The following is a 576,716-nucleotide window of genomic DNA, read 5'->3' on the forward strand; positions in this document are numbered from 1 at the left end:
TTGTCATTGTTTCTTTCTCCATCACTGCTGTCACTCTATCCCCTGACAGTGCAATCACTCTATTCCCCTCTGACTGTTGACATTCTTTCTGCCCCTACCAATACTGTGTCTCAATTACCCCCATCTCCATCACTACTGTCAATCTTTTCCCTGCCATTACCATTTTCACTCTCTTCCCCATCACATGCTTCCATCACTGCTCCTCCTCTGTCACTCCACCTCATCTCCTCACACCCACCATCCTCTTTTGTGCCAATACTCCCTCTCCCTTTCATTTATCACACCCTCCTCCTGTCCCAGTGCTGCAAGTCCAGAATGAAGTGAATGGATGTTTGTTTTGGATGCAGCAAAGTGACTAATACCAGGAATTACCAATCTTCTGCATGCCTGCTGCTCTTAAAGTACAATTCTCAAAACAAGCTAGATCGCTTAACCAAGGATCTGAAACAAACACAGATTGGTGGAAAAACTCAGCAGGCCAGGCAGCGTATGTGGAAAGAAAAACAGTGTTAACATTTTGAATCCAGTATGACACTTCAGAATTGTTTTTTGCGTCTAACAATGAACCTGTGCTGGGTCAGGAGGAGAAGAAAGATGGGAGTTGCTAGTTGGAGTGAAGGGGAGACAGGGAAATTGGGAGGAATGCATGTTGAAAGGTTGACAGGACGATGATGAACAGACAGGCAAGAAGGCAATGTTTTGATTTCGGGGAACACCTGGGAAGAGAGGCAAGTTAGAAGGAGGTGTTTTAGCCACGGGAAAGTCTGGGTAGGCCAGCAGGAAAACAGGGAATGGGATCAAAACGGTGAAAGGTTGAACTGGAAATAGGGCTAAGTTGAGAAGAGACTTTGAGGGAGAAATTGAAAGTGTGGCAGTAAAAGAATGTGAAGGGGAAAGAGGGAAAACTGGAGAGAATGAAATGGGGAGAGAGGTGCTTTGACAGCTTGCCATCCTTCTGAGGCTTTTTTCATGACCAAGTAATCATGGACCAAGAGCACTCTGGCCAGCTGTTCATTGCTAGACATGTCAATTATTATTAGCTTTGAATTTCTAATTTAACAGTATACACATGCATATTATTCAAGGGCAACTTGAAGTTGGTGGTTGTTAGTTCTATTGTTGGCTTGGTGGCATTTATTTCAAACCTGCTGTCTGTTTATTGGCTTGAAAAAAAAAGCACTGGAGTTTGCAAGAACAATTGATGCTGTGAAAACATTGCTTTCTGTATACGAGACTTCAATGGGAACTGTAGTCAAAAATGTGGATAGAAACCGGTGGAGAACACCACCGCCTCACCTCTCCAAGAATACTTTCTGACCAAACCTGCCCTTGTTGAAATATGGATCCCTCTTATACCCTGAATTTTTACACAATTTGTTCTGAAGGTCACAAACCTGAGAAAATGAACTCTCCATAGGTGCACATAAGTGTTGCCAGTGTTTTCTGTTTTTATTTCAAGCTTACAGTATCTGCAGTATTTTATTTGTTTTCCGACTCTTCCAAGCTGCACAGCTTGACATAACTCCAATTTCTCACATAAAGAGAAACAAACAGCTGCAGATGCTGAAGGTCAGAAACAAGGAAAATTATACATCCTCACACCCTGCTTCCTGTAAGGATTCCATTCCATTTCCCCACTCTTCCAATTTCTTTGTTTGTGTTGCATCTGTTCTGATGATGTCACCTTCTACAGGACGACCCACATACATGTTACCCTCTACTATCAACAATTCCTTCATTTGCCAATGCTTTTTTGTATCTCCCTGGTCTCTCCACTTACTTCCTCACCCACTTCTCCCCATCTCTCGCCTCACCCCCACCATTCTTGTCATCAGCACCTTTTCCTAGTTGCTTCTAGTTCTGAGGAAGGCTTGGAAACATTCACATGTGTATAAAAGTACCCTTTGCCACAGCATCTTGGTCACATTGCAGGACTAATTGGCTGGATAGTCAAAGTGTATCAGTTTGGTGCCAACAGCATGTGGTTTGATCCTCTTTCTGCTGGGGTGGATTCGGTACCTACCTCCTAGCATTGCTGAAAATGGAAGGGGTCAATTACTAAGTTGGCTGGATTGTGATGCAGTCAAAAACAACATGGGTTCAATTCTCAACCTCTCCCCTTGTCTGAAATGTAGTGAGCTTCAGGGTAAACCACCATCAGTCAAATCTCTCTAATGACAGAACAGCTATATGGTCTGGTAAGACAATGGCACATTTACCTTTACACTTGCCCAGTATGAAGATTACAGCACTATGGATCAGGCCTGCCTTTAGACTGAGAATTGAAAAAGAATACTCAGAAACTGGCAACGCATTGACTAAGCCTAAGATGCCCTGAGCTTGATCCTGAATGCCTTCAGTGAGGGCAATAAAATGTATTAACTTTCATATTCAGTTGCTACCTTTATCATTTTTTGCAGTCTTTGGCTAGGCTGTCTTAATTTACCGAAAATGAATGACATTTTCTACTATTAGCATTCAAAACATACTCTTAACCAAACTGCTCTCCCTTATATCCTAGTCTTCTTTCTAAACCAGGTACCTTCTCCTATATAATATCTATCATTGTACTCACCCTCACCGTACCCATCACTTTCAGCCTATGTCCTCTCACTTTTTTTTATAAGCAGGGACAGATTCTTCCTATTTACTCTGTCCAGCTCGCTCATGATTTTGTAAATCTCTTTCAGTACAATGTGTTGCAACTCACAGCTATTGAACTTTCATTGACCTAATTCAGGATCTCTGCTGTTGTTCTGATGTATGATTCTCATGCCTGTCTCCATCTAGTTTTATTTTGTTTCCCAACAGAATGAAGTCCACACTATGGTTTATAATTCCTAAGGTGACATCACCTGGATATGTATGTTCAACCAGAACGGCCATTGATGATATTCTCACCTCTGATTCAGAATGTTTTAATTTGAAACCCATTTCTGACATCCCCAGCAATTTGAGACCACAACACTGGCTTTTTATAATGGGTTTGGTGTCCAACATCTGTACTGGAGTCCCAGTGGATATGTGGGTGACTTTATTAAGGTCAGGAGGACAAGACAGTTTAAACCAGTAAACAACATTTAGTTACTGAAATATTGGAAATGTTGAATCACATACAGGGTTCCCCAATTTATGAACATCTGATTTACAAATGCTCTTAGAGTGACAGAGTTGTCTGGTTGGCATGGATGGTTCAACTCCATTCTGGATTAGTGGTGCTGGAAGAGCACAGCAGTTCAGGCAGCATCCAAGTAGCTTTGAAATCGACGTTTCGGGCAAAAGCCCTTCACTGCTGCCTCACAGCGCCGGAGACCCGGGTTCAATTCCCGCCTCAGGCGACTGACTGTGTGGAGTTTGCACGTTCTCCCCGTGTCTGCATGGGTTTCCTCCGGGTGCTCCGGTTTCCTCCCACAGTCCAAAGATGTGCAGGTCAGGTGAATTGGCCATGCTAAAATTGCCCGTAGTGTTAGGTAAGGGGTCGATGTAGATGTAGATGTAGGGGTATGGGTGGGTACGCTTCGGCGGGGCGGTGTGGACTTGTTGGGCCGAAGGGCCTGTTTCCACACTGTAAAGTAATCTAATCTAATCAAGTTTAATAACTCCATGTCAACCAGATATCCTAAATTAATCTAGTCCCATTTGCCAGCACTTGGCCCATATCCCTCTGAACCCTTCCTATTCATCTACCCATCCAGATGCCTTTTAAATGTTGTAATTGTACCAGCCTCCACCACTTCCTCTGGCAGCTCATTCCATACATGTACTACCCTCTGTGTGAAAAAGTTGTCCTTTAGGTCCCTTTTAAATCTATCCCCTTTCATCCTAAACCTATGCTCTCCAGTTCTGGACACCTCCACCTTAGATTAGATTAGATTACTTACAGTGTGGAAACAGGCCCTTCGGCCCAACAAGTCCACACCGCCCCGCAGAAGCGCAACCCACCCATACCCCTACATCTACCCCTTACCTAACACTACGGGCAATTTAGCATGGCCAATTCACCTGACCTGCACATCTTTGGAGTGTGGGAGGAAACCGGAGCACCCGGAGGAAACCCACGCAGACACGGGGAGAATGTGCAAACTCCACACAGAGAGTCGCCTGAGGCGGGAAATGAACCCGGGTCTCTGGCGCTGTGAGGCAGCAGTGCTAACCACTGTGCCACCGTGCCGCCCATGAAGGTGATCCCATTCAGTGGTGTAATTTTAAATATCCGACATATGAACATTTCCTGTCCTTAATGATGGCTGTTTGATATTGTCCTGTATTGTATTTTGAACTGCATACATAATGACTTGCGAATAGACTCAGGAATGGAACCTGGGGACTGCCTGTATAGAGATTCCACAAAGCACAACTCAGAGCTACCAGGATCCAAGGAGCTCTTCAGTATACCATATAGCCAATCTAATTGCAATTCTGATGAAAGGTCACAACTTGAAACATTAATTCAGTTTCTCTTTCCACAAGTGCTGATTGCTTTGTGAGAGTTTCCACTATTTTCTGTTTTTTACTTTAGATTTCCAGCATCTGCAGTAATTTGCTTTTGCATTCAGTCAACACATTTACTTCATCTTAAAATTATTTCCTTTAAGACTGTTTAGTTCATTAGATTGATGTCAATGCTTCACCCATTTCTTTGCCATTTAAAGTATAATGTTACAGTCTCATTCTCAGTAGCCACTTCTGGTAAACCATTTGATGTTATTAATAAATCATGTGTGGAAGATAAAAACCTTGTATTTCAATAACTCTAAATCTATAGCCTTATTATTAATTTGCCAAACAATCTTTCACTACCTCCTCAAAATTTTTTTAAAGATTCTATTTTGCAGTTAAAAAAAAACACGTTTTTGAAATTTTCTAAACATTTGAACCCATATAGTAAAAAATCAGGCAGGTTGGGAAGTGGTCAGGTTTCTGTACATTCTTTGTCTGTATGGATACAAAATTGACTAAGGGATAGAAAGTGCGGGTTAGTGGTGAAGACTATTTTCATTCTGGGGATAAGGAACACACTGTATCCCCTATTGGATAGTATTAGGGCAATTGCACATTTTGGTCTGTACTGGTGACTTGGACTCAAAGACCATCATTCAAAAGTTTGCAAATAACACAAAACTTGAACAGGCAACCATGAGAACTGTAGCAGACTTGAAAGGACATCAACAATGGTGGAAAATGCAGACATGGTACATGAGATTGAAAACAGTGAAGTGTGAATTGATAGATTTTGGTAGCAAGAATGAGAGAGACAATTGAATGAAATTATCAAATCTTAAAGGGGTTCAGAGTTAGGGTGTTTGGTGGTCGGTGATTCACATAAACAATTTTTTAAAATTCACTTGTGAGATGTGGGCATTGCTGATTGGCCAGCATTTATTACCCGTTGCTAGTTGCCTCGAGAAGGTGGTGGTGAGCTGCCTTCTTGAACTGCTGCAGTCCATATGCTGTAGGTTGACCCACAATGCCCTTCAGGAGGGAATTCCAGGATTTTGACCCAGTAACAGTGAAGTAACAGTGATATATTTCCAAGTCAGGATGATGAGTTACTTGGAGGATAACTTGCAGGTTGTGGTGTTCCCATGTATACACTGTCCTTGTCCTTCTAGATGGAAGTGATTGTGGGTTTGGAAGGTGCTGTCTAAGGATCATTGAAGCAGAACAAGTTAATAAGACTGTTTTAAAAACTCTGTGGAAGTGTGGATAGTAGAGACGAAAACATAAGGACAAAAGGAAGTTTTGATAAATTTGTCCATATCACCTGTTAACCCAAAGTTGGAGTATTGTGTCCAATTCAGTGCAGGCATAAAGAACATGTACATGCATTGCATCTGTTTAAACTCAATAAGGGAGACTTTTCTTTTACAGTTAATTGGGGGATTGTTTCTGTAGATTAGAAAAGAAACACCTTCCTGAATAGTGTTTTGACAGTGTTATTTTTATTTTAATTATTACAATAAAGTCCTTAAGTCTTTCTATTGTGATCTTTGCAGTCAGCTATGAGGAATTCAAATATATTTCTGAAAGTTATTGGTCTCTGAAAGGTTTGTGACAATGCAAAGAAAGTATTCATAAAAAATATCTTTTTATACACACACACACACACACATACACAGTCACTTAAGCAGTTCAATTCTATACTGTAGCATGTGAACAAATAAACAAACATTGGTGTTTGACTCCATCAAGCAAACACTAAAGTCGTTTCTTGGTTAAAGTTTCAGGTCCAGTGACCCTTCCTCAGAACACTAGACCTGAATCATGAACTTTGATTTCTCTTCACAGATGCTGTGAGACCTGCTGAGCGTCTTCTGTTTTGGTTTCCAATTTACACATCCACAGTTCTTTCGATTTTTAAAGGCATTTCTTACTTGTACAATAGAGTTACATATATGTGAGGCACTGGTGGGACCAGCAGAAAGTGGGAAAGACCTCAGACGGTGGTCTTTCCCCACTACTCCTTGGCGGCAGCTGCCCAAGCTTTAGTGCGTCCTTCAGCACGTAGTCTTGGACCTTGAACGTGCCAGTCTGCTGCACTCAGTCGGGGTCAACTTCTTACTCTGGAAGATTAACAACTTTCAGGCAACCAAGGAGTGTCTTTCACAGAGTTGACGGTCCTCCAGGCACAGCTGATGTTTATCTCGATGTTGCGTCCCAGGGAACAGACTGTAGAGCATAGAGTCCTGCGTCACAGAGCTGCTTGGGGTGAACCTCAACAAAAACCACTGTACCTTTCTCCAGACTTGCATTGCAAAGGCACATTCCAGAAGGAGGTGTGTGACAGTCTCTAGTGATCCCTCCCTCCACCATCGCTGTTTCAAGACCAGTGTGCGGTGACGCAGAGAGTCTAAGTGTACATAAAGGATCTCACAGGTACTGCCCTTCCCACCACTAGTCTCAGTGCTTGTTGGAAAATTCTGATGATGACGCATTCTGCCAAATGACTTTGACAGTCTCTGCAAAGAACAACCAGATTTGATACTTAAACAATCTACTCAGAGACCTTATTACAGATGTCTGAAGAAGGTGGGTCCTGAACTTGGGCCTCCTGGCTCAGTGTAGGGACACTATAACTGCATGACAGAAGCCCCTCAAAATAGGTTTGAAAAAGCTGCATGAGATATTTAACAGGTGTCCACAATCATGAAAAAATTCAATAGAATGAATAAGGAGAAAAGAGCATTGATAACCAGAAGATGCCAATTTAAAGATAACTATCTAAAGAGCAAAAAATGAGAGGAGATTTTCTTTTGCTGTGAGTTGCTATGATCTGGACTGTCCAATCTGAAATGGTGTTGGAAACAGATGCGGTTGTAACTTTCATAAAGAAGTTGGATGTACACTACATTTTGTCAAAGTTTTATACTATTCAATTAGTCCAAATTCTTCACCCTTTCTCTTTTTTTTGTTTTCTAGTGTACATAGAAATAATAGGGTAATATTTGGAAAAGTGAGTTTTGAAAAGATTTGTAGCTCAGGTTGAGGCTGAACCTTCCAGCTCAGCTAGCAAACCTACATCCAATATTTGGAAAAGCTTGCACTGGCACAACGGACTAAATGGTCTCTTTGTAGCAATTTTCCAATAAACCCATTTATAGATGTTATTACACATCTCTGAAGTAGGCTAGACTTTAATCCGGGTCTCTTAATAAATGATGTGTGTCGAGGTGCAGGTGAATTTGTGGCGGATATGGAAGGATCCCTTGGGGCCTTGGAGGGAAGTAAGGGGGGAGGTGTGGGCGCAAGTTTTGCATTTCTTGCGGTTGCAGGGGAAGGTGCCGGGAGTGGAGGTTGGGTTGGTGGGGGGTGTGGACCTGACATGGGAGTCTCGGAGGGAGTGGTCTTTTCAGAATGCTGATAGGGGAGGGGAGGGAAATATATCCCTGGTGCTGGGGTCTGTTTGGAGGTGGCAGAAATGACGACGGATGATATAATGTATATGGAGGTTGGTGGGGTGGTAGGTGAGGACCACTGCGGTTCTGTCCTGGTGGATGTCCTCTCTACCTTTTATCTTAGCCTGCTTGGCAGACTCTCCTCATTCCTGAACAAGGGCTCATGCCCGAAACGTCGACTCTCCTGCTCCTTGGATGCTGCCTGACCTGCTGCGCTTTTCCAGCAACACATTTTCAGCTTTGATCTCCAGCATCTGCAGTCCTCACTTTCTCTTAGTTCAGAGTTAGAGACACTACCTCTACATCACAAGAGTTCTTACAATCTCCTCGTATACTGAATGATTCCTCTGGTCTCGAAATCTTAGGAATTGGCAAACATTTATATTCTTTTCGCTTTTCACTTTTGCCAAAACCAAAACAAAACTGCAGGTTTGGAAATCGGAAACAAGGACCAGAAATTGCTGAAGAAAAAGCAGAGTCAACGTTTCGGGTCCGGTCTTCACTATCTGCTTTGTCTGCACAGATGCCGCCAGACCTGACAAGTTTATCCAGCAAGTTCAGTTATATTAGAAAAATAAAATCCTTGCTTGTTATCACCGTGAAACCACATAATGTTTTTGCCCACCCTGAGTGCAAGTTCTCAATTACTGGACTTAATTTGCTGAGAGTGGATACTGTAATCAGTATCCGCAGGAACGCTCTGTCGAAAAATCTGCTTGCTACACCCGTCTACTGAGCAGAAGAGGAAAGGCGAGAAGAAACGTTTGGTGCAAAGCCCCAGCTCCTACTTCATGAATGTCCTGGTTGCTACAAAATCACTGGACAGTTCAGCCACGCACAGACTGTCGTGTGGGCTGCAGTGCCAGCTCATCGGTGCAAATGTCAGGCCAACGGAAAGCAGCAATAAAATGCAAGTTGGCATCTCAGGTTGGGTGAGGCAACCTGTCAGAGTTGTCAAATGAAATGTTGGAACGTCTTTGATATTGTTATTAACGCAGGGAGGGAGCAGCAGCAGCAGCAGCTCGCTCTGGGCACGGGGCTCCAGTCACGTGGGCGCGGCTGGGTGACGCGCGCCGTCTCCATGGTGATGAGTCCAGGCTGGGGCCTGCTGGGTCGAGGAGGAGCGGGGCTGTCGCTGGTTCGGAGTGTGCACAGCGGCGTTGTCTTCCTGTAGCGCGGTATGGTGAGTGTCATGTGCGAGACTATGTTCCTCCATCACTCAACCGTCAACTCTTAACTTCCCCCTCCCCTTCATAGAGTACGCTGTGCTCCTTTCTCCCCCTCCCCCCCCCACCCCTCATCTCCCTCCCCCCCCTCTCCCTCCCCCCACCCCCCTCTCCCTCCTCCCTCTCCCTCCCCCCCCACCCCCCCTCTCCCTCCTCCCTCCCCCCCCACCCCTCTCCCTCCCCCCCCACCCCTCATCTCCCTCCCCCCTCCCTCCCCCCACCCCCCTCTCCCTCCTCCCTCTCCCTCCCCCCTCTCCCTCCCCCCCCACCCCCCCTCTCCCTCCTCCCTTCCCCACACCCCTCTCCCTCCCCCCCCACCACACCCCACCCCTACCCCACCCCCAACACCCCTACTCCACCCCCAACAACCCTCTCCCTCCCCCTCCTCATCCCCCAACCCCCCCTCCCCAACACCCCCCTCCCCAACACCCCCCTCCCCAACACCCCCCTCACCCCCCTCCACCCCCCCTCACCCCCCTCTCATTTATCTCTCCATCCTGCAGGCTCTCTGCCTCTATTCCTGATGAAGGGCTTTTGCCCAAAACGTCGATATTCCTGCTCCTCGGATGCTTCCTGAACTGCTGTGCTTTTCCAGCACCACTCTAATCCAGAAAATGATGGTGATAGGTGGGAATGAAGGTGGACAGGTAGGGCAGTGCCAAGTTGGAGGGTTGAGTTTGGGGTGAGGGGAAATGAGGAAACTGGTGAAGTCGATGTTGATGCAATGTGGTTGTCGGTTCCCAAGGCAGAAGATGAGGTGTTCTTCCTCCAGGTAAAGGATGACCCTTGGATTTGGCGTTGGAGGAGGCCCAGGACTTGCATGTCCTTGGAGAAGATGAATTGGTCAGCTGGAAGACGGTGGGGTTGTTTGGTGAGTGTGTCCCAGAGATGTTCCCTGAAAAGTTCTGCGAGTTAGCATCTTATCTCCCTAATGTAGGGGAGACCACATCGAAAGCAACGGACACATGTGTAGGAAAATTTATGCTGGATGTGGAAGAATCCTTTGGGGCCTTGGTCAGAGATGAGGGAGGGAGGTGTAGGAGCAGGTTTTACATCTCTTGCAGCAGCAAGGGAAGGTACTGGGAATGGAGGGTGCATTGGTGGGGAGTGTGGACCTAACAAGGGAGTTGCGTTGGGAATGGTCTCCGGAATGCTGATAGGGGTGGAGAGGGAAATAAAACTCTGGTGGTGGGATCTGATTGTTGGTGGCGGAAATGGTGGAGGATAATGTGCTGTATCCAGAGATTATTGGGGTGAGGACCGAGGATTTTATCTGAAGTACTAAATACTGGCATTGTGACCAGTGACTTTGCTGGAGAAATATTTTAGGAATTGAAAAGCCAGGTACAAATCAATAATGAGGGTAGCAGAAAAGTAATTGTTTTCTGAAACTGTTTGGATAAGTAACGATGCATTTAGCAACACAGAAGTTAGGAGGAGGAGCAGGCCATTTGGCTGTTTGCGCCTGTTCTGCTATTCAGTGTCTCGTTCCTGCTTTCTTTCCATAACCCTTTGATCCTTTTCGCCCTAAAATTTGGGTACAGGAAGTTTAGTGCTAGTTATAAAGTCATAGAGATGTGCAGCATGGAAACAGACCCTTTGGTCCATGCCGACCAGATATCCCACCCCAATCTAGTCCCACCTGCCAGCACCCAGCCCATATCCCTCCAAACCCTTCCTATTCATATTCCCATCCAAATGCCTCTTAAATGTTGCAAATGTACCAGCCTCCACCACATCCTCTGGCAGCTCATTCCATACATGTATCACCCTCTGTGTGAAAAAGTTGCCCCTTAGGTCTCTTCTATATCTTTCCCCTCTCACCCTAAACCTAGGCCCTCTAGTTCTGGACTTCCCGACCCCAGTTCTTAATATTTAGCCTGGAATTTCTTGGATATTTGCAACCAGATTCATGCATATTTGACATTCAAATCAAATGTGCAGACTAAAATATTACAGAATTTTTGGATGTGCATGAATTGTTTGCATAAGTACAAAATGCTCAAACTGCATCAATTCTTTATTCCTCCACCCTGTTGCTTTGTAATTGTCGTCTCAGGGTGTGCCAGAAGTGCTCACCAACTCCACCCTACCACGATCCCAAACATCTTCACCTGCTCAGGCCAGTGAGATTGTACCTACATTTCTGCAAGCCCAGAATTACCAGAAGATGACCATCCTAGAGTCATAGAGATGTACAGCATGGAAACAGACTCTTAGGTCCAACCCGTACATGCTGACCAGATATTCCAATCCAATTTAGTCCCACCTGCCAGCACCTGGCCCATATCCCCCCCAAACCCTTCCTATTCATATACTCATCCAAATGCCTCTTAAATATTGCAATTGTACCAGCCTCCACCACTTCCTCTGGCAGCTCATTCCATACACTTACCATCCTCTGTATGAAAAAGTTGCCCCTTAGGTCTCTTTTATATCTTTCCCCTCTCACCCTAAACCTAGGCCCTCTAGTTCCTGACTACCCGACCCCAGGGAAAAGACTTTGTCTATTTATCCTATCCATGCCCCTTATAATGTTGTAAACCTCTATAACGTCACCCCTTAGCCTCCGACACTGCAGGCAAAACAGCCCCAGCCTGTTCATCCTCTCCCTATAGCTCAAGCCCTCCAACCCTGGCAACATCCTTGTAAATCTTTTCTGAACCCTTTCAAGTTTCACAACATCTTTCCGATAAGGAGACCAGAATTGCACGCAATATTCCAACAGTGGCCTAACCAATGTCTTGTACAGCCGCAACATGACCTCCCAACTCCTGTACTCAATACTCTGACCAATAAAGGAAAGCATACCAAACACCGCCTTCACTATCCTATCTACCTGCGACTCCACTTTCAAGGAGCTATGAACCTGCACACCAAGGTCTCTTTGTTCAGCAACACTGCCTAGGACCTTACCATTAAGTGTATAAGTCCTGCTAAGATTTGCTTTCCCAAAATGCAGCACCTCGCATTTATCTGAATTAAACTTCATCTCCACTTCTCAGCCCTTTGGTCCATCTGATCAAGATTCTGTTGTAATCTTCTTTGCTGTCCACCAATTCATCTGTTGCAATGGGGCAAATAAGTCAGCAGGAGTCTGTATTTCAAGCAGAGGAAGATACAGTTTCAGCATCGTAAAATCAGATTGGGTATTATGTTTGTGTCTTCGCAAATGTTCAAGTAAAGTAATTTGTGATTAAATATAGCCGTCAGGGTTTCCAGAATAGTGACCAACATTGATTCAATTTATGACACACTTCCATTGCCCGGACCATGAGAACTCAGGACTTATCAGACAGGGTTTCCAGAATAATGACAGTTTATTGTGCCATGCACAACTTAGCTCAGTGATCTGGTGAGAACCTAAAAGGGAGGGCAAATGAATTCATCATCCTCCTCAGCTGAGGAAGAATGGGTGTCTAACAGAGATGCTGAGGGAGCAAAGACTGATGCTGAGGTTGCTAAGGAAGCAAGGGCAGTGGTAAGATAAGACAGACAAGCCTGACACTACCAGCCCTCTCACTGTCTCCTCGATATTCCTGCTTTTTCCCCAATTCCACTACCATTGACATTCCCTTGGCTCACCCTTTTATTCACCTCATTCTGTTCCATTGCTCTTTCTTCCTCCTGTGTACACCCGATGTATCTCATCATGCTCAGTGCCCCAAGTCTACCATTTTCATCCTTTGTTGGATCCCTTACCTGTGACTGTTACTGTTCCCTCTGCATCTGTATTTGCTTTCTCTATTCTCCAGGAGCCCACAAATGTTCCCAATGATCACACAATCTTAAGTTCCATTACCTATCTTTCCTGTCCAACTAGCCCACAAATGACATCTTTTCTGTTAATCCCCTCTTAGGTTGATCTACTTAGTGATTAATTTCACATTTAAGTTGTTCCCCCTTTTAAACTGAGTCCCACTTGCCTGGCCTGGTTTTGTGGAAATCAGCCAGTGTCTCATTCATACAAGTTAGCGTACCCATTAAGTCTTTCTTAACATTGTAAAATTTTAAGAACAGGCTGGCAGACTGTGATTAAACAAGACTCCTCTTGAGCTGATCAATATGGAGAGCCTTCTACATGAACACCTCCATGAAAGATTCTGAGAACTTAATTGCTGAAGTTTAATCAGAAATTGGGAAACTGACATTTGACCTCGCACTCCATTAAGTTCCCATCTGCCCTTCTGTAAGCCCCAGGCAGGCCTGGAAAATTCTGACCATCAGTGTGGGTTTGGCGCTTTCTTTCGGACCCAGATTCCCAGGAAATTTGGCATTAATACACAGTGCAGCACAGAGTGTATTTTTGCTGTGTTTTTGAGCATCTATGTTCTCCATTGAAATTGAGCTGAAACATCACTTTAATTGAGCCAGAATGTGTTGGTAAATAACAACAAGCTAAGGGCACAGACTGTTGGTGTAATTCTTTTTAAATTGTCCAGCAATTTGGAACAAGGAAGGGATGTGTTGAGTTGTGAATTATCACAAATTAATCATAGTAGATTGCTGAATTTGCATCATTAATCAGAATTAAATTTGTTGCAGAATGTTAAGACTGCAATTTTAAATCTAAGGAGCCTGTTAATGTTGTTGGAATGTTCTGCAACTTTCAAGACCCAAAAAGGGAATAGATGAAAGGTTTGCTAATGTCCTCAGATGAGGAAATCTACTGTCCTTATCTATTCTGGCCTACTTGTGATTCCAGACCTACCCATCATGATTGCCTTTTAGGTACCTTCTAACGTGGCCTCACCATCAATTGCTCATGAACAACTGGGGATGGTCAGTAAATGCCAATGATGTTCATATTGTAAAGAATGAATAAAAAACATTTTAAACTGTGGGAGCTTACTTCTGTAGGTGGAAAATTGTTGCTGGAGACTTCTAAATGTAACTTTTTTTCCTTTTTCTCTCTTTCTCTTTCTGTCTAGTCGGTTCTGCTATTACGCATGTTTCTTCAACACGAATTGGCTATAACGCAATTGAAGAGTTTAGACGATTATTTATAGAACGCAAACTTTCCTTACCCGCATTGGCTATAGTGTGAATCCAGTCCCATTTAGTTTAAATGGTGCTGCTATAATGCAAATTTCTTATAATGTGGGATTGGACAGGAACGGAACTATCGTGTTATGTCTGAACTGACTGTATCTACTTTGACTCTTTTAACTTGTTTCCTTCTGTTTTGTTCACTTGTTTCTTTGTCAGTTGTTAGATTTCATTTGGTTTGGGTGGTTTACTTGACCTTCACTATCAGCTCTCACTTCCAACAGTTTGCAATGTAAAATTATTTGGAACTGAAAGTTGAGGGGAAGATAAAATTAACTTTCAGTGGTCCACTCCAATAAAGTTTGGGTCAGTATCTGTTTTCCCTCGTGGTCATGCTATGGCATTCTCCTTGGAAACTTTAGCTATTTTAGGTTAATCTCAACCCTTTGTTTTTTATCTCTTTGTTCTTGTTCCAGTTTGTTCTCCTCTTTTTATGTATTTTACAAGCCTATTTTTTCCCCTTGTTATCCTATACAGCCTTTGAAGTGACCTTTGCAAAAGGTCAAATTAATTATACTAAATGCAACCTATCAAAAAAGATAGTGAACTCTTAAATCCAAAACATACCTCTTTTGTAGCAGTGGTTAGTCTTTATGTGCTCTTATTGTTTACCTTTTATACATTTGTTTAGTTTTACCTAGTGTTTTGTGGCTTTTCACTTAATGATACAAGGTCATCAAATGTAATGTTACATACAATACCGTTCAACTTTTTCCATGCTCTGTTGATTGAGCCATTTTTAATTCAATTGTAGGCTGTCCTAAGGCTGTAGTTTTTTTTTGTATTTTTGCAAAGTATTCAGTAAAGTGACATATTTGAACCTTTTTTTAGAAAAGAATTCAGATGTGTAGTATTAACAGAAAGTTGGGAAGAGGATTGAAAATTTTCTAAGATGGGACGAAGCAATGTAAAATTGGTGGTGAAAGAAGTAAACATTGTTGATCTGTCAAAGTAGTTTCTGGTTTTCTGCTTTTCACTTTCATGAACTATCCAGAGGGGAGTTTGTCCATTATATATTGACATAAAATTTGGCTGTTACACTAAGCAATGTTTTTAGACAACTATCATTTCAGAGGTTCATGAGTTTCTGAAGGATCTAGACAAGTTGAGACAATGGATTTAAAAATAAATGTCAAGTAAAGTTTGATGTTTGACATCTATTTTGCACATTGGAAAATGAAATTTGAAACATTGACTTGTTTAATTTCACAAAAGTTGTAACAGATGTAGATAGAACAAAGCATGTTCAGTTAATAATAATGAGAGATTGGAGGGAGAGAGAGAGAGAGACTTCTTTACTGTAGAGAGACAAAGAATTTGATCATTTTAACTTCTGATCAAGCATTATGATTGGTCAGTTAACATCATGTAACATTGTTAATGAGATTAATAATGTAGGAGTGTTATGATTTATTAACACTATCATAATAACTACGCTTTATGTTGCAATACTGAGCCAGTTTGATCAATGCTCTAACAGAGCGGGTAGTCTTATGCTAGATTGTATTGGGACTGTTCGAATGGCTCGTGATGTTGCATGATCAATGCTAATAAAAGTCAGTCATATTTGGATTCGGCTGTTAGTACAAATAAAATTCTAATGAATTTCCTGTGCTCAGTTTTGTGACTTGAATTCAAGAGGAATGTTGAAAGGTTGAAAAGTCTGTAATGACTGGTCTTCCATTTTTTTTTTAAAAACTCAGTTACAAAAGTTAGAGTCCACTTTTATCTTTATGCTGTTAGTGTGATTTAAGGTGTATGATTCTTATAATTTAAATTTTTGTGTTTTTGTTCCAGTGGCATGTGGGTTTGGTTTGTTTCTATGAGGGCATTTAATAATTAAACTGTCACTCTTACTAGGGTCATGATTTATTTAGAATTAGTATGAGAGGGAAGGGACTCCTGGAGTGGTAGTGGGGAATTTGTTTGCATTGTGGGAGCTTTACAATTGGTCAGAATAAATATTTGGTTTAAAAGAATCAGGAAATGACCTTTTTTCCCTTGGGAGAAGAACCCATGAATTGTAAAGCTTCTAATTTCAGTTCACAGAAGTATTGGCTGCAGTTGGATGTAAGAACAATTTCTCCTGGAGGAATAAATTGGTTCAGAACAGTTAGGAAATGGGTTACCTCAAGATAAGGGGGTTTAGTTTAAAATTCCAGACCAGAAATGCTTAGTTTGAACCTGAAGAGGTTATTTGAGGCTGAGAAAGCTTAAGCTTAATTTGTGTGAGTAATCAAGGAAAAGATTATCAGACTCTCAAGACTAGGAATTGATACAAACAGCTAAGTTAAAATTACAGATGTGAGAGAGAAGGGAACACTCTCTAATGTATGAGTACTATGAAAGGATAGTGTTGGGATAGATGTATTTTGGAATCTTTCCCATTGTGTTGTGTAACTAGCTTGGTTTATTCTATTTGATCCTCATATTGTTCTTGTACAACATTTTTGATTTATTGTTAAAACCATATCTGTAGCATTGCTGCTTTTATTTCAGTAAAAACCACATATTTGAATAATAACAAAACAAAGCAAAATATGATCTGTCAAACTACATTTCAGTGTTGGGTCTGGTTTGTCCAGTAATAACATTAGCTGGGATCATAACAATAGAAAACAATATAATCAAACAATGAATATCGATGTATTAGTGTTAAGTCATTTGTACTTATCACATTTCTCTCTCTCTTCAGTTCTGAAAAGAAGCCATATTGAACTCAACATAAACTCTATTTCTCTCTCAGATAACTAGACCTATTGAGTTTCTCCTGCATTTTCTATTTTTACTTGGTACCTTCAGCAAACACACGGTTTTGCTTTTATTTCAGTTCATTTATGCTGTTGGAAATGATTATTCACAATCCTATCATGGGGATTCCTGACTAAACATTAATAAAGCCAAAGAAAAAACAATTTGGTGATCATGTTTTCTAATAATTTTAACGGTTTACCGTTTTCACATTGAAACAAAAAGTTGATGAATATTGTCTATTTGAATTGCTTATATAGGAAGTTATTTGAATTTCTGAATTTTTTTTTCACAGGCTGAACTGGGGTTAAATGAACACCATCAGAATGCTGTAATCAACTACATGCGCTTCGCTCGTTCGAAAAGAGCACTAAGGCTCAAAACTATTGATTCCTGTTTTCAGGATTTAAAGGACAGTAGGTGAATATCGCTCTTGTAGACTGCTACTAAGAAGCATTAGTGAATTACTGATCTGACATTATATGTAATTGCTAATTAGATTCCGAGAGTCTGCTGATGCAACATGTAAGTTGTGACACTAGGAGTTGATAAACACATCATGATTTTGACCTTTTGTGATGATCAAGATCAAGGACTTCAGGAAAGAATGCTTTTTTATTTTACGGATGGGCACCTGGTGTAGGTATCAGTTTTCTCACACATTGAATGTGGCATAGCAGAGTAAAACGTCTTGTGGCTGACTACTATATCTTAACATCTGCTGTAGAAGAACATTTTCTTCTGAACCATTTTTCTATTTTCCTCCTTTTTTTTAAACCTTTTGGTTGAAATCCCAGTTTGTATTCCATGATGATGAATACTTTTATGATGCTCACCAATATTTTTGGAATAATTTGCAATTATCTAGCACCTAAGAGATATTTCTTTACTGACCATGGAAAATATTGGAATACGTAGCATAGAGTCATAGAGTCATGTTGTGGATGGAATTTTAATAAAAGCAAAATGCTGTAGATGCTGCAAATTTGAAGCAAACATAGAAAATCCTGGAGAACTTCAGTAAGTGGGGAGAGAAACCAAGTTAACATTCAAGTCCGATATGACTCCTCTTCAGAATGCCAGAATTTTGAAATGCATTAGGTGGTCAGGTTATGGTGACGGCAAAGTTTAAATCCACCAAAAATATTGGGCACATTGCAAACCAAAACAGAACCCATTCTTGCATCTTTTATTTACATATCTTTGTAAATGCATGTGACATCTTTTATGAGCCAGTTGTAAATTTAACACCACTTTCATAGAATCATAGAATCCCTACACTGTGGAAGCAGACTTTTTGGCTTATTGAGTCTACACCGATCTACATCGAATCTACATGCCACCCAGATCTTCTACTCTTTTTTCCCTAGCCCTGTATCCCTGTATTTCCCATGGTATATCTACCTAACCTGCACGTTCCTGGACACTATGGGCAATTTAGTATGGCCAGTCCACCTAACCTGCAAGTGTTTGGACTGTGGGAAGCTGGAGCACCTGGAGGAAACATGAGCAGACATGGGGAGAATGTGCATACTCCATGTAGACAACTGAGCCACTGAGCCACTGCGCTGCCCTATTTTCATATAGGTATATGAGTTAGGAGCAGGCCCTTCAACACCTTGACCGTCACTATTCAATAAGCAAAACTGATTTAATTATCCCACGTTCCCATGATAATCTTTTAGCTTCTTGCTTATCAAGAATCTATCTACCTCTACTGTTTTAAAAGAAAATGCTCAAAGATTCTGCTTCCACTGTCTTTCAAGGAAGAGAGTTCCAAGGACCATCCAGAAAATATTTCTCTTCCTGTTTGTTTGAAATGGATGACCCTCCATTTTTAAACAGTGACCCCTAGTTCTAAAATCTCCCACAAGCAGAAACCTTTTTCCACACCCAGCCTGTCAAAACACCTTATGTTTCAATCAAGTTACCTTTTTTAAAACTTCAGCAAATAGAAACCAAGTCTGTCTAACCTTTCCTAACAAGCCAACCCACCCACTCCAGATCTTGGGCTAGTCTATCTTCTCTTAACTGCTTCCAATTTATTTACGTAGGAGATCAATATGAAATGTGGTCTCATCAATATCTGTATAATCTCCATACTTTTGTATTCAGTTCTACTTGCAATAAACAATAATATTGTATTAGTTTTCCTAATTACTTTTTGTGGCTGGATTCAAACGTTTTTCCATTTACGCACTGGAACACCTGCATCTTGGAGCTCTGCAATCTTTCGCTATTTAGATAACATTTTTACTTTTTCTGCCAAAATTAACATTCATGTTTTATGACAATGTTTGTTTCTATTTGTTATATATTTCCCACTTGGTTAAACTTTGTATCCCCTTGTAGTTGTTTTATCTTCTTTCAAGCTTTAATAGGTTCTATCAGTTTCCTGAGCTGTTTGAAACTTGCCAAAGTCATGAAGGTGAGAACACAAACAGGACTAATATGTCTTTATTTGACAGACGGGAAAGCCTTTAAAGATCAAAGCATGGTAGCTCTTCCCTTTCTTTTAAGAAATAAAGCAAAATTCAGTAGATTCTGTAATAAAAAAAAGTGTTGGATAAACCCGGAAGTTCTGACAGGATCTGTGGAGAGAGAAACAACATTAAAGACTGAAACAGCATGACTGTTTCTGTACCTCTGTGAGTGAGATCTTTGCTCACAGAGCTTGTTCTGAGCATGTGTCAGTAAATTTCCCACAGGTAATTATAACACTCAAACTGAATTAGTGATGTCTCCTTGGGGACCAGGGTAAACCCTAAAGACATCAATTGACACTAATGAGAAAACGCAATTTTAGCACCAAGAGAACAAAAGCACTCATTGAACAAGCCATTGGGTTGCTGAACTTTCCTGGACAGATTTAAAGATGCCTGTTAGTATGGACCATCTGTTAGGGTGTGCATAATGGTCAGTGATGTGCTGTGTCTTTCACAACTTGGCACTACAGAGGAATAGAGTTGCAGGAGGAAGAAGGTGAGGACTGCACTGCATCCTTTGAGCAGGAGAAGCCTGATTGTAGTCAGGGCTGAAGTTGCTCACCTAGCTCCCAGAGAAGCTGGATGTAGGTTTGGTCGCTGAGCTGGAAGGTTCGTTTTCAGATGTTTTGTCACCATACGGGGTAACATCATCAATGAACCTCTGGATGAAGCATTGCTGGCAAGGCCCACTTTCTATTTAGGTTTCCTTAGGTTGGTGACATCATTTCTTGTGGTGATGTCATTTCCTGTTCTTTTTCTCGGGGGTGGTAAATGGGATCCAAGTCAATGTGTTTGTTGATAGAGTTCTGGGTTGGAATGCCATGCTTCTAGGAATTCTCATGTATGTCTCTGTTTGGCTTGTCCTAGGATGGATGTGTTGTCCCAGTCAAAGTGGTGCTCTTCCTCATCTGTATATAAGGATACTAGTGAGAGTGGGTCTTTTGAGAATCTTGTAATGCCCGAGAAGCTTATAATAAACGCACGTAGGCATGGTTCATAGAACCTGAATGTACACTTCTGGGGTGCAGCAAGGCTGACACAACCCCAAATGGAGTATCGTTCTCAGTCAAAAGTTCCTCTACCTTGTTAACAACTTCTGCTCGTTTTTCCCAGTTAAATTATTTACATCAGGGATAATGCCCACTTGGAAGACAAAATAGATTATTACAAATTGCTGGACAACAGAGACTCAAATTAAGATTGCATGATACATTTTCATGTTCAGAAGCATTAACTAACTGTCATTAATGTTGTAATGTCAAACAGTACTGAAGAGTCATTAGCGTCAAAACGTTAACTCAATTTTATTTTCTACAGATGCTGCCAGACCCACTAAATTTCTCCAGCACATTTTTGTGTTTTGCTTTCATTACAATATTGTTATTGTAAGAATCTCTAAGTGAGCTCCTTGTGTAACTTAAAAGATCTTTTATTTCTTTTTCTTATTACTTCTACTCAATGTATTCCTGCAGCTTCAGCAATGCTAAAGGCATGTTGCTCATTTCTTGCTCTGCTGTGATGCCCATGGTGAGATTTCTCTATATTTTGGGATCTATGAAGACCCTGCTGAAGACTAAACCACCTGCATCTTTGCTGAGGCAGGTTTAGTCATCAGGGAGACCACATCATGATATACCCTGATGGGGTTTGGTGTACAAGAGATGAGAAATAAGCCAAGTGCCAACTTCTTTGCGCCCTTGCATCATTCTCTCTCTCATCGCTTAAACACACTCTCTGGATAGCCAAGAGCTGGAGATTACTTTGGAGATCATGTGAGCCAACATGAGGCTTACCTTCATCTATTTACAGACTGAGGGTGCAAACCATTAGTGAGACCTGCATGCACTCAGCTGCTTGCCATATCTGATATTCCAGGTAGGTGGCCGTTCTTTCCATGAAGGTGAACAATATGCCGGGCCAAATGTTAGAAATGGACTGCTTAGATTTCTTTCCAAGTGTATGCAATGTTTCTGGAAATGCTGTCAAAGCGTCACGTATTTTCTGTGGCTGCTCCAGAATTGTGGATTCGTTATGGATGATTCCTGAGGCTGAACAGCTGTATCCAGCTGAGCAGAACCTAGAATGTTTGGCCGTTTTGCCACCGTAACAGGTAACATCATCTGTGAGCCTCCAGATGAAGCACTAATAGCATGGCCCGCTTTCTATATATGTGTTTAGGTTTCCTTGGATTGGTGATGTCATTTCCTGCGGTGATGTCATGTCCTGTTCTTTTTCTCAGGGGGTGATAAATGGGATCCACGTCAATTTTCAACAAACACATTGACTTGGATCCCATCTACCACCCTCTGAGAAAAAGAACAGGACATGACATCACCGCAGGACATTATGTCACCAACCCAAGGAAACCTAAACACACACATAGAAAGTGGGCGATGCTACCAGTGCTTCATCCAGAGACTCACTTGATGATGTTACCTAGTATGGTGACGAAACATCTGAAAACGAACCTTCCAGCTCAGCGAGCAAACCTTCATCCAGAACCTCAACCTGAGCTACAAATCTTTTCAAAACTTGCTAGAACTTAGAATGTCTTGCTCCTCCTAGTTGGGAATTTTGCATCCTTGGTTCAGATCTTCTAATCAGTGTTAAAAGGGTTAGATCTAATTTATTCTTCCCACTTACCATATTATTCTAGAGCTGTTGTACCTTCCAATGCTGGCTCCAGCAGGGATGAAGATTGTCGGACAGCCAAGTAATGAACTTAATTCCTGTGCAGTTTTGCCCTTATTTCTCACCATGAACTGAAGATGTACATGTTAATTTTTTTCTTCAGTTCACTAACTTGTATTGTTCTAAATAAACCTGTCAACCACAAACTGCACAAACTTAGTTTCCTGATTAATGCTAGCCCTTCCTCACTTTCATTAGCTATGTTCTCTCCCTCCCTCACTTCAACGATGTTCTTCCTTCCACCTGCCCCTTTACTACCTCAGCCCAGCAAATGATGTTCTCCTCGATCCCTCAAGCATCTGTTTTCTACCCATCCATTATACCTGACAGTGCTTTCTACTCTCCCACTCTCTTACCTTCACCAATAGTGTTCATCTGGCTCTGTCACACCGAGAATGTTCATCCACCTCTTTGATTTCCCTGCAGAGGGTGTTCATTGCCTTTTGCCATTGCCAGAATGAATACTAGCTGTGGTACGAGGGGATGCACATCATCCACAGTTCTAAAGGTGAGGTTGTATGTTAGCACTATTTGCGGCGATAGGAAAGAAGTGAGCATTGCCCATTGTGTGGGAGGATGGAATGGTATTTGTTAATGCCTGTGTGAGATATTGTTCCTGGTGTCTGGCAGATAGGAGCATTACTTGAGGTACTGAAGTGCTTTGAAACACCAGCCGATTTATTTAATGTTCATGGATTTTGTACCTGCTATGAAAAACCACTTAAATCCTTGTAAAAGGTTAAGTACAACAAAATCAGTCCGAGTCAGTGGTTCTGGCCATCTGACTTCATTTTCATTGAATCATGGAGACAACTGGACAGAGTAAAACCAGCAACTGGAAATTTAAACTGGTTGGAGTGGGGAATGTGCATATGTTGGAACTTGCTCAGGGTTCTGGTGTGCATCAACAACCTAAGTGAAGCTAGTCCCCATATTGGACAACTTAGGTTCCTTTCTCCATTGCCTGCTCCTGCTCACTTGTGATGTACATTCACCATGTGAAAATCTGAGTATCTCTGTCAGAGGTTCTTCCAAGATGTGTACATCCATGTTGATGAAGAGTATACAAGAGCTCTGGGCAGCTGCTGCTGCTTTAGATACTTCCTCAGTGCACAACCTCTTCTTGACATCTACGGTTTGCCTTTCCAAACAAGTTCCACAGTTCAATCTAATTATACAAAATTACCAACTGGAATCATTATCTTCACATTTGCTAGCAGATATCTGAAAACTGGTGTTGGTAAATGTCTAGGAGCATTGTCCTAATCGTTTTAAAAGGAGAATTATCGTTTCTATGATAGAGATCCAACTTTAATTTTCTTAAAGAGAAATATAATAAAGGACAGTTCATGTTTCATGAATTGGAAAAAGTCTATAGTCTAACTGTCTTGTTTTTTTTGTATCTACCAGACTGACTGAGGACACTTTCACTGTGGATGAAGTGGGGGAGATGTTAGATGGACTAAAGGTTGTGGTCCACAGCGAAGTAGAATCAGAGCTCATCAACACAGCTTACACTAATGTGCTGCTTCTGCGTCAGTTGTTCTGTCAGGCTGAAAAATGGTATCTGAAGTTACAGACAGACATTTCTGATCTGGAAAACAGGTGAATAATTTAAGACTATTAAAAAGTACAAGTTTTATTACAGCTTTGGAAAAAAATTAAATTCCAGTATAAATGATTGAATTAGGCTTAAAGGGTGTGGTAAACTAAAGCCAGTGGCATAAAACAGAATGGAGAGACATACTGTAACATGGAAATAGAGGTAATAATAACTAAGCTGATTCATGAAAGATGTCCACGGCTAAAGTGTAATTTAAAAAAAAGCTATACACATATGGTACTTTAAAGAAACCGATATCATTTCGACAGGTTTAATTGGAAGCACTAGCTTTTGGAGCGCTGCTCCTTCATCAGGTGATTGTCATAACCACCTGATGAAGGAGCGTTGCTCCGAAAGCTAGTGCTTCCAATTAAACCTGTTGGACTATAATCTGGTGTTGTGATTTTTAACTTTGTACACCCCAGTCCTACACCGGCATCTCCAAATCACGAATATAATTTCGGACAGTCTGTTGGAAAAAGAACATGATGAGAATACAATGGCACAGCTATTTATTACATGCTTTGCCTCAGTACTTACAAGCTAAAGGTTGGCTCACCAGGTAAAGAATATGTTGGGCTGGACTGGAGAAAAACAGGGTTACAGACCAGTGCAGTGTGTGGTAATTCAGATGGAACATATGTCTCCTCTATAGGAACAAATTACTGCAGATACTGGAATCTGCACTGAAAACTAAAAAATGCTGGAGATCAGAGCGGGTCAAGCAGCTGACATCAGCTCTCATGAGGAGTCATCTAAGCTCAAAACATTAGCTTTCTTTCTCTCTATTAATCTGATATTAGGCTTCAGGAGGCAAATGTCAACTGGCAAACTTTTCATTGTAACTGGTTCGTTTTGTATATTTTTAAAAATGCTTGGAAAACAAAATATTTTTACAAATTTATTACTTTATAAATTCAAAATTTTTAATCCATACAATTGAATGAATGGTTGAGTAAGAAAATTGAAAAGTTTATTTAAATTGATTTTGCTCTGTTTAATTTCTGATTTTACCGTGAGTTTTGAGTAAGGAAGGCAATTAGATTGAATCAGTTTCTGACTGTCACGCAACAAATTAACTGTGATTTTAATTAATGTGTGGTCCTGGTGAACTATCTCTAACTTTAGACTTTGTACCTACTTTGTAATTTAACAATTGATGCGAAATTACCTAAAAAAATTCACATCACAAATTGATTTCAATTAACATGTGCTGATACATTCTCTGTGAGCTAAATTTGATGTAGTGGACAAATGTAAAACTTTTCACCTGTAAAATTTTGTACCTTGCTTTCAAATCATCTGCAGAAACTCAGAAATCTTTTGAAATCATTGTGCCATGCTGTCCTATTTCTGTTGAGAATCGTTCTAATGCGACTTGGGAAAAATTGCATTTATTGTACATGCACATCCTTCAGGGAACAGAATTTAATTCTGAGGAAAAACATCAACTTTAAGCCCAGGTGTTTAAAAGAAGCTGAGACATTCAAAATCATTCTGATAATATTCGAAGGCACGTATTTAATGATTGGTTTAATTTATTGTGAACGATAAAAACCAAAAAGACTGCGGATGCTGTAAATCGGAGACAAAAATAGAAATTGCTGGAAAAGCTCAGCAAGTCTGGCAGCATCTGTGGAGGAAAATCAGAGTTAACATTTCGGGTTGGGTGACAGGACGGAGGAAGGTCACTCAACCCGGAATGTTAACTCTGATTTCTGTCTTTGATTGTCATTTTTGTATTTTTTTTATGTTCAATGAAAATTCTCGGCGACTAGTTCATTCTTAAACATGTTTATGTAGTCTGAATCCTTCACTTACCTTTGCAGGGATACTATTACCAAATTCTAATGTTTGGTTCACAGTTGAGGCTTGACAAGCAAAATGCACCGGTTACCCATCTGTTGCAGTGCTTGAGCCATGTTGATGGGGAGGCCTGATTTGCATGCTGTGTTGATCTGTTGATATCAAATTAGTCATAGAGATGTACAGCATGGAAACAGACCCTTCGGTCCAACCTGTCCATGCCAACCAGATATCCCAACCCAACTTAGTCCCACCTGCCAGCACGCGGCCCATATCCCTCCAAACCCTTCCTATTCATATACGCATCCAAATGCTTCTTAAATGTTGCAATTGTACCAGCCTCCACCACATCCTCTGGCAGCTCATTCCATATACGTACCAACCTCTGCGTGAAAACATTGCCCCTAAGGTCTCTTTTATATCTTTCCCCTCTCGCCTTAAACCTAGGCCCTCTAGTTCTGGACTCCCCGACCCCAGGGAAAAGACTTTGTCTATTTATCCTATCAATGCCCCTCATAATTTTGTAAACCTCTCTAAGGTCACCCTTCAGCCTCCGACACTCAGCCCATTGGCCCATCTGGTCAAGATCGTGTTGTAATCTAAGGTAACCTTTCTCACTGTCCACTACACCTCCAATTTTGGTGTCATCTGCAAACATACTAACTGTACCTCTTATGCTCGTATCCAAATCATTTATGTAAATGACAAAAAGTAGAGGACCCAGCACCGATCCTTGTGGCACTCCACTGGTCACAGGCCTCCAGTCTTCTACCTTTAAGCCAGTTCTGTATCCAAATGGCTAGTTCTCCCTGTATTCCATGAGATCTAACCTTGCTAATCAGTCTCCCATGGGGAACCTTGTCGAACGCCTTACTGAAGTCCATATAGATCACATTTACTGCTCTGCCCTCCTCTATCTTCTTTGTTACTTCTTCAAAAAACTCAATCAAGTTTGTGAGACATGATTTCCCACGCACAAAGCCATGTTGACTATCCCGAATCAGTTCTTGCCTTTCCAAATACATGTACATCCTGTCCGTCTGGATTCCCTCCAACAACTTGCCCACCACTGAGGTCAGGCTCACCAGTCTATAGTTCCTTGGCTTGTCTTTACCGCCCTTCTTAAACAGTGGCACTATGTTTGCCAACCTCCAGTCTTCCGGCACCTCACCTGTGACTATCGATGATACAAATATCTCAGCAAGAGGCCCAGCAATCCCACAGAGTTCTCAGGTACCCCTGATCAGGTCCTGGGGATTTATCCACCTTTAACCATTTCAAGACATCCAGAACTTTCTTCTGTGTATTCTGGACATTTTGCAAGATGTCACCATCTATTTCCCTACAGTCTATATCTTCCATATCCTTTTCCACAGTAAATACTGATGCAAAATATTCATTTAGTATCTCCCCCATTTTGAGGCTCCACACAAAAGCCGCCTTGCTGGTCTTTAAGGGGCCCTATTCTCTCCCTAGTTACCCTTTTGTCCTTAATATATTTGTAAAAACCCTTTGGATTCTATTTGGTGTTTGATTCTGCTCAGTGGTTGGGGCCTGGATAGCAGCAGGTTCCTACACAGAGCTCGACAATATTGATGGTGTGGGGGAGAAAGCTTTGTTTTTTTTTGAGGGTTCATTTGGATTCTGGACTGCTAGCTAGGCTGCTTCAACTGACTCCACGTAATATCACATTGTAATTTGTGCTTTTTTTTTCATTTCACTACAGAGAACTCTTGGAACAAGTGGCAGAATTTGAAAAGGCAGAATTTACTTCAGGAAAAAAAGTGAGTTTAACTTAAATGTAAATTAAACTCAATCATTTGTTTAATGTTTTAAAATTAAACTATCATTTTTCAAATAGAGTGCAGTACAAAGTTTATTGCAATGTTTTTGCAAAGCTGTGGGTTGTTTAATTTCAGTGAGAAAAGACAGCTTGTCTCCCAAATCCAACATTTACCAATAATGAACAAAATACAGCTCTATAGAATCCACAAAAGAGTAGATATTAGAAATGTACCAGACAGTTTGGAATAAAAGTACTGTACTGTATTTCTGAAGAACACAATAGAGGGCAGTGTGAAAATTATGGCAGCACAGAACAGTGATCTGAATGAACTGAAAAATTAGACCATTGTTTCCCCAGGAAGACGCAGCACTGCAGGCTATCCTGTGCAACCCACTCAGTATTTTTCAGTTGTACCAACTAAATAACACTACACAAATCAGTTTCTCCCCCGCAACATTTTCAATATCGTTGCATTCAGCTCTGCAGATGATAAAGAAAATGGTCAATTTCTCCTTCATTTTGCTCTACTTGTTAATATTTTAACAAGTATAATTTTTCTGTAAAGTGAACATTGCAAATATTTCTAATTTAAGTAAATTAAAATCTACCAAAAGTTGATGGAGTTCTGAAACACTAATAGAAAATGCTTGCAATGCACAAAATCTGTGGTGAGAACAAACAGCTAATAGGGTTATGTGCTTTGGAAAACTAATTGATGACTTCATGAACAAAATCAAAAAGTGATTGGCAGGAACAGTCAAACACTGCGAGAAGGTATCAGTGCACTATTTGAATAATGTAACGAATCAACTCAATAAACTGAAGGAAAGGTGCAATACAGGAACTAATGACATATGACTTTCATGGGCAATGGGAGACGGAAAGAAAAGATTATAATATTAGGAAAGATGAAGCACAGTTAATCAGACTTGAAACTTAAACAGAAAGTAATGATAAAATATATTGGCCTGCCAGAGCAACAAATACAGGGGGAATATATGCTTTCTACCTTTCTAAATAGAATATCCAAAGAGAGGAAAAGATTCAACATGAATAAATGGGTAAAATAGTATAAAAGTATAATTTGTCATGGGAATTATAATAGTATAATTTGTCATGGGAAGAGAAGTTCAGGGTAATAGATGACAGAGTACCAAACACATGGATTACTGATCAGTAAATCCAGGTGGTGTAAATGTCCACCTGTAGCAATGAATAGCATTTGCCAAAACAAGAATTAACTAATTATATAAGGCACCTGCAACATTGTAAAACATTCAAAGGTGTTTCACAGAAATACTATATAACAAATTTTAACATCAGGCCATAGGAAGAAAATGTTAAAGTCAATGTAAATATTGCTTCTCACTGAAAACAATAGTGAAAGGTGAATGGGACTTAATGCAAGTAAGTATGTGGGTGTAGAACTTTGGATTTACAGAGATTATGCCAAAAGAATGTTGCAAAGTCAAGCCTAAAGGTAAAGGCAAGATAGATTGGACTGTAGAGAGAACTTCAACCAGCAAAGCATGGGAGATGGTTTTATTATTAATTGCTGTATGCATTTCAAAATTGAGCCAGGAACTACGATGCTGTTCTTATGAATCTAAAGCACTATACCTGGCAGCAATGTTACAATTTCCCAGTTTAATTGTACATCTTTCTTCACCTGAAAATGTGACTTTTGTACAGAAATCGCAACTAGTTCTATTAGATTTCTCTTATTTTGACTGAACCTTGGTACCCCAAAAATGTTTACGTCAGCAATATATGGAGTGTGCACAAATAAAGTTGATTGAAACACTGTCAGGTCATGTCATACTTTATATTTAATGCAATTTAGATCCTAATGTTGATATTTCTATTCAGTTAAATTTTATCACTTTGATCACATAATTACTTTTTTTGTTTATTTATACATTTGCTTAGTTACTGTTGATCCTTTGTTTAAATCATGACCCATCCTTTCCTGACTGCAAATTCTCATGCTGGTAATTTACCAATGAGAGCCATTTTTATTTATAATAGACTCCCATTTACTGTAGTCCTCTACTATTTTTGGAGTTTATTTTGATAATCTTTTAATCGACAACTTTGTAAATTTACTTTGATACTATCATTGAGTATAGTAAGGATATCACCAACTGTAGTGTAGCATGATCTACAGACCCTGATCTTCTGAGGAGCAGTGATCGTTGTTGGATTGCCGCTCCATCCAAATTCCGCCCCTGCCCCCAATCTCCATCCACCCACCCCAGCCCGCAATGGCACTGCTCTGTATTTCTTGTTGGGTGTTTCAAGCTTTGCTTTATTATTAGTGCAGAACGTTATGCCCTCAGATAGCTGTGATCAAGTGCTGGACAATTCAAGAAAGACCAATCATTCGCTCATTTTAAAGCATTAGCTGCCATTTGGTAAATATGATGGTTCAGCGTGAGTTTAAGTGAATGGCTGAATGTTAGTGAAATGATGAGTAGATGAATGAATGAGTCAATGCATTGGGTGGGAGATATTCTGCTTTAAATAGCCTGCTCAGATATGTTGTGACACAGCTGTGAGGCAGGTGGAATTTGAAAGGCTGGGTGAAATAATTGGATATGCTGGGTGAGCTGGCATGTGGGTATACTTGGTGATTGGGAGCTGTTTGGGAGACAGATGAGGTGTCACAGGGTTTGTTGGGGTGGTGGTGGATTCAGGGGTTAGTGGGGATACTGGTGGGTGAGATTGGGGTTACCCCCAGGTGATAGATAAAGATTTTTGTCTAACATTTCCATTAACATTAAATTAAACCAAATAACATTTCCTGGGAAAATACTTGGCTAAATTCCAAGGAACTGATTGGAGTCTCTGACTCTAGCACAGTATCAGAAGCATTCGTGGAGGGACCTGGGCGCGAGTTTCCTGGGTGTTGCCATCAGAAGTTTAAACTTTCTGTGAAATTCTCCAACAGATCTTGTCAGGACCTCCGTAAGGTCTGGACACCCATCACTTCTCGCATGTCCAGTTTTGGATTACCTGGAGGCTGGAAGGATATGGGCCTCTAGCTTTTCTGACATGGTGGTCTGATGTACTAATTTCTGTTCCCCTCTTTATTGCAGGCAAACACAGAAATCAGTAAACCTAAACTTGCTCCACTAAATGAAGGAGGAGTGTCTGAACTCTTAAGTAAGGTAATACTTGTTTGAGAAAAATGTGTGGATGTGACTAAAATAAGTATATTTGAAACACTTTGAAATAAAAATAATGCTAAAATATGATTGTGTTACTTGACTATAATTTATGTTGAAAGGAAGTTGTTCTCTCTTTAGGAATTGTCTTGATTTTAGAAACTAGACAAAAGTGAGAACTGCAGATGCTGAAAATCAAAGTCTAGATTAGAGTGGTGCTGGAAAAGCACAGCAGGTCAGGCAGCATCCGAGGAGCAGGAAAATTGGCGTTTTGGGCAAAAGCCCTTCATCAGGAAAGGATGAAGGTTTTTGCCCAAAACGTCGATTTTCCTGCTTCTTGGACGCTTCTTTTCCAGCACCACTCTAATCTAGACTTTGATTTTAGAAACTGCCAATGTCTCTTCATTATTTAAGGATAGGTAAACCAAACTAAGTTTGGAATCATCTTAGTTAAATATTAGTTATGAGAAAGTTACTAGAAATTATTATTGGGAACAAAATTGACTCAACACTTGGTTAAAAATGAATTGATTAGAGCCAGTATGGATTTGTAAAGGATGTCTAGTGTATCTAGTTTAAATATTTGAGGAGGTAAGAGATGTGGTAGATAAAAGATTCTGAAGATATTATTTGAATTTGCAGAAGGCATTTAGCAAAACTTAACATCATAGACCATTACCAAAAAGTAAAAGCGTGTGGAATTGGGGAAAGGTATTTAGACATAGCATTGGTTTGTAGTTGAAAGACTCAGAGTAAGAAAATGGAATGTACTCAAATGGGCTATATGTGACAATGATTTCCCACAGGGATTTGTGTCAGAATCCCAGATTTTTATTTTTTTTAGATGATGTGAATGAAGATAGTTTGCTGACTGTTCAGTGGCACAATATATAATATAGATAGGAGGAGCAGGAGGTTGTAGAGGTAAATAGATTAACTTGTCAAAATTATAGCAAAGGAATTTAAAGTAGGAAAATTTGACATCACAAAAGTTTGCATCCAAGATATAGCAGCAAATCAGACAGCATCTGTGGAGAGAGAAACTTAATATTTCAGATTGACAGCCTTTTCATTTGATGTTTTGCTCAGCATTACCAATTTTGTATTGGAACAGCTATTTAGTATTTACATAGCCATTGATGTTAGTATGAAGTTTTTGGGAACCAATGTTTAGGCATCTGAGGTAGATAGCTCTACGAAATTTATTTCCAATAAGTAGTTCACCCACTAAAGATTATTCCGCATTTTGCACATTAGAGGTAGAAAGAAGCTTTCTTATTGGGCCATGAGGAACCATGGTACTCCTTTGCTTCTTCCAATCCTTTGTCCCTCAAGTTCACAGTAATGGTGATTGGATCACTGTTTGCATTTGTGGATGAGATTCCATTCTGAAATTTAGCCAAGTGCTTTGCTGGTGCCCAAACATTCATTTCACCTGCAAAGGTTACAAATTTCCAATTCAGGTTCAACTGCAAGTAGGCCTTGAGTGATCTGTCCAGGTACACACTGCTCATCCAGTGTCACCTGGGCCCTGTAACCAGCCCAGACTAATTTTTGCCTTTGCTGATAATAACTTCAGAGAAAACAAGAAGATCATTCTGCCTGATCTTTGGCTTCAATATCTGTTTGCCAAACCCCTTTGGAGTGAGGCGCCATCTAGTGACATGGCTTGGTGTTGCAGTCTTTTCGCAGCTGCAAAGCAAAATCCAATTCAGACAGTGATCCTGAGCAGTCAAATGGAAACGTTAGTAGCACCTGATTACAGAACAATGTTTAGAATAGTATTTATTTAAGCAGTTGAGCATGAGGCACTAGAGCAAAGTTTGATTAAAATTTTACAGCATCTGAAACTCTTAACATAAAGATTACATTCAGTCAATTACTCCACATCTACTCCACATCTAAACAATTAAAATATACCAGTACAAGGGCACTGCTGTAATTGATTTTTTTGATAAGGCTATGAGTGAGGAGTATATTACCTCAGCCTTATTCAACCTTGAGAGTCTGTATATAAGCTAAACAGGGCCCATCAGTCTTGCAGCTGTGACTCAAAAGCAGGAGGTTATTTCTTCAATCTGTTTGCATTCCCATAGTGCATTTCTTTGTCAAGTGAAGCTAAGCAGAGTCACATGATAAAATGCCATGATCTGCTTTGGCTACTGTTAAGCAAAACAATGGATTAATCACTGAATATACTTTGTTTATAAATAAATTAAATCAATCACGGAATGTTAATTTCCCTACTAATCCTATGTTTCTTCTGGCTTCCTTGTTATAGATGGCACTATAGGTGAACGTTATTGTTACTGATGGGTAAACCTTAAATTAGATTGAATTTAGTTTTAAATTTATTCCTTTATTCTAACCTGCCCATTCCCATTGAGCACCCTATTTCAGACTTGTGGCAGCGTCCTTTCTCCTGTTTGCCAGTGCTGATCTGACCTTTATTCTCATAGAGTCACAGAGTGCTACTGCACAGAGACAGGCCCTTTGGCCCATATCCTTCTAAACTTTTCCAATCTATGTATTTGTCCAAATGTCTTTTAAAATTTTTAATGTTACCACCTCAACCACTTCTAGTGGCAGGTCATTTCATATGCGTAGCACCCGCTACATGGAAAAAATGTTGCCCCTCTGGTTCCCTTTATTCTTTCCCCTCTAACCTTAAACTGATGTCCCCTTGTCCTCAATTCCCCAGGGAAAAAGACCGAGTGCATTCACCAAATCTATGCCTCTCTTGATCTTATACACCCCTCAGTCTCCTACGTTCTGAAGAAAAAAGTCCTCACTTGTCCAACATCTCCCTATAACTCAGACCTTTGAGTACTGGCACATCCTTGTAAATTTCTTCTGCACTCTTTCCAGTTTATACCATCCTTTCTATAGCAAAGTGACCAAAACTGAGCATAATGCTCTAAGGGTGGCTTCACCAACATCCTGCACAACTGTAACATAACTTCTCAACTTCTATACTCAATGCCCTGATTGATGAAGGCATGTGTGCTAAAAGCCTTCTTCACTTACCTGTCTACCTCTGACTCAACTTTCAGAGAACCGTGCACCTGAACTTCAAGATCCATCTGTACCACTACACTCCTCAAGGCCCGACTATGAAACTTCTACCTTGATTTGGCTTTCCAAAATGCAAGACCTCAAAATGATCTATATTAAACTCCATTTGCCATTTCTCAGCCCACTTCCCTAGCTGATCAAGGTCCTGCTGTAATTTCTGATCACCTGCCTCATCCTTCTCAAAGAAACATAGAACATTGGAACATAGACCTTAGGAGTAGGAGTAGGCTACTTGGCTGAGCCTATTCCACCATTTGGTAAGATCTTGGCTGATCTTTTTGTGCCTTTGTACTTTTTGCAACTCATCTGTTCTTACTCTGGCCTACCTCCTGAGTCTGTTGCCACTTCCTTACTGCACATCTCAGTATGGCAATTTGATTTTAAAATGTTTAATTTTCTCCAGTGCATAGTTTGAGTAAAATAATTCTTATTTACAACTGGGTAAACATTCAGGAAAGACCAAAATGTGGATAGTGGGAGTCTCATATTGGGCAGGTTATTGATGTGTTATGGGAGGAAGGAGCAAAGAAAGAAGGATTTGTATTTATAGAGTGCCTTTCATGATTTAAGGATGTTCCAAAGTAATTTATAGCCAATTGTAGGAAATGTGATTCAGTAACATTCTTTAAGCAACAATGTGATAATGACCAGGTTTTTCTTTAGAGATAACAGTTGAGAGAGAAGAAGGGCTCATGCCCGAAACTTCAATTCTCCTGCTCCTTGGATGCTGCCTGACCTGCTGTGCTTTTCCAGCAACACAATTTCAGCGAGAGAGAAATGTTGGCAAGGACATAACTCCCCTTCTCAATGCAGTGGATCCTTTACATCTATCTGGGAGGGTAGATGGGGCCTCAGTTTAATTTCTCAACAGCCTTGATGTCACCAATGCAACCCCTCCTTTGTACTGCACTTTCAGGTGTCAGCCTGGCTTCGCTGAACTCACAAACTTCTGACTTGGGTGAGAATGCTGCCAACTCAGCTACAGGACTCATGCCAGCAGTAAGGCTGGTGGAGAACTTGGGAGGAAATAAGTTGAAAGGTATGGCAGGGTGAGAGAGCTCATGCCAAAGTGGCATTAGTGAAAAGCTGAAAGTGATGGCAATTCAGTTTAGAAACCAGGAAGGGCAGGGAAGCAGAGAAGTGGTGAAAGAATTCTCCCCTGGACAGGATGGTGAAGATGGGGAGACATGAATTAGAGGTGACTTGGGGGCTGGTTGGGTGAAGAAGAGTAGCCAAAGGGTGAGAGGGAGAAGCTGACATGGGTAGAATCACAGTACAATATAAAGTGAGTAAGTGTGGCCATTCTGACTTACCTGGAAACAGACTCTTCGATCCAACCCATGTGTGCTGACCAGACATCCCTATCTGACCTAGTCCCATTTGCCAAGCACTTGGCCCATATCTCTCTAAACCCCTCCTATTCATATATCCATCCAGATGTCTTTTAAATGTTGTAACTGTACTAGCCTCCACCATTTCCTCTAGTGGCTTGTTCAATACATGCACCACCCTCTGCATGAAAAAGGTCCTTTTAAAGTCTTTATCCATCACCTTAAACTTATGCCCTGTAGTTTTGAACCTTCCAGCCCCACCCATCCCTGGGAAAATTACCTTATCTATTTATCCTATTCATGCCCTTCATGATTTTATAAATCTCTGTAAGGTCATCCTCAGCCTGTGCTGGAGTCAAAAAAATTCCCAGCCCTTTCAGCCTCTCCTTATAGCTCAAACCTTCCATCCTGGCAATATCCCCATAAATCTTTTCTGCACCCTCTCAAGTTCCGTTTATCTGCTGTACCTTTTGAAGAGTTGCAGCAATTCTGTAAAGAGTAATTGTTATTTATACTGGTCAGAGTTTCCTTGCCATTCCATCAAAATTACAACAATAAATTCACCAATAAAAGGTTCCTTCTCTTTGTGCAATAATATGTGTGATTCATTGATATTATTTGCCTGTTACTCAGAATTAGACATTTTTTTTTCTCTATTCAGTTTAATGTCTGGTACTACTTGAGGGACCAAAGTCACTTAGGTAATTATTACAAATTATAGACTTTTATTGAGATCTGCATTCAGTGCATCAATTATTTTGGTTTAATTTAATGTTGATTGTCACATGTATTTTGTAACAAAATATAGTGAAGTGTTCTAAAATGTCACCATCTTAAACACAAAGAAAAAAAAAACCAGAGCATAAAATATGAGGGCAGGGAAATAAAGAAAGTGTTCAACCTTACAGTCCTTCTTGTTAAGTGTCCCATCATGGGTCTGGTTGCCAAGCAAGAGTCCCCTTTGCCATACTACCTTCACTGTAATGCAAGTCGCCACTCTTCAGTGCCAGTGAGATAGATATGACATTTATTTAATTGATCTATTAGGTAACACTCTCTCGATAAGCCATTGTTATTTAAATGTAATTTTTACTCTTAATTCCATGTGATGTGTACAGGAAATCACAAAACTCCAAGATGAGAATGACAAGCTAAAGGCTAGACTGAAGACAGTAGAAACACAGGTAAATAGCATGATCATTGACAAACTGGAGAATCCTAGTTAATAAACCATGCCTTTGTTTGACAAGGTGACCTTTTTAATTACTACTATTTCAGGCGACAAATGCACTTGAGGAAAAACTCAAATTGGAGCAAGTTCTAAACGAATTGGATAAAGTTCCAGAGGACCAAGAGGTAAGACCAATTTAAATGTCTATACATTTAAGACATTTGGAACAAAGAGGACAAAGTTTGTTAAGATATGGCACGTCAGTGGTGCCTGTGAGTAAATCAGAGGGTATATGTACACATAGCAGACTTTGGGCAGCCAATGGGGTACACCGAATAGCTGTAAAGAGTTTGCACATGCACAGCTATTGCAACTGTAGGCAGTGGTATTGCTAGGCCAGGAGAAGGTTGGCTTGTGGGTTGGAGAAAGCTAATCTCAGGAGGTGGGAAGAAGACCCAGGTTGGCAACAGCCCAGATTCTTTCTGTCATGCTAAGATAAAAACTCCTCCTGTTCTGAGCCTTACACAAATCAATGTTTATTGCTTGACCCCTCTACAGCTGGACCTCCACTTGATACTTTGCTGATTGTTTGTTGTATCCAGTATCCCATAAAATGGCAAGTGATGTCCTTTTATGACACAGGACTTCAATTTTTTAAAAAAGTATCGTCTGACCCAGGCAAACTCTTTCCTCCACCCTCCCCTCTGACCTATCACCATCACCCCTCCACTTCTATCTACCTATTACTTTCCCAGCTACCTTCCTGTCCCCCAGCCCCATCCTCCTATTTATCTCTCCTCTGCACCCCCCCACATTCGTGATGAAAGGCTTATGCCTGAAACGCCAACTCTCCTGCTCCTTGGATGCTGCCTAACGTGCTGTGCTTTTCCAGCTCCACATCTTTTGACTCTGATCTACAGTCCTCACTTTCTCCCAAAGTCTCTTTACTGACCAGCAATCGAAAGTTTGTGTTGAGCAGATCAGAAAAGGTATCTAGTGAGTTTTGAGAAGATATGTAGCTCATTTGAGGTTCTGGATGTAGGTTTGCTCGCTGAGGTGGAAGGTTCATTTTCAATATATCATCACCATACAAGGTAACATCATCAGTGAGCCTCCGAATGAAGCACTGATGGTGTAGCCCGCTTTCTATTTATATGTTTGAGTTTCTGAGGGTTGGCGATGTCACTTCTTGTGACATCATTTCCTATGGTGATATTATTTCCTGTTCTTTTTCTCAGTGTAGTAAATGGGATCTAAATCAATGTGTTTGTTGATAGAGTTCTGGTTGGAATGCCATGCTTCTAGGAATTCTCGTGCATTTACAAAATACCTTGCAAGAACTCCAACAAATACCACATTGGACAAACAGGCAGAAAACTAGTCACCAAGATACATGAACATCAACTAGCCACAAAACGATATGACCCACTCTCACTTGTATCCTTACATACGGACGAGGAAGGACACCACTTCGACTGGGACAACACATCCATCCTAGGACAAGCCAAACAGAGACCACGCACGAGAATTCCTAGGAGCGTGGCATTCCAACTGGAACTCTATCAACAAACACATTGACTTGGATCCCATTTACCACCCACTGAGAAAAAGAACAGGAAATGACATCACCAACCCCAGGAAGCTCAAACATGTAAATAGAAAGCTGGCTATGCCACCAGTGCTTCATTCAGAGGCTCACTGAAGATGTTGCCTAGTATGGTGACGAAACGCCTGAAACAAACATTCCAGCTCAGCGAGCAAACTTACATCCAGAAATGGTATCTACTTAACATTAACTCTGTATTCCTGGGAGCCAAGAATGCTTCTCTCAGTCAGATTGTCTGCTCTTTTAAACTGAGATCCTATAGAGTAAAAGGACAGCAGTTGCAATTTTTAGAGATTACTATGCACAGCTTCAACAGCCTATTCTGATCATTTTAGGGGTACCAATGAAACCTCCTGCTATCTAAATATTTAAGAAACAGCTGGATAGATGCTTGAAGGAATGTGTGGACAGGACAAGCAATAAAATTTGGGTGGTGGGTTAAGAACAGTACTGATTCTGGATTAGTGGTGCTGGAAGAGCACAGCAGTTCAGGCAGCATCCAAATAGCTTCGAATTCCTAAGAACAGTACTGATGCCACCAGGTAATAGCCCATTTCAATGTTCTGATATTTGTGTAGTAAAAATCAATTAGGCACATCCATTCGTGTCGTATTGGGTCCTAATTTGAATTATTTTGCCAAAAAAAAAAGAATCATTTGCTTGGATGGGTACCAGACAATTAAGTTATCGTTATTCTTACGGGACTGTTTTGTTGTATAGTCTTGTTTCTGTTTGATTCCAAACAGCAGATGTTGCTAAAGAATGTAAATTTTCAGGCTCTATCTGTTTGGCAACAGTATAGCATCCAGAGTAAGGTTGTATAGGGCCTTGCTGGTTCAAGGTTTTATTTTGTGTTAAATGAACGCAGCTTCTCTTCTGCTGTGAAGAAAGCAAAGAAATGAGGCATTTACTCTGAAAAACTTGTTTATTTTCTTCACAGTAGAACTGCAATTATGTTTCTGACTAGTTTTAGACTGCTTGTTATAGATGAAAATGCTTTGGGGTGTTTCCCCTGTCCTGCTCAGAAGATGGGTGTTCCACAGGCTATGTATCCTATGTCCCATTCAATTATCATGAATCAAGTAAATATTAGCCCAGCTTGAAGTGACATGCTCCACCCCTTCAGTCCTTTTACCCCACTTGATTATTGAGCAGAGAATATCTATTTAAAAGGAGTATTTATTATTCAGAACCGGTAATAGCAGCATCCTAACCACCAGCACAACAACAACAATTTCTTACAGGGTAGACAGTAGCAGTAGGAGTTGGCCATTCAGCCAGTCGAGCCTGCCTCGCTGTTTAATACAATCGTAGCTGATCCCATCCCATCCCATCCTCAATAACCCTGTATACTGTCAGTAATCATAAAAATATCATTCTACCTTAAACATACTTAAAGATTGAACTTCCACAGCCTGCTGTGGTACAAAATTCCAAACTTTCATAATTTCATAACCCTGTGAATGAAAAACATTTTTTCTCATCTTGGACTTCAATGGCATCTTCCTTTTTATTTTTAAAACGTACGCCTGATTCTAGATGCTTTGACCAGGGAAATGTCAGACTACATCTACCCTGTCTACTGCTTTTAAGCATTTTGTAAGTTTCAACTGGATCACCTTTTGTTTCTGTGAAACGTCAGAAAATTCAGGCTCAGTTTGCGTGGTCTGACTGCGTATGACAGTGTCACCATTTTGGGAACAAGTTTGGTGAACCTTTTGTTGCATTCCCTTTAAGGGAATAATCTTTCTTGATCTAAGGACACCAAACCTGCATGTGGTAGTCCAGGTGCAGTCTGACCTAACTCCCTTACAATTAAAGCAAGGGTAGATCATGTGGAATTATTTCTCTGAACGGAACATTCTTTCAGAAGAGATATTTGCACATAACCCCTATTTCTAGAATTCGGCTCCGTTTTGGAACAAGATAACTTGAATTTTAAGTTTGGAAGTATATGTTTGGCTGTTATTGAAGAGCGTGTTCTGGTACCCAGAATTCAGCACATGCTGTTGAAGATAGTGATAGTGTTTTGACTTTTGAAATTTCTGTTTTGAGCCACTAAGCAAATACGTTTTATTCATTTGTTTTTCCTGTGTCTTGTGTTGGTGCAGAGTCAAATGTTAAATTAAAATCTGTTTGCTCCCTACTGCCTGCCTGAATGATATTTGTGGTATGTACTATTTACAAACCTCAGCAAATTGCTTATTTATATCAGTATGTGAAATTACAAAATGTGCTTATTCGCCAATTAAATTTATTTATCTCATTATTTTTCTTGTATAAACAAATTACAAGAATTTTCCTTTTTTTTTTACTAGTCAACATTAAAAACACAGCAAGTAGCTGCCCTTGAGGAGTCATTGGTAGCTTTGAAAGTTGATTTTGAAAAGAATCTGAGTATGAGCACTGCAAAGCAAAAGACCCTACAAGATAACCTCATCTCTACTAAACATGATCTACTCAAAGTACAGGAACATCTGTCATTGACCGAAAAGGTTTGTATTGGAACTGCATTATTAAATCAAAATAAATAAATACCCCTTGAGTATTGAAGGCAACAGTGAAGCTGAAACATGTTCAAGGCAGAATGAGTTTTGTATGAAAACATTCAAATTATTCTCAATAGTAGTAAACAAAAACCATTTGCCAATTTGGATACATAAAATACTCAATATGGAGTATTGCCTTTTCTTGGGAATCTTATACCATTTCTATGGGGTATTATATTGTTACACTATGCAATGCCAAATATAAACAGCTTAAGTGTTAGAGCAGTAATGTTGATTAAACTAAATGTGAAAAACTGACAAAGCAAAGCAGGTCAGAATCTAAAGGTGCAAATTGCTTTGCAACGTACAATTCAAGTCAAGGGTTCTCTCCTGAAGCTGCAAGTATCCTCCTGTCCTCTGAAATCCTGACATACCCGTTCACAGTAAACAAAGTGAAATTTGTAGTCGAGGTCTGAAGTTATTCTAGTTGATATTGAGGCCAGACTGCTGCACGACACAGAATAAAAAGCTTAAATATCATCAAGCTGGTGCTGAGCTTCATTGGAACAGTGCAGGGTCACAGTTAAGAATGGGTTAGGGAATGGAAGTACGAGGTGATTATGGTCACACTTGTGACACAGGTATTACACAAAGAGTTTATCCAAATTGCATTTGGTCTTTCCAGTGTTATGAACAGTCAGTATATCACACTAAGCTGCAGAAAGAGAGGAACAGCATGGACATCTTTCTATGCCTGCAAGGGAAAATGAAGAGGTGAAGTAGAATTAATGGAAATTCACTCATTCTTAAGAACACGAAGGAGCTCTTGCATAAAAAAGTCAACTGGAAAAAGTTTATTGTGGGGACTTGATTCAGGCAAAGATATTCACTGTACAGGTAGACTGTCATAGCAAGAGTACTGCCAAGTACAGACCATGGCACCTTTTGTTTGGAGGGAGGGAGGAAGTGAAGTTTGAACAAAAGTAACTTAAATTGAAAAAAGTTCAAAGATGCAGTCTTGTCACTTTATGTATTACTTTGTTTTATTCCAACTCCTGAACCTTCAGCACACTGTCCAATGACTCATTTCCAGTCCTGTCATCATTATCAAACTCCTTGACAAAGGGATGCTACATATTTTGACTTAATGACTTCTATCTTGCCAAATTTGAACATCAACATTCCAGTCAATCCCACTACTATATGCCAAAGTAGAAATTCCCAGGCTGACTCCACTTTCACAATCTCTCACTGGGTTTTGCTGACATCTGTTGCAAATCTATCAACTCTTGCAACAAACGGGATTGTAATGATGTTTGTTTTCTTCCTGTAAAGGCACCATTCCTTTAATTGAATTCATTACCTTGACATATTTAGTTCAGTCTTTTAGAGACGAGCTGAGTGATTTTTCAAGTTGAGATAAATTGGGGGCAGCTGGAAAATTAACAGCTTGGCAGCACTTCTCTCTTTGTAATCTGCATTACACTTCTCCAAGAATCTGGAGGGTGAACCAATCTCCAGATGAAAGGAGAAAAATCAGCTGTTTTATACAAGCTTGCAGTTGAGATAATAATTATTCTTGGGTACCAGAATCTCATTACTGCCTACTCAAAACATAAATAAAGCATGTGCATGTATATTGTACTGCTTTCAAAAAAAAGTAATCTTGAACTGGCAATCTTTTCCAAAATCTATGTGCTTCCCAACACCTTGGCCCTCACATACTGATAGACGCCTGTTACAGACCTTCTAGTGGCATTACAGTTGTGTCCAGGATAGGAGAACACTACCAAAAGAAGCTCAGCAGGCCTGCAGTCTGCCTGGACTGGAAGACCTTCTAGACCTTTCACCTTTCGCACTAGGAGAATTGTGCCTTATGACGACCAGCGCCTCCCCACCCCTAAGCCCTTGGGAAAAATTTAAGATTCATAAAACAGCCACAACAATTTCAATATAATTGTGTTCAGCTGAAGTGTTTTTCAAAATGTGCAATTCTATAGTTCTTTTGTAATAATTTCAATTTCAGTCTCAGCAATAGGACAAGTAAATATACTGCTGCAAGCAGAACAGCATGTTTCCTGTAATAAGGCTTTCCTGTTGTAGACAGAGTTTCAAACCATTACAGCTAGCTTTTGCAAGAAGAGTGGAACTTTCACATTCATTGGGGTGGATGGGCCACTTGTGTTACACCAATGCATATTTGCCTTTCCATTGAATTGAATAGAAATGTGAGTTCTGTCATAGACGGACATTCAGCTGCCAATTGTAACAGGAACTGCTTGAATAACACAACAACTTGCACATTTTATGTAGATAAGGTGTATTTACTGTTTTACTCAAAGGGAAGCCTTGCCCAGACATAGATATTAGTTAGCAATCACTTTACATACTATGAAATAGTCAATGAAATGTTAATATTCTCACAACAGGAGTTGGACAAAAAGTTCCAGGAAACAGCTGCTTACCGCAACATGAAAGAAATGTTAACAAAAAAGAATGAGCAAGTGAAGGAATTACGGAAACGTCTTTCAAAGTAAGTTGCTGTTTTTGTCAATTCAGATTTGCAAGGCTGGAGAATCCTACCTCGATTCCATTACAAGGTGAATCAGCCTGTCTTTATTCATTCTTCCATCCTGAAATACACAACAGTTATTCCCTCTTCACCTAATTTTTAAAAAATCAAGTTCTTGAGTTTCATCATTCTATCTAGAAGCACACTGTAAATGATGAGCATTCTTTGAAATATTGTGTGAGTTCAGTCTTAAAGTTGCCTTTTATTCTTTTTATTTTACTGTTACAAGTTGCGGTAGTATTCTAATTTAACTTTTACTTTCCCCATGATTATAATCCAAGAATCCTACTAGGTTGAAAATCCTGTGGTTTAGGATGAGCTAACCATCCACAAAGGTGCCAGTATCTGAACTGGTGGCGGGTGCAGGAGCCAGTTTTGCCAGTGCTCCCTCTGAGGGATCTGTGGCTTCTTCCTCAGGAGGAGGAGACGATGTCCTGAGGGGCTGCTGTTTTCAGAGCAGAGACTGTGCAGATGCCACTGGAGCTCCCAGGAGTTGAGAGTGCAAGTTAAGAAATGGGACTAGAATTCTGGGCACATTGGGAATAGTGGAATTGGGAGAAGAGAGCAGCACAGCACTTGATCATGAATCAGAACATAGACGTTTCAACATCGCCACATGAGTGATTATAGTCCTCTCCTCCTAGGGCAAGAATTCACTCCTCATAGTGGGTGATGAGATGGATGTCACACACCTCACCACCATCTTGGTTCTGTCTGCCCTACTGTGGGATGATTTCTCCTGGACTGAGACAAAGGGAGAGATTGCATGAGTTTAAAGTGGCTGCACTGCTGTGGGGAAAGATGCTGAGGTGAGCTAAGTGAGAGTAAAATAGCGCAGCAAGTATGTCGGATTAGTAATAGGGGATGTCAGAAAGTGAGAGCATTTGAAGGAAGACGTTGCACGGTGAGATTGGTAGACCATGTGCTTTGGTGTGAGGTGGGTGCAATAGTAGTGTGAGGTAGCAGAAAGAAGATGATAACACTTAACTTCACAGAGCACAGAATATCATTGACCTCCTCCTTGCACTACTGGGTGTACCTCCCAGATCATGGACAGCACACTGACCCAGGTGGAACTTTCAACCATGTTAGCAGGGTATGGTCTCCCCGATGGTCCTAAGGAAAGAGGACATCCCTTATCTCTGTCAACAGGTCCCTGTTGGTAAAATGGGGTTGCTAGCTTGCCTCTATGAGCTATCTCTTGGGCAATTCTTCACACCCATGAACTGTGAAGACAGCTCTTAGCTGACAGTACTTCGTCTGGTGCATGGCTGCAGTTTAAGTAAAACAATAGGGATCCCAGAAAGTCCTCGCAATGGTGGTACTTCAGTCATTGGCAGGTAGAAGATAATGTTAGCAAGCCAAAAAGTGGCATGGTGCATACATAGTAAGGCGGGCTGTGGAGAACTGTGTGATATAATTTGCTAGAGCTCATGAAGAGAAACCCTCCAAGAAACTCCTTGAAATTAATATCTTTTGGCCGAATTTTAATAAAATTCAGCACAGACAGAGGATTAACTGACTAGCAGAGATTAGTCATAAAGGAACTTTTATTCAGGCTGGCAGCCAATGACTAGTGGGGCTCTACAGGGGTCAGTGTTGGGATCACAACTGATCATTTTATACATTAACAATCTGGACAGAAGGAACTGAGGGCATTATTGTTAATTTTGCAGATAACACAAAGATGGGGAAGGGACAGAAAGTGGGGAGTCTGCAGAAGGACTTGGACAAGCTACAAAAGTGGGCAAAATAGCAGCTGATGGAATGCAATGTGGCAAGTGTGAGGTCATGCACTTTGGAACAAAGAATAGAGGCATAGACTACTTTCTAACTGGGCAAAGGCTTCAGAAATCTGAAGAACAAAGGAACTTAGGAATCCTTGTCCAGGATTCCCTTTAAGGTGCAGGTCACTTGGCAGTTAGGAAGGTAAATGCAGTGTTAGCATTCATTTCTAGAGGAGTAGAATACAAAAACAGCTGTACTGCTGAAGCTGTATAAGTTTCTGGTCAGACTGTGTTTGGAATATTGTGAGCAGTTATAAGGAAGGATGTGCTAGCATTGCAGGGGAGTCCAAGGGACGTTTACAAGAATTATGCCAGGGATGAGGGGCTTGTCATAGGAGTGGTGAGAACTCTATGCTTTATGGAGTTTAGAAGGATTGGGGGGTAGTAATCACATAGAAACTTACACAATTGAGTCATGCAGTGATGCAGCACAGAAACAGACCCTTCAGTCTAACTTGTTCATGCCAACCAAGTTTCTCCAAACCAAACTAGTCCCACTTGCCTGCATTTGGCCCATCTTCCTCTCAACCTTTCCTATTCATGTACCTGTCCAAATGTCTTTTAAGTGTTGTAATTGTACCTGCATCTACCACTTCCTCCAGCAGTTCATTCCACTTACAAACCACCCTCTATGTGAAAAGAAAATTCCTTCGCTGGTCCCTTTTTAAATCTTTCTCCTCTCACCTTAAAAATATGACTCCTAATGTTGAAATCCCGCCCCCCCCCCCCCCCCCACCACCACCATCCTAGGGAAAAGACCTTTGCTGATGACCTGGTCTATGACCCTCATGCTTTTATAAACCTCTATAAAGTCACTCCCCAACCTCCTACCATCCAGTGGAAAAAGTCCAGCCTCTCCTTATAACTCAAACCCTCCAATCTCAGCAACATCTTGGTAAATCTTTTCTGAACCGTCTCCAGTTTAATAATATCCTTCCTATGGCAGAACGGCCAGAACTGTGTACACTACTCAAAACCGGCTCAGCAATGTCCTGTACAGCCTCAACATGACATCCCAACGCCTATATTCGGTGGTCTGAGCAATGAAGCAAGCATGCTAAATGCTGTCTTAGCCACCCTGTCTACCTGTGATGCACCTTTGAAAGAACTATGTGCTTGAACCCCTAAACCTGTCGCTTTGTTCAGCAACACTGCCCGGGGCCCTACCTGATAGTGGACATGGACAAGATGTTTCCACCAATAGGAGAATCCAGGACCCGAGGACACAGCCTCAGAGTGAAGGGATGGCCCTTTAGAACTGAGGTGAGGATGAATTTCTTCAGCCAGAGGGGAGTGAATCTGTGGAATGCATTGTTGTAGAAGGAGATGTGTGGAGGCAAGCCTTGGAGTGTGTTTAACACCAAAGATAGATAAGTACTTGACCAGAAAGGGGATCAACAGTTAGTGACAGAAGGTTGGAGAATGGGATTGAGAAACATATCAGCTATGATCAAATGATGATGTGGTCTTGATGGGCCACATGGCGTGATTCTGCTCTGATATCTTGTGGTTAAGTTAGACACCTTTTCAGTTTTACGTTTGAAGGTTTTCAAGTATTTTAAAGATACTTTTTAAACATTCCAGATCATTTTAAAATTAACTGTGTTCAATTAAATTACCCACATCCCTTTATCCTGAAGGCTGAGCATTGACTTCTTTGTTTAATGTTTCTAGGTATGAAGTTGCAGACTGAGGACATTGTTTGGCTCTTGTCAAACTGCTTCAGAATTTCAGAATGGATTCACTGCATTCTTTATTATCTCCACATTTGGGAACTAAGTTACATTTAGAATTGTCTATTTTAACATTTTACCTACATTAAAATTATATTGCGTACCTTTAAAATATGTTCTGTTTATTTAATTTCCTTGTCTTTCCTTACATTTGATAGAGTCAAAAGTGTGGTGTTGGAAAAGCACAGCAGGTCAGGTAGCATTCCAAGGAGAAGGAGAGTCAACATTTCGGGCATCAACCCTTCATCAGGAATATATTGGGGGGAGGGGGGCTGAGAGATAAATAAATGGTGGGGGTCAGGTAGCTGGAAAGGTGATAGGGAGATCTAGGTGGGGGGGTAATTGTGATAGGTCAATGGAGTGGATAGGTGGGAAGGAAGATGGACAGGTCAAGTTGAGAGGGAGGTGCTGAGTTGAAGGTTTGGATCTGGAATGAGGTGGTGTTTGGGGAGATTTGGAAACTAGTGAAGTCGATGTTGATGCTGTGTGGTTGAAGGGTCTCAAGGCAGAAGATGAGGCATTCTTCCTCCAGTTGTTGGGTGCCCTGGATTTGGTGGTGGAGGAGGCCCAGGACTTGCATATCCTTGGCGGATTGGGAGGGGGGTGATGAAGTGGTCAGCCACTGGGCAGTGGAGTTGTTTTATGTGCGTGTCCCACAGATGCTCACTGAAACACTCCACCAGTTGGCGTCCTATCTCTTCAATGCAGAGTAGACCATGTCAAGAGCAAAGGACTCAGTAGAGGTGGGTGGATGTGCAGGAAAATCTTTGCCGGATCAGGAAGTATTCTTTGGGGCCTTGGATGAAGGTGAGGGGGGAGGTGTGGGTGCAGGTTTTACACCCCTTATAGTGGCAGGGGAAGGTGCTGGGAGTAGAGGGTGTGTTGGTGGGGGTAGTGGACTTAACAGAATCACGGAGGGAATGGTCTTTGCAGAACGCAGATAGAGATGGGGAAGGAAATATATCTGGTGGTGGGGTCTGATTGTAGATGGCAGAAATGACGGAGGATAATGTGCTGTATCCAGAGATTAGTGGGGTGGAAGGTGGAGGGCGGGGGGGTTCTATCCTTCTTGAGGTTGGAGGGGTGGGGTTCAACGGGTGGAGGCGAGACAAGTGGAAAAGATAAATTGGAGGGCATTGATCACATGGGAGGGGAAATTGCGGACCTTTAGATAGGAGGCCATCTGGGATGTGCTGGAGTGGAATTGCTCCTCTTGGGAACAGGTACAGCGGAGGAACTGGGAGTAAGGAATAGCATTTTTACGGTGGGGGGGTAATCAAGATATCAATAGGAGTCTGTGGCTTTGAAATAGATGTCTGTGTTGATTTGGTCACTGGAGGTAGAGTTAGAGATCCAGGAAGGGGATGGGGGTATCCTGCTGCTTGGATGCTGTCTGATTTGCTGTGCTTTTACAGCACCACACTTTTCGACTGGCATTTAATACCTTGATTTAAATTGGCAGTATTGTTGCCGACAGCTAATAATCATTAATCTTTTAATTAAAAACAAAATACTGTGGATGCTATAAATCTGAACCAAATACCGAATGCTGTAGAAAGTCAGCAGATCTGACCACTACTGTGGAGAGAAAAGACTGTTACTGTTTCAAGTCTGGTATAACTACCCAGAACTGAAGGGTTAACTCTGTCTCTCTGTCTGTCTGTCTGTCTGTCTCTCCCTCTGTCTGTCTGTCTCGCTCTCTCTCTCTCTCTGCGCAAGCGCGCACTCTCTCGCGCTCTTCACAGTGCTGTCAGACCTGTTGAGTGTCTCCGGTATTCTGTGTTTGTTGTTGTTAATCACTTAATCGCTATGATCACTTCTCTGTTACCATGGATCACATGGACAGTCTTTGTCAACATAAAAATTTAATTAAAACCAAATAAATTAGCCTATCAAATATAAGCTTGCTGTATTTATTATATGTTTGTGAGTAGGAGAAATCTTACATTGATTTTGCATCTCATTGCATCCATGGACTCATCCCAACATCAAAAGAGTTTTGTTTTGAAATGTGGTCAATCTACAGGACATTTTAAACTGGTCCAGGAATTTTAGGACACAGTTTGGCACTCTACTTATCCAGAAAGACTGAGGGGTGGGTTTTGGAGGTAGATTTCTGCAGTTTTGAGCTAGTGAGATCTAATAGGATTGGGGAGGACAAGAATGGCATCAAAACCGCTCAACAGCTTTCCCCCAGATGCATGTTATATTCCCTTACCTTGTTCCGCAATTGATCTGTAGCTTTATTTGCACCATCAGGTACTGCCCTTTTCCCACCATTATCAGTTTCTGTATTATGTTATAACATCTTAAGGGAATATTTTCTGCTTCTGCAATCAAACTACATATGTGGAAATTAGGCACTGCCGATCTATGATTTAACACTGATGTAGAGATAATCAAAGACTGTGTTTCACCATTTTGTGATAAGTTCCTAATATGTGCAAGAACAAACAAGTGGAAAATTAGGCCTTTCATGCAGTTTTCTGTTACTAGGTTTTAAGGTGAAAGGAGAGAGATATTTCAAAAAAGACTTTGGGGGCAATTTTTTTTTACACAGTGGGTGATTTACATGTGGAATGAACTTCCTTAGGAAGCGGTGGATGTGGGCACAATTATAATGTTTAAAAGACATTTAGATAAATACATGAATAGGGAAGGTTTGGCAGGATGCGAGCCAGGAGCAGGAAGGCGGGACTAGTTATGTTTGGGATTACATTCAGCATGGTCTCATTGGGTGGAAGGGTCTGTTTCTACGCACTATGACTCTGTGTGTAAAGAAGAGCCTCTAGTACATTTCTTAAAAACGTTTCCGTAGTTTTGCCAAAAGTGCTTTATAAGAGATATTTAACACATTTCTACAGGCAGCACAGTGGCTCAGTGGTTAACACTGCTGCCTCAGAGCATCAGGAAGCGGGTTCAATTCCAGCCTCAGGTTACTGTCTGTCTATGTGGAGTGTGTACATTTTCCCTGAGTCAGTCCAAAGATGTGTAGGTTAGGTGGATTGGCCATGCTAAATTGCCCATAATGTCCAGGGATGTGTAAGTTTGGTGGATTAGCCATGGGAAATGCAGGATAACAGGGATAGAGTTTGAGAGGGGGAGTGAATCTGGGTAGGACACTTTTCAGAGGGATGATGTGAACGGGATTCTATTCTATGCATCTATTCTCTCTCATATCTCTGAATGGGTCTCGGACCTTGAGATGAAAGGCATATTGAAATGGTATTTTTCTATGGGTGGGGCATGTAAAAGACCACATCTTTTTATTTCCTTTAATTTTGGACTGTGGATTAAAAAAGGAAGATGCTGCTTTAAACAAGGAAATCTGTGCAAAGGGATGGCTGCAGTTTTAAAAATTGTTTACACTACACTACAGTCAGAGTTGTATGTAATGTTACTTCCTTGTAAGAGCGAGTGAAAAAGTAAACAAAAATGGAATTAATGGGTTCTGAAGTAGGGAGCAATTGCTTGACAACAATAATATGATTGGCTCCAAACCAAGTGACCATGTCTTGTGTGAAGTCATGGCAACAGAGAAACCCCAACCCACAAAGAGTGCCTCTTGCTGTCTTGACCGTGCTCTCTTGCTTTCTTTTTCTCTCTCTCTCTCTCTCTCTCTCTCTCTCTCTCTCTCTCTCTCTCTCTCTCTTGCATTCTCTTCCTCCAAACCCCATCCCTACACTCCTCCTCTCCACTCCCCTTTCTCTACAAATCCCTGGTTTAAAGGTAAAGACAGTGAAAGAATGAATTCTCAACTAATAAACTCCGAGATCATTTGGTGGATAACAACAAAGATTAGAACAACTCATTGAATCCAGTGGTCGAGTCTGGTGCTGTCAAAGTGTGCTCACTTTCTTCACCCTTAACATCCAGATCCTGTTTGTGTGTTTTAACTGTCTGTACATGAGAAGGGGATTTAGGAAGGAGTAGAATTTAAGTTAGAAAATTGTAAGTTAGAAATTCATATTTCCTAGTTGTGGGCTAACAGTTATTTTCTTAAGTACAGAAAATTGATGACTGTTTTAACCTGAGTTCATCAGTCAGATAAATTAGGGACCTTGTTAAGTTATATTTTTCCTGAGATTCTTACACACTTGATGCAACTGCAAAACACTAACTTCTGTGAACATGCAACCAAATTTATTCAGCAAAGTACAGTACAAGCTTTGGAGAAACTCTGCGTGTTCCATGCCATGCATGCGAGGCGTGTCCAGGGTGTTGTCTGAACAAAGGAAATAGTCCTTCCTTTGTACAAAATCTTTACATCACAGTTAGCATTGCTCACAAGATAACCCCCCTCCCCCCCCCCGCCCAGTCACTCCCTCACAGTCACAAGCCTCTCAAGATACAATGCAGTGACCACCTCACCTCCAGAGACAATCTAATGCAAATCATCCCTTAATGGTCAAGCCTGTTGCAAATTGTTTTTTGTAAGTATAGGGGAGTAGTCAAATTCCAACTGTAGTGTTCTTATTGATTTCTGAAAGGGGATGAAAACAATGTAAATTATCCTGAATGGCAAGGGATGGGAATGTAAACCTCCCACATTCCATCTATAACACAAAGGAATGCCACTCGACCCCTGGGGCATTCCATTTCTTGCAGGTCAGCAGAGCAGATTAACTCTTTAATATCACATTTCCTCCTTTTATCATTCCATGATAACCACTTACATGGCACTACCCCTTCATAAGAATCTTACTGCCAGTACTTAAGCAGGTTATCGGCACATGCGGATGCATTTATTATAACAATAGAAATTACTGGCCTATTCAGTAGATAGAATCTGCAGCATCCTCCTTCGTGGGAAAAGAAAGGTTCACCAGTAAAGTTCTTGAATCCATGGTCCTTAGTGACCACTCAAAGTCGAGTGGGAAGGAGCCAGTTCTACAAAATCTCCTTCAGTAAAGTCCAACCTTAAATCAAAATTCAATCTGTCCTTGCATACCACTCTGCGGAAAAATCTGAATTTTAGGATAAGGGCAGTTACATACTTAACAAAAATGACAAGACTTAATTCCTTGCAGAGATGCTTCAGATGGATGGATACTGTCATATCTGAGTGTGCAGTGCAGCAGCTGCAGCAGCAGACTAAATGAACACAGCATTCTTTGCTGCTTCTGCTCCCACTCTTCTGTTAAATGTAACATAGCCAACTGGCTGTTTTGATGTTAGCTTGATCTGTGAACTTTCATATCCCTTAAATGATCGAAAGAGAAGGTAAAGTTCACGTGGTTTAATATCCATAGGAAGACCACTGACCTAAAGCATACAGACCTCCTCTTCACTTTTGTTAGCTTCTTCATTTTTTGTGCTCATGACTGGGGAGCCGATTGAATCCGTTGGATCAAGTCATGGAGGGATGGGTGATGGTCTGAAGATGTGCTTTACCTGTGCATGGAGAAACTCTGGAGACAATGTTAGCTGCTGAAAGTATCTTTGCACTTCCTATCTCATTCCTTCCTTGCCGAGGTGGTTATCAGTATGAAGACAGTCACATGTTTACACTAAATTGTGTCTGCCTATTTCAGCATTTTCAGTCATCTTGAAGTCTGTTACTCTGTTCACTATTTATGATATTATCAAGTTTTATACAATCCATAAACCTCTAAATTGTAGTGCCTAAACAATTCAGTCATTTATAAACAACAGTGGTTTTAAAATCAAAGCCTCGGGGGACCGCATTCAGGTTATTAAAAAATTATTTTCTTTTAATAAATTAATACCAGGCTAATGTGAAAGTTGTCAGAAAAAGTATTTCAAAAATCTGGAACAGCAAGAAAACAACAAAATGTTTCCTGTGCTCTAGCCATTGAAGAGGCAGTTTCCATTCAGATTTAAATCTCAAATATTCATGGGAAACAAATGCAGAATATATTAAAATATGTTCTCCAAATGAAACTTCCCAAATAAAACAACCTGAATTACAGTGGCAATTTTGGTAGAGACCAACATTCTTTGAACTTGTAATATGAAGGGGGCCAATGACATCTTAACAATAATTGACAGAACTTAAACAGATCAGCCTCAAGTTCCAATTTTCTCTAAAATCTTAACAAAACATCAACATTAAAATTCACTCTTCTTTTTGTGAATACTCTGTATTAAAAACAAAACAGCAAAGATATTTTATTACAATACTCTCATCTGACTAAAGCATAACACTGACACAATCTTCTGTTTTGAAACAGGCTTTGTAGAAATTCAAACAAATCAGGGGCTCAAGGTCCTCAATCAATTTGTTCTAAGGTTACAAATTTGATAATTTTAAAAAGGACATAATGTTGTATAATATAAACGTAAAAACAAAATCTGCCCTATTACATAGCCCACAAAACACATTGAATTGAGATCCTGATTCAAATAAGGCAAAACAGTTACTTAAAAGGATTTTCTGAATTAGTATTTTAACAAACCAAAAATTTAAATATCAAACACTTTCAGTATGACATAATTTATATTGAAACTTCATTTGTTCAACCCAAGTGTTAATACAACCTTAAGTTCTGAAGAGAAAACCTTCACAGCAGACAACACAGTGCCGCAGTCCATGCCACTCCCTTCCCCCAGGAAGACTGGGTCGAGTCCACAGTCCAGAAACTGAGATTCCTACACCAAAAACCCGGACAAAGCTTCCCTGGCAGTCCACGCACTTCACTATCAGGATCTGAGTGGATCGGCTCCACTTTCTCCACTATTTCCCTGTGATGTCATGTCCTAAAAGTACTTCTAAGGCAATAACTCTAAGAGGTACCAAATTTTGTTTAGATGTTTTTCTTTGAAGTTCCTGATTTCTAACTTTTATGTTCTGGAGCCTCAAATCTCGCCACTAGAGGATATCAACATTCTTTTTGGGTACTTTAACTCTCTTTTACCTAGGGGACCTGAAACCCTTTCTCACTTTACTTCTCACGGGGACTTGAATCCTTTTTCTTTCTCTTTTGGTCTGGGGACTCTAATCCCAATAAAACCCTGAGGACTCTAACACTAATCAAAACCCTCTTTCATGCAAAGTGACTTGTTGGTGTGCAAGTGTGTGAGTTACCTCAAAGATTCTGTCACCACCGAGGCATCAGCTGGTAGGTTAAGGAGAAAAATCAAGGTAAATCTTACCTCGTGGGCCTATCCGTCTCACATAACTGACACTCAGACAATCACTTATTCAGTCGACCTAGAAGCTCCGTGTATATTGGAATCCCACCACTGCCACCAAATGTTAAGTTCTTTATTCCTGAGGTTCTTACACACTTGATACAACTGAAACACACCAACTTTTGTGAACAAACAACCAACTTTTATTAAACACAGTACAGTACAAGCTTTGGAGAAATTCTGAACACTCCTCGCCATGTTTGCAAAGGGTATCCAGGGGTCTCTCTGAACAAAGGAAACAGTCCTTCCTTTATACAAAATCTTTTCATCACAGTTAGCATTGCTCACAAGACAACCCCCCCCAGTCACTCCCTCACAGTCACAAGCCTCTCAAGGTACAATGCAGTGACCACCTCACCTCCAGAGACAATCTAATGCAAATCATCCCTTAATGGTCAGATCTGTTGTAAATTGTTTTTTGTAAGTATAGGGGAGTAGTCAAATTCCAACTGTAATGTTCTTATTGATTTCTGAATAGGGGATGAAAACAATGTGAATTATCCTGAATGGCAAGGGATGGGAATGTAAACTTCCCACATTGCACCGATAACAGAAAGACATACCACCCTACCCCTGGGGCATTCTATTTCTTGCAGGTCAGCAGAGCAGATTCACTCTTTAATACCTAAAATTAACCTTAATACTGTTTGAATCTTTTCACATTTGTGAGGACTCTGGGAACATAGAGGAACAGGGGCTATTCAACCCCTCGTGCCTGTTTGAGCACTCAATGAAATCATTGCTGAGCTGAGGCCTAACACCACCTTTTGCCTAAATCCCTTAATAGAGTTTTTTTGACAAGCAAATATATCTCAAATTTAAAATCAAAAACTGATCCAACACTCTCTGCCATTTGAGGAAGAGGTTAGTCTGCGAAGACTAGGCCTTATTTTTCAGGGTGCTACCCCAGTGAAGTCTGATATTATAATTAAAAGGAGTTGAAAATGTTAAGCAAATTGAGATCTTGAAGTGAAATATTCATGGGATACAAAAAAATGTCTGAGCTTACATCTGTATAATATCATTTTCAGGATGTGTTTTTTAAATTCGTGCTTGGAATGTGGATGTCACTGATTGGGCCAGCATTTATGGCCATCCCTAATAGCCCCTTGATCTGAATAGCTTGCGAGACCCATTTGGAAGGGTACTGGAGATTCAATCACATTGCTGTGGCTCTGGAGTCACATGTAAGCCAGACCAAATAAGGATGGCAGATCTCCTTCCCTAAGGACACTAGTGACACAGATGGATTTGATGAGAATTGACAGTGGCTATACCATTAAAGCTAGCTTTCATTCCAGGTTTTTAACTCAATTAAAATTTCGCCATCTACTTTGACGGGGTTTGAATCCATTTTCCTAGAATCTTAACCTGGGGTTCTGGATTAGTATGTTAAAAAGTGTGGCACTGGAAAAGGACAGCAGGTCATGCAGCATCCAAGGAGCAGGAGAGTCAATGTTTCAGACGTAAGCCCTTCATCAGGAATATGGGGGATACCCAAGGGGGCTGAGAGATAAATGGGAGGGGTGGGACTGGGGGAAAGGTAGCTTGGAGAGCGATAGATGCCAGTGAGGGCGGGGGAGGGGAGGGGGATGATGGAGATAGGTCGCAGCGGAGGGTGGAGCGGATAGGTGGGACTGAAGCTGGACAGGTGGGACTGTTCAAGATGGGTTTGAGGGTTGGATCTGAGAAAAGGTGGGAGCAGGGGAGATGAGGAAACTGGTGAAATTGACATTGAGTCTTGTGGTTGGAGGGTCCCATGGCAGATGATGAGGTGTTCTTCCTCCAGGCGTCAGGTGGCTTGGATTTGGCAGCGGAGGTGGCCCAGGACTTGCATGTCCTGGGGGAATGGGTGGGGGAGTTGAAGTGGTCAGCCACAGGGCAGTGGGATTGTTGGGTGTGTGTGTCCCAAATCCGCAGGTTGGTATCCTGTCTCCCAAATGTAGAGGAGACCAACGAACACAGTAGATGAGATGGGTGGATGTGCAGGAAAATCTCTGCTGGACGTAAAAAGATCCTTTGGAGCCTTGGACGGAGGTGAGGGGGGAGATAGGGGCACAGGTTTTACACCTCATGCAGCTGAAAGGGAAGGTGCCAAGTGTGGAGGGTGTGTTGGTTGAGTTGTGGACCTCATGAGGGAGTCACAGAGGGAATGGTCTCTGAAGAACGCAGACAGGTTGGGGAGCAAAATACATTTCTAGTGGTGGGGTCTGACTGTAGATGGTGGAAATGGCAGAGGATGATGCATTGTATCTGGAAATTGGTGGGGTATAAGGCCAGGGGGATTAATTCTGTCCAGCACTAGAGTGTAGAAGCTGAATATAATTTTATAAGCAAGCAGTCTGATAAATAACTGGAGCACAGTGACAATTTATTACATTAGGAGGTGCCATTGTCTTTAGCTTAAACCATGAGTCCTCACTTAAAAATTGTGATTGAGTTCCTGAAAAGCACAACTTTAAGTAAAATGACTTGATAGGGCTTAGTGAAGCAGGAACTCACTGTATTTTGTTTATAATTATTTTGTATATGGAGCAGCTACTGTTTTTAACTCCTTCTTCTCAAGTGCAATTACAGATGGGCAATAAACACTGACCTTACTGGCGACAACTATATCTGAAAATGAATAAAAAAGTAAACTTGTTATTTGTCATATTACTTAAATGATGACTAGAATTGTAAATGTGTTTTACTATTTAACCAAAGGTATAAAGACTTTGAATAGAATTTCCCCAAAGGGACAACTTTTTCACGCAGAGGGTGGTGCGTGTATGGAATGAGCTGCCAGAGGAAGTGGTGGAGGCTGGTATAATTGCAACATTTAAGAGGCATTTGGATGGGTATATGAATAGGAAGGGTGGAGGGATATGGGCCGTGTGCTGGCAGGCGGGACTAGATTGGGTTGGGATATCTGGTCAGCATAGACAGGTTGGACCAAAGGGTCTGTTTCCATGCTGTACATCTCTATGACTCTCTGACTCTATGAATGGCGTGGGACTCTGATTGGTGGATGCATTGCCAATCAGGCAAGCTTACCAATCGGCCAAGCAATCAGCACTTGTGGTCAAAAGTCACATGACCTTGTCAGGTAAAATCTGTGTTTCAGGAGCGTTCTGAAAGCTAGTCATTTCTAATAAACGTGTTGGACTTTAACCTGGGGTCATGTGACTTATAACATTGTCCACCCCAGTCCAACACTGGCACCTCTACATCATGGCTCACCGATTGTGAATTACCTTGTGAGTACAAGACAAGATCATTGATAAAATGTATCATTTTTTCAGTCATACCCCTAAGTTCAACACCATCAAATATCCACTTTTCATGGTTTTCTGTTTTGTTTCATCGTTGAGCTTGTCAGGACTGGAATAAAGCTGTGTTTTGTGCGTTATATTTGGCCTGGTGCTCTTTCAAATATAAACAGGCTCATAAAGCAAATGAATGTTTTCAAACAGCAAGCTTTAAAATATAACCCAACTTTAATATTAATTGATTATTTTTAATATCTCTTCAATTAAAACTTGCATTATTTGGTTAATCGCACATTTCTGGCAGGCAGCTAATTATGTTTTAAACCTTAATACATGTGAATAGCTTGAAAACAAAGACTACATAATGACTTCAGCTTAGAACAATGTTAGAACAAAATGGAGTCTCAACCTTGATAATTTACATTGAATATATTATGAAATAAAACCAAAGATGGACTAGTTTCAATAAAAATATATGACCTCAATTCACATACAGCATGGTGGTCATCAGATTGCGACAGGCTTCATCTCTGTTTAAACCTGTCCAAACGGGTTTAGATCTAATTTGTTAACCCCCCTAGAATTCTGAACTCTTTAAATTACTCACTATAGTACATATGGTACTTTACCAACAGCTTACCTGAAAGTTCACAAAGAAAACATCCACTGCATTTTCCTGAGGTGATCATGAAGGTCCCAACTTCTCAACCTCTCCCTTACCTGAGGCGTGGTGACCTTCAAGTTACACTCACCGTAGGGCTGCTCTCTCTGATGAGTCCTCTGATCTATGACAACTTTATTTTTGTCACATCCTCACATTGATCATGCAAAACGTTCCTTTCTAAAATTCATGAAGTTTAGCTCTTACTTTTCTCCATCAAAGTATTTAGTCCTTTTGTCTTTAAGTGAAGGTATTATCTTTTGTTGCCTGTCAGTACTGACTGGAGATAAATTGGATTTACCTAAATAACTGAATGTACAATCAAAGAAAAAACAATGCATGGCACCTCTTATGGCACAGTGGTTGTCTCTTTGCTGAGGCCTGGGTTCAATCCCACCTGCTCCTGAGTTGTGTAATAATGTCACTGAACAGGTTGATTGTGAAAAATAGATTCATTTTAAAAAATGCAAATTTCCTCATCGTTAGTTTTTTTTGGGGGGGTGTGGGAGCACACAATATGGCTTTGTATTTTGTTTGGCTTTTGTAGAGTTAGGAACACTTAAAGGTAAAATCATCCTAGCCCTATTGGACAATAGAGCTGCTCTCTTGTCAGGAGAGGTAACTGGTGGGGATTTAACCTGAAGCTCACCACACCTTAGACAAAGGGAGAGGTTGAGAAGGAGAGTCCTTCATGCTAATCTTAGCCAGTGTGGGAATTGAACCCACACTATTGTTATTAATCTGCATTGCAAAGCAGCCCTCAAACCAACGAAGCTAATTTACCCCCACACAGCCAAGTCCCAGTAAGACTTCTTTTCCAAAAGATGTCCACTGGGCAAAGTTAGAATGGCTTTGAGATGGGGGTCATTTTCTGAGAGGCAGTCTCATTAGCACATGTTCCAAGCAGACAGCTCTGCAAACATGTAATTCGAACAAATGGATTTTTGTCATCAAATCAGATTGGGAATTAACCGTTTGATTTTCACTTGTCTCTTTTGTGAGTTGTAACAATCTCTTAAGCCGAGCATCTCCTTGTCTTGTAATTGCTTCTTAACCAGGATGTGAAGTAAGAAGTGTGAGCCAACCTGGAGCCGTCATAGTTGCTGACATGTCAGTATACGGATTCAAACATAAGTAACTTGTTCTCGTGGTTAAACTGCTGGTCAGCAAAGCTAGCGAATTTCAATGTGGCAGAGTGTGTAAATATTCACACATTTAACAGTTGCTGCTGTGGATTGAATATTGATATATTCAGCATTTTTACAACTCTGCATCTTTAGCTTCATTCCAAGGTTAGTGGCTTTTCCGGTAAATCACAGAGCAGATTAATAAATTCTGACACATATATCAATTCTGTTATGATTTGCAACTGCACATTTATCTCAATACACTTTGGTTTGCTCAGCAATTTAACCAGTGAGTGTTTGTGCTGTACAGTTTGAGAAATCCCCAGGTTCAGTGCTGAATGAGCTGATTTCAGCCGGGTAGGTATTAGCTATCTGTGGGTTATGGTGGGAAAATTTAACCTGATCACTAGCTGCTAACTCATCATAAGCAAGATGTTTTAAGGTTACTCATGTATAAAGGGGTCATAGTTTAAAAATAAGAGGTCACCTACTTAAATGATGAAACTTTTCTTTCTTCAGAGGATTGGAAGTCTTTGGAAGTCCCTTCTTTAAAAGACAGCAGATGTGGAATTTTAAGTGTTCTTTCAGGCAAAGGTAGATAGTTCCTTGAAGGCCAAAGGGATGAAGGATTATTGCGGATTCACAGGAAAGTAGAGTTGTGGCTAAAATCTGATTAGCCTTATTGAATGGTGGATCAGGCTTGAAGGGCCAAGTTGGCTATTCTGCCTTGTTTGTATAAAGATTTGGAGGCACTTGAGAGAAATCAGAATTTTAAAGAGAGGAGTGAAGACAGGAGACAAGTCCAATCACAGTTAGTCTGCTAATTCCTCCAGCTTGGTCTTATCCTCCTTCTGCAAAACTTCTAAAGTCACTGCATCCACCTCCAGAAACTTTTTGGCGACTGAAAGAGCCATTACTATCCCAAGCCTTGTCTACCCGACTAAAAACTCTTAATGAGATTGTAATGATATATGAGTAACTATCATTGTTTGATTTGAAGATGCTGGTGTTGGACTGGGGTGTACAAAGTTAAAAATCACGCAACACCAGGTTATAGTCCAACAGGAATTGGAATCGGAAGCACACTAGCTTTCGGAGTGTCGCTCCTTCATCAGGTGATAGTGGAGGGCTCAATCTTAACACACAGAATTTATAGCCATTGTTTGGACTTCCTCAACTATAGACCTGTTAAATACTTTTTTACAGTATTGCTACATTGGTGGAAGGCTGTGACTTTTTGGTTCTATCAATAATGAGACCTATCCCCTTCTCTTTTATGCTCATGTGCACCTATTTCCAAAACGTAACAGTGGAGCATACTGCGTGGAGGATTATTGAGAAGCAGTGACATAGTGATAATGTTACTGGACTAAAAATCTATCAATCTGGGCTGATTACCCAGAAAAGGTAATGCATTCTGACCATGGTAGGTGGTGAAATTTGAATTCAGTTAATAAAAGCCTATCCGATACTGTCTGTTGTCACAAAGCTGATTCCTTTTTTCTAAAAGCTGTTCCTTTTCTCAAGGATACTGTGTCCTTGGTTTTTTTCTTCAGAAGGGTCATAAGCCAGGCCAGGCTCCAATCAGACTGGTTTGGTTCAGAGATTAAAGGGTATTGAGAGGTCTTTTTTGTTTATACGTAAACAGGTGAGACTTCAGACCAAAGTGGTCATGTTTTAGAAGTGGCCTGTATAATGAAAGGGGCGTGGTCAGCTCTCTAGTTGAGCAGTTCAGTCCAGAACTAGTTGGAACTTCAACAGTGAGCTGTGTGGAAACTCTCTCTCTCTTTCTGCCCTTCCAACTTCAACCTGTAAGCATCTGTTCCTTTTTTTTTAACTGGTCTTTAAGGGGATTTGCTTATTGGGACTGTTGTGTATATTCGGAACAGCATAATTAAGTCTAGTTTGGATAGTATGAGTGCTGTAGGGGTTCTTCATTCTGTTCTTTGTGTTTCATTGTGTAATTTTGTGAATAAATTTCTGTTTTAAAATCTAGTAGTCAACCCAGGTAACTTACTCTGGGTAATTTTCACTGTACACTTACTGAAACAAATTGCAAAGTTATGATCTGGGCTGCCTGCTCAAGAATGTTTTGAGTGGTCTAGCCTCGTCCATAACAGACAGTGGGGGGGGGGGGGTCTTTGCGGGATTTTAAACAGTGAGTGGTAGGTGCTAGCGTCTCTATTTCAGGTGTTGGTTTGGTTAGATAGACAAAGCTTGGGATAGTAATGGCTCTTTCAGTCGCCAAAAGTTTTCTGGAAGTGGATGTGGTGACTTTGGAAGGTTTGCAAAAGGTGAATAAGATCAAGCTGGAGGAAATAGCAGACCAACTGGGATTGGACCTGCCTGCTTCAGTGAGCAAAGGAGAGATAATTATAGCAGTAGCTCAGCATCTAAACTTGCTGGAGAAACCATCAGAATCTACTGAGATGGCAACAATTCAATTGTAAATGAAGCAGCTTGAGTTAGTGGAGAGAGATAAGGAAAGGGCAACAGAAACGAAACAGCTTGAATTACGATTAAAAGCATATAAAAGGGAAAAGGACAGAGCAGACAAAGGGGCGGAATGGTGGCTCAGTGGTTAGCACTGTTGCCTCACAGCACCAGGGACCCGGGTTCAATTCCAACCTCGGGCAACAGTCTGCGTGGACTTTGCACGTTCTCCCCGTGTCTGCGTGGGTTTTCTCCGGATGCTCCGGTTTCCTCCCACAATCCAAAGATGTGCGGGCCAGGTGAATTGGCCATGCTAAATTGCCCATAGTGTTAGATGCATTAATCAAGGGTAAATGTAGGGGAATGGGTCTGGGTGGCTTACTCCTTGGAGGGTTGGTGTGGACTTGTTGGGCCAAAGGACCTGTTTCCATACTGTAGGGAATCTAATCTAATCAAGAAAGAAAAAGAGAGAGCTTTTGAACTTCAAAAACTGACACTTAAAAAGGAAGCTCAGCGTAAAAGGCTGGAGATAAAGACTGAGGGGAGGCTTAATGAGGATGAGAGTGGGGAGGAGCAAACCCCTGGTACTCAGAAGCCGAGTGAAAAATTGTTTAAGCATTGTTTAAAAATTGTTAAGCATTGCCTAAACTTGATGAAAAGGATGTGGAAGCCTTTTTCATCTCATTTGAAAAGGTGGCTAAACAAATGCTGTGGCCATTGGCAAGGTGGGTTTTGTTGATCCAAACGACTTGTAGGCAGGGTTAGTGAGGTATTTGCATCACTATCAGAGGAGGCATCTGGGGAGTATGAGGAGGTGAAAAAGCCATTTTAAGTGTATATGAGCTTGTATTATAAGCCTGTAGACAACATTTCAGGAATCTGAGGAGGGACCTGGTCAAACCTACATTGAGTTGAAAGGATCAAACAGAGTAATTTCAATAGATGGATAAGAACTTTAAAAATTGAGCAAACCTATGATGCCCTTAGAGAGGTAATTATTTTGGAGGAATTCAAAAATTCACTGCCTGAAGTAATGTGAACTCATGTGGAAGAGCAGAGAATTACAACAGCAAGGTTAGCAGCTGAAGCAGCTGATGATTATGAGGGGTCCATAAAACATAGTTTTGGCTTCCAGAATCAATCTCAGTCCATGAGGGACAGAAATTGAGGCAAAGAGAAATCCTCACATGGAAAGCGAAAGGTAGATCTCAGTGAAGATCATAAGGATAACCTATCACGGGGTAAAAAAGAAACCCTTGAGGGGGACAAAGAAGTTAAAAAGTATTTTCATTGTAATAAAGTGGGCCACAGGAAATCACAGTGTTGGTGGGCTAGTAGAAAGCCAGATGTAGAAAAACCAGACAAGCCTGGGAGTTTTGTTGGGTTAGTAATTAAAAGCACAAGGAAAGTTAGACAACTGCCTCAGAGTGTACAAGATGATCAGAGGCTGATGAAGGAGAAAATGCCAGATCTGCTTAAAAAATACACATGCAAGGGTAAAGTTTATTCACATAGGCCAGGAGTAGCAGGTAAAGAGGTTATAATATGAGGGGACACAGGATCCTCTCAGTCTGTCATGCTGAAGGATGAGGAGTTATGTACTCCTGAGGGACTATTGTCAGAAAAGGTACTGGTAATAGGAATTCATGGTGAGACAAAAAAGTGCTCAGTTATATAAAGTGAGGCTAGAGAGTCCAGAGAAAAGTGGAGAATTTGTGGGAGGTGTACTGGACAAACTCTCAGCTCCAGGAATACAATTTATCCTTGCAAATGATATAACTGATTCACCTTCTAGTTGAAAAGCCAGTGGAGCCACAGGCAACTGAAGATATGAAGGATGTTTATCCAGGAATTTTCCCAGATTGTGTGATCACAAGATCACAGAGGCACAAGTTGAAGCAGGAGAGATCAAAGGGCACAAATAATGAAGCTGACATAGCCTTATCCAATACTTTTTTTGATCAGATAAGTGGGACAGAGCAGGAGTAACTAGGTAAACATGCAAGTATCTTTAGTGCTGCTTTGCTTATTGAGTTACAGCAGAAAGATTAGAAGTTAAAACAGTTGTATCAAAAATCATATGCAGAGAAAGAGAGCAAATGCCTTCCTGTGTGTTATTACTTAACAAATGATGTCTTAATGAGGAAATGGAAACCATCACACAGTCATTCAGATGAGAATTGGGCAGAGATTCATCAAATTGTTTTGCCAGTAGGGTATAGAAAGGAAGAGCTGCGAGTGGTGCATGAGCTACTACTTGGAGGTCATTTATGGGTAAAGAAAACACAGGCTAAAATACAAAGACATTTTTACTTGCCAGAACTATACAAGGATATAGTTGAACTTTACCAGACTTGTCAAACATGTCAACTAATTGGAAAATCTGCAGTAATAAAACCTGCACCTTTAATACCTATCCCAGCATTTGAGGAACCTTTCACAAGAGTCTTGATTGACTGCGTTGGTCCCCTACCTAAACAAAAAGTGGGAATAAGTATTTATTAACAATAATGGATATGTTGACTAGATTTCCAGAGGCAATCCCATTATGCAACATCACAGCTAAAAGGGTTGTAGAAGAATTACTTACATTTTTTACAAGATATAGACTACCAATAGAGATCCAGTCAGATCAAGGATCAAACTTCACATCCACTCTATTTAAGGAGGTGATGGATAGCTTGGGGATAAAGCAATTCAAATCTCCTGTGTACCATCCAGAATTGCAGGAAGCACTAGAGAGATGGCATCACACACTAAAGACCATGTTGAAGGCTTATGGTCAGGATTATCCAGATGATTGGAATAAGGGAGTTCCATTTGTACTTTTTGCGATCAGGGATGCACCGAATGAATCGACCAAATTCATTCAATTTGAACTATTTTTTGGTCATGAAGTAAAAAGGCTATTGAAATTGATTAAGGAGAAATTAATAAGTCAGAATTCAGAGACCACCCATTTGAACTGTGTGTCAAATTTTAGGGAACGATAAAATAGAGCGGGGAGTTGGCTGGACAGCATTTAGAAGTATCACAGCATCCAATGAAACAAGAAGTGAATAAGAAATCACAAATTTGCAATTTTGCAATTGTGGTAAGGTATTGGTGTTACTTCCAGTAACAGATGAACCTTTAAAGGCCAGGTTTAGTGGACCTTATCAAATCGAGAAGAAACTGAGTGAGGGGTGAACTACTTGATAAGGACTCCAGACAGGAAGTAATCTCACAGAGTGTGTCATGTGAATATGCTCAAAAGGTATTTTGATAGGGAAGGAAAGCAAGAGAAGGTGTTAATGATTACAGCACAGAAGGAAGAACCATGTTCAGAGAATTTTGAATTGGAAATTCCTCAAATCAAATTGGACAATGAGGAAGTTGTCAAAAATTGGGATAAGTTATTGAGTTACCTTCCACAAGAAAATCAAAATGACCTGAAAGAGTTATTGCTATCACATGGGGAGATATGTGGAAATAAACTGGGAAGTACTAACCTTATTGTGCAATCCTAAGTCACCTTCCTGGGTCATGTGATTGGACATGGACAAATGACCCCACAGGATGTGAAAATGAAAGTAATTGGGGAATTTTCCACACTGTCGATGAAAAGGGTGGTACTACGGTTCCTGGGATTGAGTGGGTTTCACTGAAAGTTTGTGCCGAACTTTAGCAGTGTGGCTGGTCTACTCACCGAGTTGTTAAAAAAGGGCAAGAAGTTTCAGTGGACAGTGGACTGTCAAAAGGCATTTGACAGCATAAAAACGGTGTTCACCACTGCCCCAGTCTTAGCCACACTGGATTACACAAAGCCTTTCAAGGTGCCTATTGGTGCCAGTGATGTGGGTGTCGGTGCGGTGCTCCTGCAGGAGGATGATGACGGGATAGAGAGATCCATCAGGTATTTTTCCAGGAATTTGAACATTCATCGACAGAAATATTCAATGGTGGAGAAAGAGACTTTAAGCTTGGTGTTGGCATTACAACATTTCAGTGTTTATATTAGCAGCAACATATCTGAGACAATCGTATGCACTAATCATAACCCATTGACATTTGTGGAAAAATGTAAGGACAAAAAATGTCAGATTGTTTAGATGGAGCTTGTTGTTGCAGCCATTCAATTTGACAATTATACATGTGGCAGGTCGTGAAAATGTGATTGCCGATGTGTTATTGAGGCTCGAATGAGATACGGCAGGTGTGGCACGGCCTGAATTCGCAAGTGGTTGTGCATGTTTGCATGTGCATAGTTAGTATAGTGTATATGTGTGTGTTTTAGACTACTAACCAGTTTGTTTTGAAGGGTTTTAAAAATGAAGCCATCTTTTGGTATTGATGGTTCATTTCTTTTAAGGGGGAAGGTATCACAAAGCTGGCCCCTTTTTTCTAAAAGTCGTGTCTTTTCTCAAGGATACTGTGTCCTTGGTTTTTTTCAGAGGGGTAATGAACCACTCTCGGTGCCAATTACTCTGGTTTGCTAAAGTGATTGTATTGAGAGGCTGTTTTTGTTTATATTTAAACAGATGAGACTTTAGGCCAAAGTGGTCATGTTTCAGAAGTGACCTGTACAATGGAAGGGGAGTGGTCCAGAACTAGTTGGGAGTTCAACAGTGAGCTGGGTGGAAACTCTCTCCCTTTCTGACCTTCCAACTTTAACCTGTAAGCATCTGTTCCTTTTTTTTTACTGGTCTTTAAGGGCGTTTGCTCATTGGGACTGTTGCATGTTAGTTAGTTTTAATAAGATTTGTAGCTCAGGTTGAAGTTCTGAATATAGGTTTGCTCGCTGAGCTGGAAGTTAGTGGACATTGGACAAACAGGCAGCAAACTAGCCACTAGGATACATGGACATCAACTAGCCACAAAACAACACAACCCACTCTTACTAGTATTCTTATAGAGTCATAGAGATGTACGACTGGGACAACACAACCATCCTAGGACAAGCCAAACAGAGACACGCACAATAATTCCCGGAAGCACAGCATTCCAACTGGAACTCTATCAACAAACACATTGACTTGGTTTCCATTTACCAACCCCTGAGAAAAAGAACAGGAAATGACATCAATATAGGAAATGTTGTCACCACAGGAAATGACATCACCAACCCTAGGCAACTCCAACATATAAGTAGAATGCGAGCTACACCACCAGTGGTTCATTTAGAGGCTCACTGAAGATGTTACCTAGTTTGGTGATGAAACAACTGAAAACAAACCTTCCAGCTCAGCGAGCTACAGCCAGAACTGTTGCATATATTTGGAACAGCATAATTAAGTCTAGTTTGGATAGACTGAGTTCTAGAGGTGTTCTTTATTTTGTTCTTTGTGTTTTATTCCATAATTTTGTGAATAAATTTCTGTCTGTTTTAAAATCTAGTAGTCAACCAAGCTAAATTACGCCGAGTATACTTCGAGTCATAGAGATGTACAGCACGGAAACAGACCCTTTGGTCCAACTCGTCCATACTGACAGATATCCCAACCCAATCCAGTCCCACCTGCCAGCACACTGCCTATGCCTCTCCAAACCCTTCCTATTCATATTCCCATCCAGATGACTTTTAAATGTTGCAATCGTACTAGCCTCCACCACTTCCTCTGGCAGCTCATTCCATATACGTACCACCCTCTGCATGAAAAAATTGCCCCTTAGGTCTCTTTTGTATCTTTCCCCTCTCACTCTATGCCCTCTAGTCCTGGATTTCCCCACCTCAGGGAAGAGACTTTGTCTATTTATAGTATTCGTGCCCCTCAAGATTTTATAAACCTCTATAAGGTCACCCCTCAGCCTCTGACACTCCAGAAATGACAGCCCCAGCCTATTCAACCTCTCCCTATAGCTCAAACCCTCCAACCCTGGCAACATCCTTGTAAATCTTTACTGAACCCTTTCAAGTTTCACAACATCCTTCAGATAAGGAGACTAGAATTGCACATAATATTCCAACAGTGGCCTAATCAATGTCCTGTACAGCCGCAACATGACCTCCCAACTCCTGTACTCAATATTCTGACCAATAAAGGAAAGCATACCAAACACCTTCTGCACCATCCTTCTGCACCCTCTCTGAGACATCCTTGATCCTGGCACCAAGGAGGCAACACATCATTCTGATTTTTCGTTTCTGGCTGCAGAAGAGACTGTCTGTGCCTTGGACTAGAGAGTCCCCTATCTCAATCAATCTCTTGGAACCCAACGTTGCCCCTCATTGCATTAGAGCCAGTCTCGATACCAGAAACTTGGGTGTTTGTGCTATATTCCCCTGAGAATCCATCACCCCCTACATTTTCTAAAACAGCATACTTGTTTGAAATGGGGATAGTCACAGAAGACTCTTGTACTATCTGCCTACCTCTCTTACCTTTCCTGGAGTTAACCCATCAATGTGACTGTATCAACGACTTTTCTCCCTTCCTATAACTGCCATCATCACATCCCCTTGCTCTTGTAAATTCCTCATTGCCTCTAACTATCTTTCCAACCAATTCATTTAATCTGATAGGATTCACAACCAAAGGCATTTATTGCAGATATAATACTCAGTAAAACGTAAACTCTCCCTCAACCCCCACATCCGACAATAAGAACATATCACTCTACTAAAGACCATTTTTGCTTCTTCCAATCTACAAACGCAGAAAATAGCATTGTCTTATTCTTCTACAAAACACTGTTCCAGGCCAACTTAATATTTATGACTTATATTTTTAAGTTTAATCAAGAGACATATCTCAAGAATACATAATCAAGTAAGTACCCACTCTACTCTACTCACTACTGCAGATTTACCGAAAGGCCACACTTAAAAATATTCACTGTGCTGTGATCTCTCCCAAACAGGTTCCTCCAAGATCAGTTGTGAATTTCACTGTTTGTTAATTTTCCCAGACACGCCGATGTCTTGGATACATGACTTCAAACAGCAAAGACAATAACCATGCAGGTTCACTGAAGTCATGGTCTGGGTTGTCTGCTCAAGAATATTTTGAGTGGTCTGGCCTACATCTGACTTCAAATCTACAGCAATGTGATTGACTTTTATCTACTCTCTGTGCAATGAGAGATGGGCAATAAATGCTGGCCTGGCTAATGGTGCCTTCATCTTACGAATGAATATTTTTCAAAGAAAACGGCTGGTTTTGAGCGATTAGCTCCTCAATCCTGGGTATTTTCCTTCATTTATATCTTTATTATCACACATTGACGTTTAATTATAGAATGTGGTATAACTTCCATAGGCAGAATCTTCTCAGGCTCTCAATGACATGGTCCATGTTGGGAAAGTTGGGAAGATCATGTGAGATGGTCAGCAAGGAGCTTCTTGATACCGAGAGCAACAAATCCCGTTTTCCAACTTAATGTTGAAAGGCAAGAGGAGATTCTCGCTGGTGAGTGGTAAGAGTCCTATTTGTATGGATTGACATGCATGATCATCTCATTGCGACATCACTCTGTCTCATTGCTGTGCAGTTTCCCATTTTCCCGCCCGCGAGATAAAAACTAAATGGTGTCAACTCCTTGTGTGAAATTCAGAGCAGTGACCTGGTGACTCCCGCTCATTGTTCGCTCCTCTGGGTCTCAGGGCAATCTGCACGGGCAGCTGCCGCATGCACCCTCATCCCTGTCCACCAGAGCCCTACCAGCAGAGCTGGATGCCAAATTCCATCTGCCCGCCTATGCTCGGGTAATTGACTGCAGACTGACAGTGCCTGGTCAACTGGGCTTTATAGACGATGCCAATGCCAAGCATTCCAGAAGGTCCCAGCAGGAGCCAGAGCTTCTGCCTGCAGCTGATGGGAATATGCAACAAACTGGGGGCCATAATGGTACGATGCACGGGGAATGAGATCGAGCTTGGCAAGATGACTTGAGAAAATCCAAGCAGGCTCGTAGGGACAAACCGCCCAGAAGTTAATTAGAAATGACAGTTAGCCAATTTCTGTTGAGACTCTTGCCTTTTGTCAGGATTGGAAGCTGTGGTTAACCCAGATGGTGTACTGGCCGTGTACTGAAGGCTAGAAAGTGAGACTTGAACTCAAAATGTAGTTACTCAGGAGGAGGTGATGCAGAAAGAATCCAAAGCTGCAGAGTTAACCACTGCCCTGTAGTGATAGTTCATTGGAGGCCTTGCTCCTCACCTTGGCCCATACTTGCAGAATAAAGATATATGTAACCAATAATCTCTCTTCAATGGTGGGAGATGCCTATGGCCCTTCATGGACTGTGGCTAATTAATAATTCTAGTGTCATGTGATGTAAGGTTTATTCAAGGTTCTAGTTTTACAGGAATGTAACAGTTAAATACAGGTACAGCAGCTGCCTTTGGTCTAGTGTTCATGTCTTAACTGGCTCAGCTGTCTGTTTTGTAGACATGTCTCGGTTGACCTCTAACTTCCTGTCAGCCTATACTTTTATTCTGCTCTTTCAGCATCCACGTCTTTTCATAATGATGTGTGTACGTTATATTCAATATTATGTAGATGTGTTTACATCATCGCTGAGTAACTACATTTTGAGTTGAAGTCTCACTTTCTAGCCTTCAGTATATGACCAGTACATTCTTGTGTGGGACTGAAGGAGTGCTGCACAATTAGAAGAGATATTAACCCACGACCTGACCTCCCAGTAACTGCCCATTTTAATTCCCCTTCCCACTCCCTCTCTGACATGAGCATCCTCGGCCTCACCCATTGCCACAACCGATCAGACCGCCAACTAGAGGAACAACACCTCATCTTCTGCCTGGGCAGTCTACAGTCCAGAGGACTCAACATTGAGTTCTCCAATTTCAAATAACCTCCCTTCCCATCCTCCGGCTCCCTTCACAGCCCCCTCCCCCTCCTTCCTTTATGTGGCTCCTTTTTGAAGCACCCACGCAGTCTCCTCCCTACCTCCTTTCAGCTACCAACCGGACTCATTCCTCCCATCTACCAACCAGGCTGTACCCTCTACCTGTGTTCACCTATCCCTACCTCACCACTCCGCACCTCCCCTTACTGAGTGTATAAATGTTGTCATGTATGAATTGTCCTCCATAAAAAAACCTCCATGATTTACAGTTGTTAAACAATATCAATGATATTAGCAGTGAACTCAGCACTGTATAATAACAGAGAACTGAATGTATAGCTGGGGTACATACTGAGAGATTCAGAGACAGCCTGAAATTTACCAGTGGCCAGGTGCTGGCTATAGAGGTGGAAGATTGGGAAAGTAACAGGATTTGTGTTGTACTGACCGCTCGGTTCTGTCCCACTGTTAAGGAGCAGGAAGGAGACAGGATGTGAGGACACCAGCAACCCATTCAACTGAGGAGGGTAGTCACTGCCTCTCTTAGGGCCCATGGGAGGGCCGGTCTCATCAGACTTAGGAGCTTCATACATCAAGGTCAGGAAAAAACCCCTGAGGCTGAATGGACCCGCCCCCGGAGGGATCCTCCCTCCAATCAGTGGGGCCTTTCGCTCTCAGCCTTCCTTTAAATGACTCCATGTTGGGGCACCCACCCAGTCTCCTCCCTACCTCAGCAGCAACTCTCCATTTTGGCAGGAAGGTTATACAAGAAACTCGCTGTCTAAATGGTGAGAGATGATAGAGCTGGGATGCTGAGGGAACTGGGTGACAAGAACACATGAATCACACACGTTCAGTCTACAGGCAGAGCAGTATTAGTGCCAAGAGTCAGATCTGCCATACAAGCAAGAGCTCGATTGGCAACAGGCTGGAGGGCACCTTGGTTACAAATATCAAGCTGGTCCAAATGTTCCTCACAACTTGCATTTCACCTGAACTTTGGGGTCCCGAAGCCCCTGGCAAAATCCAGCACAAAGAACACATTTGCATTTCCCTACAGATGCAAAGTGCAGAAGCTGTTTCAAAGCAAAGCTTGCATCCAAAATACTCCCTTCTTGCTCGGTCACTCCACTGACCTGGACTGACCTGATGTGTTTTCTTGGCATTGTGCACTATTACGCCAGATTCAAAGCGACCATTGAGGTTCATTGAGCAGTCTTCTGGAATGACCTTGGAGGACCTGAAACTGTTTAACCTTCTGTCAGGAACCTCAGACAGGCAGGTGCTCATTGCAACTCCATTTTGATGTTGCCCCTTCCCTCTCTCCCCTGCCTCCCTCTCACTTTTGATTGTTCACATTGCCCATAATGGGCTTTGGATGTAGACTTCTAATGTGCTACATGAGTGATTACTGGTGGTGGTTTATGGTTAAAAAAGCAAAAAGGAATGGGGGATCCAAGATGGCGGCGATCTAGGAAGATCGCGTTGCAGAGCTCCGCACGGCAGCATAAGTGGGACGAACTTTTAACCTGCCCTATCCGGGACGCCACGATATCCTGGGACTCTGGAAAGGTCATGGAGTCCCAGGAAACTGTTAAAAAATTAACTCACATTGGTTTTCGCTGTCGAGAGAGGAGAAGGGAGGAGGAGCATTCGAGGCTGGGCCCAGCCTGCACAACCTTCAGACTCGATTTCTTACCAAGCCCTGGTGAAGGAGCTCACAAAGTCTCGCGAGATGTTGGGTAAGCAGATAAAGGAGAAGGTGTCCCCAGTCTCTATCATGCTGCAGATAGAGACCTGCTGGGAGACCTGCAGAAAAGGACGGATGAGGTACAACACAGAGTCTGATACTAGTTCCTCCAAGGATAGGATCCTAGCCCTGGAGACGAAGGTCCGTAATTGTCTTGACCAGGTTGATGACCTCGAGAACAGGGGCAGGAGAAAAAATATTCAGATTGTCGGTCTGCCGGAGGGTAAGGAAGATAACTGGCCAACGGAATTTATTGAGGATTGGTTGCTGAAATTCCTTAACTTGGAGGCTGGAATGGGCAGCTTGAAGATCGAGAGGGGTCATCAGGTCACGGTGCGGAGATCAGGTCTGGATCAACCTCATTGTCCTATCTTGGTGCGGTTTCATCACCATAGAGATAAGGAGAGAATCGTAGAAGCTTCCAGAATCCAGAGGAAGGATCTGAAAGGCCCTATATTACAAGGGCTCTAAGATCATGTTCTTCAAGGACTTCTCAGCACGGTGATCCAGAAAAGAAAATCCTATGATGGCATCAAGATAAGACTGAGGCAACTCGGAATGCAGTACTCTCCGAGGTTTCCGGCAGTGCCTCGGGTCACCTTAGATGGATCTCTACATCTCTTTGGACATCGGAGAAGGCAAGAGACTTTGTGGACAAAGTAAGGTAATCTGGACAATTTAGTATGCACAAATAGTGGTGTTGTTTGGGTATGTCTTTGTTTTATCTTTCAAAAAAAATAGAAAGTCTGGTTGGGGTATTCTTTTCCCAGTTTTTTTATTGGTAATAATCTGGTCTAAACTATTTTTGGCAGCGGTTGAGATGTGTACTTTCAACTTCTAAGTTATACCAAAGGATGTTGGGGTGGTGGGGGTACCTACCCTTTTTCTTTCAAAATTTCTTCATTCACATTGCTATTCCATGGTGTATTTTCTTTTTTTTCTGCTTGTGTTTGCAGTGCAGCTTTAGCTCGGATGAGGGAAATGCTTGGGATGGCCAGATGGCTATTTACGGGCAGTTTATGCCCATGCTGCAGTCTTGGCAGCAGGATGGGAAGTTGGGTTTTGGGATGTGTTGATGTTCCCTTTGGGCAGGAGGTGAGTTTCCCCATTCAGCACCGTTAGCGCTTTATATGTTTGTTTGATTTTTGGTTTTTGTTATAGTCTTTGACAGCTTTGTAGGTTTGTTAACTGTAGTGGTTTTCATTCGTGTCGTTTTTATATTCGATGGATTTTGCGACACTAAGGCTTGGTGATTTGTGGTTTGAGTTCCTCCTCTCTGGAATCGAAATGTTACTTGCAGAAGGTTATGGCTGATGATTAAATGGTGTACCTGGAACATCAAGGGGAGTCACTCACCAATTAAGAGGAAGAAGGTAGTTTCAAGTCTTAGAAAGGAGAAGATGGATATTGCTTTGTTACAGAAGACACACTTGGATGATAGGGAGCATTTGAAACTACAGCAGAATGGCTTTGATCGGGTTTACTTTTCATCTTTTAATACCAGAAGTAGGGGAGTGGCTAAATTGGTTAGGAGGAATCTCCCATTTAAGTTACTAGAGTGTGTAAAAGACACACACGGGAGGTTTGTAATTCTCAAAGCCCTGATAAATGGAGAAGAATATGGCGTTTTAAATGTTTATTGTCCTTTGGCCCATCCCCTCAAATCTCTGGTAGATGCGTTCTCTAAATCGATCAGTCTCGAGTCCCAGCATATCATTATTGGGGGAGGTTTTAACTGTCTCATGGATCCCACAGTAGACAGGTTGCCCAAAGGCCCCCCGATACATCTGTATAAACTAAACAATTAGTGGATCTGAGTGTGGAGTTAGGGCTGGTAGACATCTGGAGGCATCGCCACCCTACAGGCAGGGAGTTTATGGATTTTTCCAATCCACACAGATGTCATACAATTGATTTTTTTCTGATCCCCTGGACCTGGTGGCATCTTGTGCGATTGGTAATGTTACCATCTCCGATCACACTCCAGTGTACCTGTTGGTTAAGATTAAGGACATTACAGTGGGTTTGAGGCACTGGCGAATGGATCCCTTTCTCCTTAAGGATAATAAGTTTGTGGAGTACCTCTCTAAGGAATGTAGGGTGTTCCTAGACATTAATTCAGGCTCAGTTAGTAGTCCATACGTCCTTTGGGAAACTGCCCAAACCTATGCCAGCGGGTTAGTTATCTCCTACTCTGCCAGTAGGAAGCAGCAGAAGGGTGAGCAGCCCTGCCTCCTTGAAGTATGGTCGAAGGCAGCCGGGAAGGCTTACTTTGACAGGTCCCCGTTGGCCAAGCTACAGAGGATAATGGTGCTGCAATCTGCATCGAATTCTGTGCTCACGCAGACAGCAAAGAAGGAGCTTACTGTCGCAAAGCAAAGGCTATATGAGCAAGGTGACAAGCCAGGCAAATACTTAACAGGAAAAGGAGCGCAACTCAAGACATTACATCGATTAGGGAAGGATCTAGCAACCTAACATGTGATTCCAAAAAGGTTAATGTACCCTATACGAATGCTTCCCCTGATTTTCGATAAGCAAACGTTCAGGAGACTGAATGGCTGGTTCAGCTCTTTTAGTTGGCATAGTAAGTGGCTCCTTATTAAATTAGCTAAACTGCAATTCCCTCACAGACTGTGGGGAGTGGATCTCCCTGGCGTTAAAAACTATCAACTAAGCTCGCTTTTATCTTACGTGATTGTTTGGGCTTGTGGGGACTCTCTTCCAATATTGTTAGATGTAAAAACCTCTCAGGCAGGATGCTCCCTTACTAGCTTGCTGTTTTTGGACAAAATGAGGACAGTTAGGGGATATCGCCATAACCCAATAGTTATCAATATTAGAACATAGAACATAGAACATTACAGCGCAGTACAGGCCCATTGGCCCTTGATGTTGCGCCGCCCTGTCATACTAATCTGAAGCCCATCCCACCTACACTATTCCATGTACGTCCATATGCCTGTCCAATGACGACTTAAATGCACTAAACTTGACAAATCTACTACCGTTGCAGGCAAAGCATTCCATATCCTTAATACTCTGAGTAATAAAGAAACTGCCTCTGACATCTGTCTTATACCTATCTCCTCTCACTTTAAAGTTGTGTCCCCTCGTGTTTGCTATCCCCATACTCGGAAAAAGGCTCTCCTTGTCCACCCTATCTAACCCTCTGATTATCTTGTATGTCTCTATTAAGTCACCTCTCAACCTTCTTCTCTCTAATGAGAACAGCCTCAAGGCCCTCAGCCTTTCCTCGTAAGACATTCCTTCCATACCAGGCAACATCCTAGTAAATCTCCTCTGCACCCTTTCCAAAGCTTCCACATCCTTCTTATAATGCGGTGACCAGAACTGTACACAATACTCCAAGTGTGGCCGTACCAGAGCTTTGTACAGCTGCAGCATAACCTCCTGGTTCCGGAACTCAATCCCTCTATTAATAAAAGCCAAAACACTGTATGCCTTCTTAACAACCCTGTCAATATGAGTGGCAACTTTCAGGGATCTGTGTACATGGACACCGAGATCTCTCTGCTCATCTGCACTCCCAAGAATCTTACCATTAGCCCAGTACTTTGCATTCTGATTACTCCGTCCAAAGTGTATCACCTCATACTTGTCCACATTAAACTCCATTTGCCACCTCTCAGCCCAGCTCTGCATCTTATCTATGTCTCTCTGCAACCTACTACATCTTTCGTCACATTCCACAACTCCACAAACCTTAGTGTCGTCCGCAAATTTACTAACCCACCCTTCTAAGCCCTCTTCCAGGTCATTTATAAAAATGATGAACAGCAGTGGACCCAACACCGACCCTTGCGGTACACCACTAGTAACTGGACACCAAGATGAACATGTTCCATCTAATACCTCTTCCTTGTGAACCCCAATCTCTTCTAGTCTAGATGGAAGTATCTCTGTATCTTCCACGCCAACATTTTCATTTTTGATTGTGAACATATTGTTAAAGCATGGAGGGCAATTCAGTAGAGGGAAGGCAATATTGGCGAAACATCTTCTCTTACAACTATAGTGGTTCTGCTCAGTTTTCAACCGGGGAGGATAGATTCAGGATTCAAACATTGGGCAGCTAGGGGTGTGTCCTGCATGGGCGATTTATTTGAGGGAGACACAATGATATCCTTTGATCAGTTATCATGGAAATACGAGCTATCTAGCAGGGACCTCTCGTTTTTTTCAAGTTAGGGATTTTGATCAAAAAAAGGCTCCACTTTTGACTGATTCCTACAAATCTGACATAGACAGGAGGGTTCTCAGTACTAAGAGTACAGTTTCAGCATTTTATATCATCAAGTGGGGGATGACCCCTCAGATGAGTTTGATCGACTCTGCAGGGTGTGGGAGAGACAGCTAGGCATTGAGATCACCTTAGAAGCATGGGAAGATATTCAGGAAAACGTAAAACAGATGTCAATTTGCAATAGGATCCATGCTTTACAGTTGAAGACTTTCTAGGAGAAAGTGAGGACTGCAGATGCTGGAGATCAGAGCTGAAAATGTGTTGCTGGAAAAGCGCAGCAGGTCAGGCAGCATCCAAGAAGCAGGACAATCGACGTTTTGGGCATGAGCCCTTCTTCAGGAATGAGGAAGGTGTGCCAAGCAGGCTAAGATAAAAAGTAGGGAGGCGGGACTTGGGGGAGGGGCGTTGGAAATGCGATAGGTGGAAGGAGGTTAAGGTGAGGGTGATATGGTGAGGGTGATAGGCCGGAGTGGGGTTGGGGGCGGAGAGGTCAGGAAGAAGATTGCAGGTTAGGAAGGTGGTGCTGAGTTCGAGGGTTGGGACTGAGACAAGGTGGGGGGAGGGGAAATTAGGAAACTGGAGAAATCTGAGTTCATCCCTTGTGGTTGGAGGGTTCCTAGGTGGAAGATGAGGCGCTCTTCCTCCAACCGTCGCGTTGCTATGGTCTGGTGATGGAGGAGTCCAAGGACCTGCATGTCCTTGGTGGAGTGGGAGGGGGAGTTGAAGTGTTGAGCCACGGGGTGGTTGGGTTGGTTGGTCCGGGTGTCCCAGAGGTGTTCTCTGAAATGTTCCGCAAGTAGGCGGCCTGTCTCCCCAATATAGAGGAGGCCACATCGGGTGCAGCGGATGCAGTAAATGATGTGTGTGGAGGTGCAGGTGAATTTGTGGCGGATATGGAAGGATCCCTTGGGGCCTTGGAGGGAAGTAACGAGGGGGGGGTGTGGGCGCAGGTTTTGCACTTCTTGCAGTTGCAGAGGAAGGTGCCGGGAGTGGAGGTTGGGTTGGTGGGGGGTGTGGACCTGACGAGGGAGTCACAGAGGGTGTGGTCTTTTCAGAACGCTTATAGGGGAGGGAAATATATCCCTGGTGGTGGGGTCCATTTGGAGGTTGTGGAAATGACGACAGATCATATAATGTATATGGAGGTTGGTGGGGTGGAGGTGACGACCATTGGGGTTCTGTCTTGGTGGCGATTGGAGGAGCGGGAAGTGGAGGAGATGCGGTGGAGGGCATCGTCGATCACGTCTGGGGGGAAATTGCGGTCTTTGAAGAAGGAGGTCATCTGGGTTGTACAGTTTTGGAACTGGTTCTCCTGGGAGCAGATGCGGCGGAGACGAAGGAATTGGGAATATGGGATGGCGTTTTTATAGGGGGCAGGGTGGGAGGAGGTGTAGTCTAGGTAGCTGTGGGAGTCGGTCGGTTTATAGTAAATGTCCGTGTTGATTCGGTCGCCCGAGATAGAAATGGAGAGGTCTAGGATGGGGAGGGAGGAGTCTGAGACGGTCCAGGTGAATTTGAGGTTGGGGTGGAAGGTGTTGGTAAAGTGGATGAACTGTTCAACCTTCTCGTGGGAGCACGAGGCAGCACCGATACAAGTCATCGATGTAGCGGAGGAAAAGGTGGGAGGTGTTGCCAGTGTAGCTGTGGAAGATGGACTGTTCCACATATCCTACGAAGAGGCAGGCATAGCTGGGGCCCATGCAGGTGCCCATGGCTACTCCTTTGGTTTTGAGGAGGTAGGAGGATTGGAAAAGAAGTTGTTCAGGGTGAGGACCAGTTCAGTCAGTCGAAGGAGGGTGTCAGTGGAAGGGTACTGGTTGGTACGGTGGGAAAGGTAGAAGCGGAGGGCTTTGAGTCCTTCGTGATGGGGGATGGAGGTGTATAGGGACTGGATGTCCATGGTGAAGATAAGGCGTTGGGGACCGGGGAAGCGAAAATCATGGAGGAGGTGGAGGGCGTGGATGGTGTCCCGAACGTAGGTGGGAAGTTCTTGGACTAAGGGGGACAGGACCGTGTCGAGGTATGCAGAGATGGGTTCGGTGGGGCAGGAGCAGGCTGAGACAATGGGTCGGCCGGGGCAGTCAGGTTTGTAGATTTTGGGCAGGAGGTAGAAACGGGTGGTGCAGGGTTGTGGGACTATGAGGTTGGAGGCGGTGGATGGGAGATCCCCTGAGGTGATGAGGTTATGGATGGTCTGGGAGATGATGGTTTGGTGGTGGTTTGGTCATGGTCAAGGGGGCAGTAGGAGGAGGTGTCCGCGAGCTGGCATTTAGCCTCAGCGGTGTAAAGGTCAGTGCGCCAAACTACTACCGCACCTCCCTTGTCTGCCGGTTTGATAGTGAGGTTGGGGTTGGAACGGAGGGAGTGGAGGGCTGCACGTTCCGAGGGTGAGAGGTTGGAGTGGGTGAGAGGGGTGGAGAGTTTGAGGCGGTCAATGTCACGGCGGCAGTTGGCTATGAAGAGATCGAGGGCAGTTAAGAGGCCAGCACGGGCTGTCCAGGTGGATGGGGTGTGTTGGAGGCGGGAGAAGGGGTCGTCAGAGGGTGGACGGGAGTCCTGGTTGAAGAAGTTGGCGCAGAGGCGAAGGCGGTGGAAGAATTGATCGATGTTTCGCCATGTGTTGAACTTGTTAATCCGAGAGCGGAGGGGAATGAAGGTGAGGCCTCTACCGAAGACTGACTTTTCATCCTCAGAGAGGGGGAGGTCTGGAGGGATGGTGAAAACACGGCAGGGCTGGGAGCTAGGACTTGGTGTGGGGCTGGAGCTGGGAGTGGGGGCGGGGTTAGGTGTGGGGGTGGCAATCAGGGCGGGGACGGAGATTGGGGTGGGGGTGGGGTTCGGCGTGGGGATGGTGATCGGCGTGGGGGCGGGGTTAGGCGTGCGAACGGAAATCGGCGTGGGGCGGGGTTAGGCGTGCGGACGGAGATCGGTGTGAGGGTGGGGTTAGGCGTGTGGACAGAGATCAGCATGGGCGTGGTGTTAGGCGTGCGGATGGAGATCGGCGTGGGGGCGGAGACGCATGCGGCGTGGTCGTTGTGCAGGTGAGTGATGTCACTGGGACAGAAGTGGCTGTGGCGACGGCAGAAACGGTGTTAGTCCCGATAGCCGTGGACCTCGCGGAGGCTGCGAATCTGTCGGCGATGGTCTTCCTGGCGATCGTGGAGGCGGTTGTCTGGGTGACGATCGCGGAGGCTGCATGGTTGGTGGGGGCGGAAGTGATGTCATGGTCTGCAGCGGCCGCGTGGTTAATGGCGCTGAAGTGATTTCGGAGGCCAATGGAAGATTCTGGAATAGTTGAGGAACCCAGAGTGGGGGTAAGTACATGACTTTCCACAGGGTCCACTTGGCTCGAGCTGATTTGTCAAAATTTAAACCAGGGGTATCTTCAACATATCCCAAGTGTAAGGATGGTACGGGCACTCATACCTATTGTCTCTGATGGAAGGAAGTTAAAGTGAGGGTGATAAGGTGAGGGTGATAGGCTGGAGTGGGGTTGGGGGCGGAGAGGTCAGGAAGAAGATTGCAGGTTAGGAAGGTGGTGCTGAGTTCGAGGGTTGAGACTGAGACAAGGTGGGGGGAGGGGAAATGAGGAAACTGGAGAAATCTGAGTTCATCCCTTGTGGTTGGAGGGTTCCCAGGCAGAAGATGAGGCGCTCGTCCTCCAACCGTCGCGTTGCTATGGTCTGGCAATGGAGGAGTCCAAGGACCTGCATGTCCTTGGTGGAGTGGGAGGGGGAGTTGAAGTGTTGAGCCACGGGGTGGTTGGGTTGGTTGGTCCGGGTGTCCCAGAGGTGTTCTCTGAAATGTTCCGCAAGTAGGCGGCCTGTCTCCCCAATATAGAGGAGGCCACATCGGGTGCAGCGGATGCAGTAAATGATGTGTGTGGAGGTGCAGGTGAATTTGTGGTGGATATGGAAGGATCCCTTGGGGCCTTGGAGGGAAGTAAGGGGGGAAGTTTGGGTGCAAGTTTTGCATTTCTTGCAGTTGCAGGGGAAGGTGCCGGGAGTGGAGGTTGAGTTGGTGGGGGGTGTGGACCTGACGAGGGAGTTACAGAGGGAGTGGTCTTTTCGGAACGCTGATAGAGGAAGGGAGGGAAATATATCCCTGGTGGTGGGGTCTGTTTGGAGGTTGTGGAAATGACGACAGATGATACGATGATACAGGTGCCATTAACCACGGTTGGTGGGGTGGTAGGTGAGGACCAGTGCGGTTCTGTCCTTGTGGAGATTGGAGGGGCGGGGCTCAACGGCAGAGGAGCGGGAAGTAGAGGAGATGCAGTGGAGGGCATCGTCGACCACGTCTCGGGGGAAATTGCAGTCTTTAAAGAAGGAGGTCATCTGGGTGGTACGGTATTGGAACTGGTCCTCCTGGGAGCAGATGTGGCAGAAACGAAGGAATTGGGAATATGGGATGGCGTTTTTACAGGGGGCAGGGTGGGAGGAGGTGTAGTCTAGGTAGCTGTGGGAGTCGGTCGGTTTATTGTAAATGTCCGTGTTGATTCGATCGCCCAAGATAGAAATGGAGAGGTCTAGGAAGGGGAGGGAGGAGTCTGAGACGGTCCAGGTAAATTTGAGGTCGGGGTGGAAGGTGTTGGTAAAGTGGATGAACTGTTCAACCTCCTCGTGGGAGCACGAGGCAGCGCCGACACAGTCATCGATGTAGCGGAGGAAAAGGTGGGAGGTGTTGCCAGTGTAGCTGTGGAAGATGGACTGTTTCACATATCCTACGAAGAGGCAGGCATAGCTGGGGCCCATGCGGGTGCCCATGGCTACTCCTTTGGTTTTGAGGAAGTGGGAGGATTGGAAAGAGAAATTGTTCAGAGTGAGGACCAGTTCAGTCAGTCGAAGGAGGGTGTCAGTGGAAGGGTACTGGTTGGTATGGGGGGAAAGGTAGAAGCGGAGGGCTTTGAGTCCTTCGTGATGGGGGATGGAGGTGTACAGGGACTGGATGTCCATGGTGAAGATAAGGCGTTGGGGGCTGGGGAAGCGAAAATCATGGAGGAGGTGGAGGGCATGGGTGGTGTCCCGAACGTAGGTGGGGAGTTCTTGTACTAAGGGGGACAGGACCGTGTCGAGGTATGCAGAGATGAGTCCGGTGGGGCAGGAGCAGGCTGAGACAATGGGTCGGCCGGGGCAGTCAGGTTTGTGGATTTTGGGCAGGAGGTAGAAACGGGCGGTGCAGGGTCGTGGGACTATGAGGTTGGAGGCGGTGGATGGGAGATCCCCTGAGGTGATGAGGTTATGGATGGTCTGGGAGATGATGGTTTGATGGTGGGAGGTATCGTCATGGTCAAGGGGGCAGTAGGAGGAGGTGTCCGCGAGCTGGCGTTTAGCCTCAGCGGTGTAAAGATCGGTGCACCAAACTACTACCGCGCCTCCCTTGTCTGCCCCCCAGAGTGTGGGGGTAAGTACATGACTTTCCACAGGGTCCACTTGGCTTGAGATGGTTTGTCAAAATTTAAACCAGGGGCATCTTCAACATGTCCCAAGTGTAAGGATGGTACGGGCACTCTTACCCATTGTCTCTGGTCCTGTGGCAGGCTTCAAACATACTGGAGTGCTGTGGCGGGTGCAATGGAGGGGATTTTGGGTGTCAGGGTGGAGAAGGACCCAATCTCTCTTCTTCTTGGCCTGCCCAATGTGTTTCCTGTAGACGTGCATAAAATAAAACTTTTCAGCTTCCTCACTTTCTGTGCAAGAAAGAATATCTTGTTTGGCTGAGTCCCGAAACCTCCCCCCCCACCCCCCCTCCCCCTGCCGGGCCTGTCGGATTTTCTCACAAGTATGGTACACCACAAGACTGAGAATTTCTATCAGACATGGCGGCCCTTTTTGGAATACCTGGACACAGATTTATCTGCCACACTAATAAGGGCTTTTATATAGCCATAACAATTGTGCTTTACGAGTCCAATATCCAGAGAGGAGGAGCTATGAACGTATGAATATGTGAAAACTTAATGCTCTCAATATTCGAGAGTGTTTTGTTTGGTTGAGCTGAGTTATTATTATTTATTTGTTTTTTGTTGGTTATTATTTATTTTGTTAAGTAGTTAGTTGGATATTTTTAATATATATTTTTCTATACATATTTATACATTTGTACATGAGCATGGGTTTATTACTTAATAGTGAAAAGAAAGTCCTGGTGATTTGGTGGTGGGAAAGTTGTGTGTGATAGCGCTTCCAGACATAGAAAAAAACCCCCCACTAAACAGATCAAGAATGGACCCTTGTGTGCAGTGGTAGTGTCCTTAATTCTGATTTGGAAATCCTGGGTTCAGGTCCAACTTGCACTGGAGATGTGTAACAGCATCTCTGAACAGGTTGATTAGTAAATTATCGATTAATCAGACAAAGAGAACAACTTCAACCAGGGCACAAACTTTTCATGTTGTGAATTTAGCACATTGTGTGGACAAAATGAGACAATGCAAATCTTTTCCACAAACAACATGATTTGCCCACTGAATACCAGCAAAACCCCCAACCCTGACAGGGAAGCTAGTGTTCAAATCACACCACTGCCACCATGACGTATTTATAATAAATAGTTGTACAGAGGATGAAGAAATTATTGTTTACCCACTGCTACATTTCAAATTGATGAAACAAAGACGATATATTACACTTTTCTTGGCCACCAAGGTCTCAAAAATGTTTTACAAACAAATAAATACTTTTCAATTGTGGTCACCATTGGAATGTGAGAAAAATAGCAACTAAGGTGCATGCAGAAAGCTCCCACAAGCAGTCATGTGACCATGTTTACCGGATCTGTTTTTGTGATGTTGATTGAGGGACAAACGTTGATCAGGGTATTGGGTTAAATCCCCTGTTTTACCTCAAAGTAATGGCCCTAGGATCATATACATGCACCTGAGCAGGGTGTAGATAGGGCATCAATGAAATGGCTCATGTGAAAGGGAGCAACAGTGCGACTCTCCCTCAATACTGCGGTGGAGTGTGAATGTCAGTTCTGGTGCTCAACCCCTGGTGAGGGTTTTAACCTTGTGACTGCTATCAGCAGAGCCTCAGTTCCTGTGAAAACATAAAAAACAGTTTGTGCCAAATGACTAGGAGAGTGGGGGAGTGGGGGGGGTGGGGGGGGGGGGGGTGGGGAGGTGGGTGCATGTCTCCTGGATGTACTCTGCTAGATTGTGGTACCAACCTCAGATTGTCATGTGACGTATTACATTGAGCTCACGAGGAAACATCTGGTCTTGTTGTTGTGAATTTGCTGATGAAAACCAAAGCCGCACCGTGTGGAGGCTGCACACGGTTGGTAACAGCTCTTCAAAAAGCCGAATGAGCTCAATGTCGCCTACATTGCGACTGCGCCTCAGGTTCTGACTTGAACCTCAGGGAGGATGCGGTACAACTCATTTAAAACGTCCTTCACTCCACTGTGCTAGCCTTCCAGCTACCAGAAACACAAAACTAAACTCAATAAAGGCAAAGATTTTCAACAATGAAACATCAGCACAACATTGTGGGCCTGTACTGTTTTTATGTTCAAACCCGCATTGAGAAAGAAGTCAAGTGCTTTGCAGTCAACACTGAGACAAAGAAAGAGACATTTGGAGTATTAATAGGGGAGACTGGTGTGTAAGGATTGATTCGAGGTGAGAGAAGAGGAGAGGTTTGGCAAATTTCAGAGTCTTAGCAGGGTTTCGGGTGGCAAAATGAAATTTGGGGATTGTGAGTTCTACATTAACCAGAAACGGCTGCTACGGAGCTCCTCGGTGTTCACAGCTGCCAAATCCATTTCAACCATTGTGCTTCCTTAAAAATAAAAACCGAAGGAATCATGGTTCTTACAAAAAACAGAAGTTTCTGGAAAAGCTCAGCAGGTCTGGCACCATCTGTAGAGAGAAATCAGAATTAATGTTTCGGGTCCTGTGATCCTTCCTCAGAACTCAGACCCTGATTTTGTTTCTGTGCTTTCTTTAATGGTGGGCATGACCTGAATGATTAAGCTTTTGGACTTGAGGGCCCCTGTGGTTCAGTAGTAGAGTCCCTGCCTCTAGGCTGGGTGGCCTAGGTTCAAGCCTTCCCATCCTTGGGATGTGTCACACAATGGATTGATTAAAAATAAGATCAGGGGAAATTTCAAGGCTCAAACTGGGGTGAGCGAGGAGGAGAAACAGGGCCGAACCATCTAAAAGCAGGGCCAACAATTGTAGGGCAGTGAGAGCAGTGGCTGCACAAGAGATCAGAATTGGAGCATTTTAGAGTTCTAAGAGGTTTACTTATGGGTTTGGAGGAAGTTATGGAAATAGGAGGGAGTGAGGCCAAAGTGTGGTTGCATGAAGTCATAGAAATAAAGACTTCCAATGAAATGTAAAGGAAACTGGATATCCATTTGAGGAAAATAAACTTGGAGGCTGTAGGAATAGTGAAGAGAGTGCACCAGACAGGACTATTTTACAGGGAGTTCGTATGAACCTGTAAGTCTTATTCTGTGGAGCAATAACATAATGAGTCCAAGTTAAAAATCACACACCAGACTATAATGCAACAGGTTTATTTGGAAGCACTAGCTTTCGAAGCACTGCTCCTTCATCAGGTGGTTGTGAAGCAGGACCATAAGACACAGAATTTATAGCAAAAGATTACAGTATCATGCAACTGAAATGATGTATCCATCAAATCTAGTCATTCATTTTTAGAAAAGGTTTGCTGGTTTCGGTTTTTTAATATGTAAATCCCAGTCCACGCAGACTCAGATTCTAAAGTGGACTCAGAGCCAATGTCTGCCGGTGAATACAGTGTCTACAGGACTTGGTCTGAATTAGAACAAGTGCAGCAAAGTTTGGAACATATTTAGGGATGTGTGGTCAGGCCTAGAGTAACTGAGGCATGGATGATATTTCCTGTGTCAAACGGGCTGAGGTGGAGATGGAGATGGGCAGTACATGGAGGTAGAAGCAGGAAATGTTTCTGATGGAGAGCATCTGTGGTTGCAAAAATCCTATTTCAGCGTGAGACAGTGACCAGGGAATGGGATGGAATCACTGGCCAGGGAATGGGATGGAATCATTGGCCAGGGAATGGGATAGAGTCACTGGCCAGGGAATGATGTTTGTGTCTGGGGAAAGACCAGTGAAGCCAATGGCTATGGTCTTTGCAACTGTTAATTAAAGGAAATTGCAGCTCATCCAAGTAGATCTGGAGCAAGAATCTGAGAAGCAATGGAGGAGCACGTGTTGTCAAGGCAAATCTGCAATCCATGATGCACATCCCGGTGAGGAAGAAGGATTCCAGACGGTGGCCATGGTTAACAAAGGGCAGTTTGTTAACATTACAGAATCAAACTGAGAGAAACAAACATACAATGTGGTAAAGATTAGTGGTAAACTAATAGATTGTTTTAAATGTCAATAAAAGGTGACCACAAAAAAAATGACGAGGGAGAAAATAAATGATGAGGGAAACTAGCAAGTAATGTAAAAACAGACAGTTGCAGCTTCTTCAAATATATAAATAGGAAGAGAGGCAAACGTGAACATTAGCCTCTTAGAGAATAAGGCTGGGGAAATGATAAAGGGGAGGCAGGAAATAACAGAGGAGTTGAACAAATACTTTGCATCAGTTTCTACAGGAGAGGATACTGCTAGTATCCCAAATGAACTAAATAATGAAGAGGCAACAGGGTGGTGTGATGGTGAAAGGAAATAAACACAATAACTATCACCAGAGAAAAAGTACAAGGGAAACTAATGCGCCTAAAGTAGGAAGTATCTACAGAGATAGTGGATGCACTCTTGTAGATTTCCAAGAATCCTTAGATTCTGAAGAAGTCTTAGCAGGTTGGAGAATTTCCAATGTCACAGCTTTTTTTAAAAAGTGAGGGAGACAGAAACAGGTAACTGTTGGCCAGTTAGCTTCATATCTGTATTGGGAAAAGGTTCACACCTACGATAAAAGATGACAGAGCAGAGCATTTAAAACCATCATATAATCAAGCAGAATCATCAAGGATTCATGAAGGGGAAATCATGCCTGACAAATGTATTATAGTTTTTCAAGGGGTTTATAAGGAGGGTAGATAAAAGGACAGCAGTAAGTGTACAATATTTGGATTTCCAAAAGGAAATCAGTAAGGTGCTTTACATAAAGTGACTTAATAAGACAAGAGCTGATGGGTATTGGATGTGGTACATTATCGTGGATAGAGGATTGGCTAACTAACAGAAAACAATTAAAAATCACACAACACCAAGTTATGGTCCAACAGGTTTAATTGGAAGCGCACTAGCTTTTGGAGCGACGCTCCTTCATCACCTGATCTGAAAGCTAATGTGCTTCCAATTAAACCTGTTGGACTATAACCTGGTGTTGTGTGATTTTTAACTTTGTACACCCCAGTCCAACACCGGCATCTCCAAATCATAACAGAAAACCGAAAGTTTGATAAAGAGGGCATTTTCAGGATGGCACCCTATAAGTATTGGAGTGCCTCAGGAATCAGTGCTGGGGCTACAAGCATTTCCATTGTATATCGATGGTAAATCTCCTCAGCTCAATCTCACAGGCCACCCTCTTACTGAAGTGCAGTAACAAGATATTCAAAAACAATAAATATGAAACACATAGATCTGGATTAAACTATCTGAAGAGTTACCATAAGTCCAGATACATTTATAAAGACATTGACCACCTTAATATTATTTTGAAATAATATAAATAGAATATATAACAGTCAAAACTTGCACTGTAGAAGTAGAGAATCAGTGGTGAATGCATTGAGACCAAAGGGCTAGGAGCAGAATTTCCATTGTATTTTATAGTCAAATTTGCAGATGACACAAAAACAGGTGGGCAGGCAAGTAGAGAGGATGACACAACAAGTCTACAGATGGCCAAGGACAGGTTACGTGATCAGGCACAATGTGATCTAATGTATTTTGGCAGGAAGGAAGAATAGAGAAGACGAATGCGGTCAGGCAGGATCCATGGAGGGAGAGCAAGCTAATGTTTCGAGTCTAGGTGACTCTTCAATAATTCTGATGAAGTTGCCTGAGCCGCTGTGATCTCTAGCATTTGTTGCTTTCAGTACAGTTTCCAGCATCTGCAGTAATGTAGAAGAGATGAATATTAATTAAATAAAGACCTCACATGAGTGCAGCGCAGAGGGATTGGAGGATCCTCGTACATGAGCCACAAAACTCAAGCATCTATAAGTTCAGTGGATAACAAGGAAGCTAAATTGAATTTTTCAAAGGGAATACAGGAAATGAATTGGGAGGTTTGCTAAAACTATACAAGACTATGGTTGGATGACAAGCTGTGAAATACTATGAACAGATTGGGGCCCCTTATCTAAGGAAAGTTAAGACTGGCATTGAAATTTCACTAGGCTGATGCCGGGTATGAAGGCACTGCCTTATGAGGAGAAGTTGAGCAGGTCAAGGGCTGTACATGTTAGAGTTTAGGAAAGTGATTATTGAAACATGCAGGATTCTTTGGGGCTTGACAGGATAGATGCAAAGATAATGTTTCTGGGGAAGTTGAGGACCAATGAGCTTAATTTCAAAGAAAGACATTTAAGACAAAGGTAAGGATGATCCTTTTCTTTCAGAGTGTGGGAATCTCTCGAATTCTTTATCACAGAGGTCTGTAGAGGCTTGGTCAGTAAGTATATTCAAAGTTAAGCAAGATAGATTTTTAAGCAGTAAGGGGGAACAAGGGTTATGGGGAAAGGCAGAAAAGTGAAGTTGAGGAGGATCAGATCAGACATGATGGGCCATTTAACTTAATTCTGCTCCTAGCCCTTTGGTCTCAATGCATTCACCACTGATTCTCTACTTCTACAGTGCAAGTTTTGACTGTTATATATTCTATTTATATTATTTCAAAATAATATTAAGGTGGTCAATGTCTTTATAAATGTATCTGGACTTATGGTAACTCTTCAGATAGTTTAATCCAGATCTATGTGTTTCATATTTATTGTTTTTGAATACCTTGTTACCACACTTCAGTAAGAGGGTGGCCTGTGAGATTGAGCTGAGGAGATTTACCACAATGGTTCCAGGATTGAGGGATTTCAGCTACAAAAGTGAGGGAAACTGGGAGTGTTGTGGAGGCTCTATTGTTGAGCATATTCAAAATAGCTGTGGTTCTGTTCGCCGAGCTGGGAATTTGTGTTGCAGACGTTTCGTCCCCTGTCTAGGTAACATCCTCAGTGCTTGGGAGCCTCCTGTGAAGCGCTTCTGTGATGTTTCCTCCGGCATTTGCAGTGGTTTGTCTCTGCCGCTTCCGGTTGTCAGTTCCAGCTGTCCGCTGCAGTGGCCGGTATATTGGGTCCAGGTCGATGTGCTTATTGATTGAACCTGTGGATGAGTGCCATGCCTCTAGGAATTCCCTGGCTGTTCTCTGTTTGGCTTGTCCTATAATAGTAGTGTTGTCCCAGTCGAACTCAAGTTGCTTGTCATCTGAGTGTGTGGCTACTAAGGATAGCTGGTCGTGTCGCTTCGTGGCTAGTTGGTGTTCATGGATGCGGACTGTTAGCTGTCTTCCTGTTTGTCCTATGTAGTGTTTTGTGCAGTCCTTGCATGGAATTTTGTACACTACTATTATAGGCACTCATTATAGGCATGGCACTCATCCACAGGTTCAATCAATAAGCACATCGACCTGGACCCAATATACCGGCTACTGCAGCGGACAGCTGGAACTGACAACTGGAAGCGGCAGATTCAAACCACTACAAATGCCGGAGGAAAGATCACAGAAGTGCTTCACAGGAGGCTCCCAAGCACTGAGGATGTCACCTAGACAGGGGACGAAACGTCTGCAACACAAATTCCCAGTTTGGCGAACAGAATCACAACGAGCACCCGAGCTACAAATCTTCTCCCAATATTCAAAATAGAGAACATAGATTTTTAGATATTTAGTATATCAAGTGTTACGTGGACTGTGTGTCAACATGGCATTGAGGTAAAAAATAGCGATGATCTAACTGCAGAGCAGACCAGTCTCAAAGAGCCACATGATCTATTCCTGTTCCTATTTCTGATGTTACTGTGCAGCAGTAAAGAATAATGAGGTATAAAAGATGATGATAGTTCTTGGTGAGGAGTACACAGAAGGGGTGCTCCTGGTATCTGATGATGCAAGGACTAACAGACATAGATTTAAGATTTTGCACGAGATGTCAAATGGATGTGAGGAAGAACGTTTTTACACAGTGAGTGGGGGAATGACCTGGAAACTGTTACCCATGAGGATAGTGAACCAAAAACCATCAGTGATTCTAAATGGGCATCTGAAGGAAATAAATTGGAGGGCTATGGAGATAGAGTGAGAGAGTGGATACTGGATTGCTCTACTAAGCATTGATGGCAGAATGGCCTCCCTTGCTATATTGACTCCATCCAGTAATGTGGGCTTTAGCTGATATGGCGATGCTTGTTTTCTCCCACAACAGAAGAAACTGGGCCTAGATAATTTAGCATTAAAAAATGAAATAAAACCTTTTATTACAACTAGCTATTATATACAACCATTATATTCACAGGTACATCAGTGTCTGGGCTAATATTAAACTACTCATTAACACAGAGCAACATGTTTCTTGTAATGTGTCATGTTGCAAGTAATCCAAGTCAAGATGGAGTCTGAGACCGTGATTTCCTCAGATCACGTGTTGAGATACAGTGATTGCATCATGAGCATGTTTCTCAAAGACATACCAACTGAATGTGATGACACTGAACTACAGAGATAAGGAGAAATCTCTTCACTGAGAGAGTGAGGAGCATGTGGAATTCTTTGCCACAGAAAGCAGTTGAGGCCAAAACATTGAATGTTTTCAAGAAGGAATTAGATATAGTTCTTAGGACTAAAGGGATTGAAAGGTATGAGGAGAAAGTGAGAACAGGGTACTGAGTTGGACAGTCATCCATGATCATTGTGAATAGTGCAACAGCCTCCTAGGGCTGAATGGCTTACTCCTACTATCTCTATATTTCTAAGATGTATTGACCATGAGACAAGACTGAATATCCAACATTATTTAAGTAGCTGAGAGACTGTCAAGTGCAGCCAGGAAATTTAACAGAAGGATTTCATGTACATTGACAAATTGATTTAGGACATGAGTCATGGCCTGAAACCTGTGGTTATTGTCTGAAAACTATTAGGTCTGTATCGGTATATCTCTGTCTTAGAGGAATAGGACATTTGGCTTATATTGAAAGTATAGGTTAACCACTTACTAGTTGTGTCTTATCAAGTAACGCTGATAATTAACTTTTGATCAGACTGCAGCCATGCTAAGGGTGTCAGAAATACAGAAATAAACTTAAAGCAAGATAAAAAACAATGTAAGACTAAAAATAATTATCTTCTTAGTGGTCTATGAAAAATTAAAGCACTATTGTTTTATTGTGTTCAGATACTGTGTATTTCTAAAAGTTGCGATAGTTGAGACAGCTTTCTTTATAGACTGATAACACTGTGCATAAATAGTTTATAGTGTTTATATATACTTTCTGTAGAATTAATACATCAAAGTGATTTGTGAGTGTTGTGGTGTGATTTCGCACGCAAAGGAGTCCAATCTATGATGCACGAAGATGTGTTCCTTATATGTGCCGCTTCCCACTGGGAACGCACAGAAATGTAGAGTCAGGGAGCAGAAAGGTCTCCAGGAAAGACTTGCTAAATTGTAAAGGAGGGTAATCTAGGAGAGGAGGTGGATTGGGCTGGCACTGTCTATTCCCCATTAAAGAAAGCAGACTGACCATCAGGGACTGTGGGGAGAGTCCCAGCCTTGACAATGGGTGACACCAGAAGAGAAACTGCAAGATATTTCTTCACATCTTGTTTTGTTTCTATCCAACCCAACACACTTTGTGTGTTAATGTGTGGAAGCTTTCAGTGAGCATTCACCCAACTTTGATTTCCCTCTGAAAGCCCTAACTCAGGGCTCTCAATTTCAGTAAAAGCTGCTGAGTATGTAGCAGTACCTCTGTTACTTCAGGAAGCTGCCTCACCATGCTACCCCACCATAGCCAGCGGCAGATAGCTGTGTAAGGCACAACACTACCTTACTCAGTAATTCACCATCCACATGTGTACAGGAACAAGAGGGCTAGTTTGCAATGCCTTGTGACCTTAAAGGTTCTGGCTACTGAAGAGGGGGAGTAGGCCAACCAAATGGAGAATGCTCAGCGCACTAGGCCTCCTCTGCTCAACCCTGGATGGACTGTAATGGTGGGCCCATCAGCTGACAACCCTACCGTCCGACTCTGTCTAACTCCAATCAAGTCCCCCCCCCCCGCTTGATGATGATGCTTTAGGTGTCTTCAGGAGGAATGTACACCATCTGCCTGATACTGCGAGGCCAACAGCTATCCTGCATTGACAGAGAGACCAGGAGCACTTTCCACCGTGAGCACTGCACTTGGGCCTGGGACTATATCATTGCCTGAACCATGGAGTCACCAGGGCCCTGGAGAGAGAGAGAGAGAGAAAAAAATGTGTGTGTGTGTCTGTGTGTGTCTGTGTCTGTGTCTGTGTTTGTTTGTGTTGATGGCAAGATCTCCATTTACTGCCCACCCAACTCTCTTTGCACAGATCACGGTGAGTCTGAATGTGGTTGAGGTCTTGCTGCAAATGAACTTGGGTGGCTTCAGATATTATGAATGGTGCTGAACATTGTGCAATCATCTGCGAACATCCCCACTCCTGACCCTACGATGGAGGGAAGGTCATTGGCGAAGCAGCTGAACATGGTTGGGCCTAAGACATTACCCTGAGAAACTCCTGCAGAGATGTCCTGGACCTGAGCTGAATGACGTCTAACAACCACAACCATTTTTGTTTGAGCCAAATACTCCTCCAAGTCAGTGGATAGCTTTCCTCATTGACTTGAACTTGTCTAGGCCTCCTTGATGCCTTATTTAGTCAAACGTTACATCAATGTCAAGGACAGTCACTCTAAGTTCACCTTAGGATCATATTTGGACAATGGTTGCACTGAGGTCAGGAGCTGAGTGGCCCAGGCAGCACCCAAACTGAGTGTCAGGGAGTAGATTATTGCTGTGTAAGTACCACTTGTTGGCACTGCAAATCCCATCTTTTATTGAGCGGAGACTAATGGTACGGTAACTGGATGTGTCCTGCTATTGATGATGTACCTGGGCAACTTTCAACCATGTTGGATGGATGCCAGTATTGTAACCATTCTGCAGCAACTTGGCCAGGAGTATGGGTTGTTCTGGAGTCTCCAGTACAACAACCTGGGGGTTGTCTGGATCCATAGCCTTGGCTGCATCAGCTGTTTCTTGATATCACATGGAGCAAATTAGATTGGCTAAAGAACTAGCATTTGTGATGCTATGGACATTAAACTGGAGGCCAAGATGGACCATGACTTGGTTGAGGATGGAAGTGGACACCTTATTTGAACTTTGCACTGATGCACTGGGCTGTCCCCTCATTGAGGGTAGGACGCTTTTGAAACATTCTTCTGTGTTCAAGTTGTTTAATTGTCCACCACTATTCATGATGTGGCAGGATTGCAGAGCTTAGATCTGATCTGTTGGTAGCCTAAGTGTTAAACTCTGTCTAGCTCTTGCTGATGCAGCTGTTTGGTGTGGAAGTAGCCCTGTCGCCACCTCATTCTCAGGAATGCCTGGTGCTGGTCCTTGAATGCCCTCTTGCATTGTTCATTAAATTAGGTTGTTCCCTGGGTTAAAAGTAATGACACAATGAAGGATATAGTGGGCCATGAGACTGTAGATTGTTGAATATAATTCTATCACTGCTGATGGCCCATAGCGCTTCATGGATCCCCATTTTGAGCAAGTAGATAGAGTCATAGAGATATGCAGAACAGAAACAGACCCTTTGGTCCAACTCATTCATACTGACCAGATATCCTAAATTAATCTTGTTCCATTTACCAGCATTTAGCCCATATCCATCCAAAGCCTTCCTATTCATATACCCCAGATACCTTTTAAATATTGTAAATGTACTAGCCTCCACCGATTCCTCTGACATCCCATTCAATACATGTACATGTGTGGAAAATATTGCCCCTTAGGTCCCTTTTAAATCTTTCCCCTCTCACCGTAAATCTGTGTCCTTTCATTTTGGACTCCCCCACCCCTGGGAAAAGACTTCGTCCATTTACCCTACTCATACCCGTCATGATTTTATAAACCTCTATAAACCAGAATTACATGTAATATACAATAGCAGCCATTCCAATGTCCTGTACAGCTGCAACATGACCTCCCAACTCTTGTACTCAATACTCTGACCAAATAAGGCACACATACCAAATGCCTTCCTCACTATCCTATCTACCTACAACTCCACTTTCAAGGAACTATGAACCTGAACTCCAAGGTCTCTTTGCTCTTCAACATTCTCCAGGACATTACCATTAAATGCTTAAGTCCTACCCTGATTCGCCTTTCCAACATGCAGCACCTCACATTTATCTAAATTTAATTCCATCTGCTTCTCCTCGGCCCATCGGCCCATCTGATTAAGATCCTGTTGTACTCTGAGGTAACCTTATCTGTTCTGAATTTGTTCCACTTATTATGGTGATAGTGCCACACAACACGATGGAGTGTTTCCTCAGTGTAAGGATGAAACATTTCCTTCTCAAGAACTGTGTTGTGTTGTGATAGACTGATACATCTGAAACAGGATGAGGTCAAGTTTGTTTGTCACTCTTGTTGGTTTTTTTCACCATTTGGCCACAGACCCAACCTGTGTCTTGTAGGAGCTGACCGGCTCGGTCAGCCACAGGGCCTCCGAGTTGCTCTTGGTGATAGACACAGACATTCCCCAGAGTACGGTGTGTACACTTGCTCCCTCAGCGCTTTCTCCAGGAGATGCTCTGTATGGGAGGGGAACTGGCTCTTCGGGGAGGTGTTGGGGGTGAATGTTCATCAGTGGGAGCAGGTTTCCTTGCTCATGTTTGACCACTTTGCATGAGATTTCGAAGGCTTTAAGTGTCAATGCTAAGCACTGCCAGGGGAACTGGATGTATGCCACTGTACCCCACTTCTGCTGGGTGTGTCCAGCCACCAGGACAGGACATAGTCAGGGAAAGCAATGGTGGGACATGATACTGTCAGTGAGGTATGATTCATTGAGTACAACTACATCAGGCTATTGCTTGTCAGTCTTGGGATGGGGTAGCTGTCCCCACTTTTGCACAAACCCCCCAATTTTAGTGAGGATACCCTGGCAGGATCTACAGGGCTCAGTGCGTCTTTGTTCAATTGGAAGTCTAATTTGACACAGAGCTGTAGGTCTGGTTTAGCTGTACTGTGTACCTGCTACTAGGTACTTGAAGATTTTGTGAACTAAAATAAGTATCCATTAAACTATCCCTCTCCTCCTTTGTGTCTGAATGCTTCCCTGCTCATGATGTGGAGATGCTGGTGTTGGACTAGGGTGGACAAGGTCAGCAGTCACACACCATTGGGTCATAGCCCTACAAGTTTATTTGAAATCGCACGCTTTCAGAGCACAGCCCCTTTGTCAGGTGAACCGATGAAGGAGCAGCGCTCCGAAAGCTTGTGATTTCAAATAAAGATGTTGGTCTTCAATGTGGTGTCGTGTGACTTCTGACGTGAACCATGGTCAATATAACAGAAGTAAATGTCAAGCTGATATCATCCTCCGATCTTTGCAAGTGTTGTGGTCTGATTTTTCATTGTAATTCAATCTCCACGTTGCACATAACTGACTGATATTTGTCAGGGGAGGAGGAGCCCTAAGGTGACCATTTCAGGGTCCTCAGGTCCCAGCCTAACTCTCTTGGCATTATAGAGAGGAATTCATTGCCAAGCCTCACCACCGTCACCAACCGCAGCAACCCACCAAGAGCAGCCAGCCATCGAAATGCCAGAGAAACTTCAGTCCCCACTGAGAGGTTATAGTGTTGGACATCAGCCAAGGAAGAAGGTTACTGGGATCAGGGTTTAGCAGGGACAGTCAGCCAATGGGCTGGAGGTGCTGGTTGGTGGAACTAGGGAAGTGGGAGAATTGATATAAGGATGGTCCATTGTCACCAGGGTCTCTTCTGATGGGAGGGAGTTAGGAAGTTAGGAGGGCCACCCACTCCTGGAGCCTGCTGGGAGGCTATCATCATTGAATAAACCATCAGCATTCAACAGGTCATTAGCATTCAGCAGGCCATCAGTGTACAACAGATCAACAGTGTTCAATAGGCATCATAGTTCAACAGACCATCAGCGTTCAACTGACCATCAATGTTCAACAGGCCAATAGCGTTCAACAGAACAACAGTGTTCAACAGGCCAACAATTTTCAACAGACCAACAGTGTTCAACAGGCCATCAGTGTTCAACAGGTCATTAGCATTCAACAGACCATCAGTGTTCAACAGATCAATAGTGTTCAACAGGCCATCAGTGTTCAACAGGCCATCAGTGTTCAACAGGACATCGGCGTTCAACAGGCCATCAGCGTTCAACAGGACATCGGCGTTCAACAGACCATCAGTGTTCAACAGGACATAGAACATAGAACATAGAAGAATACAGCGCAGTACAGGCCCTTCAGCCCTCGATGTTGCGCCGATCAAAGCCCACCTAATCTACACTAACCCACTATCCTCCATATACCTATCCATTGCCCGCTTAAATACCCATAAAGAGGGAGAGTCCACTACTGCTACTGGCAGGGCATTCCATGAACTTACGACTCGCTGAGTGAAGAACCTACCCCTAACATCAGTCCTATATCTACCCCCCCTTAATTTAAAGCTATGCCCCCTTGTAATAGCTGACTCCATACGTGGAAAAAGGTTCTCACTGTCAACCCTATCTAACCCCCTAATCATCTTGTACACCTCTATCAAATCACCCCTAAACCTTCTTTTCTCCAATGAAAACAACCCCAAGTGCCTCAGCCTTTCCTCATAGGATTTTCCTACCATACCAGGCAACATCCTGGTAAACTTCCTCTGCACCCGTTCCAGTGCCTCCACATCCTTCCTATAGTATGGCGACCAAAACTGCACACAATATTCCAGATGCGGACGCACCAGAGTCTTATACAACTGCAGCATGACCTCAGGACTCCGGAACTCAATTCCTCTACCAATAAAAGCCAGTACGCCATATGCCTTCTTCACTGCACTATTTACCTGGGTGGCAACTTTCAGAGATCTGTGTACATGGACACCAAGATCCCTCTGCTCTTCCACACTACCAAGTAGTCTACCATTAGCCCAGTAATCCATCTTTTTATTACTCTTACCAAAGTGAATCACTTCACACTTAGCTACATTGAACTCCATTTGCCACCTTTCTGCCCAGCTCTGCAGCTTCTCTATATCCCGCTGTAACCTGCCATATCCTTCCTCACTGTCTACAACTCCTCCGACTTTCGTATCATCCGCAAACTTGCTCACCCAACCTTCTAACCCTTCCTCCAGGTCATTTATAAAAATGACAAACAGCAATGGTCCCAAAACAGATCCTTGCGGAACACCGCTAGTGACGGCACTCCAAGATGAACCTTTACCATCAACTACTACCCTCTGCCTTCTTTCAGAGAGCCAATTCCTAATCCAAACCTCCAACTCACCCTCAATGCCATATCTCTGTATTTTCTGCAGTAGCCTACCATGGGGGACCTTATCAAACGCCTTACTAAAATCCATATATACCACATCTACCGCTTTCCCCTCATCTACCTCCTTAGTCACCTTCTCAAAGAATTCAATAAGGTTTGTGAGGCACAACCTGCCCTTCACAAAACCATGCTGACTATCCTTGATCACATCATTCTTATCCAGATGTGCATAAATCCTATCCCTTACAATTCTCTCTAAGACTTTGCCCACAACAGAAGTGAGACTCACTGGCCTATAGTTACTAGGATTATCCCTACTCCCCTTCTTGAACAAGGGAACCACGTTTGCTAGCCTCCAGTCCTCTGGCACTTCTCCTGTCGACAAAGAGGACACAAAAATCAAGGCCAATGGCTCTGCAATCTCCTCCCTTGCTTCCCAGAGAATCCTAGGATAAATGCCATCAGGCCCAGGGGACTTATCTATTTTCACCCTTGCCAGAATTTCCAACACCTCTTCTCTACATATCTCAAAGTCATCCATTCTACTTATTCGTGCCTCAGTATTCATATCGACAACAATGTCCTGTTCCTGAGTGAATACTGACGAAAAGTATTCATTCAGCGCCTCCCCAATCTCTTCAGCCTCCACACGCAACTTCCCATTACTATCCTTGATTGGACCTATTCCTTCCCTAGTCATTCTTTTATTCCTAACATACCTATAGAAAGCCTTAGGGTTTTCCCTAATCCTACCAACTAAGGATCTTTCATGTCCCCTCCTTGCTGCTCTTAGCTCTCTCTTCAGGTCCTTCCGGGCTACCTTATAACTCTCAATTGCCCCTATTGAACCTTCACGCCTCATCTTTACAAAGGCCGCCCTCTTCCATTTAACAAGGGATTCCAACTCCTTATTAAACCACGGCTCCCTCACACGACCCTTTCCTCCCTGCCTGATGGGTACGTACTTATCAAGGACACTCAATAGTTGCTCCTTGAACAAGTTCCACATATCAATTACGCTCTTGCCTTGGAATCTACTTTTCCAATCCACACATCCTAAGTCATGCCTCAACGCATCATAATTTCCCTGCCCCCAGCTATAACTCTTGCCCTGTAGTACACACTTATCCCTCTCCATCACTAGAGTAAAAATCACCGAATTGTGGTCACTGTCCCCAAAGTGCTCACCTACCTCTAGTTCTAATACCTGGCCTGGTTCGTTACCCAGAACCAAATCCAGTATGGCCTCACCTCTTGTTGGCTTATCTACATATTGTGTCAGGAAACTCTCCTGCACACATTGCACAAACACTGACCCATCTAACGAACTTGAGCTATAGCTTTCCCAATCAATATCAGGAAAGTTAAAGTCTCCCATAACAATCACCCTTTTACTGTCACTCTTCCCCTGAATCATCTTCGCAATCCTTTCTTCAACGATTCTAGGACTATTAGGAGGCCTGTAAAAGACTCCTAACAGGGTGACCTCACCTCTCCTATTCCTAACCTCAACCCAAACTACCTCAGATGGCAAATCTTCGTCCATCTTCCTTTCCACCGCTGTAATACTATCTTTGACAAGCAAAGCCACCCCCCCCCCTCTTTTACCCCCACCTCTGACCCTACGAAAACATTTAAACCCTGGAACCTGCAACAGCCAATCCTGTCCCTGATCTAGCCACGTCTCCGTAATAGCCACAACATCGAAGTCTCAGGTACCAACCCACGCTGCGAGTTCACCTACCTTATTTCGTATACTTCTGGCATTAAAGTATACACACTTCAAGCCACTCTTCTGTTTACAGGCACCCTCCTTTAAGATTGATGCCATATTTCTGACCTCCCTACACTCCAGGTCCTGCACCCTAAAGCTACAGTCTGTGTTCCCATGCCCCTGCAGAGTTAGTTTAAACCCCCCCCAAGAGCACTAGCAAACCTCCCCCCAAGGATACTGGTGCCCCTCAGGTTCAGGTGCAGACCATCCTGTTTATAGAGGTCCCACCTTCCCCAGAAAGAACCCCAGTTATCCAAGTACCGAAATCCCTCCCTCCTGCACCATCCCTGTAGCCACGCATTTAACTGTTCTCTCTCCCTATTCCTCGACTCTCTATCACGTGGCACGGGTAACAAACCAGAGACAACAACTCTGTTCGTTCTAACTCTGAGCTTCCAACCTAGCTCCCTAAAAGCCTGTCTAACATCCTCAGCACTCCTCCTACCTATGTCATTGGTGCCAATATGGACCACGACTTCAGGCTGCTCCCCCTCCCCCTTAAGGACCCGGAAAACACGATCAGAGACATCACGTACCCTTGCACCTGGGAGGCAACATACCAAACGTGAGTCTCTCTCGTTCCCACAAAACCGCCTATCTGTGCCCCGAACTATCGAGTCCCCAATTATTATTGCTCTGCTCTTCTCCACCCTTCCCTTCTGAGTAGCGGGGACAGGCTCCGTGCTAGAGGCCTGAGCCCCGTTACTTACCCCTGGTAAGTCATCCCCCCCACAAGTATCCAAAACGGTATACTTGTTCTTGACATTGGCGTTCAACAGGCCATCAGTGTTCAACAGGCCATCAGTGTTCAACAGGACATCAGTGTTCAACAGGCCATCAGTGTTCAACAGACCATCAGTGTTCAACAGGACATCAGTGTTCAACAGGCCATCAGTGTTCAACAGACCATCAGTGTTCAACAGACCATCAGTGTTCAACAGGACATCGGCGTTCAACAGGCCATCAGTGTTCAACAGACCATCAGTGTTCAACAGGACATCAGTGTTCAACAGACCATCAGTGTTCAACAGGACATCAGTGTTCAACAGGACATCAGTGTTCAACAGGACATCAGTGTTCAACAGGCCATCAGTGTTCAACAGGACATCAGTGTTCAACAGGCCATCAGTGTTCAACAGGACATCAGTGTTCAACAGGACATCAGTGTTCAACAGGACATCAGTGTTCAACAGACCATCAGTGTTCAACAGGACATCACCGTACAACAGGTGATTAGAGTTCTCTTGTTTCCCCATAGAGCAGATGGCACTCCCACTGATGTGGAGGTAACAAAGGCCGTGGGAAGAGTCCCTTCATTTGGCCTCTGGGTGTGCACGGAGCTGTCTTCCACTTTTCTAAAAGTCGGCTGGCCATATGACTTTAGACGCACCAGGCCAGTCTTTGCACACCGTTTTACTGCTTGCTCCCCTCCCCCAGCTCATTCCTCAAGAATTGATAAAAGCCAACCCATCCTAACCATCAGGTAAAACAACAGGATGGGAATTGATGATATCAATATATTAAAATTCAATTGGCTTTAGGATTATATTAATGTCATTGAAGTATTAATGGTACTAATCTGAATGACATGGTATATAATATTGATATCAATTACATTTTGAGAAGGTTTTGCCTATCCTGGTGCTCTTACACAGTGCTAGCCCAGTGACTATAACTGTGTCACTGGCTGCTGTCAGTGTTGAGGACAACATGAGGTCTTGCTGTGTGTTCCCACATGGCTCTCTGGGGAGGCCCAGTTACTGCATTGTCCCACCTCAGCATGGGCTGCATTAGACTGGGCTGGCTGGCTGATGGGGCATTGGAAGTGTCTTATCTGAAGAGAAGGCAGCGAGTTCGAACTCCATCATTATTTTTCACGAGTTACACCTCAGCAATCTAGCACCCTGTTGGATAGCAGTTCGCAATAGGGCTATGATGCGTTGGACTTTGCTTTGCAGGGGTTGTTTGTACATTCTTGATGGCTGCACCTTGTAAGTAGCAGAGAATATGGCATTTTCGGCAGTGACCTTGATTACTCGTGTAAGATGGTTAAATTGCATCTATTCCCTTGCAGCTACAGTCCTGGCATTGACTATCTTTCACCACAACCATCTCAGGATGTTTCTGAAGGGTCTCCAGCTCTCCCCTGAGGGAATAGGATATATCAGTGAAGACTTCCTGAGCAACCTGGAAACCATGGAGTAAGGTTCTTCCATCGTCAACCATTCTTCACTCTGTTGGTCATGTTCATTTTACAGAATGGCCCCCTTGCACCCATCCCACCTCCCATTTAGGAAGCCCAGAGTAGATTTAAATAGCTTTAGCCACTAATAACACTGGTCTTCTGGAGCTGGTGAACTGCACAGGGATTTCTGTCTACATATAAAAACAATGATCAAGCAGTACTATGTTGACATCATACACTGAACAGGAATGGGCTAATCATTGTGTTCCCTGATCCCATGATTAGGACTATCTTAAGTCTTTGTCATTTTCATACTTGTCTCTCTAGACTTGCACTTGTGGCTTTTCAAATTGCAAAAAAATTACATATCTTTGATTTCCAGCTTCTCTGTATGAGAGATTACACATGCCCTTTTCTAAGAAGGCCTGTAGTGGTTAAATCATTTAGGCACAATCGCTTGTCATAAATGGAGCTCATTCTCACACTCACCACCAATGGCAGTTTTCAGCGAGGACTCTTCACTTTTACTATTGAATTGGTTTCTAACTGACATTACAGAAACACATCATCAAAATGCAATGTATTCATAATTAGACAATTCATTATCTCTGTGCATTTGCAAACTCACAATGCAGGGGATTTAGACTCCTTAAATCCAAAGCAGCAGACCGGAAACTGGCAAACACATGAGATAGATAGAAATATTTTCTAATCAACCTGTACAGAAATGTTATTACACACTTCTGGAACAGGCGGGACTTGAACACAGGCCTCCTAGGTCAGTGACAGGGACACTACTGTTGCACCACAAAACACTCCATCAGCTGGATACATGCTGCCCAACACATTGGGTATGGACAGCAACAACTTGTATTTGTATAATCCTCTTTAACTCTGTGAAATGCTCCAAGGCACTTGAACAAAGCATTATAAAAGCGAAATTTAACACTGAACCACACAAGAAGATATTGGGTCAACTACAAGGCTGGGGTTGAATGTTCACTCCTGAGTTAGGATGGCTAGTTGGTGTCTGAAATCAGGATATAGTGCTGAGGCAGACACAAGGAAGTGTGTCTGTGGGTCAGTGTGGAAGTGGGCTGTATTAAAGGCCCACTTCGGTATGCTGAACTTTGTTTCAGTTAGATTAAAAACAAACCTCTTTGACTATCAATCCTCACACTGCCTTCAAATCTGTTCATTCAGGGGAAATTTGCATTCCTGCCTGAGACAGCATTTCGTTCCCATCCCAAGTTGTCCTTGAGAAGGTGGTGATGAACTGCCTTTTTGAACCCTTGCAGTTCATCTGAGGTAGGTGCACCCATTGTGTGGTTATGAAGGGAGTTCCAGGAGTTTGACCCAGTGACAGTGAAGGAAGGGCATTACATTTCCAAACCATGATGGTGAGTGGCTTGGAGCGGAACTTTCAATGTGTGGTTTTCTCAGACATCTGCTGAGCTTGTCCATCTTGGTGGTGGAGTTGTGGCTTCTGACAATGCTGTGAAAGGAGCCTTGGTGAGTTTTGCAGTGCGTCTTGTAAATGGTGCGCACTGCATCACTGTGTGCTCCTGATGATGTTGATGGTGGTGGATTGGGTGCCAATCAGACTGCCTTACCTTGGATAGTATTGAGCTTCACCCATGGATTCACATACCCCAAGCCTGCCAGGTCATGTGACCTCATGTCCCCATCCACCATACCTTCATGGATCACCATACCTTCCATGTCAACTTATGCCCCTTCAACTAACCCTCATGGACCCTTAAACCTTCCAGGCCAAATGATGCGCCTCATAACCCCTACGCCAAAAGTGCCAAACCATGTTGCCCCACCTACAAACCTTTGTCTTTACATTTTTCACATCAGCTCACCCAGTATCCACCACGGGCACCATTCTGACAGATAGATTACACTGTGGATATCGATTGATAACTTCACTATTCATAAAGAGAAAGGCTTTCCTTGATTTTAAAAAATGGCATTACGTTTCGACACATATTTAGCCTGTAATGAAAGCGCACCGTTAAATTCAAAACTTTGCGTCTAAGTCTTAGAGTCATCGATGAAACTATTAACGTAACCCCGCACTGCTCAGTATGGTAATGATAGGTTTTGGAATCACTGGCGCAGCTCCAATCCTAAAACGATAGTGCTCGGTGAAATTGGTGGTAGACACAGTAGGCTGCTCTTTTTTATAAAAATACTAAGGCCTTAGGGATTTAAATTTCTTGGGGATTGAAAATCCGTTACATAAGGGCCTGAAGTGGGCCAAGGGTAGTACTAGGCCGCAACTACCCAATGTGAAATTGCAGACAGGTTCGGGGTGGCTGGAGGGTGGCTGGAATGGCCTCATTAAAACCCCACCGGAATCTTATAATGTTGCTTTCAACCTTTGGCAGTTAGATAATGCAGACACTCATTGTATTGACCCCAAAGGCTTGAGGTGTGAGGATGTGGGAGAATCAGACAGGTGCAAAGTGACTTTATTTCAGTAAAGCGACCATTGTTTGCCTTGTTCCACTTTCTCTCCTTCCTGCCCAACCTCCGAGTGATGTGGTTCTGCAGGTGTTTCCCCCTTTTCATTCACATCATCTTCAGGTTCCATAAACCTTTGTCATAGCAATGTTATAAATCACACAATCTGTACATTGCTTCTGGAAAAGTTTGCTGGACCAATGTATTCAGGGACCTGAAACAAAACTGCAGCTTAGCTATAATCAGTTCTTGCGGTTAAGTGGATCTTATTATAACTAATGGCCCAAATGTATGTGAAAGATAATCACTGGAGCAGACAGGCACAAATGGAGGGGGTAGTCACAATGTGTTGTTATATAATCCGTCTTGTTCTGGCAACATACACCTTTCCCTGTAAGTTTTCATCTGGAGCTCTGGACAATGATAGTAAAGGTATCAATCTTTCAATCACATGGCTGACCATGCATTCCTCCCATCCTCACCATTTGCTGTTAATGTGTGTTGGAAGGATTTGCAAGTTGATTGTTGAGCTGATTGACTACATTGTAGTGTCACAGAGTCATACAGCAGGGAAACAGACCCTTTAGCCCAACCAATCTATGCTGACCATAATCCCAAACTAAACTAGTCCCATCTACCTGCACTTGGCCGATATCCCTCCAAAATTTCTTATTCATGTATTTATCTAAACGTCTTTTAAACGTTGTACCTGCACCCGCATCCACCACTTCCTCTAGAGGTACATTCCACACATGAATCACTCTCTGTGTAAACATTTGTACCTCATATTTTTAAAAAATCTTTTGCCTTTCACCTGAAAGATATACTCCCTAGTCTCGAACACCCTCAACCTAGGGAAAGATACTTGCCAATCACTTTATCTATGTCCCTCATCATTTTATAAACCTCTATAAGATCAGCCCTCAACTTCCCACACTTCAGTGAAAAAGTGTATGTTTCTTACCAACAAGTGCTGAGGTGTGATTTGAACTCTGTGCTTCTATTTCAGAACACCACTTACTGCATCAACAAGATCTCTTCGAGGTGTATCACCAATTATACACCTTCATACATGATCTTTAGGTATGAGGAACAGAACAATAGGTTAGTGAATGATGACTGGTAGGTCAGCTCCATAATCTGAAATTTGTGTCATTCAAAAAGACATTCAATTTAAACACGGGAAACTGAGAAGTCATGAAGGGGCAAGATTGGCTATGATATTTTGGGAAACCATGCTGAAAGGTAGGCAGGCAAAGGCTATTAGTTAAAGAATTAATGTTTAGTATAGAATATATTCCTTTAACGCACAAAAACCCAGCAAGATAAGTGTTCCAAACTTGGATAAAAAAGTCACTCAAGAAAAAGGCCCATCAAATTGCCTAAAGCAAGGTAAGGCTGATGATTGGGAAGATTTTAGAATTTTTGCAAAGGAAGGCCAAGAAAAAGGTGAAGAAAAGGAAAATAGAACTTGGAGCAAATTGTAACCAAGTTAAAAATCACACAGCACCAGGTTATCGTCCAAGAGGTTTATTTGGAAGCACAAGCTTTCAAGATCCAAATAAACCTGTTGGACTATAATCTGGTGTTATGTGATTTTTAACTTTGTCCACCCCAGTCCAACATCAGCTTCACCACATCATGAATTGCAGTAGTCACAGGGGAGATGCTAGAATCTATAACAATGACTGCAATAACAGGAGAGTTAGAAAGTAATCATAGGATTGTATGGAGTCAGCATAGATTTGTCTGTTGGAGATGTTTGAGGATGTAACTGATGGATTAGATAAGGAGGAACTAATGGATATGGAGCAATGAGGGTTCACCAAACTGATTCAAAGGATGGAGGGATTGTCCCATGAGGGAAGATTGAATTGACTGGGCTTTTCTTCTCTGGAGTTAGAAGAATGACAGGTGATCTTATTCAAATATGCAAAATTCTTATTAGGCAGATATGGGATCCTGGCAATGCCTAAAGGAGCAGCTAGTGGGCGGCACGGTGGCACGGTGGTTAGCACTGCTGCCTCACAGCGCCAGAGACCCGGGTTCAATTCCCGCCTCAGGCGACTGACTGTGTGGAGTTTGCACATTCTCTCCGTGTCTGCGTGGGTTTCCTCCGGGTGCTCCGGTTTCCTCCCACAGTCCAAAAATGTGCAGGTTAGGTGAATTGGCCATGCTAAATTGCCCATAGTGTTAGGTGTAGGGTAAATGTAGGGGAATGGGTGTGGGTGGGTGCGCTTCGGCGGGGCGGTGTGGACTTGTTGGGCCGAAGGGCCTATTTCCACGCTGTAAGTAATCTAATCTAATCTAATCAAACTGCAGAATCATCCCTACTTTGGAAATGGATCAATCTAAAGGTTACTAACTGTATCATCTACCAGGACATACATCACGGTGTGAATTAGGTGCGGATGTCTTAGGACAAAAACTAAGGAGAATGACTGATCATGTCTTTTTTTAAATCAAGGTATCTGAGGAGATGAGTGCTTCAGGAGTGACACGGTGGCTCAGTGGTTAGCACTGCTGCCTCACAGCTCCAGGGACCCAGGTTTGATCCCACCCTCGGGCAACCGTCTCGGTGGAGTTTGCATGTTTGCCTAGTGTTTGTGTGTGTTTGATTTGGTTTCCTCTCATAGTCCAAAGATGTGCAGGTTTGATGGTTTGGCCATGCTGAATTGCCCATAGTGTGCAGGCTAGGTGGCTTAGCCATGGAAAATGTAGGGGCTAGGTCTGAAAACTTGTGTAATTTAAAACATAGACAGTAGGAGTAGGAGTAACTCATTTGACATCTTGCATTTGCCCCGCAATTCAGGATGACCATGGCTGATCATATATACATTAATCCCGCTCTCCACCCCCATATCCCTCTACCTCTTTAGGCACAAGAGCTAGATCTCCCTCCTTCTTGAAAACACATCCACCTTCTGTGGTTGTGAATTCCACAGGCTCCCCGCTCTCTCAGTGGAGCAACTTCTACTTATCTCAGTCTGAAAAGTTTACCCCTTATCCTTAAATGATGCCACCTGGTTCTGGATTGCCCACTATTGGGAACCTCCTTGCTTTAACTAACCTATCTAACTCTGAGAATTTTATAAGCTTCAATGAGATTCTGCAAATTTTCCCCCAACCCCATTCTTCTAAACTCCAATGAATATAATCCCAACTAACTCACTCATACATCAGTCCTGCCATCCCAGAGATTAATTTAACAAGCCTTCCCTGCACTCCGTCTATAGCAAGAACATCCTTCTTCAAGATAAGGAGACCAAAACTGCACACGATATTCCAGCTGTGCTCTCACCAGAGCCCTGCATCATTGCAGCAAGACAACCTTGTTCCTGTACCTGAATCCTCTCACTATGATGGCTAGCATACATTTTTTGGAGATGCCAGTGTTGGATTGGGGTGTACAACTTAAAGATTACATAATACCAGGTTCTGGTCCAACAGGTTTATTTGGACTATAACCTGCTGTGTAATTTTTAACAAAATACATTTTGCCTTCTTTACTGCTTACTGAAACTGCACACTTATTTTCAGCGACTGGTGCATGAGGACACCCAGGTCTCATTGAACTTGCACCTTTTTTATTTTGAAAATATACTTTATTCATAAAAATATTTTTATATACGTACATGGTCACTCAAGCAGTCTGGTTCTGTACAGTAGCAAACATTGGAGTTTGACTCTATCCTGCAAACAAATCAAAGGCATTTCTTACTTGTACAAGATTACACGCACATATATTTGAAGCTATGGGAGTTTCCAACAACTGAATGGAACCCCATTAACTTTAACAGACAGACCTCAGATGGTGGTCTTTCCCCACTGCAATTGGGGGCAGCTGTCCCAGGTTTCAGCGCATCCCTCAGCACATAGTCCTGGACCCTAGAATGTGCCAGTCTGCAACACTTGTTTGAGGTCAACTTGTTGAACATTCCCATCTCTCGATGTACAGCCATTCATTAATAATCTGCCTTCCTATTTTTGCTCCCAAGGTGGACAACCTGACATTTATCCACAATATACTGCATTTGCCCATTCACTCAGTCTGTCTAAATCACACTGCAACATCTCTGCATCCTTCTCACACTTCACCCTCCCACCCAGCTTTGGGTCATCTGCAAATTGTGAGATATTACATTTAGTTCCCTTATCTGAATCATTAACATATTTGGTGAATACCTGGGTCCTAGCACCAATCCCCACAGTACCCCACTAGTCACTGCCTGCCAGTCAGAAAGAGACTCATTTTTTTCTTCTCTGCATCCTGTCTACCATCTCAATAAGCTACCACCAATGTTTTCTTTGTGTGTATGCTTTTAAATTCTGTACTATGGCAATGCTATATGATATCTTTCCATAGAGCTCTAAATTAAGTCGCAAAATTGCCCTGCTTTACTTCTTTTGAAGATTTAAATTGTGTTAATTAGCAGTTTTGTTTCTGTATACTGTTTACTGTAGTTTTTGCACCTTTTTCTTAGCTGTCAACAGTGGTTTCCCGCCTTCTGGAATGTTCTTCCATCTCTTGCAGCCTCGGCGGCAATTTTCACAAACAAAATGGAGATTTTCCAGCCTTTCACAGTCCAAACTGCAATGCATGACCCCTTGCACATTTTTAAAAACATAATCTGATTTTGCGTCTGCAACCGTGATAAAATGTTTCTGTCAAAACCATAGCTTAGATCAAGAATGTACCAATTTTATAAATGAGCCAAGTTTTTCTTCTGTTAGTATCTTCAAGATGCTTAAATGTGCAATATTTTTAAAAACTCTGAAGTAAACTCCATGAACCTTCTGATACTGTGGCCTCGGTATAAATTAATTTTCTGGCCCTTGCTCTGTCTGCTGTAGCCCTGCCTTGTGGAATCTACTCACGATGGTAGCTATGCTCATTTGAAAGGTGAGTAAGGCCTTTGTCCCTCCTGTCTTTCCCAGGCTGGTCGAGTACATTGTTGTTGTACTTTCTCCCCCTCACCCTCAGAGGTCTCTCGGCTTTGAGGGTTCCCAATCACTCCTACATTGCTTCTTCTCTCAGGACTGTGTGTGCGCCCAGTGTGACTAACTTTTATCTCTTTCTGGCCCGCACTGTTTTCCTCTTGCACCTCTTAATCAGATTTGAGATGAAGGCTTCCTTCTGGAATATTGCTTTCACCCTGTCATTGCCCTCCACTGATCCTGCTGATATTTACTTTCCAATCAACTGCTCAGGAATGTTATTAGACACTCTGGAGCAGGAGGGACTTGAAACTGGGCCTCTTGGTGCAGAGGTAAGGACACAACCACTGTGCAACAAGATTCCCTCCCATAGCTTCTGCTGACTATCTGTCAGTTTTTGTGCTTTAGCTGATGACTGTGTCTTTTTATTGATTTATTTATTTATTCTGTCATGTATTTAAAGCAGTAAACCACTTTTTCTTCAGGAAACTTGTCAAACGGATTATCTCTGCCGTTGTTACTTTGAGGTACCTCCTCAATGGTACCCACCGTTGATCACCATATTATATTGGGCTCAGTATAGTGCTGCCATCATCATCCTTTATTAGATATTTCTGAATAACTTCTGTAGAGTTGTTGTGACATACTTCTGGAGCAGGTGGGTATTTGAATCCTGGCCCAGAATTAGGTACGCTACCATAATGGCCCTCCTTTCCACTCATTTAAACATCAAGTTAACAAATGGTTAGGCACACCCTCATGGGTTGTCATACAACCAACAGGAACTTATTAAAAATGAATGGAAACTTATGAAACCAAAATTACATTTCCCAGTTGAAATCCTCCTTTCTACTCTGTTAAACCAAACAGAATGGGGTTAAACAGACTCTGATGGGGCACTGTAACAAATTAACTGCTAACAGTAACTAATATAAAGAAATGAAAACTTACTAAATCAAAATAACATTCTCTGGGTAAAATGCTCCTTTCTATGCCGAGTCATAGCATCTCCACAGTGTGGAAACAGGCTATTCAGCCCATCAAGTTCACACCAACCTTCCGAAGAGCATCCCTTCTAGATCCATCACTCCTTACCCTATCCCTGCATATTCCATGGCTAATTCATCAATCCCGCACATCCCTGGACACAATAGGCAATTTAACGTGGCTGATCCACCTAACCTACACAGCTTTGGACTATGGGAGGAAACCCAAGCAGAATAAGGGAGAATGTGCAAAATCTACACAGTCGCCTGAGGGTCTAATCAAGCCTGGGTCCCTGGCATGTGTGAGGCAGCAGTGCTAACCACTGAACCACTAAGCTGTCTGAGTCTAAGGGCTTGCTTAGTTATTGGTAAGTCTTAACAAAAAGAGACACTTATTTTACTCAGCAAGAGGCATGATAGCAATAGTTACAAGTCACAATAATCACTTGGGCACAACTACTTCAGACTATCAGGAGTTGAGATAATGTGACTGTTCCCATCAGGACGACTTGGATTCTTCCCCAAAGACGGTGAGACATCATCAGACTGGGTAGGACTTAATGCAAGTTTAGCTTTAACTCTTTCAGAACCATTCTCTTGCACAACAAACTTCAACCATCTTACTCAGCCTGCTCATCTGCTGTTCTGCAGAGTTTACTGTGGTCAGCGCCTGTCTTATATCTTCAAAGTCTGTTGCATCTAAATTTAAAACTAGGTTTGTGACTCACCCTCCTAACTCAATCATTATTTTCTCACAGTTAGTGAACTTTCCACTATCGTTACTTTGTTGACTAATTCAGCTGCGTTATTCATCACGAAGTCTTGCATTTTTAAAATTTATTTGTAAGATGTGGGTGTCGCTGGCTGGGCCCAGCATTTATTGCCTGTCCCTAGTTGGCCCTTGAGAAGGTGGTGATGAGCTGTCTTCTTGATCTGCTGCAGTCCACCTGTTGTGGGTCGACCCATAATGCCCTGAGGGAGGGAATTCTAGAATTTTGACTCAGTGACAGTGAAGGAATCGTGATATATTTCCAAGTCAGGCTGGTGAGTGGCTTGGAGGGAAACTTGAAGGTAGTGGTGTTCCCTGTATCTGCTACTGTTGTCTTCCTAGATGGAAGTGGTTGTGAGTTTGGAAGGTGCTGTCTGAGGATATTTGGTGAATTTCTGCAGTGCACACTGCTGCTACCGAGCATCGGTGCGTGGAGTATTCCACCACACTCCTGAGTTATGCCTTGTCAGTGGTGGACAGGCTCTGTAGGTAGTTACTCACTGCAGATTCCGACATGCTCCTGGAGAAAGTGAGGGCTGCAGATGCTGGAGATCAGAGTCGAGAATGTGGTGCTGGAAAAGCACAGCAGGTCAGGCGGCACCTGAGGAGCAGGAGAATCGACATTTAGGGCATAAGCCCTTCATCATGAATCCCGAAATGTCGATTCTCCTGCTCCTCGGATGGTGCCTGACCTGCTGTGCTTTTCCAGCACCACATTCTCGGCTCTGACTTGCTCTTGTAGCCACTATGTTTATGCGGTGAATCTAGTTTTGTTTCTGGTCAATGGTAACTTCCAGGATGTTGATAGTGGGGGATTCATTGATAGTAATATCATTGAATGTCAAGGGGCAGTGGTTAAATTATCTCTTATTGGTGATGGTCATTGCCTGGCATTTGTGTGGCTAGAATGTTACTTGCCATTTGTTAGCTCAAGCCTGGTTATTGTCCAAATCTTGTTGCATATGATCATGGACTGCTTCCGTAACTGAGGAATCATGAATGGTGTTGAACATTGTGCAATCATCAGCGAACATCCAGTTTCTGACCTTATGATGGAGGGTTGGTCATTGATGAAGCAGCTGAAAATGTTTGTGCCTAGAACACTACTCTGAGGAATTCCTGCAGAGATGCCCTGGACTCACCACCACCAACCGTGACCATCTTCCTTTCTGCCAGGTATGACTCTAATCAGTGGAGTGTTTGCTCCTGATACCCATTGATTGCAGTTTTGCCAAGGCTCCTTGATGCCACACTCAGTCTAATGCAGCCTTGATGTCAAGGTCTGTCACTCTCACCTCTGGAATTCCATTCTTTTGTCCATGTAATGAAATCAAGAGCTGAGTGGCCCTGGGGGAACCCAAACTGGGCATCACTGATCAGATTGTTGCTGAGCAGGTGCTGCTTGACAGCACTGTTGATGACACCTTCCATCACTTTACTGAAGATCCAGAGTAGACTGATGGGGTGGTAATTATCCAGGTTGGATTTGTCCTGCTTTTTTATGTACTGAACATACCTGGGCAATTTTCCACATTGTCAGGTAAATGCCAGTGTTGTAACTGTGTTGCAACAGCTTGGCTAGGGGAGCTGCAAATTCTGGAGCACAATCCTCAGTATGATTTCAGGAATGTTGTCAGGGCCTGTAGTCTTTGCAGTATTCAGTGTCTCCATCCATTTCTTGATATCACATGGAGTGAATCGAACTGGCTGTAGACTAGTCTCTGTGACGCTGGGGACCACTGGAGGAGGACAAGATGGGTCAGCCACTCGGTACTTCTGGCTGAAGATTGTTGTGAAAGCTTTAGCCTTCTCTTTTGTACTGATGTACTGAACTGTTCCATCTTTGATGATAGGGATACTTGTGGAGCCTTTTCCTCCACTGAGTTGTTTAATTGTCTACCACCATTCATGACTGATGTGGCAGGACTACAGAGTTTAGATCTGATCCATTGGTTGTGCGAGCATTTAGCTCTCTGACTTGCTGCTAATCCTGTTTGACATGTAAGTAGTCCTGTTTGATGGTTTTACCAGGTTGACACCTCATCTTCAGGAATGCCTGATGCTGCTCCTGGCATACCCTCCTGCACTCTCCTTTGAACCTGGGTTGATCCCCTAACTTGATGATAATGGTTGAATGGGGGATATGCTAGGCCGTGAGGTTACAGATTGCTCTGGAGTACAATTCTGCTGCTGTTGATCGCCCACAGTGCCTCATGGATGTCCAGCCTTGAGTTTGCTAGATCTGTTCGAAGTCTGTCCCATTAAGCACAGTGATAGTGCCATTGAACATAATGGCAATTTTCAATGTGATGATGGGACTTTGTCTCCACAAGGATTGTGAGGCGGTCACTCTTACTGATACTGTCATGGGCAGATGCGTAGCAGCTGGCAGATTGAAATGATGGGGCCAGGTATATCTGTCTCCTCGATGTTCCAGAAAACTGTCTCAAACTCATTTAAGAAATGCCTTTGGGATTCGGGCTTGTTTGCCTTTTCCAGTCTACCTGCAAATTAACGCCTTCTCATTTTAACAATCCTTCAATCTCCATGTTTGTGTGTTCTGCTACTTTATCAATGCTGTCAGATCCATTTAGACTTGCATTTCTCAGACAAGACTTAAAATCGACCAGACATAAACGCGTACACTGGAATGATACCTCATTGTTTCAGCTTTTATGATTAGGGTTTTAGGGCAGAGTGGAGTTTTCATTTTAGGATGCGGGCATCACTGGCAAGGCTAGCATTTGTTGAACACCCCCATCTGCCCTTGTAAGGCATTCAATATCAACCACATTGCTGTGGATCTGGAGTCACACATAGGCCAGACCAGGTGAGGACAGTACATTCCCTTCCTTAAACGACATGAGTGAACCAGTTTTTATTTTAAACAAGTGTGAGCAGTGGTCGTGTGGTTACTACTTTCCATTTCAGATTTTGTTATTGAATCCAAACTTCACCATCTATCACTGCGGGATTCAAACCCATTTTCACAGAACATTAGACTGGGGTTCTGAATTTTCTAATCCAGGGTTATCGTCTTTGCCCTGGCCTGACAAACACATTAAAGCTATTTAAATGAGCTAGCTACAGAGAGTGTGGATGCAGAGAGTGGTGATTCTCCAAATCCTTCTGGAATCCAGGACAGACTCAGCACAACGGGAGTTTGCAAATATAATTCCACTGTTCAAAAGAAGGAGGGAGAGGGAAAACCGCACATACAGGCCAGTTAGCCTGACATGAGTTGTCAGGAATATGTTGGAATCCATTATTGGAGATGTATTACCAAGGCACATCATGGTTTATGAAAATCAAATCATGTTTAAGACTTTATTGGGGATATTTGAGGGCATAACTGAGTGGATGAGGTCTATTAGGATTTCCAAAAGCCATTTCATAAGGTGATGGGTGAAATAATATTACACAAAGCGAGCCCCTTAAAGAAACTGCATGTATTATTAACATGAATTCTGTAAACTTATGTCTTTCTCTGCTTTCTGCTCCTGGAATTTTCTTTGAAGTAACTAGAACCTCTCCCCTAGTCCTGCCCAAACTGTTTTGGAGATTACCAAACAAACCACACCTCTGCTGTGTCAGATCTATTCTTTCTGAATGAACCTATTGATTTCTTCTGGATGGCTCTAATTTGGTGTATTAGTGATTTCTGTGGCTAGGCAACGCCAGTTTTTCTTTTCTGTCTTTTTCTTTCCTGATGCATTTAACTATTCTCCTCTAAATACCTCATTTAAATGTATGAGATCAAAGCAAATCTCCAAGGTTCACATCATCACTCACAGAGTACATCTAAAATTAAGCCAAAAACTGTGTTCTCTCTTCTTAACAATATAGTAACATATAAGGCTATATATAATTTCTCCACTTGAGAACTAAAGTTCCCAAGCAATAAAGCATAATGAAAGTTCATCATAGCTGGATTCCTGACTGAAGTTTGCTGAATGTTATGTTTGCTTTGGCAATTCTGAAATGTGTTTCATTGCCTATATAGTTAGCTTCAAAAAGTGTGCTGCTGAGTCATAGAGTCATAGAGATGTACAGCACGGAAACAGACCCTTCGGGGCCAATCCGTCCACGCCAACCAGATATCCCAAACCAACCTCGCCCCACCTGCCAGCACCTGGCCCATATCCCTTCCTATTCATATACACATGCAAATGACTTTTAAATGCTGCAATTGTACCAGCCTCCACCACTTCCTCTGGCAGCTCATTCCACGCACTTATTACCCTCTGCGTGAAACAGTTGCCCCCTAGGTCTCTTTTATATCTTTCCCCTCACACCCTAAACCTATGCTCTCTAGTTCTGAACTCCCCTACCCCAGGGAAAATACCTTGTTTATTTACCCTATCCATGCCCCTGATAATTTTGTAAACCTCTATAAGGTCACCCCTCAGCCTCCGACGCTCCAGGAAAACGGCCCCAGCCTGTTCAACCTCTCCCTGTAGCTCAGATCCTCCAACCCTGGCAACATCTTTGTAAATCTTTTCTGAATCCTTTCAAGTTTCACAACATTCTTCCAATAGGAAGGAGACCAGAATTGCCCACAATATTCCTAAAGCGGCCTAACCAATGTGCTATTCAGCTGCAACATGGGGTAACTAGGGAAAGAAATAGGGCCCCTCAAAGATCAGCAAGGCGGCATTTGTGCAGAGCTACAGGAGATGGGAGAGATACTAAACAAGTATTTTGCATCAGTGTTTACTGTGGAAAAGGACAAGGATGATATAGAAGGTAGGGAAACATATGGTGGCATCTTGAAAAAACGTCCATATTACAGAGGAGGAAGTGCTGGATGTCTTGAAACACAGAAAAGTGGATAAATTCCCAGGACCTGATCAGGTATAACTTAGATCTCTGTGGACAACTGGTGAAGTGATTGCTGGGCCCCTTGCGGAGGTATTTGTATCATCGATAGTCACAGGTGAGGTGTTGGAAGACTGGAGGTTGGCTAACCTGGTGCCACTATTTAAGAAGGGTGGTAAGGACAAGCCAGGGAACTATAGACCGGTGAGCCTGACGTCAGTGGTGGGCAATTTGTTGGAGGGAATCCTGAGGGACAGGATGTACATGTATTTGGAAAGGCAAGAACTGATTGTGGATAGTCAACATGGTTTTGTGCGTAGGAAATCACGTCTCACAAACTTGACTGAGCTTTTTGAAGAAGTAACAAAGACGATTGATGAGGGCAGAGCAGCAGATATGATCTATATGGACTTCAATAAGGCATTTGACAAGGTTCCATGGGAGACTGGTGAACAAGGTTAGATCTCACGGAATACAGGGAGAACTAGCCATTTGGATACGGAACTGGCTCAAAGGTAGAAGACAGAGGGGGGTGGTGGAGGATTGTTTTTCAGACTGGAGGCCTGTGACCAGTGGAGTGCCACAAGGATCGGTGCTGGGCCCTCTACTTTTCATCATTTATATAAATAATTTGGATGCGAGCATAAGAAGCATCGTTAGTAAGTTTGCAGATGACACCAAAATTGGAGGTGTAGTGGACAGCAAAGAGGGTTACCTCAGATTACAACAGGATCTGGACCAGATGGGCCAATGGGCTGAGAAGTGGCAGATAGAGTTTAGTTTAGATGAATGTGAAGTGCTGCATTTTGGGAAAGCAAATCTTAGCAGGACTTATACACTTAATGGTAAGGTCCTAGGGAGTGTTGCTGAACAAAGAGACCTTGGAGTGCAGGTTCGTAGCTCCTTGAAAGTGGAGTCGCAGGTAGATAGGATAGTGAAGAAGTATGCTTTCCTTTATTGGTCAGAGTATTGATTACAGGAATTGGGTTAATGTACCTACTGCTTGGATGGTGGTAATGTGTCATTGAGTTAAATCCAGTCAGAGGCATTGTTTCTCAGCCAGTCAGTGGGTTAACTCATTATTTGATCAAAGGTGCAGGGTTAAGTGCCTCTGGAGCAGTGAAGTACATTATATCCCCAATGGTTACCCAGTCATTCTTTATGCAGTGACTGTCTAGTTTCAGTGAGCACAGACCATTCTTACCTTTCTTTGAGATAATTTCCTTTCTGAATGCCTGTTTGGGTTTTGAGATATTGGGCCTTTCATTTCTGGGGGTAACAGGGTGCTAGATCTTGAAGTTCAACTTTCAAATGATGAGACAGTGGTTAGTTCAGCAATCGACACTGTGCATGGCTTTCATTACGTGCACTCCTTACCTGTCCCAGTACCTAGTAATGGTTTCATTGATTTGGTACCAATGGATAGAATGGGGCAGGGGGACATCCTATTGCAATTAGGAAGATGGAAACCATCAGTAATTCAAGCTCATGCTTAACACATCTCCAGCAGCAAATGATCACCATTGTTGTCCCACCTACTAATCCCATTTTATTCCGATGACCCCTTCCCATGTCTGATTATTTTCACCAACTCTTTTGTTGAAATCACTAAGAATGATTAGCTTGTCCAACATTGATTCAGATGGTTCAAAGGGTGGGTTTTTGTTTGATCTGAATTAGTCTGATTTCAGTTCCAGACCACAAGTGTTTGGTTAGAATCCTGAAGGGTTTATTCAAAGTTGAGAATGTTTAAGCTCAGTTGTGACAAATCAACGAAAAGTCTATCAAACTTTAAGACTAGGAATTAAAGGAAACAGCTAAGTTAAACCTATTGATGTGATGGAGAAACAAATGCTCTCTGTAGTTTGACTATTGTAAAGTGATGGTTTTGAGATAGATAGGATTATATTTTAATCGTGTGTTTCAAAATATTACATGGCTGAATGAACACTGCACCACACCAGAACAGAGGAAATAAGAAATCACAAAAATGATTCATGTCAGATGTATTATGTCAAAATTTATGTAAAGCGAACAGATGTTTTATTCTATTTTATATTGTTTTACTTTTGTGTAATAAACTTCTGTTTTATTGTTAAAACCAAACTGGCAGCATTACATGCTTGTGTTTCAGTGAAAGACTGTATATGAAAAGAAATATGATCAATCAAGCCAGATTTCATTAATAACATCATCTGGGATCATAATACCAGCTTTAGCATTCACACCATATCACTTCTGACCTTGCATGCCAAGAACTGACCACCATTCTGGTCCTCAATAACTATCACTGAGGAAAAAGGCCAGCAAGCTAAGTTTGTGCACACATTGTAAACAGGAATGTGGAGGGTAGTGAGGAAGGTGACTGTCCTTTCCATAGACCAGGCACAGCCAGCCTGAACCCAGAGAGTGACCTGGTCATTGCTATGTCCTGAGTCAATGGGAATGCACAGCACTGCAAAACAAGAAGAAGGTCATTGGTCTACTATGATTTTTGTTTAATGCATTTTTGGGAGGTAGGGTGTCATTGGGCAGGCCTGTATTTATTGCCCATGCCTAATTGCCTAGAAGGTATTTAAGTGTCAACCACATTGCTGTGGGTCTGAAGTCACATAGACCAGACCAGATAAGGATAGCAGTTTCCTTCCCTAAAGGATAATCATGAACCAGATGGGTTTCCTGAAAATTGACAATGGTTTCATGGTCATCGTTAGAATCTTAATTTCAGATTTTTAACTGGATTCAAATTCCACCATCTGTCATTGTAGGATCTTAACCTGGGTTCCCAGAACAATACCTGATTATCTGAATTAATAGTCTCATGATAAACCCACAATCCCATTGCCTCCCTAAAAGTATGTTAGTGAGCTCACACTCACAAGGCCACCACTCTGTCTAACCCTACCACTGCACATGACTCTCATCGGTCCCACGGAGTACAACTCTTACTATTCCCACATCATGTTCAGTCAAGGACTCTGACTCACTTCAGCCCCCAAAACTATTAACCCTTACTGCCCCTATACTTCCTACTCACTGGGGGCACCTCACCATCTCTCTTGTGTCTCCATTGATCTTTATCATACTCAGTCACCTTTTGTTTCATTTAAGGAAATAGTGGCTCCCATCTGGCCTGAGAGAGTATCCATGTGTGTTTGTCTCCATATGTGCATGCATGTGTGTGTGTATGTGTTTGTGTCCAAGTCCGTGTGTGCATATCCATGTGTGTGTGTCCATGTGTGAGTCAATGTGTGTATCCGCATGTGTGTGTGCCCGTGTGTGTGTCCATGTTTGTATGAGTGTTTGTGTGTCTATGTGTGTGACTCCACGTGTGTCCATGTGTGTCTCCATGTGTGTGTCCGTGTGTGTGTATCCATGTGTGAGTCAATGTGTGTATCCACGTGTGTGTGTGTCCATATGTGTATCAGTGTTTGTGTGTCTATGTGTGTGTCCATGTGTCTGTGTATCTGTGTTTGTGTATGTGTCTGTGTGCATGTGCATGCATGTGTGACTGTGACTCTGTGTGTAAATGTGACTGCGTTTCTGTGTGAGACTTTGTGTTTGAGAGTGTGGGTGTGACTGTGTGTGTGTCTTTGACTGTAACTGAGTGTGTTTGTGGGTGTGAGGCTGTGCGTGTTTGTGTTTGTATGTGACTCTGTGTGCTTGTGTGTGACTGTGATTGTGTGATGTGTGTGTGTTGTAAATGTCAGGCAAAAACCTCTCCTCACTCTTCTGGAGGAGAAAATGCTGAACTTGGCTGGAGGAGAGCAGGATGTCTTGCGTGGGGATGAAGAGATCTCAATGGCAAACCACCCCAGCAGCTTCATGCTGTGCTTCTATTAATACCAGTGCTAACCCATTCATCGTCTGAGTGAGCACTTACTCCTCCTACACAGCGAGTTATTTTTAGATTAGATTACTTACAGTGGGGAAATAGGCCCTTCGGCCCAACAAGTCTACACCGACCTGCCGAAGTGCACCCAACCAGACCCATTCCCCTACATTTACCCCTGCACCTAACACTACTGGCAATTTAGCATGGTCAATTCATCTAACCTGTACATTTTTGGACTGCGGGAGGAAACAGGAGCAACCGGAGGAAATCCACGTAGACACGGGGAGAATGTGCAAACTCCACACAGTCGCCTGAGGCAGGAATTGAACCCGGGTCTCTGGCGCTGTGAGGCAGTGCTAACCACTGTGCCACCATGCCGCCCACTCCTACATAGCTATAACACAGGATACATCAGCGAGGTGCTGACCTATACCCCCACAGGATACATCAGCGAGGTGCTGACCTACATCCTCACATGATTCATTAATGGGCTCAAGCTTTGCTGCTGTCATTGCATCCTCCACATTTGAATCATGGAGGACGCAGGGAATTAATGTTTTCCCTGGAATTATCGAGCTGAAGCTTTTTGTAATTAGTGCACTTCCTTGTGCCTGATCAGTATCATCACCTTCTCCTTCCAACCCTTACATGCCAGGCATGATTTTGAAACACTGTTACTGTTTCAGACAGTTCATTGCAGAATGGTATTTCAAGTCCCATTGAAACCACCTGGTGACAATATTCTGAGCATTCCTGGGGTTCATTCTTCCGTTGTAGTTCCCCATATCTCTGTTTTCATAGCCAGAGGGATCTCTATCTCTGCTTTCATATTGATAGTCGGCTTGTATCTAGGTGGTCTCAGATTGCCACTGTTAGTGAATCCTCCATTCCTTGTGTTACTGCTCAGTGTTCCATTTGAGCCATGAAGGAAAGAATTATTTCTCAGGTTTCTTTTTATTCAGACTGACATCTATTCCTAAAATGTGTTTTTCTCTGAAAATGTCACTCTAGTTCATAGTAAGAGTTTGCCCATGTTCAACAGTTTAGCACAGTCCAGCAACATAAAGGCAAGCACTGAATGTGGAATCTGCAAGTCAAATTTTTGCAATCTTGTACACAGTCTGTTAAGTCCCATTGTATATTATAAAATTCTAACAGGACGAGATTGACGACTTGATGCAGGGAGGATGTTTTCCTTTTTGAGCAGTCTCGAATCAGGGGTCATGGTCTTGGGGTACGGGATGGGCTGCTGAGGAGTGAGCTGAGGAAGAAGGTCTTCACTCAAAAGGTAGTGAACCTGTGGAATTCTATACCACAGAAGCTGTGTAAGCCAATCAACTGAATATATTAAAGAAAGAGAGGGAGGATTTTTGTTTGAGATTTTTAAAGGCCTCTAGTTAGGTGTAGGGTGGAAGAGTGAATATGGCATTGAGAGAATCAACTATGATCACATTGAATGGTGGAGCAACTTTGAAGTGGTGACTGGTCTAATCCTGCTCTAGCTTCTAAGTTTCTATGTTAAATTACTTGAGTTGCCAAAAAGCATTGACGAAGACGAGTTTGCAGTGATTCTGACACATAAAGAATGGGGAGGTGATTCTGGACAACTTCATCCAGAATGAAGTCACAGGGCAGAAGAAAGCACAGCTGCAGGAATGGGAGAGTGTTATTGCCAGGGAACTTTGGGAAGATCTGGAAAATTAACACACTGTGAAAGAGCTGGTGTGGGAAAGAGGAATTTCTCCTCCTCCTTCTGGGATATTGGGCTGTCTGGATATAGAATTGGCTGGTCCTTAGAAGACTGTGGGTGGAAGTAAATGGAGAGTATTCAGCCTGGTGACCAGTAGTGTTCTGCAGGGATCTGTTTTGTTTAGATTACTTACAGTGTGGAAACAGGCCCTTCGGCCCAACAAGTCCACACCGATCCACAACCCACCCAGACCCATTCCCCTACACCTAACACTACGGGCAATTTAGCATGTCCAATTCACCTGATCTGCACATCTTTGGACTGTGGGAGGAAACCAGAGCACCCGGAGGAAACCCACGCAGGCACAGGGAGAATATGCAAACTCCACACAGAGAGTCGCCTGAGGCAGGAATTGAACCCGGATCTCTGGCACTGTGAGGCAGCAGTGCTAACCACCTGCTCTTTGTCATTCTTATAAATGACTTGGATGAAGAATGGGATAGTAACTTTGTCGTTGACACGAAGGTTGGTGGAGTTGTGGATAGTGTGCAGGGCTGTTGTAGGTTGCAACGGAACATTGACAAGGTGCAGAATTGTCCTGAGAAGTGGCAGACAGAGTTCAACCTGGAAAAGTGATTTATTTTGGAATGTCAAATTTGAATGCAGAATACAGAGTTAAAGGCAGGATTCTTGGCAGTGTGGAGGAACAGAGGGGCTTGGATTCCATGTCTATAGATCCCTCTAAGTTGCCACCCAAGTTGATAGGGTTGTTAAGAAGGCATATGGTCTGTTGGCTTTCATTAGCAGGGAGATTGAGTTTAAGAGTTGCGAGGTTATGCTGCAGCTCTATAGAGCCCTGGTTAGACCACGTTTGGAATATTGTGTTCAGTTCTGGTTGCCTCATTATAGGAAGGATGCAGAGGAGATTTACCAGGATGCTTCCTGGACTGGAGGGCTTGTCTTATGAAGAAAGGTTGAGGGAGCTAAGGCTTTTCACATTGGAACAAAGAAGGATGAGAGGTGACTTGACAGAGGTGTTGAGAGGCATAGATATGTGCATAATCAGAGATTTTTTCCCAGGGTGGAAATGGCTATCACAAGGGGGCATAATTTTAAAGTGATTGGAGGAAGGTTTAGGGGAGATGTCAGAGGTGGGTTCTTTACACAGAGAGTGGTGGGTGTGTGGAATGCACTGCCAGTGGTGATAGCAGAGTCAGATACATTAGGGACATTTAAGCAACTCTTGGATAGGCAACATGGATGATAGTAAATTGGAGGGTGTGTAGGTTAGTTTGATCTTGGAGTAGGAAAAAGGTCGGCACAATATCGAGGGTCGAAGGGCCTGTATTGTGCTGTAGGTTTCTATGTTTCTATGTAACATAGAACATAGAAAAGTACAGCACAGAACAGGACCTTCGGCCCACGATGTTGAGCCAAGGATTAATCCTAATGTAATAACCTAACCTACACACTACTCAACTCACTGCTATCCATGTGCACGTGTCTAATGACTCTGCTTCCATCACCACCACTGACAATGCATTCCATGCATTCACAACTCCCTGTGTAAAGAACCTTCCTCTGACTTCCCCTCTATTCCTTTCTCCTAATAACTTAAAACTATGACCCCTCATGCCAGTCAAGCCTGCCCCGGGGGAAAAGTCACTGGCTATTGACTCTATCTATTCCTCTCATTATCTTGTATACCTTGATCAGGTCACCTCTCTTCCTCCTTTTCCCCAGAAAGAAAAACCCACCCTTAATCAACCTGTCTTCAATAGGCAAGCCCTCCAGTCCAGGCAGCATCCTGGTAAACCTTCTTTGCACCATCTCCAAAGCCTCTGTATCTTTCCTATAGCAGGGTGATCAGAACTGGACACAATATTCCAAGTGTGGTCTCACTGGGGACTTGAAGAGCTGTAGCAAAACCTCGCGGCTCTTAAACTCGATCCCCCTGTTAATGAAAGCCAAAACACCACATGCTTTCTTAACAACCCTATCCACTTGGATGGCAACTTTGAGGGATCTATGTACTCGAACACCAAGATCCCTCTGTTCCTCCAAATTGCCAAGACTCCTGTCTTTAATCCTATATTCAGCATTCGAGTTCGACCTTCCAAAATGCATCACTTCGCATTTATCAAGGTTGAATTCCATTTGCCATTTCTCAGCCCAGCTCTGCATTCTGTCTATGTCCCACTGCAGCCTGCAATAGCCCTTGATACTATCAATGGCACCTCCAACCTTTGTGTTATCTGCAAGTTTACTAACCCACCCCACAACCTCCTCATCCAAGCCATTTATAAAAACTACAAAGAGCAGAGGCCCAAGAACAGAGCCCTGCAGGACCCCACTCAACACTGACCTCCAGGCAGAATAGTTTCCATTTACAACCACTCTCTGCCTTCTGTCAGCCAACCAATTCTGAATCCAGATAGCCAATCCTCCCTGTATCCCATACTTCCTGACTTTATGAATGAGCCTACCATGGGGAACCATATCAAATGCCTTGCTGAAGTCCATATACACCACATCCACTGCTTGAACTTTGTCAACCTGTCTTGTCACCTCCTCAAAGACTCAATAAGATTTGTGAGGCATGGCCTGCCCCTCACAAAGCCACGCTGACTGTCTCTAATCACGCTTTGCTTTTCCAAATAGTCATAATTCCTATCCCTCAGAATTCTTTCCAAAACTTTGCTGACCACAGACGTAAGACTGACTGGACTGTAATTGCCAGGGATTTCCCTTTTACCCTTCTTGAAAAGAGGAACAACATTCGCCTCCTTCCAATCCTCCGGTAGGACTCCAGTGAAGATTGAGGAAGCAAAGATCTTCGCCAGCAGCTTAGCAACCTCCTTTCTCGTTTCCTGGAACAGCCTAGGATAAATCTAGTCTGGCCCTGGGGACTTATCAATCTTAATGTTTGTCAAAATTTCCAGCACATCAACTTCATCAATCGTGATCTGGTCAAGCTCCTCAAAGTTCTCATTCACAACAAGGTCCCTTTCCTTTTTGAAAACCAAAGCAAAAAACTCATTTAGTGCTTACCCTATCTGCTGGGACTTCATGCACAAGTTCCTTAAGCTATCCCTGATCAGCCCTGCCTTCTCCCTGATCATTCTCTTATTTCTCATGTATGAGTAAAATGCCTTTGGGTCCTCCCCAATCCTTCTTGCCAAGCCTTTCTCGTGCCCCCTCCTGGTTCTCCTCAGTCCATTTCTGAGCTCCTTTCTAGCAAGCCTGTAATCCTCTAAAGCTGTGCTAGATCCTTGCTTCCTCCATCTTACGTAAGTTGCCTTCTTCCTTTTGACGAGAAGCTCCTCTGTTCTCGTCATCCAAGGTTCCTTAATATTACCCCTTCTTACCTGTCTCAGAGGAACAAATTCGTGCATCACTCGCAACAACTCCTTCTTAAACAGTCTCCACATGTCTGCTGTGCCCTTTCTGTGGAACAATTGCTCCCAGTCTGTACTTCCAAGTCCTGTCTGATAGCGTCATAATTTCTTTTTCCCCAATTAAATATCTTCCCTCGGTACTGTTTCTTTCACTCTCCAAGACAATGCTAAATGTGAAGCAGTTGTGATCACTTTCACCAAAGTGCTCTCCCACCGTGAGATCTGACACCTGTCCTGCTCATTGCTGAGCACCAAATCCAAAATGGCCTCTCCTCTCATTGGCCTGTCTACGTACTGAGTAAGGAAACCCTCCTGAACACACCTGACAAAAACAGCTCTATCCAAACCATCTGCACTAAGGAGGTTCCAGTCAATATTGGGAAAGTTGAAGTCACCCATAACAACAACCCTGCTACATCTGCATTTTTCTATAATCTGCCCACCTATGAGTTCTTCAATCTCTCTACTGCTATTAGGGGGTATGTAGAAAACCCCCAATGAGGTGGCTGTTCCCTTGCTATTCCTAACTTATACCCGTACTGACTCAGTAGACAAACCTTCCTCAACAACCTTCGTTTCTGTAGCTGTGATGCACTCTCTGATTAGCAATGCTACACCTCCTCCTCTTTTCCACCCTCCCTGTTCTTTTTAAATTTTCTAAATCCTGGAACATCAAGCAACCATTCCTACCCCTGGGAAACCCACGTCTCTGTTATTGCCACAATGTCATATCCCCAAGTACTGATCCATGCTCTAAGTTCGTCACTCTTATTTCTGACACTACTTGCGTTAAAACAGACACATCTTAACCGATCCCTTTGTTTCATCACGTGAGAAACCTTCCCGATAGATTCACTACATCTTGTCACTGCCCCATCTGCAACTGCCCCCCTCTCAAATCTGTGTCTCTGGTTCCCACCTCCCTGTCAAACTAGTTTAAACCCTCCTGAACCACACGAGCAAATCTCCCACCTAGGACATTTGTGCCCCTCCAGTTCAGGTGCAACCCATCCTTCATGTACAGGTCCCACCTTCCCCAGAAGGTATCCCAATGGTCTAGGTATCTGAAGCCCTCCCTCCTGCACCAGCCTCACAGCCACGTGTGAAGCTGCATTCGCTGACTGTTCCTCACCTGCTGGATGTAGCAAACCTGAGATCACGACTCTACTCATCCTGCTCTTCAGCCTCCAACCTAACTCTCTGTAGTCACTTTTCAGATCCTCAATCCCTTTCCTGGCTACATCAATGGTGCCAATATGTACCACCATTTCTGGCTGCTCACTCTCCCCCTTCAGAATCCTGTAAACCCAATCGGCGACATTCCGGACCCTGGCACCGGAGAGGCAACAAACCTTCCGGGAGTCCCGTTTCTGACCACAAAATCTCCTGTCGATCCATCTAACTATTGAGTCCCCTACCACTAGCACTTTTCTATTCTCCCCCGTTCACTTCTGAGCCACAGTGCCAGGCTCAGTGCCGGAGACTTGACAACTATGGTTTTCCCCTGGTAGGCTGTCCCCACCAGCAGTATCCAAAACGGTATACTTATTGCTGAGGGGAACGGCCATAGCGGATCTGTGCTCCGACCATCGGTTCCCTTTCCTCCCCTTGACTGTAACCAGCTGTCCTTATCCTGTGTCTGGGGAGTGATCACCTTCTCAATTTCTCCCTCAGCCTCCCGGATGATTTGCGAGGTGCTGATCTATACCCTCACAGGATATGTGGAATTATGGGGTTAAGTGAGGCAGGGGTGTTGGATGCCCTTTGAATACTTGGTGCAGACTCAATGGGCCAAATGGCCTCTATGTGCACTGTAGGGATTCAATGAAACTAGGCCCCCCCCCTTTATTCTTGATGGAAAATTAACACATGAAGAGGAGATGGTGATGTGTCCTGCTGAACATATATAGATCTCACTAATTTTGATCAGCGAGGTGCTGATCTATAGCCTCGCAGGATACATCAGCAAGGTGCTGATCTATACCCTCACACGATACATCACTGAGGTGCTGATCTATACCCTCACACGATACATCACTGAGGTGCTGATCTATACCCTCACACGATACATCACTGAGGTGCTGATCTATACCCTCACACGATACATCACTGAGGTGCTGATCTATACCCTCACACGATACATCACTGAGGTGCTGATCTATACCCTCACTCGATACATCACTGAGGTGCTGATCTATACCCTCACACGATACATCACTGAGGTGCTGATCTATACCCTCACACGATACATCACTGAGGTGCTGATCTATACCCTCACACGATACATCACTGAGGTGCTGATCTATACCCTCACACGATACATCACTGAGGTGCTGATCTATACCCTCACACGATACATCACTGAGGTGCTGATCTATACCCTCACAGAATACATCAGCAAATGACCAAGCATTGCTCATCTCTCCCAAAACTGAGTCCTTGGCTGCAGATAGCCTCAGAGCTCAGGAATCCTGGACCTATGATATTGTTGACTGCAGCCAACACACTGCACTTTGATGGGGACAACACCTAGGCTGAACACAGTGTGTAGGGACTTGGATTAGGCCTGTTTACACACACCATTCCACTTTTACACCCATTGGGATTGTGACTTTTCTTTTCATTCTTTCCACAATTTCCAACCTCCTTGGCACTGCCCATGTCATGCTAGGAAGGGGAAACTTCTAGCTACTGCCTTTCAAACTGCATGGTGGCTCAGTGGTTAGCAATGTTGTCTTATCAGAGCCAGGTACCTGGGTTCAATTCCACCCCCAGGTCACTGTCAATGTGGAGTTTGCACTTTCTCCTCCTGTCTGCGTGGGTTTCCTCTGGGTGCCCTGGTTTCCTTCCACAGTTCAAATGTGTGCAGGTTAGGTGGATTGGCCATATTAAATAGTTCCATAGTGTCCAGGGATGTGGAGGGTAGGTAAATTAGTCATGGGAAATGTGGAGTTATGGGGTTAATTGAGGCAGGGGTGTTGGATGCCCTTTGAATATTTGGTGCAGACTCAATGGGCCAAATGGCCTCTATGTGCACTGTAGGGATTCAATAAAACTAGGGCCCCCCCCCCCCCCCTTTATTCTTGATGGAAAATTAACACATGAAGAGGAGATGGTGATGTGTCCTGCTGAACATATATAGATCTCACTAATTTTGAAATCGGCTGATCTGGTCATTTACAGCAATGCTGACCGTGGAATCCTGCTGTTTGTCCACACTCTAACAATGATAACATTACAAAGGCACTTCTTGGGTGTAAAGCACCAAGGAATATTTTCGAGTACAGTACTGAGCAATGCGAGTGAGTACAGTGATGGAAGATGTTATCAAAAGCAGCTGCTCAATGACATCCAGTTTGGGTTCCGCCAAGACCAGTCAGCTCCTGATCTCACTACAGCCTTGGTTCAAACATGGACAAAAGAGCTGAATTCCAAAGTGACAGCCCTCGACATCAAGGTTGCAGTTGACCAAGTGTGGCATCAAGGAGCCCTGGCAAAACTGATGTCAATGGGAATCGGGGGGCAAACTCTTCACTGGGTAAAGTCATACCTAGCATTTAGGAAGATAGTCGTGGTTGTTGGAGGTCAATCATCTAGCTCCAGGACATCTCTGCAGGAGTTCCTCAGCATAGTGTCCTAGGCCTAACCATCTTCAGCTACTTCATCAATGACGTTCCCTCCATCATAAGATTAGAATATTTGGGGATGTTCACTGATGATTGCATAATGTTCAGCACCATTCATGACTCCTCAGATACTGAAGCAGTTAATGTTTAAATGCAACAAGATTTGGACAATATCCAGGCTTGGGCTCACAAATGGAAAGTATCATTTGTACCACACAAATGCCAGACCATGACCATCTACTAATAAGAGATTATTGAACCACCACCCCATGACATTCGATGGCGTCACTATCACTGAATTCCTCATTATCAACATCCTGGGGGTTGCCATTGAACCATCCTATAAACACAGTGGTTGCAAAAGAGGTCAGAGGCTAGGAATACTCTCAAAGGCTGTCCACTATCTACAAGGTACAAGTCTGGAGTGTGATGGAATATTTCCCACTTGCCTGGATGGGTGCAGACTCAACAACACTCAAGAAGCTTGAAACCATCGAGGCCAAAGTAACCCACATAATTAGCACCACACCCACAAACATCTACACCCTGCACCATTGAGTCTCAGCAAGCTGCAGAATGTACTGAGGCACTGCAGAAATTCATCAAAGACCTTTAGACAGCAACTTCCAAAGCCATGATCACATCCACTTAGAAGAACAGGGAAAACACATAAAATGACAACACCTTTACTTTCATGTTTCCCTCCAAGCCCCTCACCATCCTGACTTGGAAATATATCATTGTTCCTTCACTAGTACTGGGTCAAAATGCTGGAATTCCATCCTTAAGGACATTGTGGATCAACCTATAGCACATGGACTGCAGCAGTTCAAGAAGGCAGCTCACAGAAGCTTTGAATGGATTGTATTTTTTATTGTCACATGTACCAAGGACAGTAAAAAGTGTTTTAAGTCCTTTACAAGATGTACTATATAAGTGCATCAGGGTGGCAGAACAGTGTGTTGGATATAGTGTTACAGCCACAGAGAAGGTGCACAGAGAGATCAACATTAACATTCAAGAGCTCCATTCAAAAGTCTGATAACAGCAGGGAAGAAGCTGTTCTTGAATCTGTTTATACAAACTTTTAACCTTTTCAAGGGCAACTAGAGATGGGCAATCAATACTGGCCCAGATAGGGACGCCCACATTCCAGGAGGAATTAAAACAGTCTTGGTTTCTTCCTTACCTTCTCCAGCAGTCACTGTGCAAATTCATTAGTCTGTTAACACAAAATGCGGTGAAAGTGTGAAACTTTACCACAAAGCATATTTAAGTTAAATACACAGTTATCTGTCAGGGAGAAATGAATTATGTGAAGAAGGCAGTAATAGAAGGTTACGCTGGGAGCATTCAATGAGGAGATGGAGAGGATAAATGTCTTTGGTGCCTTTTATACCAGATGGACTGAATGATCTGTTTTGGAGCTGCAGACTCAAACGTAAGATTTAAACTCCACTTGAAGCTCATTCACAAGCTAAGGGCTAAAATTGGTTTCATTCAATATGATTTGATTCAGAAGAGTACAATTATGTTTACTTCTATTTCAGTTGCACGATGATGCTAAGTTTGGAGTACTTTGTAGAACTGTGTTGGGCTTGAATAGGGTAATCACGTTTTGAACAGATGGTGAGGATATGCATTAATTATAATATAGTCATATGTTCCAACTATATGCAGTTGGAACTCAATTTGAATTGAGAGTTGAGGTATTAACCATTGAGACAACTTGTGCCTTTGGATTTAAAGGAAGTTACTGAGGAGTCTGTAATCAACAAGTAAAATCGGTGACCTCTGAAAATTGCCAATTCAACATTTACACTTTGCTAGTTTGCTCAGGAAAGCTGCTGAAGTGATTTTGTTTGAATTACAGTGACTGTAAGAACAACATAAGGGCAGGAAACTTCTGTGAGCTTAAAAAAGTAAATTATGTAAATATCTCCACTGGGGTTTCATAGACGAGTACTTGCATTGTTAACAGATTGAGGAGATTCGTGTTTGGTGCCAAATGGTTGTGTGTTATAGATCACTCAGCAAGTCTGGGTTCCTGCAACAAGTAATTTGGTGTGTATCTTGCTACCTGGAGCTGTGGGCAGTGATGATGGAGGCTGCAGTTTTCTTTTCCATTGTATGGTTGACTAGGAATCTCTCTCGCTCTTACCACTTGCCGTTGGCATAGGCTGGAAGGATTTGTAGATTGATACTTGTCATGTTACAAACAGATATTTCTTGGCCATCAGGTTCTGGACTGGAACGCGAATCTGGAGCTTCTGGCTTAGAGGCAGGTATACGACCCACTGAGCCACAAGACCTCCTAATACTGGCATTAATATATCCGAATGTATTAAGGAACAAGTGTCTTCAATATTTTCAGCAGAGGGAGTTGGTAACATCTGCAGACTGCTGAAAACAACAAAAAAAAATTCATAATTCTAAATGAAAGTCATTCCAAAGTATGGGACTTTGGAACCTGTCACCTTTTGCTAGTTAGATTATGAGGTCTCACATTGAGTGCAGCTGTACCGTTGTGAAACTGCTTGAAGCAAAAGCAAAGGAGGATACAGTGTTATTGTGGTTCAGTGTTGCTGTCACACGCTGTGGTCAATTCTAAGCACATAAATTCAAATGGTAGAAATTTCAGAGTTATTGTAGCTGATTAGCATTTTATATATCCCACAAGCCGAAGCGGGGAATTTAAACGAAAGAGCTGAAGCTAGATCTGAAGGAGCCATTCCGCTGAAAGTGGCAGCGATCGGCAAAGTGTGCCGCAGAAGGTCCAGTTCATCAGCAGCAGCACAGCCTGAAGGTAACAATCACTTGTCAAAGCACTTTTCTTGGTCAGGCATGTTGACTGAAACCTGTAGCGTTGATGTCATCGAGATTGCATTTTGTCCTGTGTGCAATGTATTTGTAATTTAACAAGCCTCAATTCTCTCATCAAAAACAAAGTTAAGCAAAAAAATTGAAACATTTCTTGAGACACTTTGATAAATTCATGAATAGGGAAGGTTTGGAGAGATATGGACAATGGGATTATGTTTGACATAGACTGGTTGGACCAAAGGGTTTGTTTCCGTGCTGTGTGACTCTATGACTCCATGTGGGGGATATTCTGACTGTGCAATTCTTGATCACAAGCTGTTTTTAAGATAAAATCCATTAATATTTCTTTTGTTGGCAAAAGTGGGATAATATAAGGTGTGGAGACTCAGTTAGAGATAAAAAAAACTGCAGATGCTAAACTCTAAGGTAAATAAGCAAGAAGAACGCAGCAAGACAGACAGCATCAGGAGGTGGAGAAGTCAATGTTTTGGGTGTACCTTCTTCAGGATTGGGGCTGGGTGTAAGGGGAGCTGTAGATAAAGTTCAGGTGAAACCCTTCTTTCAGGACTGGTGTGGAGACTCGGCACAGAGTGTGGGATGCGACAAGGTGCTGGAATGTTTATAAACCTGTAAGAGAATTGATTTTCTGCGATTTTCCACATAAAAAGTGGCCTGCTTACTGTGTAATTTTAATGGGGCAGGCATGTTCTTTTATAAAGAGTGGGTCATCTTTTCCAAGGAGTTTGCTGCTATTGCCTTCACAGTGGTTACCAGGTGCTTCTGTGGATCAGGGTCAACCCTCAATCCACTTGAGGAGATTTTGTAAAACGAAATAATGATTCTAACACCTTTAATTAAAAAAAACCCTGACTGGAAACCAGCTTTGGGAGCTCATTGAAGCTGCGACCACTGCATTAGAAGCAGAATGAATATTCAGCATTTTCCTGCTGCATGAAAATCTCCAGTGAGAGATGCGTGGGTCTGTGAGAGGCTACAGGTCTCTTCCACTAAATGCTGAATGGTAGTAAGGAAGGATTGGATGTTGTGTGGAGGGATAGAGATATATGTATATAGATAGGTATTAGGAGCAGGACCAGACCATTCAGCCCTTGAGCTGCCTCTCCTAGCCCCCTGCAAACATTTTAGCTGCCTTGTCAATCGACCCCCTATCTAACTAGCCCTGAAGAATACTCAATGATCCTGCATCTGCCATTCTCTGAATGGGGTGGGGGAACAGTTCCATAGCTTCAAGACTCTCTGAGAGAAAGAGAATCTCCCTGACTCCATGTTAAATGGGAGAGCCCTTATTTTTAAAACATGTCCCCTAATTTCAGTCTCTCCTGGAAGGGGAAACATCTGTTTAGAATCCACCCTCTCAGGTCAAGCTCTCTCAGGATTTTGTACATTTCAGGAAGACATTTCACTAAGAATTAAAATCTCAGACAATTTTTTTGTATCTGCTTTAATGATTCACATGAGCTTTCTGCTACTGTACATATCAGGCATTATTAGTAGATACAATCTCTTGGCTCTGCTATTGTCCTCATAAATGATTTTTGCACTGTGTCTGGCACCCAGTTAGATTATGATCTAACCAAAATTCTACAGAAGTTTAATATAGGATCATCGAATCCATGCAGTGTGGAAACAGGCCATTTGGCCGTACAAGTCCACACTGACCCTCCGAAGAGTAACCAACCCACAGCCATTCCCCTACTACTCTGCATTTTCCCCTGACTAATGCACCTAACCTAAACATCCCTGAACACTACGGGCAATTTTACCGTGGCCAATTCACCTAACCTGCACATTTTTGGACTGTGGGAGGAAACTGGAGCACTCGGAGGAAACCCACGCAGACACAGGGAGAATGTGCAAACTCCACACAGACAGTTACCAGAGGCTGGAATCAAAGTCGGGTCCCTGGCACTGTGAGACAGCAGCGCTAACCGCTGAGCCATAGTGCTGCCGCATGGAATCCCTACAGTGTAGAAACAGGCCACTTGGCCCAACAAGTCCACACCAACCCACCGAAGACCCAGTTTCTTACCCTATTACTCTACATTTACCCCTAACTAATGCACCTAACTTACACATCCCCCCCGAACACTTAAGCATGGCCAATTCACCTAACCTGCACATCGTTGGATTGTGGGAGGAAACTAGAGCAACATAACTTTTCTGTTTTTAAATTGTACACCTCTGGAAATGAACTCCAGTGCTTTGCTTGTATTTTGGCTGTGTTAACCTGTCCTTCTGCTTTTAATTTGTACCTCGCTTTTGGTCCTTTACCCTTTCATTCACCTAGATGTGTGTGAATCTTTGCACTGACTTATCTTTATTGCAAATTCATTCCTCACTTACATACTTCCACAAATTTATTAATGTCTTCTTATCGTGTATCTCCTCGCCCTCAACTGTTAACTGTGTCCTCAACTTAGAGTCAACTTCAAACTTGAAATTTTCCTTCTGATTATCAAATCCAAATTATTCATGCAAATGATGCTTCAGTACCAAAATCCTAAGGAACACCCCTATTAACCGGACTGAGTAACTCATTTTAACCTCTATTACCCAGGCTGAGTAACTCGTTGTAACCTCTATTAACCGGACTGAGTAACTCATTTTAACCTCTATTACCCAGGCTGAGTAACTCGTTGTAACCTCTATTAACCGGACTGAGTAACTCATTTTAACCTCTATTACCCAGGCTGAGTAACTCATTTTAACCTCTATTAACCGTACTGAGTAACTCATTTTAACCTCTATTACCCAGGCTGAGTATCTCGTTGTAACCTCTATTAACCGTACTGAGTAACTCATTTTAACCTCTATTACCCAGGCTGAGTAACTCATTTTAACCTCTATTAACCGTACTGAGTAACTCATTTTAACCTCTATTGCCCAGGCTGAGTAACTTGTAATCTCTATTAACCAGACTGAGTAACTCATTTTAACCTCTATTGCCCAGGCTGAGTAACTTGTAACCTCTATTAACTGGACTGAGTAACTCATTTTAACCTCTATTACCCAGGCTGAGTAACTCATTTTAACTTCTATTAACCAGGCAGAGTAACTAGTTTTAACCCTGACTCTCCATTTCCTGTTTTGCAGCTTGCTTTCTCTTCGTTCTGGTCCTCATACCCTGCCTTAACCATAGAGGTTTAATGTTGAGACAACATTGCAGTACATGCTATCATTTCTGACCCACTTTTAACATTGCTGCTTTGCACTTCTCAGTCAATGAAGAGCTAGCCCAGCCTCCATGCCTGAATATATTTGTTGTTATATTTTTACACTTTCTGCCAAATGAAATCAGATTGATTTTCTTACTGATGTTAGGAAGAATAGATCTTCACACAGATCGTCACTCTCTATTTTATTTCACATCAAATGTTTCCTCAACAATTTCTGGAGACATTTTCATTTCAGAAAAATTGTTATTTTTCCAGATTGTGCATGGACTTCTTTTGAATGTCAGGCAGAGAATACTGTTTCCCCATATTGTAGGAAGTGACACACTTTAGACTGGGCTCGGGCTGTTTGATAAGTATGAAAATCTACAACTGTATTCAAGTAAAAGTACAGAATGACTAATGAGGAGAGGATGCTTTGATATAAAGGGCACACTGTTCCCAGAGACAGATATTAACAAAACACACAAGTGGTAGGTGCAGAAGGCTACTTAGCCCCTCAGTATAATATGATCATGACTGATTTGTTTGTGGCCTCAGTCTGAGTTCCTGCTCACACCCCATTCCCTCATAGAACAAACATCTGTGTGACTCTACCTTAAACACTTATAATAAGCCAGCCTCCACTGCTGCCTGAGGTGGGGAATTCCAAACATTGATGCATCTCTGAAAGAAGAAATTCCTCCTCATCTCCTTCGTAAATGGGAGACCTCTCATTACGAAATTGCACTTTCTGGTTCTAGATTCTCCAATGAGGGGAAACATCCTCTCAACATCCATTCTGATGAATCCCTTCAGGATCTTAGATGTTCGAATAAGATCGGATTTCATTCTTTTAAACACCAATGAGTATAGGATCAACTTCCTCAATCTTCCGTCAGAAGGCAACCTTATAGTCACAGAAATCATCCTAGAGAACTTCTGAACTGCCTCAATTGTAAATATATTCTTTCTTAAATGAGGACAGCAAATCCAAAAACAATACTCTGGGATGTGGTTTCATGAATGCCCTCTACCGTTGTACCAGTTGCAATAAAAGCTAACATTTTATTTGCCTTCAGAATTACATTCTAAATTCTGACTTCTAGTGATGTATGCAGGGAACATCTAAATACCTCTGTATCACTGAGGAGTCACTCTCCTTTTAAATATTATTCTGCTTTTCTACCCTTTCCCCAAAGTGATACCCTTATGATTTCTGACTCAATAATCCGTTTGCCACACTATAGCCAACTAGCCTGTCTATATTGCCTTATGGACTCTTTGTGACTTGTTCTCCACTTATTTTCTTACCCATTTCATATTGTCTGACAGGTCTGCAACAATTGGTTTTAGGGTGTTTCAAATCTGCATGGAATTACTCCTTGGGAGTACCCAGGTAAACCTGTAGCTAACTAACATTGAGCAGTGTTAAGGTTCCTGTTGTATGACCAGCATGGACCATCTCCAGCCCCTGACTGCTTCGCTGCTTGTAGTCCAGCAGGAAGTACTTAGCCCTCTCTGACATTAATGAGCTAGCCAATTGTCAATACCTCCTTCGATACCTGGTTCATTTTTCAATTTCTAACTTGAAAGAGTTGGTTCCAATCTTCCATCAAGTATGTTGGAATAAAACTAGCCTAATTCCAGGTAGAGACTGCTTCACCCCCCTCTGCATTATTTCACCTGATTCAAGCATGGACTGGGATAGGAGCCTGGAAAAACCCACAATATAGATAATGGCTGTTGGAAAGAGGATTAAAGATAATGGCAGGTGGATAGAGGTGAGACACCTTGAACAAATTGCATTGTCAAAGAGGCTTGAGGAGCTTAACAGCTTCCAATCTACATAGAGAAAGAAAGTTGGTTGTGGCTTCTGAAGATGCAGAATATTGGGGCTAAGTGTTATTACACAACTTGATCTAATCCAAAACAAATGGAAGGGGCTTCATCAAAATCAACAATTCACACAAAAATGTAAAAGCCAGAAAAACTTCCGATGAAGTGTCAATTCAGTCAGATCTGTCTCACACGTAATAGCTGATTCCCTCACTGTTTGTAAGGCGAAGAACATGTTTAAAGATTATACCTGAACTGAGTGGTTATACCAATTGGGAGAAAATAAAGAGCTTAGGTATCTTCTTTTCTGGAAAGAACAGGGCTGAGGGGGTGATTGAATAGAGGGCAACAGGACGGTGAAAGAGTTTAATGAGGAAATATTGAGAAGATGCTTATGGGAGAGACCAATGATCAGGACCATAATTTTAAGATAGTTCTGAACAAAACCATTGAGAATTTAGAGAAAGTTCTGCCCCCTTAATCAGGAACTCACGACAATTGGGGGACAAATGGCATGGATTCATTTAGAGGAAGTTAGATCAACATGGAAGGACAAAGTGAACAGAAGGATGTACCGATGGAGTTAGGTGCAGGAGGGAGTTTTGTTTGCAGCATAAACATTAACGTAAACCTCATTGTCTCTGTGCTGCACATTCCATGTAATTCAATGAATGAAATTAATTACTCAATAATGTGATAGAATAAAGTAATAAAGAATTGTCATTTGGTGGTACACAGTTTCTGTGCTCTTAAAAGAAAGGATACATTTTGTTGAAATGTTGAATCTTGCATTAATCAGAATACTTTGCAAGAATAACAATTCAAGGGGAAAGCCAATAATTATCTTGCAAATTGATAAAGTACAGGAATTCTAGTGCTGATGGGACATCAGATATGGAGGCTGTACGTCCCAAATACTGGCAAATTGTGTCAAACAGCATATCCTTTAGGCTCTTCACAACAAGTAACTGTACCAACCTGCAAAGAATTGCAATGCAATGTTCAATGTAATTCTGCAATTGGACACTTTTGTGCAAAGAATTATGCTGACAGCCAGAATAGGACTGTCAGGTGGTCCTGCAGTGTGTTACACATGCAGGGACGAATGTATAGGACTCTGTTCTTTGCAGACAAAAAGATGCAAGCTCACTGCGCCTATTTCAACTTGATAATTTAGGTGATAGCTGTTCGCTGGTTCAATTTTTGGAACAGTACCCAAATCAATCAGTCAATTTGCTGGGTTTAAATTTAAAGAAAGATTGGAAGTTATTTGTCAATCCCCATCACTGGGTGTGATCTCCATGTCAATGTCTCTACCAATCATTGTTTGCTTGCCATCTAATCAGCTTGCTTTTCGTATGTTTGTTTTCCTCTTGAATTGGCACTCTTGTGAAATGTCCTGATGAGTGCAAGATGAAATGTTTTGACAAAATATATCTTCTTCCAACAACAAGACAGAATTGTTGCAACACAGAGTAAGGCCATTTGGCCCTTTAGTTTTCTCCAGCTCTCTAACTGAGTAATCCACATGGTACCTTTTCCCCATAACCCTTCATGGTCTGGGTGGGTTACTCTTCGGAGGGTCAAGTATGGACTTGTTGGGCCAAAGGGCCTATTTCCACACACTGTAGGGGTTCTAATTCTAATTCTAAAATACACAGTCTTCCTTTTCATATAATTATCTAATTTCCTTTTGAATATCTTGATTGAACATGCCTTTACCACACTCTTACTCTTGACTTTAACTAATCGCTGTGCAAAATGTCTTTTTTTGCTCAAATAATTTTTGGTTTATGTTTTGCAAATCAATGTAACTTTGTGCTCTCACATTCTCAATCCTTTCAGGAGTGGAAATGTTTTCTCATTATTTGTTCTGTCCAGGTCCCTCCTAATTTTGAACACCCATATCAAATCTTCTCTCAGCCTTTTGTTCTCCAAAGAAAAACAGACACAATTCTTCAATATGCCTTCATAACTGAAGTTTCTCATCCCTGAAGTCATTCTTGTGAATCTTTTCTGTACCCTTTCTGATATTTTCACTACCTGCCTAAAGTGGGATGCCCAGATATGAATGGACTGCTCCAGCTGAGGCTAAACTAGTGTCTAATACAAGTTTAACATAATCTCTTGGCTCTTGTACTCTATACCCCTAGGGATGGCATGGTTGCTCAGTGGTTAGCACTGCTGCCTCACAGCGCCAGGGACCTTAGGTGCCATTCCCTTGGGTGACTATCTGTGTGGGTTTCCTATGGGTGCTCCAGTTTCCTCCCACAGTGCAAAAATGTGTAGAGTGAGTGGATTGGCTATGCTAAATTGCCCTTTAGCATCTAGGAATGTTTAGGTGAGGTGGATAGGCATGGGAATGCATGGTTACAGGGATAGGGTGGGGTAGAGGTTGGTCTTTGTGGGCTGCGCTTTGGAAGGTCAGTGTAGATCTCATGGGCCAAATGGCCTGCTTCCCCACACTGTAGGGCTTCTATCAACCAAACAATCTAGGACATTGTAGCTGTAGTATGGACATTGTAACTGTAGTGACTGCTCTCTTGATCTGTCCTGCCATATTCAATGGCTTATGCACAAATCCCCTCCTAGTTTCTCTGCTTCTGTTGAATGTCCTCTGTTTTATACAATCCTTTCATGGTCTTCCTGTCAAAAGAAATCACTTCAAAATTTCTCTGCACTGAATTCAGTCTGTCACTTGTCACCAATTTGTTTCAGTGCTTTTGAAATTCTAAACTGTCCTCCTTACAGTTCACAATGCTTCCAAGTATCATATTATCTGCAATGTTTGAACAGGTGTCCCGTACATTGAGATTTAAGTCACTAATATATGTAACAAGAAGAGCAAGGGACTCAACACTAATCCCCAGGGAACTTCACAACAGACATTCCTTCTGCTCAAGAGATATCCATTAACCAATACTTAACTGTTTCAGCCAATTTTGTACCCATCTTGTTACTGTCCCTTTTATAAGTTAGCTCACAAGTTCACTAGACTATGTGAAACATCTTTTAAGTCAATGTACCATGTCAGGGAATTAGCTTAGCTCAGTTGGCTGGATTGTTGGTTTATAGAACAGTGTGGGTTCAATTCCCATCGCTGGTTTGAGGTTACCGTGAAGGATTTTCCTTCTCAACCTCTGCCCTCACATGAGGTCAGGTGGCCCTTGGTTAAATCACCACCAGTCACTTCTTACAAATGAAGTGGCCCTATGGACTGGTAAGATTATGGTGACACAACAACCATATCAATTGCACACCCACATGAACCCTCTCTGGTATCGTTTTCTCCCCTAACCAATGTGTGCTGATTTTCTCTAATTAACCCACATTTGGCGATGTGGCTGTTCATGTTGTTCTGAGTTATTGTTCCTTGAAGTTTCCCGACCACTGAAGCCAAATTGACCGACCTGCCTCTGATGGGCTTATCTTTACACTTTTCTTTTTAAACAAGAGCTGCCACATCCCCAAGTCCAAGGAATACTGGAAAATTATGATAAATGTTTCAACAATTTCCACCCTTGGATGCAGCTCATCCTATTGCTGTTATCAACATTATGTACAGACATCCTACCAATACCATCTATTATCAAATTTAGATCCTTCTCGTGTAGTTTTCTTATATTTGTTACAGTGGCTTTGACAACATTTTTTTTTGGTGGACCTAGATGCAAAGTATTCATTTTCTACCTCACTATTTCTCCTGGTCTCATGCTTAAGGTACCATTTGGCCCTTTATTGACCCTGCTCCTCCTCTTCACATTCTTTTTCCACTCACTATGTTAGTATTCTCTTTTATGCTTGTCTCAACTCATGCCCTTTCTTTACTTATTTGCTTTCTGACCTGTCCTCTGAACCATCTCTATCTATGCTGCTCGTTGCCTTGGAAAAGCAGCCAACATCATCAAAGACCCTTCCCGCCCTGGTTATAATCTCTACTGACCTCTTCTGTCAGGCAGAAGATACAAAAGCTTAAAAAGCACTGACCAACAGCTTCTTCCCTGCTCTTACTGGATTTCTGAATGAACCGATCAAATTTCAAATCTAATGTTGATCTTGCTTTTTATGAACATTCTTTGCCGCTGGAACTGTGCATTCTTCACTCTGTTTTATGACCTTATGATCTTTGTATGGTATGATCTGCCCCTACTACATTGCATAACAAACCTTTTCACTGTACTTAGGTATATGTGACATTAATAATAAATCAAAATCAATCTTTTCCATTCAGCCTGATTCTTCATTGTATTAGCTATTTGAGATTTGTCATCAGCGGATTTTTCTTCTTCACCCGTGATCTCTAGCTCATACATTTCTGCTGAAAGAATAGATTGAGAGTTATGCTGAGACGGTCAAGTATTTTCAGTAGAGCAATCAAAAACACTTTGAATAAAACAAAGGGGCAGCATGGTGGCTCAGTGGTTAGCACTGCTGCCTCACAGCACCAGGGTCCTGGGTTCGATTCTCGCCTGTCTGTGTGGTGTTTGCACATTGTCCCTGTGTCTGCGTGGGTTTCCTCCCACAATCCAAAGATGTGCAGGTCAGGTGAATTGGCCATGCTAAATTGCTCACAGTGTTAAGTGTGTTAGTTAAGGGTAAATATAGGGTAGGGAAATGGGTTTGGGTGGGTTTCTCTTTGGAGGGGTGGTGTGGACTTGTTGGGCCGAAGGGCCTGGTTCCACACTGTAGAGAATCTAATCTAATCTAATCAAACTGCAGATGCTGGAGATCTGAAACGAAAACAGAACTTGCTGGAGAAAGTCAACAGGTCTGGCAGCATCTGTGGACAGAAAGCAGAATTAACATTTCATGTCCAGTGATCCTCCTTCAGAACAGTTCTGAACAAAGCAGTTAACACTGCTTTGTCTCTCCACAGACGCTACCAGACCTGCTGAGGTTGTCAGTCAAAGTTGTTTGTTAAGTCAAGTAACTTTTCTCAGAGTTCAGGTCAACCTAAGCCCGGGTTTTTGAGGTGCGTTTTGCAATTTGCACATTACTACCTGATCTTATTGTAGCTGACTCTCCTGGTTGGGATAGGGATATATTTGGGGCAATGTGTGTCACCAATGGTAAAAATCAGTGATTAACACTCATATTGAAACCCCTTTGGTATGAGAAAATGCTCATGAAGCAAAAATCACTGATTAGTCTTTTTCATTCTTGAAACCATCTGGTAACAAAGTACTTTCAGTTGTTAGGAAGAAAGATAATCAAAAGAAATAGGGCTTTTATGACATACTTGAAAAAAAAAACAAAATAAAATGGCCATGGAACAGATTTAGTTGGAAGTTATCTTGAGGTAGGGCTGATGTTATGAAGAGTGTTTTGAAAGACTGCTTCTTTTTCATCGAACTGGAGATTCCTATTGAGGAATCCAAGTTTACGAAATTATAGTCTGGGAAACATTGGTAGATTGAGTATATTAAAACTGGAAAGACTGAATACATTAAAAGGCACAAAAAATATTTGAGATAAAAGAAGTTTGAAGAATCTTATTTACATGGCAAATGGTTTACAATTTGCCTTCTCTGCCATGAATCCTCACTGAAATAGAGGAACTAATGCAGGCCATTCAGCCCTTGCACCTGATCTGCTATTCCATTAAATCATAGCAATCTTTTCGTTTTAAACTCCATCTGACTGCCCAGTTCTATAACTTTACTTAACAATGATAAATCAATATTAACTTTGAATTTTTCTGAGGTATGAGTGGTGATATTAAAGGTTTTGCATGAGATGCTTCTATTTATAAAGCTCAGGAGGCATTAAGCATTTTCTTTTTAAGCAGCCTTTACAATTTGTCCTGTCACCTCCAAAGGTTTATGTTGGTGACACCAGGTACTAGGGTTCTGTTGGGCTGATAGCGGCCTAGCCCACTGGTCAGAGAATTAGTGAGGAATTCCAACTGTTTCTGTGCACAAAGCATGGCAAAACAATGTCCTTGTGGTCTCATCAAGCCATCCCTCGTGTTTGAGGTGCTAGGCTGTCTTCCAAGAGCTGTTGGTTAATCAGACGATGGTAGTTACTCATGGCACCAGTGCCAACAGGAGTGAAGGTTTCTGGGGCACAGTGCCCATGGTCATCATAGGAGCCTGGACTAAAGGTGAAGGAAGGCACGAGGGGAGTTGCAGGAAAGGGAGAAAAGGTAGGACATGAGGCAATGGCCTGTCATTGGCTACCTACCTGCCCAATGTTGGGTCTCCCAACTGGGCACTGAGTGTCCAATTACAAAGGACTATTGATCATTTGTTTTGAGAAGTCACCGGAGAACCTGATAAGGTTTGCTGGATGGCCCTCTAAGGGTGTGAGAGAACTGTATGGCCTCTAGTTACTCTCTGAACCGCCATTAAATTGTGGAGTTCATGGGTCTAATGCATGCCAATTAGAAGGTAATGAACCTAATTGACATCCCACAGCCCATGGTGGAGTATCCCAGGTCAGCTCTTGCCTCACCCGCTGACTTATCTGAAGGTGGGACTGGGGCCAGAGGTCAAGTTTTGCCATTGCTAGGAAACTGACATGGGGCCTCTCTCCTACGTTTCCAAGGGGCTGGCCACCATGATTCCCGCTGTGACAGGTTGCATACAATCCAGTCTCAGGTCTTTCTGTCCCTGCCACCCTTTTACAGTTGTATTCATGACAATTCTGCTCATTTTATTTTTAAAATCTTCAATCACATTTCTCTCTATTAAATTTCGTCTGCCTTTGGTCTTGTATTTCTATTTCTGACTTTATCCTCAGGATACCTACTTCTCACTGTTCACTGAATTTTGCACTGTCAATAAACTTATAAATTAAGCCCTTTGTACCTCACTTTGGGTCATTTATATACAATTGCCCTGACTCTGGTGTACTACAATAGTAAACCTCATTGTACAACAGGCAATATATAGCAATGTATAGCAATGTTGAAAAGGTACCTTGTGCAGGATGGTAATATTACCATCATAACAAGGTAAAGGACCAGCTCATAACAATTCAACATGAGGCAAGATCAAACTGGAAGAGTTGTTCAGCTGGTAGCTCCCAAGCATTTACCTCAATACCATTTTGGCACTATATACCGATAACATTTTGGAGTCTCAGTGAGAATTCTTCAAATTTGTAGATGGCAAAAAAAAACGTAAGGAGGGGCATTTTGCTTCTGAAGAAATGGCTCGACGAATATGAAATGAGATGGGGCAAAGTTTGCATGTGGAAGTAACAATGGCTAGTGTTGTCTGTAGGAATAAAGTGGTGCACACAAAATGGGTAATGTTTCCCACAGTGTAACCTATGAGTGGTGCTAAAGTTGAAGATGCCTTATCTAGGTGCCTTACACTCGATCATCAACATATCCAAGTACTGGAGAGGCACAGTCAACAAAGGAAATAGATTGTTCAGCTGTGTAACTGAAATAGTTGCTGGTGGTTCACCCAATGGAGGGCTGGAAAATCCAACAGGACAGAGCTGAAACAAACGATGGGTCCATGGACAAATTTATTTCGGCATTGGAGAAATATAAAGCTATAACGTTGGCATCTCTTTGGCACCATTTAGACCTGATAGTGTATTTAAAATTAGGGGCATAGTCAGACAGGCCATTTGGACTGAACCAAGCCGGAAGTTCTTCACCCAGAAGCTAGTGAATCTTTGAAAATCTCTAGCCCTCAGAGCTGATGAGGTTCAGACATTGAGTATATCCAAGAGAAAGATTGATCAGTTTCTAGATATTAAAGTAATCAAGGGATATGGGGATTGGGCAGAAAATGGTGTTCAGGTAAAAGATGCCATGATCTAGTTGAACAGCAGATTGAGCTTGTTGGATTGAATGCCCTCCTCCTTTGATGGAGTCAGAATAAACCTTCACACAAGCTTTACATCTTTGCAAGATTATCAATGCAAAGCCAAACTATTTTGCATGAATTTTAAGGGGGATCTCTCCAGCTGTATAAATTGTTGTGATTGCTTGAAATTTCCTATAATGTCCCTATAATGCCCCATCTGTTTTTCATTGGCCCACTGACAGATTCAATTAAGATTTGAAAATCCGAAAGAGCAATAAGTGGATGGATTTTTTACAAACTTACAACTTCTGTCTGAGTACCATCCTGAAGACAGATGCAATTACAGTAAAGATGAGACAAAAAAAATCATTTCCATAGCTGGACTCAGCCTGTTGTCTTGTTTACGTTATGCAATGCGCAATGTGGTGATCTGAGTGACTGAGAGCATTAAGGATGTGGGTAACCTGTGGTTTGTTCTCACAAAGTCTGCACCTGACTGGTTATAAATCTTTGTATGACAGTGGTTTGAATGACAAAAATGCAACGTTTAACTGAAAACCACCCTAACTGAGCATCAATGTACAAAAAGAAATTGCTGTAGCATTTAACTGCAGTGATGATGTAGACTAAAGTGGTCTGCATCTATTGTTTAAGATAAGCATGCACACAATGCCATGATGAAAATTTGATATTTCAAAACAGTACACAGAAATTGTTAGTGTAATAGTTTGGTTCGGCATTGCCTTTGTTCTAGTCATTGATAATGTTCTCTGGCCATTTAATTTGATCAGTTACCTGTATAGACCTGGGATATTTACACAGTGTACTTAGAGTGTAGCTGTACTGTAGATGTGAAACAATTTCCATTGACTCTGCAGCTTTAGTGTAAATGCAGACTCACTCAACAGGAGTGAGATTGCCTGGAGGAGATAATCTCTATTTTGATACAGTCAGAATAGACCTTCACACAAGATTTACATCTTTGCAAGATTATCAATGCAAAGCCAAACTATTTTGCATGAATATTAAGGGAGATCTCTCCAGCTGTATAAATTATTGTGATAGCTTGAAATTTGTCATTCTTGCATTCATCCTGATGAGGGCAAGATGAAAAGTTCAACAATATATCTCTCTTTTTCAGTTAAATGGAATGAATTTCCTTAGAGGTCCCCTTGACTGGTAGCCACAGCTATTGTGGAAACCTACTTAAAGTATACACAGAATATTGGCACCCACTGATCTGCTAATGAATTCATGCAATTGGACATGATAATTCTTGAGGTGACTCATACCACATGCTTCAGTGATTTTGAAATGCCAGTGCATCAGAACCTCTTTGGGTGTTCTAGCACAATGCAAAAGTTTGGATGTCAAAATATCATTTTGATCGTAGTTGGGTTTCCCCTGAAAATAACGTCAAGTTTTTGGTTTTAGGAACTATCATTACATTTGGACTATTTTATGGTAAATGATTACAATGGATTCAACTTATTTTTTTTTAACCAGTAGAAACAAGACATTTTCATTTAAGGTACTGGGAAAGCATCACCTTCTGCCTTGAGACCCTTCAACCACACAGCATCAACATCGACATCACTAGTTTCCAAATTTCCCTTCCCCCTATCCCAGATCCACCACCCTCTTCACCTGACCTGTCCATCTTCCTTCCCACCTATCCACTCCACCCTCACCACCGGTCTATCACAATTACTCCCATCTGCATTAACCTATCACCTTCCCAGCTACCTTCGCTCCAGCCCTACCCCCACCTTCCTATTTATCTCTCAGCCCCTTCCCTCTCCCCATATTCCTGATGAAGGGCTTAATGCCAAATGCCGATCCACCTACTCCTCGGATGCTGCCTGACCTGCTGTGCTTTTCCAGCACCACACTTTTCGGCTCTTAATGTCCAGCATCTGCAGTTCTCACTTCTCATTTTCATTTGCGGGAAAGATGCAACAGAATGGGATGGTTAGTGGCTGAACGGCAAAAGCAACAATTTAATCACTATCCCATTCTGATGTTTCAGGCTTTCTTCTTTGGTTGCTGCATTTCCTCCCAAATTGTTTAAACTTCAAATTAATGGACATAAAGTTCACATCAGGTGTATTAATTTCTGCACCAAAATGCATACTCATTGAGAGTGGAAACTGCCAAGAACTTTATCCTAAATGTACTTCTAAATCTGTTAGCCACATTGAGCTGACAATACAACGTTTTGTGCTTTTTTTTAAGGAGTACAGACAGAGCTATGTATATTATGGCGGCACGGTGGCTCAGTGGTTAGCACTGCTCCCTCACAGCACCAGGGACCTGGGTTTGATTCCAGCCTCGGGTGACTGTCTGTATGGAGTTTGCATGTTCTCCTTGTGTCTGCATGGGTTTCCTCCAGGTGCTCTGGTTTCCTCCCACAGCCCTAAGATGTGCAGGCTAGGTGAATTGACCATGCCTAAATTGTCCACAGTGTTCAGGGACGTGTGGGTTAGGTGCATTAATCAGGGGTAAATGTAGAGTAATAGGGGAATGGGTTTAGATGGGTTATTCTTCGGAGGCTCAGTGTGGACTTGCTGGGCCGAGAGGCCTGTTTCCACACTGTAGGAATTCTAATCTATTCTATTATCTGTACAAAATGTAATGGTAGCCAACATCAAACTGCAGTTGCTACGCCTGAGTCCCCCACCTCAGACACAGCAAAGAGAACATAGCAGCTTCATAAAGCCGGAATTAAAATACTGTAGATTAGATGCTGCAGGTGTGTAATAGGGAACAGAAAATGCAGAAGATCTTCAGCAAGTTAGAAACATTCAAAGAGAAAGAGACAGAAACAAAGATAATGTTTCTGGTTGTTGACCTTTTGAGAGGACTCTGAAATGTCAATGATCGGAAACATTAACCCTGTGTTCTTCCCACAGATGTTGCCCAACCGAGTGACTGTTCCTAGTGTTTTGTTTTTATTTCAGATTTCCAGTTTTACTGCCATTTCTCCCTGACGAGTATCCATTGCTTCTCATCTACAAGATTTTAATTTATCTTTTAATTTGTCTTTTATTTTATTGTACTATGTTTGATCGTGGGTGTGCTAAAACTAAGTCCACAGCCAGATCTTTTCATAGCCACTGTATCTGTTCTGACTTGTTCCATATGGATTCCAGTTTAAAACTAACCCTTCTCATTTTGGATTCCTCCTTGTTGTAGACATAGGTTCAGCAATTCTCTGATCAATGCTCTCAATGTCTCCTAAGATGTACCCTCGCCTCCAGTTCTGTTGAAAATTACTTGACCTGAAGGTTAACTCTCTGTCTGTCCCTAAAAATCCTGCCCGACTTGATGACTGTTTCCAATACTTTAGATTAAAATTGGGTAGTGATTAAGCTATTGTCCAATAATTCAGTTATTAGCTTCCTATCCCTCTCCATGGTTTACAGCATTCATTTTTAAAAATAACTTTTGCTAATAGTGAGCAATATGGCAGAATTGTACCTCTGCTACAAACACAGGACAGGAGCATGAGGTGAAAATCTGAACCATTGCACAAGATAATGTTGGAGATTAGGTTGACAAATGTGTCGTCAAGAATCGGCCTTTGAAAGGAAAAATGGAGGTTGGTCAGTAGTTTATTGATTGAGATACACATTGTGCAGATAAAAAAAAACCAAACATGAGTGAGAATTGTATTAATTGAATCCTAAACTAGATGAAACCAGACATGCATGCTTCTTTGGATAGAGGGTTTATGCAGAGAGCATAGCATTACCACATGTCTGCCACCTCCCAACCCAGTGTCCCAGCAGTCTCTCTCTTTACACAGACACCTACACACACATTCTTATACACACACACTCACGCAGACCTTCTCTCATACACACGCTCTCTCAGGCACACACACATCCACACGCACACCCTCTCACAGGCATATACTCCGTCATACTTTATCAAGCACGCACCCATACACACTCACACAGTCTCTCCCTCTGTCTCTCTCTCTCTGACACACACACACTCTCTCTCTTTGTCTGTCTGTCTGTCTGTCTCTCTCTGTCTCTCACTTTTCCTCGCGCCCACGCACACACATATAAGTCTATGGGGTGAATTTTCATTTGCAGATTTGTCTTTGCAGATACGTTCTATTTTGTTCAAAGAGCACACAATCTATAGGCAGTCATTCCATGTAACATGTTATAAATTCCTACTTTGGAAATAGAACCAGTCTAATCCAAGGTTGGAATACAGACAGACTCTGACCTCACACCTTTAATGCAATGTCTGAGATGAGATGTTACCTTTTTCTTGTAAAACCTTGTTATCTCAGGACAGTGACTTGAAAGAGGTTCAGGGATTTACATATTAATGAATCAAAGCCTGCAACCCACTCGAAGTGATTAAGACTTAACAGCAATCTCAGTTTGTTCAATACATAGCATCAGTTGTATGACACTTTAATCTTTTACTATAAATTCTGTGTCCTATGATCCTGCCCCACTAGCCATCTGACAAAGTAGCAATGCTCCAAAAACTTGTACTTCCAAATAAACCTGTTGGGACTATAACCTGGTGTTGTATGATTTTTAACTATCTCTTTTTCAAGACTTGTTAAAAAAAGCTAATGAGACAACTAAATGAACAAGCAGCAGGCCCTTAAAGGGATGCTCCAACAAAACCAAATCCTCAAACGAAACATAAATTTGATTTTGGATAATCTCATTTTGTACTCTTTTGAATAATTTTAAATTAACCAATTAAACTAAATGAACTAAAACAGGGAAAACATACCCACCTCCGATAGGTAACCTCAAAGAGTGCAGTATCATCCCGTCCAGAAAGTGAATCCGGTCTTTCATGTAACAAACAGGAATACTAGTCACTATGTTAACCAGTAGACCCAACTTATCAGTCTCTCTTCATAGACTTAAAAAAAAAACTCAACCTGCTCAGACACGTTAGTACACATCCTTGGGCAGACTGGATCTGAACCCAGGTGTTCTGACCCAGAGGCAGGGACATTATCACAACACCATAAGAACCCACTTACCCCTAAAGATCCTTTCCAAATCCTCCATGTCAAGACCATTGAGGATTTTATAGCTATTTGAATCAACTTGTTTGGACACATTATGACACACCCTTTGGCAGATGGGACTGGAACATGAACTTTCTATCCTGAAGATAGGGACACTACCACTGCACCATAAAACCACCTCCACTTTGAGAAGCTCAAATAAAGCAAATAGGATCAAATTTAAAGATGACAGGAGTACTGTAATTAAAGACTAAACTTAAAATAGTACTTTGGGGAGATTATGTATTCCAGCCTCTGCTGTGGCCAACATTCTCTAATAGTCTTCCTTTGTAGTTAATTAGAAAATGCATGACCCAAATAAAGCCAGAAAGCCCCTTAAAGGAAGGGGCCAATTCAGGCTAAAACTCCAAAGGAAATTGACAAAATCAAATTAACATTTGGTTTTATCAAGAAATAACACATTCTAGTTTCACTTTGTAAGTCCTCTTGATATTTTCTAACCCAACTATTTAGAAAAGTTAATACGCACCACTGCATCAGGTGGGACACAGACCTGAGGTAGGGACACTACCATTGCATTACAAGAGCCATTCAAAAGTGTACCCCAGTATGTAAGTAAATTCCCTTCACCATGTATCACAATTTAATTAATATATCATGAACAAATAAGATGTTGTAAACTGTTAAGCAAATGTGCTGCTGCATCCTCCCTGATGAGGTCACTGGTGAAAGGTTCTGAACTGAAACATCAACTCCCTTCCTCCTCTGATGCTGCTTGACCTGTTATGCTTTTTCCAGCTCCACTGTTTGTCCACTTGAGTCCATTGTACTTTTTCTTTCGAGTCTTGAATCTCTATAGACGCCGTAACACCTGCTTATATTCCCAGAAATTTAAGATTGTTTATTGAAGCTCATCAGGAACTCATCCTCCACCATCCTTCAAGACCCAAAGAGACATGATATCTGGACTAAGTGATTTTTCTTGACCCTCTCTCTCTGTTTAATTAATGGACTCTTTGTCAATTGGACCTCACAATATGGGAGACCTGGTGGCTCATTGGTTAGCACTGCTGCCTCACAGCGCCAGGGAGTTGAGTTCAATTCTAGCCTCGGGCGACTGTTTCTGTGTAGTCTCCTCTGGGTGCTCCAATTTCCTCCCACAATATTAGGTTAGGTGAATTGGCCATGCTAAATTGCCCACAGTGTTCAGGGATGTGTAGGTTTGGTGCATTAGTCAGGGGTAAATGTAAGGGAATGGGACTGGGTGGGTTACTCTTTGGAGGGTTGGTGTGGACTTGTTGGGCCAAATGGCCTGTTTCCACACTGTATGATCGTCTATGAGTGTTAGGGGAGGCAGTGACCTAATGGTATTATTGCTAGATGATTAATCCAGAGACCCAGGTCAGGTTCTGGGAACAGATGGTGGAATTTGGATTCAATAAAAATGTAGAATTAAGAATCCAATGAATCGATTGTCAGGGAAAAACCCATCTGGTTCACTGATGTCTTTCAGGGAAGGAAACTGCTTCCCTACCTTGCCTGACCTATATGTGATTCCAAAGCCACAGCTATGTGACTGACTCTTAACTGCCCTCTGGATATCTACAGATGGGCAATAAATGATGGCGTTGTCAGCCAATATCTTGGGAACGAGTAATAATGAAAGGATACTTGTTGCTACTGAGATTTTTTTAAAAAATCATTTATGTGATGTAGGTGTTGCTGGTTAGGCCAGAATTTATCCGTCACCTCTAATTGTCTTTGAGAATGTGGTGGCCAGCTGCCTTCTTGCTGTCTATTTTGCTTGTGACTGAATGACTTAAATTTCAGCATCATTTCAATCTTTTCAAGATCTAAGTTGCCCCTTTTCTTGCTGAAGGTAGAACTTCATTTTAGGCAAATTTCAAAGATTTGAATCTACACCTTGGTGACCCAAGCTTTGGTTATAAAGTCATCTTAAGAGATTATTCCCATGTGAATAAACCTTGCTATGTTTTCTTTTAAATAAACCCGTCCTTGAACCTAATTGTCTAACTGCGATGGCTACTCTAGTTAACCAATAGTCTGTTCAATTGCAGGAGAAAAGAACACCAGATATGGCTTCAACAACTGCAGATGGCAGCTATGAAGGCTTTCCCTCTGCATCAATTCCTGACTACAACTATGCGTATGACTATGACAGTGAATCAAGTGGAATGTGCAGGAAATCAGATGTTAGACAGTTTGCCCAGCATTTCACGCCACCTTTCTACACCATTGTGTTCCTGTTAGGTTTTGTAGGGAATATTCTGGTAGTGGTGATATATGCTTTCTACAAGAGATTGAGAAACATGACAGATGTCTATCTTCTGAACCTGGCCATCGCTGACCTCCTTTTCCTCTGCACTCTACCATTCTGGGCTCTAGAGGCAAAATTCGGATGGATATTTGGAAACATCCTGTGCAAAACTGTCAGGGGCTTCTACAAAATAAACTTCTTCAGTTGCATGCTGTTGCTGACTTGCATCAGCATCGATCGCTACATCGCCATTGTAAAAGCTATAAAGGCCCGCGTCTCAAAGCAGAAAATATTTCTTCACAGCAAACTAATCTCTCTAGTAGTCTGGGTGACTGCAATATTGTTGTCGCTCCCCGATTTTCATTACAGTTCGAAAAATGAGAGCCAACAGAGCTGCTCAACAAACTATCCCGGGAGCATCCTGAAAGTAGCAGGGCTGGCAGTGCAGATAACTGTTGGGTTCTTCCTGCCTTTTGCTGTCATGCTGTTCTGCTACTCCACGATCATTTGGAAACTGCTCCAGGCCAAGAGCTTTCAAAAGCACCGAGCTATAAAGTTGATAGGGACAGTGGTGAGCGTTTTTGTCCTTTCACAATTACCGTACAACAGCATGATGATAGTGAAAGCCATGGACGCTGCCAACATGACAATCACCGATTGCGGCATGCTTAAGAATGTTGACATTGCCACCCAGATCACACAAAGCATAGCCTTCCTGCACTCCTGCCTGAACCCGTTCCTCTATGCATTTCTCGGCGTTAGATTCCGACAAGATTTGTTGAGAATTATGAAAGATATAGGCTGTATGGGCCAACGGCATTTCAGGGGAGCTAGCAGACCACAACAGACGATATGGAAACGCAGCTCTGTTCATTCAGAAACAGACACAACAGGGACATTGTCCTTGTAAACACCATTCACAGAACATGAAGAAGCTGCAAGTCAGGAGCACAAATATTTACAGAATTCACTTTTTTATTGAATCAAAACATCTGCACCTGAAAAGCCAAAACAGCTGAAGAGTATTGCTTTAATTCTTTTTTTCTAACGTGACTCAATGTTCACCAATTAGATCTGGGCAAGCAGTTTTCAGAGAGACAACTAGAGTGGGACGGGGAAAATCATTGCTCTTGTTAAAGTCTCAATCAAACCTCAAACCCTGGAAACTCATTTGCAGAAAGAAACCATTCAGGGGTGTGGTGACAACTTGCTTCAGGATTGAATCAGCAGAACCGTGAACAGAAAAGAAACTGGTTGACACTTGCAATTCCCCCATTATGATGAGTCCCCCATTATGACTATCAGCAAAATACACACAAAGTGATTTCACATGATAAAGTCGTGGCTGGGGAACTGAACGCTCACAAAAACTCCTCTTGGCTAGCGACGGGGGAAAAGTCAAAAGTCGACTATTATTTAAAATAAGAAAAATCAGACTAATGTGGCCATTACTCGTGCATTGAAATTTACCAATTATTCATTGCGAGTTTTAGTTTTTTTAGCATTAAATGCTTGAATAGGAAGTTAGATTTTGAACTATTTTAATACTTTAAACTTTCCGCATACATGCCAGTGACTTGTAGCAATCTTTGTCCACTGGCAGAAAGGAAGCTATTTTTAAACATTTTGTTTGGTTATACATACTGTGACTTTTAAAAATGCATTGTATATGTAATATTGAATCTGGAGTCAGAACATGGGTCAGATGTGTATAGACAGGTACAGTAAGGAATTGAACTACCTTTAAGCAATTCTCTTACAGAAGGTAAGAGGAAATTTCATCAGAATAAGCTTGCATACCATCGGCATTTTGCTCGTTTGACCATCTCATTCTGGTTTTAAATGAATTTTGTTTTTAATGACGTTTTCTTCAATACTTTGTAAGAATTCCAAGTAATTACTCGCGTATTTGTATGTATGTTGACAATAAATCTGTGAACTGGACTCACTGTTGTGTCATTTGTTTCGCAATCACAATCTGAGTTAGCTGAATTGAATTAGCTTTGTTGCCACATGTACTCAAATGAGTACAGTGAAAAGTTTACAGTCACCACATTACAGTGCATCTTCGGTACAAAGGTACCTCGATACAGATACTCAAATTCAAATTCTTAGGAAACAAAAAATTAGAAAAGTAAAGAAATAAATAGTCCAGCCTTATAGGTCATAGGAATAAATTAGAAAACTAAACAAATAAAAAGTTCAGAATATCTTTGTTGTAACATGTAGCAGTAACATTATATAAACAATTATTACAGATGGCGTATGAGGAAGCTATTCAACGACCAAGAAAAATATTGCAAATCTCACTCCCCTCTCTCCTTTCCTCGTGGCCTACAAATTATTTCTCTTCAAATAATGACTGAATTCTCTTTTGAATCCCCTTGTTTTCAGCCCAATCAAGCCTTAATTGAACTGGCTTCCAACCCAACATCTGACTGAGCATTCTAGATCCTAATCACTCCCTGCCTAAAATATGTTTTGCCTCATGCTTATCACCTTAGTTTGGTTTCTTCTGCTGGTCAGTTATAGAGTCATTGAGATGTACAACACGGAAACAGAACCTTCAGTCCAACTCAACCATGTTGACCAGAAATCCTAAATTAATCTAATCCCATTTGCCAGCATTTTCCCCATATCCCTCTAGACCCTTCCTATTCATATACCCATCCAGATGCCTTTTAAATATTGTGTTTGTACCAACCTCCACCACTTCCTCTGGCAGCTCATTCCATACACGCACCACCCTCTCGGTGAAAACGTTGGCCCGTAAGTCATTTTTAAACCTTTCCCCTATCACTCTAAACCTATTCCCTCCAGTTCTGGACTCCGCCACGCTGGGGAAAAGACCTTATCTACTTACCCGATCTAGGCCCCTCATGATTTAATAAACCTTTTTCAGGTCACCCCTCAACCTCTGACACTTCAGGGAAAACAGCACAGCCTATTCAGCCTCTCCCTATAGTTCAAACTGTCCAACTCTGGCAACATCCATGTAAATCTTTTCTGAATCCTGTCAAGTTTCATAACATCCTTCCGAAAGGAGGGAGACCAGAATTGCATGCAATATTCCAAAAGTGTCCTAACCAATATCCTGTACAGCTGCAACATGACCTCCCAACTCCTGTACTCAATACTCTGACCAATAAAGGAAAACATACCAAGTGCCTTCGTCACTATCCTATCCACCTGCAACTCCAAGGAACTATGAACTTGCATTCCAAGGTCGCTTTGTTCAGCAATACTCCCCAGGACCTTACCATTAAATCGCAACGTGTGGCGCTGGAAAAACACAGTGGGTCAGGCAGCATCCGAGGAGATGGAGAGTTGACGTTTCAGGCAAATGCCCTTCAGCATTCTGGATGCTGCCTGACCCGCTGTGCTTTTCCAGCGCCACACTTTTCAACTCTGACCTCCAGCATCTGCAGTCCTCACTTTCAGCTTACCACTACGTGTATAAGTCCTGTCCTGATTTGCCTTTCCAAAATGCAGCACCTCACATTTATCTAAACTGAACTCCATCTGCCACTCCTCAGCCCATTGGCCCATCTGATCAAGATTCCGTTGTAATCTGAGGTAACCTTCTTCGTTGTCCACTATACCTCCAATTTTGGTGTCATCTGCAAACTTACTAAATATACCTCTTGGTTTATATCCAAATCACTTATATAAATGATGAAAACCACCCAGCACCGATCCTTGTGGCACACCACTGATCACAGGCCTCCAGCCTGAAAAGCAACTCTCTACCACCACCCTCTGTTTTCTACCTACAAACTAATTCTGTATCCAAATGACTTGTTCTCCCTGTATTCTATGCGATCTAACCTTGCTACCAGTCTACCATAAGGAACCTTGTTGAATGCCTTACTGAAGTCCATATAGATCACACCCACCGTTCTGCCCTCATCGATCGTTTGTTACTTCTTGTAAAAATTCAATCAAGCTAGCGAGACATGATTACTTATGCCCAAAGCCATGTTGACCATCTCTAATCAGTCCTTGTCTTTCCAAATACATGTAACTCCTATCCCTCAGGATTCCCTCCAACAACTTGACCACCACCAATGTAAGGTTCACCAGTCTATAATTCCCTGGTTTCTCCTTACAACCTTTCTTAAATAATGGCACCACGTTAGCCAACCTCTACTCTTCCAGCACCTCACCTGTGACTATCAATGATACAAATATCCCAGCAAGGGGCCCAACAATCACTTCCCTAGCTTCCCACAGATTCTAGGGTACATCTGATCAGGTCCTGGGGAATTATCCACCTTTATGCATTTCAAGACATCCAGGACTTCCTCCTCTGTAATATGGATATTTTTCAATATGTCACCATCTATTTCCCTACATTTTATAACTTCCATGTCCTTCTCCACAGTAAACACTGATGCAAAATACTCGTTCAGTTTCTCCCCATCTCTTGCGATTCCTTGATGATCTTTGAAGGGTCATATTATCTCCCTAGTTACCCTTTTGTCCTTAATGTATTTATAAAATCCCTTTGGATTCTCTTTTATCCTACTTGCCAAAGCTATCTCATGTCCCCTTTTTTCCCCTCCCGATCTCCCGCTTAAGTATACTCCTTCTGCCTTTATACCCTTCTAAGGATTCACTCAATCTCTGCTGTCTACACCTGACATATGTTTCCTTTTTCTTAACCAAAACTTCACTTTTCTAGGCATTGAGCATTTCCTACACCTACGACCCTTGCCTTTCACCTTAACAGGAACATACTGTCTCTGGAATCTTGTTATCTCATTTTTGAAGACTTCCCATTTTCCAGCCATCCCTTTGCCTGTGAATATCCACACCCAATCAACTTTTGGAAGTTCTTGCCTAACACCGTCAAAATTGGCCTTCCTCCAACTTACAACTTTAACTTTTAGATCCGGTCTATCCTTTTCCATCATTACTTTTAAAACTAATAGAATTATGGTTGCTGGCCCCAAAGTGCTCCCCCACTGACACCTCAGTCACCTGGTTTGCCTTATTTCCCAAGAGTAGGTCAAATTTTGCACCTTCTCTAGAAGGTACATCCACATATAAAATCAGAAAATGTTCTTGTGCACCCTTAACAAATTCCCCTCTATCTAAACCCTTAACATTTATGGCAGTCCCGGTCTATGTTTGGAAAGTTAAAATCCCCTCCCATAACCACCCTATTATTCTCACAGATAGCTGAGATCTCCTTAAAATTTGTTTCTCAATTTCCCACTTACTATTGGGAGGTCTATAGTACAATCCCAATAAGGTGACCATCCTTTATTATTTCTCAGTTCCATCCAAATAACTTCCCTGGATGTATTCCCAGAATATCCTCCCTCAGTAGAGCCGTGATGTTATCCATTAACAAAAACACCATTCCCCCTATTTCACAATCACCCCCCTCCACTTCTATCCTTCCTGTAGGATTTGTATCCTGGAACATTAAGCTGCCAGTCCTGTCCATCCCTGAGTCACGTCTCTGTAATTGCTATGACATCTCAGTCCCATGTTCCTAACCATGCCCTGAATTCATCTGCCTTCCCTGTTAGCCTCTTGCATTGAAATAAATGCAGTTAAATCTATCAGTCCTACCTTGATTTCTGCTCTGTTCCTGTCTGCCCTGACTGTTTGACTTGCTTCTTTTCCCAACTGTACCAGTCTCAGATTGATCTCTTTCCTCACTATCTCCCTGGGTCCCAACTCCCACCTTACTAGTTTAAATCCTCCCTAGCAGCTCCCACAAATCTCCCTGCCTGTATATTAGAGCCCTTCCACTTCAGGTGCAATCTGCCCTCTTGTACCTTCTATCCCAAAAGAGATTCCAATGATCTAAAAATGTGAATCCTGCTCCCATACACCAGCTCCTCAGCCATACATTCATCTGCTCTATCCTCCCAGTCCTACCCTCACCAACTCGTACACTTAGAATCTGACCTACCCTTCGTCACATTTGAGCAAGTCTTGGAATCAGAAACTTGGCTGTTCGTGCTACATTCTTCTGCGAGTCCATCACCCCTACATTTTCCAAAACAACATACTTGTTTGAGATGGGTACAGCCACAGGAGATTCTGCACTACCTGCCTCCCTCTCTGATCCTTCCTGGTGGTAACCCATCTACCTGACTGTATTTGCGGTTTTTCTCCCTACCTATAACTGCCATCCATCACACCCTTAGCTCCTGTAAATTCCTGACTGCCTCTAACTGCCGCTCCAACTGATCCATGCGATCTGCTAGGATTCGCAACCAAACACACTTAGTGCAGACATAATTATCAACTCTCCCTAATCTCCCACATCTGACAGGAAGAGTACATCACTCGACTAAAGGACATCTTTGCACCTTAACAATCTACAGATCCAGAAAGTAACACTGTCTTAGTGCTCTAAAAAAACACTGCTCCAGGCTAACTTAGTAACTACGTTTTATATTTTAAAAATTTAATCAAGAGAGATCTGAATTAAACATATAATCAAAAAGGATCCACTCTACTCACTATTGTAGATTTACAGAAAAAAAATGCAGCAAGGTTACATTTAAAAACCAAGCTCCTGTGCTGTGAGCTCACCCATACCAGCTCCTCCAAGGTCAGTGTGATTTTCACTGTTTGTTTGTTTGTTTTTCTTAGGCGCACTCTGAAGTCCAGAAATACTTGAACTCAAACAGCAAAGGCAGTAGTTGTGCAGATTCACTGCTGTGTCAGATGGCAGTGTAGGTTTTTTTCTCTGACCATGTGGTCTCTGCCTTTGACTCTCTTCCTCCTTATGAAAGTGCCGTTGTTTTGATCTTTTCTTACACCAAAGTTCCAAAACAATACAACAGCTTTTAATGATTGCTCCTGGAATTCGAGGAATCGGGTCTAACACTGAAAATAGCTGAAATAAAGAGCAGCTCTTACAGCCACAATTTTTTTCCATCCTCCATCTTGGATTTTCCACAGATGGAAATAGAAGAAGCACCCCCCCTCCAACATTCCAACTCCATTTTGATTTAGTGCCCCCTCTCTCTCCCCCTCATCTTTGATGGCCTGCATTGTCCTTAAGGGACTTTGCAGGTAAATTAATCAAGAGGAGAGTATGATAATTTACTGGTGGTGGTTAATAAGTGAAAAAAAAACCCACAGTGGCTTGGTGATAAATGACATTGTGTGTAAGAGCACTTCCAAGAAGCAAAACAACTATGCTCTAGGGGTTCTTGTGTGGCGTGGCAGTGTGCCTACCTCTCAGACAAGAGGCCTGGGTTCAAATCCCACCTAGTCCAGAAGCGTGTAATAAAATCTCTGAACAGGTGGATGAAAAATTATCTAAAATAGTTTCTCCCTATCTACCTTCCAGACTACACATTATCTTTAACACCTTTAATCAAATCTCCTTGTCTCTCTTCTCCATGGAGAACAGCTCCAGTTTTTCCAATTTATCTGCATTAGTGAAACTCCTCATCCTTGGAACCATCCAAGTGAATCTATTCTGCATCCTCTGTAATAAGTCCACATCCTTCCCAAAGTGTGGGGCTCAAAATTAGATATGATTCTCCACTTCTGATTGAACTGGAGGTTTCTACAAGCCTAGATGCTTAAACAAGGGAGACTACAATGGGATGAGGAAGAAGTTGGTTAAATTAGACTGGGGACACAAGTTAGTTGAGGAACAGTGGAGAATTTTCAAAGAGATTTTTCACAGTGCTCAAAAAAAGTATTTTCCAGTTAAAGATAAGGATAGCAAGGGTAGGAAGAGCTAGCCTTGGATAACCAAGGAAGTAAAGGAAGGCATCCAATTAAAATCTCAGTCTTACAAAGCAGCCAAGATTAGTGGGAAACAGGAAGATTGGGAAATCTTTAAAAAACAACAAAGAACCACAAAGCAAGAGATAGTGTCATAGAGATGTACAGCACGGAAACAGACCCTTTAGCACAACTCGTCTATGCCCATCAAATATCCTAACCCAAACTAGTCCCACCTACCAGCACCTGGCCTATATCCCTTTAATCCCTTCCTATTAATATACCCATCCAGATGCCTTTGAAATGCTGTAATTCTACCAGCCTCCTCCACTTGCTCTGGTAGTCCATTCCATACACATACCACCCTCTGCGTGAAAAAGTTGCCCCTTAGGTCTCTTTTATATCCTTCCCCTCTCACCCTAAACCTATGTCGTCTAGTTCTGGACTTACCCATCCCAGGGAAAAGACTTTGTCTATTTATCCTATCCATGCCCCTCATAATTTTATAAACCTCTATAAGGTCGTCCCTCAGCCTCTGACGCTCCAGGGAAAGCAGCCCTAGCCTGTTCAGCCTCTCCCTATAGCTCAAACCCTCCAAACCTGGCAATTTCCTTGTAAATCTTTTCTGAACTCTTTCACATTTCACATCTTCCTGATAGGAAGGAGGCCAGAATTGCACGCCATATTCCAACAGTGGCCTAACCAATGTCCTGTACAGCCACAAGAGATAAAGAAAGGAAAGATAGATTATGAATGCAAACTAGCACAGAATATAAAAACAGATAGGGAAGGTTTTTTATAAATATATAAAACGGAAATGGGTGGCTGAAGTGGACGTAGATCCTTTGCAGGATGAGAAAGGGGAATTAATATTGGGTAATGCTGAAACAGTCGAGGCCTTGAATAACTATTTTGTGTCAGTCTTCACAGTGGAAGATGTGTCTAACATACCAAAGAATGATGCTAAGGACATGATGGGAGGTGAGGATCTCAATTCAATTGTTATCACTAAAGAGGTAGTATTGAGCAAACCTGAGGGTCTAAAGGTAGATAACTTCCCCGGTCCTGATGGAATGCATCCCAGGGCACTGAAAGAAATGACAAAGTTATAGTAGATGCATTAGTGGTAACTCACCAAAATTCACTGGATTCCAGGCAGGCCCTGGTGGACTGGAAGATAGAGAATGTCACACCATTGTTCAAAAAAGGGTGTAGGCAAAAGGAAGGTAACTATAGGCCAGTTAGCTTAACATCTGGGAAAATGCTGCAGGCTATAATTAAAGAAGAAATTGTTAGACATCTGGATAGAAAGGGTTCCATCAGGCAGACGCAGCATGGACTCAGGAAGGGAAGGTCATGTCTGACAAACTTACTAAGTTCTTTGAGGATGTAACAAGCGCAGTGGATGGAGGGAAGCAGGTGGATGTTGAATACTTGGATTTCCAGAAGGTGTTCAGATAAAAGACGCATTCATAAGAACACACGGATTTGCGGGGAATGTACTAGCATGGATAGAGGACAGGTTAACCAATAGAAAGCAGAGAGTTGGGATAAATAGCTGTTTCTCGCTTTGGAGGTCAGTGGTGAGCTGGGTGCCCCAGAGGTCAGTGTTGGGTCCGCAACTGTTCATGATCTGGAAGAAGAGATCGAGTGTAACATATCCAAGTTTGCTGGTAACAGTAAATTGAGTGGAAAGGCAAACTGTGCAGAGGATGAGAAGGTTCTGCAGAGAGATTTAGATAGGCTAAATGAATGGGCATGGGACTGGCAGATGTAGTACAATGTTGGTAAATGTGAGATTATCCACTTTGCAAGTAAAAATAATAGGTCAGAGTATTGTTTAAATGGTGAAAGATTGCAGCATGCTGTTGTACATGCATCACTGAAAGTTGATTTGCAGGTGCATCAGGTAATCAGGAAGTCAAACGGAATATTGGTTTTCATGCTAGAGGGATTGAATTTTAGAGCAGGGAAGTTCTGCTGCAATTGTACAAGGTGTTGGTGAGGTCGCAAGTGGAGTATTGTGCATAGTTGTGGTCTCCTTACCTGTAAAAGGCTTTGGAGGCAATGCAGAGGAGGTTCACCAGGCTGATTCTGGAGATAAGGGGGTTACCCTAAGAGGATAGGTAGAGACGCCTGAGACTGTACTCGCTAGAATTTAGAAGATTGGGGGAGGGCGTCTTATAGAAACCTATAAAATTATGCAAGGGATTGATAAAATAGAGGCAGGCAAGTGGTTTCCACTGATGGTTGAGACTAGGATTAGGGATATGGCCTCAAGATTAGGGACCATAGATTTGGGACAGAGATAAGGAGGAACTGCTTTTCTGAAAGAATAGTGAATCTATGGCATTCTCTGCCTGAGGAGGCAGTTGAGGCAGCTTCATTAAATATGTTCAAGACACAGTTGGATGGGTTTTTGTATGTTAGGGGAATTAAGGGATATGGGGATATTGCAGGCAGGAGGAAATGAGACAATGGATGGATCAGCCATGATCTTAATGAATGGCAGAGCAGGTTCGATGGGCCAAATGGCCTACTCCTGCTCTATTACTATGAAACTGTGTCCATATTACACATCACAATTCAAAACAATGCTTCGCAAGACAAACTGGATACCAAACAATTTCCGCTCTGATCGCAATCAATGCAAATGTGGTACTCAAATTTGCACTCCTTATTTTCCTAAAGTTTCTGCTCAAAATTAATGGCATTTTGCTGGATTTACACAGCTTAATCTAGTTAACTCTGGATGGATTTTCAGTGAGCAACAATCTCGTTCATAAAAGTTTTGCATGAATCACCAGGGGTGGGAAGCATTTTGGAATGCAACATTGAAAATACCCCTTGATGTGCTTAAAGGTGTTAATCTGGTGCAGAAGAGTAATGGGCATGTCTCACACACAGAAAAAAAAATCATTTTTAATCAGAATGCCTGATCTACCACCTCTGAGTGATCCATTCTACGATAACCGAGAGCACTTCGAAAGTGATACAGAACCATTTGTCAGTTGCACTGCTGTACAAGTAACTTTTTAAAAAAAAAACTGAAAGATTTTTAAAGGTGTATTTTGACTACATTGAATTTTAGCTCATTAGCGCAAATCTAAAAGTGGGCAAAAACTCGTAGTAGTGATTAAATCATCATGGGCAGCCTGACCTTTGGGATGATTTTGTTTGAAGCTTCTGCAAACCATTTGAGCTGGAAATCCCTGTAGTTTTTGCACTGGTTTGGGTATGTTGGGTGGCACGGTGGCTCAGTGGTTAGCACTGCTGCTTCACACTGCCAGGGACCTGGGTTCAGTTCCTGCCTCGGGTGACTCTCTGTGTGGAGTTTGCACATTTTCCCTCTGCCTGCGTGGGTTTCCTCCGGGTGGTCCAGTTTCCTCCCACAATCCAAAGATGTGCAGGTTAGGTGAATTGGCCTCATACTAAATTGCCCATAGTGTTAGGTGCATTTGTCAGGGGTAAATAGAGGGTGGGTTACTCTTCGGAAGGTTGGTGTGGACTTGTTGGGCCAAAGGGCCTGTTTCCATACAGTAGGCAATCTAATCTCTACCCAACCCACTCTTTAACATAAATACCAACCTTTTCCTAGCCACAGTTAGTTCTGAGGAAGGGTCATTGGAACTGAAATGTTAACTCTGCTTTCTCTTCCCAGATGGTGCCGGACCTGCCGAGATGCTGCAGCAGCTTCAGTTTTTGTTTCAAACGTTTAATGGTGTTTTGAAGCATAGATTCTGAGTGAAAATCCAATCAGAATCCAAGTGAAAGTTTTACAATGTAATGTGGGCCTTGCCTGACTGTGGAGGGCACCATTCCTGCAGCTAGTGAGAGTTGGACAGGGATGTGTTGGGCAAATTAGAAGAGCAGGAAGGACGGGAATGTATGACAGAGACAGTCAACATATTCCCACTTTAACAACCATTTAGCTCCTTCAAACCTAAGATTCAGTTCAGATTTGGTTTTCTTTCAAAAGCCCCAGTTGAATCTGCCTTCTGCACATATTTAGGTGGTGCCTTCCAGATGGTTTGTCTCATTTCTACATGTTATTACTGGTTATTTATTTGTTTAACATTGCTGACAATTAGTTCAGGTGTCAATGCCACATTGCTAATCATCAGCTACCATTCTCAGTAAATGATCTCACACTAACTGCTGAACATAAACCACAGATACTGTCCCTGTCCATGGATAAGTAGACGAGTTCAAGTCCCACGTACTCCAGAAGTGTATAATGATATCTCTGGACAGGCAGATTAAAAAACCAACCAAAGACAAGGGTAAGCTGTCAGAGCAATTCTGAAGATAATGACACTGGTCTAAATAAACTAAACCGATACACAAAATATCTCACTGTGGGGTTATTTAGAGTGAGGATCAAATGGGGGAAAAATCCCATGAACTGTACTGAAAAAGTATCAAAAAGACAACATGCAGCAAAGAAGTGGCTTACAGCATTTACTGCCTCTGTTTTAAGACACTTTATTTCTGTATGCTAGCTTTCTGAATATGCTTTCAAGTTAGCTTTCAAGAATGCTTTTTTAGGACAGTTCGTGAGAATTCTTCCAGACTACTAATAATAAAACTTTCACTATTGCTCTTTTTGAGTTAAGTAGGTTGAAACTGAAATGAATCTCAGATTGGCAAAACTATGAGTCAGACTCCTTTTATGATTCTTTACCCACATTTTTGAAAATCCTTAATTGAGTGGCTGATTTTACATTTTCCAGAAATGAATTCACGATGTGTGAGGAGCAGGTCAGAGGCTACAACACAGCGTGAGATATAGAGGAAAAAGCCTTAATGTCAGGACCACACCAACAGAGACGAGGTTCACTCTCTCTTCAAAAATCACAAGGCGCACTGGCCTGAATTTTCCTCCCATTAACAAGGTGTGGGTTCAGGGCATTTTCTTCCCCTGTCTGTTGTGGAACCAGGTGAAGCAGCTGCTCCTCCCTCCACAAACCTTCATGAGTGGAGCAGGACAACTTCAAAACCAGATACATGCCCTTTGACGTGGACTATCTTTGTGAGGAATTGAAAATGTTACTCTTTTGAGCAGCTTATTATGTTATAGATGCAAGCTATTGCTGGGGTTTTAAAGAGACATCAGTGAAAGAGAAAATGCAAATTTACAATAAGGCCTTTCAAATCCTGCTCAGCCACTCAGTAACATCATGGTTGACCTACGTTGCAAATTTCATCGATCCCCTGGTAAACTTTGATTGCCCGCCTAACATAAATCTGTCCATATTCACCTTAAAAATATTTAATCGTTGTACCTCCAGCACCTTGAGTCACACAACACTCAGAGAAAACAAGTCCTTTGTTTCTGTATTAAATTTAGGGGTGGCACAGTGGCTAGCACTGCTGCCTCACAGCACCAGGGTCCCAGGTTTGATTCCAGCCTCGGTTGACTGCCTGTGTGGAGTTTGCACATTCTCCCTGTGTTCTGCATGGGTTTCCTCCGGGTGCTCCAGTTTCCTCCCACAGTCCAAAGATGTGCAGGTCAGGTGAATTGGACATGCTAAATTGCCCATAGTGTTAGGTGTAGTAGTCAGAGGGAAATGGGTCTGGGTGGATTACTCTTCGGAGGGTCGGTGTGGACTGGTTGGGCCAAAGGGTCTATTTCCACACTGTAAGGAATCTAATCTAATCTAAAATTGGTGACCCCCTAGTTCTAGTGCTGGACTCATGCAGAAAAAGAAATATCCTTTATACATCCAAGACCATTCAGGATCTTACACATTTCAATCAAATCATTGCTTACTCTTCTTTCAACTCTGGTGAAAACAAGCTCAGCCTGTTCAATACTTCCACATAAAACAACCTGATCATTCCAGGTATTAATCTAGAAATCTGCCTTTGAAGTGCTTCCAATACATTTATACTCATCACAAATAAGGAAACCAAACTGCACACACTACGTGAGATGTGCCTTCACGAATGTCCTGCATAACTGATGCAGAATATGCTCAACTCCTTTCACAATGAAGGGTAGTATTCCATTAGCTTTCCTGATTTTACTCTAAACGGAGGCTTTCGCGAGGTTGCAAAAGAGGTTGGGCTGGATTTAGTGTATTAGCTATAACGAGAGGTTGGACAAACTTGTATTATTTTCGCTAGAGTGTCAGAAATGAGGGGTGAACTGATCAGCTTGCATAAAATTATGAGAGGCATGGATTGGGTGGATAATCGGAGTTTTTGTCCTAGGGTGGAAATTTCTAATACTCGGGGGCATAGGTTTAAGGTGAGAAGCGGCAAGTTTAAAAGAGAAATGCAAGGAAAGTTTCTAACACAGAGGGTGGTAGGTGCAGATATGATAGCAAAGTTTAGCAGGCATTCAGACAGGCACATGAACAGGCAGAGAATAGAGGGATATGGGCCAAGTGCAAGCAGATAGAATTAGTTTAGAATAGTTTCATAGTGGGCACAGGTACAGTGATCTGAAATGACAGTTCCTGTGCTGTACTGTTCTATGCTATAGCTGTAACCCTAATTTTGTGGGACCCATGCACTAGAACACCTAGATCCATCAATGGCTCTGCATTGGGCTCTCATTCTCCCAGAGAGCTGAGAGGGTAGCAGTCTCTAACAGAAAGGTTTTTCGAATCTTTTATGATGGTTTTGCTGGAAATAGGTTAGGATGGCATGTAAGATTGCCGTCAATGCTGTCTGTTAGGTTTAGCCTCCACTACCCAAAAGAACGCTGTGCTATGAAATGGCAACCAAGTAAAGGCAGGGTCAACACTTCAAAGATGAACCTCATCCCCATTTAACCTCTGCATTCCCCAATGTAGTTCATTGACAACAGATGGGAAAGTGAGAATGGTGAGGGACAAGTAACGTTAACATGCAGAAGGAATTGCATAAAGGCAGGATAAAGAGGTTCAGCACTTGGGGTAGGGGGCAGTAGCCAATCCTTTTGGTTAGCTCAAGAATGGAGGAGATTCTGAAGAACATTCTTGTCTTAAAAGTTCTCTGTGTTTGGGGATGTTCATGTATTTTTATATAAGTAAATTCTGTGCAATTTACAACACTTTCTATTCACGTTTTATTTTATTTCTGATCATTTCTGTGGCTATATGTAGCTGTTATTTTTCAGTAAGAAGTGGATGCAGAGAGTGCTGATGTGCTTTTACACTTAGGAGAACATTTTAGGGTGTTTGCTGGCAGAGATACCAAGTCTGTTATGAGCTCTATGCTATTTTTAGTTGTGATTTTAATACTTGGAAGTATCGATTTCTGTCAAACCATAACTGCTAGAAGCACAGAGGATAATGTAGCATTACTAATGCTTTCCCTTCTTTCTTCTATGGCCTTTTTAGTATTTTTGGACTCTTTTATTCAGGACTCTCATTGTCTCAGTCGCTAAATACTCTGTAGGGTCCTTTGCAGCGCACCTCTCCTGTTAGAAGCCAGCCTGTCAATAAGCTGACTTATTGGATCCTGGCAATAAGACATGCCTTGTGGAGTTAAAGCCCTGATTTTATGGCTTCCTGTACCCTTTTCGATCCTCAAGCCCAGCCCTTACCCAATGTATCATCATGCAAAAACTCCCACCCCATATTCAAACTAAAAGAGGAAATGATAGATTGGATTCAGAGACAGAGAGAGAAAAGAAAAAGTTAAGAGCATCAATAAGTAGGTAAGAACAATTTGCTACCTTCTGGAATGATATTCTACAGTTCGAATACTCCCTTGTGGTTTGAAGAGATCGAGTGTTGTTGCAGGAACATCAATGTCACCATTAACAAACGCCCTTATGCTGCCAAGTGTTTCTGTGGTGATTTTAATTGATAACAAGTGTGCAAATACAGCAATTTCTCAAATCACTTGAAGAGATGGGTGGCAAGCTGTTATTTTCTTTTCCCCCTGAAAATTGTGCCAACCATTTGTGGAAATGTACGGCTCACGGTTGCACTGCTCCCAAATTGCCACAGATTGTTGAACAATTTGGACACTGATAATGGCGCGTAGCAGTAAATTCGCCGTTACTTTCTCAGCAAATTCTAGGCTGTTATGATCAATTCTGTCTTCCTGTCATTCGTTGGTGGCTGGGCAAGGTTTCATAGAGAGTGGTGAGAGATGTACATCAGCAGCCTGTACTGGTGGTCTGTGTACCTGGGTTGCCTCTTTGCTGACTGCCATAGGAATCAGGGTTGGCTGCTAGTGACAATACTGAAAGATAAAAGTTTCATAGACTTCAAACAGAGCACGCTTGTTACCTTTTCTTTGGCAAAGTACAACGAAACTTAAAAAAAAAGTTACACACCCGTACTTTTAAAATACATTCTTTATTTAGAATCTGAGCAAGAGCTCTAAATATGAATTTCAATACATTGAAACAAGTGCTTGTCACATTATTCATTGCCCAGCATGAAACTCCAAAAGCCAGCTTAAAGAAGTAAATTTGAAACCATTTCAGTTCTTAAAAAATAATTTATAAACTGAATTTCAAATTCTTTGGCAGTGATTAAAGTCACACAAAAAATACAAATATTAGAATTTTTAAAATCAATATAGACAGTGAGTACAAACAGACTGAAAAGATTCACTTGGAAGACAGAAAGGCCTGTTTTATCGTTTTGAATCTGCACTGGTCCATAAATATTTTGCATCCTCTAGATGTTGTTTTGCTTATGGTTAAACATTTGCTGATTAATTATCACGAGACAAAGATTTAATAATGCAGACTGTCACGGCGGGAAACACAGTGGGAGAGATCCTGAGCCAGTATCCCAGTAGCAACAAACCTGCCCTGATTTAACTGGAAGATGCTGACATGTGTATGCGTAAGTTAGCTCGCTGAGCTAGGTGCTGACATGGGATTCCTGGCTGCTGTCTGTGGGATGCCAAGTGGACTCACTAATCAGCCAACTGGCATCCATTCGTTCATGTGGTGCCTCACTGATTTAACGGATACTTTCTCATGCCTCTGTGAAAGGCCACCCAAGAAGTCTTATTAAGGGTGGTGAACTGATAGTGAGGAAGTGGGTGGTGGCGAGTTGAGATAGCAATTGAGGTCAAAACACGAAAGGTTTTCAGAAAGAAGTCAGATATTGTTCTTAGGGTGAAAGATGATCAAAGGGTTTGGGAAGAAAGTGGAACAGGGTATCGAGTTGGATGAGCATACTGCAGGCTCAATCAGCTCATTGTTCCAAACATGGAAGGAAGTGTTGAACTCAAGAGGTGACTGCCCTTGACATTAAGGCAGCATTTGACCTAAAGTAACATCAAGGAGCCCAAGCAAAACTGGAGTCTGGGAATTAAAGGGACAACTGTTTGTTGGTTGAAGTAATACCTAGGAGAAAGAAGGCATTGTGGTTGTTTGAGATTAGTCATCTCAGCTCCAGGACATTTCTATAAGAGTTCCTGAGGGCTGACTCCTACACTTAGACAATGCAGAAATTCACCAAAGATCATTAGACAGCACCTTCCAAACCCATGACCACTTCCGTCGAGACTGACAAGGGCAGCAGATACATGGGAACAACCTGCTAGTTCCCCTCCAATCCACTCTCCATCCTGATTTGAAAGTATATTGCCGTTCCTTCAATGTTGCTCAGTCAAAATCCTGGAATTCCCTCCTTAATGACACTGTGGGTCTTCCAACAGCACATGTACTGCAGCAGTTCAAGAAGGCAGCTCACCACTACCTTCTCAAGGGCAACCAGGGATGGGCATTAAAGGCTAGCCAACCTAGGGAGGTGATGGCCTGGTGGTATTATTACTGGCGATAATGACCACAATTTGGTTATGTTTACAATAGTAATGGGCAGGGATAGGTATATACCCTATGGAAAGTGGTATAATTGGGGGAAAGTCAATTATGATGTGATAAATGGACAGTGGACATTCAAATGGATAATAATGGAATAGTGTAGGTTAGATGGGCATCAGATTAATTTCACAGGTCGGCGCAACATCAAGGGCTGAAGGGCCTGTACTGCGCTGTAATGTTCTATAAAGTCAGAAGTGCAGATGTGCGTTGATGAGTGTACAACATTCTCACGATTTGCAACCCTGCAGGTACCAAAGCGATGTGTGCCTAAACGCAGCAAGATCTGTGCAACATTCAAGCTTGGGTTGATATGTGGCAAGTAACATTTGTGCCAGACAAGTGCAGGCAATGACCATTTCCAACAAGAGAGAACTCAACTATCTCTCCTCGACATTACCATTGATGAATCCCCTGCTATTAACAGAGCAGGGATGGGTGAATTACCACTGATCTAAACTGAACTGAACTAGCCATATAAATTTGATGGCTAAAAGAGTATGTCAGAGGCTAGGAATTCTGTGACAAGTAATTAGCGCTTGATTCTTTAAAGCCTGGTCACACAAGGCAAAGGTCAAGAGTGTGATAGGATACTCTCCACTTGCCTAACAACTGCAGCTCCATTAACACTCAAGAAGCCCAATACCATCACGGAAAAGGCAGCTCTCTCTCATACCTTCAATGTTCACTTCCTTCACCACTGTACAAAGTAGCAACAGTGCATACAAGATTAAATGCATTACTCACCAAGGCTCCTTATTTAGCACCTTCTAAACCTGAAACTTTTATCACTTAGAAGGATAAGAGCAGCAGACAGATGGGAATGCCAACAGTTGCAAGTTCCCCTCCAAGCCACAAACACCATCCTGACTTGGAACTATTTTGCTGATTAATCACTGTAGATGGGTCAAAATCTCAGGGATCTGTTCCTGACATTCTATACATGTACCTACCTGCATTGTTGCAGGAAAGCAAGTCAGATTACTAAATCTTCTACAGGGAAATGCGGGACTGCAATAAATGCAGGCCAAGTCAGTGACGCCTATATTCCCTGAATGAATTCAAAAAATCATGATGAATGCTCAATGATGGCCACTTAATTGCCTAAAACACAAGGCATTGGTGAGACCACATCTCAAATACTGTGTGCAGAAGGGCTTTAATGCATTAGAGGCAGTTCAGAGGAGGTTTACTGGATTGGTACCTGGAAGGAGTGAGAAGTTATACCAGCTTGCATGCTTCTGCTGGAAGTTAGAAGAGTAAGGGGTGAGTTGACTTGATGCGTATAAGATCCTGAATAGTTTTGCCAAGGTGGACCTGGAAAGGATGTTTCTTCTTGTGGGACTAGGGGACACTGTTTAAAAGTTAGAGGGTCACTTTTGTGGACTGAGATGAGGACAACTTTCTTTTCTTCAAAGTGTTGTGCAACGTTGGAACCCTCTGCCTCAGAAGGCAATGGGAATGGGATCAGCAGAGTGAGTATTGAATGGAACTAACGATAATTCTGTGGATCCTCTGCTCTGAGAGTAAAAACAGCCAACCTTTGACATTGGCAATGGAAGGAAAGATGGGGCAACCAACGAAGGAGAGAAAGATTTGAAGCCTCTTACATTGTAACAAATGAAGACCACAATAGTAACTGTACCAGATAATGTCCTAAAATTACATGACCTATAAGTTTCACTTTCACTTGTATGATGATTTTCTTATTCATTCCCAGGACTTTGGCATCACTGGAAACGTTTTTTAAAATTTATTCTACTTAGTTGACCCTGAGAGGGCAGCAATGGGCTGTCTTCCTGCATCTTGTGTGGTGGAGATACACCAAAACGTTAAAAGGGAGTTTATTTTGAATTGGCCATGCTAAATTGCCCGTAGTGTTAGGTAAGGGGTAGATGTAGGGGTATGGGTGGGTTGCGCTTCGGCAGGGCGGTGTGGACTTGTTGGGCCGAAGGGCCTGTTTCCACACTGTAAGTAATCTAATCTAATCTAATCTAATTTCTTACCATTCTTTGTTAGAACTGACTGAGCAGTTAAGAGTCGATTTCAGGACTGGAGTTATACAAAGACCAGATTGCACACAGATGGCAAGTTTCTCCTGCTTCCTTCGAGTGAACCATTTAGGGTTCTAAGACAATTGGAGTACACTTACTGCTTGTAACATGTTTTATTTTCATTTACAGATCTTTCAGGTCCATAAAACTGGCCGAGGGGAATTTCAACTCACATCTTCTCGATTATTAGTTCTCAATCCAGTCACATATCCAGTACACTACTAACCCAGGCTTTTTGGGTTAGGCTTAGAGCAATGGTATAAAAAACAATAGAGACAGAGCGAAAATTCAGAAATTTGAACCAATGCAGATCATCCTATTTCTGATTTAGTTTAAATATGGTGGGTGCAATAGGATCTTATTTTGTGTGAATTCTGTTGTAACAGACCTCACTTCTGGAGATGTAACTAGTGATCTGAGAGAACATTTAACTTGTGTTTCTGATCTTAAGTAAAATGATTTTGGTTTAAATGATTAGGTAAGTTTCCATGAAAAGAAATAACACTAAAAAAATCAAATCATAAATGTTTGATCTTGGTTGAGAAGTGTGTATTGATTTCCTTAATAATGGGCTCTGTCTAACTAGCAAATTTTCAAACAGAGTAGAAGTGCAGTGTAACTTCAAAAGAATTTACTTTATTTTAGATATTGCACTATTAAAATGAGCTTTACTACAAAGCTGTAACGTTAAAAATGTACATGAATGCCCCCTTAGCTCCAGGCATACAAACATTTCAAAATATACCTAGCTCTAGTCAAAATATTCGTGATATTTAATATAAATAAGTGTTTCTTGTTAAACTGCCCCAACTACACTGTCTCATGTTCTAAACCGCACGTACTCAGTAGGTCATCACCACACAGTCATCGCTGTGGGTCACATGCTCCAACGAATCACTGGGAACGAGAGAACATTAACCCACTTAAGCCTTCCCCATGCCATAATGCGCTGCAGGAGTTTTCCACTCGTGTGACAGTTTGTAGCTTTGCAATGAGCTGCAGCTGGCAAGTGTGGTAAAAGTGATGACAAGAAGGTGACAGCAAAACTGGGTTCCCCTAGAAGGAAAAACACTATATCGGCACCCGATTATATAAACAAAACATACAGTGCAACTGTCATTCCTATTGCAAAACAGAGGCTTCATGCTCACCCACAACAGAAACCCTGCTTCATCCTGAATGTCCCCAGATACGTAATTTATGAGTTGCAGCACTATAATAGAAAAGTTACTGTGTCTACTGTTATATAAAGCCTGTTTGCATAGTTTTCAAACCTTGGAAAGTAATGCCCCAAATAGTCCCGGCTATTCTTCAACAGTTCAAAAATACACGCGAACAGGTTTCAGGGTTCAGAAGCATCACTTCCATCGTAGACTATTGGTTTCTCAACAGTTAAGTGATAAAGCACCTTCTTTGAGGTAAATCTGAAAGAAATAATCGTCAACAATCATAATCATTGAATTATACAGCACTGAAACAAACCCAAGAATCCAACTCGTCCATGCTGCCCAGACACCCCAATCTGAGCTAGTCCCATTTGTCAGCATTTGTCCCATATCCCTTTAAATGTTTCCTATTCATATACCCATCCAGATGCCTTGTAAATGCTGTAATTTTACCGCATCCATCATTTCCTTTGGCAGCTCCTTCCATACCACCATCTCCACTGATACAACAGCGATGAGGGTTTTATCAGCAAAAGAACAAGTAAGTACATATTTAACTCAAAATATAAACACTGAATCAAACCATTCTCTTCACACTTCAACTGCAAATGTCCAGAGTGTGTGTATGGATATGGTTTTTCCTCTGCATCTGCAAAATCACGAACAGCAAATTTGCCTCTTCGCACCAAAATAGTAAGTCACCAATCATTCAAATTCCGTGGGCAAAACTCACCCATCCGCGACCAATTTTACATCACTGAACAGTTTGATTAAAAAATAGGTTAAATAAAAACAAAAGTTGGATGGGAGTCACAGGGCCCCCTTGTGGCACAGTGGTAGTATCTCCACCCCTGGACCAGGAGGCCCAGGTTCAAGTCCAACCTGCTCCAGAGGTGTGTAATAACATCTCTGAACAGGTTGATTGGAAAAAATAGGTTCCCAGTGACCACCACATACCCTGAAATAATAAATACATGGGAGTCACATGGCTATCCCCTTCAACCCTCCATGAGCAAGGGCATTGGTGCTCGGGTGGATGAACAGGTTGAGGACAGATGCAGGTAGAGGATAAGGGTGCATCATCAGAGGAGAGTGGTTGGGCGGGAGTCATGTCTGCATTGTCCAACCCCTCCTACACTCAGTTGCCACCCATAATCTCCCCAAAAATGCCCGGCCTTGCTATATAGAACTTCTCACGTTTAACGGTAAGTTACAATACACTACAACAGTTTTTAACGTTTTTATTCTGTTAACTTTTATTTCAGATGTTTTAGTGTTTATTAAGTTAACCCCAAAAATAGTCTTGGGTTCTGGGAACCTAACCCTATTTTTACCACCAGTTATTAAGCCCTGCACTCGCGAATTCATCATTCACTGAGGTTTTCAGGAACGACACCCTCATTGACATAGAGGAGTGACGAAACAGAACACTGGAACTCTGTTCCAGCTTTCAAACATTATTCTGTGATTTTAATATCAGGTCCAACGTTTTACTTAAAAAGATACATCTGGGACTATTTTCACATTCACTGAATTAATACAGCCGGTCATGGCAGGAAACAGAGTGGCTCGGCCCATGAAGTCTCACAGGTAGCTACGCTTCAGTCTGCTAGTGGTAGGGGAATATTCCTCTGATAAATCGGCATCAGAAATGGACTGAAGTTAGTAACCTGCCTGCTCCGTGTGCACCGGAATTTAGACTCAGAAATTAGATGGGAGTTCACAGGGTGACACGGTGGTAGGGTCCCTACCCCTAGGACGGGAGAACCAAGTTCAAATCCCATCTGCACCAGAGAGGTGTGAATAGATTGATTAGAAAAGTGTTTTAAATTAAAAAAAGATGGGAGTCACAGGGCCCCCTTGGAACACAGTGGTAGCGCCCTTACTATTGGATCAGGAGGCCCGTGTTTGAGTTGCACCTGCTTCAGACCGTGTGTAATAACATCACTGAACATGTCGATTACCATAAAATAACAGTTCGATTGGAGTCATACGGCTCTCCCAAAGGCTATGCAGCATATTGTTTTGTGATCACCTCAGTGACTTTGAAGGGGGAGAGGTCGTCGCTTGTTCAGAGACATTCAGTGCCTGGTCGAGGAACCCAGTGCTGGCAAAGGATGAGTGGGGAGGATCCCAGAAAGTCATGCCTCTGTGCTTGTCTCCAGCACCTCAACCTCACATCCCTCCAGTGACACTACCCCCTATTTGTCCAGCACAGGCAAAGGCATAACACCTATATCACTGCTGACAACCACAACAATCTTCCTGGTTCTGTGACTGTGCTAAATGGCAAGAAAAAGTACTGTGAGTCTTTAACTTTTGCATGGGGGGAAGAACACAAAAAGCCCAGGCAGGGATGCAATGAGCATCCAAGCAGGAGCAAAGTGAGTGAGTACCAGAGAGTGCTACAGAGAAACCTTGAGATGCAGCTTGGTCAAACACGTGAGTTGGATACCTGTCCCTCTGCACAGTTTCCTGGCAGCAGCATTACAATGAAAGGTACGAGTAAGCTCAAATGTGCAGCAATGAAGTGAAGAACTGTAATGGGAACTGGGTCAGAAATACATTGTGAAGGTACAGAGAGGCTGGAACATGGCCGATGCCATCCTCCATTGACAGGGGGTGTGGGTGGTCACTGCCAATGGAGCATGTCCAATGACCAAGATGGAGGCCTGAGGGAGCAAATGGCATGTTGGAATCTTGTTAAGAACGGCTGCTATCCAGTTTCTCTCCAGCATATGGAAGAATAGAAAACAGCATATTATGAAGGTGAGATGAGGTACAAATGGCATGCAAATAGCCCTCACAACGCTCACAAATGAGGTTCTCATTTTGTTATTCAAATCTTGGTTTCAGAATCGGATTTTTTTTCCTCGAAATCTGGAATCTCATTTCTGACGATCTCGCTATATAGTCCCAACAGACTCACCACTGCCCACATTTTCCAGGGACTGGGAAGATTCTGCCCATAGGGTTTCCATGTGGGTGAGTACCCCACCCACATTTAAATGTTGCCCAGTCTCTGAGCAGGAATCCAGCAAAGCAGATAGCTTGCTCACTGTGGTACTTCTCCAATCTTGTCCAATTGATTTCTACAGGCATCAGTATGTCTTCTAGCTGCACTAGTGTAAGTATTATTATTCTTACTTGTTTCTTCAGAGGGATGTTGTAACAAGGTGTAGCAAACAGCAATGAAATATTGGCCAGAAAAATGTATGAATGATGTCAACTGGTGATAAATATTACTCAGGCGGTAAGAAGAGTACAGTCAGTTCTTCTATAATACGATGGTTGTGTTCTTGTGCAACCCCGTGTTATAGAAAAATCATGCTTTAGAAACAGCACTTAAAGTGCTGGTGATGTAATGGCGTTACAGCCAACACATGTTTTAAAAGTTTGTGCTTTAGAAACAATGCCCCCAATTTGTTAATCACGTTGCAACAAATTTGCATTGACGAGATGTGCATTATAACAGAACAGCCTGTATCACTGAAGTCTTTTATAATTTTGCTTGATCAGTCAGGACTTTGATTTAATGTCTCATGCTAAAAGACAGCAACAGTACAGCACTTCCCCGAGTACTGAGATCATGTGCTCAAGTCTCTACAATGATATTTGAGCATATAATCTTCTCAATCAGAGATGAGAGTGCTGTAAGACATTGTGGATAGGCTACCAGTGGAAGACTTGTCGAATTTTTAATAAGACGTTTGTGGTGTTTTGTTGGTTGTAGTAGAACTGTAAATGCGCTGGCCTTTTTAAACGTGTAACCTCTCCTTTGGGAAACTACTGTGCAGGTGGAAATCAAGAAGGAAAGGTCATGTACCCAATTTCAAATGACCAAGAGCAAGCCACAATCTAATGCAGATTTCATTGTTTCCTCAGATTTGCATGCATTCAGGAAATTCTATCATTACCTTGCAACTCTTGGTTGAGATGATCAACACAGATTTTTAGTCCAACTTTTTAACTTAGTTGATATTTTTGTTTTGCATTCATATGGATAAAAAATGACTATCTGTTATCATCGAAACACACTGTTCTTAAATGAAAGAATCAAGTTAAGTTTTTTTTTAAGTGGACATTACACAGTAGGTCCTCATTTAAGGTCTGTTTGCATTCCTGAAAATTGTGAAGTGACTTTAAGTGAAGTGTGGTTTTCCAAAGGAATCAATGTTAAAAACAGAGTTAGGTTCGTGCAGGCATTTTTTGCTCAGAATAAACAATGCACAGAAGTACTGCACTGTGCATGTGAATTCCTTGCTGAAATAATTTGCAAAATAAATCACTATAAAATAAATACTGTACAGTTAGGTACTTTAGGACCTTTCCCAGCAGAAAACAACATTAGGACATTAAATGGAAATGGTGCATATCCTTACATTCATGAAAGGATAACATTCAACGTAAAATAAGTGTTAAAATGGAGAACAAATAATAAATGTGAGTATAAGTACATGTGAAAATTACACTCACCTGAATAAGTTCTAAAAGACCAGGCTCCACCTAGTGGCAGAAGCTAGTCAATGCAGGTATAACTATCTGTACCGACCAACGTCTGTTGCTAGATGGAGCTTAGGACTTCAGTGTGAATTTAGGCAGGACAGAGATTGACACCTGAGACAGTAAAAGCAGGACCAGAAGGCAGGAATGAGATTCAGGTTGGCGTTGGAGAATGAAGAGAGACTGATAGGAGACAGAGTGAGGGAAAAAGAGGATGGTTAAGAGTACTCAGTGTGTGGGTGAGCCAGCCGGTGGGAAGACTTCATGAATACCCTCTCACACACTGAGCAAGTGAACAGTTTCTCCCTGGTTAGTTGCTCTGCTCAAGAAAGGATATTATTAAACCGGAGAGGGTTCAGAAAAGATTGACCAGGATGTTGCCGGGAATGGTGGGCTTGAGATATGAAAAATGACTGGAAAGCCTAGGACTTCTTTTTATTGGAGCGTAGGAGGTTGAGGGGTGACCCTATTGAGGTTTATAAAATCATAAGGAGCGTAGATAAGGTGAATGACAAGGGTCTTTTCCCCAGGTTGGGGGAATTTAAAGCTAGAGGGCATATTTTTAAGGCGAGAGGAGAATGTTTTAAAAAAGGACGTGAGAGGCAACACAGAGAGTGGTTCGTTTGTAGAATGAACTGCCAGAGGAAGTGGTGGATGGGAGTACAGTTACAACATTTAACAGACATTTGGATAAGTTCACGAATAGGAAAGGTTTGGAGGGATATGGGCCAAGCGCAGGCAGGTGGGGCTAGTTTAGTTTGGGATTATGGTCGGTGTGGACCGGTAGGGCCCAAGGGTCTGTTTCCCCGCAGTAATTGAAATGAGAAGGGTCACAGAACAGGAAGTCTGACAAACCACGTTAAACTAACTCTCAAAGCATTATACAAATATTGCCACTATGACATTAATGACATTAATGCAAAACTATGTTAACTTAATTGACTTTAAATGGCAATTTACTGCACTGAGTTTAAGTCCAAATCAGAGAGCTTACCTGGAAAAAGAGTTATCAAAAATCAGCAAATACAGCCCCGGATTCCTAACCTTCAATTGTCCTTGTATTGTTTCCTTGTGGGAATTGCAACGAGTTAGAGGAATTAAAACCTGTGTGTAAACAGAAGACTCAATTAGAATAAGAAAAGCTATACTTATCAAAATATGTAAATTATCCATTAATTTTGTAAAGAGTCTCAGAGATTCTTGTGATATCCTCAAATGGGTTTAAATATATTTTTACCATATCCAGGGTGGAATTTAATACCTTGTAGCGAGTGGAATGGCAGGTGAACATCTAATCAAATAAAAACCAAAGGAACTGCACATGCTGCAAATTAGAGACAAAAATATAAATTGCTGGAAAGAATCAGCAGGTCTGGCAGCATCCTTGGAGAAAAATCAAAGTTATTGTTTTGAGTCAAGTGACCCTTCCTCAGAACCTCTGAGTTTCAACCCGAAGCGTTAACTCTAATTTCCCTCACAGATGCTGCCAGACCTGCTGAGCTTTTCCAGCAATTTTTATTTTTGTCTCTGAGCATATAATCAGGTGGGAGGGTGGAGAATGGGAACCTTGGAATACCTGTCTGCCTCTGCACTGATTCAGTCTAGGTTAGTAATTAATAACAAGTAATAGCAAGTAACACCTTTGGCTATGGATCACTTTGCTTTGCTCGGCACAAAGCCAGGTCTCTAAAGCTTGGTGTGGTCCTTTACCTGCCGTGGGTTAAATGGCAGCACAGATGAGCTGGCTATGCACTGCAGTTTAATAACAATGAGGTAGGTAATGAATGCTATTGCATGCAAATAGGCTTCCTGCTGCTCACTGCTCAGAATCTTGTTTTGGCTTTCACCACTCGGTTGGAAAATGGAACATTTTAGTCTCGACGTCGAGAACCCCTTGCTGGTCTAGTCACCCACTTTTCACAACTTACTAGGAACCACATTGTTCAGGTGTGGGAAATTTATAAATCTTTTACTAATGATTTTTGCCCTACAAATAGTAATTCCCTTAATACAAAACAATCAAGATCATTCACGTGAGAATTAACAAGACAGAGAGGAGGCAATGTGAGATAGTCTGTGCATATTAACAAGGTAGCGAGAGGGCAGTGCAAGATTGTGTACACGACAGGGAGCAGACAGTGGTAGACTGTGTATATTAACAGGACAGATAGAGGGCTGTGTGAAGTAGATTGTGTGTATTTACAAGGCAAGGATATCAATCAGAGGGAAGGCAGTGCAAAACTGTGTACATATTTACATGAGAGGGAGTGGGCAATTTTAGAGTCTGTGCATATTAACAAGGCAAGTAGAGGACAGTTGAGATAGGCTGTGGGAATTAGCAAGGCAAGGAGAAAAAACAAAGGAAAATGGCGACAGGAGTAGGCCAATCTGCCCTTCGAGTCTGATCCGATATTCAGTATGATCACGACTGATCATCCTATCCAATATTCTGTTCTGCTTTCACACTATGCCTTGTGATTCCTTTTGCCCTAAGAACGAGATCTATCTCCTCTTTTGAAACATCCAATGTTTCAGCCTCAACGGTGTCTGCGGCACAGAATTCCAAGGCTCACCATGAAGAAATGTTTTCTTGTCTCAGTCCATAATAGCCTGTACTGCTTCCTTAAACTGTGACCCCTGCTCTGGATTCCCCAGTCGTTGAAAACAGTCAGGACAATGTTGCAGCAACAGAGCTTATACTTAGCCGGCATTTTTGATCAGAATATAGGATGCTTCACCGGAATGTAAGCACCAAAACCTGACACCGAGCCACATGAAGGAATATTTTAACAGACAAGCAAGGGAGTAGGTTTTAAAGAGCATCTAAAGGAGGGAAGAGATTCAGGGAAGGAATACTATAACCGGGGCGAAAGTGAGGACTGCAGATACTGAAGATTACAGTCAAGAGTGTGGTGCTGGAAAAGCACAGCAGGTCAGGCAGCATCCGGGGAGTAGGTGAATCGACGTTTCAGGCAAAAGTGCATTCCTGATGAAGAGCTTTTGTCCGAAACGTTGATTTTCCTGCTCCTCGGATGCTGCCTGAACTGCTGTGCTTTTCCAGCACCACATCCTTTACTATAACCGGGGGCCTTGACAACTGAAGCCATGGTCACCAACGATAGAGTCATTAAAATCTGGGATATTCAAGAAGCCAGAAATGGCTGAGTAGAATGGGTTATGGGAGGTACATGATTCGACAAATTACTTGGTGGATTGTAGGGGCTGGAGAAGTTTTCAGGCATAGGGCTATAAATTAGTATTTTGTGGAGCAATTCCAGTGAGGAACAGGAAAGAATAGTGAATAGGTAAAGACAGAAAAGTGCTTGCAACCTTCAACAAGTTCCATGATCAACTGTGAGACAGAAGACAAAGAGCATAAAATGACAGAGGACAGATGAGGATAGAAGTGGGGTAACTGAGAAGTGGGGCAACTGAGAAAGTTGATTGGATCAGGATGAAGCAGAGCCAGGAACAGGGGAGGTAACAGCTTATACTTCCCCCGCCTCCATTTTCAGGTATGTACATTGAAAAGTCTTACCTTATATTGGTTACAGGGTGCCTATCAGGCCACGTTTGGTTTCTCCTGAGCATTACTGACACTGGCTGCTTCATGGCAAACCAATCTTGCAAAGGATACTTTTCAGCAGCTGCCAGGGCTCCTATTTACACAGGTAGAGAACCAGTGCCTGTCTTTTTGGTCTGGGGTGGGGGTGGGGGGGGGGGCACTACACGATAATTTTCTGCCCAATGTGGTGGCCAGGGCATTTTTGGCTTGTAATGAACATCTGCTTCTTTCTTGTCATACCAGAAGCTTAGCAGGACATTTGAAAACGTGGCTTCTGTGTGATGAATTTCTGGGACTTCCTGCCAAATTCTCTTTTTTCTGTAAGGTTTGTATATTCTAACTTGAGTTAGCCCTGTTCTTTACGACTTCCGCTTATTTTCTATCTATCAGCAATAGGCAAGTCTGTGGGTAATGTTTAAGTTGCTGCAAGACCAATATAAATACCAGAAGCTACACTAAAAGTGTTCCAGTGCCAATCAACAATTTACGTGAGAGGTTTACACTTTAATTTAAAAATACTGGCTTTACATTTGTCCTTGGGATTTACAGGACAGAGGCCATAAAAGCAAAGCCCACGGGAAAAAGGAACTATTCAGTCATTTATTATTTAAATAAAATACATTCAATCATAGATTCTGTTTTGATATACAAACATCTTATTACCACTGAAATATGAATTTGTTTAAAGGCATTTTTGGTTTACTTACTTGAACAGTGTTGTTTGTGCATTACTTGTGCTTTTGAGGTTAGAGATCAGAGCGGGCAATGCCTGCTGAGATTGCTTAACACTGATTGATACCAGGCACGAAAGGAAGTGGTTCAATTTGTGGATAGGTTTTAATGTAAATAACAAGTGATCCTTGAGCCCCTTAATCACACTTATAAAACCTTCTAATGTTTGCTGTAAACAAGGGGAATTACATTTACAATACCATATTTCCTTAATTTGACCGTCTTTTGAAATACGGCCCCCGCAAATGAAATGAGCCTGTTACAAAAATACCCAACGTTTTATAAGTTGTTTAGATTCTGTGAAACCCTCATGGATGTTTGTGACATGGAATAGATCATAAACTGACTCAAAGATCCATTACTATCTACAATACATTACACAGTCAAACATCAGAAAACTGGCTTAAACATGATGGTTGCCCTTTATCTTTTTTGCCCTTGTCAATGAACTCTGTTTCTTTGCATTAATTTCATCCGTCTTTATGACTTCTGCCTCAGTTGGAACAGACTATTTGTAGTCTTGGCTAACTACATGACCCTAAATTGAGCTACTGATCCCATATCCTCCTCTCCATCACAAAGGCTATCAATTTCCAGTAACGGTACTTGTCTGCCTTACCTATGACCATATGTTGCTAAAATTATTACCCATTTTATTATTTTTAACTTCAAGACTTGACTATTCCAATGTTCTACTGACTGGCCTGCCATTGTCTACCCTCTGGAGAATTAAGTTCACCCAAAATTTTGTTTTTGTAACATAGCATGAACCAAGTTTCACTTACCCATCAAGTCTATGTTTGCTGACTTTACTCACTCGATTCTGCAACACTTTGGTTGAGAAATTTGCATCCTTGTGTTAAAATCCAAGCATTGCCTTTCCCTTTCCTACCTCCCTCTCTCCTCCAAGTCCACAAAACCATTCAGAGGTCTTTGTTTTTTCAACTCTGGTCTTTTATGTGTTTCCTACCACTGTGCTTTCTGCTATCGAGGTTGTAAACTCTGGAATTTCCTCCCTCTCCTCATTTAAGATGGTTCTTAAATCCTGTCTCTTTGATCAATTGTTTGGTCACTTTCCTGATAGCTTCTCCTTTTGCTCAGAGTCATTTTCCGGCTGATGTCGTTCCCATGAAACATCTTGGGACATTTTATTATATTAAACATATTATATAAATTTATTGCTCTTTTGAATAGTGCCCTTTACATGCAAATAGACAGAAAGATTAGAACACAGCAGCTACAATGCAGCACTCCCTCAGTATAACATTGAAAAAAAGCAGTCTTAAATAAATTAAAAATGAAAATGACAAAGAAATAACGCGCATCACTCATTCAATCATTCTACTGATTTCACAAAATATTTATTCTATATAAACAAAAGGATCAGATATTGTAGTCACTACTCATTTTCTGCCCTAGTTTAGTTTGACTCAAATGGGAAATGGAAATCATTGTATTATTTTCCTTGTTATCCTTAACAATTTTATCTAGGTAGCCATTTTGTGACTTATGGCAACAAAATGACAGACATATTAGAACAAATCGCCTTTTCTAATTCCTGACAATTCCTTCATTTTTTAAGTTTCCTGGACTGGATAACAATACGTTGAATGGAGGTCCTGATTGGTGCAGTTATCTTGCATGCAGATATACATAAAAATGTTTAAGTTATTATGGCACAACTGTGAATCTCATCATTATTAAGAAATCTCTAGTTGTAACAAAGAGATTGTACAATCCTACATAATGCTTGCACATAAGAAATCTGTTATTTGTGTCAGACAAACAAAAAAATAAATTGTTCAAGAGCATGAAGCTAGTGTTTGCTAATGTTCCTACGCTGTTTAAGTTTTAATTGCTCATTATATTTCTGATAACTGCATTTAAATGATGGGGATGTGAATTGGGAAATAAATGTAATGGAGTGGGAGAAGACCATGCATGATGTTAAACTGTTTATAAGGTAAAAACAATGACTGCAGATGCTGGAAACCAGATTCTGGATTAGTGGTGCTGGAAGAGCACAGCAATTCAGGCAGCATCCAAGGAGCTTCGAAATCGACGTTTCGAGCAAAAGCCCTTCATCAGGAATAAGGCAGTCAAGAAAAATACAATGCTGCCCAAATATACGTATAATGATGAGGTTAATGATATCTTTTTTTTTAGATTAGATTACTTACAGTGTGGAAACAGGCCCTTCGGCCCAACAAGTCCACACCGACCCTCGAAGAGCAACCCACCCAGACCCATTCCCCTACATTTACCCCTTTGCCTAACACTACGGGCAATTTAGCATGGCCAATTCACCTAACCTGCACATTTTTGGACTGTGGGTATATTAAAAAAATTATGTATCCTTCTATTCTCCACAGTGATTTCCTCATATTTCATTCTTGCATACCTCTGTCAGCCTTTTCCAATGATAAATTCCTTATTATATTTTCACAACTGTGAATTCAGTTCACTAAATTTTCACAAATCACGGCTTCATATAAACATTTTCTTCTCTATGACAAAATTTCTAGTAGTGTACCCAACTAAGAATTTGACAAAAATGGAAACAAATCATTCACAATAATTTAAATAAATACATCTACTTTGCATTTGTAACAGCTTAGTTAAAGTTTTTCACTGAAGACATTAGTCTCTTCCAAAAGCCTAGCTTTGACTTAACATGTAGCTTGCTATTTCTTAAATTGTGATGCAGTTAGCTGAATTTAGATCTTTCAATTAAAGTTTATGTAGTGTCTTAATCACCAAGTGGTGTCAGGGCAATTCAGCAAGCAGCAAATATTGTTGTGAACTATCTGCTCAAATGTCTTATGATATTATTTGAAGAAAGGCTATGGGACAACTTCTATTCAGCTTACTAAATTTATTAAATTTAAAATTTAATGTGTGCATATGTCTAGCTCAAAATGAGCATTTGTTGACAGCTCAGCTGCTTGTTGTGCCTCTGAAAATTGTGACACTGCGGCTTTCAATACTGCTTTTGGAATAAAAATCACAATTCTATTAATATATGCAAATCAGTGACTTTCTTCAAAACTGGTCTGATGAATAGTTATATAGGACTCGAAATGTTAACTCTCTCCAAAGATCCTGCTGAAATTGTAAAATGTTTGAGCAGAAACTGTCAGAAAGTTTATTCAAGTATTCCAGCTGCACAATTTCCTCAACTTTCCTAATGTATTCTGAACATTAAGATACTACATATTTTCTGATTAATTTATCCAAATTGTGCTCACTGCAGCAGAATTAAAAAATTGCAAGTCAAATATTACATTTAAAACCAGATGTTTATAAGGGACAAAGGTCTTCAGGTAAAACATTTAACAAAGGTTCTAAAAACATAAATGACAACTCAATGGTACATTCATTTAAGTTCTTGTTAAAGTTTAGAATTTATTGCTTGGTTATATCCTTCTTTTTGGTTATTTGAATTAAGTGCCTGAGGAGAAAATCTAACTATTAATTCTCTGCAAGTATTTTGAGGATTTTGTAGGAATTTGGTGAACTGAATTCACACTAACAAGGTATTGAATTTACAAGCACCAAATTGATTAGTAATACTGACAGGAATTTACAATTTAAAAAAGCTGATGAGTGTACAAAAATAAAATACTGTATCAGGAAATTATTGAGCAGGTTGAAAGTATACATAGATTTTTAATATACAGTCAGTTCTGCTATAAAGTGGTTGTTCCATTCTCATGCAAGCCCGTGTTATAAGAAAATTGTGTAATAGCAGCGCCATATAAGCTAATGGGGCCAGAATCGCAATACAACCAATACAAGCTTTAAACGTTCACACTTTAGCAACAGTGTCCCAATTCATCAATCACGTTATAGCAAATTCACATTAATGAAATGCTCATCATAGCAGAACGACCTGTACCGTATTACATAACCGTATCTCTTATGAATATTGTTATGATCCCAGCTGATGTTATTGCTGGAAATGTAAGATTCCATAAGACCATAGGACAAAGGAGCAGAAATTAGGCCATTCAGCCCATCAAGTCTGCTCTTTCCGTTAAATCATGTCTGGTAAGTTTCTCAACCTCATTCTCCCTGTAATCCTTGATCCCCTTAATACTCAAGAACCTATCTATCTTTAGTCTTGAATATACTCAATGACCTGGCCTCCACAGCCTTCTGTGGCAGTGAATTCCATAGATTCACCACTCTCTGGCTGAAGATATTTCTCTCTACCTTCATTCAAAAAGGTCTTCCCTTTACTCTAACGCTATGCCTTCGGGTCTTGGTCTCTCCTACCAATGGAAACATCTTCCCAACATCTACTCTGTCCAGACTATTCAGTATACTGTACATTTCAATTAGATCCCCCCCATCCTTCTAAACTCTAGCTAGTATAAACCCAGAGTCCTCAAACGTTCCTCATATGTTAAGCTTTTCATTCCTGCGACCATTCTTGTGAACCTCCTCTGAACATGCTCCGGGGCCAGTAAATCCTTCCTGAGACATAGAGCCCACAACTGAGCAATACTCCAAATGTGATCTGGCCAGAGCCTTAGAGATCCTCAGAAGTGCATCCCTGCTTTTACGTTCAAGTCCCCTCAAAATAAATAGCATCATTGCATCTGCCTTCCTAACTACTGACTCAACATGCAAGATTACCTTGACAGAATCCTGGACTAGAACTACTCAAGTTTTTCTGCACTTCAGACTTCTGAATTTTCTCCCCATTTAGAAAATAGTCCATGTCTCTATTCTTCCTACCAAAGTACATGACCTCACACTTTCACATGTTGTATTCCATCTGCAACTTCTTTGCCCACTCTCCTAACCTGTCCAAATCCTTCTGCAGCCTCCCTGCCTCCTCAATGCTAACTGTCCCTCTAACCATCTTTGTATCATCTGCAAACTTAGCCAGAATACCCTCAGTTCCTTCATCTAGATGGTTAATGTAAAAAGTGAAAAGTTGTGGTCTAAAACACTGAACCTTGTGGAACACCACTTGTCACCGGCTGCCATCCTGAGAAGGATCCTTTCATCCCCACTCTCTGCTTTCTGCCAGACAGCCAAGCTTCTATCCATTCTAGCGCTTTGTCTCTAACACAATGGGTCCTTATCTTACCCAGTAGCCTCCTGTGCAGCGCCTTGTCAAATGCTTTCTTGAAGTCCTGGTAGATAACATCCATTGGCTCTCCTTGGTCTTAACTGCTCGTTACTTCCTCAAAGAATTCTAGCAGATTTGTCAGGCATGACTTCCCCTTGATGAAACCATGTGGACTTTGCCCTATTTTACCATGCACTTCCATGTATTCAGAAATCCCATCCTTCACAATGGATTCCAGGATCTTACCCACGCCCGAGGTTAGGCTAATCAATCCATAATTTTGTCTTCTGCCTTACTCCCTTTTTAAACAGGGGTATCACATTAGTGACTTTCCTGTTCGCTAGGACTCTCCCTGATTCTAGCAATTCCTGAAAGAATACCACTAACACCTCCACTATCTCTTCAGCTACCTGCCTTTGAACTTTGGGTTGTAGTTCATCTGGTCCAGGTGATTTACCCACCTTCAAGCCGTTCAGTTTTTCTAGCACCTTCTCCTTGGTGATGGCCACCGTACTCAGCTCTGCCCCCTCACTCGCTTGAGTTTTTGGGATACTACTCATGTCTTACACCGTGAAGACTGCACAAAGTAATTATTCAGTTCCTCACCCAGTTCCTTTCCACTTTTGCCTCTCTTTTGCCCTTTGTATATCTAAATAAACTCTTCCAGTCTTGATATTACTGGCTAGCTTACTCTCATATTTAATCTCCCTATTTCTTTTTTTGTTTCCCCCAATTGGTCTTCTAGAAAAGCGCAGCAGGTCAGGCAGCATCCAAGGAGCAGGAGAATCTTGGATGCTGCCTGACCTGCTGCGCTTTTCCAGCAACACATTTTTCAGCTCTGACCTCCAGCATCTGCAGTCCTCACTTTCTCCCAATTGGTCTTTGTAAACTTCCCAATCCTCTGGTTCCCACTGCCCTTCATCACGTGATATATATTCTCTTTTGCTTTTATGTTATCCCTGCTTTCTTAGTCAGCCATGGTTGTCTCATCCTCCCTGTACCATGTTTCTTTCTCCATGGGATAAATCTCTGCTGCGTCTCCCGAATTACTCCCAGAAACACCTGCCACCACTGTTCCACTGTCACCATGGGCCCTTATCTTATTCCAGACTGACATCTGGCTTGATAGATCATATTTGATTTTTATTGGTTTTAACAAGGTGGTCTTTCACAGAAACACAATCCTGCAATGCTGCAGATTTGGTTTTGAAGTAAAACAAAATGTTATTACGCAGAAGATATGAGGCAAAAAAACTGAATGAATCAAACTATTTACATGTAACACAAGTTTAAAGATTTGGAAGCTCTTGATAAAATATAATTACATAAATCCCAACAGCACTCCTTTACAGTATTCACATGAGAGTGAACTATCTATCACATCTATAGGGCTTAATTTAACCAAGATTTCAATTCTCTGTTTTGAGAATCTGATACCCTCTTTGTTGAACCTTCATATAACAGACCTTAGATTTTCTCAGCTTCAAATAATACCTTCAGGGTTTTAACCAAAAATTTCTAGCCTGGAACTTTCAAATCAAACTTCTTAGGCTGAGATAATCTATTTCTAATCTATTTCCCTTCTTTAGGAGTCAGTATTTTTCACCCCCAATTTCAGGCAAACAAAAACTGCAAAACTGTCCAACCCAAAAATACTTTTTTGAGCTTTGGATGTTTCCCCCAAGCCCCCCAAAATCCAGAATCTTTTAACTGAAACCTAATGCACACTGTTTGCTTGTAAATCTTTCCCAATGAAAACAAAACCCCATTAGCCTCCAAGAACTCTCTCTCTCTAATATAGTTACTCAAAATAAATCACCATGGCTAAAAGTAATTCAGTAGTTCAATCTCTTCAGACATACAGAAAACATAAAGAAGTACAGGCAACAAAAGGTTTGGTCAAGGAGCCACGTTTTAAGGAGTATTAAAAAGGAGAAAAGAAGAGACACAAGAGAGAGGAGAGTCAATGGTGGAGTGGTTAAAATAAGTGACACAATAGAAGTCTCCAAATTAAATCTGGAAGAAGAAATAGATTTTGATTTATATTATGGAGTTTCAGATTCTCTACTGATAATCTATTTAACTTGCTTCAGAAACGCTTGCCACAAAAACTTAAATCACAGCGCAAGTATTTTTAACACCAGATCTATAAAAGGTGGTCATGAAGTCTTTGAAGTGGGGGTACAATTGCAATTGCTTGTTTTTAGAAGAGATTAATTAGTTTAAATAAGTTAAATGTAGTAAATAAGTTAAAATCCAAAATAAATCACATTAAAATATATAGAAATCATACAGATTACATCACAATATATTTATGTGGTGGTTCAGAAACAGATGTATTGGCTGGTTTTGTGATATTTGCTTGTTTGTGAATGGTACGTTTGACAAAAAAAACCAATTTGACTGCTTGGTTCTGTGATTGGTACTAGCTACTGATCTCATAAATTGTTGAACAAATGGAACAAGCTTTAATCAGTTCAAGTTGGCTTGGACATTTGAGCTTAACAGCATGGTTATCAGCAACTGTCACAGGTTCTTCTACAGCTGCAGGATCTCTTTGAAATATGAAACCTCTGAGAGCTATGATACTATGGACAGATTAGGCACAACGTGTATTTTCTTTTACCTCATCATAAATTCAGCAACCAGGGTAACATCATAAACACACAGCTATCTTATTTTAAGAATTAGAATTAGAATCTCTACAATGTGGAAACAAGCCCTTTGGCCAACAAGTCCACACTGACCCTCCGAAGAGTAACCCACCCAGACCCATTCCCCTACCCTATCACCTATATCTATCCCTGACTAATGCCCCTAACCTACACGTCCCTGAGCACTATGGGAGATTTAGTACGGCTAATTCATCTAACCTGCACATTTTTGGATTATGGGAGGAAACTGGAGCATCCAGAGGACCCCCATGCAGACATGGGGAGAATGTGTAAATTCCACACAGACAGTCGCCTGAGGCCAGAATCAAACCCAGGTCCCTGGCGCTGTGAAGCAGCAGTGCTAGCCACTGAGCCACCGTGCCACCCTATTGCATTTCTCTTGCATGTCCACCAATCTTCTTCAGAAGTTACACCAGAAAATGGCAAAAACACCATATGCATTCTATCCCCAAGTTTTAATTATACAGAATAAATATATAATACATGGAAAAGACATAAATTGATAATTATAATGCAAAATTATAAATATGAAACTATACTTTTGTGTACTTTAAACTGATTATTTTAAGTTCTGCATTTGAACTTAATCTTATACATGTCAAATCAGGCACGTATAGTCACAGCACAATCAACAATTCTAAATAAAGGCACAATCCCCCTTACCTTGCATTGTTCATATGGAGTTTGTTCAGATTCTTGATAAACAACACTGAATGAGATGCTCTTCGGATCAGAAGAAAAGATCCAGCTGATGGTCAGACCACACTCTTCAACACCAATAGGGATGAGACTGTAGCAGCTGGCCTTAACAAAAAGCTCTCTATTGTGGTCTCCAAATTCTCTAATCTCATCTACCTTGAGGGGTATCTTGAGTCTAAAATAGAAACATAACTCAGTTTATCCTCCCAACAATAAAAGTGAATAATCATACTGTTCTCTTAATGCAATAAAACCTCCCAAACCTTCACAGGAGCACCCTCAAATAAAACTGACACCAAGCCACATAAAGAAGTACAGGCAACAAAAGGTTTGGTCAAGGAGGTATGTTTTAAGGAGTATTAAAAAAATAGAAAAGAAGAAACACAAGAGAGAGGAGAGGCAATGGTGGAGTGATTAAAATCAGTGACACAGTAGAAGTCTCAAACTAAATTTGGAAGAAGAAATTTGGTTTACATTATGGAGTTTCAGATTTTCTACTGATAATCTATTTAACTTGTTTCAGAAATGCTTGGCACGAAAACTTAAATCACAGCGCAGTGTTAGTATTTTTAATACCAGATGTATAAAAGGTGGTCGTGAAGTCTCTGAAGTGGGGGTACAATTACAATTGCTTGTTTTTAAACAAAGTTAAATGTAGTGAATGGATTTTGATCACCCAGAGTATTGTTTGCAAAACAGTAAATTCACCAATAGAGCACTGAAGCCAGGAATCTCGTATTTTCTGGCGAAGTGTGAGGATGGTATATTCAGTGGTAGCTGATTGGCCATCCCTATCACCAAGCTAGCCAGTCAAATTGCAAGCTAATCAGTTTCAGACCTGATTGGCATGCCTCCTGGCCTATCGCATGACTTGGCTGCAGAGTCCCAGAATTCCAGAAGTTGCTGGCCAATCAATGGAAGGGTGTAGTTCAGCGGAGGTTCACCAGATTGATTCCAGAGATGAGGGGCCTATCTTATGAAGACAGACTGAGCAGTTTAGGCCAATACTCTCTGGAGTTTAGAAGAATGAGAGGAGATCTAATTGAGGTACATAAGGTGCTGATATGGTTTGACAAATTAGACATAGAATGTCATGGGTAACCATGAGTGAGAGGTTGTAGTTTTAGCCTAAGGGGTAGAAGATTTAAAACAGATGAAATTACTTTTCTCAAAAGTTTGTGAATCTGTAGAATTCACGACCCAGAGTGTAGTTGATGCTGGGACATTAAATTTAAGGAGGACATAGATGGATTTTAAATTACTAATGGGTTGAAGGCTTATGGAAAGTGGGGACAGGAAAGTGGAGTTGATGCTGAAGTGAGATTTTCCATGATCGTATCAACTAGCAGAGGAGGCTCGAGGGGTTGAATTGCGTTCTCCTGCTCCTTGTTCACATGTTGTTATGTAATCACATATATTACTGAGAAAAACATCTACATTAAGCAAAGTAGGGTGAAAAAGATGGATTGTCAGATTTCTCGAGTTGAGATAGGGGGAGCTGTTTGTCGATATGTTAGATTAAATAAGAGAAAACCCTAATGAGGTTAGTCTTATTGAGGTGGGACATAAAATATACTCTGTGAAGAGGATGGAATAATTGATTCTGCCAAATAATGCAGAGGGATTGATAAAGTCAGATACTTTTGAGGACAATTGTTGCAACTTTTGAGGACATTGTTTTATTTTTGATTGGGGAAATCTTAGTATTGTGAAAGGACAGCAGAGAGGTTTGGCTAGAGAACTGCAGGAGAGAGAGCTCAATGTGGAAATCAGTGAAAACAACTTGCTCAAAAATCTTGGAAGAAAAGGGGATGGTTTTGACTGTGGCAAACAAAGGTGACTTTTGACATTGTCGAGGTCAATCAGAGGTCATAACTTCTATTATATTAGAGGAAAATGAAAATATCATTTTGACTTTTCACAGAAGGTGTTGACTGAAGGAGTAAAGATTAGATTAGATTAGATTACTTACAATGTGGGAACAGGCCTTTCAGCCCAACAAGTCCACACCGACCTGCCAAAGAGCAACCCACCGGGACCCATTCCCCTACATTTACCCCTGCACCTAACACTATGGGCAATTTAGCATGGCCAATGTCACCTAACCTGTACATCTTCGGACTGTGGAAGGAAACCGGAGCACCCGGAGGAAACCCACGCAGACACTGGGAGAATGTGCAAATTCCACACAGACAGTTGCCCGAGGTGGAAATTGAACCCGGGTCTCTGGCGCTGAGGCAGCAGTGCTAACCACTGTGCCACCCGTGGCACAGAAAGTAATGGGGTCCTGACTGAATCACTATATTTAAGTGAGAAATGGCTAAACAGCTGGAGAATAAAAAACTAATAAAGAAGTAGGAAAGGGTATTTTCTAGAGAATGAGGCTGGCCAAATGAAGTGTCATCTTCTTTTCTGGGCCTGTATATTGCTATGTTCCAATCTGGCTGCAAGATAGTTGTGTAATGCTTACGTAATTTCTCCACATTTCAACAAAGTAATCTCTGCATCCTGCATAGGTTGTGCTGATCCATCCTCGGGTGGAATACTTGGTTCTGATGCATTATCACACGTGGGACTTCTGAAAGAGAAAATCTGTCTCAGTGGTTCTGCAGCCTTTAGTCATGTTAAAGTAAAAATGCCAACATTGTAGACTTGTAGAAGTCCATTGTTTTACAATGCTAGATTTCTGATTGTTTTAGTTCAATATCTAGCTACATAATAATTGAATCAAAAAGAAGTGCTGTCCAATATAGTGAAGGCAGATATCAAGGAAGGTTGAATTTTGTTTCAGTCTTCACACTCACAGCACTTATCATGTTCTGAATGTTCATGTTCAATTGTTCAGACCTCATATCGCATTACCTGCAGTATTAAAGAGATGCTAAACCCAACCTCTGTAACATCACCAGGCTTTGCCCCATCTCTGCTCACCTGTTGGTGAAACTCTCAATCATGCTTTGTTATTAGTAAACTTGACCATTCCAATGTAATCATGGCTGGTCTTCCACACTGTCTCCTTCACAGACTTGAGATGTCCCCAAACCCCCTTGTCCAGGTCCTAACTCTCACCAACAGCTTACCTATCCCTCACCATCAATCATCCTGTGCTTGTTGATTTGTTTTAGTTGCAGGTTAAGTATCATCTTCATTTTAATTTGTTCATCCTTCTTTGAAAATGACCTTGCTCCTCTCTATCTTTGTGATCACCCTTCAGCCCCACAACCAACGATAACTAAATGCTTGGTCGTACAGAACTTAAACTCAGCTGGCCTCCTGAACATCTCCACCTTCAGGTGCTTAGTCCAGGGGTCTGGAATTTCCTCCACAATTTCTCCATCTCCCTGTCTCGCTATAGAAGAGTATATTCTCTACTTCACCTTTTAAGACAATCCTTAAAACCCACTTCTTTGACCAAGCTAAAGGGCATCTTTCGAATGTCCACGTTATATGGATTGGTTCATATTTTGTTTTAAAATGATTCTGTGACATGACTTGACAAGTTTCATGAGAAACTGAATGAGTGCAGTGGTTTACAGCAAATGCTCCTTTGCGCTCCAAAATATAGCGATTCCAATTAAACCTATAACCTGGTGTTGTGTGATTTTTAACTTTGTCCATCCCAGTCCAACGCCGGCATCTCCAAATCATGACAGCAAATGCCAGCAGTTTAACTTGGCATGGCCCTGCCCTCTGGTGTGCACCTATGTTACTGCAACCATGTTAGCACTCTTAAAAAATTAAAAACCAGAAAAGATTAGAAATACTCAGCAGCTCAGGCAGCATTTGAGTTGAGTATTATGATAAAATTGACTAAAATTGTACTTATCAGATCAATTCACAAGAAATATTAAAGTAAATGGAAAACAGTATTTGAGAGGAGAGTTCTGATTAGTTAGCAAGTGCATTCTGATTGTTACAGGGAGATTGCAACAGTTAATGATGATTTACAGTTAGCTGATGAGCTTTGTTCCAATTGTAAACAGGAGATTGAGTTTCATGGAGCAATGTCTTGATTCCAGGTGTAGCACTGGGCAGTGTACTCAGAGGACTGACAGCTTCTTCAGAGCCTTGATATAAGACTGCAAGATCCTTTGAAGAAGATGGCACAGATCTCAGACCATTTCCTTGTTGAATGTGAGACACCTCTGTCATTGCTCCATGATGAGATGGAGATCAAAGAAGTGTATAATGAGACTATATCTTTTTATTGGTATGCATTTTGATTGTGGACTGTAATGGGAAAAGGACTTTTAAAAACCAAGGGATTGCTGCACTTTTTAAAAGCAAGTTAGATGACAATCTTTGTAAGAGATGTTTACACTGGTGATTGTTCAAGCAGTGGGAGAAGGACTGCAGATGGCCTGGGCTTTGGGTTTGTAGCTGATTAGTCCACGGAATGATGATCAGTTGTTGATGATAAATGCCTTCTGCGATTGGCTCTCAGGTAACTAAACAGCTTATGGGTATGAATGATTACCCAGAAGCCACTGGATCTCTGGAAAGGAAGGTGCTGTCCCTTTCTCTGCAGTATGAAACATCTCAAGCCTAAAGAAGTTATTTTAGGGATTTGTAAATATAATCGTAATTTACTCTTTTTTTTCACCCCTTTGCTTTTCATCCAACCTTTTTCTCTTTTTTTCTGCTTTTCCGTACCTGATTTGGAATTGAATTATCTCATTCTAATACAATCTTTTTCCTCAATCATTGGATCTTACTAGTTGGGGAGATATGGATGGATTTTCATAGAACAAAGGAGGCAGAACTGCTCCTTAAGAGTGGATGAGGTGTATTTAAGTGTCATAGAGTCATTCATTTACAATGTTAAAGAAGTGCTTCTGGAGTAGACTATATTTCTTGGCAAACCATATAGCATAGATTGAATAAAAACTATTAGTTATTGTTCCTGCAGTTTCAATGGACTTTGTGACTAACATTTTCCCAGGATTGTTGTTAAGGCTGACTCCACTATGAATGTTTGGCTGAGTTTAAAAATAAATCATATTTCAACAGAATTCAAATCATTTCACATTCCTATTGAGTTTGAAGAGGCTATTAAAGTATTATCTGTTGTTGATGTAATTAATGACTAGATGCTTATTTTTACAACAGTTTGACCATTGAGGACATTTGACTTTTTTGAATAAGTGAAGTCACTATGAATGGACGCCTCCTTAGACTGATAGAAATTGAAACTTTAAAATTTCCATGTGGCCCTCAAACAGCATTTCCTCTTTTTCTTCTGTCACATCTCTAAGATATGTACATGATATCTGGAACCGGCAATCAACGCTTTGATCCGAAACGGCACACTCATCTCCCACTGTGGAATACTAGAGTTTAGAGGGAACTTTGCCCATACTGGAGATACTGTGAGGAGTGCCTATGGAGGAGGCAAGAAGGGCTTGGGGGGGGGGGGGGGGGGGGAAGAGGTGGGGAGGTAGTGGAAGGGGCTTATGAGGAGGCATAGGAGTAGCTTTGGGTTAAAGTTGTGCTTCAGGGTTTGAGGGGAGAGATCATTTGCATTTAGATATATCTGACAAATTATGAATTTCCAAAACTGAGCTTCCCATGTTGATGGCAAAAATCCATCAACAGTGTCCACTTTTTTGCTAAGATTCCCAGATATATGGTTGCCCTGAGTGTGCATGCGCTTCTAGCAATTATGTGGGAAAAATCATTCAAAACCTAAATATGCCCCAGTCTAATTTGCCCTGAATTATTGAATTGTGGGCCTAATTTAAGTAGTTCAGGTTCAGAAATAAAATTACAGGAAACATTAATGAAATGACTGATAGCAAATAACTGGCATGACTAATGCGGTAAGTTCAAAGGTGTGAGAAAAACAGTTCTGGGATAAATAGGCAGGGTGGGGTCTGTTACACAAATAAGAGTTCTATGCACAAACGCATACAGTTTAAGAAAAGGAAAGATGACAGTCAGAAATGCAAACTCAGTTAAAGTTGTGCTTTATAGAGGCCACCATGGAGACCTGCTAAGACAGTTACAGAATTGTCACAGCACAGGAGGCTATTCATCCCACATTTCAGATAATAGTTTAGTTCCATTTTAAATGCTTTGAATGAATGCCTCCACCAGACTCTCAGGCAATGTATTCCAGACCTTAACCAAACATTTTGCAAAAAGGCGTCTCCTCACAAAGCTGTTGCTGAAAAAGTTATCCTCATACGCTTCTATGAGAATGAACTCAAAGTTGACAAAAACCAAAACTATTTTTAGTGCCTCTGCCCCTGCTGAAACAATCCAACTGATTGTCAAGAAGCTGGGCATAGTTGCAAAGTAAATATTCAAGACTATAATCTCTTTAAGGAAAAGAACATTAGAAAGAGGAGTACGACTGTTCATGAAATTAATTATCATAGCATGAGAATTCGAGATTAATAGTGGTAACTAAAAAAGAATGGCTTGGGGGCATGATAGTGGCAGGGGAGTTACAGGGGCCACAGAAGTGGCATTGGGTTAACAGCCTTTTATGCAGTAGAAACTGTCTTGGTAGTTTTGAAGAGTAACAAAGATGCACCATTTTGATGGAACCCCTGATAGCAACAGTAAACTGCAACAGGAGCTGGATTTCAACTTTCCCATCACTGAATTTGGAAACAGGGGCTGCGAAGGTGTGTACAAAACATATAACTGGCTGAGGCAAAGGTAGCGTCCGACAGTATATCCAATTAAAGTTCCCTCCCATCTCCAGCCAGGTGGGTTTCCCTGCACTGGTTAGTGGTAAGCAGGAAATCCTTCCTTACTGGGGCCTTATCAACACCTCTGCAGAGCTTCCCTCTCTTCTAGAACCTTATAAATTACATGGTAGTGCTGTCAACTTGGTATCTGGCAAGTTCACCAAAACTCACAATGCAATCCAGAACAGCCTACTTTGTCAAGTTCAGAAGGTGTGCAGCGTCAGTGATGCCCATTCCCCCCATCCCCCCCCAACCCCGTCCCCCCACTGCCACTGATGCTGCTGGTACTGGACAGCTACCAGCTACCGATTGGCCAGCAACTCTCTGAGGTGCAACTTCTTGTCCCTGAGGGGTTGAAATCCTGCCTTAGCCAGAAAGTGGCTGTGAGGTAGGGAGACTCCTGCCTCTCTCGACCCTTTAGTTCTGTAAACTCTAGGAATTCTTAAATGATACATTTGATACAAAGCAGAGATGTTATGATGTAAAACTTCAAAATTCACGTGGACTCAAAGAACCAAAATAAAGCAAATTTTGAGAGTGTTCTGAAAATTCTGTTATGGAGTCACAGAGATGTACAGCATGGATCAGACCCTTCGGTCCAACTCGTCCATACTGACCAGATATCTTAAATTAATCTAGTTCCATTTGCCAGCACTTGGCCCATATCCCTCTAAACCTTTCCTATTCATGTATCCAACTAGATTCATTTTAAATGCTGTAATTGTACCAGCCTCCACCACTTCCTCTGGCAGCTCATTCCATACATGCACAACCCTCTATGTGGAAAAGCTGCACCTTAGATCCCTTTTAAATCTTTCCCCTCTCAACTTAAACCTATGCCCTCTAGTTTTGGATTCCCCTACCCTGGGGAAAAGACCTTGGCTTGTTCACCCTATCTGTGCCCTTCACGGTTTTATAAACTTCTATAAGGTCACCGAATGGTTACTTAGTTTTTCTCTCTCTTCCAAATATGTTCCTCTTTTTATTTCAGCCCGTCTGCGTCTGCAGTGTTTTGGTTTTTGGACAAAAGAGGAGGTTAGTTAACATATACGCGAAAAGGGAACATGTTCACCCAGAGCATAAACTACATGAGATTCACCACTTACCACTAACCCTTCAGGGAAACCCACCTGGCTGGAGTTGGGAGGGAACTTTAACTGGATATACTGCCTGACCCTGCCTTTATCTCAGCCAGCTGGATCTCTTGTAACCTCTCCCCACCATACCACCACCACCACCAACATCCCCCCCTCCCCCCCACACCACTGTTTCCAAATTCAGTGATGGGCAAGTTGAAATCCAGATCCTGCTACAGTTTACTGTTGCTATCAGGAGTCCCGTGTTTGAAATCTTGCTGATCTTTGGTCTTTGCACAAAGGTTTTTCCAAATCACAACACTGACTTCAAGAAAGACAGTCAGACTGACAACTGTTAAGTAGGCACAAGAGAAAATAGCAGCTTGAAAAACAAGGGCTCTGCCTGGGGCTATGGGAGTTCTTGAACTACACACAGACAGTCCATGCTAGATTTGATGAAGAGTAGGGCTTATTTTGAAGTGATATGGTAGATGTTGGCCTGGATAAACTGCACATTGGAAGGTCTTCAATGAAGTATAGGGCCAATGCAATACGTCAACCTGCATCTGACTGACGAGTTCTACCTGTGTAATTATCCAAGTTTTGTAATGACACCAAATTATATAGCCCTGTAAACAGTGCAGATGATGACAGAAACTTGCAATAGAGTATGGATGGATTGCAAAACTGACAAATGGGTTTCATCATTGACCTGAGGAGGTCAGATCAAGGTCTTTCCTTAATTGCAAGTAGCGACCAAGTGTGGAAGACCAAAGGTACTTAGAGGTCCAATTACAGTACAGAAGTCACAAAATAGATTTACAAGTACAGAAAATAATAAAAAAGCTAAAGGGATGTTAGCCTTTATCTCAACGGGACTGGAACATGGTCATAGTTTAAAAATAAGGAGGCACCGTTTAAAACAGAGATGAGGAAACACTTTTTTCTCTCAGAGGATTGTGAGTCTTTGGAATTCCCTTCCTCAAAGGCAGAATGTTTCAATAGTTTTAAGGCCAAGGTAAGTAGGTTCTTGATTACCAGGGAGATGAAAGGTTAACGGGGATATGCAGGAATGTAAGGTTAAAATTAGATTAGTTATGATGTTACTGAATGGTGGAATACATTCGAAGGGTGGAGTGGTTTTATCTTGTCCCTTGTTTGTATCTTCATAAGATCAAAGGGTAGAAGTTATGCCACAGTTTTTTTAGAATTTGTCAAACTGCATTTGAAGTGCTGCATTCATTTTTTGACATTTCTTAGCATAGATGTACTGAAGAAAGGTCACTGGAAACAGATAGTGGGGTTAGAAAAGAGTAAAATTATGAGGATAAATTAGAAATAATTGGCTTATTAAAGTTTAAAAGGTGATCTAATTGTTTTAGATTATTAAGGAAATCAATATGGTAGATAGAAAATTTAAGCTTTAAGTTTAAAGCAGGTTTTAAACTAGAGCTATTTAAATGTGACATCTGATATATGCTTCATGCAAAATGAATATAAATCCAATATTACTGTCATCAAAAACTGTGAGGGCTGGATCAACTGAAAATTTAAAAACTGAAAACTAACACCAATAGATGGAAAGCAACAGGAAACTAAACAATGTTAGAAACTTGTTGATGCACAACAGCTACCAACAGCAGACCAGCTGTTAGAGGATGCTGATAGTTTATTGCTCAGTTTTTCTAGAGGGGTTTGTAAGTGGTACACTGGGCATATGTCATGTGTAATTTAGGTCTTGGCAGCTGCATGGTAACGGCCTCTGTGAATAGAGGAACTATCAGCAATCAGAAAGAAAGTAGTGGTTGCCTTGCTCAATACCGCATTTGGCTTAGAGCCTGAAAAATCTTCAGTTCAGCAGGGCAGAAACTGGTTGAAAGGCAGATTGCAGCTGTTGCTGAAAAGGGAGTGCCAAGCTTTGATTATTTTTTAAACAGGGTAGGTTGACTTTAGTCAAGGCACTGCATTGAGAGATGAATGAGGGAATGGCTGTCACCTACTTTGTTGTGTTGAAAAAGGGGTACTGAGTCAATGAGTAAAAATTAAATAAGGCTTGGCATTTAACTGTCAGTCATCATTAGCATATTCTTCATCGCATGCCTCTACCAATCTGAGTCCAAACTATCCACACTCTTCTCTATATACAGTATAAATACTGTTTTCCCTTTCATTTTGTGTACTGTCCATAATGAATGCTAGACAAAAAAACTTAGGCAAAATATCAGCTTCAACAATACTCAAGTTTTGTACAGTCACATGTCTGTTAGAATAGATAGCAATTGTTGATGCATACCCTCCAGATTACAGCACCTTCCCAGAACTTAATCTCATTTTCACCTTAACGGATAAAAGTGCAAAAACAGGCATTGCTGGACAGTCCCAGATGCCTTGAAAGTCAAAACAACCTTTAAAATATCGCAACATTTCCAAGAAAAAGTCAGAATAGCAATTAGAACAAGTGCCCTAATGCACAGAGTCATTTCAGGATATGTTGCCTTTTGGGCCAATTAGGATTCTTCTTGTCATCTTAGAAATCCAGTCATGGTTAGGGTTCTGCAAATCAGACTACTGAGAAATCCCCAGTAGAGCATTTGGTTGCTCCAGAATTCCCTCCCTTCACCAGTGCTCCTCCTTTTGCTCCTTTTCCACACTGTGATTAATTTCAGTGCTTGAAAATTGTTACATCCCCTCAGTAAGACCAAAGGCCTTTTTGAACTGGAGCATCCAATCCAAACTTCCTGTACTCATTGCTGCCTTGGAACTTTGGTTTTTTAAAATTATTTCAAAAATATGTTTTGTTCATACAAAATATCGATATGTATACATATATAGTCACAAACACAGTTTGGTTCTGTCCAGTAGCATATCCAGAAAACAAACATTGCAGTTTGACTCTCTCCAAGTAAACCAAAGACATCTCTTATTTGAACTTATTTATACTTACATGCATTTGAGGCACCATGAGGGTCCGATAACTGAATGGATCCCAACTTAACTTTGGTAGAAGGACCTCAGACAGTGGTCTTTTCCCACTGTGCCTTGGCAGCAGCTGCCCCAAGCTTTGATTCGTTCCTCAGCATGTAGCCCTGGTGCTTGGAAAGTGCCAGTCCATAACATCTGGTCAGGGTAAATTCGTGTTCTGGAAGACCAACAAGATTTGGATAGACCAACAGTATCTTTCACCGAGTTGCTGGTCCTACAGGCGTTCCAGGGAACAGACCGGGCAGCACAGAGTCCTGTGTTATGAAGCTGCTTGGGATGTAGCTCGCCAAAAACCACTGCATCTTTCTTCAGACTTCCTTTACAATGGTACATTCCAGAAGGCGATGTGTGACAGTTTCTTGGAACTCATGACCCCAAAATTTTAGGTCTATCATACATCAGGAAACACTGACCTAAATCTTTCTGTGTGCTTAGCTTCCCTACTCCAGTCCAATTTATTCAGAGCTCATCCTGTCAGAGCAGCTCCCTCTTCCTCCAACACTACTGCCAATGTCCCATGAAGCAAAATCCCTTCTCAATCATTCTTTAAACCATGTGTTTAATTCTACAATCTGGAACCCTATGCCAATTAATGCATGGCTCAGGCAACAGAGATAATTACCTTTCAACATTAATAAATAACATCTGTAAATATTAGTTACTGACAGTAGTTACTGCCTCAAAAGATTCAACTAATTTCATTAAACGTGCCTTACCCCTTCAATAGTTACACTATCTCTCCGTGCTTAGTTCTAACTTCTCCCAGTGTTCAGTCATTCTGACCCTAATTAGAGGGACATCTGCTCATAAACCCTTTAGGCAGTTGAACTACCTTCAATTCCGTATCCCAACTGTTCTGTGCAGTGCTTGTTCAGCAGCACAAAGTAAGCAATAACAATAGCTGTAGCTATGGTTCCCCCAGTAGTGAGCTCAGAAGTTCTAGCATCATTACCAATAATGATATCTGGAATTGCTGTGCTTAAGGGTTACTGGCTTGGCACTGATTAACATAATTTTTTGTAACTATAAAGCAGAAACAGCCTATTTAGTTCCAATAATCTATCCTATCATTTAAGAAGTACTTAGATACATTCTTATAAATGCCAAGACATCCAAGGCTGAGGGCCAAGTGCTAGAAAATGGGAATAGACTATTCAGGTGACTTGTTTTTTTTTTGACCACAAGACACAGGAGCAGAAATTAGATTATTTGGCCCATTGAGAGTGCTCTGCCATTCAATCACGTCTTATGTGTTTCTCAACCCCGTTCTCTTGCCTTCTCCTTGTAACCTTTGATCTCTAGGGCATACTTAATAGGCCGAGGGGCTTTTTCCTGTACTGTAGGCCTGTATAATTATGATTCTATTAGAATTTGCAGTATGACACAGTATAAGAGAGCACTGGCTTATTGAATCTTCATAGCTTTTTTGAAGAGTAATGCTGTGAGAATGGACACCTTTTACTTCCCTGAAAACAACAATGGAGATCACGGCAGGTCAGACAGCATCCATGGAGAGCATGCCATCGTTTTGAGTCCTTCTACTCCCCATATCTCTGCAATTACTTCTTGTTTAAATATTTATCCAATACTCCCATGAAATTATTCATCCTACTTACATCAGCATATCTGGCAGTGCATTCTGAACACTAACTACTTCTGTACAAAGAGGCTTTTACCAATTTCCTTAAATCTGTGTCATCTGCTTATTGATCCTTCAGCCTTTAAAAACTCTGGCCGAATTTTTCCGCATTTTGGCTCTGCTATTTCTGGGGACTTTGATAGACGGTTTCCCATCCGGGCCCATAGTGACTTTCTTCATCCAATCTTCTGTTGTTCCCCTCACTAATTAGGCACTGGGGCTCCACGCTCACTCTCCTCATTCAATCAGGCAGCAGCAGAGGTGGAAGTAGTCACCTGGACCTTCTGGCGTTCACACTAAGGGTGCCGTATTTAAACCCCATTGTACACCACTTCAAATGCTGCAAGCTAGGGACTGCCCTCCATAGCCTGCTGCTCTATCATTTTTCTGGATGAGGTGTTGCAGAAAGGCAAGATGGCATCCTGCTTCAGAGAAAGAAAGGCACCTCGTGGATTATCAATGAAAGCCACGGCACCTGACATGAGCAACCTGGACACAGTCAGTCAGTGGCGTGATGTGGACCAAGAGAAATGCAGTCATGTGGCAAGAAATTAACAATCTTCTGCACTCTACAGGACTATGTCACCATCTCCACCTCCACACTCACTCTAACTCTGCCACTACACAGTCAGATCACCAAGGTTAATGATGCTCAACTCTGAATGGCTCACACACACTGAAACTACTCACCCTCTCTGCCCCTACTGCTCTTCAGTGGGGCCAAGTTACCACCTCTGCTGCTCGTGCACCATCACTTGCAGCCCTTTCATCCACTTTCATACCACTTTGGTTTCACTGCAGGAGAAACTGTCGCACAACAGAGGCAAGAGATTCGGCCAACATGCGGTTACTCACCCCTCACAAGAAGATTGTCAAGATGGGATGGAAAGGACAGAGACCATTCATGAGGACTTAACAAGACTTCTATTTTGAGGCAACCCAGTAAGCTTCATGCACTGGGCTCCAATGCTCTTTCATGACCACCACTGTTAATTTATTCTTAAGATACTCGGGTTTCTACCACTACGGCATAATGAATTACCTCTCTTTTCCTATGCAGGTACCAGTGGCTGCCTTGAAGAAGCCAATCCCTCAGAGGATGCACAGGTTAAACTCAGAGACATGTCACTGCAGCTGGTCGAGGAAGAAATGGCCTATAACGCTGGCACTCTGATGTCAGCCACAGGCCAGCCCCATGCTAAGCCTTAGGCAGGTAATGACCCCATGCTGTCCACCATTGATAATTCTGACCTAGAAATGCAAAGGAGCAGCATGCAGCTATGTCAGAGACATTCAGTAAAGAGAATCCAAAGTTGGTGGGGTCCACCCATATCATTAGCACCATGTTAGCTCCAGCACCTTTGTCCAGCTGTCTCCACAGGCAGGTTGCCAGATGCCCTAGAAGCCAACACCAAAAGACCACTAATTGTGTCAGAAATGCACAAAGACCATTGTTTTAACCATTCATGCTCAGCATCAGCAGCAAGGCAAGAAGATAAGGTTCCTTGACTTCACTCCACGGTTCCCTTTCTCCCAAGGAGACAGGGTATACAAGCAGGCAACCAGAGAATGAACCACATAAAGATTCTGCTGAAGTCTCCTCTCAGCTTACTCCAGAGGTACCCAGGCTGTCCTCCTCCACTCTGTCTGAAATCCCCAACCCTGTAAAAGTTGCTGCCGAGGAGGGTGAGTCAGTAGCGAGGTAGGACACTCTCAGCACATCTGCACCCTCTAGCTACAAACACCTGGGGTCATCCGCCAAAGCTTCCAGGCCTGTCGGATCCATTACAGAGCCAGATTCAGGACTGCACCTAGACATATTGGGAGGGCAAAATGAAATGCTCTGAGGGCACATAAGTGGCACATCAACGTCAGAATGCTTCTATTATCACATCTTCGATCGACTGTGGATTTAGCTGCAGCACTGATTATGTGACTACAGTGTCAGAGTTAAGCAGTCTTTTGTACATCTCATGGAGGACAGCAATTATACTGGTGGGGCATTGCTCATCTCAGAGATGCATCCTGGAAAGCAATTGATTTCTCACATCCTTCAATTCTCACATTTGTGAATGCAGTCAAGTCTTAGTACTTCGATGAGAAAATTGCTGACTGTAAAATTAACATGAATGTCTTGTGATAGGCCTTTGCTTTATACATGTTCTACATAATGGCAATTTAATGTGTGTACATGCTCATTCACTATTGCACACTTCTCCATCCCTTTCATTTAAGAGTCAATATCCCCAAATGTTCCTCTCAGTCATTGGTTTACTGCATTGCCACGCCCACAACTGTAATTCACTGTTTACCCACTGAAGCTAAGATGCTGTTGATTTGCAGATGCCCCCATCTCACAGTACCCCTTTCCTCCTATGGTCCAGAGTTCATCCTTATATTTGGAGTTGTCCCCGCTGCATCCTAGTATAATGCATTCAATTAGACTTGAGTTTCCCACTTGCCACTACAGTGCATAGACTACCCCTTGATAATGTTCCTTAACATTACTGGCCAAACCCTCAGGGCTGACTCTGGCTCAGCTGCCAGTTGCATGGATATGTTCTCCAGATCCTGGTTGCACTAAGTGCCTGACTAACCATGGCCAATCCCCTGGACTGAGAGTGGATAATGCCTTTGACTGAGATTTGTAACAATCCTTTACTGACTGAAGGCCCTTTTTACTCTACTCAGGACTGTTCTCCTTTGACTTTCAGATAGGACCATTTGGCTGAAGCGCACACACTATGTTTGATGATTAAGTCGTTGATACATGCTGTCAGTGCAATTTGATAAAGCATGATACTTTACAGCAACATATCTACCCTGCTGACTGTTCAGTGCTGGCAACCATGGCAAGCTGCTTGTCTGTGCTAAAAAGCAACGCAAGGCTGTGAGCATGTAAGGTCTCACTGAAGGGGCAATGTGCAAAAAGACAAGTCAAGACAGATGCTGTGCGTGTTCAAGAAAACATAAAGTGGGTGAGGGCTGAGAAAGTAAGCTAAGATCCTTGAGAGGTTTCCTGTGCAGATGCGGAAGTTGGGTGTGTGTCCCTGTGCACAGAGTGACTTGCAGCACCATTGCAATGTGAGGTGTCGGCGAGCTCACAAGTGCAGTAGTGAAATGTTGAAATACAGTATGAGTTAGTCTGAGGTCAGCTATGATGGTTTGGTGAGGCTGGTGTTTCACCAATGCCAACCTCTGCAGACAAAGTGGCGAAAGCAGTCCGTGCCCACAATGCGCAAAGAGCTGCTGGTGGTGCCCTTCAGATAGAGCCCTGGGGCAGCACGGTGGCTCAATGGTTATTACTGCAACCTCATGGTGCCAGGAACCCGTGATCGAGTCCACCCTTGGGTGTCTGTCTGTGTGGAATTTGCACATTCTCCCTGTGTCTGCAGGGATTTCCTCCAGGTGCTCCAGGTTCCACAGTTCAAAAATGTGCATGTTAGGTGGAATGACTATGCAAAATTGCCCATAGGCTCCAGGGATACAGAGGCTTGGTGGATTAGTCATGGGCAACGCAGAGTTGCAGGGATAGGGTAGGGGTTAGGTCTGGGTGGAATGTTCTTTGGAGGCTTGGTGTGGACTCGATGGGCCAAATAGCCTGTTTCCACACTGGAGAGATTCTATGATTCAAGCCACAGATGCAAGTTGTGAACTGCATCTGCCAGGGAACTGCTCTGACCTTAAAATTGGGATGTGCTGCTGTCTGGTTTCCCACAGAAGCATGAGAATCACAAATTGCAGATAAGGCAAGGTTAGTTAATAACAAGATGCAATAACATGAAAACAAGGTGCTTGTCACTTACTAACAAGGCACTCATCTAGTCATTTAAATTTCAAAGGGAAAATCAGAGATATTTTCTTGACAACATGAATGAAAACTTTTCAGATTTATCACTGTTGTCCATGCCATTCTGCCCTTCAATCTTTCACGACTTTAAGCATCTCTTTGCTTATCTCTTCACTGCTTTGAGAGGTATAATCCCATCTTCTCCAAAACAGCATCCTGCCACCACATTTCATTCAACTCTGTAGTCATAACTTTATATTCTTTTCTGCCCCATGTACTTACCCAGCTTCCACTTCAAGGTATCTATATAACATACGCCTGTTCTTTCCCAAAGAATCATAAAGTCTTTATGACCTATCTAGACTCCTAGGTGCTTCAAGGTCTCCAGAAAGAAGGCTAGTTGCTCTCTGCCGTCTAGAAACTAATGGATTTTCCCTCTAGCATCTATAACCTGCAAGACATTCACAGGAGAGGAGAGCAGGTGTTAGTACCAGGGATGTTCAATGTGATACCTTGAAAACCTGCAGCAGTGAAATAACTTAAGGGTGTTGCGAACTTGACAGGAGCTGAAAACATAACTTTGGGAGGTATTACCATGGATCCTAACGGAAAATGGCAGAGCCTAGGTTTTGTTTAGTTTCCTCTCCTTTGAGGATAGTCTAGTAAACCTTGTAAGAATGGAATCTTCTGTTAAAAGCAGGACCTTATTACTGCAACATAAAGTGCGAGCACAATGAGACCAAGGCCAAGGATCATGGTCAGCAACACATGTGGCACACATGTGCCAGATTTTCCAGGTGGACTTGCAATTGGACACTGGGAATATGCCCCTTGTCGTGCAGGTCAGCTTCAGGCAAATAATGCACCTTCCTGTTATGCTCGCCTTAAAAACAAGATCCTGCTTGAGGACCAGGAATGGGTGCTTGAGGACTTTTGGGGGCCGGGCAACTATTGTTGGGCAGGCACCAGAGTTAGGGTCTGATCAGGTGCTAAAGGAGGCAAGTGAAACTAAATGTAAATGTAAATGACATTCACTTCCTTGACCTCACAAATGCTGGCAAGATCAATGCTGGAAGACAGCTGTAGTACAATCTAAATATACCTGGTGGTTTCAGAAACCATTGAGATTTAAGTTTTGGAAGGAACCAACCTCTACCTATTTAGAGAAGAAATACTGTCAGTTGTTTCAATGTCATAAATTTATACCTTTTTCTGGGACTTTCAAATCATTGCAACCATCTATTGTAATTAATACTGAACACGACTTCTGAACAAAAATAAACCAAGTAAACCAGATATAAAATGAAATTATTTGAAAACTAAAAGCAGTGGCCCTTGCATTCATCATTTGTGTTTCAAACTTTAGATGCGAGATATCAGTTTATAAAAGATTCTAAAAATACTGTTATGGGAAACTCCTCTGTGAAACTGCACACATACTGGTTTAAAAAAAACCACAGACCTATAAATTCATTTGGACCCAAATATATCTGCATCCACTTGCACATTCCCGAACTGAGTGCCACTCACTTTCGTTTGTGGAAGATGATGTCAAGCTCAACATGAGGCCTCGCATCTTTTTTTTGTATTAACCAGAGGCTTGGAGGTGTCCATAGTTCCACATTGCTTTCTCCATAGTAATGCATCACCCAATCAAGGTTGACTTCCCAACCAATCAGCACCTGGATCTCTTGTAATATAATGTGCTGGGATCATTAAAATTCAGCACCTCTGTATTTGCTCTGAGGAGTGCAAGTCAAAAAGCTTCTCCCTTTTCATTAATACTCAAAAACAAATACGTCCAATAAAGACCAAATCAACAGTTCCGTGATGATAATCATGGGCCGAATACTGACCCATTTGTTGGAGGTGCAGGTTGCAAAATATACTGATGAAATTGCATTAACCATAATTTTGTTCAAATGACTTTTGTGAAGTTAAACCATGGAATGATTTCACAATGCCTTCTCTATGTGAATTAGAATGACCCAATTAAGGGGAACTATAAATAGATTTTCTGGACGCCATATGTAAAAAGAGTCCTTGAAAATCTATTCCTATAATCTTCTCTCAGCTCTCTTCCACTTCCACGCCTTTCTGTTTCCTGCTGGTTTAGCTTGATATTCATTCAGCTTTCCTACATTTCTTTCTTGTTTCTCCTAATCAGGCAGATGATAGCATAGCAGTAATGAAACTGGACTAATAACCCAGAACCTAGGCTAACACTCAAAGGACATGGGTTCAAATCCCACTAAAGCCAGTTTGTGAATTTTAAATTCAATTAATAAATCTAGAATTAAAATCTAGTATCAGTAATGATGACTATGATGTCAACTGTCTTAAAAACCATCTCGTTCATGAATGCCCTTTAAAGAAAGAAATCTGCCAAGCTTTACCTAGTCTAACTTACATATGACTGCAATGTGATTGACTCTTAATTGCCTTCTGAAATGGCTAGACAAGCCACTGAGTCCAAGGACAATAAGGGATGGATGACAAATGCTGGCACTGTCCACATCCCACAGAAACATAAAAGAAAGCCTCACAGCCTCTTCTTGTCTGTGCTCAACTCTCCCTATCACTCTGTATCTCCAGACTGCCTCTTCTCTAACAATAATTCTGAACTGCTTTCAAATTTCCTAAGTCAGATGCGGGCATTTGGATTGGATATGGCAGGCGCATTGAGGTTGGAGGGAGTGATGTGAATTAATGGTTTGGAACGTGTGGAACATGCTCAGGTAAGAGAGAGAGATTAGATAAGCTTTGGTTGGAACAAGGCATTGAGAATAAAGTTACTTGGTTAGCTGAAGCAATGACTAGCATTAACGCACTGGCATGCTTAAATATCTAGTTGGAACACAAGGTTAGACTGGGGTCTAGCAGTATGTGGATGTATGTTTGCTGGTGCACATGAATGGGCCTATAGTCACAAGATTAAATGAGGGGTCTGGTCATATTCCTTTCAAAGCATTTACAGCACAGGAGCAGGGTATTTGGGGTGTAGGACAAAGACCTGAAGGAGTGGGCCCAGGTAGACTGAAAGGACACAGGCCTAGGGGAACAGCTTGAGCAAAGTGAGGTGGGTAAGAGGTGTGAAAGCTAGTGTAGGAATAGTCCAGCTTGGGAGAAAGAGGTATGGCATATTGCAGCAGGGTTGGGGAGGAATAAGTTTGGACTTCATGGACACTGAAAAAATATTTGGCACATGAATATGCCGCATCAGTGGACATGTCTAAGGCTTATGAGAACTGGGAGGAGTGACATCCATAAGGAGGTTAACAAATACGTCAATCATGATTTAAACTAATATGGCATAATGGATGGAAAACAAATGCGTAGCAGCCTAGAAGTGAAAAAAATAAGCATTAGATGTGTTGGGAATAAAGTAGTAGAAAGGTGTAAAGAGGCTAAAAATTGCAAGAAATAAGTGATCAGGATCATCAGGGAAAAAATAGGAAAAATTGTTTTATCAACATAACTCAAAATAGCAAGTATATAAGTATACATATAAATCTGGTAGAGCCAGATAAAATTAGGGATCAGAAAGTGTTGATTAAAATAAATACATTTAGGATCACAAAAAAGGAGAAGGGAGGGTTTAGAATTAACAATAGGAAATTACATGTTCCCAGAACCTATTAGAAACAATGTCAGAAGAAGAATCTAAAATATGGAATCACAGAAATGTTAGGTGCTTCTGTTAGTGTTAGGTATGAGATTGGCTTTTGCAGTCAGGATCAGTTGTACAGGCCAGGCGTGATCAGCATGACAACAACCCTCTGAATGGCTCTTGGGTGGTGAAAGGACACAATGTGAGTAATATTGCTGAGGGTGGGGAGAATTATCCAGAATGCAAAACAGAAAGGGTATCTCTCTCTCTCTGTGCTGTGAAGTTAACTAAAACTGGAAGACAGTGAGCTACTATCTCCCACCATTTGCTATGAACTGTTGGCTCCAAATAGTGACTGAACAATTAATGTGTCAAAAACAGAAATTGCTGGAAAAGCTCAGCAGGTCTGCATCTGTGGAATGAAATCATAGTTAGCATCCCGGGTCAAGTGACCCTTCACTTCTGCAATTCTTTCAGTTTTCAGTTAGTGAGTCAATTTATCTGTAGGCAACAACTTGGAAAGAATAAGAAGCTTGGATACCAGAAAGACTAGAAAGCATGAAGATATTTTTACTGAAACCTGCGCACTGTTGCTTTTGAACTGTTTTCCCCCAGTATTTGTTTGCTTGCCTGTGCCTGGCTGCTTGTGTGTGTATGGTTTAAGGAGGGGGGTGAGAATTTCAGTCACTAGGATCTCAGTTTTGTTTGCCTTTGTTGGGAGTTGATTTCTTCATAATAAATAGCATTTCTTGTTATGTACAGAAACCTGGTTCATGTTTTCTCTTAACTTGAGTACATCAGATAGGAAAATTGGGAGCTTGCTCAATTTGAATGAATTCAATTGAGCAAATGAATTGTGTAATTAGACCTTTAACTTTGTGACAACCATAGAATAGTGTATCTTGTGCATGAGGCACTTTTCGAAGTTGGATGTGATACTATCATTTAGATGCAGACTAATGTAGATGTTCAAATTTGTAGGTATTACCAAATTAGGATCTATTTGAGAAGCCAAAGGACACTGCTATTATGTTGAGAAAATGGGAAATGGACTAAAAAGGAACAGATAGATTCAATACCAGTATGACATGGTACATTTTGGGACAAAAGAAACAACAATAAGAATAACAATGTAAGGAGGCCATAGGAGAGAAGACTAATTTGAGAAGGATAGATTTCCTTTTAAGACTGCTTAAGCTACTAAATCTGTAAGTCAGCATTCAGTCAAAAATGAAAAAAAAACACTTCCTTTTTCTAATGTGTGACTGAAAGTTTCCACTTCAAAGACAAAGCTCAGACTGAGAAGCAAGCAGTGGACACGGTGTAGTAGGAACAGAAGTTACTGTAATCATAACAGCACTCTGTGCATGTACTTTCTAGATCTGCAAAAAGATGGCAGAGGTAAACAAAATCTTTAATATGCAAGCTGTATTTATGACAAAATTATTTATTCTGCTTTTCTAGTTGTTGAAGTGAATATATGTGACAGCTTAGTTTCAATAACAGCATTGTGAAGACACAACATAAGATTTAGAATTAACAAAGAATTGTGGGCGCTGAAGAACTGAAACAAACAAAAACATAAATTGTTGGAGAAACTCAGCAGGTTTGGCAGCATCTCCAGCAATTCCTGTTTTTTTGTTTATTTAGATATAACAGTTTAATTAATAATCTGGTTTTCACTAAACACTACTGTTATTTTTCAGATACCTGTCACTGGGTTTCCAGGCATCACTGATGATTATTTCTACTTTCTAATGTTTGACCCTTCACTGGTTTCAACATCTTGTGAAACATCAGGTGTCAGAAACTTTGGGAAGATTTTTATGCCCTGTTTTTATTCAGTTGTATTTCTGACAGGACTTCTGGGGAACTCTTTGGTTGTTGTGATATACATTTACTATGAGAAGCTGAAGACCGTGACAGATGTCTACATGATGAATCTGGCGATTGCTGACTTGTTCTTTCTCTGCACCCTGCCATTCTGGGCAGTTGATGCATACTCTGAATGGATTTTTGGAACTTATATGTGCAAACTTGTGAATGGCGCATACACAGTCAATCTTTACAGTTGTATGCTAATACTCACCTGTATAAGTGTCAACAGGTACAAAGCTATTGTTCAAGCAACAAAAATGCTTAATAATGGAAAGAAAATACTTCACAGTAAGTTAGTGTGTGTGAGCATTTGGGTATTTGCAATCATTTTGACTCTTCCAGAATTCATACTAAGCAAAGCGTATTCTGGTCTACCTGATAAAACAATCTGTACTGTAGTATATCCTTCCGATTTCAGTAGTGTCATCAAAGTGGGAGTGTATGTAACACAGTTGGTAGTGGGATTTCTGATACCCTTTCTGGCTATGATCATTTGCTACTCAGTCATCGCAAAAACTCTGCTCCAGGATAAGGGGTTTCAGAAGCAGAGATCATTAAAGATTATCGTTGCAGTTGTAGTTGCATTTGTGATTTGTGAGCTGCCATTCAACATTATTTTGTTGATGCAAACTCTACAGATCTTCAGCGAAGAAATTCCTAGTTGTGAATACACAGCAAATGTAGACTATGCAATTATTGTAACGGAGAGTTTAGCATATCTACACTGTTGTCTCAATCCTATTCTTTATGTATTTCTTGGTGTGAAGTTTAGAAATAGTTTTCTGAAGATTTTAAAAGATATTGGCTGTATCAGTCAAAAACAAATGGCTGGGCTTCTGAAAACTGAGTGTGAGACATCACGACCTGTCTCAGGTATCTCCGAAACAACAAGTATACATCCTTTATAACAGATATTGTTTGTACCAGTGTTGATTGCTGGAAATGGCATTATAATTTCACGAAAGGTTTTCCCATTGGAAGGATAGGACCAGCTCTATTTACCAAGAGTAGCCCCTAGACACCGATATTCCTACCATAAAAACAACAAATTGTAATTGTCTAGTTCCCACTCTAAACTCCCATTCCTCTGCCACTTGGCATTCATTAAAAATGCTGGAATCTGCTTTACACCACATATATATTAAATCAATAATAGTAAAGTGGTTGTCCTTTGTACAAAGAGATTTTTATGTTCTTCATTGCTGAATTTTTGAATGGCTTCCCTAATCTCTCTTTTCAACTTTGGTGGAAACTATGACCAAACAAAAATGTCAACTTCAATGACTGACTGTAATATCAGAAAATCAGTGCTTTGAACATGACCATCCTGGCTTAATTAACCTGAATTCCATTTTGTACAAGTTTCTTCTTACCATGTTTTAATCCAAAATTGTGAATAGTGTTTAGCAGCTGTAAGTATAAAATATGTTTAACAAAATGGAAATGTATGATTACATACATAAATGTTTGACAGATTCGTTTAATATGTTGAAGTCTCAGTCTTATAATTTATATATTTCTTGGAGAGTGTGGCGTTTGGATACTATTTTATTAGCCCAGAAAACAATTGTTGCAGATATGAAATATGAGACATTATAACCTGTGCCAAGCACATCCGACACGGACAGGAATTTAAAAAAAATTCATTCACAAGATGAGTGTGTCGCTGCTTAGGCCAGCATTTATTGCTCATCCTTAACTGTCCAGGGGACAGTTTAGAGTTAACCACATTGCTATGGGTCTGGAAACACATGTAGGCCAGACCGAGATTACAAGTATACAGAGGAACCTCGATTATTTGGCATTCGATTATCCGAATTTCAGATTATCCAAACGAGATTGCAAGGTCCCAATGCTTGGCTAAACTGTGTTATCCGGCATGTGATTATCTGAACAAAATGCTCCCATCCGTGTCATTCCGATAATTGAGATACCTCTGGATATGTGAAATAGCAGCATTTGCAAAGGAATCGGTGTATGTATTTTTAGAAATACGCATTAATGTGCTGTGCATTATCACTTTTTTCAGATTTCTAACATTTAGTGTCATGATTTTAGGTTATTTTTCCCTAAATTACTTAATATGTAATCAAATATTATCTGGAATATGATAAAAAACTCAAATTCGGGAGCTTTTAGAAAACAGCATTTTGAATAATGTGGATTATTTTAAAGAGACATTTTTGTTATATATGTAATTACTTATTACCATTATTTTATTCCTCACAGTACATCAAAACAATGGATCTGGATTTATCTTGAATTTTGGTGTCAATTTTCTTTCCTCCATAGTAACACATTATTTAAATGCATAACCTCACATTTTATTTACTTGATAATAATTTTATGGTTTATGGAGAATTGGACATCACATCAGAATAATGTAGCTCCACAGAGTATCAGCCATCACTGACTGTATGAGGATTTCTCTGGGGAGCCCTGGCATTGGGGATCTCTGTGAAGTGCTCTACTTGAATCTCCAGCCATGCTCTTCAGAATGCAAAACATCTAACCTTTTCACAGCAATGAAGGGGACCATCATCCTCAAGTTCTCCAGCTCAAGCCCTTTTCAAACAAGCATGGAAAATCTCTGCGGAATACTAAAACAGAACAGTACTGGAAGAATCAGATCAGGTCACTGTGGCTTTTGCAGCTGACCAGCTCAGTCGATAAACTTTGATATTACAGTCAGAGACATTGGTTCAAGAGTTTTGTTTTCAGGTAACTAGCGTAGCAGCAATGTCAGAAATACAGGTCAGAATTTTCCCAGGGTTTGAAAGGCATGGGCAAAAGTTGGGAAAACACAGCAAGAAGGTAAAAATGAGATTCTCAATGTCAAGAAATTTTCCCGTTAAGGTTTCAACAAATGAGAATCTTACTCAAAACTTAGGTTTTGATGGCCCTATTTGCGTGCATTCACATCTCATTATTAGCAAACATCATCTTCTTTACATCCAGACCACTATCCTCCCAGGTTACAGTGAGAAATTAGATGGCATCAATTCCTGATTTGAACACCAGACAAATAAGCTAGCAGTTGGCTGGTTCCTTCTCTGGGCCTCTGTGTTGACCAGCGTTCCCCTCATCTCAGAACAAAGTCCATGGGCAGTGACCACCTGCATCATCCAACCACAGAAGTTGTCACCGGCAAAGCACCAACCTCATATCATCATCATCATCATAGCATATCTTGGATTAACTTATAATGGATCTGCATTTCAATACTGCACTTTGGAGCTTACATTGTATTTGCCAGATCACTTTACACGCAGGGGCAGACACTCATGCAGCAGAATAGAATGCATTGAGGGCTATTAGCTTGCTTTCTTAGTATTCATTCACTCTGCACTTATTGAAAGCTTGCAGTATCTCTGCCTTGCTATTTTTGTACAAACAGAATGTCAGGTAGCTTTTCACACTTGCTAGCACTGAACACTCAATTAGGTGGACACGGTAATGTAAAACATTGTGTGTGTCAATGTCACAGCTACAGGATGTGACAGCAAACACACAGCATGCTGTTCAAATGAATGGCTATGTTTGAAAACCTAAGAGGAGTAGTTCTAAGTCTAGTGTTATGGACTAAGCCAGACCAATCAAAACATTCTTAAGCAGGCAGCTCAGACCATAATTTTGCAATTTGTTTCAGTAAGTGTACAGTGAAAATTACCTGGAGTAAGTTAGCTAGATTGACTACTAGATTTTAAAACAGACAAAAGTTTATTCACAAAATTACGCAATGAAACACAAAGAACAGAATAAAGAACCCCTACAGAACTCAACCTATCCAACTAGACTTAATTATACTGTTTCAAATATACACAACAGTCCCAATATGAAAACTCCCTTTAAAAACCATAAACGGATCACATGCTTACAGTTTAAAGTTGAAGGGCAGAAAAGACAGAGAGTTTCCAAACAGCTCCCTGTTGCACGTCCAACCAGATCAAGACTGAACTAAAACTGCTCAGCTCAGCTAGAGAGCTGACCACTCCCCTTTCATTATACAACCCACTTCTAAAACATGATCACTTTGGCTTGAAGTTTCAAGTGTTTACATATAAACAAAAGGCCTCACAAAATCCTTTTCATCTCTGATCAGAGCCCGGCCCAGTTTATTACCCCTCTGAAAAAATTCAAGGTCAGAGTCTCCTTAAGCCAAGGAACAGCTTTTAGAAAGAAAGGGGACTAGCTTTGTGACACTAGGGCCTGGTCCATTCTCAGTTAAAAAGGTGATGAGATGTCCCGAATGAGTGAGTAGGAATTGCAGAGAACAGGAAGAGTTGAGGGGTGATCTCATAGAGGAGAAAGTGAGGACTGCCCAATGTTGGAGATCAGAGTCAAAACGTCTGGTGCTGGAAAAGCACAGCACGTCAGACAGCATCCGAGGAGCAGGAGAGTCCACATTGAACATAAGCTCTTCATCAAGAATGTGATCTCATAGAGGTTTGAAAAATCATGGTGGGGCGGGGGGATCATAGATAAGGTGAATAGCAAAAGTCTTTTCCTCAGGGTATGGGAGTTCAAAACTAGAGGGCATATTTTTAAGGTGACAAGAGATCGATTTAAAAGAGAGCTGAGGGGTAAGTTTTTCCACACAGAATGTAGTTTGTGTGTGGAATGAACTGCCAGAGGATGTGGTAGATCAGGTACAGTTATGACATTTAAAAGACATTTGGGCAGGTAAATGAATAACAAGGTTTAGAGGGATATGGGCCAAACACAGGCAAATGGAACTAATTTAGTTTGGGAAACCAGGTCAGCATGTGTGAGTTGGACTAAAGGTTCTGTTTTTGTGCTATACGACTCTGTGTCTCGAGGGTTCGTTGAGTGAGAACCATTGAAGGAAAGTGCTGAATACAATAGTAAGAATGGTGGACCAAGAAATAGAGTAGTGTGAGCAAAGGGAACGTGGATGTACTTGTCCTTGTGGAGTGGCCGAGAGTCATTAACCTCATTGCAGCGTGTTCCCAGGACTGTGGCCAATGCAATGGCCTGGGTGGCTACTTCAGACCAGGCCGGGAGCATTTGAAATGGCTGTGATTTAAATACACCAATGCAACATAAATGCCATAATGTCCCAGCACCAGCAAACATTTCCAACTACTGCTGAGTGCTAGCAGGGTGAGACAGGCAGTACTGGAGGCAGGATGCATGATTAATAAGGTTTGCCAAAATGTGAAAAAATTCACTCACATTATCTGTGCATCTACACAAATGTGAAAGTATCCTTTCCATAAGTACATAGATAATGCACAAAACACTTCGAAGATTCATCCTTGATTTCTTCAAGAAGTTATCATTATCCATCTAATCTTAGGTGGAGATTCACCTACAATGGATTATGTTTCTGCTCCTGCAGTTAACTGTGGTGTCCTTCATGGATCTACCCTTGGCCGCCTCCTATTTCTCTTTTATACACTGCCCCTGTGCAACATCATCCAACAACACCTGTTTCCCTTAGTAGGGTGATGATATCCACCACCACCATCTCACAGAGCCCCTGGCTAGGTCTCTCCACTATATCTAATTTGTCAAACAACTTCTCAGACATCCTGTGTTGTGTGGGTAACGACGTAGAGTCATAGAGATTTACAGCATGGAAACAGGCCCTTCAGCCCAACTTGTCCATGCCGCTCAACTTTCACAATTAAACTAGTCCCATTTGCCTGCATTTTGTCCATATCTCTCCATACCTAACCCATCCATGTATCTGTCTAAATGTTTGTTAAATGACAAAATCGAACTTATCACCACCACTAGCCCTGGTAGCCTGTTCCAGACGTTAACCACCTTCTGTGTAAAAAAAACTATCCCTCTGTACCCTTTTGTAAATCTCTCCTTCCACCTTAAACCTATACCCTCTAGTTTTAGACTTCTTTACCATGGGGAAAAGCTGTTGGCTATCTACCTTATTTATGCCCCTCATGATTTTATAGAGTTTTTATATACTTCTGCAATAAATATTGAGAAAACTGAAGCCTTCATCTTTGGAACACACTACAAATTCTGTTCTCGAGCTATCAACTCCAGTACTCTCTCTGGCCACTATATGAGGTTGAGACAGGCAGTTCTCAACACTGGTGCCATATTTGACCCTGAGCTCACCTCTGACTACGTGCCTATGTCATCAGTTTTATTACCTATTTCCATGCCTAGAATATTGACTGACAGCATTCACTTCCCTGTTACCTCTGGACATGACTATTCCAGTGTATCCCTGGATAGCCTCCCATGTTCTAAACCTTAAACCATCTACACCCTGTGTCTTAAGGCACAACAAACCCATTCACCCATTATCCCTTTGTTTGCTGATTTACATTGGAGACGATAAAATGTGGAGCTAAAGAAAGCACAGCAGGGCAAGCAGCATCACAGGAGAGTCGACGTTTCAGGCAGGACTCTTCATCAGCCAGTCTTGAAGGGTCCTGCCTGAAACGCTGACTCTCCTGCTCTTCTGATGCTGCTTGCCCTGCTGTGATTTCTCCAACTTCTCATTTTATCAACTGACTTTCCAGCATCTGTAGTCCTCACTATCTGTGGATTCCTTTTTTTTTGAAAATATATTTTTAGCAAATTTTTTTAACTTTGCAAACATATAAAATTATTAAAAAATACAATCAATAACAAATATCAGTATAATAAAAAGAAAACAAAACACAAATTACTTCTGTCTACTAACTACTAACCTACTCTATAATACAATCAAATCATAACACTGTGGAAAGCAACACCGATAAATAAGTAAATAACTAATAGATAAAAAAAAGAAAGAAAAGCAAAAATAAAACAAAAAACACAGAATAAAGAACAGCTCTGCTCGCTGCAAAGCTCCCAAACAGAGGAACGGGAGCATTGTATATATACCCGTATTAACTCAGGAGAACCCCTCCAGGACCCAAGGCTTGACAAACCTAACCATCCTGGTTAAACAAACGGCCTAGTTAAAATAACTGACAAATCTATATCCAAATAACTCAAGTAGGGCTGCCATGTCTTATAAAAATGGTCTGTTGTGTGCTGCACGATGTTTGTAAAAAAGTCCAAGGGAATGTGCTCCATAATTAATTTCTGCCACCCCAGCAAGCTCAGCGGGTTCTCAGACACCCAGTTCATCAGAATATTCTTCCGTGCACAGTATGCAAGAATATTAAATAGTTTCTTCCCATGCCCATCTAAAGATGGTAAATTCGGTAGAGCTAAGAGGAGAGATATCGGGTTTACTTTGACTTCAGTCCTCAATACCCTCCCTAACTCTCCCGCCACAACGCTCCAGTAAACACGGAGCCTGTGGCATGTCCAGAAGCAATGGGTAAGAGTACCTACACTTATTTTAGATTTGGGACACACTGAAGATGTCCCTTATTAAAATTTGCCAGATGGTCTGGTGCCAGATGAACCCTGTGCAGACCTTTTAACTGTGTAGCGCACATCCTATTACAGATTGAGATCTTTCAAGCATTCTCCCATATGATCTCCCATATTATAGAAGAGCTCTTGCTCCCAGACCTCACATAACCGATTAATATTCTTCCAGGCCCTGCCACCCAGCAGGTGATAGAGGGCACTAACCGAAAGGGTGCTTGTGGAACATAGCAACAACCTCTCAGTATCAGGCTTAAAGGGCTTAGTGAGAAGCATAATCTTCTTCTGGATGAAATCCCTAACCTGAAATAAAAACGGAAAAGGTCTCTGCTGTGCAACCCGTATTTGTGGCTCAGTTGCTCAAAAGACATCATAACCTCCCCTCAAACAAGTCTTCCAAACCAGAAACTCCTCTCGCTGCCCATAGTTTGAACCCTGAGTCCATCATCCTGGTCGGAACCCTGGCATGCCAACTATAGGCGTAAGTGGTGAAGTCTTGGATAAGCAGCACATCGCCCTCCATGTCTTGACTGTATTAATGACAATGGGGTTCTGGCAGTGGTCCATAACTGTCCTCATCTTATCCATGAAAAACAGATTAGTAAGATGGCACTTTGCTTGGGGGGGACCTCAATATCCAGCCATATTGAGTTTGGTTTGGTTTCCTACCCAACTGCAGACAAAGGACAGCAGGGAACTCAACTGATACCTCCTGATGTCTGAGAAATCAACTCCTCCCCTCCTTGAGGCAACTGCAGTTTAATAAGCTTGACGAGGGGCCACCCACGATGCCAGAAAAAGGAAGCTTCCCACAAGCTTCCACAGCGTTGACCTGGGAAACATTATAGAGAGCATACACATGGGATAAAGCAAACGAGGAAGAACATTCATCGCAATGAGAGATATTTGGCCCAGCCATGAAATTGGAAGAGACTCCTATCTCTGGAGATCTCACCTAATATTGTCGAGCAAGTGGGCAAAGTTAGTCTGAAATAACAGGTCAAACTTGGGGCTGATAAAAACGCCTAGGTATTGGAACCCTGTGCGTGACCACTTAAAAGGGAATTTAGGACTATCTTCAAATTCTGGCACATCCTTAAGGTTCCCCAAAGGCATAGCCTCCGATTTTGCAAAGTTAATCTTATATCCTGAAATAGCCCCAAATGAATTGATACATTGTATCAAATGGGGTATGGAGGTCATCAGATTCGATGAAAACAGAAGGACATCATCCGCATACAGTGTAATCTTGTGTGTCCTCGATCCCAACTCCGGAGCAGTTATGTGGACTTTCTGACGAATGGCCTCTGCCAGCAGCTCTATTACCAATGTAAACAACAGCAGTGAGAGGGGGCTGCCTTGCCAACTTGCCCCTACCAATCCTAAAATTCCCAGACTTCACCCCGCTGGTGATGACTGCGTCCCAGAGGGTGGTGATATAAAACCTCCACCCACCTAGAAAAGACACCACCCAATCCAAAATGTTCTAAGATTTAAAAATGATATGGTCATTCCACCCGGTTAAATGCTTTCTCTGCATCGAAGGAAATCACCAACCCATGAATTGATTGTTGCTGACAAACCTTGACCTTATTCAGCAACCTTCTAATATTATTAGAGGATCTACGGCCCATTATAAAGCCTGTCTGGTCCTCTTTAACAATATGGGGCAACACCTTTTACAATCTCAGTGCCAAGATCTTGGACAGAATCTTGAAATCTGAATTTAATAGAGAGATGGGCCTGTATGAGGCACAATCCTCAGGAACCTTCCCCTTCTTAAGAATTAAGGAAATATTAGCTTCTCTTAAAGATGATGGTAGGCGTTCATGCATATAGGAGTGATTGTACATCTCCAACATCGGCCCTGACAGAATCCCTATAAACTCCTTATAAAGCTCACCCGGGAGACCATCAGGACCAGGCTCTTTCCCACTCTGAAGTTGCTTAGTTGCCTCCTGTATTTCCTGAACTGTCAAGGTGGCATTAAGGAGAGAGGCCTGTTCCAAGGTTACCCCTGGGAGGTCCAGGTTCATAAAAAGGCTTCTATTTTAGCCCTCCGGTCCTCGCAACCTTCAGACTGATACAATTCCAAGTAAAAGCTCCAAAAGGCCTCATTAATCTTTTTAGCATCATATATAAGGACCCCAGCACTGTCTCTGATTGCAGTAATGGATTGGGGAGCACGTTTTTCCGTGTCAGGTACACTAAATACTTCCCTGGCATATCCCCATATTCGAACAGCCTTTGTCTAGCAAAAGCAAGTTCTTTCTTTGCATTTTGTGACAGTATTGAATTCAAGGCAGCCAGGAGGGCCTTGATCTGCTGTAGCTTACTCACCGAAGGCCGCGCAAAATGTGCCGCCTCGGCGGCTTTCAACCGCGTCTCAAGTAGACGCTGCTGTTCCTCCTTCTGTCGTTCCGGCTAGCTGACTAGGAAATAACTAATCACCTAGCAAAGGCCTTAGCAATCTCCCATAGCATAGATGGACTACTAGCTGTGCCTGAGTTGATTGTCAAGAATTCCTGAAACTCCTTCAAAACGTATTCCACAAATTTGGAATCTTGAAGGAGAAAAGGGTCCAAACGCCAGTGCCACAAACCTCGCCCTTCACTCTTGGCCTTAACCTCCAAATATACCGCCATGTGATCAGAGGTAGCTATATTCCCAATTTTACAACCCATAATCGAATCCAGAAGGGCTGACGGAGCCAGAAAGAGGTCAATCCTCGTGTGACATTTATGTGGGTTTGAAGAAAAGGTGAAGTCCCTGCCGGTAGGTTGAAGACATCTCCAAATATCCACCAGCCCCAACTCCTCGCATAAGTCAACCACCAGCTTAGTCTGCGAAGAAATAGTTGGGGGCCCACAAGGCATCCTGTCCACTGTCGGACCCAACATTGGATCCCTGTTAAATGACAATCCATTTTACACTTCTCATCCTTGGTTACAAATCCCTTATTCGCCTCGCCTCTTATATTTCTAGTGGGACAAGTAATAGAGCAGAGTATGTGCATCCTCTTTTCTAATGTTTCCAGTGGGCTTGTGTGATTTAAGCCCTTCTCATGGATGGATCCCTGTCCTCTGGACACAGATAGCATTGGAATGGTCATAATTGTGTCCATTTATGATCAAAATATGGAGTGAAGCAATCTGAAATAGAAATGAAGCATTGCTGCTGCTGCCTTACCTGATTACCCTCAAAGCTACCATTAATGAGTGCAGGCTAGCCAGTACAGTTCAAAGGCTGCAATGAGATTTGTTGGAAATTAAGAATACATGAAACAAGGGGCAGCACGGTGACTCAATGGTTAGTATTGCTGCCTCACAGCACCAGGGAGCCAGGTTCGATTCCAGCCTCGGATGACAGTGTGGAGTTTGCACATTCTCTCCATGTCAGTGTGGGTTTCCTCCCACAATCCAAAGATGTGCAGGTTAGGTGAATTGGTCAAGCTAAAATTGGTGTAGGGTAGGGAAGGGGGCTGGGTGGGTTACTCTTTGGAGGGTCAGTGTGGATTTGTTGGGCCGAAGGGCCTGTTTCCATACTGTAGGGAATGTAATCTAACAGCAGAAATAGGCTATTTGGCCCTCCAAGTCTGCTCTCACGTTGAATAAGATTATGGCTGATTTGTTTGTGGTCTGAATTCCACATACCCATCTGCTCTCCCATTCTCTTGCCAAACAATAATCTATCAGTGGAGAGAGAAACAGAGTTAATGGTTTGAGTCTGACATGACTTCTTCAAACGTGAAAATGAACCAAAGAAGAGGCACATCAGACTCGAAACGTTGACTTGGTTTCTCTCTCCACAGATGCTGCTGTGATTCACCAGCATGATTAGATTCCCTACAGTGTGGACTCAGGCCCTTTGGCCCAACCAGTCTACACCGACCCTTTGAAGAGTAACCCACCCAGACCCATTTCCCTCCGACTAACACATCTAGCACTACGGGCAATTTAGCATGGCCAATTCACCTAATCAGCGCATCTTTAGACTGTGGGAGGAAACCGGAGCACCCGGAGGAAACCCACGCAGATTTTGTACTTATTTTCAAATTTTCAGCATTGTCAGTCTTTTGATTTTAATTGAATAATCTATTTATATTTATCTTAAAAGTACTCAATGACCCATCATCGTCTGAGACTGAGAATTGCAAAGTCTCACAACCCTCTGAGAGAGAAAAAAAATCCCTTCATTTCTGTCCTAAAAAGGCAATTCCTAATTTTAGAACAATTCTGGATTCTGGTTCTGGACTCACACAAGAACCATTCTTTCCAAGTGCAACTTGCCAAGACCATTCAGGGTCAAAGCATCCCTTTACTTCTGAGCTCCAGTAAAAACAACCACAACAGGTCCAATATTTCGTCGTAAAGCAACATGCTCAGTCCAGGTATCAATCTAGCAAACCTCTTTGAAACGGTCTTCAACCAACTTACGTCCTTCCTTAAATCAGGAAACCAAAGCTGCACACAGTACTTTGAGGTGTGGTCTCGCCAAGGCTCGAAGGTATTAAAGCATATCATCCTTACTGCTATGTCCAACTCATTCAGAGTAAAGGCTAGCATCCCATTAGTATTTCTAATTACATGCTGTACCTGCACATTAACCTCTATGATTCATGCACTAGAACACCTGGATCCCTCTGCACCCTTGAATTCCACAGTCCTTCTCCATTTAAGTAATGCTGTTTTTAAAATATTTTCTGCGAAAGTGAATAACCTTACATTTTCTCACATTATATACCATCTGCTGGATTTTAATCCATGTACCTAACCTATCTATAAAGCTGTCTGCATCATTGTTATATCATCTTCACGACATAGATTCCTACCTTTGTGTCACCTGCAAATTTAGCCACCTTGCCTGATACACCCCTCAGCTGTTAACGTTCATTTTACATATAGGTTTGACCAATGCCTGCATGAATGAAATCATAGAATCATTGAACCACTACAATGTGGAAGCAGGCCATTCGGCCCATCGAGTCCACAATGGCCCTCCAAAGACAATTCCACCCGGACCCAGTGCCTTATCCTAACCCTGTAACCATGCATTTCCCATGACTAACCCACCTAGCCTGCATATTCCTGGACACCACAGGCAATTTAGCACAGCCAATCCACCTAACTTGCACATCTTTGGATTATGGGAACAAACTGGAGCACCCAGAGGAATCCCACACAGACATGGGGATAATGTGCCAACTCCACACAGACAGTGGGTGGAAGTGAACCTAGGTCCCTGGCGCTGTGAGGCACCAGTGCTAACACTGACCACTGTTTTCTGAGCAAATGCATGTAATTCTCCATTTGGCCACAGGTTGGCATAATAACATTCTAAATCACAATGTGGAAGCAACAGACTTCAGAATATAGCTTCTGCCTCAACCACGGAAATTAACTCCACAGTCTCAAGTGTGTGCAATCAGTTTATCTTGTTGTCAATGCAAAATCTCTTCAGATTTAATATTGAAACCATAATCCTTGATCCAACAACTACTGGAAACAGATTGTATTTACAACGTCCCATTGGCCTGAAATTTTATCACTCCTTTTCCTCTTGCATGGCTGTGCGCTGGTCATAACAATGGGTGGACATTGTGCATTTGCTTACCTGCTTCTGCTGGTGTTTTACTAAGGATGCAGGGTACAATGGGCAGGCAACCTATCCTTGGGCTAACTGAGCTTCTAAAGTGGCCTACTAATGTCCACTTAAGGGTCTCTTCCAGTTGTTGCTGGTATTTTGCATGGTGTCTTGCAAGCTGAGAGAGATCCCTCCTGTCAGACATAATGGAAGCGATCTCTCAGTACAGCACATCTCTGTAGATTCACTTTCCAATCCCCCCACAAATGACCAGCCCCTATGAAACACTGGATATAATTTGGTTCCCAGTTCAGACTGGGGACTGGCTGTCAGCCCAACAAAGGACTCTGGCCCTGGTGATGTTGCTCAGGCTAAGAGAATTGAGACAAAAAAACTGCAGATGTTGGAATCCAAGGTAGACAAGTACGAGGCTGGAAGAACACAGCAAGTCAGGCAGCATCAGGAGATGGAGAAGTCAATGTTTTGGGTGTAACCCTTCAGTAGCCAGCTTTTTGATTTATTGTCAGCTCTCGTAAGCAGGACTACATCACGGGTAGGGTTGAAGTCTTGTTCTGAGCTAATTAATAGCCCCACAAACATTAAATCAGGTCAATGCTTCCCAGCCAGAAGCAGATGGTGCCTGGAAGTTGAGGTCACTGCCTCTGCAAGGTATTCTCACCACTGTTCCACAAGCTTAAATTATGAAAGATTATACCACAATTTTGTTGCCATTTGGAAACCACTACCCTTCCAAATTTTATGAGGCTTGCTTTTCCTTTTATCATATCAGGTCTGACATCACTGAATGTGCTTTGCACCCTCAATGTGTTCCCTACAGCACAGAACCCAAAACTGCACATGTTTGCTCTAACTGAGCTTTTATTAAAGATTTGTAAGGGCTCATTATTACCTCTTGAATTTTAAATTTTATATCTTCTAATGCATCTGATTAGGTGGTGGTGAAGGCAGTGGTGTCATTGGGCTAGTTATCCAAAACCCCACATTATTGTTCTGGGCCATGGGTTCAAATCCCATCATGGCCTAAAAGCAATTAACATAGTCATTCTTGCGTTGGGTTTGGGGAGTTGTGCCAAATTTGCTGAACGTGACTATTTAAGGTTAATAATCGTAAAACAGGTTAAATGTGGCACCCCTTGCAGCCTCACAATATTTGAATTGACTGCCTGCCTCCTGAGGTTATTTGATATTACTCTCTGCCCCACCACTGTGAAACAAGAAACTGGGCTGGATGGAGCCCAGTTAGGAAAAGCAGAGTTAACCTTTTGAGTCCAGTGACCCTTTTTCTGAATTGAAGGATCTCCACAATGAAAGGAAGTACTACAGATGCTGGAGATCTGAAACATAGATGGAAAAACTCAGCAGGTCCAACTGTGAAGAGAAAGCAAAGCTAACACTGTGACTCTTCTTCAGAAAATACCTCATTTTCTACTTAGATACCTTACAGCTTCCAGAACCCAATATTAAATTCCACTGCTTTAGAACCTGATGTTTATGACGCTTGTCCTTCATTTATAGAGTCATAGAGATGTACAGCACAGAAACAGACCCTTTAGTTCAACTCGTTCATGCCTACCAGATATCCCAACACAAATCTAGTCCCACTTGCCAGCACCCAGCCCATATCCCTCCAAACCCTTCCTATTCATATACCCATCCAAATGCCTTTTAAATTTTGCAATTGTACTAGCCTCCACCACTTCCTCTGGCAGCTCATTCCATACACATACCACCTTCTGCGTGAACAACTTGCCCCTTAGATCTCTTATACCTTTGCCCTCGCACCCTAAACCTATGCCCTCTAGTTTTGGACTCCACCGCCCCAGGGAAGAGACTTTGTCTATTTATCCTATCCACGCTCCTCATGATTTTATAAACCTCTATAAGATCACCCCTCAGCCTCCGACACTCCAGGTAAAACAGCTCCAGCCTATTCAACCTCTCCCTATAGTTCAAATCCTCCAACTCCCCAGGACCTTACCATTAAGTGTATAAGTCATGCTAAGATTTGCTTTCCCAAAACGCAGCACCTTGCATTTATCTAAGTTAAGCTCCATCTGCCACTTCTCAGCCCATTGGCCCATCTGATCAAGATCCCCTTGCAATCTGAGGTAACCTTCTTCACTGTACACTACACCTCCAATTTTAGTGTCATCTGCAAACTTACTAACAATACCTCTTATGCTCACATCCAAATTATTTATATTAATGATGAAAATTAGTGGAACCAGCACCGATCCTTGTGGCACTCCTTTGGTCACAGGCCTCCAGTCTGAAAAACAACCCTCCAACACCACCCTCTGTCTTCTACCTTTGAGCCAGTTCTGTATCTAAATGGCTAGTTCTCCCTGTATTCCATGAGATCTAACCTTGCTAATCAGTCTCCCATGGGGAACCTTGTCGAATGCCTTACTGAAGTCCATACAGATCACGTCCACTGCTCTGCCCCTCATCAATCCTCTTTGTTACTTCTTCAAAAAACTCAATCAAGTTTGTGAGACATGATTTCCCACGCATAAAGCCATATTGACTCTCCCTAATCAGTCCTTCCCTTTCCAAATACTTGTACATCCTGTCCCTCAGGGTTCTCTCCAATAACTTGCCCACCACCATCAGGCTCACTGGTCTATTGCTTTGTGGCTTGTCCTTACCTATCTTTCTTAAAATAGTGGCACCACGTTAGCCAACCTCCAGTCTTCCAGCACCTCACAAATATCTCAGCAAGGGGCCCAACAATCACTTCCTGCAGAGTTCTAGGGTACATCTAATCAGGTCCTGGGGATTTGTCCACTTTTATGCTTTTCAAGACAACCAGCATTTCCTCCTCTGTAATATGGATATTTTTTCTAGATGTCACCATCTATTTCCTCACATTTTATATCTTCCATGTCCTTTTCCACAGTAAACACTGATGCAATATACTCGTCTGTTACCTCTCCCATCTCCTGCGGCTCCACACAAAGGCTGCCTTCCTGAGGAACCCTATTCTCTTCCTAGTTACCGTTTTGACCTCAGTGTATTTGTAAAACCCCTTTGGATTCTCCTTAACTCAATTTGCCACTATTTCATGTTCTCTTTTTGCCCTCCTGATTTCCCTCTTAATCATACTCCAACTGCCTTTATACTCTTTTAAGGATTCACTAATCTATTTTGTCTCAACCCGGCATATGCTTCTTTCTTTTTCTTAACCAAACCCTCAATTTCTTTAGTCATCCAGTATTCCCTACACCTACCAACCTTTCCTTTCATCCTAATAGGAATATATTGTCGCTAGACTCTTGTTATCTCATTTCTTCCCATTTTCCAGCCATCCCTTTACCTGCGAACATCTGCCCCCAGGCAGCTTTTGAAAGTTATTGCCTAATACAATCAAAATCAGCCTTTCTCCAATTTAGAACTTCAACTTTTAGATCTGATCTATCTTTTCCATCATTATTTTAAAACTATTAGAGTTATGGTCGCTGGCCCCAAAGTGCTCCCCCACTGACAACTCAGTCACCTGCCCTGCCTGATTTCCCAAGAGCAGGTCAAGTTTTGTACCTTCTCTCGTAGCTACATCCACATACTGAATCAGAAAATTTTCTTGTATACACTTAACAAATTCCTCTCCATCTATACCCTGAACACTGTGGCAGACCCAGTTTATATTTAGAGAGTTAAAATCGCCTACCATAACCACCCTATTATTCTTACAGGTAACTGAGATCTCCTTACAAGTTTGTTTCTCAATTTCCCTCTGACTATTAGGGGGTCTATAATGCAATCCCTATAAGATGATCATCCCTTTCTTATTTCTCAGTTCCATCCAAATAACTTCCCTGGATGTATTTCTGGGAATATCCTCCCTCAGCACAGCTATAATGCTATCCCTTATCAAAAATGCCATTCTCCCTCCTCTTTTGCCTCCCTTTCTTTTCCTTCCTGTAGCATTTGAATCCTGGAACATTAAGCTGCCAGTCCTGCCCATCCCTGAGCCATGTTCTGTAATTGCTATGATATCCCAGTCCCATGTTCCTAACCATGCCCTGAGTTCATCTGCCTTCCCTGTTAGGCCTCTTGCATTGAATTAAATACAGTTTAATTTATCAGTCGTACCTTGTTCTCTGCTTTGTCCCTGCCTGCCCTGACTGTTTGATTTGTTTCCATTCTCAACTGTACCAGTCTAAGATTCATCTCTTAGCTCACTATCTCCCTGGGATACCACCACCACCCCCCGCTCCCCCCCCACCCCCCGCCCCCACCTTACTAGTTTAAACCCTCCCGAACAGCTTTAGCAAATCTCCCCGCCAGTATATTAATCCCTTTCCAATTTAGGTGCAATCCGCCCTTCTTGTACAGGTCACCTCTACCCCAGAAGAGATTCCATTGATCCAAAAATGTGAATCCTTCTCCCATACACCAGCTCCTCAGCCATGCATTCATCTGTTCTATCCTCACTAGCTTGCAGCACTGGGAATAATCCAGGTATTACTACTCTCGAGGACCTCCTTTTTAAATTCCTGCCTAACTCTCTATATTCTCCCTTCAGAATCTCATCCTTTTCCTTTCCTGTGTCATTGGTTCTAATGTGTAAATGACCTCCTGCTGGTTCCTCTCTCCCTTGAGAACATTCTGCATCCTTTCTGAGACAGCCTTGATCATGGCATCAAGGAGGCAACACGCCATTCTGATTTTTCGCTGCTGGCCACAGAAATGTCTGTCTGTGCCTTGGGCTAGAGAGTCCCCAAATACAATTGATCTCTTGGAACCCGACGTACTCCTCATTGCATTATAGCCTGTCTCGATACCAGAAACCTCGCTGTTCATGCTACATTCCCCTGAGAAGCCAGTACCCCCTAGATTTTCCAAAACAGCATACTTGTTTGAAAGAGGCAGAGCCACAGAATATTCCTGCACTACCTGTCTACCTCTCTTACCTTTCCTGGAGTTAATCCATCTATCCGACTATATCTGCGACTTTTCTCCCTTCCTATAACTGCCATCCATCACACCCCTTTGCTCTTGTAGATTCCTCATTGCCTCTGACTGTCTCTCCAACCCATCCATTCGATCTGATAGGATTTGTAACCAACGGCATTTATTGTAGATATAATTCTCAGTAACACGTAAACTCTCCCTAAACTCCCACACCCGACAAGAAGAGCATATCACGCTACTAAGGGCCATTTTTGCTTCTTTCAATCTACAGACCCAGAAAATAGCATTGTCTTATTCTTCTACAAAACACTGCTCCAGGCTAACTTAATACTTATGGCTTATACTTTTAAGTTTAATCAAGAGACATCTCTTGCATTCTTCTCCCCCTGACTTTCACGCCCACAGCTCTGTCTGGTTTATGTCCTGTTTACTTTGCTGTCAGCCAAAAGGACCCATTTTCACTATTGCACCGCTTAAATTAATTATTTTATATCTCTATTAAAACCAAAAGAACCATGGATATTGTAAATCAGAGACAAAAATAAAAAAAATGCTGGAAATGCTCTGCAGGTCTGGCAACATGAGGGAGAGTCACTCCACCCAAAACATTCATTTTGATTTCTCTCCACAGATGCTGCCACACCTGCTGAGATTTTCCAGCAATTTCCATTTCATATCTCTATTTCTCTTCCACCCCAGTTAGGAATCCCTTTATCTTTTTCACTAGGTCCGAGCATCTGTTCCCCTCTTCTGCCTCTGTCAAAATGATTTTCCAACTTCTTTCAGTTTGGAACAAGTCATATGGCCTTAAAACATGAACTCTGTTTCTCTCTCCACAGACACTGCCAGATCTGCTGAGTTTCTCTAACACTCTGTGTGCTTATTTCAGCCCTCCAGCATCTACAGTATTCTGCTTTGATATGAAGTTGTGGGTCTGGGTTAATTGAGTATCACAATCAGTGCTCCCATTTTCAGGCCCGACGACTAAATTTTGTGGCCTAAAGTTTCAGTAGCAGAAAGAGCAGTAATTGGAAAAGATATAGATCAAAGGTGTTTGTCAAGACAGCAGGTGAGGGGCGTTCTTTCTTATGCAGCAAGTTGCAATTATCAGGAAAGCACTGACGGAAAAGATTGTAGGAACACCCTTAGTACTACTATATGCAAAAGAATTGTCTAATACTTGAGAAATCTACAGGTCTGTGAGCAATCAACAGATGAGTGGGATGAATTCCTTTATTGGTGGCCTGACTTGTTTTTTTTGTGTGTCATCACTTTACCAATTGAATTTATGTCATAGAAACAAATGTATTGCAAGTATGATAAACATCCACTTGCAACAAAGTGAGTGACAGGAAGTCTTGTTCTATAATTAAAGCATGCGTTATTTCCTTGAACTTCAACACATAAAACATAAACAGTTCTGGATTCTGTTTCAAATCACCTGTAACATGCAGCTTGAGGTGTTCTGAAAACCCAATGACTGGCAGGCTTATCTGCTAATACAAGAGTTGCAACATTTCCCTGAATCGAGGTAAGTTTTCAGTGATGCTTTCAATGTTGAATCTTAAAAAGTATGCTTTAAAAATATTTACTTTTCAAATGCTCAAATATATTTTCTTTTCTATAATTTGCAATGATTATGCAACAAAACAAGGACTAAGTGCCTATAGCGAATAGTAAGAAATAAATTTGGCAGGTCATGCCACTTAAATACATTTGGAAAAGAAAACTACTAGGATAAGTATTTATTAATCAGATTATTTGAACAAATCATAACTTTATTTTGGTTAATGGTATAATTGTGTAAGTCCATTGGAAGAACCAGATGAGAATATGTCCCAATATTTGACAAAATCCTGTGCTTCATTTCAGGTCTGACCTGTGACTGATTCCTGGTTTCTAACGATGACAGAATATGAATATTATAATGAAAATAGCACATTCACCTATGAAACTTCTGTATTCTGTGGGAGTGCCAAAGTTGCAGATTTCAGGAATGTTTTTATACCCTGCTTTTATTCCATTTTATTTGTGTCAGGGCTCCTGAGGAATGCTTTGGTTGTTGTGATATACGTTTACTATGAGAAGCTGAAGACTGTGACAGATGTCTACATGATGAATCTGGCGATTGCTGACTTGCTCTTTCTTTGCACCCTGCCATTCTGGGCAGTTGATGCATACTCTGAATGGATTTTTGGAACTTATATGTGCAAACTTGTGAATGGTGCATACACTGTCAATCTTTACAGCTGTATGCTAATACTCACCTGTGTGAGCATCAACAGGTACAAAGCTATTGTTCAAGCAACAAAAATGCTTAATATTGGAAAGAACATACTTCACAGTAAGTTAGTCTGTGTGGGCATTTGGGTGCTCGCAATGATTTTGGCTCTTCCAGAATTCATATTAAGTCAAGTTCAAACTGATGAACCGAATAAATCTGTCTGTAAGATGGTGGATTCTTCTAATCTGATCAAAGTGGGAGTGAAAGTAACACAGATGGTAGTGGGATTTCTGTTACCTTTTCTGGCCATGACCATTTGCTACTCAGTCATTGCAAAAACCCTAATCCAAGCTAACAGGTTTCAGAAGCACAAATCATTAAAGATTATCATTGCAGTTGTAGTTGCATTTGTGATTTGTGAGCTGCCATTCAACATTGTCTTGTTGATGCATATTCTACCGTTCAATGGGCAAGAAACTAGTTGTGAAGATAATGACAATTTATACTACGCAATTATTGTAACAGAGAGCATTGCATATGTACACTGTTGTCTCAATCCTATTCTTTATGGATTTCTTGGAGTGAAGTTTAGAAATAGTTTTCTGAAGATTTTAAAAGATATTGGCTGCATCAGTCAAAAACAATTGGCTGGGCTTCTGAAAACTGAGTGTGAGACATCACAACCTGTATCGGTTGTATCTGAAACAACAACAATGTATCCCTTATAAAAGATATTATATGGATCTATAATTGTAAATGAAAGCAGCAGCACAAATGGTTAGTTTTACTGATTTATTCTGAATTTTTGTGATTTACAACAGCACATGCTATCTGTAGATATAAAATGTGGCTTAAATATAAATAGGTAAATATGCACAGAGAAATGTGTATTAAATAAATATGTTTAAAAACATATTAAGTTCTATGTATAAATGTTTGCAAATGGAAAAATGTGTTCACCCTTGTGAGGGGCACAAATGCCCATAACAGGTCTGATATGGGTGACACAAAGGCTCAGTGGTTAGCACTGCTGCCTTACAGCACCAGGGACCTGGGTTTGATCCCAGCCTCAGCCAACTGTCTGTATGGAGTTTGCACATTCACCCCGTGTCTGCGTGGGTTTTCTTGCACAGTCCTAAAGATGTGCAGGTTAGGTGAACTGGTCATACTAAATTGCCCATCGTGTTCAGGGATGTGTAGGTCAGCAGCATCAGTCAGGGGAAATGTTGAGTAATAGGGTAGGGGAATGGATATGATAGGTTAGCCTTCAAAGGGTTAGTGTGGACTCGTTGGGCCAAAGGGCCTGTATCCACACTGTATGGATTCTATGACAGTTCAAATAAGTTGTTGCTGTGGTGTAAGCAGTACTTAATTCTGCCAAGTCACAATGGGAAGAGAAATGAACACAATCCTACAATTTAGAATTTAGCCCAGAAAGATAGGCACCAGTTATACTGTATAATGGCACCTGCTTTGGTCGTGAATAATTGCAAAATACAGTACTTCTGTATTTCATTGAAAAATCAATCATGAGTTCTAGTGATTGATAAAATTCCATCTAGTGTTATGGTTGTTAGTGTTTCCATGCTAATACCTCAGCAGGGAGCTGTTAGGCACTTCTCAAGTTCCATAAGATTTGCAGTGACCTCACAGTCATCCTGAGGAGCAAGGTTATGGTTATAACTAGGGCAATTAATGCAAGAAAAAGCATTTCAATGATCACACTTTTTGTTGTAAATCAGTTCTGATATTTAATTCTTGTTGTCTTCCTGAAGCACATCTGTGGTCATGACAACTACTTCATATTTTTGTTGACTTGTTGTCAAGCTCTCACTGCTGTAGTTTGTTGGAGGCTGACATGGCACAGTTGATATGGTGTTGAATGTCCTTGTCAACTGTGACTCATAGAAACAGTGCAGAAGAGACTCTTCAGCCCATCAAGTCTGTACTGCCAAAAATAAACTACTACCCACCTAGGGTGGCACAGTAGTTAGCACTGCTACCTCACAGCGCCAGAGACCCGGATTGGATTCCACCCTGGGGGGACTGTCTGTGTGGATTTCCTCCACAGTCCAAACATGTACAGGTTAGCTGGATTGGCCATGCTAAATTGCCCAGCGTCCAGGAATGTACAAGCTAGACTAGGCAGATTAGCCATGGGAAATGGAGGGACAGGATGGGTTGGGGTGGGATACTCGTCGGAGGGTTGGTGTGGACTCATTGGGCCAAATGGCCTGTTTCCACACTCTTCGGATTCTCTGACTTTATGAGTAGTCCCACCAACCCACACTAGGGCGACTGTGACACTTTAAGTGTTCATCCAGGTACTTTCTAAAAGTTGTGAGATTTCCTGACTCAATATTTTCCCAATCAATGCATTCCAGATCCCCACCACTCTCTGGATGAAAAGATTTTTCTTGAATCCTCTTTAAAGCTCCTGCATTTCATTTTACATCTGTGTCCATGCTTATGGAAAAAGCTTTTTTAATATTTTCACTTTTTGTGCAAGGAAAAATATTCTAACATGTTGGGTCTCTGAAAGTCCCCGGGTCTGTTGAATTGGTATAGACAAAGTCCTGGGTCTGTTGAATTGGTATAGACAAAGTCCTGGGTCTGTTGAATTGGTATAGACAAAGTCCTGGGTTTGTTGAATTGGCATAGACAAAGTCCTGGGTTTGTTGAATTGGTATAGGCTAATCATCGAACATATTCCTTTGGACTTTTTTACGAATATGGTACACTGGAAAACCAAAATTTTTGGACTATGTGGATGGAGATTTTTTTTGCCATCTTAACTTGGGCTTTTGCATAGCCATGACAATCCGATTTAGTGATCATGATCTCCTCGAAGGAAGAATTTCAAATAAACTCATGTGTATCACTCAATGCTCACGGAGGAGTTAATGTTTTATTGTACTCAGATGTTTTATTAACTTATCGATTTATTAATTACCTTTACTGATTTACATTTTTTGCATGAGTATAGTTGTGTTTGGGTGTTATGCTCTATGTAGGCTGAGTGCCGATTCAATGTGCTGAATGGCCTCCTTCTGTACTGTGGGGGTTCTATGACTCTGCATCTTAAAGTACTAAGAGCACTCCTTAGAATTTTAATTCTGAACACATTAAATTGATGTTGGTTTTATGCAGTATACTGGCAGACATTCAGTTTCTAGCTCCAGTAATTCAAGATACAAAAACATTATTTCTATTCAGACATTAGTAAGTTATAAAAATCAGTCACTGGCAGTGATAAAATGATAAAATAGTGCAAGGAAGACAAGAAGATGAGCAAGAACTCAAAATACTCAGTTATAAGATTTGGTTGCTGATAAAAATACTTTATGATCTCCTGAAATGGGTTATCTTTGTCAAACTGCCCATGCAGCCACAATGCACTAGATTGATTTATTTGACACAAATAAGGTTCGGAGAGATTTAACAGATGCATTCAAAAAACCCTACACAACAGCATATTTATTTAGTGCCTTTAACATCATGAAATATCCCAAGCACATTGCAGGAGACTTTAAGTAAACTTTTACATTGATCCACATAAGAATATATTACAGTAAATTATCAAATGCTTGGTCAAAGGTTTAAAGTTATTTTTTAAAGGAAGAAAGAGGGGTAAGTACAGCAGCAGAGAGATTTACGGAAGGACTTCCAGCGATTCACAACTTGGCAGCTGAAGGCACAGCTATGTTAACAGTGCAAACCAAATCAGGAAGCTCAAGAAGCCAGAATTCGATGTGGACAGTTATCCTGAATGATTATTGTAGGGGAGATTACAGATACAGGCAGGGACAAGCCAAGTGGAGGTTTTTAAAGTTGAATGACAATATTAAAATTGTGGTGTTGCTTAAATGTGAGTCAATGTAGGAATTCAAAAACAGCAGTAAATGAGTGAACCAAGCTTGACACAATTAAGGACACAAATCAGCCACAGAGTTTTGGTCTGGGGTAAAATGCAGGCAGCCAGCTTGCCAGGAGAACATTGACATGCAGGTAGCAAAGGCATGGTTTCAGCAGTAGATGAGCTGAGACAAGAGGGAACGGAGTGATATTTTAGTGGAGGAGAGAGGCTGGCTTGGTGCGGTACTAGTATGTTGTTGGAAGCTCACCTTGAAATGAACTGTGACACTGCGCTTCTGAATAGTTTGGTTAACCTCAGACAGGACTGTTCTCCCCACTTGCCTGGATGGGTACAGCTCCAACAACACTCAAGAAGCTTGATACCATCCAGGACAAAGCAACCCACCTGATTGGCACCACATCAACAAACATTTAATCCTTCCATCACCAGCGCTCAGTAACAGCAGTGTGTACTATGTCCAAGATGCACTGCAGAAATTCACTAAAGATCCTGAGACAGCACCTTCCAAACCCATGACCACTGCCATCTGGAAGGACAAGGGAGCCTGCAAGTTCCCCGCCAAGCCACTCACCTTCCTGACTTGGAAATATACCGCCGTTCCTTCACAGTCATTGGGTCAAAATCCTGGAATTCCATCCCTAATGGCATTGTGTGTCAACCCACAGCAAGTGGACTGCAGCAATTCAAGAAAGCAGCTCACCACCACCTTCTCAAGGGTAAATAGGGATAGGCTATCAATGCTGGCCAGCCAGCGACACCCAAGTCCCATAAATGAATTTTTAAAAAGTTGCTAAGTAATGGGAGTTTGTAGCAGAAATAAAGACAATGAGATTCGATGTTTCCAATTTTTAATTAGAGAAACGGATGAGTTAGCAACAGTGGAAACATTGAGAAAGGTGGTGGTGAGTTAGACTGGATACGGTCAGTGTACAAGCAAAAACTGAGGCTCTGTTTTTGGAGGATTTCACCAAGGAACAGCATGCTAATGAGAACTGTGTAGATTCCAAGGTTAGACTCCTGGGGGACATCAGAAGTAACAGTGAGAATGAGAAGTTATTGCGGGCGATTCTCTGGCTATGATTAGATAGATAAGATTCAAAACATGCAGTCTCTGCCAGTTGGACACTAATGGAAAAACAATGCAAGGGAACAATTTAGCTTTGTCGCAATCATACAGCTTATCATTTGTGACTCTGATAAAAACCATCTCAACATTGTAGCAGGTACAAACCCAATTGTAGAGATTCAAACCACTGAGTTCCAGGGAAGATAGGAGGTTACTACACAGATAACATCTTTGTAGAGGCAAGGAGATGTTGGAAACAAGGCAGTAGTTTATGATGATGCTGGAGTTAAGGATTTATTTGATGAAAGGGGTGATGACAGAAGATTTGAAGGAGAGACAGACAATGGAGTACCGAGAGAGAGAAAAAAACCATGAACAAAATCATCTAATTTGGGGGGGGGGGAACACTGGGGAGAAGGTAGCGGAGATTGCAATAGGTAGATGGAGATGGAGGTAAAGGTTGGAGAGGAGGGTGGGGAGGGAAATACATTTCTGGTGGTGGGGTCCATTTGTCAGTGGTGAAAATGGCAGAATATGATGTGATGTATACGGAGGTTGGTGTGCTGAAAGGTGAGGACCAAGAGGGTCTGTCCTTGTTGCGGTTCAAGGAGTAGCGTTCGAGGGCGGAGGTGTGGGAAGTGGATGAGATGTGCTGGACGGCATCATTGGTCACGTGGGAGGGGAAATTGCATCTTTGAAGGAGGCGGCCATCTGGCATGTTCTGTGGTGGAACTGGTCCTCTTGGGAGCAGATGCGACGGAGCTGGAGGAATTGGGAATAAGGGATTGCGTTTTTACAGGAGGCAGGGTGGGAGGAGGTGTGGTCCAGGGTGGCTGTGGGACTCTGTGGGTTTGTAGAAGATGTCAGTGTTGTGTTGGTCATTGTTAATGGAGATGGAGAGGTCCAGGAAGGGGAGAGAGGTATCGGAGATGGTTCAGGTGAACTTAAGGTCGGGGTGGAATGAGTTTGTGAAGTTAGTGAACTGTTCAACCTCCTTGTGGGAGCAAGAGGTAGCGCCGATATAGTCATCAATGTAGGAAAAGGTGGAGAATGATGCTGGTGTAACTGTGGAAGATGGACTATTCCACGTAACCGACAGGCATAGATGGGGGCCCATGCGCGTGCCCATGGCTAACTCCCTAATGTCTGGAGGAAGTGGGAGGAGTTGAAGGAGAAATTATTCAGGGTGAGGACCAGTCTGGACTAAACCTCCTCCCACCCTGCCTCCTGTAAAAAAGTTATCCCTTATTCCCAATTCCTCCACCGCATCTGCTCCCAGGAGGACCAGTTCCACCAGATATCCTCCTCCTTCAAAGAAATGCTGTAATTTCCTCTCCCACGTGGCCAATGATGCCCTCCAGCACATCTCATCCACATCTCGCACCTCCACCCTCAAACCCCACCCCTCTAACTACAACAATGACAGAAACCCCCAGGTCCTCACCTTCCACCCCACCAACTTCCGCCTATGTCGCATCATCCTCCACTATTTTCACCACTGACAAATGGACCCCACCAAAGTAATATTTCCCTCCCCACCCCAATCCGCTTTCCATAAAGACCATTCCCTCTGTGTCTCTCTTGTTAGGTCCACACCTCCCACCAACCCACCTTCCCCACCCAGTACCTTCCCCTGCCACTGCAGGAATTGCCAAAACCTGCGTCCACACCTTCCCCCTCACCTCTGTCCAAGCCCCCAAAGGAGCCTTCCACGTCCATCAGAGTTTCACTTGCACTTCCACATGTCATTTACTATATCCGTTGCTCCTGATGCGGTCTCCTCTACATTGGGGAGACAGCACAACCCCTTGCAGAGAGTTTCAGAGAACATCTCTGGGACACCTGCACCAACCAACCCCACTGCCCCATGGCCGAACACTTCAATTCCCCCCCACCCCCCCCAACTCCACCAAGGATATGCAGGTCCTGGGCTTCCTCCATCGCCACGCCCTAACTACCCGATGCCTGGAGGAAGAATGCCTCATCTTCCACCTTGGGACAGTCCCACCATACAGCATCAATGTGGACTTCACCAGTTTACTCATTTCCCCTCCCCCCCCCACCTTATCCCAGTTCCAGCCTTCCAACTCAGCACCACCCTTATGACCTCTCCTACCTGTCCATCTTCCTTCACACCTATTCGCTCTACCCTCCTCTCCGACCTATCACCTTTACCCCTATCTCCATCTACCTATTGCACTCTCTCAGCTACCTTCACCCCAGCCCCAACCCACCCCATCCCTCCCCTCCCCATTGGCTCACAAGCCTCATTCCTGATGAAGGGCTCTTGCCCAAAACATTGCCTCTCCTGCTCCTTGGATGCTGCCTGACCTGCTGTGTTTTTCTAGCACCACACTCTCAACTGAGAGAGGAAAAACGTCTAGGCCTATAAAGGAATGAAACTTATTAGATAGCTCTTTCAAAGAGCTAGCACTGGGCAAAGTCCCAAATGGCCTCTTTCCTGCTCTATGATTCTGCTGCATAATTCACAACACAATAACCTTCACTGTGGACCACTCGGCCACAACTTGGATGATAACTAATTACAATGTAGCAGTAAGAAACAAATGTGTATAAGAAAAAAGGGCAGATATAATTAATTTTATAAAGCAGAAGTGAAACAGTCTTTCTTTTTTCAACCACATCAATGCCTGCTGAATGTAAAGACAACCACATTACTACCTGTTGAATGTGAAGACATTTCTCACTTCTGACATATGAACTTTGTCTGGCAGTTTGCAACTATATCTTTTAGCTGTGTACCTTTGATCCTAATTGAGACAATACGTTTGACAAAGATTGACACCCTGACAATATGATCTCTAAATGTTCTTTATTTACTGGCCTGTTGACTTCAATGTGTGGTGTCTCGCAATTCTACGAAGGAGTTGAGTGACAGCAGTGGTATCTTAGAGAGTGCAGCACTGACATGCATGTCCATGGTGGGTGGGCATGGGTGTGGGGGTGCGTATGTGTGGGTGGGTGTGTGCGTGCGCGCGCGCACACACACACACTTCTCAGTATTCAGAGAATTACTCATCAAAAGCACATGTACTGAGATCTTACACCTCAAATAATTTTCTGCATATTATAATTTATGAATGTAAAATTATTGGGAAGGGAATAGAGAGACAGATATGGAAGGATAAATTTCATACTGATAGAGAATTTGTAAAATTTAGTTTTAGCAGCGAATCAATGCTCCAGGAATAATAAAGTGATAGCCTAGAAGTCATGGGTGGCAAATTCAGATGTATAATTCCCCTTTTCAAGTGTGAAGGAAACCACAAAGCCTCCAGATATAGACACACAGAGTTTGGGTATTATATATTCTCAATATTGTGTTTAAATTAGGATTTTGAGTTTCTTGCCAGTCACATTTTCCACTTATAACCTACAGCACTTCATCTGTCACATACTAACCTCATTCTGAGGTTTTCGCAGAAGCTTTGCCAGCATAACACAAAGGATACTGCAGTGCTATAGCTTCCTCACATTGAAAAGACATGCAAACACTTGCCACAGATTCCATGAACAAGCAATCCCCCTCATTTTGATGGGTATGCTAGAATTATTTGAAAGGAATTGTTTGTATTTTTGAGCTTAGTTGCTGGTTTATTATTTCTGGTTGCTTTTTGGCATTTAGATGTTTTCTGACGCATTACTCTGCAAAGCCCATTGTAAACCATTTCAGAAGTTCTGCTACTCTTGCATTTGTGGTTACAGAGACAAATGGTTTCATATCGTCTTTGGCAGTGGCATTGGCATTTGAGTATCAGCAACAAAGAGATCATAAATCATATTGCTGTCCTCTTCTCAAAAATCACATCATGCATTCCTGGCTAGTCTCACAATTTCTCTCCTCACAAACACATGAAGTCACCCAAATATCTTCATTTGCACCAAGCCCACTGCAAGCATTCATCAGCCTTGCACTTACTGATCTGCACTGGTTTCCAGTCAAGCAATGCTTCAATTTTAAAACTGCCATTCTTGTTTTCCAATCTATTCCCGGCCTCCTATCTCTGGCAATCTCTATCCCCACAATCCTCCAAGTTATCTACACTTCTGCATTTTGGTCTTTGGGCCATTACTGACTACTGATTATCACATCACTGATGGGATTCTTTCAGCTGTCAACCCTAAGTGCTCGAAGTCCCTCTCTAAACCTCTTAACATTTTTCTTCCTTTAAGGTGGTTCAGAACATCTACCTGCCCACTATCCTAACATCTCTAAATATGGTCGTGGGCAGGATTATGGGCAGTTTCCTGCTGTAGGATCAAATGCAGAATTGTACACTGTATCCAGTCAGGAACAGTCAACCGACTGGCCAATTCCAGCCAGATCTCAATTAGTCAACACTAAACCGGCTTGCTAGTCAGCAGTGCACATTTGGGGAGGTGAAGCATTGCTCAGTATCCACTGAGGACATTGAAGTAATTCTCTAAGATGACCTACAAAGACCTGAACAGGAAATGTCCAAAGGTAATTTCTGAAATACTTGTTTAAACTGCTATTACCAAGGTAGAAAAACCTACAGAAACAAACAATAGGCTATGCTTTAAGCAGCTAGCTACAGATACCCAAAAGACAAAAACGTTTGAAATTAGAATTTCATACTGAATAAATTACAAAGGCCAATTTGTAATTATTTGGAGGTGCCAGTGTTAGTCAAGGGTGTACAAAGTTAAAAATGACACAACACCAGGTTATAGTCCAACAGGTTTAATTGGAAGCACTAGCTTTCACAGTGCTGCTCCTTCATCAGGTGGTTGTGGAGTATAAGATCAGGACACAGAATTTATAGCAAAAGTTTACAGTATGAGGTAACTGACATTATACATTGAAAAGGACCTGGATTGTTTGTTAAGTCTCTTACCTTTTACAATGGGCATGTTGGTTTCTGTTTTTCCATACGTAAATCCCAGAACTTTCTAAAAGTTACATTCTCAAGTGCACTTTAACAATAGGTGCCATGTTGGCCCAGATAATGCATTGAAGGTATGACATGCCCTGATGTTCAGACTGATTCTAATCTATAAAAAAGATCTACAGAATCTTACATGGATTCATGCAAGTTTTGAGCAAAATAAAATGTAATTCTGCATGTACAAATTCACCCCACAAACTCAGATGCGTGCACATGCATGTGGGTGGGGGGGGCGGGGGGGGAAATAACTGACAGAGAGAGTGTGTGTATGCTTGAGAGTGTGACTGTGTGTGTGTGTGTGTATGCTTGAGAGTGTGACTGTGTGTGTGTGTGTGTGTGTGTGTGTGTATGCTTGAGAGTGTGACTGTGTGTGTGTGTGTGTGTGTGTGTAGTGCAGTGGGGTCACCTGTAGTGTGACATGAACCCAAAGGTCCCGGTTGAGGCCATCCCCATGGGAACTGAACTTGGCTATCAGCCTCTGCTTGTCCATTTTGCATTGTTGCCTGTCACAAAGTCCGCCTTGGGAGGATGGTGACCCAAAGGTCAAAGGTTGAATGTCCCGGATCGCTGAAGTGTTCTCCACCTGGAAAGGAACAGTCCTGTCTATTTATTATTGTGCAGAGTCCATTCATCCTTTGCTGTAGCCTCTGCTCAGTCTCACCAATATACCATGCCTCAGGGCATCATTGCCTGCAGCATATGAGATAGACAATGTTGGCCAAGTCACATGAGTACCTGCCATGCACATGGTGGGAGGTATCACCATGTGTTCTCGTGGTATCAGTGTCGACGCTCTGACACGGATACCACTATTACACATAGGGGCACCTCCCACCACGTATGTTGCAGGTACTCATGCAAATTGGCCTCTCTCACACGCTGCAGGCAAGGATGCGCTGAGGCATGGTACATTGGTGAGACTGAGCAGAGGCTACGGCAATGGAAGAATGGATACCGTACAACAATAAACAGACAGGAGCGTTCTCTCCCAGTCGGAGAACACTTCAGCGATCCGGAATATTTGACCTCGACCTTCGGGTGGACTTAAGGAGATGCAGCATCACAAAGTGGCTGAGCAGAGGCTGATAGCCAAGCTCGGTACCCATGGGGATGGCCTCAACCAGGACCTTGGGTTCATGTTATGCTACAGATGACCCCATTGCACTAAACACACACCTACAGACAGACAGACACACACTCTCAGATACACACACACTCACAGACACACACACACTCCTACAGATCCATACACTCTTGCAGACCCTCTCTCATATGCTCAAATATAGACTCACACACTTACACGCCTTTACACTCTGTTGTGACACGGGGTAAACTCTCCTGCTTAATTTAAAACCAGCACCACAGAAAAGATTTATCCCATTAATCTGTGAAAATTCGATAGTCCAAGAAATAGTTAAAGTGAAAGTTAACAACTTTACTTCTTAAAGTATAACAGAATAATTAACTAACAACTATTTACAATTCCTTACTCGAACCTGTTACCTTCCCTTTTGTAATACTAGTCCGATAAAGCTCCCAATTACAATTTACAAAACAAAACTTCTTATCTCAAAACCAGGCAGCTTTTGTATTTTTCTGAATTCTGGTCTTCTTTTGTTCTTCATAGGGATTTCTATTTCACAAGTTACGGATTGATAAAAGTACCTTTTAAGAGAGCTATTTTCTGGGTGGTGTGCAGATGTCATTGGCTTGGCACTTCTCTTCTCAACTGTTCAATTTTCCCCAGTCTTATACCCTCAAAGCATCAGATTGTGTCATTGGCTTTTAAAACTGTCAATACATTAAAATTCAAACTGGATTGGAGTTCGGTATTTTTCGAGGTATAATTTAAACTTATTGGCCTAATTCGAATCTGTTTTGTCATTTCCAGGCAATCAGTTAATTGAATTGTTCGACCAAATGTTACATTATATTTCTTCTCAGAACGCTGGTTCTGTTAGGTAGTTCTGTTGCTTTTAACTCTCAAAGGAACAGTACACCCACATCTTCATAACAACTCACACTTGCACACATATACACACACACACACACACTCTCTCACAGACAAGCATACACCCTTGCAAACACACACACACACGTTTGTGGGACAAATTTTACATTTTATTTTGCTCAATAACTGCATGAATCCATGCAAGATTCGGTAAATCCCTTTTTTAGATTAGAATCAGTCTGAACATTGGGGCACAGACAGCCTCACACAGGCCACCTCACACCTCACACATTATCTGGGCCAACATTGCACCTATTGTTAAAGTTCACTTGAGAATATAACTTTAAGAAAGTTCTGGGATTTACATATGAAAGAACTAAAACTAATATGCCCATTCTAAAGGATGAGAGACTTAAACAATTCAGGTCTTTTTCAATATATAATGTCACTTTTATCACACTGTAAACTTTTGCTATAAATTCTTTGTCCTATGATCTTATATTCCACAACCACCTGATGAAAGAGCAGTGCTTCGAAAGCTAGTGCTTCCAAATAAACCTACTGAACTATAAACTGGTGTTGTGTGATTCTCAATTTGTTAGTTATTGGATTGGTCAATCACAGATCAACGTTACCACAGAACAAAGGAAATCATATTCAGAGGTACCAGAGAGACGATAAATCTCAGGTATTCTAATTGTTTAAACCCATGTGAAAGCAAAGAAATAATTTTTCTTGTATCAGTGATACTTCCTGCTCTCCTCCTGATGGTTTAGACAAGGGTCAACACTAAACTCCTCTGATCTTTCCACAGAGATTAACCTTGCCAAAGTGAAAATTCTCTTTAGGCAAATATCAAGATCCTATAGGTGTGCAGCAGCCTTTGCTCATTGAGGATGGATAGCAGGTCAGAGCTCTGGCTAATTTAAACTGTGTCAAAATACAGCAAGACGCTTGTATCCAATGGGTGGGAAGTAATGGCCCCTCATCCCTCAATTATATTTTGGTGGTCCTTCTGGCATGAGCCTAATGACTACTTACTTCAGAACCCGTGAGAAACCTCAAAATGTCACCAAGTGGTGGGAAGCAGCGCTCCAAAAGCTAGTGTTTTCAAATAAACCCATTAGACTGATGTCTTGAGATTTTTGACCTTGTCCAACCCAGTCCAACACTGGCATCTCCACAGATATGGTCAACACCTATAATAATCTATGCAAAGATAGTAAATGCATCAAGATTAAACTATGAAACCCTTCATTTGGTGTATAAAAGTATTAATTTTAGCGAAAAAAAAATCTTTGTTGTGGAAACATTCAGAGTATAGCTTATTGGTCATAGAAAAACTGAGAGAAACAAGTTGCCTGTGCGCCATTAACAAGAAAGTGAAAAGGCTGCAAAAACAGGGTCTTTATTGTTGTAAAATGTGCCAAAGTATTTCACTAGAGAGCCCCTCTAGTTGAAACCAAGTTATGAAAGGAGACATTAGGACAGGTGACACACAAGTTTAAGGAACACACCTTAAAGGATAAGGGGCTTAAAGTGGAATATGGAAAGACGCCCAGAACTTAAGGCCTAGGAGGCTTAAAGTATAGTTTTCGATACTGGGGATAGAAGGAAGTTAGGGATGCTTAAGAGGCCAAATTGGAAGGAGTGCAGATTGGAAGGTTGTAGAGCTGATGGAGACTACAGAGATAGAGAAGGTTTCAGTAGCAATTGGGCAGAAGCAAAGCAGGGTTAGGTGAAGAGTGATATCACGGAGGTGGTGGTTGGTGCATTCAGTAATCTAAAGAATATAGGTCAAGCGGAAGAAAAACCATCTGTTGAAGAGATCAACAATTTCTCATATTTCTGATATTCTGCAGGCTTACACAAACAGCAATTTGAGCAATTGATTGTTTCACACCATCAGTTTTTGAAGATTGCTATCAGCAATATCACATGAAAAGGGAACATAGCAAAAATGCAACTAATAGAAAAAAAAACTTCTTTCAGAAACAGAACAACTCAATAAGTAGAGCGGATTTATTTTTCAACATGAGATAATTTAAAGTACATTGACGCAGTACTTAATCAAGTGTAGCAGTTTAGAAAAACAGAGGGTTGATAAGGAAATCAGAGAAAGAACAGAAGTTGCCTGAAAAACTCAGTAAGACTGGTAGCATCTGTGGAGAGAAAGAAGAATTAATGTCTTGAGTAGTGACCCTTCTTCAGTTTATGATACTGGCTTTGAAGCAAATATTGAGTTCAAAGTTGAGCCAAGAGGATTTTCAGTGGGAGAAATCTCTAAGAAGTTGCTGCTTCTGCTGTCTTAGTTCTTCAAACTTAACCTTTCAAACCTATTTGACCAACAGCTTACAATATTTTGTCATTCACGAAAAAGTTGAGTTCGTTAGTTCAAAGACCTAATAGGACAAAAAGTGCAGACGAAGGAGTGAAGGTCTTCTGTCTCATACACCATTCCAGATTCCCAGTGTCCTAACTTGAAGCACAAATCACTTTGATAAATTTCACTCAAAGTGAACGGAGACATGCTTGGTGCTAACTTTCACTCGCATCATCCCAATAGTAATAAGTAACGTAGAGATTATAGAAAGGGAGGAATTTAGAATAATCAGAATCACCAGGGAAAAAGTACTGAGCAAACTATTGAGAGTGAAGGCAGACAAATTGAGATGATGCTACATTACCCAGGATGTAACGGCCTTTAAAAGTTTTAAAGGAAATGGGAACAGAGACAGTGGATCCATTGTTTAAAATATTTCAAAATTCCCTGGATGTGGGAAAGATTCCAGTGAATTGGAAAAATGCTAATATAATGTCTTTGCTCAAAAAGGGAGGGAAACTATAGGCCGTTTAGTTTAACACCTGTCAGTGGGCAATTGTCAGAATCCATTATTAAAGAAAAACGAACAGGAAAGTCAAAATGCAATCAATCACAGTTAGCATGGTTTTATAGAGGTACATTATATTTGACTAATTTACTAGAATTCTTCAGAATATAAGAAGCAAAGTGGATAAGGGGGATCATGTAGATGTAGTACTTTTGAACTTCCAGAAAGTATTTAATAAGGTTAACACACAAGGTAAGACCACATGGAGTTGAGGATAAATTACTGGGAAGGGGATAAGTTATTAGCTTGGATAGAGGACTGGCTAACTGATAAAAAGCAGAGTGTCGGGATAAGTGGGTCGCTCTCTGGTTGGCAAGATGTACTTAGTGGGACACCACAGGGTTTGTCCATGGCCCCCAACTATTTCCAATCTATATTAACGACTTGGATGCAGGGATAGAATGTAATATGGCCAAATTTGCTAAAATAGGTGGATATGTAAGTTAAAAGTTTTAAAAAATCAGAAATTTACAAACAGATGTGGATAGGTTAGGGTGAAAGGGCCAAAATGTGGCACATTACAGTCTAATGTTGCAAAGTGTGAGATCATCTATTTTGGTTGAAAGAAAAAAAAAGGCAAATTATTATCTAATTGTAGAGAAACTTCAGGGTGATCCTGTGCAGAGGGATCTTGTTTTTATTTATTCATGGGACACGGGCATCACTGGCCAACCAGCATTTATTGGCCATTAATAATGGCCCTGGAGGTGGTGATGGTGAGCTATCTTCTTCAAATGCTGAAGTTCACGTGCTGTAGGTAGACCCACAATGCCCTTAGGGAGGGAATTTCATGATTTTGACCCAGCGACAGTGAAGGAATGGCAATGTATTTCCAGGTTTGTATGTTGAGTGTCCTACAGGGTGTCCTCGTGCATGAAAATTAGTATGTTAGTAATAAGGAAGGCAAAGGGAATTTTAGCATTTATTGCTCAAGGCAGAGAGTACAAAACTAGGAAGGTGTTGCAACTGTACAAGGCATTAGTGAGACCTGGAGTACTGCGAACAGTTTTGATCACCTTGAGGCGATATCATAGAATAGAATCCCTAGTGTGGAAGTGGTCCATTGGAGGGTTGGTATGGACCCAAACAACATCCCACCAAAACCCATCCCTTACACTAACATAGTAACCTTGCATTTTCCATGGCTAATCTACCTAGTCTGCAGTACCCCAGACAATATGGGAGTTTAGCACGGCCAATCCACCTAACCTACACATCTTTGGACTGTGGAAGGAAATCGGAGCATCTGGACGAAATCCATGCAGAAATGAGGAGAATGTGCAAACTCCACACAGTCAGCTAAGGGTAGAACTGAACTCGGGTCCCTGGCACTCTGAGGTGGCAGTGTTAACCACTAAGCCTTTGTGCCACCATAATGTAGTGGCATTGGAGGTAGTTCAAAGAAAGGGCCTGATGAAGGGCTTTTGCCCGAAACGTCGATTTCGCTGCTTGGGTTGGATGCTGCCTGAACTGCTGTGCTCTTCCAGCATCACTAATCCAGAATTTGGTTTCCAGCATCTGCAGTTATTGTTTTTACCAATGTAGACGTAAACGCTATGTAGGTCAGTCTAGAACAGAGGTCATAGTTTTAGGACAAGGAGTTGCAGATTTAAAATAGAGATAAGAATAAATTACTTTCCCCACAGGGCTGTGAATGTGTGTAATTCACTACTCCAGAGTGCAGTGGACACTGGAACGCTGAATAAATTTAAAATAGAAATGAAAGATCTTTAATTAGTAATAGGTTGAAGGGTTTTGGGAAGTAGGGGAAAAAGTGGAGTTGAGCCCAGCATGAGATCAACCATGATCGTAATGAATGTTGAACAGACTTAAGAGGCTAAATTACCTACTCCTGCTCCTAGTTCTTACACCCTTCGAGGCTCTCTCTTTCAAAAGTATTTACTCTTTGTTATTAATAATCAAAAGGGATCACCATCAGACTGAGTTGCATCTGTCAATTTTTTTCCATCTCACCATCTTATGAAATGGTGGCTTCATTTTGTCTTAAGAGTAATTTCTGAAATACATTATAGGGTTGTTTGCAGACTTAAACAATATCTTTATAAACACAGAAAAATAAAAAGTAGTTTCAGAACAAAATCCTAAATGACCTCATTACCAACTTTTAAACATTCTGAGAAACTGCCCTTAACTCTATGAGTTACAGTTTCTTCACTTCAGTCCAATTTTTAATCTAATTTGAGCTCTTCTCCCTAAGTAAAACCATACCTCATCTTGTCTAATTGTCTCTACTATACCTTGTCAAGCTTTACAGATGTCCATGACACATTCAATACATTCTCCCCATCCATAAAATCTCAAAGGACTAGACAATTTTGTCAAACATGATCTTTGCTTTAGATGACAATCATTTTCTTTTCATCTAGATTTTTGGTAATTTCATTTTCAAAGATTCAAAAATATTCCAAAACACAAAGTTAATCAAAATGGCTGTTAAGTCAGGTTAGCTCTGGATTCCTTGTTGAAAACAATATAAATATGTTAGCCACTGTCCAGTCGTCAGGCACATTCCACACTCAGTTGAACCTTGAAAGAATAGTTTTAAGGCCTTCAATCTTTCTTTCCTCAGTCCCTTTGGGCATCTATGACATATCTATTCAGGTTGAATGCATTCATCAGTATAACTAATTTGTTGGATATTTTCCTTGCTTTTCGTTTGATAATATCAGCCATCGCTTAAAAGAAAATCACATCCCTAAGATTGTCCCTTCTCACCTTTCTTGGTCTGTTTGCAGACCTCCAGGTTACCATGCTCTGAGGCAGACTTCAGGGCAAGCAACAACTCAAAGCGGCCAAGCAGAGGTTGATAGCCAAGTTGGATACCCATGGGGAAGGCCTCAACCAGGACCTTGGGTTCATGTCACACTATAGGTGACCCCACTGCACTATACATTCTCAAGTACACAAGCACATAGACACACCCCTACATATTCACACACTCACGCAGACCCTCTCTCATTCACAAGCTCTCTCTCACATGCACACACACGCACCCCCCTGCCCCCCCCAACTCAAACCTCTCATGCTTGACCAAGCTAGCTTTTACACACACACACACACATACACACACACACACACACCTTCAACTTCTGTGTATTTGCAGAATAACAATTTATTTTGCTCAAAAACTGCATAAAACCATGTAAGATTCTGTAAGTTCCACTTTAAAAATATAATTGACTCAACATTGGTACAGACTTTACCTTCACACATTTAATGCATTGTCTGAGCTGAGATGACACCTATTATTAGACAAGCTGACACCACCTTGAGAATGTAATTGTGGGATTTATATATTAAAGAACTCAAACCACAATATCCCATTCTAAAAGATTAAATAATCTAAATTTATTTAAGAACTATAACCTGGTGTTAGAACATAGAACATTATAGCACAGTATAGGCCCTTCGGCCCTCGATGTTGCACCACTCTGTGAAACCAATCTGAAGCCCATTTAACCTACATTATTTCATTCTTGTCCATATGCCTATCAAATGGCCATTTAAATGCCCATAATGTTGGCGAGTCTACTACAGTTGCAGGAAGTGCATTCCATGCCCCTATCAGTCTCTGAGTAAAGAAATTACCTCGGACATCTGCCCTATATCTATAACCCCTCAATTTGAAGCTATTTCCCCTCATGCTAGCCATCACCATCCTAGGAAAAAGGCTCTCACTGTCCACCCAATCTAACCCTCTGGTTATCTTCAATGTCTCAATTAAGTTACCTCTCAACCTTCTTCTCTCTAACGAAAACAGCCTCAAGTCCCTGAATCCTTCCTCATAAGACTTTCCCTCCATACCAGGCAACATCTAATAAACCTCCTGTGAATCCTTTCCAAACCTACAACACCCTTCAGCACTATCCACAACTGTACTGACCTTAGTATCATCCGCAAATTTATTAACCCATCCTTCTATGCTCTCATCCAGGTCATTATAAAAATGACAAACAACAGTGGACCCAAAACAGATCCTTGCGGTACATCACTAGTAACTGAACTCCAGGATGAACACTTCCCATCAACCTACACCCTCTGTCTTCTTTCAGCTAGCTAATTTCTGATCCAAACCATTAAATCACCCTCAATCCCATGCCTTCATATTTTGTGCAATAGCCTACCATGAGGAACCTTATCAAACCTTACCGAAATCCATATACACCACATAATGGCTTTACCCTCATCCACCTGTTTGGTGATCTTCTCAAAGATCTCAATAAGGTTTGTGAGGCACAACCTACTCTTCACAAAACCGTGTTGCCTATTCCTAATCAACTTATTCCTCTCGAGATGATTATAAATCCTGTCTCTTATAACTTTTTCCAGCACTTTACCCACAACCGAAGTAAGGCTCACTGGTGTACATTTACCAGAGTTGTTTCTACTCCTCTTCTTGAGCAACGGGACATTTGCTATCCTCCAGTTATTCCTGAAGACAATGATGACATAAAGATCAAAGCCAAAGGCTCAGCAATCTCCTCCCTGGCTTCCCAGAGAATCCTAGGATAAATCCCATCCAGCCCAGGGGAATTTATCTATTTTCATACTCAGAACTTCTAACACCTCCTCTTTGTGAACCTCAATCCCATCTAGTCTAGTAGCCTGTATCTCAGTATTCTCCTCGACAACATTGTCCAGCATGAATACTGATGAAAAATATTCATTTAGCGCTTCTCCCATCTCCTCTGACCCCATGCACAACTTACCACTGCTGTCCTTGATTGACCCTAATCTTACTCTAGTCATTCTTTTATTGCTTATATATCTATAGAAAGCTTTAGGGTTTTCCTAGATCCTACCACCAACAGCTTCTCATGTCCCCTCTTCACTCGTCTTACCTCTCTCTTCAGATCTTTCCTGGCTACATTCTAACTCTCAATCGCCCTAACTGAGCCTTCACATCTCATCCCAACATAAGCAGTCTTCTTATTCTTCTCAAGAGATTCAACTTCCCTAGTAAACCATGGCTCCCTCACTCAACAATTTCCTCCCTGTCTGACAGGTACATACTTATCAAGGACATGCAGTAGCTGTTCCTTGAATAAGCTCCACATTTCAATTGTGCCCATCCCCTGCAGTTTCCTTCCCCATCCTATGCATCCTAAATCTTGTCTAATCGCATCGTAATTGCCTTTTCCCCAGTTGTATCTCTTGCCCTTCGGCATATATCTGTCCCTTTCCATCGCTAAAGTAAACAAAATCAATTGTGGTCACTATTACTAAAGTGCTCACCTACCTCCAAATCTAACACCTGGTCAGGTTCAACACCCAATACCAAATCCAATGTGGCCTTGCCCCTTGTTGGCCTGTTTACATACTGTGGCAGGAAATCCTCCTGCACACAATGGACAAAAACTGACCCAACTAAAGTACTTGTACAGTACTATAGTATTCCTAATCAATATTTGGAAAGTTGAAGCCCCCCCATAATAACTACTTGTCAACTCTTGCTCCAATCAAGAAGCATCTTTGCTATCCTTTTCTCTAAACCTCTGGAACAATTTGGAGGTCTATAGGAAACTCCCAACAGGGCGACCTCTTCTTTCCTTTTCTTAATCTCCCCCCAAACTACCTCAGTTGACAAATCCTGAAACATCCTTTCCGCAGCCATAATACTATCCTTGACTAACAATGCCACACCCACAGCTCTTTTACCATCTTCTCTGTTCTTACTGCAACATCTAAATCCCAGAACCTGCAACAACAATTCCTGCCTCTGCTCTACTCATGTCTCTGAAATAGCCACAACATCAAAATCTCATGTCGTGGCCTACACTGCAAGTTCACCCACCTTATTCCGGATGCTCCTGGCATTGAAATAGACACACGTCAAACCAACCTCTGGTTTGCCAGTGCCCTCGTCACCCTGAAACTTTACTTTGGACCTCCCTACTCTCAACCTCCTCTATACTCGAACTACACAATTTAGATTCCCAACCCTCTGCTGAACTAGTTTAAACTCACCTGAAGAGCATTAGCAAATTCCCCCCGCTCCCTCTCCCAGATAATAGTACCCATCTGTTTCAGGTGAAGACCATCCTGTTTGTAGAGGTCCTACCTAATTATCCAGGAATCCAAAACCCTCCCTCCTGCACTGTCCCTGTAGCCAAGTGTTCAACTCCTCTTTTTCCCGATTCCTCTCCTTGCTAGCGCGTGGCACAGGCAACAAACTAGGCATAACAACTCTGTTTGTCCTAGCACTAAGCTTCCACCTTAGCTCCCTGAATTTGTGCCTTAAATCCCCATCTTTCTTCCTACCTATGTCTTTGGTGCCTATGTGGACCACAACTTGGGGCTGCTCCCCCTCATCTGCAAGAGTTCCAAAAACAAGATCAGAGACATCACGAACCCTGGCACCTGGGAGGCAACACACCAACCAGGAGTCTCTCTCATTCCCACAGAACCTCCTGTATGTTCCCAAACAATGGAGTCCCAAATGACTAATGCTCTGCTCCGCTTCCTCCTTGTGTGATTTTTAACTTAAGTTGTTTACTATATCATGACAACTCCATGACACTATAACCCTTTTCTATAAATTCTGTGTCGTACGGTAGTGTTCCAAAACCACCTGAAGAAGAGGCAGCCCCTCGAAAACTAGCGGTTCCAAATAAACCTATAACCTGGTGTAGTGTGAATTTTAATGTTATCCAGTTAGGCAGGACTGCTTTTGTCGGATTTCATTATTATCTAATTATTGCCAGAGAACTGCCCATATTGGCTTATTTTCCAGCTCCAGCGTCAGTAATTGCAGTGCACTGTAAGGATCTTTCCTTAGCCTGCTTCTATTTACCGTGTATACATTGCCCCTTATCGACATTCTCTGAAAGCATGGCATCAGTTTTAAAAAGTACGCAAATGATTACAGTGTTTACCTGTCATAGATTCACAAGCATTTACTTCAATGTAATATTTGTTGCAATGAAACCAACATGTTTGATCTCTGCAACAACCTCTTATGCCCTGGCCACAAACTTCACTCCTCTCCCTGGCAACTGACTAACACTGAGCCAAACCTTGTGTCACATTTAATTTCGAGCTGGGCTTTCAACTACACAACCGTGCGGTCATTAATACTGCTTATTTCCATCTGTTTCCATCTGTTTCCCCCCCCCCCCCCCCCCCCGCCCCCCCATATCTTTGTTACCTGCAGACGTAACTGAGCTAATACACTCTTCATAGGCAAAAATGGAAATTGCTATAAAACTTAACAAATCTGGCAACATCTGTGGAAAGAAAGCAGAATTTCGGATCCAGTGATCCTCCTACAGAAGAGAAGATATTCTGCAATCAAAGGGTGCTTTTCAACATTCTTCAGGGGTCCCACTTCCTACTCCCTGTAACTCTTGTAGTTAGCACAGACAATGATGAATTAAAAACAGACCAGCCTTCAAACAACATGTCAGACGTATTTGTTAGAAGCTTCAGTGATATACCACAGTGATCCTTCAATGGAATTTATGGCTGCCTTAGAAAATCAGGTTAGATCTGATAACTTACAAAAAGTGGTGTACCCATTAGTTTTGATATTACAAATTGTCTCTCATCTAATATGCACCTTGAGCAGTATGTAAAAGTGGAGTTGCAGGCAAGCATGCAACAATGGTGCTTAATCGTCTTTGTTGGCTGATTTGTTAACAGGGCTTTTAATTTTTTTTGTACAGCTATGCATGTGTGATAATTTGAAAAGCAAACTTGTAGATGGCCTGAATTAGGGAACATTGTAAGATACATCATTTAATACTGTGGAGGCAAATTCACATTAATCAATAATCATTCAAATGTCACTTTGGTCATACCAAAACCATTTTACAGGTTGGAAAGACAATAATGGTATACATATAATTATTTCATTGTAATAATATAATTGTATAGATTTACGCATTTGGATTCATTAGTGTGCAACATTTTTCTTGGCATTTTATTTGCCAATGATTGTCTTCCACTCTCAGACGTAGGGGAAAGCAGGTCCCAAGTCCAACTCAGTTGGAATGGGAATCAACTCCACACTAGCAACATTACTCTGAACTTCATGCTAGCTATCTCGCCAACCAAGCTGGCAGCCCTAATATATGTGCATATTTGTACATTTTAGTGGTGCATGACCTACTAAAAGAACAATTTATGACTCTGTCTCAGGTATGTGAGCTGTGAAATCTTGTTACCTGTACTCTAGGAATTAGTTTCTTGTTTGTGTTTTCTAAATTTGCAGACATTCCTAAGCATATAATTTACGTATTCTGGTCTCCTTCCTATTGGAAAGATGTTGTGAAACTTGAATGGGTTCAGAAAAGATTTACAAGGATGTGGCCAGGGTTGGAGGGTTTGAGCTATAGGGAGAGGTTGAATAGGCTAGGACTGTTTTCTTTGGAAAATCAGAGGCTGAGGAGTGACCTTATAGAGGTTTATAAAATCATGAGGGCCATGGACAGGATAAATAGACAAAGTCTTTTCCCTGGGGTCAGGGAGTCCAGAACTAGAGGGCACAGATTTAGGGTGAGAGGGGAAAGATATAAAACAGACCTAAGAGGCAACGTTTTCACGCAGAGGGTGGTACGTGTATGGAATGAGCTGCCAGAGGAAGTGGTGGAGGCGAGTACAATTGCAACATTTAAAAGGCATCTGGATGGGTATATGAATGGGAAAGGTTTGGAGGGATATGGGCCGGGTGCTGGCAGGTGGGACTAGATTGGGTTGGGATATCTGGTCAGCATGGACGGGTTGGACCGAAGGGTCTGTTTCCATGCTGTACATCTTTATGACTGTAAGAAGAACTGAACAAATAGATGACAAAAAGAAAGGCAATGTAAATTATTGTCAGATGATGACTCAAATTACTCACATTGTATCTCAAAGTGTTACTTTCTGCAAGAAATGTGTTTAATCTGCATCTGAATTAGTCCAAAGGTAAAGACAAAATTAAAGTATGAGACAGAAGCTATGACCAGTATAAACTGAAATGCATGATACAGTGAGAAAACAGAAACATTTGGAAGATAAAAGAGTGGATGAAAAGACAGAAAGCAAAATAAAAACGATTCAAAAATTGGTGGGAAACAGTTTACTTTACCTTAGACATTAGCCATATGTATTAGTTTATTCTGGATTTCAGAGTCTTAGGAAGGATACATTGGCCTTGAGGGGAACTACATGTAGGTTTGTAAGAATGATACCTGTACTTCAGAGGTTAAGTTTGAGCAGTGATTAGGCCAGTTTTCTTTCAAATTTACAAGGTTAAGGGGTGAGCTGATTGAAGTCTCCAAGATATTGACAGGGAATGACAAATAGATAAAGGATAAACTATTTCCACTCATTGGGGATTCTAAAACCAAAGGGAAAAGTCTAAAAAATAGGACAAACCTGATCTGAAGGGATATTAGGAAGCACTTATACAAAAATAGTGGTAGATGTTTGGAACTCTCTTCTACAAATGACAGTGGATGCAAAATCAATTGCTAATTTTTAACCGGCGGTATATACATTTTTGTTATGGACCAGATCAAACCCCTCAAAACATTAAGAAAATAGCCTACTCCCTAACTTCTAATTTTAAAGACCTTGCATTCCAGATGCAATTTGATTGGTCAAACAATTCGGCTTTAATCAAAACACACTATTTGTACATTTCAGTTAAAACACAGACAAAAGAAAAAGAAAATAACTTGCTTAACTGTAACACTATCAAAATGTTTAGCAAAATTATATATACACATTCACACACACCACTAATTAACTGTTTCAATAGTATAACATCCCATAATTTACCTGTGCCAAGGGCGTGTTTAAGTAAAGTGGCATGTCTCTTGTGCAATTCTAGCAGCAGGAAGAGAACCCCAGCTTTTAGATATAACAGAGGAATAAGAGCTTCTACATCCAGCACCAAGACACCAGCAACAACTGAAAGCTAAAACTAAAATCCTGATTCTGTGGAAGCCTGACCACACCCATTCAGGCTGTTTCTACTGTTGCACCTTTTAAAAAACAGCCCAAGGCTTCCCAAACTGTTCACTTTATTAGCTTTGAGCAGACCATTCGGTACCTCTGTGTCAAAGTTTCTTCATAAAAAACCAGGACAAACTATACCTCAAAGCCGCAGTATCATCACAGCAAAGCTACAAAAGGGAGAAATGGGCTAAAGACTTGAGGGGCTGAATGGCCTACTTCTGTCCCTATGTTCCTTGTAATACTTCCAACAGCATGAATTGCATTCTCCCTCCCTATTTGCTGAAGAGATCAGCTCCTTTGTTTTAAATGTGTTTTCACTAGTTTATTTTTATCCTAGTTTTCTGTCTTAATATTGAAATATGAATCTGTAACAATTTTTTATACTTTCCATTTAGATTTCAATTTTCTAAAGCCCATTCTACAGCAGTGATAATCTGATTAAACTCTAAAAATGTCTCAATGCTTTGTTTTTTCCAGTGCAGTGACCAGAAGTTAGTGTTCTGCAAATAAATCTACTCTGCAAGAAGAAGCACTTTTTCCCACCTCAAATTGCAACCAGTGGCTCTTGATAAAACCCCAAAGCAATTTACAGGCCATGCATGTACGGTGTTTTATACATAGCAAGGACTTCTAAATTCAGTGACTTGTTATGTCTGTGGCTAGGCTGGTTGAGAGTGGAAGTCTAGCTCCAACCTATAGCAGCTATTGAAAGGATACCAGAAAGAACAATCAGATTGAGGAGACAGAGGGTTTGGATTGTAATGAGCAAGTATGCACATTCGGAATGTTCTCAGTGATAGAGAGATGGTGGACTGATTGTATCGTCCTTTTGGAATCCTTGAAGCAGTAATGTAGAAAACAAGAAACTACCTTATTTGTTCATTACAATAGAACTGGAAGCCAGGCTTTATAGAAGTTAATGAAAAAATTAATTTGTGGAAATGATATTCCAATGTATGAGTGCTGAAAGCCCAGATACACTTGTTTAATTACCAGGTTTGATGCATCAATCAGGTAGGCCATTCTTTCTATGGACAAAAGCATCGCCACATTGCATTTTTTTCTCCTGCTCCAGAGGTATCCCGTTCGTCAACAGCAGCAACTCCCCACCCCTGTGGTATGTCATCTGCATCTATCTGAATAGAGTCTGAAGTGTGCTGCAATGACTGACGTTGATTCGCTACTGCTGTCCCTGTCTCCAACATCTGCTCTCTGCCCTGCTTGTCCCACTACAGTGTGTGTATCTCAGAGCTAGGGTCTGCATATGTCCTGAGATTATACATCTGCAGAAAATATATTATCTGTGGAACTGTCTTCCTGAACAACCCTTTCCTGCAGGAAGCTTGCAACAGGAGATTAAAAACATAAATTAAAACTTGCAACATGAGGATGCTTTATGTGATCATTTTGCACGTGATCATGTTTGACTTATTGATGTCAGAGTATTGCAAGTAATGTAACTAATTTTCACTTTGGGCACTAGATTACCCAGAGTGTCACATTTCCCCATCTCTGATAGCCAAGCATGTCACTGATGCCTCATGCTGCCTCCTCTGTAGTCGCCGATTTATAGAATTCATACAGTGTGGAAGCAGGCCATTGACTCACTGAGTTCACAGTGACCCTCCGAAGAGCATCCCACCCAGACCCACCTTCCTACTCTATCCTTGTAATTCTGCATTTCCCACAGCTAACCCACACAGCCTGCACATTCCTGCGCACTGCAGGACAATTTAGCATGGCCAACCCACCTAACTTGCACATCTTTGGACTGTGGGAGGAAGTTGGAGCACCTGGTGGAAACCAATGCAGACATGGGAAGAATGTGCAAACTCTACTCATAGTTGCCAGAGGCTGGAATTGAACCTGGGTCCTGGCGCTATGAGACAACAGTATTGACTACAGAGCCATTGTATCGTCCCCAAGTTCTCTGCCTCTCCATCATGGTCTGTGCTCTCTACTCTTGCAAGGCAGAAGAGACCTATGAATTGGAGTAACGGCCTGTGTGGTACGGATGGATAGAACACAATTGTTGAGGGTGACCAAGGGCAAGAGTTGCATTAAGGTGTGCATCAGGCTTGGATAGACAGATGGAGATGTGAGAAAGTATTTAAAACAATGAGAAATTGAAGAAACTATGAGGTTGGTTTCTGTGATGAATGATGTGTTACAGCAGGTTTGAGATTGCAGAAGGAGAGGTTTATTGTGACACACAGAGTATAGGTGAATGTGCAACTGGACTCATCTCACACCTCCTGTGCAAGACTTTAAGTTGATTTTAGAATTGAATCCATGAACAAAGCACCACACCATAGTGCAGACCTCACAGTGAATCTCCAGCTAAGCTTTCTTTTCTCCACCTGGAAGTTTCTTTCTTCTGTCAGTAGGGAAGACTATCTCCTTTAGCATATTCATGCCATTTTTGTGCACTTATGCGCCTTACCAAGCCACCCATGGCAGCATGACTCAAGTGAGGTTTAGACTCTGAATGTCGGGACTTCATTTTGTTAGTTCTTTTTGTTACACTCCCAATTCCAGATCGATCAATTACATGTTCAGACTGTCCCTTTAAACTGATGTTGAAATTATATGATGATGATCATCATCGTGCCTGTTGAAGCTAGTTGGTCAGTGAACTGGATAATAAAGTAGTTGGTTAAAAAGCCACCAACGGACAAGCTTCATGTGTTCTTGGAGTATGTGATTGTTCAAGAACCTAATGGAATCCTGAAATTAACACAAATTGCTGGCAAAATTCAGCAGGTCTGGCAGCATCTGTGCTGAGAAAGCAAAACCAATGCATCAAGTCTAGTGACACTTCACCAGATGCTGAGTTTCGCCAGCAATTTCTGTTTTTGTTTCAGATCTCCAGCATCCACAGTTCTTGGTTTTATTTTACCCTATTCTTCCAAACTGTGTTCCCAATGCATTAGAATCCAGTCCACTGTTTCAAACTGCTGAGTAACAGTGCCAAAAAGGTGTGACAAAAACAAAAGAAAATGAGGTAAGGGAAATTAAAGGTCACACATTGCGTTGCCAACAATACAGAGATATACATCCTGATTAAGGTGTTAATAGTTTTTAAAAAGACCCTAAAGACATAGCAAGCATAAACAGAGTAAATCATTAATAGTCATCATTTAGATTTTGATGATAGCACACCTTCTACTGAATTAACTATGAAGTTTTACTAATTGAACAGAACAAAAATGATTGTCGATATTTGGACATGTAATAAATACATTCTGCAAATCATTGAAAACCTGACATATTCAACTCAGTATCTGTGACTGCCATGCGCTGGGCACAAGGCAGAAAAACAAGTAACTTGAACCAGCTTCTGTGCTCTCACTATCTCAACTTTATTTAATGATTTTTGGTACAGGGACAATGTTGGCAAGTCTGCAGTTACTATCTATTCCATTTACCCTCACATGATGGGTGATCTTTCTTCTTGAACCATTGCAGTCCAGCTAGTATTGCTTACAGAATGCTAGGTGGAGCACACGTGGAGCACATGATTTAGCAACCATCGAAAAACAACATATATCCCAGTTGTACTGATGTATATTATGAAAGAAGACACACTTCTTTCATATTGGTACCAACAATGCAAACGAAAGGAAGAATATAGACACTTTTCAAATACTGTACATTAATGAGGCAAAGCAGCCTATAACACACATGCAAAAGTAGTTATAAATTGAGTTACATATAAACTGTACAGATTAAGTGTCCACAAAATACTTTGAGGGTATTTTAGGGTAAATCCCAACTAAACTCAATGAACTGAAGGAGGAAATTAGTGCTGTCTCTGATATTTAGCAAGCACATAATCCTGTCGTCACGTCACCAAATGGGTTTCTCCTGACTTGCACATCTACACTCCCCATTGAAGTGGATTCAATCCTTGACTTGATGGTAATGCTAGAGTGAGGCATTTTTTTGAACCATAGGATTACAGACTGTGGTGAATTACAACTCAGCTCTTGCTGATGGCTCTCAGCAGCTCATGGATGCCTGGTTACAAGCTGATACACCTGATCTGAATCTATTTACTTGATGATGGTGCCACGCAACTCAATGGAAAGTATCCTCAGTGTAAAGTCAAGATTCCACAAGGACTGTATGGTGGTCACTGCTAACAACGCTATCATGGACAGATGAATCTGTTCACAAAGGGCAACGTCAAGGAGCTCCTTCTCTTGGTTCTCTTACTATCTGCTCCAAACCTAGTTTGGGAGAGATATTCTTTAAGGCTTGACCAGATCAGTGAGTAGTGGTTCAGTAAAACCACCCTGACTACAAATGTATCCACGTACAATCACCTGTTAAGCTAATTCAGAAGCCAAATGAAGGGTTAAAAGCATTGTTGTGGGTCTGGAGTTCCAGACCATACCAGACTCAATTCAATATGTAGCAATGTCAAGAGCAGAAATAACCTACAGTAGGTTCATAGCCCCAAACTTAAATGTTATTTACAATGAGGTGCTGCCTTATTCAGGGTGTTGCATCCTAAATTGATCCAGTGCTTGGGTAGGTTTCCTCTGGGGTTTGCCTTATAATTTGCAACATTATCTGGCTATCACACAACATAGCCCTGCAATTCCCAGTTAATATGCCATGTGCTCCACACCACACCAACAGTAGGTTAGAATTAAATTCATTGTGAGCATGAGATGCCACTTTCACGGCAATTTTACTGCTAACTCATCCATTTCTCCAACATAAAAACTGGGAAGATTGAATCCTTTGTCTTTGTTTCTGCTACAAACTCCTATTATTTAACCACCATTTCCATCCCTCTCCTCACCAACTGTCTGCGGCTAACCAAATATTCACAAGCAAGGTGTCATGTTTCAGTCCAAGGTGATATTCCAACCATATACCAATGATGATGAGATTTTCCATCGCTTTACTAATGGTCGAGCGTAGACTGATGAGGTGGTAATTGGCTAGGTTGGATTTGCCTGGTTTTTGTGTACAGGACATTTTTCATGTTTTGTGCTGCTGTCAGTTTTGTAGCTATGTTTTTTATAGCTTGAATAGGGAAGCAGCAGGTTCTGGAGCACAAGTCTTCAGTACTGTTGCTGAACATTATCAGCACCTACAGCCTTTGCAGTATCTGCGCCTCCAACCATTTCTTGATATCACTTGGAGCGAATTGAATTGGATGAAGTCTGGCATCTGTGAAGCTGGCGGCATTTGGAGGAGGCTGAGGTGGCTCATCCACTTGGCACTTCTGGCTGAAGAGTGCGGTGAACACTTCAGCCTTGTCTTTTGTATTGATATGCTGGGCTCTTCCAACATTGAGGATGGGGATATTTGTGGAGCTTCCTTCTCCAGTGAGTTACTTAATTGTCCACCATCATTCATGACTGGAATTGGCAGGGCAGCAGAGCTGAGACCAGAGCTGTTGTCTGTGGGATCATTTAGGTTTATCATTTGCCGGTTGGCATACAAGTAGTCCTGTTTGGTAGCTTCACTAAGATGATACCGCATTTTCAGGTATGCCTGGTACTGCATTAAAAAACTTTTGAGTAAAATGTTTGCTTTTCTAATAGCAATTGAAGGAATTTCAATCTATTGTTTGTTTATATCAATGAGATTATTTTATTAAGATAGCAATGTCATCAAAAGACTCAACTACATTCTATTTTAACTCGGCATATGTCCAGATGCTTGCTCATGGTTCATGTTAGAGGTGGTATGGTAGGGCACAGGGCAAAGGTTTATATGTGGAGAGCATAGTCAGTGCTAAGTTGACAAGAAGTTATAAAGGTCCATTGGGATGACTGGGGAGCACAAAGGGGCTTCAGGGGTATGATGGCACATGGGGAGTGGAAAGATGGACATGAGGGATCAGAGGGTAAAGGACAAGTGGCAGCATGAATGGGTCATGGGGAATGTGAAGAGGGGGATGGTAAGGTGTGATGGCCTTCTTTATTAATTGATTTTAAAATAAATTGAACTAGGCTCCAGAACACCAAGGCATGCCTTCTGACTAGCCAGTGACTGCATCCAGTAACCTTTATACTTGCTCTGCGGTCACCCAGCCCCTACTCCCAGGGAGCCCCACCATCCCACAATAAAACTTCAACTTTCTCAGCCACTTCTTTTAGGGTCAGGCTTGCAAAGATGGGACCTTATCGGTCTCTGCCCACCCAACCAGAGAACATAAAGGCAGGTTGTTGTGTCATTCATGTTCCCTTTCCACTTGCATTTCACTCAAACTGCCTCTAAAAGGAGAGGAAATTATTTGCTCCAAACAAAGAAGTCAGAGGTTGAACAAACCAATGCCTATTCTTAAATTTTAACAGAGAAGGGTGAAGAACAGGGAAGGAGAATAGGACATCAGAGGAGCCAGTTCTCTACAAGGTATTATCCCACCCAAAAGAATTTGCTGGGCACTTACTTATTCAATGGGTTTTAAGGATCTTTCTCAAACAAGGAGAAGCAAACTTTAAACATTTTTGCAAAAATTGAAAAAGGACACTTCTGCTGTTTAACCACAAACTTTCTGAATCATTTCTCAGAACTATTACTCATTTTACAATTAAAATTTGATGACCTCTTTCAACCTCAAAGCATTCCCCAAACCAGAGGCATGCTTAAAAGCTTGTCTTGCCAGCCTACCTCCTGAGAATGCACTTTTTAAAACTTCAGGGGAGTGCAAATATTTTGCTAATGTAGTGACAAAGAATTGGTACCATTGGTAAATGTACTGGACACCACTTCATTATGGTACCATGTAAACAAGAATCATATTTGCAAACAGCTTTTCAAAAATACAAACTACACTGATCCAAATATAAAGACAAGTTCACATACTGTTACAGGTAAATACATGCTGATATTCAAGGAAAGGAGCAAGAACACGGCAATATTCTTAGTAGGATAGGACTTCTCATTTGAAACAGTACTTCCTTGGTAAGGTTTCCAAGAAGTTTGGATTTCTCTTATAGTGAAATTGATTTTTCCAATAGAAAAGAGAATTATGTAATTTGCAATACAATTCGCTATCACTGTCTTTGAAACATCACTTTTCTCAGTTCCCCATAAAATTATGATACTTCCAAAGATGCTGTTTTTCTAGTTGTAGTATGCACACAAACTAGGTCAATCATTTATGACTAGGTCTGCCTGTAATCATCAACTCCAGAAGGAAATATGAAGTTAGAAAATCACTAAAACTGTAATAATGCACTCATTCATACTATGCATAGCTGGCATATGTACATTTATTTTCACAAAACATTTTTTTTGCTACAATTTAATGTGCTGCATGTAACCAATCAGCAATACTTTCTGGCACAAAATGTCACTGTGCCACACTAAAGGTCAATACGATAATCATACCAGTAGAGCAGTGAATTATATTTGGTGCCTGAGAGTCGAAACCAGTTTTAAGCCCACCTCCTATACCTAACACCAGTCACAGGTCCCTTATCAATATTTAACTGTGACTAATCACTGTACCCAGTCCAATGGCTAATTACCACTGCTTAAAAGGAGACAGTGTTCTTAAAAATGCCACTGAAAAAAATTTAATTGCATTAAGTCAGGAACAGTAGGAATGGTGATCCTGGCTCCACACCAAAACTGGAAGCTGCCTGTTATCACTACTGCTCAACTCCTCCTAATACTGAAAACACTCTCTATCATCCAGGACTACACAGTATCTTCTGGGTTGGAACTGTTCTTCCTTGGTCATGTAAGGCAAAAAGTTGCTCTTCCCACTATCCCCTTCTATTTTGTGAAGCTTAAAATTGCAGGTTCACTATTATGTCTCAGTTTTTGTACCTAATATACCATTAACTAATTTCACACATTATGACTGTAAAGGCTCCCTCTCTTTTTATTTTTGTGCTACTCCAAATTGCAGTGTTGGATAAGGATTGCTGCATGTTTGGCAAAGCAAGCAAGCTCACTCTCAGAGCATTGCCTGTATCACAGCGGTAGTGCCTCACATCCATCTGCCAGGCTGCACAATTAAAACATAAAATGAGCTACAATATACAGCAACTCACATCGTAACATGTCACTGGCCTTACATTACAGAACATGCACATCCAATAGCTTTTTGCCAGAGATGTGCATGGAAAAAAGACAAAACCACAAAAGTGGTCTTGCGAGTTGAGCTTCATTTGGGTTCAGCTTGTTCTCCTTCCCAATTCGGTTTGCTGGTGTTAGCCTTGCTTGGGTAGGCTTGTTGGCTCAGACAAGCTTCACTGTTAACACTGCAAGTGTTTAACAACAACAAGCAAGACTAAATATGACTTACAGTTCTCATGATCTGATCAACATGGAGAGGCTTCACTCCTAACACTGAGCATTTGCACAAGGAAAGGCTTTGAATATGAAGGAGCTAAGTAACTGAAGAAGTTTGCACTCCCTACGTCTTGGAGGAAGAAGTCCACCTTGCCAGGTACATGCTTCATATAATTGGAGTTCAGGTTACATGCTTCCCAGTTTGGGTTACAAAACTGTGCATTTGAATATATTTCCAACAGGCTAGACTGTTAATAGGTATTCATGTCAAGCTAATGAATGCACATTAGATGGTCAGGAAAGATGACTCAACTTTTAAAGCAAAACTTTAACTCACTGTGGGAATCTGAGTTTTTGCCTCCCACCAAGTTAAGTTCCCCATCCCACCCTTCCAAAATCTTTAGCCAAGCCCAGAATATTCTGTCCTAAAGGTAAATGGGAGAAATATTTTACACATTACAAAATTAAAGACCTGTAAGAAATTCTTAAAAAAAATGAAAATGAATTAAATATACAAGAGATGCAGTGTCAGGTGATGTGTTGTACCTGCATGATGTGGGCACTGGTTGACTCCATTGTGGTTCATAGTAACCACATCGTGGCAAGTCTTAGTTGCTTGAGGAACTCCAGCTCAGAGCTGATGAGCTGGAGTTCGAATGTCAAACACTTTGATACAGCAGGGAGGGGGAGGAGTTACTTGGATGCTGTATTTGAAAAGGCAGTTCACATTCCTTAGATTAACTACTTTGAATTCGGTCAGTGGTCAGGGATTGGAGGATGTGACTCTGAGTGAGGTAGGTGGAGGGATCCAGCAGGTAGCACTGCAGGTGCCTCAACCCTTGATCTTGTCCAACAGGTTGGAGGTTCTTGCTCCCTGTGGGGAAAAAAAGAGCAGGGACTGTTGGGAGGATGAGCAAACTGACCATGGTACAGGGAGCCATTCAGGTCAGGGCAGAAAAGAGAAATGCCTTCACAATTGGGAATAGTACAGTTAGGAGCACAGTCGTTGTTTTCTGTGACCAGAATAGAGTGTTCTGAAGGCTGTGATGCCTGCCTGGTTCCAGGGTTCAGGAGATCTCACCAAGGCTGCAGAGGAACTTGGAGTAGGAAGGGAAATATCCAGTTGTCATGGTCCACAGAGGTAGGAAGAGGGAAAAGGTTCGCTGAGGGAATATGAGCAGCTAAGGGGTTAAATTGAAAAGCAGAAACAAAAAAGGTAACAGTCTCCTGATTATTACCAGAGCCATGAGCTAATTAGCACAGGGTCAAAAAGATGAAAGAAGTAAATGTTTGAATCAAAGATTTGAGAGATAGAAAGTGTTTTGAATTCAAGGGACATTGGCACCGGTACTGGGGAAGGTGAGACGGGCTCCATATGAAATCACGCTGGGACTCTAGTCCAGACGAATTAAGAAAACTCGTACAAAATGTAAAAATGGATAGCAAAAGCTTCATTAACTATATAAAAGGGAATACAGCAGTTAAAATGAATGATGGTCACTGGAGGATGTGAATGAGGAGTTAAGTGGGGGAAAAAGCAGACACTAAATCAATATTTTGCCTCAGTTTTCATGGCAGAAGACACTAGTATTATCCCAATAGTAACAGGTAGTGCAGAGGTTATAGAAAGGAGGGAACTTAGTAAGATCAGAATCACTAGAGAAAAAGTACTGAGCAAACTATTGGGAATGAAGGCAGATAAGTCCCTAGGACATGATGGCCTGTATCCTAGGGTTTTAAAGGAAGTGGGAACAGAGACAGTGGATCTACTGGTTACAATATTCTAAAATTCCCTGGATTTGGGAAAGGTCCCCGTGGTTTTGAAAAACATTAATATAATGCCCTCATTCAAAAAGGGAGGCAAAATAGGAAACTATGGACCATTTAGTTTAACATCTGTCAGTGGCCAATTATCAGAATCTATTATTAAGGAAATAATAACAGGACATTTGGAAAGTGAAAAACGCATTCCATCATAGTCGGCACAGTTTTATGAAGGGCAAATCATACTTGACTAGAGTTCTTTGGACATGTAAGATGCAAACTGGATAATGGGATCCTGTAGGTGTAGTATTTCTGGACAAAATGTTAATTCACAAAGTAAGATCACATGGAGTTGGGGATAAATTATTGGGTAGGGGATAAATTATTAGCTTGGCTAACCATAAAACGCAGAGTCAGGATAAGTGGGTCTTTTGCTTTTGGCAAGATGTAACTAACAGAGTGCCATAGGGTTTCATTACTGTACAAATGATGTGGATGCAGGGACAGGAGGTACGATAGCCAAACTTGCAGATAATTAAAATAGGTGGGAAAGTAAGTTAAAATAAAGAAATGAGAAATTTAAAAAAAGGATGTGGATGAGTTAGGTGAAAGGGCTAAAACCTGGAATTAAAAGGTGGATAAGTGTGAGATTAACTATTTTGGTTGGAAGGATAGAAAAGCAAATTCTTATCTAACTGGAGAGAAACTTCAGGGTGATTTGGTGCAGAAGGATTTTTTTTATTCACTCATGGGACATGGACATTTCTGCCTGGCCAGCATTTATTTCCCATCACTTTAGTTGCGCTTGAGAAGGGGGGGACGAGCTGTCCTCATGAACTGCTGCAGTCATCAGGCAAATTCTACACTCAGTTGAACCTTGAAAGAATAGTTTAGCGTCTCCACTCTTGCTTTCCTCAGTATACCTAGGGTCCTTTGATATATCCAATCAGGTCAAATGCTTTCTTCACTATAACTAGTGTCTTCAACACTTTCCTTGCCATTATTTTTGATAATATGCTTCATTGCTTAAATCAAAATCAAAAATCACATTCCTAGATCTTCCCTTCTCACCTTTCTCAGACATGGTTGACCACACAATCCTCTTTCAATGGCTCTCCACCATCATCCAGTTGGGCAGGACTGCTTTTATCTGATTTCATTATTATCTACCTAACTATATCCAGAAAACTGCCTAATGGCTTCTTATCCAGCTGCAGCATCAATAACTGTGGTGCCCTCAAAGATCTATCCTTGGCTCGTTTCTATTGGTCATGTGACCCTCAGTGACACTGTCTAAAGGATGGCATCAGTTTTCAAAAGGATGTGAATAATCTCTGTCAGGTAAACAGAGATACACAAGCATTTACTTCAATGTAATATTTGTCGCACTGAAACCACAATCTTCGATCTCCGCTACAAACTCTGTGCCCTAGCCAAAAACTCTGTTCCTCTCCCTGGAAAATGACTAAGACCGTGCCAGACCTTGTATCACATTTAACTTCAAGCTGGCTTTCAACCACATAACTGTTTGGTCATTAAGACTGCTTATTTCCATCATCTATCTCCATGCTTGCCTTAGCTCTTCTATTGTTTAAACCACCCTCCATATCTTAGTTACCTGCAGATGTAACTGAGTTAACACACTCTTCACGGGCAACAAAAATAGGGATTGCTGGAAAAACTCAACATGTCTGGCAGCATCTGTGGAAAGAAAACTCAATTTCGGGTCCGCTGACCCTTCTTCAGAACAGAAGATATTGCGCATTCAAAGGGTGTTCTTCAACACTCTTCAGGGGTTCCACATCCTACTCCTTGTAACCTCCGTAGTTAGCATAGACAGTGATGAACTAAAAACAGAACAGGCTTCAAAATAGCGAGTTTTGAGAAGATTTGTAGCTCAGATTGAGGTTCTGGATGAAGGCTTGCTCGCTGAGCTGAAAGGTTCATTTCCAGACATTTCGTCACCCTACTAGGTAACATCTTCAGTGGGCCTCAGGCGAAGCACTGTACATGACTCCTGCTTTCTATTTATATGTTTGAGTTTCTTTGGGTTGGTGATGTCATTTCCTGTTCTTTTTCTCCGGTTCCAGCTCAGGTTTAGAACCGGAACTCTATCAACAAACACATCAAGTTACACCCCATCTACCACCCCCTGAGAAAAGGAACAGGAAATGACATCACCATAGTAATGACATCATCAATCCAAAGAAACCCAAACATATAAATAGAAAGCAGGAATCATGTACAGTGTTTCACCTGAGGCCCACTGAAGATGCTACTTAGTAGGGTGACAAAACGTCTGGAAATGAACCTTCCAGCTCAGTGAGCAAACCTACATCCAGGCTTCAAAATACACAACAGCTGTGCCAAGAACTGAAAATACACAGCAATCAAAACACTGGAGTTTTTTAAAAAAACTTATTAGAGCGCCTTCATTCAGAACTTGCATGTCACAGATATTAATAATGGGGATTTGATGATGTGTCACAGTATCAAGCTCCATTTTATGTCTCCACAAAAAGTACGTTGCTCCTTATTTTTGTCCACCATATTATCTTCCTTCCATTACTAACCACACAAACAGAGCATTTTAAAAAGTTACAAGAACCATTTAAATTATTTTTTTGATTAAAACTCATAGAACATCTGTCTCCAAAACACAGATGTACAGTACTAAATAATCACATTTCTTGAAGTCTGATATTGCAATCCTACACATATTTAGAATTTTAGGTTCCCAATCTGACAACCTGCCTACTTAAAATACTATCTTTATGCAGGGTTTCAAGTAATTATCTAATTGATTTGATTCTAGAATGAAGTGAAAAGGTTGGCAAAGATTTTTTTGGTCAGTCTTATGATGCCACTGAAACTGTGCTAAAACATTCAATGTCTTACTTGGAATTAATTTACAATTTGTAATGCGGTGAACAACTTATTCCCTATTTACTTGTGCACCACTAAACTTTAGTACATTTGTTTCTTTAGATACAAAAACTCAATATTATCCTTTTATGTCTTTTACTTACTTTCACTTAATTCAGTTTCCAAACAGTTATCACCTGACTTTCTGACAATAAGAAAATTCTTGGTCTGTTATATGTCATGATTATATTGTCTACCCTTTTCAGAATTCATTATTTTCCACTCAAAACACCTTAAACATAGCTAATAAGAACTTATACAGCATGAGAAGGGGACACTGATTTATTGGGTTATCATTGGCATGGAGATGGAGCAAGAACTATCAATCTATAAGTTCTAGCTTTTAAACATCTATTATTTTAGTTTTACACCTGGCTATTACACCTTTCATACAAACAAAATGAGTATACTTCCTGCTAAATGGTTGGAAATTTTTAATTGCTATTTGTCCTCACTGCAAACCAGAATGCCGAGAGACAAGCAGATTAAAAAGCACAAGGTAAAAGAAATGACTAGATGGAAAACAGAGCACTTGGAAGGAAAGAAAAAATTATTCTGTCCCAGGACAATGCACTAATCTGCTGTGGAAAGGACAGTTCACCCTTTTCAGCCACAATAGACAATACGCAATACAGAAATGACGAATACTCTAGACACAGTCTGACAACCCCCAGGATGGGATGTTGAAAGTTTATATTATTATTAACTAATGCAAATAATGTTAGTGTACACTTCTTCTTAGGTCTAAGATAATAAGCCAGGTTTACTTACCACTACAATGTAATCCTTTACTTACTTCTATGGTAGTTTTTTAAAAAATAAATACTCAGGCAACATTATATCATCACAAGACTGTGGTTTCACATGAAAGCCATAGCTTTTCTGTAAAGCATTTACTCACAGAGAATGAACGATTGGCATTGTTGATTCCGACTGGGTAGCTAGAAGCTGGTTCCCCAATTCCAATGAATAATCATTATCATCAAATTCATTCAGCTCTTCATCTGTAATTATATCAAAAGTTGCATCGTCTGGTTTGGTGAAACTTTCTGAAAGAGCCAAAATTGGAATAGCCCACTGACTTACAGGTGAAACAGATAAATCACAACATTACATACAGAATGAGATAATAGGAGGTAAAATAAACTAAGTTAAGCCATTAAATCTATTCCTTTCATTGAATGACATGTAGCTTGACTTCACTTGAATAAACTTCAAAAGAAAAGTTCTAAGCAATTCATTCCCTGTGGAGAAAGTAACAACGGATGATGTTTTCTACCTAGGAGACAAACTGTCATCAAATGGGCACACTAAGATGAAGCAAAGAAACACAGCAGCTTCAATAGTGAATCCCAATGAAATCACAGATTTCGTACATTTGCATTTTTCAACGCTTTTGCATGAATTTAAAATCTCGACCTTGCTCAAAGCTGACATCAATAGGCTTGAACAATTGATACAACCTATCACAGTGGAAGTTGGTAACTAGTTGGCAATACAGATGTAAACCATGAGTACTGTACTTGAGAAGATTGACAACATCACTGGTAGTCACCTCTGGGCTTGAAAGGAAACAATTTCTCTGAACCTACTCTACCCTATTAAACAGTTCTTGAATTTTAAACACCTCAATTAGATCATCCTTTATCTTACAGATTCCAGGGAATACAAATCTTGTCAACACACTCTGTCCTCTTAAATTAACACTTCTCTAATATCATTCTGGTGAATCAAAATTGCACACCCACCATAGTCTGCAGATCATTCCTGAGATTACAGTCAAGCATAACTTGCCCTGGACAAGGTAACAGAAGCTCCAGTAGCAGGTATCAGTGGTGAGAGAGGGCAGGGAGCAGAGGAGCTCAAACTATTGTGCTCGGGTCTCTAGCATTGAATGGCAATGGTCAGGGAGCAGTTGAATAGACCCTCTCTGAAAAAGTAAGCTATCTTAGAGGGCAGGAAGGCTGATGGGAAGTACAACAGACTTATAAAGCGACCCCAAAGTCTAAACCTAAAGTGAGCATCAGGCTTCATTCATGTATGAACCTGCACCCCAAGGTCTCTGTTTGGCAACACTCCCCAGGACCTTACCTTTAAGTGTATAAGTTCTGCCCTGATTTGCCTTATGAAAATGGAGCACCTCACATTTATCTAAATTAAACTCCATCTGCCACTCTTCATTCCATTTGCCCGTGTGATTAAGATCCTGTTCTACTCTGAGGTAACTTTCCTTGCTGTCCATGACACCACCAATTTTGATGTCATCTGCAAACTTACTAACCGTACCTCCTATATTTACATCCAAATAACTTATATAAAATGACAAAGACCCAGCACCAATCCTTGCAGGAGACCACTGGTTACAGGCCTCCAGTCCAACAAGTAACAAGTTACCTCTTTCTCTCTCCACACATGTTGACTAACCTCCCCTGATTTCTGAGGTTGATTGTACATGGATTTGAAGGGTTTCTCTGCTGCTGTGGATGCTGGGTAAAGGGGCTTCTCATGTTGCAGGTTTCATTGTAGCTTAAAGTTCTTTCCATAGTCCTACTTATCCTTTCTGCTAGGATATTTGTCCCACTCCAGTTCAGGTGCAGCTCAATCCATTAATACAGCTCCTTCTGTCTTTATTGATGTCACTGACCAACAGAATGGCATCCCTCTTTCAAACAACAGTCTTTTAAGTACACATTCACTTTGTGATCTCTTTAGCCTTTTACAATTAGAAAATATCTTTGGTAGTAATCTGAAAATTAACACCCACTAAATCCAGCTTTTTAACTTACTGCCTAGTTTTGAAAGTAAGACCTTTTCTTGTTCAACATAGACCATAGTTGTTGACTCCATCCTCTCTCCTTCCCATAAAGTTTTGCTTTGCCACAACCCAAATTCTCCTTTATCTTATTTTGCCTGTCTTTCTGAATGATGCAAAAAGGACACCTGCCTAAATTTAGCACAATCCATCCTTTAAGTATGCAGCTCTGAGTTTGCAGATAACATCAGCCACTGGCTGCAATTTTAAATTCTGCTGAATGAGCAACTATTATGATTGACCTATTAAGTGACTATTACAGAAAGCCGATTCAGGGCAAATGTTTTTTGTCTTCCTCCTATAGCCAAGAGCAAAAGTGTGATTCCACATCTCAGACTTTCGCCATCTCACTCCTGGAACACAGAATTGCCCTTTACGTCATAGTTATCACTGATTCTTTTAATACAGGCCTTCACCCTCTAATCATTAAAAATTGGGATTCCAATGTCTAAAATCCTGGAGTTATTTGTTGCATTCTTACTTTCCAAATTCTTGCTGGGAGCCTTCCACATGACAGCAATACAATATTGTTTATCATAGTACTATGGTGTGGATAGTTCCTAAACAATAATTGACAAAATCTCACAAATGTCACAAGAAGCAGGAGCTCAGCAGCTAATTCAATTTCTGTCAGCAATGAAGACAGAGAATTGCAGGAATTGGTATCATCGGAGAAGGTAGTAACAACTTTTACTCCTGAACAGTCCGAGGCTTCTGTCAATTGGATAGTGATCCTAGCATCCAGTAGAACCATGGGGACTGGGGAAATATTAGGAAGAGGAAGAGATCATGCAACCATGTTCAACTGGGGGCATGTGTCATCACTCCAAAATTAGCAAACAGTCTGAGAATAAAGGGTTAACACCCATTACTTTACATGTACACTTTATTTTATCTCAACATATTTTCCGGTGTTGGAGGAAATATGAATTAGCTATAAGTGTATACTTGCAATTACAAAAATGCCAGTATGCATAAAATACCTAAGTTGGGTATTGATGAAGCAGGCAGTACACAAATGGGACAGTGTATTATATCTCAAATAAGTGACATGCAGTATTTCAATCTATCTACGCCTAACCCATGCAGGGGATGAGAAATCTTAGTTCCTTCTTGGTTTTCAGAAATGTTAAAGGCTCTTAAGAGGAAATTTAAATTTTAGAACACCCCATGACTGCTAAGTCTGCAAGTTGTGCTGAAAATGACATGGATACTTGCACACAAGTTACTAGAATTTAACAATGAGATTTGGAATTGGCTGAGGGGTACATCCAAGTAGATGTTCCAGGTTGCACAGATCCACTTGCAGAGAAAGGGATTTCACAAGGAAAGGTAATGACAATATGGGTTATGGCACAACTTTTTGAAACATATATGTCATTAATCAGAGACACAGACATTGTATAAAGGAATTCATGGTAAACAACATCTTGAGACAAAAGCAGAATGAGCAGTCAGTAGATATCCAGATCAGGATACAAAGACATAATTCAATTTCTATTCAAAACATAGATTCCATGTTTATTTTGATGCAATGCTTCAGTTTTATGTCATCTAAAGTTAAAGAAAATGTGCAAATTATTTTCGAAAGCAATGCAGTAGAACATTGTAAGCTGCAGTATTGCAAATCTGCAGTACAGATTGAGGATCTGAGAGATAAAAACTGATATTCTGCGCCAGTCCATTTTTTAGTTAAGTTTACTAACTAGGCAAGAACCACAGTAAGTGTGGTCATAACAATTTACAGTGAACAAAGTTGACAGAGGAAGTGTGTGCAGTTGCGAATTTTTTTTAATATTAGTCGTGTTGAGCTCAGCAAGTTAGATAAGTTGTGTGCTAAAGGTTAAATGGTCTAAGCTGGGAACATGTCATTGTTGAGCAAAACAGAAATTGAGTGCTGCTGGAAAAGACATTTTCTCAACACCTTTCATCTTGTATCAGGGCAATCTGTAGGAAATATAAATGCAAATGAGAAATATTCATAGTATATGAGAGGAGAGTGCTGATTGGTTGGCAAGTGGATTCTCACTGGTTGGCAACTGGACTCTGATTGGTAAAAGTGTTGCCAAGGAGAATGCATCAGTTTGTGATGATGATGGTTAACTGCAAAGCTTTTTTAAAATTTCAAATCAGGCAGGATGACTGACTGGTCAAGGCATTACCCTGAGAATTGATCCAGAGAATGATTTTCACACATTTTGTTGCAATGAAAAAGGCACAATATACATACATTCTTTCTGACTGCTAAGTGCATGGGCCTGAATATTAATATGCAATTCCCAGTAGATGCAAGTTCACCACACTGCACCCAACAGACAATCCTAAATGAGTTATCAGAGTAATTCTTTGCACATGCCCTGCACATTCTCCATGGCAATACCTCTACAAACCAAAGTTCTCTTGCCAAATAATCAGTACTCTCCTATCATTTAGTATAAAACGTTTATTTTTCTTTCACATTGATATTTCTTGTGAATTGTTCTGATGAGTGCAAGATTAAAATGTTTCAACAAAATGTGTCTTTTTTGAGTAATGCTCAAGTTCCATACAACCAAACAACTATTTACAGAGATTTTAAAAAAAATGAGCAAATTGCACTCTCAACCTTCCTCCCTCCTGTCAACCAGTTCCCTTTCCCTCGGAGACCTCCTCTGCTTTCACATAACCATCTCAGCTCCATCTTTCTCACTTCTCTCTCAACCTCCTTGAAGTCTCTTATTTCAACACTGTTTCATAAAACACTTTCCTTGTTTCTTGCAAATCCATGACTCACCCAACTCCATTCCCACACTTAATTGTTAAGAGGGGTTTGGTAGTACATACAGTCCCTGGTTTGTGAACAGCTATTCTTAAGAATGAGGAAATGTCGGATTTTTAAAATTCATATTCGTACACCCTGTATGGTGTCCCATTCATCAAGTACCAACATTGACAAGTCGGACATTCATAAATTGGGGACCCACCCCATACCATTCTGTCTTTCACTTAAACTTTTACTTTCTCCTTCCTCACACTCAACCTTGCCTACTTCTTTCCTGCTTCTCATACTTTCTCCTCATGTTCACCCAACCCAGTTCCCAGAATGAAAATTGGCCTAAATGTAAATCCCAACCTATAGCAAAGTGGTTGACTCTGAACTGCCCTCTGTCCAATTGGGGATGGACATGAAATGCTGCCAGCATCGCCCACATCCATAAAATAAATAATAAAAATTCCAAATGCTGTCCAGATCTAATCACCCTCTTGGCAAGTATTTAGGCATGGGAGGAGAGATCACTGTGAATCCTGTCAGGCTATAACCAGCCTGCAAACCCTGATACTACCATCACCTATTCTTTGAGGAACGTTATGATAAATAAGAAAGCTGATTCTGCTTCCCCCAGCTCCTCTCCAAAGGTACTTCAGCACATAATTCAGAACAACACTGAAATGCAATGCTGAGGGAATGCAGTATAGTTGATTTTTTTTTAAATTTATGCATTGGACTTGTGTCTAGGTTTGGACGCTGTGGCTTAGCTGAGCAATGCATGTAATCTAGATAAGACACCTGATGCTCTTTGCAAGGTTCTACAAACAGCAGTAACATTTAGCAGCCACACTTGGACTTTAATGGTTATTATACATCAGTTAAACTCAGTTGTAAAATTTTCAACTGGCTTGTCATAATGGTGCTTTGTGGAGGGAGTTCCAGATTTTCACTACCCCTTACAAGCAAGAATGCTTCCTGACATGGCGATAAACAATTTTAAGGATACGTCCCCTTGTTTTGGGCCTTCCCATCAGAAGAAATTGTTGCTTGCTACATACTCAAAACATCTTATACAGCTCAAGTAGATCATCTCTCAACATCTCTCCTATATTTGAGGGGCCTCAAGCCTTGCTTATGTAACCCATTCCTATGATTTAACCCTTTCATTTGAGCTATCATTGGGTGAAATAAAACCAAAATACTGCAGATGGTGCAGGTCTGAAACAGAAAATGCTGAAGAAACTAACAGGTCTGTGAGGGGGAAACAGTTACTGTTTCAAGATTTTTAAATAAAATTGTATGAAGAAGTCATATCGGACTTGAAACTTTAACACTGTTTCTCTCTCCACAAATGCCGCTGACTTCCTTCAACACTTTCGATTTTGCATTGTTCTGCTTGAGGTACAAATGTTGGCTAGAACAGTAAGATAATTGTTTTGTAACCTTACGGTAAGATCTTTTACAACCAGCGGACTTCTTATTTGAAAGACTGCATCCACGATAGTGATGCACTCCCTCAGTACTGGAATGTCATCCTCGATTATAATTAGTTTAATCAACCTATAGAAGGTATTTTTAAGCTGAGACGAGAAAGATTTAAAAAGAATCTATGGGGCAAATGTTGCATACAGAGGGTGGCTTGTATGTGTAACAACCTGCCAGAGGAAGTCGTAGATGTAGGTACAATTACATTATTTAAAAGACATTTGGACAGGTACATGAATAGGAAAGGATTAGAGGACATGGGCCAAGCGCAGGCAAGTAGGATGAATTTAATTCGGGAAAACTGGTCGGCACTGACGGGTTGGACCATAATGTCTGCTTCCATGCTGTGTGACTGTATTCAGCAGTGCTATTGTACACCTTTAAGGAAGGTGAGAGTTGAATACAGGCTTTCTGGTAGGGACACAAGATCCCGTTTGGCCTAGATTATATGCTCAAATCAATGGAGTTATGTTTGTGTGTGTAATTCAATCATGTACTACAGGACCAGGAACTTACTCTGTAATTAGTACCTATTACATTAATAATTAGTTGTGGAATTATTGTGCATCTGAATGGTTTTGGTAATTAATGCCTACACTGTAACTTTTACTATGATTACAGGAATAATTTGCTTCCAAACCATCTGAGTAATCATCACCTGTGTTTCTGCTAGTTGGTCCTTCTGAAGCTGAACGTGAGGGAGATTCATCAGGGCTGTTTGGAGTACTGGAAGATCCAGGATCATTCAGTCTTTGAACCACAGCACTATGTTCTGTGTAGCAGGCTCTGCAGCATCTCTCTCTTTTACCGCTGTGCTTTGTCATTACAAAATTATTGCTGCAGTAGTAGCAGAAGATACGTCCACAGAGTCTGAAATAAAACAGAACAGGATGGTTATTTTCCAGGTGAAAACAAATTTCAATTCAGGGAGGAGATTAAATTTAACACATCTTTTTGCTAATTTACAATTTCCTACGTACACGAAATATTTTTGCACAATAAGAATCCGTGAAGAACAAAAGGCTTTTATTTATAATAATAAGAAAAAGGTATTCAAAGCAAGAATGAGAACACTCACTGTGCCCATTGCTTTAGACAGATATCAGAGGCTGCCCTTGACATACTGTGCCAAGCTTGAAAAGGTGTCTGTCTGGACTTAACTGGGGATTACTCCCGTTTGGCATTCAGACATGGCTGTTTGTTTAAAACACAATGATGCATGTGTTTGGTGCATATGTGACTGGCACATGATACAATTCAGATGCATCATGGTGGTGTACGGGAACAAGTCAATCCTCTTGAACGATGACTACTGACAACCATGGCAAGCAGTCCGGTTTTATATCTGCACTGAAAGGCAAGTCAAGGTAGAAACATGGTGAGTCTTTGCTGCCTCAGCTAAAGCTTAAAGCACAAGACGAGGATGCTGCAAGCACCGAAGTGGGCACAAAGTCAGCAGGTGTTCAGAGAACAAGTGAGCATCGCTGACGTATGGCCCAGTTCAAACTAGGAGGTGGGTGCCTGTTCCTGTGTGTCAAATACCCTGGCAGCAACACTATAATGAAAGTGGTGGTGCACCCCAAACTGCAGCAGTGAAGTGAAAAGGTGTGCTGTAAGCATATTAGCGATGTGTTACGTGGACGCAGCAAGGCTGGTGTGTGTTGAATGTTGAATGTGTGCTGAATACATTGCTGCCCCGTGGACTGTGCGACACGAGACCAGGTGTCCAATATGGAGGTCTGAACAAGCATGTGGTGAGCTGGAACTACCAGTGACCTGCTCTTTCACATTGGGAATTCTTGGTGTCTCGTTTCTACTTGGGCAGGGGAGGTTGGAGTACAGAATACCACATATTAAGGAGGTGACATTTGATACTAATGAGGGTCAGATCGAGTAACAACCCATACAAACAGGCCTCTCTCCACTCATGTGTGAGAATCCTGTGTCCCACACCTGCTTGGAGAATGGGACTTCTTTAATCTCAATGTCAGGAAGGTCCTCACTGGATGCCTCACCTGCTTTTCCCCAAACTTTTCACAGTGGCCCATACCATTCAAGGGCTGGGAAGATTCCACCTTTAGAAATAAATGCATCAAGTTGAACTCAAGAATGAGGTAATGATAGAGAAGGGTAGCTGCACTAGTTTTTAAAGAAGGTGACAGCAGGTCAATAGGAAATCCGAGGAAAAGTGGAAGAATTGGAAGTTGCTTCTAAAAGAGGTCCCTACTTATTCCGCGCACCTACTTGAAAAGAATACTGACTATAGCTTCAAGGTACAACTGAGATAAGCAGTATTTTTATCCAAATTACTATAATAATAAAGTCACCATAGTCCTGGAGGATTATTCTCTCATTAGATAGAGATAACTGGTGGTGGTTTAATCTAAGGGTCACCACACCTCAGGTGAAGGATGAGGTCAAGAATGTAGGACCTTCATTGTGACCTCAGCCTGCACTGGAAATGAACTTATGTCATTGGCCTCATTGCATCACAAACTAGCTGTCCAGGCAACTGAGCTAACTGACCTCCTAGATTACAATATATGTGAAATTAAAAAGAATTAGGGAATCATTGAGTTATACAGCACGGAAATAGATCCTTCCATCCAACTCGTCCTTGCCAATCAGATATTGTTTGACTCATTTTTATCTGGATCAAGTGATTATTGTTTTATTGTCCTTATTTTGATATTTATCACAAGTAACCCTTCTTTAGAACTGGACCCAAAACACTAACTCTGCTTTCTCTCCACAGATGTTGCCAGACATGCTGAGCCTTGCCAGCAATTTCTCTTTTTCTTTCTGATTTCTAGCATCTGCAATTCTTTTGTTCTTTTTGTCTATTCATCTGGTTCCTGTCATCAGGCAGATTTTATACATGTGTCTGTTCTTGCCTGTACTTCACTACTGCATGTCATCTGGCAGCTGATGTGGTGTCCGCTCACACACAATCCTCACCATCTGTTCACCAGTCCACAGCTCGCAGTAAACTCTCAAGAAACAGTTTCAGATCTAAGCTTCATGTGTGTCCCACTGTTAAATATCTGGTTAAAAATCACACAACACCAGGTCATAGTCCAACAGGTTTATTTGGAAACACTGGCTTTTGGAGCGGAGCAGTGCTGGACTATAACCTGGGGTTGTGTGATTTTTTTACTTTGCCCACCCCAGACCAACACCAGCATCTCCACATCATGATTGTTAAGAAGTCAGGGACGTACTTTGACAAGGAAATAGTGGCGGGGGAAATAGTAAAGAGAGAGAGGAATATGTGGATGAGCTGAATACTATTTAAATGACGAAAGACTGCTGAAATTTGCAGCTGAGTAGGATCTGGTGTGTTCACATGGGCATCACAAAAAGCTAGCACCCACATTCAGAGAGTTAATAGGGAAAGCAAATAGAATGTTGGCTTTTATTTCAAAGGGAATAGAGTCTAAAAATAGTGCGATCTGGCGAAAACTACAAGGCATTAGCCAAACCGTATTTGGAGGACTATAAACAGTTTTGGTCTTGTTATCTAAGATTTACTGACATTGGAGGCAGTCCACAGAAGGCTTACTGGGCTAATTGCGGGTTGAAGATTTTTCTTATCAGGAAAGGGTGTAGATTGGACTCAAACTCACTGAAATTTGAATGAATGAGAGGAGACCCCTTTGAACTTGTAAGACTTTTAGGGGGTTTGACAAGGTGGATGCAGAGAGGTTGTTAAAGGACCAGAGAGCAAAGACTCAGCGATAAGGGTTTCTCTCAGCGGGTTGTAAATCTGTGGAATTCTTTACTGCAGAGGGCAGTTGAGGCTGAATCGTTAACAATATTCAAGGCCGAGGTCAACAAATTTCTAAGCATTAAAAGGGATCAAGGGTTATAGGGATAAGCTAGAAAGAAGAGTTGAGAATTATGAAACACAATCTCATTGAATGCCAGAGCAGACTCAATGGGACAAATGGTCTGCTTTGTTCTTGTATCCTTTGATAGTCTCACCCAACAAAATGTTAACAATTTTAGTCTTGAAAGTCTCAATGGACTTAGCAATTTCATCCCTCTGAGCAGCCTCCTTGACTCTATGATCTTTCATGTGAACCAGTTCTACGTGGATTTGTTCCCCAATGGCTGATCTGTGATTTTCAGATTATGCTCCCAGATCTGTGACATCAGACAGTTTAATAATTTAAGATAGTACCTCAATTAGATTACCCAGTGTCATTCTGAAGCCATGGGAATTCATACAAGTTGTATAATTTTTCCTTGTCATTTAACCAATAAAGTTCTGTTACTACTCGGATATAAAAGCACTACAAATGATCTTTTCTGATACGTCATGCCTCCCTTGATTCCCCAGTTCTGTCTCTTTATAATTATTGTTCCCATCTAAACAATATACAGGTTGTTCGACTATAACGTGTGTTTCATTATTGCACATTCACTGTAATGTAATTGCTGAATTGGGGACACTGTTTCTAAAGTGCAAACTTTTCAAACATGTGTTGGCTGTCACACGATTATATCGCTAACACTTTAGGTGCTGCTTCTAAAGCATGATTTTTCTATAATGCAGGATTTCACAAGAACACAACCATTGTGTTATAGAAGAACTACCTGTACTATCATCTACAAATGTAGAACTAACAATCAGCTGGGTCATTGAGTCAGATTCGGAGATTTTGGAAGGCTCTAACTTACTCATGTGCATAATGAAGGTGCCAGTAACCACTAAGAGGATTAAAATCTGCTCCTGGGTGACTGTAAAAACAACTACAGTTCCCTGAATAACCACTGACCACCCCACTACACTTTAGGGGAGGTAGCCACCTAGTGCTATTATTGCTGGACTGTTAATCCAGAGAAAGTGAGGACTGCAGATGCTGGAGATCAGAGTCGAGAGTGTGGTGCTGGAAAAGCACAGCAGGTCAAGCTGCATCCAAGGAGTAGGAGAATCGACGTTTTGGGGATTAGCCCTTCATCAGGAATGAGGCTTGTGGACCAGAGGAGCTGAGAGATAAATGAGAGGTGGGTGGGGCTGACGGGAAGTTGGCTGAGAATGTGATAGGTAGATGTACGTTGGTGGGGGGGGGCTCTACACCGCTGAAGCCAGGCAGCAACTTGCAGCACCTCCTCCTCCTGCCCCTCGAGCACAACATCACCTCCCATCACCAAACCATCATCTCCCAGACCATCCACAACCTCATCACCAATAGGGATCTCCAATCCACAACCTCATTATCTGGGAACCCCTCACCATCCGATTCTACCTCGTCCCCAAAATCCACAAACCTGACTGCCCAGTCGATCCATTGTCTCTGCCCACTGAACTCAGCTCTGCATATTTTGACACCGTCCTGTCCCCCTTCATCCAGAAACTCCCCACCTACGTTCGGGACACTACCCATGCCCTTCACCTCCTCCAACACTTTTGCTTCCCCAGCCCCCAATGCCTTATCTTCACTACAGACATCCAGCCCCTGTATACATTTATCTGCCACAAAGGCTTCCAAGCCCTCTATTTCTTCCTGTCACACTAACCCAACCAGCACCCTCCACTGACATTCTCATTCGTCTGGCTGAACTGGACCTCACCCTCAACAACTTTTCCTTCCAATCCTCCCACTTCCTCCAAGCCAAAGGGGTAGCCATGGGCACCCACATGGGCCCCAGCTGTGCGTGCCTCGTCATTGGGTATGTGGAACAGTCCATCATCTGCAGCTATACCAGTACCATTCCCCACCTTTTCCTCCGCTATATTGTTGACCGTATCAGTGCTCCTTATGGTCCCACGAGGAGGTTGAACAATTAAATCAAATTCACCAACACCTTCCACCCTGACCTCAAATTCACCTGGATCATCTCGGACATCTCCCTCCCCTTTCTGGGATCTCCATCTCCAACTCCAACAACTGACTAACCATGGACATCTACTACAAACCCACCGACTCCCACAACTACCAGAACTACAACTCCTCCCTCCCTGCCTCCCGTAAAAATGCCATCCTCAATTCCCAATTCCTCCACCTCCGCTGCATTTGCTCCCAGGAGGAGCAATTCCACCACAGAAAATCCCAGATGGCCTCCTTCTTCAAAGACCGCAATTACCCCTCCCAAGTGTTCGATGATACCCTCCAGCGCATCTCTTCCACTTTCTGCACCTCCTCCCTTGAACCCCACCCCTCTAATTGCAACAAGGATAGAACCTCCCTGATCCCCACCCTACACCCCATCACGCTCCGCCTACATCACATCATCCTCCGCCACTTCCACTACCTACAAACAGACCACACTAGGGATATAATTTCTTATCCCACACCTATCTGGTTTCAGAAAGGCCATTCTCTCAGTGACTCCCTTGTCAGATCCACACCCTCCACCAGCCCACGTCCGACTCCCGGCACCTTCCCCTGCCAACGCAAGAAGTGCACCTCCCCCCTTACCTCTGTCCAAGGCCCTAAAAGGAACCTTCCACATCTGACAGAAATTTATCTGTACCTCCACACACTTCATCTACAGTATCCGTCGCACCTAATGTGATCTTCTCTAAATCGGGGAGGCAGAATGCCAATTTGCAGATTGTTTCAGATAAATCTCTGGAGACACCCGCACCAACCAACCCCATCGCCCCGTGGCCGAACACTTTAGCTCCCCCTCCCAACTCCACCAAGGACATGCAGGTCCTGAGCCTCCTCCACCACCAAACCCTAACCACCCGACGCCCGGAGGAAGAATGCCTTGGGACTCTGCAACCATACGGCATCAATAGACAATAGACAATAGGTGCAGGAATAGGCCATTCTGTCCTTCGAGCCTGCACCACCGTTCAATATAATCATGGCTGATCATCCTTAATCAGTATCCTGTTCCTGCCTTATCTCCATAACCCTTGATTCCACTATCCTTGAGAGCACTATCCAACTCTTTCTTAAATGAATCCAGAGACTGGGCCTCCACTGCTGTCTGGGGCAGAGCATTCCAATCAGCCACCACTCTCTGGGTGAAGAGGTTTCTCCTCATCTCTGTCCTAAATGGTCTACCCCATATTTTTAAGCTGTGTCCTCTGGTTCGGCACTCACCCATCAGCAGAAACATGTTTCCTGCCTCCAGAGTGTCCAATCCTTTAATAATCTTATATGTCTCAATCAGATCCCCTCTCAGTCTTCTAAGCTCAAGGGTATACAAGCCCAGTCGCTCCAGTCTTTCAACGTAAGGTAGTCCCGCCATTCCAGGACTTGACCTCGTGAACCTACGCTGCACTCCCTCAATAGCCAGAATGTCTTTCCTCAAATTTGGAGAGCAGAACTGCACACAGTACTCCAGGTGTGGTCTCACCAGGGCCCTGTACAGCTGCAGAAGAACCTCTTTGCTTCTATACTCCCTCTTGTTATGAAGGCCAGCATGCTATTAGCCTTCTTCACTAGCTGCTGTATCTGCACGCATACCTTCATTGACTGGTATACAAGAACACCCAGATCTCTTTGTACTACCCCTTTAGCTAAATTGATTCCATTTAGGTAGTAATCTGCCTTCCTGTTCTTGCCACCAAAGTGGATAACCATACACTTATCCACATTAAACTGTATCTGCCATGCATCTGACCACTCACCTAACCTGTTCAGGTCACCCTGTAATCTCCTAACATCCTCATCACATTTCACCCTGCCACCCAGCTTAGAATCATCAGCAAATCTGCTGATGTTATTACTAATACCATCTTCTATATCATTAACATATATTGTAAAAAGCTGCGGTTCCAGTACTGATCCCTGCGGTACCCCACTGGTCACTGCCTGCCATTCCAAAATGGAGCAGGTTATCACTACTCTTTGTTTCCTATCAGCCAACCAACTTTCAATCCAAGTTAGTACTTTGCCCCCAATACCATGCGCCCTAAGTTTGCTCACTAACCTCCTATGTGGGACTTTATCAAAAGCCTTCTGAAAGTCCAGGTACACTACATCCACTGGATCTCCTTCGTCCATCTTCAGAGTTACATCCTCAAAAAATTCCAGATAAGTCAAACATGATTTCCCCTTCATAAATTCATGCTGACTCTGACCTATCTTGTTACTACTATCCAGATGTGTCGTAATTTCATCCTTTATAATAAACTCCAGCATCTTTCCCACCACTGAGGTCAGACTAACTGGTCTATAATTTCCTGCTTTCTCTCTCCCACCTTTTTTAAAAAGTGGTACAACATTAGCCACCCTCCAGTCCGCAGGAACTGATCCCGAATCTATCGAACTCTGGAAAATAATCACCAACACATCCACGATTTCTCGAGCCACCTCCTTCAGTACCCTGGGATGTAGACCATCAGGCCCCGGGGACTTATCAACCTTCAGACCTAACAGTCTCTCCAACATCAATTCCTGGCAATTATAAATTCGCTTAAGTTCAGGTCCTTGAGCCACTGTTACCTCAGGGAGATTGCTTGTGTCTTCCCCAGTGAACACAGATCTGAAGTACCAATTCAATTCTTCTGCCATTTCTTTGTTCCCTGTAATATATTTCCCTGTTTCTGTCTTCAAGGGCCCAATTTTAGTCTTAACCATTTTTTTGCCTTTCACATACCTAAAAAAGCTTTTACTATCCTCCTTTATATTTGTGGCCAGTTTACCTTCGTACCTCATTTTTTTCTCTGCGTATTTCCTTCTGCTGTTCTTTAAAAGCTTCCCAGTCCTCCATTTTCCCACTTATCTTTGCTATGTTATACTTTTTCTCTTTTAACTTTATTTGTTTCTTAACTTCCCTCGTCAGCCACAGCCACCCATGCCTCCTCCTAGGATCTTTCTTCCTTTTTGGAATGAACTGATCCTGCATCTTCTGCATTATACACAGAAATATCCGTCATTGTTCCTCCACTGTCATCCCTGCTAAGGTATTGCACCATTGAACTTTGGCCAGCTCCTCCCTCATAGCTCCATAGTTCCCTTTATTCACCAGAAATATTGTCACTTCTGATTGTCCCCTCTCCCTCTCAAATTGCAGATTGAAGCTTATTGTATTATGGTCACTACTTCCCAATGGCTCCTTCACTTCAAGGTCCCTAATCAATTCTGGTTCGTTGCACAATACCAGATCCAGAATTGCCTTCTCCCTGATCGGCTCCAGCACCAGCTGTTCTAAGAATCCATCTCTGAGGCACTCCACAAAGTCTCTTTCTTGAGGTCCAATACCATCCCGATCCTCCCAGTCTACCTGCATGTTGAAATCCCCCATAACAACTGCAGTAACATCTTTGCGACAGGCCAATTTCAGCTCCTAATTCAACTTACATCCGACATCCATGTGGATTTCAGCAGTTTCCTCATTTCCCTTCCATCCACCTCATCCCAGTCCCAAGCCTCCAACTCGGCACCGCCCTCTTGACCTGTCCATTATCCTTCTCACCTATCCGCTCCACCCTATCACCTTCCCCTGTAACCTTTATCTACTTATCACATTTCCAGCTATCTTCCCTACAGCCCCGCCCATCTCCCATTTATCCCTCAGCCCCTCCTTGGATGCCGCCTGACTTGCTGTGCTTTTCCGGCGCCACACTCTCGACTATTAATCCAGAGACCCAGTTAATGTCTGGGACCCATGTTCAAATCCTGTCACAAAAGTGGTGGAAATGGAATTCAATAAAAATCTGGAATTAGGAATCTAATGAAGACCATGTTGCCGTTTGTCAGAAAAACCCATCTGGTTCATTAGGGAAGAAAATGGTCATCCTTACCTGGTCTGGCCTACATGCGACTCCACACCTCCGCAGAAATGTGGTAGACGTTTAATTAGGGATGAGTAACAAATGCTAGCCCAGCCAATAATGCCCTCACCCCATGAAGGAGTACATTAAAAAAAGCATACATCACTGAACAACTGACAATCCGCAGCCTTCTGACTCTTCCCCCACCACTCACAACTCCTCTCTCCAAGACTCCGGCAATCCCCTTGTTCATCCCTATCCCTCACCCAGCTGCCAAACATTCTATCCACCATCCTACAAAATACTGTCTCTTTGATCCATCTGCCACCCTACCCACTTACCTGCCACTTTACTCCTCAGCCGCATGGCCATCTTACATCTCTACCTGCACCCCTCAATCACTTGCTTCACTACACCAACCATTTGCTGCCCTTCCTAGCTGCCGCACTCACCGTTGCTCACTTAGATTCTACCCCTACCTGCCAAACATTCCATCACATTCCGCCACAATACCTGCCACTGTACACACGTACTTACTTCACACGTTTTGTTAGCTTTCCAAAGAATCTTTGGAACATTTAAATTGTGTTTGCGTGCCATTCTATAGAATCCGTAAAAAAAGATGAATCTGAATCACATCAGTAAATTAGAATTCTGATTTTTTTTCTCCTCAGTCAAGGATGTGGTATCATTTATTGTAGCTTGTTAAATTTCAGTTTTAATCTGGGTTGCACTAATGTGGTGTCAATTATATCAAAATCTGACATGAGTATCAGTAATGTGGTTTGTACAGATGTGAATCTTGTAAGTTTAACCATTTTGGAAAAGGCTTTACACTGTGGGTAGCACCAAGACACACATCACTAGATATGCACTTTGATGTGGAGTTTTCTTTTGCTTCAGTTGTAACAGGAGTTATTAATGTGAGTTACAGGACATCAGTAACGAACTTGCTTGCTAAGTAAGCAATTCTAACCTTGTACAGATCATTGGTAAAATCGTCTTTGTAGTTTCAGATGGAGTTCAGTATTTCTGAAGAACATAATTCAGATAAGATCAACAAGGATGCTATTAGGATTTTACATTCTATGTGGTAAAACAACTTGTGATATTGAATTTGGCTATTTGATAAATAGTGAGATAGCAGCAGAAAAATGACTAATGATCGTTGGTCAATGTTAAAAGCTTCAGAACCTACTACCCAACCCATGTAACTTCAATTATGTGATGTGTGATGGACTCAAAAGTTACCTATTTACTTCCCATGATTTTTATAAATGATTACAGAGTTGGGATTTATTTTCAAAATTGATACAAATTCTCAGATTTTTTCCAGAATCTTCAGGTAAATAAAAATCTGATTTTTGACCAGTAAATAAACTGATTCTCATTTGTCTAAATGTGATATCAAATTGTGCCTGGTGTAGAGTCAGTAATATTTTCACACACACTAAGTGATAACACATGAAACATTCACGATGATGATACTAATACAATGTATGCATTTATAAGAACTGGCTTCCAGCACCTTGAGAGAGGTAATGTGACCCAAGGTATTAAATAACTTAGAGATTTTACACACAGAAGGGAGAAACTAATGACCTCAGTGTAAAGGCATCTCTAGATAATAGTGATTATAATCTGATTGAATTTTACATCACCAGTTGAAAGGGAGAGAGTGGGTCTAAGACAAGTATTTTGAAATTAAAAAGAGAAAACTGTGGTGTCAGGAAAGCTGAGCTAGCTGGTGTACTGGGATATGAGACGTGAATATACATCAGTAGAAAAGCAGTAGCAGGCATTTAAAGGCATATTTCAGAATACTCAGAATAAATACAATCCCACTACAAAGATAATTCTAAGAGGAGGAACCACCATCTATGGCTAATGAAAGACATTTTAAAGAAAGCCATGAACCTAAGGGGAAAGCATACAATTGCACAAAGATGAATTGCAGGTTAGGTAACTGGTCAGGGTACAAAGAATGGCAAAGAATGACTAAAACAATAATCAGGACAAACAGAGAATGAAAGAAAGCTAATTACAAAAGTAAAAAATGATACCAACATTTTCAATAAGTATCTAAAAGGGAAAAGATTAAGAAAAGTGAGCCTTGTTCCTTTAGAGGGCCAAAATGGGGAATTAATAGATAAGAAATAGCAGACACAGTGAATAAATATTTTATTTCGGTTTTCACTGTAGAGGGTACAAATGACATCCAGTAGCATGTCTCAACCAGGAGGTGGAAAAGAACTTTGATGACACCACTACAGAAGAAGCATTGAGCAAACTAATAGAACTGCTAGTTGGCATGTCCCTAGGTCCTGAAGGATTTCATCCCAGGATCTTATAAAGATGTGGCTAATGAGGAAGTAGATGCTTGAAAGTGAAATGAGCAGGTTGTTTTATGAGGAAAGATTGGACAGGCTATGCTTATTATTACTGCAGTTTAGGACAACGAGGAGTAATTTCATTCATGTTTATAAGAATGGTCTTGATAAAGCCGGATATAAAAAAGATAATTCATGGGTTTGCCTGGAACTATAGAACAGTTTTAAAATGTGGGATCACCCTTTTAGGATGGAGATAAGATTTTTTTTTCCTCAGAAGGCAGTCTAACTTTAGAACATTGCATCAGGAGATGGAGGAGGCCAGGTCATTAAATATTTTTAGGACAGAGGTAGAGAGATTTTTGTTAGACAAGGGAATCACAGGTTATCATGGGTGGATGAAAATGCAGAATTCAGAACATAAAGACATTAGCCATGACCTTTATGAATGGAAGAACAAGCTTGAAGAGCCAAATGCCTATTTCTATTCCTAATTCATATGCCACAAAATGCAATAACACTTACAAATAATAAGCAGCATGCTCAAGCACAAGTGTGAAGTACATCACTGATCAAACATTCAGATGACTCAAGTAAGCAAACAATGGAGGTAAAACACAAGGTTTGAAAATGTGCATCATGATTTGAACATTTAGGACAATTTTTATGTGGAATAGTGGTGATCTCTTGAGGAAGGAAGACAAAATGAAGTGCACCTAAAAGCCTTTCTAAGGTGTAAAGCTTTCTCAAAAAAAATGACAAACTGCATACAATAATTGCAATGTAACAATTCAGCTGTGAAGTTAAATTTTAACATCAACCATTTTACGTTTCTGTCAGAATTTAAATAATGACTGAATTACGCAATGCTGGTGATGTGTCAGTTTAAGCATAACATGCAGAACATTCAGTCATCAGTATTTCAGAGTGTATTTCATTCACACAAATTAGGAATGTATTTAACTTCTAAAATGCTTTATGTTCCTGCAAACTTCTCTCCACTGGAACACATTTTTATAAGAATTGTTTTGTTAAATTCTAGTTAATTGTCCTAGTTTCTGTGAACTTCAAACAAACATCGTCCTGATTTGCCCCTTATCCTTAAAATAAAGACTTAGTATCTAAAGTAAAAAACAGATATTGAAAATTGGCAATTAAAATCCATGTTCAGGAAAGTCGGTAATTCAAGTTATCATTGATGTGTCTTTGTAATATCATAATATGGTAATTACTGCAGAGGAGGTAAGCTTCACTGATAAATGCATTGTGACATGGGAATACTAATTTGATTTGCGTTTTTGGGAATTAAGATAATGGTAACATTGGAATCCAGTGTCTTTTCATGAGTAATTCACTAAAGTGGATATCATTAACAGAACATGTGGATATCATGTGGAACATGTATTGATGTGGTTACTAGGGAATGGCTAATTGGTTGTGGGTGAGACTGCTGTGGGGATGTCAATGGTACAATGAGGATGTTTCAATTATACGTGTATAATGTAGTTGTTACTGAAGCAGTTGTCACTAATGTGGGTGTGGAGGCTTTGTGTTCCTATGGGTTTCAGAAATATGGTGGGAATGCAGCTCCTTTTCGGAGGATTAAAGTCCAGCCAAAGGCTGTAACTGTAAAACTTGGTTTGATAGCACTCAATTGTTCATATTATTGAGTGCTTTTTAACATCTGAAAAGATGCCTGAAACATGTACACCATTTCAATGTGTTTCATTTTGCATTCCTATTAGTCTTGTTCTGTAGGCTAAAGTCTTCATTTAGATTGCCTAGAGCCCACCAGGGAGCTAGTCCCTAACCGATTCCGATCCTGTGCTCGAATAGCAGGTCACTCCTGACTAGTGTGGCAGAATGGGCACCCCTAAGCTATCCTCTAAAGTACATGCCAGTATCTGTGTAGTAAATGTAGGTGCAATAGCAACTGATGGCATTTCTTCCTCCTAACTACCTTCTTGTTTCTCCACAGTGGTTTTACATATAGTTTATGCATATTTGAGAGAACGAAACCTCAAGGTTTAGATTATGGTGGGGAAGGCAGGAAGTGCAAACCTCCACAGTCTGCAGCTTATAAATCAGTAGAGATCATGGGATGAGAGGGAAAGCGAGAGGAGAGAAAGAGAATTAGGTTTCGGCACCTCTGCTGCTTATAGTCTCAATCATGGCAAGTACATCACATGTATCGAGGTAAGGTCTTACAGATGTTCCTGTCCTCATATACAGGGTACTGCTTCCTCTGGTTATGCAACACCTAATCTTGCAAGAGAGAAGGAAGGATCAGTGAGCATAGTGCACGAGTGATGTGGCTATTATGGTCGAATGTCTGGTAGAGTGTGCAAGCAACTGCATGCGGATACAAGACTTGCAACAGTGCTAATCTCACCCTCACACAGTTAGTAATGAATGTAAAGAAGGAGTTTAGATAGAGATTGCTGCTTGGTGAAAGATGGGGCTTTGGTGCACTAAGCAATGATTGACTCAGTTGGTGTATATGACCTTTGAAGCTACCCGATTTAGTTTTCACTCATGCGAGGTAATTAAACTTTTTTCTGTCACTGCATTGTCCACAAGGCTAGACTCCTGGCAATAGTCTTTCATCAAGATGGTCCAAATGCCTTCTGAGAGGTCGGTCAACATCGCTCCTCCTCTTCACCACCTGTGCCAAGTCCTCCAGTACTGCTTCAGAGACTCTTGGAGCATGTTCTCTGATGTGTTATGCCATTCTTATATCTTTTCCAGGTCAAATCCATGTTTAGAATGACTTTTAGCATCTGCTTAAGTCAAAATGCACTTGCTCATTAAGAGGTGGAGACTAGTTTTGAGCAATGCAGATTAGTTTGAACTCAATGTAGCCTTTCATGAATTTGCAAACCCTGCTGAGTTGTACAGCTACTAACCAGCGACATGTTGCCGGCTCCATGCTGCGATCATCTGAATTGGCAGGCAGACAAAAAAGTGCATCTCCCCCTGTTTCAGAAGCTATATGTGAGCGTTAACTGTTGATCATAATCCTTACCCCTGTTTTCAGGTATTATCCAATCTCACAACCTACACTTCCAACGTGATGCTTCCACAGTGCAGTAGTTAAATGGAAGCACAAATGACACATTCAGGTTTTGGGACCAATCTTCCGATTCAGACAGCAGAATGTCCCACGGGTGTGAATAGCATTAGGCGGAAAAACTGAAACATAATTATGAGTATTAATCAGAATAATATGATGTATGCATTGCCATGTTGGCAACACATATTTAAGTGAGGGATTCAAAATTAGAAGGCATAATTTTAAGATGAGAGGAGAAGATTTAAAAGGGACCTAAAGAGCAAACTTTTCCATAGAGTGGAAGAGGGTGGTTTGTAAATGGAATGAACCAGAGAAAGTGGTAAATGCAGGTGTACAGTTACAAAATTTCAAAGACAATTGTTCAGGTACATGAATAGAGAAAAGTTTAGAAGTATATGGGCCAAATGCAGGCAAATGGGACTAGTCCAGTTTGGAAAACTTGCTCAGCATGGATGAGTTGGACCGCAGGGTCTGTTTATGTGCTGTATGATTCTAAATGCTGTAGCAGTTAATTAGGTACAAGATCTATTATTGAATGATCTTCCGATAAGTCCTACCTGATATAGGAAGCCACATGAGCTAGATTTTCCATTCACTTACTGTAAAGGGGTAGTTAGGATTTTACACTTCTGCACTTAACTGTGTGAACGTTGAGTGTAAAAGTCAAAAATCCCAAATAGTACTTTTTTCTGCTGAGCCACTGAAAGATCTCAACTTAAATCATGTTAAAGACTTACCTGCAATGATGCCGACGTAACCACCATGTAAACTGACTTTGGCAATCCAGACAGTGGTTAACCTCCTTGTCACCAAGCCATCGGGTTTCTGCACGGAGCTTTTGTTCAAATTCCAATGCATCTGTTTTTTGCCACAGGGCATCCTTGTCTCTGAGAAATTTAAAAGAAAAACAAACAGTCTGCAAAATATATTATGACCAAAGAAACATAAATGTTGCTGATGTGGATTTCATTGGCTGCCTATCTTGCAAAATAATGTCTGGAAAGATTTGTCTCCTGTAAAAGGCACAGATTTCACTGTTTGGAGATCAATTTGAATCCAGAACCATGTCAAGGGCTAATAGTAATAACACAATTAATCAGCGTAAGCAGCCAATCAAACGGAGTTATTTTTACAGACAACAAATCAGAAGGTTAAAAAGGAATAACTGATTTTTAAAAATTACTTTTCATTAAAATGTTAACAAAGCAAAAAGTAAATGATTAGGAACTACACATGGGATTAAGAAATCACAAAATAATTTTTCTGTAAAGAATCGTAGAATCCCTAGTGTGGAAGCAGGCCATCGAGTCTACACCAACCCTCCAAAGAGCATCCCACCCAGATCTACCGATCTACCCTATCCCTGTAACCCTGCATTTCCAAAGGCTGACCTACCTACCCTGGACACTAATGGGCAATTTAGCACAGCCAACCCACTAATCTGCTCAGCTTTGACTGTCAGAGGAAATCAGGGCACCTGGATGAAACCCATGCAGACACAAGAAGAATATGCAAACTCCACACAAACTGACAGTCGTCTAAGGTTGGAAACGAATCCAGGTCCCTGGCATTGTGAGACAGCAATGCTAACCACTGGCCCACCATGCCACTCACAAAAAAGTTGCTTTTGTTTGAAAATAATTTTTTAAAAAAATGTATAATGGATATATCTCACATTCACAAAAATTGTTGACACTGAACCTACAATACCGAAAAGCTGGGCTTTTGAACTGTAGCACAGAGACAGTGTCTGGCACAAATACGTATTTAACATTTTTTAAAAATACTTTGGCTTTCTCCTTATTCCTATAGCTCAATCATTTATTTAGTCATCTGTAAAATTTTAAAGTGTCTTTACTTCCTGGCTTTCTACTTGCTTTCTATTTAACAGATCAATGTAATTAATTATTTATTCGGTTCTAAGGAAGGATCACTAAATCTGAAACATTAGTTCTGATTTCTCCTCAAATGCTGCCAGACATGCTAAGTTTTTCCAGCAATTTCTGCTTCTGATTTACAGCACCCACAGTTCTTTTGGTTTTTAGTTGTTTATTCTGCTTGATGAATATAGGAACAGGAGGAGAACATTCAGCCCACTGAGCATGTTTAATGATTTAAAACCATCATGGCTGACTGAACACTTCAACGCCTTTTAACAACACTATCCCGACAACCTTTTCCACCATTAATAATCAACAATTTGACTTTGAATATACTGAAAAACTGAGCTTCCAAAAACTTCTGGGGCAAACAATTCCAAAGATTCACTACTTCTGAGGAATAAATGTCTCCCATCTTGGTCTTAAAAGTCATCCCACTTAATTTTAAGTTGTGGCAATTGTTCTAGGACAGGACTTATGCACATGGTAGGGTCCTCAGGAGTGTTGCTGAACAAAGAGACCTTGGAGTGCAGGTTCATTGTTCCTTTAAAGTGGAGTCACAGATAGAGAGGATAGTGAAGAAGGGATTGGGTATGCTTGTTTTTATTGATCACTGCATTGAGTATTGGAGTTAGGATGTCATGTTATGGCTGTTTAAGACATTGGTTAGGCAATTTTTGAAATATTGCATTCAATCCTGGTCTCCCTGCTATAGGAAGAATGTTCCAAAACTTGAAAGGATTCAGAAAAGATTTACAAACTTGTTACCAGGGTGAGAGAGTTTGCGCTCCAGGCAAAGGCTGAATAGGTTGGGGCTATTTTCCCTGGAGCATCAGAGGTTGAGGGGTAACCATATAGAGGTTTTAAAATTTTGAGGGGCATGGATAGGGTGAATAGCCAAGGTCTTTTTCCCAGGCTGGGCAAGTCCAAAACTGGAGGGCAGAGGTTTAAGGTGAGAGGGAAAAAATTTAAAAGGGACCTAAAAAGTAAGTTTTCATGCAAAGGGTGGTGTGTGTATGCAATGAGTTGCCAGAGGAAGTGGTGGAGGCTGGTACAATTACAACATTTAAAAGACATCTGGAGTACATGAATATAAAGGGTTTAAAGGATTATGGACCAAATGCAGGCAAATAGGATTAAATTAATTTAGGTGATCTGGTCAGCATGGATGAGTTGAACTGAAGGGTTTGTTTCCATGCTGTACAACGCTATGAATCTAGACTCACAAATGGAAACAGCTTCCCTTCATTTACTCTGTTTACCTTTCATTCACAAAACTCTAAAGAATGCAGACTAAAATCCAAAAGAATTGCAGGTGCTATAAATCAGAAACAAAAACAGAGGTTCCAAGAACAGAACAGCAGGTCTGGTAGTATCTGTGAAGTTAAATCAAAGTTAATGCTTCAGTTCGGAGAAAGGGTCACCGGACCCGAAACATTAACTTTGATTTCTCTTCTCAGATGCTGCCAGATCTCCTGTGCTTTTCCATCAATCTCTTTTTGTTTGTAAAGAATACAGGCCCAGTTTGTCCTGCCATGACTTCATTGTTGCTGAATACCTGGAGATCTCTTCAAATTAGTGTCATGTTCAAACTGATTCAGGGAAGAGAAAATCCATATGGCAGAAACTGCATGATTTTTGTGGGCAGTGTACATTGAAGTCAGCATTGAGCCACATTGCAGATGGCAAAATCCAGTTCAAAGTATAGCACTAATTTATATTAGAACGCAATCTGAAAAATTATAAACATCTACTGCTCAGAGAGAACTGACAATATTTAACTGATGCGAAAAAAACCCTAAGGGCAAAGTTTAAAATATAATATCCTAGATTCTTTCCACAAAAAGCAGTAAATCCTAATTTGATATACATTTCATTCAACTTGTATATACATGAAATAAATAAATCAACAAACAAACATTGTTAGACCTGAAGTACCTTATAAAAATATTTCAAATAATATTTAACCATTGGAATAAAAAAATTTATTGATTGTTGCATCATACTTAATGAGTTCGATTAAGCGCTCTTCCAAAAACTCTTTAGTCCTGTTCAAGTCAGCTAATTCAGCCACAAGTTTTTGTTCATTTCTCTCAGTCTCTTCTTGCGTCTTCTGAAGGTGTGTTTTGTAATCTTCGAGCTCCTTCTTTATGTTTTCCAATTCCTGCTGAGTACTAACGAAAAATATGTTTCAGTAATTTAACAGCCATCAGTAACTTTATGAAGCCTGCGGGCATCCAATGCACTAAATAGCATTCAAAACCAAAAGTAATTTCACTGAAGTTCACTCACTACTAAGGTTAGTAAATACAAAATAAATTTGTGTAAGTGCAAAGTGCATAATATCACAACTGCTCAGGCTACAAGGTTACCAGCTATCGCCAACAAATAAATACAAGCTTCCTTTCTTGCAGATGTTAAGAAGTGATTTCATTAAATGATTTTCCTTGGTCTGCCTGTGCCTTCTTCTCAGGCCCTTAAGTCTCTCTCTTTGACCAACCTTTTAATTATTTATCCATAAAATTTTCATTTGTGACCCAGTATTAAATTTGAGAACATACTCCTGTGAGAATTGTGGCTAATACAGTGCACTGATATGGAGATTAAAAAGACTTTCATTCAGATAGCACCTTTCAAAATCTCAAGACATCTCAAAGTCAATTAACATTTGAATTATGATTTGGAGATGCCAGTGTTGGACTGAGGTGCACAAAATTTAAAATAAAAGGAAAAAAAAAACCGAAGGAGCCAGCTGATGAAGGATCAGTGCTCCAAAAGCTAGTGCTCCCAATTAAACCTGTTGGACTATAACCTGGTGTTGTGTCATCTGAATTATAGTCATTGTTTTGATGTAGGAAATATGGCAGCCAATTTGAACTCAAAGTTTCACAAACCAAAATGTGTTAATATCCAGAGCACTTGTTTAAGCAATACTGATTAAGAGATAAATAAGTATACTAAGTAACGAGTAAGAGGCAATACTTGGCTCATGTGATCTTCTGGACTGGTTTTGATAACTGAGGAGTGTCAGAGAGTAATTTTCGAGTGTATCTTTTGCATAATTGGCCCGGTTATATTTTATTTTGGCTCTCAGGAGATTACACAACTGAGAGAGTAGTTAGGAGTTTGGGAAAGTGGATCAAAGGAAAGAGGAGTTTGGAGAAGGAATGTGTATATAACTGGTGTTCCAGCCATTAAGTGTGGGGCAATAGTGACCATATGACCCATTATTTTCATTCTCATCTACTTTCCAGTGGATAATGGCCAACTTATTGGGCACATCTCCACTTCTCTTCCTTAAACAGTGTTTTATGATCTTCAGTGTCGATGAGGCCTCAATCTAACATCTCATTCTAGACACATCACTTCCAACAGTGCAGCAGTCCCTCCTCACCAAACTGAAGTACCAATGTCAATTCTATCTTCAGGTCTCTGGAGGCAGGCTGGGACTAATGACTGATGGATAACAGCACTACTTCTGGGACAAGCCTTATCCTCTTTAAAGAAACAGGTTGGGATAACCAGCATTGAAATAAAGTTTGGACAGAGCCAAAGACCTTGAGAATACAAAAAGGCCATTTGGTTTATCCACCTTGTATCAGTTCTTTGCTTGAGCAATCTAAAATGAGCTCCAGCACCTTGATTGCACTTCCATACCCAGTTTAATACATTTCTCCACTTGTGAATTTAATCTACTTTCCCTTTATAAGATGCAATGAAGTAAGCCCCAACTGCTCCCTTAGACAAAGATCCCATGTTCTAACAACGTTCGCGGAAAAAGACATTCTGATTAAACGTTCACCTCACCTTCTCACTGACATTGTTAAAATGCTAATTTATTTTGACTTATTGCTAACTCATTATTTTTGAGAAAGGACTCCTTCTCCCCCCCCCACATACCATGCTAAATCATTTTTAATAGAAGGTATGAGAAATTGGGGCATTTCTTTTAAATATAAGTACGAGCCAATAGGAAAAGGCAACAGTGGGCTATTGAAATATTCAGAATATTACATATAAAAATGAACAATTGCCTCAAGTGATCTGACCTTTTTGTGTTTGCCAAGGAGACTTTAAAAAATCATTCAGGAGATGTAGGTTTCGTTGGCTGGGCCAACATTTAGTGCCCGTCCCTAAGTGTCCTCCAGAAAATGGCGGTGCACTGTTTTATTGATCTGCTGTTGTTCATTTGGCCTAGGTACACAAGGCTGCCAGGGAGGGATTTGCAGGATTTTGATCCAGCAACATACATCTGCTACCCTTGTCTTTTCTACATAGTAGTGGTCATGGCTTTTGAAGGTGCTTTCTAAAGAGCCTTGGGGAATTTCTGCAGTGCATCTTGTAGATGGTACACTCAGCCAATCACTCCCTCACACGTGGATGTGGTACCAGTCATGTGGGCTGCTTTATCCTGGAGATGGTGTCAAGATTTCTCAGTGTTGAAGACGCTGAACTCATTGAGGCAAATGGGAAGTAAGTATTACATCACCCTCCTGACTTTGTTTTGTAGATGGCAGGCAAACTTTGAAGAGCCAAGAGGTGCTGCAGAATTCCCAGCTTCTAGCCTGCTCTTGTAGCCACAGCATTTCACACGACTAGTCTAGTTCAGTTTCTGATCAATGAAAAATATGGCCAGTCTTCCATCATGGAAACTGAACTTTTTACCAGGAAGTAAAGTACTCATGGAGTCAACATGAATTTGTGAGCATCCTTGAAGAATTTTATTCAAGTTTGAGGGCGTTACCGCTTTTATGGAACAAAGAAATTCTGTGGATGTAACAAATTCAATTTTCAGCAAGCTGTGTGCTATCATGTTCTGAAAATGATTAAACTATACAAATGTTATGTATTCATGCTGGATAGCTTCTTTATGTTCAGCTTCACTAATTGCCCCTGCAATCAGATCGCATTTCCTCCAATATGCCTAACATTTAGTAAAAAGAAAGTGATACCCGAGGATCTTAACAATAAAATATTAAATGCAATATTGGATGCTATGATCTCATAAGTCAGCCTCGCAGATTTGCTTGTTATTTTGAAAGATAGCATGGAATTGACTGTAAATCACCAACTGTATTTTGAAAAAGCATTTATGACTTATTCCAGTGAGATACATCAAATTTTCTACCATTCCTCAAACTAAAAAATATTGAACTGGAAGTTCCATCTACCTTATAAGTTAACTAATTTCTAGATTAGTTTACCTTGAGCTAACTGGCACTATTGACTGGACAGAATAAATACGCTCTGCTATGCTCAGGGCTGTATGACATTCACCCATAATACTGTCTTGGAAACAAAGCACCTGAATAGTGTTGCTATTTTCTCAAGGTTGGGGAAGGAACCATAGGGAAGTAAAAGTGTACTTCTGGACCTATTTCTTGACATCAAAATCTCCATTTGAGGTGAGTCTTAACCATGCAAAGGAGATAAGCATGTCAAACAAGGTACTTCCATCATTTTTACTCCAAAAGAACTGAGCACAAAGCATCTGGTGTTCCTGGGTTCTAGCGTTAATAAGAAGTTTGGAAAAAGTTAGAAATTTAGATTGCTGTTTTCCTTAAATGTTTAATCACAGAAATATTGACTGTTGCAAATAAACTGGCAGATATATTCAAAACCCAGCAGTGCTTAAAGTTGCTATGAAGATAAAATGTTAGCCACACAGCTTGCAGATGTCTCACAACATCACAATCAAACAAATGGAGAACATACTGTATGATCTCTTGTGGAAGAAAAATAGAAAGCTGTACCAATCAGTGCCTCCAGCTTATGGTTTAATTACAACTATCTGCAATTAAGTTCCAGCAATCTATACACAAAACACAAACCAGAAAGCAATGGATGAGACTGAGGCTAACTTTCCTACCACATTTTAAAGTCATACCTGATTAAATTTTCAGAAAGGGATCTTAGCTTCTCCTCTTTTTCATTTCTCAATAATTGTGAATCCACAATTTTTTGTTCTTTTTGTTCCACTTCATCCATTAATTTGCGATTACAATCCTTCATGATAATGTATCAAAAAACAATTACAAATGTTAAGTCACGATGAAATGCAGGTATATTATCGAGACAAAAATTCTGACATACTAATTTCAATTTGAGTGTTTGTATATGTTCGACTCACCTGAACTTCGGCGAGTTGTTTATTAATTGACATTATTTGGGTTTGTCGCCCATTAAGATCCTTTTTCACAGCCTCCAACTCTTCATTAACAGTCTGTCAAAATTAAAGTACCATTATCAAAAATTTGCATCACATCATTATTTGTCGCAGTTGCATTCTAATTCCAACATAAAGCAATATAGAGTCATAGAGATGTACAGCACGGAAACAGACCCTTCAGTCCAACTCATCCACGCCGACCAGATATCCGAACCCAATCTAGTCCCATCTGCCAGCAACCAACCCACATCCCTCCGAACCCTTTCTATTTATTTGCCCATCCAGGCGCTTTTTAAATTGTTGCAAATGTCCACCACTTCCTCTGGTAGCTCATTCCATACATGCACCATGCTCTGCGTGAAAAAGTTGACCCTTTCATATCTTCCCCCTCTCACCTAAATCTATGCCCTCTAGCTCTGGACTTCCCCACCCCAGGGAAAAGACTTTGTCTAATTATCCTATCCAAGCCCCTCATAATTTTGTAAACCTTTATAAAGTCATCCCTCAGCCTCCGATGCTCCAGGGAAAACAACCCCAATCTATTCAACCTCGCCCTAAAGGTCAAATATTCCAACCCTGACAACATCCTTGTAAATCATTTCCGAACCCTTTCACGTTTCACAACATCTTTCCGATAGGAAGGAGACTAGAACTGTATGCAATATTTCAAAAGTGGCCTAACCAATGTCCTGTACAGCTGCAACATGACCACCCAACTACTGTACTTAATACTCTGACCAATAAAGGAAAGCATACCAAACACCACCTTCACTATCCTATCTACTTGTAACTCCACTTTCAAGAAGCTCTGAGCCTGCACTCCAAGGTCTCTTTGTTCAGCAACACTTCCTAGGACCTTACCATTAAGTGTATAAGTCCTGCTAAGATTTACTTTCCCAAAATGCAGCACCTCGCATTTATCTAAATTAAACTCCATCTGCCACTTCTTAGCCCATTGGCCCATCTGATCAAGATCCCACTTTAATCTGAGGTAACCTTCTTCGCTATCCACTACACCTCCAATTTTGGTGTCATCTGAAAACTTATTAACAATATCTCTTATGCTCACATCCTAATCATTTATATAAATGATGAAATATAGTGGACCCAGCAGCGATCCTTGTGGCACTCCACTGGTCACAGGCCTCCAGTCTGAGAAGCAATCCTCTACCACCACCATCTGTCTTCTACCTTTGAGTCAGTTCTGTATCCAAATGGCTAGTTCTCCCTGTATTCCATGAGATCTAACCTTGCTAACCAGTCTCTCATGGGGAACCTTGTCAAGCACCTTACTGATATCCATATAGATCACATCTACCGCTCTGCCCTCTTTGTTACTTCTTCAAAATATCCTTTGGTAAAGTGAATGCAATAATTACATTTATAATGAAACTTGATCCTAATTAGGAAATGACAAATTTCACTAATCCAATGGAAAATTCAGGAAAGCAATTCAAATCATTGACATCTGATGCTAGAACAAATGACAGCTAACCTGAACAGGGAATACATGCAGATAGAAAGGATACTAATGCATTGGTAAAATTATTAAATGATAAAATGACAAGCTATTCAAAGTAGGGGAGGCTAAGAAAGGTTTTCCCCATAGTCAGGCAGAATAGCCAAAATCAGCAGGCTGTCATCATTCATAGTCAAAAAGCATGGTGCTGAAAAAACACAGCAGGTCAAGCAGGATCCGAGGAGTAAGAGAGTTGAAATTCATAAGCCCTCCATCAGAATGTTACCACTCATCTCCAAGCACATACATTGGGCCTAAATTTGGTCAACCCATTCAGACATGATAATGACATGAAGGTGGCCCAGTTGTTAGCACTGCTACTTCAGGGACAGGAGTTTGATTCTAACCTTGGGTAACTGTCTTGCCAGGAATTTGCACATTCTCCCTGTGTCTGCATGGGTTTCCTTCGGGTGCTGCGATTTCCTCCCACAGTCCAAAGATGTGCAGGTCAGGTAGATTGGCCATGGGAAATTGTCTGTATTGTGTAGGCTAAATGGATTAAATATGGGGTCATAGGGATAGGGTGGGATGGTCTTCAGAGGATTGGTGCAGACTTGACGGACCGAAGAGCCTCAATTTGCACTGTAGGATTCTATGATCTCTGGTGCAGGCAGACCCAAATACCCAGGCCTTCTGGCCCAGAGAGGTAGGGACACTACCACTGCACCACAAGAGCCCTTAACAATATCTTTGTAAGATGGGTATAGGCTGTCTATTACTGGTAACATGAAGTCCAGGAAAGAAGAGCTAAAAAAATAAGTTTTCCTTTATAGAACAAAGATAAATACATAATTTTCAAAATGAATATGACAACAGACATTTGAGGTCAAATATTCAATTTTTAAAATTATCAAAGCCAGATAAATTGCAGGTATTAGGCCTATAAAATCTACTAAATTCAAAATTCTTCACTGAAATTAGTGATGTTCTTCACAGCTTATTCTGTATCTTAAACAGCATTAAAATATAAATAGAATCTCTCTGTATTACATTACAACCATTAACCAGACTCCCTGACTAGAGAACTACAAAGAGAGGACATAGTCATCACCTTTAGTTTATTCTGATAATCCATCATCTCTCCACTCATCTGAAATCTGACTGCAGACAATTCTTCTCTTGCAGCTTCTTGGCAGCCCTTTGCTTGCTGTTGGGCTTGTGCTAGGTTTCTCTGCAGTTCTTTGATAGTTGCTTCTGACTCTTTCGATCTCCTTAACTCTTCCAGCAGCTGTTCCTTCTCACTCTCGAGTTTGGAAACATCAAGATTCAATTGGTTTTGTTCTGCTTTGACCTCCTCGCAGAATGTTATTTGCTGTTGAGAAACTTCAATATATTTCTTCTCAGCGTCAGCTTTTTCTGCACTGAGTGTACAAATCTGCATACCAAGTTCCGCGATTTCAGTGTTCATCCTGTGGAGTAGATCTTTGGTCTCCACATTTTCAAGATCAATCTTTTCAATATATTGTTTCAGCTGGGACAACTCTTCCTTAGCAGTCACAAGTTGTTCCTCAAGTTCAATTACCTGTTGCACTGACTTCTCCCTTTCATTTTTAAGGCAATCTTCTTTTTCTTTAATCAGCAAGAGTTTCTCAGCATGATCATGATTGATTGATTGTATCTGTTCTTTTAGATTTTGAACCAAAGCTCTGTATTCTTCCTTGGAAGATAGTGCAAGTTTTAGATTACTGCATACACTTTCCTCTTCCTCGAGTGCCTGTTTAAGCTTTGACTTGAGCTCTTCGTTCTCTGCCTTGAACCTGGTCGCTTCTGCCTCCTGGATTTCAAGCTGATTTTTAGTTGAAACTAATTTTGCATTTATCTCCTGCAGTTCTTTCTCCTGAAGCTCTCTCGCCTGTAGCTGAGCTTCCACTACTGCATTTTGCTCAAGTACTAGGCTTTCTGAAAGTGCCATCTGCTGCTTAAAGTTACTCTCAAGATTCAACTTTTCTCTCTCCAAAGCCTCTATAGCTACCTGACTTTTCTCAATCTTTTCGGAAAACTCCTTTAATGCGCTAACCTTTTCAAGCAAAGCACCTTCCTTCTTATCTAGAAGGGAAACAAGTGCATGTTCATTCTGCTTTGATTCAACCAATTTATTCTGCAGGTCTGAAATCAGTTCTCCATTAGCCTGGCAACATACTTGGAGGTTTAGCAAGCAGTCGTTCAACTTATTTTTTTCTGCTTTCAGATCATCAAATTCCACCTGATTCTTTTCCAGCTTTGTTTCTGCTCTCTTAACCTGCCTGAGAGCACATTGCAGTTTCTCATTTAACTGCCTGTTTTCTTCCCTCAACCTGGTTTCTTTTTCATCCACTGTCACCATAGCATCTGCTATTTGGCCCTGCAATTGTATCTCTGATGCATTCAATTTGTCTATCTCAGTTTCTAGAGTTAAACACACCTTCTCCAACTCTTCCTCTCTTTCAACATGTTTCTGCACAACCTGGTGATGTTTCTCGCTCTCAACTTGCAATTTCTGATATTCAACATTAAGATCTTCTGTCCTAGTCTTCAGTTTGGCGAGCATTTCTTCTAAATCTTGCGTTTTTTTTGTAAGATCTTCTTTCTCACCTAAAAGCGTATTCTGAATCTCCAGAAGATTTTGTACCTGGTTATGAGCAGCAGATAATTCCGATTCTTTGGCTTTCAGATTGTTGGAAAGAGTGTTTGCTTGCTCCTCTAAAGTGATCTTTAATTCTTCATATTTGATTTGCATTTCTTCTTGCTCTTTTCTCAATTCCTGAACAGACTGCTGCCCTGATTCAAGATCCGTAGTGTCCATTTCTTGTACATTTTTAATTTCTTTCAATTTATTCAGGGTACTTTCTATCTCTTCTTCTTTGCTTGCAAGCATAGCATTTTTCTCCTGAAGATTTGAAGCTGCCTCTTGTAGCTTCAACTCAAGCTCATTTATTAAGGACTCTTTTGATTCCAAATCATTTTTTAACTTGTTCAGCTGAGACTGCTGTATACTGCTTAATCTCTGCAAGCCAATTTCCTCCCACTCAGCCTCATTCAGCTTGTCAAGAAGCTCCTGGATCTTCTGTGTTGAATCATAGTGGGTTGCGGTTAGTTGCCCCTTTTCAGTCAAAATACTATCTATCCTCGCGAGCAGCTCTGCATTCTTTTGTTCCGCTGCAATTAGTTTGGTCTGAAGCTCATTAACAATGCCAGTTTTGGTCTCTTCAGAAATCCTGACCCTCTCCAGTTCTTGTGTTAATGACTGAAACTTTGCTGTGCAGTCTTCTAGCTCCAAAACCTTCCTCTGAAGCTCCTTCTGTTTTTCAATGGAATCATCTTCTAATATCTGCAATGACTTTTGAAATTCCTTAACAATTCCTTGAGCAAAAGCAGAACCCGCAAAATTCTGATTCAACTCTTCCAACATCTGCTTCAGTTTATGATTTTCTTCCATGGTATGAGCAGTTGATTTCTTCATAGCTTCTGCAGTTTGCTCATTCAAAGTTATTGTCCTTTGTAACTGTTCCTTCTCCAGTTCCATCTGCTGGATCTTCTCTTGCATCTCCCTCTGCTTTATATCAGACTGATCAAGTTCAGCACGTAACTCATCAAAGGTTTCCAGCTGCTCTGCGATCAATGGGCTGTTTATCTCTGGATTCAATAAAGAGTCTGGAGCCTACACAAAGATGGAATCTGGATATTAGTTATGTTATAGCAAACAACTTTGGTGCAACTTTAATCAATATAACTTACTTTTTCAGAAAACAAATCTCAAATCCAAATGAACAAATGGGCCCTAAATGGGTGCAGGATGGTTATTAACAAAAAATATCAAATTGTTCTCACCATTCCCCAGCTTATCAAGTGGTTCCCTATAATCCCTGAGGAAGGAAATCAGCCATCCTTGCCTCTATGTGCCTTCAGTCAGTCCCCCTTCATCATACTGTCTACTCAGATGTGGGATATAAATGCAATCTTGTTAGTAAGACCCACATTCTGAAATCAAAAGTTCAAACATTAGAATTTAAATTTAAAAGAATGAGAGGTGATCATATTGAAACACAAAACTTTGTGGTGGTTTGATTGGATAAAAGTTGAAAAGATGCTTCCACCAGTGTGGGATTTTTCAGTAGTGGACATGGTTAAAGAATAATAGGACACTCATTTAAAACGGAGCCATGAAAGAATTTCTTTTCCCAGAAGGTATTGAGTTCTGGAGTTTTCTACTCCAGAAGGTTGTGGAGACTCGAAGATTGAAAGGATTTCAAGGGGAGTTAGAGAAATTGAGGCCTGGAGTTGGGTCAACCATGATCTCAGTGAATTGCTGGGCAGGCTTATACGGCCAAATAACCTACTCTTAATCCTGTTTATTATGAATGCATAAAGTGTGCTAAGGTAGAGTTTCACTTAAATTAACAAATACATGGTAGATCATCATAATGTTAGAGAAAAATTGATGATTGCCATCAGAGTAAGAGAAGATCAGTAATAACATTACACAAAATAAGAGTACTATTCAGCAATGTTTAATTATCTCTGCAAAGTGCATATATCAGCTTATGATTTTGATACTTACTTGTGAGTAGTTGCTGACCAAACTGCTTACACTTGAACATCTACTTGGTGGTTTCCAAAGATGCGATGGAGAATGAGATAAACTGAAAGACCTCCTTGAAAATAAATACACATACCAGTTTTATATTTACTGTTTGACTACTAACTAAAATAACTATCCTCAGAAAGTAAAATGCTTACACGGAGGCACCCAACTGTGGCGAACCCCAAAGTAAATATAAACATCTGTTTTCTTAGGGTTTCTACTTCTCCATCCCAAATGTACAGGTAAAGGGAATGTTCCCTCTGAGTGGCATGCGAATGGTGAGGATCTGAGCCAGTGTTACATGCAGGTTGTAATCTGCTGTGAAGCCTGCTGGGCTGTGCAATGGTGGGGGGCGGGTAGGGACACTCCACCCAGGCAAGTTATCTACCATCAGTGGTTTTCTTTTCCCATAACATCTTTTTAAAACTCACCTTTTCTTTGGAGGTTCAGACCCCAAGTTTGACATGATTTCCACAATCTCCATCTCCCCTCCAACCCAGAGACCCATTGTTCAGGATCAGTACACTTGGACTGTGGCATTGCTAACAAACTTGTGTGGGGTCTTGTGAATAGCAAAGATGTGGGAACTGCCAGCACTACGAGGCCACAGCTGCCATTGCATATTCAGACAGACTCCACAGTGTTACACAAGGCTAATGGTAATTCTGATTACCATATGTCCCACCTTACAGTGTAATTCCATTAAAGTTACTACTACAACAGTGTGCCAGAAGGCTCAGCTCTGATACAGTTAATTATTATATATGTAAATTTGTGACAATGCTGAAAATAAGAATACATAATAGTTTTACAATAGCATGGATGGTGTGATTCATTTCAGAATTAAAGTTTAGAAAATCTGAGAAGAAACTTGATGCGAAAGAGCACAATTGTCAAGTGCAAACACAATGCAACTGGAAGTCTCATGAAAAACATCGTGCATTTCGCAGAGAACCAATGTGCACATACAACTATTTTGCTCAACAAAGAAGACAGACTACTCGAAGAAATTTTAAGCATCGTCACTTTTAATAGCTCGTCTGTGACTCTGCCTCGATTCTTCTTATGTTGAAACACTTGGCCAAGTTTTACTTGGCTCCAGGTTTGAATATTCCCTTGCTCTTTTTTTCAGCTCTTAATGCATTCCACTACCAATATTCTAACCTACACCAAATTCCATTCACTTTTATGCATCATCTCACATTGGCTAGTGGCCCACTGATGTCAGGAGTTTAATATTCTCAACCTCACGTATAAACTTATCCACTCTACGTGTCTGACTGTGAATCCTTCAATCTCCAGTCGTTCTGCCCTAAAAGGCACATTGCCACTTGCTATTTCTGTAGTTTCCAGACAGCCTGTAGAGGGCACCATGCTGCGAACAAATGACTGAATGTTGCTGCTTAAAGCATTCAAACATCTATGGATTTGATGTGATTTAGATTTATTGTCACATGTATATACAAATACAGTAGTGCCTCGACATACGAACGATCCCATTCACGAACAAATCAGTTTACGAACAGGATTGTATGTATGTACGAAATTCAAGGTACGAACAAAGGTACGAACGCAAAAGCCCATGTGCAACCACGTAGTTTCATTGTTCTGCTTTGCTACGTGCTTGTGGAACGCAAAAGCTCTCTGGCCCCGCGTGATCTCATTCAGTTCGTCTTTGGCGAGTGCGCTGTGAACGACGTTCGTTGCTACATCCAAGCATTCTTACACTATCTGAACAATGGGAAAAATTGATTCAGTTCGTGAACCGGGTCCCGGAACGGATTAAGTTCACAAGTCGAGGCACTACTGTACAGTGAAAAGTGTTTTTCGTGTGGTACATGCAAAGTGCAGCCACACTCTGGTGCCATCTTGAAACACTGAATGCAATGCAAGGTTTTATTGCAAGAGTTCATCTTTCTCTCTTCTTTATGTTCCTCCTCCACTGCTTGCCATCAGCTGGAATGTCTGAAGCAGGCTCCTGGGTCTCTGTAACAGGCTTGGAGGTCTCAGGTTTGGTCCTCCGCCGCTGCCACTCCCGCGACATCTATGTCCGAGCTGGAGCCACAGACCGTTGGTTGCATGATTTCTGTTCTTTCTGCTCCCCATCAGACACTCCTCCAGATGTACCAATCTCCGTCCTTCCCTTTTGCCATTGCTTCCCCTCCTTCAGGCACCCGGGCCTATCTGCGGACATGGGGCCTCGGCTCAGCCTGCGTGTCTGGGCTGGGGGAGTCAGCCCTATTATACAGATCCTTAGGGTAATGAACAGACAGTGCCTGTTGTTCACTGCTGACTACTGAAGTCAGGCCGTTAAACATTTGCTGGTTGAAAGCAGATTACAGCGGATGCTGGAATCTGAAACCAAGCTGGTTTTGACAAAGGGTCAGTTAGACTTGAAACGTCAGCTCTTTTCTCTCCTTACAAATGCTGCCAGACCGGCTGAGATATTCAAGCATTTTCTCTTTTGGAAACATTTGCTGGTGCTTGACTGGCACTTGAATTTAAAACTGTTTAGCTCCAGTCTTGGGTGGTCTGGAGTGGCTGGATGGCAAAAGAAGGAAGACAAAAGACAGCATGACCAGCTAGGATGAGAAAGAAAGACAGAGACTGTGCGAGAGATCATGATCATAACCACAACAAATATACAAGCAGCACTTCTAATGAAAGCAGAATCACAACAGATACAATGCTACTCTGTAAGAGGCATTTAATGCCTCCTCCATGGGCAGTTTGATGGTTCTGTTGGAAAGACAAGTTGGGACCCTGCTGCTTTCCACCCTGAATAAGTCACGGCAAGAAGATCCATTGATGGTTTTTCTATCTCAATGTTAGTTAAGGCCTACAAGTGGGCAATTAATATCCATCATCATCCTACCGCTACTGTCAAAGGGCCCAACATACAAATCTCTGTGGGGTTGCTTGCAGGATCCCAAAGAGTTCCTTGTTCAAAGTCACTGAGTTCCTGATTGGAGGCCTGGCACTGTGAGGCACACCCTGCCCTTGATGCCAGCCTCCAACACACCCCTCTGCTGATATCCAACTGCTCCCCCGAACAGCTTGTGACCTGGGATCCAGTGATGACCCCAGTGCTCATACATGATTCTCGGGTATCGTACATACCAGCATCAGCCATTATGTAAGGTGCAAGTTTGTGCAGCGCAGAGGAGATCATCGCTGAGGAGATAGAGCCAGCCATGGGGAAAACACACCCAACATGGCCTCATGAGGGGGTCCCTGGAGGTGATGGCAGGCAGGCTGGGGTGGCAGCAAAAGCAGGAACAGGCTGCAAGGCAGTGAAAGCAGGCAGCACGAGCCACTGGTGGAGAGAGCGAGAGCAGGCAGTTCTGGGCAAAGCCGAGCATGGAGTGGGGGGGGAGGTCATGTCCTTGTGAGGAATCCTACCCAGCATGGCCAGACACCAGAAATTATGTTTCTTTGTTCTTCTACTTTTTAATAAGAAGGACTGCAATGTTTAACTTTTCAAAATTTTATTTTCCTTATTTTTCGGCTTTACACCAAGATTCTGTACTTAGGTACCTTTGTACCTAAAATGGCACCCTAAGTGGCAACTTGTAAACTTTTCACTGTACTCATGAGAGTACAGGTGACAATAAAGCTAATTCAAATTCAAACAACTTTATCCCAGCCCCAGCCTTCATTTTCTAAAATGCAGAAATCAGACCTTGAATGAGGCTCCAACAAAATGCGCGATCTAATTTCAAAGTTAGTGACCAAATTCAATGCCTGTTGACATAATCTGCACCACAACTGAAATTTAACAGTTTTTCAGCGGCAGCAACAACTCGAAAGGCGGGCCTGCCGGGAGCAGTGAGTCACTGATTTGAGCTTTTATATTTGAAGTCAGAGAGCAGAGGTTTCTGGGAAAGGAGGGACTTTTATTTTTTATATTTCTTACATAAGTCAGTGTTTTCTTCGGATCATTTGGGAGGCAGAGGCTGTGATAGATAAGAGTTACAGGGAAGTGGTTACTCCTAGGCATGAAGAAAGCTGGGTGACTGTTCGAAGGGGGAAAATAAAACGAACAGTCAGTGGACAGATCCCCTGTGGTCGCTCCCCAGAAAAATATGTATACCGTTTTGGATACTGTTGAGGGGGACGACTTATGCAGTGGGGCCCAGGTCTCTGGCACAGAGCCTGCCCCTGTTGCGCAGAAGGGAAGGAGGGAAAGGAGGAGAGTGTTAGTCATTGGGGACTCAATAGTTAGAGGGTCAGATGGAAGGATTGTTGGGAACGAACGAGACTCATGGTTGGTGTGTTGCCTCCCAGGTGCCAGGGTCCGTGATGTCTCGGATTGTATCTTTGGGGTCCTGAGGGGAGAGGGTAACCAGCCTCAAGTCGTGCTCCAGGTAGGGACCAACGACATAGGTAGAAAGAGGGATAGAGATGGAAGGCAGGAATTCAGGGAGCTAGGGTGGAAGCTGAGAGCTAGAACAAAGAGAGTTGTTATCTCTGGTTTGTTACCCGTGCCACGTGATAGCGATGCAAGGAATAGGGAGAGATATCAGCTAAACACGTGGCTGCAAGAATGGTGCAGGAGGGAGGGTTTCAGTTACTTGGATAATTGGGGCTCATTCTGGGGAAGGTGGGACCTGTACAAACAGGACGGTCTTCATTTGAACCAGAGGGGTACTAATATCCTGGGTGGGAAATTTGCTGGTGCTATTCGGGTGGGTTTAAACTAGCTCAGTAAGGGGAATGGGAACCTGAGGTGTAGTTGCGGTGTACAGGAGGATGACAGTAGGGAGGACAAAGATAGGATTTCAGGGTCACAGGAATGTGCTGGCAGAAAACAAACTGGTTTGAAGTGTGTCTACGTCAACGCCAGAAGTATCCGAAATAAGGTAGGTGAGCTTGCAGCATGGAAAGGTACCTGGGACTTCGATGTTGTGGCCATTTTGGAGACATTGATAGATCAGGGTGAGGAACGGATGTAGCAGGTTCCAGGGTTTAGATCTTTCATTAAGAACAGGCAAGGCGGTAAATGAGGGAGTGTGTGGCCTTGTTAGTCAAGGATAGTATAACGGTGGCTGAGAGAACTTTTGACGAGGACTCGTCTACTGAGTTAGTGTGGGCTGAGGTTAGAAACAGGAGAGAGGAGGTAACACTGCTTGGAGATTTTTTTATAGGCCTCCGCAGAGTTCCAGGGAGGTGGAAGAGAGGATTGGCAAAACTATTCTGGGTAGGAGTGAAAGGAGCTGGATGGTCCTTATGGGGGACTTTAACTTCCCCAACATTGACTGGAAATGCTATAAATCTAGTACGTCGGATGGATCAGTTTTTGTCCAATGTGTACAGGAGGGTTTCCTGACACAGTATGTAGAAGGGCAAACAAGAGGAGAGGCCACACTAGGTCTGGTGCTTGGTAATGAACCAGGCCAGGTGTTTGATTTAGTTGTAGGTGAGCACTTTGGAGAGAGTGACCATAATTCAGTTATGTTTAGTTTAGCAATGGAAAGGGATAGGTACATGCCACAGGTCAAGAATTATCGATGGGGCAAGGGCAGTTGTAATGCGATTAGGCAAGAATTAGGATGCATAGAGTGGGGTAGCAAAATGCAGGTGATGCAGACAATGGAAATGTGGAGCTGGTTTAAGGAACAGATATTGCCGGTCTTTGACTGGTATGTCCCTATCAGGCAGGGAGAAAGTGATAAGGTAAGGGAACCATGGTTTACTACAGAAATTGCATCTATTGTTTAACAGAAGGAGGCTTATGTGTTGATGAGGCAAGATAGTTCAGGTGAGGCAATAGAGAGTTAAAGATCAGCTAGGAAGGATTTAAAGAGAGAGTTAAGAACAGCAAAGAGAGGACACAAGTAGTCTTTAGCAAATAGAATAAGGGAGGACCCTAAAGCTTTCTATAGGTATGGGAGGAATAAAAGAATGACTAGGGTAGGAATAGGGCCAGTCAAAGACAGAAGTGGGAAGTTGAGTGTGGACCCTGTGGAGATCAGAGAGGTGCTAAACGAACATTTCTCATCGGTTTTCATTCAGGAAAAGGAGAATAGTGTAGAGGAGAAGAATGAGATCTGAGATATTAGACTAGAAAGGATCCAGGTTAGTTATGAACAGGTGTTATCGATTCTAGAAGGAGTGAAAGTAGACAAGTCCCCTGGGCCAGATGGGATTTATCCGAGGATTCTCTGGGAAGCTAGGGAGGAGATAGCAGAGCCTTTGGCTTTGATATTTGAGTCATCATTGTCCACAGGTTTAGTACAAGAGGACTGGAGGATTGCAAATGTTGTGCCCTTGTTCAAGAAGGGCAGCAGAGATAACCCAGGTAATTATAGACCAGTGAACCTTATTTCTGTTGTAGGAAAGGTTTTGGAAAGTATTATAAGAGATTAGATTAGTTACTTACAGTGTGGAAACAAACCCTTCGGCCCACAAGTCCACACCAACCCTCCGAAGAGCAACCCACCCAGACCCATTCCCCTACACCTAACACTACAGGCAATTTAGCATGGCCAATTCACCTAACCTGAACATCTTTAGACTGTGGGAGGAAACCGGAGCACCCGGAGGAAACCCACACAGACACGGGGAGAATGTGCAAACTCCACACAGACAGTTGCACAAGGTAGGATTTGAACTCAGGTCTCTGGCGCTGTGAGGCAGCAGTGTTAACCACTGCGCCACCATACCGCCTGCCACACCTTATAATCTCTAGCAAGCAACAATTTGATTTCTGATAGTCAACATGGTTTCGTCAAGGGCAGGTCATGTCTCACAAACCTCACTGAGTTTTTTGAGAAGGTTACCAAGCACGTAGATGAGGGTAGGGCAGTTGACGTGGTATACATGGACTTCAGTAAAGCCTCTGATAAGGTTCCACATGGTAGGCTGTTGGAGAAACTGCAGAGGCATGGGATTAAGGGTGATCTAGTAGTTTGGATTAGAAACTGGCTTTCTGAAAGGCGGCAGAATGTGGTGATTGATGGAAAATATTCAGCCCGAGTCTGGTTACTAGTGGTATGCCTCAAGGATCTGTTTTGGGACCACTACTGTTTGTCATTTTCGTAAATGACTTAGACGCAGGCACAGGTGGATGGATTAGTAAATTTGCAGACAACACTAAATCGGTAAGAGTAGTGGACAGTTTGGAAGAATGTTACAGGTTGCAGAGGGACTTAGATAAACTGCAGAATTGGGCTGAGAAGTGGCAATGGAGTTCAATGCAGCTAAATGTGAAGTGATGAACTTTGGGAAGAATAACAGGAAGGCAGAGTACTGGGTCAATGGAAAGATTCTTGGTAGTGTGGATGTGCAGAGGGATCTTGGAGTCCACGTAGGTAGATCCCTGAAAGTTGCCATCCAGGTTGATAATGCTGTTAAGAAGGTGTGTCAGGTTTCATTCGTCGAGGGATTGAGTTCAGGAGCCGTAATATCATGCTGCAACTATATAAAATGCTCGTACTGCCACTCTTGGAATATTGTGTACAGTTCTGGTCGCCATATTTCAGGAAGGATGTGGATGCATTGGAAAAGGTGCACAGGAGATTTACCAGGATGTTGCCTGGTCTGCAGGAAGTGTCTTGTGAGGAAAGGTTGAGAGACATGGGTCTGTTCTCATTGGAAAGAAGAAGGCTAAGAAAGGATTTGATAGAGACATACAAGATGATCAGAGGATTAGATAGGGTAGACAGTAGACAGGATTAGATAGGGTAGAAAGTCTTTTTCCGAGGATGATGACGTCAGCTTATACAGGGGGGTTGGGGGGGGGGCATAGCTACAAATTGAGGCAAGATAGATTTAAGACAGACATCACAGGCATGTTCTTTATGCAGAGAGTGGTAAGGGTGTGGAATGCCCTACCTGCTAATGTAGTCAACTCAGCCACATTAGGAGAAAGTGAGGACTGCAGATGCTGGGGATCAGAGCTTAAAAATGTGCTGCTGGAAAAGCGCAGCTTTGCCAACCCTCCCAACTGTGACAACACCCCTGATTGCAAGTTGTAGTGCAGTTAATCCTCTCTCAGTGCCAAGGAATACTGCCACGAGTCACTGGCTATAGTTCCTAGCCATTAGTTTTCTTGCCCATCCACCCACTGGCCAGGTTGTCAATTTCGTTGACTGCTGGATACAAGGCAGTATGCTAATGAGACCACAATGAGTTAACTATCAGTGGGATCTTCATAACCCCGGTATGTCAGTCTTCCACATCCCATTCTGCCTCCCTGTAAATATGGGAGCTTCAGTCTATGTGATCTAGATAGAGCAATGGAGAATGCACATATTACTGCTGATCAAAAATTAATATTCAAGCTTTGTTTTAATTTTATACATACATTATTACAGACAGTCCTGCTCTCATTCCAGACAGAAGACTTTGTGTACGCAGTGCTCCTGTTTCAGCTCAATAAAATAGGTGACAGCTATTCGCTGGTTCATTTCTCAGGTCACTGCCCTGATCAATCAACCTGCCCAGTTCAAAATTTAAACAAAGCCAGGCAGTTAACTGTCAATCAGCATTAACAGATCTCTATGACTGTACCTACAGCTGAAGAGTTGCAGCAGTTCAAGAAGGCAATTCATCACCACCCTCACCAGGACGATTGGGATGGGTAATAAATGCTGGTGCAGCCAATGACACCTACAGTCCACTAATGAATAAAAAAAGTCTCCACCAAAGTCCACTTGCCAACCAATCGACACTCGCCACACATACAGCAGAAAAGTTAGGTTTCCCTTTAAATTTGTATTCTTGTGAAACATCTTACACAGTACAAGACAAAAAACTTCAATAAAATGTATATTTTCCAAAAAACTGTACAACTAAATGACTATTTATTATCTCCACTTTTGTAATAACTTTTTATGTCTTTTTTGCACCTTCTTCAGCATCTCCTACTATGGAGATGAACACTGTGCTCAAAACTAATGACCTACAGACGTTTAGCAAAATTTCTCTGCTTTCAATTCCTTGCCTCTAGAAATAAACCATAGTGCTTTGTTTACATCTCTTATTTCCAAGTTTACCAGCATCATAAATAATGATGTGAATCCAAACTCACTCCAAAACCAAATTGAAAATACAGAAGTACATGGCATCTTTGTAACCTATCCCCCTCACTCCCTTAAAACATACACAAATGATTTATTACAATTATTTCTCACTGTTTACAGTTATTTCTCACACAATGCTGATCTTGTACTTACATCAGAAGTGCTCGAAGATTGCTGTTTCTCATGCTAAAGGCAATTGTGGTTGGTGACTTTTCGATGTTTGAGCTTTTGATACCTTAGATGCATAACATTCCACCATGGCTACTGCTACATCCATCGATCCCAGCTGATGCTAGCACAGTGGCAGGTACTGACTGTCAGAAGGAGCAAGCCTACAGACAAAGTCAACAAGCACTGCTCTCACTGTACAAATACCACTACACTGGGGCGGGGGCTCCAATACTTGTACTATTCTGCAGGAGTGCAGACAGCTGTTGGCTGACTTCTTCATGAACCTCACCAATTCTGCCCATGCCAACAGTCTGCCTCTTCAAACAGGAGATTTGTTCAAATCCTGTAAAGTAATCATCTAAGCCTCAACTAAAGCTGTGATGTTTGAATGTGGCCTTGTTACATGAAGATCTATGCTTTTCACTTTGCACTCAATAGAATATTTCGCAAGAATACAAATTCAGGAGGAAAACCAACATTGATACAGTATGAGAAGAGAATGTTGGCAAGTGGAGTCTGATTGGTAGAGAGGTTGTCATGGAGAATCTGCTAATGCTGATTGACAAATAGTAGCCAGGTTTTGTTTACATTTTAAACTAGGCAGGTTGACTCCGATAGGTCAGGAAATTGTCCCAAGAAATGAACCAGCAAATGCCTGTCATTTTGTCTTTGAGCTGAACATGAACTTTCGATCTGAAAAATCTCTGGAGATAACTGCAATCCGTAGTGTACTGAAGTCATCTGAGGTATGCCAATGAGCCAGAAGCCAACTCCAGTATACTTTTAGACAAAGTGGTAAAATCCCTCAACAATGCTTCCAGCACCTCATAGAACATTCTGTATGATGCTAGCAGTTTTCTCCTTATAGTGTACAGATTTTGTGAGAAGATTTGTAGCTCGGGTGCTTGTTGTTGTGGTTCTGTTCGCCGAGCTGGGAATTTGTGTTGCAGACGTTTCGTCCTCTGTCTAGGTGACATCCTCAGTGCTTGGGAGCCTCCTGTGAAGCGCTTCTGTGATGTTCCTCCGGCATTTATAGTGCTTTGTCTGGAACTGACAACCAGAAGCGGCAGGTACAGATCACTATAAATGCCGGAAGAATCATCACAGAAGCGCTTCACAGGAGGCTCCCAAGCACTGAGGATGTCACCTAGACAGGGGACGAAACGTCTGCAACACAAATTCCCAGCTCAGCGAACAGAACCACAACATACTAGTGTACCCTAAATCCTCATTTCTGTGCAGTTGAGGAACATTCCCTCTGGTGCTCTTCCCTGCGTTGTCCTTACCATCAGGACAGGGTGCTTCTCAGTGGTTCACAGTATTCTAGCATGCTAGGAATCGATCCATACTGAAGCCCCTGATTATTGTTAAAGTCTGACCACCTGGAATAATTTCTTGTTTTGAATTTTTTCTCCTCTTAGCTCGATGGAGCTTAGTTAGATGTTTTCCCCAGGGTGGGGGAGTTCAAAACAAGTGAGGGCATAATTTTAAGGTGAGAAGAGAAAGATTGCAAAGGGACCTGAGGGGCAGCTTTTTTTACACAGAGGGTGGTTTGTATATGGAATGAACGGCCAAGGGAAGCGACAGATGTAGGTACAGTTATAACATTTAAAACCATTTGGACAGGTAGATGAATAGGAAAAGGTTTAGAGGGATATGGGCCAAATGCAGGCAAATGGGGCTAGTTTGGTTTGGGAAACATGGTCAGCATAGATGAGCTGGACTAAAGGGTCTGTTTCTGCGCTGGATGACCTTGACTTCCAAACCCTATAGTTCACTATTTCACCCATGCAATCAGTTGAATAATTCAGCGTACATCTAGCTAAATGAAAGTCAGAGATCCAAACAGATTTTGTCATGTTCTTTCACTTGTCAGTTTGGAAATTATAGCTTTCAGAAAACACTTTGGCAATACAAACACTTTTTCTATCGTTGGCCTACTTATTCCTTAATATAACATTTACAATTAACCAAGTGTAGTCAATACTCTGCGAATTGCAAACAGCCAAAGGGAGGTGCTGTTTGATATGATCTGCCAGTTGTTGAGATCTACAGCCACCTGCAAAGCATCAGCATTGAAATTCATATACTTGACTCATCTGTGCAGTAGACAAAGGGTGATTTTGGTTTGACAAAGCATCCTGTACAACAGATGAAGCTAGTGAGTTCCTGCTGCAGCTACACCTTTTGTGTTGCTACTGTGCAGCTGCAGCAGGAACTCACTAGCTTCATCTGTTGTTCAAATTTCTATAGTATTTTACCCTTCCAGGGTAATTCTACAGCAATATATAGGCATCACAGTGGCTCAGTGGGTAGCACTGCTACCTCACAGCACTAGGGACTGGGTTCAAATCCAGCTTCTGGCAACTGTCTGTGTGTAGTTTGTACATTCTCCCTATGTCAGCGTGGGTTTCCACCGGGTGCTCCGGTTTCTTCCCACAGTCCAAAGAAGTGCAGATTAGGTGGGCTGGCCATGCTAAATTGTCCATAATGTTGAGGGATGTGTAGGTTAGGTGCATTAGTCAGGGGAAACGTAGAATAATAGGGTAGGGGAATGGGTCTCGTTGGGATACTCTTCGAAGGGTCAGCGTGGACTTGTTGGGCAAAATGGCTTGTTTCCAAACTGCAGGGATTCTATATAGCAAGTATTATACATATAGATGTGCACATTGATGCGTTTTTCAACTGAATTTACTATTTACCTTTCTTTTGCAAAAATAAAAACAAAACCACAGAACAATATGTATCTTTAAAACATAACTCATGTGACGTACTTCCCAATTCAACATTCCTGTTTCATAATTACAAATCATTTCCCTGTTCTGCAGTAAATTCCTGATTTAATAGGTTGGACAGAGAGCATTACTTCCATACTGAGTGCTATTCAGATCACCAAACATCAAAGCACAAATACATAAAGAGAAACAAAAGAAGCTGAAAGCATTTTGAAAGTGTGTCCTGCGTTCTGAACTTTACAGGCTGTACAGACACAGATAAAAGGAAAGAAATTGCTCGAAGCTAGCATTAAATATTGCTGTCCGATTGGTACTCTCTCATTTTCAACATTTTCCTGCCAGATACTTCCTTCCATAACTCATCAAAAATGTTTGACACATTGGGATCCTAACAGAACAAATATTCTGCCCAATGTCGGGTACATTTCCAGGTCCTGATATCATGTCTGATCAGTACCTGACGCCCAACATAATTCTTAACGAGCTGGATAATTATTGGTCAGGGTGCAATCACCTCCAAATCAGAATGGAGACAAACACCCAAAGCTTCATGCTCAATGGAAATTCCTCTCACAGTAAGAGTTCAGGTGCTCCACTGCCTGAGACAGGAGCTGCTCATTGGGTGGGTGGGTAAGGAAGAGAGGACGCTTAATATAAAGGCACTCCCAATGAGATTTTACCATCAAAAAGGTCACTGCTCCTAGGGGAGTGAGGACCATCCCCTCGACTGACAGCCAGCAACTATGGCTTTAGCTCATTCGCTAGGGCATGGGAAGCATCTCCCCAGCTGGATGGGGCATGGCACCACCTGCTCCTCCCTCCATGGTCTCAAACTGCAAGGTTGCCTTCTTCCATTGGCTGCATTTCAGCTTCGTTTTTAATATCCCCCCTAGAAAGTGGGGGTCTGCAAGCTGTCTAAAAATTTTCAGTTTGCATGTGGAGTGTTCTCTCCTTATACCATTTATTAGACTTAATTATTCTCTCACTCCTTGTGGATAGACAGTAATCAAACCCCAAAAGGTCCTGAATGAAAATGGCCCAGGTTATTAATCATCACAGAAGACTGGCCGACTAGCTGGTGGAGGAAAATTGTGGGAAATTCTGCCTTCAGTCCCGCCTTGATGACCATTTAAAAATTTGACCCAGTGTGCTTCATATCCAATACTTTGGTTGCCAGTTCATTTACCTGCCTTCCAAGGTGTTAATTTTAAATTGCTTTGTTGATCAACCGGACTGGCATCTGAAATTTTCTTCATGCTTCTGTCTCCTGCCAAACATTTCGCTCACTACACCCTTTCTTTTCCTAACAATGGCGGGAGCATCTTCAGCTCTTTAGCTTTAAGAGTTTTATTAAACTCTTTAACCCCCATCTCTTCTGCCCCAAACTTTGTAGTCGAATTAAGATCACTAATAAAGTTTCTAAGTTAAAACACTGCGATCTATGCATTTGGTCTGGTTCACATTTCACTTAATAACCAATAATCATTCTAAACAGTGACAGCACCATTAGCAGGACTAATGTCCACTGCAGTACAAAGGCCACTTTAATACATTACAATACAAATACTCAATTTCAACTGATAAAACATCAATTATCCGACCCAATGCAAATGGGTGTGCCTTACCGTGCGAATGTTGGCCAAGAAGCATCCAAATCGTGTCCTCTAGAAGCCAAGTCAAACTGCACTTCATTCAGCTCATAGAGGTGATCGATAATGTCAGAACCGAGATGAGATATCAGCAATGGACTGCGGACATAGTACCAGTCACTTTAAAATTTGAGAACAGAAAATGACTTGGTAAGATCACAAACAAAATTTATATCATAAAAAACAAAAAGGTTTTGCAAAGTGTTCTTGAGACACTTAGAAAGCTAACAAGAGACCATTCTTGTTACCATAGTTTACCAGGAAGGTAATTATCACGCTTGCACAAATAAGCAATATATAATGACAATTCATTCAGATCCCTTCCAGAGCCTTATCACAAACTGATTATTTTATCGGAAATTAAACTAGTCCTCAGTAAATTTGTTTCCACAGACTAAACCCAAACACAAATTCTCATCATGAAAATCATAATGATACCATTCAAGAAGTGTTTCAGCCCACTGTTCCATCACCAGCCATTCAAAAGAGCCATTTTCCCAGAGACTTGATATTAATCTAATTCCCTTTTGAAAGTTATGATTGAATCTGCTTCCATCACTCTTTCAGACTGTGCATTCCAGATTACAACCACATGCTGCATTAAAAAGCAATGTTAATTCCTCATAATTGGGGCTACATAACCCATATTATATATAAACCTTAAAAATTATACGTAACAGAAGCTGAAAGCCAGTTTTGTATCCAAGTGGCTAATTCGCCCTATATTCCATGAGATCCAACCATGCTAACTGGTCTACCATGAAGAACCTTGTCGAACGCCTAATAGATCACATCTACCGCTCTGCCCTCATCAATCTTCTTTGTTACTTCTTCAAAAAACCAAGTTTGTGAGACATGATTTCCCATGCAAAAAGCCATGCTGAATCTTCCCAATCAGTCCTTGCTTTTCCAAATATATGTAAATCCTGTCCCTCAGGATTCACTTCAACAACTTACCCACCACTGATGTCAGGCTCACCGGTCTATAGTTCCTTGGCATTTCCTTACCACCTTTCCTAAATAGTGATGCCATGTTAGCCAACCTCCAGTCTTCCGGCACCTAACTTATGACTATCGATGATACAGATACTTGGCAAAATAATTTGGGGAAATCACAACCTTCAGAACATCATTTAGAAGATATTGTTTCCAATGAATGTGTTACAGGTATGTGCACTCATGGTGATTTCCACTTATAGCAGAGTCTAGGATCAGAGGGCATAAATGGGCAATCCCTTATTCTGAGTTTAAGACAAAGATGAGGAGGAATTTCCTTTCTAAGAGGTTAGCGAATCTGTAGAATTCTTTATAACAGAGAGCTGTAAAGGTTAGGTCATTGAGTATATTAAATGTCGAGAAAATATTTTAATTATTAAAGGAATGGAGAAAATGAAGTTTTGCAAAAAGGCAAGAAAATGGAGTTGGGGATTATCAGATTAGCTGCAAACTCATCGAATTGTGGCCCACATTTGATAGAGCAGAAGCAGACCATTTAGTCTAATGTCTTATGGTCTTCTGGCTTTATGATATTATGATGTTGGGCAAAATCAACCAAGGCCATACTGAAATCTACACTCACTAATGGTAGTAACACATTGTGAAGGAATCATCGTTAATAGCAAAAGGTGTCAGATGAAGAATGTCAGGTGAACTTCCATTTATTTAAGTTGTAGAATCGATTCTGACTCAGACAAAATCAGAGATATAAGGCACACGTATCTTATATAGCAGATAAAGAAGACCTCAATTTGATCCATATTTTTTAGTGTTGTAGCACCAAACATACTAAATTTTTCTAACATGGTATCTTCACAAAGAGGACTCTTACAGAGAGATATACCTTATATATGGCAAAAGAATCATGCTTCTGAATCATGCAAACAAGCATAGCCAGCAGAAGCTTAATATTTTACAATACCCAAGATAGTAGACATCTCTGACCTTCTGCAGGGATCAATGTTGGGACCCTTGTTATTTGTGGTGCATATAAGGAATTTAGACTTGAAAGGAGGAGGGTTGATCAATAAATTTGCAGATTTTATTTGGTTGGGGGGGATGTAGACAGGATGGGAAGATGGACTGATCAGTGGCAAATGGAACTGAACCTGGGAAAACAAGGCAAAGGAATACATGTTGAATGTTAAGCTCCAAAGATCAGAGGGGCCTTGGTGTGTATGTTTACCGGTCCCATTAAGGTAGCAGGACAGATAAATAAAATCATTCAGAAGGCATATGGGATCCTTGTCTTTCTTAGCCGAGGCATGGAGTTTAAGGGCAGGGAGGATAGCCTGGGACTGTATAAAATGTTGATTTGGCACAGGTAGAGTATTGTGTGCACTTCTGGAATCCACATTATCGGAGTAATGTGATTACATTGGACAGAATGCAGAAGAGATTTATTAGATTGCTGCCTGAGTTTTAGTTATGAAAAAAAGAGGGATCCTTGCAGTAGAAGAGGTTGAGGCTGGGGGATGGTGGGGGTAACCTGATTGAGATGCCTAAAATTATTGGGGGGGTGCAGATGGACAGAGAGGAAGAAATGTTTCCCCTTTATGGCGGGTTCAATGATAAGTGGGCATAGATTTAAGGTCAGGGGCTGGAGGTGATCGAGCAGAAACCCTCATAACATTTAGGAAGCATTTAGATGTATACTTGTGATGCTACAGCATGTAAGGCTATAGGCCAATTGCTTGAAAATGGGATTAGATTAATTATGAGGTTATTTGTGACTGGTGTGAGCTCAATAGGTGGAAGGGAGTTTTTTGGTGGTGTAGACCTCTATCACATTATTTCTATGACAATCCTAGAACTGAGCACATCTCAAAGGCTTTGGAGTGTGTCTCCTGCAAGACGAAAATTAGTTGCATTTGGATCCAAAATGCAATCATTCAAACATAGTATGTGGAACACTTGCTCTACCATCCAGTATCAGAGGACACCACACATATCGGTTTGGTTTGCATTTCAGCATGGAAACAGCTCATTAGCTGTTGGAAATGATTTGGCACAGACCATGTATGCACCACCTAAAATATTACAACTTCTAGTAAGAGTACAGTGATAATGACATCAGTGTATCAGACAAATCTGCTGCCAAAAGGTCACCTTGGACACATTAAGCAGTTGGCCAAACCCAAATAAGAAAGCAGAAATTCCACTCACTAAACAAGTTGACAATGTGGACATTGAGGTGGAAGATGTGCTTAAAGTTCATCAAATGATTTACGTTCAGCATGAGTGCAACTGACCTCAAGATGAAACAGCTAACAATCTATAACCGAAAGTATGATTAATGTTATCATGTAATCATGGGCTGAGATGATAAATCAGTTGGCAGACACATTCAGATGCTTTTGACCACAAAAGATGACCTAGGTTTGCTTTTTCAAGGCAAGCAAGTGTTTTCATCTATAACTCTTCACTATAACATGTTGTCACACCTAATCAAGGAGATGTATACATTGAGAGATTATGCTGTCTGGCACAGGATATTATAATACCATGGGATCACCAATTACAGAAATGACATGGAGAATATGCAGGCCTCGAATAGTCACCAACCACAGCAATGCAAAGAACCCCTACACCCTCATGAGATTCTGAGTCCCTTGGTTCAAATTTGCTACAGAATTACTTACAAACTTTTAGATCATAAGGAATCCCTAATGTATCTGACTTTGACAAAATTGGTGAGAAACCAAAACTTCATAACCTGGCTAATGCTTCAGATCTTCATTGACATATTTCCACTGTGTGCATCTTGGATAAAAGGGGATGTTGAGTTGGTGTTTCAAGAGCTGTGCTGTTTTACAAGTTTGATTTACTATTAAACCAAGGACCAGAATGTAAACCACATGACCAACATCCGTAAGCAGTCCAGCAAGACACATGCTAACAGGAGACTGTATAATTAGCTATAACTGCAAATTGTACTCTATGTTTTTAACAAACCTGTTTGTGTCAAGAGGGATCAAAGTAATCCTTACCCACATAATGACTTTTACAATGAATGTATAACCGTGTTCATTTATTTCAGTTCTGTCCAATAATATATCCTATTGTGTGAATCAGGTGTGCACAAATTTCCTTTCAAAAGATGTCTTCTTTTAGAGCCATAGAGCTGTACAGCATAAAAACAGAACCTTTGATCCAACTCATCCATGCTGATCAGATATCCTAAAATAATTTAGTCCCATTTGCCAGCATTTGGCCCATATCTCTCTAAACCCTTCCTATTCATATACCCATCCAGATGCCTTTCAAATGTTGTGGAGTTGCTGGTCTTGGAGTTGAAAATCACACAACACCATGTTATAAGCCAACAGGTCCACTTGAAAGTACAAGCCTTTGGAACACTGCTCCCCTGCCAGGTAGCTACCTGATGAATGAGCAGTGCTCAAAAAGCCCATTTCCCCCCAAACAAACCTGTTGGACTATAACCTGGTGTTGTGTGATTTTCAACCCTTAAATGTCACAATTGTACTAACCTCCACCACTTCCTCTGGTAATGTTTGGAACTCTCTTCCTCGCATGCAGTGGATGCAAGATCAGTTGTTAATTTTAAATCTAAAGTGGATAGGTTTTGTAAAGCAAAAGTATGAAAGGGAATGGGCCAAGGGCATGTATATGAAATTAAGCCACAGATCAGGCAGGATCTCACTGAAGGTGGAACAGGCTCGAGAGGATTAATGGCCTACTCCTATCCCTATGTTCCTAACTGGCTGCAAACAATGGAACTTTTGAATTTATTCCATCATGGCATGTGGGTGTCACTGGTTAGACAGGTGTTTACTGACCATTCCTAACTGTCCTTGAGAAGGTAGTGGTGTGTCAGCTTGTTGAAACACTGTCGACTATGAAATGCACTTAGACTCACAGAGTTGTTAAGTAATGAACTCAGGAATTTGACTTAGTGATACTGAAGGAACTCCCACGTATTTTCAAATAAGGATACTGTGTAACATTTGGAGGGGATCTAGCAGGTAGGTGGTTGTGCTCCCATGTGCCTGTCTTCCTTGTTCCTTTAGGTGGTTGTATCATTGGCAGGGGCATTATGTGCATACCAACACGTAACTTACAGAATATCAGATTTTACCACTTTCTTTTTCTGCCAAATAGTCCCTCCCTGGAATTCCATCCTGATGAATACTTCCCACAGGTATTTCACACAATTGGTTAGATATAACTGCAAGTCGAGACAATGAAAGAGACCAAACAACCCAACTGCACTGGGTGTTACAGCCAAGTCTGCAGACACTCAGCATCCACTCATGTGCATTCCAGCAACCGCAGTGAACAATGACTGGGTACAAGAACATAACTGTGATTGATTTTCTTCTTCCCTGGCCCAGGGCACTGGATATCAGTTAGTCTTGCAAACAATGGAGATCAACGCAAGTATACAGTCAGTGTTAGCTTGCTAATCAATCATTCTATGGTTCACCTATTTAATAAAAGAAATACCACAGATTCTAATGCATATTTAGACAAAACAACACCTGAAACATTAAGCGTAGCTACTATATAGTCCCTAATGCACACCCAATAAACTCAAAGTAAGGAGAGATTTTTAAATTTTGTTATTGAGGAAGAACGTAGAATAATGCCCACAGAACTTTCTTTGTAATAAGCTTAAACAGGAAGCAAAACCTGAATTATTATTAACCACTTTAATAAATCCCCCATTTGCGGTGTAATCTGAACAATTCAAATGTCTGTAGCTCACCTTGTGACTTTTACATTCATCAAGCATTGCTGGACCGTATCAGCCAGGCGTTGATGGACCAAGGAATACCGAATAAATGCTCGACCTTTCCCAAGAGAGGTTTTCAGCTTTATTTTTAAAAAAAGCAATATTTAATTAAAAGAATTTACCATACTCAGATAAAAGCAGTCCCACAATGAAGAGGCATAACTACATAGTCATCAATACTTATTAATGCCCATTTAATGGCCTCGCCCTGCCAGGGTTAGCAGCAGTGGGGAGAGTAAGGTGAAGAACTCACCTTGCAAGGAGCAGAAACCCATGCGGAGCTTTTTTGATTGTACTGGAGTCTGATCAAGGGGCTTGGCATTAGGAGGGTGAGGCATACTGAGTAAGAGCCTAGCACCGTCCCCAATTCTTCATCCCATGACCTCCCCTTCTACCATCACCTACCTGTGGCCTGGGGTCCAAGGCCTCGGGTGATTACATTCCTGGCAGCAGCTACTGTCTCTGTTTGAATTGAAATGCAATCGTGTATAAATGATTCCTTTCCCACTTTGCTGTAATCATGTTACCTCCACCATGAGGCACGCACCCTTCAGGCTGGCACTTTACAATAAAGTCCTCATAGGGAATACACCGCTGGATGGTACAATCAAAACATGGAGTCAGGGAAGGCATTGAGACGAGTACTGAAGTGCTGTAAACAAGTACAGCCACTGACAGGGAGACACGGATCAGTGCAAAGATGCATGCTGCCAATAGGAAAGAAACAAAGATCAAGGCATGCCGCAATTGAAATACTCATCCACAGAAAGTCTGGATTTGCTGATACAGATTTGTGCCATTTTAAAAGCAAATTACTTCGGATGCTGGAATCTGAAATTAAATGAGAAAATGCTGGAAAGAGACCTGCTGAGATTGTGCCATTTTAAATATCTGCATGCTGTTTTCAGGGGAACACAACCAGGGAGGGGGCAAAGAGATCAGGATGGTGGCTGAGGGGAATGGTATTTGAAAGAGAACTGGAGGGGAGATGGCAGGGGGACAACAGAGAGCTGGGATGAGGGAGAAAATGGGCAAGAGTGTGCAGTGGAGCCAGAAAGGGTGACAGAAGAGGGGAAAGCATTTGCAAGTCACGTCACATGTGAAATCGACATGGTGACGTTAACGTTTGGAACCACACATTACCCATAGAGTGCACCTGCACAGTTGCCTGCAGTTGCTGCTGACAGAAAACACTGCTGCAGCTTTTCTCATACAACCTCCTGTTCAAATGACAAGGGATTGGAAGAAAAACTGGAAGATCTTTCATGCACAATGGCAGAATTATGCAATATCTACAGATTCGTGGAGCCAACCAAATCAGGTACATATTGCTACATTTTTATCACTGTTGAGATGAGATTCGTTCAAAATATACTACACCCTAAAATACAAAGCAGAAATTTTAAAAGCTTTATAGGCATATTTTGAATCTCAAGTGAATGTTATGTATGAATGGAATGTGTTCAATGTTTTTCCTCTTGGTCCCTAATGGAGTCAATTGATATATAATCTAATTAACTCAATTTCTAGTAACCTATGAATAAGTCCACCTAAAAGATGAGCTAATAAAATACAGAATTATCTTAGACATAAATGAGATCTTTCAATGAGAACATGACTACTAGAAGAATAGAATCTGACTCTGGAAGCGATTATAAACATGTTAGAAGCTCTCTGTTTGTAAACAAACAGATACAGTACGTACATGAGAGAGCAGGGAAGTTTATCCAACAATGTGGAGGAAAAGCCAAGATCTGTACACCATGCTGAAGAATAGCTTACACTTTACAACATGCAACAATGCAGGCAAAAGCAAAAAGACTGGAAGAAGCTATACCATCTTGCATACAAATGTTTAACTAGGAAGTAGACAAAACAAGCCAATGAATGTGATAAAGATGATTGCTATAAAGATGTCAGACAACAATTTGGGTGAGTCAAGTGTGGCAACTGGTGAGAAGTCAGATGAGTTTTAGATGATTCAATAAATGGTTTGTAACTATCACACTGAAGACAGCAGACAAAGTGTCAAGTTAATATGAAGTGCCAGACAGACACTGGTGTTTCTTGCAACAACACAAACTTCAGACTTCCGGAAAGTTAAACCTTCAAAAGGTAAATGTGGGGCTTGGTACAATAATGTACACCCTGGATAAATTAGTCCAAAAACCCAATGCGACAACAACTCTGGAGATTGGGAATTTCAGGTATTGGACACATAGCTAAAGCCAGATTTCAGCAGAAAGCACAATGAAAGTTTGAACGAATAACCATAAATACTCCAGGAAAAAAAGTGTTTCACAGACCACATTGACTGAAAAACAGACAAATAAGCAGCGTCAAGATAAAGAGGGTCCAACTGGAGGAACACAAAGGAATCTTGTTTCCAAAGTCACAAGATGAAAAGATTGTATGGTCAGGCACAGCTAATATAACTGAAGAAGGGTCTTAGGCATGTATCAGAGTCAGCTGAGAAAGAATTCAAAGAGATCACAGCTTTCCAGACAAGATCCCAATCCTACAGCAGATTCCCTATTAATGATCTCTCTAAATTTAGAGTTTCTGGTTAGATAAATACAATTAGCTTTATCTTAATAATTACACTAATGAGTACAAGTGAGAATCATATGTATGTTATAAGAAGGCATTGAGGGAAATTGGTTATTCTCTGAAAATGAACCATTTTCATGCAACAGGTAAGATTTCCCAGTATTTTATGATTTTTTTTAAACTAAGGGCTTTGCAGAGTAGAGTAAAGAGTTATAACATAAAAACAATTCAGAGCTAAAGACACAGTAATAAAGATCAAATTATTGCTAGGAAACCATCAGAAGTATCACTCCAAAATATTCAAGCAAACTCTTTACTACTTTCAAAAAGAAATACAGAAAATCTCTTGTTTGCAATCCAGAACAAGTTATGAAACAAATAGCATAATTACCCAAAATACTGAGAAAAGATTCATTGACCACTGGGGAATTTCATCTTACCTCTGGGATAGACTTCACAAAGCGAATTCCATCATTAGCTCCTTTCACCTTGGCTAAACAGTTGCAGAAGTAATCCCAGTAGTCTTTCCTGGTGCCGAGAAAAGTAGTTTTCTCCTTCTGGTCAAACTTTAACAGAGTTGTGAATAACAAAGTGTCAAAACCAAACTTTACAATTATACACAGGCTTTATAAAGAAGAATGACCAAAGGGAGCTCTTCAATATAAAGTCATTTTCTTCACAAACACTTAGCTATAATGGCTCTGTGTTGAATAATTTAATACTAAAACACGTAGTAATGCCTTCCACAGGTTAGAAAAAAATTAATAGAGCTCCCAATCCAAATAATATTCATTTTAGGGTGATTAAAGAAAAGAGACGAGTGTTCTGTAACCTTCGTGTCTGTATATTCAATAGCAAAACTACAGGTAGGGACATTCAAACTAAAAGCAAGCTCTCACAATTTCTACATTGAAGAAGCTAATCAGACTCATATCCACTCCAGGGAGATGTCCTCAGTGAGACATGTGATAACACAAACCATCATCTAATGGGGCAGAGGCTCTAATAATGCTGCATCACCTGAAAGCAGTGTTTTGTACATATTCCAGATGAGAAAAGACTGTTCTTTGCCACATTGCACACCTTCATTCATATTCACAGCAGCTCTTTCAAAACAAGGTCACCAAGTCAGTAGTTCTCGAACACCCTTATTGTATCAGTACACACCCACTCATTGCTAAGCCAACATCCTCTATGCTGGCATAGCCACATTTATCAATTGATGATGTTTATTCACCCAAAGATCTTTAATATGATGAACATTATCGCCTCCTGGGTATATTTCAGCTGCAAAGACACCTGGACCAAGATATGAAGATGGCCGATATGGACGCTGACTACCAGGAGTCTGCAGCATTTCAAGAGGTAGTTCACCATCACCTTTCTAAGACAACTGGGAATATGTAATAAGTGCTGGCCCAGCCAAAGCCCACATCGCCTGAATGAATTATAAAAATGTTTGCGATCCCTGGAGTCTGACTCTTTACAAAGGCATTGGAAAAGGCAAACAGGTACAAAAAAACTCAGTTGGCTGAGGGGTCACAGAAAACCAAAAGTCGGAAGATTGCCTTTATGATCACTGGGAAAGAAGTGGAGCTAATAGAAATGCACATCACTGCTTCTTCAAAGAAATCATGAGGGTAGAGGATGAGGGAAATGCAGTTGATATTGTTGACCAGAATTTTCATCAAGCCCTTGATAATGAAGTTCACATGACATTACTTCAGAACAGAATCTTTTGAGAGCTGTAGGAACTTAGTTCCTAATCCAGTGCACTGTCTTCAAGTCCACACTTAAACATTTGCAACTAGCAGATATTGTTCATCCAGGAGACATGTTATTACCGATACTCTCCAGTTATTACTCTTAGGCAGGCTAGTATTCACTGTTTGCAGTAATTGTGCTGTTGGGAGTATGCTAAATGTACAGAGGCCACCAACATTTGTACAACAGTAAAGACAGATAATAAAAGATTCTGGGTCAGACAAAGGAAAGTAGCAATTAATTTATAATAAATGCAGTTTCACGCATATTGGTTATACCAAGACAAAATGAAGGCATCTTTTTGAATGATCAATAACAAAGTAGTAGGGAGATAGTAAGATCTTGGGGCTGGATTTTTTCACTGGTGGGGAAATGGGCAAAGGGTGAGGCACATGAAACCAACAGGTGACCTTTCTGCTGTCTGTCCCCAGTCTCTCTGAAATGGTGTGTGGGAAGGGATGGGTAGACCCTCGGACATAACAAGGCTCTTGCTTTTTTTTGTATTCACTCATGGGACAAGGACAGTAATAGCTGGGCCAGCATTTATCGTCTGTCCCTTGTTGCCCTCACTAAGAACGCAGTCACTATATTTCCTTTAGCACTTTGGCCTAGTGACACAACCTATACTCCAACAGTGGACATCATACCTAACTGATATTGTTGGGACTATAGTATTACTGGCCATTTAGATTGACAGCAACTCACTAAGACAGGATTGCCCTCAGAGGACAGTGGAATTTTTATCTTAAAGTAATTGATGTTGCTATTCTGCTTCCAGTGTTAATGCTTCAGGCAATCAAGGGTCAGATCTCCCAGACATCTTAGCCTGGGGTCCTGGGTTCAGCACACCAAAAAATCCTACCATTGGTGTTGTCATACACAAGCAATGAATGTAACAAAGTTGTGGCCATAGCTTAAAAAAAACATTTGTGAATAAAGTTAATCAGCATAATTCAAAGAAGACCATTTTGTCACTAGGTACATTACTGGTCAGACTGCAGTACTGGTGTCCACTTTTGGCTCTGAATAGTGAGCAAATAGTATCCTTAGGGACATGAGAACTTTTCCCATCTTGAGAAACATTCAGGCTTTCCTAAGTTGAGGACCTTGCTTTATTTACTTCAGAGTAGCAGACTTAGATCAGGCCTTATTGAGGTCTGCAAAACTAACAGAAGAACTGAAATAACTGAACATCATGCCTATAGAAAAGTTATGCTAGTTTAACAGATCCAGAAAAAAAAATCAGGGGCTGAGAGTTTAGAGAGTGGAGGGGAAGCATAGATTCCATGTTAAGCAATTCGTTTTCCAGACATAGCCTGATTGAGACCATGGCTGTATTTCAGAAAACATTAGTCTGTGTAATCTTATAGATTGGATTGGGGTTCCTGAGGGGTTCAGAGAAAGCTTTTCAGATTTTACTTTTGAACACAACATTTCTTCTAGATTTGCCTGTATCAAGAAGTTACAGGTCATCCAGAAATCAGGATGGAAAAGAAAGAAATGTCTAGTCATGTGTTCTTGGCATTGAGGTGATATAGCCAGGTTAACTGTGGCCTCCCTGTTCATAAATTTGATGTGTATACAAAGAGAGAGAGTTGCTGAAACATCAGACTGGATTTAGCATTTTGATCTGAGAGAGAAAGTTGCAACTGCTTTAAGTGATTGTATTCTGAGGTTTTCAAATCTCTTGCAAAGGAATGTCGATTATCCAAAGGACATGGGAGGGAATATTTCATTCGGTTAACCGAATACCAGATAATATAACTAGCCAACCTTGCGATCTTGTTCAGAAAATCCAAAATTCAGTTAAATCAAATGTTGGATAATCGAGGTTCTTCTGTAGCTCGACAGGTTTGAATCAAAGCAAATAATAAACAAACTGGACCGGCATAGTATGGTACATTCTTTATTGTGCATTAATAGAAGAGAATAAATTGTACACATTAATTCAATCTAGTCACTTCAACTATTTTATTTGTACACCATACTTAACGGTTACATCTTATCTTATTTCACCAATCTGCCTTTAGACAGAGATTAAAATATATTTGAGAAAGACAGATATCCAATTCAGGTCACAAGGAGATGACCGCTGGTTATAACCATAGATCACGGTCACAACATTCAGACATGCAGCAACGATTATTTGGAGCATTTATTACCCTGTAATATCCAAAAGCACATACAGACTTCTACTGCAAAAGATGTCCTTTGGGGAAAGAGTATTGGGAGACAACAAGGAGCAACCACGAGAAGTACACAGAGTGGAAATTAATGCTGACTTGACGGCAACATTCATTTTTGCATCTGTCAGAAATCACACAGCACCAGGTTATAGTCCAACAGGTTTGCTCTGAAAGCTTGCGATTTTAAGTAGCAATTTCAAATAAATCTGTCAGATTATAACCTGCTGTTGAGAATTCTGACCTTGTCCACCCCAGTCCAATCCTGTCACATCACTTTCTACCAGAACACATTTTAGCTACACCCTTTTAATAACACAAGTCTGAAAACATACTGGAGCTAACCCCCACTCACCAACACAGTTTTCAAAAACAAAGGGCTTTCATGTGAGCTACATTTCAAAATGGCCCCGCTTCAATGCTGGAAATGTTGGGTTTGAAGATCTATTCTGTGCAAAGTCCTCAAGTTAGTGCAGGACTCCACATTCCTCCAGCCCAAGCACAGGCCAATGAGCATTGTGACCAATGCAGAAAGAGTTTCCTGTGCATTACTATCAACCTTCTTCGATAGCCTGTACCAAAGAGCTCAACTCAGTTGTTGGTACCAGAACTGGTGTGTGACCTTGTGTCCTGGTTGTCACTCATGCCCAGTGTTTCATCAAGTGCATATCCCAACTAAACACTATCCTCTAAATTGGATGCAGAGTCAGTATCTGAGCTGGTAGCAGAGTGTGTAATAGTGAATGGCATAGGATTATGGTAAAGAAACTTTCTCCATCAACTAGAGTCTGGTGGCACTTTGTGAAAATCTGAAAGGAAGTAGCACAAATTTGCTGGGAGGGCACAGGGAAAAAAAAAAAAAGGTGTGCGTGTACACCAGCTGTAGCTTCTAAAATCATAAGCTGTGGGACAAGGTGGAAGCTGGATGCGTGAAGGAATGAGGTATAAGTATTCTGTCATCTTTCATTTCAGCTTCACTGCTAGAAAAGGCATTCTGATGAAATCAAACACCAAATCCTCCAGGGGTTAAGCATGGTAGCTACAGCTGTCCCAACCAGTTAGCCAAATGCAACCCAAGTTCCATTTTGCCCTGCAAAGAATGTAGTGTATTAGTGGTACAACCAGTTTGGGTGAAATGACTGTCATTATTCACTCATTGGTACCATGACCAAGATATGAAATGTGTCAGAGAGCAATGCAGCAGTTCAGAGAGTGTACGCAAAAGTTCTGAAATCATTGGACCGGAAACATTAACACTACTCCACTCCCGAATGATGTTGCCAGGCCTACTGAATTTCTCCAGTACTTTGTGTTGATGTCTGATTAGGTGTGAGTAAGGTCAATGAACTAAAATGAATGCTTGTTATGAATCCTAATTGCTAAGAGATGCTTAATAAGCAAGTGTGGCTCACTTAGCAGCATACAAGGCTAAAATCCAGAGTTCGTGGAATATAGTATTCATAGAAAATTGCTCATACAAAGTCAACTAAAGTTGTGCAGCAATCACATCCGGTTCCTGGGGTTCAACTCCTGGCATCAACTGCCAATGGTTATCTTGTCCCATTACCTTGACAAAGTTTGTCTGAAGGACACCCAGGTCCCCTGGCTTTACAGAAATCTCTATTCACCAATATCACATTAGAAAATCTCATGCTCTGACTCTCCTATCTTATACCATTAGTGTTTCCCCAAATTGAGAGTCAAATGTAGAGGGTCTGCCATATTGGTTTATGACCAGAGAACGTTCTTTATTTAAGTACTCCACGCTAACTTTAAGTACTGCAAGTTGTCATTAAATGTGGCTTGCTTCACATGATTTTAGGCCCCAGCCAAAGCAAGTAGTCACCCAACAGGAACAGTAAATGTTGGCTGCACAATGCAAATCATGTAAATTTAATGAAGCTGCCTTCAACTGAAGCAACAGTCAGCATCCTTGATCCCTTATGTGTTCAGGGTCATTAAATTTTGACCAGAGTAAATTAATTTTAAACAAATTATGAAAATAATGGGTATTGTGAAACAAGAGAAAGATTAGATTCCCTACAGTGTGGAAACTGCCCTTTGGCCCAACCAGTCCACACCGACCCTCTGAAGAGTAACCTACCCAGATCCATTTTCTTTTGACTAACACACCTAATACTATGGACAATTTAGCATGGCCAATTCACCTGACCTGCACATCTTTGGACTGTGGGAGGAAACCGGAGCACCCGGAGGAAACCCACGCAGACACAGAGAGAATGTGCAAACTCCACACAGTCACCCGAGGCTACAATTGAACCTGGGAACCTGGTGCTGTGAGGCTGCATGCTAACCACTGAGCCACCATGCCTCCCTAAATGTGGGGCAGCCCCAAATTATTATAATAACATTTGTAATAAATAATCACTTACCCAAAACACACAAGATTTACTACCAAGTTCCTGTATTCAGTAATACATTTTACCGATTTTGTTTTTATTGTTATGACTCATCTGTCCACACCTTATTTTCTTGTAATAAAATTTTGCAAGCCCAAAGTATTTAAAAAGCCTCACTGCATTAAAAAAAAGTGTACCAAGCTCAATAAACAGAAAATAAAAAAAAGGTTCAAACAATATCTTACTAAAGTTTATGGATTAGTTTAACTCTGTTTTTGCACCAAGCGTGGTCATCAGTGTTCACACTATTGGCTCTCATATCACTGATCTACTTTAAGATGCACAGAGAGAGTCAGTGATAATTGCTCTAACAAAAATCATACAGTCCAATTTTCAGGCTCCTCTTACCTGAAGGAGGTACTCTAACTTTAAGCAGCATTTGTGCAAGTTGGTGCTGTCATCAGTGATTGGCTCACCATTTTCCTTGTGTTCTCGATTTAATTCTGAAATTGCATCTTAAAACAAAAAGAAATTTCATATCACCCAATGTTAATACTCAAGCATTAACACCTGGCAGTCCTAATCAGGACATCTTTCCCTACTGGTGCTTTCATTTTCTGTACCTTCTCATCACCAGTTATGGCTGCCCTCATGAGTCTGTCAAGGCTTCTAGTTCTAAATACCAGAGGACATGCTTTCTCTGACATAACAGCAAATATGTTTCCCAATATTTCATGGGGAGGCCAGTTATCCTGCATTTCCACCAAACAGGCACAAGCTGCACACAAGCACTCCGCAAAACATTCTGCACTAGAACTTTATAGATCAGCTTATTTTCATTTTAATAGAACATTCATGGAATTATGCAAATCTTGCTAAAAGAATCAATAACGTTACGACACAGGGAAAGCCTCTTGTTAATTTTAATCCAGCAACAGAAAGATTTATCCCATGTCGTAATCGGTGAACATTTGAGAGGTCAAGAACTAGTTAAAGTAAAAAGTAACAACTTTTTCTTAAAAGTATAACAAGGAATACTTAACTAATAACTTTTTACAATTCGTTCCTCTAACCTCTTTTACTTTCCTTTCTATACCAGTTCGATAAAACCCCCAAGTAAGTTTACCAAAACTCAAATTTCAAAACCAGTCAGCCATTGAATCTTCTCTTGTTATCTTCCTCTGTAGATTTTCTTCTTCTTCTTAGGAATTTCTGTTTCACAACTCACTGATCATTACAGGTACCTTTAAGAGAGCTAATTCTCCAGGCAGTCTGTAGATGCTGAAGACTTTGCAGCTCTCTCTCAACTGTTCACGTTTTCCCAGTCTTTTACTCCCAAAGCATTGGATTGTGTCATTGGTTTAAGATTGTCAATATACTAAGTTCAAAATTGATTGGAGTTTGGTACTTTTTGGGGTATAATTTAAACTGATTGGCCTAATTCAAATTTGCTTTTTTTTGGTCTCCATGCAACCAGCTACACTAGCTATTGAACCAACAGGTTATATTGTATCTTGTTCAGAACACTTGGTGCTGTCAGGAATTTCTGCTAGCTTTTAACTTTATTAACACTTCCACACCTTCATAACAATAAGCTGAAGTCATCAGGGTATATTTGCAAAAACTCAGTCTAAATGAAGACAGCACAGGTAGGCTGGAGGGAACAAAAGTAAGTAATCCCCGAATGATACCTGACCCCCTTAAAGCTATTTGGGACTATATCCAAAGTGGTACCCTGCCAATTCACATGAATCCACAAAGTTCAGACATGTGCTCAGTGGGTCTACTGTGTCCGTTCCAGGCTCCATACTGCATACTCTATTGCTAAAATTCCACTTCAGTGGAGGTAGCTGGTGGTGTAAATGGGCAGTTACCTCTGTAAAAGATGCATGTGTAAATCCTAGTCTGACTACCTCTGAGCCAGTAAAAATAGTAAGTTGGAAAGTTGCAAAGAACTTGGCTCACCTCAAGTTAGCCCGATCCCTCCTTGAGATGGCACACTCTTGGAAAGTTATTTGGAGAACATTTCTAAAAAGGAAATCTTGCTCCACTTTAATCAGATGGCGCCATAACATCTCCACTGACAACTATGACCAAGTCCCCTTACGTAGGCTACAGAAAAAAATACTATTGCACAAAGCCCACAAGAGGCAACGGTCTAGAAGAGAATATTTCTTATGGCAATGTACTTGGCAACCTTTTTACCCACTGTCAAGAACAGGTCATAAAAAGAAAGGCATTCTGCTCTGCATTTTCTATGGAAGTAGGGAGGAGTAGCTTGGCGACTAAATACAATAGCCCAAAGTTTTGCCAATAAAGAGGTTCTCAGTAATGGTGGAAATGACAGACACAGCCTAAAAACACAACACTTACTATTTTTACTGGCTCAGAGGTAGTCAGACTAGGATTTACACATGCATCTTTTACAGAGGTAGCTGCCCATTTACACCACCAGCTACCTCCACTGAAGTGGAATTTTAGCAATAGAGTATGCAGTATGGAGCCTGGAACGGACACAGTAGATCCACTGAGCACATGTCTGAACTTTGTGGATTCATGTGAATTGGCAGGGTACCACTTTGGATATAGTCCCAAATAGCTTTAAGGGGGTCAGGTATAATTCGGGGATTACTTACTTTTGTTCCCTCCAGTCAACAATGTACATAGTTCCAATGGGTTTAGGCAATTTTTACTTAAAAAGAAACACACAGGTTGACAATATATCCAAGTACATTTTTATGAATGTATGCTCTTGTTGAATATGGTCCACAATATAGAACTTTGGCTTTCTCTCCCACAAATGTGGATACCAGTTAGTGAGGTACAACCTAGGGGGTCAGGTATATAATACTTTGAAGTTTGCCTCATGTGCAGAGACATGGTGGTTAAGAAACCATTTAGCATGCTTGCCTTCATTGCTCAGACCGCTGAGTATAGGAATTAGTACGTCATGTTGAGGTTGTACAGAAATTTGGTGAGGCTCTTCTGGCAGACCATGCACAGTTCTTACCACCCTGTTATAGAAAGGTTAGTATAAAGTTGGAAAGGGTTCAGAACAGATTTACCAGAACGTTGCTGGTAACGGAAGGTTTAAGATATAGGGAAAGGCCAGGTCTTCTTTCAGTGGAGTGCTGGAGGTTGAGGGGTAACCTTATTCAGGTTTTTAAAATCATGAAGGGTACAGATAAGGCCTTTTCCCTATGGTGGGTGATTTCAAGACTAGGCAGTATATGTTTAAAAGAGAGGAGAAAGATTTAAAAAGGACTGAGGCAACTTTTCTTTTTAAAAGTGTCTCACATGTGAAATGAACTTCCAGAGGAAATGGTTGTGTGCAAGTTACGATGTTTTAAAAAACACTGGATAAGTACATGAATAAGGAAGGTTTGGAAGTATATAGGCCAAGTGCAGGCAAATGGGATTAGTTTAATTTGGATTCTGGGCAGTACAGACTAGTTGAACAAAAAGGTCTGTTTCCATGCTGTTTGACTCTATGGCTTTGTACTCAGTCCACATGGCCCCCAGCTGCCTCCTCAGTTCCCCCTGAGTTTCTCAGCCTGGCTGCTAATCCAGCCTGCACCAACCACTCTTCCCTCAACCTGAAAATGGGATATACAGGCAGCCATTTATAACAAGTCAGATTCATGGAATCCAGAATTCTCCCACCTCTGACCTGCGAATGAAAGTAAAGTCAGGGTCAAACATCACAATGACATGTGTCCTGATTCATCTTTCAGAGTCAAGCCACTTTCACAACCCTTAGAGTCAGCCTGAATACATTAGCTAATTCATGGCCCACTGTAGATTGAATCAGCTGAGTATTGTACAGCTAGTTACATGTATTGTGCTGAATCAATATGGGAGCACTAGGAAGATCATTAATTCTTTGCTATGTGACGTTCAAGACAATAGACACCCCAGACTGAGAAGACAGTTCCCCGCTAGGTTTTGAGCATTGTATCGGATATTTTCAGTGTCACCACCATGAACATTCCAGTGATTTGTCAAGGAGGATCTTGCAGACACCAGAGAAGTCACCATTCTCCATCCTCAGCATGAGGTGCAAGCTCCACTGACAGCTACAAGAAAGGTGAACACTTGTTCTGCATTGGGTGATAAATACAAATGTGGCATTGAAAAAAATTTGCACTATTAATTTATCCTCTTCCCACGTGAGGGGATTGTGTGTGGAGACATAGCAATCCTTACCCTTTAGGTCTCGGATTATCCTTTGGATTTGGCTTTCTCCAACAGACACCGCCATCTTTGTGGTTTAAACTCCAATAGTCTGCTTAAATGCACCTGCTTAAATGCACAAATATTTTTAATTAAGAAGTTGAATTCAACAAGCTGCAGAATAAAAGAAAAGATGAAAACTATGGGATCTGCTGCACCAAGGCTTACTGCATTATTCCTAACATTATGGACATGCAAGGAGGCAGGAAAAATAGCACGTGGGATGACATATTTAGGCGGATGCAAAACTTTACTTTCCTTACAGCAGGTACAGAAACAAGAAATAGAGAAAAAAAAAAATCAATGGTGCATTTGTGGTCCATTGAGCATTCCACCAGCCTGTGGGGAGTTCACATTTCTAATACAGTTGAGATATTTTCACAACATGTGCAGAGATGTTATTCCACACCCCTGAGGCAGGTGCAATCCAGGACTCCCAGTTCAGAGTTCAGGACAGTACCATTGCACCACAATAGCCCTCAAAAAAAGTTTAGGGGGAAGTTATCAATCTTAACATATTATGAGAAAGTATGAGTTAAAAATATTTACAAACAATCTGTTTCAACTATGTTATGGCATACCTCTGGAGCAGGTGGGATTTGAACCCAGACATCCTGGCTCAAAGGCAGGGACACTACCACATATTAATATATTTGTATGTTATGAATCTTCAGTATTGAGAGAATTTTCAATAAAGTCTTACTCTCAATACAACTAGCATGACACAAGAGTTGTTTTTGGTGTACGTTCCTTGTAATTGAATGGCAGGAGAGGGAGTAAGAAGAGAAAACTAGACTTGTGCATGGAGGTTCAGGATGGGCAAGAGATTGAATCAGTGAAGGGAGTTGCAAAGTGAGGTTGGAAGCATTGAGCATTGGAAGAGGTTCCAGGAGAGAGTTCAGGGTGGATAAGGGGCATGGAGGAGTGAAGTGAAAAAGGCCTGTTATCCTTGTACAACTCAGGGAGGTTGGTAAGGCAATGTAAAACAAGGAGGGACCTAAAGGCCAAATATGACCCCATCTCAATGTAGTATCCTTCCAGAGTTGAGTTCACCTGCAAAATTTCAACTACCTCCTGCAAGATTGTAAATTACATCGTCCGAAAGCAATGCACAAAAGGGAAGATCAGCTAAGCCTGCAAGTGCAGCATACCCCACAGAATGCTGTATTTAATACTAGACAATAATATGGATATTCAGTAAATTTGAACGCACAGACAGCATCATTTCTTCCAGAATAAAGGAAATGTTCACAATTTCCTTGCAACCATCCATATGTGTTAACTGCACATCTTGCCATTACAGTTAATTCTCCAAGTTAAGCAACAAATGACAATGACGTACAATGAACCAAGTGAAACCAATGTAATGTGAAATATTTACATTTAATATTGTGCTCTCAGGTCTTACTGTAATGGAGCTGGGCGGGGAAATCTATGAACAGTGATGCAAAATCTGTGTGATAAGGAGAAGCTTTTATCAGCCACCTGCAAAGGTAGCACTGTCACTCATAAGTGGATTATTCCCCAGTTGCTAAACTGAATTGGGGGGGGGGGGTGAAAAAGAGTGAAGAGGGGGAAACGAAGAAAATGCAAGTGGCGCTCAGTTCTAGTTATGACATCAGAAATGGCATGCTGTGAGAAAATCCTGTGTACTTTGTCCTTCATTAGAACAGATTAACAATATGAGATAATAGGGGCAGTATCACTGCAATTCACACAATGATGGGATACTCTGCTAATTCTGTACCCCATAGAAATCCCTCAAAACAAAGTATAACATTGGTCATTTACATTAAAATGGACAATAATCTGGTTTTGAAGAACTTATTACAGACTCAATGTTAACTCCATCCTTCTCCAGACATTGCCAGACCTGCTCAGTGTCTATAGCATTCAGTGTTTATTTCAGCAAATAATCTCATTAATATTTGAAGACATCAGGAAAAAACCTAACACAGGCAAATCAGAAACTTCTTCATCATTCATAGTGTAAGACAAGGTAACAAAAATGACAGTGGTAAAGACAACTCAAGAACTACTGCTGTGACTCAACCATAATGTCTTCAAAAAAAATTCCTTGGAAATAAATTGGCAGTAGACAAGGAGAATTCAATAGATGAAACATATTGGGTTTTCAAGAGGTCTTTGGTACAATGGGCAAGAGCACTCAAGTGAACAATTTGGAAAATGGGTTGGAAGCTCCCTATAAAATCAGAAAATAGAATCAGTTCAGGATTTTTACACAGGCTGGCAAGAAGCATGAAGCAGTGTCCCTCACAGATGGATCCTTGGACAACTGCTGTTCGCTATTTATGCGATTCACATCTGAGAATTGAAACCACAATTTTAAAATTTGCAACTGTCAAATTGCGTGGGCAGCAAGGTGGGTTTGAAGATAGTTAATACAAAGGAGGATTGCTACAAAATAGTAAAAGAGTCAATGAGGCCTCAGAACTGCATGTAATTGGCAAATAAATTTCAATACAAACAGATGTGAAGTGATGCATGTTCATAAGATAACAAGGAGTTCACACAATGCTTAGAAAAACAAGAATCTAAAACTGGAGATGGTCGAAAGGGATCTGGAACAAAGAATCACAATTATTAAAAGTAGTACCTCAGGTTAACAAAGGAACAAATTAATGTAAAAATAAAGCAATTGGGCTCATTTCTAGAGGAATAGAATTGAAACGCCTCACAGAGAAATGAGAGCAGATTTAACTTCCATATTACAAAAAGAAAGCAAGGTACTAAGGTGCTGGAGAAGATGCAACATGCATGTACACAAGATAACACCAGAACAGAGGGGTCACAAGGAAAGCGAAGGAGCTGGACCTTCAGTTAAAACAAAGCAGCTGGAGAATGATCGAATAAAGGTCTTCATTACGGAGGGATTGGATAAGGCAGAAATACAAGTGTTTTTACCACTTGTGGAAGAAGTCCAAAATTAGGCAATCTAAATATAAGGTTCAATACAGTACTAAAGAAATAAAAAAAACCTGTTACCCAGATAGCGGTTACAATACTACCACAAGTAGGATTTGAGGTGAATAGCAACATTGCACTTAAGAGGAAGCTTGAGAAGGTCATGACGGAGAAAGGAATAGAAAGGACAAGTTGATAGGGTTTCATAAAGTATAGTAGAAGGTTCCTATGGAGTACAAATATCAATTTGGATGACTACAAAAACCATAAGACATAGGAGCAGAAGTAGTCCACTCAGTCCATCAAGTCTATTCCACCATTCAATGAGTTCATGGCTGATCAGATATCCTCACCTCCACTTTCTTCCCTTTTCCCCCACAGCCCTTATTTCTCTTACTGATTAAAAATATCACTTTCAGCCTTGAATATACCCAATGATTCAGCCTCACCAGCCATCTGTGGTGAAGAATGCCACATTCAGAAACAATTCCTCATCATCTCTGTCCAAAATATGCAATCCCTCATTCTGAGATGATGCCCTCTGGTCCTAGACTCTCCCACAATAGGAAACATCAAACTGTCTAGATTAATACCCCATCAAGTCCCCAAAATCCTGCATGTTTCAATAAGCCACACCTCATTTTTCCAACTTCCAATAAGTGCAGACCAATTAACTCAAACATCTCCTTGTAAGACCATCTCTCAATACATGGTATCAGCCTAGGAGCCCTTCCCTGTGCTGCCTCCAATGCCAGTACATTTTTCCCTTAGACAAGGGGCCCAAAACAGTTTACAGTTGTTCAGTTATGGTCTAACCATTGATTTTCCTCATTTTAGCAAAGTCTCCCTATTTTATACTCCATTCCCTTTGAAGTAAAGGTTAACGTTCATGCAGTTTCTCTATTCCTCACTGAATTTGTATGCTAGGTATTTGTGTATTCATACAATGATAAGCTTGGTCAAAAGGCTAGTTTCTGTTCTGCAAGTTCAGTGTAACGGTGTTTAGCTAAGATTCACACATTGGAAAGTGGCTTAACATGCTGATGTGGCTATTAGGATAGGATCCTGGGTTTTATAGAGATACAGCATAAAATACAAAAGTAAGGCTCTGGGCACCACATTTTAGGAATGGCATCAAGATCTTGGAAAGACAGCAGAAACTACATACCATATAGTGGTACCAGGGATGCAAGACTTCAGTTATACATAGACCCAAAAAGCAGAAGTCCTTCACTCTAACACAAATAACAACTGCTTGTGAATCTCCATTTCTTTCCCAGCAGCTTTATCACCTATTCAACTACTGAGGGCCCATCTCTGGAGTGCTCTCAAAATAAAATTTCTTTTGACCATATTCTAGAGATGGGCCCTCAATCAAGAGCCCACCATCACCCACCCCAACAACTGCTATCACATTTACCTCCTCTAAGTCCAAATGGCCTTTCATTTAGCTCAGTGTCTCATACTCCATGCAGAATGCCTCAAGATGTGCAACTGCTACAGAGCAAAATATAAATGCAAGTTGTGGTGGGTGTTATGGGGAGATTTTTAAAATGTTCAAAAATATGAAGATATTGGCAACAGATCCAAAGCTACCTTTCAACAAAGTACTAGTTGAATTGGACTAACAAAGGCAAAGTATGTAGGGTATCACAAAAAGGGCAATAAAGTATTACTATAGGGATACCTCTATCACAGAGCCATCAGGGCCAGGATGGACCGAATGGTCACCTTCTGATGATCAGGCTCCCTACTCCACAGGCCCATACTTACACTGATCGCATAGGCCTCACTTCCTTGACAGCTCTTCGTTTCCTGTAAGCAGAAATACCAGGCCACAAATCTAGAGGCGAAAGAAGAGACAATAGGAGCTACACATTAGTGCCCTCAAGACAAACCAAAGCGGCCATCACCCCCTCATCAACACCAGGAAACAAGCTAATTACTCACCACCAACCCCCGCCCCCATCACCACAGCGGACACGCACCAAACTAACTTGAACACAGCCTGCTGAGCGATGTGCCAGATGGACCAATCAGCACCAGGACATCAGCGCCGTACGCGGGCAATCAACCAATCAACAGCCAAGGGAGGTGGGATTGTACGTACATCAAGTTTGTGTGTGGCAGATTGTCAACAATGGACTGTCACCTGACCGGCTGGGTAATCCGCTCCGGGCCTGGGCTGTCAATCACAGGGCAGCATGTGCCCCGCCCTGGGCTGTCAAATCAGGGCAGCTCTTGCCCGATCCTGGGCTATCAATCACAGGGCAGCTCGTGCCCGGTCTTGGGCTGTCAGTCACAGGGCAGCTCGTGCCTGGTCCTCGACTGTCAATCACAGGGTAACACGTGCCCTGTCTTGGATTGTCAATCACAGGGCAGCTCATGCCAGGTCCTGGGCTGTCAATCACAGGGCAGCATGTGCGCCGTCATGGGCTCAAAAAGGGTGTTGCTCGAATATCACAGCCATTCAGGCAGCATCCGAGGAGCAGGAGAGTCGACTTATCGAGCATAAGCTCTTTATCAAGAATGACATCTCCCTCTCCTGGGATGCAGCCTGACAGGCTGTGCTTTTCCAAAACCACACTTTTAACTCTGATCTCCAGCACGTGCAATCCTCACTTTCTCCTTTCTGGGCTGTCAATCACAAGGCAGCAAGTGCCTGGCCCTTCAGCCTAGGTCAATCTTAGGGCGGCCAGGACCCAGGCTGTCAATCACTGAGCAACGTGGACCTGTCAATCACTGGGCACCAATAGCATGAACAAGGGAGATGCAATGTCTTCTGAAGGATATCAGTGCAGAGGTCATTCCTAACATGCAGATTAGGAGTAGAATAAGGCCATTTGACCCCTCAATGCTGCCCATTCTATAAGATCATGGCCGATTTGATGGGATGCTTTTCCATCTCCTCACCATAGCCCTGATTCCTTTGCCTAAAAGTAATTTATCTGCTATGTCTTGCAAATATTCAATGACCGAATTTCTGCCACCTTTTTAAGGTTGTGTTTCAAGGTTGTCCAAACCCTCTGAGAGAGAAAAGATCTTCCTCATCTTTGCCCTAAAAGGGTGATGCCTAATTTTAGAACCGTGTCTTCAGTTCTGGATTCACTTATAAATGAAAACATGCTTTCCATGTTCACCGTATCAAGACGATTCAGAACATTGCATATGTCAATCAAGTCACCAGTGAAACTCCAGTGATAACAAGCCTATCTTGATCAGCCTTTCCCCAAAAGACAACACCCTCATGAGAAGTAAACCTTCACTGAACTGCCTGCAATGCATCGATATCCTCAAATAAAAAGATTTGAGATGTAGCCTTGCCAATGTCCTATATAATTGAAGCATAACATCTTTGCTCGTATGTTCAATTCCTCTCTTAATGTAGAGTAGCATAGGGAGGGATAAGAGCATGGTGGGAATATAATAACAACGCTGAAAATATTACATTTATAATTAAATTTAAATTTTCATTGAGTGCCAATGAAAATCAGCGAGTACAGTTTTCTGTATTTGCATAAAAGATGTGCTGTCAAAGTAGACGTTTTGTGCATTGTCTCTCAGGGTTGTAAGGACTGAGTAGACCAAGTATTCTGATGGTAAGAGAGCACATGAGTGACAACCTTTGGTACAACAAATTCTGCAGTGTGGACATGGTGTTTGTACAGATTCTCTAAATGTCATGCTCCAGCAGCAGCATTGTCAATGTAAGTCAATGTAAAGAGACCAAAATGTCACTGGTTTTAATAACAAGTTTGGGGGAAGTATTACAGTAGCTTCATGATAAAATGCTTTTATGCCCAGTAGGGGTTACGAAGATGTTACACAGTGGTCAAAAAACGTCTGGAGTCCTGATAAGATGCAAGATGTACTTGCAGTTGGTGTCAGCCTACCATACATTTATGGCATAGTACAGTCACTAGGTTTTCAGACATAACCATCGCTTCCAGGGGATACTGTATTGCAGGAAGAAGCAATTTCCTGATGAAGGGCTTATGCCTGAAATGTCGATTCTCCTGCTCCTTGGATGCTGCCTGACTTTTCCAGCACCACACTCTTGACTCTGTTTTCTAGCATCTGCAGTCCTCATTTTCTCCTGCAGGAAGAAGCATTCAATTAGCCTGCTGAAACCTCAGCTTGTTTATTGCGTTGGAGTAACTGTTTGCCCAATCCTGCTGAACTGACTTCTCACTTCCTTGAGAAAATCACGTAATGGCTTAGCAAGTTCTGCAAACTCTGACACGAACAGGTCCAGTTAGAATTGCTGAAAACAATCTTGTCAGTAGTGATGCTTGTCTTTATATAGTGTTCACATTGTGTGGAACAGTGTCTTTCCACACAGAGAGAAAATAATTCCCAGAAAACATAGCTCTGATTGTAATAACTGAGCCTTTGTTGGGTTGACCTTTAGATCAAGTGCCAATGGTCTGCTGGGATGTTTTGGAGCGTTCTGATATTGTTGATACCTCTTAGTGGTCTGCTGAGTTATATGGGTGGTTAAGTGATTTTCTGATAAAAATTCATCAGTTGAACCTCCTGATTAGTTCTGACTGTCTAGTAAACCACCACAATGTAAGAACATGAGGATTAAGAATGTAAGAACCAGGAGCAGGAGTAGGCCATCTGGCCCCTCAAACCTGCTCCACCATTCAATAAAATCATGGCTGGTCTTTTCATGGCCTCAGCTCCACTTACCCCCCCTCTCACCATGACCATCACCAATTTCATAGAATATCACCTGGCCTGGAAATGCGGTAGAGGCAGGTTAATTGTTGGCATTCAAGAGGATGTGGCATGACTACTTGGATAGAAATGTTTTGCAAGGCTCTGGGTGAAAGCAGGAGATTGACATGAGGTAACGACGTTCATCTGAAGAGACAGTCCAGCATGACGTTGGAGCCGTTCGCAGTCTGAGGCCTTCTACTTGTACCAAATATCGCAGACAATCTGGATTTCCCACTTCCTCAAACAGTTCAGGCTCACTCCACAGCTGCCCTCTCACATCTTATAACTACTTCCCTTTTCAGCTCTTTCTCTCACACAATCCTGAGCAACCTGCTTGTACAGCTGTTTGGCTTCCTAACGTAGCACTGGCATTAAGATTTGCAAGCAAAGGCTGTATGGCTGTATCTCCATCCATTGATGGTTGTATCTCCTTTCATTCTCTGCAATATATTTCCTATCAATTCCTCCTTTAACCCGATCTTCATCTTCATGACTACATGCAACAAAAATAGCATATTTCAGAAATCTTGACGTCTTGCCTACCTTTATTTTTGTAGACCTAACCCATTTTTGTATTTAGAAACATTTCTTGTAAAGTTCACCTCTTTTTATTTGTTTATTCTTGGAATGTGGGTATTGCTGGCTGGCCAGCATTTATTGCCCGTTGCTAATTGTGCTTGAGAACGTAGTAGTGAGCTGCACTCTTAAACCGTCTGTGATTTCCAGCATTTTTTGTTTTCAGTATAGATTCCAACATCTGCAGTAATTTGCTCCACTTGAACCATTGCTATCTACCTGGTCGGCCATTTCAGAGGACAATTCAAAGACAATCCCTTTCAGATGATCTGAACTCACATTCAGGCTAGACCAGGTAAGAATGCAGATGAGAAGACATGAGTAAGCCAGATGGATTTTACAAGCATCAAATGTTGTTGCATGCTTATCATCACTGAGCCCAGCTTTATATTTCAGACTGATTATTTAAATTGAAATTCTGACCACTGTAGCTGGTGGGGCTTGACCTCATGTGCCTATTGCATTAGTCTGGTCCTCCAGACTACGTGTTCACTCTGCCACCTACTCCCTACTGGCACCATTACTCATGCAGCTTAATTGCCAAAGGGTAAGTGCACCATTTATACTCCTAGCATCTTGTTCCTCCCAGGTAGGTTACCACTGTATATCACTCAAGGAATTGTATGTTTCTTGCCTTATTACTTTCCAATTCCTGCTGCCAGTGACAATTGCAGCAGGGCTTCTCATGAATTGTCCATCCCAACTGAGCAAAATAAGGTGTTAAAAAGATGTCTCTTTTTAATGTTTCTTGGAAGATTCCGCTTTTGAATGATGGAATAATGAATTGGTTTAAAGTTTTGTGGAAATACCTGGAAAGGTTTCTTGAAAAGAGGTTGTTCAAAGGTCACTGTGGACTTTGTTTAAGCAAGGCTTCGCATAAATCACATGACAGGTGTTAACTACTTGCTTTACTGTAGACTCCTGTCAGGGCTGTTCTGAACAGTGACTTGCTTCGAGATTTTACTTGTTTTGCCCAGTCTTCAGTGGGGTGGGGTGGGGGGGAGGCAAGAGGCCAGTAAGGAATGGCTACTCAGCTGATCTTTCCCATTTTTGCAAAGAAACTCCTCTCATTGAGTTTAGGGTGAAACCTATTGGTTCTCCTGAAAGAGTGATTGAAGGAACATCTCAGTATTGTACTTCCCAATCAAGCTGTGTCTGCAAGATTCCAGAGGCAACCACATATGAGTAGTGACCTTATAGAGGCTTATAAATTCATAAGGTGCATAGATAAGATGAATAGCAGAGGTCTTTTTCGCTAGGGTAGGGGAATTCAACACCAGAGAGCATATTTTTAAGGTGAGCAGAGAAAAATTTATTTGGGACCTGAGAGACAACATTTTCACATAGAGGGTGGTTTGTATGTGGAATGAACTGCCAGAAGAAGTGGTAGATGCAGGTACAATTGCAACATTTAAAAGACATTTAGGCAGGTATATGGAATAGGAAAGGTTTAGAGGGATATGGGCTAAATGCAGGCAAGTTTAGTTTGGGAAACGTGGTTGGCATGGATGGGTTTGACCAAAGGGTCTGTTTCCATGCTGTATCATTCTATGACTCTATAACTTGACTACATGTGCAAGACATCATGGCAATATATCAATACATTCTGTGCTTTATCCTTTCGAATTCAAGAATACCCCATTGGCAAAGCATTTTCTTTTCCAGAAAGTCAATCTCTGCTGAAAACATATATTGTTTTTCTCTTTCTCTCCAGAGAGAGACAGACAGAGAGAGAGTATGAATGTGTGCGTGTGTGTTAAGGCTATTCAGACAGATAAACATAATTCTTTATAATCAACTGTGTATATTAATCAATTATTGCATCCTCATAGAATGAGTTTTGTTTTGATCATAAAGCAATAACTATGTTTATTAAGAAAGCTAGTTGATAGATCTTTTTGTTTAAATCCTGATGTAAATTGGCCATTGTGTATGTGTTTATTTTATGTTCAGACCCATGCAGTTGTGAAACTAGCAACAAGATATAAAGATCATGGATTTTGCTGACGGCCATGCTATCTGGAGGCTGGCTATTTGGAAGAGCCACACAAATAACTCAGCTGACCTCGAAAGAAGGCTCAGAGGATACAAGGCCAGCGGGTGATGAACTTTCTCACTCAAAGTCTACTTTTGCTACAAATACAACAGAGTTCCTGGGCCACACCAAAAGGTAGCTAACACATAGTTGACTGCTACTGTGCAATTCCTTATTTTGCAAGATTGAAGAACGCCACAGGGTGCAGATTGGTGGCTTCTTAGTAGCTGTGATTAAAGTAACAAATAATCCACAATTTAGGCACCAAAATATATTTTTAGCAACACTAGACAATATCGAATACAATAGCAAGACTACAGCATTATAAATTACAGTTGAGGTCTACTGCAATGAAAGATTCAAATGTCTTCAGATGCCAGCAGAACTGCAACTGCTGCAGATGGAAAGCAGCTTCAGGCCCCTGGCAAGGCAGGACATGATTCCAGGATCATAAAATCAACAATGTTTCAGTAAAGAACAATTTGCTCACCAGACTGTCATGAAAGAGTGCACATCCACTGAAGGATAAATCGGCCCTGGAAGTAATAACGCCACTCAGTTGATAACTTATAAGCTACCTGTTCAGAAATGTTATTCCACACCTTTTGGACGTAAATACTGGCCTATCTACCTCAGAGGCAGGGACACTACTACTGCATCACAAGAGCCCCCGCGCTGTTCAGTTGTACCTCTTGGCTCTGCTGCTGTGATGCATGCATCAGGTGAAAACTTTTGACTCCATTCTGTCTAATTCAACCAGCCATTCTCTCACATAAACTGATCAATGACGGTGAAATGCCGCTAAAGAGTGGCGACCTTTATTCCAGCGGCAGCACGGTGAAGGGCACTCATGGTGGGTCACTAGGCCCAAGGCTCATGGCAGAGTACTTAATCAGAAGGACTGTGAAGTCGAACACTTATTCTTTATTTCTTTATTTCTCTGCCTCTATATTCTTTGTTTTGTTTGCAAAGTTATGAAACACTTTTCACACTATGTGTTAACAAAATACACACAGCAATAAATAAGTCAATTAATTTCACATCAAGTCAGATCAAATCGTAGATAGGGTTACAGCGCAGTTCAGGCTCAATGTATTCATGTTGGCTTGCTGCAGTAACAACTCAGCAAGTCCTACTGCCTTGCCTGTTCCCTGTAGCTTTGTATTTTTTTCATGATCAGACACACTTGCCCAATTCCCTTTTGAAAACCCCTGTTGTATCTGCTCCTTGTTTGCCTGGAGTTAAGCCTAACGTCTTTCTATTGAATTCGCAGAGCACACAATCAACAAGAGCAAAATATTGTGGATATTGGAAATCTGAAACAAAAGCAAGAGTTATTGCCAATGTTCAGCAGGTCAGGCAGCAACTGTGGAACGGAAAAGACAGCTGGTAACTCAGATTTTTTATTCCGATGAAGTACCATCAAGCTAAAAGTTTGAGCTGCATTTTCCCTCCCTTGGCAGAATGGATACATCGGAGTCTCCTCACTCGCAACCCCCACACCTAACTTCCCACCATTTCAACTTGTCCAATTGAATAGTGTGCAGATAGCTATTTGGAGGAGAAAGAGTGGACTTGCATCCAATCGGCATTCTAGATCAGGATCCCATGATGTAGGCGTTTAGACTGTGATCAGTGTCACAAAGCTGGTCCCTTTACTCTAAACGCTGTTCCTTTTCTCAAAGATACTGTGTCCATGGTTTTTTTTCAGAGCGGTCATAAAACCCTGCCTGCTCTGAGGTGTCTGGTTTGTTACAGAGATGAAAAAGGGTGTTGAGAGGCCTATTGTTTATATGTAAACAGATGAGACTTCAGGCCAAAGTGGTCATGTTTTAGAAGTGACCTTATAATAAAAGGGTAGTGGTCAGCTCTCTGGCTGAGCAGTTCAGTCCAGAACTAGTTAGAAGTTCAGCTGTGTGGAAACAGGCTACTAAACTCTCTCTCTCTCTTTCTCCTTCTGCCCTTCTAACTTCAACCAATTAGCATTTGTTCCATTTTTATTGTTTTTAAGTGGGTTTGCTTATTGGGATTGTTGTGTATATTCAGAACAGCATACTTAACTCTAGTTTGGATAGACTGAGTTCTGTAGGGGTTCTTCATTCTGTTCTTTGTGTTTCATTGTGTAATTTTGTGAATAAATTTCAGTCTGTTTTAAAACCTGTAGTTAACCTAGCTAACTTACTCTGGGTAATTTTCACTGTACACTTACCAAAGCAAATTGCAAAGTTAGGATCTGGGCTGCCTGCTTAAAAACGTTTTGAGTGGTCTGGTCTAGTCCAGAACAGATTGGGGCTCTTTGTGGCATTTTACACAATGAGTGTTGGTACTAGTGTCTTTATTTCGGATGTTGGTTTGGTTGGGTAGACAAAGCTTGGGATAGTAATAGTTCTTTCAGTCGCCAAAAGTTTTCTGGAAGTGGATGAGGTGACTTTGGAAGGTTTGCAAAAGGTGAAAAAGTCCAAGCTACAGGAATTAGCAGACCAACTGGGGTTGAACCTGTCTGCTTCTGCAAGGAAAGGAGGGATAATTATAGCAGTTGCTCAGCATTTAAACTTGCTGGAGAAACCATCAGAATCTATAGAGACGGCAAGAGTTCAATTGCAAATGAAGCAGCTTGAGTTAGTGGAAAGAGATAAGGAAAGGACAGCAGAAATGAAACACTTTGGGTTACGATTAAAAGCAGAAGAGAGGGAAAAAGGGAGAGCAGCAGAACAGAGGGAAAAAGAGAGAGCAGCAGAAGAGAAGAAAGACAGAGCTTTTGAACTTCAAAAACTGACACTTAAAAAGGAAAGTCAGCGTAAAAGGTTGGAGATAAAGGTTGAGGGTAGGCTTAGTGAGGATGATCGTGATGATGAGCAAGCCCCTGGTAGTCAGAAGCCAAGTGAGAAACTGTTTAAGTATGTCCAAGCATTGCCTAAAATTGATAAGAAGGATGTGGAAGCTTTTTTCATTTCATTTCAAAAGGTGGCTAAACAAAAGCAGTGTCCAATGGTAATGTGGGTTTTGTTAATCCAAATGAAACTTGGAGGCAGGGCTAGTGAGATATTCACATCACTATCAGAGGAAGTATTTGGGGAGTATGAGGGGGTGAAAAAAAGCCATTTTAAGTGCATCATAAGCCTATAGACAATGTTTCAGGAATCTGAGGAGGGACCTTGGTCAAACCTACATTGAGTTGAACGGATCAAACAGAGTAATTTCGATAGATGGATAAGAGCTTTAAAAATTGAGCAAACCTATGATGCCCTTAGAGAGGTAATTATTTTGGAGGAATTCAAAAATTCACTGCCTGAAGTAATGTGAACTCATGTGGAAGAGCAGAGAGTTATAACAGCAAGGTTAGCAGCTGAAGTGGTTCATGATTATGAGCTGGTCCATAAAATGCAGTTCAGCTTCCAGAATCGATTTCAGTCCATGAGGGATAGAAATTGTGGCAAAGAGAGATCCTCACGTGGAAAGGGAAAGGTAGATCTCAGTGAAGATCATAAGGATAACATACCCCAGGGTATAAAAGAAACCCTTGAGGGGAACAAAGAAGTTCAAAAACTCCAGTATTTTCATTGTAATAAAGTGGGCCACACGAAATCACAGTGTTGATGGGCTAGGAGAAAGCCAGATGCAGGAAAACCAGACACACCTGGGAGTTTTGTTGGCTTAGTAGCAACACGCAGAAGGGAAGTTAGACAACTGCCTCAGAGTGAACAAGATGATCAGGGGTTGGTTAAGGAGGAAGTGCCAGATCTGCTTAAAAAAATACATGCAAGGGTAAAGTTTATTCATATAGGCCAGGACTAGCAGGTAAAGAGCTTATATTATGAGGGGACACAGGATCCTCTCAGTCTGTGATGCTAAGAAATAGAAGTTAAAACAGTTGTATCAAAAGGCAGATACAAAGAAGGAGAATGAATGCATTCCTGTGTGTTACTTAACAAATGATGTCTTAATGAGGAAATGGAGGCCATCATACATTCAAGCAGAAGAGAAATGGGCAGAGATTCATCAAATAGTTTTGCCAGTAGGGTATATAAAGGAAGAGCTGCAAGTGGTGCATGAGCTACCACTTTGAGGTCATTTATGGATAAGGAAAACACAGGCTAAAATGCAAAGACAGTTTTACTGACCTGGACTACACAAGGATGGAGTTGAACTTTCCCAGACATGTCATACATGCCAGCTAATCAGAAAACCACAGGCAGTAATAAAACCTGCATCTTTAATACCTATTCCAGCATTTGAGGAATCTTTCACAAGAATCTTGATTGACTGCGTAGGTCCCCTACCTCAAACAAAAAGTGGGAATAAGTATTTATTAACAATAATGGATGTGTTGAGTAGATTTCCAGAGGCAAACCCATTATACAACATCACAGCTAAAAGAGTTGTAGAAGAATTACTTACATTTTTTACTAGATATGGGCTACCAATAGAGATCCAGTCAGATCAAGGTTCAAGCTTGCCATGCAAACTATTCCAGATGATTGGGATAAGGGAGTTCCATTTGTACTTTTTGCGATCAGAGATGCACCAAATTCAGTCCACTTTTAGGCATGAAGTAAGAGGACCATTAAAATTGATTAAGGAGAAATTAATAAGGCAGAATTCAGAGACCACCCTTTGGACTATGTGTTAAATTTAATAGAACGATTAATTAGAGCTGGAGAGTTGGCAAAACAGCATTTAAAAGTATCACAGCATATAATGAAACAAGAAGCAGAGAAGAAATCACAAAATCGCAATTTTGCAATTGGGGTTACCTATTACTTCCAGTAATACGTGAGCCTTTAAAAACAAGGTTTAGTGGACCTTATCAAATCGAGAGGAAATTGAGTGAGGAGAACTACTTGATATGGACTCCAGACTGGAAGAAATCTCACAGTGTGTCATGTGAATATGCTCAAAAGTTATTTTGATAGGGAAGGAAAGCAAGAGGAGAAGGTGTTAATGATTACAGCACAGAAGGAAGAACCATGTTCAGAGGATTCTGAATTGGACATTCCTCAAATCAAATTGGACAACGAGGAAGTTGTCAAAAATTAGAATAAATTATTAATTTACCTTCCACAAGAAAACCTGAAAGAGTTATTAGTATCATATGGGGAGATATGGAAAAATAAACTGGGAAGTACTAACCTAATTGTGTATGATTTAGATATAGGAGATGTCGTTTTGATTAAGCAACATCCTTATAGGCACAACCCCCTAAAGTTGGCACAAGCTCAGAAGGAGTTAGAGCGCATACTTCAAGATGGCATAATCAAAGTGAGTTACAGTGACTGAAGCTCAACCATAGCAAATAGTGCCAAAGCCAAATGGTACCCAACAGTTATGTGTGGACCATTGCAAAGTCAGTGCCATTACAAAGACTGGTGCATATTGAATTCCACTGTTGGAGAACTGTGTCGAAAAAGTAGGACAAGCAACTTGCATATCTAAGTTGGACTTGCTCAGAGGCTTCTGGCAAGTACCTCTGTCAGAGAGAGCAGAGGCAATTTCAGCTTTCGTAACGCCAAATGGACTATATCAGTTCAAAGTCATGCCATTTGGTATGAAAAATATTCCAGCCACATTTCAGACACTGACTAATAAGGTCATTGCCAGGTTACCCAATTGTGTTGTTTACATTGATGATTGGTGATTTTAGTCACTCATGGAAAGAACATTTACAGCATTTATTGGACTTGTTCGATTGATTTTGGAAGGCAGGCTTGGTGGTAAACCTGGCTAAAAATGAATTAGCCAAAGCCTTCCTGCGCCATGTTATTGGGCATGGATGAATGGCTCCACGGGATGTGAAAACAATAGTAATTGGGGAATTTCCCACACCGTCGACAGAAGGGTAGTACTATGGTTCCTGGGATTGAGTGGATTTTACCGAATGTTTGTGCCGAACGTTAGCAGTGTGGCTGCTCCACAGACCAAAGTGTTAAAAAAGGGCAAGAGGTTTCAGTGGACATGGACTGTCAAAAGACATTTAACAGCCTAAAAACTGTGTTAACCACTGCTCTAGTATTAGCCACACAGAATTACATGAAGCCTTTCAAGATGGCTATCGATACCATGAATGTAGGTGTTGGTGCGGTGTTCCTGTAGGAGCATGACAAAGGAATAGAAAGACCCATCAGGTATTTTTCCAGGAAGTTGAACGTCCGTCAACAGAAATATTCAATGGTAGAGGAAGAGACTTTAAGCTTGGTGTTGGCATTACAACATCTCAGTAGTTATATTACCAGCAATGCATCTGAGACAATCATATGCACTGATCATAATCCACTGACATTTGTGGAAAAATTTAAGGACAAAAAATGCCATACTGTTTGGATGGAGCTTGTTGTTGCAGCCATTCAATTTGACAATTATGTATGCGGCAGGTGGCAAAAACGTGATTGCCGATGCATTATTGAGGCTTGAATGAGATACGGAGGCATTCAGTGGCTGGTGTGGCACTGCCTGAATTCGCATGTGGTTGTGCATGTTTGCATGTGCATAGTTAGTATAGTGTATGTGTGTATTTTAGACTACTAACCAGTTTGTTTTGAAGGGTTTTAAAAATGAAGCCATCTTTTGGTAATGATAGTTTTTTTTAATAAAGGAGGAAGGTGTCACAAATCTGGACCCTTTTTTTGAAAAGCTGTTTGCTTTCTCAAGAATTCTGTGTCCATGGATTTTTTTTCAGAGGGGTCATAAAACACTCCCTGCTCTGAGGTGACTAGTTTGTTACAGAGATGAAAAAGATGTTGAGAGGCCTTTTGTTTATATGTAAACAGATGAGACTTCAGGCCAAAGTGGTCATGTTTTAGAAGTGACTTGTATAATGAAAGGGGAGTGATCAGCTATCTAGCTGAGCGGTTCAGTCCAGAACTAGTTAGGAGTTCAGCTGTGTGGAACCAGGCTGCTAAACTCTCTCTCTCTCTCTCCTTCTACCCTTCTAGCTTCAACATATAAGCATTTGTTCCATTTTTACTGTTTTTTAAATTGGGTTTGCTTATTGGGATCGTTGTGTATATTTGGAAGAGCATAATTAAGTCAAGTTTGGATAGACTAAGTTTTGAAAGGGTTCTTAATTCTGTTCTTTGTGTTTCATTGTGTAATTTTGTGAATAAACTTTTGTCTGTTTTAAAACCTGATAGTTAACCTAGCTATCTTACTCTGAGTAATTTCACTGTACACTTACCGAAACCAATTGCAAAGTTATTGTGTGGGATGCCTGCTTCAGAATGTTTTGAGTGGTCTGGCCTAGTCCAGAGCAACAGGATGTCACAAATTAGATGAAACAAACATGCAGATGCCACCTTCTTTCCCAGCATAATCTGCCACTACAAACAAACATGGCCCCAGTAGTTTTTTCTTCCACTCTTGTGCCACCTCATCTTTGCTGCATAAAACACTCCCTAATATTTTCTTGTTCAACACTAAGAAAAGGAGTGGGCAATCGGAAATTGCAGATGATTGCATTGTTAACAAGTTCAATTACATTATTAATTAGTTATTTCAAAATGGCGGATGGATGGGCTTCTACTGATATTAATGGGGCTTTTCCAAGTTGGACAGATTTAATTTGTGGAGCGTCACAAAGTTCAAACCTAGGACCTCAATTATTTACTATCCATCTTCATGACTGGGAGTAGGGGCAGAGTACAACATATCCACTGAAGACAAATGCTGGCGATCACAACAGGTCCAGCCAACATCAATGGAGAGAGAGTAAGCTAACGTTTTGAGTCTAGATGACTCTTCTTCAAAGCTAAACTGAAGTGTGGTGGAGGCAGCATTTATGCTATAGTTGGGGAGGAGGTTGGAGGGGGTGTATGGCAGTGGTGAGGTTTAAAGTCCTGGTGGAGAAAAGATGTTGATGATTCAGATGAAGTGATCAGTATGTGAGAATGGCAGAACAATGCTGTGTTTACTTGCCAGAATGGAAAGAGAAGACAGACCGCCTGGGATGAGGTGGAGAAGGGGTGTGGAGAGGACATGGTGACAGAGAATGTAACATGTAAATTGAAAAGAGAAGGAAGAACTGGGAGTGGGTTCACAATCTGAAAGTGTTGAATTCAATATTAAGTCCAGAAGGTTGTAAAGTGCCTAGTTTGAAGATGAGATATTGTTCCTCCAGTTTGCACTGTGATTCACTGGAAAGCTGCTGCATGCCAAGGACAGACATGTGCGACATGCTAGCAGGATGCTGTCTTAAAATGACTGGCTATAAAAAGCTCGGGCTCATTCTTGCATGGGGACTGGAGATGTTCTGCAAAGCAGTCACCCAGTCTGTCTTTGGTTTCTCCAATGTAGAACAGGTCACACTGGGTGCAGTGAATACAACACACAAGATTGGAGGAGGTAGAGGGAAAATGCTGATTCACCTAGAAAGACTGTTTAGGTCCTTGGATGGTGAGCAGGGAGGAGGGGAAGGGGCAGATGTTGCACCTTCTGTGGTTACATGGGAATGTGCTGTGGAAACTGGGGTGGAATTGACGGTTGTGGAATGAACTAGGTTTCCCAGAGGGAATGGTCCCTGTGAAATGCAGTCGGGGGAGTGAAGGGAAAATGTGTTTGGTGGTGGCATTCTGCTGGGATCGTCTGAAATGGTGAGAATGATCCTTTGAATGAGGAGGCTAGTGGGATGAAAAATGTGGACAAGGGAGACCCGATCACAATCATGTGAGTAATGGGAAGGGGCAAGGGCAGAAACGTGGGTGAAAGGTCAGATGTGGTTGAGGGCCCTGTCAGCCACAGTGGGCGGGAAACCATTGTTATGGAAGAAGCTAGCCATGTCAGCAGTGCTGCTTTGGAAGGTGGCATCAGCTGAACAGATGTGATGTAGGCAAAGGAATTGGGAGAAGGGGATGGAGTCCTGCAAGAACATGGCTGGGATGAGCTGTAATGAAGGTGGCTCTGGGAGTAAGTGCCAGTGTAATGGATGGCAGTGGGCAGTTTATACTCCAAAATGTAGACAGAGAGGTCAAGGAAGAGAAGGGAAGTGTCGAAAATGGACAATGTGGAAGTTATAAAGGGGTGGAAATTGAAGACAAAATGAACAAACATTTCAAGGTCCTGGTGGCAGCATGAGGCAGCACCAAAGCAGCCGTCAATGTTCTGAGAAAACAGGAGGAAGCCACGGTCGGATCATTCCATATTCCCCAAATTTACTGACAATACAAAAATAGGTGAAGAGGTAATAATACTCCCAGAGGGTAACAGCTGTCTCAAAATCTCTATTCCAGACAGTTGTGAAGGCTCGATTACTAGAAGTATTTATAGATGATTTAGATATTGAAGAATTGAGGGCCATGAGCTTAGAAAGAGGAATTGAGGCCTGGGACAGATTAGCTTTGATCTTATAGAATGTTGGGTCAGTCTTGTGGGGCCAAATGATCTGATACTGCTCCTTTTCTTATGTTCTTATATTCATTCATAAATTGGAGTTTTATTTTCTCTGGAAAAAGGGAGATATTGTATTCCTTAGAAATATGTTGGAGCATATATGCAATATATATTTAAGGAAGATGCTCATGATGCCATGCTATATAATAGCATGTGACCTAATGGTATAGACCTGTTAATCTCCAAGTTACCGAGCTCTGTTCTCCTGCAGCACAATACACTGAGGCAAATGTGCTACAGTGCAACTAAATTCCTTCTCTTGTGCCTGGACATGCAGTTGCCTGGGATTGTAGTGTACATGGATAGATATCAGGTGCTGTAACAAAAGTTCATTGAATTCTTCAGTTAACATCTGACCCACATCTCATACATGTAGCATGGAGCTAATGTAAGTATCATGTTGTGATAGTTGGAGATTATCACCTATTGTGTTATATCATGTTTGTCTTTTCCACCTCTTTCACAATTCCATCTACTCCTTGGCACTACGACACATATTTGTCTTTAAATGTGGCACCCACCTCTTGCCAAGATACCCAACCCATTCTTCTGTCATCTTAGGCAGCGGAGAGAGGAGAGCGGGGTGAAAATTGATACCATCCTCTAGCTAACTTTCTCTTGTGGGGGAATCTAGAACAAAAGTCATAGTTTAAAAATAGTGACTCACCCATTCCATTCCTCAAAGGCAGTGAATGAGGATTCTTTAAATATCTTTAAGGCAGGGGTATTTCGATTCTTGATTACCAAGATGAAAGATTATCAAGGAATATGTAGAAATGTAGAGCTGAGGTTAAAATCAGATCAACCATGATCTTATTGAATGGGGAAATAAGCTGGAGGGGCCAAGTGTTTTTATGTTTCTAAGTGACTCTCTTTGGCCCCATCTGAAAGAATACATCACTACTCTCATTGCAGACATTTTAATTGCTATCCAGAATGTTCACAGGGACATGTTAGTTAGGTCATCTCTGTTTCAACCCTCCACTCAAGTTTTACAGACCTCATAAGTCCTCTTGCTTCCAGATTGAGGCAATTTTGAAGGTTGTTATTTAGTCCATTCCATATATTTAATGATGCTGAATTTATATCTACATTCTGTGAGTCTGTGAAATTGTATACCCTTCGAGGTTTTCTCCCATCAGTTGCACATTAGGAAACCACAGACTATCATCTTGTGATTTTCTAAAGTGAAGTGATCAGTTCTGAACTGGTTTCACAGCAGCATATGACAATATCCATTGCATATTTAATAACAATCTGACATACAAATGTAAATAGCGTCAAGTTTTGTTTGAAAACCACTGAATTAGACAGGTTCTGATTATTACCCCTGTCTCTGTTCAGTTGTTACTAAATGAGGAAGATACAGTCATGATTTGGAGATGCCGGTGTTGGACTGGGATGTACAAAGTTAAAAATCACAAAACACCAGGAGATAGTCCAACAGGTTTATTTGGAAGCACTAGCTTTTGGAGCGCTGCTCCTTCATCAGGTGGTTGTGGAGATACAGAAACATCTTCCTGTGTACTCTGACATAATCTTCTTGTTAGCAAGCTGTGTGTATGACAACCAGTTCCTGTGTAACTGATTGGGATTTCCAAAAGTAATTTTGTTTCACTATATTTAAAACCATTGCAGCTTATCAAGTTCAAGGCACAATAAATCAAATCATCAACAAGGAAGAAACTTCTTTATTGTGCCAGAAGACTGGAGGATAGCAAATGTGGATCTCCTGTTCGAGAAAGGGAGTAGAGACAACCCTGGTAATTATAGACTAGTGAGCCTTACTTCAGTTGTTGGTAAAGTGTTGGAAAAGGTTATAAGAGATAGGATTTATAATCATCTAGAAAAGAATAATTTGATTAGGGATAGTCAGCACAGTTTTGTGAAGGGTAGGTTGTGCCTCACAAACCTTATTGAGTTCTTTGAGAAGGTGACCAATCAGGTAGATGAGAGTAAACTGGTTGATGTGGTGTATATAGATTTCAGTAAGGTGTTCGATAAGGTTCCCCACAGTAGGCTATTGTACAAAATGCGGAGTAATGGGATTGTGGGAGATATAGCAGCTTGGATCAGTAATTGGCTTGCTGAAAGAAGATGGGAAATGTTCATCCTGGAGTCCAGTTACTAGTGGTATACCGCAAGAGTCGGTGTTGGGTCCACTGCTGTTTGTCATTTTTATAAATGACCTGGATGAGGGTGTAGAAGGGTGGGTTAGTAAATTTGCAGACGACACTAAGGTCGGTGGAGTTGTGGATAGTGACAAAGGATGTTGTAGGTTACAGAGAGACATAGATAAGCTGCAGAGCTGGACTGAGAGGTGGCAAATGGAGTTTAATGTGGACAAGTGTGAGGTAATTCACTTTGGTCGGAGTAACCGGAATGCAAAGTACTGGGCTAATGGCAAGATTCTTGGTAGTGTAAATGAGCAGAGAGATCTCAGTGTCCATATACACAGATCCTTGGAAGTTGCCAGCCAGGTTAACAGGGTTGTTAAGAAGGCTTACAGTATTTTAGCTTTTATTAATAGATTTCCGGAGCCATGAGGTTATGCTGCAGCTGTACAAAACTCTGGAGTGGCCGCACTTGGAGTATTGTGTACAGTTCTGATCACCGCACTATAAGAAGGATGTGGAAGCTTTGGAAAGGGTGCAGAGGAGATTTACTAGGATGTTGCCTGATATGGAGGGAAGGTCTTACGAAGAACGGCTGAGGGACTTGAGGCTGTTTTCGTTTGAGAGAAGAAGGTTGAGAGGTGACTTAATAGAGAAATATAAGATAACCAGAGGGTTAGATAGGGTCGACAGGGAGAGCCTGTTTCCAAGTATGGTGACGGTGAGCACGAGGGGGCATAGCTTTAAATTGAGGGGTGATAGATATAGGACAGATGTCAGAGGTAGTTTTTTTACTCAGAGAGTAGTAAGGGTATGGAATGCTTTGCCTGCAACGGTAGTACATTTAAATCGTCATTGGACAAGCATATGGACGTACATGGAATAGTGTAGGTTAGATGGGCTTCAGATTGGTATGACAGGTCGAGGCAATATCAAGGGCCAAAGGGCCTGTACTGTGCTGTAATGTTCTATGTTCTATGTTCTTTACGCAGGGAGTGATAGAATGGGGAACTCTCAACCATAAATTAAAGTTGAAGTGAACAGCAAAGAAACATTTAAAGGCAAGGTAGGTAAATGCATGAAGGAGAACAGAATACAATGGATAGGTTGATAAATTCTGATGAAGAGAATTGGGGGAGGTTTGAATCAAGGACAAACACAGGCTGAGACTAGTTTTATGTAATGATTGTACAAATACATATTATGTAATTCTTCCACTAGTTACTGGCCTCAGTATTACTTTAATACATTTTGTGGCTACATGGGGGTGATTTTAATCAAATGCATCAGATGTGAACCCCAAGGGAATTGGGTTGTCCATTTTGCTTTATCTTGTGTTTTCAGCAGATACTGCTACCTGGAGGATGTTGGTCTGTGTTTGCACATATATTGTCCCTGAGACTGTTTGCTTCTTACATTGAAGTAAGGCTGCTCTTCTCCTGATATGATATAACACTCCTGCATTTACATCTGTACATTACAGGTTATCAATTACAGGTCTCCAGTGTAGTATCTAAGATCTTTCTCTTCACACCCTCATTCTATACTGGTGTCTTCTCTCCTACTGGTGTCATCTCAATGTGGTCACAAGGCTGTGAAGGTTTAGAGCACAGAAGTGACAATATTAGTTCAACCTGATGGAAACCAAGTGTCAGATGACCGCAATCATGTGGTTGACTGACTAATATCTTGCCTACATTCTGCTGTTTTCTAATTTAATCTGACCTTTTCAGCAGGTGGTGTCTCTCATTTTCTTTGATCAGGCATAACCTTTATTGGTCAATAGAGTAGGAAACATTCCAAACATGAATAGACCAAACAGATGATGCAGGTTGGGATCTGATTTTAGCTCTGGCCTGAGCTGGGAAGGTTCTGCTGCTTTCTTATCAGACGAAGGCTACCAGAGGATAACAAGAGACCATTTCCACTAAGTGTAGCATCTTCTTGCTGGTGAACTTTCCGTGGGTGGTATTTAAAACATGAAAACATAAGAAATTGGGGCAGGAGTAGGCCATCTGGCCCATCAAGCCTGCTCCCCCATTCAATAAGATCAAGGCTGATCTTTTCATGGGCACAGCTCCACTTCCCACCCACTTATCATAATCCTTAATTCGCTGACTGTTCAAAAATCTATCTGTCTTTGCCTTAAAAACATTCAATGAGGTAGCGTGAACTGCTTCACTGGGCAGGGAATTCCACAGATTCACAACCCCTTGGGTTCCTCCACAACTTAGTCCTAAATCTGCTTCCCCTTACGTTAAGGCTATGCTCCCTCGTTCTAGTTTCACCTACTGATGGAAACAACCTCCCTGCTTCTATCTTATCTATTCCCTTTCATAATCGTATATGTTTCTATTACAATCTTCCCTCATTCTTCTAAATTCCAATGAGTATATTGCCAGCCTACTCAATCTGTCCTCATAATCCAACCCTATCAATTCCGATATCTACCTAATGAACCTCCTCTGCACTGTCTCCAGTGCCACTACATCCTTTCTCAAGTAAGGAGACCTAATCTGGACACAGTACTCCAGGTGTGGTCTCACCATCACCCTATACAGCTGTAACATAACCTCTCCATTTTTACTCTCTATCCCTCTAGCAATGACGGAGAATAGTCCATTTGCCTTCATAATTACCTGCTGAACCTGCAGACCAAATTTTCATGATTCATGCACAAGGACACCCAGGTTCCACTGCATTGCAGCATGCTGCAATTTTTCACCATTCAAATGATAGTCCATTTTGCAGTTATTCCTACCAAAATAGATGAGCTCATATTTACTGACACTACTCCATCTGGCACACCCTCACCCTCTCACTTAACCTATCTCTCTGCAGATTTTCTGTGTTCTCTGCACACTTTGCTCTGCCATTCATTTTAGTGTCACTTGTGAGCTTGGTCCCCAACTCTAAAACATCACCAATCAAATAAAAAACTTCCAATCCCATCCTACAGCCTGCTGCCCATTCCCACTTGTTTGCTCAGACGATCCACTGTCAGGGTTGGATGTGCTTAGTGCTTTGCCCACTGCCCAGTAATCCCCAGGAAACCTTATACACCACTTGCAGCTGAAATTCCTTTTAAGGAGTTAATTTCATTGAATTGGGCACTTGTTTCTATTCCTGCAACATAGCAACCAATTTTATGTGAAACAAAATAAGTGGGTTTAGCGGTTGCAAAAAGCACAAGTGAATCCAAAGGTGCTACCCAAATAGAAAGGAGGAAATTTCAATTTGTACTTTTTTGAAGATCTTCTCAAGAGAAGGCAATCCAAGGCTTATTTGGAGAGATTTTAGTGAGTGACTGAGAACCTATTTACTGGGCATCTTACAGATGAATCCTAGCTGAATATAATCAGAGTAAGGTTTGCAAATCTTTGTTCTTATTTTGTTTAATATTATAGTTGTTTGTTGGCATGAATTAGATGGCAATTTGATTTTGTTTATTCCAATAGGTCACTGACCAGGACGCAGAGTTTCTATAAGTTTTATCAGCATGTGATGAGGTTTATTTTCCAAGATCCAGGTTAGAAATAAAGACTAACTGGATTGTTGCGATCTCTAAAAGCATTGGCTATATGTCACTATGATGGATGGAGGCAGAAGTGTTGATTATAGTGATCAGACCTGTGTTCCCAAATATTAAAACAAAACATAGTTAAAATGCCATTTCCTGTTGCATATAAATTTACAGCAAGTGTTTTTGTATATCATTGGAATTGTGAGATTCTGTTGTACAGGAGCATCAAATGAGCTTTTTGTCACTGTTTCTTGTTGGTGACTGATCTTTCCAGGAGAAATATAATCCAATCTGATTGACTTGTCCTTTTCCCACTGTGGCATAAAGCAGAAAATATTTCTCAATCAGGACAGTTTCAATCCTGTCCAGTAGGAATAAAACAGATGTGTGGGCAGTTAAAAATTGATATTCTTCCTATTTTTGAATGGCAGTTTCTTCAGCTGACTGTAGTCTACTTCACTGGGGGCCAAGTCCTTTTTCTGAACAAGGCCCGTATATTCCTTACTCTCTGCAACGTGTCTTGCATTTCCTGTAGGAGCTGCAGGAAACGCAACACTTCTTCCCTCTTCGGAGAGCTGTTTTTGCAACTACCCCAAAGACATTTGATGCTACCCATGTGGAGGATGTGTTTGCAACGATGTTTGTTGGTAGCATTCGGCTCTATACATTTTAATCACTGTGAGCTTTGTCATTATTGTTATTTTGTGAGTCAGCCTAAGATGGTACCGCTTTTTATTAAATTAGTTCATGCCATGTGGACATTTCTAGCTAGGCCAACATTTATTGCCCATCCCTAATTGCCCTTAGTTGAGAAGATGGTGGTGAGCTGTCTTCTTGAACTGCTACAAGTGGCATGTATATACTCTCCAGTAACATTAGAAGAGAGATCCAGCATTTTGATCCATAAGACCATGACATATAGGAGGAGAAGTAGGCCACTCAGCCCATAGAGTCTGTTTTGCCATTTAATAAGATAATGGATGATTTAATAATCCTCAACTCCACTTTCCTACCTTTTCCTTTAACCCTTGACTCCCTTAGTAATTTAAAATCTGACTATCTCAACTTTGACTATTGTTTGCGACTAGCTTCAAGAGCCTGTGGTGAAGACTTTATCAGATCCATTACACTCTGAGGGAAGAAATTCACCCTCATTTCTTTCTTAAATATCTGACACCTTATTCTGAGATTATGTCTTCTGGAACTAAACTCCCTTACACGGGGAGACAACTTTTCTGCATCTACTCTTAAGATCCTGAAGAATCTTGTATTGATTCTTCAATAAGATCACCTCTTTTTTCTAATGAATACAGGCCCAATCTATTCTTTTTTAAAAAAATGTGGATACTGGAAATTAGAAACAAAAACAGAAATTGCTGGAAAAACTCAGCAGGTCCGGCAGTGCTTATGGATAGTTAATGTTTTGGGTCCAGTGACCCTTCTTCAGCAGGCAGGACAAGGTTGGTATATATGCTAACGATGAGGTGGGAGGAAGGGGGAAAGAGTAAATGATAAGAGGAGATGGAGCCCAGAAAGAGAGAAAAACAGTTCAGCAACAGAGGAATGATTGAAGATAAGTCTAGGAGAATGAATAGCTGCTAATAGTGACCATTAGAGGCTGACAATGGTTTGTTTACAAAACCTTAGCATATATAGCAGCCTTTTCCAAGCTACAATCAGTTTTGAAGAAGGTTCACTGGACCTGATATGTTAACTCTGCCTTCTCTCCAAAGATGCTGCCAGACCTGCCAAGTTTCTCCAGGAATTCCTATTTTTGTTTCCACTCTAATGAATGTCTCCTCATAAGGCGTTCCTAATAATAAGCCTGGTGAGTCTTCTTTGGACTGCTTCCAATTCCAATTTCCTTAGAAAAAGGGACAAATTCTGTTCATAGTATTCCAGTTGCAGTCTGACTAGTGAGTTGTGTAGGTTTAGCAAAATCTCCCTAATTTTATACTCCATTCTAGCAATGCTGAGTGGTACATCTGGTTTCAATCTTTTTCTTATCTTTTGTCGGTGGAAGATGCAACTGAATAGCTTGCTGGGCCACTTTAGAATGCAGTTAAGAGTCAACAATATTGCTGTGGATCTGAGTCACATGTAGGCCAGACTGGGTAAAGGCAGCAGATTTCCTTCTCTAATGGACATGAATGAGCTGGGTGGGTTATTTACAACAATTGGCCACCACTGGATGAGCTTTGATTCAAAATTTGATTCAAATTCTGTTGTTGTATGATTAGAGTCTATGCTCCCTGATAATTCACCTGGACCTCTGTACCACAAGTACTGACATTACCACATTCAGCCATCGTGTGAATTCTGCAAGTAGAGACAGATTGTTAATCACTGTGGATCCAAAGGAGCAGTGCTTCCAGCTGTGGTTTACCTGGTATAACCAGATATGGAGATGTAACACCCTATACCATAACCATTGTTTTCTTCTTATCTAGGTAAGGTTAAGTTAAGCCCAACATGTCTTCATGTGAATAGCCCAGGATATTTCACCATTGTAGGAACTACAGCCCAACCCAATCACATCTGTGTAAGTGCACATGTCCCATAACTCTCTCTTCTTCCTTTTCACTGCTTGGGATATGAAATGAAGCATTCCAGATGCTATCAAAGCTTAGCCTAAAGAGAGAGTAGCCTTGAACAAACATTACTATTTGATCCGATACTTGATAAGGAAAATTATTTCTGTTGGAAGCAAGCAACTAGCTTTCTCTTCACAATAATTAACAACAAGTTACACGATTTAAGCCCTTTGGGCCAATTTACAATTTCTCATGTCGTCACATTTAGCTTGCTCCTAAAGAACTTCCTGTGAATCATTTCCTATTTATCTAATAAGATAATCATTGAGTTAGTGTCAACTATGATTAAAGGTAAACTTGTACAACACGACTTCTCGGACAATCTAATTGATAAGTAAAAGTCATGCCCTTTGTAGCACCAAAACCTGTGGACTGGAATGTCATGAGTCCAAGTGCCTGCTCACTGCTGAGCAAATCTATCACAGTGATGCCACATTTGGAATGCCACATTTCACTTTGGTAAACCAAACAAGTAACGGGGAGGAAACAGATTGTTGAAGCATGATCACTTAAGCAGATGTGTTTGAGTTGAGATGTGATATCTTGCATGGTTAAAAATACCAGGCTATTTGCATGCAAACATGTTCAACATTTCCCCTGGTATAAGCATCAAGTAAACAATGACTACATGGTTACGGACAAGGTGTTACAGTTTCAAATCAAGTCACACTTAACACCCAAGTAGAAGTGCTGAGCACATTCTGTTCCTTTGGGTCTATGGTGACAGTCTGTTTCTTGATGCAGAACTCAATACACGCAGAGGAAATACAGCTACTGCATTTGATCAACATACAAAATAATACAGAGGAACCTTGATACCTTGATTATCCGAACAAGATGGGTGGGCACTATTTGGTTTGGATAATTGATTATTCAGTTAATTGGTGCAATGCCTCTCCTCTGGGGCTCGGAGTTTTCTGACGTTTCCTTTTTCCTCACTCTGCCTGATTTACTCCCTCTCTCTGACTCAGGGGTTGGTTCTGAACAGACACACATTTGTGTGTAAGGGACCTGCAACATTGCTGAAGCCTCCCACTCCAGCCCCCCACTCCACAAGCACCTCCCCCCCCACCAAAAACCATCAGTTCAATGGGATCGACACAGGGACCACTTGCTAAGTCCGTTCCCCGTTCAGGAGACTAGGCAGCAGCACGTGCGTGAGCCCCCGCCACCCCCCTCAACTGCATCAGCCTCCCCAACCCACCTCCTCGTCTGCCCACCCAACCCCATGCAACACTGCCCCCTGATCGCGACCCCATCTCTGTCTGACCCGGCTACCATGCCCCCCCCCCCACCCCCACCCCCTCCACTGTGCGCCCCCACCCCCGTCAGCTCCCGTGAGACCCCCGTCCACGCACCCCCATCTCGGAGCAGCCGGACTGGACACCAACGGGGGGTGGGGGGGTGGCAGGTGAGTCTCAAAATAGTGCATATATACACACACACACCCTTTTACTTCAACTTTTTGACAGGTTCCACAGTTGCCCCATACAGGACAATGTTGGAGAAATTATCTGGGGAAGGAGGGGTTTAGGGTACATCCATACGTAGAACTCCAAGGTAAACATGCGGGGGAGGAGGGGTGCAGGAGAGAGAGATGGGTGCGATCAGTCATTTGGAGACAGTGCCTGGGCTCCCATCGCTGTCCAGGACTGTTCTCGGCAACATTTCAGGAAGCCCAAGTTCACTTTTAATCACTGTAAACAAAAGACGCGATCAGTATTGAAACATCTCTTTGATGTAATGTTTCTATTGGGACCTTGAGATCTTCTTCAGATAATCCGAAATTTGAATAATTGATATTCGGATAATCGAGGTTTAGCGGACTCTGAGGGCTAAGATGCTAGTTTATGATGCCTGTGTTCTCAGCACCTGGTTGTCTGGCTTACAACGATCAAGAAAGAAAACTTAACGACTTTCATTTTCACTGCACATTCTGGGAGTCTCATAGCAGGTCAAAATCTCAATCTGACTGTCCACTCAAAGGCTAAACTCACCATTATGTTAACATCCATCAAACAGAGGCAACGTGGCTTTGTCAGTGAACGTGATTTAGCAATGAACATGTACCAAGAAGTTTCTGTTTGGTGAAGGAACAAGACTCAAAACACCAGTCTTACTGCAAGGATGCGTGAAGGCCTTAAACACTGATTTTCACATCTGGGTGACACTGAACAATGGCAGAAGAAAATGTCAGCATCTCTTGTGGACCAGCACACATCACCTTGACGATCAGTGGCTACAGCGGATTGGCAACAAGCCTCAACACCCTAAACAACAACCCACAATACCTGATAATCACTTCATCAGCATGCTTGTGGCAATGCCTGCCTCTTACAGACTAGTCCTGAACTAGTCGTCACCATTAATAACTTTTCCTTTAACTCCTCCCATTTCCTCCAAATACAGGGGGTGGCCATCGGCACTAGTATGGGCCCCAGCTACCCCTGCCTCTTTGTTGGCTATGTCAAATAGTCCCTCTTCAGCACCTACACAGGCACTGTGCCCCAACTCTTCCGCTGTTACATCAATGACTGCATCAGTGCAGTATCTTGCACCCAGGCTGAACTGGAGCAGTTCATCGACTTCTTCCACATCTTCCACCCCGCCCTCAAATTCACTTGGTTCATCTTGGACACCTCTCCCCACTTTCTTGAACTCTCCATTTCCATCTCTGGTGACAGTCTCCAGAGGAATGTTTACTACAAACCCACAGACTCTCACAACTACCTGGACTACTCCTCCTCCCACCCAGTATCTGGCAAGAACTCCATCCCATTCTCCCAATTCCTCCACATCTGCTGTGACGAGGAGATATTCCACTCCCAAGCATCCCAGATGTCCACCTATTTTGAACAATGTGCTTTTCTCCCCTCTGTCATCCAGACAGCCCTCCCCATTCCCCATCCCAATGTTCTAAACCCACACCCCCTTCAATCGCTATAAAGATGGGGTCCCCCTTGTCCTCACCTCCCACCGGTCTCCGCATCCAACAGATCATCCTTAAACACTTCCACCAACTCCAACTAGACCCCACCATCAAGAACATCTTCCCCTCCCCACCCCTCTCTGCCTTTGGCAAGGACCATTCCATTCACCAATCCTTGGTTCGCGCCACTCTCCCCACCATCTCTCCTGAACCCCCAGGTACCTTCCCCTACAACTGGAAAAGATGCAAAACCTGTCAGCACACCACCCCCTTCACCTCCAACCAGGGCCCCAGACAGTCCTTCCAGGGGAGACAGAGGCTCACCTGCCTCTCTTCCAACCTAGTTTGCTGTGACTGGTGCTCCCGATGTGGTTTTCTCTACATTGGGGAGACCAAATGTAAACTTAGGGAAGAATTCACCGAGCATCACCGCTGGGCCCACAGAGGCCAACCTGACCTCCCAATCACTGCCAATTTTAATTCCCCTTCTCACTCCCTTTCTGACATGATCATCCTTGGCGTTCTCCATTGCCACATCAAATCAAACTGCACATCGGAGTAGCAACACCTCATCTTCTGCCTGGACAACCTACAGCCTGGAGGACTCAACATTGAGTTCTCCAATTTCAAATAACCTCCCTTCCCATCCCCTGACTCCCTTCCCTGGCCATCCCCCTCCCTTCCATTCCTCTCATCGACCCTTCCTTCTAGCTACCAACCGGATTCATTCCTCCCATCGACCAACCAGATCATATCCTTTACCTGTCTCCACCTATCACCACCTCACCACCCTGCCTCCCCACCCCCTTTTAACCCTCCCTCAGTCCTGAAGAAGGGTTACATCAGAAAGGTTCACTTCTCCCCCTCCTGATGCTGCCTGGCTTGCTGTATTCTTCCAGCCTCCTGCTTGACTACCTTGGTCTCTTCAAACAGCAACAAAAGTACACCATGCAGAATTGCCCCAACGGAATCGATTCGCTTGGAGAAAGTGAGGACTGCAGATACTGGAGATCAGAGACAAAAAGTGTGGACTGGAAAAGCACAGCCAGTCAGGCAGCACCTGAGGAGCATGAGAGTCGACCTTTCAAGCATAAGGTCTTTATCAGGAATGTGGGGGTGGGTGGCAAGGGGCTGAGAGATAAATGGGAGGAGGGTGGGGCTGGCGGGAAGGTGGCTAGGAATGCGATAAGTAGATGAAGGTGATGGTGATGGGTTGGAGTGGAGGGTGAAGCAGATAGGTGGGAAGGAAAATGGACAGGTAGGACAGCTCAAGAGGACGGTGCCGAGTTGGAGGGTTGGATCTGGGATTAAGGTGGGGGGAGGGGAGAAGGAGAATCAATTTGCTGCCTGTCCATCTTCCACGAGAGAAAGACATGGTTAGATATGAAGAATGACCACTTGAGCAGGATTCCAATTGGCTGCTAGTGACCAGTCAATCAACCTCAGTGAAAGTTGAAGAAAGAAAGCCGTGCATTTATACCACATCACTCACAACTTTATAGCTAACAAAGAACATTAACAGTGTAGTTGCCATTGCAATACAGGAAATGTAGCAACCAGTTTGCACTCAGCTAACTCCTACAAAGAGCGAAGTCATAGTGACGAGAAGCAAAAACAGAAGTTGCTGGCAAAGCTCAGTAGGTCTGGCAGCATCTGTGAAGAGAAATCAGAGTTAACGTTTCGGGTTGAGCCACCCTTCCTCAGGAGTGTTCTGATTTACAGCATCCGCAGTTCTTTCAGTTTTTATTTTGATAGTGAGCTGATTTTTGTTTGTGATGTTGATTGAGGGATAAATATCAGGCAGTATACCAGGGATAACTCTGTAGACATTTTTAAAAATGTGGTAGGGTAACTTTAACATCCACTTGAGAGAAAACAGCACTCCCTGAGTACAGGATTGCAGTCTTAGGAAATATGTTTGTGCTCAATGTCTTTGGTGGAGCCACAACTGTCTGACACAGACGAAGAGAGTACTGCCAACTGACTCATAACCACTGCTTTCATAGGGATTGAACAAGCTACAGGAAACTAGGAAAGTACCATTTTATGCTTAATTTATCATGACCAAGATCAATTAAGTGTGTCTTAATTTGTTCCACGGGCGGCACGGTGGCACAGTGGTTAGCACTGCTGCCTCGCAGCGCCGGAGACCCGGGTTCAATTCCCGCCTCAGGCGACTGACTGTGTGGAGTTTGCACGTTCTCCCCGTGTCTGCGTGGGTTTCCTCCGGGTGCTCCGGTTTCCTCCCACAGTCCAAAGATGTGCAGGTCAGGTGAATTGGCCATGCTAAATTGCCCGTAGTGTTAGGTAAGGGGTAGATGTAGATGTAGATGTAGGGGTATGGGTGGGTTACGCTTCGGCGGGGCGGTGTGGACTTGTTGGGCCGAAGGGCCTGTTTCCACATTGTAAGTAATCTAATCTAATCTAATCTAATTAAGATCAATCAGCAGCTTGCATTTGATTCGACAATTTTATTGTGGAAAAAATGTGGAATGAGTTTGATCATCCACTTATGGATCAAGGTTATTGCAATCATTAAAACATTTTGCACTGATGTGCTGGGCACCCCATCATTGGAGTCAGGGATATTTGTGGAGCCTTCTCCTCCAGGGAGTTGTTTAATTGTCCACCACCATTCATGACTGGTTGAGCTAGGATTGCATACCTTAGGTCAGATCTGTTGGTTGAGGAATCTACCACTTGCAGCTTGGCTCTCAAATATAGGGCGGCGCCTGTAACTGCAGACATGTTTTCCGCGGGTTTGAATTACTTGCGGTTTACCGTGGCTGGGACATATTATAGGGAATCTTCTGGAACTAGGGGGCTGCCAGGAAGGTAAATTTCCCATTTAAATGAACGTGTTCACTCCTATCCGCGGTTTCAGGCTTCTGTGGTAGGTTCAGGACCGTATCTCCTGTGGGTACTGGTCCGGGGAAGGGGGTTGGGGGGGAGCGGGGGGGGGGTGGTTGTGGGTGAGACTATTGTAGTCCTATTTTGTAGTGTCATCAGGTTGGCACCTCATTTTTTGGTCTGGGTGTTGCTGCTCTGGCATGCTCTCCTCCACTCTTCTTTGACCCACAGTTGAGCCCCTGGCTTGGGGCGAATGGTAGGGTCAGGGAGATGTTAAGCCATGAGGTTATAGTTTTCATTGAAGTACAATCCTGCTGATGCTGATGGCCCAAAAGACCTCATGAATATCCCAAACTTGAATTGTTAGAAGTGTTTGGAGTTTATCCCATTTATCATGGTGCTAACACCACACAACAGGGGAGGTGATGGCCTCATGGTATAATCACTAGACTGTGAGTCTGGAGAGCAGTTCATGTTCTCAGGGAATTCCACCATGGCAAATGGTGGAATTTGATTTCAATAAAGAATGTGGAATTAAGAGTCTAATGATGACCAAGAAACAGTTGTCAATTGTCAGAAAAACCCATCTGGTTCACCAGTGTCCTTTAGGGAAAGAAACCTGCCAATCTTGCTTAGTGTGGCCTTCGTGTGACTCCAGACCCACAGCAATGTGGTTGACTCTTAACTGCTCCCTGGGCAATTAGGGATGGGTAATAAATTTGACATGGTCAATGATGCCTACATCCTATGAATGAATATAAGGTGAGGGTGGATTTTTGAACTTTCTGAAGGAGGTGTTCCTAGCTCTTGACAAAGCTTTCCCTCTTCTGCTGGTTTTGATTTTGGTGGTGAGAAATTTCATCCCTAATCAAGTCAACAGAGGAAAGGTTTGGGCCTGGTTTGGATAGTTCCCCAGCATCATGTACAGCTTCTTCTTAGTATGACCATAAGTGTTTAATATTCTTTGAAGCAATGAGCAGGCCACAGACCCACTATCCACAGTTTGACATTATGCACACATTTAAATTCAAGAAACAGTGGCCACTAGTATTTGATTAACAACTGCTGCTGATGACAATGGGGAATGTGGGATTATTACCTGTCAATTTTTCTCTTATTCATGCTCTGTAAGCTTTCAAAATTAGAAAAAAAAATGCTGAAGAAATACAGTCCTACAGCTCAATAAAAAATATTCAGATTTTCACTAGGTCTGTAGATAATGCTTCCTAATAACCATATTCCTTTTGATCAATGCAGATGACACCAAAATTGGAGGTGTAGTGGACAGTGAAGAGGGTTACCTCAGTTTACAACAGGATCTGGACCAAATGGGCCAATGGGCTGAGAAGTGGCAGATGGAGTTTAATTCAGATAAATGCGAGGTGCTGCATTTTGGGAAAGCAGGACTTACACACTTAACAGTAAGGTCCTATGGAGTGCTGCTGAACAAAGAGACCTTGGAATGCAGGTTCATAGCTCCTTGAAAGTGGAGTCACAGGTAGATAGGATAGTGATGAAGGCATTTGGTATGCTTTCCTTTATTGGTCAGAGTATTGTGTACAGGAGTTGGGAGGTCATGTTGCGGCTGTACAGGACATCGGTTAGGCCACTGTTGGAATATTGCGAGCGATTCTGGTCTCCTTCCTATCGGAAAGATGTGTGAAACCTGAAAGGGTTCAGAAAAGATTTACAAGGATGTTGCCAGGGTTGGAGGATCTGAGTTACAGGGAGAAGCTGAACAGGCTGGGGCTGTTTTCCCCGGAGCGTCGGAGGCTGAGGGGTGACCTTATAGAGGTTTATAAAATTATGAGAGGCATGGATAGGATAAATAGATAAAGTCTTTTCCCTGGGGTGGGGGAATCCAGAACTAGAGGGCATAGGTTTAGGGTGAGAGGGGAAAAATATAAAAGAGACCTAAGGGGCAACTTTTTCACGCAGAGGGTGGTGCGTGTGTAGAATGGGCTGCCAGAGAATGTGGTGGAGGCTGGTACAATTGCAACATTTAAGAGGCATTTGGATGGGTATATGAATAGGAAGGGTTTGAAGGGATATGGGCCGGGTGCTGGCAGGTGGGACTAGATTGGGTTGGGATATCTGGTCGGCATGGACGGGTTTGACCGAAGGGTCTGTTTCCATGCTGTACATCTCTATGACTCTATGACATGGCTAACTAATATGTGTTATTTTTCCTTTTAGATATTTTCCCTTTCCATCCATCCTATTAAAAGGATTCGACTCTGCTTAGGTATGTAAATCATCATTTCAAAACCATATTTTGTGTTTTGTTGACCAGCTTAATTAACATTTAGCAAATATTCAATATTTAAGTCATTGATACAGTTGGCTGGGGTTTTGTGGCTCAGTGGCAGCATCTCTACCTCTTAGCCAGAAGGTCCTAGTTCAAGTGCCAACTGTCCCAGAGATGAGTGATAAGAAGTTGATTAAAACTGTGATAAAGTTGGCCAGAATTTGGAGCAAAGGGGAACATTGGGGTCACATGACTCCACTCCTGGTGCAGAAGGGGGTTCCAGGCTCTGGGTGAGCTGTGGTCTTGCTCTCTTCGTCAGATCATTGAAACCTTTGCAGCACTGCATCTGGTGGGGGTTAAGAGAGAGGTAGCACTTTATACCACTCCATGTGGTTCCTGCTGTGCATTTCACTGGCTTTCTCCTGTAAATCCACTTGCTTCAGAGCACGGTGGCTCAGTGGTTAGCACTGCTGCCTCCAGTGCCAGAGACCCAGGTTCAATTCCAGTCTTGGACAACTGTCATTGTGGAGTTTGCACATTCTCCCTGTGTATGCATGGGTTTCCTCTGGGTGCTCTGATTTCCTCCCACAATCCAAAGATGTGCATGTTTAGGTGAGTAGGCTGTGCTAAATTTCCCATAAAGTGTAGGTTAGGTGCATTAGTCATGGTACATATAGGATAATAAAGTAGGGGAGTGGGTTACTTTCTGGAAGGTCTGTGTGGACTTGTTGGGCCAAAGGGCCTGTATCCATATTATAGGGATTCTAATTTGACAGGTAATAGTGATGTGCTCCTTACTTAGATCTTTTCAGCAGTTGGGTCTGTTTGTGCACTACATGCCACGTCGTGACTCAGTTACTTAACATTGTTCTGTTGAGAAGTGTGTTGAGAAAGCACAAAAGCAAATTGGTTAAGGAGTTTGCTGCTTGACATGCTGTGAAACAGTGATGCTGAAATTATTGAGCTGGCCGACAAGCAAGCTGCTGTCACTTACAGGTGCAGCTGGCACTGAAACTGTGCATCTGGTATTTAAATGTTGTGACCAAGCATGTTTTCCTCCAGATGCATTTTGGAGGTGTATCTCTGGGCTGATAGTTAATAAGCAAATGAGCCACGCCAGCAAAATCCAGATCATACAAAGGTTGTTTGGACTGGTGACCGAAATCCTTTCCCAAAACCATTCCAATTCTCGTAAAATGTCCAGAGAATATTTAGGACCGTGATAGGTTTGTTTGATTTTTTTAATATTTAATTGATCAAAGCGATTGGCTGGGCCAACATATATTACTCATCCCGACTGCTCTTGAGAAGGTGGTGGTGAGCTGCCTTCTTGATCAGCTGCAAGATAAGACTGAAGCATTCTCTGCAATCTTCTGAATGGGTGATTCATCTCAGTCTCCTCAGTGGTCCCCGCCTTTACAGATCACAGTCTTCAGCCAACTCGATTCACTCCATGAGATACCAAGAAACAGCTGGAGACGCTTGATACTGCAAAGGCTAGAGGCCTTGACAATATTCTGCCATTTATACAGAAGACCTATGCTCCAGAACTTGTGGGTCCCTTAGCCAAGTTTTTACAGTACTGGTTCTGACAATGGGAAAAATTGCCCAGATATGTCCTGTACATAAAAAGTAAGACAAATTGAACCCAGCCAACTACCACCACATTAGTCTACTCTAGATCACCAGTAAAATGATGAAAGTGTCGTCAACAGCGCTATCAAGCAGCACTGCTCAGCAATAACCCGCTCATTTACTCCCAGTTTGGGTTCCACCAGGGCTACTAAGCACTTGATCTCATTACATAGATAAAAGAGCTGAATTCCAGAGGTATGGTGAGAATGACAGCCTTTGACATCAAGGCTTCATACAGCCAAGTTTGGCATTAAGAAACCCAAGCAAAACTGGAATCAATGTATTGGGGTCAGACTCTCTGCTGCTTGGAGTCATACCTGGCACACAGGAAGATGGTCATGGTTGTAGGAGGACAGTCATCTCAGCTCCAGTACATCTCTGCAGGAGTTCCTTAGGTCAGTGTCCTCAGTCTAACCATCTTCAACTGCTTCATCAATGACCTTCCCTCTATCATAAGGTCAGAAGTGGGGATATTTGCCGATGATTACACAATGTTCAGTAACATTCACAACTCCTCAGATACTGAGCCAGTCCATATTCAAGATCTGGACAATATCTAGGCTTGGGCTCAGAAGTGGCAAGTAATATTCATGCCACACAAATACCAGGCTATGACATCACCAATAAGAGACAATACAACCACTATCCCTTGACATTCAATAGCGTTGTCATCACTGAATCCCCAATATCAACATCCTGAGTGTTACCATTGACCAGAACCTCAATTGGATTCACCAAATAAGTACGGTGTCTATAAGAGCAGGTCAGAGGCTAGGTATACTGCAGTCAGTGACTCACATCCTGACTCCCCAAAGCCTGTCTATCATCAGCAAGGCACAAGTCAGGAGTGTGATGGAATACTCACCACTTGCCTGGATAAGTGCAGCTCCAACAATATCCAAAAGGCTTGACACAATCCAGGGCAAAGCAGCCTGCTTGATTAGCACCACATCCACAAGCATCCCCTCCCTCCACCACCAATGCTCAGTAGCAGCAGTGTGTACTATCCACAAGATGTACTGCAGAAATTTGCCACAGATCTTCAGACAGGACCTTCCAAACCCACAACCACATCAATCTCGAAGGACAAGGACATGGGAACACCACCATCTTCAGGTTCCTCTCCAGGCCAGGCACTATCCTGACTTAGAAACATATCGGCGGACTTTCACTGTCGCTGAGTCCAAATCCTGGAATTTTATCCCTAAGGACATTGTGGTTAAACCCACAGCAGGTAGACTGCAGCAGCTCACTATCACCTTCTCAAGGGCAACTAGGGACGGAAAATAAGTCACAGTCCTGTTAAGGAGGGAGTTTCAAGTGTTTTGACTTCATCACCATGAGGAAGAGTGATGTAATTGTAAGTCAGTGTGACAAAACCAGAGCAACCCCACATACATGGGTAGAACATGCAAACTCCACGTAGACAATCTCCTGAGGGTGAGGCAACAGTGCTAACCACTGAGCCACCATGCTGCCCTGACAGTGGTGGCTAGGGTGTCAGTCAAACAGAGTGCTTTGTCCTGGATGGTGTTGAGTTTCTTGAGTGTTGTTGAAAATGCATGATACCAAACAAATGGACTGTATTCCATCACACACCTGTCTTGTATCTTATAGCCAGTGGACAGCGTTGGATATATAGGAGGTGAATGATTCACGATAGAATTCCTAGCCTCTGACCTGCTCCTGTACTCATTGTATTTATAAGTATGGTCCAGTACTATTTCTGATAAATGATAACACTCAGAATGTTGAGTGTCGAAGATCAAATGATGATTATGCCTTGATTATCAAGCAAAAATGTTACATTCTCTATTTGTTGGAGATTGGTGTTACCTTGCACATACATAGTATGAATGTTACTTATCAGTCCAAGTTGTTCAGGTCTTGCTGCATTTGGATATGGACTGCTTCAGTACCTGAGAAATCATGAATGGTGCTGAACATTGTGCAACTACCTTGAGGAACCGCTGCAGAAATATCCTGGGATGGTACCACGGTTACCCATGATAAATGTGGTTATGTTCTGGAGATGCAAGATACATATTGTTGTGCCCTCCTCCCTACTGTGTCCCCAGGACATTGATAGTGGGGCGCTTGACATCAAGGTTGGTTTTATTCTGATTCTGGCTGAAACAGGTTTCATGAATTAGCACTGTCACCATTGATTGTAAGTCCGCAAATTGTTCACATTGTATTTGAAAGCCACAGTATACTGCAGACTGGATAGGCTCTTGTTTCAAACTGATACTATAAACCCACCATTGGGTCATTGATGCATAAAAATATGTATTATTACAAAATGAGAGTCCAAGAATACATCTGAGGATGGTATTAGTTATAAATCATGAATGATTTAACATCATTAGACATATTCCCTCATATTTTTGGTAGTTATTTCATTGAAGAGCTGTGGTTGTAATGTCAGTCAAATCCTCACTGGGATTCCAGTGTTTACTATAATAATCCACGGAGGGGACCATAACATGTGAAGCCAACTATTTTCTTTTCTTAAGGGTTAACATTGAGCCCTTCAGCCACTTCAAATTCAAGAAGTACGTCAGTCTGATGCAATTAGTTTTCGGCTCATTTCCTAAACAAAGCCAGGAGAGGAAGTGAGAATGTGAATGACAGCAAAATTGTAATGAGTCAAATTCAAATAACCTGCAGCTTTGGTTGCGGTGATGTTGGTCATCCATTACTGCAGCAGAGTAGGAAAGCCAACGAAGTGAAACTGGTGATAATCCAAAATGCTAGCTCCAAATTAGCAAAACTCAGAGCATGAAGTCACAAGTGTGCCATTTTCTGACAATGCCATCCCAGCAAGCCATGAGAATGTTAAAAGTGTGGTTGATTGGAGGCAAGGTGCAGTTGATACTGAAAATGGATAACCGTGGTGTGAAGCAAAAAGATAGTCTTGCCATTCGACACCATGGCCAAGCTCCAGCCATATTTGGCAGTATAGATGGCAGAGAATCATATCATTCAGAGCTTGACCCTTTGGCTCATTGAGACATGACGGACTGTACTGGACTCCTCTGAAGAAAGCTCAAAATGATTACTGAGTTTTTCCAGAAACAGCTCCCAACATTTCTCAATGCATTTTACTGTACAAAATAGACCTGTACAAATTAGGAACAAATTAAGAAATAAAGACAATTCTGGGACTACATTAGATTAGGATATTTGGCATAGAAGAGTTGGACCGAAGGGTCTATTTCCATGCTGTACATCTCGATGACTCTATGACTCATATTTTTTTTTGTCACTGTGTTTTCATCTGGCTTTTCTTTTGGCCAAAGCGTGCGCTTCAAGGCAAATTGGGTTACATAGGGGCTCCTTTGGCTATCTCAAAGCTGTTTTGGGGGTTGAACTCTTTCGATTTATTTTATTGCACAATAAGACTGTGTATATTAAATTGTAGTCTGAAGTACTGAAGATGTCTAGGCTGATCCACATCACCCTGGAGCAAATCATCATTGGAGACCCTTCCTGACCAGTCCCTCCCATTGCCCAGAAGCAACAAGCCCCTGAACAGGGCAACTTATCTCTATCCAGCAAGAATCTCACTTTCATGTCTGGAACTTTCTCAAAGAAGCAACAAGGGATTTCCAACATTGAGATAAGACTTGTGAGATGAGTCATGCAATTCTGCTACACTTCCTGCCATAGCCGACATTGTTCAGGCCCCAATCAGATTTACCACACTCAGCCCATCATCTTTGTACTGTTCAAAATACATTAATCTCATTTCCCAGCCCTCAACCATATAGCCCTAAAGGCTTTGCAAACAAAAGTAAATATCTAAATAATGCTTAAGTGTTCCAAGAATTTCTGATTCACTCACTTTTTCAGGGAGTGAGTTCCAGACTCCCATCATCCTCTGAATGAGTTACTTTCTCCTCAACTCAACTCCTAACCTTCTACCTTGTACCTTAAGTCTATGTTCCTTGTTTATTGATCCCTGTACTATTGGAAATATTTCCTCCTATCAAATCGATCTGTGCTTCTCTTAATCTTATATCCCTCCATCAGATCCCCTGCCAATCTTCACTACTCCAAGGAAAGCAACCCCAACCTATTTAAGCTTTCTTCATATCTCAGACCCTCCAGCTCAGGCAGCATTCTGGTAAATAGTGTCTGCAACCTCTCTAGTACAATCACATTCTTCACATAATATGGTGACCAGAACTGTACACAGTGCTCCAGTTATGGCTTACCCATGTTATCCCCTCTCAGCATATTGTCCCAACTCTTTTTTCAATGTCTTGGCTAATAAAGGCAAGTCTTCAATGTGTTGTCCAAACTACCTCAGCTACCTGCCCTGCTACCTTTAAGAATCTGCAGATTTGCACACCAAGGTCCCTCTGATCTTCAGTACTTTCCAAGATCCTACCATTCCGACCATTCATTGCTTTGTTAGACCTCCACATTACCTCATACTTTTCCAGGTTGAATTGCATTTAGCACATATCTTCCCCAGAACATTCTGTGAGTATCCTCCTGCAGTTTACAGCTATTCTCCTCACTACTTACCAACTGACTAATTTTTGGGTCACCAGTCAACTTCTGGAACATACCCCTTACATTGAAGTCCAAAGCATTAATACACATCATAAACAGCATAGGGCCTTAGCATTGTGCACTGTGAAACCCCACTGGAAATGATTTCCAGTCACAGAAACCATCTAACTTCTGCTTCCTGCCTTTCAGCTAATTTTGGATCTAATGTGCCAATTTGCTTTTACATTTTACATGGACTTTTACACTTTTGACCAGTCTGTGATGTTATCTCATCAAAAACATCTTATCAAAAGCTTTGTTAAAGTCCATGTAGACTAGTCATAGAGTCATAGAGATGTGCAGAACAGAAACAAACCCTTTGGTCCAACTTGTCCATGCTGACCAGATATCTCAACCCAGTCTAGCCCCATTTGCCAGCACTTGGCCTATATCCCTCTAAATCCTTCCTAGTCATACACCCATCCCATCGAAATGTCTTTTAAATGTTGTAATTGTGCCAGCCACTACTACTTCCTCTGGCAGTTCATTCCATACACCCACCAGCCTCTGTGTGAAAAAGTTGCCCCTTGGGTCCTTTTTAAATTTTTTTTAAGAGTACTCGACAATGATGAATTTTCTGTGTCATGGATGTAAAAAGGATTTTGACTTTTAGAGATAGCACAAGTGTGGGTGGGTTGAGTGGCCTTTTTCTGTGCTGTACATCTCTATGCTTTTGTTCTATTTCTGTGCTGTCTCTTGGTAACAGCATCCAGAAACACATGAGATTGCACGCACACACCAATGACATGCAGCTCCCCCCCCTTCATCACAATCTCCTTCATTCTCCTCCTCTGTCTCTCATCTGTCTTGCTGCTTTTCCAGTATTCAATATTCGCTGAGCAGGAAGTTCCTCCAATTAAATTTGGGAAGACTTAAACTGTGCTTCAAACTCATTTCCAGACTGTCAGTCCCATCAGTTCCCCTGGTAACAGGATGAGATTAAACCAGATCTCCATGATACTGAATTTTACTTTCCTCCATGTACCATCTATCTTTTATAGTGTGTTGCAATTTCACTTCAAAAATGCATCACCTCATAACTTTCTATATTAAATTCTTCTCTTTTATATGTCTGTCCATTTTGATCAGTCTCCCCAAGTCTAAAGTTTGCTATTACTTTCCTTACAACATTCCAAAACTTTGTGTCATCTGCAAATTTCAAAATTCTAAACACATACCCAATGTCAGGCCATCAATTTATATTATTCAGAGCAAAGGATCTAATTGCTGTGGGTTATCACCATGCCTTGTGTTGGTTCTTTACTTCTAGAGAACCCTATTGTAACTCTCTGGGTTACACCAAATTCTCTGGGCTTCGCTGTGTTAACCGCACTGTCTACATATTCCTAAAATAAAGCAAAGCTCTCTCTCTCTCTCTCTATTATACTGTAAATACTTGACTTATTTTGGGATATTAATTACAGCTCTCCAGCACCATGGCTATGCTGAGTTACATGGGCTCTCAGGGATCTCCCATATTCTGTTCTGTTTCTTTACCTTTGCTGCTCAGTCTTGCAGTTTGAGTCAAATGACTACGATTCTGTCATTATTGTATCCATTTGTCATAATATACTACATCTCTCCCAAGGGTTTATCTCTGCTGCTTAAGTTGCAAAATTTCAACAATTTGTTTTAAGTTTACATTATCACTATTACGTGATCCCTATTATATTATAATATTACCATGGTGTTATATTATGCTATCAGCACATCCCCTCTTCTCATTATCTGAAATCTCATCTATCAAGGTGATTTGGTGCTTACACTGCTCACCCTGACCTGGTTCAATTGACAGTTCCATTCCCAATATTGCTGCAATACTTGTGCAGTACTCAATGTAGTAGTGTCACCTCTGTCTCATGTCCTGAGGTAATCATATTCAATTGCTCTTCTTAGCTCAGGTAAGGTCAATGCCTTCCTGTTTCTCCTGAGTATTCCCTCAGGTGAACAAAAGCTCTGCCTTTCTGACAATTGTACCCTCTGACTGTCCAGACCTGCTTTCCAAGTCACAGTGTCTCTGGCTCACATATCAGTGTTAACCATTTCTGTTGCTTTGTTCTGTAGGGCTTTGACTGTCTCTTTGATCTTCTCATCATCCTAAGACATTCTATTTGTTCTAATATTGCATTTCAGTAAAGACATTTCTGATTTCATCCTTCTTTACTCGATTAGTTCTGCAGGTGAGTATCCATGGTGTGAACCTGGATCTTAACTAAGATTAATTCCTAATCTATGTTCTTAGACATTTAGAACATTATGGTTTGAAACAATCTTTCTGCTTCTCCATTTGCCTCAGGATAAAGTAAAGAATGTGGCATTTGTTTGGTGTTCTATACCTGTCATGATCTCTTGAGTCACAATTTGTGGTCCATTGTCAAAAACTAGTTCCTCTGGGAAACCACACATTGCAAAGATTCTTTTTTGTTCTACAATTGTTGAGTCTGCTGTAGATGTCCAAAGTCTTGATACTTCAAAACATCTGGAGTAGCAGCCCACCAGTACTAAATGTGTCTTCCCTTTAGAGTCAATTAGACTCTGCGAAAGCCTATCTGTAAATGTTGAAGATATTAATGGCTTTGTGGCTACCTGACCATAGATCACACACATCCAAAAGACAATATAAAGTTCTCAATTCCTTAAATATGCTTGGCCTCCATATGGATTGTTGAGCAAACCATATATTTATAATTGCATGTGTTTTCCATTAAGTTGCTTTAGAATTTCTCATTTCATGGATTCCAGTGTGATCAATCTGTGGGTGTATTCCAGTGGGTCATCTACAACAGTTAAACACTGCTTCAGTTTAGGATACTTCATCACAACATGATCCACCTGTGATCTGCTGTCTGTTCCAAACAAATTTAGAATTAGGTTCCCTACAGAGTGGAAACAGGCCCTTCAGGCCAACAAGTCCACACTGACCCTCCAAACAGCAACCCACCCAGACCCATTTCCCTATGATTAATGCACCTAACACTTTGGGCAATTTAGCACGGCCAATTCACCTGACCTGCACATCTTTGGACTGTGGGCGGAAAACCATGCTGACACAGGGAGAACTCCACATGGGCAGTCACCCAAGGCTAGAATCAAACCTGGCGCTGTGAGGCAACAGTGCTAACCATTGAGCCACCGTGCCAATTTGTCTGATCTTTGTGCACTCCTCAATTGTTTTCTGGACTGCGCAAATATCTCTTGGTGTCATCTCTGTAGCTGGTAACATACTGGTTATTGCAGTGCAAAATGACTCCACTAAGGCTTCAATCGTCCTTTTCAGCCTGATCCACAGTCTTCCTTGATAGTGTGTCAGCTGTAACCTGTGCCTGGCCTTTTTGCAATATTTGAGATACATCTTATAGAAGATACAAGCATGTTGGCTTAGCCTCCTTTTGCAGTATAGTATGGTGCTTTTGTTTGAGCTTATCTCTTGTTTGAGCTTCTCTAAGGCTGAGAACTTTGGGAATTCTTGTTAAAATTGTGACTAATTCCCTCTTGCGACACTCTGTTTACTCGCAGTGGGTGACCTAACTGGATATTAATATTTTTGTTTAACAATGGCGTCTTCTAGTGCTTCAAGTCATGGTGCCCTCATGAACTCCTGCCCTTTATAGCTTATCTTAGACATTTTAGTTTGAACTCTAAGCCGAAGATGTGTTCCTCCTGAACCCTTTGTTGGATATTTGCTGGCTGCCTGTTCACTGTTTTTAACCACGGTTAAGTTGTCAACCAGTATTAAAACAGCTGCTTTCTATCTAGTTTAAATTCCACATTAAACCTTCTCACTTGGAAAATAAATTTAAACGTTTAAATGTAACTCTTTAATTTCAGCTGAAAGCAATGGCCTGAATTATATTTCTGATCATTTCTAACCTCTTAGATCTTCTGTTAAAAATAAACATGTTGACCAGAATTTTTCTCTTGATGGGAATTCTTTGTTTCTGTTTTGAAGTGGATCTACCAGACTGCAAGATTGTCCAATCGTTTTAACCTAGCTTATGTCGATTAGCAGGACACTGTGGGCACAGAATGTTAAAAGACAAGTTAAGAAGAGACTTCATTGGCATAGGTGCAAGAGATGAAACATGGTTTATTTTTCAGTGAAAAGAAGAACATATGTTCAAGGACCATTATGCAACTCAAACCCCAAGACTGGGATCCAGAAGTGCGCAATTCTCCAAAGCAGATTGGAAGTTTTTATTGAATGAGTGGGCGACAGTCATAAATCAGTCATCACCTTTTAAGAACCAAAACAGGAGAAGAGTGGAGAACATCCTCATCGAACATATAAGGATATTGGAGGTGTGATTCAAGGAAATCCCACACACACAACGAGTGGCCTGTGGGAGGAACTAGATGCTCTTTTTGTGAATGTGTCATCCATTTCAACTCTGATGTTGTCTGCGATCTCTGAATCTGTCACTTCCAGAGCTCCCAACCTCTGCCTGGCTGTGACTCTTCACTGGAGCTGCCATCCTGCTCAGTTACGACACTGCAATGACCTTTTTGAGTGCTACAGATTTTCTCGCTGTTTGTTTAAAGGCTCACAAACACTCATGGCAATTTGTTACTGCTTTACCTGCAAAGTCCTCTGTCCCTTTGTCCAGCAATTGGAGTCTTTTTGTTTATTTCTCTTTCCTCAAGGACTTAGATCTGATGATTTTGAGAGTCTACTCATTGCTACAAGGTCTGAGATGTCAGCATGTCTTGTGCTGTGTTTTTAGTTACTAAAGAACTCTGTAGTAACTACTATGGTTTACCAAATTCTCTGGGTATTGGGTGTCTATACTACACTGACCAGCCATTGCAAAAATGGTGCAAGCCCACTCTCTTTTCTTTGCACTGTAAAATCAATATTGATATTTGGATACTAAACACAGCTCCCTAGTACAGTTTCAACTGTAAACTATGTGGTTCTGTAAGTTCTTTCACCCTTGTTTCTGTCCCCTCATCTTGCTCTGATGGCAATCATCTGACTGTTGCTTTATCAGTAACTGTATTAGTGTATCCATTTGTTACAATAGCACAGTAATACTGCCCCCTGGGGGACAGAAGTCTGAGCAGCATCAGTTCACAACACCCTCTGTTTCAATTTTGTATCCAGGCTCTCATTGTTCATTTTATCTCATAGCCTTCAATTTTGCTACATGGTTTTTAAAGTGACGCTTTTTCAAATGCCTTTGGAAGCCCATATTCACACAAAAGCAAGCTTCATCCTTTCCATTAACCCTCTTTGCTTTTCAATCAAAGAGCTGAAATCAATTTAGTTAGACCCCATTTGCCTTTAATTATCATGTGCGTTGTTATCCACGTGACAATGTAGTTTAGCTCAGACTGTGGTCCCTGGAAGATATGATGATAGGTTTAGGTGAAGGAGGTGGGAAGAAACAACAAAAACAGCCAAGACTCAGATGTAACTGAATGATTTGCCTGAATGATGAGTTTCTGTGGACAAATACTATTGCACGATTCTTTTAAATAGTGCCTATTTCTGCCTGCAGCTTGTTTGGGAGCAATCTTGTCTTCTGGTTCGGGAGCTTCTGCATTCAAGCCTGACTCCAGGATTTGAACATCAAAATCAAAGCTGACTCTCCAGTGCAGTAACAGGTGAACACTGCACTGTTGGAGGTGCAGTATTTCTGATGTGATGTTAGAGCCATCGAGACGTACGGATTGGAATATCTTGTCTTTTTACCCTATCCACGCCTTTCGTGATTTTATAAACTTCTATATGGTCAATCCTCAGCCTCCATCACTCCAGAGAAGACAATCCCCAGCCTATTCAGCCTCTTCCTGTAGCGCAAACCCTCCAACCCTGGCAACATCCTTGTAAATCTTTTCTGAATCCTTTCAAGTCTCACAACACCCTTTCAATAGGAGGGAGACCGAAACTGCACACAATATTCCAAAAGTGGCCTAACCAATGTCCTGTACAGCTGCAACATGACCTCCCAACTCCTGTACTCAATGTACTGACCAATAAAGGAAAGCATACCAAACACCACCTCACTATCTTATCTACCTATGACTCCACTTTCAAGGAACTATAAACCTGCATTCCAAGCAGCACTTCCCAGGACCTTAACATTAAGTGTATAAGTCCTGTTGTGATTTGCTTTACCAAAATGCAGCACCTCCCATTTATCTAAATTAAACTCCATCTGCCACTCCTCGGCCCATTGGCCCATCTGACCCCATTGTAATCTGAGGTAACCTACTTCGCTGCCTACTATGCCTCTAATTTTGGTGTAATCTGCAAACTTACTAACTATACCTCCTATGTTCACATCCAAATCATTTATATAAATAACGAAAAGCAGTGGACCCACTGGTCACAGGCCTCCAGACTCGAAGGCAACCTTCCACCACCACCCTCCGTCTTCTAACTTTGAGCCAATTCTATATCGAAATGGCTAGGTCCCCCTGTATTCCATGAGATCTAACCTTGCTCACCAGACTATCCTGAGGAACCTTGTCAAATGCCTTACTGAAGGCTACATACATCACGTCTACCACTCTGCTCTCATTAATCCTCTTCGTTACTTCTTCAAAAAACTCAATCAAGTTAATGATTTCCCATGCACAAATCCATGTTGATTATCCCTAATCAGTCCCTTTCCCACTCCCTTTCAGACATGATCACCCTTGGCCACCTCCATTGCTGCAGCAAACCACAATGCCTATTGGAGGAACAACACCTCACCTTCCGCCTAGGCAGCCTACAGCCCTGAGTTCTCCAAGTTCTCCAATTCCCTTCCCCGGCTCCCTTCCCAGCCCCTCCTTCTCCCTTCTACTGCTCCCTGCCACCAACTGGATTCATTTCTCTCATTGACCAACCAGGTCATATCCTCTACCTGTCTTCACCAACCTGCCCTGCCACCCAGTTTATCTGCAGCTCTCCCCACACCTACCCTTGGACCTGAAGAAGGGTTACACCTGAAACGTCAACATTTCCACCTCCTGATGCTGCCTGGCTCGTTGTGTTCTTCCAACCTCATGCCTGTCTATTTTGGATTCCAGCATCTGCAGTTTTTTTTTGTATGTTACATGCGTTTAGAGTCCACTGCAGGCCAGAGCTGGTCACTATCACTCAGTGTAGTTTTCAATTGTAGATCAATGAACTTAATCCCAATTCAGCAGTTGCCACCAAGGGATCTGAACCCATGCTAAGTTGATAGAGTTGGTAATGGAATCACTGGTTTTCAAAAGTGAGGCAGCAGGAACAAAAAGGCAAAGTGTGAGACCAAGTCTTCATAAATCATCAGTAGAATCCTTCACTTTCCCCTCACTCCATACCCACTCTCTCACTCTCTTCAACCCATCACATCCTCCCCGCAAAACATTTTTTCAGTTGAAAACTTTGTTTCTGCAGATAACAACATTAAAAATCTATGTGATGATGTGGTGTAGCTGTTTTGATGAACATGTGTGTTTCTGCATTGGCATACATGTGTGTTTTGAAATTGATGCACAAATATGTTTCCAGATTGGTGCACATTGGTCTTTCTGGATTGATGCACAAACGTGTTTCCAGATTGGTGCACATACGTGTTTCCTGGTTGGTACACATGTGTTTCTCGTGATTGCTGCCCAAGTGTGTTTCCATATTGGTGCACATGCGTGCTTCCTGATTGGTGCACATGAGTGTTTCCTGATTGGTATACATGTGTGTTTCTGGATTGATGCACATGTGTGTTTCCTGACTAGTGCACATTGCATGCTTCCATATTAGTGCACATGTGTGTTTCCTGACTGGTGCACATGCATGCCTCCATATTCGTGCACATGCATGTTTCCAGATTGGTGCACATGTATGTTTCCAGATTGGTGCACATGAGTGTTTCCTGATTGGTGCACATGCGTGTTTCCTGATTGGTATACATGTGTGTTTCTGGATTGATGCACATGTGTGTTTCCTGACTAGTGCACATTGCATGCTTCCATATTAGTGCACATGTGTGTTTCCAAATTGGTGCAAATGAGTGTTTCCTGATTGGTGCACATGCATGTTTCCTGATTGGTATACATGTGAGTTTCTGGATTGATGCACATGTTGTTTCATGACTAGTGTACATTGCATGCTTCCATATTAGTGCACATGTGTGTTTCCTAATTGGTGCACATGAGTGTTTCCTGATTGGTGCACATGTGTGTTTCCTGATTGGGGCACATGCGTGTTTCCAGATAGGTGCACATGTGTGTTTCTGGATTGGTTCACATACATGTTTCCTGATTGGTGCACATGAGTGTTTCCATGTTGAAGCACGTGAATGTTGCCTAATTGGTGCACATGCATGTTTCCAGATTGGTGCACACATGTGTGTTTCTATATTGGTGCACATGTGTGTTTCTGGATTGGTGCGCATGTGCGTTTCTGGATTGATGCACATGCATGTTTCCAGATTGGTGCACATGCGTGTTTCCTGATTGGTACACATGTGTGTTTCTGGATTGGTGCACATGCGTGTTTCCTGACTGGTGCACATGCATGCCTCCATATTCGTGCACATGCATGTTTCCAGATTGGTGCACATGTATGTTTCCAGATTGGTGCACATGAGTGTTTCCTGATTTGTGCACATGCGTGTTTCCTGATTGGTATACATGTGTGTTTCTGAATTGGTGCACATGCGTGTTTCCTGACTGGTGCACATGCATGCCTCCATATTCGTGCACATGCATGTTTCCAGATTGGTGCACATGTGTGTTTCTATATTGGTGCACATGTGCGTTTCTGGATTGATGCACATGTGTGTTTCCAGATTGGTGCACAAGTGTGTTTCCATATTCGTGCACATGCATGTTTCCAGATTGGTGCACATGTATGTTTCCAGATTGGTGCACATGAGTGTTTCCTGATTGGTGCACATGCGTGTTTCCTGATTGGTATACATGTGTGTTTCTGGATTGGTGCACATGCGTGTTTCCTGACTGGTGCACATGCATGCCTCCATATTCGTGCACATGCATGTTTCCAGATTGGTGCACATGTATGTTTCCAGATTGGTGCACATGAGTGTTTCCTGATTGGTGCACATGCGTGTTTCCTGATTGGTATACATGTGTGTTTCTGAATTGGTGCACACGCATGTTTCCTGACTAGTGCACATTGCATGCTTCCATATTCGTGCACATGTGTGTTTCCATATTGGTGCACATGAGTGTTTCCTGATTGGTGCACATGTGTGTTTCCTGATTGGGGGACATGCGTGTTTCTGGATTGGTTCACATACATGTTTCCTGATTGGTGCACATGAATGTTTCCATATTGAAGCACGTGAATGTTGCCTAATTGGTGCACATGTATGTTTCCAGATTGGTGCACACATGTGTGTTTCTATATTGGTGCACATGTGCGTTTCTGGATTGATGCACATGTGTGTTTCCAGATTGGTGCACAAGTGTGTTTCCATATTAGTGCACATGCATGTTTCCAGATTGGTGCACATGCGTGTCTCCTGATTGGTGCACATGAATGTTTCCAGATTGGAGCACATGCGTGTTTCTGGATTGATTCACATGCGTGTTTCCAGATTGGTGCACATGTATGTTTCCAGATTGGTGCACGTGAGTGTTTCCTGATTGGTGCACATGCGTGTTTCCTGATTGGTATACATGTGTGTTTCTGGATTGGTGCACATGCGTGTTTCCTGACTGGTGCACATGCATGCCTCCATATTCGTGCACATGCATGTTTCCAGATTGGTGCACATGTATGTTTCCAGATTGGTACACATGAGTGTTTCCTGATTGGTGCACATGCGTGTTTCCTGATTGGTATACATGTGTGTTTCTGAATTGGTGCACACGCATGTTTCCTGACTAGTGCACATTGCATGCTTCCATATTCGTGCACATGTGTGTTTCCATATTGGTGCACATGAGTGTTTCCTGATTGGTGCACATGTGTGTTTCCTGATTGGGGGACATGCGTGTTTCTGGATTGGTTCACATACATGTTTCCTGATTGGTGCACATGAATGTTTCCATATTGAAGCACGTGAATGTTGCCTAATTGGTGCACATGTATGTTTCCAGATTGGTGCACACATGTGTGTTTCTATATTGGTGCACATGTGCGTTTCTGGATTGATGCACATGTGTGTTTCCAGATTGGTGCACAAGTGTGTTTCCATATTAGTGCACATGCATGTTTCCAGATTGGTGCACATGCGTGTCTCCTGATTGGTGCACATGAATGTTTCCAGATTGGAGCACATGCGTGTTTCTGGATTGATTCACATGCGTGTTTCCAGATTGGTGATCAAGTGTGTTTCTATATTGCTGCACATGTGTGTTTCCTGATTGGTGTACATGCCTGTTTCCTGACCAGATATCCCAACCCAATCACGTCTCTCTGACTCTATGGTACACATGTGTGTTTCTGGATTGGTGCACATGTGTGTTTCCTGACTGGTGCACATGCATGCCTCTATATTTGTGCACATGCATGTTTCCAGATTGATGCACATGCGTGTTTCCTGATTGGTGTATGTGTGTGTTTCCAGATTGGTGCACATGCATGTTTCCGGATTGGTGCACGTGTGTGTTTCCAGATTGGCGCATGCATGTGTTTCCAGATTGTTTCATGTGTGTTTCCAGATTGGTGCATAAGTTTGTTTCCATATTGCTGCACATCCGTGTTTCCTGATTGGTGTACATGCCTGTTCCCTGACCAGATATCCCAACCCAATTACATCTCTATGACTCTATGGTACACATGTGTGTTTCCTGACTGGTGCACATGCATGCCTCCATATTCATGCACCTGCATGTTTCCTGATTGGGGCGCATGCGTGTTTTCCTGATTGGTGCACATGCATGTTTCCAGACTGGTGCATGTGTATGTTTCCAGATGGTGCATGAGTATGTTTCCAGATGGTGCATGTGTATGTTTCCAGATTGGTTCATGTGTGTTTCCAGATTGGTCCACGTGTGTTTCTGGATTGGTACACAGGTGTGTTTCCAGATTTTGGCACATGCATGCTTCCATATTTGTGCAAATGTGTGTTTCCAGATTGGTGCACATGCATGTTTCCAGATTGGTGAACATGTGTTTCTGGATGGGTGTACATGCGTGTTTCCAGTTTGGTGCACATGCATGTTTCCAGATTGGTGCACATGTGTGTTTCCAGATTGTTGCATGTGTGTTTTCTGATTGGTGCACATGCATGATTCCTGTTTGGTGCACGTGCATGTTTCCGGATTGCTGCCCATGTGTGTTTCTATATTGGTGCACATGTGTGTTTTCTGATTGGTGCACATGCATGATTCCAGATTTGTGCACATGTATGTTTCCAGTTTGGTGCACATGCATGTTTCCAGATTGGTGCACATGTGTGCTTCCTGATTGGTGCATGTATGTGTTTCCACGTTGGTGCATGTGTGTGTTTCCTGATTGGTACACATGTGTGTTTCCTGATTGGTGCACATGCGTGTTTCCGGATTGGTCCCCATGTGTGTTTCACTATTGGTGCACATGCGTGTTTTCTGATTGGTGCACATGCGTGATTCCAGATTTGTGCGTATGTGTGTTTCCAGATTTTTGCACCTGCATGTTCCCATATTGGTGCATGTGCTTGTTGCCTGATTGGTGCACATACATGTTTCCAGATTGGTGCACACATGTGTGTTTCTGGATTGGTGCACACGTGTGATTCTGGATTGGTGCACACGTGTGTTTCTGGATAGGTGCACATGTGTGTTTCTGCATTGGTGCACATGTGTGTTTCTGGATTGGTGCACATTCATGTCTCCAGGTTGGTGCACATGTGTATATCTTGGTTGGTGCCCATGTGTGTTTCCTGACTGGTGCACATGTGTGTTTCCATATTGGTGTGCATGTGTGTTGCCAGATTGGAGCACATGTGTGTGTTGGGATTAGTGCACATGCATGCCTCCAGGTTGGTGTACATGTGTGTTTCCAGATTGGTGCACATGCACGTTTCCTGACTGGTGCACATGTGTGTTTCCATATTGGTGCACATGTGTGTTTCCAGATTGGTGCAAATGTGTGTTTCCAGATTGGTGCACATATATGTTTCCAGATTGGTGCACATGCATGTTTCCAGATTGGTGCACATTTGTGTTACTGGATTGGTGCACAAGCGTGTTTCCAGATTGGTGCACATGTGTGTTTCCAGATTGTTGCATGTGGGTTTCCAGATTGGTACACATGCACGTTTCCAGTTTGGTGCACATGTGTGCTCCCGGATTGGTGCCCATGTGTATTTCTATATTGATGCACATGCGTGTTTTCTGATTGGTGCACATGCGTGATTCCAGATTTGTGCACATGTATGTTTCCAGCTTGGTGCATGTGCGTGTTTCCGGATTGGTGCACATGTGTGTTTCCAGATTGGTGCACATTTGTATTTCTGGATTGGTGCACATGCATGTTTCCTGATTAGTGCACAAGCGTGTTTCCTGATTGGTGCACATGCATGTTTCCAGATTGGTGCATGTTTGTGTTTCTGGATTGGTGCACATGCGTGTTTCCTGATTGGTGCACATGCATGTTTCCAGATTGGTGCACATACGTGTTTCCATATTGCTGCACATGCGTGTTTCCTGATTGGTGTACATGCCTCTTTCCTGACAGATATCCCAACCCAATTACATCTCTCTGACTCTATGGTGCACATGTGTGTTTCTGGATTGGTGCACATGCATGTTTCCAGATTGGTGCATGTTTGTGTTTCTGGATTGGTGCACATGCATGTTTCTGGATTGATACACATGCGTGTTTCCTGATTGGTGCATGTGTGTGTTTCCAGATTGGTGCACCTGCATGTTTCCAGATTGGTGCACATGTATGTTTCCAGTTTGGTGCACATGCTTGTTTCCGGATTGGTGCCCATGTGTGTTTCCTGATTGGTGCACATACGTGTTTTCTGATTGGTGCACATGCATGTTTCCAGATTGGTGCACGTGCGTGTTTCTGGATTGATTCACATGCGTGTTTCCAGATGGGTGCACAAGTGTGTTTCCATATTGCTGCACATGCATGTTTCTCGATTGGTGTACATGCCTATTTCCTGACCAGATATCCCAACCCAAGTACACCTCTCTGACTCTATGGTACACATGTGCATTTCTGGATTGGTGCACATGTGTGTTTCCTGACTGGTGCACATGCATGCCTCCATATTTGTGCACATGCATGTTTCCAGTTTGGTGCACATGCGTGTTTCCAGATTGGTGCACGTGTGCGTTTCCAGATTTTTGCACATGCATGTTTCCAGATTGGTGCATGTGTGTGTTTCCAGATTGGTTTGTGTGTGTTTCTGGATTGGTACACAAGCGTGTTTCCAGATTTTTGCACATGCATGTTTCCATATTTGTGCATATGTGTGTTTTCTGATTGGTTCACATGTGTGTTTCTGGATTGGTGCACATGTGTGTTTCTGGATTGGTGCACATGTGTGTTTCCAGATTGGTGCACATGTGTGTTGCTGGATTGGTGCACATGTGTGTTGCTGGATTGGTGCACGTGCGTGTTTCTGGATTGGTGCCCATGTGTGTTTCTATATTGGTGCACATTCGTGTTTTCTGATTGGTGCACATACATGTTTCCAGATTGGTGCACATTTGTGTTTCCAGATTGGTGCATGTGGGTTTCCAGATTGGTACACATGAATGTTTCCAGTTTGGTGCACATGCGTGTTTCCATATTGGTGCATGTGCGTGTTTCCATATTGGTGCACATGTATGTTTCCAGATTGGTGCATGTGTGTGTTTCCAGATTGGTTCATGTGTGTTTCTGGATTGGTACACAAGCGTGTTTCCATATTTTTGCACATGCATGTTTCCATATTTGTGCATATGTGTGTTTCCTGATTGGTGCACATGTTGTAACTGGATTAGTGCACATGTGTGTTTCTGAATTGGTACACATGCATGTTTCCAGATTGCTGCACATGTATTTCTGGATGGGTGCACATGCGTGTTTCCTGATTAGTGCACATGTTGTTTCTGGATTGGTGCACAAGTGTGTATCCAAATTGGTGCACATGCATGTTTCCAGTTTGGTGCACGTGCATGTTTCCGGATTGGTGCCCATGTGTGTTTCTGTATTGGTGCACTTGCGTGTTTTCTGATTGGTCCACATGCGTGATTCCAGATTTGGGCACATGTATGTTTCCAGTTTGGTGCATGTACGTGTTTTTGGATTGGTGCACATGTGTTTCTGGATGGGTGCACATGCGTGTTTCCAGATTGGTGCATGTGGATTTCCAGATTGGTACGCATGTGTGTTTCATGATTGGTGCATGTGTGTGTTTCCTGATTGGTGCACATGCGTGTTTCCAGATTTTTGCACATGCATGTTTCCAGATTGGTGCATGTGTGTGTTTCCAGATTGGTTTGTGTGTGTTTCTGGATTGGTACACAAGCGTGTTTCCAGATTTTTGCACATGCATGTTTCCATATTTGTGCATATGTGTGTTTTCTGATTGGTTCACATGTGTGTTTCTGGATTGGTGCACATGTGTGTTTCTGGATTGGTGCACATGTGTGTTTCCAGATTGGTGCACATGTGTGTTGCTGGATTGGTGCACATGTGTGTTGCTGGATTGGTGCACGTGCGTGTTTCTGGATTGGTGCCCATGTGTGTTTCTATATTGGTGCACATTCGTGTTTTCTGATTGGTGCACATACATGTTTCCAGATTGGTGCACATTTGTGTTTCCAGATTGGTGCATGTGGGTTTCCAGATTGGTACACATGAATGTTTCCAGTTTGGTGCACATGCGTGTTTCCTGATTGGTGCATGTGCGTGTTTCCATATTGGTGCACATGCATGTTTCCAGATTGGTGCACATGTATGTTTCCAGATTGGTGCATGTGTGTGTTTCCAGATTGGTTCATGTGTGTTTCTGGATTGGTACACAAGCGTGTTTCCATATTTTTGCACATGCATGTTTCCATATTTGTGCATATGTGTGTTTCCTGATTGGTGCACATGTTGTAACTGGATTAGTGCACATGTGTGTTTCTGAATTGGTACACATGCATGTTTCCAGATTGCTGCACATGTATTTCTGGATGGGTGCACATGCGTGTTTCCTGATTAGTGCACATGTTGTTTCTGGATTGGTGCACAAGTGTGTATCCAAATTGGTGCACATGCATGTTTCCAGTTTGGTGCACGTGCATGTTTCCGGATTGGTGCCCATGTGTGTTTCTGTATTGGTGCACTTGCGTGTTTTCTGATTGGTCCACATGCGTGATTCCAGATTTGGGCACATGTATGTTTCTAGTTTGGTGCATGTACGTGTTTTTGGATTGGTGCACATGTGTTTCTGGATGGGTGCACATGCGTGTTTCCAGATTGGTGCATGTGGATTTCCAGATTGGTACGCATGTGTGTTTCATGATTGGTGCATGTGTGTGTTTCCTGATTGGTGCACATGCGTGTTTCCAGATTGGTGCATGTGGGTTTCCAGATTGGTACGCATGTGTGTTTCATGATTGGTGCATGTGTGTGTTTCTGGATTGGTGCCCATGTGTGTTTCCTGATTGGTGCACATATGTGTTTTCTGATTGGTGCACATGCATGTTTCCAGATTGGTGCACGTGCGTGTTTCTGGATTGATTCACATGCATGTTTCCAGATTGGTGCACAAGTGTGTTTCCATATTGCTGCACATGCATGTTTCCTGATTGGTGTACAGGCCTGTTTCCTGACCAGATATCTCAACCCAATTACATCTCTCTGACTCTGTGGTGCACATGCGTGTTTCCTGACTGGTGCACATGCATGCCTCCATATTTGTGCACATGCATGTTTTCAGATTGGTGCAAATGCGTGTTTCCAGATTGGTGCACGTGTGCGTTTCCAGATTTTTGCACATTCATGTTTCCAGATTGGTGCATGTGTGTGTTTCCCGATTGGTGCATGCATGTGTTTCCAGATTGGTTTGTGTGTGTTTCTGGATTGGTACACAAGCGTGTTTCCAGATTTTTGCACATGCATGTTTCCATATTTGTGCATATGTGTGTTTTCTGATTGGTTCACATGTGTGTTTCTGGATTGGTGCACATGTGTGTTTCCAGATTGGTGCACATGTGTGTTGCTGGATTGGTGCACATGCATGTTTCCAGATTGGTGCACATGTATTTCTGGATGGGTGCACATGCGTGTTTCCTGATTGGTGCACCTGTGTGATTCTGGATTGGTGCACATGCATGTTTCCAGATTGGTGCACATGTATTTCTGGATGGGTGCACATGCGTGCTTCCTGATTGATACACATGCGTGTTTCCAGTTTGGTGCATGCGCGTGTTTCCGGATTGGTGCCCATGTGTGTTTCTCTATTGGTGCACATGCATGTTTCCTGATTGGTGCACGTGAATATTTCCAAATTGGTGCACAGTTGTGTTTCTGGATTGGTGCATAAGCGTGTTTCCAGATTGTTGCATGTGGGTTTCCAGATTGGTACACATATGTGTTTCCTGATTGGTGCATGTGTGTGTTTCCAGGTTGGTGGATGTGTGTGTTTCCTGATTGGTACACGTGTGTTTCCTGATTGGTGCACATGCGTGTTTCCAGATTGGTGCACATGCGTGTTTCCTGATTGGTGCACATGCGTGTTTCCAGATTGGTGCACATGTATGTTTCCAGTTTGGTGCACGTGCGTGTTTCTGGATTGGTGCCCATGTGTGTTTCTATATTGGTGCACATGCGTGTTTTCTGATTGGTGCACATGCATGTTTCCAGATTGGTGCACAAGTGTGTTTCCATATTGCTGCACGTGCGTGTTTCCTGATTGGTGTACATGCCTGTTTCCTGACCAGATATCTCAACCCAATTACATCTCTATGACTCTATGGTACACATGTGTGTTTCTGGATTGGTGCACATGTGTGTTGCTGGATTGGTGCACGTGCGTGTTTCTGGATTGGTGCCCATGTGTGTTTCTATATTGGTGCACATTCGTGTTTTCTGATTGGTGCACATACATGTTTCCAGATTGGTGCACATTTGTGTTTCCAGATTGGTGCATGTGGGGTTCCAGATTGGTACACATGAATGTTTCCAGTTTGGTGCACATGCGTGTTTCCTGATTGGTGCATGTGCGTGTTTCCATATTGGTGCACATGCATGTTTCCAGATTGGTGCACATGTATGTTTCCAGATTGGTGCATGTGTGTGTTTCCAGATTGGTTCATGTGTGTTTCTGGATTGGTACACAAGCGTGTTTCCATATTTTTGCACATGCATGTTTCCATATTTGTGCATATGTGTGTTTCCTGATTGGTGCACATGTTGTAACTGGATTAGTGCACATGTGTGTTTCTGAATTGGTACACATGCATGTTTCCAGATTGCTGCACATGTATTTCTGGATGGGTGCACATGCGTGTTTCCTGATTAGTGCACATGTTGTTTCTGGATTGGTGCACTAGTGTGTATCCAAATTGGTGCACATGCATGTTTCCAGTTTGGTGCACGTGCATGTTTCCGGATTGGTGCCCATGTGTGTTTCTGTATTGGTGCACTTGCGTGTTTTCTGATTGGTCCACATGCGTGATTCCAGATTTGGGCACATGTATGTTTCCAGTTTGGTGCATGTACGTGTTTTTGGATTGGTGCACATGTGTTTCTGGATGGGTGCACATGCGTGTTTCCAGATTGGTGCATGTGGATTTCCAGATTGGTACGCATGTGTGTTTCATGATTGGTGCATGTGTGTGTTTCCTGATTGGTGCACATGCGTGTTTCCAGATTGGTGCATGTGGGTTTCCAGATTGGTACGCATGTGTGTTTCATGATTGGTGCATGTGTGTGTTTCTGGATTGGTGCCCATGTGTGTTTCCTGATTGGTGCACATATGTGTTTTCTGATTGGTGCACATGCATGTTTCCAGATTGGTGCACGTGCGTGTTTCTGGATTGATTCACATGCATGTTTCCAGATTGGTGCACAAGTGTGTTTCCATATTGCTGCACATGCATGTTTCCTGATTGGTGTACAGGCCTGTTTCCTGACCAGATATCCCAACCCAATTACATCTCTCTGACTCTGTGGTGCACATGCGTGTTTCCTGACTGGTGCACATGCATGCCTCCATATTTGTGCACATGCATGTTTTCAGATTGGTGCAAATGCGTGTTTCCAGATTGGTGCACGTGTGCGTTTCCAGATTTTTGCACATTCATGTTTCCAGATTGGTGCATGTGTGTGTTTCCCGATTGGTGCATGCATGTGTTTCCAGATTGGTTTGTGTGTGTTTCTGGATTGGTACACAAGCGTGTTTCCAGATTTTTGCACATGCATGTTTCCATATTTGTGCATATGTGTGTTTTCTGATTGGTTCACATGTGTGTTTCTGGATTGGTGCACATGTGTGTTTCCAGATTGGTGCACATGTGTGTTGCTGGATTGGTGCACATGCATGTTTCCAGATTGGTGCACATGTATTTCTGGATGGGTGCACATGCGTGTTTCCTGATTGGTGCACCTGCGTGATTCTGGATTGGTGCACATGCATGTTTCCAGATTGGTGCACATGTATTTCTGGATGGGTGCACATGCGTGCTTCCTGATTGATACACATGCGTGTTTCCAGTTTGGTGCATGCGCGTGTTTCCGGATTGGTGCCCATGTGTGTTTCTCTATTGGTGCACATGCATGTTTCCTGATTGGTGCACGTGAATATTTCCAAATTGGTGCACAGTTGTGTTTCTGGATTGGTGCATAAGCGTGTTTCCAGATTGTTGCATGTGGGTTTCCAGATTGGTACACATATGTATTTCCTGATTGGTGCATGTGTGTGTTTCCAGGTTGGTGGATGTGTGTGTTTCCTGATTGGTACACGTGTGTTTCCTGATTGGTGCACATGCGTGTTTCCAGATTGGTGCACATGCGTGTTTCCTGATTGGTGCACATGCGTGTTTCCAGATTGGTGCACATGTATGTTTCCAGTTTGGTGCACGTGCGTGTTTCTGGATTGGTGCCCATGTGTGTTTCTATATTGGTGCACATGCGTGTTTTCTGATTGGTGCACATGCATGTTTCCAGATTGGTGCACAAGTGTGTTTCCATATTGCTGCACGTGCGTGTTTCCTGATTGGTGTACATGCCTGTTTCCTGACCAGATATCTCAACCCAATTACATCTCTATGACTCTATGGTACACATGTGTGTTTCTGGATTGGTGCACATGTGTGTTTCCTGACTGGTGCACATGCATGCCTCCATATTTGGGCATGTGCATGTTTCCAGATTGGTGCACATGTGTGTTTCTAGATTGGTGCATGTGGGTTTCCAGATTGGTACACATGAATGTTTCCAGTTTGGTGCACATACGTGTTTCCTGATTGGTGCATGTGTGTGTTTCCAGATTGGTGCACATGCATGTTTCCAGATTGGTGCACATGCATGTTTCCATATTGGTGCATGTGTGTATTTCCAGATTGGTTCATGTGTGTTTCTGGATTGGTACACAAGCGTGTTTCCATATTTTTGCACATGCATGTTTCCATATTTGTGCATATGTGTGTTTCCTGATTGGTGCACATGTTTGTTTCCTGATTGGTGCACATGTTATTTCTAGATTGCTGCACATGTGTGTTTCTGAATTGGTGCACATGCATGTTTCCAGATTGGTGCACATGTATTTCTGGATGGGTGCACATGCGTGTTTCCTGATTGGTGCACATGTTGTTTCTGGATTGGTGCACAAGTGTGTTTCCAGATTGGTCCGCATGCATGTTTCCGGATTGGTGCCCATGTGTGTTTCTGTATTGGTGCATGTGCGTGTTTTCTGATTGGTCCACATGTGTGATTCCAGATTTGGGCACATGTATGTTTCCAGTTTCGTGCATGTGCGTGGTTCTGGATTGGTGCCCATGTGTGTTTCCAGATTGGTGCACATGTGTGTTTCTGGATTGGTGCACATGTGTTTCTGGATGGGTGCACATGCATGTTTCCTGATTGTTGCACATGTGTGTTTCCAGATTGTTGCATGTGGGTTTCCAGATTGGTATGCATGTGTGTTTCATGATTGGTGCATATGTGTGTTTCCTGATTGGTGCACATGTGTGTTTCCAGATTGGTGCACATGTATATTTCCAGTTTGGTGCACATGCGTGTTTCCAGATTGGTGCCCATGTGTGTTTTCTGATTGGTGCACATACGTGTTTTCTGATTGGTGCACATGCATGTTTCCAGATTGGTGCATGTGCGTGTTTCTGGATTGATTCACATGCATGTTTCCAGATTGGTGCATGTGCGTGTTTCTGGATTGATTCACATGCGTGTTTCCAGATTGGTGCACAAGTGTGTTTCCATATTGCTGCACATCCGTGTTTCCTGATTGGTGTACATGCCTGTTTCCTGACCAGATATCCCAACCCAAGTACATCTCTCTGACTCTATGGTACACATGTGCATTTCTGGATTGGTGCACATGCGTGTTTCCAGATTGGTGCACATGTGTGTTTCTGGATTGGTGCACATACATGTTTCCAGATTGGTGCACATGTATTTCTGGATGGGTGCACGCGCGCGTTTCCGGATTGGTGCCCATGTGTGTTTCTCTATTGGTGCACATGCATGTTTCCTGATTGGTGCATGTGCATGTTTCCAAATTGGTACACAGTTGTGTTTCCTGATTGGTGCATGTGTGTGTTTCCAGGTTGGTGGATGTGTGTTTCCTGATTGGTGCACATGCGTGTTTCCAGATTGGTGCACATGTATGTTTCCAGTTTGGTGCACGTGCGTGTTTCTGGATTGGTGCCCATGTGAGTTTCTATATTGGTGCACATACGTGTTTTCTGATTGGTGCACATGCATGTTTCCAGATTGGTGCACAAGTGTGTTTCCGTTTTGCTGCACATGCGCGTTTCCTGATTGGTGTACATGCCTGTTTCCTGACCAGATATCTCAACCCAATTACATCTCTATGACTCTATGGTACACATGTGTGTTTCCTGACTGGTGCACATGCATGCCTCCATATTTGTGCACGTGCATGTTTCCAGATTGGGGCGCATGTGTGTTTTCCTGATTGGTGCATGTGTATGTTTCCAGATAGGTACACATGTGTTTCTGGATTAGTACACAAGTGTGTTTCCAGAGTTTTGCACATGCATGTTTCCATATTTGTGCATATGTGTGTTTCCAGATTGGTGCACATGTGTGTTGCTGGATTGGTGCACATGCATATTTCCAGATTGGTGCAAATGTATTTCTGGATGGGTGCACATGTGTGTTTCCTGATTGGTGCACATGCATGTTTCCAGATTGCTGCACATGCGTGTTTCCAGATTGGTGCACAAGCGTGTTCCTGATTGGTGCATGTGGGTTTCCAGATTGGTACACGTGCATGTTTCCAGTTTAGTGCACATGCGTGTTTCCGGAATAGTGCCCATGTGTGTTTCTATATTGGTGCACGTGCGTGTTTTCTGATTGGTGCACACGCGTGATTCCAAGTTTGTGCACATGTATGATTCCAGTTTGGTGCATGTGCGTGTTTCCGGATTGGTGCACATGTGTGTTTCCATATTGGTGCACATTTGTGTTTTTGGATTGGTGCACAAGTGTGTTTCCTGATTGGTGCACATGCATGTTTCCAGATTGGTGTACATGTGTGTTTCCAGGTTGGTGCATGTGCGTGTTTCCGAATTGGTGCCCGTGTGTGTTTCTATATTGGTGCACGTGCGTGTTTTCTGATTGGTGCACATGCGTGATTCCAGGTTTGTGCACATGTATGTTTCCAGTTTGGTGCACGTGCGTGTTTCCAGAGTGGTGCCCATTTGTGTTTCCTGATTGGTGCACAAACGTATTTTCTGATTAGTGCACATGCATGTTTCCAGATTGGTGCACATGCATGTATCTGGATTGATTCACATGCGTGTTTCCAGATTGGTGCACAAACGTATTTTCTGATTGGTGCACATGCATGTTTCCAGATTGGTGCACATGCATGTATCTGGATTGATTCACATCCATGTTTCCTGATTGGTGTACATGCCTGTTTCCTGACCAGATATCCCAACCCAATTACATCTCTCGACTCTATGGTACACATGTGTGTTTCTGGATTGGTAGTCATGCATGTTTCCTGACTGGTGCACATGCGTGTTTCCTGATTGGTGCATGTGTGTGTTTCCAGATTGGTGCACATGCATGTTTCCAGATTGGTGCACTTGTGTGTTTCCAGATTGGTGCACTTGTGTGTTTCCAGATTGGTGCACTTGTGTGTTTCCAGATTGGTTACATGTGTGTTTCTGGATTGGTACACAAGCATGTTTCCATATTTTTTGCACATGCATGTTTCCATATTTGTGCATATGTGTGTTTCCTGATTGGTGCACATGTGTGTTTCCTGATTGTTGCATGTGTGTGTTTCCATGATTGGTGCATGTGTGTGTTTCCTGATTGATACACATGTATGTTTCCTGATTGGTGCACATGCATGTTTCCAGATTGGTGCACATGTATGTTTCCAGTTTGGTGCACGTGCGTGTTTCCAGAGTGGTGCCCATTTGTGTTTCCTGATTGGTGCACATGTGTGTTTCCTGATTGTTGCATGTGTGTGTTTCCATGATTGGTGCATGTGTGTGTTTCCTGATTGATACACATGTATGTTTCCTGATTGGTGCACATGCATGTTTCCAGATTGGTGCACATGTATGTTTCCAGTTTGGTGCACGTGCGTGTTTCCAGAGTGGTGCCCATTTGTGTTTCCTGATTGGTGCACATATGTGTTTTCTGATTGGTGCACATGCATGTTTCCAGATTGGTGCACATGCATGTATCTGGATTGATTCACATGCGTGTTTCCAGATTGGTGATCAAGTGTGTTTCCATATTGCTGCACATCCGTGTTTCCTGATTGGTGTACAGGCCTGTTCCCTGACCAGATATCCCAACCCAAGTACACCTCTCTGACTGTATGGTACACATGTATGTTTCTGGATTGTTTGTCATGCGTGTTTCCTGACTGGTGCACCTGCATGTTTCCAAATTGGTGCACATGCATGTTTCCTGATTGGTGCATGTGTGTGATTCCAGATTGGTTCATGTGTGTTTCTGGTTTGTTACACAAGCGTGTTTCTGTATTTTTGCACATGCATGTTTCCATATTTGTGCATATGTGTGTTTCCTGATTGGTGCACATTTGTGTTTCCTGATTGGTGCACATGTTGTTTCTGGATTGGTGCACATATGTGTTTCTGGATTTGTGCACATGCATGTTTCCAGATTGGTGCACATGTATTTCTGGATGGGTGCACGCGCGTGTTTCCTGATTGGTGCACATGTTGTTTCTGGATTGGTGCACATGCGTGATTCCAGATTTGCGCACATGTATGTTTCCAGTTCGGTGCATGTGCGTGTTTCCGGATTGGTGCCCATGTGTGTTTCTGGATTGGTGCACATGTGTGTTTTTGGATTGGTGCACATGTGTTTCTGGATGGGTGCATATGCGTGTTTCCTGATTGGTACACATTTGTGTTTCTGGATTGGTGCACAAGCGTGTTTCCAGATTGATGCACATGCATGTTTCCAGATTGGCACACATGTGTGTTTCCTGATTGGTGCATGTGTGTGTTTCCGGATTGGTGCACATGTATGTTTCCAGTTTGGTGCACATGCGTGTTTCTGGATGGGTGCCCATGTGTGTTTCCTGATTGGTGCACATACGTGTTTTCTGATTGGTGCACATACGTGTTTCCAGATTGGTGCACGTGCGTGTTTCTGGATTGATTCACATGCATGTTTCCAGATTGGTGCACAAGTGTGTTTCCATATTGCTGCACATGCATGTTTCTCGATTGGTGTACATGCCTGTTTCCTGACCAGATATCCCAACCCAAGTACACCTCTCTGACTCTATGGTACACATGTGCATTTCTGGATTGGTGCACATGTGTGTTTCCTGACTGGTGCACATGCATGCCTCCATATTTGTGCACATGCATGTTTTCAGATTCGTACACATGCGTGTTTCCTGATTTGTGCATGTGTGTGTTTCCAGATTTTTGCACATGCATATTTCCAGATTGGTGCACATGTGTGTTTCCAGATTGGTACACATGCGTGTTTCCCGATTGGTGTATGTGTGTGTTTCCAGATTGGTGCACATGCATGTTTCTAGATTGGTGCATGCATGTATTTCCAGATTGGTTTGTGTGTGTTTCTGGATTGGTACACAAGCGTGTTTCCAGATTTTTGCACATGCATGCTTCCATGTTTGTGCATATGTGTGTTTTCTGATTGTTGCACATGCATGTTTCCAGATTGGTGCACATTTGTGTTTCTGGATTAGTGCACAAGCGTGTTTCCTGATTGGTGCACATGCGTGATTCCAGATTTGTGCACATGTATGTTTCCAGTTTGGTGCATGTGCATGTTTCCGGATTGGTGCCCATGTGTGTTTCTATATTGGTGCGCATGCATGTTTCCTGATTGGTGCATGTGCATGTTTCCAAATTGGTGCAAATTTGTGTTTCTGGATTGGCACCATGCGTGTTTCCTGATTGGTGCATGTGTGTGTTTCCAGGTTGTTGCATGTGTGTGTTTCCTGATTGGTACACATGTGTGTTTCCTGATTGGTGCACATGCGTGTTTCCAGATTGGTGCACATGTTTGTTTCCAGTTTGGTGCACATGCGTGTTTCTGGATTAGTGTACATGCGTGTTTCCTGACTGGTGCACATGCATGCCTCAACATTCATGCACATGCATGTTTCCAGATTGGTGCAAATGTGTGTTTCCTGATTGGTGCACGTGTGTGCTTCCAGCTTGGTGCACATGCATGTTTCCAGATTGGTGCACGTGTGAGTTTCCAGATTGGTTCATGTGTGTTTCCAGATTGGTGCACGCGTGTTTCTGGATTGGTACACAAGCGTGTTTCCAGATTTTTGCACAAACATGTTTCCATATTCGTGCATATGTGTGTTTCCTGATTGGTGCATTATGTGTGTTTCTGGATTGGTGCACATGTGTTTCTGGATTGGTGCACATGTGTGTTTCCTGATTGGTGCACATGCGTGTTTCCAGATTGGTGCACATGTGTGTTTCCAGTTTGGTACACGTGCATGTTTCCAGTTTGGTGCACGTGCGTGTTTCCAGATTGGTGCCCATGTGTGTTTCTATATTGGTGCACATGCGTGTTTTCTGATTGGTGCACATGCGTGATTCCAGATTTGCGCACATGTATGTTTCCAGTTCGGTGCATGTGCATGTTTCCGGATTGGTGCCCATGTGTGTTTCTGGATTGGTGCACATGTGTGTTTTTGGATTGGTGCACATGCGTGTTTCCTGGTTGGTACACATTTGTGTTTCTGGATTGGTGCACAAGCGTGTTTCCAGATTGATGCACATGCATGTTTCCAGATTGGCACACATGTGTGTTTCCTGATTGGTGCATGTGTGTGTTTCCGGATTGGTGCACATGTATGTTTCCAGTTTGGTGCACATGCGTGTTTCTGGATGGATGCCCATGTGTGTTTCCTGATTGGTGCACATACATGTTTTCTGATTGGTGCACATGCGTGTTTCCAGATTGGTGCCCATGTGTGTTTCCTGATCGGTGCACATACGTGTTTTCTGATTGGTGCACATGCATGTTTCCAGATTGGTGCACGTGCGTGTTTCTGGATTGATTCGCATGCATGTTTCCAGATTGGTGTACAAGTGTGTTTCCATATTGCTGCACATGCATGTTTCTCGATTGGTGTACATGCCTGTTTCCTGACCAGATATCCCAACCCAAGTACACCTCTCTGACTCTATGGTACACATGTGCATTTCTGGATTGGTGCACATGTGTGTTTCCTGACTGGTGCACATGCATGCCTCCATATTTGTGCACATGCATGTTTTCAGATTCGTACACATGCGTGTTTCCTGATTTGTGCATGTGTGTGTTTCCAGATTTTTGCACATGCATATTTCCAGATTGGTGCACATGCGTGTTTCCAGATTGGTACACATGCGTGTTTCCTGATTGGTGTATGTGTGTGTTTCCAGATTGGTGCACATGCATGTTTCTAGATTGGTGCATGCATGTGTTTCCAGATTGGTTTGTGTGTGTTTCTGGATTGGTACACAAGCGTGTTTCCAGATTTTTGCACAAACATGTTTCCATATTCGTGCATATGTGTGTTTCCTGATTGGTGCATATGTGTGTTTCTGGATTGGTGCACATGTGTTTCTGGATTGGTGCACATGTGTGTTTCCTGATTGGTGCACATGCGTGTTTCCAGATTGGTGCACATGTGTGTTTCCAGTTTGGTACACGTGCATGTTTCCAGTTTGGTGCACGTGCGTGTTTCCGGATTGGTGCCCATGTGTGTTTCTATATTGGTGCACATGCGTGTTTTCTGATTGGTGCACATGCGTGATTCCAGATTTGCGCACATGTATGTTTCCAGTTCGGTGCATGTGCATGTTTCCGGATTGGTGCCCATGTGTGTTTCTGGATTGGTGCACATGTGTGTTTTTGGATTGGTGCACATGCGTGTTTCCTGGTTGGTACACATTTGTGTTTCTGGATTGGTGCACAAGCGTGTTTCCAGATTGATGCACATGCATGTTTCCAGATTGGCACACATGTGTGTTTCCTGATTGGTGCATGTGTGTGTTTCCGGATTGGTGCACATGTATGTTTCCAGTTTGGTGCACATGCGTGTTTCTGGATGGATGCCCATGTGTGTTTCCTGATTGGTGCACATACATGTTTTCTGATTGGTGCACATGCGTGTTTCCAGATTGGTGCCCATGTGTGTTTCCTGATCGGTGCACATACGTGTTTTCTGATTGGTGTACATGCATGTTTCCAGATTGGTGCACGTGCGTGTTTCTGGATTGATTTGCATGCATGTTTCCAGATTGGTGTACAAGTGTGTTTCCATATTGCTGCACATGCATGTTTCTCGATTGGTGTACATGCCTGTTTCCTGACCAGATATCCCAACCCAAGTACACCTCTCTGACTCTATGGTACACATGTGCATTTCTGGATTGGTGCACATGTGTGTTTCCTGACTGGTGCACATGCATGCCTCCATATTTGTGCACATGCATGTTTTCAGATTCGTACACATGCGTGTTTCCTGATTTGTGCATGTGTGTGTTTCCAGATTTTTGCACATGCATATTTCCAGATTGGTGCACATGCGTGTTTCCAGATTGGTACACATGCGTGTTTCCTGATTGGTGTATGTGTGTGTTTCCAGATTGGTGCACATGCATGTTTCTAGATTGGTGCATGCATGTGTTTCCAGATTGGTTTGTGTGTGTTTCTGGATTGGTACACAAGCGTGTTTCCAGATTTTTGCACATGCATGTTTCCATGTTTGTGCATATGTGTGTTTTCTGATTGTTGCACATGCATGTTTCCAGATTGGTGCACATTTGTGTTTCTGGATTAGTGCACAAGCGTGTTTCCTGATTGGTGCACATGCGTGATTCCAGATTTGTGCACATGTATGTTTCCAGTTTGGTGCATGTGCATGTTTCCGGATTGGTGCCCATGTGTGTTTCTATATTGGTGCGCATGCATGTTTCCTGATTGGTGCATGTGCATGTTTCCAAATTGGTGCAAATTTGTGTTTCTGGATTGGCACCATGCGTGTTTCCTGATTGGTGCACATGTGTGTTTCCAGATTGTTGCATGTGGGTTTCCAGGTTGGTACAAATGTATGTTTCCTGATTGGTGCATGTGTGTGTTTCCAGGTTGGTACACATGTGTGTTTCCTGATTGGTGCACATGCGTGTTTCCAGATTGGTGCACATGTTTGTTTCCAGTTTGGTGCACATGCGTGTTTCTGGATTGGTGTACATGCGTGTTTCCTGACCAGATATCCCAACCCAATTACATCTCTCTGACTCTATGGTACACATGTGTGTTTCTGGATTGGTGCACACACGTGTTTCCTGACTGGTGCACATGCATGCCTCAACATTCATGCACATGCATATTTCCTGATTGGTACGCATGTGTGTTTCCTGATTGGTGCAAGTGTGCGTTTCCAGCTTGGTGCATGCGTGTTTACAGATTGGTTCATGTGTGTTTCCAGATTGGTGCACGTGTGTTTCTGGATTGGTACACAAGCGTGTTTCCAGATTTTTGCACATACATGTTTCCATATTCGTGCATATGTGTGTTTCCTGATTGGTGCATATGTGTGTTTCTGGATTGGTGCACATGTGTTTCTGGATTGGTGCACATGTGTGTTTCCTGATTGGTGCACATGCGTGTTTCCAGATTGGTGCACATGTGTGTTTCCAGATTGGTGCACGTGTGTGTTTCCTGATTGGGGCCCATGTGTGTTTCTATATTGGTGCACATGCGTGTTTTCTGATTGGTGCACATGCGTGATTCCAGATTTGTGCACTTGTGTGTTTCCAGATTTTTGCACCTGTATGTTTCCATATTGGTGCACGTGCATGTTGCCTGGTTGGTGCACATACATGTGTTTCCGGATTGGTGCACATGTGTTTCTGGATTGGTGCACATGCGTGTTTCCATATTGATGCACATGTGTGTTTCTGGATTGGTGCACATGCATGTCTCCAGATTGGTGCACATATGTGTTTTTATGGGTTGGTGCACGTGCATGTTTCCTGACTGGTGCACATGTGTTCTTCCATATTGGTGCACATGCATGTCTCCAGGTTGCTGTACATGTGTGTTTCCAGATTGGTGCACATATGTGTTTCTGGATTGGTGCACATGTGTGTTTCCTGATTGGTGCACATGTGTGTTTCCTGTCCAGTGCACATGCATGTTTCCAGATTGGTGCGCATGTGTGTTTCCATATTTGTGCACATGCATGTTTCCAGATTGGTGCGCATGTGTGTTTCCATATTTGTGCACATGCATGTTTCCAGATTGGTGCACATATGTTTTTCTGGATTGGTGCACATGCATGTTTCCCGATTGGTGCACATCGTGTTTCTGGATTGGTGCACATGCATGTTTCCAGATTGGTGTACATGTGTGTTTCTGGATTGGTGCACATGCGTGTGTCAGGATTGGTGCACATGCATGTTTCCTGATTGGTGCACATATATGTTTCCTGTCTGGTGCACATGCGTGTTTCCAGATTGGTGCACATATGTGTTTCTGGATTGGTGCACATGCATTTTTCCTGACTGGGGCACATGTGTGTTTCCATATTGGTGTACATGAGTGTTTCTGGATTGGTGCACATGTGTATTTTCAGATTGGTGCACATGCATGTTTCCTGACTAGTGCACATGTGTGTTTCCAGATTGTTGCACATATACATTTCTAGATTTGTACACAATCATGTTTCTGCATTGGTGCATGTGTGCAGTTAAGTTTCAGCAGATGACAATTATTTACTGAAAGAGAAAATGATTACGGACCAACCAGGAAACAGTATGAGATTGGAACTGATATGTAGCTCTTCCAGGGTGGGGTACAGGTGTGCTGGGCTGAATGGCCTCTTCTACAGTCTGTGATTCTATGACATCATTTGATTCATTTCTTCTTCATGTATGTGAAATAGGGATGGGGAGCTATAGTCAATACTGAGGAGGGCTGCCACTAATGACAGAATCGAGGCTATGCATAAACATGCAGAATTGGGCAGGTAATTGACAGGTGAAGTTTGACACAGATCATCATGAGATCGTGCATTTTGTCAGAAGAATGGGGAGACCATGATTAACTTGGAAGGTGTAAGCTTTTATGAGGCAGGATTCAGTTGATTGGACTTGTACCCATGGGAGATTAGAAGAATGACAGGACAGCCTATTGTGAGATTTAAGATTCTTAAGGAGTTTGACAGGGGTGGAGGGTAGATGCAAAGAGGTTGTCTCCCTTTGGGGAGAGCTTAGGCTCAGGGGACAGAAGCTCAGTTTAAGGGATTGCCCATTTAAGACAGAGATGAGAATGAATTTCTTCCCTCAGAGGATAATGAATCTGTGAAATTCTTTACCACATAGTGCGATCAAGGCTGGACCATTGAAAGTATGTTCAAGGCTGAGATAGACAGGTTTATAATCAGTGATGGAGTTGAGGGCCACTGGCAAAAGACAGGGAAAGTAGAACTGAGGACTGTCAATCAAATCATCCCTGACCTTCTTGAACCATGGAGCACATTCAAGGGGCCAAGTGGCCTGTCCTGTGGAAGTGAGCTGACTCTGCCAGAACTATCCATCAGATGAAATGAATTGATGGGATTCCAACACGTGGCCAGTTTGAGGTGAAATGCATCTCGTGGCTGTTTTGGTAGAGGTTTAAATAGCGTGGAGCATAGGCAGAGGAAGGAATTTGGACAGGCATGTTGGATTTGGTGGTACCATTTCAGAGTCGCTAAAGAATAGCACTGCCTGTGCGAGGTGTGTAAATAATTATGTTTTGTGTTGTGGAAACAGGTCCCTTCCAGATTGTGAATGATGCTCAGCACAACGGAGCTGCCAACCGGAGATTATGAATACTTGTGCGAGAAGGAAAGCGTCAATTCATTCGGAGCAGCACTGATGCCCAGCTTCTACCTGATCGTTTTAATGCTGAGTCTCATTGGAAATGGATTGGTTTTACTGGTGCTTGTGAAATATGAATATCTAAAAAGCATTACAAATATATTCATTCTTAACCTTGCCATTTCAGATTTGCTTTCTGCTATTTGCCTCCCCTTCTGGGTGGTCCATCATTTAAAGGGATGGATCTTTGGAGTGGGCATGTGCAAGATAATGAGTGGTGTGTTTTACATCGGGTTTTACAGTGGCATCATGTTCCTGACACTGATGACAATTGACCGGTACCTCGCAGTTGTTCACGCTGTCTCTGCTGCAAGATCTAGAAAAGTTCGCTATGCAACAGTCACAAGTGTGATTGTTTGGCTGACCAGTACATTAGCAACCATCCCTGATTTTATCTTTGTTGACTTAGATAAGGAATACGACAGAGAAACCTGCGACAATATTTACCCCCAGAATACAGCAGTTCCTTGGAAACTGTTGAGATTTTATCAACAAAATATAGTGTTCTTTGTCCTTCCGTTTATTATCATAGTGTACTGCTATGTTAGGATAATTCAGACATTGATAAAGTGCAGAACAGTCCAGAAACACAGGACACTACGAGTTATATTCACCATTGTGGTGGTGTTCTTTTTCTGTTGGGCACCTTACAACGTGGTGATCTTCTTAAGATCCCTGGAGGAGCTTCAGATACTGCAGTTTGAGAACTGTTATTTGGAGAGTCAACTGGATTATGCCCACACCATCTCCTACACCGTGGCTTATTTTCACTGTTGTCTCAATCCCATTTTTTACGCCTTTGTTGGAGAAAAATTTAGAAGACACTTGATTCACTTTTGTGACCATTATTTGCCGTGTGGGCTGCTGTTTCACCAGCGGCAATTTGTCACTAGGAATGTCCATTTGGAATATTCTGATGGTTCCATGGGTAACGATACAACAAATAACTGGTAGTCTGACGCTTCTGACATGTTTGAGGAAATTTGTATTCTTTTTGTTCAACTTAAATATTCCAATCTTTTTAATGTACTGTAATCAAGACGGATCTATTGTAATAAGAGTAACAGCAAAAAATTACAATTTTCATTTTACAAACATTACAACATTTTTACAAGGATTTAGAAACATCTGTGTGTAGTTTTGTTTCTAGTCCCGATTCTTAGCACAAATTTAGTTGACAATTGTTCATAATTTACTTCCTAAAACAACTTTGCTTCTCAAAACTTGTGATTTTTTTGTTTCCATATTTCACGGTTGGATAACTGTTTTAATTGATTAAACTAAGTTTGCTTATGTTGAAAATATTACATTCAGAAAATGACAAATAAAAATCTTATTGTGCTTGTTACTCAACTACTGTGCAGTCTAATGTTGGATTACAGAATAATTTGTCAGACGTAGAACTAATGTAATCCCCATGGTAAAGAGCTTGCACATAGCAACAGGGAGTTGCTGAAATAGCATTGATTTTTGAAATCGAGGGTGATCCCAACTCCAAGTGTAATTCAGGAATGATCCTGATTCAGTTTCCAGATGCCACACTTGATCATCCTCCAGCACAGTCCCCAACCGAGCCTTGATCATCCATTCTGGACTAGCAGGCTGACCAATGCCAGCAAGGACTCTGGCCCAGTGGCTGATGGGGAGCTAACACATGGCTATCCTAGGAGAGGAGGCAAGTGTCTCTCACATGGTACCTACATCACACTCCCAGGATGGCAGCTCAACAGTTGTCAGGTTTAGCTGCAGGCTAGAGCACTGGAGTGATGCCACCTGCTAGGCCTCAAAACTAAGATGGCAGCCACATGGGCTTCTACATCAGCCATTTGCATTGCCACAGAATCTCCAGCATTGCCAGAAGTCACTCCAACAAAAAGAAATCAGTAAAATGGAGATGACAAGACTTTTTTTTTGCTCTAAGGATAGTCTGGAGTTCAGTGCCTGGAAGAAGGTAGAAGCAGAAACTCACACTCCATTTAAAAAAAAGTACTCTACTTAGAATCCCTACAGTGTGGAAACAGGAAATTCGGTCCAATAGGTCCATGCTGACCCTCTGAAGAGTAACCCACCCAGACCCATTCCCCTCCCCTACTCTAAATTTCCCGTGACTAATGCACCTAACCTACACATCCCTGAACACTTGGGCATTTAGCATGGCCAATTTACATAATGTGCATATCTTTGGATTATGGGAGGAAATCGGAACACACATAGGAAACCCACACAGACATGGGGAGAATGTGCAAACTCCACGAAGGAAATCCCCCGAGGCTGAAATTGAACCTGTGTCTCTGGTACTGTGAGGCAGCAGTGCTAACCACTGACCTGGCAGTTTATGTACCTACTGCAGGAAGGAGAGCTACAGCTGTGTAACTCTCTATTAACCCAGCACAGACACAATGGACTGAACGGTCTCCTTCAGTTACATTAATTCTCTATCAACCATCCGTTTCTATTCAGGGCCTATGTGTCTGTCTGCTCAGCCTGTCCTTGATGGAATGGTCTCCACATTCTGTGCAAGTTCTACAGACAATGTTAAGGTGGGCTCTCTCAGGCTCTGATACACTGAGCACAAAGCCCACCAGTAGTCTGTCCAGTGACAATCTCGGCACTTAATCATAGGAGTGAGACAAGGGTCAGCATTTATGGAAAGCATCTGAAGGCTGTCAGATGGGGGTGACACTGTGCGTGCTCTCCTCACAGTGTCAGTGGGTGTGTGAGTTATCTCTTCCTCTTCCAATGGCACTCTGTCATCTGATGCTGCCACTTTCTCCTGAGGACAGTGCGAAAATAAGAACCTTGTGAAGTATTAGAAGGATGTCCCTGTGATGGTGGAATAGTGTGAGATATGCTTTGTTTCTTGAGTGTTGTTCATTAGAGCGCTGAGTGGGTGAATGTGAGGAGAGGAGGTTTATACTGGAATATATGTTGGAATATTGCATGCAATTCTGGTCTCCTTCCTATCCGCAAGATGCTGTGAAACTTGAAAGGGTTGCCAGGGTTGGAGGATTTGAGCTATAGGGAGAGGCTGAACAGGCTAATGCTGTTTCCCTGGAGCGTCGGAGGCTGAGGGGTGACCTTATAGAGGTTTATAAAATCATGAGGAGCATGGATAGGGTAAACAGACAAAGTCTCTTCACTGGGTTGGGCAAATCCATAACTGGAGGGCATAGGTTTAGGGTAGAGGGGAAAGATATAAAAGAGAACTAAGGGGCAATGTTTTCTTGCAGAGGGTAGTACGTGTATGGAATGAGCTGCAAGAGGAAGTGGTGGAGGCTGGTACAATTGCAACATTTAAAAGGCATTTGGATGTGTATATGAATAGGAAGGGTTTGGAGGGATATGGGCCGGGTGATGGCAAGTGGGACTAGATTGGGTTGGGATATCTGGTCAGCATGGACGGGTTGGATCGAGAGGTCTGTTTCCGTGCTGTACATCTCTATGACTCTATGATTCTATATAAAGAATTTAGGAGGTATGATCAGTAAGTTTGCAAGTGACACCAAAAATGGTAGTGTAGTGGACAGTGAAGAAATTACCTCCAAGTACCATGGGACCTTGATCAGATGGGAAAAGGGTGTCCTTCCTCCTCTCCATTACCTGCAGCAAGAGATAATCATGGTCATTACCTACCACAGAATTATTATCCTTGCATTTCCTCCAGAACGTCAGGACAGTGCCTGAGAAAAAATATAAAGTGGTTGAATATTTTTTAATACAAAGACCATTCTCAAATTGATCTGTCTGTCAACTCTCTAGGGGTTCAAAGAATGAGAGCAGGTCTATTTCAGGTATATAAGATGTTAACCTGGATTGATAAAGTGGATATAGAGAGGATGTTTCCACATGTGGTGCAGTCTAGAATGAGAGGTCATAGTTTGAGGATAATGGGTCGGAGATTTAAAACTGAGTTGAGGAGACAGTGCTTCTCTTGAAAAGTAGGGAATCCTGTGGAATTCCCAACCACAGAGTGTGATGGATAAATTTAAGGAGATTTTTAATTAGTAATGGGTTGAAGGGTTATGGAGAGCAGACAGAAAAGTGAGGCTGAAATGAAATCAGCCATAAGGCCATGAGATATAGGAGCTGAATTAGGCCATTTGGCTCATCAGAGTCTGTTCTGCCTTTCGATCATGTTTCTCATCCCCATTCTCTATGATCGTATTAAATTCAGCCTCAAGGGGCTGAATTGCCTACATTGCTCCAAGTTATTATGTTCTATGTTCTTGTTATATGCCAAATAAGCACTATATGGGGGAATGTCATTCCAAAACGCTTACTGAGGCAGTTTTAAATTGGATGATAACATAACAGTCTTATTGGCACATGATGAAAACAGGAATTAAGATTAGTGGCTGGGAAGTGATTGCGTATTGTTACGATCTTGATACTGAGTAGTAACTTTCTGTTTAAGAATATCCAAAATTCCACTTATTTACTGAAAGAGTGAAGCTGTGGTTGAAAACAGAAGAATTTTAGCTTGTCTTACAAAATTCTAACAAAGCAATTACTAGCATTTGCTTCTAAATTAACATCCAGATGTAAGTTAAACATGAATGCACAGGAACATTACATTGGCTGTAAAATATAACCAATTTTGTACAAGAAAGACAGATCTGACAACTTCGACCAGCAGCCTATACGATCTATAAGTAATTTAGTCATAAGTCCTTCAAAACTCTGTCTTCCTCATGAAGAATTTTGGTTCCTTTCCTCCTAGGGTATAATCTGACCTCCAGGTGGCAACAGTGCACAACCCACCTAAGTTCAACGAGTAGAGTTGGTGTATGAAATGATTGAAGAGTTTGCCAGAGATGTAATGGCTAAGTCTCTCAGCATAGTCTGTTTTGTAGGTCGACTTGAATGGGTTCATGATCTTGAGTAAGGTCGGTGAGCACTGTCTTCACCTGAAATGGTGCACAGCTACACAAGCTCCTCAACTCCTCAGCTCGGTCTGGATGGAGGAAATCTACCAAAGTTATTGTCGATGCACAGAAAAAGCTGTGGGAACTTCTCCTTCTTTGAATCTGGCCTCTGACATTCTGCATAACTGACTTATCATCCACTGCAATCAAGTTTGGGGATGGCTCTCTGTACCTTTATGTCACTCGACCAAACTGCTCTAAACTTTTGGTTTTCAAATCTCAGTTTTAATCTTTGTTTCCTTTGAAACTGAGATGGTCAGTTTCCTCTCCCTGTATCCCTTCTATATTTGGCATGGATAGAAGATTGGTTAATTAGCAGAAAGCAAAGAATGAGGATAAGTGGGTGTTTTTCTGGTTAGTGATCAGTGGCTAGTGGTGTGCCTCAAGGATCAGTGTTGGGACCACAATGATTTACAATGTATATCGACGACTTAAAGTTGACCAAGTGTAGTGCATCAAAGTTTGCAGATGACATTAAGATGAATGCTAGAGCAAAGTGTGCAGAGGACTGAGAAATGTTGCAAAGGGATATAGATAGGTTAAGTGAGTTGGCAAGGGTCTGGCAGATGGAGTAAAATGTTGTTAAATGTGAGGTCATCCATTTTGGTTGGAATAACCGCAAAATGGACTATTATTTAAATGGTGAAAATTTGCAGCATGCTGCCATGCAGAGAGACCTAGTGTCCTTGTTCATGAATCACAAAAAACGTTGGTTTGCAAGTGCAGCAGGTAATCATGAAGGCAAATGGAATACTGTCCTTCATTGCAAGAGAGATGGGAGTTTAAAAATTGGGAGGTTATGTTGCAGCCGTATAGGATGCTGGTGAGGCTACACCTGGGGTACTGTGTGCAGTTTAGGTCTCCTTACTTGAGAAAGGATGTAGTGGCACTGGAGACGATGCATAGGAGGTTCACTAGGTAGATACCGGAATTGAGAGGGTTGGCTTATGAGGAGAGATTCTGAATTAGTGGTGCTGGAAGAGCACAGCAGTTCAGGCAGCATCCAAGTAGCTTCTTATGAGGAGAGATTGATTAGACTGGCAATATACTCATTGGAAGTTATAAGAATGAGGGGGATCTTATAGAAACATATAAAATAATGAAAGGAATAGATAAGACAGAAGCAGGGAGGTTGTTTCCATTGGTTGGTGAAACTAGAACATAAGGGGGAGCAGATTTAGGACTAAGTTGTGGAGTTACTTCTTCACCCAAAGGGAATTCCCTTCCCTGTCTGGTGAAGCAGTTGAGGTAATCTCATCGAATGTTTTTAAAGTAAAGAAAGATAGATTTTTGAACAGTAAAGGAACTAAGGGTGACGGCAAGTGGGCGGGTAAGTGGAGCTGAGGTTACGAAAAGACCAGCCATGATCTTATTGAATGGTAGAGCAGGCTCGAAGGGCCAAATGGCCTACTCCTGCTCCTAGTTATTATATTCCCTTTCCAGTTTCCCTTTTAAGTTAAGATGTAGGACAGAAAAAGAAAGCACAAGCTGGACAGCCGCAGACTCCATGAAAACATACACAATAATAAATACTAGCTGGTGTATCCAAGCATGAGAAGTTTTGATGGCACTACATCAACCTTCACTGGGTTACACCCATATGAAAAACCTGCTGCAAGTGAGTTCAATGTATAAATCCACAACAAAAAAAATCACCAAATGGGATTTAGAAAACGTGATTTTGCATTTTTAATGATACAGTTATGATCAATAAAATTAATTATTTTCTTAATATTTAAATAGCAATGCTATAACAAAAACCAGAATACTATAGGTGCTGGAAAATTGAGAGGCAGAAACAGAAAATACTGGAAATACTCAGTCAGCCAAGCAGCAGCTATGGAATGAGAAACATCTTAGTCTTGGATTGTGTAGTAAAATGAAAAACAAATCCTAAGGGAAGGATCCGTGTCAGGTAGATGGCAGGAGAGATTAAATGTGGAAAGATGTTTTGGATGGTAACTTGGAAAATACCGCAGGTGGCTCCCACAGGGTTTTAACTGACACAGCAGGGTCACTATGTGCTGGAAGTAATGCTTATGATCTAAAGCCATTGAACTCAATGCTGAGGCCAGAGGCCTCCTCCGCTCTTGCCTCCCCTCCTCTCTGCCTTGCCTTCACCTTCTCATCCCTACCTCATCTCCATCTTCACCTCCTCCTCCCTGCCTCCCCTTCCCACTGACTCTCCTCACTGCTCACTGCCTCCCCTTCCAACTGACTCCCCTCCACCCTGCCTCCCTTTCTCCCTTCTTCCTCTCGTACTGGCCTCCTTTCTTGCCGACCTTGTGACCACACCACACCCCCCCACCACCTCACTCCCCTCCAACACCACCCCTCCCCAGCTTGATCTGGCTAGGTCTTGCTCCTGGCTGAGTCTTGTTCCTGGCCTTAATTTCCAGGCTGTGGCTCTGGTCTAGCCCCTTTCTTCTGTTCTTACATGGAGACTTCAGCTCTCCTCTGCTTTTGAACATACTCAGAGGTCCTGACTGCCATCTACGGGCAAAGGTCCATCAGTGCAAACACACGTGAACAGCTACCTGCACCAACTGACCTTTGCCACTAGGTGCAGCCTGGTCAATTGAACATCTCTGTACAGTTACGTTGAGTAGTAATTTTTAACATATTCCATTTACTTTATAAAGTCACAGAGTCATAGAGATGTACAGCACAGAAACATACCCTTCAGTCCAACTTGTCCATGCTGATCAGATATCCCAACCAAATCTAGTCCCACTTGCCAGCACTTGGCCCATATCCCTTCAAACCCTTCCTATTCATATACCCATCCAGATGCCTTTTAAATGTTGCAATTGTACCAGCCTCCACTACTTCCTCTGACAGCTCATTCCTTACATGTGCCACCCTCTGCGTGAAAAAGTTGTCCCTTAGGTCTCTTTTATATCTTTCCCCTCTCACCTAAACCTATACCCTCTAGTTCTGGACTCCCCCACCCTAGGGAAAAGACTTTGTCTGATTATCCTATCCACGCCCCTCATGATTTTATAAACCTCTACAAGGTCACCCCTCAGCCTCCGACGCTCCAGGGAAAATAGCCCCAGCCTGTTCAACCTCTCCCTATAGCTCAAACCCTCCAACCCTGGCAACATCGTTGTAAATCTTTTCTGAACCTTTTCAAGTTTCACAACATCTTTCCGATAGGAAGGAGACCAGAATTACGTGCAATATCTCAAAAGAGGCCTAACTAATTTCTTGTATAGCCGCAACATGACCTCCCAACTCCTGTACTCAATACTCTGACCAATAAAGGAAAGCATATCAAACGCCTTCTTCACTATCCTATCTACCTATGACTCCACTTTCAAGGAGCTATGAACCTGCACTCCAAGGTCTCTTCGTTCAGCAACACGCCCTAGGACCTTACCATTAAGTGTATAAGTCCTGCTAAGGTTTGCTTTCCCAAAATTTTCGCATTTATCTGAATTAAACTCCATCTGCCACTTCTCAGCCCATTGGCCCATCTGATCAAGATCAAGTTGTACTCTGAGGTAACCTTCTTTGCTGTCCACTACACCTCCAATTTTGGTGTCATCTGCAAACTTACTAACTGTACCTCTTATGCTCACATCCAAATCATTTATATAAATGACAAAAAGTAGTGGACCCAGCACCAATCCTTGTGGCACTCCAGTCCACTCCAGTCTGAAAAGCAACCTTCCACCACCACCCTCTATCTTCTACCTAAAAGCCAGTTCTGTATCCAAATGGCTAGTTATCCCGGTATTCCATGAGATCTAACCTTACTAATCAGTCTCCCATGGGGAACCTTGTCGAACTCCTTACTGAGGTCCATATAGATCACATCTACTGCTCTGCCCTCATCAATCCTCTTTGTTACTTCTTCAAAAATCTCAATCAAGTTCGAGAGATGATTTCCCATGCCCAAAGCCATGTTGACTATTCCTAATCAGTCCTTGCCTTTCCAAATACATGTACATCCTGTCCCTCATGATTCCCTCCAGCAACTTGCACACTACTGACATCAGGCTCAATGGTCTGTAGTTCCCTGGCTTGTGCTTACCACATTTCTTAATACTGGCACCATATTAACCAACCTCCAGTCTTCCGGCACTTCATCTGTGGCTATCGATGATATAAATATCTCAGCAAGAGGCCGAGCAATCAGTTCCCTAACTTTCCACAGAGTTCTCGGGTACACCTGATCAGGTCCTGGAGATTTATCCACTTTTATTCAAGACATCCAGCACTTCCTCCACTGTAATATGGTCATTTTTCAAGATGTCACCATCTATTTCCCTACATTCCACATCTTCCATGTACTTTTACATAGTAAACACTGATGTAAAATACTCGTTTAGTATCTCCCCCATCTCCTGCAGCTCTACACAAAGGCTGTCTTGCTGATCTTTGAGGGGCCCTATTCTCTCCCTAGTTACCCTTTTGTCTTTTATATATTTGTAAAAACTCTTTGGATTCTCTTTAACCCTATTTACCACGTACCTGATTTCCCTCTTAAGCATACTCCTACTGCCTTTATACTCTTCGAAGGATTCTCTTGATCTCTCCTGTCTATACCTGACATATGCTTCTTTCTTTTTCTTAACCAAAACCTCAATTTCTTTAGTCACCCAGCATTCCCTGCACCTACCAGCCTTTCCTTTCACCCTAACAGGAATATACTGTCTCTGGACTCTCGTTATCTTATTTCTAAAGGCTCCCCATTTTCCAGCCATTCCTTTACCTGCAAACATCTGCCCCCAGTCAGCATTTGAAAGTTTAGATTAGATTCCTACAGTATGAAAACAGGCCCTTCGGCCCAACCAGTCCACACCGACCCTCTGAAGAGTACCCACCTACACCCATTCCCCTAACCCTATACTTACCTCTGACTGATGCACCTAACAATATGGACAACTTAGCATGGCCAATTCACCTGACATGCACAGCTTTGGACTGTGGGAGGAAACTGGAGCACCCGGAGGAAACCCACACAGATATGGGGAGAACGTGAAAACACCACACAGATTGTCACCCGAGGCTGGAATCGAACCCAGATCCGTTGCGCTGTGAGGCCTAATACCGTCAAAATTTAGAACTTCAACTGTTAGACCTGGTCTATCCTTTTCCAACATTATTTGAAAACTAATAGAATTATGGTCGCAGGCCCCAAAGTGTTTCCCCCACTGCCACCTCAGTCACTTGCCCTACCTTATTTCCCAAGAGTAGATCAAGTTTTGCACCTTCTCTCATAGGTGCATCCACATACTGACTCAGAAAACTTTCTCGTACACACTTAACAAATTCCTCTCCATCTAAACCCTTAACACTATGGCAGTCCCAGTCGATGTTTGGAAAGTTAAAATCCCCTACCTTAACCATCCTATTATTCTTAGAGATAACGGAGATCTCATCACAAATTTGTTTCTCAATTTCCTGCTGACTATTAGGGGGTCTACAATACAATCCCAATAAGGTGATCATCCCCTTCTTATTGCACAGTTCCCAAATAACTTGCCTGGATGTGTTTCCAGGAATACCCTCCCTCAGTACAGCTGTAATGCTATCCCTTATCAAAAACGCCACTCCCCCTTCTCTCTTGCCTCCCTTTCAATCCGTAATGTAGCATTTGTATTCTGGAACATTAAGCTGCCAGTCCTGTCCATCTCTGAGCCATGTTTCTGTAATTGCTATGATATCCCAGTCCCATGTTTCTAACCATGCCCTGAGTTAATCTGCCTTCCCTGTTAGGCCCCTTGTATTGAAATAAAATAGTTTAATTGATCAGTCCTACCTTGTTCTCTGCTTTGTCCCTGCCTGCCCTGACTGTTTGATTTGCTTCTTTTCTCAACTGTACCAGTCTCAGATTGATCTCTTTCCTCACTATCTCCCTGGGTCCCACGCCCCCAAACCTTACTAATTTAAATCGTCCAGAGCAGCTCTCGCAAATCTCCCTGCCAGTGTATTAGTCCCCTTCCAATTGATGTTCAATCCATCTTTCTTGTACAGGTCAATTCTACCCCAGAAGAGATTCCAATGATCCAAAAATGTAAATCTGTCTCCCATACACCAGCTCCTCAGCCATGCATTCATCTGCTCTATGCTCCTATTCCTGCCCTCACTAGCTCGCAGCATCAGGGGTAATCCAGATATTACTACTCTTGAGGATCTCGTTTTTAAATTCCTGCCTAACTCTCTGTAATCTCCCTTCAAAATCTCATTCTTTTCCATTTCTATGTTGTTGGTACCAATGTGTGCAATGATCTCCTGCTGGGCCCTTTCCCTCTTGAGAACATTCTGCACCCTCTCTGAGACGTCCTTGATCCTGGCACCAAGGAGGCAACACACCATTCTGATTTTTCATTGCTGGCCACAGAAATGTCTGTCTGTGCCTTGGACTAGAGAGTCCCCTAATACAATTGATCTCTTGGAACCCGACGTACCCCTCGTTGCATTAGAGCCTGGCTCAATACCAGAAACTTTGTTGTTTGTGCCACATTCCCCTGAGATTCCATCATCCCCTACATTTTCCAAAGCAGCACACTTGTTTGAAATGGGGATAGCCACAGAAAACTCCAGCACTACCTGCCTACTTCTCTTACCTTTCCTAGAGTGAACCCATCTGTGTGACTGTGTCAGTGACTTTTCTCCCTTCCTATAACTGCCATCCAACACATCCCCTTGCTCTTGTGAATTCCTCATTGCCTCTAACTATCGCTCCATCCTCTCCATACAATCTGCTAGGATTCACAACCGAAGGTGTTTATTGCAAATATAATCCTCAATAACACGTAAACTCCCTAAACTCCCACATCTGACAAGAAGAGCGGCACGGTGGCACAGTGGTTAGCACTGCTGTCTCAGAGCACCAGAGACCCGGGTTCAATTCCCGCCTCAGACAACTGACTATGTGGAGTTTGCACGTTCTCCCCATGTCTGCGTGGGTTTCCTCCGGGTGCTCCAGTTTCCTCCCACAGTCACAAAGATGTGCAGGTCAGGTGAATTGGCCATGCTAAATTGCCTGTAGTGTTAGGTAAGGGGTAAATATAGGGGTCTGGGTGGGTTGCGCTTCGGCAGGTCGGTATGGACTTGTTGGGCCGAAGGGCCTATTTCCACACTGTAATGTAATCTAATCTAATCTAAAAAGAGCATATTTGTTCCTTCCAATCTACAGACTCAGGAAATAGCACTGTCTTATTCCTCTACAAAACACTGCTCCGGGCTAACTTAATACTTATGGCTGATATTTTTAGGTTTAATCAAGAGACATATCTCAATAAAAATATATAAATCAAGAAAGAAAACACTTTACTCACCATTGTAGATTTACAGAAAGGCTATACGTAAAACTATTCACTTATCTGTTTCTGTGCTGTGATCTCTCCCAAACAGGTTCCTCCAAGATGAGTTGTGAATTTCACTGTTTGTTAATTTTCCCGGACACACTCCGATGTCCAGCAATACATGAATTCAAACAGCAAATTCAGTAACTGCGTAGGTTCACCTCTCTGTCAGTTAGCAGTGTGGATTTCTTTCTCTCTCTCTCTCTCTCTCTCTCCTGTACTAACCTGACCATGTGCTGCCTATTGTCTGTCCCTCTCCCTTTTAAAAGTGCCGTTGTTTTGACTTTTTGTTTTCTCCCAAGTTCCAAAACAATGCAACAGCATTTAAACAGTAAATGTTGCTCCTGGAATTCAAAGAAATCACCTCCAGCATCTAAAATACCTCAAAAAGGAACAGCCTGTTACAGCCATAAATTTTCTCATCCTCCTTCTTGGATTACCCAGAATGAGGTTTGCATTTTGCTTTGTGAGTTATTTTCCGCTATGAATGTCACACATATACATAACAGTATTTCAACTTATACATTACTGTTTCACTCAGGTGAGAGATTTCTGAAGAAACCTGACTCAAGTTTTAATCTTCTTTCTCATGGTCAACCATGTTTCACTTAAAGTCACCTCATTTAACATCATGATTTACAGTAAGACAGTCACAGCTTGAAGTGAGGTCTTACTATATATCACAGTTCCTTCTGTGCCACTAGGTCAAAGGCCTGGAACTTCCTTCTGAATAGAACAGTAGGTATGTCTACAACACAGAGTGCAGCAGCCAAGACAGCAGCTCACCTTCTGAAGCGCAAATGGGAATGGGCAACAAATCCTGATTCAGACACATCTGTGAAAGAGCCACATCTGTGAACAGACAGGAGATTCTGGGGTCGTCAGTGAGACTCCTGGATGGTACGTTGCCTCTCAGGTGCCAGGGTCAGGTATGTCTCAGATTGCGTCCACAGGATTCTCAAGGTTGGAAGGAAAGCAGCCAGAAGTCGTGGTATGCATCGGTACCAAATGACATAGGTAGGGAAAGGGAGGAGGACCTGAAAAGAGAATGTAGGGGGTTAGATTGGAAGTTAGAGGGCAGGACGAGCAAAGTAATAATCTCAGGATTACTGCCAGTGTCACGTAGTAGTGACGCTAGGAATGGAGAAGAACAGTGCAGAAGAACAGCTAGCTGCAGGGCTGGTGTAAGAGGGAGGGATTCAGATATGTGGACCATTGAGATACCTTCTGGGGAAGGTGGGATCTGTACAAAGTGGATGGGTTGCACCTGAACTTGAGGGGCACCAATATCCTGGGCAGGAGATTTGCTGGAGCTCTTTGGGAGGGTTTAAACTAGATTGGCGGGGCATGGGAAGCTAAGCTACAGATCAGATGATGGGGTAGCTGGTGAACAGGCTAATACAGTATGCAGAGAGTCTGTGAGGAGGGATAGGTATTTGATAGGGCAAAGATGCAGTCAATGTGATGGGTTGAGGTTGAAGTGTGTCCATTTTAATGCAACAAGTATCAGAAATAAGGGTAATGAACTCAGAGCATGGATCAGTAATTGGAACTATGATGTTATGGTCATTACAGAGACTTGGATATCACAGGGGCAGGAATGGTTGTTGGATGTTCTGGGGTTTAGCTGTTTCAAAAGGATTGGGGGTGGGTGGGAAGGTGGAGGAGTGGAATTGCTAATTAGGGATGGTATCACAGCTGCAAAAAGAGAGCTTGTTGAGGAAGGTTTGTCTACAGAGTCCACTCTGAATGGAAGTCAGAGACAGGAAAGGAGCAGTCACTGTATTGGGAGTTTTTTTTTAAAAACAGACCCCACAATAATAACAGAGACATGGCGGAGCAGATTGGGAGGTAGATTTTGGAAAGGTATAGAAGTAACAGGGTTCTTGTCATGGGTGACTTTAACTTCCCAAATATTGATTGGAACCTCCTTAGTTCAAATAATTTCAATGGAGCAGTTTTTGTCATGCGTGTCCAGGAAGAGTTCCTGATGCAATATGTAGATAGGTCGACTAGAGGGGAGGCCATATTGAATTTGGTGCTTGGCAACAAACCATGCCAGGTGTCAGATCTCTCAGTGGGAGAGCATTTTGGTGATAGTGATCACAACTCCATGACTTTTACTATACTCATGGAGAGCGAATAGGAACAGACAGTATAGGAAAACATTTAATTGGGGGAGGCGGAATTACAATGCTATTAGGCAGTGACTGGAGTGACTAAATTGGGGACAGATGTTCTCAGGGAAATGCACAACAGAAATGTGGAGGTTGTATAGGAAGCACTTGCTGATCGTGCTGGACAGGTTTGTCCCACTGAGGCAAGGAAAGGATGGTAGGGTGAAAGAACCTTCAGTGACAAGGGATGTAGAACATCTAGTCAAGAGGAAGAAGGGAGTTTACTTAAGGTAGAGGAGGCAAGGATCAGGCAGGGCTCTAGAGGGTTACAAGGTAGCCAGGAAGGAACTGAAGAATGGACTTAGGACAGCTAGAAGGGGGATTGAAAAAGCTTTAGCAGGTAGGATTAAGGAAAACGCAAAGGTATTCTACACTTACGTGAGGAACAAGAAGATGGCCAGAGTGAGGGTAGGGCCGATCAGGGATAGTGGAGGGAACTGGAGTTGGGGGAGGTAGGCAAGGTCCTTAATGAATATTTTGCTTCGGTATTTACTGGTGAAAGGGACCTTGTCAATTGTGAGGACAGTGTGAAACAGACTGATATGCTCAAACAGGTTGATGTTAGAAAGGAGGATGTACAGAAAGTTTTGAAAAACATAAGGATCGATAAATACCCTGGGTCAGACGGGATATACCCAAGGTTACTATGGGAAGTGAGGGGAGACATTGCTGTGCCTTTAGCGATGATCTTTGTATCCTCACTGTCCACTGGAGTAGTGCCAAATGATTGGAGGGTGGCAAATGTTATTCCCTTGTTCAAGAAAAGGAATAGGGATAATCCTAGGAATTACAGACCAGTCAGTCTTATGTCAGTGATAGGAAACATCTTGGAGAGGATTAGGAGAGGCAGGATTTATGATTACATGGAAGACTATAGTTTGATTAAAGATAGTCAGCATAGCTTTGTGAGGGGCAGGTCATGCCTCAGAAACCTCATTGAATTCTTTGAGGATATGACAAAACACATTGATGAAGTTAGAGCAGTGGATGCAGTGTACATGGATTTTAACAAGGCGTTTGATAAGGTTTCCTGTGGTAGGCTCATTCAGAAAGTAGGGAGGCACGGGATACAGGGAACCCTCTCTGTCTGGATACAGAATTGGCTGGCCAATAGAAGGCAGAGGGTGGTGGTTGATGGAAAGTAGTAAGCGTGGACCTCGGTGACCAGGGGTATTCTGGGACCTCTTCTCTTTGTGATTTTTATAAATGACTTGAATGAGGAAGTGGAAGGGTGGGTTAGTAAGTTTGCCAATGACACAAAGGTTGGTGGAATGGCAGAGAGTGTGGAAAGCTGTTGTAGGTTGCAACAGGACATTGACAGGATGCAGAACTGGGCTGAGAAGTGGCACATGGAGTTCAACCTGGAAAAGTGTAAAGTGCTTCACTTTTGAAGGGTCAATTTGAATGGAGAATACAGATTAAAGGAAGGATTCTTGGCAGTGTGGAGGAACAGAGGGATCTTGGGGTCTATGTCCATAGATCCCTCTAAGTTGCCACCCTGGTTGATAGGGTTAAGAAGGCATATGGTCTGTTGGCTTTCATTAGCAGAGGGATTGAGTTTAAGAGCCGCGAGGTTATGCCGCAGCTTTGTAGAGGCCTGGTTAGGCCACACTTGGAATATTGTGTTCAGTTCTGGTTGCCTCATTATGGGAAGGATGTGGAAGTTTTAGTGAGGGTACAGCGGAGATTTACCAGGGTGCTGCCTGGACTGGACAGCATATCTTATGAAGAAAGATTAAGGAGCTAAGGCTTTCCTCATTGGAGCAAAAAAGGGTGAGAGGTGACTTGATAGTGGTGTACAAGATGTTGCAAGACACAGGTAGAGTGAATAGCCATAGACTTTTTCCCATGAAGAAAATGAGGGGGCACAATGTTAAGGTAATTAGAGGAATGTTTAGGAGTGATGTCAGAGGTAGGATTTTACAAAGAGAGTAGGGGTGCGTGGAATGCACTGCTAGCAGTGGTAGTAGAGTCAGAGACATTAGGAACATTTAAGTGACTCTTGGATAGGCACATGAAAGATAGTACAATGAAAGTATGTAGGTTAGTCTGATCTGAGAGTAGAATAAAAGTCCAGCACACCATCGAGGGCTGAACGGCTTGTACTATGCTGTACTGTTCGATGTTCTATAAGATGACAGAATTATCTTAGAAAAATGATTAGATTGTTGCTTGGCATCAAAATAATACACAGCTTGGCAGTGAAATAACTTGCAAAGCAAAATGCATCACCGATGATAAAATAAATAGATTGTACTAATGGGTATCCATCTGCATGATAGATTTCAAAGGGATTACAGCAAACTGCAAGCTGATTCGTTTTCTGTTCAGATGTGCCCCTGACGTTGATGTGAGGAAGTTTTATAATACATAGAACATTACAGCGCAGTACAGGCCCTTCAGCCCTCGATGTTGTGCTGACCTGTGGAACCAATCTGAAGCCCATCAAGCATACACTATTCCATTTTCATCCATATGTTTTCCAATGACTTTTAAATGCCCTTAAAGTTGGTGAGTCGACAACTGTTGCAGGCAGTGCGTTCCACGACCCTACTACCCGCTGAGTATTGAAACTACCTCAGACATCTGTTCTATATCTATCACCCCTCAATTTAAAGCGATGTCCTCTCGAGCTAGCCCTCACCATCTGAGGAAAAGAGCTCTCACTGTCCACCCTATCTAATCCTCCGATTATCTTGTATGTCTCAATTAAGTCACCTCTCAGCATTCTTCTGTTTAACAAAACGAGCCTCAAGTCTTTCCTCATAAGACCTTCCCTCCATACCAGGCAATATCCTAGTAAATCTCCTCTGAATCCTTTCCAAAGCTTCCACATCCTTCCTATAATGTGCTGACTGGAATCTTGTGCAATAGTCCAAGTGCAGCCACATTAGAGTTTTGTACAGCTGCAGCATGATCTCATGGTTCTGAAACTCAATCGCTCTACCATTAAAAATTAACACACTGTCTGCCTTCTTAACAACCCTATCAATCTGGGTGGCATATTTCAAGGATCTATGTACATGGACACTGAGATCTCTCTGTTCATCTAGACTACCAAAAATCTTACCATTAACCCAGTACTCTTTATTCCTGCTGCTCCTTCCAAAATGAATCATCTCACGCTTTTCCACATTAAACTCCTCTCAGCCCAACTCTGCAGCTTATCTATGTCCCTCTATAATCTGCAACATCCTTCGGCACTATCCACAGCTCCACCGACTTTAGTGTCATCTACAAATTTACTAACCCATCCTTCCACACCCTCATTGAGGTCAGTTATAAGAAGGACAAACAGCAGTGGCCCCAAAACAGATCCTTGCAGTACACCGCTAGTAACTGAACTCCAGGACGATAATTTCCCATCAACCACCACCCTTGGTCTTCTTTCAGCTCACCAAATTCTGATCCAAACCACTAAACCACCCTCAATCCCATGCCTCCATATTCTGTGCAATAGCCTACCATGAGGAAATGCCTTACCGAAATCCAAATACACCACATCAATCGCATTACCCTCATCCACCTGTTTGGTCACCATCTCAACAAGGTTTGTGAGGCATGACCCACCCTTCACAAAACCATGTTGACTATTCCTAATCAACGTATTCCTCTCTAGATGATTATAAATCCTATCTCTTATAACCTTTTCCAACACTTTACCCACAACTGAAGTAATTACCAGGTTGGCCTTCTCCTCTTCTTAAACAAGGGAACAACATTTGCTATACTCCAGTCTTCTGGCACTATTCCTGTAGACAATGATGACATGAAGATCAAGGCCAAAGACTCTGCAATCTCCTCCCTGGCTTCCCAGAGAATCGTAGTTAAATCCCATCTGGCCCACCTTCCACACTTGCCACATTTCACACTTTCCAGAATTGCTAACACCTCCTCCTTGTGAACCTCAATCCTGTCTAGTCTAGTAGCCTGTATCTCAGTACTCTCCTTGATAACATTGTCTTTTTCCAGTGTGAATACTGACAAAAAATATTCATTTAATGCTTCCCGTATCTCCTCAGACTCCACACAACAACTTCCCATTACTAAACCTGATTGGCCCTATTCTTACTCTAGTCATTCTTTTATTCCTGATATACCTATTGAAAGCCTTAGGGATTACCTTGATCCTATCCGCCAATGACTTCTCAAATACCTTGCTGGCTCTTCTTAGCTCTCTCTTTTCATCTTTCTTGGCTAACTGGTAACTTGCACATGCCCCAACTAAGCCTTCACATCTCATCCTAACATAAGCTTTCTTCTTCCTCTTGACAAGAGATTCAATTTCTTTAGTAAACCATAGTTTCCTCGACCACGTCCACCCTGCCTGACAGATATACACTTATCGAAGACATGCAGTAGCTGTTCCAAGTATAAGCTCCACATTTCAATTGCCCACATCCTAACTCGTATCTAATTGCATCCTAATTGCCTTTCCCCAGCAATAACTCTTGCCCTACTTTATATACCCATCCCTTTCCATCGGCAGGTGGGACTAGATTGGATTGGGATATCTGGTCGGCATGGACGGGTTGGACCGAAGGGTCTGTTTCCATGCTGTACATCTCTATGACTCTCTATGACTATGACTAAAGCAAACATGACCGAATTGTGGTCACTATCACCAACGTGTTCACCTACCTCCAAATCCAACACCTCGCCAGGTTCATTACCCAGTACCAAATCCAATGTGGCCTCGCCCCTTATTGGCTTGAGTAAAATATTCCACATCGATTCAATGTAAAGATAGGAAATAGCCAGTCAATGATCATTATTCAGACAGTGGAAAAAATGGGCAAACTGAGGAAGTGTGTTAGAGCAACAACTACGTAAAGTAACAGGGAACCTTAAACATTCATGTTCAAGAGTTTTAGTCTTGCAGGTCAATGCACAGATGTGATATAATTAATTCTCCAGATCTATGATGTTAATCAATTTTTTCAAGCATGAAGCAATTAGCCCAACTGTCAGCAGCAGAAGGGATCCTAAACTGAGCTAGTCCCATTTGTTTGCATTTTGCCCATATCCCTCTAAACCCTTTTTATTTGTGTACCCATCCAGATACCTATTAAATGTTATCATTTTACCAGCCCCCACCACTTCCTTTGGTAGATCATTCCATACACGCACCACCCTCTGCATGAAAAAGTTGCCCATAAAAGCTTTCCAGTCTGTGGGCTTTCCCTAAATGGGCATCAATTCCTTATTCTGTTAAGCCAAAGTAGACCAGCAGGAGGCTGGCAGAACACAGGAAGCCAGGCAGCATCGGGAGGTGGAGAAATCAATGTTTCAGGTGTAACCCTTCTTCAGGACTGGGGGTGGGTGGAAGGGGTGCTGCAGATAAAGATGGTGGGGAGGCAGGGTGGTGAGGTGAGGATAGGTGGAGACAGGTAGAGGGTATGACCTGGTTGGTCAACGGGAGGAATGAATCCAGTTGGCAGCTGGAAGGAAGCACTGATGGGAGGAATGCAAGGGAGTGGGAGAGGCTGGGAAAGGAGTCGCGGGATGGGAAAGCAGGTTATTTGAAATTGGAGAAATCAGTGTGGAGTCCTCCAGGCTGTAGGCTGCCCAGGTGGAAGATGAGGTGTTGTTCCTACAATTTGCTGAAGAAATTTCCTACAAATTCCTGAAGAAGGGCTCATGCCCAAAACATCGATTCTCCTGCTCCTTGGATGCTGCCTGACCTGCTGCGCTTTTCCAGCAACACATTTTCAGCTCGCCTACAATTTGCGGTCTGATTCACTGTGGCAATGGAGGAGGCCAAGGATAGTCATGTTGGAAAGGGAGTGGGAAGGGGAATTAAAATGGACTGTGACTGGGAGATCAGGTCGGCCCCTGCGGGCCTGACTGAGATGCTCGGTGAAATGTGACCTTAGTTTATGTTTGGTCTCCTGGATACAGAGAAGGCCACATCGGGAGTACCGAGCAAGCTAATGCTGGTTGTTTTATGTGATCAAAAAATGTCACACAGCAAACAAGTTCACACTTTCACTCCAGAAGGTGCCCATTCAGCTACACTCTGATGTACACTAATTTGAAAATCATGGATCCAGAAAGGATGATTAGTTAATTAGTCTAACCCCTCACACACATAGACTATAACCCACATGCCACTAGTTCAAAAATCAAACTCTAAAATAACTGATATTAACATATGTCAACCACACACTTTACATTGTATCTCCCCCCCCCCAAAAGAAGAATGAAAATAAAGGTTTAAGAGTCATTTTTATCACACATCAAAAATCATCTTACAACTATTTCTATGTCACATTAACAGTAATAACAATTAGTAGGTATCTGGATGGGTACATGAAAAGGAAGGATTTAGAGGGACATGGGCCAAATGCAAGTAAATGGGACTAGTTCAGTTTAGGATTCTTGGTTGGCATGGATGAGTTGGACCAAACTGCCTGTTTCTGTGCATTTTGTCTCTACGACTTTAAGCGTTGAGTCAGCAATCCAAATGCATGGTTTGGTGAATAATCAGGGAAAAGGCTATCAAGCTCTGAAGACCAGGATTTGAAAAATACTGTTAAGTTAAACCCCTAGATGTTATAGGGAAGGGAACTATTTTTGGTATTTGAGTAATGTAAATTGTTGGTGTTGTGAGTAGATGGGACTTAATTTCATTGTGTTCAGAAATCTTTAAGACTGTTATACGTTAATAGCTTAATTTGTTGTATTTCACCTTTGTCTATTTGTGTAATAAATTGCTGTTCTACTGATCAGAGCAAACCTGCCATATGTATACGTGTTCTTCAGTAGAAGAACATGATGTTATATTTTTAAAAAATATGATTTATCAAGTCAGATTTCAGTCTGGGGTCTTTATTGACAAATAGTTAAATCAGCTCAGGACATAATAGTTTCAAAAGGAGCATTGTAAAGTATAGCACATTAACCTTGTTAGCATATTTAAGGCACCTGGGACTTAAGTGGCAGTGACTGTGATTACAGAATTGGCATAGAGGCAGACAGCAGAGAACAGTTTTGTTTCAGACTGGGGGTGATACACAGAATTATCCCCTAGAGGACAGTATTAGCATTATAGCATGTTTTAACACATGATGGTCCAGAGCTAGAGCAGGATTACTCATCTAACTTCTCCAAGCTAGGTAGCAAGCTTAAGTAAATTTGAAGACAACTCTAACTCGGAGCTGGGGAACCTTAAGGAGGGTACCTGATATCAGGTAATTTCAACTTCCCAGGTAATTCCCATGGAGTCAGCTAAATTGGGATTTTCGCATGAACCGGATGTATGGCACCAATATGCAACAAACTCCTGATGAGAATTTCTGGGCAATGAATGATCTGTGTCAGGATATAGGGTCATAATTTCAACATTTGCAGATGATACAGAACTTGTGGATATGGTGAACAGTGAGGACACAGTAAAAAACTTCAGGTGTCTTTAATGCTGTTTCCTGCTCTCATCCGGAACTGAAAAATGAATCAGTTTTGCTTCTAATTTTCTCACATCCCTCACTTTCACTTCCGACCCTTTGCTTCCCTTCCTTGTTTCACATTTCTATTTCTGAGGATAGGCAGTCCACCAGTAACCACTACAAACCCAATATATTTCCGCAGTAGCCTCAACTACACTTCCTCACACACTACTTCCAGTCAGGACTCCATTCCATTCTCCCAGTTTCTCCAACTCCGTCACACCTGTTCAATGGCGCCATGTTCCACCAGCTTGCCTCTGACGTGGCCTCCTTTTCCCTCAGCCGAGGATTCCCCAATACTGATTGACAAGGCCCTTAGTCATGTCCGACCATTTCCCACACTTCTACATCCCCTTCCCCTCCTTCGCGGAACAACTATAGGGTTCTCCTTGCCCTCACTTTCTACCCTACTAGTCTCCATTTTCAATGGACTGTCCTCTGCAATTTCCACCACCTCAAGCAGGACGTCGCTCCAAAATAAATCTTCTCCCCCGTCCTCCCACTGTTGGCATTCCACAGGGACTTTTCCCTCCATGACACTCCAGCTCACTTTCCACACTGCTAACACTTCCTCACTCCCCATGGCACCCTCCCATCCAAGCACTGAATGTGTAACACTTGCCCAATCACCTCCTCCCTCCTCACTGTCTAAGGCCCCAAGCACACCCTCCAGGTGAAATGATAACTTACAACTACACTCACTACTCACAATGTGGTTCTCCTTTACATTGGAGAGACCAAACACAGACTGGGGAACCACTCTGTGGAACAACTCCATTCTCGTGTAGCAATGACCCCAACCTTCCAGTTGCTGACAACTTTAATAAACTCCTTTGCTGTCTTGCTAATGTTTCTGACCCCAGCCTGCTGCAATGTTCCAGTAAAGCACATTGCAAGCTCAAGAACTCATTTTCCACTAAGGCAGTTTACAGCATCTAAGACTCAATATTGAATTGTCTCTTGTTTACTTTGTAAAGCATAAAGAGAAGACATTGACCCTCTTCTTGTCTTTGTTACAACTCTATTTCCTTTCGCCACACTTAACAACCCCTTTGTCTTTTGGTCCTGGCCTCTGTACCATCGGTTCCTTTTGCTCCTCCTCCTCCTCCTCCTCTGTTGAAGTTATATTACATTTTCCAACCCCTCCCAATTCTAAAGAAGTCATATTATGCTCAAAATGTTAACTGTTTCCCTCTCAGCAGATGTTATGAGACCTGCCGAGTGTTTCCAGCGTTTCCCGTGTTTGTTTCAGAATTCCAGCATCCTCATTATTTTGTTATCATTTGGATATTTCACCTCGTCCAACTTCAGCTGATTATTTCGCAGCAAACAGCTGAAACTAAGCACATTTGGGGCACACTGCTGTTTAAACCCAGTAATATTAGCATTGTTAGATGAATGATTTCAGTTGTATCCTGCAGACTCTGTTTTTACACTGCTTTTGCCAATTACGTAAAGAGTATATGACAAAATTTCATTTTGCTTCTTGTAATTTTACTTCCTCAATTGGTTCATAAACCTCTGGTGATCATGCATCACCCACATTTCTGTAGCACCGCCTTGAAATGTCTCAGTGAAATGTGCAAGTGTCTCTAAATAGATATGTGTGTATCTTTCCCTATCCCAGCTTACCCCATCACCACAAAATGGCTGATCCCCAGCTCTGTCAACTGTTGAAGAGATTCTGGCCTCATACCGCACACTCTGCTGAGAAACCTGGCTCCCTTAAATAAAATTGCTTTATTGGCACGACTGAGGAGAAGGGAAAACCTTTGTCTAATTGATAATGTTGTGGTGCTAGCAGAAGCTGTATCCTTTCCTGTGATCGCTCTTGCCAATGGGTCAATGTTCACTTATGTAGGATATAGAAGTGTCAAATGCTCAGACTTCCTGTTATTGATACTTTAAAGATCTGTTTGATTTTACGTGTTTACAGCATTGCAACAAAATCAGATTTTAAAGTGAAAATTATGAGTGCGTATTTATAAGCAGTTTGAATTTTAAGCAGTAGTTACCTCCTTCAAGCATACACTATTCCATTTTCATCCATATGTATATATGCTGCTCTAATGTTTGTGCAAAACTTTTGCTTCTCTCAAACTTTGTTTAAGTATAAAGCCATCTGCAAACCTAACTCTGGCGGTGATGTATTTCTTTCAACCATGATTAATGTAAAGAGTAACCTGACAGTTGAATACAAAAACTGTTTGATTTGATTTTTGTTGTCACACGTACCTAAGTATCTGCAAGCAGTACAGGCAGATCATAACATACAAGGACATACAGATGTTTGAACAGAGCCAGCCATATAAAGTCACAGCTGCAGAGGAAGTGCACAAAAGCAGATCTACATTAGATTTGAAGTCAGAGAGGTCCATCCAGCAGTCTAATAACAGCAGGGAAGGAGCTGTTCTTGAATCTGTTGGTGTGTATATTCAACTTCGATATCTTCTGTCTGACGGAAGAGGTTAGAAGAGAGCATTACTGGGATGGGTGGAGCTTTTGATGGTGTTGGCAACCTTTCCGTGGCAATGAGCAGTTTAGACAGAGTCCATGTGTGGTAGGTTGGTTTGAGCTGTAGTTTCTCACTGCCCTGGGCACAGCAGTTGCTGTACCAAACTCTAATGCACCTTGATAGAATGCTTTCTATGGTGAATCTGTCAAGGTTGGTAAGGGTATTATGGACATGCCAAGTATCCTAAGACTCCTGAGGAAGAAAAGGCATTGTTGTGCCTTCTTGACCATCACATTTATGTGGGAGAACCAGGACAGTTTGTTGGTTATTGCCACTAATAGGGACTTGATGCTCTTGACTCTCCATTGATGTACATGGAGCCGTGTCTTCCTCCTTTCTGCCTAAAGTTAATGATCAGTGCTTTTGTTTTGTTGATATGGAGAGAGATTGGTATCATTGCACCATAACAGGAAACACTTTTTCTCCATCCTGTATTCTGACTCATCATTGTTTGATAGCCGGCCTACAACAGTTTCATCGTCAGCAAGCTTGTAGATGGGATTCATGTGAAATGTGACCACACAGTTGTGAGAGTTATTTGACGCTGTAACAATGAGTTGACAATATGATACTCATTTCCTCAGAAGTAACAACAAATTGTGGGGCCATAGTTCCTGAAACACACATGCATTAATTGAAGAGTAGAACAGAGGGACAAAGTAGCAAAATGCAAGTAGCTATTTAGAAAACATACGACCAGCTACCATGGAGAGAAGGGTAAATCAAACAAGACATACTTAACTTGTATTGAACATTGGTTCAACTGTCCTGTGACAATCTTGGTGTCTGTGTTATGATAAGGACACAGATTTACTGATAAAGGTATAAAAAGAGATTTAATGGATACTAGAACTGTGAGATTAGAGTAAGTTGGAAAGGCTGAAAAACTAGAGCTCTTTTCTCTGGAAAAATGAGTCTGAGGTACCGTAATGAGGGTCTTAAAATTTTATCAATTGTTTTGATAGGGTAAATAGCAAACGAGTATGTAATGGGCTGGATTTTTGTGAAGTTGAGAGGAGATTTCTGCCCCATTCCTGGTGTCTCCCAGTGTTTGGTAACAGCAGGTGTAGGTGTTGTTTACACACCCTGCAAACCTGAGCAGGCCAGTGCATTGTGGGATTTCAGACCTATGGAGAAGGGCAAAAAAGTTTGCTGTGACAACAATCGCCCATCACATTCCCTCCACCTAACCTCAGAGGAAAAACTAGGATGAGCCTACTTTCCCTATCCCAGCTTACCCCATCACCACCCCAGCTCTGTCAACTGTTGAAGAGATTCTGGCCTCATACCGCACACTCTGCTGAGAAACCTGGCTCCCATAAATAAAATTGCTTTATTGGCACAACTGAGGAGAAGGGAAAACCTTTGTCTAATTGACAATGTTGTGGTGCTAGCAGAAGCTGTTTCCTTTCCTGTGATCGCTCTTGCCAATGGGTCAATGTTCACTTATGTAGGATATAGAAGTGTCAAATGCTCAGACTTCCTGTTATTGATACTTTTAAGATCTGTTTGATTTTACATGTTTACAGCATTGCAACAAAATCAGATTTTAAAGTGAAAATTATGAGTGCGTATTTATAAGCAGTTTGAATTTTAAGCAGTAGTTACCTCCTTCAAGCATACACTATTCCATTTTCATCCATATGTTATCCAATGACCTTTTAAATGCCCTTAAAGTTGGTGATTCTACAACTGTTGCAGGCAGTGAGATCCACGACCCTACTACCCACTGAGTATTGAAACTACCTCTGACATCTGTTCTATATCTATCACCCCTCAATTTAAAGCGATGTCCTCTCGAGCTAGCCCTCACCATCTGAGGAAAAGGGCTCTCACTGTCCACCCTATCTAATCCTCCGATTATCTTGTATGTCTCAATTAAGTCACCTCTCAGTCTTCTTCTGTTTAACGAAAACAGCCACAAGTCTCCCAAGTCTTTCCTCATAAGACCTTCCCTCCATACCAGGCAGTATCCTAGTAAATCTCCTCTGAATCCTTTCCAAAGCTTCCACATCCTTCCTATAATGTGCTGACTTGAATCTTGCGCAATACTCCAAGTGCAGCCACATTAGAGTTTTGTACAGCTGCAGCATGATCTCATGGTTCTGAAACTCAATCGCTCTACCAATAAAAATTAACACACTGGATGCCTTCTTAACAACCCTATCAATCTGGGTGGCACATTTCAATGATCTATGTGCATGGACGCTGTTCATCTAGACTACCAAGAATCTTACCATTAACCCAGTACTCTTTACTCCTGTTGCTCCTTCCAAAATGAATCATCGCATACTTATCCAAATTAAACTCCTCTCAGCCCAACTCTGCAGCTTATCTATGACCCTCTGTAACCAGCAACATCCTTCGGCGCTATCCACAGCTCCATCGACCTTAGTATCATCTGTAAACTTACTAATCAATCTTTCAGCACCCTCATCTAAGTCATTTATAGAAATGACAAACAGCAGTGGCCCCAAACAGATCCTTGTGGTACACCACTGGTAACTGAACTCTAGGATGAACATTTCCCATCAACCACCAACCTTGGTCTCCTTTCAGTTAGCCAATTTTTGATCCAAACCGCTAAATCACCCTCAGTCCCATGTCTCCATATTCTGTGCAATAGCTTACCATGGAGAAGCTTATCAAAAGCTTTTCTGAAATCTATATACATAATTTCAACCGCTTTACCCTCATCCACACGTTTGGTCACCATCTCAAAGAACTCAGTAAGGTTTGTGAGGCACCACCTACCCTTCACAAAACCATGTTGACTATCCCTAATCAAAGTTAAAAATCACACAACACCAGGTTATAGTCCAACACATTCATTTGGAAGCACTAACTTTCAGAGCGCTGCTCCTTCATCAGGTGGTTATGGAGGATAAGATTGTAAGACACAGAATTTATAGCAAAGATGAGAGACTTAATAAACAATCTAGGTCTTTTTCAATACATAATTTCAGTTAAATCACACTGGAAACCTTTGCTATAAATTCTGTGTCTTACGATCTTGTACTCCACAATCACCTGATGAAGGAACAGCGCTCTGAAATTAGTGCTTCCAAATGAATCTGTTGGACTATAACCTGGTGTTGTATGATTTTTAACTTTGTGCACCCCAGTCCAACACCGGCATCTCCAAATCATCCCCAATCAACTTAGTCCTCTCTAGATGATTATAAATCCTATCTCTTATAACCTTTTCCAACACTTTACCCACAAATCAAAATAAGGATCATAGATCTACAGTTTCTTGAACAAGGAGACAATATTTGCTATCCTCCAGTCTTCAGGCACTCTTCCTGTAGACAATTTTGATATAAATATCAAAGCCAAAGTCTCTGCAATCTTCCCCCTGGCTTCCCAGAGAATCCTAGGATAAATCCCATCCAGCCCAGGGGACTTATCTATTTTTATACTTTCCAGCATGCTAACACTTCCTCCTTGTGAACCTCAATCCCGTCTAGTCTAGTGGGCTGTATCTCAGTATTCTCCTCAACAACATTGTCTTTTTCCAGTGTGAACACTGACAAAAGTATTCATTTAGCACTTGCCCATCTCATTGGAATCCACACACAACTTCCCACAAATATCCTTGATTGGACCTATTCTTACTCTAGTCATTCTTTTATTCCTGATATACCTATAGAAAGCCTTAGGGTTTACCTTGGTCCTATCCGCCAATGACTTCGCGCGTCATCTGCTGGTTCTTAGCTCTTTCTTTTGGTCTTTCCTGACTAGCTTGTAACTCTCAAAAGCCCTAATTGTGCCTTCACATGTCATTCTAACATAAGCCTTCTGGTTCCTCTTGACAAGAGATACAACTTATTTAGTATACCACAGTTCCCTTGCTTGACCACTTCCTCCCCGCCTGAAAGGTACATTGAATAAGCTCCACATTTAAATTGTGCCCTTCCCTTGCAGTTTCCTTCCCCTTCCTATGCATCCTAAATCTTGCCTAATCGCATCATAATTGGCTTTCCCCCAACAATAATCCTTGCCCTGCATTATACACCTGTCCCTTTCCATGGCTAAAGTAAATATAACCAAATTATAGTCACAGTCACCAAAGTGCTCACCTATATCCAAACCTAACACCTGGCCAGGTTAATTACCCAGTACCAAATCTAATGTGACCTCGCGTTTGGCTTGTCTACAAATTGTGTCAGGAAACCATCCTGCACATATGTGAGGAAAGAGATCAAGCTGAGACTGGTACAGTTGAGAACAGAGGTAAATCAAACAGTCTGGGCAGGCAGGGACAAGGTAGGACTAATCAATTAAACTGCATTTATTTCAATGCAAGGGACCTAACAAGGAAGGTAGATGAACTCAGGGCATGGTTAGGAACATGGGACTGGGATATCATAGCAATTACAGAAACATGGCTCAGGGATGGGGCAGGACTGGCAGCTTAATGTTCCAGGATACAAATGCTACAGGAAGGAAATGAAAGGGAGGCAAGAGAGGAGGGGGAGTGGCATTTTTGATAAGGGATAGCATCACAGCAGTGCTGAGGGAGGATATTCCTCGAAATACATCCAGGGAAGTTATTTGGGTGGAACTGAGAAATAAGAAAGGGATGATCACCTTATTGGGATTGTATTATAGACCCCCTAATAGTCAGAGGGAAATTGAGAAACAAACTTGTAAGGAGATCTCAGCTATCTGTAAGAATAATAGGGTGGTTATGGTAGAGGATTTTAACTTTCCAAACATCGACTGGGACTGCCATAGTGTTAAAGGTTTAGATGGGGAGGAATTTCTTAAGTGTGTACAAGACAATTTTCTGATTCAGTATGTGAATGTACCTACTAGAAAAGACGCAAAACTTGACCTACTCTTGGGAAATAAGGCAGGACAGGTGACTGAGGTGTCAGTGGGGGAGCATTTTGGGGCCAGCGACCATAATTCTATTTGTTTTAAAATAGTGATGGAAAAGGGTAGACCAGATCTAAAAGTTGAAGTTCTAAATTGGAGAAGGGCCAATTTTGACAGTATTAGGCAAGAACTTTCGAAAGCTGATTGGAGGCAGATATTCGCAGGTAAAGGGACGGCTGGAAAATGGGAAGCCTTCAGAAATGAGATAACAAGAATCCAGAGACAGTATATTCCTGTCGGGGTGAAAGGGAAGGCTGGTAGGTGTAGGGAATGCTGGATGACTAAAGAAATTAAGGGTTTGGTTAAGAACAAGAAGGAAGCATATGTCAGGTATAGACAGCATAGATCGAGTGAATCCTTAGAAGAATATAAAGGAAGTTGGAGTATACTCAAGAGGGAAATCAGGAGGGCAAAAAGGGGACATGAGATAGCTTTGGCAAATAGAATTAAGGAGAATCCAAAGGCTTTTTACAAATATATTAAGGACAAAAGAGTAACTAGGAAGAGAATAGGGCCCCTCAAAGATCAGCAAGGCAGCCTTTGTGTGGAGCCACAGAAAAAGGGGGAGATACTAAATGAATATTTTGCATCAGTATTTACTGTGTAAAAGGATATGGAAGATACAGACTGTAAGGAAATAGATGGTGACATCTTGCAAAAAATCCAGATTACAGAGGAGGAAGTGCTGGATGTCTTGAAACGGTTAAAGGTGGATAAATCCCCAGGACCTGATCAGGTGTACCTGAGAACTCTGTAGGAAGCTAGAGAAGTGATTGCTGGGCCTCTTGCTGAGATATTTGTATCATCGATAGTCACAGGTGAGGTGCCGGAAGACTGGAGATTGGCAAACGTGGTGCCACTGTTTAAGAAAGGCGGTAAAGACAAGCCAGGGAACTATAGACCGGTGAGCCTGACCTCAGTGGTGGGCAAGTTGTTAGAGAGAATCCTGAGGGACAGGATGTACATGTATTTGGAAAGGCAAGGACTGATTAGGGATAATCAACATGGCTTTGTGCGTGGGAAATCATGTCTCACAAACTTGATTGAGTTATTTGAAGAAGTAACAACAAAGATTGATGAGGGCAGAGCAGTAGATGTGATCTATATGGACTTCAGTAAGGCGTTCGACAAGGTTCCCCATGAGAGACCGACTAGCAAGGTTAGGCCTCATGGAATACAGAGAGAACTAGCCATTTGGATACAGAACTGGCTCAAAGGTAGAAGACAGAGAGTGGTGGTGGATGGTTGCTTTTCAGACTGGAGGCCTGCCACAAGGATCGGTGATGGGTCCTCTACTTCTTGTTAGTTACATAAATGATTTGGATGAAAGCATAAGAGGTACAGTTAGTAAGTTTGCAGATTACACCAAAATTGGAGGTCTAGTGGAGATCGAAGAGGGTTACCTCAGATTACAACAGGATCTGGACCAGACGGGCCAATGGGCTGAGAAGTGGCAGATGGAGTTTAATTCAGATAAATGTGAGGTGCTGCATTTTGGGAAAGCAAATCTTAGCAGGACTTATATACTTAATGGTAAGGTCCTAGGGAGTGTTGCTGAACAAAGGGACCTTGGAGTGCAGGCTCATAGCTCCTTGAAAGTGGAGTTGCAGAGAGATAGGATAGTGAAGAAGGTGTTTGGTATGCTTTCCTTTATTGGTCAGAGTATTGAGTACAGGAATTGGGAGGTCATGTTGCGGCTGTACAGGACACTGTTGGATTATTGCGTGCAATTCTGGTCTCCTTCCTATTGGAAAGATGTTGTGAAACTTGAAAGGGTTCAGAAAAGATTTACAAGAATGCTGCCAGGGTTGGAGGATTTGAGCTATAGGGAGAGGCTGAACAGGCTGGGGCTGTTTTCCCTGGAACATCGGAGGCTGAGGGGTGACCTTATAGAGGCTTAAAAATTATGAGGGGCATGGATAGGATAAATAGACAAAGTCTTTTCCTTGGGGTCCGGGAGTCCAGAACTAGAGGGCAGAAGTTTAGGGTGAGAGGAAAAAGATATAAAGGAGACCTAAGGGGCAACATTTTCACGCAGAGGGTGGTACGTGTATGGAATGTGCTGCCAGAGGATGTGGTGGATGCTGGTACAATTGCAAGAGGCATTTAGATGGGGAGATGAATAGGAAGGGTTTGGAGGGATATGGGTCAAGTGCTGGCAGGTGGAACTAGATTGGGTTGGGATATCTGGTCGGCATGGACAGGTTGGACCGAAGGGTCAGTTTCCGTGCTGTACATCTCTATGACTCTATATTGGTCAAAAACTGACCCATCTAAAGTACTTGAACTACAGTGTTTCCTGTGAATATTTGGAAACCCATAACAACTACCCTGTTACTCTCATTCCTATCCAGAATTAGCTTTGCTGTCCTTTCCTCTACAGAGATCTCTGGAATTATTTGGATGCACATAGAAAACTCCCAACAGAGCAGACGAATGCTCAAACCTCTTTCTGCCACTGGAATACTGTCCCTGACTAACAATGCCACCCCCCCCCCCCCCAACTCCCTTTTAACATCTTCTTAGTTCTGACTGAAACATCTAAATCCTGGAACCTGCAACAACCACTTCTGTCCCTGCTCCACCCATTTCTCCAAAATGGGCACAATATCAAAGTCCCAGGTATCAACCCATGCTGCAAGTTCACCCACCTTATTCTGGATGATCCTGGTATTGAAGTGTTTGCCGATGAACTCTTGCGAGCTTGAAACCATATTTCTGACCTCACTACTCTCAACCTCCTGGATACTGGAACTACAATTTAGGTCTCAACGCCCTGTTGAATTAGTTTAAATCCAACGTAATGACATTAGCAAATTCACCCCCACCGCCCCAAGGATATTGGTAGCCCTCTGGTTCAGGTGTAGACCATTCTGTTTGGAGAGGTCCCCCCTACCCTAGATGAGCCCCAATTATCCATTTATCCAAATTTCTTCCTCCTGCACCATCCCTGTAGCCATGTGTTTAACTCCTCTCTCTTCCTATTCTTCACCTCACTAGCATGTGGTATGGGTAATAAACCAGAGATAACAACTCTGTTTGTTCTAGCACTAAGCTTTCATTCTAGCTCCCCGAAATTGTGTGAAAAATGCTTGTTAAAACCCACAGCTTCCAGCAATTAGTCACAAAGTCAAAAATCCCACAGCACAGAGACAGATTATTTGGCCCAAACTGGTCCATGCCAACCAAAATGTCCAATTGGGGAGGGAAAATAAATCTGAAGTCAATAACCAGCTCCTTTGTTTCACTAACATTGATAAAGAGATTGCTGTCCTTACACTATGCCACTTAGCACACAATCTCCTTCCTGTATTCTGGCTTTCGGGCTTTCTGTCAAGCTTTAGCTGTTTTCTTTTAAATGGCTGAAACATAGACAGCACCTTTCTCTCTAAAGGTCTGAAGTTTTCCCAGTTACTTGGATACACCCACAAGCTGCTCAACTACTTGGTAGCCAATCATACAGTTGTTGGCAAGCAGAAGGTCTTCATCATCAACAACTGATCAATCTACAGACCAATCAGCTCTGTGTTGTCAACTGAATGTCATTTTGTACACGTTACCTGGCTCTATCTTTTCTGCAACTAAACCCACTCCCCCCCCCCCACCCCCACCATGTATTGTACAAGCAACAGTGTAAACATAACTTAAAACGAGTCTCTGTCGCTCATTTTTAAAAAGTGTAGCATTTGGTTGTCGCAATCTTGGTCTTTAAAATAGTTCCTTCCCCATTTCAGTTCGTAAACAACATTACAGAAAAAATAAAAAGGCACAATCTTTATACAGAAGATGCAAATTTATTGATGCTGCATCAATTGCCTGGCCTCAATGCTGTTGATCAAAAAAAATGTTATTTCAGTACAGATGGTTTTGTTTCTTCTACCCAGGTCTCACAAAGCATGTCACAACTTGCAGTCAGGTGACTACTGCAGCCAATTTAGATTAGATTACATTACAGTGTGGAAACAGGCCCTTCGGCCCAACAAGTCCACACTGACCCGCAACCCACCCATCCCTCACCTAACACTACAGGCAATTTAGCATGGCCAATTCACCTGACCTGCACATCTTTGGACTGTGGGAGGAAACCAGAGCACACGGAGGAAACGCACGCAGACACGGGGAGAACGTGCAAACTCCACACAGTCAGTCGCCTGAGGCGGGAATTGAACCCAGGTCTCCGGCGCTGTGAGGCAGCAGTGCTAACCACTGTGCCACCGTGCTGCCCACTAACAGATAGATATATATTTTGTCCTTTCTTACAAAATAAAAATTATTCTATGAAATATCTCAGGGTAATAATCAGATGATGTTAAAACTGAATCTTCCATACTTACCACAGTCACAAAAATGTTGATGTTCTTGTTTTGACGTCATGATAAAACCTTTGATCTTCAATGGTTTTATCTCTTTATACATTAACCACTTTGTGGCCAAACTCTGCAGCAACTCGATTTCAGGTTTGCTGATGACGCTGTTGTAGGTCAGATCTCAAATAACAATGATACAGAATACAGGGAAGAAATTGAGTGCTTAGTTGCATAATGCAAAGACTACTCTTCTCTTCTCTTTATCAAAGTCAGCAAAATGAAGGAGCTGGTCATTGACTTCAGGAAGTGGAGTGGGGGGCACACCCCTCTCTGCATTAATAATGTTGAGGTGGAGATGGTTGAGAATGTGGGAGTGACGATCACCAATAATCTGTTATGGTCCACCCCGATCAGTGCAACGGTCAAGAAAGCACAACAAAATCTCTCCTTTTTCATGAGACTCCTGACCCTGCCCACTCTGCAATCAAGACTCTGCAATCTGCAATCTGATCTCCGGGGTGACTCCTGGGTCCTATTGCCCATCTTCAGCCAGGCAGCACACCAGCTCTCCCTCCTTGGCTGTCCATCTCCACAACACACCCTACCCCTCCTCTCTTCTTCATTGCCTTACATCCCTCCCCACACCCAATTCCCTCATCCCACTCCCCAACCTACCCATCTTCCACTCTCCTTTCCCTTCCACAACTATTCCACCCCTTCCCCCCACCACCCCCACCCTATCTTCTTTTTCCTAGCTACCATCAGTTTTGAGGAAGGGTCACCGAGCCCAAAACATTAACTCTGATTTCTCTCCACAGCTGCTGCCAGACCTGCTGAGCTTTTCCAGCAATTTCTGTTTTGGTGTCAAATAATGCATGGCTTGATGTGAAATCATGTACTTAAAGTGACCCCTACGATATTAATTGGGGCTAAATAATGGCTACAAAAGATATTTTCTTAATGGGAGGCTTCCTGATGCGATAATTGTCAAAACCTTCAGAGGAGAGTGATGTCTATAAGGCTTCATCATATTGAGGGGACTCAGCAGACAAATCCCAGAGAGACAGGGTTTTGGGAAGACAGCACAACAGTTGATCTTTTGAGGAAATCCTGAGCCAGGATTGTGCTCTTGGTCTTTTTCACTTGTGAAACTTTCCTGGAGTGGAGGTTTCCACCTAGTGCCAGCACCTCCCACCCATAAGGCCATTTTGTCCCCTTTACAATGAGGCTTCAAGAGTCTCCTTAAAAGATTTGCTCTATTGTCCTCGAGATCTTTAAGTTGTAAAAAGAGAAACTGCTTTGGGAGCTGATAATTTGACATGTGGATGTAGTGCTCAGATCAGAGAAACCAAATCGCCTTGTCTGTGATTGCAATGTTAGGAGGAAGTGACTTCGCTGATGATGCTGGAATGAGTTCACCCTAGCATCCTGTCGAGACGTCATTAGTGAAAATACGTCAGCACACAAATGTGCCTTTGGTAGGTTACCCATGTCTTATTACCAGATAGAAGGGTGGTGACAATAACAAAGTTGTAGTCTTCGTTCTTGTACAGAAATCTCTTCTGTTTGAGGTAAACACAAAGACATTGAGGAGACATAAAGAAAGAATGACATCAATGTGTACACTCAGAAGCAAGTGATCTTAAAGAATGGGACATCTAGGAAATACTGGTAAAGAAGGTTCAGTGATGTTGCTACAATTGAGTGTCTGAATCCAAGGAGTTAAACACCAATTTCCTGGTTAATGTATCCCTACACATAACACTAATATGTCTTCCATCCCTTGTTTAACTATTGTTTATAAAATGAATTAATAAAGAGTTACCTCTTTTTATTAATAATGTAGGTCTGAATTTTTGTGGGTGAATTTGGATACCTTTGGAGATTTAACTTATCCCTTTGGATGTGGTCCTGGGACATCCTTGGGGGAAGGGGTCCAGTGTCTTTAGGATTGTTCATCTGCCCTTTGGGATTATTACAAGTATAAATGAATGTGCTGAAAAGTGTGTAACCTGATTGAAAATGTCAAACTGTCAAGGAACTGTCAAAACTGTTGAATAACTGGCAAGCTGTCGAGACTGTCAAAGGGACCTGCCAAGCTGTCAGTGAGACCTGTTCTAGACTAGGCCAGACGACTCAAAACATTTTAAAGCAGGCATCCCAGACCATAACTTTGCAATTGTTTCGGTAAGTGTACAGTGAAAATTACCTGAATTAAGTTAGCTAGGTTGACTATTAGATTTTAAAACAGACAGAAATTTATTCACAAAATTACACAAGGAAACACAAAGAACAGAATAAAGCACCCCTATAGAACTCAGTCTATCCAAACTAGACCTAATTATGTTGCTCCAAATACACACAACAGTCCCAATAAGCCAACCCCCTTAGATGCCAGTATAAATGAATGGAACAGATGCTTTCAGGTTGAAGTTAGAAGGGCAGAGAGAGAGTGTGTTTCCACACAGCTCACTGTTGAAGTCCCAACTAGTTCTGAACTGAACTGCTCAGCTAGAGAGCTGACCGCTCCCCTTTCATTGTACAGGTCACTTCTGAAACATGACCACTTTGGCCTGAAGTCTCATCTATTTATATATAAACAAAAAGACCTCTCAATACCCTTTAATTTCTGTACCAAACCAGACCAATCAACACCGAGAGTGGTTTATTACCCCTCTGAAAAAAACCAAGGACATAGTATCCTTGAGAAAAAGGACAGTTTTTAGGGGAAAAAAACCTACTTTGTGACAGACCTCTGCAGATTGTTAAGGCATTTAAACTTCAGGTCATCTAATCTTTGAAAATAAATGTGGCAAGTTACAAAAATATATCAGCTATTCCTGCTGATCCAAATTTGAGGATTCCAATTACTATTTTAGGACTAAGTGACTGATTTCTCAAGGTTTAATTGTCACAGTGGGGTGCCTTCCATTTCACTTTTTGATTGCTAATTACAGTTATTGATCAGGATTTTAAATTCCAATTATTATTACATTTGAAGAAGTGTTTTTTAGAATATTAAACAGTGAAGCATAGGCACAGGCCCCTCAGACCATTGTGTCTGTTCCAATCTTGATACTATTCCAAACTAATCCCAACTGCCTGGACATTGTCTGCATCTCTCTATGACCTGCCTGTTTATATGTCTGTCTAAGTGCACCTTAAACTGTGCTATCATACCTGCTTCTACCACCTTCCCTAGCAGTGCATTCCAGGCACCTACCCACCCTCTGGGTAAAATCATTTCCTCACACATCGCCTTTAAACTTCCACCCCTAACCTTAAACCTATGTCCATGAATATTTGACATTTCCACCCTGGGAAAAAGACTTTGATTCTCCACACTCTCCATGTCTCTCATGATTTTATATACTTCTATCAGATCGCCCATCAGCCTCTGACTCTCTAGTGACAATAATCCAGGTTTGTCCAATCTCTCCTGTTAGATAATACACTTCAGTCCAGGTAATACCCTGGTAAACCTCTTTTGCACAATCTTCAAAGACTCCACATCCTTCCTATAGTGTGGTGACCAAAACTACACACAATAATCCAAATGTTCCCAAACTAAAGTCTTACACAGTTGAAATATGACTTGCCAACTTTTCAACTCCATGCTCTGACTGATGAAGGCAAGCATGCTGTACACCCTTTTTACCACCTTATGTACTTGTGTTGCTACTTTCAGGGAGCTATGGACTTGCATCCCAAGATTCCTCTATGTATCAAAGCTCCTAAGGGTCCTGCCATTTATGTTATACATTCCTTTTGCATTTGACATCCCAAAATTAAACTCCATCTGCCATTTCCCTGTCGAACATTCCAATTGGTCTATATTGTGCAGTATCCTTCCTCACTACCCACAACTCCAACAATTTTTGTGTCGTCTGCAGATTTACTAGTGAGACCACCTACAATTTTATCCTAATCATTTATATATATTACAAAAAACAGAGCCCCATCACTGATCCTTGTGGAACACCACTGGTCACAGATCTCCAGTCAGGAAAACAGCTCTCTACAACTCCCCTCTGTCTATTATGACCAAGCCAATTTTGTATCCAACTCGTCAACTCACCATAGATCCCATGTGACATAACCGTCTGGATCAGCCTACCATAAGGGAACTTGTCAAATGTTTTAGTAAAGTCCATGCGGACAACATCACTCACTACCCTCAATCATCTTTGTCACTTTCTCAAAGAACTCAATCAGTTTTGTGAGACAAGACTCTCCCACATAAAGCCATGCTGACTACCCCAAATAAATCCATCTTCTCCAAATGTGAATATATCCTGTCCCTAAGAATCTTAGTCTATAATTTCCTGAATTATCTTGTTGCCTTTCTTAAACAAAGGAACAACATTGTCTGTCCTCCAGTGTTCTGGGATTTCACCTGTGGCCGAAAAGGATACAAAAATCTCTATAAAGGCTCTAGCAATCCCCTCCCTTCAGTATCCTGGATAGACCTCATTAAGCTCTGGGGACTTAACAACCTTAATGTTTTTCAAGACACCCAACATCACCTCCTTCTTAATATTGATATGCCCTAGAATATCAAAATACTGCTCCCTATCATCCACACCCTTCTCATTGGTGAATACCTATGCTCATTAATGACATTATGCACTTCCTCTGGCTCCATTGCACTTAAGTACTCCTACCCTCACCCTAACTACCCTCTTGCTTCTAATATATATGTTTAAAATGCCTTGGGATTCTCCTTAATTTGTCTTGCCAAAGACATTTAATGATCCCTTTTAGCTCTCCTAATTCCTTATTTAAGTTCTTTATGCTTCCTTTATACTCCCCTCTTCAGTTTGCCAAACCTTACAGATGCTTCCTTCCTAAACTTTTAATATCTGTCATCATCCAGGGTTCCCAAATTTGCCTACTTCATCCTTCATATTCATAGGAATATGCTGGTCCTGAACTTTGATCAACTGATTTGTAGAAAACTCCCACATGTCAGATGTGGATTTACCCTCAAACTGGTGCCCCAAATCTAATTTCTTCTGTTCCTGCCTCTTATTATTATGTTTAGCTTTCCACCAATTTAGCACTTTCACCCAAGGACTAGTCTTATTCTTAACCATAAGTATTCTAAAACTTCTGGAGTTATGATCACTGTTTCCAAAATGCTCCCCCAGTGAAACTTTGATCACTTAGCTAGGTTCACTCCCCAATACAAGGTCAAGCTTGCTTCCTTCCCCAGTTTGACTATCCTCATATGGTTTCAAGAAACCTTGCTGGATGCACCAAACAAATTCTGCCCCATCTAAGCCCCTGGCACAAGGGGAGTCTCAGTCAATATTGAGGAGGTTAAAATTACCTGCTACAACAACCCTTTTCTTTTTACATCTTTCTGTGATCTCCTTAGATATCTGTTCCTCTATCTCCAGCTGGCTTTTGGGAGGTCTATACTAATACCCTATCATAGTGATTACACCTTTCTTATTCCTGAGTTCCACCCATATGGACTCGCTGGATGAGCCTTCCAAGATGTCCTCTCTTAGTGCAACTCTGACATTCTCCTTTATCGTTAGTGCAATTGCCCCACCCCTTTTAGATCCCTCTTCATCATGCCTGAAAACATATACACCCTGGAACATTGAGCTGCCAGTCCAACAATTCTCTCAGTTTCTGTAATGGCCACAACTTCATGTACTAATCCAGGTTCTCAGCTCAGTCTTACCTGTTATATTTCTTGCATTGAAATAAATACACTTCAGATTGCCAGTCCCGCTATATTCATTAATCTGGCCCTGCCTGTTTGTTCTACTAGTTTGACTTGATTTAACTTACCTCCTCCTTAATCACTCCACACACTGACCTACGGTTCTGGTTCCCATCCTCTGCCACATTGGTTTAAACCTGCCTGAGTGACAATAGCAAACAGGATCTTGGTGCCCCTCCAGTTTAGGTGCAACCTGTCCTTCTTATACAGGTCGCTCCTATCTGGAAGAGATTCCTATGATCCAGATATCTGAAGCCCTCCCTCCTACACCAGTTCTTTAGACATGCATTTACCTGGCCTATTTCTGGCCTCACTATCATGTGGCACAAGGTATAATCCTGAAATTACAACCCTCAAGGTCCTGCTTTTCAACTTTCTACCTAACTCTGTAAATTCCCTTCGCAGGACCTCATCGCTTTTCCAGTCTGTGTCATTAGCACCAATTTGGACCATGATGTCTGGTTGCAAACTTTCCCTGTTCAGAGTATTCTGTGAACATTCCCTTTCATTACTGCTTGCTTGCCCTTTGACCCAATCTGCTGTACAACAGAGCAATTATGGTGCCACTGATCTGGTCTGCTGCTGTTGATCCATCTGAGAGGGCATCTCCCTACAAAAGTATCCAAAGCAGTAAATCAGTTTGAGAGGGGGACAGTTACAAGGGACTCCTTCACTGCCTGCCCACACTAAGTCATCTTCCTGGTGGTCACCCAATGGTTTTCTGTCTGTGAAGCCCTTACTTATGCGGGTGGGGGTGGAAAGTACCATGATGGTCTCAGCCTCTTGGATGCTCAGCCGTGCGTCCATCCACAGCTCCAGGTGCTCCATGCATCCAATTAGGAGCTGCAATCGACCGTACTTCCTGCATACATGGTTGCCATGGAGACCGGAAGTGTCCCTGATTTCCCACATATTCCAGGGGGAGCATTCCACAGCTGTCCTGCCTGCTTTGTGAACCTCATCGATTACAGACAAGAAACCAATTACACAAACTTACCTACTACTCACTAAATCAAATTTTTCACTCTTACCTCTCTACTCCTAACATCCTACAAACGGCAGAACTAAATACTTTATATTCTATCTTCCTCCTGACACTACTCAGTCTCTAGTCTGGTCCCTGAGTAGCTAAGCCTATATCACGCTGTTGTGATGTCACCTCTGCCCCTGAATTCAGCCCCACTCCTAGTGTTGCTTGTTCCAGGCCCCACTCCTCAAGGTTTACTCCGGAAGCTTCTGCTGCTGTTCTTCCCCAGGTCCACTTTGCTGTGCTTCTGCTGCCACTCTGACCAACTTCTTCAGGCATTGTTTGATTTGAAGGAATTTAAATGTAGTCAATGAATGAGGGTGCTGCTCAATACAGCGCAACTGAGATGGGGAATATTATTTTACAGAACTTTATTTTTTTAAGATCTCTATATGGGTGCGGAGGCTGGCCAGTGATGCATACAAGATGAGTTAATATAGTCAATGCAAGAAATGAAACATAGTGGATCGCAAAATGGTTTGGCATCAATTGGCATTGAGTTAAAATAAGGGCTATCAAGAACCATGAGGGGATGTATGGAGAGGTAGAGGTTGGCTTGGAGGATAGAAAAGGTTATGGGAGTTTGGGAAGGAAACATTGGCTGGCATAGAGTGCATGAGGGGCTGTGATGAGTGAGTAGAGAGTGTAAAGTGGCATAGACAGGGCATGAGGACTGTGTGTAGAACAGGGATGTAGTTTGGAGGGTTATTTTTGCTTGGATTCTTATCTATTAACTTTTGTAACTGTCGGTGCACAGAAACAACCCTCATCCAGATTCAAAATCCGACACGCATATTCTGGGCCTTACTTTCCTGGATTGGGTTTGCTGGGAATTGTCCTGGGAATTCTCTGCTCTTTCAACCACTGACTGAAAATCCAGGCCAGTGGATCTGTTCCTTATTGTTTGTCTATTTGCAAATATAGATGTATTTCAATGAAATTTGGTGTATTGTTAGACAATTGCTCAAGGAAGGGCTAATTAGTCTTTTTGGCAAAGATGTGGACCTGGATCCTGAAATTTCATAAAGGATCTCTTAACACTGGAAGATACAACAAATTTACTTTTTTGTTTAAGAACATTGTGCGTTGTTTTATTTAGAATGTTGGTGATTGTTTTGACTATGAATTGACTATGGGATTCTATGACTCTATGACTATGATGGAATTGCTAATGTGGTTAAATTGGGGAGCGGAGTTTTCAGTGCAGACTTTTCAGATGCAGATTTGCCTGAAGCCTCATCAGTAAATGAAAGCTCTTAATATTTCCTACATTGTGATTATAAAACATGAACCAGACAGGGAAAAGGTCAGAGAAAACAGGAGCATGTTAGAGGTATTCACTGTATTATGCTCACTCTTCACTTGTATTGGTCAGTGTTTCCACAAATACCTGCATGATTCAGGTTACACAAAACACAAGTTTACCTGCCCAATGCATCCCTACCAGCGATCCAGCATCAACAGGTTTTTGGAGAAGCATTTTGGATTTCAACGACCCATTATGTAAAGCATTTTGGCAATACCCCTGAATAGCGTCACTCTAATTATAAATGTACACCCCCATGTTTCTGATTTTACCACTCAAAAATATATCTATCTGAAAACCCCTCCACTAGGGAATCCCCATAATGTTCTGTGCACAGCTGAATAGAAGCTTAATTAATAATAATCTAGCTTGATAATTTAACTCTTTCAGCTCCATCATGATCTGGTGAATATTCATTCCATCCAATCTTAGGCCAGTATACCCTTCCAGACTCATGCTTTTTAAGGATGAATTTCCAGAAGCCATTCCCCAAGGCTTTAGATAAAACAACATTCGGAAAGAATGAGAGCTCCCATCAAATTCAAGCAACATTTCTTTGCTTGGATGACGAACTCAGAGACAGTTCTGACCCAGATGGGAGGAGTGTAATGGGGACATGACAACCAGCAGTGTTACTAAAGACCTGTGCTGTATAACCAGCTGCATCTTTAGTCAAGTTGTTCCAGTTCAGACAGAATGCTGACAACTACTTATCAATGAGGAAAGTTATCCAGGTTTGTCCCACAACAAAATGGGACAAATCCAACCTGACTGATTATCACAACCCCCCCACCACCAGTCACCACCATCATCCCCACCCTCTTCATTAGTCTGGCCTCTACTACACTAAACATTTTATTATCCAGAACCTGTGGGACAACGAGTATACTGGATGATGAAATATTCCAGATATTCAACAGGTATCCACATAATCAATGTAAAAGCATGCACCTAAGTAACAGAAACATAATTCAAGGGGCATGCATATCACTGAAATACCTTATTTACAGTATAACTCCCATCAATAATAATGCACGTTTACCTTCAATAAAACTGATTGACAGCGAACCTTCTCACTCACATCCTCAACTGACTACTTGGATGTAGTTAGGTCACGGCATTTGAGAAGAAATCGAATCAATTGTTGATATTTCACGTGGCCATTCAATTGAACAATTATGTTTACATTGAGGTAAATAAATTTAACTTTGTAGTACTTGTGATATTTTCGCTGTTTTATCAAGAATACTGGTACATAACGTGTGAGCTAAAACAAGATTGCTCCATTAGCGAAGTGATGGTGCTTTTGACAGTGCTATCAAGTAGCACTTTCTCAACAATCACCTGCTCATTGACATCTAACTTGGGTCCACTCGGGTCCTGACGTCATTACAACCTTCGTCTAATCATGGACAGAAGAATTCAAGAGGAGAAGTGAGGATGGCTGCCCTCACCATCAAAGCAGCATTTCATTGAGCATGGAATCAAGGGGTCCTGGCAAAAAGAGAGCCAAAAGAATCAGAGAGAGCTGGTTGCGGCCATACCTGGCACAAACGAAAGATGGCCGTGGTTGTTGGAAGTCAATTATTTCAGACACAGGGGATCAGTGCAGGCGTCACTCAGGCTAGTGCTGATTAGACAGTCAAATGTATCTGATTTGTGTCAACAGCTTTGCCACATCTGACAATAGATTTATGGGCCACATATATATTTTTAAACAACCTGTACAAATGCAGTATTACACACCTCGGAAACAAGTGACTCTTGGACTTCTGGCTGAGAGGCAGGGACAATACCTGCATAACACGAGCCCTCTAATGAGCCTGACATGCTTTCTCATTGTTAGTCGCTTGCACCTTGGTTATTATCTATTAATAAAAGCTGCTGAAATCCAACAAAGAATCAATCAGTCGGTCATGTAGACATTTACCATCTAGCCCTGCAGATTTCAAAGTCTTTCTCTCTTCTCGCATTCCTGGAGTGATTTTCATTTCACATTATTGTCCACTTCTGAATCAATTTCCAGAAAATTATTTTATTTCATTCCATTTTGCATATGTCATTTAATAAAATGGTTTACATTGATGTAATAATTCCAGAGTACTTAGACAATAGAAGCAATGAGATATCTTAATGGTGCCAACATGTATCAGACTCATACCCAGTGTGTCCTTGACAAGCCAGTGTAAAATAGAAATGAACTAGGTAACTTGTAATTAGTGTCTACTCAAAGCATGTTGTCACTTTTAACACCTTACAGCCTTTTATATTTTCAGGTATGCCTTTTGCTAAAGTATATCAAATTCATTTTTATACTCCATGTACTTTTCACACAAAGTTTGATATATTAAGTGGACATAATAAAAACGCAAGTTACAAAAATGTATAAAACAAAAATGTCTGTTCTCACTTATTAGAATGAGCATGCATTATGAGGATGCTATTGTCTGACTGACTTATTGAGATGGTGGGGGGTGAGGGGCGGGGTGGAGATGGGTGGGGGGATTGGGATAGTCAGACCACCGCATTCTAGTGAGGATGGGATTTTCAGCCTGACCCATTATGTGGAGAGAGGGCTGATCCATTCTGATAATAGGGGGATTGTCAGAAGGACTCATTCTGAGAAGTGTGGGACAGTCAGACCAGCACATTCTGGTGAATGTGGGATTTTATTGTTTTCTTAAAATATACTTTTTTCCAAAAAGAATGGAAAAAAAAATAACAAAATATTTTTACTAAAAGATTTTCAATGAAATTCAGTTTGTCCCCATACTGAATGTTCAAATCAACACAAATTATAATACTCTTAATATTTACAAAATACATTTCATGTTAATTACACAGCCCAAGCTCAATTCGAAATTACCAGAAAGTTCATAGCCATTTTGTTTTCTCTACACATTAAGGTGTCTCAATACATTTTCAATACTCTTGATTCACAATGCACATTCTTTGTAAGGTACACCACGTTCTACAGTTTCAACTCCTCAGTATGCTCTGTCCGAAAGCCCATTGACAGCAATCGTTCCCCCTTGGACGGTTTCAGTATTTGAGGAGTTGCGAACGATGCTGAACAATCATTGGAACACATTGCCACTTCTGACCTTTTGATGGATGGAAGGTCATTGATGAAGCAGCTCTGCATTAACATCTCAGTGAAGGACCAGGGACTCAGCACAGAGCAATGAACTGGAGCATTCGGCAAAAACGTGGCAAGGCTCATTCTTCACAGCATCAGGGATAGTTTCAAGCATGATGTGGGGTGATACCTAATGTTTGCGTACTGATGGTCTACGTTTCAAACATAAACTCTTCAGAGCTTGTGCTCAAAACGTAGACTCTCCTGTTGTTTGGATGCTGCCTTTTTTCCAGCTGTGTTTTTTCAGCACCACACTTTTGACTCCAGCACCTGCAGTCCCCACTAAGGGTCCATGCACAGCTTGATGCAGCTGCACACTAAACACGTTGGGTCAGATGAACAAGGTATAGACTTACACAGTTAATGGTAGGGCCCTGAGGAGTATTGTTAAACAGAACGATCTGGAGGTTCAGGTGCATAATTCCTTGAAACCAGCATCACAGGTAGACAGGGTGGTGAAAAAGGCATTTGGCACACTTGGCTTCATGGCTCAGAGCATTGAGCATTGGAGTTGGGATGTCATATTATAGCTGTTTGTGCATTGGTGAGGCCACTTTTGGAGTACTGCATACAGTGCTGGTTGCTCTGCTATAAGAAGGGTATTATTAAATTGGAAAGGGCGCAGAAAAATATTACAAGTTTGTTACCAGGACTGGAGGGTTTGAGTTATAGAGAGAGGCTGGATAGGCTGAGCCATTTTTCCCTGGAGCATTGTAGACTGAGGGGTGATCTTATAGATTTTTATAAAATCAGGAAGGGCACAAATAAAGTGAATAGCAAAGGTCTTTTCCCTAGGGTAGGGGAGTTCAAAACTAGAGGGCATATTTTTAAGGAGGAAGTTTTAAAAGGGAACTGAAGGACAACTTTTTCGTACATGGAATTAACTGATAGAGGAAGTGGTAGAGGCGAGTATAGCTACAACATTTAAAAAGACCTGGTACATAAATAGGAAATATTTAGAGGGATATGGGCCAAACACAGGCAAATGGGACTACTTTAGTTTAGGAAACCTGGTCAACGTAGATTAGTTGGGATGAAGGGGCTGTTTCCATGCTGTATGACTCTAAATAACATGGCCAGCAGGATGAGGTTGAGGTCAGTTCAGGGATTTATACATCATGTTGCTTTGAGCATGGTCTATCTTCAACCTCTGGATAAAGCAGAAAACAGACTGGGTGATAACTATGGTACAGAAGTGGGGAGCAAGCCAAAACTTCACCACATACAGCAACACGGAAAGTAGCGTACTGCTGATGAGCAGATTCTTACCCACAACAACAAAGGAGCATCACTTCCACCTGGTCAGCTTTTGTTTGACCACAGCTACTCATTCATCCCGTTTTTGGCTTACATCCCTGTCCCTTTGAAACAATTTCCCACCTGACAGTTAAGAGATAAAAAGATGTGTTTGCCCAAATCTCAAAGAGCCTTGGTCTAATCTTAATTTGTGCAATTGGCAGGCTGACCCACTCTGGGGAGGGTGGGGTCATCAGACTGACCCATTCTGGGAGGTGGGGTTGTCAGACTGACCCTTCTGGAGAGGTGAGGTCACCAGACTGACCCACTCTGGGGGGAGGGGGGGACTCATCAGACTGACCCATTCTGGAGAAGTGGAGTCACCAGACTGACCCACTCTGGAGAGGGTGGTGTCATCAGACTGACCCATTGTGTGGAAGTGGGGGTCTTTGGATTGACCTGACCCATTCTGGGGAATGTGGAATTGTTGAAAGACCCGTTCTGGGGGAAGTAGGGATGTCAGATTCATCCATTACGGGGAGGGTGAGATTATCAGACTGCCTCATTGTGGAAAGTGGGGTGGGGGGTGTTGTCAGACTGACCCATTGTAGAGAGGGGGATGGGGTTATCAGACTAACTTATTCTGGAGAGGGTGAGATTGCTGGACTGATCCATTTTGGGGAATGGGGTTGGCAGACTGACCCATGCTGAGAATGGGATTGTTGACACATTTCTGGGAAGGCCCAGAACAGATGGACTCTGTCATGGTGAGTCTCCAACTTTGTCCCTTTGTATAGCGGATGGCTGAGAATGGGGCGGAAGGAGGCTCTGAGTATCCCACCCTCCCTCCAATGGATCATTAGATTTTGCTTCCAGACTTTGGGGCCTACAGTTCAAGACCCAATTGAATGCAGGGGCATGTCGGTATCTGAGTAATTCCGGGAGTTGATGCGTTTGCTACTGTTGCCAGAGGTGGTACTGAGTTCTCTGCAAATTTTCAAACGGGGGAAACATTTACTCAAAAGCCTGATTAAATGGGTCCTGAATTTTGTCCCCACAAAAGCATAAAAGAAGGGATTGAGACTACAGTGGCAATAAGCCAGGTTCCGGGAAATGTACAAAGCATACTCCAGACGGTTGTTCATCTCACAGGTTTTGAACGCTGGGACTTTCAATGTTACCAAAGAGTACAGGAAGATGACCACATTGTAAGGTGTCCAGCACACAAAGAACACCACCACAATCCAGAAGATAAGTTTCACTGTCTTGTGCTTCTTCCTGGCTTTGCATCTAATGACAGTATTGAGAATTCTCCAATAACAGAACACAATAACAATAAATGGGATGAGGAAGAACAAGATATTTTGCAGATAACAGCCAAACAGCTCCCATATTTGAGCACTCTCAGGTGGATAGATACTAAAACAGTACAGTCCTTCCATCCGAAGATGTATATCAGAGTAGATCATCTCAGGGATTGTTGCCGCGAAACTAATTCCCCAAACGACTATGCTGGCTGTCACGGCATAGGAGACCTTCCTGACTCTGAAAGCGTACAAAGAGTGAACCACTGCAAAGTATCGATCGATGGTCATCAGTGTCAGCAACATCATCCCACTGTAGTAGCCAATGAAGAAAATTGAAATCATGAGTTTGCACATGGCCTTTCCAAAGATCCATCCTCTCGTGTGATCCACAGCCCAGAAAGGGAGTGAGAAGGTGAAGAGTAAATTGGAGGTGACCAGATTCAGAATGAAGATGTCCGTCACAGTCCTCAGCCTCTCATATCTCACCAGGACCCACAAAACTAGGGCATTCCCAGCCAGGCTGATAATAAAGGCGAGGCTGAACAAAACTGGTGTGAACATGGCTCCAAATAGATTAATGTGAATGTTCTCACATAAGTGAACAAACTGCTGATAATCTGCTGTTGTGTTAGATTCATCATAATAATAATAATCGTAATAATCTGAATAATTTGAAAAAGACTGTTCCATGGTGTCTGTTCTGTGATCTTAAGAAAGAGGAAATTCTGGGTGTGGTGCAGTGGTTGGCACAATAAGCTATGGAGAAAAAAAAAATAAAGGTTTATATGTAACACACTTTATTTTAAAGCAACACAACCAAGAATAAAGTTAAAGGTTAATTCATCATAGGACCTTGTCTTGTGGTTAGCTTGAAGCAGTGCAGGGCTTACACTGATGCAGGGCAAACCCTTCTGTTCTTCTCCGACTGAATGTTCTGGAAAAGCGGAAGTGAAAGCTGTGCCCATTAATTGTGGTCTAACTGGAAGATTGGCATTCACCGAAGTACCTTTTACATTTTGTCACATTTCCTCTCCTCAGCAAGAGCCAATCTATACACACCCAGTATTGACTTTGATGGAAAGACATCTGTCATGAGTGTTTAGTTGGCAACGATCTGTAAGAGGTGGTTTTACACTAGTGCAGAAGTTGAAGGTTTTGCACAATAACTGAACAAAGTCAATAATCCATAGAACATTGGGTTTTGTGTCAGAAAGTGCTGGATATAAAACTTGGTGTTTGGGGAGAAGAGAGTGAAGTGACAAAACTCCCGGTTGTGGTGTGTGATTAAGCCAGACCTATTCATTGAGTCACAGTGGGCATCTTACATTTGAACTGCCTGCTGTTGTGCATGATGGATGCCCTGATCAGTGGCTGTACAGACCAGGAAGGGGAATGTCTTGGACTCTGTTTCTTAAAGGCAGCCACCCCCTTTTTGAATGGGAGGCACACGGGGACTCCAGTGCGAATTGCATCTGAACTTACACATTGATGAAAAGCCAAACACGTAAGTGAGCATGCACCAAGGCTGTCAGACACTGCAACAGCAGCTCTGATCACAGAACTGTTATGGTACTGTGGGATATAGGTAAATTAATGTTACTTCTGCAATTCTGCAATTCCATTTTACAAAGTAAAATGAACTCACACCAGTGTGTAATTGTTTTAGCCACGAGCTGAGTCAACAAGAATGGAAACGATGTGGAGGAAATATATAATTGTTTTTGTATTAGCTAAAACTGTGTGTCAGAATGAAATGTGACTTCAAAACAATGGTAGACATTATGGGCAAGTAGATAAGATGTTGTGAGGGATGAAGTTAAGCTAGATACGCCTGTACAAACAGTAGGTATAAACATCTGTTTCCCACTTTTACAGAGACAGAGGAACAAACCCCAATTAAAAGGGTCATAGGGATCAGAACAGCCTCGGGAAAGGCACAGATGAAGGGGGTAGATAATGATGAAGAAAGAATATGCCCAACAATGACCTACAGCAGGATGAGGTCAAACAGCCTTGTGAGGCCAGAAATAAGCATTTTGTCACAGACAAGGCCGGATAAGGCAAGAGATAAACAGGGGTAATGGGGGCCGGTCTTAGGGAAGTGGAGGATGTAAACAGGGGAGGGAGCAGTGTAAAACAATAGAAATTAAATCATATAAATGTTGTGTATGAATTGAATTTGGTGTGTATGTCCTCTGCCTTATAGACACTGGACATCACACCCACTTGCAAGTGTAAAATAAATGACACAACTGATTCAGATCTTGTCTCAGACTGAAATTATTGAAGTGAGTGAGATTTGTTTCTCACAGTACAGAAAGAGGACATTGGGCCCATTGTGTCTGCCATGGCACTCTGTGTGAGCTTCATGCATTAGGAAAAGAGATGAGGACTTGAACAGTGAATATAGGGAATTAGGTTGGAAGCTAAAAAACAGGAAGAGCAGAGTTATAATCTCAGGATTGCTACTGGTGCCACGGGCTAGTGAGGCCAGGAACAGAAAACAAGTGCAGCTGAACACGTGGCTGCAGGATTGGGGAGGAGCGAGAGCTTCATATGTGTGAATCATTGGGCTACCTTCTGGAGAAGGTGGCTCCTGTACAAGGAGGACGGGTTGCACCTGAACTGGAGGGTCATCAATATCCTGGGCGGGAGGTTTGCTAGAGTACTTCGGGAGGGTTTAAACTAGACTGGTAGGGGGTTGGGAAATGGAGCTACGGATCAGAGGATGGGATAGCTGGTGAACAGGCAAATGCGGTGTGCAAGAGTCTGTGAGGAGGGATAGTCACTTGATAGAGCAAAGTTGCAGTCAGTGTGAAAGGTTGAAGAGTGTTTATTTTAATGCAAAAAGTGTCAGGGATAAAGGTGATGAACTTAGAGCATGGATCAGTACTTGGAGCTACGATGTTGTGGCCATTACAGAGACTTGGATGTTACAGGGGCTGGAATAGTTATTGGATGTTCAAGGATTTAGATGTTTCAAAAGGAAAGACGAGGGAGGTAAAAAGAGGTGCAGGAGTGGCATTGCTAATCAGGGATAGTGTAACAGCTGCAGAAAGGGAGGTCATCGAGGAGGGTTTAGCTGCTGAGTTAGTATGGGTAGAAGTCAGAAACAGGAAAGGAGCAGTCACTTTATTGGGAGTTTTCTACAGACCCCCCAAGAGCAACTGAAACACAGAGGAGCAGATTGGGAGGCAAGTTTTGGAAAAGTGCAGAAGTAACAGGGTTGTTGTCATGGGTGACTTTAACTTACTTAACATTGATTTGAACCTCCTTAGTTAAAATAGTTTGGATGGAGCAGATTTTGTCAGGTGTGTCCACGGATTCCTGATGGTGAGGTCAGTGCAGGAGAAGGAGAGAGAAAGAAACTGACACCAGAGTGAACCTGCCTTTACTGTATGAATTCATGTATTCATAGACATTGGAGTGCTGGGAGATCATGTTGCGGCTGTACAGGACATTGGTTACGCCACTATTGGAATACTGCGTGCAGTTCTGGTCTCCTTCCTCTCGGAAAGATGTTGTGAAACTTGAAAGGGTTCAGAAAAGACTTAGAAGGATGTTCCCAGGGTTGGAGGATCTGAGCTAAAGGGAGAGGCTGAACTGGCTGGGGCTGTTTTCACAACAGTGTCGGAGGCTGAGGGGTGACCTTATAGAGGTTTACAAAATTGAGGGGCATGGATTGGATAAATTTTCCCTGGGGTTGGGGAGTCCAGAACTAGAGGGCATAGGTTTAGGGTGAGTGGGGAAAGATATAAGAGAGACCTAAGGGGCAACTTTTTCACGCAGAGGGTGGTGCGTGTATGGAATAAGCTGCCAGAGGATGTGGTGGAGGCTGGTACAATTGCAACATTTAAGAGGCATTTGGATGGGTATATGAATAGGAAGGGTTTGGAGGGATATGGGCCAGGTGCTGGCAGGTGGGACTGGATTGGGTTGGGATATCTGGTCGGCTTGGACGGATTGGACCAAAGGGTCTGTTTCCATGCTGTACATCTCTATGACTCTATGACTCAATATGTAGATTGGTCAACTAGACCGGAGGCCATATTCGATTTGGTGCTCGGCAACGAACCAGGTCAGGTGTCAGATCTCAGGGGACAGGATTTCAGTGATAGTGATCACAACTCCCTGATCTTTACTATATACACAGAGAGGGATAGGAGCAGGTGGTATGGGAAAGTATTTAATTGGGGAAGTGGGAATAATAATGCTATTAAGAAGGAACTGTGGAGCATAAATTAGAAGCAGATATTTTCAGGGAAATGCACAACAGAAATGTGGAGGATGTTTAGGGAGCACTTGCTGTGAGTGAGAGATAGGTTTGTCCCACTGAGGCAAGAAAAGGATGGTAGGGTGAAGGAACCTTGGGTGACAAGGAGTGTGGAACATCTAGTCAAGAAGAAGAAGGGAGTTTACTTAAGATAGAGGAGACAAGGATCAGACAGGGGTCTAGAGGGTTACAAGGTAACCAGGAAGGAACGGAAGAGTGGACTTAGGAGAATTAGAAGAGGGCATGAAAAAGCATTAGCGGGTAGGATTAAGGAAAACTCTAAGGCATTCTACACTATGTGAGGAACAGAGCGAGGGTAGGGCCGATCAGGGATAGTGGAGGGAACTTGCATCTGGAGTCGGAGGAGGTAGGGGAGGTCCTTAATGGATACTTTGCATCGGTATTCACTGGTGAGAGGGACCTTGACGTTTGTGAGGACAGCATGAAACAGACTGATGTGATTGAACAGGTTGATGTTAAGAAGGAGCTGGAAATTTTGAAAAACGTGATGAATTTTGAAAAACATTGTCTGGGCCAAATGAGATATAAGGTAAAAACAATGACTGCAGATGCTGGAAACCAGATTCTGGATTAGTGGTGCTGGAAGAGCACAGCAGTTCAGGCAGCATCCAAGTAGCTTCGAAATCGATGTTTCGGGCAAAAGCCCTTTGCCCGAAACGTCGATTTCGAAGCTACTTGGATGCTGCCTGAACTGCTGTGCTCTTCCAGCACCACTAATCCAAATGAGATATATCCTAGATTTCTATGGGAAGTGAGGAAGAGATTGCTGAGCATTTAGTGATGATTTTTGCATCATCACTGTCCATTGGATTAGTACCAGATGATTGGAGGGTGGCAAATGTTTTCCCTATAACTGTGAGACCTGAACTCAACACAGTATTCCAGAAGAGGCCTCACTAATGTCCTGTACAACATCACTTCCCATTGCCTATGCTCAAAGGACTGAGCAATAAAAATAAGTGTGCTAAGCACCTTTTTAGCCACCTTGCCTATATATGGTACAAATTTCAAAGAATTATGTATTTGAACACCTGGGTCCCTTTGTTCTACAATAACCAAGGCCGTACCATTAATTGTATAAGCCCTACCCTTGTTTGTTGTACCAAAATGTAATATCTCACATTTATTCAGGTTGAACTCCATCAGCCATTTTTTAGCCCATTGACCCATTTGATCAAGATCCCTTTGTAATCTTAGAAAACCTTCTTTACTGTCTACTATGCCACCAATTTTGGTGTTGCTCACAAACTTACTAACCATGCTTTCAATATTCGCATCCAAATCATTTATGTAAATGGAAAACAAAAGTGGACCCAGAACTATTCCATGTGGAACACTGGGGACAGGCCTCCAGTCAGAAAAACAACCTTTCACCACCACTCTCTGTCTCCTGCCATTAAGCCAATTATGCATCCAACTCGGCAAGCTCACCCTGAATCCCATGTGACTTAACTATACTAATAGGTCCACCATGTGGAACATTATAGAAGGCTTTATGAAAGTCCAAGTTAATAGTGTCTACAGCTCTGCACTTATCAATCTTTTGCTAACTTCTTCAGTTAGTTACACCTAAATACCTCAAAAAAGGAGCAGCTGTTACAGCCAGAAATATTTCCTGTCCTCCATCTTGGGTTACCCAGAATCCCTCAAAGGTAGAAGACAGAGGGTGGTGGTGGAGGGTTGGTTTTCAGACTGGAGGCCTGTAACCAGTGGACTGCCACAAGGACCAGTGCTGGGTCCAGTACATTTTGTCATTTACATCAATGATTTGGATGCGAGCATAAGAGGTACAGTTAGTAAGTTTGCAATGACACCAAAATTGGAGGTGTAGTGGACAGCGAAGAGGGTTACCTCAGATTACAACAGGATCTGGATCAGATGGGCCAATGGGCTGAGAAGTGGCAGATAGAGTTTAATTCAGATAAATGCGAGGTGCTGCATTTTGGGAAAGCAAACCTTAGCAGGACTTTTACGCTTAATGGCAAGGTCCTAGGGAGTGTTGCTGAACAAAGAAACTTTGGAGTGCAGGTTCATAGCTCCTTGAAAGTGGAGTTACAGGTAGAAAGGATAGTGAAGAAGGCATTTGGTATGCTTTCTTTTATTGGTCACAGGAATTGGGAGGTCATGTTGCGGCTGTACAGGACATTGACTAGGCCACTATTGAAATATTGCATGCAATTCTGGTCTCCTTCCTATCAGAAAGATGTTGTGAAACTTGAAAGGGTTCAGAAAAGATTTACAAGGATGTTGCCAGGGTTGGAGGATTTGATCTATGGGGGAAGCTGAAGAGGCTGGGGCTGTTTTCCCTGGAGCGTCAGAGGCTAAGGAGTGACCTTATAGAGGTTTACAAAATCAAGAGGGGCATGGATAGGATAAATAGACAAAGTCTTTTCCCTGGGGTAGCACAGGTTTAGGATAAATAGACAAAGTCTTTTCCCTGGGGTCAGGGAGTCCAGAACTAGAAGGCATAGGTTTAGGGTGAGAGGGAAAAGATATAAAAGAGACCCAAGGGACAACGTTTTCACACAGAGGGTGGTACCTGTATGGAATGAGCTGCCAGAGGAAGTGGTGGAGGCTGGTACAATTACAACATTTAAAAGGCATCTGGGTGGGTGCATGAATAGGAAAGGTTAGGAGGGATATGGGCCGAGTGCTGGCAGGTGACAATAGACAATAGACAATAGGTGGGACTAGATTGGGTTGGGATATCTGGTCGGCATGGACGGGTTGGACCGAAGGGTCTGTTTCCATGCTGTACATCTCCATGACTCTATGACTCTTTTATCTGCAGGAACGGGGGAGGCTCTTGTGCAGATGATCGTAGATAAATGTAACTATTGCAGAATATGGTTCAACACATTATCATAAAATGTAGATGGAAGATTTGCTAAAACAGATGAAAAGATTCTAATGTGAAAAATAGAAAGAGCTTTCTCAGATTTGTTTATTGGCAAGATGAAATTGGCAGTGGGTTTGAATGATTACCCTGCTGAGTGTAACTGTCAGGCTGTTTGGTGCAATTTCCAGCTGAAAATTCAAAGATATTTACAGACCAAAGCTAGACTTTAACACTCTCCAAACATTAAAGTTTAGGATGGTTGCTTTAATGCTTTAGTTATTACATCATGATAATTATTTTGCACTTATCAATTTTCTCTAATAAAAAGTTCCTCTCCTGAGAAAGTTAATGCCTTAATTGTTCTCCAGTACCTTGACTGGCTGGACATTATTCATGTATAAACCTTGAAAATGGATTTTGTTAGAATTTATCATTGTACAGGTCTTTTATCCAGAACTGTAAATACATGGGCTCTGTGCTGATGGCTGTGAATTATCCTTCATCATTGACTCTTTATTCTAGTAGGAAAAAGTGAGAACTGAATATGTTGGAGATCAGAGTCAAAAGGTGTAGCTCTGGGAAAGACATTTATCCCTGATGAAGAGCTTATGCTTGAAATATCGACTCTCCTGCTCCTCGGAAGCTGCCTGACCAGCTGTGCTTTTCCAGCACCACACTTTTTGACTCTTTGTTCTACTGACAGCCTACAAACTCTTGCCCCAGTTGAGGTCATTAATTGATTGCTTAAAGGCCACTTCACACCTGGCTTCAATTCTGAGGGAAGGTCAGGACGAGTTAAACCTATTCAGGCCTTGGCTGTGATAGGGAGTGGTATTTTTCTGCGTGGCTGTATCTTCCTGCGTGGCTGTATCTTCCTGCGTGGCTGTATTTTTCTGTGTGGCTGTATCTTCCTGCTTACCTGTATCTTCCTGCATGCCTTTATCTTCCTGCATGCCTTTATCTTCCTTAGGACCTGTACCTTCTCCCACTCTTGTATCTCTATCTGTATCCTGCTCTGTACCTGTATTTCTCCTCAGTACCTGTATTTCCTCTCCATAATTGGTGTTCCTCCTCTATACTTGAATCTTTCTTTGCACAACACTTCACTCTGTTGCCAGTTGTCTCTCTCGACTTTGCAGATAAAAATCCTGACATATTGTTTTGATCTAAACCAGTTTCAAACAGTTAACCATTCACACAGCCACACACCATCTAAACGACGCCCAAGGGGTTGGGAAGGGGTGGGGTTTGGGGTGGGCTAATTTCAGTTTGAAATAGCCGTCTCTGGAATCATCTGGATAGAAACTGCAACAGAATGTGCTGTGAACAGACTAATCTGGCAGGTAACAGGGAGGAGACAACGATCATCAAGTTAGAACCAATAAATGGTAAATTTAAAGACTGACCTCAGAAGATTCTTCTTAGTACAGAATGTTGATAGATAAACAAGGATGAGCTGATCGGTTCCCTCATCTGCAAGGGTTATGATCTATCGAGAGTTCTCCAGAACTGAAAGAATGCATTTCAAAGGCAGTTAGTTGTCAGCTTGTTCAGATATGAGTCATTCTGAACAACGTCATCACTGCATGCTATGCCATTCCTCTTTCGTTTGTGTCAAATGAAGAAGTCTTTTTTCAAATTTACATCGGAGTTGCTGCCTGCGACAGCATTTATTGCCAGGCCCCTGGTTGGGTGAGCTGCCTGGTCGAACCACTGCAGTCCACATGCTATATGTAGACCCACAAGGCCATTCGGGAGTATGTTCTGGGATTTTGATCCAGGGACAATGAAGGAACAATGATGCATTTCCAAGTCAGAATGATCAGTAGCTTGGAGGAGAAATTGCAGTGGTAATCCCATTTTTATCCTGACCTCGCCCTTCTAGGTGGTAGTGGTTTTGGATTAGAAGGTGTTGTCTAAGGATCTTTGGTGAATTTCTGCAGTGCATCTTGTGCAATATAGTGAATAAACTTCAGTGATAGAGGGAGTGGATGGTTGTGGATGTGCTTCTGGTCAGGCGTGCTGCTATGTCCTGGATGGTGTCAGGCTTCTTAAATGTTGTTGGAGCTGCATTCATCCCAGCAAATTGGAGCATGCCATTACACTCCTGACGTGTACCTAGTAAATGATGGACAGGATTCAGTAGTAACTCGCTGCAAAATTCCTACCCCCAATCTGCTCTTGAAGCCACTGTGTTTATGTGACGAGCTTAGTTCAATGTATTGTCAATGGTAACACCTAGGATGTTGAAGCAGGGGATAAAGTAATAACACCATTAAATATCAAGGAGCATTGATTTGATTGCCTCCTCTTGGAGATGGCCATTGCCTGGCATTTGTGTGGCATGAGTGTAATATGTCACTTATCAGCCCAAATCTGGATATCGTCCAAGTCTTGTTATGTTTGAACATGGACTGCTTCAGTATCTGAAGAGTCTCAAGTGGTGCTGAATATTGTGCAATCATTGACAGACATCCCGACTTTCTGACCTCATGTTAGAGGGAAGGACACTGATGAAGTAGGTTGGGCCTAGGACATTACCCCGAGGAATTCCTGCAGAGATGATCATGACCCTGACCTCCATAACCACAACTACCTTCCCATGTTTTCCTCTGATGTCAAGGGCTGTCACTCTCACCTCAACTCTGGAATTCCGCTCTTTTGCCCATATTTGAACCAAGGCTGTAATGAGGTCAGGAGCTGAGTGGCCCTGCCAGAACCCAAACTGGGCATCACTGAGCAGGGTATTGCTGAGCAGGCGCTGCTTGAATGCATTATTGATGACACCTCTCATCACTTTCACGATGATTGAGAGGAGACTAATGGGGAGGTAATTAGATTGGATTTATCCTTTTTGTGTAGAGGACATAGCTAGGTAATTTTCTACATTATCGGGTAGATGCCAGTGTTGTGTATTGTACTGAAACAGACTGCCACAAGTTCTGGAGCATAAGTCTTCAACATTATTGCAAGAATGTTGTCAGAGTCCATAGACCTTGCACTATCCAGTGCCTCTAACCATTTCTTGATATCACGTAGAGTGAATCCATTTAGCTGAAAGCTGGTATCTGTGATGCAGGGTCCCAGTGGAAGAGCCCAGATGGATCATCCACCCTGTGCTTCTGGTTGATGATCTAAAAACCTGTGAGAGGACTTCAATAGCAGGTAGATGGAGATGGAAGTGGAGGCAGAGACAAATAACCTTCTAGAGGTGGTGGGGAGCAGTCTGCTGGAGAATGTGGAGATAGAGCACAGATCAGTGATGGGGGAGCCCAGCACATCAGTACAAAAAATAAGGGTGAAGCAGTCATAGTAATCTTCATGCTGTCTTCTTTGTTGACTTGGTGCCAAGCTTAAATTAATTATCTTCTTATGAAGCACCAAGGGATATTTTCTTATGCTATGATTTTGTGTCAAGGTATATTTACCATTATTATTGTTGCTGTTGATGAGATAATGTAAAAGTAATTCAACACATAAGAAGTAATGTTATAATGTGTTGATGTATAAGATAAGGAGCAATTTGATGAAGTTGAGAAAACACACAACTGTTAAGATAATGTCCAGCTTGATGGGCTATCTGATAACTGAGATAGTGATAAGTTAATGGTATAGTGCACTGTTGAATAAGGAAAATAATTAGTACACAAATAGGAATTTTAATGAGACAATATACAGCTGAATGAAAAATGCAGTTAGTACAATAATGATTGGCTCAATCAAATATCATGAGATAATATGCAATGAGTTAGCTAACAATTTAAGAGTTTATGATAATTAATAAATGTCTTCTACCAACAAATTAATAAGAAACTGTACAGTTGTTCAGATAACGAACAATTAATGAGACAATAAATGGTTAACAAAATGTTGTATAGTTCAGAAAATATCGCTGAATGATATAACATCTAAGTAAAGTGACAAGAGTAGATTAATCTGCAGTTTAATGACATAAAGTGCATTTTAATATGAGCAATGAGATAACAATGTAGCACTGCTCAAGCATAGTACCGAAGCATCACTTCAAATTATCTTCTAAAGTCTCTAGTTTGGGGTGTAAACCATTCTGACACCCTTTGAACCTCTGTGTAAAAACAGTGCTAAGTGAGATTACCATAACCTTTAAAATGCTACCTCCTCAACCTGCAGGATAATAAGGTTTATAATTATGGGTTAAGATTCAAAAAGGCCTATTAAACCAGTGTGCTACAAACAATAAAGATAATTGAACAATAGTAATTTTTAACATCTTATGCTGTTGTGAAAAATCTAATTTGTTTGAATTCAGTGGGGATGTTTGCAAAGGTGGATTCTGCTGTTTGTGGACTCACTTAGTTCTGATCCTAACTCTGTGTCAGATTACAGGATGTGAAAGTCAATGAACTCCAAAAACTTCTGTCAGACTAGGTGGAAAAATGCAAGGGGTCGGACTGTTTAAAATGATGTGGAGGAGCCAGTGTTGGACTGGGGTGGACAAAGTTAAAAATCACACAACACCGGGTTATAGTCCAACAGGTTTATTTGGAAGCACTAGCTTTTGGAGTGTTGCTCCTTCATCAGGTGGTTGTGAAGCATAAGCCCATAAGACACAGAATTAATAGCAAAAGATTACAGTGTCATACAACTGAAATGATATATTGAACAAACCTAGATTGCTGTTCCATCTTTCACCTTTTAGAATGGGTTGCAGGTTTCAGTTCATTAATATGTAAGTCCCAGAGCTTCTTTTAAGTCACATTAACTTAACTATGAGTTATTCTCACAGTTTACAGGGTTTGATTGGACGTAAAAGGTTGGATGTGACTTGAGCATCATAATCAAATGAAGACAAGTGGTTTTAGTGTGGTTCTGTATATTTACTCACTGTGGAATTGGAGGCTTCCTCTCTTAAATCAATTCATCTAACCAAGCATTTGCTTAAGATTACATATGCAAACAACATCAAAATCTAGCTTGGAGAACAAGCACAGCATTGTTACACCCCTTGATCATGTTCTTATGGATGGATTGGGAGGAAGGCTAATCTAATACCTACATTCAAAGAGGACAGCACATCAGAACCATAGAATCAGAAGCCCAGTAGGTTAACCTCAGCTACTGGGACATTGTTCAAAGGGACAACTAGAGATGCATGGTATGGTACTCTGGTTGTGTTATTAAAGAACCACAACATGGCATTTGGTAAAGAAAACCACTTCTCACCAACCAGTTAATTTTCTAAGCAAGTAACTAAGTTGATGGATAAAGATAACTTGACTATGTTTAGTCTTTCAGGAGGTGCTTGACAGGACTCAAAGTTTAAGTCCTGTGAATGGAGAAAGGTAGACCTTGGTTGGATATGGAATTGTTTGAGTTTTTGTACGTAGTCCGCTGTTATAAATGGATGTGGTTTAGTGTATAGATCAGGTATTAGCAGAGTCCCAGGTGTTTAAAATCCTGGTCTTGATGATATATAATGATAATTCAGACAGCTCCCTCAGTACTACAGTGAAGAATCAATCCAGATCATGCATTCAAGATTTTAGAATGGAGCTGGGACCCTTATCACCTCAACTGGAGGCCAGAGTGTTACACTTTTAAATCATTCATGGATTGTAAGTGTCACCTTTAAGGCCAACCTTGTTGGTCATCCCTAATTACCATTGAGGAAGGGGTGGATTGCTGCCACCTTGAACCATTACAGTCCATATGGCAAAGGCTACTAATTTAGGGTTAATCCCAGACATAATAAAAGCTTTCCCAAACGTGAAACTTATTATTTGTAGCAGAATGAGGGTTGCTGGACTCAAAATGTTTGCTCTTAACTCTCTTTTCCTCTCTACAGGTGTTGCCAGGCATGCTGCGTTTCTCCAGCAAACTCTGTTTCTGTTCCAAATTTGGTAACTGTCAGCGTGAGTATATCTCACTCTGGAAAGGGCTTACTTGGTTGCACGTCTCACTGTAAAGGATTTGAATGGAATGACCTTGAATTGTGAATGGTTAGTATGAGTCATTCTCACAGCTTAGAGGGTTTGATTGGACCTACCCCACGTAAAAGGTGGGATTCAGCTTGTGTTCTTCACTCTCTTCATGTTGTCATTGGGAGCCCCATTCACTCTTGGCCTGGATTGTAAACTCTAGAATTTCCTCCCATTCCCCTCTGGGTTTCTTGTCCTCACTCCTACTTTAAGATGCTTCTTAAAATCCACCTCTTTGATCAAGCCTTTGGTAACCTATCATATTTGCTGACTTGATTTGATGTTAAATTATAATTAATAGTCATGATTTGGAGGTGCTGGTGTTGGACTGGGGTGTACAAAGTTAAAAATGAAGGAGCAGTGCTCTGAAAACTAGTGCTTCCAAACAAGCCTGTGTTTATTTGGTGTTGTATGATTTTTAAAAATGATTAGTAGTGTAGTTGCAAAATGCCTCAAACTTTGAAGATGCTTTATAAATGCATGCTGCCTTGTGAATGGTGCTGGATATATTCATATTGCCCTGGTTGCTACTGTATGTTGTGTTGGTTAGATTGGAATTAATCCGCACTAGCTGAGAGTGTGGTGCTAGAAAAGCACAGCACGTCAGGCAGCATCCGAGGAGCTGGAGAATTGATGTTTCGGGCATAAATCTTTCCCCAGGAATTCTGGCTGTATGCCTGAAACATTGATTCTCCTGCTCCTCGGATGCTGCCTGACCTGCTGCGTTTTTCCAGCACCACGCTCTCGACTCTGCTCTCCACTATCTGCAGTGCTCACTTTCTCCTAGTTAATCCACACCATAAACAGTTTAATTTACCTCACACAAAATCAATTGTTTGGATTTATCAATGGGTGCAAACAATTGAAATCTCTTGTTTCAATTTGCACTGGCCTATGAACAAGTTAAAGATATGTGTTAAATGTGGAAGAAGCATTGGAATAATCAGTTGAACTGCTCAGATAATGACTTTTGCGTCTGTGTCTCGGTGGCTTATGGATCCCCATCTGAGGAAAATACTTCCTGAGGATCAAAGTTAAATGGTTTCTGAACTTTGTCCCCATAAAAGCATAAAAGAAGGGGTTGAGACAACAGTGGCAATAAGCCAGGTCCCGGGAAATGTAAAACATGTAAGTCAAGTGGATGTTCATCTCACAGGTCTCAAACGCCGGGACTTTCAATGTTACCAAAGAGAACAGGAGGATGACCACATTGTAAGGTGTCCAGCACACAAAGAACACCACCACAATCCACAAGATAAGTTTCACTGTCTTGTGCTTCTTCTTGGCTTTACATCTAATGACAGTATTGAGAATTCTCCAATAACAGAACACAATAACAACAAAGGGGATGAAGAAGAACAAGATATTTTGCAGATAATAGCCTAACAGTTCCCATATTTGAGCACTCTCAGGTGGATAGTCACTGATACAGTACAGCCTGTTCTCCTCATGACCCACAATATCAGAGAAGATCATCTCAGGGACTGTTGCTGCCATACTAATTCCCCAAACGACTGAGCTGGCTGCTATGGCATAGGAGACCTTCCTGATTCTGACAGCAGGCAGAGGATGGACTACAATAAAATATCGATCGATGGTCATCAGTGTCAGCAACATGATCCCACTGTAGTAGCCAATGAAGAAAATTGAACTCATGATTTTGCACATGGCCTTTCCAAAGATCCATCCTCTCGTGTGATCCACAGCCCAGAAAGGGAGTGAGAAGGTGAAGAGTAAATCGGAGGTGACCAGATTCAGAATGAAGATGTCCGTCACAGTCCTCAGCCTCTCATATCTCACCAGGACCCACAAAACTAGGGCATTCCCAGCCAGGCTGATAATAAAGGTGAGGCTGAACAAAACTGGTGTCAGTATGGCTCCAAGTGCATTGGGTTCATGATTCTCACATAAGTAAATTAATGCCGAATCATTTCCATAATCGTCATAGTAGCCATAATATTCATCGAAGTCAGTGTGGATTTTAGGTTCTGCTGTTGACATAGCTGGACTTTTCAAGCTCAGCTTTGTGTGATCGTTCCTGGATGAGAATGGAAAACAAATCTGTTTGTGGAATTTTGTTTTCAATATCTGGAGCCCAAAGAAAAGAGTTGTGTCCTACTAGCAGTTTTGACTGAATCACAGCTTCTTCAGCCTTCCTGGTTTTCCTCTGACCAGTTTTAGTTTCCCCTCCGCACACAACCCCTGATTTCTGGGAATTTATAATTCTAAGTATGTTCAAAATAACTTCCCTTCAGAAATGCTGAAACTGCTGAAATCCTAAAACGTGAGACTTGCAAATTTTTTATTTTGCACTTACTATGCAAAATGTATCCTTCCGCTGGTGGGATCAGGAAATGAGCCATGTTTCTATCAACAAGTTAAAAAATGGATAGATAAGTTTTAGATAAACATCGCTTTTTAAATGAAAAAATACAAAAGGAAACAATTTATAGTTTTATTTATCTTAAATCAATGGTGATCAATATTTGGGTTACAAAACAATGGCACCATAACCTCCTTGTAATCAGGTCATTACAGCAGAAAATAAGCAGTCATCTTTATACTATAGACCATAAGCCTGCATCTTTGTCTTGCTTAAAATGTTTTTACAAGCCACATCAATTGAACCATACTTGCAGAATATATATTTCCTATCTTTTGGAGGTGCAGGTGTTGGACTGGGGTATACAAAGTTAAAACTCACACAACGCCAGGTTATGGTCCAACAGGTTTAATTGGAAGTACTAGCTTTCGGAGCAACGCTCCTTCATCAGGTGTTGTGCCACTTCATGAAGGAGCAGTGCTCCGAAAGCTAGTGCTTCCAAATAAACCTGTTGGACTACAACATGGTATTGTGTGATTTTTAGCTTTATTTCCTATCTGCTCTTACAACTGTCAAATATGATTGCTTCTGAAGTACGTAGTGACACTAACTGGAGATTACCCCTTCCACAAAGTATTTTTAAAAATCTTGCCAAGTACCTTCACTTAACTTCCCTTCTTCCTATGGTGTACTAACCCTTTCCAAATACCTTTTTTTCAATCACAGTAAATACTTCCCCATCTGTCAGAGTTTATTAAGTTCCTTTGAAAGTTCATAAAGAAATATTTCCAAATGTCCTCCTTTTAAAAGTGATTTGAAATAGCATATTCTGCTCTTGGCTAATACTTCATTTCTAAAATATAGATGCAAGCCTTGATCAAGAGCTTCCAATCTAAAACATTTTGTGAGTCAAATGCTAATTTATTTGTTAACTGTGCCTTCTTGAGCATGTGTAAACATTTAGTTAGGATTCCTCCATTCCAGAGTACATAGAAATCCTTTCCAAGTGTCTTGTTCATCTAATGTACACAATTAAATACATGTATAAACTTTAGCTTACTCCTAATATTGTAAAGTACATAGACAGAATCCACCAAGGGTGGCATGATGGTTCAGTAGTTAGTATTGCTGCCTCACAGCACTAGGGACCCGGGCTCAATTCCACCCTTGGGTGACTGACTGGGTACAGTTAGCACATTCTCGCTGTGTCTTTGCGGGTTTCCTCTGGGTACTCCGGTTTCCTCCCTCAATCCAAAGATGTGCAGGCTAAGTAGATTATCTGTGGGAAATGTAGGGATAGGATAGGGGTCTGGTTGCTCTTTGGAGGGTCAGGCTGAAGGAGTGAATGGCCATTCCACACTGTAGAGGTTCCTATGAACTGGATTTCCTCTAAATCACACACATACCTGGTACAATTGGCCAGTTGGCTTGCTTTATAAAATGCATGAACACACCTTACCATATTCCATCCTTTCTGAATGAGTATAGGGGCAATACCTGAACCTTCCCTTCTAAAGAACATGTGCAAACATCAAACATGTTCCCCTCTAGCATGGTGCCTCAAAGTATTTAAAGTATCTTACTTCCTAAAGGATAGATATAATGAAATATTGTATACATTTAACTCAGTGCATTTCTTTTGAAATATATAAGTAACTCCTGACAGGTATCATCCAACACAAGATGCAACTACAACCATTAGCAAGTACTTTTCCTCTAAGATCTCTATGTACATCTTTTTAACTATCTACCAGTTATAAGGATAGAATAAATCTGAAGAAGAGGTGGCCTTTTGGACCCATATGACTCACCCATTCTATAGCTGGAGGAGGCAGCATTGAACTGGGGTGGACAAATTTTAAAAACATGAAACACTAGGTTATAATCGAACAGGTTATTGGAAGCGCTAGCTTTTGGAGCATTGCTCCTTCATCAGGTTAGCTGTGGAGCAGGACCATAACACACAGAATTTAGAGCAAGTGATTTGATTAGCCTTCCTCCCAATCCATCCATAAGAACATGATCAAGGGGTGTAATGGTGCTGGTCCTTGTGCTCTGAGCTAGATTTCGATGTCGTTTGTATATGTAATCGTAAGGAAATACTTAGTTAGATGAGTTGACATAAATCAGGAAGCCTCCAATTCCACAATGAGTAAGCATACAAGACCACACCTAAACCAACTGCCTTCATTTGATAACGGTGTCCAACAATTAATGTGACTTAAACGAAGTTCTGGAATTTACATATGAATGATCCGAAACCTGCAACCCAATCCAAAAGGTGAAAGACTTAACAGCAATCTAGGTTTGTTCAATATATCATTTCAGTTGTATGACACTGTAATCTTTTGCTATAAATTCTATGTCTTATGGGCTTATTTGCCACAACCACCTGAGCAGCGCACCGAAATTTAGTGCTTCCAATTAAACCTGTTGGACTATAAACTGGTGTTGTGTGATTTTTAACTTGTCCATTCTATAAGAGCATGCTGATCTGCCCCAGACCACAAGTCTTCCTTTATGTCAGATCCTCATAGACCTCAACTCCCTGATATTTCAAAAATCAATCCAACTCCTTTTCAAATACTTTCAATGATCTAGCTTTCACAAGGCTCTATCTGGGACAGAGAATTTCAGACATTCACTCTCATCATAGAGTCCTAGGGGTTCAGGTACATGAGGTTTTGAAGTTTGCATCACATAGAGATAGTTAAGGAACCATTTAGCATGTTTACCTTCATTTCTCAGAGCTTTGAGTAATGGAGTTAAGATGTCACACTGAGGTTGTACAAAACGTTGGTCAGGCCTTTTCAGAAGTACTATGTCAACTTTGGTTGCCCTGTTGTAGGAGTAATATTATTAAGCTGGAGAGAGTTCAGAAGAGATTTACCATCATATTGCCAGGAATGGAGGGTTTGAGTTATAGAGTGAGGTTGGTTAGGCTGAGGCATTTTTTACTGGAGCATAGGATGTTGAGGGGTGACCTTATAGAGGTTTATACAATCATGTGGGGTATAGATAAAGTGAATGGCAGAGGTCTTTTCCCTAGGGTGGGGATTTCAAGACAAGGGGGCATATTTTAGGGTGAGAAGAGAGAGATTTTAAAAAGACAATAGGGGAAACATTTTACACAGAGAGTGGTTTGTGTGGGGAATGAACACCCAAAGGAAAAGGTGGATGCAGGAACAGTTGCAACATTTGGATAAGTACATGCATAGGAAAGGTTTGGAGGGATATAGGCCAAGTGCAGGCAGTGGGGACCAGTTTAATTTGGGAACATGGTTGGTGTGGACTATTTGAACTGAAGGTCCTTGGCATTTCAGGTTTAAATGAGTGTCCCTTTTACTCTGTGATTATATCCCCTAGCTTGAAGCTCTTGCACAAGTGGAAATAACTCCTCAACCAAGGACCTGAGATTTTTTTAAATTAGATTCCCTACAGTGTGGAAACAGGCCCTTCAGCCCAAAATGTCCACATTAACTCTCCGAAGAGTAATCCACCCAGACCAATTTCCCTCTGACTAATGCACCTAGCATGGCCAATTCACCTGGCCTGCACATCTTTGAGTTCAACTCCATCCTGAGGTGACTGTCTGTGTGGAGTTTGCACATTCCCCCTGTGTCTGTGTGGCCTTCCTCTTGGTATTCTGGTTTCTTCTGACAAATTAAAGATGTGCAGATTAAATGGATGGGACATGCTAAATTGCCCCATAGTGTCTGGGATGTGCAGCCTAGGTGGGTTAGCCCTGGGAAATGCAGAGTTACAGGGGCAGGGTAGGGGGGTGGTTTGGGTGGGATGCTCATCAGAGGGTCAGCATGGACTTGATGGGCTGAATGGCCTGTTTCCACACTGTAGGGATTCTATGAACACCTTAGAATCGTGCAGTTTCAACAAATGCGCCCCTCATTCTTTTAAACTCTAATGAGTAATGGCTCAACTTGATTAGCTGTCATTCATAAGTCAATTTCTTCACCTCAAGAATCAGCCTCATGAATGTCTTTTGAACAGCCTCCAATTCCCGTACACTTTTTCTTATCACAGGGAAGCTAAACGGCAAGATTACTTTTGCTGTGTCCTTACTAACACCCTGAATGCTGTAACAATGCTTCCTTCTTTTTTAACTCACTCTAAAATTGCAAAACTTACATTTAAATTTGTATGCACCTGCGTGCAACCTTTGTGTTTCATGCACAAGCCCACCCAGATCCCATCGCACTGCACTTTCTTGGAGTCTCTCTTCATTTTAAATAATACCTTTCCTACCAAAGCATATGACTTCACACTTTCCTACATTAAACTCCATCTGTCAGATCCTTGACCATTCCCGCCTGATAGATTCCTCAGTCCTCATCAGAACATTTCCCCTTATCTATTTTTCCTATCATCGGCAAATTTGGATACATTATACACTGCCCCTCTTTCAAGTTATTAATATAGATCATAAATGATTGAGGCATGAGAATCAATCCTTGTTGCACTCCCCTAGTTATGCCTTTCCAACCTGAGAAAGACCCAAAAATCCCAACTCTTGTCTTCTGTGTGTTAACCAATCTTCAATCCATACTAATACATTTGCCCCAATATTGTGACCTTCTATCTTGAAAAATAACCTTTAATGTAACACCTTATCAAGGGCATTCTTGAAGTTATTATAACATGTACATATATACTTTGTTATGTGTTCTCACTTCCAAAGTCCATTGACAAACCTTGAAAATTATCTTCCCTTCTGATGCACTTGCATAAACCCTGCAATAATCCCCTATTTTAAAGAACCATTACAAATAGGATGACATTATCTTCCCTTCTAAATTATGTCTAGGAATCATTTTAAATGCCCTCTCAACAAATGCACACATAAACCCCTCCCCAAATACTTTGTTTCCTAAAGTATATGTAAAACCTTGTCAGGTTCCTTCCATCATGAAGTAAATGAGCACATTTATTAAGAATCTGAAAACATGGTTAATATATTGTCCCTCCCTCTAAAATCCTTGTTAAGACATTACATATCTAAGCCTGGAGAGTCTTTTTCTCCTATAATACATGCATAACTTGTGCAAAAACTATCTTTTTCAAAATACACAGACAAAAGTGTTGAAGATAGTCACTTCCTGCCAGATTCTTTAAGTATGCACATACAACTCACAGCAAATACCTCCTCTTGTACATTACATCTACAGCCCTGAATGATAGCCTTCCTTCTAATTTAACACTTGTCCAATACATCATCTTCATAAATAGCAATGAAACCATATTAAATATAGCAATTTCTAAATTATATATGGTCAAATACCTTACCTCTTAAAACACAAACATTTTCAAGTATCTCTTCTTCTAGTCAGTGCACTTTCAATGTGAAACTTGCAAAGCATTCATTTTTCTTAGCTCAGCAAGATACAGCCCATCATCATAGAATGAGGAAATGACTAAAAGCTGGACAATTGTTAAAGAACAACCTTTGGTTTTCAGGCTGATGAGTTAAAAGAAATCCAAAATGGAAATATTTCCCTGCTTAATTTACATATAAAGATAATTTACTCCAATGCTTACGTTAAACACTGACAACTAAATGTGCTACGGCATCTTCCTTACCTCATAAAATGAATTCATAAGATTGCAGTCAAGACTCCCACATAAACACTGTTAGAAAATCCCATCATCCATCTTATGCAGAAAGTGTTGCCATGACTTCCAGGTAGCATTGGGATACAGACAGACTTCATTCACACCCATTGTTTAAAAAGCTGAGTTAACTTGAGAATGATGTGGAGATGCTGGGAGTGGACTGGGGTGCACAAAGTTATAAATCACACATCACCAGGTTTTAGTCCAACAGGTTTAATTGGAAGCAATAGCTTTCTGAGTGCTGCTTTGGTCACAACCACCTGATGAAGGAGCAGTGCTCCAAAAGCTAGTGCTTCCAATTAAACATGTTGGACTACAACCTGGTGTTGTGTGATTTTTTAACTTGAGACTGCAATTTAAAAGAAGCTCTGGAATTTAATATCAAAGAACAGAAACCAGCATATCTCATTATAAAAGATAATGCAGTCCTCACTGTTTACTGAGTCACATCTCCATGACATTGGACTCCTATGGCTATAAATTCTGTGAGTACGATCTTATTCTCCACAACCACCTGATGAAGGAGCAGCGCTCTGAAGCTAATGCTTCCAAATAAACCTGTTGGACTGTAACCCGATGTTGTGTGATTTTTAATTTTGTCCACCCCTACCCAACGCCAACACCTCCAAGTCATTTTTTTTTAGGAACTCTCTTTATGATGATGCTTTGTTGAGAAGGTTCAGAATACAAGGTTTCAAGAATGCATTGAAATGCACAAGGCATCTCTCTAAGCCTTCTTTGTTTTGTGGGGTAGCTATGTTGGTAGATATCCTACATCCTCCAATTTGCCCTGGTTAGGGTGGATTCAGCCACTTGAATATAATTGATTGGACTTGCATTGACTAAATATTTCATACTGTTGCACATGAGACATTCACAGTGAGCTACTGCAATCAACGAGTGAAGGTCCTAACCATGCTTTTCTTTAGGTTTGCTCATGACTGCAACATCATCAGTGTTGCATATGCGACCAAACCACTTTCTACAATGCTGTCCATGTGTTGCTGGAACAGAACTTGATTGACAGACAAACTGAAAGGCAGTGTCTGGACACAATCTCTTCCAAATTGTATTCTGAAGGTAGATGCTTTCTGGGTTCCATTGTTACATGTGCTCGTTCATTGTCATCATGGCTATCCCTCAAGATTGAGAATGATGGTCTTTGTTCTGTTAATCTATTTTTGGACTCTCAGGTGGCTAATGAATTCATTCTTGGCTTCAAAAGTTCTTCGAGGAGAAAGTGAGGACTGCAGATGCTGGAGATCAGAGCTGAAAATGTGTTGCTGGAAAAGCGCAGCAGGTCAGGCAGCATCCAAGGAACAGGAGAATTGATGTTTCGGACATTCCTGAAGAAGGGCTTATGCCCGAAACGTCGATTCTCCTGTTCCTTGGATGCTGCCTGACCTGCTGCGCTTTTTCAGCAACACATTTTCAGTTCAAAAGTTCTTCCACATTCAAGGACGTAATGTATGCACCCATTACATCCAATAAAAACCCCCAAAGAACTGTAGATGCTGGAAATCAGAAACAAAAACAGAAATTGCTGGAAACGCTTTGTAGGTTTTTACAGCAATTTCTGCTTTTGAGCCTTTGCATCGATGTTTGGCCTAAAGGTTGAGCAAGATTTAGCTCTCGTGAATGTGGGTTTCAGTTCTGCAAGTGTTGGATTCTCAAGTGCACTCTCTTGAGGGAGAGGCTTAAATATTTTGAATCTCGACAAATCAGAGTTAGGCCCTCTTTCTTTATGATGTATGTAAATGAACTATCTGTCCAATGAACGACATGGCAGATTCTGTCACTGTGTTCCGTGTCTTCTGGCTCACAATTTGGTTTTCTTTGTATCTGAATGTTTCACATTTTGGGAGGGTCAATTAATGGAATTCCACTTTCTCTGAGGTGCAATATAGAATCGTTACTGATTCTTGCCTTTAGGAGTTTGTGATTGCAGTTAGGCAGTCAACAATTTGTAAATAGTTTTCTGATTATTGAGTTTGTTAAGAAGCAGCAGTTTTCGTATGATAGTTAGATTTTTAAAGAATGTACAAGGGCTTAACTGGGGATGGTTCACTGATACCACAGGGCATACAGACTGTTGTTGAAGAACGTTAAAGTAGTGGGTCAGCATCCTGCTCTCATGTGATGAGGTATTAGGTAACTCTCCCCACAGTTTTCTTTCTCTCCTTCAGGACTGGCTTCCACCTGCTCGGTGAAGATTGCTGTCTTGGAAAGCTCCCTTGTACCCTGAATCTACTCCATTCTTGATCCCTGAATGAATCAGGGGTGGCGTGATGGCTCAGTGGTTGGCACTGCTGCCTCACAATGCCAGGGACCTGGGTTTGATTCCAGTTTCAGGTGATTGTCTGTGTGGGGTTTGCACGTTCTCACCATGCCTACGCGTGTTTCCCCTGGGTTGCTCTGGTTTCCTCCCGCAGTTTAAAGATGTGCAAGTTAGGTGGTTGGCCATGCTAAATTGCCCACAGCATCCAAGGGATATGCAGGCTAGGTGGATTAGCCCTGGGAAAGGCAGAATTAGAGGGATAGGGTAGAGATCTGGGTCTGGGTGGGATGTTCTTCAAAGGGTCGGTGTGGACTCGATAGGCCGAATGGCCTGCTTCCACACTGTAGGGATTCTATGAATACTCCAGCATGGATTTGACCTGGTTCGGGTGTAGAATCTGGCTTCTGAACTGTCTTGGCCCCAGCGTTGTTACCCGAGCGTGGTTACCCCAGCGTGGAATCGGCCTAGCCTTTCCAGGCTTCTCTCTGGTGTCTCCTGTACTGCTCTCTCAGAGCCTGGCATTTATTGTTGCCTCATATTTCAGGGGGGCAGGTTATTTTCTCTGTGTTCATCAATCATCTGAACCCTTTTAAGCAATGGCCATGGTACAGACACTCATGACGCTGGATGATCATTATCCCCTTGCCTGTCCTAGTATGAGGGTAACTTTGCTATTCTTTCTAAGCTTATTTTCAAAAAAATGATACACTGATGATAGGATGCGTTTGGCACCAGATGAATTGCTCATGCCCATCGTTGGGCATCATGGCCTCAATATTTTTGTAATTCTTGATTTTGTTTTCAAAGCTAGAGGTTTGGAAAAGTGATGCTGTAATAGCTGTAAGAAAGAAATTTCATGCTAGATAGTAAATATTAGGGAACTTCAGTTTTTCAGGAACCTCAAAAGGTAACAGTTTCCCCTTTTTGGCCGTTGGTCTAGCCCCAAGGTCACTGACTTAGATAGATTCGGACCAGCTATTGCCTTGGGTTCCAACATGGAATTGTTGGAATTCTCTCTTCATTGGCTCATTTTTAGCTGGCTATATTACATTCAGTGATGGATTGTTGTTGGATAGAAAAGATTCTTCAGTTTACCCTTCATCTCAACTCATCTTGTGGATTTCTTAAGTATTTCCCTTCTTAGTCTCTGATTGTCCTGATCCAAAGTTCATTTTACTTTAGTTTTTACCTTCTCACCAATACCACTTTCATTGTTTTAAAGTCAGTTTCTCTGTGGATTATGAGCTTCATCACTTGAACTATAATTTTGTGCTCTTCCAGGCCACAATAACCATTTTGTTAAGTAGATGTACATGTCTGAGGCCCATTCTTCAATGCAATTTCACCATGCATCTCCTCAAGTTAGTTATTTCAGTTGCAATAATTGTTTCTGCACACTTAAATAGGTATCCCAAGATCACGCCATGCACTCTTGACCTCCAGATGACCTTTTCAAAATACCCAAAATTGGTGGGGATGCATATGTATCCTCCCTGCCTGGTCCCAACATTCTGGTAATGGCCAAATCATCCAACTCAGCTCTTGTAGAAATTTCATAGGCAAAGGCTTACGTATCTCCAAGAGAAAGCTGATATGATTTAATTTCATGAGTATTTTCCTTTCATTTGATATATTCCAAGTAACTACACCCCAAGAGAATAATTTCCATTTTTATATGGTGCATTGTCACTTTTTCCCTGTCACTGTTCATTAATTCTAAATGAGCCGATCCATCAATTGTTATTCTATCTGAACCAGAAGCTTTGGAGAAATCTTACTGTACAGGTTATTTTATTTTTAAAAAGTATGTTTTCACAATACCTTTTAAAATGGAAATCAAATATTATTGCGTGATTTCAAGCATTACCAAAATTCTGCCAAGATTCAAAAAAGCGCACAATTCTCTCAAAAGTAATTTGCTCAGTTACACTTGACTTTTCTTTTTCTGAAAAGTTATCCCACATTTAAAATTGACAACTAAAGGCCTGAGCTTTTTGTTTTTGTTCAGCCTCAGGAGTGCAATTGGGCTGATAGGCTTCATCAGTTGTCATTAATTTCTTCCCAAATAAACTTTTATTTGACGCAAATTAAAACCAACATGATTTGGAAACACCGGTGTTGGACTGGGGTGTACAAAGTTAAAAATCACACAACACCAGGTTATAGTCCAACAGGTTTAATTGGAAGCACACTAGATTTCGGAGCGATGCTCCTTCATCAGGTGATGGAATCACCCGGTGAAGGAGCGTCGCTCCGAAAGCTAGTGTGCTTCCAATTAAACCTGTTGGACTATAACCTGGTGTTGTGTGATTTTTAACTTAAAACCAACAAGACTATCTCCGTTGGCTCTTGTTTCAAAATAAAATTAAAAATGTAATTGTATTTACCCCCCTAAACTGAATTTCTCATGTGTGCTTAAATTTTAAGTAATTTTCTCAATCACAATTTCGGGGAAAAAAAAATTCTGCCATCTGCTATCAGTAAATTAATGATGTAACCTTTCTTTATTTCAAAGTGGTCCTTTTGAAACTTTTTCATAGACGTTGAGGCAATCACCTATTTCAAAAACTTCAGACCTCCCAGAAACCAGCAGGAGATAGACAGAATATGTGGGCAGATTTTGGAAAGATGTAAAAACATCAGGGCTATTGTAGTGAGTGACTTTAACTTCCCCTGTATTGACTGGGACTCACTTCATGCTAGGGGCTTAGATGGGGCAGAATTTGTAAAGACCATTCAGGAGGTTTCCTGACACAGTATTTGAATAGTCCGACCAGGCAAGGGATTAAACTGGACCTGGTTTTGGGAAATGAGCCCGGCCAGGTGATTGAAGTTTCAGTGGGGGAGCATTTCGTGAGTAGTGACCATAATACGGTGAATTTTAAGATATTTACGGATAGGGATAACAGCAGTCCTCGGGTGAAGGTGTTAAACTGGGGGAAAGCGAACTACAACAATATTAGGAGAAAGTAAGGACTGCAGATGCTGGGGATCAGAGCTTAACAACATTAGCCAGGAACTGGAGAATTTTGATTGGAGGTGCCTGTTTGAGGGAAAATCCACATTTGACATGTGGGAGTATTTCAAACGGTAGTTGATAAGAGTTCAGGAGCAGCATGTTCCTGCAAGAATGAAGAGTCGGTATGGCAGGTTACGTGAACCTTGAATGGCCAAGGATGTTATGACCTTGGTCAAAAGGAAAAGGAAGCATACATAAGGGCTAGGAGGATGGGAACTGACAAAGCCCTTAAGGTATATAAGGAAAGTAGAAAGGAATTTAAACAAGACGTCAGGATTGCTAAAAAGGGTCATGATAGGTCATTAGCAAGCAGGATTAAGGAGAATCACATATATATGTTTATACATATTTGAAAGCATGAAGGTAGTCAGGGAAAGGGTTGGCTCACTCAAGCTCTAAGAAAAGAATTGATGTGTCGAGCCAGAGGAAGGAGTTGAGGTCCTAAACGAATACTTTGTGTCAATATTCACCGAAAAGAAGGAATTGGTGCAGGATGATCTCTGGTAAGAGATTGTCGAATTTCTAGGCAAAGTTGCTATTAAAAAGGAAGAGGTGTTGAGTGTCTTAAAAAGTACTCGGGTAGATAAATCCCTGAGTCCTGATGGGATGTATCCCAGAATATTGTGCGAGGCAAGAGAACAAATTGCTGGAGCATTGACAGACATCTTTGTATCCTTGTTGGCCACAAGTGAAGTCCCAGAGGACTGGAGAATAGCCATTATTTATGAAGGGTAGCAAGGATAATCTGGGAAATTACAGGCCTGTGAGTCTCAGAGACCAGATCTATGGAAGCAAGTGGATTTACCAGTAATAGACAGCATAGTTTTGTGCTGGGAGGGGGGAGGGGGGTGGGGGGAGGTCATGCCTCACTAATTTGATTGAGTTTTTTAAGAAGGTGCCAAAGTTGATAGATGAAGGAAAAACAGTTGATATTGGATTTCCACAAAGCCTTTGACAAGATCCCTTATGGCAGACTGGTACAAAAGATTAAGTCACACGGTGTTGGGGTAAGCTGGCAAGAAGGATACAGAACTGGCTTAGTCATGGGAGATAGTGGTGGAAGGATGATTTTCAGAATCGAGGTCAGTAATCAGTAGTGTTTACAGAGATCAGTGCTGGAATCTTTACTGTTTGTGGTCCACGTCAATGATTTGGAAGAAAACGTAGTTGGTCTAATTAGTAGATTTGTGGACGATACAAAGATTGGTGGAGTTGCAGACAGTGAGGAGGATTGTCAGAGAATACAGCAGGATATAGATCAGTCAGAGGCATGCGCAGAAAAATGGCAGGTGAAGCTTAATCCAGACAAATGTGAGGTGATGCATTTTGGAAGTACAAGTACAGGTGGAAATTATATTATGAATGGCAGAAGCCTTAGGAGTATATATGCAGAGGGATCTGGGTGTGCAAGTCCATAGCTCACTGACAGTTCAGGTAGATAAGGGAGTAAAAAAGGCCTATGGCAGGCTTGCCTTCATTGGAAGGGGCATTGAGTATAAGGATAGGCAAGTTATGCTGCAGATTTATAGGACTTTAACTGAGCCACACTTTGAATTATGTGTACTGTTCTGGTCACCACACTACCAGAAGGATGTGGATGCTTTGGAGAGGGTACAGAAAAGGTTTACCAGGATGTTGCCTGATATGGGGGATTTTAGCAATGAAGAAAGGTTGGACAGACTGGGTTTGTTTTCACTGGAATGCAGGAGGATGAGAATGACTTAATGCAAATTTATAAGATTGTGAATGGCATGGATAGAGAGGAAACAATGAGGCTTTTTCCAGGGTGGGGGAGCCAATTACTAGGGGGCACAGGTTCAAGGTGGGGGGTGGGGGCACATTTTTATAAGAGATGGGTGAGGGAAATTTTTCTCACAAAGGGTGGTGTGTCCCTGGCCCCTCTGAAGAACATTCCACGCAGACCCACTCTCCTACCCTATCCCTGTAACCTTGCTTTTCTTATGGATAATCCACCTAGCTTGCACATCCCTGGGTACTAATGGACGATTTAGCATGGTCAATCCACCGAACCTACACATCTTTGGACTGTGGAATATACCAGAGCAGACACAGTTGGATGTGCAAACTCGACACAGACAGTCACCACAATTCTTTCACCACAGCGCTTTCATCAGAGAGAGATGACTAGTGGTGGTTTAACCTTTCCTGTTACGGGGACATTTCATTTGTAATTGTAACAAAGCATTTAGTGTGCTGTCTGCTGTCTGATTCTTAATTTGTTTTCGTCTGAACTATGTGTGCCTTCAGCATTACACTTAGAACTTTTTTTTTCTATTTTCTGTTAAAAGTTGCTGTTACTCCAATTGCAGCCCATTGTTTAAATTTGCACATTTTTGTTTCCTTTGAATTGAACTTGATTGAATTGAATTTATTGTCACGTGTATTGAGGCACATTGAAAACCTTTGTCTTATGAGCAATACAGGCAGATTACACAGTTAAGTAGCAAAGATAAGTAAATAATAGGTAAACAGTGGCAAAAACAAAAACACAGATACAGGCGAGTGTTAAGAGTTTGTGAGTCCATTCAGTATTCTAACAACAGTAGGGTAGAAACTGCTGCAAAACCGGCTGATGTGTGTGTTCAGGATTCTGTATCTTCTCCCCGATGGTAGAGGTTGTAGAAAAACATTGCCAGGGTGGGATGGATCTTTGAGAATGCTGGCGGCCTTTTCTTGACAGCGGGCCTGGTAGATGGATTCTATAGATGGGAGGTTGGCCTTTGTGATTGTCCGGGCCGAGTTCACCGCTCTCTGTAACCATCTCTGATCTTGAATGTTACAGTTGCCATATCAGGTGGTGATACATCCAGACAGAATGTTCTCGATGGCACACCTATAAAGGTTGGCAAGGGTCATGCCAAATTTCCTCAGCTGCCTGAGGAAGAAAAGATGTTGTTGGGCCTTTGTAACCAGTGCATCCACATGAAGAGTCCAAGAAAGCTTGCTGTGGATGACTACTCCCAGGAGCTTGACACTCTCCCTCGTTCCACCTCTGTGCTGTTAATTTTTACAGGGGCATGAGTAACATCCCGCCAAAAGTCAATAGTGAGTTCCTTGGTTTTTGCCAGCATTGAGAGCTAGGTTGTTCTCAGTGCACCGTTTTTCCAGGTCTTCCACCTCCCGTCTGTAGTCTGTTTCTTCACCATCTGAGATTCGATCGACTATGGTGGTGTTATCAGCGAACTTGTAAATGGCATTAGTCTGGTATTTGGCGACGCAGTCATGGGTATACAGTGAGTACAATAGGGGGCTGAGTAGACACCCCTGGGGGCTCCAGTGTTGAGTGTTAGTGAGGAAGAAATATTGTCCCCAATCTTCACTGATTGTGGCCTATGGGACAGGAAACTGAGGATCCAGTTGCAGAGAGTGGGGCTTAGTCTGAGATCACTAAGTTTAGTAATCAGTCCCAGGGACAATAGTGTTGAAGGCTGAACTGTAGTCGATGAGTAGGATTCTTACATAGCTGTTCTTGGTGTCAAGATTTCTGGGGAGGAGTGAAGCACAAGTGATATGGCATCTGACATGGATCTGTTTGTCTGATAGGCAAATTCGAGTGGGTCAAGAGTAGTGGGGTGGCTGGAGTTGATTAATGCCATGCACAGCCTTTCAAAGCACTTCATGACCACCGAGGTTAGGGCCACTGGGCAGTATCATTGAAACATGATGCATGAGCCTTCTTAGGCACAGGGATGATGTTGGCCTCTTGAAACAGGCAGGGACAGTGGCCTGAGGCAGGGAGGAGTTGAAGATGTCCGAGAAGACCTCTGCCAGTTGTCTGCACATGCTCTGAGTGCACGGCCTGGTACTCCATCTGGTCCCATTGCTTTCCTTGGATTCACACAAAGGAAAATTGATCTGATCTCTGATGCAGTGTGGCTGAGTGGTCTAAGGCACTGGATTAAGGTTCTAGTCTCTTAGGAGGCATGGATTCAAATCCCCCTGCTGCCATTTGTGCCTGGTAGACTACAGTGTGTTAAACACTGATGTGTTTAAGTTTAACACAACAAACTGGATTTGCTTCTTGGAAACTTATCTATGATGAGGGAGAATGCAGACTCTCCATTGGGTCAGTGTCCGTGCTGTTGCGATCACATTCGGCTCCCACACGGCATGGTATCTGATGACCCATTATATTTTAAATTGCTTGATCCTGACTCAGGATCCTGAGTCAATCAGGAGTCAATCCTGGCTCCTGACTCAGGCCTGCAAGGACCTGGCAAGTTCAAAAGTACACAGTATATTACGAAAGCCTTATTTTCTTCTGCTTTCTGGAGCACGGGGATTTCTGGATTGCTGTGTGATGTTTTCGCTGCTTCAGCTCGTCTTCAACCTTTCTTTGTTCTCTTTTTTTTTAAAGCGATAGTCGTCACTGCAGACTATATGACAGTTCCTTGTGCACTCGGTACGGAACACAAATGAAATATCTGAATTACATTTACTTGAAGATTTCTTCAGGGTTTATTTACATCTAAAACTAATAGTATAGCTCTTTGGCCCTTTTTTCTCATTTTTCCAATCTTTTATCCTACTCCAAGATCAAACTAACCTGCATATCAACAGCATCTAGTGATCAATAGACACAACTTTGACCCTGGGTACTACAGTGCAGAGAAACTGTGGTCTCTGGTCATGTGATGACATCCTACCTGTTTTCTTATTTGTAAGTAAGTAAAACCACTTTGAAAGCAATAATATAACATTCATAACTTTGTCAACCAGATCATCCACGATCTTATTGAATGATGGAGCAGGCTCGAAGGAACAAGTCCCTCATTTGTCTATATGTTCATGCCTGCTTCTATGTCACCTTTCCCCTAATTCAGTTAGTCCTATTACAGGAGAGACGTGTGCATACGTTTTATGTGTGACGGGGAACATGGGAAAACACTGCAGCCAGCAAAAAGCTCCCTCTCTACTGGAGGTAGACCGTGTAGCTGATGGCTACCCTCTGCTTTCATCATGGGAGATGCTGGGGTTAATATGAGGCCATCAGCTCCATCCTGTAAGTCTCGGTAGAAACCCTTCAAACCAATGCAGCGTCCTGCCTCTTTGAGGGAAAGTGGACAATGGTCACACCAATGTACCCTCCTCTTTTGCCACAACACAGAGCAGAAGATGATGGCCAGGAAAAGAATGGATGATGAACAAAAGGTGAAGAAGAACAAACAAACATTGTGAGCACTTGAATCTTTCATGACCCGGTAGGAAGCACTAGAATCAATAAGGTTATTGATCAGTGGAGATGCAGATTGAATGGAATGGGGCTGGAAGACAATACATTTTCCAAGGGGCAGTTATCTCTCAGGGCAGGAGTGCACAAAGGAAACCCAGACCTGATAGAAAGTACACCTGTCTCCTGAGACCATGGGCTCGGGTTACACAACCAAGACGGCTTCCTCGTAGAGAACATTACCTTGAGAGGAAGACTATCTTTGTTTCCTCAATAGAAGAAGCCAGCCACTAGTCTATAGATATATTTTAAAGCTTCCTTCCCACAGATGCTGCTGGATCTGCTGAGTTTTTCCAGCAAGTTCAGCCTTTGTTTCAGATCTCCAGCAGCCTCAGTTCTTTGTTTGATTGGCCTTGATAAATGGGAGCTGGTACTCCCCTCTGGCTGATATTGCACAAGATCCTCTGCGGCTGTGCCAAATAACTGCTCCACGATGTCAAAATTGAGAAATGGCCTCATTGACACAAGCAGCGCAGTTCAGTCGGATAACTGGAGCCGTCAATATATGCACAGGAAGGGAGGATAAATACTTCCTCATTGAGAAGTAGAGAGGTTGCGGAACCTGGACAGCTGGAAAGTGGGATAATATTGGGTCTTGCCAGATCTTGGGGGGACTTTGTGACTGTAGTTACCTAATGTAGGCAGTTGACTATTCATAAGGAATTTTCAAATAGTTTTATTAAGTTTAAAATCAGAGAGCACGGGGTTAAAGGGAGAGGGAAGAGATACAAAAGAGTCCAGGTGGATTTTTTTTTAACACAGAGGGTGGTGGAGTATCTGGAACAGAAGTGGTGGGGGGGGGGGGGGTGTACAATTTTGCCATTTAAGAAACATTTAGACAGGTTAATGGGTGGGATAGGTATGGAGGGATAGGGACCAATACAGGCTGATGGAACTAGTCTAATTGAAAAAACTGGGCCAGGTGGTTGTACGGCTGAAAATGTGTTGCTGGAAAAGTGCAGCAGGTCAGGCAGCATCCAAGGAGCAGGAGAATCGACGTTTCAGGCATGAGCCCTTCTTCAGGAATAACAGAAAGCAGATGGTTGAAGGGTCTGTTTCCATGCTGCAGACCCCCATGATTCTATCCTCTATAAGTTTAATAAGCAGCAAGTTTAGGAACGAGAAGGGAGTATCAGTGACCAGATAACCAGAAAGGCTATGTCAGATTCAGATGTCCAGGGAGATTTATTACGAGCAGAAAATCAGCAGAAAAGGCTTGGGACTGAGTTGCTCTCCAGGCAAAAAGACTGGTCTCAATTTTATATTATCGAAATGATTTAAATTGAGAGGAAATGTAGTGCTCTTTCTTTCCCTTCTTGGACAAATGAAGGATTCCTGATGAAGAGTTTATGATGAAATGTTGACTCCTCAGATCCTGCCTGAACGACCGTCCTTTTCCAGTGCCATACTTTTTGACACATGAAGGACACTTGCAGAATAGTTTGAGAGCCAAAGCAAGCAGTTTCGGGGAGCGAGGGCCATGCTAGAGTGGGCAGATTCCTGAGCACTTGTTGAACGGCTGCAAAATTATTTGTAAGTTTCTGTTGGGTTTCCAAGCATAATCCTGAAAACAGCAGACCTCCTAGGCAGTTCCAAGAAAAATGAACCAAATTTTTTTTTTTTTTGCTCAACTCTTTTGCAAAATGCAATTGGTAAAAGATCTAAATTGGAGCAAAATGTCGGGCAGTGTCAGGAAATGATGCGTGAAATTGACACTTGACACATATGAGTCATTGGAAATGAAATTAGTGGCCGGATACAGAGTTTATATCCATCCACTTTTGACAATTGGATTCAAACCTTTAATAATAGGATGTGGACTCCTGAATTATTGGTAGCAACATAAGGGGCACTTGGAACCCGTCCTATCTAGTAATAGAATTGCATCCTCAGATACGAATCTTGAATCCCAATGATTGCAACACTGACTGCTATATTCAGACAGGGAGTCTGACTCATTGCCGGTCAGTGGATGGCCCATTGCAGAAGAGTTTGTCAGAAAATCATCATTTAAAGGGAGGGATGGGATAAATTCATTTTTTGGTGCATGGCAATTCTGAGGTTTGCTCGAAATAGTGCATGCATTTACATAGTATGACTGTTGCACAGGGTTGGACTGCAAACAGCGCCCCCATGGCTGGTATGGAGTTGGGTGGGAGGGGGTAGGAGTGGGGGCTGTTTAATCAGGGGTGGCGGGAATGCTTACTGCAGGGTGAGGCGATATCCGAACAGGAGAGATAAGAAGGAGGGGAGGTGGGAAACAGAAAGGAGGCTGTGTTAGAGGGGAGGCGGAGAGGAAGGGGTGACAGGAGGGCAAGAGGGAAGTGAGGACTGAAACACAGGAGGAAAGAAGGAGTTTTGAAAGAAGGGGCTGAAAGATGGAGAGAGAGAGGCAAAAGAAGAGGCTGTAAGGGGAGGAATGAGAGAGAAACTGGAAAGGTTGGAGATAAAACAAGATGGTTGCAAGGGGGAAAAGGAGGAGGTCTAATGGGGGAGGGAAGAAGGGAGAAAAAGGTGGGAGAGAAGAAGGCAGCTGATAGGGGTGTAGGAAAGGGGAGAGAGCAAAAGGGGCATGAAAGGGGAGGGGGAAAGAGCTGAAAATGGGGAGATTGAAAAGGGAGTGGGGGGGGAAGCATGAAGAAAGAGCTGAAAGAGGGAGAAAGGGAAGAGATGGGCTATTTCTGTTTTTAAATAAATTTTAATAGAACATAGAACATAGAAACATACAGCGCAGTACAGGCCCTTTAGCCCTCGAGGTTGCACCGATCCAAGCCCACCTAACCTACACTAGCCCACTATCCTCCATATGCCTATCCAATGCCCGTTTTAATGCCCATAAAGAGGGAGAGTCCACCACTGCTACTGGCAGGGCATTCCATGAACTCACGACTCGCTGAGACTGGGCTGAGAAGGTGCTGGGTGGTAAGCTGCCTTTTTGAACTGCTGCATTCGATGTGCTGTCGGTTGACCACAATTCTCTTCCAGAGGGAATTCAAGGATTTTGAGCAGTAACGGTGAAGGAACAGTGATGTGACGGTGTGACAGTCAGGATGGTGAATGGTGAATGATTCCGCCTCCACCACTCTCTGGGGAAGAGAATTCCAAAGGCTAACAATCCTCAGAGAAATTGTTTCTCCTCGTCTCCATCTTTTCATGGAAGATCCTTTCTTTCTAAACTGTTTGCTTTAGCTCTAATCTCCCGCACACTTGGAAACAGCTTTTCAACGCCCACCCTATTGAGTTCCCTCAGAATCACTTATCTTTCAAAAAGGTCAACTCTCATTCTAAGTTCCAATGGGTACTGGGGAGTTCCAAGCTGAGCAGTGTACAGGGGGAGGTCAAAGTGCAGAAGGGGGCTGTGGGGAAAAGACTGCAAGAGGAAATGAGTAAGCGATGAAGGCTGCAAAGAGAGAGAAACAATTTCGTGCCAACAAAGGAATTTTCAGCCAACTCAAAACCAGGAAAACTATAAATCTGAATATGGAATCTTGAGCTTCTTGTTGAATTAGCTAGGGCATGTTTATGTATTTATTCATAGGATGTGGACCTCAGTGACTGGGCTGAGAAGGTGCTGGGTGGTAAGCTGCCTTTTTGAACTGCTGCATTCGATGTGCTGTAGGTTGACCACAATTCTCTTCCAGAGGGAATTCAAGGATTTTGAGCAGTAACGGTGAAGGAACAGTGATGTGACGGTGTGACAGTAAGGATGGTGAATGGCTTGGAGGGGAACTTGCGGGTGGTAGTGTTCCTTTGTATCTGCTGCCCCTGCACATTGAGAAGGAAGAGGTCATGGGTTTGGACAGTGCATCTAAGGAAGTCATGAAAGGGAGTAACAAATATTGTGGAAATTGTTAAATTTAAATCTGGGATTGAGATCAGAGATGTGGTAAGTGTGGTTGTAACTGCCTAGTTAAAATGTTCAGCCTTGTGTATGGCCAGACAGACTGCTCAAAATGATGGATTTATGAAAATGGACAATAAGGGAGGCATGCTGGGAAATTGAGACAAGCCTTAGCCAAACGTGACTGTGCTCAAAGACCCTGGAATAAACAACTGCAGAATCCAGACAGGCTGCAGCTACAAACAGACAGTATGCAATTGACCCAGCAATTGCAGACCGTAAAATACACTTGAATTTGAATGGGACAGAATTGACCTGAATGTCGTCACCAGGACAATCAGAAACATTGAGCTGTTTACCAGACAAATTGGTGCCTCACACTCTTATTTGAGTTCTCCAATTTCAAATAACCTCCCTTCCCTGCCCCCAATTCCCTTCCCAGCCCCTCCTCCTCCCTTCTATTCCTCCCAGCCACCTACTGGATTCATTGCTCCCATTGGCCAGCCAGGTCATACCCTCTACCTGTCTTCACCTATCCCCACTTCACCATCCTGCCCCCCCCCCCATCTTCTTTATCTGCAGCTCCCCTTACACCCACCCCCAGTCCTGAAGAAGGATTACATCCGAAACGTTGACTTCTCCACCTCCTGATGCTGCCTGGCTTACTGTGTTCTTCCAGACTCCTGCTGGTCTACCATCGGTCAATACCTGCTGGGTTCGATCACTCAGGTTGATCAAGCCTTGACCAATCTATTGGTGGACATGAAAGACCCTCCCAAAAGAGGGTCCTAAGTATAAGAATCGCTGGATTCTTATAGTGGAAATACTCTCAGGAGTGGTAACTCAAGATCAAACACAGAGAAGAGAAGACACCACTGGGACTACCAGGAGAAGACCAGACAATCATCGCCATGTGGATCAGGGTCATGATCTAGTGTGGTGGGATATGATCATCCAGAGTGAAGTTAAAGCACATGATAGTTGATTAGATTTATAGAGTAAATTGTTAGCTTGTGGAGTGTTTTATTATAATATTAATGATGTTAAGTAAATAAATATTATCATTCACAATTATTAAGAGTTGTCTCACAGTTTCTTGCTAGGTATAAGAGTTAAACACACAGAGTGTCAGGCACACCAACAGCATGAGCTCGGTCCTCATCAGTTTACAAATACAGTCATAGATTTACACAGATACAGATCCTTCAGTTCAGTTCATCCATGCTGAACAGATATCCTTAATTAATCTAGTCCCATTTGCCAGCTTTTGTCTCAAATCCCTCTAAATCTTTCCTTTTCATATACCCATCCAGATGCCTTTTAAATGTTGTTATTGTACCAGCCTCCACCACTTCCCCTGGCAACTCATTCCATACACGTACTATCGTCTGCGTGAAAAAGTTCCCCCTCAGGTCCTTTTTAAATCTTTCTCCTCTCATTTTAAACCTATGCCCTCTAGTTTAGGACTCCTCTATCTTGGGAGAAAGACCTTGTCTATTCACCCTATCCATGCTCCTCATGATTTTATAAACTTCTATACAGTCACTCCTCAACCTCTGATACACCAAAGAAGACAGCGCCAACCTATTCAGCCTCTCCCTATAGCTCAAATCCTCCAACCCTGGTAAATCTTTTCTGAACCCTGTCAAGTTTCACAACATGCTGTGTTAAGGTGTAGAGATTTGTCAGTTATTTTGAAGCAAACACATTTGTTGCTAACTTTTGTCTGTTGTCTTGTCGACGTTTCGGGCATAAGCCCTTCTTCCTGAAGAAGGGCTTATGCCCGAAACGTCGATTCTCCTGCTCCTTGGATGCTGCCTGACCTGCAGCGCTTTTCCAGCAACACATTTTCAGCTCTGATCTCCAGCATCTGCAGTCCTCACTTTCTCCTCTGTTGTCTTGTGCCAATCTAAATACTGTGATGTCAAAGAAAACAATGCTTTCCTCGTGATCCTTCAGTTTTACTGGGAGATAGTCAAGCTATCAATGAACTCTTCTAATTCAGATTCTGTGTCAGTCCAAATACTCTGCTGGCGAGCACAAATACTTCTGGTATTGGCACTGTGTGATTGCATCATCCAATAAACGATTAAACGAGTGCCTTAAAAACAAGAAATGTACCCCAACCCCCAAATCAGAATACAGCCCTCAAGAAAATCACAACAGTCCTCTCAGAGAAGAAAATAATTTTGACTTCTGTTCCAGTTGAGTGCAGCACATGGTTGGAAAGCTGTGGTGAAATTCTAGCAATATGAAAATTGTCTTTATGAGTCCTTATAAGTCCAATTATTGTTCAAACCCAGTCTCTTCATGGTTATCGGGATTTACAGATAGGTTAATAACCATTAAAGGAGAAGTGTGATTCACTCCAGTGAGTGTCTGTCCCATGATGATTGTAGTGCAGTTTCCATCTGACTTTGAATTTCAAATGTTGTCTGTCTCGACTTTATACCTTGGCTTTGACCAGTGTACTACAACACAGAAATTGCTGAAGAAACTCAGTAGGTCTGGTAGCATCTGTGGAGATAAAGCAGCATTAACATTTTGAATTTGTTCTGACGAAAGGTCAGTGGAATCAAAGTGTTAACTCTGTTTCTCTTTCCGCAGATTCTGCCAGATCTACTGTGTTTCTCAAGCAGTTTCTTTTTTTCTTCTTTCAGACTTTCAGCATCAGCAGTTCTTTGTTTTACTTTAGTGTAACAATACAGTTGGTTCCATATACATGAATTGATAGCAGAGGTTATTGCAGGACAAAACCAAAGTGGTTAGTGTTTTAATACTGTTATCAAAATCAGACAAAAGCTGCAGAATCAGACTAAAACTAAAACAGCATTATTCATATGTTTGTCAAAACTACAGGATTTCATGGCTTAACTCACAGACAGCAACAACGTTGAAAGGCCTAGTTGCCATTTGGTGGGGAATTTCTGCTGTACAATGACAGCATTCTTGTAGTGATTGTGGATCCCTGTGGTATTAATGCAAAATGCTTATACTTCTGTATTTATGATAGGTTTGGTAGAATATAAAGCTTTGTTTCCAGTTCAGAAAAATCTAGGATTGATTCTTTCAAAAAATCAGCCCTGAAGTTACCAGCGTTAAATTTAGAAGATTAGATTAGATTACTTACAGGCCCTTCGGCCCAACAAGTCCACACCGACCCGCTGAAGTGCAACCCACCCATACCCCTAACCTAACACCATGGGCAATTTAGCATGGCCAATTCACCTGACCTGCACATTTTGGACTGTGGGAGGAAACCAGAGCACCCAGAGGAAACCCACACAGACACGGGGAGAATGTGCAAACTCCACACAGTCAGTCGCCTGAGGTGGGAATTGAACCCAGGTCTCTGGCGCTGTGAGGCAGCAGTGCTAACCACTGTGCCACCGTGCTGCCCTAAAGCCATTTGCGTGTCTCTCTAAAGGATTGAGGGAGCAAGTCACCTCAGCAGAAAGTTTTAATTTGTGAGACTTCTAAACCGGAAGGGTTTGGTGAGAAATCTGCAGTTATTAGAATTGAGGAAGTTTAAGCCATCAGATTTGAGAAAAACATCTTGTGAACAAATTTGGAAAGGACTCACTGAACTGTCTCCGCAGTCTATGGGCAAGAATCTGGAAGGGATCAGTTGGTAGAAGTCTAAAGAGTTGAAACAGATGTGTGATTTCTCTGAACTTGTGTCTCTGAAATGCATAGTCTCAGGAAGCTGTTCTGAATTTTGGTCTGTTGTGCATTTTAGATCTTGCTAACCACCTTCTATTTAGAAAGCATGGTTTTCAAAAAATTCTTCTTTTGTTCAATAAACTGTTCTACTGTTAGAGAAAATCTGCAGCCTGTTATGAATATGTTTCAGTGACGAGCCAGCGCATTAATTAACGAAACAAAACAAAGCACACAATCTATCAATCCAGGTTTTATTCTGAGATCTCGATTGTCTAGGAGCATCATCTGTTCATATCATAACAATTGGGGATTTGAATTCATTGAACTTAAGAGGGATATGTGACTCTTTTCATGAATAGTGTATGTTGAGGTTCTGAACATAAGTGTAAATGTCTATATTGTGAAGTTTTTTCATGGGTTGGATATTCAAGATGGAATTGAATGTTGATGAGAGCAGAAGGCCTAATTCTTAATCACGTAATATCATTTGAAATGTTAACCAAGACTAAACTGAAAAGTAGCAGATAAATTTAAGGTAGAAATTAAAATGAGACCATGTAAGAATAAGATGTATAAAATGATTATTCAGCATTTTGAATTAGGACAGAATCTGCAATTGAGAGTTCGCACCCAGAATTGGCTGAATTGAAAATAAAACTGACTTAGAGAGAGAAATGAAGTGAAAACATATGAATTAGAGGAAAGAAAGAAGGAAAGATTAAATTTTAATGAGAACAGAGGAAAAATGGAGTGAAAATGAGGAGAAAAGAAGAAATAGAATTGGAAATAAGAAAGCTTGATTTAGAAAGAGAGAACAAAGAAAAATAGTGATGGAAAGAGATTAAACCACTCAGCGAGCACAGGTCCACTGGGAGAACAGCCCTGCCCCTGGGATAGCCTCTGCTGGGCTGGACTCGGACACTGAGAGCTACCTGTCCGATACGGAGCCCCCCGCCCCCCCCTCCTGACAATCCCCCTGGCTCTGGCTACATTGCCCCCTTCTCATCCCTCCCCTAAAAAAAACAAAAAAGGGGGGAATTGTGGGAAAAGATTTGCTAACCTACGATGGGCCCACAAAAGCAAATTGGTCAAATTGTACCAGGACACCCAGAATTCCCGAGCTATAAAACTGGTCTGATCCTCAGCTCTGGGAGGAGAAATCAAATTCTCTGTGCAGACCGTCAGTTCTGTGTCAGCTAGTCTATTTTCTCCTCCAGCTATATTGCTTGCAATAAATGGTTTATCAATTGCACTTTGAGCTGTGTTTTGTGATCTTTAACCTACTGGGCAAATTTCTCCGACCGGGCCTCTACTTAAAACTAAGATTTGAAATTAACACCTTTTAACAATTATGGATGTTGCAACAATATATCCTAAGACAGTGTCTTTGAGAGAAAATACTGAAAACAACAGTGGTGGAAAGGTTAGTATTTTTAAAAAATTATGGATTTGTTGAAGAAATACAATCAGATCAAGGATCAATTTTTATATCACAAATATTCAAAGAAAGAATCAATCATTTGGGAAGAAAACTATTTCCATCTTTCACTTACGTTCAACAATCTTAAGGGAGTGTTGGAAAGATGGCATTAAAGACTGTGATTAAAGCCTCTTCTCGGAAATGTCTTGGTCATTGGGAAAAAGGAATTCCCACTGTTATATTTTGGATGTCCCTGATGAATCCACAGGAATCAGTCCTTTCAAACTGATACATAAATGTGAGGTGAGAGAACAACTTAAGTTGATTAAAGATAAATTTATCAATCAAAACTAAAATACTATATTCTAGTTGGTGTTCCCTTTCATTCCTCTGGGGGCCTGTGTGGAACTAGGAGCAGCCTGGCCATTATATCCATTGAACAGAATATCCATCAATTTGCAAACTTTTTTGCAGTTTGTTTCTAAACTATTAAAAGTGTGCATTTATATTATTTTACAGTTAGAGTCATCCTAACATAATCAAAATTGTTCATGGGGACCAGATATCTGCTTACTACACCATATGCACTTTGTGACCAAAACTGGACACAAATAATTTCTTCCGCTGAAATCAGAATATTCCTCCCATATCTTTGTAGCCAGAAGTCCATCATAGTTTGTTATCAGAGTGGATATTCCAGTATCAGTCACACAACACTGTCTTTTCCAAATTCCTAATCATTTTCCTTGGCCATTGCTGCCTGATCAAATGCAGACCACTCTCGAGATATCTCTTAGAATCATGGAGTCTTACAGCATGGAAACAGACTCCTGATTCCAACTCGTCCATGGTGATCAGATATCCTAAATTAATCTAGTCCCTTTTGCTAGCATTTGGCCCATATGCCTCTCAACCCTTCCTATACATGTACCATCCAGATGCCTTTTAAATATTGTAATTGCACTAGCCTCCACTACTTCCTCTGGTAGCTCATTCCATACATGCACCACGCTCTGCATAAAAATGTTGCCTGCCCCTTATGTCACTTTTAAATCTTTCCCCTCTCATCTTTTACCTATGTCCTCTACTTCTGGACTTCCCCACCCCAGGAAAAAAACCTTGGCTATTCCCCCTATCCATGCCCTTATGATTTTATAAACCTCAATAATCCTCAGCCTCTGACCCTCCAGAGAAAATAGCCCCAGCCTATTCAGCCTCTCCTTATAGCTCAAACCTTCCAACCCTGGCAACTCCCTTGTAAATCCTCTCTGCATTGTTTCAAGTTACACAACATCTTTCCTACAGCAGGGAGGCCAGAATTGAATGCAGTATTCCAAATGTGGCCTATCCAATGTCCTGTACAGCTGCAAGATGACCTCCCCCATTCTATACTCAATGCACTGACCAATAAAAGCAAGCATACCATTTGCCTTTTTCACTACTCTGTCTACCTGTGACACCACCTTCAAGGAACTAGAGCTAGAAGCTTGAATGTAACTCTTTCTTCCATGTTTGTGGCAAGGTCTCTCATGAGCTCTGGAGTTGAGTAGGTTGAGCAGAACGCAAACCGAGAGCCAGTGACTGGATTATTGATGAGTAAGGGCTGCTTCATTCATTTTGTTGGCAGTTAGTCTGAGAGAGAAATGTTAGGTCCAAATTGCATTTGTCCTGCTTCTTGTAGACAGGCTGTAAATGAATAATGTTCGACAGGATTGGTTAGATTTCAGTGTGGTTGTTGTGATGAAAGGGTTTGGTTAGATGTGTGATTGGTTCAGGAAGACAGATCTGCAGCATTTCAGTGCGATACTTTTAGGCGAATTAGTCGTTGCTAGGTGATGTGTGCATTCTTAAGAGAGAAGAAGTAAAAGATTAGGCATTCAGGCAAAATGATAATGTTCATGTTTTCACCAAAGCAATTTGTAGAATGGCTTCTTTATTCCTGCACTCCAACCTTCACCAATAAAGGAAACTCTGCTCTTTGTTTTCCTAGTTGCTCACTGTATGCTCTGCAATATGATAACATTTTGTGCTCCTTATATGAAAGAACTCAAATATTTCAAAGTGAATCAACTACTGCAGAAAGATAGTCATGTGCTGCTGTAAGTAATTTGAGTAATATTTTTATCTTTGAGAGACATCACAGAAGGGAGTGGGGTTGGAAGTGGGCTTAGTTGTGAGGGAAATCAGCAAGTCATTAGGGAAGGCTTTGGCCTTGATTGTGTTTTGAGAGATCTTTGGGAAGGTCACGAACTCAAGAGAGGAATGGGCAAGGTGTGCTGAGGTCGAGGTTTACATTAGTGAGGTTGATAAGTCATTTTGGAAAGATTGAGAGAGGATCACAGTGAGAATGTCTCAAGCTTGACATGGAGTTCAGTTCGATGGTAGGCAATAACGATTTTAAAATGGAGGCAAAATGAGCGGAACATGATGTCATAGTCAGTGGTGGGAGGATAACAGTGAGCTGGAGGATTGGGGGGTGTGGTTGCAGATTTCAGTGATAACAGATGCAGTGCCCTAGTGTGCGTGAGAATGTTAGTGGAAGATATGGTCAGGTTTCATTAAAGAGAGAAGGTCTCTTCAGACATGAACAATTACTTTGCTCATTACAGTACTGGCGGTCCATGTCTATGGATGAAAATGCCTTCTCAAATCATCAAGTTATCGGCAGGAAGAACAAGCTGAGGCTGATAACTTTTCACTCACTCTATTCTTGTCAGTTGTCTGGGGGAGGGGAATTTTCTACCTCGGTAATTTTTAATCTGATTTCTCACCTTGAGATATAAAAATAAAGCTGGTGTCAGTCAGCAGAAGTAGACATACACTTACCATGTCAGAATGTTCAGGGACACGAAAGGAGAGAATGATGCAGATCATGTGGATAACATCTGCATAGACTTTTAAAAGGTGTTTTGTAAAGTACGTAATTCTCTTTGCAAAATTGAAACCCATGGCTCTGGCGGTGTGAGTACAAAATGAGCTGAAGAGACAAAAAGCAGACAGCAGTAATTTTTCAGACTGGAGGGCAATACACAGTGTTGTTCCTGGGGTCGCTTCTGATAAATGTTAAGGACCTGGTAAAGGGGACATAACTTGGGAGTTTTGCAAAAAAGAAGAATGTTAATAGACCTCTGCAGGACAGCATGGTGGCTCAGTGGTGAGCACTGCTACATCACAGTACCAGGGACCCTGGGTTCGATTCCAGCCTTGCGTAACTGTGTGGAGTTTGCACATTCTCCCTGTGTTTGCATGGGTTTGCTCTGATTTCATCCCCAGCCAAAAGATGTGCAGGTTAGGTGACTGACCGTGCTTAAAGTCCCCATACTGTCTGGGGTCGTATAGGCTAGGTGAGTTTGCCATGGGAAATGCAGGGTTACAGGCACGGGTGTGGGTGGGATGCTCTTCAGAAGGTTGTTGTGGACACGATGGGCTGAATTGCCTGCTTCCACACTGTAGGAATTCTATGACTCCGGGACATAGACAGACGAGTGGAATATGTAGAAACATGACAGTGAGATTAGTGTAGACGAACCTGTGCAAATGTGAAGGGCCTCTTCTGTGCAGTATGACCCAATGACAGGTTTAATTTAATAGATAGAATCATAGAATGGTTGCAAATTGTTATCCCAGTGTTAACTCTCTGATGGAGCACTTCGCCGATTCCCACTCTTTTGTACTCATTACCCTGTTACAAGCATTTTTTAATCCCTGAAAGTGCAATTTCTAATGTTCCTATTCCATATAAGATCAAAGTTAAGAATCACACAACACTAGGTTATAGTCCAACAGGTTTATTTAGAAGTACTAGCTTTCGGAGCACTGCTCCTTGGTCAGGTAGCTAGGTTTTTAACTTTGTCCACCTCAGTTCAACACTGGCACCTCCTCATCATACCCCTAAGACAACTTAAAGGTCAGAGGCCCCCTGCAGACAATTGTGTGTCTTAACAAGATAGACATCAGACAGACTAGTGACTATGAATCATAATGCTGCATTCCATGGTGGGATGAAACAAAGACTCAAAATCCTTGGGGAATGTGAAAACCCCCATCTATTCACACCTCTGTGAAACTTTTCTTTTTTTTATATAGATATTTTTATTGAAAATTTCACATATTTTTACAAGTTTACAAATAAAAAACCCCAAGTATAAACATTGATATACAATTAAATCTTAAATAAATGATAACCAAAATTTAACAAAAGAAAAATACTGAGAAAAAAAAACTCAACTAACTACTAATCTAACCTACAACTAACCAGAGTGTATAATTAAGTCTCTTACATTATTCAAATTAAAGAAAAAAAAAACCAACAGATGACACAGAAATTGGGTAGTGAGATACATGCTCGGAATGTATTAACATCAAATGCAACAAAACCCGTATTCATGCACAATTCCTCTCCCACGGGGCCCCGGACCAGCCAGGTTCACCATCTCAATTAAATAAAAGCCCTAGTTAGGATGGCCAAAATATCTGTATTTATATAATTCAAGAAGGGCTGCCATATTTTATGGAATAATGCGATCTTTTGGTGCACCATATTTGTAAGGAAGTCAAGGGGAATACATTCCATAATTAATCTGTGCCTATTTGAAAGTCCAGGCGGGCCCTCAGCCACCCAGTTTACCAAAATATTTTTCCTTGCACAGAAAGAGAGAATAGAAAATAATCTCTTCCCATGCATATCCAGGGAGGATAAGTTCGAAAAGCCCAAAAGGAGAGATACAGGGTCCACTTTAATTTCCATTCCTAAGATTTCTGTCAGAGCACTTGCTACTTTAGTCCAATATCTCAGATCTTATGACAGGTCCATAAACAATGTACAAGAGTGCCCACCTCTATTTTACATTGGGACACATTGGAGATGCTCCTGCCTTACATTTTGCCAATCGGTCCGGTGCTATATGGGCCCTATGAAGTATCTTCAACTGACTGGCCTGAGTTCTGTTGCAGATGGTGATTCTTCTGGCTTTTTCCCAAATGATATTCCACGTTTCTATAGAGATTTCTAGTCCCAAATCCTGATCCCATGTTTTAAGCAGATTGTCCATATCTCCCAATACTTCATCATGTAATAAGTTATAAATAGTATTGACGGAAGATACCCCCATTGGCCATAGCACTCTACGTTCTCTATCTGATTTATAAAGACTATCTAATAACGTTGTCTTCTTCTGTATGTAATCTCGAATTTGGAAGTATTGATAGAGGTCTCCATTAGGTCATCCAAATTTCTGACGCAGCTGTTCAAAAGACATCAGGACCCCTTCTTTAAACAGATCCCCTAAACAGGAGATACCCCTGAATCTCCAGAGTTTGAAAGTGGCATTTTGTAAGCCCTGGTTGAAATCCCCATGCTCCCACTATCGGAGCATAGGGGGATGTTTTATGTGAATTGCCCTCATTTTGCCGCATTATATTCCAAGCTTTAATTGTGTTTAGTATTATAGGGTTTTTACATTGATCCATGATGATTTTCCTCTTGTCTGAAAACAAAAGGTTAATAAGTGGGCATTTTACTTGAGAAGCCTCGATGTCCAGCTAGATTGATTGAGGGTCAGACAAGACCCAATCAGCTATATAATTTAATAGGGAACTTAACTGATATTTCCTAAAATCTGGGAAGTCCAGTCCTCCCCTTGCCTGTGGAAGCTGTAGCTTCTTCAGCTTAATAAGGGGTCGTCTATGATTCCAGATAAAGGAACCCAACCAGCCATATAATTTACGTAGTGCCAACCTCGGCAGCATCACCGGAAGCATTCTCATAGGGTATAGGAGACAGGGCAGGACATTCATTTTAATTAGTGCTTTTCTACCCAGCCAGGAAATTGGAAGGTCTCCCCATCGCTGGAGGTCCTGCCTTATCCTCTCCAGTAAATGCACAAAGTTGGCCTTGTATAACTGACCAAATACTGGGGTAATAAAAATGCCTAAATATAAGAAACCCTCCAGGGACCACCAAAAGGGAAAGTGGGATCCATCCAATAAGTGGGATATACTAGCAAGGCCACCCATTGGCATAGCCTCTGATTTTGAGAAATTAATTTTTTAGCCTGAAAATACACTAAATGTATTAATAACTTGGATGAAACGAGGCACAGACATCAGGGGATTACTGAGAAAAAGAAGAACATGATCTGCATAAAGGGTAATTTTATGTTTACCTATACCAATCCTCACGGCTGTTATATTAGGGTTAGCCCGTATAACTTCTGCTAGTGGCTCAATTATTAGCATAAATAGCAATGGCGAGAGAGGACATCCCTGACGGCAGCCCCTACCCACACTGAAGCTATCCGAGCCTAATCCAATGTAATCACAACTGCTTTGGGATTACTATTTAATGTTGAGACCCATTTGGTAAAAACCTTTCCAATGAGTAAAACAAATATGACCATTCAACCCTGTCGAATGCCTTTTCCGCGTCTAATGAGACTACTACTCCTGTTATCTTTCCCTGATGGCAGGCTTGAATCACATTCAAAACCCTTCTGACATTATTGGATGATCTACGGCCTTTAATAAACCCCGTCTGATCCTCCTTTATGATATGTGGCAGTACCCTTTCTAGTCTCAATGCTAACGTTTTAGAAAGGATTTAAAAATCTACATTTAGCAAGGATATTGGTCTGTATGATGCGCAATCTTCTGGGTCCTTTCCCTTTTTGAGGATAAGAGAGATATTCGCCTCTTTCAGCGAAGGAGGGAGACAACCCTGACTGTATGAATAGTTATACATGTCAATAAGTGGACCAGCCAATATTCCTGTAAATTCTTTATAGAATTCAGCTTGAAAACCATCTGGGCCAGGTGCCTTACCGCTCTGAAGTTGCCTGATTGCATCAAGTATTTCTTGGATTGTTAGGGGAACATTCAGGACCGATACCTTTTCCGGAGTTAGGTCCGGAAAGGTCAGGTTTTTAAAAAATGACTGCATCCTCCTAGTCCTGTCTTTGCAATCCTGCGATTTATATAAATCAGAATAAAATTTTCTAAAGATTGCGTTAATCCTTTTACGATCATGAGTCAAAATACCCGTACTTTCCTTGACAGACGTGATAGTTTGAGGGGCCTTCTTTTTCTTTGCAAGAAATGCTAAGTGTCTACCCGGTTTGTCGTCAAATTCATATAACCTTTGTTTTGCAAATAATATTTCCCTCTTAGCTGTTTGGGTAAGCGTGGTGTTTAGAGCTGTCCTAAGGGCCGTAATCCTTTGCAATTTGATAATAGAAGGTCTGTCAGCATATACTGTTTCAGCCACTTTTAAGCGAGCTTCGAACAGATGCTATTGTTCTCCCTTTAATTTTTTCTGGGTCGCTGAGTATGAGATGATCAAACCTCACGCGAAAGCTTCGTTGGTCTCCCACATCATTGATGGGTTGCTAGCCGTACCTGAATGAATTTCTAAAAAAGTTTTAAATTCTTGAGAGAAGTACTTTACAAATTTATTATCTTTCATCAGGAAGGGGTCCATACGCCAATGCCGGGGGGATGTCTCATTGTTCCTTGCCTTGATTTCCATATATACAGCAGCATGATTGGAAATTGCTATACTGCCTATTTTACAGGATGATATGGAATTTTAAAAAATCGAGGGGGCAAAAAACATATCAATTCTGGTATGGCATTTATGTGGATTGGAATAAAAAGAAAAATCTCTGCCCTGTGGATGAAGACATCTCCATACATCTAGTAGTCCTAATTCTTTGTTCAAATCCACCAATTGTCTAGATCTGGGAGATACTCCCGCAGTACTCTTGGGAATCCTATCTATTTCCGGATCCATAATACAATTAAAGTCTCCCCCTATAATTGTATGACGAGCACCGAGAGCCATCAATTTTGAGAAGGCTTCCGTTATAAATTTAAAAGGATGGGCCGGGGGCAATACAAATTTAAAATCCCACATTCCTCTCCATTTATAAAGGCTTTAATCAGAATATATCATCCAGATTCGTCTTTTATCTGATTTAGGATTTTGAAAGGGAAATTCTTCTGAATAAGAATAATAACTGCCCTGCTTTTTGAGCTAAAAGAAGAAAAAAGGCCTGATCAAATCCACCCTTTCGTAATTTCAAGTGTTCTTTATCCAATAAGTGTGTCTCCTGTAGGAGAGCTATATCAACCCTTTCTTTCTTGAGGTTTGATAATATTTTCTTCCTTTTGACTGGTGAATTACTCCCCTTGACATTCCAGGTGCACCACTTAACCGACTGATCAACCATAATCGTCCAGGCAAATCCGAGACCCCTCGGGAGGGGAAACCCTATCCAGAACATCCTGAGCATAGAGCATATAAAATTCACAAAAATAAAGGCTCTCTAATGCACTCACAACAGTATAATAAAAAACTATTTCTAAATTTAAAAAAAACGGATTTAAATGGAGATTTTCCCCCTTGTTCCCAGGGGGTATTACTTCCTTTCCAAAAGTCCATCGTATCCTCTCCCAACCAGTGCCCCACCCTTGACCCAGGTGCTCCTCAATAGGATGAAGAAGATTCAAATATACTACAGAGCTAGAGTTAACAGTGAGCACCCTACCCCACCCCCACCAACCCACACCAACACCAATATTTGGTAATATTAATACCATGTATAAACATAAATAACTATAAAATTACAGCCTCAATAAGTAATAATTAAATATAATAATACAAAATAACAAGGGAAAACAACCCCGCTCCTAAAGACAGAGACAAAATAGGATAAGGTAACCACCTCCCCCCACTAACATTAACTAGACAAATATAGAATTTAAAAAAGGGGAGAAAATCATTAAGTAGAGAACAAATAAATAAATCTCTCTCCCCACCCCCCAAGATAATATTAAACATTAAGGTAAAAAAAAGGGATTAATATATATAAAGAAAAGGGGGAAAGCAAAACAACATCAATTAACTCTTACAGTTTATCTAAGAGAGTCCAAAAATTCCTTGGCCTTTTCCAGCAATCCGAAGTTATACATGGACCCTTCATGGTTAAAGCGTAGCGTCGCTGGGTAGCGCAAGGAGTACTGAATATGTAAGTCCCTTAAACACTTCTTCGCTTCATCAAATGCCTTCCTTTTTCAGACCGGAGCTGGGGAAAAGTCCTGGAATAACATGATCTTGGATCCTTTATAGATCATGGCTTGGGGATCTTTTTCAAGATTTCTGGAGGCTTCCAAGAGTATCTGCCTTTCCGTGTAGCTCTGCAGCCAGAACAGGACCGGGCAGGGGGGCGCTGGTTTGAGCCAGGCCCGCGTATTGCGACCCGGTAGGCCCATTCCACCCTTACCTGGCCTGATCCAGCCTCCAGATTTAACAGCTGTGGAAGCCACTGTTCATGGAACACTGTAAGCTGGCCTTTCTCTTCCCGTTCTGGAAGGCCCAGCAAACGAATATTTTTTCGACGACCTCGATTCTCGAGGTCATCAATGTGATTCTCTAAGGTCCGGACTCGCTGTTCGAGAGTCCAGACCCGATCCACAGCCGATTGTGCTGTCGTTTCGGAGGTCGTGGCCTTTAGCTCCGCCCCTCCGACTCGGCGCTCAATTTCCTTGATGTCTCGTTCGTGCTTTTGCAGCGCGGCCGAGAGCGAGTCCCATCGACTTTGGGACTCTTCAATGAAAGCGTCGATCTTCACATCGAGTTTGGAGATTATTTCCACGAGGCTCACCACCGTAGGTAAGTCCCCCAGGGTGGCTGTGGACGCCTCTGCTGCAGCTGGAGAGGGTGGGGGAGGGGTTCCTCCTTGCTGAGAGCTGCGGGGTCCCTTCCCTTTGGTCATTTTTACTGGAGATTGAATTGTTTAAATTCAATTCTAAGCAACTAATTATATGAAGTAACAACTATTTTAAATGATTTGGTGAGTGTGGTAGGGGCACGGGTGACCGACTTTGCCCAAGTCTTGGGAGGAGCACTGTAGGCTCAGACTTGCTGGGCCGCGGCCATCTTGGATCTCTGTGAAACTTTTCAAATGTGTCTCAGATTGAGAGACTGATGCTCAGTACAACTACATCTAGGAGAACAACAACACAAAACATTTGCAATGTTAAATTCACTGTCTCGAAGCTAGTTAAGGCCTAACCCATCATATACACCCCCATTTTAACTTAAATGGACTGCAAAAATCATTGCAAATCTTTTCTCTTTTTTCTGCAAACCACCTTGTGTGTCTGCTGGCTCAGACTGATCTCTATTACTGTTTGAATTGGGATGACTCACCTAGACTTCCTTAGTTTGGGGGATATAATAGTTTCAGTAAATTTACCTTGTTCGTCGTTTAATCCAAGAGAACCTGTCTGAGTAAATTCTTCATAACCTAAAATGTAAATAGTGGGGCACTTTCAGAATATGCAAACACACTCTCTCTGAATTCCAAAGCAAAACCTGTTAACATTCAATGAGAGGTTTTTTTCCCTTTCTCATGGGGTGTACGTGTCGTGGACTGACCAGCATCTATTAGGGTGGCACGGTGGCTCAGTGGTTAGCATTGCTGCCTCACAATGCTAAGGACCCGAGTTTGATTCTAGCCTCGGGCGATTGTGTGGAGTTTGCACATTCTCCCTGTGTCTGCATGGGTTTCCTCCGGGTGCTCCAGTTTCCTCCCACAGTCAAGAGATGTGCAGGTTAGGTGAACTGGGCATGCTAAATTTTCCATCGTGTTCAGGGATGTGTAGGTCAGATGCATTGGTCAGGGGTAAATGTAGGCTATTAGGGGAATGCGTCTGGGTGGGTTACTCTTCAGAGGGTTGGTGTGGACTTGGGCCTATTTCCATATTGTAGGGATTTTATTGCCCATCTCCAGTTGCCCTTGAGAAGGTGGTGAACTGTCTCTTGAACTGCTGCAGTCCATGTACTATAGGTTGACACATAGATGTTAGGGAGGGAGTTCCAGTACTTTGACCCAGCAACTGTGAAGGAATAGCGATATATTTCCAAGTCAGGAAGATGAGTGGCTTGGAGGGGAACTTGCAGATGGTGGTGTTCCCATGTATCTGCTGCCCTTGTCCTTCTAGATGGACATGTAATGGGTTGAGCAAATGTTTTCCAAGGATCTTTGGTGAATTTCTGCTGTGCATTTCGTAGACAGTACCCACTGCTGCTATTGAGCACTGGTGAGTGGAGGGAGTGGATTCTTGAGAATGTGGTACCATTCAAGCATGCTGCTTTGCCCTTGATGGTATCAAGCTTCTAGAGTGTCGTTGGAATTGTACCCATCCAGACAAGTAGGGAATATTCCTTCACATTTGTGACTTGCACCTTGTAGGTGGTGGACAAGCTTTGGGGAGAAAGAAGGTTGTTAACTTGCCACAGTATTCCTAGTCCCGTATTTATATGGAGCATCCAGATGAGTTTCTGATCAATGGTAACCCCAAGGATATTGATAGTGAGAGATTCAATGATGATAATGCCATTGAATGCCAAGAGGCTATTTTGTCTCTTATTAGTGATGATCATTGCCTGGCATTTCTGTGGCATGAAGCTTACCTGCCAATTGTCAGCCTGTTGTAATGGCCCATGACTAAAGTTGACAAGATGGCTGCCTGGGGCTTTTTAGCTGACACAAGATGGCCAAAAGGGGCTTGCAGCTACATATAGCAGATGTTCACAGCCAGACTTGTGGTCTCCATGTAGAGATACTGGATTAGACAAGATTCTCCATAGGGAGAAACATAGAAGTTAATTTGGTTTCTAAACAGTTCTAAACATTGAGCATTTTAGTAAGGGACATTTTTGAAAGGCCTAGTGAAGCCAAGGTCCCAGCTTTTTTATTTAGTCAGCAGTAGAAGGAAAAGTCTGATCCTACAGTATTCTGAACATTTTAGGTAATTGTACATTAGAAACGCAAACACAAAATTAGTGTGAAAGGGTTAGTTAAATTCCTTCAGCAAGTATTTGTAGGCAGTAAAGAAGGCCATTAAATTATTAAGGAAGATAAAGCAACAAAAGATGTAAATATACTTAGAGAGCAAAAGAGATTGTAAAACATGGGAAGATAAACAATTGCAGCTTAAGAGCAGATTCTTACATCCAAAGGTCGAGGGAAGAGTGACAGAAGCAGGTTGCAAAATACAGAGTGAAGATATAGTTACATCCTCTAATTACTTGCGGAATCTAAACAAGTTTTGTTTAGTGACTTGGTAAAGTTATAAATGATTGAATTTTACCCTTATTAGTGAAATTTGTATAGATGCTTTATATTAAGAAAAGAAAATTGGAAATGGAAAGTGGTTAGAGTAAAATCAGTAAAGGTTTATTTAGAAATTAAATTCTGATTTCAAATTCACTTACAGCCTCACAGCAGGGTTCATAAGTGTCAGCTGTGGGTTAGAAGAACTAGTTATTTGATCTCTCAGGCTGAAGTGAGAGAGGCGTTGTTCAAATCTGTCAGTGTCACAGAGATGTAACAATTTTATATATGAATTGATTTTAAAGACTTTTAACAATTGGTAGAAATTAATATCCTTCCTAATCTTCCATACTCAAATATAGTAGAGAATTTGAAAGAGTTCTTAGTGATAAGTAAGTATCTGTTTATTGATAATTAATGTGATGCAGCCAGCAAATGTCTGGGAAGGAGTATAACTGTCTGATGCCTTGTAGGATCCCAAAGACAGATGATGACAGTGTCTGGTAAATTTCATGAGATTATGTCCAGGACCTAGGGTTGTCCGTAGAGTTGTCCATCACTGATTACATGTTTACTAGATTAGATGTAAAGATTAGGGAACACGGTCAACAATGATATCGATATCACATGTAATTATTGTAACACAAAAAGTATAAAAATGTATTCATCTGGGGAACTTAGAGTGTCACTGATGTCTGGTCAGAGCTGTAATTAAAAGGGTATCTGGGCCCCACATGAAAGCCAGATTTGGAGCAGTCTCTGGCTTCTCCCACATGTGTGGCAATGGAGCTCTAAATAAAGCTCGCTTCTACTATTGAACACAAAGCTCAATTTTATATTTATCCCTGCAACACAGCCCAAGACTAGATATTCTCCAGATCATGTTGCATTTCAACATGGTCCGTTTCAGTATCTGAGGAGTCGTGAATGGTGCTGAACATTGTGCAATCACTGGCAAATATCCACACTTCTGACTTTGATGGAGGGGAGGTCTTTGGTGAAGCAGCTAAAGGTGGTTGGGCCAAGGATACTATCCTGAGGAACTCCTGCAGAAATATCCTGCAGCTGAAACAACTGACCAACCAGTGGAGAGTTTGCCCCCTAAACCTAGTTTTGCTTGGGCTCTTTGATACCACACCTGGTCAAATGCAGGTATCAAGGGCAGTCACTCATGCTCTCACCATCCTGAATGGGGGAATTAGGGGAGTCATTTTAATTCTACTCTTCTGCTTGAAGTAGCCTTATTGATAAAGCCCATGAAACCACATCTTTTATTATCTGCTGTCTTAACCATCAGAGATTTATGTACACCTGCTCTCTAGTCCTGCAACCTTCTTAGAAATAAGGAAATAAGGCATAAGACCAGGCCTTACGTAATCTTGCTAAGCCAACTTCTTCATCCCAAGAATTAACCTGGAGAATCATCTTACCAAAACTTAAAATGCCAGTGCGTCATTTCTAAGCAGTGTCACTGGATTAGCCAATCAGAAGCCTAGACTATCCTTCTGGGAATATGAATTTGAATCCCACCATGGCACATGGTGACATTTGAATTCAATAAAAATCTGAAACAAAAGGTTGGTAAATGGGAACAATGTAATCACTGTCAGTTGTTGCAAAATACCATCTGATTCTCTCATATCCTTTGGGAAAGGGAATCTGCCATCCTTACCTGGTCTGACCTATATGTGACTCTAGACCCAGAGCAATTGCTTGCCTTTTGAATGCCTTTTGGGCAATTAAGGATGGCTAATAAATGCTGGCAATGCCCATACCTCTTGAACAAATAAAATAAAATACAGAGACTAAAAATCAAGGTGCGGCCTCACCAACATCCTGTGTACTTACAACAAGACTTTGGTATTTTTAATCTCCACTGCCCCATCCACCCGCGAGCATTGAAGTTCAAAATTTAATTTGCCTTCAGAATTACGTACTGTACTTGTGTGCTAACTCTTTGTGTTTCATGCACAAGAACACCCAAATCCCTCTGTGACATACGTTTTTGAGTCTCTCTCCATTTAATTAATAGCATGACTTTTGATTTTCTCTACAAAATACATGACCTCATGCTTTCCTACATTAAAGTCCATTTGCCTAGATTTTGCAAATGTTCTGAATCTATCTGTATCCCCTTCAGATTCCTTATGTCTTCATCACAACGTGCCATCCCATCTACTTTTGTATCATCAGAAAATTTGGAGACATGATGTTCTACCGCATCCTAGGACTGAACCTGATGGCACTCGGCAACTTATGCCCAACCAAACTAAAAAAAAAATCCATCAATGCAACTTCTTTGTCCTCTGCAATTTAACTAGTTCTTAATCCATGCTAATACATTAACCTCAATACTGTGAACTCCTATCCTGTACAATAACTTTCTATGTGACACCTTATCGAATGCCTTTCTGAAAATCTAGATCAAGTTCCCCTTATGAACTTTGCTTGTTATATCCTCAAAGAACGCTAGCAAAATGTCATGTACGATTTCCCTTTAGCCAAACCACATTTTCTCTATTTTATTGTGTTAAGTTTTTCTAAATAGCCTCTTATTTCTTCCTTAATTGTGGACTCTAGCATTTTCCCAATAAACAATATTAATCCAACTGTAGTTTCCTGATCTCTGTCTCCCTCCCTTGTCAAACAAGGGGCATCACATGAGCAATCCTGTAAATTCTGGAATATTTTAACCCAATATCTCCACTGTCGTGACATTCACTTCCTGGAAAACCACTGCATGCAGCTCATCAGATCCGAGCAACTTATCTCCCATTACTTTGTTATATATGTTGTTCTCATATTGTGGACCATTACAAGATCTTTCCCCCCATTAGTACTTTGCTTCTCTGTTATCTTTGGGATGTTTATATCATCCTCCATCATGAAGACCAAAGCAATATACTGTTTTAAGTTATCTGCCATTTCTCTACTCCCCATTATCAACTTCCGAGTTGCATCTTCTGAGTGTGCAAAAAATACTTTAGCTTTGGATTATATAAATCTGTAGGAGCTCTGTTTGTTTGTTTTTACATTTTTTTTGCCAATTTACTTTTCATAGCAACTTTCACCACTTTTATTAGCTTTCTATTCATCAGCTGCTGGTTCCTATAAAATAATTCTAGTCCTTTGGCTATCTTAATTTTTGTTGATTTGGATAACACCTTTTATTTGATTGGATACTTTCCTTAACCACGTTTTACATGCAGAATGTTCATCCTTCCCTTCAATTTCTTCTTTTTGACTGGAATAAATTTATATATAATGTCTGCTTAAATAAAATATGTGCTTAAATGTCAGTCACTGCTCATAGATCTTCCCCTTAGTCTATTTCCAAAGACCACCGTAGACAAATCTTTTTTCGTATTGCTGTGATTTCCCTTATTCACATTGAGAGCATTGAGTTGACACGTGAGCTGTCTTCCTCAAAATGAATGTAACATTCTATCATGGTGTGACCACTATACCCACAGGATCCTTAATTGCGAGATCTCTTATTAATCTTACCTCATTACACATTATTGTTCCTAAAATAACCTAACCCTAGGTTGGTTCTGCAATGGACTTTTGTGAACCAAACAGACAGCCAAAGCAAATCGGTCTCTCCATCCCTATAACGACAGTGCAGCAAAATTAAAACATTCAGTGACCCTTAAAATTGACCCTAATGGTTCCTAACCAGACTTTGTGAATAGGTGATACCAGACACGAAGTTAACAGCATAAAGAAAAGAACTAACAATTTATTATTAATAGAGTAATGTTTTCAGAGCAAAGTTAAACAAGATAATCAAACTAATTTTTATGATTTAAACCCGATCTTCTTTGATTAAAGCCTCTACTCAGACACAAACAGATACAGTTAAGGGATAAATTAAAAGGAAAATGGAGTATGTAACTGGCCAGCTCACTAAGAACAGTTTCCAAGATGCATAGTATCACGTGGAATTGTATTTTTAATTTCTAAAGACACAGGACAATGCAAATAGCTTCCTGCAGGCTCCGGGGAATATTCATTTAATTCTTGTAATTGAAATTATATTCACCAAGCAATATGTTGATAATGGAAGGATAACCAGGGAGCAATCAAACTTCTTACAATCCTATAGCTGTGGCATCCACAATCCTTCTGATAAACAAACACAGTTCAAAACAGGTTCAAACTTTGGTTTCTCTCTGTGCGTTTTCCACATTCTCTTTATGATGTTGGTTGGCACCAGCCTCCCTGCAATGTCTCCTGTCAACATCAAATATCCATCAAACATTGAGCATATTACATCTTCAGGGTCAAAACATCTACGGTGTTCCTTGAACAAGGATCAACCTTCAAATAACTTTCATACCAAATTGTATAAACAAATAGAAGTTTGCTTGTTCTCCCTTTTTTTGAAAGAAACAAACTGCTACTCACGGTCCAAAGGTCACCTCAATTCTCAGCTCACAGTTTCAAACAAATTGATAAATGAAAATAAGGAAAACTAACAAGGGCTCTAACAATACTGCTTGAAGAAGCAATCCATGATAATCTCTACAAATTTATCTTCAAAGTCACCCTTTCCAATCTGATTTGTACAATCAATATGCAGAATAAAATCATCTATGATAAGTGTAGTATCCTTGTTGCATTCCTTCATTATTTGCTGATTGATACTTTGTCCTACAGTGAGACAACACTTTGGGTGCCTGTAGTTGATTCCCATCTATGACTTCTTTCCCTCGCTATTCCTTATTTCCACCCAAGCTCATTCCACATCAAGATCTGTTGCACTTTTATCACTGGATTGACTCGAGCAGCCGAGCTGTTCTTTTCAGATCAGCAAAAGTTAACATGTTTAAGATGATAAAGAATTCATTGGGAGTAAATAAAGGCAATAGCTTCCAATTGCTAAAGGATTAATAATGAGAGGACATTTATTTCAGAGACATCTGTGGCTCACTAAGAAATTAGTGATAATATTTGATGAAAAGAAGAACAATATAATATTGCAAAACTGCAGTAAGTAGTCCAAAGGTTGGGAGTGTTTTATTCCCAATAGAAATGGGAACCTGCAAAGAGCCCCCCAAAAGGTTGATGAGAGGGAAAAGTAAAATGTGAGATTAACTGACCAAAAGTATACAAACAGGTTGAAAGAACTTTTATCAAAAGAAAATAAAGAAGAGAGTAGATAAAGTAATTGTTGATTCCTTAGATGCAGATACAGGAGAAAATATTGTGGGGCAAAAGGAAACACAGAGGTACCAAAAGAAATCTTGAATCTGTCCTTACAGCAGAAGACACAAGTTTCATTCCAAAAATGTATAGCAACCTAATGCCTAAAATGTGTGAGGGCATTTAGGAATTAATATCAACGGACAAAATATAATGGAGAAACATTAGGGAATAAAATCAGAGAAATCCCTAGGATCTGATAGCCTACACCCTTGGGCTGTAAAAGCGATGTCTCCAGCTATGATTTTCCCAAATTGTTCAGACTCAGGAATGGTCCTATTAGGTTGAAAGTTGGCAAATGTTATATTGTTATCCAGGAAAGAAAGAGGATGAAAACGTTAAACTGCAGGCAAGTTAGTTTAATATCAACAGTTGGGAAAGTGTTAGAATCTATTATTAAACAAGGTTTCACAATGCAGTGACATAAACAGAGTATGATTTGGAAGAATTAACATGGTTTTACTAAAAGGCAAAAGTGAGGACTGCAGATGCTGGAGATTAGAGTCGAGACTGTAGTGCTGGAGAAGCACAGCAGGTCAGGCAGCATCCGAGGAACAGGAAAATCGATGTTTCAGGAAAAAGCCTGAAACCTGATTCCAGATGAAGGGCTTTTAACCGAAATGTCTGACCCATGGTTTTACTAAAAGAAAGTCCTGTTTAATGAGTTTGTTGAGGTTCTTTGAGGATATAACTAGTAAGGGAGGTAAAGCAGGACCAGATGTGGTATACTTGGATTTTTGAAACGCATTCAACGAAGAGCCACAAAAAAAGGATCCATGAAGTTCAGTGTAATGTATTAACACAGTTCGAGGATGAGTTAACAGACAGGAAGCAGAGAGTAGACATAAATGAGACTTTTTCAAGTTGGCAGCAATGAATAGCCCAGAGCTGTTCACATGCGCTGCAAGGATCAAAGCGCAGAAATTCATAATCTACGTTAATGACAAACAATCAGAGATTAATGCATCTGAGTTTGTGAATGATACAATGCTAAATGAACAGCACCAGAGTCCCAGGTTCAGTTCCAGCCTCGGGTGACTGTCTGTGTGGAGTTTGCACATTCACCCCGTGTCTGTGTGGGTTTACTCTGGGTGCTTCGGTTTCCTCCCACAGTCCAAAGATGTGCAGGGCAGGTGAATTGGCCATGCTAAATTGCCCATAGTGTAGGTGCATTAGTCAGAGGGAAATGGGTCTGGGTGGGTTACTCTTCAGAGTGTCAGTGTGGACTGGTTGGGCCAAAGGGCCTGTTTCCACACTGTAGGGAATCTAATCTAATCTAAACTGTGGGGCGGAAACAACGGGGTTGCAAAGAGATTATACAGCAAGTCTGGCAGCATCAATGGAAAAAGGAACAGTGATACAGAAAAACTCATTCTGATGAAGAGTCATATCAAACTTGAAAGATTAACTGTTTCTATGTCCAGGACCAGGACCTGCTGAATCTCTGCAGCAGTTCCTGTGTTTGTTCAGATTTCCATCAACTGCAATATTTTGCTTTCACGCAAAGCGAAATAGACAGATTAATTGAATAGGCAGCAAGATAGTGGATGGATTATAATGTTGCTGTGGTTGTGGGTATGTTCACCAAGCTAGGAGGTTGATTTGCAAACATTTTGACTCCTGTCTAGGTTATTATAATGTTGGCTGTAGCTAATGGGATGGTATTAATCTTTGGACATTGGAACAAGAAAGCAGATTTTTTAAAAATGGTGTGAAACTTGTATTTATTAATATTCAAGGAGACAAAGCGTTAAGTGTTTATGCATTTCCATGTATGCATCTATAATGACTGCAGAATTAACTGCTCATTATCGAAATGTTGGTCAAAGGCTCAAATTTTTCTATTTTCAAAGCAGAACACTGAAGAAAACCACCAAGATGAAATGTGCACTTGGAGCACAGCAGTCACAAAAACTGAGAAGTTGGTGAAGAAATGCTTGCAGCTTCCAACTGGCTGATGACACATATATAACACAGGTGAGACTTGAACCCAGAGGTTGGGAGACTAACCCAGCACCACAGTTAAGATTCAGTAAGAGATTAACATGTATCCACTTCAAGATAAAAGTTTGGAGTTCACAACTCTGCTGTGCAAGACAATGTATAGAATCATTAAGTAGAATTCCTAGAGTGTGGGAAGAGACCATTCAAACCATCAACTCTACACTAACTCTGTGAAGAGCATCCCATCTAGACTCTTTACCATATGCCTGTAACCCGCATTTTCCATGGCAAATCCACCTAGCCTGCACATCCCTGGACACATTGGGGGCATTATATCATGGTCAATCCACCTAACCTGCACATCTTTAGACAGTGGAATGAAACTGAAGTAGCCAGCCAAAACCCCATGCAGACACAGGGAGAATGTTCAACCTCCGTTCAGACAGTCACCCAAGGCTGGAATCGAACCTGATACCCTGGCGCTGTGAGGCAGCAATCCTCACGTGATTTTACTTTTTGCACAACGTAACCCATTAGATACACTTAATAAGCATTGAAAAAAAATGTTTCCACACTGTAGGGAATCTAATAATAACAACATACTTTTTCTGGGAAATTGCAGCAGTATGAATAGAAAGTTGGTTTTTAGATTAGATTATTTATGGTGTGGAAACAGGCCCTTCGGCCCAACGAGCCCACACTGACCTGCAACCCACCCCCATACATTTACCCTTTCACCTAATGCTACTGGCAATTTAGCATGATCAATTCACCTAATATGCAAATTTTTGGACTGTGGGAGGAAACCAGAGCAAACCCACACAGAGAATGTGTAAACTCCACACAGAGAGTCACCTGAGGCAGGAATTGAACCCAGGTCTCTGGCGCTGTGAGGCAGCAGTGCAAACTGCTGTGCCACCATGCTGCCCCAAGTCAGTTGTCCGATTTGGAACTTGCAACTCAACATTACCTTCTCAAGTGCAGTCAGGGATAAAGAATAAAAGCTGATAAGAAACTCAAAACAAAAATACTGAAAAATCAGTGAGATTTCGAACAATTATAAATGATCAAGTTTTACAAGAAAGCTTCACCTCAGGGTTAGTTAAAGCCTTAGATTCAAAGTGTGGGTGGTTCATGGATGTCAGCTGAATGTCAGTTCCCATTATAGATAGAAACAGAGGCTCAATTGTGATCAAATTTACCTGATCATACATATGATATAGATAAAATCAGCAATTTGACGTATAAGCCAGTGACAGGAAATGTGACCAACAGCAACTCTGAAGCAGTCATTTATGTGGAGACTGAAAGCGTACTTCTCTCTCATACAATTAATCGTAAGTGTTCATGGCAAATAATTTAATTACAATTTTTGTTTGTAACCAGTTCTAAATTAATCATCAGTCGCTATTTTTTATCAATGAAATGAAACTAGAAGATGGATTAAACCACTTTCTGGGTGTTGGTCAAGGTGATGAGAAACTACTGAAAAATCTGAGGAAGAGTCAATGGATTTGAAACATTAACAGTATTTGTCTCTCCACAGATACTGCCAGACATGCTGAACATCTGCAGCAATTTCGTTTTTTGTTAGCATTGCATAATATTGTTGTTTAAAACTGTTACTAGCAGAAATAAATAGGTTTGAATTCAATTGTGTAACATAGCTCTGTAATTTCAATTGTGCACTAATTCAATAATGACCATTACTGACTGCTATTTTTTACCTTTCTAGTCGACTGAAAGGTGCGTTACAAGATGAACATAATGGAAGAGCTGAACAATACATTCGATTACTTCTATTATGACTATGATGAACACTTTGCTCCATGTGATATGGGATCTGCAAATGTTTTTGGTGCGACCTTCCTACCAGTCCTGTACACCCTCGTGTTTCTCTTTGGTCTACCTGGGAACACACTTGTGTTGTGGGCTCTTCTAAAACACAAACGTTTGAAGAATATGACAGACATTTATCTTTTCAATTTGTCATTGTGTGACTTGCTGTTTGTGAGCACACTTCCTTTCTGGGCATATTCTGCTGCAAAGCAATGGATTTTTGGAGAAGCTTTTTGCAAGATTGTTTCTGCTGCTTATGAGCTTGGCTACAATGGAGGCACAATGTTTATAATCTTGATAACTGTAGACCGCTACCTTGCAATTGTTCATGCTGTATTTTCGGTCAGGACTAGGACTGTTCGAAATGGAATCATTTCGAGTGTAGTGATGTGGTGTGTAGCTTTGTTTGCCTCTCTTCCCGCAATGATATTTAACACAATCCAACATGATGGGGAAAGATATGTTTGCCATACTTTCTTTCCACAGGGCAATGTTTCAAATTGGAAACTCTTTGTCCTTTTCAAATCCATTGTTTTGGGTTTTTGTGTTCCATTGGCTTTTATAGTTTTCTGTTATACAAGAATAATTCAGACCTTGCGTAACAACAGAAGCTATAAGAAACACAGGGCTATAAAAGTTATATTTACTGTGGTCATTGTGTTTTTTGTATTTTGGACACCGTACAATGTTGTGATGTTGCTGGAGTCATTGAGAGAACAGAATGTTTTAACTGGCTGTGAGTTCCGAGTACATCTACTGATTGCCCAGCAAGTAACTGAATCCATCACATTTGTACACTGCTGTTTAAACCCAGTCATCTATGCATTTCTGGGTGAAAGATTTCGATTCTATCTCCGCAGACTTCTTTACAGCTGTTTGCCCCCAACACTTAGATATAAAATCAGTGACCAATCTCATTTGACTTCTCATGCTTTACCTGCTTCTGTCCGGTCACTATCCTCTGGGGACCACGACTCCTCCACAGTTCTGTAGCGCAGTCTCTCAGGTGCTATGTTGCAGTATGGAGTTGCCCATACGAAGGATTATGCCTGAAACATTGACTCCTTTGCTCCTCAGATGCTGCCTGACCTGCTGTGCTTTTTCCAGCACCACACTTTATCGACATCTCGGGAGTCCTTAATTTAAGTCATTCTCTCATGGATCTTTCCATTTTAAAGTTCTTTCTTTCTCTCGGCCATATTTTCTTCATTTGAAGGGCCACTTCCCATTTTAACGTCTCTTACTTCATGTCATGCCATGCATTATTGTGCCTCTCATCTCATTATATCAATGTCTAGATTAGAGGTGGTGCTGGAAAAGCACAGCGGGTCAGGCAGCATCCAAGGAGCAGGAAAATCGACATTTCAGGAAAAAGCCCTTCATCAGGAAATCGATTTTCCTGCTCCTTGGATGCTGCCAGACCTGCTGTGCTTTTCCAGCGCCACTCTAAACCATACTCTAATCTCCAGCATCTGCAGTCCTCACTTTTGCCCTGATTGTGCTGCTAAAGATGGTGCTATTGCGTCTGAGTCCTACAGTTAAGATTCTGAATTGTTCTATGCTCTGTGAATGAAGTAAACTTCATTTTAAACTTTTCTTTAAATAATTCTCTGTGTTTGTACCTGTTCTAGTAAAGGTGTTGTTGTGAATGTAATTTAGGTAGTTAATTATCTGTTGCATTTTACTGTGTAGTTTTTTTACCAGGTACAATAGATCAGGAGCCTGTATTGTACGTATACTGGAAAGTTCTATGTCGACTTCTCTGCAAGCAAGAGAACTACATTCATCATTAAAATTTCCTGTATTTTGTTTTGCCAGTCATTTCAGCCAGGAATACAGTGTTATGAAGGTGTGTACTGTCCCTTTAAGACAGAGTGAACGCTGTTCTGAACTGAGAGATTACAAGCACCTATTTATATGACTAGATGGCATTCCCGGAGTGTACTAGAAAATCAAAAATATGTAAGATTTAAGCTGTGAAATGGATACCTTGGTTTCGGTTGCTGTTTTGACAACAAATCAAATTTAACCAATCGGTTTAAATTATATCCCAGGATACAAAATCCAATCGAGTTTAAATTTATTGTTTTGCCAACATCGAACCGATGAGACGATCCAATGTTGGGAGTATAAAAATACAGGCATTTTGAAAATTGGAGACAGAGCAACTGCTGTCGAGGGAGACCCAAGAAATTAGGAAGCATTCTCTATCAAAGGTACCTTTTCATATGAAACATATTTGCAGTAAAAAGAAAGAAGCTGACCCACGGAGATCTTTAGCTGAAAGAAGAAAGACACCAAAGTTGTGTGGTTTTGAAATTAAGTTGATGTGATTTTATTAAGTGTCTCATTGGGACAGCATATTATTATAGAGTTGGAAGCAGATAGTAAGCCATTAAGAGAAAGGGGGTAAGCCCCCCACCAACCCCTCCCTCCCGCCCCCCCCCCCCCCACTTTGTGAATAGTTGTTGTTTAATGTTCACTTTTTGAGTAAAAAATAAATTGCTATTATTTTCTTTACATAGTAGAACTTGGGAGTTCTCTGTCACTCATTTTAACAGATTACGAGGCCAGGTGAGCTTTTCTGGGTGTTTTGTTTAATTAACAGAAGGGTTCACTGCCATGTTGTAACTGTTTTGGGGCTCAGTTCTGAGATTTGGATAGATTTGGATGTGTTTAGACAGATCCAGTGTGAGATTTGAACGGTTTGGGGATACAAAAGGTCCCAGCTGATTTAATCACTTGCGGATTAGTGTCCCGGATCTTTAAATAAAACGTATATGAAAAAATGTGTTTAATTTCAGTTACTTGTGGTTGGTAAAATTAAATATGGAAGTAATGGGTCTTATGATTGCTAAAGAGGTTCTGGGGGTTTGAAGATGTTTCCATAATTTGCCAAGAAAGTTTAGAAAGACAGAGGAAGGACATCCTTTCAGAATTAGCAAATAGGTTAGGATTGGGTTTAACCAGGGATGAAAGGAAAACTGAGATTGTAATGGAGTTGGTCAAGCACTGAGGTGCATCAGAGAAACAGGCAAGTGCAGTAGAGTTAGAGAAACTAAAATTGCAATTTAGGAAAATAGATTTCGAAGACAAAGAAAGGCAGAGAAGAGCCATGTTAGAAGAAAGAGAAAGAGAGAGAGAGAGAAAGAGACAGAGAAAGAGAGAGGGAGAGATACAGAGAGAGAAAGACGAAAAAGAAAGGGAAAGAAGGTTCTTAGCTGAGCAGATAAAACAGAGAGAGAGAGAATTTGAAATTCAGATTTTGCGAATTGGTCAGGAAAATCAAGTGAACAGGATGGAGGTGAAGAGAGGACATAGTGATGTGTACAAATATGTTAAAACTTTGGCATATTTTGATAAGAAAGATGTTGAAGCCTTCTTTATTTCATTTGAAGAATTGACTAGGCAGATGGAATGATCAGAAAACTTGTGGGTAAAGCTGGTAGTGAGGTATTTGCAGCGCTGTCAGATGACAGGTCAAGAGATTATGTCAAAAAGGCTATTTTGAGTGTTTATGAATTGGTACCAGAAGCATATAGACAGCAGTTCAGACATATAAAGAAACCAGGTCAGATTTATGTTGAGTTTGCAAGAATTAAACATAGTGATTTTGATAGATGGGTGTGGGCCTTAAAAATAGCTAAGACCTCTGAGGTTCTAAGAGATTATTTGGCTGGAGGGGTTTAGATTAGAATAGATTACTTTAGATTACTTACAGTGTGGAAACAAGCCCTTCGGCCCAACAAGTCCACACCGCCCCGCCGAAGCGCAACCCACCCATACCCCGACATCTACCCCTTACCTAACACTACGGGCAATTTTAGCATGGCCAATTCTCACTTTAAAATCTCACTTCCAGAGATGATAAGGATTCATGTGGAGGAACAGGCAGTTCAAAAAGTGAGAGGAGCAGCAGAGATGGCAGATGAATATATGTTGGTGCATAAGGTGAAATTTAGCTTCTGGCAAGTATTTCATCCTGTGAAAGAGAGAAATTGGGAGAAGGGGAGACCCTACACTACAAAACAAAGAGTAGACCACACTGTTAATACTTTACCAGAGGTGAAAAAAGAAGCCAAAGAGTGGGAAAAGAAGGTGAAAGGCCTCAGGTGTTTTCACTGTCGTAAGGTGGGACATGTAAAATCACATTGCTGATCATTGAAGAAAGGCATTATGGGAAAAGCTGTGGTAAAAGAGGCTAAGACAGTGGGATTAGTGAAAGTATTAAAGAAAACCCCAAGAAAAGTTGAAGAGCTACAGGATAGTACACAGCCTAGGCAGGGGCTGGGTATTGAGTTAGTGCCCGATCTTTATGAAGATTTCACCTCTGTGGGTAAAGTTTACTCAGCAAGAACATGGGGAAAAGGGAAAGAAGTTATACTTTTGAGAGATACTGGATCCAATCAGTCTCTAATAGTAAGAGATAAACCTATTTGCACCCTTTCTGACATGTGACCTGTGAGAGTGGTAATTCGTGGAATAGATAGACAGAAATTTAGTATTCCGCTGTGTAAGATTAGGTTGGAGAGCCAAACCAAGACTGGGGAAGTAACAGTGGGAGTGATTGACAGAGTTTCAGTTCCATAAATGCAGTTTGTTTTTGGGAATAATTTAGCAGGATCTAAGGTGTGAGTGACACGCCTTGTTGTGGAGAAGCCAAAGCAAAGCCAGGAACTGAGGAGTTAAAAGAAAAATATCCTGGAACTTTCCCAGACTGTGTGATAACAAGATCCCACTGTCATAAGTCACAGCAAAAAGCAGAAGCTAAAGAGTAAGATGAAGGAGTTGAGGGTGAGTTAGCAGATACCTTGTTTGATGTAATGGTGCAGGAAAAACCTGAACAAGCAGAGGGTCAGACAGAAGTGTTTACTCCTGAAAGGCTAATGGACTTACAACAGAAAGACAAGACCATAATACATATATGCACACTCAAAAATTGAATCAGAATGTATTCCTGAGGGTTATTATCTTAAAGATTGAATCCGAAGATGAAAATGGAGACCATGGCAGGTTAGTGCAGAGGGGAAATGGGCTGAAGATTGTGCATCAGATTGTGTTTCCAGTAACATACAGACAGGAAATGTTACAGTTTTCACCTGAATTACCAGTAGGAGGTCACCCAGATGTGAGGAAGAGTCAGACTAAGGTACAAAAACACTTCTATTGGCCTGGACTGCACAAGGATGTGGTTAAATTTTGCCGTACATTTCATATGTACCAAATGGTTGGTAAGCCACAGGCGATAATTAACCCAGCACTTTTGTTACCAATTCCCACATTTGAAGAACCTTTCATGTGGGTTATGATTGATTGTGTAGATCCCCCTCCCTAAAACTAAAAGTGGTGACCAGTACTTGCTAACCATAATGGATGTGTGTACCAGATTTCCAGAAGCAATTTCCAGGGCGGCACAGTGGCACAATGGTTAGCACTGCTGCCTCACAGCGCCAGAGACCCGGGTTCAATTCCCGCCTCTGGCGATTCTCTGTGTGGAGTTTGCACGTTCTCCCCGTGTCTGTGTGGGTTTCCTCCAGGTGCTCCGGTTTCCTCCCACAGTCCAAAGATGTGCAGGTCAGGTGAATTGGCCATGCTAAATTGCCCTTAGTGTTAGGTAAGGGGTAGATGTAGGGGTATGGGTGGGTTGTGCTTCGGCAGGGCGGTGTGGACTTGTTGGGCCGAAGGGCCTGTTTCCACACTATAAGTAATCTAATCAATTCCATTACTGAGTATTAAGGCAAAAAGGGTGGTAGAGAAGTTAATAGCTTTCTTTCCATGATATGGGCTACCCAGAGAGATTCAGTCAGACCAGGGTTCTAATTATACTGCTATGCTGTTTAAGGAGTTCATAGATAGCTTTGGAATAAAGTGTCTACCATCCTTAATCCCAGTGAGCTTTGGAAAGGTAGCATCAGAGTGTACTGTCAGGATTATCTGAATGACTGGGATAAAAGTATCCCATTCGTATTGTTTACCATTAGAGATGCCCCAAATGAATCTACTCAGTTCACTCCCTTTGAGTTAATATTCAGATGACCTACTTAATGGCCTGAGCATTTACGGAGCCAGTCCTGATGAATTTCTGGCCAATGATGATCCCCAAGGTGTTGGTGGTCAGGAATTCAGTATGGCAACGGCATTCAATGCCAAGAAGAGGTGGGTAGATTCACTCTGTTGCTGGCAATTGTTATTGTTCAACATGTGCGTGTGTGAATGTTGCCAGTGGTTAGCCCAATCTTTAATTGTAGCTCACATCTCACTGCCTGCACGCACAAACAGCATCAGTGTCTGAGGAGTTGTGGGTGGAGCTCAGCATTCTGTAATGAACAACTCACATTCCCGATGGTGAAGGCAAGATCATTGATGAAAGAGCTGAAGATTGTTATGCCTAGGGTTCTACCCGGAGGCCTTCCAGCAACAATAAGGTGCGATATTTTCCTCAGTAACAACTTTGTGATTTTTATACTCAGTATGACTAGTTCATGGAGGGTCATTGATTTATCCCCATTGGCCTCAGTTGTAGAGACGTAGAGTTTTACAGATGGAAACAGATCCTCCCCTGAGATTTATCCACCTTTATCCAATGCGTTCATGTCTACCAGGTTTCCCAAACTAAATCAATCCCATTTACTAGCATTTGGCCCATATCCCTCTAAACCATTCCTATTTATGAATCTGTCCAAATGTCTTTTTTAATGCCGTAACTATACCAGCATCTTCCACTTCCTCTGGCACTTCACTCCACATACAGACCACCCTCTGTGTGAAAGAATTGCCCCTCAGGTCCCTTTTAAATCTCTCTCCTTTCACCTTAAAGCTATGTCCCCTAATCCTGAAGTCCTCCATCCTAGGAAAAAGATACCCTACCACTAAACCTATCTATAGCCCTCACAATCTCATAAACTTTGAAAAGGTCATGCTTCAATCTCCTACACTCCAGTGGGAAAATTCCCAGCCTATCCAACTTTCCTATATAACTCAAACCTTCCATACTCGGGCACATCCAGGTAAATGTCTTCTGAACCCTCTCCAGCTTAATAAACTCCTTCCTATAACAGGCGACCAGAACTGGATGCAGTACTCCAGAAGAGGCCTCACCAATATCCTGTACAACCTCAACATGACGTCCCAACTCCTGCACACAAAGGTCTGAGCTATGAAGGCAAGCGTGCTAAACACCTTCTTAACCACCCCATCTACCTGTGACACAAACTTCAAAGAATTATGTGCCTGAACCCCTGGGCCCCTCTGTTCTACAATACTGCCCAAGGCCCTACCATTAATTGTGTAAGTCCAAACTTGGTTTGTTTTACCAAAATGCAATACCTCGCATTTATCCAGATTGAACTCCATCTTCCTTTTTTCAGCCCATTGACCTATTGGATCAAGGTCCCTTTGTAATCTTAGAAAACCTTCTTCACTGTCTTCTATGATGTCCTCCGCAAACTTACTAACCACGCCTTCTGTATTCTCATACAAATGATTATCTTCATTTCTTTTGGGCATTTCTGTATCCTGATTAAAATCAAATCTTCGGCAATGCATGTTTGTGCTCCCGACGACTGAGAAAAAGATCCATCAAAGCGAGAGAAATAAAAGGGAAAAAAAAGAAATAAAAGCGAACAGGAGTGTCAGACATCATAAAAAAAGGAGTGTCAGACATCATAAAAAAAGGAGTGTCAGACATCCTGTTAAGAAGGAAAAAGGGTAGTGTTCCATGTTTACGTCCGTGCCCGGGTGTCTCTGGAGAAGGAGCACGCAGTGTCTACCAACACCTTCAAGCTGTTCAGGGAGAGGTGGGCACTGCAGGGAGTGGAGTGCTTTATTTCCCCCTCCAACTCTGTTTTGATTTAATCCCTGCCCTCCCCTTCACTGTTTGATCACACAGCATTGCCCTTTTGATGAGAAGGACACTGCTTGTCACTGGCCACTCTGGTGTTTCCTTTCTTCCTGGTGGTGGAAACTGAATAAAGATGTGCATACCTGTTGTCTTTCACTGTGTCTCACACTGGCACACATTCAACATGGGTGCTGGGGAAAATATAATCGCAAAAAAAGAAAGAAGAAGAAAGATATAAAAGGTGAGTGTTCCGTGATTACGTCAGAGCCTGGGTGTCTCTGGAGAAGGAGTATGCAGTGTCTACCAAACACCCTTGAGCTGTTCAGGTAGACGTGGGCACTGCAGGGAGTGGAGTGCTTTATTTCCCCCTCCAACTCCATTTTGATTTACCCCTGCCTTCTCCTTCATTTTTTTGATCACGCAGCATTGCCCTTTGAGAAGAGCACTGCTTGTCACTGGCCACTCAGGTGTTCCCTTTCTTCCTGGTGGTTTCAGCACCTGTTGATTTAAACACTTGTTGTTCTTCCCCTCCACCTGTACACACACGACATGGGAGCTGGGGAAAAATAAGCATGACTTCAGTTAGGAGATAGTGTGGGTTAATCAAAAGGGGAGTGAGGTGGGAGGGATGGGTGGTATCCTGGGTTGCCAGGAGTGTATGTGTTATACACACTGTTTTATTGTTCAGTTTCTCAAACTGTTTGTATGTGATTGTGTTCACTGTTTTTTCTTTGATATAATAAGATGGGATTCGAGGTTCATCCTCATTTCCCTGTGAGCTGGTTGTACGGTGGGGTTTGGGGTCTGGCTTTGCTACTCCTTTCCACTGTAAACTGCTGTTTCTGTTCTACGGCTGTTCATGATAACTATTTGTTTGTGATTTGTACTGGTTAATAAAATAAAACAAAATAAATAAAATGAGTGTCAGAGATACTGGTACCTAACTCTGAATGAGGCAGTACTAAAGTCAAGGTCAGCTCTTGTGTAAATAAAGGGTGACTTGCCGATAGAATTCTGGCCTCTGTGGAGTTATTTCAGAGAACCTTCTGGAAGTGGCAGGTTCAACAGAAGATTATTTGAAATCTTCGACTAAAACTAAACTGAGTGAGTTAGCAGATAAATTGAAGGCAGAAATAAAAGCAGGATCTCATAAGGATGGGAGGCTTCAATTGAGAAAAAGATGAAAATGAAACAATGTGAATTCGAAAAGAAAAGTAGAAGACAAGAGACTTGGAGTTAAGAAAACTGGAAATTGAGAAGGAGGGAAAAGATAACAAAGGTAATCGAAGTAGATTTTTTAAAAATTTGAACTCAAGAAAAGATAGGGAAATTAAAGGATATGAGTTGGCTATGAGACAGCTTAGAGCAAGTAAGGATAGAAGAGATGGTTTTAGAGATAGATTGAAGGACACCAACATAATAAAAGAGCAAGATTAGAACCAAAAAGTTAATTTGATTCAATTTTAATAACTTTGGACATAAAAAGTCAATTGCTTAGAATAAACAATAAGGGGAGAGATGCCTTAGAAGAGTCATGAAAATTCTTTCTCAAGTACTGTACTGACATGGTGAATCAGACTACTTGACGTTCTGAGTATTTTATCTCTTAAGGCATGGTATTTTCATAGCCTTAAAATGACCAAATAAAGATATGAGAGTTTGGATATGGGCTAAATGCTGGCAAATGGGACAAGATCAGTTTAGGATATCTGGTTGGCATGGACGAGTGGGGCCAAAGGGTTTGCTTCTGTGCTGTACATCTCCATGATTCTATGTCAATTGAGCGACAGGGTGAATAGCGCAATTGTAGTGGGATTCATGAAACAAATTCCTACAAAAGGAATTGGTCTTTTTGGAAATAACCTGGCAGCTTCAAGAATGTTAGCCTCACCAAGGATGGAGAAACAATCAATGAAAGCAAAAGAAATAATGTTAGAACAGGATTATTCTGGATTGGTTAGTGACTGTGTCATAGCTAGATCTCAGGCACATTGAGTTAGACAGGAAGAAAAGGAGGCTATAAAACAGGGCGGTGATCTCAGTACTGTAAAGGAAGGTTGTTGGAATTAACCCCTGTTTCAAATCTTTACAATTGTGTTACATGGGAACATAAACTCTTGTTTATCATTTTGTGTAATAAATGCTGGTTAAAATCAAATTTATACATTGCATTTATATTTCAGTGAAAAACCAACTTGTTAAAACTGCAAAAAAGACTGAAAATAATCTGTTATGTCAATGTTAGTCTGGGATGTGACTTGTTCAGGAATAACATCGGCTGGGATCATAACAAGGCACCAGTAAGTTAATGGATCCAATCAAACTCTGAGCTGATCAAAGATTGGAACAGCTGTTGTATGAAATGAATATATCTTGTGTTGTGATAGAAGACCAAGGTTGCTCAGAATCCCTGCAGTGTGGAAAGGGGCCATTTGGCCCATAATGTCTGTACCAACCTTCCAAAGAGCAACCCACCCAGCCCTTTACTGTATCCTCACATTTGGTATGGCAAATTCACATGGCCTGCATGTCTTCAGATGATGGGACGTAACTGGAGCACCCAACGGAACCCCATGCAGGAACAGGGAGAACGTGCAGGCTTCACACAGACAGTCACCCAAGGCTCGAATTGAACCCTGGCCTCTGGCACTGGAAGGCAACAGTGCTTACCACAGAGCCACCATAAGAGGTGAATGGTCAATGGAGTGCAAACCTTCATGAATTGTGGCAATGCAAGTACTGCCCTGCTCAATGTTTTATGTGGTTTTAATCATTAAATTGTGGGCTGTTATAGGTACACCGTCATCACTGTTCAAGCAATTCAGAGCATCTGGTTCGATGGATGCAGAGGACGGTGATTTATTGTAGAGGGATGATTCAGAAACTGAAAGCTCCACATTAGACCCAGCATCGGATCCTTACCATAGGGACCATGCCAAAGAAACCCAACATGAAGGGAGCAGGAATGGGAGAAGTGATGAAACAAGACTGGGAGGAAGCAGCCAGTGCAGGGACCCCCTGTGGTCGTTCCCCTCAAGAACAAGTATACCGTTTTGGATACTTGTGGGGGGGACGACTTACCAGGGGTAAGTAACGGGGCTCAGGCCTCTGGCACGGAGCCTGTCCCCGCTACTCAGAAGGGAAGGGTGGAGAAGAGCAGAGCAATAATAATTGGGGACTCGATAGTTCGGGGCACAGATAGGCGGTTTTGTGGGAACGAGAGAGACTCACGTTTGGTATGTTGCCTCCCAGGTGCAAGGGTACGTGATGTCTCTGATCGTGTTTTCCGGGTCCTTAAGGGGGAGGGGGAGCAGCCTGAAGTCGTGGTCCATATTGGCACTAATGACATAGGTAGGAGGAGTGCTGAGGATGTTAGACAGGCTTTTAGGGAGCTAGGTTGGAAGCTCAGAGTTAGAACAAACAGAGTTGTTGTCTCTGGTTTGTTATCCGTGCCACGTGATAGAGAGTCGAGGAATAGGGAGAGAGAAGAGTTAAATGCGTGGCTACAGGGATGGTGCAGGAGGGAGGGATTTCGGTACTTGGATAACTGGGGTTCTTTCTGGGGAAGGTGGGACCTCTATAAACAGGATGGTCTGCACCTGAACCTGAGGGGCACCAGTATCCTTGGGGGGAGGTTTGCTAGTGCTCTTGGGGGGGGTTTAAACTAATTCTGCAGGGGCATGGGAACCCAGACTGTAGCTTTAGGGTGCAGGACCTGGAGTGTAGGGAGGTTAGGAATATGGCATCAATCTTAAAGGAGGGTGCCTGTAAACAGAAGAGTGGCTTGAAGTGTGTATACTTTAATGCCAGAAGTATACGAAATAAGGTAGGTGAACTCGCAGCGTGGGTTGGTACCTGGGACTTCGATGTTGTGGCTATTACGGAGACGTGGCTAGATCAGGGACAGGATTGGCTGTTGCAGGTTCCAGGGTTTAAATGTTTTAGTAGGGTCAGAGGTGGGGGCAAAAGAGGGGGGTGTGTGGCTTTGCTTGTCAAAGATAGTATTACAGCGGTGGAAAGGAAGATGGACGAAGATTTGCCATCTGAGGTAGTTTGGGTTGAGGTTAGGAATAGGAGAGGTGAGGTCACCCTGTTAGGAGTCTTTTACAGGCCTCCTAATAGTCCTAGAATCGTTGAAGAAAGGATTGCGAAGATGATTCAGGAGAAGAGTGACAGTAATAGGGTGATTGTTATGGGAGACTTTAACTTTCCTGATATTGATTGGGAAAGCTATAGCTCAAGTTCGTTAGATGGGTCAGTGTTTGTGCAATGTGTGCAGGAGAGTTTCCTGACACAATATGTAGATAAGCCAACAAGAGGTGAGGCCATACTGGATTTGGTTCTGGGTAACGAACCAGGCCAGGTATTAGAACTAGAGGTAGGTGAGCACTTTGGGGACAGTGACCATAATTCGGTGATTTTTACTCTAGTGATGGAGAGGGATAAGTGTGTACTACAGGGCAAGAGTTATAGCTGGGGGCAGGGAAATTATGATGCGTTGAGGCATGACTTAGGATGTGTGGATTGGAAAAGTAGATTCCAAGGCAAGAGCGTAATTGATATGTGGAACTTGTTCAAGGAGCAACTATTGAGTGTCCTTGATAAGTACGTACCTATCAGGCAGGGAGGAAAGGGTCGTGTGAGGGAGCTGTGGTTTAATAAGGAGTTGGAATCCCGTGTTAAATGGAAGAGGGCGGCCTTTGTAAAGATGAGGCGTGAAGGTTCAATAGGGGCAATTGAGAGTTATAAGGTAGCCCGGAAGGACCTGAAGAGAGAGCTAAGAGCAGCAAGGAGGGGACATGAAAGGTCCTTAGTTGGTAGGATTAGGGAAAACCCTAAGGCTTTCTATAGGTATGTTAGGAATAAAAGAATGACTAGGGAAGGAATAGGTCCAATCAAGGATAGTAATGGGAAGTTGCGTGTGGAGGCTGAAGAGATTGGGGAGGCGCTGAATGAATACTTTTCGTCAGTATTCACTCAGGAACAGGACATTGTTGTCGATATGAATACTGAGGCACGAATAAGTAGAATGGATGGCTTTGAGATATGTAGAGAAGAGGTGTTGGAAATTCTGGCAAGGGTGAAAATAGATAAGTCCCCTGGGCCTGATGTCATTTATCCTAGGATTCTCTGGGAAGCAAGGGAGGAGATTGCAGAGCCATTGGCCTTGATTTTTGTGTCCTCTTTGTCGACAGGAGTAGTGCCAGAGGACTGGAGGCTAGCAAACGTGGTTCCCTTGTTCAAGAAGGGGAGTAGGGATAATCCAAGTAACTATAGGCCAGTGAGTCTCACTTCTGTTGTGGGCAAAGTCTTAGAGAGAATTGTAAGGGATAGGATTTATGCACATCTGGATAAGAATGATGTGATCAAGGATAGTCAGCATGGTTTTGTGAAGGGCAGGTCGTGCCTCACAAACCTTATTGAATTCTTTGAGAAGGTGACTAAGGAGGTAGATGAGGGGAAAGCGGTAGATGTGGTATATATGGATTTTAGTAAGGCGTTTGATAAGGTCCCCCATGGTAGGCTACTGCAGAAAATACAGAGATATGGCATTGAGGGTGAGTTGGAGGTTTGGATTAGGAATTGGCTCTCTGGAAGAAGACAGAGGGTAGTAGTTGATGGCAAAGGTTCATCTTGGAGTGCCGTCACTAGCGGTGTTCCGCAAGGATCTGTTTTGGGACCATTGCTGTTTGTCATTTTTATAAATGACCTGGAGGAAGGGTTAGAAGGTTGGGTGAGCAAGTTTGCGGATGATACGAAAGTCGGAGGAGTTGTAGACAGTGAGGAAGGATATGGCAGGTTACAGCGGGATATAGAGAAGCTGCAGAGCTGGGCAGAAAGGTGGCAAATGGAGTTCAATGTAGCTAAGTGTGAAGTGATTCACTTTGGTAAGAGTAATAAAAAGATGGATTACTGGGCTAATGGTAGACTACTTGGTAGTGTGGAAGAGCAGAGGGATCTTGGTGTCCATGTACACAGATCTCTGAAAGTTGCCACCCAGGTAAATAGTGCAGTGAAGAAGGCATATGGCGTACTGGCTTTTATTGGTAGAGGAATTGAGTTCCGGAGTCCTGAGGTCATGCTGCAGTTGTATAAGACTCTGGTGCGGCCGCATCTGGAATATTGTGTGCAGTTTTGGTCGCCATACTATAGGAAGGATGTGGAGGCACTGGAACGGGTGCAGAGGAAGTTTACCAGGATGTTGCCTGGTATGGTAGGAAAATCCTATGAGGAAAGGCTGAGGCACTTGGGGTTGTTTTCATTGGAGAAAAGAAGGTTTAGGGGTGATTTGATAGAGGTGTACAAGATGATTAGGGGGTTAGATAGGGTTGACAGTGAGAACCTTTTTCCACGTATGGAGTCAGCTATTACAAGGGGGCATAGCTTTAAATTAAGGGGGGGTAGATATAGGACTGATGTTAGGGGTAGGTTCTTCACTCAGCGAGTCGTAAGTTCATGGAATGCCCTGCCAGTAGCAGTAGTGGACTCTCCCTCTTTATGGGTATTTAAGCGGGCATTGGATAGGTATATGGAGGATAGTGGGTTAGTGTAGGTTAGGTGGGCTTTGATCGGCGCAACATTGAGGGCTGAAGGGCCTGTACTGCGCTGTATTCTTCTATGTTCTATGTTCTATGTTCTAAGAGGAGATGTGAATGTTAGAAAGATGAATGATTGCCAATCCAAAAGAAAAACAAGTTCAAAGCAAAAGCTGCTAACAGCATGAAGCAAATTTTATTTTATTTATTATTGTCGCATGTACCTGGGTACAGTGAAAAGTTTTGTGTACGATATAGGCAGATCGTGACGAACACAAGATTACGGCAGGACAGAAGATGCATAAACGGCAAGATCAACATTAAATTTAGAATTTGAGAGGTCCATTCAGAAGTTTAATAACAGCAGGGAAGAAGCTGTTCTTGAATCTGTTCGTCCATGTGTTCAAGCTTTTGCAACTTGACGGAAGAATTTGGAAGTGTTTCTAACTGGGATAGAGAGGGGTCTTCAGTGATGGGGCCAGAGGCAGTGAGAGGTATACATGGAGTCAATGGATGAAAGGTTGGTTTATGTGATGGACTGGGCTGTGTTCACAACTCTCTGTAGTTTCTTCCAGTCCTGGGCAGAGCAGTTGTCGCACCAAGTCATGATGCATCTAGATTGAATGGTACATCTATTAAAATCGATGATTCTTTATGGTCATGTCAAATTTCCTCTGCCTTCTGAGGAAATAGTGGCATTGTGCTTTCTTGACCATCAATCAGCATGGGCGAACCAGGGCAAATTATTGGTGAACATGGCTCAGTTAGAACTTTATGCTTTCGACCATCTCCACATCAGCCACCACCAATGTACACAGGAATTCCCCCTGCACCTTGCTTCCTGAAGTCAATGACCAGCTCTTTCCATTTTTTGGCATTGAGGGAAAGATTGTTATCTTTGCACCATTTCACCGAGCATTCTTATCTCTCCTGTCTTCTGCATCATTATTGTTTGAGATCCAGCCTACAATAATGGAGTCATCAGCAAACTTGTAGATGGAGTAAGGATGAAATTTGACCACACAGTTGTGAGTGTACAGGGAGTACAGAGAGTAAGGGGCTGATTATACACCTGGCTGATTATACACCTTGTGGGCCCTCACTGGGTTGAGATCTCGAAAATCATGATTTTATGTGAAACAACATTATGAAAACATGCTTTCCCACAGGAATCAATGTTAAAGTCAGAGTTAAATGCATGCAGAACATCTTTGCTCCAAAATGCTGGTACAGATGTTGAAATACGGTGCCATATAATGGCAGCACTGTGTTGTTATGACACGGTGGTGAACCCTTTTGTTAATTAAACCAAACACCCAGAAAAGCTCACCTCGCCTCATAATCTGTTAAAGTATGAGTGACAGAGAACTCCCAAATTCCACTATTTAAAGAGAATAATATCAACTCACTTTTTTGCTCTACATAATAACTATTGACAACTCTAAGCCCCCCTTTCTCTTAACTGCTGATTATCTGCCTCCAATCTATAAGAATACGCTGTTCCAATAAAACACTTATTAAAATTGCATCAACTTAATTTAAAAGCCACACAGCCGCTGTCGTCTTTCGTGTCTTTCTTCTTCAGGCTGAAGATCTCCCTGGGTCATCTTCTCTATTATAGTAAGCTTTCAGCATATTCACATAACATACCAATACAGTATTTTTTCTTTCTGGTATCTTTACCAGATAATTTACCTGACTCAACTTTTTTCTCAATTTGATAAGGACCAGTAAACCTGGCTTTGAAGGAATCTCCTATCACTGGTAACAATACTTATACATCATTCCCAAGGGAAAACATCTGAATTTTAGAGTTTTTATCTGCCACCTGCTTCATTCTATGCTATTCCCTCTTCAGGTGATATTTAGCTAACTCGCCTGAGACGGGAATTGAACCTCTGGCGCTGTGAGGCAGCAGTGCTAACCACTGTGCCACCGTGCCGCCCTGGAAATTGCTTCTGGAAATCTGGTACACACATCCATTATGGTTAGCAAGTACTGGTCACCACTTTTAGTTTTAGGGAGGGGGATCTACACAATCAATCATAACCCCCATTAAAGGTTCTTCAAATGTGGGAATTGGTAACAAAAGTGCTGGGTTAATTATCGCCTGTGGCTTACCTACCATTTGGTACATATGACATGTACGGCAAAATTTAACCACATCCTTGTGCAGTCCAGGCCAATAGAAGTGTTTTTGTACCTTAGTCTGACTCTTCCTCACACCTGGGTGACCTCCTACTGGTAATTCAGGTGAAACCTGTAACATTTCCTGTCTGTATGTTACTGGAAACACAATCTGATGCACAATCTTCAGCCCATTTCCCCTCTGCACTAACCTGCCATGGTCTCCATTTTCATCTTAGGATTCAATCTTTAAGATAATAACCCTCAGGAATACATTCTGATTCAATTTTTGAGTGTGCATATATGTATTATGGTCTTGTCTTTCTGTTGTAAGTCCATTAGCCTTTCAGGAGTAAACACTTCTGTCTGACCCTCTGCCTGTTCAGGTTTTTCCTGCACCATTACATCAAACAAGGTATCTGCTAACTCACCCTCAACTCCTTCATCTTTCTCTTTAGCTTTTGCTTTTTGCTGTGACTTATGACAGTGGGATCTTGTTATCACACAGTCTGGGAAAGTTCCAGGATATTTTTTCTTTTAACTACTCAGTTCCTGGCTTTGCTTTTGCTTTTCCACAACAAGGGGTGTCACTCACACCTTAGATCCTGCTAAATTATTCCCAAAAACAAACTGCATTTATGGAACTGAAACTCTGTCAATCACTCCCACTGTTACTTCCCCAGTCTTGGTTTGGCTCTCCAACCTAATCTTACACAGCGGAATGCTAAATTTCTGTCCATCTATTCCACGAATTACCACTCCCACAGGTCACATGTCAGAAAGGGTGCAAATATGTTTATCTCTTACTATTAGAGACTGATTAGATCCAGTATCTCTCAAAAGTATAACTTCTTTCCCTTTTCCCCATGTTCTTGCTGAGTAAACTTTACCCACAGAAGTGAAATCTTCATAAAGATCGGGCACTAACTCAATACCCAGCCCCTGCCTAGGCTGTGTACTATCCTGTAGCTCTTCAACTTTTCTTGGGGTTTTCTTTAATACTTTCACTAATCCCACTGTCTTAGCCTCTTTTACCACAGCTTTTCCCATAATGCCTTTCTTCAATGACCAGCAATGTGATTTTACATGTCCCACCTTACGACAGTGAAAACACCTTAGGCCTTTCACCTTCTTTTCCCCCTCTTTGGCTTCTTTTTTCACCTCTGGTAAAGTATTAACAGTGTGGTCTACTCTTTGTTTTGTAGTGTAGGGTCTCCCCTTCTCCCAATTTCTCTCTTTCACAGGATGAAATACTTGCCAGAAGCTAAATTTCACCTTATGCACCAACATATATTCATCTGCCATCTCTGCTGCTCCTCTCACTTTTTGAACTTTCTGTTCCTCCACATGAATTCTTATCATCTCTGGAAGTGAGATTTTAAAGTGAGAATTGGCCATGCTAAAATTGCCCGTAGTGTTAGGTAAGGGGTAGATGTCGGGGTATGGGTGGGTTGCGCTTCGTGGGTGTGGACTTGTTGGGCCGAAGGGCTTGTTTCCACACTGTAAGTAATCTAAAGTAATCTAATCTAATCTAAACCCCTCCAGCCAAATAATCTCTTAGAACCTCAGAGGTCTTAGCTATTTTTAAGGCCCACACCCATCTATCAAAATCACTATGTTTAATTCTTGCAAACTCAACATAAATCTGACCTGGTTTCTTCTTTATATGTCTGAAATGCTGTCTATACGCTTCTGGTACCAATTCATAAGCACACAAAATAGCCTTTTTGACATAATCTCTTGACCTGTCATCTGACAGCGCTGCAAATACCTCACTACCAGCTTTACCCACAAGTTTTCTGATCATTCCATCTGCCTAGTCAATTCTTCAAATGAAATAAAGAAGGCTTCAACATCTTTCTTATCAAAATATGCCAAAGTTTGAACATATTTGTACACATCACTATGTCCTCTCTTCACCTCCATCCTGTTCACTTGATTTTCCTGACTAATTCGCAACTTCTGAAGTTCAAATTCTCTCTCTCTCTGTTTTATCTGCTCAGCTAAGAACCTTCTTTCCCTTTCTTTTTCCTCTTTCTCTGTTTCTCTCTCTCTCTCTTTCTCTGTCTCTTTCTCTCTCTCTTTCTTCTCTCTCTCTTTCTCTTTCTTCTAACATGGCTCTTCTCTGCCTTTCTTTGTCTTCTAAATCTATTTTCCTAAATTGCAATTTTAGTTTTTCTAACTCTACTGCACTTGCCGGTTTCTCTGATGCACCTCAGTGCTTGACCAACTCCACTACAATCTCAGTTTTCCTTTCATCCCTGGTTAAACCCAATCCTAACCTATTTGCTAATTCTGAAAGGATGTCCTTCCCCTGTCTGTCTAAACTTTCTTGTCAAATTTGGGAAGCATCTTCAAACCCCCAGAACCTCTTTAGCAATCATAAGACCCATTACTTCCATATTTAATTTTACCAACCACAAGTAACTGAAATTAAACACATTTTTTCACATATGTTTTATTTAAAGATCCGGGACACTCATCCTCAAGTGATTAAATCAGCTGGGACCTTTTGTATCCCCAAACCGTTCAAATCTCACACTGGATCTGTCTAAACACATCCAAATCTATCCAAATCTCAGAACTGAGCCCCAAAACAGTTACAACATGGCAGTGAACCCTTCTGTTAATTAAACAAAACACCCAGAAAAGCTCACCTGGCCTCGTAATCTGTTAAAATGAGTGACAGAGAACTCCCAAGTTCTACTATGTAAAGAAAATAATAGCAATTTATTTTTTACTCAAAAAGTGAACATTAAACAACTATTCACAAAGTTGGGTGGGGAGGGTTTGGTGGGGGGCTTACCCCCTTTCTCTTAATGGCTTACTATCTGCTTCCAACTCTATCACAATATGCTGCCCCAATGAGACACTTAATAAAATCACATCAACTTAATTTCAAAACCACACAATTTTGGTGTCTTTCTTCTTTCAGCTAAAGATCTCCGTGGGTCAGCTTCTTTCTTTTTACTGCAAATATGTTTCATATGAAAAGGTACCTTTGATAGAGAATGTTTCCTAATTTCTTGGTCTCCCTCGACAGCAGTTGCTCTGTCTCCAACTTTCAAAATGCCTGCATTTTTATACTCCCAACATTGGATCGTCTCATCGGTTCGATGTTGGCAAAACAATAAATTTAAACTCGATTGGATTTTGTATCCTGGGACATAATTTGAACTGATTGGTTAAATTTACTTTGTTGTCAAAACAGCAACCGAAACCAAGGTATCAATTTCACAGCTAAATCTTGCATATTTTCGATTTTCTAGTACACTCCAGGAATGCCATCTAGTCATATAAATAGGTGCTTGTAATCTCTCAGTTCAGAACAGTGTTCACTCTGTCTTAAAGGGACAATACACACCTTCATAACAGTTTATTCCTGGCTGAAATGACTGGCAAAACAAAATACAGGAAATTTCAATGATGAATGTAGTTCTCTTGCTTGCAGAGAAGTCGACATAGAACTTTCCAGTATACGTACAATACAGGCTCCTGATCTATTGTACCTGGTAAAAAAACTACACAGTAAAATGCAACAGATAATTAACTACCTAAATTACATTCAGAACAATACCTTTACTAGAGCAGGTACAAACACAGAGAATTATTTAAAGAAAAGTTTAAAATGAAGTTTACTTCATTCACAGAGCATAGAACAATTCAGAATCTTAACTGTAGGACTCAGACACAATAGCACCATCTTTAGCAGCACAATCAGGGCAAAAGTGAGGACTGCAGATGCTGGAGATTAGAGTATGGATTAGAGGTGGTGCTGGAAAGGCACAGCAGGTCTGGCAGCATCCAAGGAGGAGGAAAATCGATTTCCTGATGAAGGGCTTTTTCCCGAAATGTCGATTTTCCTGCTCCTTGGAAGCTGCCTGACCCGCTGTGCTTTTCCAGCACCACCTCTAATCTAGACATTGATATAATGAGATGAGAGGCACAATAATGCATGGCATGACATGAAGTAAGAGACGTTAAAATGGGAAGTGGCCCTTCAAATGAAAAAAATATGGTCGAGAGAAAGAAAGAACGTTAAAGTGGAAAGATCCATGAGAGAATGACTTAAATTAAGGACTCCTTAGATGTCGATAAAGTGTGGCGCTGGAAAAAGCACAGAAGGTCAGGCAGCATCTGAGGAGCAAAGGAGTCAATGTTTCAGGCATAATCCTTCGTATGAGCAACTCCATACTGCAACTTCGCACCTGAGAGACTGCGCTACAGAACTGTGGAGGAGTCGTGGTCCCCAGAGGATAGTGACCGGACAGAAGCAGGTAAAGCATGAGAAGTCAAATGAGATTGGTCACTGATTTTATATCTAAGTGATAGGGGCAAACAGCTGTCAAGAAGTCTGCGGAGATAGAATCGAAATCTTTCACCCAGAAATGCATAGATGACTGGGTTTAAACAGCAGTGTACAAATGTGATGGATTCAGTTACTTGCTGGGCAATCAGTAGATGTATTCGCAACTCACAGCCAGTTAAAACATTCTGTTCTCTCAATGACTCCAGCAACATCACAACATTGTACGGTGTCCAAAATACAAAAAACACAATGACCACAGTAAATATAACTTTTATAACCCTGTGTTTCTTATAGCTTCTGTTCTTACGCAAGGTCTGAATTATTCTTGTATAACAGAAAACTATAAAAGCCAATGGAATACAAAAACCCAAAACAATGGATTTGAAAAGGACAAAGAGTTTCCAATTTGAAACATTGCCCTGTGGAAAGAAAGTATGGCAAACATATCTTTCCCCATCAGGTTGGATTGTGTTAAATATCATTGTGGGAAGAGAGGCAAACAAAGCTACACACCACATCACTACACTCGAAATGATTCCATTTCGAACAGTCCTAATCCTGACCGAAAATACAGCATGAACAATTGCAAGGTAGCGGTCTACAGTTATCAAGATTATGAACATTGTGCCTCCATTGTAGCCAAGCTCATAAGCAGCAGAAACAATCTTGCAAAAGGCTTCTCCAAAAATCCATTGCTTTGCAGCAGAATATGCCCAGAAAGGAAGTGTGCTCACAAACAGCAAGTCACATAACGACAAATTGAAAAAATAAATATCTGTCATATTCTTCAAACGTTTGTGTTTTAGAAGAGCCCACAACACAAGTGTGTTCCCAGGTAGAGCAAAGAGAAACACGAGGGAGTACAGGACTGGTAGGAAGGTCGCACCAAAAACATTTGCAGATCCCATATCACATGGAGCAAAGTGTTCATCATAGTCATAATAGAAGTAATCGAATGTATTGTTCGGCTCTTCCATTATGTTCATCTTGTAACGCACCTTTCAGTCGACTAGAAAGGTAAAAAATAGCAGTCAGTGATGGTCATTATTGAATTAGTGCACAATTGAAATTACAGAGCTATGTTACACAATTGAATTCAAACCTATTTATTTCTGCTAGTAACAGTTTTAAACAACAATATTATGCAATGTTAACAAAAAACGAAATTGCTGCAGATGTTCAGCATGTCTGGCAGTATCTGTGGAGAGACAAATACTGTTAATGTTTCAAATCCATTGACTCTTCCTCAGATTTTTCAGTAGTTTCTCATCACCTTGACCAACACCCAGAAAGTGGTTTAATCCATCCTTTAGTTTCATTTCATTGATAAAAAATAGCGACTGATGATTAATTTAGAACTGGTTACAAACAAAAATTGTAATTAAATTATTTGCCATGAACACTTACGATTAATTGTATGAGAGAGAAGTACGCTTTCAGTCTCCACATAAATGACTGCTTCAGAGTTGCTGCTGGTCACATTTCCTGTATGGGGCTATGTTGCAGGTCAGTGTGGGCTCGTTGGGCCGAAGGGCCTGTTTCCACACCATAAATAATCTAATCTAAAAACCAACTTTCTATTCATCCTGCTGCAATTTCCCAGAAAAATTTATGTTGTTATTATTAGATTCCCTACAGTGTGGAAACATTTTTTTTCAATGCTTATTAAGTGCATCTAATGGGTTACGTTGTGCAAAAAGTAAAATCACGTGAGGATTGCTGCCTCACAGCGCCAGGGTATCAGGTTCGATTCCAGCCTTGGGTGACTGTCTGAATGAAGGTTGCACATTCTCCCTGTGTCTGCATGGGGTTTTGGCTGGCTACTTCAGTTTCATTCCACTGTCTAAAGATGTGCAGGTTAGGTGGATTGACCATGACATAATGCCCCCAATGTGTCCAGGGATGTGCAGGTTAGGTGGATTTGCCATGGAAAATGCGGGTTACAGGCATATGGTAAAGAGTCTAGATGGGATGCTCTTCACAGAGTTAGTGTAGAGTTGATGGTTTGAATGGTCACTTCCCACACTCTAGGGATTCGAGATTAGATTAGATTAGATTCCATTACAGTGTGGAAACAGACCCTTCGGCCCAACAAGTCCACACCGACCCGCCGAAGCGCAACCCACCCATACCCCTACATTTACCCATTACCTAACACTACGGGCAATTTAGCATGGCCAATTCACCTGACCCAGCACATCTTTGGAGTGTGGGAGGAAACCGGAGCACCCGGAGGAAACCCGGGCAGACACGGGGAGAACGTGCAAACTCTACACAGTCAGTCGCCTGAGGCGGGAGTTGAACCCGGGTCTCTGGCGCTGTGAGGCAGCAGTGCTAACCACTGTGCCACCGTGCCGCCCACATGCCACCATGCCACCCACTTAATGATTCTACTTAATGATTCTATACATTGTCTTGCACAGCAGAGTTGTGAACTCCAAACTTTTATCTTGAAGTGGATACATGTTAATCTCTTACTGAATCTTAAATGTGGTGCTGGGGTAGTCTCCCAACCTCTGGGTTCAAGTCTCACCTGTGTTATATATGTGTCATCAGCCAGTTGGAAGCTGCAAGCATTTCTTCACCAACTTCTCAGTTTTTGTGACTGCTGTGCTCCAAGTGCACATTTCATCTTGGTGGTTTTCTTCAGTGTTCTGCTTTGAAAATAGAAAAATTTGAGCCTTTGACCAACATTTCGATAATGAGCAGTTAATTCTGCAGTCATTATAGATGCATACGTGGAAATGCATAAACACTTAACGCTTTGTCTCCTTGAATATTAATAAATACAAGTTTCACACCATTTTTAAAAAATCTGCTTTCTTTTTCCAATGCCCAAAGATTAATACCATCCCATTAGCTACAGCCAACATTATAATAACCTAGACAGGAGTCAAAATGTTTGCAAATCAACCTCCTAGCTTGGTGAACATACCCACAACCACAGCAACATTATAATCCATCCACTATCTTGCTGCCTATTCAATTAATCTGTCTATTTCGCTTTGCGTGAAAGCAAAATATTGCAGTTGATGGAAATCTGAACAAACACAGGAAATGCTGCAGAGATTCAGCATGTCCTGGTCCTGGACATAGAAACAGTTAATCTTTCAAGTTTGATATGACTCTTCATCAGAATGAGTTTTTCTGTATCACTGTTCCTTTCTCCATTGATGCTGCCAGACTTGCTGTATAATCTCTTTGCAACCCCGTTGTTTCCGCCCCACAGTTTAGATTAGATTAGATTCTCTACAGTGTGGAAACAGGCCCTTTGGCCCAACCAGTCCACACTGACCCTCTGAAGAGTAACCCACCCAGACCCATTTCCCTCTGACGAATGCACCTACACTATGGGCAACTTAGCATGGCCAATTCACCTGCCCTGCACATCTTTGGACTGTGGGAGGAAACTGAAGCACCCAGAGTAAACCCACACAGACACGGGGTGAATGTGCAAACTCCACACAGACAGTCACCCGAGGCTGGAACTGAACCTGGGACTCTGGTGCTGTTCATTTAGCATTGTATCATTCACAAACTCAGATGCATTAATCTCTGATTGTTTGTCATTAACATAGATTATGAATTTCTGCGCTTTGATCCTTGCAGCGCATGTGAACAGCTCTGGGCTATTCATTGCTGCCAACTTGAAAAAGTCTCATTTATGTCTACTCTCTGCTTCCTGTCTGTTAACTCATCCTCGAACTGTGTTAATACATTACACTGAACTTCATGGATCCTTTTTTTGTGGTTCTTCGTTGAATGCGTTTCAAAAATCCAAGTATACCACATCTGGTCCTGCTTTACCTCCCTTACTAGTTATATCCTCAAAGAACCTCAACAAACTCATTAAACAGGACTTTCTTTTAGTAAAACCATGGGTCAGACATTTCGGTTAAAAGCCCTTCATCTGGAATCAGGTTTCAGGCTTTTTCCTGAAACATCGATTTTCCTGTTCCTCGGATGCTGCCTGACCTGCTGTGCTTCTCCAGCACTACAGTCTCGACTCTAATCTCCAGCATCTGCAGTCCTCACTTTTGCCTTTTAGTAAAACCATGTTAATTCTTCCAAATCATACTCTGTTTATGTCACTGCATTGTGAAACCTTGTTTAATAATAGATTCTAACACTTTCCCAACTGTTGATATTAAACTAACTTGCCTGCAGTTTAACGTTTTCATCCTCTTTCTTTCCTGGATAACAATATAACGTTTGCCAACTTTCAACCTAATAGGACCATTCCTGAGTCTGAACAATTTGGGAAAATCATAGCTGGAGACATCGCTTTTACAGCCCAAGGGTGTAGGCTATCAGATCCTAGGGATTTCTCTGATTTTATTCCCTAATGTTTCTCCGTTATATTTTGTCCGTTGATATTAATTCCTAAATGCCCTCACACATTTTAGGCATTAGGTTGCTATACATTTTTGGAATGAAACTTGTGTCTTCTGCTGTAAGGACAGATTCAAGATTTCTTTTGGTACCTCTGTGTTTCCTTTTGCCCCACAATATTTTCTCCTGTATCTGCATCTAAGGAATCAACAATTACTTTATCTACTCTCTTCTTTATTTTCTTTTGATAAAAGTTCTTTCAACCTGTTTGTATACTTTTGGTCAGTTAATCTCACATTTTACTTTTCCCTCTCATCAACCTTTTGGGGGGCTCTATGCAAGTTCCCATTTCTATTGGGAATAAAACACTCCCAACCTTTGGACTACTTACTGCATTTTTGCAATATTATATTGTTCTCCTTTTCATCAAATATTATCACTAATTTCTTAGTGAGCCACAGATGTCTCTGAAATAAATGTCCTCTCATTATTAATCCTTTAGCAATTGGAAGCTATTGACTTTATTTACTCCCAATGAATTCTTTATCATCTTAAACATATTAACTTTTGCTGATCTGAAAAGAACAGCTCAGCTGCTCGAGTCAATCCAGTGATAAAAGTGCAATAGATCTTGATGTGGAATGAGCTTGGGTGGAAATAAGGAATAGCGAGGGAAAGAAGTCATAGATGGGAATCAACTACAGGCACCCAAAGTGTCGTCTCACTGTAGGACAAAGTATCAATCAGCAAATAATGAAGGAATGTAACAAGGATACTACACTTATCATAGGTGATTTTATTCTGCATATTGATTGTATTTTGTGTTTTGAGTGGGAGCAGCGTCGAAGTAAAAGTGAACCCGGGAGACTACAGCAAAGGTAAGACAGTTTGTTTTAAAATTGCTTACCTGTAGCGGGCAGCGGTGTGTTTTTTTTTCTCTCTCTCTCCACAGAAAGAGCGGGAGCAGCAGAGGAAGTGACGGCAAGCAGAGGGGCAGCCGGGAAGGAAAAGTGAGTATATAAGTCAGGAAGGCGGAACATCAAGTCCTTATTTAGGGTATAAAAAACTATAGCAGAGAGGTATCAGAAGGTATTCTAACTCATACTTGTACAAAGTAAGTAATTAACTAACTAAGCAGAGATGGCTGGGCAGGTGATGTGCTGTTGCTGTATGATGTGGGAGCTGGCTGATCCCATTGTGAACGGCAGTGACCACATCTGCAGCAAGTGTTGGTTGCTGGAAGAACTCCGGATCAGAGTTGATGATCTGGAATCTGAGCTCCAAACGCTGCGGCACATCCGGGAGGGGGAGGGTTACCTGGATGCTTTGATTCAGGAGGCAGTCACACCTGGGAGATTAAGTAATTCACACTCAGCTAGTGATCAGGCACAAAAGAGTGTGACTGTAAGTGAGGCAGGTAGGGGGAACCAGAGTTCAGGAGTGGAGGAGCCTCAGCCCTTGACCTTGTCCAACAGGTACGAGATTCTTGCTCCCTGTTCGGATGAGGAAAAGGGCTCTGGACAGGATGAGCCAACTGACCAAGGCACCATGGTGCAGAAGGCCATTCAAGAGGGGGGAGCGAATAGACAAGTAGTGGTTATAGGGGATTCTATAATTAGGGGGACAGATAGTATCCTTTGCAAGCCGGATCGGGAGTCTCGCATGGTGTGTTGCCTGCCCGGTGCCAGGGTGCGAGACATCTCCGACCGGCTTGAAAGGATATTGGAGCGGGAGGGGGAGGATCCAGTTGTTGTGGTCCACGTTGGTACCAACAACATAGGCAAGACTAGGGTGGAGGACCTGTTTGGGCATTACGAAGCACTAGGTAGGAAATTGAAGCACAGGTCCTCAAGGGTCATAATCTCTGGATTACTGCCCGAGCCACGTGCCAATTGGCATAGGGACAAGAAAATTAGGCAAGTAAACACGTAGCTAAGGGATTGGTGTGGGAAAGAGGGATTCCACTTCATGGGGCATTGGCATCAGTTTTGGAACAGGGGGGATCTGTACCGTTGGGACGGTCTCCACCTGAACCGATCAGGTACCAATGTTCTAGCGAAGAGGATAAATAGGGTGGTCAGTAGGACTTTAAACTTCTGAGTTGGGGGGAAGGGAAAGTGAAAGCGACAGGGAATATGGAAGTAAATGGAAAGATAAGCAGCAGGATAGCATGTTTCCAGGCGGATTTAAAATTGAGGCAGACTGAGAATGCAGAAAAAAACAAGGATAACTTAGGACATATGACTTCCAACATCTCTAATGATAAGGAAGTTAGTATTAAGGCACTTTACCTGAATGCTCGTAGCATTCATAACAAAGCCGATGAACTAATGGCACAGATAATAGTGAATGATTATGATGTAGTAGGCATCACAGAGACTTGGTTACAGGGGGGTCAGGACTGGCAGTTAAACCTCCATGGTTTTTCAACTTATCGAAAAGACAGAGAGGTGGGCAGAGGGGGTGGGGTTGCCTTGTTAGTTAAGAACAAAATTAAATCTATGGTATTGAATGACATAGCGTCGGATGATGTGGAGTCTGTGTGGGTGGAATTGAGGAACCACAAAGGCAAAAAAAACATAATTGGAGTTGTGTATAGACCTCCTAACAGTGTGTCAGGACCAGGGACGCAACATGTACCGGGAAATTGAGAAGGCATGTCAGAAAGGCAAGGTTACATTGATCATGGGAGACTTCAATATGCAGGTGGACTGGGTAAATAATGTTGCTAGTGGATCTAAAGATAGGGAATTCATGGAATGCTTACAGGATGGCTTTTTGGAACAGCTTGTCATGGAGCCCACAAGAGAGCAGGCTATTCTGGACCTAGTGCTTTGCAATGAACCAGACTCTATAAAAGATCTTAAAGTAAGGGAACCCTTAGGAAGTAGTGACCATAATATGGTAGAGTTCAGTCTGGAGTTTGAAAGGGAGAAGGCAAAATCGGATGTAATGGTGTTACAGTTGAATAAAGGCAATTATGAGGGCATGAGAGAGGAACTGACTAAAATAGGCTGGAAGCAGAGGCTAACTGGGACGACAGTAGAGCAAAAATGGCAGGAGTTTGTAGGTATAATTGAGGACACTGTACAGAGGTTCATTCCCAAGAAAAGAAGGATTAACCGGGGAGGGATTAGACAACCTTGGCTGACAAAGGAAGTCAGGAAATGTATTAAAGATAAAGAGAGATCCTATAAAGTGGCTAAGAACAGTGGGAAATCAGAAGATTGGGAAGGATACAAAAGCAAACAGAGGATAACAAAGAGTGTAATAAGAAATGAGAGGATCAAATATGAAGGTAGGCTAGCCAGTAATATTAGAAATAATAGTAAAAGTTTCTTTCAGTACATAACAAACAAACGACAGGCAAAAGTAGACATTGGGCCACTTCAAACTGATGCAGGAAGCCTAGTGATGGGAGATAAGGAAATAGCAGGAGAACTTAACAAGTACTTTGCATCAGTTTTCACAGTGGAAGACATGAGTAATATCCCAAAAATTAAAGGGTGTCACGGGGCTGAGTTGAGTATGGTTGACATTACGAAAGAGATAGTGCTAGAAAAGTTAAAAAGTCTTAAAATTGATAAATCTCCTGGCCCCGATGGGATACACCCTAGAGTTCTGAGAGAGGTGGCTGAGGAAATAGCAGAGGCTTTGGTTGAGATCTTTCAAGAGTCACTGGAGTCAGGAAAGGTCCCAGATGATTGGAAGATGGCTGTTGTAACCCCCTTGTTCAAGAAAGGATCAAGGCAAAAGATGGAAAATTATAGGCCAATCAGCTTAACCTCGGTTGTTGGTAAAATTCTAGAATCCATCATTCAGGATGAGGTTTCTAAATTCTTGGAAGAGCAGAGTCTGATTAGAACAAGTCAACATGGATTTAGTAAAGGGAGGTCATGCCTGACAAACTTGTTGGAATTTTTTGAAGAGGTAACAAGTAGGTTAGACCAGGGAAACCCAGTGGATGTGGTCTATCTAGACTTTCAAAAGGCCTTTGATAAGGTGCCACACGGGAGGCTGCTGAGCAAGGTGAGGGCTCATGGTGTTCGAGGTGAACTGCTGGGATGGATTGAGGATTGGCTGTCTAACAGAAGGCAGAGAGTTGGGATAAAAGGTTCTTTTTCAGAATGGCAGCCGGTGACGAGCGGTGTCCCGCAGGGTTCGGTGCTGGGGCCACAGCTGTTCGCATTATATATTAATGATTTGGATGAGGGAACCGGGGGCATTCTAGCGAAGTTTGCCGATGACACGAAGTTAGGTGGACAGGCAGGTAGTACTGAGGAAGTGGGGAGGCTACAGAAGGATCTAGACAGGTTGGGAGAGTGGTCCAGGAAATGGCTGATGGAATTTAACATGAGCATGTCTTGCGCTTTGGCAAAAAGAATAAAAGCATGGACTACTTTCTAAATGGTGAGAAAATTAATAAAGCCAAAGCACAAAGGGATCTGGGAGTGCTAGTCGAGGATTCTCTAAAGGTAAACATGCAGGTTGAGTCCGTGATTCAGAAAGCGAATGCAATGTTCTCTCTTATCTCAAGAGGTTTGGAATATAAAAGCAGAGATGTACCACTAAGACTTTATAAAGCTCTGGTTAGGCCCCATTTGGAGTACTGTGTCCAGTGTTGGTCCCCACACCTCAGGAAGGACATACTGGCACTGGAACGTATCCAGCGGAGATTCACACGGATGATCCCTGGAATGACAGGTCTAGCATATGAGGAACGGCTGAGGATACTGGGATTGTATTCATTGGAGTTTAGAAGATTAAGGGGAGACTTAATAGAGACGTACAAAATAATACACGGCTTTGAAAAGGTGGATGCTAGGAAATTGTTTCCGTTAGACGAGGAGACTAGGACCCGTGGACACAGCCTTAGAATTAGAGGGGGTCATTTCAGAACAGAAATGCGGAGACATTTCTTCAGCCAGAGAGTGGTGGGCCTGTGGAATTCATTGCCACGGAGTGCAGTGGAAGCCGGGACGCTAAATATCTTCAAGGCCGAGATTGATAGATTCTTGTTGTCTAGAGAAATTAAGGGCTACGGGGAGAACGCTGGTAAGTGGAGCTGAAATGCGCATCAGCCATGATTGAATGGCGGAGTGGACTCGATGGGCTGAATGGCCTTACTTCCACATCTATGTCTTATGCTCTTATAAAAATACTGAAAAATCAGTGAGATTTTTAACAATTATAAATGATCAAGTTTTACAAGAAAGCTTCACCTCAGGGTTAGTTAAAGCCTTAGATTCAAAGTGTGGGTGGTTCATGGATGTCAGCTGAATGTCAGTTCCCATTATAGATAGAAACAGAGGCTCAATTGTGATCAAATATACCTGATCATACATATGATATAGATAAAATCAGCAATTTGACGTATAAGCCAGTGACAAGAAATGTGACCAACAGCAACTCTGAAGCAGTCATTTATGTGGAGACTGAAAGCGTACTTCTCTCTCATACAATTAATCGTAAGTGTTCATGGCAAATATTTTAATTACAATTTTTGTTTGTACCCAGTTCTAAATTAATCATCAGTCGCTATTTTTTATCAATGAAATGAAACTAGAAGATGGATTAAACCACTTTCTGGGTGTTGGTCAAGGTGATGAGAAACTACTGAAAAATCTGAGGAAGAGTCAATGGATTTGAAACATTAACAGTATTTGTCTCTCCACAGATACTGCCAGACATGCTGAACATCTGCAGCAATTTCGTTTTTTGTTAACATTGCATAATATTGTTGTTTAAAACTGTTACTAGCAGAAATAAATAGGTTTGAATTCAATTGTGTAACATAGCTCTGTAATTTCAATTGTGCACTAATTCAATAATGACCATTACTGACTGGTATTTTTTACCTTTCTAGTCTACTGAAAGGTGCGTTACAAGATGAACATAATGGAAGAGCCGAACAATACATTCGATTACTTCTATTATGACTATGATGAACACTTTGCTCCATGTGATAAGGGATCTGCAAATGTTTTTGGTGCGACCTTCCTACCAGTCCTGTACTCCCTCGTGTTTCTCTTTGGTCTACCTGGGAACACGCTTGTGTTGTGGGCTCTTCTAAAACACAAACGTTTGAAGAATATGACAGACATTTATCTTTTCAATTTGTCATTGTGTGACTTGCTGTTTGTGTGCACACTTCCTTTCTGGGCATATTCTGATGATGGAGCCCATCATCAGGAAATCGATTTTCCTGCTCCTTGGATGCTGCCAGACCTGATGTGCTTTTCCAGCACCACTCTAAACCATACTCTAATCTCCAGCATCTGCAGTCCTCACTTTTGCCCTGATTGTGCTGCTAAAGATGGTGCTATTGCGTCTGAGTCCTACAGTTAAGATTCTGAATTGTTCTATGCTCTGTGAATGAAGCAAACTTCATTTTAAACTTTTCTTTAAATAATTCTCTGTGTTTGTACCTGCTCTAGTAAAGGTGTTGTTCTGAATGTAATTTAGGTAGTTAATTATCTGTTGCATTTTACTGTGTAGTTTTTTTACCAGGTACAATAGATCAGGAGCCTGTATTGTACGTATACTGGAAAGTTCTATGTCGACTTCTCTGCAAGCAAGAGAACTACATTCATCATTGAAATTTCCTGTATTTTGTTTTGCCAGTCATTTCAGCCAGGAATACAGTGTTATGAAGGTGTGTACTGTCCCTTTAAGACAGAGTGAACGGTGTTCTGAACTCAGAGATTACAAGCACCTATTTATATGACTAGATGGCATTCCCGGAGTGTACTAGAAAATCGAAAATATGCAAGATTTAGCTGTGAAATGGATACCTTGGTTTCGGTTGCTGTTTTGACAACAAATTAAATTTAACCAATCAGTTCAAATTATGTCCCAGGATACAAAATCCAATCGAGTTTAAATTTATTGCTTTGCCAACATCGAACCGATGAGACGATCCAATGTTGGGAGTATAAAAATACAGGCATTTTGAAAATTGGAGACAGAGCAACTGCTGTCGAGAGAGACCCAAGAAATTAGGAAACATTCTCTATCAAAGGTACTCTTTCATATGAAACATATTTGCAGTAAAATGAAAGAAGCTGACCCACGGAGATCTTTAGCTGAAAGAAGAAAGACACCAAAATTGTGTGGTTTTGAAATTAAGTTGATATGATTTTATTAAGTGTCTCATTGGGACAGCATATTGTTATAGAGTTGGAAGCAGATAGTAAGCCGTTAAGAGAAAGGGGGTAAGCCCCCCACCAACCCCCCCCCCCCCCACCACCCCCACTTTGTGAATAGTTGTTGTTTAATGTTCACTTTTTGAGTAAAAAATAAATCGCTATTATTTTCTTTACATAGTAGAACTTGGGAGTTCTCTGTCACTCATTTTAACAGATTACGAGGCCAGGTGAGCTTTTCTGGGTGTTTGGTTTAATTAAAAGAAGGGTTCACTGCCATGTTGTAACTGTTTTGGGGCTCAGTTCTGAGATTTGGATAGATTTGGATGTGTTTAGACAGATCCTGTGTGAGATTTGAATGGTTTGGGGATACAAACGGTCTCAGCTGATTTAATCACTTGCGGATTAGTGTCCCTGATCTTTAAATAAAACATACGTGAAAAAATGTGTTTAATTTCAGTTACTTGTGGTTGGTAAAATTAAATATGGAAATAATGGGTCTTATGATTGCTAAAGAGGTTCTGGGGGTTTGAAGATGCTTCCCAAATTTGCCAAGAAAGTTTAGAAAGACAGAGGAAGGACATCCTTTCAGAATTAGCAAATAGGTTAGGATTGGGTTTAACCAGGGATGAAAGGAAAACTGAGATTGTAATGGAGTTGGTCAAGCACTGAGGTGCATCAGAGAAACCAGCAAGTGCAGTAGAGTTAGAAAAACTAAAATTGCAATTTAGGAAAATAGATTTAGAAGACAAAGAAAGGCAGAGAAGAGCCATGTTAGAAGAAAGACAAAGAGAGAGAGAGAGAAAGAGACAGAGAAAGAGAGAGGGAGAGATACAGAGAGAGAAAGAGGAAAAAGAAAGGGAAAGAAGGTTCCTAGCTGAGCAGATAAAACAGAGAGAGAGAGAATTTGAACTTCAGAAGTTGCGAATTAGTCAGGAAAATCAAGTTAGCAGGATGGAGGTGAAGAGAGAACATAGTGATGTGTACAAATATGTTAAAACTTTGGCATATTTTGATAAGAAAGATGTTGAAGCCTTCTTTATTTCATTTGAAGAATTGACTAGGCAGATGGAATGATCAGAAAACTTGTGGGTAAAGCTGGTAGTGAGGTATTTGCAGCGCTGTCAGATGACAGGTCAAGAGATTATGTCAAAAAGGCTATTTTGAGTGTTTATGAATTGGTACCAGAAGTGTATAGACAGCAGTTCAGACATATAAAGAAGAAACCAGGTCAGATTTATGTTGAGTTTGCAAGAATTAAACATAGTAATTTTGATAGATGGGTGTGGGCCTTAAAAATAGCTAAGACCTCTGAGGTTCTAAGAGATTATTTGGCTGGAGGGGTTTAGATTAGATTAGATTACTTTAGATTACTTACAGTGTGGAAACAAGCCCTTCGGCCCAACAAGTCCACACCCACGAAGCGCAACCCACCCATACCCCGACATCTACCCCTTACCTAACACTACGGGCAATTTTAGCATGGCCAATTCTCACTTTAAAATCTCACTTCCAGAGATGATAAGAATTCATGTGGAGGAACAGAAAGTTCAAAAAGTGAGAGGAGCAGCAGAGATGGCAGATGAATATATGTTGGTGCATAAGGTGAAATTTAGCTTCTGGCAAGTATTTCATCCTGTGAAAGAGAGAAATTGGGAGAAGGTGAGACCCTACACTACAAAACAAAGAGTAGACCACACTGTTAATACTTTACCAGAGGTGAAAAAAGAAGCCAAAGAGGGGGAAAAGAAGGTGAAAGGCCTCAGGTGTTTTCACTGTCCTAAGGTGGGACATGTAAAATCACATTGCTGATCATTGAAGAAAGGTCATTATGGGAAAAGCTGTGGTAAAAGAGGCTAAGACAGTGGGATTAGTGAAAGTATTAAAGAAAACTCCAAGAAAAGTTGAAGAGCTACAGGATAGTACACAGCCTGGGCAGGGGCTGGGTATTGAGTTAGTGCCCGATCTTTATGAAGATTTCACCTCTGTGGGTAAAGTTTACTCAGCAAGAACATGGGGAAAAGGGAAAGAAGTTATACTTTTGAGAGATACTGGATCTAATCAGTCTCTAATAGTAAGAGATAAACATATTTGCACCCTTTCTGACATGTGACCTGTGGGAGTGGTAATTCGTGGAATAGTTGGACAGAAATTTAGTATTCCGCTGTGTAAGATTAGGTTGGAGAGCCAAACCAAGACTGGGGAAGTAACAGTGGGAGTGATTGACAGAGTTTCAGTTCCATAAATGCAGTTTGTTTTTGGGAATAATTTAGCAGGATCTAAGGTGTGAGTGACACCCCTTGTTGTGGAGAAGCCAAAGCAAAGCCAGGAACTGAGGAGTTAAAAGAAAAATATCCTGGAACTTTCCCAGACTGTGTGATAACAAGATCCCACTGTCATAAGTCACAGCAAAAAGCAAAAGCTAAAGAGAAAGATGAAGGAGTTGAGGGTGAGTTAGCAGATACCTTGTTTGATGTAATGGTGCAGGAAAAACCTGAACAGGCAGAGGGTCAGACAGAAGTGTTTACTCCTGAAAGGCTAATGGACTTACAACAGAAAGACAAGACCATAATACATATATGCACACTCAAAAATTGAATCAGAATGTATTCCTGAGGGTTATTATCTTAAAGATTGAATCCTAAGATGAAAATGGAGACCATGGCAGGTTAGTGCAGAGGGGAAATGGGCTGAAGATTGTGCATCAGATTGTGTTTCCAGTAACATACAGACAGGAAATGTTACAGGTTTCACCTGAATTACCAGTAGGAGGTCACCCAGATGTGAGGAAGAGTCAGACTAAGGTACAAAAACACTTCTATTGGCCTGGACTGCACAAGGATGTGGTTAAATTTTGCCGTACATTTCATATGTACCAAATGGTTGGTAAGCCACAGGCGATAATTAACCCAGCACTTTTGTTACCAATTCCCACATTTGAAGAACCTTTCATGTGGGTTATGATTGATTGTGTAGGTCCCCTCCCTAAAACTAAAAGTGGTGACCAGTACTTGCTAACCATAATGGATGTGTGTACCAGATTTCCAGAAGCAATTTCCAGGGTGGCACGGTGGCACAGTGGTTAGCACTGCTGCCTCACAGCGCCAGAGGTTCAATTCCCGCCTCAGGCGATTCTCTGTGTGGAGTTTGCACATTCTCCCCGTGTCTGCGTGGGTTTCCTCCAGGTGCTCCGGTTTCCTCCCACACTCCAAAGATGTGCAGGTCAGGTGAATTGGCCATGCTAAATTGCCCGTAGTGTTAGGTAAGGGGTAGATGCAGGGGTATGGGTGGGATGCGCTTCGGCGGGGCGGTGTGGACCTGTTGGGCCGAAGGGCCTGTTTCCACACTGTAAGTAATATAATCAATTCCATTACTGAGTATTAAGGCAAAAAGGGTGGTAGAAAAGTTAATAGCTTTCTTTACATGATATGGGCTACCCAGAGAGATTCAGTCAGACCAGGGTTCTAATTTTACTGCTATGCTGTTTAAGGAGTTCATAGATAGCTTTGGCATAAAGTGTCTACCATCCTTAATCCCAGTGAGCTTTAGAAAGGTGGAATCAGAGTGTTCTGTCAGGATTATCTGAATGACTGGGATAAAAGTATCCCATTCGTATTGTTTGCCATTAGAGATGCCCCAAATGAATCTACTCAGTTCGCTCCCTTTGAGTTAATATTCAGATGGCCTTTGAAATTAATTAAAGAAAAATTGACATGAATGAAGTTGGTAATCTCACACTTGGATTATGTATCTGAGATGAGGGAGAGATTAAATTGAGAGGTGAGTTAGCTAAATATCACCTGAAGAGGGAATAGCATAGAATGAAGCAGGTGGCAGATAAAAACTCTAAAATTCAGATGTTTTCCCTTGGGAATGATGTATTAGTATTGTTACCAGTGGTAGGAGATTCCTTCAAAGCCAGGTTTACTGGTCCTTATCAAATTGAGAAAAAAGTTGAGTCAGGTAAATTATCTGGTAAAGATACCAGAAAGAAAAAATACTGTATTGGTATGTTATGTGAATATGCTGAAAGCTTACTATAATAGAGAAGATGACCCAGGGAGATCTTCAGCCTGAAGAAGAAAGACACGAAAGACGACAGCGGCTGTGTGGCTTTTAAATTAAGTTGATGCAATTTTAATAAGTGTTTTATTGGAACAGCGTATTCTTATAGATTGGAGGCAGATAATCAGCAGTTAAGAGAAAGGGGGGCTTAGAGTTGTCAATAGTTATTATGTAGAGCAAAAAAGTGAGTTGATATTATTCTCTTTAAATAGTGGAATTTGGGAGTTCTCTGTCACTCATACTTTAACAGATTATGAGGCGAGGTGAGCTTTTCTGGGTGTTTGGTTTAATTAACAAAAGGGTTCACCACCGTGTCATAACAACACAGTGCTGCCATTATATGGCACCGTATTTCAACATCTGTACCAGCATTTTGGAGCAAAGATGTTCTGCATGCATTTAACTCTGACTTTAACATTGATTCCTGTGGGAAAGCATGTTTTCATAATGTTGTTTCACATAAAATCATGATTTTCGAGATCTCAACCCAGTGAGGGCCCACAAGGTGTATAATCAGCCAGGTGTATAATCAGCCCCTTACTCTCTGTACTCCCTGTACACTCACAACTGTGTGGTCAAATTTCATCCTTACTCCATCTACAAGTTTGCTGATGACTCCATTATTGTAGGCTGGATCTCAAACAATAATGATGCAGAAGACAGGAGAGATAAGAATGCTCGGTGAAATGGTGCAAAGATAACAATCTTTCCCTCAATGCCAAAAAATGGAAAGAGCTGGTCATTGACTTCAGGAAGCAAGGTGCAGGGGGAATTCCTGTGTACATTGGTGGTGGCTGATGTGGAGATGGTCAAAAGCATCAAGTTCTAATTGAGCCATGTTCACCAATAATTTGCCCTGGTTCGCCCATGCTGATTGATGGTCAAGAAAGCACAATGCCACTATTTCCTCAGAAGGCAGAGGAAATTTGACATGACCATAAAGAATCATCGATTTTAAAAGATGTACCATTCAATCCAAATGCATCATGACTTGGTGCGACAACTGCTCTGCCCAGGACTGGAAGAAACCACAGAGAGTTGTGAACACAGCCCAGTCCATCACATAAACCAACCTTTCATCCATTGACTCCATGTATACCTCTCACTGCCTCAGGCCCCATCACCGAAGACCCCTCTCTATCCCAGTTAGAAACACTTCCAAATTCTTCCATCAATTTGCAAAAGCTTGAACACATGGACGAACAGATTCAAGAACAGCTTCTTCCCTGCTGTTATTAAACTTCTGAATGGACCTCTCAAATTCTAAATTTAATGTTGATCTTGCCGTTTATGCATCTTCTGTCCTGCTGTAATCTTGTGTTCGTCACTCTGTTATATACCCTTAATGCACTTTGTATGTCATGATCTGCCTATATCATACACAAAACTTTTCACTGTACCCAGGTACATGCGACAATAATAAATAAAATAAAATTTGCTTCATGCTGTTAGCAGCTTTTACTTTGAACTTGTTTTTCTTTTGGATTGGCAGTCATTCATCCTTCTACCATTCACATCTCCTCTTGTTTCATCACTTCTCCCATTCCTGCTCCCTTCATGTTGGGTTTCTTTGGCATGGTCCCTATGGTAAGGATCCGATGCTGGGTCTAATGTGGAGCTTTCAGTTTCTGAATCGTCCCTCTACAATAAATCACCGTCCTCTGCATCCATCGAGCCAGATGCTCTGAATTGCTTGAACAGTGATGACGGTTGGTGTACCTATAAGAGCCCACAATTTGATGATTAAAACCACATAAAACATTGAGCAGGGCAGTACTTGCATTGCCACAATTCATGAAGGTTTGCACTCCATTGACCATTCACCTCTTAGGGTGGCATGGTGGCTCCGTGGCGCCTTGCACCACTTAATCTTTTGACATTTGCTATCTCCCATCTTCCACCTTATCACAGACCTTCCCTTATTTCCCCCATCATCATTCCCATTTCATTTCTTAAAAGCTGTGACAGTAGATTGTGGGAGTGTGGTGCTGGAAAAGCACAGCAGGTCAGACAGTTGATGAAGGGCTTATGCTTGAAACATAGACTCTCCTGCTCCTCAGATGCTGCCTGAGCTGCTGTGCTTTTCTAGCACCACACTCTCGACTCTGATCTCCAGCATCTGCAGTCGTCACTTTACCCTTACAAGCCAAAATGTCAACTTCTGAAGCTTTGAAAAATCCTTCGAAAATGGAGCTTGCCTTATATACAGCTTGCAAAATATGAACCTCCTGTGTTGGTGCAATTGGCCACCAGAAAAATTTAAAAAGAAATAATGGGTCATCAAATTAAATGAGTCTGTCATGTTTTATTTAATGAAATAATTGTACAAAGATAATTTGAACCACAATTATAACATTTTCAAAACCATTAAATCTATTGTCTTCAGCATTACACATGAAGAGTCCATCGATTCATGTTGGGTTTCTTTGGCATGGTCCCTATGGTAAGGATCCGATGCTGGGTCTAATGTGGAGCTTTCAGTTTCTGAATCGTCCCTCTACAATAAATCACCGTCCTCTGCATCCATCGAACCAGATGCTCTGAATTGCTTGAACAGTGATGACGGTTGGTGTACCTATAACAGCCCACAATTTGATGATTAAAACCACATAAAACATTGAGCAGGGCAGTACTTGCATTGCCACAATTCATGAAGGTTTGCACTCCATTGACCATTCACCTCTTAGGGTGGCATGGTGGCTCTGTGGTAAGCACTCTTGCCTTCCTGTGCCAGAGGCCAGGGTTCAATTCGAGCCTTGGGTGACTGTCTGTGTGAAGTCTGCACGTTCTCCCTGTTCCTGCATGGGGTTCCGTTGGGTGCTCCAGTTACGTCCCATCATCTGAAGACATGCAGGCCATGTGAATTTGCCATACCAAATGTGAGGATACAGTAAAGGGCTGGGTGGGTTGCTCTTTGGAAGGTTGGTACAGACATGATGGGCCAAATGGCCCCTTTCCACACTGCAGGGATTCTGAGCAACCTTGGTCTTCTATCACAACACAAGATATATTCATTTCATACAACAGCTGCTCCAATCTTTAATCAGCTCAGAGTTTGATTGGATCCATTAACTTACTGGTGCCTTGTTATGATCCCAGCCGATGTTATTCCTGAACAAGTCACATCCCAGACTAACATTGACATAACAGATTATTTTCAGTCTTTTTTGCAGTTTTAACAAGGTGGTTTTTCACTGAAATATAAATGCAATGTATAAATTTGATTTTAACCAGCATTTATTACACTAAATGGTAAACAATAATTTATGTTCCCATGTAACACAATTGTAAAGATTTGAAACAGGGGTTAATTCCAACAACCTTCCTTTACAGTACTGAGATCACCGCCCTGTTTTATAGCCTCCTTTTCTTCCTGTCTAACTCAATGTGCCTGAGATCTAGCTATGACACAGTCACTAACCAATCCAGAATAATCCTGTTCTAACATTATTTCTTTTGCTTTCATTGATTGTTTCCCCATCCTTGGTGAGGCTAACATTCTTGAAGCTGCCAGGTTATTTCCAAAAAGACCAATTCCTTTTGTAGGAATTTGTTTCATGAATCCCACTACAATTGCGCTATTCACCCTGTCGCTCAATTGACGTAGAATCATGGAGATGTACAGCACAGAAGCAAACCCTTTGGCCCCACTCGTCCATGCCAACCAGATATCCTAAACTGATCTTGTCCCATTTGCCAGCATTTAGCCCATATCCAAACTCTCATATTTTATTTGGTCATTTTAAAGCTATGAAAATACCATGCCTTAAGGGATAAAATACTCAGAACGTCAAGTAGTCTGATTCACCATGTCAGTACAGTACTTGAGAAAGAATTTTCATGACTCTTCTAAGGCATCTCTCCCCTTATAGTTTATTCTAAGCAATTGACTTTTTATGTCCAGAGTTATTAAAATTGAATCAAATTAACTTTTTGGTTCTAATCTTGCTCCTTTATTATGTTGGTGTCCTTCAATCTATCTCTAAAACCATCTCTTCTATCCTTATTTGCTCTAAGCTGTCTCATAGCCAACTCATATCCTTTAATTTCCCTATCTTTTCTTGAGTTCAGATTTTTAAAAAATCTACTTCGATTACCTTTGTTATCTTTTCCCTGCTTCTCAATTTCCAGTTTTCTTAACTCCAAGTCTCTTGTCTTCTACTTTTCTTTTCTAATTCACATTGTTTCATTTTCATCTTTTTCTCAATTGAAGCCTCCCATCCTTATGAGATCCTGCTTTTATTTCTGCCTTCAATTTATCTGCTAACTCACTCAGTTTAGTTTTAGTCGAAGATTTCAAGTAATCTACTGTTGAACCTGCCACTTCCAGAAGGTTCTCTGAAATAACTCCACAGAGGCCAGAATTCTATCAGCAAGACACCCTTTATTTACACAAGAGCTGACCTTGACTTTAGTACTGCCTCATTCAGAGTTAGGTACCAGTATCTCTGACACTCACAAATCTCTGTACAAATCACAAACAAATAGTTATCATGAACAGCCGTAGAACAGAAACAGCAGTTTACAGTGGAAAGGAGTAGCAAAGCCAGACCCCAAACCCCACCGTACAACCAGCTCACAGGGAACTGAGGATGAACCTCGAATCCCATCTTATTATATCAAAGAAAAAACAGTGAACACAATCACATACAAACAGTTTGAGAAACTGAACAATAAAACAGTGTGTATAACACATACACTCCTGGCAACCCAGGATACCACCCATCCCTCCCACCTCACTCCCCTTTTGTTTAACCCACACTACCTCCTAACTGAAGTCATGCTTATTTTTCCCCAGCTCCCATGTCGTGTGTGTACAGGTGGAGGGGAAGAACAACAAGTGTTTAAATCAACAGGTGCTGAAACCACCAGGAAGAAAGGGAACACCTGATTGGCCAGTGACAAGCAGTGCTCTTCTCAGAGGGCAATGCTGCGTGATCAAAAAAATGAAGGAGAAGGCAGGGGTAAATCAAAATGGAGTTGGAGGGGGAAATAAAGCACTCCACTCCCTGCAGTGCCCACGTCTACCTGAACAGCTCAAGGGTGTTTGGTAGACACTGCGTACTCCTTCTCCAGAGACACCCGGGCTCTGACGTAATCACGGAACACTCACCTTTTATATCTTTTTTCTTCTTTCTTTTTTTGCGATTATATTTTCCCCAGCACCCATGTTGAATGTGTGCCGGTGTGAGACACAGTGAAAGACAACAGGTATGCACATCTTTATTCAGTTTGCACCACCAGGAAGAAAGGAAACACCAGAGTGGCCAGTGACAATCAGTGTCCTTCTCATCAAAAGGGCAATGCTGTGTGATCAAACAGTGAAGGGGAGGGCAGGGATTAAATCAAAACAGAGTTGGAGGGGGTAAATAAAGCACTCCACTCCCTGCAGTGCCGACCTCTCCCTGAACAGCTTGAAGGTGTTGGTAGACACTGCGTGCTCCTTCTCCAGAGACACCCGGGCACGGACGTAACCATGGAACATTACCCTTTTTCCTTCTTAACAGGATGTCTGACACTCCTTTTTTTTATGATGTCTGACACTCCTGTTTGCTTTTATTTCTTTTTTTTTCCTTTTATTTCTCTCGCTTTGATGGATCTTTTTCTCAGTCGTCGGGAGCACAAACATGCATTGCCGAAGATTTGATTTTAATGAGGATACAGAAATGCCCAAAAGAAATGAAGATAATGATTTGTATGAGAATACAGAAGGCGTGGTTAGTAAGTTTGTGGAGGACATCATAGAAGACAGTGAAGAAGGTTTTCTAAGATTACAAAGGGACCTTGATCCAATACGTCAATGGGCTGAAAAAAGGAAGATGGAGTTCAATCTGGATAAATGCGAGGTATTGCATTTTGGTATAACAAACCAAGTTTGGACTTACACAATTAATGGTAGGGCCTTGGGCAGTATTGTAGAACAGAGGGGCCCAGGGCTTCAGGCACATAATTCTTTGAAGTTTGTGTCACAGGTAGATGGGGTGGTTAAGAAGGTGTTTAGCACGCTTGCCTTCATAGCTCAGACCTTTGTGTACAGGAGTTGGGACGTCATGTTGAGGTTGTACAGGATATTGGTGAGGCCTCTTCTGGAGTACTGCATCCAGTTCTGGTCGCCTGTTATAGGAAGGAGTTTATTAAGCTGGAGAGGGTTCAGAAGACATTTACCTGGATGTGCCCGAGTATGGAAGGTTTGAGTTATACAGGAAAGTTGGATAGGCTGGGAATTTTCCCACTGGAGTGTAGGAGATTGAAGCATGACCTTTTCAAAGTTTATAAGATCATGAGGGCTATAGATAGGTTTAGTGGTAGGGTATCTTTTTCCTAGGATGGAGGACTTCAGGATTAGGGGACATAGCTTTAAGGTGAAAGGAGAGAGATTTAAAAGGGACCTGAGGGGCAATTCTTTCACACAGAGGGTGGTTTGTATGTGGAGTGAAGTGCCAGAGGAAGTGGAAGATGCTGGTATAGTTACGGCATTAAAAAAGACATTTGGACAGATTCATAAATAGGAATGGTTTAGAGGGATATGGGCCAAATGCTAGTAAATGGGATTGATTTAGTTTGGGAAACCTGGTTGACATGAACGCATTGGATAAAGGTGGATAAATCTCAGGGGAGGATCTGTTTCCATCTGTAAAACTCTACGTCTCTACAACTGAGGCCAATGGGGATAAATCAATGACCCTCCATGAACTAGTCATACTGAGTACAAAAATCACAAAGTTGTTACTGAGGAAAATATCGCACCTTATTGTTGCTGGAAGGCCTCCGGGTAGAACCCTAGGCACAACAATCTTCAGCTCTTTCATCAATGATCTTGCCTCCACCATCGGGAATGTGAGTTGTTCATTACAGAACGCTCAGCTCCACCCACAACTCCTCAGACACTGATGCTGTTTGTGCGTGCAGGCAGTGAGATGTGAGCTACAATTAAAGATTGGGCTAATCACTGGCAACATTCACACACGCACATGTTGAACAATAACAATTGCCAGCAACAGATTGAATCTACCCACCTCTTCTTGGCATTGAATGCCGTTGCCATACTGAATTCCTGACCACCAACACCTTGGGGATCATCATTGACCAGAAATTCAACAGGACTGGCTCCGTAAATGCTCAGGCCATTAAGTAGGTCAGATGCTGGCAATTTGGTGGCAATTAACTCACATCCTGAATCCCCCAGAGCCTTTCTCCCAACCACAAGACACAGGACAGGATTGTGGTGAAATACTCTGCACTGGCCTGGATCAGTGAACTCCAAAAATATCCCAGAGACTCGACAGCATTCACCCTCTTCGTTATTAACTCCCCTCACCTTTGAGGTGCAGACTGGCAGCACTATGTACCATCTACAAGATGCCCTGCAACTCCTCACCCAGGGCTTCTTCAGCAAGATATTCCAATCTTGTGAGCTCTACCTACTGGTAGGACTAGGGCAGACATTACATGGGAACATGACCTCCTGTGAATTACCCTCCAAGCCAAAACAATAATGTTACTTGAAACAATAAATCTCTGTTCCTTCACAGTCCCTGGGTCAAAATCCTGGAACTCATTCTTAACAGCAGTGTGAGTGAACATACATGAACATGGACTTCAATAGCTCACGAAAGTCATTTCCCCCCACCTTCTCCAGTGCAAGAAATGAGCAATCAGTGCTGCCCTAACCCCCACATTCCTGAGGGAATATTAAAGAATAAGGAGAGTGCTGCCTTGGAATAATGATATGACCATGGCCTGGCATGGAGATTGTAAAAAGCGAGAGCCACTGTGCTAACGGGCATCCATTTACACCCATTTACCGGTGAGTTCAGGGGTTACATACAATCCACATGTCAGCTCTTTCCTGTTCAAATATCCCCAACCATTGGTGCAATGAGTCTTTATAATGCCTTCAGTTAAAAACCTTCAAATGGTCAATCCTCTGAAGTTTTCCTGCTGTTGTGGGAAGGAAGTTGAGGAAACTGAGGAAGAGTGCTAAAACAGCAACTACTCAAAGCGACCAGATATCCAAATCCTTCATGCAGTCTGCATTCTAGTTATAAAGACCAATTCAGAGGAGTGAGGTAATTAATTCTCCCGCCATAACATAATAATCTGCATTAATTCATTCATTATTTAAGGCACAAAGCGTACCATACGCTGCAAAAGTGGTAAATTGTAAACCACTGACCCCACCTTCCGTGTCTGAAACATTTTAAATAAAGGTTCTAAAGTTTTACCTTCAACTTCTTCTCACTTTGAAGGACAGGTTTCTTTTCACCCGCACAACTCTAGTCCAATTTCATCGTGACTGGGTGTACTCCTTTAATTCCTTCCACAATGATTTCTCTGACGATATTAAATGGTACCACTCTGGGGCTGCAAGTGGATAGAGACATGGAGCAGTTTGTACACAAATGTTTGAAGATTGAGTCGTTGAGTCATACAGCACAGAAACAGACAACTTGTGGTCCAACCAGTCCGTGCCGACCATAATCCCAAACTGAACTTGTCCCACCTGCCTGCTCCTGGCCCATATCCTGCCAAACCTTTCCTATTCATGTACCTACCCAAAAATATTTTAAGTTTGTAACTGTACCCACATTTGCCACTTCCTCAGGACGTTCATTCTACATGTGAACCGCACTGTGTAAAAGAATTTCCCTCATATCTTTTTAAAATCTCTCTCCTCTCACCTTAACTATGTGCCCCCTAATCTTGAAATTCATCCTATGGAAAAGACAACTACCATTAACTCTATATTTACCCCTTCTGATTTTAGGACCTTCTATAAGGTCACCTCTCAAACTCTTCCAGTGAAAAAAGTCCCAGCCTATCCAGCCTTTCTTTATAACTCAAACCTTCCATAACTGGCAATGTCCTGGTAAATCTCTTCTGAACCCTTTCCAGCTGAGTAAAGTCCTTCCTATAACTGGGTGACCAGAACTGGGCACAGTATTCCAGAAGCAGCCTCAGCAATGTTCTATGCAAATTCAGCATGACTTCCCAACGCCTGTACTCACATGACTGAGCAATGAAGGCAAGCGTGTCAAATCCCTGTGTAACCACCCTGTCTACACAGGAACCTCGATTATCCAAAGGACATGGGTGGGCAGTAATTTGTTCGGATAATTGAATGCTGGATAACATTGTTAGCTAAGCAATCTTGTCCGGATAATCCAAGATACAGTTAATCGAATGCCGGATAATCGAGGTTCCTCTGTATATTGTTGGTCATGGAGGGAACGTGAGAAGATATGCAACAAATAAAGAAAGCGAAACAGCATCCCGAGACACGAGTTGCAGGTAGATAGGATAGTGAAGAAGGCGTTTGGTATGCTTTCCTTTATTGGTCAGAGTATTGAGTACAGGAGTTGGGAGGTCATACTGTGGCTGTACAGGACATTGGTTAGGCCACTGTTGGAATATTGTGTACAGTTCTGGTCTCCTTCCTATCGGAAAGATGTTGTGAAACTTGAAAGGGTTTAGAAAAGACTTACAAGGATGTTGTCAGAGTTGGAGGAATTGAGCTATAGGGAAAGGTTGAACGGTTTAGGGCTGTTTTCCCTGGAGCGTCAGAGGCTGAGGGGTGACCTTACAGAGGTTAACAAAATTACGAGGAGCATGGATAGGATAAATAGACAAAGTCTTTTCCCTGGGGTAGCATAGGTTTAGGATAAATAGACAAAGTCTTTTCCCTGAGGTAGCATAGGTTTAGGGTGAGAGGGGAAAGATATAAAAGAGACCTAAGGGGCAACCTTTTCACGCAGAGGGTGGTAGGTGTATGGAATGAGCTGTAGGAGGAAGTGATAGAGGCTGGTACAATTGCAACATTTAAAAGGTATTCGGATGGGTATATGAATAGGAAGGGTTTGGAGGGATATGGGCTGGGTGCTGGCAGGTGGGACTAGATTGGGTTGGGATATCTGGTCAGCGTGGACAGGTTGGACTGAAGGGTCTGTTTCCATGCTGTACATCTCTATGACTCTATGACACACCCAGTTTCATATAGCCTATTGAATTTTATTTAACTTTCAATTTCCTAACAAAGTTAATGCCCAAGGCCAGATAAATCTAGTGTTTATTGCCTGGAATGTATCAGATCTTCATGAATAACAAAGGATGGGTCAGATTACAGGATGAAACCTATTGCTCCTGTAACCCACAGTACCAGAGAAAACACATCGATTTCGTCACATGTAGGGAAAGGATTTGATATACAAGAGCACACTGGATCACCTAGTCCACAGTACAGGAGCAGATCACAATTGAGCTGGAGCTACTAAATTTGTCATTCCAAATTACAAGTTTGAATTTTGGCCAAATTGATTTCAACTGCTCCCTTTAGGCTGAAGGATAAAGTTCAAATCGGCCCGATTGGATCTTTTATTTTACAAGATTGATTACACAATAAGAGTATGAATTTTAGTTGATCCAATGTTTGGCAGAATCATTCAGCACAGGTGAAGGCCATTCGGTCGACTGTACCTATGACAACTCTTTGGTAGACGTTTTCCCATAATCCCACCCTCCTGACATTCCTTTTCTATTTCAAGTGGTTGTACAATTCCCATTGGAAAGTTACTCCTAAATTTGCTTCCAACTCCCCATCGGGCACATCACAACTCAATGCCATCTCTGCTATTTTTGCCAGTTATATCTGTGTTACCAACCCTACCTGATTGACCCCCATCTCCTCTGTCAGCCATCTTCACGTTTTGAACGTCTATTAAAATTTCATCTCCGGTGCAAGGAGAGCAAACGGAATTGCTGCATTCTCTCTGTTGACCTGCGTCCCTCGATCCCTGGTCCTGTACTAGTCGATCTCTTCTGTTCCCTCTCTGAGGCCTGGCCATCCTTTCTAAAGTGTGGCACTTAGAACTGAATACAGCAGTGCCCTTGGGGCCAACACAGTCTGAAATGTTTACCATAACATACCGGCTGAATAGTTCCCCTAAATATTGGGGGTCAGTTAGCTCAGTTAGCTGGATGGCTGGGATAAAATTCAGAGTGACACCAACAGTGTCTGGCTGAGGTTATCACAGCAACCCTGTTTGCTGAATCTTGCTCAAGGTATAGTGACCCTGAAGTTAAACTCACCACCCATCCTCTCTCCCTCTCTATTGAGAAAGTAGTCCTCTGGGACTGTGGCAACTTTATCCAAAATGTTCCTTTGTGTACGTACCAGGTTATTGATTCTTTTAGTGTGTAAGTGTTGCTCCTCTTGTTGTATCTCAGCTTGATCTCCATGCTTGAAGGGTCACATCCATAGTTCAGCTCCGTTAGACTGAAGCAGCCAAACAATTCTCTTTTGGCTAGTTTCAGGAGGTACTGATTGGGCAGTTGAACAAAGCAACTACTTGGGATCTGGGGCTTTGCAAATGGACTCAGCGAGAACAAAGCCAAGAAGCTATTCAAACCAATCGGAAATGTGACTTCAGCCATCGCTGGAACTGAACACCTTGAGGTAGATTTGATGGCTTTAAAATTGGAATGGAGGTGGGAACTGAGGGTAGGCAACCTCATGGTTCAGGGATGGGCAACTACAGTCATTTGGATAGATTAGGGAAGCTGTCCTGTTCTCATTAAATCAGAGAAGGTGATGCTATTCAAAATCATGACAGGATAAAAGAGGTTGAAATAAAAAGAATTTTTTTTTAGTGGCTGAGAGGGGTTTCATAACAAGAGGGTAAACATTTTAAGGTGATTGGCAAATAAGTCAGACAGGAAATGTTACACTTCCTCGTTGTCATTTTAAACCAATATCAGCTTTCTAGTGAAACACTGCAGCATTTAGTGCTCCGGCCATCATTTGTGTGGATATTGAGAGAATATATAATTGCCTGTCTGAGAGGAAATTAAATATTGCTCGTAAGTAACTTTATTTTGATTTTTTTTGTCTGGAAGTTTTTGAAATAACTCATTAATTAATGAACATTATTAATGTTATGAATGAATTGTTCCATTTCAGTGCGTTGGTCTTTCTAACTAAAATAAATTGAAACATCATATTCCTGGTTATCACTGTTACTAGCCAGGTGAAGATTCACCAAATAGTAACATCGCTCTGAAACCTCAAATGCCTTTGAACTAATTCAGTGATAACTGTCACTTACTGCTCTTTGTTTCCCTCTAGTTTATGGAAAGATGGATCACAGGATGAACACAACTGAAAATCTGTTCAGCACGTTCAGTGACTACAATTATGATGAACAGTATGCTCCATGTGATACGGGATCTGCAAATGTTTTTGGTGCAACCTTCCTACCAGTCCTGTACTCCCTCGTGTTTCTCTTTGGTCTACCTGGGAACACACTTGTGTTGTGGGCTGTTTTAAAACATAGACATCTTACGAAATTGACAGACATTTATCTTTTCAATTTGTCGCTATGTGACTTGCTGTTTGTGAGCACACTTCCTTTCTGGGCATATTCTGCTGCAAAGCAATGGATTTTTGGAGAAGCCTTTTGCAAGATTGTTTCTGCTGCTTATGAGCTTGGCTACAATGGAGGCACAATGTTCATAATCTTGATAACTGTAGACCGCTACCTTGCAATTGTTCATGCTGTATTTTCGGTCAGGACTAGGACTGTTCGAAATGGAATCATTTCAAGTGTAGTGATGTGGTGTGTAGCTTTGTTTGCCTCTCTTCCCACAATGATATTTAACACAATCGAAAGAGTTGGGGAAAGATATGTTTGCCATACTTTCTTTCCACAGGACAATGTTTCAAATTGGAAACTCTTTATTCTTTTCAAATCCATTGTTTTGGGTTTTTGTGTTCCATTGGCTTTTATAGTTTTCTGTTATACAAGAATAATTCAAACCCTGCGTAAGAACAGAAGCTATAAGAAACACAGGGCTATAAAAGTAATATTTACTGTTGTCATTGTGTTTTTTGTATTTTGGACACCGTACAATGTTGTGATGTTGCTGGAGTCATTGAGAGAACAGAATGTTTTAACTGGCTGTGAGTTCCGAATACATCTACTGATTGCCCAGCAAGTAACTGAATCCATCACATTTGTACACTGCTGTTTAAACCCAGTCATCTATGCATTTCTGGGTGAAAGATTTCGATTCTATCTCCGCAGACTTCTTTACAGCTGTTTGCCCCCATTACTTAGATATAAAATCAGTGACCAATCTCATTTGGCTTCTTGTGTTTTACCTGTTTCAGTCCGTTCACAATTCTCTGGGGACCACGACTCCGCCACACTTCTGTAGTTCAGTATTTCAGGTGCTATATTGCAATATGGAGTTACAATACATTTACAGGGAATCTTTAAGTCTTTCCCTTTTGAATGAATTCTCTCTAAAGTTGTTTCTGTTTTTAGACCTTTTTTGTCATTTAAAGAGCTATTTATCATTTTAACTTCCCTTACTTCATGTCATGTTGTGCATTCCTGTGCCTCTCAGCTCATTACATCATCTGCAATGCCCCCTAGTTGTGCTGTGAAAGATGGTACCATTGTATCAGTCCCACAGCTAAGATCGTTTTTCTGAATTGTTCTCTGCTCAGTGAATGAAGTAAACTTTATTTTAAACTTTTCTTTAAAGAATTCTCTGTGTTTGTACCTGCACTAATAGAGGTGCTGTTGTGAACTTAATTTGAAAAGATAACTATCTGCTGCCTTTTACTCTGCAGTATTTTACCAATTCAGGCACAATAGATATGGAGCTATACTTCAAATTTCTTTATAGAGTGCTCTTCAATCAAGAAAACTGCTTTCAGCATTGAAACTTCCTGTGTTTTGTTACAGTCACTTCAGCCAGGAATACACAGTGCAGCCCACATAAGGCACAATACTTCAACCTTTAAAAGGCAAAGAGTTTCTGAATGAACCTAACTCTGGCTTTAACACTGCTGCATGTGGGAAAGCATGTCTTGCTTAAAGTTGTTTCACATCAGATCAGAATTTTTAATGATGGCATCCTTGATTTAAAGTGAGGTCACTATGTACATATACAACCTATCGCAAAGTTGAACTAAATTGTGTAACTCTTGAGTCATTTGTGAAGATAAAACCACCCTGAAACTAAGATGGAACTGATGGATTTTTTTGAAACTGATATATTTGAAGAGGGAACTGATTATCGCTACTAGATAAATACAGTGACAAAACAGATAGTTGCGGTCTGGTACATTTTATTTAGAGAAATAGATAGGCCACATACTTCTCAGAAATAAATGTTCAAACTGCATACACTGACAGAGTAAGCTGGAGCTAAATGTAATGGCATGGGCGAATAACGTCGTAAAAACATCAAAGAAACAACTCAGTTTTTTAAGTATAAACACTGTCCCTCAGTATGGCTGAAAGGCCATCTGTCTAATCTATTGTTCTCACCTCCCCTGCCATTCCCAGCAATGTAATACAGTTCCCCTTATTCTCATCCTTACTCCACCAACCTCTGTTTACAATGGATTATCCTTCACCTTTAGCATGACGCTGCTACTTAACAAATCTTCCTTACCCTCTCAATGTTCAAATGATATCATTCCCTCCATAATGTCCTGCTCCACTTCTCTACCATCTCCAATATTCCAACTCTTTTTCACGACACTGTTCTATTTAAATATGGGAAATATAGCACTTTCCTTTCTACCTTCTCTTTTCTCACTATCCAAGGCCCCAAATACTTCTTCCAGCTGCTCACAATGATTTGTGGGGTAATGTTTTTAAGGAATATAATATAACTGCTGCTCACAGTGTGGTTTCCACAGGTGGACTGAATAATCTACTCGCAAAGTACATCTATGCAGTCTGCAAGCATGATCTCAAATCTCCAGTGGCCTGCCATTCTAATTCCCCACTTTGCTCTCACATTGGCATCTCTGTCCAGTGAAGCTCAACACAAGCTGAAGGAACAAGATGTCAGTATTTGTATGGGTATTTTAAAGCCTTCTGGGCTCTAAATTGCAATGACCCCAAAGTTATCTCATGCTCTGTGCAGCTTTTGCTTTTAATTTTGCTTTCCGTTTTGATCAACAGTCATTCATCTTTCTGCCGTTCACATCTTCCCTGGACACATCTCCCACTCATGCGCCCTTTGGCCTTGCACCATTTAAACTTATGACATTTGCCAATTCCAAGCTTCCACCTTATTACAGACCTTCCCTTTTATCCCCCACCATCGTTCCCATTTCATTCCTGAAAAGCTGTTGCAGTAGATTCACTATATGTCAACAGCTAAACCTTTGAATAAGAAACAGAAGTATCCAGAAGAAATGAAAATCAGGTAGAATAAAGCAACTATTTTCACTTAACACAAGTTTAAAGATTCTGAAGCAATACTATAATCCCAGCAGCACTTCTTTATAATATTCAAACATCAGATAGAATTCCTTCTTTCTCACACAGCCAGTTGAACACACCTGTGGTTTCAACCCACAGTTTGGAGAATCCAATTGCCTGTTTCTTGAGTCTTCACACCTTCATAAAACTGAACATGGACTTTCTCAGCTTCAAAGTTTTAACTAAAACCAAACTCCCTACATGGAAGTAACCTATTTGTTAGAATTTCTAATGTTTTTCCTTTCTTTAGGACCAACTGTCTTACACAACAAACATCAGTCAAGAGTCAGGGATGTCTCGGATCGAGTTTACAGGATTCTTAAGGAGGAGGGAGAGCAGCCAGAAGTTATGGTACACATTGCTATCAACTGACAAAGGAAGGGAAAGGGACGAGGACCTGAGAAGTGAGTATAGGTTGGAAACTAAAAGGCAGAATAAGCAGAGTAGTAATCACAGGATTGCTACCAGTGTGACGGGCTAGTGAGGCCAGGAACAGAGAGCAAGTGCAGATGAACATATGGCTACAGGGCTGGTGTAGGAGGGAGGGATTCAGATATGTGGATCACTGGGATACCTTCTGGAGAAGGTGGGACCTGTACAAAGAGGACGGGTTGCACCTGAACTGGAGGGGTACCAATATCCTGGGCGGGAGGTTTGCTAGAGTACTTTGGGAGGGTTTAAACTGGATTGGCAGGGAGTTGGGAAATGGAGCTACGCTTCAGAGGATGGGGTAGCTGGTGAACAGGCAAATACAGCGTGCAGAGAGTCTGTGAGGAGGGATAGGCACTTAACAGGGCAAAGATGCAGTCAGTGTGAAAGGTTGAAGTGTGTTTATTTTAATGCGAGAAATGTTAGGGATAAGGGTGATGAACTTAGAACATGGATCAGTACTTGAACCATGATGTTGTGGCCATTACAGAGACTTGGATGTTACAATGGCTGGAATAGTTATTGAATGTTCAATGGTTTAGATGGTTCAAAAAGAAAGAGGAGGAAGATAAAAGAGGTGTAGGAGTGGCATTGCTAATCAGAGATAGTGTAACAGCTGCAGAAATGAAGGTCATTGAGGAGGGTTTATCTGCTGGGTCAGTATGGGTGGAAGTCAGAAACAGGAAAGGAGCAGCTACTTTATTGGAAGTTTTCTACAGGTACCTCAATAGCAACAGAAACACCGAGGAGCAGATTGGGAGGCAGATTGTGGAAAGGTGCAGAAGTAACAGGGTTGTTATCATGGGTGACTTTAACTTCCCTCATATTGATTTGAACCTCCTTAGTTCCAATAGTTTGGATGGAGCAGATTTTGTCAGGTGTGTCCAGGAAGGGTTCCTGATGCAATATGTAGATAGGCCGACTAGAGGGGAGGCCATATTGGATTTGGTGCTTGGTAACAAACCATGCCAGGTGTCAGATCTCAGGGGACAGCATTTCAATCACAACTCCCTGACCTTTACTATACTTATGGAGGGGGATAGGAGCAGACAATACGGGCTGGTATTTAATTGGAGAAGGGGGAATTACAATGCTATTAAGCAGGAACTGGGTCACCTAGATTGGGAACAAATGTTCTCAGGAAAATGCAAAACAGAAATGTAGACGTTGTTTAGGGAGCTCTTGCTGAAAGTACTGGACAGGTTTGTCCCACAGAGGCAAGGAAGGGATAGTAGGGCGAAAGAACCTTGAGTGACAAGGGATGTAGAACATCTAGTCAAGAGGAAGAATGAAGCTTACTTAAGGTTGAGGTGGCAAGGATCAGACAGGGCTCCAGAGGGTTACAAGGTAGCCAGGAAGGAACTGAAGAATGGGCTTAGGACAGCTAGAAGGGGGCATGAGAAAGCTTTAATGGGTCAGATTAAGGAAAACCCTAAGGTATTTTATACTTATGTGAGGAATAAGAGGATTGCAAGCGTGAAGGTAGGGCTGATCAGGGATAGTGGAGGAACCGTGTGCCTGGAGTCAGAGGAAGTAGAGGAGGTCTTTATTGTATACTTTGTTTCAGTATTTACTACTGAGAGGGACCTTGATGTTTCTGAAGACAGCATTAAACAGACTGATATGATCGAACAGTTTGATGTTAAGAAGGAGGATGTACTGAAAACTTTGGAAAACATGGTTAAAAATCCCACAACACCAGGTTATAGTCCAATAGGTTTAATTGGAAGCACACTAGCTTTCGGAGCGATGCTCCTTCATCAGGTGACACAATCACCTGTAGAGATTTCTACTGTGCCTTTTGCTTTGATCTTTGTGTCTTCAGTGTCAACTGGAATAGTGCCAGATGATTGGAGGGTGGAGAATGTGATTCCCTTGTTCAAGAAAAGGAATAAAGATAATCCTGGGAATCACAGACCAGTCAGTATTATGTATGTGGTGGGTAAATTACTGGAGAGGATTCTGAGAGACAGGATTTATGATTACTTGGAAAACCACATTTTGATTTGAGATAGTCAGCATGGCTTTCTGAGAGGCAGGTCATGCCTCACAAACCTTATTGAATTATTTGAGGGTGTGACAAAACATATTGATAAATGTAGAGCAATAGATGTGGCGTACACGGAATTTAGCAAGGGTTTTGATAAAGACGCCCATGATAGTCTCATTCAGAAAGAAAGGAGGCATTGGATACAGGGAAACCTGTCTCTCTAGATACAGAATTCGCTGGTCCATAGAAGACAGAGGTAGTAGATGGAAACTATTCAGCCTGGAGATTGGTGACCAGTGGTGTTCTGCAGGAATCTGTTCTGGGACCTCTGCTCTTTGTGATTTTTATAAGTGACTTAGATGAGGAAGTGGAAGGGTGGGTTAGTAAGTTTGCCAATGACATGAAGATGAGTGGAGTTGTGGATAGTGTGGAGGGCTGTTGTGGGTTGCAATGGGACATGGACAGGATGCAGAGCTGGGCAGATGAAGCTCAACCTCGAAAACTGTGAAGTGATTCATATTGGAAGGTCAAATTTGAATGCAGAACAGGGTTAAAGTCAGGATTCTTGGCAGAGTGGAGGAACAGAGGGATCTTGGGGTCCACATCCACAGATCCCTCAAAGTTGTGAGATGAAGCTCCTCCTTTAACAAGGTTATCCAGTCCTTGACGTTTTTTTTCAGAGGTCGTAAATGACACAGACTCTGAAAAGTATGGAGGTTGAAGGGTTTTAGGGCCAATTTGATAATTGCTAACAGATACAGCCTCAGGCAGAAGGCTTTCAAGTTTGTTTTTAAAAAAGAACACTTGTACAATGAAAGGGGAGTTGCCAGTGCTCCCAGCTCAGCCTTTCTCTGGTGTGGTTTGGATTTTAGAGCTAGTGTGGAAAAACTGCTGAACTCAAAGAAGCAGGTCCAGGCTGGTGCTCTCTATATGAATCCTCTCCTGTAAGACCCTGTGTTTGATTTTATTGTATATGACAAGGGGTGTTTAAGGGGATTGTTGCAAGTATTTGGAACAGCATCATTAAGTTGGGATAATCTATTTCGGATAGGATGAGTTATTCTGTATTCTGTTTTCTATTGCTTGAGTTTCATTCAGTAATCCTGTAAATAAATTGTTTTAGAACATAGAACATAGAACAATACAGCACAGAACAGGCCCTTCGGCCCACGATGTTGTGCCGAACTTCTAACCTAGATTAAGCACCCATCCATGTACCTATCCAAATGCCGCTTAAAGGTCACCAATGATTCTGACTCTACCACTCCCACGGGCAGCGCATTCCATGCCCCCACCACTCTCTGGGTAAAGAACCCACCCTTGACATCTCCCCTATACCTTCCACCCTTCACCTTAAATTTATGTCCCCTTGTAACACTCTGTTGTACCCGGGGGAAAAAGTTTCTGACTGTCTACTCTATCTATTCCTCTGATCATCTTATAAACCTCTATCAAGTCACCCCTCATCCTTCGCCGTTCCAACGAGAAAAGGCCGAGAACTCTCAGCCTATCCTCGTACGACCTACTCTCCATTCCAGGCAACATCCTGGTAAATCTTCTCTGCACCCTCTCCAAAGCTTCCACATCTTTCCTAAAGTGAGGCGACCAGAACTGCACACAGTACTCCAACTGTGGCCTAACCAAAGTCCTGTACAGCTGCAACATCACCACGACTCTTGAATTCAATCCCTCTGCTAATGTTTAAAACTAAGTGGTTTGACCTGCGGCATTTCTCCTGGAATAACTGCTTTACAACTGCTTAAAACAGCTGACAAAGGTAGGGTCTGGGCTACCTTCTTGAAATGTTTTGAGGGTATCTGCCCTGGTCCATGACAGTTACCACCCAGGATGATAGGGTTGTTAAGAAGGCCGATGGTGTGTTGGCTTTCATTAGCAGGAGGATTGACTGTAAGAGCCACAAGGTTATGCTGCAGCTCTGTAGAGGCCTGGTTAGACCACACTTGCAATATTGTGTTCTGTTCTGGTCACCTCATTATAGGAAGGATGTGGAAGATTTACAGAGGGTGCAGAGGAGATTTATTAGGATGTTGCCTGGACTGGAGGGCATATCTTATGAAGAAAGATCAAGGGAGCTAAGGCTTTTCTCATTTGAGTGAAGAAGGAGCAGGTTTTAATCATTTAACTTTTGCCAGGTAACTAGTAAGCTTACATGTGTAAGTGTATACCAATTCCAAGATGCGCTGCAGGAATTCACCAAAGACCCTTGGACAGCACCTTCCAAATCCATGACTACTTCCATGTAAAAGGACAAGGGCAACAGATAGATAGCTGCTCAACATGCTGACTTAGAAATATATCACTGTTCCTTCAGTGGGTTAAAACCCTAGATTTCCCTCCCTAGACACAGGCAAACTAGTGAAACGGACAGATATATTACAGATGAACTGATGAAATTTGGAAGGAAAAGTGAGGAGAGGTGATATAAATATTATAATTCAACAGGCGTTCAGGGGCAGAGAATTGAGATGCCAAAATCCTGGCACAAAGCAGGTCAGGTTAGTGTGGCTTCCTGTCTGAAGCTTAACATGGTCAATCATTTCCATTTATTCATTCATGGGATGTGGGCATTACTAACTGGGCCAACATTTCTTACTCATCCCTAATTACCCAGGAAGAGGTGTTTTGCTAAGGCAAACAAGGGTAGGATTATACAGTTAATGGTAGGGTCCTGGGGAGTGTGTTGAATAGGGAGACCTTTGATTCAGGTACATAGTTCTTTGAAAGTTGTGTGACAGGTAGACAGGGTTGCAAAGAAAGTGTTTAGTATGCTTGCCTTCACTGTTCAGACCATTGAGTATCGGAGTTGGGTCATCACGTTGCAGTTGTATAGGTTTTAGTGACACCATTTTTGGAGTACTTATCCATATTACAGAAAAGGAAGTGCTGGAGGTCTTAAAATATATAAACATGGATGAAACCCCAGGACATGATCAGGTATATCCAAGGATGTTGTTGAAAGCTAAGGAAGAAAGTGTGGGGTGCAGAACAGAGGTACAGCCATGGGTGAGGTGCTAGAGAAGTGGACGATGGTTAATGTCATGTTTTTTTTTTAGAAAGGGTGCGAGGAGAAGTTTGAGAACTATTGACTGGTGAGTCTGGCATCAGTGGTGCATTAGTTGTTGGAGGGGACTCTGAGAGATAGGACTTACATGCATTTGGAGAGGCAAGGACAGTTTAGGGATAGTCAGCATGGCTTTATGCATGTGATCGACATTTGGGATTGGGTTGATAAATGGCAACATTCACAGAAACTCAACAGGACCGTCTCCATACATGCTCTGGTCATTAAAGTAGGTCAGATGCTGGTAACTCTGTGGCAATTGACTCACAGCCTGAATCCCACAGAGCATTTCTTCCATCCACAAGACATAAATCAGGATTATGGTGAAATAAGTTTTCCTCAGATGGTGACGGCTAGCACGAGGGGACATGCCTTTAAATTGAGGGGTGACAGGTATAGGACAGATGTCAGAGGTAGTTTCTTTCCTCAGAGAGTTGTAGGCCATGGAATGCACTGCCTGCAACAGTAGTAGACTCACCAACTTTAAGGGCATTTAAATGGTCGCTGGATAAACATACGGATGAAAATGCAATAGTGTAGGTTTGATGGACTTCAGATTGGTTCCACAGGTCAATGCAACATTGAGGGCCAAAGAGCCTGTACTGCGCTGTAATGTTCTATGTACTCAGCACTGGCCTGGATCAATGAACTCCAAGAATACCCCAGAGACTTGACAGCATTCACCCCTTTCGTTATTAACTCCCTTCACCTTTGGGGTGCAGACTGGCAGAACTATGTACCATCTACAAGATGCCCTGCAACTCCTCACCCAGGGCTTCTTCAGCAAGGTATTCCAATCCTGTGAGCTCTACCTACTGGTAGGACAAGGGCTGACGTTACATGGAAACATGACCTCCTGTGAATTACCCTCCAAGCCAACACAACAGCGTTACTTGAAACAACAAATCTCTGTTCCATCACCGTCTCTGGGTCAAAATCCAGGAACTCCCTCCCTAACAGCAGTGTGGGTGGACATACATGAACATGGACTTCAGTAGCTCACGAGAGTGACTCTCCCCCACCTTCTCCAGTGCAAGAAATGAGCAATCAGTGCTGCCCTAACTGATTGCTGCATCAGGGGATTGTGAAGAATAAGATTGTAAGACACCGAATTTACAGCAAAAGTTCACAATGTGATGGAACTGAAATTATACATTGAAAAAGACCTGGATTGTTGTTAAGTCTCTCATCTTTTAGAATGACCATGTTGGTTTCAGTTCTTTCATATGTGAATGGCAAAACTTTTTTAAAAGGTACATTCTCAAGTGAACTTTAACAATTGGTGTCATGTCGGCCCAGATAATGCATTGAAGGTACGAGCTGCCCTGTGTGAGACTGTCTGTGCCACAATGGTCAGACTGATTCTAATCTAAGAAACGGATTTACAGAATCTTACATGGATTCACACAGTAGTTGAGCAAAGTAAAATGTATTTCTGCAAGTACAAATACACACCACAAACTTCTATGTGTAGGTGTGTCCACACACACGCACACGCACACATACACATACAGGTTTGTGGGGTGAATTTGTACACCAATTGTTAAAATTCACTAGAGAATGTAACTTTAAAAAGTTTTGCAATTTACATATGAAAGAATTGAAACCAACACGGTCATTCTAAAAGATGAGAGACTTAACAGACAATCCAGGTCTTTTTCAATATATAATTTCAGTTACATCATACTGCAAACTTTTGCTATAAATTCTGTGTCTTACAATCTTATTCTTCACAACCACCTGATGAAGGAGCAGCGCTCCGAAAGCTAGTGCTTCCAAATAAACCTGTTAGGACTATAACCTGGTGTTGTATGATTTTTCACATCAAAGTGACCAGATATCCGAATCCTTCATGCAGTCTGCATTCTCGTCACAAATACCAATTCAAGAAGTGAGAAAATTGTTCTCCAGCCATTACATAATAATCTGCATTAATTCACTCATTATTTAAGGCACAAAGCACACGATACACTGCAAAAGTGGCAATTTGTAAACCACTGACCCCACCTTCCGTGTCTGAAACATTCTAAATAAAAGTTCTAAAGTTTTACCTTCCACTTCATCTCACGTTGAAGGACAGGTTTCCTTTCACCCGCACAACTCTAGTCCAGTTTCATCATGACTGGGTGTACTCCTTTAATTCCTTCCACAATGATTTCTCTGACGATATTAAATGGTACCATTCTGGGGCTGCAAGCAGACAGAGGCCTGGAGGTGTTTGTGCACAAATATTTGAAGATGCCTGGACAATTGAAGGAAGCAGGTGAGAATGTATGTGGGATTTGGAGCTTTGTAAATAGAGGCAAAGAGAACAAAGCCAAGAAGCTATTCCAAATCCATGGGAAACATGGCTTCATATTT

The 576,716-nt window shown here is 41.9% G+C and overlaps 11 protein-coding genes across 19 annotated transcripts; 7 read left to right on the top strand and 4 right to left on the bottom strand.

Annotated features, from left to right (window-relative positions):
* The first annotated feature begins 8,969 nt into the window (after positions 1-8,969).
* On the top strand, positions 8,970-46,336 carry lztfl1 (leucine zipper transcription factor-like 1). Of its 3 annotated transcripts, none has more exons than XM_072560483.1 (10): positions 8,970-9,078; positions 17,217-17,341; positions 23,509-23,703; positions 27,234-27,291; positions 30,392-30,463; positions 35,985-36,050; positions 36,145-36,222; positions 39,962-40,138; positions 42,562-42,665; positions 46,166-46,336. In XM_072560483.1, the coding sequence occupies exons 1-10, from the start codon at positions 9,076-9,078 to the stop codon at positions 46,182-46,184; spliced, it is 897 nt and encodes a 298-aa protein (XP_072416584.1). In that variant the 5' UTR covers positions 8,970-9,075; the 3' UTR covers positions 46,185-46,336. The 3 variants fall into 3 exon arrangements, with proteins under 3 accessions (XP_072416584.1, XP_072416583.1, XP_072416580.1); XM_072560482.1 differs by lacking the exon at positions 8,970-9,078 and adding an exon at positions 9,875-9,992 and having other exon boundaries at positions 39,980-40,138; XM_072560479.1 differs by lacking the exon at positions 8,970-9,078 and adding an exon at positions 9,877-9,992.
* Positions 46,337-129,227: 82,891 nt separating this feature from the next.
* On the top strand, positions 129,228-151,533 carry LOC140465116 (C-C chemokine receptor type 9-like). Its single transcript, XM_072560981.1, has 2 exons — positions 129,228-129,543; positions 149,434-151,533. Exon 2 carries the CDS (start codon positions 149,452-149,454, stop codon positions 150,541-150,543), a length of 1,092 nt encoding a protein of 363 aa, XP_072417082.1. The 5' UTR covers positions 129,228-129,543; positions 149,434-149,451; the 3' UTR covers positions 150,544-151,533.
* An 18,264-nt stretch (positions 151,534-169,797) lies between these two features.
* On the bottom strand, positions 169,798-340,638 carry fyco1a (FYVE and coiled-coil domain autophagy adaptor 1a). Of its 5 annotated transcripts, none has more exons than XM_072560486.1 (19): positions 340,582-340,638; positions 340,405-340,474; positions 335,680-335,772; positions 331,882-331,988; positions 325,607-325,732; positions 322,590-322,696; positions 316,841-316,984; positions 303,260-303,353; positions 299,774-302,359; positions 297,165-297,257; positions 296,922-297,040; positions 293,041-293,208; positions 289,892-290,041; positions 274,731-274,942; positions 267,928-268,075; positions 190,075-190,182; positions 187,569-187,779; positions 175,845-175,954; positions 169,798-170,605 (listed from the first exon to the last, which is right to left on the bottom strand). In XM_072560486.1, exons 3-19 carry the CDS (start codon positions 335,732-335,734, stop codon positions 170,524-170,526), a joined length of 4,620 nt encoding a protein of 1,539 aa, XP_072416587.1. In that variant the 5' UTR covers positions 335,735-335,772; positions 340,405-340,474; positions 340,582-340,638; the 3' UTR covers positions 169,798-170,523. The 5 variants fall into 5 exon arrangements, with proteins under 5 accessions (XP_072416587.1, XP_072416589.1, XP_072416585.1 ...); XM_072560488.1 differs by having other exon boundaries at positions 267,928-268,030; positions 335,680-335,775; XM_072560484.1 differs by having other exon boundaries at positions 335,680-335,775.
* LOC140464896 (C-C chemokine receptor type 9-like) lies at positions 208,708-210,897 on the top strand. The gene is made up of 2 exons (XM_072560489.1): positions 208,708-208,800; positions 209,106-210,897. The coding sequence occupies exons 1-2, from the start codon at positions 208,792-208,794 to the stop codon at positions 210,183-210,185; spliced, it is 1,089 nt and encodes a 362-aa protein (XP_072416590.1). The 5' UTR covers positions 208,708-208,791; the 3' UTR covers positions 210,186-210,897.
* Positions 228,610-230,147, top strand: LOC140464897 (C-C chemokine receptor type 7-like). Its single transcript, XM_072560491.1, has 2 exons — positions 228,610-228,691; positions 229,033-230,147. The coding sequence occupies exon 2, from the start codon at positions 229,066-229,068 to the stop codon at positions 230,110-230,112; it is 1,047 nt and encodes a 348-aa protein (XP_072416592.1). The 5' UTR covers positions 228,610-228,691; positions 229,033-229,065; the 3' UTR covers positions 230,113-230,147.
* Positions 340,639-360,731: 20,093 nt separating the features above from the next.
* Positions 360,732-409,517, top strand: LOC140465117 (C-C chemokine receptor type 3-like). 3 transcript variants are annotated; one of them, XM_072560983.1, is made up of 3 exons: positions 360,732-360,822; positions 371,552-371,600; positions 408,162-409,517. In XM_072560983.1, exon 3 carries the CDS (start codon positions 408,180-408,182, stop codon positions 409,221-409,223), a length of 1,044 nt encoding a protein of 347 aa, XP_072417084.1. In that variant the 5' UTR covers positions 360,732-360,822; positions 371,552-371,600; positions 408,162-408,179; the 3' UTR covers positions 409,224-409,517. The 3 variants fall into 3 exon arrangements, with proteins under 3 accessions (XP_072417084.1, XP_072417083.1, XP_072417086.1); XM_072560982.1 differs by having other exon boundaries at positions 360,765-360,827; XM_072560985.1 differs by lacking the exons at positions 360,732-360,822; positions 371,552-371,600 and adding an exon at positions 383,355-383,405.
* Positions 409,518-451,978: 42,461 nt separating this feature from the next.
* Positions 451,979-464,240, bottom strand: LOC140464898 (C-C chemokine receptor type 3-like). Its single transcript, XM_072560492.1, has 2 exons — positions 464,136-464,240; positions 451,979-456,352 (listed from the first exon to the last, which is right to left on the bottom strand). Exon 2 carries the CDS (start codon positions 456,284-456,286, stop codon positions 455,183-455,185), a length of 1,104 nt encoding a protein of 367 aa, XP_072416593.1. The 5' UTR covers positions 456,287-456,352; positions 464,136-464,240; the 3' UTR covers positions 451,979-455,182.
* A 5,170-nt stretch (positions 464,241-469,410) lies between these two features.
* On the bottom strand, positions 469,411-471,010 carry LOC140465118 (C-C chemokine receptor type 3-like). Its single transcript, XM_072560986.1, has one exon. It carries the CDS (start codon positions 470,685-470,687, stop codon positions 469,590-469,592), a length of 1,098 nt encoding a protein of 365 aa, XP_072417087.1. The 5' UTR covers positions 470,688-471,010; the 3' UTR covers positions 469,411-469,589.
* A 46,125-nt stretch (positions 471,011-517,135) lies between these two features.
* LOC140465101 (C-C chemokine receptor type 4-like) lies at positions 517,136-518,209 on the top strand. Its single transcript, XM_072560970.1, has one exon. The coding sequence runs from the start codon at positions 517,136-517,138 to the stop codon at positions 518,207-518,209; it is 1,074 nt and encodes a 357-aa protein (XP_072417071.1).
* A 19,731-nt stretch (positions 518,210-537,940) lies between these two features.
* LOC140465102 (C-C chemokine receptor type 4-like) lies at positions 537,941-539,014 on the bottom strand. Its single transcript, XM_072560971.1, has one exon. It carries the CDS (start codon positions 539,012-539,014, stop codon positions 537,941-537,943), a length of 1,074 nt encoding a protein of 357 aa, XP_072417072.1.
* A 26,358-nt stretch (positions 539,015-565,372) lies between these two features.
* On the top strand, positions 565,373-566,782 carry LOC140465103 (C-C chemokine receptor type 4-like). The gene is made up of 2 exons (XM_072560972.1): positions 565,373-565,426; positions 565,692-566,782. The coding sequence occupies exon 2, from the start codon at positions 565,703-565,705 to the stop codon at positions 566,780-566,782; it is 1,080 nt and encodes a 359-aa protein (XP_072417073.1). The 5' UTR covers positions 565,373-565,426; positions 565,692-565,702.
* Positions 566,783-576,716: the final 9,934 nt, after the last annotated feature.

The sequence above is a fragment of the Chiloscyllium punctatum genome, chromosome 41, assembly GCF_047496795.1.
Source record: "Chiloscyllium punctatum isolate Juve2018m chromosome 41, sChiPun1.3, whole genome shotgun sequence".
Lineage (NCBI taxonomy): Eukaryota > Metazoa > Chordata > Chondrichthyes > Orectolobiformes > Hemiscylliidae > Chiloscyllium > Chiloscyllium punctatum.

Bases quoted from the DNA above. Each gene is read 5' to 3' on its own strand.
- lztfl1 (XM_072560479.1), top strand. From the start codon at position 9,942: ATGTCCTTGGAGAAGATGAATTGGTCAGCTGGAAGACGGTGGGGTTGT. The intron at 27,292-30,391 runs GTGAGTTTAACT...TCTTTATTGCAG, and splicing joins AATTTACTTCAGGAAAAAAA to GCAAACACAGAAATCAGTAA. The intron at 36,223-39,961 runs GTAAGACCAATT...TTTTTTTACTAG, and splicing joins AAGTTCCAGAGGACCAAGAG to TCAACATTAAAAACACAGCA.
- LOC140465116 (XM_072560981.1), top strand. From the start codon at position 149,452: ATGGCTTCAACAACTGCAGATGGCAGCTATGAAGGCTTTCCCTCTGCA.
- LOC140464897 (XM_072560491.1), top strand. From the start codon at position 229,066: ATGACAGAATATGAATATTATAATGAAAATAGCACATTCACCTATGAA.
- fyco1a (XM_072560486.1), bottom strand. From the start codon at position 335,734: ATGGCGGTGTCTGTTGGAGAAAGCCAAATCCAAAGGATAATCCGAGAC. The intron at 274,943-289,891 runs GTAAGTCTTTAA...GTTTTATTTCAG, and splicing joins TTACGTCGGCATCATTGCAG to ACTCTGTGGACGTATCTTCT. The intron at 187,780-190,074 runs GTAAGCATTACA...TTTCTATTTTAG, and splicing joins TTGAAATGTGGAGAAATTAC to ACTCAAGATACCCCTCAAGG.
- LOC140465117 (XM_072560983.1), top strand. From the start codon at position 408,180: ATGATGCTCAGCACAACGGAGCTGCCAACCGGAGATTATGAATACTTG.
- LOC140464898 (XM_072560492.1), bottom strand. From the start codon at position 456,286: ATGGAACAGTCTTTTTCAAATTATTCAGATTATTACGATTATTATTAT.
- LOC140465118 (XM_072560986.1), bottom strand. From the start codon at position 470,687: ATGTCAACAGCAGAACCTAAAATCCACACTGACTTCGATGAATATTAT.
- LOC140465101 (XM_072560970.1), top strand. From the start codon at position 517,136: ATGAACATAATGGAAGAGCTGAACAATACATTCGATTACTTCTATTAT.
- LOC140465102 (XM_072560971.1), bottom strand. From the start codon at position 539,014: ATGAACATAATGGAAGAGCCGAACAATACATTCGATTACTTCTATTAT.
- LOC140465103 (XM_072560972.1), top strand. From the start codon at position 565,703: ATGGATCACAGGATGAACACAACTGAAAATCTGTTCAGCACGTTCAGT.